Source organism: Lissotriton vulgaris, chromosome 2_1, assembly GCF_964263255.1.
Source record: "Lissotriton vulgaris chromosome 2_1, aLisVul1.2, whole genome shotgun sequence".
Lineage (NCBI taxonomy): Eukaryota > Metazoa > Chordata > Amphibia > Caudata > Salamandridae > Lissotriton > Lissotriton vulgaris.
The window spans coordinates 1433581783-1434158498 of NC_141687.1; positions in this window are offsets into that span (position 1 = coordinate 1433581783).

Sequence of the window (576716 nt, forward strand, 5' to 3'; positions counted from 1 at the left end):
TTAGTTTATCGCCTTACCAAACGTTAGGGCGCCATGTAGTGTAGTTCCTAGTTTCCCACTAGGCCCTGCGCATTGGAATAACATAAACAGTAGTATCGACGTGGAACTGCTTATATTCCAGGCCTCCACTGACTATGCTAAACTTAATTGGGTTGTGTTACCAACTAGCTCAGAGGTCACTGGAAACTTTCTTCTCTGCATAGGAAGTGATCAGCTTCCTTGGCACAGACAAGAAGGGATTCAGCTTTCCAACAACCGTGCAACATGACAACTTTGCTCCTCAGATCAAGAGTCGATCTCTAGGGTCGTGTGAAACAATAGACATAGATTTCACTCAGTCAGTCTAGTGCAGTTTACTTTCACAGTATGTAGAGAATAGAGAGACGGGCGTTTATCAATAAAGGGTTAACATTTATTGAACAGTCTTTCTTCTCGTACAAGAGAAATGTATTGCCACAATTGCAATAACTGTTATTATAAAAAGTACGTACAGTAAGATAAGGATTGCGAAATAGAATTGTAAAAGCATTGATATGGTTTCTTAGCCATACAATGGTTTAAAAGTAATAAAACATATATACAGTCATATATACATTAGGCTAACATACTCAACTGGTGCTTCTAACTAAGCCTACCCCAGTGTGCCTGACCTAAGCCTAACACGTGAGAAGGGGAGCAAGTAAGTAGCTTAAGTTAAGTTGGTTTTGCCAAGGTTTGTTTCAAGAATTCTCGTCTAAGGGTTTAGTCAACACCATACCTCTGAATAGAATGATGGAGGATTGGTATCTCCTTCAGGGGTCTCTCTCGATATCCCAGTCACCCGCGAGGGTAAACCGGAAGCGCCGGGACTGGATTTCTCTGCACGAGAAATGCAGCGGCTTCTCTCAGCGCGTCGAGGAAGGAGGGGGGACAGCGTCCGCGGGCAGCTGGGCTGGATGTCTTCGCAGAGGACGGCTGCTCGGCTCCTCAAGCGTACTGAACCACAGTTCGCGCTGTAGCGGCGATAATGGTAATCAGTAGCTTCACCACCACAGGATAGCAGGCTGCAGCGACAGAGTGCTAGTTGTTACCAACACGGGGTCATGCAGGCAGCTGGCATCAGCAACAGGTTTGCTCACAGCTAACAGCTCACAGCTTCGCATTGCTTAAGGCAACGTTGGTAATATTTATACCTGACAGGTGCCGGGTTTGACGCAAGTTTGCTGGACATAAGACGTCAATTAAAGATGTCACTAGGAAGTGACAGTTATCAGTTGCTCATTAGAGTTCCATTACTAATCAAAACATAGCAAGCGGGGATTTCCAGGTTTGCTAAGTTTTTATCTTGTTGAAGAACTCGGAGTGTTATCTAGGAATATCAGATAGTGGCTGCTGCTCTGTCATTGCACTAATTGGTCGCAAAGGAAGTAGCAGAGAGTCATGCTGGAATGTGGCTCTGTTCGTGTGAGGCCAGAGATGACTTTTCAGAAAATCGCACTTGAACGGTTATGCCAATATAGGGAATAAATGGTTTTATGGCCGAATAGGGGCATAAGGTCACAGTATCGATCAGGAACCTAGATAAGCACGCAACAATATGAATGCTATATTTTTGAATTGGTGCTCCTGTGAGACTCTAGAGAAACTCTTGCGGACCCAACTGTCCAGATATAAAAATGTGTTTTTACAGATTTACACAAAATCACAAAAAAGCACTATCTGTTAACCAAGATGTAGCTTCCTGCCAAATTTGGTGCAATTATGATCAGCAGTTTTTGCAGTAGCGCTGTATGTGAAGTTTGCATTATGAGACACCCTTTTTTCTCGCCCCCCCACTTGACGGATCACCCCAAAACTTTCCATGTCTAAACTAGGCAAAAAAAGAGCACTTTTTTGGAAACATTTCTTGGCGATTCATCAAAAGCAACCAAAGTTAATAATTAGCAACGGTAAAAACTATCATGGCTCACCATGCCGTTACCATCATGCCCTTACAACGGTCTTTGGAAATGCCAGGGGGTGTGGGTCTTCATCTTCCCTACTACCTTTTCCGAATTATCCACCAACCTTGCAAGGATCACAACCAGGGTGGCCTCTTTTTCTATTATCCTTTAGAAAACAGTGCCTAGGTTTTAGATTGCTGAAGAGTAATATCTTAATCAAATAACCTCACAGTGAGGGGATAAGTCACAAGGATATTTTGGAAGCCATGAGTAAAGATCTAAACGTTAATTGTTGTCACAAAGCCGATCAAGTCTCAATGATGGACCCTGAATATCTTAAGAAAAGTCACAGTCACTGTGACCTAAAAAAATGATTTTTTTCTGTAATGTGCATGTTGAGCTAATCAATAGGAACTGCTCCTAAGGGAATCCCGTTTGATTATCCCCAAAGTACTGCGGCAATAAGGGATTGAGAAATCCCATGAAGCTCAGAGGGGCATAAGAACAACCAACAGCCTGTAAAGTAAAAAAGTGTGTGTCCCTTTCGAGCCCGGTTAGTTAAAAAGATGCTTTGAAACTGTAGGATCTGTGAGTGTCTGGGAAAACAGATTGTCATTGAGCTGCCTTAGATGTCTCCCAAACGAGAGCATTGGAGAGGGTGACAATTTATTTTTATAGGTCTATTGCCTCAGAGTACTACTTGCTGGTTATAATTGTTGAGTACTCCATTTTTCCTGAGCTTGTACTCTTACTGAACCACTGCTACTGAGGTTGCTACTGAGGTTGCCAGTTGTACAATTGACTGAGTTTGCTCAACCTACAGCATCTTACATATTTTCAAAGAAGAGTATGGACCATGTTTGCACTATAAAGAATTCAAGACATTTACTCGTAATTTTGCTCCTCTGCGGCCACAGGTGAATAGCATGATTGGGCATTTTGTGGCCACAACGAACCAAATCATTACATTCACCCTTCATCTCACAAACAGTCCTCCTCTTTCTCTCAGCCTTAACAAATTATTGTTTATAATGGTCCATGACTGGGAGCTCTGGAGTTGAGGCTCAATGCAATGCGAGTTTCTCACAGTGGGACAAAAATATATTAACAAAATAAAAAATGTACTTACCCATGCTTCCTCGTCCTCAGTGTTTCTTCTTGAATGCCGTCAGTGTGAGTCCTCCTTGAGCCTCAGCCAACTCCCCTCCCCAAATCTGGACGCTGCTCTCCTGCTGCTGATGAGCAACATGAGAGCAGCACCAGGATTGGCTGGAACTGGTTACATTGGTTACATTGACTCTTAAGCAGGCCCTGCTGGCCTGTGCCTGTTCTCCACTCAGTTCTCTTAGACAGCTAGGGGAGAGGTTGAAAGTGTGCATGTCAGGTTGCCCATCGCAAGGCAGCCGGCCAAAGTGAAATGTGGACTTTAAACCTTTAAACTGGAGGGAGCATCACTTCCCTGCTGCCAGTTAGTAGCAAGAAACTCACTCTCAAACACTGCTCGGTCTGGGACCAGTAAAAAATTTAATGGGAATTCATTTTATTACTATTTTATTTTTAACCTTTGCTGCACTGACAGCAGGGGAGTGAGCAATGCTCCTCCGCCCTAATGTGGGTGCCGTCGCTGGAGCTAAGACAATTGCTTTTCATCTCTAGACTATGAGCAAAAGTAATGTTAGGTATTAAGTTCTATTACTCACTAAGCAAAATCACTTTAAGTGTTTAATAATGCCCAAGAGGCAGAAATGAGGAAAGATATTTAAATCCTGGAGGAGATTTGATCAGAAACCTAAACAAGATTTCAAAAGAAGTTGCAGAGTTTAAAGCAACTACAAAGCTATAGGTGATAAGGTGTCTGGAATACAGAAGTTTGAGGATGGATTTTCAGCACAATCCTACTAAGACATTGGAAAATCAGAGGGCCTGGGAAACCTCTCTCAGGATTTGAACTCGAAAAAAATAACAGTAAGGCCAGACAATTAAAAACACAAGAAATGTTCTTGAGGGTAACCCTATGTCTCATACAAAATTCTGAAAGTGCCGGGCCTATTAGTTCTACACCTTTCCAGAGACACACTCCGAAGGTTCTTTTTTGCAGCATGGAAGCGTAAAGGGGAGTAAAGTAGTTACTCAGCAATCAATTAGCCAGTAATTCTCCTTGATACATAGCAACCCACTGATAACTGTGTAAGATTAGTTAATTTATTACAAAACCAAAAATAACTAGACATAAAGACAACTCAACACAAGTGTGTAGAAATACAAAGGAATCAGCATGAAGCCAAATTTACCATCCAATTTAGATGGTGTAGCATGAAGAAAACGATTAATTCAAGAAGTAAGATACAGAGAATCAGAAAGCATGAGTCCAAGTTTCTCTGCATTGAGGGTTGGTGAGTGAAAAGCAATAAATCTATCCCTACTCTAACGCTAAGGAGACATCCCTACATTAGGATCTTCAATATGAGGGAGAAAAGGTGTCAGCACGTGGAGTCTTCCTAAGAAGCCTCTTCACCATCAATGGGTCAAGCAGCATGAAGTCACTATTACAAAGAAAGAGTTCCTTCTGAGATGCCCTCTCTTTGAAGGCAAGAAAGAAATGGGTCTCTTTCCCTAATTCCAACAATAGGTATCCACAGGTAGAATTCCCATAGTGCACTTCGCACACGCCATCCACTCTAGGTACAATCCTAACCTAAGGGTCCCTATTTGGACAGTGGTACCCACCTCTGCCAACTAGAGACCCCCAGTTTTAACAATGGTGTAGGAAATTTAAAAAGCGAAAAGTTCAGCCATCCACAGATATCAACATACCATATCAATTCAAAGATAATTGAGGGTAGAGCTAAGAAGTGGCGACAGTGACCCTCAACAGTTGAGGGGTATTGAGTGGACCGGGAGCCAAACTCAGTGACAGTCATTCCCATTAATCACAATGCCTTTAGGCTCAAGTGCCAAAACTCTAAATCATGGCTCCTTAACAAATTATTGTTTATAATGGGCCATGACCGGGAGCTCTGGAGTTGAGGCTCAATGCAATGCGAGTTTCTCACAGTGGGCCAAAAATATATTAACAAAATAAAAAATGTACTTACCCATGCTTCCTCGTCCTCCGTGTTTCTTCTTGAATGCCGTCAGTGTGAGTCCTCCTTGAGCCTCAGCCAACTCCCCTCCCCAAATCTGGACGCTGCTCTCCTGCTGCTGATGAGCAACATGAGAGCAGCACCAGGATTGGCTGGAACTGGTTACATTGACTCTTAAGCAGGCCCTGCGGGCTTGTGCCAGCTTTACACTCAGCTCTTTAAGACAGCTAGGGGAGAGGTTGAAAGTGTGCATGTCAGGTTGCCCATCGAAAGGCAGCCGGCCAAAGTGAAATGAGGACTTTAAACTGGAGGAAGCACCACTTCCCTGCTGCCAGTTAGTAGCAAGAACCTCACTCTCAAACACTGCTCGGTCTGAGACCAGTAAAAAATTTAATGGGAATTCATTTTATTACCATTTTATTTTTAACCTTTGCTGCACTGACAGCAGGGGAGTGAGCAATGCTCCTCCGCCCTAATGTGGGCACCGTCGCTGGAGCTAAGAAAATTGCTTTTCATCTCTAGACTATGAGCAAAAGTAATGTTAGGTATTAAGTTCTATTACTCACTAAGCAAAATCACTTTAAGTGTTTAATATTGCCCAAGAGGCAGAAATGAGGAAAGATATTCAAATCCTGGAGGAGATTTGATCAGAAACCTAAACAAGGTTTAAAAAGAAGTTGCAGAGTTTAAAGCAACTACAAAGCTATAGGTGATAAGGTGTCTGGAATACAGAAGTTTGAGGATGGATTTTCAGCACAATCCTACTAAGACATTGGAAAATCGGAGGGCCTGGGAAACCTCTCTCAGGATTTGAACTCGAAAAAAATAACAGTAAGGCCAGACAAATAAAAACACAAGAAATGTTCTTGAGGGTAACCCTATGTCTCATACAAAATTCTGAAAGTGCCGGGCCTATTAGTTCTAAACCTTTCCAGAGACACACTACGAAGGGTCTTTTTTTGCAGCATGGAACCGTAAAGGGGAGTAAAGTAGTTACTCAGCAATCAATTAGCCAGTAATTCTCCTTGATACATAGCAACCCACTGATAACTGTGTAAGATTAGTTTATTTATTACAAAACCAAAAATGACTAGACATAAAGACACCTCAACACAAGAGTGTAGAAATACAAAGGAATCAGCATGAAGCCAAATTTACCATCCAATTTAGATGGTGTAGCATGAAGAAAACGATTAATTCAAGAAGTAAGATACAGAGAATCAGAAAGCATGAGTCCAAGTTTCTCTGCATTGAGGGTTGGTGAGTGAAAAGCAATAAATCTATTACTACTCTAACGCTAAGGAGACATCCCTACATTAGGATCTTCAATATGAGGGAGAAAAGGTGTCAGCACGTGGAGTCTTCCTAAGAAGCCTCTTCACCATCAATGGGTCAAGCAGCATGAAGTCACTATTACAAAGAAAGAGTTCCTTCTGAGATGCCCTCTCTTTGAAGGCAAGAAAGAAATGGGTCTCTTTTCCTAATTCCAACAATAGGTATCCACAGGTAGAATTCCCATAGTGCACTTCGCACACGCCATCCACTCAAGGTACAATCCTAACCTAAGACCCCCAGTTTTAACAATGATGTAGGAAATTTAAAAAACGAAAAGTGCAGCCATCCACAGATATCAACATACCATATCAATTCAAAGATAATTGAGGGTAGAGCTAAGAAGTGGCGACAGTGACCCTCAACAGTTGAGGGGTATTGAGTGGACCGGGAGCCAAACTCAGTGACAGTCATTCCCATTAATCACAATGCCTTTAGGCTCAAGTGCCAAAACTCTAAATCATGGCTCCTTAACAAATTATTGTTTATGATGGGCCATGACTGGGAGCTCTGGAGTTGAGGCTCAATGCAATGCGAGTTTCTCACAGTGGGACAAAAATATATTAACAAAATAAAAAATGTACTTACCCATGCTTTCTCGTCCTCCGTGTTTCTTCTTGAATGCCATCAGTGTGAGTCCTCCTTGAGCCTCAGCCAACTCCCCTCCCCAAATCTGGACGCTGCTCTCCTGCTGCTGATGAGCAACATGAGAGCAGCACCAGGATTGGCTGGAACTGGTTACATTGTCTCTTAAGCAGGCCCTGGGGGCTTGTGCCTGCTCTCCACTCAGCTCTCTAAGAGAGCTAGGGGAGAGGTTGAAAGTGTGCATGTCAGGTTGCCCATCGCAAGGCAGCCGGCCAAAGTGAAATGAGGACTTTAAACTGGAGGGAGCACCACTTCCCTGCTGCCAGTTAGTAGCAAGAACCTCACTCTCAAACACCGCTCGGTCTGGGACCAATAAAAAATTAAATGGGAATTCATTTTATTACCATTTTATTTTTAACCTTTGCTGCACTGACAGCAGGGGAGTGGGCAATGCTCCTCCGCCCTAATGTGGGTGCCGTCGCTGGAGCTAAGACAATTGCTTTTCATCTCTAGACTATGAGCAAAAGTAATGTTAGGTATTAAGTTCTATTACTCACTAAGCAAAATCACTTTAATTGTTTAATATTGCCCAAGAGGCAGAAATGAGGAAAGATATTCAAATCCTAGAGGAGATTTGATCAGAAACCTAAACAAGATTTAAAAAGAAGTTGCAGAGGTTAAAGCAACTACAAAGCTATAGGTGATAAGGTGTCTGGAATACAGAAGTTTGAGAATGGATTTTCAGCACAATCCTACTAAGACATTGGAAAATCGGAGGGCCTGGGAAACCTCTCTCAGGATTTGAACTCGAAAAAAAATAACAGTAAGGCCAGACAATTAAAAACACAAGCAAGGTTCTTGAGGGTAACCCTATGTCTCATACAAAATTCTGAAAGTGCCGGGCCTATTAGTTCTAAACATTTCCAGAGACACACTCCGAAGGTTCTTTTTTGCAGCATGGAAGCGTAAAGGGGAGTAAAGTAGTTACTCAGCAATCAATTAGCCAGTAATTCTCCTTGATACATAGCAACCCACTGATAACTGTGTAAGATTAGTTAATTTATTACAAAACCAAAAATAACTAGACATAAAGACACCTCAACACAAGTGTGTAGAAATACAAAGGAATCAGCATGAAGCCAATTTTACCATCCAATTTAGATGGTGTAGCATGAAGAAAACGATTAATTCAAGAAGTAAGATACAGAGAATCAGAAAGCATGAGTCTAAGTTTCTCTGCATTGAGGGTTGGTGAGTGAAAAGCAATGAATCTATCCCTACTCTAACGCTAAGTTGACATCCCTACATTAGGATCTTCAATATGAAGGAGAAAAGGTGTCAGCACGTGGAGTCTTCTTAAGAGGCCTCTTCACCATCAATGGGTCAAGCAGCATGAAGTCACTATTACAAAGAAAGAGTTCCTTCTGAGATGCCCTCTCTTTGAAGGCAAGAAAGAAATGGGTCTCTTTCCCTAATTCCAACAATAGGTATCCACAGATAGAATTCCCATAGTGCACTTCGCACACGCCATCCACTCTAGGTACAATCCTAACTGTACTTTTCGAGGATGTTGACCATAGGCACTCTTCACAACAAGTGGTCATTGGCTCCCAGGCCTTCTCCCGTGTGTATCCTAATGCTCCCCCTTTATCGACCCAAGTCACACAATTGTGACTTCTTCTCTCCTTGCCTAGCTGCTAAAAAAAAGACATTATTCTACCTAAAAGAGCGCTTCTTCACCTGCAATACAAAACGTGAGAAAAAACATATTCCTTAGCGCACAGGAAATTCAAACTATTAATTCTAAAGCGAGAGTTATCAGGGACTTGCAGTTCAGGCCTAAGATTTCAGCTAACATAAGAAAGCATCATGTGCTCTTTACGAATTCACATAATCATGAATACATTTTCAACTAATGCAGTTACTTTCTTATGAAATATCACCATTAATAAGCATTTTTAGTGCATGAGCATTGTCAGTTTTCACAACATAAGTTGTTTGCGTTAATGTTTTTCTGTTAGTTACAGTCAACTAATGCAGTTACTTTCTTATGAAATATCACCATTAATAAGCATTTTTAGTGCATGAGCATTGTCAGTTTTCACAACATAAGTTGTTTGCGTTAATGTTTTTCTGTTAGTTACAGTCATTTACTACGTTAATTCTCCAGGCTAGTTGTCAATAGCCTAAAATACATCACACATTTATGTTAATACATTCCACAGTTCTAACACTTCAAACTAATGCAGTTACTTTCTTATGAAATATCACCATTAATAAGCATTTTTAGTGCATGAGCATTGTCAGTTTTCACAACATAAGTTGTTTGCGTTAATGTTTTTCTGTTAGTTACAGTCATTTACTACGTTAATTCTCCAGGCTAGTTGTCAATAGCCTAAAATACATCACACATTTATGTTAATACATTCCACAGTTCTAACACTTCAAATTTACTCAGTCTCGAGAAGATATGTGGGTGCCCTCTATACATGATTATGATACACCCCCACAAATAAAATGGGATTTTCGCTCCACCAAACCTTTTCAACTGGTTAGAGCAAATAGATCAGGAAAACCGAGCCACAAAGAGAAATAACCCCTATAGCACACATTTTCAAATCATTAATTCTATCCATCCATGGATGTCAGTGAGGCAAAGCTAGGCACAACAGCTACCAGCCCTCTCCTATCCTTTGGTGTACCTACTAGTTCACGAGTTACAAAAGCAGTTAAATAATTGTTTTAGATGGACACAGACAACGATTAGTGTTCTTGTAATAGTTGTGCAGGCAGTTAACACTTTTACCGTAGAGTTATCTGTACAACCGTTAGGCCAGAGTTTTAAATATGTGGAGGGGTGACTCAGCTTTTCTTTTTTTTTTGGTGACGGTAACATGAGTATTATTAAGTTGGGAAACACTAACATCTGTTAATGTTCGCACAACAAAACCGTAAGACTGGCTGCAAATGCAGCATAAAAAAGAATGTACGATTTTGCTGTGAAACACATGCAAGTTTTAAATCTGCCCCACTATTTAAAACAAATAACTGGACTTTAACTTATAATATAGTGCATACATTTAAGCTGCACCCCTTATGAAAATGTGTTTAGCCGAGAGCCACAAGCCACAAGTGTGTATTTCTGGATAAAAAGCTATGTTTATCGAATTTTGCTATGGTTTAAAATTGAAATTCAGTGTGACAGAAACCACAATAAGATTAAGTTAGGCTCTCAGTTAAGTACCAATTGGTTTGTGGCTCATGCTTTATAAATACAGCATGAATAGTGTTATTATAACAAGTTACACTGGGTAAGTAATGTGGTTGCATTATATCTTGTAAAACAGTGGGATTAGTTAAGGGTGCACAGGTATGTGCTCCCTGTAGTGGTAGTGTAGATGTGGCATGTAACTCACCATTGTATATTTATAATAATTGTAGCAACATAATAAAAAAAAACTTGACAACATAATTGGAGTGCAGGAGTAAAGAGAGAACTATAGATTTGACAGTCTACCCTGATTCTGCAAATGGATGAATGGAAAAATGTGATGGGTCTGGACATGTTTACCAAGGTACTAGTATTGACTGGGCATTTGAAACTAAGCTTTAGCATTTAATAATTATGCCAGGGTCCATGAGATGAGTAGCCTAGGTATATGATGCCTATGCTTGGGTACATAATTGTGGTGTCTGGACATTTAAAGACATAATACTTGTAAATGTAATGTGAAATGGTACTTGGGTTTTTGACAACTTACATGGTGTATGATGGTGGTGCCCATGGAAGAGCATCACTGCACTCCTGTTATAGGAAATCTACATTTCTGCAGGGTCACGCCAGATTTTTTACTTTTTCCTGCAGCCTGTTTTTGGCTGGATTTTGAACTATGTACACCTTACTCCTACTTTATAGGAGTAAAGTGCCTTTGACAGACAGAAAACCTTGCCTTTAAATATTGCTACGTCACCCGTAAATACACCTTGTTGCTCACAAGAAAGGATGACTGACCTCTATAAGTGGAACATGTACGAGGAGTAAAGTAAGTAACTAAATAAATAAATAAAACTATTTACCTTGTGCTCGCTGAAGAGTGACTTATAAAGACAGATTTTCGGCCTACCATTAGATCTCTGATCTGTTGTGTCTAATTGCTCTTTCTAAGGAAAAGTGGTTTGACAGTTTAAAAATGCAATGTTGACATTAGCTATGGTGCTTACACCTGAAGGAAGGGTCTGGGGTGCATGAATTGCAAAAGTGTGACATGCTTCGTATTTGGGGGGTTATTTACAAGAAACTGATGCATCTCTGCATTAGAGCAGAGATGCGTCAGCTTCCTTGCGCAAAGCAAAGAAACCCTTACACCACAATGGGTGTGTCGTATTTACAACGCAGCGCACCATGGTGCAAGGATCGACAGATGCGTCAGAAATCTTTGACGCATCTGTTGGTGCAAAAGTCATTTACATTGCTGGAGTTTTGTTTCAAGCATTGACACAACTTCAGGAATGCTATGGGAGGCCTATACTCAATACACTGCTTCACTCATTATGTCTGCTCCAAGGAGGCATAGGGTTTTGACGCAGTGGCGTCCTAGAAGTGGCGCACTGAAATCTTATAGATTTCCTTGCGTCACTTCTACAAGGCTTTCCTGCCTGGGAACGCCCACCCTGCATACATTATACCTGACACAGTTATAATGTGACACAGGGCTTTACGTTAATGGCCTGCAACCTGGCGCATTGTTCAGGCCGGCACTGCATCACAGAAAGTCACGCAACGGTGGCGCAATAGTATCGCAAGGGGCTTTTAAATCTGTTGGTTGCTTTCTAGGGGCTGGAGGTCACATACTAGCTGGCAAGTCTGTCACATTCACTCAATGCATCCTGGTAGATGTAGTGCAAAGATGCGCACCGTCAATCTATTCATCATGCTATCTTGCTCCTGTAGAATCTGCAGCAGTACTAATCAAATGTCAGGTCAGCCCCCTGGCTCTGACAGTCCAGCTCCCCTAACGAACAAGAGCTTGTGTTAACTTTCTAAGGTGTGGGATCACACACTGTCCCAGTTAATGTACCGACGCAGATGAAGTACAAAGAATTTCTTACTCGCTGTTCAACATGATAGCAAGAAGGCATTTCCCAGACATTTCATCATTTCCTTGAACAGGACAGGGTAGTTGTTTCTACCAAAGTTTTCGGGGACAGGTGTCAGCTGTTGCCTTAGTATCAACAAAACACAGTCACTCAGCAAAATATTGGTTTTCCCAACAGCAGAAGTGCTTTGTTTTTCTGTAGCCTAGCATACATTTTCTTCTACATTTGCTCCAGACACACGCAAGCACCACACATATATATATCTACAGACATACACCTGCATGCATGCATGTACACATTCATGTACGCATGCACACACCCAAGTACACACGTCCCAAAATCAAAGTAATTTGCTTTGCCATGAAAACCAAATAAATGTCATACAAACATATATATGTATTTGTAAGTGATTTCATTAATAAAGGAAGCTGCAGCCATTGGATAGGTACGTTCTCATTTTCCCTTTGAATTTTAAATTCATTATTGTAATGATTAGGTTATAACAACAGCGGCTTATCTTAGTTGTAGTGATAGAGTGCGCAGGTCACCCGATCCTTATTCACCAAAATATATACGCTAATGGGGCCCATCAATACATTTTCGGGAATCAGGTAACCTTCACAGCGCTATCAGCAATTCGGGATTCCGAATTTCTATATATTTCATGTGTACCTGACTTACCAATCCTCGAGAACAGGTACCTCCGACCACAATGGATCCGGAGCTAAAATTAAGCTCTAGGCAGATAACACTAATACCACATACATTTCTTATTTGTGTATCCGTATAATAACCACAAACACAGGAAGTTTTAAAAGATTTTATCTAAATCATAAAAGGTTTGTATATGCCATGAGAATAAGGTTTACATTAATGAGAACATCTATAATCAATATCAAAAACACAATATAACTATGAATCAGGGCGAGAAACATTAATTTTCAGAAGGCTACTATGAGAAGGAACATGCTATTTCATCACTAAAGGATAGGTAAGAACAAGGGAACATACTACTAAATGCTAATGGGAATAAACTGAGAGGTTTTGTGCTTCAGAATAAGTGCAACTTCTATAGGAAGGGTAACAGTGGAACATACTAAATATGCAAACAAATCAGCATTTGAGTAAGGGTAGGGGAGAGATAAGGAACATGCTAGATAGAAATACTTCTGACAGAGTTTAATGGTCAGAGATAAATCACAGGCAAGATTGCTTTATTAGAAAATAGGGGAGAAAGATTTTGAAGGACGAACACCCACATATAATTTATATTTACCTAGGACAGAATGAGGAGTAACCTTGGCCAGGGGTCAGTTAGGAAAGGCGGGAAAGGACCCTCAAGGACTTGGAATGCCAGTAGGCGAGTAGGTACAGCTCATGGACAGTCAGGACAGGATCACCCCGGGATATGGATCAGGACCTGACTCATCTAAGGGTACGACCAACACCTGCAGCTTCGGATGCAACGCCTGCGCTACGCCCTCTCTGCAAGGAAACCGCCAATAACCCCGATTGGGTTCTCGAATCTCCAGCAAAGTGCTTCGCCAGTACTTAAAGGTTTCCCCACCCTAAGCTAAGTTTGTGGAAATTACGGACAGAGTGCTCCGCAGCTCTCTGTATCAATCACCTATAGAGTTCGTAGGGTCAGTGACAGGTCAGCTACTCGGACAAGTCGGACGACTTCTCTAGCTAAACCTAGGTCAGTTATACTGTTTTCGGGTCAGTAGACCACCCACAAATGTTGCAAGTGCAAGGATCCCCGATTTCTGATTGGACAAGAGAGGTGGTTAGGTCATTGTCACCACCTAGAATTTGGTGTTCCCACAATTAATATTCATTTACTTGAATCCACCCCTTACATTCCAGTTCCCATGGCATATGAATATGAAGACAATAGCGCACAGAGTACAACAACTACAATGTATCAAGACAGGTATGATTTCGAGCTTTCTCGCTGGGTCGTAGGTTGGTTCCCAGGAGCATCTCAGCCTCGGCAGCCAGCTGGCTTAGTTTCACTCCTGCGCAATTCGTTTTTTCCCTCAACACGTGATTAGAGTGATATGGGCTTCCAAGATGGAGTGGCGCACAGCTCCCAGGCCCCCAAAGGTTGTCACATGAAAAGTAAACGAAAACAATTTAGAAACACAGAAAAAATGAATATACTGTATACCATGAATAGTTGCACTACACCCCTTACTTTATAATATCTATAGCCTTAGGAGTTAAGCAGAAATAAACAGCTGAGCCAGAGCAGCAGTAGCAAGCGGAGAGCATGTTAAAGACAAAGCGGCCATTTTAGCAATACTGCGCATGAGCAAAAACTCCCTCCAGCACTACGAGTGCAACACATCACGTGGGTATGACCGACGCATGCGCAGACTGAAATCCCGCATAGCAGCGACCAAGTCAGTTGCAAGCGTGGTTAGGATTAATAAACACATAAGCAAGCATCTCTGGGACACCCTCGTGTAATGTAAAAGTGCAATATTAATACACGAAACAGATTGATTAGTATTTTTAAATGTTAAGCGAGGGGTTTGAATTCAAGCAAGTCGCGTAACATGCGAATCCTTGCTCCATCAATCCCCTCTTTGATGATATTTACTATCATCACTATTATTGGAACCAGATGCCAACTTTTCTTTCATATCTCATCCATTTCAATCTCAACAAATTTATTGTTAAGCCTTCTCCCTGCATCCTTATTAGGATGGAAATTCTTTGCTTTTTTATAAATTTTATTTTTCAGCTCTTCTAATTCAAGTTCATCAACATTCCTTTTCACTCCTCTCTTGTTCACAGCATACTTCTTTTTGCATTTCTGGCATTTGCAACAAATTATTATTATTAGCACAATTAAACTAATCTCTGCTATTGGCATCAGTATTTTACTCGCAAGACGTTTACCTATGTTAGAAAACCAACTACCGACAGAGGAGAGACCATCAGTTAGTCTCTTCCAGGCACTGTCAACCTCCAGTGGTTTGAGCTCTTTTTCCAAATTAGTTATGTTTCTCACATATTTCTTAATTTCAACACTTTTATCAGGAATGTAAGTGCAACAATGTTGCGATTTCAACATTCTACAGACTCTGCCCTCTTTTGCCAATAAGGTATCAAGAGCAAGTCTATTTTGTAAAACCATTGATCTGATTGCAACCAGTTTGGTATTGACCAGCAAGAATCCAGCAGCAGTGTCAGTAGATAACCGATCCACTACTGTAGACAATTTGCAAATTCAATGTGTATTTAGAACCACTCCCACTCCAGGTATCAATGCACTAAATATATCACCTATTATTTCTCCTACACTTTCTCTTCTACTACGCACTAAACCATTAGTATTTTCATTGCTTCCAGCAGCGTCATTCACATGGTATATTTTCGGGAAGACAATGCCAAAATAGCAGCTTCCATACCAGTGATCCGGCAATTTGAAATAAGCCTTGTTTCCACATATATAATAAATTCCAGGAAACACAGGTTCTGACCCATTTTTGAAACCCCAACCTCCAATTACCTTATAATTGTGTTCGCATTCACTGGAACCGATGAATACATTGTTATAATAACTAGTCTTTTCTCTATGAAGACAAAGTTTCCCCTTTCTTTCGAAATCCAGTAACAGTGCAGCGTTCTCTTCACCCTTTGAGGTGCTTTCTATGTTTTCTGCCCATTTAGGAGTTTTCTGTCTTTTGTCATCGGCCTTTCTTTGGAAATTTTCCCTTCTCTTTTCTGCCATGTTTAAAAACATCTTTTCTTGTTCATGTAATGAACAGGTCAAATTATTTCTGTGTGCTTCACCTAAATCTATGAAAAACAAACAGGTACCAACCACACTATGTTTCAACTCCTGTCACTGCAGGAAAATAACAAACCAATATTATTCTTAGGCCTGTTGGGCGTTTCTTGCCCTTTTAATTACTTTTTTAAAACATTTTAGCAAAGATTTTTATGTGTAAAAAGAATACAAGACATTTAAAACATTTACACAAAAATACAAAACATTTGTCACATATATATACACAAATTATATACAAACTGTACCAGATATTTCTTTGGTCCAATTAATGAACTCAGATGCTTGTCTAAATTTGACAAAGTAACGCTTAATGTAGAAGACAAAATATTTAAATAATATAAACCATAGTACAATTCATAGGTCTATAAATCAATTGATGTCATATTTTCTGTGCCTACGCATTTCGAACCAGTTGACTTCAATTCATAGGTTCTCTTCAGGGCTCTGTCTTTTAGTGAGTATCTGCAAGTATGTACAGAGATGAAAAAAAAGTTTTTTAATTTTAAGTTCTGAAAAAGATTTTTCTTATCCAATACTACAAAACCATCGCTATTTCTACCTGTTTATCCAGCAGCCGCCAGTCTACAGGTTTGACGTTCTTTTCTTTTCTTTTTAGTCACTCTTCTTTTTAGTCCTGTACCTTAGTAGGGAATAGACTTATCACTATTCTGTTTAAACAATTCTTTAAGTCCAGCCATGCTTAGCCTTACTTTCCTAGACATACCTTTTTAATCCCCGTGGGTCTAGTCCACCTGGGTTGAGGTATTTCTCTTATGGGTGTTCTTTCTTTCTATAGGAGACCTGTGAATTATAAAGGTGTTTTCAGTCAGGCCCCTGTTATTGATGACTTTTAATGCTGTCATTCAAGTTAAGTCATACGGGCATACCTGTTGTGGTGTATCACTCTCGTGGTAGCAGCGCGTTCAGTCTCTATTTATCAGCACAGTGTGCCATGCTTCAATATGTTCACACGCTCTAGAAAATTAAGGTATTTCTATGAAGTTGGTTCAATTTAAACTAGTTATCACACTTTTAAACCGACTTTCGCGCGAGGGGAGGCATACCTTTAGTCTTTAGGGGGGGGTCCGTTATTGTTCACCCTTGCGCTCGTTCGGACTCGCAAATACACTTGTGTCGTTTACCTGTGTGGTTGAACGCTAGAGTCAGTCTCAGATTTGGTCATTTTTCACCTTTTTCATTTTAAATTAACATTTGTCTGGGTTGTTCTATCTGGCCCTTACCTCGATGCGGCACGATCCGGCAACTGCAATAGCAATCCGTGGATACCGCCGCCATCTTTGTTTGGGTTATTATAGTCAATCGGAAGGATTGTGTGTCGGCCATTTTGGAAGAGGTTATCTTCATTCTTTCGATCTTTTAACCATTTCAATCTTACAAGTTTGCTTTAAAATCATTGTGGGCCAGCGATTTATGTTTGTGGTATAAAGTGGTCCAGTGAACAATGTGTTGTCATTTTTAATCGTTGTTCAATAACAGGGGCCTGACTGAAAACACCTTTATAATTCACAGGTCTCCTATAGAAAGAAAGAACACCCATAAGAGAAATACCTCAACCCAGGTGGACTAGACCCACGGGGATTAAAAAGGTATGTCTAGGAAAGTAAGGCTAAGCATGGCTGGACTTAAAGAAATGTTTAAACAGAATAGTGATAAGTCTATTCCCTACTATTGGATCAAACATCCTACCAGAACAGTGGGTTTCTCACTATAAGGGGCTGTACAATCACGAGCCAGGAACAACTGAAGAGTATGTAGGGAACTCATACCAGGGCACACCAGTAGTGTTTTCCATTAAGGAGATCACTGCTGGAATAGAGGGCTTGACGAAAAACAAAGCCCCTGGCCCGGACGGGATCCCCCCTGATTTGTTTCTGAGCTGTGTAGAACTGTGGGCCCCCATAATGACTAGGGTCATAAATACTGCCATTACCTGTGGTTTGCCGCCGTCCTGGTCAAAGGCCATAATCGTCCCCATTTTTAAGAAGGGCAATAGGGACGATCCCCAGTGTTATCGCCCGATTTCCTTGATTGATGTGTCTGCCAAACTCCTGGGAAGGGCGATCCTCAACCGACTGTCCGAGTGGACCGAGGAAAATAACATCTTTTCGGACACTCAGTATGGATTCAGGACGGGGAGGTCCACCAGTGACCAATGTCTGAACCTCTATATGCTGACTGCCAAATACACCATGGCCAGCAACGAAGCCATCTATATGGGGTTCATGGACTTGGCAGCGGCATTCGATCATGTGAATAGGGAGAAGCTCTGGGTTATGATGTCTCTTATGGGGATTGAGGTTGGCCTAATTAATATTTTAAGGGAACTTCACAGTGACACCTCTGCAAAAGTCCGTTTTAAAAGGGAGGGAGGGTGGGCTGACCGATTCATTTCCTTGTAAGAGTGGGGTACGGCAAGGCTGTATTCTTGCCCCATTTTTATTTTCACTCTATATAAATAACCTGGAGCAGTTCTTGTTAAATCTAAAGACAGATTGTCCAAGGGTGGGGTTGCGTCACATCCCCGTTCTACTCTACGCAGATGACGCGGTCCTGCTCGCACGCACGCCAAGGAGCTTACAGATTTTGATCAATGGATTTGTCAAGTTTATGGGCTCTTTAGATCTTTTTGTCAATTTGGGCAAATCATATGTGTTGTTGGCTGGTAACAAACCATGCACCAAATTTACGTATATGATACGAAACCACAAAATAGAAGAGGTCAAAACATTTTCCTATCTAGGTCTAATTTTTGATGGGTCTTTACAATTTAACTCCCTGGTTGAGGAGCGCTGTTGCAAAATGATTGCTACTAATGGTGCTATTGCAAGTTATGGTAGGAGGGTAGGTAGATGGAGTCCCGAACAGGTGATGGACCTGTACAGCTCCATATGCTGCTCCAAAGTGACCTATGGGGCAGAGGTATGGGGCTTTGCCAACACTGTGAAAATACAGCGGGAAGAAAATAAATACTTAAGAACCATCTTGAGAGTACCCCCAAGCACCGCTGGCTTCATAGCACACAGGGAACTAGGGAGGCCTTACCTAGAAGATCTGGTAAAACTTAGACCAATAGTGGCCTGGTTAAAAATTTGGGTTAACCCCGAGGCGTCTCTGAGCAGGGAAATTTTAAATGATTGCTTAGAAAGAGACAAATGTATGAGAATCCCATGGCTCAACTATGTAAAGAGTACCTTAGAGGCTCTTGGCTACAGGAACCTCTTTACTGACCCAGTAGCAATTGTATCCCAGCACAAAGCGATAGTAAAAAAAGCTTTTTTAGCCCAAAAAGCATTACAGAGAGCTGAGGTTGAAGGGTCCAAAAAGACTGTGAGGGCTCATAACCTGGTTAAGAGCACAGAGGGAATGGAGCCATACTTGTACCTCATGCATAATGATCAGGACAGATTTCTGATGTGCCGTTTTAGATTAAATCTACTACCTTATTTATTGGCATCACCAGCAGGGTTTATAACTACAACTGAGCAGAAGGGAACCTGCGGCTGCGACAACAGGTCTCCGCAGGATTCCCTTCACTTTGTACTCTTGTGTCCTTTTTATTCAATGCCCAGGCGTAGATTTTTTGTGAATATTTTAAAACAAGCCAATTTGAAACATGCTCGAGAGGCCTTAACCTATTTACAGAAAGCATCTGATCCTTTAACATTGTGTTGTATAATGAATTTTATTAAAGTGGCTGTCCGACTAAGGGTAACCCGAGGAGAGGAATGATTCCCAAAACTGTTATTATATTTTTAATGTGTCATTTCCCCTTCTCCTTTTTTGTTACATGTATAAGAAACTATAATAATTAGGATTCTGATAAGGATTTAATGAAATTTTTTAATCATTGTATATATGTATGTGCTTTTATGGTGATTTTTAATCATCGAATAAAGAATCCTTGACTTGACTTGACTATTCCCTACTAAGGTACAGGACTAAAAAGAAGAGTGACTAAAAAGAAAAGAAGAGAACGTCAAACCTGTAGACCGGCGGCTGCTGGATAAACAGGTAGAAATAGCGATGGTTTTGTAGTATTGGATAAGAAAAATCTTTTTCAGAACTTAAAATTAAAAAACTTTTTTTTCATCTCTGTACATACTTGCAGATACTCACTAAAAGACAGAGCCCTGAAGAGAACCTATGAATTGAAGTCAACTGGTTCGAAACGCGTAGGCACAGAAAATATGACATCAATTGATTTATAGACCTATGAATTGTACTATGGTTTATATTATTTAAATATTTTGTCTTCTACATTAAGCGTTACTTTGTCAAATTTAGACAAGCATCTGAGTTCATTAATTGGACCAAAGAAATATCTTGTACAGTTTGTATATAATTTGTGTATATATATGTGACGAACACTGTTCCCTCTAGGGCGCGCGCGCGCGCGCGCGCGCACCTTCTCTGACGTCAGCGCGCACCACCTATCGTGGAGCGCGCACACAGGCCGTCGCAAGAGATTCGCGCCGCCCGCCGCTTTTAAAAAGCGAGCGGCGCGAACATGACATGCAGCTCGTTTCCAGTGGTGGCGGCGGCGGTTGGCGGCGGTGCGGGCGTGAGAAGTTCCAGGTAAGGAGCGGGAAGCGGGAGGCGGCGGGAAGCGGCGGGAGGCGGGAGGCGGCGGGAGGAACGAGGAACCGGTGCTTATTGTGGGGGTTATGGTGGTGTGGGAGCGGGAGAAGTCGTATGCAAGCGGGAGGCGGCGGGAGGCGGCGGGAGGCGGGAGGCGGCGGGAGGCGGGAGGCGGCGGGAGGAACGAGTGGGGGTTATCTGGCCGCAGTATTTTAGCCAGCCTTCCGCAGTTAGACAGGTTTAGGCCTCACCGGTGCCCCCTCCGTTGAATATGGACTAGTCTGACCCCCAATGACATCAAACCGCCCTAAAGCAACCAATCCCAGCCCTCCAGCATGCCGGGAGAATGCCCGGTGGAATGAATGGCCTGTCCGGCCCTGATGGCCAACTGACCTGGGCCCTGAGGCAAGCCGGCCCGAAGACCACAATAACAGACGAGCAGCAGATTAGGGGCATCAGTGGCTCAAAATAAAACTCGGAAAACGTGGCGTGGAAGGAAGGGCAGTTGCAATCTCAACCATCAGAAAGCCATGTTTTGCTGGACATGGTGAGGCACACTTGTGGGGTTCTGCCCTCCAGAATTTATGGCGTTTCCTAGTTATATACGCAGTGTGTCACTGCCACTTTTATTAAAAACAAACCCTGCGTCTTGCTGCACAAACTAATATTGTTAACACTGAGATGCCTATATTTTTCAATTTTGCAAATCACCTGCGAATTGACCTGCACTGCCAAAGCTATGGGAGGAACTCATTTATGGAGTAAGATAAAGTGCTTCAGGTCAGTGTTGAGGGTCATTAGCAGAGCTGGGTGGAATTACATGTGTGCTGCCTATAAGGACCTCGCTACACTGGCATCGCTGCATATAGGCCAAAGGCAGGGGACGTAGTAAATCAGGATTGGTGGTGCACAAAGGTTGTGTGGGTCCAAGTACTAAAACAGTTGGATTGCTCCAGGTCACGATTTCCTGGGTTTTCCAGTCAAAATACAGAAAGATATTCGGCAGGAAAGATGTAGGTGAGCATTGAGGGTCATCTGTGCTGTTGCCTGTGGGTCCAATGTCTGGTATCATAATAAAACTACTGGCTGGGATTGGGGTGAAGTTACTTTGTGGTCTCAATTGAGAGACAAATGTAGGACGATTCTTTATGATCCTTTTGCACACGGCTACAAGAGGTCGAGATATTACAACATAGGGCCTGTTTCCTATGGCAAAGGGAGCACCCACAGTGCAAAACATCAGTTTGCCTGATGCTCAGGAAAACGTTATACCGCTCTCCTTTTTTTGGTGACTCTAATTAATATTACAATCCAGCCTGGATAGGGAAGAGTCATTTGGGTACTAGGGGACAGGTGCTTGGGAGACGCGAGTAGGGCAGAAGAGAGCAATTTGTTAAAGATGGGAGTGGAAACATTCAGGAATTGAAAGATTGGTAAATGGAAAAAAAGAGGTGCACAGGGGAGACGCAGTGAGCTGGATATAAGATGCACAGGAAAAAGAAAGGCAAGAGGGAAGGATGCAGGTGACCGGGAGAAGGAAAGGCGGCACGGGAAAGAGGTTTGCTCAAGCAGTATAGTCAGGGAAGAAAAAGCAGAAGGAGAAAATAATCATTTAAATAAAATTAATTCCACAAAGATTTAGTTTTGAATACAATGTCTGATCAGGCTACCTTAACAGATTGAGCTTTGGCTCTAAACCTATGAGCATTTGCAGTAATCTGCCTTCAAAAGCACCCCAGGAAAAGGAGCAAAGTGGACTTGAGCTGTTTAAAGGGCACCCTTCCAGCATAAAACACATTTTACACGAGAAAGTAAATCCCTGCTGTGTTGTGTTAGCGCCGGGCCAAAGCATTAACACATTCTCTCTGCCTTACTCCATGCTAAGCATTGCTTAATGGGTCGTCTTTAATTGTAAATGTTCATCTACTTCTACGATTGTTGTTTTAGTGCTATCTACCTTTGCAAGGGAGGTATACAATACAATTTATTTTTACCTGCTCAATACCATTTTTGTGCGTTTATTAGAGCCGACTTTAAGCCTCACACAAGCTCATTAAAATGCATGAGTAACCTTCTACCACCTGCTGCTAACTGACATGAGAACAAATGATTGCTGAGAGGGGAGGCTTCTCTGTAAAATGGAGCATCAGAGAAAACAGCATTATTCAGCAATCACCTCTGACAATGTAATTTAGGATGCATAAGGCAGGGATCTGGGAGTGGCCAAAACAATGCAGTAAACAGATTGCCACACGTTTAACATGTTTCGGTCATTTAAAGTGATGCAGTAATGCGCATTACCAATGCAGGCATGCCACGCGAGCTGCTCTCAGCATTCATTTGTTCTCCTGTCAATTAGCAGCAACAGCTCTCTAGGTGGCAGAAGGTTACTTATGCATACCTATCCAAACTTGCTGCCAAACCCTGCATGACAGCCCTCAACTAGAAAGCTGCACACAAAGCGTCATCTATGCAGCATAATGTGTGAGCGCTAAATTGCAAACCCCTCTGTGCACAGTATGGGCTAATCCAGGGAGCACAGTTTGAGCAGCAAGTCCTACGGAAGAGTTGGGTACATAACATGTGAATTGCTGTTTTGTTATTTAACACTTATAGGCCAACAGGGAAAAACTAGTGGTGTTGACTAATGCCGAAATGGTATAAATGATGCTGTGTTAGTGCTCATTGACAATCGTGTGTACCTTGAGGAGAGATGGGAGAGGGGAGGGGAAAGAAGGGAGAGTGAGGGACTGTAAAAGGAACCACTTCAAGAATGGTGACTTGTTGCTTAAAATACCTAAACAACTCATGGCTCTTCGAGCTGCGGGTGAAGTGATCGATAGGGCGTAGTTATTCAAATGAAAACCCCTGGTTCTGGCTTTAAGAGTAAAACACAGACTTTGTTGGCATCAAGCCAACATGATGTACTCCAGTTCTGCTTCCAATCCTGCATGGTTCACCAGCTTTTCATCAGGCATTTTAACCTCCTCAGCTACTTATTGAGTCAACTTCCAGTAGGCAAAACTGAGATCTCTCTGCAGCAGGTCCATCATTCTTCAGTTATCTGTACATATTTATGGTTGCCTGAAAATTGCTTGAACGTAGTCAATCATATTTTTGGTGCACCACTGCAGCAGCTTCAGGTGGGATCTTTTGATGGATTGTGTGCTTCTCAGCCATCCTGTGGGTTACCTTGTTCACCCACCTCAACCATTTGCGGTTTGTATTTTGTGCTACACCTTCTGTAATGCCGCTTTCCCCCTGGGATTCACATTTATAGACCAGTTTAAGATAATGGATGCTAATAATGGAACACATGGGCACACCCCTGTTTGTCCTAGGCTGAAATCCCAGGTAATTATTTGGTCATTTTTTGTCTTGGGCCTCTTGACCGCTCCCATGCACAGTTTATAATCCTTCGGGCGTTTGCTGACTTACTTGTCTTCACTTGTAGGTTTCCAGTCTGTACGGTATTTGGATTACAGTGGTCAGGTGCGAGTACCACAAAGACAAGGTAATTCTGTTTACGTTCCTCGTTGGGTTGGGGGTTGCTGGGTAAATAGATTCAAAATCTGCACCCTTTTTTCTTTTGCAGGTTCGTGAGACCGTACTACACAATTGCACAGGCAGACGTGAGTGCAGGCAGACGAGGTAATTGTTGGGTTGAGTTAAACTGTGCTGCGTCTTGAACATTGTAGTACCCTATATACTTACCGATGTTTTCTTCTGTTTCAGGTTTCACAGCAAGAACCCCATACATTTAAAGAGGCGCACGTGAGTGCAGGCAGAAGAGGTAATTGTTGGGTTGAGTTAAACTGTGCTGCGTCTTGAACATTGTAGTACCCTATATACTTACCGATGTTTTCTTCTGTTTCAGGTTTCACAGCAAGAACCCCATACATTTAAAGAGGCGCACGTGAGTGCAGGCAGAAGAGGTAATTGTTGGGTTGAGTTAAACTGTGCTGCGTCTTGAACATTGTAGTACCCTATATACTTACCGATGTTTTCTTCTGTTTCAGGTTTCACAGCAAGAACCCCATACATTTAAAGAGGCGCACGTGAGTGCAGGCAGAAGAGGTAATTGTTGGGTTGAGTTAAACTGTGCTGCGTCTTGAACATTGTAGTACCCTATATACTTACCGATGTTTTCTTCAGTTTCAGGTTTCTCAGCAAGAACCCCATACATTTAAAGAGGCGCACGTGAGTGCAGGCAGAAGAGGTAATTGTTGGGTTGAGTTAAACTGTGCTGCGTCTTGAACATTGTAGTACCATATATACTTACCGATGTTTTCTTCTGTTTCAGGTTTCACAGCAAGAACCCCATACATTTAAAGAGGCGCACGTGAGTGCAGGCAGAAGAGGTAATTGTTGGGTTGAGTTAAACTGTGCTGCGTCTTGAACATTGTAGTACCCTATATACTTACCGATGTTTTCTTCTGTTTCAGGTTTCACAGCAAGAACCCCATACATTTAAAGAGGCGCACGTGAGTGCAGGCAGAAGAGGTAATTGTTGGGTTGAGTTAAACTGTGCTGCGTCTTGAACATTGTAGTACCCTATATACTTACCGATGTTTTCTTCTGTTTCAGGTTTCACAGCAAGAACCCCATACATTTAAAGAGGCGCTCGTGAGTGCAGGCAGAAGAGGTAATTGTTGGGTTGAGTTAAACTGTGCTGCGTCTTGAACATTGTAGTACCCTATATACTTACCAATGTTTTCTTCAGTTTCAGGTTTCTCAGCAAGAACCCCATACATTTAAAGAGGCGCACGTGAGTGCAGGCAGAAGAGGTAATTGTTGGGTTGAGTTAAACTGTGCTGCGTCTTGAACATTGTAGTACCATATATACTTACCGATGTTTTCTTCTGTTTCAGGTTTCACAGCAAGAACCCCATACATTTAAAGAGGCGCACGTGAGTGCAGGCAGAAGAGGTAATTGTTGGGTTGAGTTAAACTGTGCTGCGTCTTGAACATTGTAGTACCATATATACTTACCGATGTTTTCTTCTGTTTCAGGTTTCACAGCAAGAACCCCATACATTTAAAGAGGCGCTCGTGAGTGCAGGCAGAAGAGGTAATTGTTGGGTTGAGTTAAACTGTGGTGCATCTTGAACATTGTAGTATAACAGTTTGCATTCATGAGCTAGGCGTCAACGTAAGCCATGTTTCCTTATTTTGCAGGCTTTGTGGGACAGCAGGCTCAAACCGGCGGGTACGGAAATGTTCAAGCGCAAAGCTGTAACTTTGGGAGAGTCCGGTGCTTCACCACAAAGGAAGAAATGTTGCCTTGTATTCAAGGAAGAGTGGATGAAGGAAATTGTGGAGGCTGAGACACAGAAGTCACGAAGCAAGGTCCGCATGCAACTCGGGGAACTATTTCAATACAGTCCGGATGTGGGCTTGATTTGCAAAGCATGTGCCGAAGCCAAGATTGTTGGGGACTTTTCCACAGGGAAGAAATGGAGTGATGGCTGGAAACTGGACTACATGAAACGCCATCTACTTAGCAAAGTACACGAGTCTGCCATGGTGATATTGAGAAACAGAAGTGCTGCTGCGAGGTTTGGTTTTGGAGTACGGGCAATGCTGACAGAAACTGCCACAGACAAAGCAAATAGAATGGAAGTAGTTGAACGCCAAAGATCTATTCCTGAGGAGATAAAGATTCTCATCAACAACGTGTTGCTGGCAGTCAAGATGAACACTTCAATGTTATCTGTACAAGACATCCATGACCACTTAGCTTTGTATGTGAAGATACCAGACAGCTGGAGGAGCAAGAACTATGCCTTTGAGTTCCTTGAGGCCATCAATAGCGTGATACACTGTGAAGCTATGACAGAACTTCGGCAAGCTTTGTATCACACCTTGATAATTGATGAGAGCACAGATATTTCTGTTTCAAAAATGCTCATCCTGTATTTCAAGTTCCGACCTGTAACATCAACTGAGCATAAAACACAGTTTGGGGGCATAGTGAAGCTGACTAGCTGTAATGCTGAGGCTATCACTACTGCTGTGAAGGAATTCTACACTGCCAATGAACTGGACCTCATGAAAATGGTCATGTTCACATCTGATGGTGCATCTGTGATGCTGGGGAAGAATAATGGTGTTGCTACTCGCCTTAAACAATCCATTCCTCATCTAGTTGAGCAGCATTGTGTCGCCCATCGAGAAGATTTGGGAGTTGATGATGCCTGGAAGAGGGTTCCAATGATTAAAGAGATGGAGACATTATTGAGGACTGTCTACACTGTGTTCTCCAGATCTCCTGCAAGGAAGTCCAAGCTGGATGAAATTGCATCGGTCACTGAATGTGAAGTTGTCTCTTTTCGACCACTGAATGAAGTCCGGTGGCTTTCAAGGCATTTTGCTGTTGGTGCACTAATTCGTAATTACGAAACTGTTCTTAAGTACTTTGAGCATGAGCAAGTTGAGGAGAATGATCCAATTGCTAAATATTGTTATAAAAAGCTATCAGACTCCAACTACCATATTTCCCTTGCAGTACTTAATGACATTCTGGGTGAATTTGCATCTTTGTGCAAACTATTCCAAAAAAGTTCTTTAACTACTGTTGAAGCCGTACAGTATGCAAGAGCAAAGATTGGCCAAATTAAGCAACAGTATTTGGGGGAAACTGTCTTTTGGAGCAGCAATGTAAGAGAGCTGATGGTTTTGTACAAGGATAGGCAAGAGTTTGACAGTGGGCCTATTTTGTCTTTTGTTTCCCTTCTTTGTGAGCACATGCAAAAAAGGTTCCCTGAAGGTGAGCTAAAAGAATGGGCAAGTTTTGAGATCCAGGCAATAGCCACACAATCTCATTTTGATTTTGGGACTGAGAATATTGAAAGACTTGTTGAAAAGTATAAAAATGTCTTGGCCTTGGGTGATTGTGAAACACCAGAAGATGTTGTTCGACAGTACAGAGACTATAAATATGTGGTGGCAGAACATGTTAAGGGTGGGTTATTTACCACCTTTCAAGACATGGTGACTTTCACTTTACGCAATGCTGCTCAGTATAGTGTCGTGTCTCAGCTTGTTGATGTCTGCGCAACATTTCAAGCATCTAGTGCAGACTGTGAACGAGGATTCAGCCTCATGAATACTATCAAGAGCAAATTGAGGAATAGACTAGAGCAGAAGCATTTGGACATGCTGATGAGGACAAAGGCCTACCTCCTGAACGGGAAAGTTGACCTAGACAGAGTTTATCAGCACTGGAAAAATGGCAAGGATCGCCGTGAGAAGCAACCCTGTCACCCATCAAGTGACGCCACTTGACGTGTCTGAACAGCCCTCTACCTTCTTGTGTATATGATATTGTATAGGCTCGCAGCATTTCCCCACCCAATGAACTGTGCTCCAGTTAAGAATATTTATTAAAATCTAATGATGGTACCACCATTGAAGTCTTGTGCTTTTGTAAACTTGAAGTGTACTTGCCAGTGTAACCAGTTCATGCCGTGCTTATCCAAAAATTGCAAACTGCCCTTAAGACCCTTATTGTGGCGCTGTATGTGTGACAACGCACTATCTTTTGGCTTTTTAAAGAAAAATTTTGGAGTGCCATTTGACGCCGCAGACGCGCGCGGTTTGGTTCCTGGCGCACATAGCCATGGTTGCAGCGCACAGAGACCCTCCACTGCCGCACACAGAGGAAAAAAATTAGAGGGAACATTGGTGACGAATGTTTTGTATTTTTGTCTAAATGTTTTAAATGTCTTGTATTCTTTTTACACATAAAAATCTTTGCTAAAAAGTTTTAAAAAAGTAATTAAAAGGGCAAGAAACGCCCAACAGGCCTAAGAATAATATTGGTTTGTTATTTTCCTGCAGTGACAGGAGTGGAAACATAGTGTGGTTGGTACCTGTTTGTTTTTCCCAGATATATACGGCCCAACCAGCCACAAGTCCCAGGGCCTGACTCCATTTTTTGTATCACCTAAATCTATGTCACCTATAGTCAGAAAGTATTCTCCCATATAACGAGTCACGTCACTCTTGATATGTACAATGTTCAGGTTTCCCCGAATAGGAAGTTCAGAAAATATTACTTCTGAGTTAGAATAGTAATACTCTAAAGTTCCTCCATAGAAGAGGCTTGCTAAAATGCTACAGGAAATTCAATAGGTTAGGGGTAAATGATGATAGGTCACACCTTCAGCTACAGAAGTGGGTAGCTTCATGCAGACATAACAGTCTTCTATTTCCATAGCTTCTACATAGTGAACTAAAAGATTTGCAAATACATTTAAATGTGTCCTGTTTCTTATTCTGTGATAATGTAGTCCTCCCTCGTCTGATGCATCTACGTCCCTTTTTGTCTGTTTAAGGCTAGAGGTTTCCTCACGTCTTTCTACACTTTGTGGTGTTTCTTCTGTCGGCAAAACATCTGAGTCTTTCGTCACTATTTTAGTAGGATACAGGTTAGAATCTTTGCTTATCATAAAAGGTATTAAAACTGTTAGTCCTATCCATACTATCAGTACTATTGCTACACTACACAAGCATATTTTACAGCATGTTTTACAGAAATTCTGTCTAGGTCTTCCATTCACATTTGAATCAGACATTCTTGGCTCCTGGTCCTGTCCAGCGGAGCATTGTGAGCCCGAGCATTCAGTGGCACGGATCGAGACATAAGAGGACATTGGAGCCAGGAGATCACCTTTGGCCAAACGCCGACAGCACATCACCGCCGCCAGTCGCGCCGCCGCTCCGGGACTACAGTTCCCGGGAGCCTTTGCGGCGGCACGTTCCCTGACGCGTTACACGCGACAGGAGGGGCTTCAAAGGAAGCGAGCCCTCGGCGGAGCGGGGGGTCCTGTCCAGCGGAGCATTGTGAGCCCGAGCATTCAGTGGCAAGGATCGAGACATAAGAGGACATTGGAGCCAGGAGATCACCTTTGGCCAAACGCCGACAGCAGCACATCACCGCCGCCAGTCGCGCCGCCGCTCCGGGACTACAGTTCCCGGGAGCCTTTGCGGCGGCGCGTTCCCTGACGCGTTACATGCGACAGGAGGGGCTTCAAAGGAAGCGAGCCCTCGGCGGAGCGGGGGGTCCTGTCCAGCGGAGCATTGTGAGCCCGAGCATTCAGTGGCAAGGATCGAGACATAAGAGGACATTGGAGCCAGGAGATCACCTTTGGCCAAACGCCGACAGCACATCACCGCCGCCAGTCGCGCCGCCGCTCCGGGACTACAGTTCCCGGGAGCCTTTGCGGCGGCGCGTTCCCTGACGCGTTACACATGACAGGAGGGGCTTCAAAGGAAGCGAGCCCTCGGCGGAGCGGGGGGTCCTGTCCAGCGGAGCATTGTGAGCCCGAGCATTCAGTGGCAAGGATCGAGACATAAGAGGACATTGGAGCCAGGAGATCACCTTTGGCCAAACGCCGACAGCACATCACCGCCGCCAGTCGCGCCGCCGCTCCGGGACTACAGTTCCCGGGAGCCTTTGCGGCGGCGCGTTCCCTGACGCGTTACACGCGACAGGAGGGGCTTCAAAGGAAGCGAGCCCTCGGCGGAGCGGGGGGTCCTGTCCAGCAGAGCATTGTGAGCCCGAGCATTCAGTGGCAAGGATCGAGACATAAGAGGACATTGGAGCCAGGAGATCACCTTTGGCCAAACGCCGACAGCACATCACCGCCGCCAGTCGCGCCGCCGCTCCGGGACTACAGTTCCCAGGAGCCTTTGCGGCGGCGCGTTCCCTGACGCGTTACACACGACAGGAGGGGCTTCAAAGGAAGCGAGCCCTCGGCGGAGCGGGGGGTCCTGTTCAGCGGAGCATTGTGAGCCCAAGCATTCAGTGGCAAGGATCGAGACATAAGAGGACATTGGAGCCAGGAGATCACCTTTGGCCAAACGCCAACAGCACATCACCGCCGCCAGTCGCGCCGCCGCTCCGGGACTACAGTTCCCGGGAGCATTTGCGGCAGCGCGTTCCCTGACGCGTTACACGCGACAGGAGGGGCTTCAAAGGAAGCGAGCCCTCGGCGGAGCGGGGGGTCCTGTCCAGCGGAGCATTGTGAGCCCGAGCATTCAGTGGCAAGGATCGAGACATAAGAGGACATTGGAGCCAGGAGATCACCTTTGGCCAAACGCCAACAGCACATCACCGCCGCCAGTCGCGCCGCCGCTCCGGGACTACAGTTCCCGGGAGCCTTTGTGGCGGCGCGTTCCCTGACGCGTTACACGCGACAGGAGGGGCTTCAAAGGAAGCGAGCCCTTCGCGTCGCGGGACGCGAGCGGGACGCCCGGGGTGAAGCCCGGGCAAAGGGCGGGCCCTCTGTGGCCCTCAGAGGCCAGAGGAGGCTGGGCTGGGCCACGCCGCCTGGTCGGTTATACATAGCTCCTCGTTGCTATTACTGCTAGGATACACAGGTTATGTCCTGCCGTGAAACCAGAAGTATGGCCGTTGCAGGAGCTAAAAAACTTACTGGAACTTTGGACGATTTTATCACTCGCACACACGCGTTAATCGACGAGGGAATAATATTAATGGATAGGAGAGTCTCCCAAGACCTGGCCATGGCCAAGCGCTCCTCCCTGGGCCTTATTGCACAGGCACAGACACCTAACATTGATTCTCGGTCAGATATACAGGCCCTAGTACATAGTACAGGAGAGACTGGGGATCTTGACGCTTCAAACACTGTACAGGATTTGGAGGCTTCACCTAACCTCAATATCCTAACAGAGAGTGGAGCGCAACAAAGTGATTCAAATACCTCTAATATCATATCCGCTACAAATGAAAGGGGCCGGATAGAAGGGGCAATCCCTAAGCAGAAACGTAAGGTCAACAAACCACGCATTCTCGAAGGAAAGAACGTTCAAAACCCCTCTAACCTCCCTAATACGGATAAATTGCCAGCAGTCTTACCCAGTTCCATAGAGGTACCGCATTCCATCAAGGTTGGTTTACCCTTGAGTCTTCCAGACGACACTATCATTGACCAAAGTCTGGAAGAAATTTTGGAGCTGAGTGGGGAAGTAGGTAATTTAGTAAAATCACCATCACAGGAGGGGAACGGTTCAAGCATGAATAACACCACCATTTTTAATATGCTAAAAGAATTGCTGGAACCCATAGAGGCTAGATTACGCTGCCTGGAAACTGTCCTAAAAAACATACATAAAGATATAAGTGCTCCTACTTTCACCTTAAACAACAAAACCGCCCAGGCCACCAACCCACCTAAAACGGCCAACAAGCCTTCGGTGGGTGTTAACAAAATGCTGGAGACCAAAAATGTGGCGCCCAAGAAACTTAGTAACACCCCAAACCAGGCTGGCACCAAGACAAAGCCCTTTGTAGCTGATCAAACTAAGAATATAGATCCAACCCAGAAAACAACTAAAAATAATTCAACCCCTCAGGCTGCAACGAGCGATTGCTTATCTCAGCCTCTAGATCTTGACGCAACCGACAGAGCTAAGGGCATTGCCCGTAGAAATATTCACCTCCCCCCTGATGCCTGTCCCTATGTGGTCATTCTCACTGGTGTCACCAAAATCCCTCCATCAGAGGTAGAATCGTACCAGGCCCTTAAAAACAAAGTATGTCACTGGCTATCCAGAAATTATCCTCTCCCGCCAAACATACAGAGCAATATCCTAATGATAGAGAGAGCTCCGTGGGTAGGAGGCAACAGAAAAAACCTTCCATGGGACTGCGTCGTGGTCACTTTCGAGAATACGGAGGTTGTAGAATTCATCTGTAGTAGTGGAGCCCCTAGATATCAGGCGAGCACGGTGACTGCTAGACCTCTTTCCTACTTCTATCTCCCACAAAACCAAGTCGATAATCGTTGGAGCTGGCTAAAAGGACCACATGACCGCAAACCCAGACAGAGATTTAACCCCCCCTGGGACACATAACCCCTTGGTTGGGAGGAGGGGTGGGACGCGGGATGGAACTTGGCAAGGATCAGAAGAGGTAGACCGCGTCAAGGCGGTCCTGTTTTTGGCCCACACCAGATCCAACCTTATCAGTACCACCAGCCTGCAAATGGTCTAGATAACCCTTTGCACTTCCCGATAGCAAATCGCTTCGATTGCCTGTCAACCACAGATTGGGTTGACTGACACACACAGGGCTCCCCAACTGGACGGAGTCATCAGGCTATTTCCATTCAATTTTGCAAGGATGTCGCCACGGAGGTCTTGACCAATGTAAATCTATCTCCTACAGCTGATAAAGGCTCGGTGGAGGGCGAGTGCCGGGGAGCGCTTACCCCCCTAATGTAGCTTCACCACTATGCAAACTTCTTACCTGGAATGTGGCGGGTTTAAATGCAAAGGCACTAGACCACATATGGCAAGGGTTCGTAAAACAATATGACATCCTGGGAATCCAAGAAACTTGGGACACCACCACAAGTTTTTCATTGGATGGTTTTTGCAGTTTTACTACTCCAGCAGTACCAGGAGCAAGAGGGAGAGCAAAGGGTGGCCTACTCACATTGTGTTCTCTGGACTTGGTGGGGGTTTTCAAAAAATTAGATTCCGCACCCATGAACACGTTAGTCGTGGAGTGGACCCTACCTGATTAAAAAATGTATTTGCTTATTAATTTTTATAATTCCAAGGAGGTTTCCTGCGTGAATGAGCATTTGACCTCCTTGTTAGACTTCCTGTCAGTCTATAGACTTGATTGCATTTCTGTCCCAGAGATGGTAATCCTGGGTGATTTTAACATTCACCCCTGTGAGGGAGATTGCTATAACGATAGATATGGGGGTTTACCGACTGAGGGCATTCCCCATTTTGAACACACAAATGAGGGTGAGTGTCTTGAGACTTTCCTCGCAAACCTAAACCTATTTGAACTTGACCAAGGCAAAAACGAGTCTAGAGCCCCAACTTTTGTTGGGAAGGACGCCAACACTGTCATAGATTATATTTTTGTATCAAACGGGGTCCTGGTAAAGGCGCGTGAGTATAGGGTTGTTACTGCTAGTTTCAGTGATCATCATCCTGTCCTCCTAACGCTGGACCTAGACTGTTTCCGGACCCGTAGATTGACAGGTGTGGTAGCTTCAAAGGATTTGACGACTAAGGACCAGGGAAGGCGTCTAAAATGGGAGAGGATTGTCCCTGATCAATTCTTCCAATTAGTAGCCCAAGAGTCCGAGGCTAACATGGCAGTGTGCTTAGACTCAACCGCCCTGGGCTCCGATGTAGTGGCCGCATATGAGGAGATTTGTGTAACGATCTCTAAGAACTTGGAGCTAAGGTCAGGCGCACAAAGGAATAAGAAGATTTACAAATGGTTCAACAAGGAATGTTCGCAAAAACACAGTGCCCTGCTGAAAGCACTAAAACATAAACCCAGAGACAGGCCCTTAGTGGCTAAATTAAGGAAGGAATACAAAATTGCAGTTATTAATCGCAAAACCCAAATTAAGGAGGAGGCTTGGGATAGTTTACTATCCATTGATGTATTGAGAGATAGCAAAAAGTTTTGGGCCACCGTGAACCAGCCCTTTTTTTCTGAGGATGGAAAAACTGACATGGACTGTGTGATCGAAGATGAAAGATGGCTAGGCCACTTCAAACAGATTTATGAATCCACAGCACCAACTTCACCAGCCAGTGCCCATGACTCACCCAACCTGGTTATGGAGTTTAACACCACTGAGGTCGAAAGGGCAATTAAAGACACAAGCAAACACAAGGCCCCGGGACCTGACGGGGTCCCTGCAGATCTCTACATCCAGTATCCGCAATTTTGGTCAAAAATATTAACCAACGTTTTCAATGCGATACCTACAGCTGGCTTTCCTCCCTCCTGGTCCACCTCTATTATTGTGCCCATCTTTAAGAAAGGGAACAGGGGGGACCCTGCCTGCTACAGGCCAATCTCCCTGCTGGACTCTGCCGTTAAGATCTTGGGCAGAGTCATTCTGCAAAGACTGGGGGATTGGCTCGAGGAGAGCGGGATCCTTTCGGATTTACAATATGGTTTCAGAGCACATAGAGGGACTATGGACCAATGTCTAAACCTTCACCTCATCATTAGTAAATACACCGTGGTGAAGGGGGGGCTTCTTTATTTGGGATTTATGGACTTATCTTCTGCTTTTGATTTGGTCAACCGTTCAAAACTGTGGATTATTTTGCGCGATCTGGGTTTGGACACTACTTTGGTTAATTTTCTGCACGACCTTCATCAAAATTTGTCTGCCTCTGTCAGGGTAACAAGGGAAGGAAGATGCACGGCGAAGTTCAGGTCAGGGAGAGGGGTCAGACAAGGCTGCATTCTGGCCCCTCTCCTTTTCACACTGTACATCAACTCTTTGGGGAAATCTCTGAACTCAGCCACCCTGGACATGCCGCGTATGGGGGGGCTACCTATTCCGGTCCTCCTATACGCGGACGATGCTGTCCTTATAGCTCGGACTGGTACGGGCCTGCAAAGACTATTAGACCACTTCGGTGGTTTTATGGAAGCCTTGGACCTAAAGATTAACACTGCCAAATCTCATGTTATGGTCACTGGCTCACGAAAGAAAAACATGAAGATCAGGTCCTTTAGCTGTAACAGCTCTCCGCTTTCGAGGGTACCCTTCTTTTGCTATTTGGGCGTCACTTTTGACGAGAAAGGAACTTGGGGTGCCCAATTGAAACTAAAGGAGAACGGAGTTACCAGATCCACTACAGCCCTTTTGCATTTCTCTAAAAGATTGGGCTTGAGACCTATGGAAGCTATGGCACGTATTTATAGAGCCAAATGTGTGGCAATTGCATCCTATGGGGCAGACATTTGGGGCTACGTTTCAGCCCCAGGCATCCAAATTGCAGAAAACAATTTTATACGAGCCTTGTTATCACTCCCGAAATCATCTCCTACATACTCAATCCATAACGAAATAGGCTTGGGATACGTCACTGATCTCCTAAAAATGTCCCCTCTGTTATGCTGGATTAAAACCTGGACAAATGAGGAGATCACATTGAATCATTGCATCCTCAAAGACTGTATGTCTCTGGACAAATCAGACAACATACCGTGGCTGGCGTATGTTAGAGCGGCATGCGTGAAGCTAGGGCGCCCGGATATGTACTCTCTTCCACAGAACCTTAAAAAAGAGGATGTAAGGTGGGTCAAGCAGCATTTTCGAAATTTGTTGGAGTGTGAAAGGGAAACGGTTGAACTTTGTAAGCCAATGGTAAGAACACTTTTCCAACTTTCGTCGACCATGGCTATGGAACCCTATCTAAAATACGTAACCAAACCTTACCATTGTTTCCTACTTATAAGGTTCAGGTTCAACCTGATACATCTTGTTCTCGGCTCGTATACAAAGTGGGGTATTCCAGAAAACTCCCCACCCTGCACCTGCGATTGTTTTTCCACACAGGACACTCTGCACCTAGTCATGCTCTGTGAACATTATTCGGTGGCCCGTAAAACATTTCTTGTCCCTATCCTGACAGACTTAAACTTTGTTCAGGTACGGCCAGCTCTATTATACCTACAGATGCTGAATTCGGTTCAAGTCACATATGGTGTAGCTTGTTTTTTGGTAGCAGCCGCTAGACAAAATAAATCAAGAATTGCCCCAATAATTAACCACCAAACCTGACACTTGTAAAAAACTCGGTGGGAATGTTCTACATATACTGAAACGGGTACTCCACATATCTATCTATTTTTTAAAACTTGTTTTTGTAAAGCTTTTTTAAATATGCAATCACTTTTATACTTGTTTAATTGTATTTTAATTCTGCTTCATGAATTATATTGTGCTTTTATGGTTTTAATTAACCGAATAAAGTTCTTTGACTGACTGACTGGCTTAGAAGAAGTTTTTCAACCCCTCTTTGTAACTTTACACAGGTGGCTTACGCATGTAAAAAAATATTTTCAGGTGGGGTCTTCTTCTTCGGAACCCTGATCAGCAATCGATTCTTCGTCACTCTCGTTACTTATTTCGAGGTCTTCAAATTCTTCTAATACTAGGTAAGTCCATTCAGGATTCCGATATTTCTTGTTTTGTCTTTTTATTTTGTCACTCCGTCTTTGAGGCTTGTTTCCAACCCTTTCCTTTTCACTGGCAGCCTTCTTTCGGACTTCTAGTTTTTCTTCCACAGTTTTCAATCTCAGTTTTAGTCTTTTTATGAATCTTGGTTCATCTTTCTTCTTTTTAAGTCTTTTAATTGGCACTGTAATTTGGCTTTCTTCACGAGTTCTTTTGTTTTCATTCAGTTGTGGCACAGCTATTTCAACACTTCTGTCTTCTCTTCCTGTCTGACTAGTTCCAGGTCTTATTACAGTTTCTTCTGCCTGGTTGCTAAACTGGCCTGGTTCAGGTGTATGCTGATTTTGACTTTTGTTTGTTTCAAATTCTATTTCCTGAACACATTCGTCTATTTCTATCTGATCTGGTTCATGCACTTCGAGCCCTTGATTTTCTTCCGCATGAACTTCCGCCCTAACTTCTAGCTGTTCCTTTTCTGTTTCTGGAGTTGTGGGAGGTGTGTCGATGACCTGTTCTGTCCCTATCTGACCTCCTTCTTCATCAGATCTGTCATGGATTTCGATTATCTGATTTTCTCTTCCTAGTCCTGTCTCATCCTCACTATCCCACTCTCTATCTAAGTAGGTGTATCTTCTGATTCTTATTGGATCAAGAGCCAGATCATTGGCAGGATACCATTCATCTTGGCTGGTGCTCGGTTGTTCGTCCTCAGCTACTTCAGGACCATCGTCTGGAGACCCTTCAGCTGCGCAACCTTCAGCCTCAGCCGCTTCCTTTTCAGTCACTCTTTTGGTATGACTTGCATGGATCCACTTTGGCACACCTGCACATTTCACCGCAGTTGTAGTGATGAGAATCACTTGCCTTGGCTTTCCCCACATCGGTGCTAGGCAACTCTTTCGGGTGTGTTTCTTAAGCACAACCCAATCTCCTGGTTTCAAATTATGGACTGGAGTTGTGGGCCTGGCGACGGCGTCATCCCAAATCTGGTGAGCGATAGAACGCACTTGGTCACCCAGCTGCTTGCAGTATCCTAGTACCAAATCATCAGAAATACTTAGCAGTTTGTGTCCTGGTACCCATGCCTGCCGCATCACTCTTCCCATTAGTATCTCATGGGGACTCAGGCCTGTGTTTCGGTCTGGAATGCTTCTCAGTCCCATCAGGACAAGGGGCAAAGCATCTATCCAATTCAATCCAGTAGAGTTACACATCTTTCCCAGTCTTGACTTTATAGTGCCAATCAGCTGTTCTACTACTCCAGAAGCCTCTGGAGGATATTCACAGTGCAGTTTTTGGGTAATTTGAAATGCCTCGAAAAGCTGAGTTATAACGTCATTGGCAAAATGCCCACCTCTGTCCGATTCAACTGTGACTGGAAAACCGTACCTAGGTATCAGTTCCCTTAGTAACAATTTGGCTACAGTAATGGCATCATTTTTCTTGGCTGGGTAAGCTTCTACCCATTTTGAAAATAGGCAGACTATGACAAGAACATACCTATGTCCTCTGCAAAGGGGTAACTGAATAAAGTCAACCTGTAGTCTGATAAAAGGGCCTTCTGCTTTTCCAATTGTACTGGGCAACACCACTGTTTTCTTTCCAGGATTAAACTGCTTACAAGTTAAGCACCTCTGGCAAAGTGCCTCTGCAATGTTCCTGAACTTCGAACTGTACCATGTTTGTTTAAAGACACGAACCATTGCATCTCTCTCTCTATGTGTGTATCTCCATGGACTAGTCTTGCCATAGAAGCAACCATACTGTCTGGTAACACAGGCATACCATCCTTATGAACAATGATACCACCTCTATCCCTTGGTTGGCAATCATCTTTCTCCCATCTTACCTTTTCTTCTGGCTCTGCAGCCTGTTGCAACCCTTTCAGTTCCTCCCAAGTTGATACATCCTCAAACACCATAAGTTGGCAGCTGTTTCCAACTCCCCCCAATGTGATGTTCAATGACATTTTGTTTCGGGCACAATATTGGGCTATTTGGTCAGCATAACGGTTACCAGCTGTCACATTGTGGTTGCCAGATTTGTGAGCTGCACACTTGACCACTGTCAATTCTTTTGGTAACTGGATTGCTTCCAGTAGGTTCTGTACCACTTTTCCATTTCTGATAGGGGTACCTGAGGAAGTCATGAATTCTCTTTGCACCACAATTGGCCGAAGTCATGCACAACCCCGTAACCATATTGAGTGTATATGGTTACTCTCTTATTTTTCCCATTTTTGCAAGCTCTTGTCAATGCAATCAATTCGGCTACTTGTGCAGATTTTACTCCAAATAGGTAGGAAGCTTCTATTGTTTTGGCTAGGGTAACCACAGCATAGGCAGCACTTAGGCCTCCATCCTCATGTCTCAAGTATGAGCCATCAACAAACAATTCAATGTCTTCTATTGGCAAAGCTGTGTCCTTAATATCTGGGCGTGGTTTTGTGCTATATTCAGTAAGATCAATGCAATTATGCTCGACCTCCTCCCTGACTTCTGCAGCCAGCGTATTTGGTAATAGAGTTGCTGGGTTCAGTATATTACATCTAGTGATAGTTACATTAGCAGCACCCACTAAAATCCTCTCATACTTAGTCAGCCGACTAGGTGTGAGGTACTGAGTCTTGGTCCTGGTAAGTAGGATTACAACTGCATGCGGAACGTACACAGTTAATGGATGTCCAATGACAATGGACTCACTTTGTTCAAGACTCGTGCAGGTTGCAGCTACTGCTTTCAAACATCCAGGCAATCCAGCAGCCACTGGAGGTAAGGTGGCAGAGAAGTATGCCACCGGACCTCTAGTTAGACCATGAATTTGAGTTAGGAGTGAGAGTGCACAATTGTCTCGTGTGTCACAAAACAAGGCAAAATCTTTTGAATAGTCAGGCATTCCTAATGCAGGAGCTGAACACAAACAGTTTCGTAATTTTATCCAGGATGTCATACTTTCATCATCCCACTCGACTGGATCTTTTGCTCCTTTCTTGGTCATTTTTATCAATGGTTTAGCTAGGACTGCAAATCCCACAATCCACTGTCTACAGTACCCTACCACCCCCAGGAACATTCTAATGTCTTTTTGAGTACGGGGTAGTTCCATGTCTCGAATTATCCTAATCCTTTCTGAAGTAACCTTCCGGATACCTTTTTCTATCTGGTGCCCCAGATATTTCAATGAATTTTTGCAGAACTGTAATTTGTCTGGCGATACCTTATGCCCTCCTTTTCCCAGATGGTTCAACAATGCAATGGTATCAGTAACACAGTCGTTCTGACTTTTAGACGTCACCAGGAGGTCGTCTATGTACTGGACCAAAACTGATTCTCCAGGTAAGACTAATGATTCAAGGCATCTTTTTAGAATCTGATTGAAAATAGAAGGACTCTCTGTGTACCCTTGAGGGACACGATTCCAGACATAGACATGACTGTCGAATTCAAATGAGAAAAGAAATTTGCTGTCTGGATGCAATGGGATAGAAAAGAATGCGTGACATAAGTCAATGACTGTAAACCATCCAGCATTCCATGGAATTTGGTACAAAATCACTGCAGGGTTTGGCACAATAGGACAGCAAGGGACAACGATCTTGTTTACCTTGCGCAGGTCTTACACTACCCTGTACTTTCCGCTAGGCTTTTTGATTCCAATTATGAGTGAATTACAAGGACTGCTCATTACTTCCTGTATTATGTTTGCTTCTAGCAATCTTTTTTATTTCAATGGCAACTCCAGCTTTCACTTCTGCACTCATTTTATGCTGTTTGGTATTCGGGTAAACAGCATTTTGCTTTATGGCTATTTGAATTGGGTCTACATTTGCCATTAGTCCTACATCTTTTCCAGTGAAATCCCACACTTCTGGTATCACTGTCTGTTGGAGCTCTTCAGGTAAATCTTGCAATGTCAATTTCTTAATTTCTGAGTCAGGTCTTAATAACATTATTTTGTACAATCCATCTTCATCTGGGGTCTGGATTTCGACACCTTTTGGTGTGCAAAAGATGGTACAGTTCATTTTGCACAACAAATCACGTCCCAAAGAGTTCACTGGGCTGGAATCACAGACAACAAATCTGTGCATTTCTTTAAAATTCTCTATTGAAATCTCCATTGGTTCAGTTACAGGAGTACTAATTATCTGGTTTGACACACCCACTACTTGGATTTCTTCTCCCGAGAGGGGTATGTTAGGAACGTCTGCTGTTCTCACAGTAGAACGGGTAGCACCAGTGTCCAATAGAAAGGTGACATCATTTCCTTCAACCTTTCCTTCAATGTATGGTCCAGTCTGGTCTTCCGGCAAGGAGGCGCCAAGTACGCACTCCTCGTCCTCCCCCCTCAGGCCCCGTCAGTAAGGTTCATCACAGAGGAATGTATCAGTCAACAGGAATTGCGAGGTTGCTGCATTTCTATCCTCCCTTCCTTCCCACACCTCAACTGTCTCATTCTGCTGATTTTTGTTCTTATGATTAGGCCTAGGTGCACGAGGCAACTGACTCTGTTTTACCTGTTGCTGGGTCTTTCGGGCCCCTCTTTCTGCGCCTGTGGATTTTAAATCATTATTTTGGATATTACCAGTCTGTAAATTCGGACATTCGTCTCTCCAGTGCCCTAACTGACCGCACCCGTGACAGGGAAACTTTTTCATAGCCTCTTCTCGACTCATTTTAGTTCGGGGTTTCCCTCCTCCCCCAGTACCTGTATTCGGGGTGTTATTATTTATTTTACTTAACTGCTTTTCTTGTTGTTACGCCAATTTCACTTGAGCCCACATTACCTTCTCTTTTAGGGCCTTCCGTTTGTTTTCCATCTTGTCCTCGCAGTATTTTGCATACTTCAGGACCTCGTCTACAGGTTTACCATGCCAACAGATCTTGTTGTCTCTTATCCACTGGGAGATCTCAGGTCTCAATCCCAACACGAATCGATAAATGAAATGGGTCATATCCTTTATTTCAATATTATCGATTCCACTGTAGGTTTTGAATACCTGTAGCAGTCGCTCATAATAGGAGTGGACCGTTTCATCATGGTTCAGCGTAGTTCTATCAATGCGGGTCCAATCAGTTTCCTTTGCTGGCACTTTCCCTTTCAAATATTGTATTACCTTGTCATATTGTCTCATTACATTCGGAGAGGGAGCTCCTGTTCTTGAGTCTCGTTCATACTCCTCACTGGGCCAATCAACTGCTATTTTACATTCTGTCCATAAATCTACAGGAACTACAATGTCGAAGAACCCATCTAGGTCCTTCAGGAGGCATTTTTGGACTTTGACAAATCTCTCGACCTGCCTATACCACTCCACTGGTTTCTCTCGTAATTTTGGGAAGTCATTTGTAAAGGACACAATATCCTGTCGGGACCATGGCACATGTACATATTTTCCCCCTGGCACTTCTTTCATGGGATACAAGGTTTCTGGCTTATCGACTTCTTTTAGAACGTATTCAGAAGTCTTCGGTCCAGCCTTACTGTCTTCCTTTTTCTTTGCCCATCTGGCTTTCCATTTTTCTAAGTCTCCCCATTTCTGCAACACGTTTAACAATTCCCTTATCTGCACCTTTTCCCCGGACACATTCATGTTTTCTAGATCTTTGTCCGAGAATTCTGCTCTACAGTGTTTTTGTAATACTTTGGATTTGCTCACGTCTATTCCCATGTTAGCTGCAGTGTCCATTAGTTTCTCATGGAACACTCTGGTGTTTCGGGTAAGGCTTTTGCATATGAACAGCAACTCTTCCTCGCTAAGAGTGTTCAGCCTGTCTAATCCCACATTTCCAGCCATTAGTTCTTCTATCTCTATTCTTAACTTGTAAATGTCTAACGGTTTTGACTGGGGAGTTGTTTTTTCTAATTCTCTGGTCCATCTTTCTATTTCTTCCGGGGTCACTACTGTGGCACTTCGAGTACCTGACGCTGTCTCTATCAGGACTTCCCTTGGACTAGTCTGGGTTCTCGTTCGAGGGACACTACTTTCTGGTTCCCTTATGGGCAGATCTAACAGGGAAACCACAGATTCGCATTCGCTTGTCTGATCATCAACTATGAGAGGCTCTTTTCTGGGTGGTACTACAGCTGGTGTAATAACTGGAGTTTTTGGACTAGCCTGTCTATCCCCATAAAGAGGAACAACGGGACCAATAGTTACTGGAATTGTCAAAGCTTCAGGACTGGGATTCAACAACGATATTTTCTGAATTAGTTCATTACGTTGTTTAATTAAGGCTTCCCTTTCCTGTTAAACCTTCTCAATCGGTGTTTCATGTATTACTTGTGGAACTAAAGGAGGATACAAACTTGGGGCAGTTGGGGCTGTTGTTCCTGGTCGTTCATCACCAAATGGCCTATAGTTCGGGAAAGTTGTATTAGGCCTACAAAATCCCTCTTTTCCTGTTACATCTGTTTCACTGGCCCTTCTTTCTCTAGGGTGCCGGAAAAACGGGTGTTTCGAACTCAGGGACCTAGATTCCTCATCATATGGCGGTGGATTTTTCATTAATAAATCCTCCAGGTACTCATCTTCCGAATCACCTGCAGACCTTAGGTGTCGGGTTTTATCTGTGCTTTTCCCTCCCACAGGTTCATTTGCACCAAACATTGGAAATAGTCCCTCAACCATCATATTCTGTCTCCACTGTTTCATCTTTTTCTCTTTGGCATCTCGCTGCAATTTCGGGTACCATTTGCTCACTCCCTTATCCATTCTGGGTCTGTCTCTTTCTAAGGCCTCAATCTCCCATTCCTCTACAGCCTCATACTGAGTCAACCTTGGTCTGGGATGTAAGTCATTCATTCGGGTCCATAAATTAAATAAAATTCTACTATTAAAGGTACCATCTAAGGGAAATGCTGGGATTCCGTCATCTTCAGTGTATTTTACCCAGTTCTCCAGCCATACACAGGTATGATGCCCTTTGTCGAACATCATAAATGATGCAGGAGTATTAGGTGGTGGAATAATTACACCTTCTCTAGTTCTAATGGGCTTGTCTTTCTTAAAGTAATTCTTGATCTTATCAGCAAATTACATTTTTCTCTTGCTTCTGTACATATTGTAAGGTCTACCTCTTAGCATCTGATCCTTGCGAAACCCTAAAAGTTGTGGATCAGGTAAGAATTCAGGATACCACATAGACTGTGTAACTAAAAGGTCCGTAATCAGCTACAACTTCTCTGTTTACAAATCTTCCTCCAATACCAGCGCGTCTCTCAACAGATGCAACAACCAATCAATCCTGTGATTGCAAATAATTTCGACCAATGGGTGCGCGGCCTTTTTCGCGAGACGTGGTCTCACGCTTCGGCACTCATCCCTCCTTTACAATACCAGCTTCGTTACACACTCGCTGTTTCAACCAATACCAGCGCGGCACGGAGTGACGTCAGCGCAGCTTTGCGACCGACTCCCTCCTTCACAAGGTAACGGAAACTTTGAATTTTTCTTAAAGTGCAAGTGCTCAATTTAGTTAACAACGTATAACATTCGCCACTGTGCTCGAGTGTCTTAAAAAGAAAAAAGGTTTTCGTTTCACTGCAAGTAAACCACTTCTGACTACTTTTCATTCACTACGGATAGACCCTTCTACCTACCCTTTCACACAAGCATTAGAGAACCTGTTACTTCTTCGACTCATCCACTCTTTCCGGGATATATACTAAGTCAAAAGTTTCACCAAGGCACTCGTTTGCTATCATTCAAGCTCCGATGAACCTACTACTCCTTCCTTGTGTGACCCTTACTAGGTAATATCACAACTAAAGTTTCATTAGTGGACTCGTTGCTATCATTTATTCAACTATTCACTCAGAAAGGTCCTAATTAGCGCTTCCGGTTCTACCTAACCATGCACTAATCTTCCTCGCAGCCAGTGACCTCACAGCTAAGTGAATTCTGCTCACCACCCGCTATACCATTCCCCGGGGATTCCAGACAACATAGAACAATCACTAACAATTTGTTAATCACATGCAATAATATAGCAGCATTTCATAGAATATAATTTCAAAACATTTTTATAACATTTTCAAAGCAATATTTCCGATCGGTTTTAGCAGAAAAAATATTTTAGCAGCAATAACATTTTAGCAGCACATGTTTATAGATTGACGGTTTATTCACAAGACATCTTATCTGCTTATCTTAACTAGTCCTAACCATCCCTCTGCTAACCCGAAAATTAATGATAGAGCGCGCAGGTCACCCAATCCTTATTCACCAAAATATATACGCTAATGGGGCCCATCAATAAATTTTCGTGAATCAGGTAACCTTCACAGCGCTATCAGCAATTCGGGATTCCGACTTTCTATATATTTCATGTGTACCTGACTTACCAATCCTCGAGAACAGGTACCTCTGACCACAATGGATCAGGAGCTAAAATTAAGCTCTAGGCACATAACACTAATACCACATACATTTCTTATTTGTGTATCCTTATAATAACCACAAACACAAGAAGTTTTAAAAGATTTTTCTAAATCATAAAAGGTTTGTATATGCCATGCGAATAAGGTTTACATTAATGAGAACATCTATAATCAAGATCAAAAACACGATATAACTATGAATCAGGGCGAGAATCATTCATTTTCAGAAGGGTACTATGAGAAGGAACATGCTATTTCATCACTAAAAGATAGGTAAGACCAAGGGAACATACTACTAAATGCTAATGGGAATAAACTGAGAGGTTTTGTGCTTCAGAATAAGTGCAACTTCTATAGGAAGGGTAACAGTGGAACATACTAAATATGCAAACAAATCAGCATTTGAGTAAGGGTAGGGGAGAGATAAGGAACATGCTAGATAGAAATACTTCTGACAGAGTTTAATGGTCAGAGATAAATCACAGGCAAGATTGCTTTATTAGAAAGTAGGGGAGAAAGATTTTGAAGGACGAACACCCACATATAATTTATATTTACCTAGGACAGAATGAGGACTAACCCTGGCCAGGGGTCAGTTAGGAAAGGCGGGAAAGGACCCTCAAGGACTTGGAATGCCAGTAGGCGAGTAGGTACAGCTCATGGACAGTCAGGACAGGATCACCCCGGGATATGGATCAGGACTGGACTCATCTAAGGGTACGACCAACACCTGCAGCTTCGGATGCAACGCCTGCGCTACGCCCTCTCTGCAAGGAATCCGCCAATAACCCCGATTGGGTTCTTGAATCTCCAGCAAAGTGCTTCGCCAGCACTTAAAGGTTTCCCCACCCTAAGCTAAGTTTGTGGAAATTACGGACAGAGTGCTCCGCAGCTCTCTGTATCAATCACCTATAGAGTTTGTAGGGTCAGTGACAGGTCAGCTACTCGGACAAATCGGACGACTTCTCTAGCTAAACCTAGGTCAGTTATACTGTTTTCGGGTCAGTAGACCACCCACAAATGTTGCAAGTGCAAGGATCCCCGATTTCTGATTGGACAAGAGAGGTGGTTAGGTCATTGTCACCACCTAGAATTTGGTGTTCCCACAATTAATATTTATTTACTTGAATCCACCCCTTACATTCCAGTTCCCATGGCATATGAATATGAAGACAATAGCGCACAGAGTACAACAACTACAATGTATCAAGACAGGTATGATTTCAAGCTTTCTCGCTGGGTCGTAGGTTGGTTTCCAGGAGCATCTCAGCTTCGGCAGTCAGCTGGCTTAGTTTCACTCTTGCGCAATTCGTTTTTTCCCTCAACACGTGATTAGAGTGATATGGGCTTCCAAGATGGAGTGGCGCACAGCTCCCAGGCCCCCAAAGTGTGTCACATGAAAAGTAAACAAAAATAATTTAGAAACACAGAAAAAATGAATATACTGTATACCATGAATAGTTGCACTACACCCCTTACTTTATAATATCTATAGCGTTAGGAGTTATGCAGAAATAAACAGCTGAGCCAGAGCAGCAGTAGCAAGCGGAGAGCATGTTAAAGACAAAGCGGCCATTTTAGCAATACTGCGCATGAGCGAAAAATGCCTCCAGCACTTCGAGTGCGTCACATCACGTGGGTATGACCAACGCATGCGCAGACTGAAATCCCGCATAGCAGCGACCAAGTCAGTTGCAAGCGTGGTTAGGATTAATAAACACATAGACAAGCGTCTCTGGGACACCCGCGTGTAATGTAAAAGTTCAATATTAATACACGAAACAGATTGATTAGTATTTTTAAATGTTAAGCGAGGTGTTGGAATTCAAGCAAGTCGCGTAACATGCGAATCCTTGCTCCATCAGTAGAACATGTGGATATTCAACATATTTCTTTGGATTATGGCCCGTTAATCCCATGTGACAAACAAATAACCTAATTTGCTTTGAAGCAGACACTACTCAATGTGTACTGCAATTTTACAGAACAATGAGCATTTACCCTATTCAGCAAAAGAGCATGCTTGCTAAGAAAATCACTGCCCCTGATTTTGGCAGGCAAGTAACAGGAAAAAGGGATGACTCTAATGCTCTCTTATTCTGCATTATAATGAGGCAAATAAACAAACAAAATACTTTGCAACAGGCACATGAGCAGTAAATTCTGCGAGCTATGACCGCCTTATTACAAAAAATTAATGAAATGATCTGGCAAGGCATCTACATATAATCATGAACACGTCAGTCCTCACAAAGCAGTCAATTTCAAAAGAATACTCTTTGCTAAGAGATCTCAGTCCAAAAGTTGGCTCTATACAAACTCCCTTTCTAAATAACCACCAGCCTCTTAGGACAAGGCAGTTGGCAATATTATTAATGAACTTTCATATAGGGCACTTTGCGGTTATAGATAGCATAATGCTTCCTAGAATCACACACTTTGCTAAGAAGATATGGAATCTAGCATCTTCAAATGACAAGGATAGCTTCAATGTACAGCTTTTATGTTTGACAGTAGCAGTCTTGCCACACCTTTCTTTCTTTGATATACCCTTTGAGAAGTAAGCTTCTCTCCAAAAAGTTAGCAATTTATAAGGTAACTACCACTCTTTTAGTGTTATTGCCATATTGCCACGCAGTGACGTTTCTCTTTCTCGATTCACACGCACTACTTCTTCAACTGTGTCTACCACTGCTTTGCCACATGAAGCAAAAGTGGCCAAAGACCATTACAGATCAGTAGGTAGCAAAAGTGGGAAAAAACATTGTCACATTGTATATATGTAGGGAGTTAACCTAGTGTGAACTTCCCAAGAACCTCTGCATGTCTGGGTTACTTATAGTGAATAAACCTCTGCACATTCTACCCGACTTTCTACTCTAGACCATAACCACAACTCCCAGACCAGATGAATACTGTCAGGGTGAGGTGCATTTCATTGAATTACCTAACTGCTTCATCACAAGGCAACTTTGTTATGGTCACCTATAAATAACTCTAGTAGATCTACCTGAGAAGCAGCAAGACTACTACCGAAGGACAGCAGACATGAGCCTAAGAAAGGTCTTAACATTAGGTGATAAAGCAAAAGACACACAGATGATGGACGGAATGCAGTACAAATCAAAACATTCACCCCAGTCAACAGATCTGGGTTAAATCCATAGAGACAGCCTTGATTGCTGTCACTGAGGAAACCAGAAAAATGATGGACTCCGGAGGCTCCGCAGCAATTATCCTCCTGGACCTGAGTGCAACCTTCGATACCGTTAACCATCAACTGCTTATCTCTAGGATTAGAGAGGCAGGGATATTGGGGGGAGCACTGAGTTGGCTGTAGTCTTTCCTAGATGGCTGCTCATTCCAGGTCTTCGAGGAAAACTGCACCTCTAAAAGCATGCCCTTGAGGTGTGGGGTGCCACAAGGCTCATCCCTGAGCCCCACCCTTTTTAATATTTATATGAGCCCCCTAGCCAAAATAGTTGAGCCCTTTGGCATCCGAATCATTACATATGCTGACGAAACCCAGTTGACGGTATCCCTCAACCAACCAGGACACAGCTCAAACAATCTAGCCAATTGTCTTAAAATAATCTCAGCCTGGATGGAGTGCTCCTTCCTTCAACTAAATGGAGCAAAAACAGAATTGATGCTTCTGGGTAAACCTCTCTCGGAGGGGTCCACCCCCATGTGGCCTAATTGTTTGGGCTGCGCACCAACCCCCAAAGACCAAATAAAAAGTCTGGCTGGACAATAAACTAAACATGAAAGTCCAAGCGCAGAAGGTTTCAGGATGCTGCTTTGGATTACTAAGGATGATGAGGAAAAATTTTCCGATATTGTCCTGGGAGACTAAGAAACTAGTGGTCCAAGCACTAATCCTCTCCCGTTTGGACTACGCGAATGCCTTTTATGTCAGATCTCCACGATCCATACTAATGAGACTCCAGGCAGTGCAGAATTGTGCAGCCAGACTGCTCCTGAATTTTCCCTGCAGAGAGTCAGCTCGAGCAGCCATAGCTTCGCTGCACTGACTGCCTGTCGCAGAGAGGATTCAGTTCAAAGCCTCTGTCTCACCCACAATATCATGGCTGCCAAAAGCCTGCCAATTCTACAGTCAATCATTGTCCCATATCATCCCAACAGAGCTCTGTGCTCTGGAAACAAATGCCTGGCTACTATCCTGAGAATTCGTAAGACCAGAAGTGGAGGCCAACGATTCTCTTATGTTGCCTCCAGAAGGTGGAACACGCTTCCTGACTATATTCGGTTGTAAGAAGATCATCTGGCTTTTCGTAAGCAGCTGAAAACATTTTTATATCCATCCAGTTAAAGTGGGCACTCGCAGACTAGATTCTCAGCGCTGGGAGGCCTCATAGTAGCCATGCTCTTTACAAGTACCTTTTTCATTTCATTTCATTTTCATTTCATTTTATTTCTATTGCTCACCATGCCACCCTAGTTTAGACCCAGCCATATGCAAATCAGTCTTGACCCTGTGCCTCTTGGGAACAGTACAGCCTGAACTGCCAAGTCAGGTCCTCACTGGATTAGAAACAAGCATCTTAGGACCGGTTTCAGGGCTTCACCCCTCATCAGCCAGGGTAGCTTGAATCCAGTGGCAAAGTGAGCCCGGGACCCACGTCTGGGTATACCTGGCGCTCTTAAGGCGAGAAAGCAAAATACACACACATGATGAACGGAAGGCAGAACAAATCATAACATTCACCCCGAGTCAACAGATCTGGGTTTAATCCATTGTTCTTTTGCTCACCATGCCACCCCGGTTTAGACCCAGCCATTTGCAAATTAGTCTTGACCCTACGCCTCATGGGAACAGTCCAGCCCAAACTGCCAAACCAGATCCTCACTGGACCAAAAACAAGCATCCTAGGACCTTTTTCTGGGTTTTGCCCCTCATCAACCAGGCTAGCTTGAATCCAGTGGCACAGTGAGCTTTCATTCTTGACAGTGGCAGTCTTGCCACACCTTTCTTTCTTTGATACACCCTTTGAGAAGTAAGCGTTCTCTCCAAAAAATTAGCAATTTTCACATTTATAAGGTAACTACCACTCTTTTAGTGTTGTTCCCATATTGCCAAGCAGTGAATTGACTCTGTCGATTCACACACACACTACTTCTTCAGCTATTTCTACCACTGCTTCACCATATGAAGCAAAAGTGGCAAAAGACAATTATAGATCAGTAGGTAGCAGAAGTGGGAAATATACATTGTCACATTGTATATATGTAGGGAGTTAACCGGCGTGAACTTCACAACAGCCTCTGTATTTTGGGTTACTTATAGTGAATAAGTATGTTTCTTTCATTTGTCATCACAGAGGTTTAAACTTCTATACATTATACAGGACTTTCCACTCTAGACCATAACCACAACTCCCAGACCAACTCCCAGACCAGATGAATACTGTCAGGGTGACGTGTATTTCAATGAATTAGGTGAAGCAAAAAACAATTTAAAAAGGGCTCACAATCAACAGACAAAGCTAACCTTCTCTCCGGGTATTTGCTCACTAAGAATACCCACATATATCCAGGACCAATCTGAGCTCATCAACTAACTACCTTCTCAACAATAAAAGAGACAAAATTCCATAAGCAAAATTACTTTCTCACAACCAAATGCCACTGTCATCTTATAGAACAACCTGCTCCATCAAAAGAGGACAAACATTGGAAAAGAGCATATAGCACTACAAGAATGACTGACAAAAAGAAGCAATCTTATTATGACACATGATGGTGGCACATGATGGTGTTCCCCATTACCATGTCTCACCAATTTCATCTTCTCCCAATCCCCACAACCCCAACAATCATGCAACACAATCACTTGCACCATTGTCCCACTCTACCACCAGCAATGGCAACTAATCTTCTGCATGGAGAAAAACACCTCTTCATATAGCCAACACTATAAAGTTCAACAACCAGTTATGCACTAACAATGCGGCAAAGGCAACACACTCTCATTCAACCACTCTTGTACTAACTCCTAATATCAATCTAAACTACTAATCCATACAAAAATACTCTCTGATGCCCAAAAAGATACACGCTAATTTATTCTTTGTCCTTCTTCAAACCACAAACTACACCTGCTCATTCACTGCCCCTTCGAGTTCACAATTTTGACCAATAATTCCAGAAAATCCACTAACCACCATCCTTCAAACTCTTTTCTCATTAAGACTAAACACACCACTATCTCCTTCAAACTCTTTCTCACAAACACTAATTGCACACCACTATCTACCAATATTTCCTCAAACCAGCTCTGGCACAACCTTTGCTAGAATAACTCACACTAATATTCTTCCACAAATCCACTTCAGATCTGATTCATGATAACAATGAATCCAAACCCCTACCCACAAACTAGAAGAAGTCATTTTGTCATTCAGTTCTCAACACACACAAAAACAGTCCAACAACCCCTTGAACCCAACAGCTTCTTCTGAACTCAAGACACCTTGGAAAATAGCACCAATCAAGTGGGAAAACTGAAATGCTCACTAAATCGTTCAACATCATGATGGCCATTAACTGCTACAGAAATAGCCAGAGAAGGATTATGTCCCCAGAAGTGTGCATATGAGGGGCATTTCAGACCTGTACACTCTTCACTTCTTCAAAGAAATAACAGCCATCCCTGAATTTCAGTGCTTACTTTGACATCCTCAATGCCTCCTACTGAGGGGAGTTACCCCTGGGAAGCACATATTTCCTGAAACTGTTCCTTAGATTACCGCTGCACAAACAAATAAAGGCCTAACCATTCCCTGTAAAAATACTTAAGCACTTTATGCACTTACAACTCCAAAACTTTCTGGAATCTAACAACCCACCAGACGATGCATAAGTAAGGTTCTGAGTCTGCAGAAGCAAGGAACACAGTCCTAGCCTGAATATGGAAAAACATTTATATGCAAGCATATAAGGTCTGTGCTGCCATTTTCCGAAAACTGCACCTTTCTTCAGCTTGCAATAGCGTCAACCACTCTAATCAAATGATAGTCAAGGCTAATCACAAAGGAAATTCACACTTATGAACAAATTACATGTGCAAGTTTACTGTTACACAATTGAGTAACTTTACTTCTTACAGCTATTCCCCAAAACACAACACAGTGCTTATGCACTGTGATCGCCTTTCCCCTTCCCGCGGCGAGGAGGCTAGCTTCTAAACACCAGAGCACACTGTTATCCCTTCTTCGTCTTAACAGCAGACACATCAAAAGCTTTTCAAGCAGTGATTTATTCAGCAGATAAACAGACCCACTCTGCTTGAAAAGCTTTTGATGTGTCCGTGGCTCCTGTTAAGACGACAAGGGAATAACAGTGTGCTCTGATAAATATATATATATATCCAGCTCAGGGGGAATGTCCAACATTAGGGCAGCACTCGAACACAAACCAGCCTTTCCCCAAACAGCTTCCCACTTGGTACAGAGCAGTCCCAGCTACCAGTACAGTAAAAGCATCAGACTGCTGCCCAACGCGTTTCGGGAGTTCCCTTCTTCAGTGGCAGTGCAGTCACAGAGCGCAGGTCAGAAAACGCCTCCTAATTTAGCCCTATCGTACGCCAATGATTGGATGCTCTGTATGAGCAGTACATTGCATTATGGGAGACGCAGTCTGTTCTTTCCTTTTCAGATAGTGCGCCCTAAAATAAATGCTGGATAAGGCTCTACATGAGCCCTGGAAGCGTTCTGTTCTTCATCCATGGTTCGTGCCCCACAGAAAGAGCCCTTCACTTCCAGGGTCCGTGGCCCCCTTCCTCTGAGGTGGTGCAGTGAAAAAAATAAAATAATAAATATATATATATATTAAAGGACGACCGATAATCTCCGCCATTAATAGTACCTTTGAAAAGACGTAAAAATACGTAGACTTTTTCTTACAAAACTTTGTCATAGGATTACCCTCATACATACAGGACTCCCGTGACTTTTTAGCTAAACTAAAGGAAGTGCACTGGGAAAATGATTACCTGTTGCTAACATTGGACATTAAATCTCTTTATACAAGTATCAAACACAATGATGGCCTAGAGGCAGTAGAATGCTACTTGAAACTGCGCAATATTGAGTGTTATAGCCATAACAAAATGTTATTGAAAATGATTCATTGGTGCCTTCACAATAACAGGTTCCTTTTTGACGGAAAAGTTTACAGACAAAAACAGGTGCGGCTATGGGGGCATGCTTCTCCCCCAGCTTTGCATGTTTACATGTAGGCTGGTGGGAGGAGCATGTCCTGAAGGGGGAACATAAAGCAATGTATGATAAATATATTATACAATTATGGAGATACATAGACGATATTTTTATCGTCTGGAGGGGTACAGAAGCAGAAGCAGAGAGATTTGTTGATACTATTAATGTGAATACACTTAATCTGGATTTCACACATCATATAGATTCCACCTCCATCAGCTTCCTTGACATTTTGGTTTCTATCAGGGCAAATGTCATTGAAACCAGCCTTTCCCAAAAACCCACAGCAGGAAATACCCTGCTCCACGCCAGTAGCTTTCACACCCACCATACTATAGCAAGCTTACCCTATGGTGAATTCCTTAGAATTAAGAGAGCCTGTAGCACAGAAGTTGCTTATGAGGAGGCAATATTAATATCAAAACAGAGGCTATTAGAGAGAGGTTACAGTGAGAGAAATTTAAAAACAGCTCTATATAAGGCCAACAAATTGGATAGAAGTACACTGTTACAGAAAAAGCAAGATACTATCACCCACGCAGATACCTTTCCGCCTAATAAAATCAGTGACAAGGAAAGTTCAGGTAAAACCTGTAGATTTATAGCCACCTACAGCAGGCAATCACAAACTATCAGAAAAATAATGAATAAAGAGTGGCCAATAGTGATGACAGACAGTATTCTCAATGAAATCTATGTTCATAAACCCATATTTACTTTTCGCAAAGCTCATTCTGTGAGATCAGATCTAGTCAAAACTACCCCAGACGTATTCAATAAAGTAAACTGGTTTCCCTCCCGGAACGGCTTCTTTAAATGCAGCTTATGTCGGGCTTGCAAATTTGGCATTAATACCGTAGAGTACACCAATGCATTTTCAGAACGTCCAATTAAAATAAAAGGACAATTTACGTGTAAAACTGAATATGCGGTGTACATTTTAACCTGTATATGCGGATTAAAATATGTCGGGAGTACGAAGCTACCAGTACAGGCAAGAATATTACAACATCTAAGGGCCACAGTAAATTCTGACCCTACATACCCTGTAGCTAGAGATGTAAAAGCAGAACACGGGACCAACTTAAACGTGCTCAGCTACTTTGTCATTGATAGCATTCTGAGTACCAAAAGGGGAGGCGACAGAGAAAAACAACTTCAACGCCTAGAAACCAGTTATATAGTGAACTTGGATACTAAGAGCCTGCGGGGCCTTAATATTTGTGAAGACCTGTACCATTTCTTGTAATGAGCGAACAAAATATATATATTTTCAAAACAAACTACTACACAACAAAATTTACATTGAGATAGGATAGTGATTTAAAGAAAGTATAGCCTGATATATCAATTTTAAGTATTATGGATTTTTAATAAGGCTTTTATTCTGGATTTTATACATAGTGAATGTTTTTGTATCTATTTATTTTTTTATGCAAAGAACCAGGCATGCTGGAAACTGTGTAAATAATGGATGGGTCAAACACAACACTGTAATATATTGCAAAGTGTAGACAGATACATGTAAGTCCCTATGAAACTGAAGTTTTGACTAAACTATCTATCCCATGAAATGTAGAAAGCAATGTTTAACTAAATAATGATATAAGAGAGATCATAAGTTGAGGATTACTAAAGGGACATAGTGTTATGAACTGTTAGTTCAAATTCCACAAGTTGAAAGAAATATTTGTACAGATATTAATTAATACAATGAAATCAGTCGTCTGCCCGAAATCCCTGATTCCCTCCCTTTTATGTAAATACATTAATTCTGACTCCCAGCTGGGAGATCAACCTTTTGCACTATGTGAGAAAGTATTTACTGTTAGCACTTTAGAAACTTCACTTTGCACGTTGTAGGGTGAGCGCCATTTGTTTGATTTTAACATAATAATGAAATACCAAAAGAATAATAGTGTATCTATGTTTTAAAAAAAGAAAATCACACATATGCGTATTTGCACAGGAAACGCATTGGCTAATTTTATTATGGCTTGATATTTATATAAGTTGATATATATGAATGTATTTATTGTGTGACTTGTTTACAAATTATTGTAGAAACTGAAAGACTGAGACAGCACCTTTATATTGAAGTCTGTCTACAAAGATACTCCTTCACAGTTGATGTAAAGTGTTAAGTATTTCATCTATGTTTAAAAATGTATATTTCCTAACTATACCCACTAACTTTTGACATTGAGTATGCGAGCGAGTGCATGAGTTTCTCAGAGGGTATATGAGTGTCTGAGTAGGTTTGTAAGTGGATGCGGGAGAGTATGAATGGGGCTGTAAGTAGGTATATGAGTGTCTGAGTGGCTCTGGGGGAGGGTATGAGAGCCCATGAGAGGGCCTGTGAGTTAGTGCATGATTCTGAGTAGATCTGTGAGTGGGTGAGAAAGAGTCTGGATGATTCTTTAAGTGGGTGCTTGAGTCTCTGACTGTGTCTGGGAGTGGGTGTATGTGTCTGTGTTTGTCTGTGAGTGAGTGATGAGCGAATGGGTCTGTGAGTGGCTTTGAGAGTGTCTGAGTTGTTTTGTGAGTGGGCACATGAGTGCCTGAGTGGGTTCTGCTTGTTTTTTGTAGGCCTGGGTAAAGCTCGCGGAGTTTCACTCCACGGAATTCCACGGAGTTACTGAAAAACACTGCCAAATTCCACAGAGTTCCGTGAGCGGGCGGAGCATTACACCGCCAGCCCTAAAGAGGTCCCCTTGGCTGTTGAGGGTTCTTGGGGTCCAATAACCTCTATTGTCATCACAAGTAAGTTTGCTGAGATCTCGTCAGAGGCCCTGCCCCCTTTCTCAACCACTCTGCAAATGCGCCTCCTGGTGCACTACTGGTTGGGGGATGAACTCCTCTAGGCTGCTGAGGGTTGTTGGGGACCAAGAACCCCTATTGTTGCCACAAGGGGATTGCTGAGACCTTGTTGGTTCCCCCTTCTCAATCACTCTGTAAATGCACCTGTTGGTGAACCACTGGTTAAGGATGAAATCCCCTTGGCTGCTGAGGGTTGTTGAGGCCAAGAACCCCTATTGGTATCACATGTAAATCCCCCAAAGTGTCAGGTCCCTGGTCTTGGCCTACACTGCTGTGCGGTCCGACCGCACCAAACACTGAGCAGTTGTGACATGACCGGGAAAGAACTACAACTCCCATACTCCCCGGCGGCGGGGAGGTGAAAAGAGTGCTGCTGACACGCATCCTGTTGCGTGTAATTCTTTGCTATCCAGGTCCTTGCCGGCTGGCGGAGGGACACCTACACGTCGTCCTGATTTCCTGTTTCTTGGCTTTCTCAGAAGAGAGGAGAAGCATTCGAGTACGTTTCCAGTCCGAGGTAAGAGTGGAAACTCTGTTGTGTTAAAACGATACTGTTCAGCGGAGAGCGTTGCCATCAGCCGCGTTGCCGTTTTGTGGAGCGGAGCATTATCTTTGAGTGTGCGTTTGGAAGTGGAGCTCTGTGGTATTTCCGGTACGCGCTACTGTTTTGAATTATCCTGGAGAGTGCGCTTAGAAGCGGAGCGCTGTAGTATTTGCGCTACGCGTTACCGTTTCGAAATCCGGTTTCAAATAGAGAGGTTATCTATGGAGGAGTCTGGTGCTTTGTTTTGGTGCCAGTAACAATTGGAGGGTTGGCGGAGCGCGGTAGTGGTCTCAACTACGCGCTGCCGTATGGTTGAATTCTTTTTACATTTTCTCTGTGTTCTAATAAGGGAATTGATACGTGTGCCTGAGGATCCTGGGCCCTGTGAAACAGAGTGGAGCATTGTGGTTCTTGCTCCCTACACGCTTCCGTCTCTGAAAGGCTTGGGCGCTTCTTCAACTATTATTTCCTTTTTGGCATCGTACTTGGAACATTGTGTTTCGAGTATATGCTCTTTTCTTTCCTTCATCAGAACCCATTATTGAAAGACATCCTCACACCATAGTCTAGGTAAGAGGAAAGGTAGTTTTGTGATATCAACGATAGGAAGGCCTGTCGTAATTTGACGATGGCTGGGTTAGCGCTTAGCTTTGCTACACGTTATTCTCCTTAACTTGGCCATGTTAGAAAACGCCATCTTGTATGTTACGCCGGCCATCTTAGATCATGAGCGGCCTCGTGGCCAGCGTGCCCTTTAGTCCGTTGTCCGTACCACTGACCACTCGAGTTTGCCCAGCAACAGGCTATTTTTAGTAACGGTCAAGCCTGTACATGCGCAGTCCCAACTGACCAGTCACCCCTCAGGAATGTGCCGCCCAAACTGACCAGTGAGATTGTAACCCCTCCCATGAACTGGCTGTGTTCCAAAAATGACCATATATGTACATAAAGCTCTGTAACTTTGTACCGCCTATCTTTTTATTACCTGTAAACTGTATAAAAGATTGAGTCACACCAACGTTCGGTGTGATACTTCTTGCATTACCGAAGGGTGCTGTAGGAATGTACCACCACCCCATGGGGTCTTAATAAACTTGTTCTTTGTACTTTTCAGTTTCCGTGCCAACAGTTCTTTCAGTGTAAGTGGGTTATCTACGGAGCATGTAGGCCTTGGGAACCCGATACCACAAATTGGCGACCACAAAGGGACTCATTGGCGACTCGGATGCCCGAAGGAGAGGTCGTGACGAAGGTTTGGACACTCGCCATGGACGCGTACGCTGCAACCGAGTGACCCGAGTCTTGGCACCCACGGTGTTTCTTCCTTTCCTTCCGATCTGACCTTCCAGGTGGCGCCGGTCTCCGACTGAGTTCTTGATCGTCTGCGTTGCTGGATAAGTGCCGTTTGGCTGATTCGATTAAAGACCTTGGCAGTTGGAATCTGGACCTTTGAGATTTGGGTAAGATTTGTGATCGGTAAGGTAGTCTGCGGACGCTTACTGAAGTTCTATGATTTGTGATCGGTAAGGTAGTCTACGGACGCTTGCCGAAGTTCTGTGACTGTGACTTTGATTTGAGTTAGCTAACATTTGTGAATTTGTGAATTTTGAACTTATATGTGTAGTGCACTTCACATAGGCAGGAATGTAGAGATGTTTCTCTGATCTTGTTTTCTACTTTGAGCGGAACATTTGTGTGAAGTACTGTAAGTGCCATTTTATACGGTATCACGCTTTCGTGATACTTTTTGAACATGCCTGTTTTCAGCACACTCCGAGGGATGTGCTGTCTTGGAAATGGTACCACAATTAGGTTAGCGGAATCACAGCCGGCTCCCCCAGAAGGAACTCCAAACCATGAAATGTACATCAAATTCGGTCTTCCCCCTATAATGTACAGTAAATTATGGCATAAATATACCAAAACCGATCCTGAATTGCAATGGCCACTACATGGGTCGTTCGATTTGCGAAAGGTTCAGTTTGTGGAGCAGTGTTTGTTTCAACGAAGGTCTAGACAAAATATGTTTGATTGTGTGCGAATGTGGGAGAAAGCGGTGCGTGAACGAATGAAACATGAGGTTGCCTTGGCGGACAAAGAGCAGCGCAAGGCTGCTCGAGATAAGGCTTTAAAGCTTGAGGAAAAGGAAGCTCAGGAAAAGAGAGAGAGGGAGGAACGGGAACGTAAATTGCATACGACTGGTCAATTCCCTATTCGTCGACCGCTTTATCCTGTCCTTACTAATGAAATTGATGATTTTTCGTTACTAGATCGATCGCCGCCTCCATACGTTCCACCTACGGCTCCGACTGTGGACTCGGACGATGACGGACAGGATAAGTCGGGAAAAGGGAGCAAGTCGAGTGTCAGGTTATCTGCGGAAAGAGCCGCGGATTTGCGTAGTTGGGCCCGTAAATTGAATAAAAATTTTGTAACTGTGGCCGAAGTTATTGCCGAGAGGGGTAACTGGACAGAGCAAGATTTGATGTGTTTTTTGTCTACTTTGGCTGATGAAGTTGTTACCGCATTTCGTAAATATTCGGATACTTTAGAACCTAAGGCTGTATCGGTTCACCATGAGAATCTAGATAAAGGTATATTTGTTCTTGCAGATGTTGATACATGTTTCAAGCAACTGATCCAGCTGCGGGATGAGACTTCCAGATTGCGGGACGAGCGGAAAAAGGATAAGGAGTCCGGGCCGGAGTCCACTGGGCAGTCTAAGGAGTGTTCTCTCCGGGGTTCAGATAAGAGTTCTAAAATGCATGTTATGCCTATGCGTGAAGCTGCACCTTTGTATGTTCCACCTAAAGGGGATGGTACAGACGATGATAAAACATCGAAGGATGCGAAGGGGTATTTTATATATAATTGGGTGTATACGCCTTGGAATAGAGCAGATGTTATGGCGTTGAAGAATTCTTTGCCTGACCTTCGTAAAAATCCGGCAGCATTCTATGAAGGGGTGGAAGGGGCTATTTCGTCCTGTGTGATGACTCTTGTCGATATAGATTTGTTTTTTGGGTTAATTCTTCCGCCTGACATGTGGAGATTAATTCGTAAAAATAATGATGAAACAATACTTGGGGGAATGTGGAAAGAAATAAATGAAGCAGATTTAGATAGGGAGCCTGCATGTAAGCCATGTCAGTTGATTCTAGACCTCCCGGCGGCTATTTTGATTAAATTAAAAACGCTTGTTCCTTCTAAAAAGATCGATTGGACCATGTTGGCTTCGTGCAAGCAAAAGTCAGATGAAACGGTTTCAGATTTCTTTACACGCTTTGAAGAGGCGTTTCACGATTACAGTGGTCAATCGTTAACAGACGATACGGGTAGGCATTTGTTTGTAGATAAGTATGTGGCTAATCTCCTACCGGAGATTGCAAAACGATTAAAATCAAGTGAAAGTTCCTGGGCCACGGCGACCCCTGCGTCTTTGTTAACTATGGCTCAGTATTATGAGCGGCAGGAATTGGAGGCTAAAGAAAGTGTTGATAAGAAAGCGAAAGAATTGAAAACGAAGGTGATGTTGGCACAGGTTCGTGGAACACAAAATAGAGGGAATGATAGGGTAGACGAGGTGGAGGCAATACGTCGTATGGTCGTACGGATATAGCGGAGGATCAATGTGCCTATTGTAAAGAGTTTGGGCATTGGGCTGAAGATTGTCCGGTACTTCGTGAGCAACGTAGTCAGCGTGGTCGAGGAGGTGGAAGGTCGAGGAGTAGTTATTCAGGGGCGAGAGGTGGCGGAGGTGATCGTGGAAGGGCTGAAGAGAGGGGCCGTGGCCAGGATGAACGAAATACTTTTGATAGACGAAATCAATATCAGATATCGGAGGGTGAGACTGTGGAACATCAGGATTATGTGCATGCATAGGACTGCGTAGGATGGGGTACGGAATCAGTTGAAGTGCCGGTAGATCAGAAAGGTCCATATGTATAAGCGGGCATTTTGGGTTCTACTGATCAATTTTTAGTCGACACAGGAGCTACTCGTAGCGCTTTGTCAAAAAACTTGGTTCCGAGGGCTCCCCTGTCTGGCGAAATGATAACATGTGTAGGGTTTGATGGCACACCCTCCCCTAGCCCATTGTCAAAACCCCTTGCACTTTGTCTCGATAGATTTTTCAGTTTTGGTCAATTTTTGCTATCTCCCCATACACCAGATAACATCTTGGGCATTGACTTGCTTAAATACTTTCGAGCAACGATACGCTGCGCTCCCGAAGGAGTGTGGGTTATTTTGAATGACAATTACCCTGAAACGGACAGGTTTTGTACTATACAAGACACTGCAGCTTTGGCCTCTCTCCCGCACACGTTATGGGCGACCTCAGACACGGATGTGGGAGAGATGCGTATTCCACCTATTCGAATTACTGTAAAGGAGGGAGTATCTTTGCCACGTGTGCCACAGTATAAGATTTCCAGGAAAGGTGAAATTGCCCTGACACAGATTGTCCAAGATTTGATAACTAGAGGAGTGGTGGAGGAGGTTCCTTACAATGTTTGCAACAGCCCTATTCTCCCGATCCTTAAGAAAGATACTGACGACAAAGTCTATCGTTTTATTATTGATTTGAGAGAAATTAACAAAATTGTCATTCCCCAATACCCGGTGGTGTCTGACATCACAACATTGCTTACACTGGTGCCACCAACGGCAACAACATTTAGTGTTATTGACTTGAAAAATGCGTTCTTTTCTATCCCTGTCCACCCTGATAGCAGATATTTGTTTGGCTTTACGTTAAATAATAAATCGTATAGATTTTGTCGTGTTCCTCAAGGTTACACTGAGAGCCCTAGTATCTACAGCCAGGCTTTGAAAAGACAGCTTGATTCTTTTGAGTTACAGTCTGGGGTTGTCCTTATCCAGTACGTCGATGACCTTTTGTTAGCTGCAGACTCTTATGCACAATGTGAGGAGAGTACAATTGCCTTGCTTTCCTTTTTGGCACAGAACAATCATAAGGTTTCAAAGAAAAAGCTTCAATATTGTAGACCCAAGGTGACCTACCTCAGTCATCTTTTGTCTAAGGAGGGGCGTGCATTAACATCAGATCGAATTCAGGCGATTTTAGACACACCAATTCCCCGCACTCAGAGAGATGTACGTGCTTTCATAGGTTTGACGTCCTTTTCCAGACAGTGGATCATGGGGTTTTCGCACATTATAAAACCTTTGTTAGCGTTACTGTTCAAAACAACACCAATGCCCCTTGAATGGACAGATGAATGTCAAAATGCCTTTGAACAATTGAGACAAGCCCTTTGTTCTGCACCCGTGTTAGGTACACCAGACTATACAAAGATTTTCACGTTGTACGTGCACGAGAAAGATGGGTGCGCGTTATCAGTGTTAGTGCAAGCACACGGGGACAAACAAAGGCCATGCGCATACTTCTCGGCGGTTCTTGACCCTGTAGCACGAGGGTTACCTGGGTGCTTTCGAGCAGTTGCAGCAACAGCGGTAGCTATACGACAGAGTGAGGGAATAGTTTTATCGCATAAATTGTTGGTGTTAGTCCCCCATGCAGTTGATGCCCTGTTGAATCAGACGAAAACCCAGTATCTTACGAGTGCACGTTTGACAGGATATGAGCTCACACTTCTGGCGCCACACATCACACTGAAAAGATGCGCTACCCTGAACCCTGCCACTTTATTGCCCTATCCGGTTGAGGAGGGTCAGGAAGAAAAACATCATGACTGTGTTTTCCTGACCGAGGAACAGACAAAGGGTCGTGTCGACTTACAGGATATGCCACTTCCAGATGTGGATGGGGAACTGTGGGTTGATGGATCGTGTTTGAGGCTGCCAGATGGTACGACTTCCGCAGCATACGCGATCACGACACTTAAGACAGTGGTAGAAACAGCTAGAATACCACAGAAATCGGCTCAAGCAGCAGAGCTGATAGCTTTGACAAGAGCCTGCGAATTGAGTGCTGGCCTATGTGTGAACATATACACAGACAGCCGGTACGCCTTCGGAGTAGCGCATGACTTCGGGCTACTCTGGAGAGAACGTGGGTTTTTGACTTCTCATGGAGTACACATTATGCACGGAGAACTAGTGCGTGATCTCCTAAACGCGTTACTTTATCCAAAGAAAGTAGCGATAATCAAATGCAGTGCCCATAAAAAGATCACCGATAAAGTGGGTCAGGGAAATGCTTTTGCGGACAGCATAGCGAGACAAACGGCTATGTCTCGAACTGACTCCCCCATGTACGTGACACAATCACAGGCTGAGCGATGGTATGATGCTAGAGCAGAGATACTAGATATTCAGAAATCAGCTACTGAATCAGAACTTGCGGCATGGGCAGCAGAAGGGGTGCTAGATGATGAGGGTTGTTGGAGAAGCAAGGACATGGAGAGATGGAAATTGCCTGCAGCTTACTTGCAAGCGATGGTCCAGATGACACATGGATTGGCGCACGTGGGGGCTCTTGCAATCACTCGACTGTTAACACGAGTTTGGGAGCATCCCGAGATTGCCAATACTGCCACGAGAGTAGTGCAGACCTGCCTGATATGTTTGCAGCACAATCCTGCAAAGGGGACCCATACTCCGAAAGGAGGGTTCGTTCCACCTTCTGCACCATTCGAGGTACTCCAAATGGATTATATCCAGCTTGAGCGTTGCAACAACCTTAAGTATGTCTTAGTGGTGGTATGTGCTTTTAGCAAATGGGTTGAGGCTTTCCCCACGAAAGACAATACAGCTTTGACAACAGCTAAGGTGTTGCTCAAGGAGTACTTCCCTCGATTTGGAGTTTGCAAATTTTTGTGGAGCGATAATGGGCCTCATTTTGTCGGGAAAATTGTGGAGTATGTGCTGAAGGGGTTGGGGATCCAGCAGAAGTTTCATGCTGTGTTCCACCCTCAGTCGGCAGGTCTTGTTGTACGGTACAATGCCACGTTGAAATTGAAACTGGCTAAGATTGTAGCATCTACGTCATTGAAGTGGCCGGATGCTTTACCGCTAGCATTGCTCTCTCTCAGATCAGTGCCCCACTCTCGAACAGGCCTCACACCGTATGAAGTGGTGTTTGGAAGGCCTATGAATATTTGGGGAGTGCCCAAGCCGCGATTGATACATGATGTGCCTTGTATAATGATGAACGATTATTTGGCACGATTAACAAATGATTTGCTTTCTATTCATCAGCAGGTTCGAGAAGCGCTCCCTGACAATTCTACTGGAGAGGCTCACAATCTTCGTCCTGGTGACTTTGTGATGTTGAAGTCGTTTGAGAGGGCGAACAGCTTGGAACCGAGGTGGCGTGGCCCCGAGCAGGTCCTCCTGGCTACTCGAACAGCTGTACGAGTGACCAACAGAAAGCGGTGGGTGCACTCAACTCACTGCCGTCGTGTTTCTCCTGATCTGGTGAATCCTGCCATGCTGACCGACTACAAGGAGATTCTGGATAAAGAAAAGAGCCCAGCTGTGACATCGGCCAAAGTCGAGGGAGCCTTCCCGAACCACACTGTTTCTGGACGACAGTGTTACAATCTGCGGCCACAATAAGAAGATTTTTTTTTTGGTTTTCGAGACTGGTTGGTTACCGCTCTGGGGTTTGTGAAACGGAAGCCGGGAATCTCAGGGGGGGGGATCAGTTCTGCCAAGAGTAGCGACACCCGTCTTGACCCCGGAGAAGAAAACAGCGGCTACCTCGGAGCTCAGCACCGTATTTTTCTTTTTTAGGTATATATATATATGTACATTTGAGACTTTGTGAACTTTTCGAACCATTTGAGACTTTGTGAACTCTTTGAACTATGGCGTCCACTACATCGCGAGACAAAAGAATACTTGGTGCCATCTTATTCGTCTTGACAATTGTGGTAATAGCAGTGATAGCTTGGGTAGTTGAACTTGTGGTGCCTGCACGGGAACATTTGCTGCCGACTACCCCGGCTCCATCTGAACATTTTCACTTCACCTTACCCTACCATGAAGAACGGCACCGACAGACTTATTTGAACAATAGCTTCATTCAGATTCTGCATCATACTCATAACATGACAAATACGTCCAATTGTTGGGTGTGTGGGATGTTGCCTGGTCATCAGAAGAAAGGGGGCACTCCACTCATTCCACTCCCGTTTTCACATAATGGATCCTGCAATGCCTGGTACACTCTTCTATTCACTTTGCGATGGCCAACGAAAGAGGGGGTGCTTTTCCGTTTGAATAAAATTTGCTACCATGACCGGGATGGGTATCCACGAGCTGAGAGTACTCGATTTGAATGGGAGGAATACCGCCCCGACAATGCATCTGCAACCCGTATTTACAGCAACCAAAGGAACATTAACGTATCCAGTTCACATGTTATTAATGTTATTGCAACTAAAGCTGATTTGTGCATACGTAATAAAGGTACAATCCCGGTTGGAAAAAGTGAATGCAACACTACACTTACGTTTGACAGTCCGAATGGCATATCGTTTGTGGCATCTCGTAATACTTATTTTGTCTGTGGAACTAAGGGTTATCATCAGCTCCCGTTGGGATGGTTAGGCACTTGTTATGTATCCTTTATATTGCCCCCTGTATTCATTGCCCCACCAATGTATCATAATGACTATGTACTTTACCACGACTTCGTGTTAAACCGTGTTAAACGTACTGTTGTTCTGGACGATATCGACCAGACTGATACCACACTGCAGCAATATGTAGACTTTAATTTGGGACTGTTCTCCTTTGTGGGGGCTGCTTTGAATAGTCGGAAAATACGACGATTGACCCATGTTGTTGAAGCTGTAGCCAATGATACTGCTATTGCACTAGGGAATATTACTGAAGAACTACAGATTTCTAGGATTGTTACGCTCCAGAACAGAATGGTTCTAGATGTGGTTCTAGCTGACCATGGGGGGGCATGTAGAATCATCGGAAGCAGCTGCTGTGTATACGTACCTGATAATTCGCCATCTGTTTACGATGCCATTTCGAAGTTGCACAAAATAGCTGCTGAAATACACCCAGACAATGGAACTTGGACTCTTTCAGGGTGGTTCTGGTCAATGCTTACAGCTTGGGGTTGGAAATTATTAACAATTCTATGTGTCATTATTGGGATACTGTTCTTCATATGTTTATGTATGCAATGTGGTCCTGCCCTATGTTCCATGTGTTTATCAGCCTGCATTCCATCCAGACGTACTCTTGCTCAAAATGAAATGGTACTACATAAAGAAGTTGCTCAAATAATGCTGATTGATATCGAAGATGAATACCCGGACTATGTCCACTATGAGGTAGCTTCAGCTAAACGCTAAAAGGGTCGTCTGTCGTAATTTGACGATGGCTGGGTTAGCGCTTAGCTTTGCTACACGTTATTCTCCTTAACTTGGCCATGTTAGAAAACGCCATCTTGTATGTTACGGTGGCCATCTTAGATCATGAGCGGCCTCGTGGCCAGCGTGCCCTTTAGTCCGTTGTCCGTACCACTGACCACTCGAGTTTGCCCAGCAACAGGCTATTTTTAGTAACGGTCAAGCCTGTACATGCGCAGTCCCAACTGACCAGTCACCCCTCAGGAATGTGCTGCCCAAACTGACCAGTGAGATTGTCCCCCCTCCCATGAACTGGCTGTGTTCCAAAAATGACCATATATGTACATAAACCTCTGTAACTTTGTACCGCCTATCTTTTTATTACCTGTAAACTGTATAAAAGATTGAGTCACACCAACGTTCGGTGTGATACTTCTTGCATTACCGAAGGGTGCTGTAGGAATGTACCACCACCCCATGGGGTCTTAATAAACTTGTTCTTTGTACTTTTCAGTTTCCGTGCCAACAGTTCTTTCAGTGTAAGTGGGTTATCTACGGAGCATGTAGGCCTTGGGAACCCGATACCACAGGCCTATGAGTATTATATGTGTTGTTTATATATTGTTTGTGTTCCATTTTAGACGCATCTAAGTCCAGACTGGTGGTGAATGAGGAGGGATTACAACTAAGCATCGGCGAATTTTGCGAATCTGGCGTTCGCGAATTTTGCAAATTTGCGAACTCGCAATCCGCAAAATCCGCGAATTATTGCGAATTTGCAGATTTTTTTTTTGTGTTCGCAAGGATTTCTGCCAGTTCGCAAGGATTTCTGCCAGTTCGCGAGGGTTTTGTACCAGTTCTCAATTGCGAACTTACATGTCGGCTCGCAACGGTCACGATTATGTTATTTCTACGTCTGGTTCATCATCACAGGTTCCCAGCACCCTCTGTTTCACCCCTGCCATCCTCTGTTTCACCCATGCCACCCTCTGGTACATCAATGCCACCCTCTGGTTCATCATCACTGTAGATTATGGGGGGATAAGCAAGCACACCTGCCTGCTTCAACTAACATGAATTAATTTGGGGTTGATTTATTAATGTGTCACTGTTTTAAAATTCCAGTCTGGCACCTGCTTCCTTATCTGTAATTTGCTTTCTGTTGCAGTGCAATTTTTTTTTTCCAGGACCTTTTGGCCTACTTGTAGCTATTCTATGAGCCTGCTGTGAGGGTCAGAGCAGGGTCATACAATTGTTGCAACTAGCAACTGAACTCTGGAGGGGCCCTTGTCAGGAAGCACTTCAGGGAATGGTTACTAATGATGAGTTTGAACTTTTGAACCTGCTGAATGCATTCAGTATTGCAAAACTCGTTTTTCTGCAGAACAGCATTACAGCAACTGTAATGCCCCAAACAAGCTTATATGAGAAAGTTGATTTCTAATCCAAAAGTTATCCAAAGAAAATCAAAAGGCCTCAAATCCAAAAAAGTGCAGGCAAATGTCAACCTGAGGAGTTATTCTGATAAAAATCATCATTTTCAGAAGGTCTATGCTGCTTGCTAGTAGATTTCTTGTGCAGAATTGCAATTTTTGTAATTTCGCGAGTGCAAGATTGTTGCTGCCCGCCGCCCCTACATGTTCGCAATTGCAAACTTACACCGCACGCCGCAAAATTGTATCACCAAGAAAAAAAAATCCGCTGCGTGCGAATTTGCGGATTTTCGGTAAATTTGCGAGCGTTCGCGGATTGCGAATTTACCGAAAATCCGCAAAATCCGCGAGCGGAACGGATTTTCCGCCCATGCTTAATTACAACAGACGTTTTTGTTTTATTTATGATGCAGGTATAAATGATTCCTTAGCGAGACCATTTGAGAGTAGCCAATGTATGTGGATTTATTCTAAGTATATGTTTCTGTCATTACAGGTTACTCCCTTTCCCTGCTGTCCCTTCCCTTCCCTTCCCTGTTTTTTTCCCTCGCCTAATGGCTCAAATACTCTGTGTTATACAGTTAGAGTGTTTGTGACGTTGGGAGGTGGACCATTGTATCTACAACCGGATCCTGCGGAGCTGTCTCTGACAGAATTACACGCCCAAGAAATTAGCTCTGCCGGGTTCGGTTGTCTTTATAATGGCTACCATGGAGGATGTACTCCAGGCCTTAGTAATGGTTCAGCAGGAGTTAGCCTCCTCTAAAGCAGAAACCGCAGCATTAAGGGAAATGGTAGACAAATTGAATAGAAATCCCTTTGATGCCTCTCCCCCCCAGGTCAAGGTTACTGTACCTCCTCCTATCCCTTTGGCCAGCCCCGAGCGTTATTCTGGGGATCCAGCTAAGACACAAGTGTTTCTTACTCAAATAATGCTTCTCTTTTCATGTAAGCCAGCATCCTTCCCGAATAACCACTCTCGAGTGGCGTTTGCCATATCTTATCTGGTAGGCGATGCAGCCAATTGGGCGGTTCCCCTAGTGCGGAAGAATGATGCCATACTATCAGATTGGTCGGCGTTTCGAGCCGAGTTTGAAAGAGTGTTTGATCGAAGGGCCACCACGTTCAGTGCTGATCGAGAACTCCTCACCCTTAGACAAGGACGACGTGACCTAGTGTCCTATCTCACCGACTTTAATAGATTGATAGCTGAGACAGATTGGCCCTAAGAAAAAAGAATGTCTCTTTTTTATCAAGGGCTAAGAGATGGCTTAAAGGATGTAATTGCGCAAATTGATCCGCAACCCGTCACTTGCACGGATATGATCAATTTGACGCTGTGATTGGACGGTAGATTAACAGATAGAGGGGGCGATAGGAGACGTTGGGATAAGGTTTCTTTCAGTTCTGAGGGTAACCCTCGTAGAGCCCTACCCTCGTCAGACACAGGCAGCGAACCTATGGAAATCGGTGCTGTAAGAGCGCCGTTATCCCGAGAAGAAAAAGAGAGTCGCAGGGCCATGGGGTTGTGTATGTATTGTGGGAAGAAGGGGCATTTTGTAAGAGAGTGCCCCACCAAACCCAAGACCTCGGGGTATGGAATCGGAGCAAAAAAGTAGCAGTCTCTGTCCTGGGTACACCCGAGAGGAGAACCGAGATCCCACAGGAAAAAGAAGAGATACAGCCTTTAATGATCCCTTCCCAGACTGTTTTGACCTTGCAAGACTCTGAGACCCATATCATCCTTTCCATGAGTCTGGAGAGCCAGTTACAGGTCCATCAGGCCAGGGTTATGATTGATTCAGGGGCCACGGGCAATTTTATAGATAGTGGGTTGGTATCCACCCTATCCTTGGAACGAGTGCCTCGAACCACACCTGAAGAGGTATTAGCGGTAGATGGAACACCGTTGAAATCTGGTCTCATTACGGAACAGACCGATTTAGTGGTGCTGTCTGTGGAAGTGCCAGAGGGTAGACATAGAGAAGAACTGTGTTTGAACATCATAGAGGCCCCTCAGTATGAGGTCATTTTGGGCACGCCCTGGTTAAGCCATCACAACCCTATGATTGATTGGAAGACTACACAGATACAGTTTCTGTCGGATGAATGCAAGGAGCATCTGAAGGGTCCTAGGACAGTTCCTGTCGCAGCATTGTTGTTATCAGTGTTAGTGGCTACGGCAGCTGAGAAAATGCTTACCTTGCCCTCTGAGTATATGTGTTACAAGGATGTGTTTAGTGAAAGTAGGGCAGAGCAATCGCCACCGCTTAGGATGTATGACTGTCGGATTGATCTGGTGGAAGGGGCTATCATTCCATCATGTCGGGTGTACGCTTTATCAGTCCCCGAAACCAAACATCTGAAGGAATATATAGACCATTATGTGGAGATTGGGTTCATTAGGCCATCCAAATCACCTGCTGCCTCTCCTTTGTTTTTTATCAAGAAAGCGAATGGTGAATTGAGAGCATGTGTGGACCACCGCATGTTGAATAAGAATACTGTACGGAATCGATACCCTTTACTACTCATATCGGTCCTATTGGATCAAGTACGGGATGCGAAAATCTACACCAGACTAGACCTCTGTGGCGCGTATCATTTGGTGCGCGTAAGGGAGGGGGATGAGTGGAAAACTGCCTTTAAGACACGTTATGGGTTGTATGAATACACCGTCATGCCGTTTGGGCTCTGTAATGCCTTCAAATACTTCCTAAATGATGTCTTGAAGGAGTTTATGGACGTCTGTGCGGTGGTCTACATAGATGATTTCCTAATATACTCAGAAAGGATTGAGATGCACCGACAGCATGTTTCAAATGTGTTGCAGAAATTGAGGGAACATAGGCTTTACTGTAAGTTGAGCAAGTGTGAGTTCAGTGTGCCCAAGGTGGAATTTTTGGGTGTGATGCTTTGCCCCACGGGTTTGCAAATGTCTGAAAGAAAGGTTCAAGCTGTACAAGAATGGCCCATCCCCACCTGTGTGAAGGATGTCCAGAGCTTTCTAGGGTTTGCGAACTACTATTGCAGGCTTATACTCCAATTCTCACAGGTGGCAGTACCTTTAACTAGACTGCTTAGGAAAGGGGTGTCTTTTCATTGGACTAATGAGGCGGCAGAAGCATTCAGAAAGTTAAAGGAGGCTTTTACCACTGCTCCCATTTTAGCCCATCCAAAACCCGAACACCCCTACATAGTGGAGGCCGACGCCTCGGATGAAGCAATAGGGGCCATTCTATCACAGAGGAATCAGAACACAGGGCAGCTGCATCCAGTAGCATATCTGTCCAAGAAACTGAGCATGGCCGAAAAGAACTATACCATTGCTGAGAAAGAGCTGTTGGCTATAAAAAGAGCCTTTCAGGAGTAAAGACAGTACTTGTGGGGAGCGTCTTACCCGATCACAGTATTCTCTGACCATAGAAATCTCCAATTTATGAAGACAGCCCGACATCTCACTCAGAGACAAATGAGGTGGATGCTCTTCTTTTCAGAGTATGACTTTGTGATCACTTTCCGACCTGGGACGGAAAACCGGTAAGCGGACCCGCTATCCAGGCAGGATCAAACTGATAAGGACACAAACGAGGAAGTATCGGAGGCTATTGTGGATCCGGCAAAGGTGATTTGCGTGGTTCAGGCAGACAGTTTTTTTAATCTGATTTGCAAAGCTAAAGATCAGGATGCCTGGGTGGTGTGGGCCACCAAGGGTGTCAGTCGTGTGATAAAGAAAGGGCTGCCTTTTCACGATAACAAACTGTATTTACCTACCAAGACCTTGCAGAAAAAGGCATTTGAGTGGTGTCATGATTCTCCTCTAGCGGGTCATCAAGGTGTGAGCAAGACTGTTCAATTGTTGCAATGTCATTTTTGGTGGGAGTCCTATAAAGACGATGTGGGCAATTGGGTACGGCAGTGTGAAGAATGTGCTTGTGCTAAAAATGAGACAGGAAAAAAGAAAGGGAAGTTGATGCCTCTGCCCACACCTAAAAGACCATGGCAATCCATCAGCCTAGACTTCATCACAGGTCTACCACCTGATCAGGGTAAGAGGGCTATACTGGTGGTTGTAGACAGCCTCACAAAAATGGGACATTTCATTCCTTGTGTTAATCTCCCCACAGCTGGACGAACGGCACAACTACTGTTGAGCAACGTGATACGTTTACACGGTGTGCCAGAAGTCATAGTGTCAGATAGGGGCCCACAATTCGTCGCTAGGTTTTGGAAAATTTGGTGTCAGGCGATGCACATCCAACCCTCTCTCTCCACTAGTTTCCACCCACAGACCGATGGGCAGACAGAAAGACTCAACCAGACCCTAAAGAAGTACCTACGGTGTTACGCAGCGGATGCTCAAGACTCTTGGGTCTCCTTGTTGTGGATGGCTGAGGTGGCATACAACAATGCCTGGCATAGTTTAGTGGGGGTATCTCCTTTTTGTGCCACCTTCGGATTCGATGCTCGAATACTGCCTATCAGCATTCCGGAGGGAGTGGCTGATCAACCCACGGTATTGGGACACATGCAGAAATTGCAGAAGGTACATAAGAAAGTCAGAGTACATCTGCAGAAGGCAAAGTTGGAGTACAAGAGATGGGAGGATAAGCATAGGAGAGTGGGACCTGCGTATCAAGTGGGTGACAGAGTGTGGCTGTCCACCAAGAACTTCAGGTTCAAGTTGCGTAGTATCTTCCATCCTAGATTCATCGGCCCTTATGTCATCCTAAGGAAGATCAATCCAGTTGCTTTCAAGTTAAAATTGCCTGGTACTCTTCGGATACACCCGGTGTTCCATTGCAGCCTGTTGAAACCTGCTTTCTCTGCTAGGAGACGGGCTCCTCCTCCTGTGCTCTGTGATGGGGGTTTCGAGTATGTGGTACGGAGCATTAAGGACTCTAAGTGGAGGAGGGGAGTGTTGTGGTATCTGGTTTCCTGGAAAGGGTACTCGGCTGAGGACGATTCCTGGGAACCTGTACATAACATTCATGCCCTGTAGCCGTCAGTTCCTTCCATCATAGGTTCCCTATGCGGCCTGGTCCTAGGAGGCGCTAGGGGGGAGGACATAGTGTCAGGTCCCTGGTCTTGCGCCTACACTGCTGTGTGGTCCAACCGCACTAAACACTGAGCAGTTGTGACACGACCGGGAAAGAACTACAACTCCTATACTCCCCGGCGGCGGGGAGGTGATAAGAGTGCTGCTGACACGCATCCTGTTGCGTGTAATTCTTTGCTATTCAGGTCCTTTCCGGCTGGCGGAGGGACACCTACAAGTCGTCCTGATTTCCTGTTTCTTGGCTTTCTCAGAAGAGAGGAGAGGCCTTCGAGTACGTTTCCAGTCCGAGGTAGGAGTGGAAACTCTGTTGTGGTAAAGACGATACTGTTCAGCGGAGAGCGTTGCCATCAGCCGCGTTGCCGTTTTGAGGAGTGGAGCATTATCTTTGAGTGTGCGTTTAGAAGCGGAGCGCTGTGGTATTTCCGCTACGCACTACTGTTTCAAAGTATCCTGGAGAGTGCGCTTAAAAGCGGAGCGCTGTAGTATTTGCGCTACGCGTTACTGTTTCGAAATCCGGATTCAAATAGAGAGGTTATCTATTGAGGAGTCCGGTGCTTTGTTTTGGTGCCAGTAACAATTGGAGGGCTGGCGGAGCGCGGTAGTGGTCTCAACTACGCGCTGCCGTATGGTTGAATTCTTTTTACATTTTCTCTGTGTTCTAATAAGGGAATTGATACGTGTGCCTGAGGATCCTGGGCCCTGTGAAACACAGCGGAGCTCCCTACACGCTTCCGTCTCTGAAAGGCTTGGGCGCTTCTTCAACTATTATTTCCTTTTTGGCATCGTACTTGGAACATTGTGCTTTGAGTATATGCTCTTTTCTTTCCTTCAACAGAACCCATTATTGAAAGGCATCCTCACACCATAGTCTAGGTAGGAGGAAAGGTGGTTTTGTGATATCAACGATAGGAAGGCCTATGAGTATTATATGTGTTGTTTGAATATTGTTTGTGTTCCATTTTAGACGCATCTAAGTCCAGACTGGTGGTGAATGAGGAGGGATTACAACAGACGTTTTTGTTTCATTTATGATGCAGGTATAAATGATTCCTTAGCGAGACCATTTGAGAGTAGCCAATGTATGTGGATTTGTTCTAAGTATATGTTTCTGTCGTTACAGGTTACTCCCTTTCCCTGCTGTCTCTTCCCTTCCCTTCCCTGTTTTTTTCCATCGCCTAATGGCTCAAATACTCTGTGTTATACAGTTAGAGTGTTTGTGACGTTGGGAGGTGGACCATTGTATCTACAACCGGATCCTGCAGAGCTGTCTCTGACACAAAGTGTGTTCGCGAGACCTCGTTCTTTTCTCAACCACCTTACAAAGGACCCTCCTGGTGCATTAACAGGTGGGGGATGTAGTCTCTTGTGCTGTGAGGGTCGTTAGGGGCCAAGAACACCTCTTGTTGCCACTAGTTAGTCTCACACAGTGGGACTGCTGAGACCTTGTAGGAGGCCTGTCCCCTTCCTCAACCACTTTTCAACTACGCCTCCTAGTGCACTACTGTTTTGGGATGAACTCCCCTTGGCTTCTGAGAGTCATGAATGGTTACATGTAGGACAGAGTTTGCGGTTTACATTCTCGAATGCTCTTGTCACCTACAATATGTGGGCAGCACGAAGCTGCAGGTATTGAATCGAATCCTGCAGCACCTTCGTGCAATGGTCACTTCAAACCCCAGCTACCCTGTTGCTCGGCATTTTAAGTTAGTCCACATTAACAACTTGAATGACCTCAGATATTTTGTTATTGATGCAGTGCCGAGGCTACCAAGGGGCGTTAACAGGGAGAGAAAATTATGTCCGTTGGAAACCCATTATATCTTATCACTTGATACAAAGAAACCTACAGGATTAAACATGGGGAAAGCCATGTACGATTTTTTGTAATTATAAGAATTAGAGCTGGTTTCTAAGTACAAGTCTGTCTGTTTTACAACCGCGTCATAATTAATTATATGTATATATATTAGTTTTCTATCCGATTTTAGAAGACCTTGTTATACCTAACTATTTAAACCCTGTTTTTACCTGTCCGGTTTTTACATGGTTTTTATTGGGATTGCTCGGCTTTTAATCGGTTTTATGGAACTATTTATATACTCCTAAAATTATTACTATCCAGGTGCGCAACACCCATTGGAATCAAAGGGCTTCAGCCCCCCCGTCGTGAGTGGCAGCCCGGGCTCAGACAGCTCCCGGGCAGGCACACAGCGGCACCCGAGCACTTCACAGGTCTTTTAAAGATCATGTGCATGTTAATAAGGCTTTGTTGTTGTTTTACCCCTTCCAAGAGCCCCTGCCGCTCCACTCAGCCTATTGCTTAAAGTTTCAGCCCCACCCCGAAATTTTTTCTTAGCCCTCCCCAAAATGTCGCTCTAGTTGCGCTTCTGTTACTCTCCCTGTACTGTATCTCTGAGTATTGCAATATTAAATGAAATCCTATAATGGACAGATATTGATCATATATATATATATAGAGTATCAGAGCACTGAACTTACTGTCATACATGTTGATGTCCCCCAATTGATAACATTTAAACTATTGAATCATGATGCAATGTCTAAAAAGCATTATTAGGCATTTCAGATATGTATATGCACTTGCATTTCAAAGGTATAAATCATATATCAGAATTTGCTAGCCTTTAACCTGTTTTAGGCACTTAGGGGCCCATCAGGATCATGGGCGGATCGCCACCGCCCGCATGGCGGTGGTGATCCGACCATGATCCGACCCCGCTCGCCACCCAATTCAACCACCATATTACTATGGCGGGGGGACCACGGTGGACGAGTTGGCCGGGCAGAAAAGGGTTTAATATGGTGGTGGTGTCTGTTAGACATTGCCATCCATATTAATATGCAGGCGGGGACATGCCTTTCCATAGGGGCAGCGTCGCCACGGAAAGGCATGCAGTGTTTGACATTGGGGGCCCGTTGCGGGCCCCCAGGGACTCTGGGGTGCACATGGGGGGTACCTATGGTACCCACCAGCAGTTCCATGCACAACATGGCAGGAACCACACAGTGCCTGCCATGTTGTGCATGGAAGTGCACAACATGCCTTCCTGGCATTGTGGCGGGCGGTGCTGAGTGCACTGCCTGTCACAATTACAGGAATGCAGGATGCGCCCACCACTCTGGCGGGCGCATCCTAATTGCCCCCATGGGACCCTTGCTGGTCCCGTTTCCCGATAGTGTGGCGGGCGGACAAAGTCCACCCGCCATCCTAATGACCCCCTTAGTTGTAGCTATGATATTTTAATAGCTATTTTGTAACTATTGACATTCTAAAATCATTTGCACTAGCACTTTACTTAGTTATTTGCACTCACTCTCCTGTATTGAGCAACACTAATCTGCCATTAACTGCACTGAATTTGGTCTTGTTGTCATTGATGAAATGTATGAAAATAATTAACTAATATTGCTAGGCACTTGGCTACAAATACCAACATAGGTTTACCTATGTTTAGATGTAAGCAGCTTTCATTAGTCTAATAATTACGGTGACATTTTTTGCACAGTTAAATTATAATGTAGTGTTTTTTCTAGCTCTATTATAGTAGGGGGAGTGTTTTACTTTGGTTCACGTCACTATACAGTCTGTCTATGACACAAGCATGTCATGTGATCAAGCCCGGGGAGACCCGATCGAAACACGTCATGCTGGAGGATTAAGCCGCAATAAAGCACTATTGAAATTTAGCTCACTGTGGTCCGTGGCTGATTCCGAAAAGGAGTGAATGTCAGGAGTTGTTTTCTGTGTTCAATGGCGACATAAATATACGGGAGATTGGGGTCCAGGAGCAGCTGACCACAGACAATAGGACACCCAGCGCAACATTTTCACCAGCCCACAGGGGTTTTAATCACACAGTTATTTACTGCTTCAATGATGAACTCACTCGAGACAAATTGGTTCATGCACTACAAGATCTAGAAGGCCATTTCATGTGACCACGCCCATGGAGGCAGGCGCTTTAAATTACGTGCATGCTGCATCATCATTGCCAGCAGATGCCATTGAGAAAGGGATAGGATTCACAAAACCGGTTTGGCTGATAAGAACAGATGGTGACTGTTTTCTCAGTGTCTCCAGTTGCAGTTGATTCCTAAATGAAATGGATGCAAATGTTACCGATCTTGTGGCTTCTTCCTTCGAGGGCTAAACTCTACGATGGTATATATATATATATATATATATATATATATATATTACCTACTGGCGGTCGCCAGTAGGTATATATAGTTAGGATTTTTTCTCTATGGGATTTTTGAAAATTCTATGTCTAATAACTTTGGCGTTTGTGGACAGAATTGGCTGAAATTTTCAGGAAAATGGAACATTTTGTTTCTGAGCAGCCCCTGACAATTTGGGGGGGTTTCATCAAGGGGGGGCCGAGAAAAAAGGGGGGTCCCAAAACGCGTTTTTCCCATGTTAATTTCCATAGGGCGGTTGGCCTCACTTTTAGCTCGAACGGCTGAATGGATTTCCACGAAACTTGGCAAAATTGTAGGGACTGTTAGCCCGATGTGCCTTTGCTATATCTCAAGATATGTGCTCCAGTGGATTTTGAGTAATTTAGGTTCAAAAAAAGATATATATCTGGGCGGAGCCTAACCAAACATCTGATCTGATTGGCTGTCAGCACTTCATCCAAGAAGTGTTGGCAGCCATCTTGGGACCAATATACATGATAGCACCTCATTAAAAAGCATTGTAGTTAATAGAGGGTTTTAGGACTTTAGTTACATTATAAATCATTTGTTGATGGTACCATACTCGTTTTAGGAATTGTGGTGGGTTCTAAGGTGATTTTACCATGTGAAAAAACCTTCTGCTGTGATATCATGAATATTGTTTGAAAGAAAACTAATATCTCATGATTTTCCCACAGTGGTTTGGAAGGGGATCTATAAGCTAAACTGAAAGCATATTTTCTGTAAATTCACATTATCTTTCTCAGTCATGTGAAAATGAAGTCTGACATTCTCAGTAAAACATGTACATCCAACAAGGACAGAGACTGTCAGTTGATTCCTTTGTGTTCTACTGCAGCCTCCTAGAGTGTTCTAAAGAACAACTAGAGCGCTAACAGTCCTACTTATTACAAAGGTATGGCACACCTGAAGCCATCTTGATTGGAATAAAGTGGTAACTCTTAAAACATTTAATTTAAAAAGAAACAACATGAGGGGGTATATTTTGCCATAGAAAGTATGATTAGTGCTGCAGAATGAAAAATTAGGGCACATTTTGAGTGACTTCTCAAATCCTTTTCTATTTCATCAAAACATTCTGACATGCAGTCTCCCAAAATGGCCACCAGAGACAAAAGAGCCCAAATGTAGCCCAAATATCACCCAGATGTAGCCCAAGTATAGCCCAATGACAGAATGTCCCAGAGTGTTCTAAAGAACAACTAGAGCGCTAACAGTCCTACTTATTACAAAGGTATGGCACACCTGAAGCCATCTTGATTGGAATAAAGAGGTAACTCTTAAAACATTTAATTTAAAAAGAAACAACATGAGGGGGTATATTTTGCCATAGAAAGTATGATTAGTGCTGCAGAATGAAAAATTAGGGCACATTTTGAGTGACTTCTCAAATCCTTTTCTATTTCATTAAAACATTCTGACTTGCAGTCTCCCAAAATGGCCACCAGAGACAAAAGAGCCCAAATGTAGCCCAAATATCACCCAGATGTAGCCCAAGTATAGCCCAATGACAGAATGTCCCAGAGTGTTCTAAAGAACAACTAGAGCGCTAACAGTCCTACTTATTACAAAGGTATAGCACACCTGGAGCCATCGTGATGGGAATAAAGTGGTAACTCTTAAAACATTTAATTTAAAAAGGAACAAAATGAGGGGGTATATTATGCAATAGAAGGTATTATTAGTGCTGCAGAAAGAAAAATTAGGGCACATTTTGAGTGACTTTTCAAATCCTCTTCTATTGCATTAAAAAATTCTGACATGCAGTCTCCCAAAATGGCCACCAGAGACAAAAGAGCCCAAATGTAGCCCAAATATCACCCAGATGTAGCCCAAGTATAGCCCAATGACAGAATGTCCCAGAGTGTTCTAAAGAACAACTAGAGCGCTAACAGTCCTACTTATTACAAAGGTATGGCACACCTGAAGCCATCTTGATTGGAATAAAGAGGTAACTCTTAAAACATTTAATTTAAAAAGAAACAACATGAGGGGGTATATTTTGCCATAGAAAGTATGATTAGTGCTGCAGAATGAAAAATTAGGGCACATTTTGAGTGACTTCTCAAATCCTTTTCTATTTCATTAAAACATTCTGACTTGCAGTCTCCCAAAATGGCCACCAGAGACAAAAGAGCCCAAATGTAGCCCAAATATCACCCAGATGTAGCCCAAGTATAGCCCAATGACAGAATGTCCCAGAGTGTTCTAAAGAACAACTAGAGCGCTAACAGTCCTACTTATTACAAAGGTATGGCACACCTGAAGCCATCTTGATTGGAATAAAGTGGTAACTCTTAAAACATTTAATTTAAAAAGGAACAAAATGAGGGGGTATATTTTGCCATATGAATTATGATTAGTGCTGCAGAAAGAAAAATTAGGGCACATTTTGAGTGACTTCTCAAACCCTCTTCAATTTCATTAAAAAATTCTGACATACAGTCTCCCAAGATGGCCACCAGAGACAAAAGAGCCTAAATGTAGCCCAAATATCACCCAGATGTACCCCAAGTATAGCCCAATGACAGAATGTCCCAGAGTGTTCTAAAGAACAACTAGAGCGCTAACAGTCTTACTTATGACAAAAGTATGGCACACCAGAAGCCATCTTGATTGGAATGAAGTGGTAAGTCTGAAAACACTCAATTTAAAAAGGAACAACATGAGGGGGTTAATTTTGCCATAGAAAGTATGATTAGTGCTTCAGAAAGAAAAATTAGGGATCATTTTGAGTGACTTCTCAAATCCTCTTCTATTTCATTAAAAAAATTCTGACATGCAGACTGAAACATGCACTTTGAATACCAGCAGCAGACGCCCCTGGTGAGCAGTAGCTTTACTACAGTGATCTAATGTGCAACTAGAGTGCTAACATTCAGAATTTATGGCAAATGTGTGACACATCTGAATGCCTTCTTGATGGAACCAAAGTAAACAAGCATTGAAAATGCAATAGATCTCGCCCTCGTTTAAGTTAAATCCATTCTGTTTGTAATGAGGTGGCTTTTTAGCTTTGTTTTTATTAGTGTTTTTTCAACTTTCATGTAAATAACATGCATCTGTATGCATATAAGTATATGTATGCATGCATTTATGTTTGTATTTATATAGATATACAGATGATATATGTTTATATATGTATGTATATATATATATTCACTGAAAAAACCATAGGCTATAGACCATATATAGTTAGGAATTAGCATTTACAAAACCTTGAAAATTCACTGAAAAAACCATAGGTTATAGACCATATATAGTTAGGACTTAGCATTTACAAAACCTTGAAAATTCACTGAAAAAACCATAGGTTATAGACCATATATAGTTAGGAATTTGCATTTACAAAACCTTATTTTACTCACACAAAACCATTGAAATTCCATATATAGTTAGTTGCACTAACTATATATCGCGCACCCGCAATCCACTGCTGATGATGTCACATATAACATCATTCATGACATGGTCAGTGACATCACTGATGACATCACTGATGACATCTCAAATGACATCACTGATGACATCACTGATGACAACATCCAGTGACTGTATGTTTCTGTAAAGTTAAAATATGTCTTACATATTGAAGAATGAGTGGATGTATAAGTGTCTGGATGAAGGATTTAGTAGGTGCATGACTGACTGTATGAGTGAGTGATTAAATGTGTCTCACTGCGTGCATGGGTTAGTGACTAAACTGTCTTAATTTGTGCATCATTATGTCTGTTGTTCTGTAAACTGTTGCATGTGTTGATAAGTAGCTATATGAGTAACTATATGGGTTATTGATTGGTTGCCCAAGTATTTGTATGGGAGACTGAGTGTGTGTGTGGGTGGCTGGGAGGTGTATGACTCTGTGCATAGATGTGTGAGCAGTTGATTCACTAGATGTATGGTTTCAAAAGTGCATGTGGAAAGAGCTGTATGGGCGGTTGACTGTGTGCATGAGTGTATTGGTGAGTGAATGGATATCTCAGTGCTACATGTCAAAGTAAGTACATATGTAAAACACAGTACATGTGAGAGTTGACATATATAAATAACTGTGCATAAGAGCCAATGAATGTGTGAGTGGCTGTATGGATCATTGTGAACTTGTATCAGGGATTGTATAAGAGAGTAAATATGTGTTAGTATATGTTTGAATAAGTAAAGTTTGTATAACTGTATAGTTGAGGAAATGGAGGTGTGATTGATTCTTTGCATGACTGACTAGGTGTGTGAGTAACTCCATGGATGAGTGACAGTCTGTGAGTGTCTGTTTACACTGATTGTATCTAAGGTTATATTAGAGTCTGAAGAGGTTCATCGTATTATCACATGAATGATATCATCATTGATGTGATCAGTAATGTCAAATGAGATGTCATCAGTGATGTCATCAGTGATGTCATTTGAGATGTCATCAGTGATGTCATTTGAGATGCCATCAGTGATGTCATCAGTGATGTCACTGACCATGTCATGAATGATGTAATATGTGACATCATCAGCAGTGGATTGCGGGTGCGCGATATATAGTTAGTGCAACTAACTATATATGGAATTTCAATGGTTTTGTGTGAGTAAAATAAGGTTTTGTAAATGCGAATTCCTAACTATATATGGTCTATAACCTATGGTTTTTTCAGTGAATATATATATATATATATATATATATATATATATATATATATATATATATATATATATATATATATATATATATATATATATATATATACATATATATATATATATATATATTAATGACGCTAAAAATCCCTCCTGTCGGAAAGGAACACAGCACTCCGGGGGTGTGTATATATATATATATATATATATATATATTCACTGAAAAAACCATAGGTTATAGACCATATATAGTTAGGAATTCGCATTTACAAAACCTTATTTTACTCACACAAAACCATTGAAATTCCATATATAGTTAGTTGCACTAACTATATATCGCGCACCCGCAATCCACTGCTGATGATGTCACATATTACATCATTCATGACATGGTCAGTGACATCACTGATGACATCTCAAATGACATCACTGATGACATCTCAAATGACATCACTGATGACATCACTGATGACATCTCATTTGACATTACTGATCACATCACTGATGATATCATTCATGTGATAATACGATGAACCTCTTCAGACTCTAATATAACCTTAGATACAATCAGTGTAAACAGACACTCACAGACTGTCACTCATCCATGGAGTTACTCACACACCTAGTCAGTCATGCAAAGAATCAATCACACCTCCATTTCCTCAACTATACAGTTATACAAACTTTACTTATTCAAACATATACTAACACATATTTACTCTCTTATACAATCCCTGATACAAGTTCACAATGATCCATACAGCCACTCACACATTCACTGGCTCTTTTGCACAGTTATTTATATATGTCAACTCTCACATGTACTGTGTTTTACATATGTACTTACTTTGACATGTAGCACTGAGATATCCATTCACTCACCAATACACTCATGCACACAGTCAACCGCCCATACAGCTCTTTCCACATGCACTTTTGAAACCATACATCTAGTGAATCAACTGCTCACACATCTATGCACAGAGTCAAACACCTCCCAGCCACCCACACACACACTCAGTCTCCCATACAAATACTTGGGCAACCAATCAATAACCCATATAGTTACTCATATAGCTACTTATCAACACATGCAACAGTTTACAGATCAACAGACATAATGATGCACAAATTAAGACAGTTTAGTCACTAACCCATGCACTCAGTGAGACACATTTAATCACTCACTCATACAGTCAGTCATGCACCTACTAAATCCTTCATCCAGACACTTATACATCCACTCATTCTTCAATATGTAAGACACATTTTAACTTTACAGAAACATACAGTCACTGGATGTTGTCATCAGTGATGTCATCAGTGATGTCATTTGAGATGTCATCAGTGATGTCATCAGTGATGTCACTGACCATGTCATGAATGATGTAATATGTGACATCATCAGAAGTGGATTGCGGGTGCGCGATATATAGTTAGTGCAACTAACTATATATGGAATTTCAATGGTTTTGTGTGAGTAAAATAAGGTTTTGTAAATGCTAATTCCTAACTATATATGGTCTATAACCTATGGTTTTTTCAGTGAATTTTCAAGGTTTTGTAAATGCTAATTCCTAACTATATATGGTCTATAGACTATGGTTTTTTCAGTGAATATATATATATATATGCATATATAAACATATATCATCTGTATATCTATATAAATACAAACATAAATGCATGCATACATATACTTATATGCATACAGATGCATGTTATTTACATGAAAGTTGAAAAAACACTAATAAAAGCAAAGCTAAAAAGCCACCTCATTACAAACAGAATGGCTTTAACTTAAACGAGGGCGAGATCTATTGCATTTTCAATGCTTGTTTACTTTGGTTCCATCAAGAAGGCATTCAGATGTGTCACACATTTGCCATAAATTCTGAATGTTAGCACTCTAGTTGCACATTAGATCACTGTAGTAAAGCTACTGCTCACCAGGGGCGTCTGCTGCTGGTATTCAAAGTGCATGTTTCAGTCTGCATGTCAGAATTTTTTTTAATGAAATAGAAGAGGATTTGAGAAGTCACTCAAAATGATCCCTAATTTTTCTTTCTGAAGCACTAATCATACTTTCTATGGCAAAATTAACCCCCCTCATGTTGTTCCTTTTTAAATTGAGTGTTTTCAGACTTACCACTTCATTCCAATCAAGATGGCTTCTGGTGTGCCATACTTTTGTCATAAGTAAGACTGTTAGCGCTCTAGTTGTTCTTTAGAACACTCTGGGACATTCTGTCATTGGGCTATACTTGGGGTACATCTGGGGGATATTTGGGCTACATTTAGGCTCTTTTGTCTCTAGTGGCCATCTTGGGAGACTGTATGTCAAAATTTTTTAATGAAATTGAAGAGGGTTTGAGAAGTCACTCAAAATGTGCCCTAATTTTTCTTGCTGCAGCACTAATCATAAGTCATATGGCAAAATACACCCCCACATTTTGATCCTTTTTAAATTAAATGTTTTAAGAGTTACCACTTTATTCCAATCAAGATGGCTTCAGGTGTGCCATACCTTTGTAATAAGTAGGACTGTTAGCGCTCTAGTTGTTCTTTAGAACACTCTGGGACATTCTGTCATTGGGCTATACTTGGGCTACATCTGGGTGATATTTGGGCTACATTTGGGCTCTTTTGTCTCTGGTGGCCATTTTGGGAGACTGCATGTCAGAATTTTTTAATGAAATAGAAGAGGATTTGAAAAGTCACTCAAAATGTGCCCTCATTTTTCTTTCTGCAGCACTAATAATACCTTCTATTGCATAATATACCCCCTCATTTTGTTCCTTTTTAAATTAAATGTTTTAAGAGTTACCACTTTATTCCCATCACGATGGCTCCAGGTGTGCTATACCTTTGTAATAAGTAGGACTGTTAGCGCTCTAGTTGTTCTTTAGAACACTCTGAGACATTCTGTCATTGGGCTATACTTGGGCTACATCTGGGTGATATTTGGGCTGCATTTGGGCTCTTTTGTCTCTGGTGGCCATTTTGGGAGACTGCATGTCAGAATGTTTTAATGAAATAGAAAAGGATTTGAGAAGTCACTCAAAATGTGCCCTAATTTTTCATTCTGCAGCACTAATCATACTTTCTATGGCAAATTATACCCCCTCATGTTGTTTCTTTTTAAATTAAATGTTTTAAGAGTTACCACTTTATTCCAATCAAGATGGCTTCAGGTGTGCCATACCTTTGTAATAAGTAGGACTGTTAGCGCTCTAGTTGTTCTTTAGAACACTCTGGGACATTCTGTCATTGGGCTATACTTGGGCTACATCTGGGTGATATTTGGGCTACATTTGGGCTCTTTTGTCTCTGGTGGCCATTTTGGGAGACTGCATGTCAGAATGTTTTGATGAAAGAGAAAAGGATTTGAGAAGTCACTCAAAATGTGCCCTAATTTTTCATTCTGCAGCACTGATCATACTTTCTATGGCAAAATATACCCCCTCATGTTGTTTCTTTTTAAATTAAATGTTTTAAGAGTTACCACTTTATTCCAATCAAGATGGCTTCAGGTGTGCCATACCTTTGTAATAAGTAGGACTATTAGCGCTCTAGTTGTTCTTTAGAACACTCTAGGAGGCTGCAGTAGAACACAAAGGAATCAACTGACAGTCTCTGTCCTTGTTGGATGTACATGTTTTACTGAGAATGTCAGACTTCATTTTCACATGACTGAGAAAGATAATGTGAATTTACAGAAAATATGCTTTCAGTTTAGCTTATAGATCCCCTTCCAAACCACTGTGGGAAAATCATGAGATATTAGTTTTCTTTCAAACAATATTCATGATATCACAGCAGAAGGTTTTTTCACATGGTAAAATCACCTTAGAACCCACCACAATTCCTAAAACAAGTATGGTACCATCAACAAATGATTTATAATGTAACTAAAGTCCTAAAACCCTCTATTAACTACAATGCTTTTTAATGAGGTGCTATCATGTATATTGGTCCCAAGATGGCTGCCAACACTTCTTGGATGAAGTGCTGACAGCCAATCAGATCAGATGTGTGGTTAGGCTCCGCCCAGATATATATCTTTTTTTGAACCTAAATTACTCAAAATCCACTGGAGCACATATCTTGAGACATAGCAAAGGCACATCGGGCTAACAGTCCCTACAATTTTGCCAAGTTTCTTGCAAATCCATTCAGCCGTTCGAGCTAAAAGTGAGGCCAACCGCCCTATGGAAATTAACATGGGAAAAACGTGTTTTGGGACCCCCCTTTTTTCTCGGCCCCCCCTTGATGAAACCCCCCCAAATTGTCAGGGGCTGCTCAGAAACAAAATGTTCCATTTTCCTGAAAATTTCAGCTAATTCCATCCACAAACGCCAAAGTTATTAGACATAGAATTTTCAAAAATCCCATAGAGAAAAAATCCTAACTATATATATACCTACTGGCGACCGCCAGTAGGTAATATATATATATATATATATATATATATATATATATATATAGATATATATATATATATATATATATATATATATATATATATATATATATATATATATATATATATATATATATATATATATATATATATATATATATATATGTATATATGTATATATTTATATATATATATATATCAACTCGTGTCATATCCGGCAGAAAAATTAGAGAGCAGCACTCCAATAGGGCATCTCAAATGTGGTTTATTGATTGAAAAGACCAGCAAGCGCATTTCGGTTGCGGACTCATGACAGTGAGTGCCGTTTCGTTCAGTGTATATATAATGTGATATCACAAGGTGGAAACATAGAAAGGGTACTGGGAGATGTCAGGTCATGCCAATGCGGTTGCCATTTCAAAACATGTTCATGTATTCTAATTACCCAGCATAAATACTTCAATGGTATTCAAAGAACCAAATCATTTATACAAATCCAAACAGGTCTGCGGACCATAAAATCATAAGTATAATAACAGCCAACTGATATCTATTAATAATAATGCAAATCTCTGTGTAAAGAAAACTCAATTTAATATGGCTGTCACCTCGTACACTTCAAATTGTATCTTTATGGTGGTTTAAATACTTCTGTTTGTCACATATATCACATGATTCATCATTAATACTTTCATCATTAATACCTAACACTTCAATCAAAAATCAGAAATCAAATTGATCCTAATTGTTATACAAATTTATTGTAACAATATAAATTTGGTATGACAGCTGACTCAATTCAATATCGCCCTATTCAAGCGCTCTATATGAAGTGCGAAGGTGTATTTTGTTATTACGTCGTTCATGACCAGGGACATCATAGGACTATATGTGTTGTACCATGACATCAAACAACCTAAAAAAGCCACTATAATTGTGGCTTTAGATCTACATAGAATGCCATATTATCTGCATAAATGGAGCTCCATGTACTGGAACTGCCAATAAAATGATATGATGTATTAAAAGTGAAGCCCCGAGTTGGTATATAATGCAGCATATGTGCTCCCAAGTGTGAGTAGTGATTAACCATGCCTGATGCTTAATATCACATAGCACGTTATATGATACAGAAGAATATATGTGCCTAAATGATGCTCAAAAATAGAACATGTAGTTACTTTGCAGTAATACTGCCAAATGACCATAAATAATAATTGTGTTGGCTCAAAAAAATAAAAAACCCAAACAGAAATTGTTCCAAATTCCTAAAGTTGAAATCAATGGTACTGAAATATAATAGTACTCAGAGTGTGTGTTGGAGTAAGACAGGCTTCAATGTAGGCAGTTATACAGTTCCTAATCTATATTAAAACCATTTGTTTCTTTACTGTCTAGCTCCAATATGCAGTATGTTTCCAGTTTTCTGAGCTCCTTTTCTCCGTCCTCCCTCTATTTTTCTTGGGAACCTGTACTAGGCAACTGTATCTTAAATTTGTAGGATTGTTCTGGTGAACCTTCCCAAAATGACATGCAATAGCATAACTGCAATCATTATTAGTTATTGCTCTTATGTGCTACAGTATGTGTTTGTGAACAGGTAACGTGGTTCTTCCCATATACAGTTTTGCACATAGGCATTTAGGAATGTAGACAACAAAGCTGGATCTACATGTAAGATTTTCTTTGATCTTAATGGCTCTCTTGAAAGGGAAATAGATTTTAGACATATTTTCACAGCTTTTACAGGCTTTGCACTTTGTGCATTTAACAAAGCCTTCTTTGGAGGTGAGCCAGGTTTTCTTAATGCGACCAGCCTTAAAGTCACTCCTGACAAGATAATCCCTCAGGGCTTTAAATGTCCTTTATGTGAACCGTGTCCGGCATAGATGAGCCTATGATGGTGTCCTCTCTTATGAGGTGCCAGTGTTTTTGATAGGTATGTCTATCCTTTGAATGTTGTAGCGTATATGTTGTAATAAATCTATGAGGTTGATTCTTTTGTCTACTTTTCATCTCTAAGGGCTTTTGTACATCAAAAAGGACTTAAACTCTCTTTTGGGCTTCAGCTCTTTGAGAAGCTGATCTAAATATTTTATCTGAGTATACCCTTTTTTGAAGCTTTCCTCCATTTATGCTTCTACCAAGTCATACTCTTTATTGGTACTACAGACTTGTGTGGCTCTGTAGAAATACTCTTTATAAGGGGGCTGAATGGAAACTAGTGGTATAAAGACTGGTATTCCCTGCTGTGGGCTTCCTGAATAGAGTAGTCTCTAATTTCTCTCCCCCCACTTGCACTAGAACATCCAAAAAGAAATAGAAGTGTTGCTAATCATTACCATGAATCTCAAATTGAGGTAATTGTCATTTATGTCTGAGATTAATAGGTTGGCTTCCGCCTCCGTGCCCTTACAGAGCACAAAGAGGTCATCTATAAACCTGAGCCATAATGCGATGTTATCAGACCAATGTTCCATGATGGTAACCCCAAACACCTGTTCTTCCCACTAGCCCATACGCAAATTTGCATAGCTAGGGGTAAAGCAGGTGCCCTCAGCTGTTCCTCTCAGGTGTTGAAATATTTATTGTCAAATAAAAACATGTTTTTATTTAAACACCACGCCATCATTTCTAGTAGCATCCTGTTATGTCTCATTCTAAGATATTGCTGTGTGGTTTCCAGGCCATCTTGATGTTTAATGCTTGTATATAATGTGGATACATCTATAGCCATAAGTAACATGTCATTCTCCCACTTGATATCAAAACTATGTCACAAAAAGTCAGCGGAGTCCTGTATGTAGGAGGGAAGGGTAGTTACAATTGAATTTAGAAAGTAATCAATATACTTAGAAACATTGTCAAATTGGCTGTTTTGTTCCGCTATGATAGGTCTTCCTGGAGGCATCATATCTTTGTGAACCTTAGGTTTTAAATAAAATACTGGTAATTTGGGGTGATTACATTTTAAAACGTCTCTCCAGGATTTAAGTTTGTCTGCAACATCTTCTATGAGACTGTATTAAAAAGAATTGATGGAGCCTGTGCTTGTTTTTTTTTACTATGAGATCTGAGCTTAGGCTCCATCCATATATCCATATTTGATTTCCCTAAATTTCTCAACAACTACTGAATAAATATACACCAAATAATTGAAAGTGTGATCTGCAGGCCAAAATCTAACTTCCTGCCAAATTTGATGTAATTCCGTCCAGTGGTACAGGCTGCAGTTGTGTTCATATTTTTTTACCACTCCCCCCTTTTTCTCGGCTCCCATTTGATAGATCACCCCCAAAACTCTCTATGTACCACAAGACTTTGACAATTTGTTGGGGTAAAAGTTTGTGAAGATTCGTCAAATGGTGCCAAAGATATAGGCAAGTTGGAAAATGCTTTATCTAGAAAAACATGACCCTAGCTATAACTACCTACTGGTGACTGCCAGTAAGTTATATTATACATGTATGTCTCAAACAGATACGTGTTCATATTGGTGAATTTGTACTACACATAGTTGATGTTGCCAAACAAAAGTCTTGTTTCAGTTACTTTTAGGGTATCTATAGGGTCTAGTAGTACTGACGCAGCTGTAACATCTATGTAAATTGGTGGGAGGAAAGGGCTCTGGGACCAGTCTTTGTTGTTCCCTCACCACACCAAGGATAGTTGTTTCTGTTGGCCCTTGCAATGGTACTTGATTGAGTAAAGGAGATCATTATGTTTACATAAGTATGTTGCCTGTGTGTAGATGTGGGATAATTGTTTGGTGTGCTGGAACTTTTGTTTCACTGTGTATGTGTTCTGTGGTAAGCATGGGCGGAAAATCCGTTTCGCTCGCGGATTTTGCGGATTTTCGGTAAATTCGCAATCCGCGAGATTCGCGAATCTCCCGCAAAATCCGCAAATCCACGAGCAGCGGATTTTGCTCACACTGCTCGCACTGTTCGCGTGAGTTCGCGGCTTCCCAGTACAACTTCGCGCCCCGCGAATAAGTGCAAAATTGCAGAAATACGATCTTAGCAAAACTGAAACTACTTACCAGGTTCAAAAGTTCAGGCTCATCATTAGTAGCCATTTCCTGTAGTGCTTCCTGAGGGGCCCCTCCAGAGTTCAGTTGCCAGTTGCAACTATTATGTGACCCTGCTCTGAACCTCAGAATAGTTACACATATGCCACAAAGGTCCTGAATTACAGCTAAGGGAGACAAGCAGGAGCCAGGCTGGAGGTTCAAATCCATTAATCAGCCCCTAATTCATTATTGTCAGTTGGGGCAGGGCAGGTGTTGTAACTAATTTTGCAACAATGAAAGCACTTAGCAAGTTCAAAAGATCACTAATCAGGAAGCACTAAGGAAGCAGGTGCCAGCTAAAAAAATATTCTGTGACACATTAATCAGCCCCAAATTAATTCAGGTCACTTGAGGCAGGGAAGGTGTGCTTGTGTTGCCACAACAATGTACACTGACTGGACAACCAGAGGGTGCTGTGATGAAACAGAGGGTGGCATGGGTGGGCCAGAGGGTGGCATGAGTAGTCAGAGAGTGGCAGTGGTGACAGAGAGTGGCAGTGATGAAGAAGAGTGTCCCAAACAGGCTGGACACGTAGAAACAACAAGTTCGCGAAACTTGCGACCCGACAGGTAAGTTCGCAATTTGCGACATTGTACAAAACCCTCGCGAACTGGCAGAAACGCGCGCAAACACACAAAAAAAATCCGCAAATTCGCGAGAATTCGCGGATTTTGCGGATTGCGAGTTCGCAAATCCGCAAAATTCGCGAACGCGAGATTCGCAAAATTCGCCCATGCTTATTCTGTGGAAGGTGTTGGAGTATGCCCCGTTACACAGCTGCATGGCCATTGGCATACTCTGTTGAGGTGCCATGTGTAACCTGGCAAAATTGTCTTTCATGTGCCCCCTCTTGTCTTGTAATTGTGATTATTTCTTGATCTATCCTGTGGTGTCCACCTCCAACCTGAAAGCATTTAACCCTTTAGGTGACCTTCTGGAATATGGTCTGCTGTGTAGTTCCCATGAGGGGATGGGTAGACAAACTATGTAGTCCACCAGATTGGTGAACTACAAAGTTGACCACATTGTTTGCCTTTTCCTCAGTGAAGTTCCTCTTCATCGTAAGTGAAAGCTTGCATCATGAGTAGTGATGTGACAAAGTTGCTTCAAAATGGCATAAAGCAAAAGGAGAAGATGGTAGAGCTTTGGGTATTGCTTGTGTTTAATTGTTTGTTGGTGACTGGTGCCTGAAGTTATATCTAATTTCCTAATCCTCTATTTGAACTGCTGCACAGAGTTTGTGTACAATGCTTAAAATTCTGCTACATTATGTATGTGGTGGTACAAACTACTAATGTAACATGTGTAGTAGCATTATATATTCATATTTACTTGTTTCGAAAATTGGCATGGTTGTAAGATTATGTAATTATATTTATACACATACAACTATGTGTATTCGTTGTGACTATTGTTTTTTGGGCATGTACCTTCAATAGTAGACATATTTCTAAGTGTGCGTACATTTCCAAAATATGATTTACCTATCTAAATCAGACTTACAAATGCTCTAGAACTGTTGAGTGAGCAGCACAATGTGCAATTCGACAGGCTGGGGCTAGATGTACCTATTTCAGCAGCACTGGGGTGTTCCAAAAGGTGTTACTAGATGCCCCTCTTGCCGCACTGTTCCTACTGAATTACCAGCTTTCCTGCATTGGTGAAGCAGTGATTATTTGTCTACCAGCATACATTTTTCATATTATTTAAGATTTGGGATCTTGGTCTGTTGCTTTCATGTGGGTTGAAGATCAATTTGGTAAAGAATACTTTACTCTCTCATATGTGCTGAATAACATTATTGGTGTCTGTTGACTCTGCAGTTTTCCTTGAAAAAGGCCCTGCAAATTCTGTTTTTAGATCAGGCTTTTTAGACCGTTGGTAGATCATTCATTAAATGAATTCACCTATGTACAACTGTAACTGATCCATAACATTGTGTGTGATTTTATTATTTGGATTCCTTGTTTACACCTCTACCATTCCTACACTTGTTCACTATGCCACTGTTATTATGTTTGCTTTGCCGCCACTGAATAAATATTTGAAAAATCTAAAGAATTATAATTTCTTCGATATTCTTGGCCTTTAATAAAAATGAATCAGAATCATTTGGTACATTCATTCTATTATTTAGAAACCTATTTCTCATTAAAAAGTTTTCCTTGAATTCACCTACAAACATTTTGAAGAGAAAATTGTTTCAAATTGTATTAGGTAGCATTATATTTTTATGCCTGCTCAGCTGTAAGGATTCAGTTGCAGAAGTTATTATTAGAAGCACAAGAGTGCAGTACCACCACCCATTACTAGATGTCCCTTTTGAGTCAGCCGCACAAGGATGCAGCACTACAGGCTGCTTCTACAAGTCCCTATTCGCTTTGTATGTCTATATGTACCTGTTATTTGTGCAGCATGAACCTAACCAAAAGGCTTACAAAGCAAAAGTGGGAGAATAGAATATGCATTATTCTTAAATAAAGTAATAGTTGTTTATGAAAATCTTTAACAAACGTATGAATTCGTCTACAGGTGAGACAGTGCAAGCAAGGCCTTGGCAGAACATGTGCAGACCTGCAATGCTATATACAAAATCTGCAGACCAAGAAATCTTTGCATCATCTCAAATACTTATTTTCATTCTCACAGGAAGATTAATCCCTTATTAGTATTAACTACTCCCAACCATTTTTAGTCTTTGCTCCCTTATAGCATAGTTCACAGACTCCCCTGAATCTGAAGGTATTTTAATTGTTCCTGTTAATATAATTTCCAAAGAGAAAATGAATTTTTTAATGCTGATTTCTGAAGGGGTAATAATGTAGTAAGGGATATAAACATAAAATGTGATGTCTCTGGACAAGAATTAGGAAGCAAGTGTCACACTCACAGTTCCACTGAGGGATGTCTGGACTTTGATGCAGCTCTGTCTCATCCATCGTAAAAAACGTATTGCTGCATTCCACTGTGTCTTGCACCTGGTATGGGGTTATCTCATGTGCTCAATTCCTGAATAGAGTAAACAAACATTATTGTTTATCTTCCTAAACTGAACTGTCTAACACACTGTTAATTATGTGCCTTTTATAGTTGGGCAACAATCTCCAGCTCCATTTGCTTGTTAATATAATTGGGTAGCCTCTAACATACAATGTGAAATATTAGTCTTCAAACTGAGCGATGCGCAAGCAGACAAAATACACACAATATGGAGCTTTTGGGAAGCAAGTTTCTTCCAGGTGAGTGTCTTGATATACGACAGTTCAAAGATGACAGACACATTTTAGTTCACTTTCGTTCTCATTTAACATAAGATTTTCATTATGTTGGCACCATCTTGGTTTAGAAAAGTCACCTCAGGCACTTACCTTTTCATCTTCTTAAAGTATAGAACATTACTTAAATCTGCATTTGATAATTACAATAAATCAATATTAAAATCATAATGTTTTGAATAATTGAAATATAAGAATCCATAAGTGTACCTAGTGCACATGTCCATCTACCTTGACTGACCACTGTGATGAATCCATGTCTACTCTGACCGCATGCTGTGCTGATGTTCCTGACAGTAGTTTTTTTTAAAGAAAAGAGGAAGAGCGAGGCACCAGTGTAGGGCAGGCAGTTCATGCAAAGCTTTAGGCCAACATTCTCAGATCCACAATCCATGGCAGAACATAAATCTCAGACCCTTAATCCAGTGTGCTATAACTGTATACTTAAAATTGTTATCGCCATCCCAAGTCCTTCTTTTTCTTTACTAAATAAAATTAAATACTAGGAAAGGCTTTCAAATTTTACTGACCTATTGTCATTGTGGAGAAGCATGGTGCACAAAGACGCCTCTAACACTGAAGAAGTTTTTATTTAACATGTCAGTATCCTTAACATCATAGAATCATGAAACAAACAAATGCTCACATCTTGGAATGTTAATTTCTGTAGGATAGTGGCAGGCTTCAGAGAATGAGGTTTTCATTACCATCAATGGAAAACCCCAATGTAAGGGTTGCAGCCATGTATTACTGTAACTGAGAACTTGAATCCATACATCCAGCAACATACAAGAAGAACTACAGTAGTGATGCAGTGAGATTTTAAAAATTATAATGTACAACATATTTATAGGTAGGGAACATGAAAAGGTTGAAATTTTACATTGCACACGATGAATAGGGATACACGAAACAGATACAATTGTAGTAGACATATTGTAAAGTATACTTTAAAAAATAAGAGGAAAAAAACATATGTTGAATATTATTACTTCACATGAATGAAGTTGTACTAATGAAACCTATGCTTATTAATGGAAATGTGTGCTAAAATCGAGTGGGTTAGAAATATGGTGCCTATTGCTAAAAAGCATCATTTAGAAAATCGATGCTTAAATGTGTTAGAAATGAAATATAAACCTGATATGTTACAGAATGATATTAGAGATGTTATAGAATATGAAAACACTCAAACAGGATTTGAATTTAGTTTTTTGAAAAACGTGCATTTACAAAATGAATGTAAAAACATTGGTGTAAGTAGGATATTTTAACATTAGACATTTCATGTAAAAATACTCATGAAAGTTTTTACATTTTTATGTGAATCGATTTAAATTAATGTCAATTAAGGTAGAGTTTAAGCTTATTTCATTTAACCATGTAATGTTAACTTAAAGGCCTTTCTTTCTTCTTTCCAGATGTTTTTTCACTAGTATTGACCTTTACCCTGATTTAATACAATGGATCGTTCTTTACAAGTGTAAAGTAACTTATTTGTTCTGTACACAACTGTTCTTGACATATTTTCATTAGTTTTCGAATGTTCACAGTGAAATGCTCCAGTGGGAATAGGATTTTATCTCTGATCGTAAACTGCGACTTTGTATTTTTTTAAAGCAACTTTAGGCCTATGTGGACTTGCAAGGTTTTGTTTCAGATGACAGTATGGTTGTTAGACCTGGCATCATTGGTGTGAGTCTCCCTTCTGTTTTGACGGATTGCCTCCTCTGTTTTGATATGTTTTTGCTGGTTATATGCTTTGGGCCCTGTGCCACTGCTATTTAGTTCCACAGTGCAAGTGCTCCCTATGTTAAATTGATGTACTAATTGGTGATTCCATGATTGGGTTATTTGATTTACCTGCCAGCCCCTAGTACAGTGCATTATGTGTGGCCAGGGCTTGTAAATCAAACGTTCCTGGTGGGCTTGCAGCACTGGTTGTGCCACCCACAGAAGCAGCTTGTAAAGTGTGTCTCAGGCCTGCCATTGCAAGGCCTGTCTGCAGTCTAGTACTGCCATATCGACTTGGCAAGTGCACCCACTTGCCAGTCCCTAAACCTTCCCTTTGCTTCATATTAGACACCCCTGTGGTAGGCCCAAGGGCAGAGTGCATTGTAAGTATGAGGTAGGACATGCTCTGGTGTGTGTAGCATGTCCTAATAGTAAACTACAGACATTTTTGTTTCTTTACTATTGAAGGCTACCTGTTCTCCATAGGCTAGAATGGGCAGTTAGATGATTACATTCTTATAATCCTATCAGACTCAGGGAACAAGGTAGAAATTCGAAATTAGTATTCCTGAACTCAGAATAAGAAAATACATCTTGTAGTAAAGTTGGTTTTAATATTCTGTGATGGAAAATACCACTTTTAGAAAGTAAGTATTTTCTTGCCTAACTGTCCAGGCCTGCCTCTGCTAGGTTGTGTATTCCTTGTTTGGGTTTGTGAGTGACAGGGCTGGGGGATTCCAGGAGACAGGCTGGGGCAGCCCAGTGGTGAATAGAGAGATCTGCATCTAGATGGGAGGGAGGAGTTGCACCTGGGATCGGAATAGGGCTTGGCCCTCCATCTACAATGCTGGCTCCACCTCCTGTGGCATGTCTAATGTCGCTGCCCTGCACTGTGAAAGGAGAGTAGGAATTATGTCAACAAAGTGCTCTAGAGCTGTATCTTCCCTGCCCTGTGCTGGCTCCACCTCCTGCGGGGCATCTGATGTCTCTGCCCTGCACACTGAAAGGAAGGAGAGAGTCATGTAAACAAAGTGCTCAGAAACTGGTTTGGACAAGGCAGAGGGCTCTCTGCCTCCAGCGAACAAAGGATTTTGGGATATAAATATTGGGACCCTGATCCCAAGAAATTAGATCACTTCTGGAACAAGAAACCTTTTGCCAAGGAGAAGAATCAAGGAAGCTGCAGGAGTTTTACTGCCCCTCTGCCAGTGTGCTGTTTGTTGGGTTGGCCTGCAGTGGTTGCTTCATTGCCAAGGAAAGGAGAAGGAACTTTTTAAGGACTTTCATCATCTTCAGAATATTCTCCAAGGGCTTGAACTGTGCTTGCCTCCTGCTAGAGTGTCAGGGACAAAAGACTTCATCTCCAGCTCCCCTCTGAATTTCCTTGCTGGGAATTCTCAACTCCAGACATTTGCGTGTCGCTGGGAGCTGGAAGCACGACACATCGAGTGGAAGCTTGTCGGTGCCGCACCTGAAATCGTCGCATCACAGGAGAAGCGAGCCTTCAGAAGCATACAGAACTAGTGACATACATGAAAGGCCACGAACGACACATACAGCAGATAGAGAAACAAAACAACTTCAAATAAAAAACAAGCCAGCCAATCCAACCTTGGGAATGGCCTGGGAACATGAGTAAAGTAATGACACAACTCAAAAAGAAAAGTATATAAGTGATAGATAATATTTGTCTGCTTTTAGTTTTTAGTTTTTGTCTGCATTATCTTTTTTATGTAGCTTTTCCTGCACTGCAGCAAAACATAAAATTTAATGTAAAGAATGTACATACTTAGGGGCATATTTACAAGAAATTGGCTTAAGGCTGAGTCTCAAATCATTCTGCTGCGCTGCCCTATGCCAACTTGAAAGGAAAGGAATGCACTGAATTTATAAGTAATGATGCATTCCTGTCCTTTCAGCCAGCACCAGTGCACATTTTGCAACTGTGAGCCAATGCAGGCATCCTTGCACAATGGTGCAAGGGTGTCTAACTTGTTGGCACAATTGTTTTTGTGCAATCTTTCTATGTGTGCTGCAGAATTTAAACATTTCTCCTCATTATGCCTGCTCTTTGGAGGTGCAAGGTTTTGGAGCTGCCCCAGGTAAATCTGGGGCAGAATCAAATTCAATGGGTGTTGAGTGGGAACAGCAACACAATACCCATGGAACACTTCTTTCACATGCACTGCCTCACATTACCCCATATCTACTTGGCCATTAAAAGCCACGTAGTGTGGCTTTACATGGCCTTGTAGATGTGGCTAAGCCTTGTGCGCCACCGGAACATCACAAAAAGTCATGTTCCAGAGCACACAGGGCTTGGAAAAATATGCCCCTTATTTTTTAACATCATCCTTTGAGTATAAATGAATGAATCATTTATTGCTTGGTTACTCAAAACCACTGCATTAAAAACAAAATACAAAAGTTAAAAGAATCATCATGTTAAAAGAAAGTCTGTATAGTTGGGATCAGGGTGGTTGGGGTCTGGGAGGAATAATATCCGTAGGCTTTCGGCCCATCGTGCGTTCTCTGGTCACTTAGCCCGAGATGGCCATCAACTTCGTGCGGGTCTGTTGGTGAATTTACCAAACGTGGCCATCTGTTTTACTGTGTTCAGTGTGTACAGTAGGTGGACTGCCTCCTTTGCAGTGCACGTGCCCAATTGTAGAATAATGGGCCTGAGGTAAAGACTGCGAGCTGCGCCCAGGTCCGCAAAGTAGGAGGTGAGCCAAGGACTCGTGCTTGTATTTACAGAGCCGATTTACAAAAGGGGGTGGTGATGAACAGAGTGTCTGAATTGAGCAGACCACTCTTACCCAGTCCAAAGATCAGGGCTTGATCCATCACCGTTATTTATCTCACTGCCCCATCCCAGCTCAGAACCTGGCTATATGCAAATCAGTCTGTCCCTGGCCCAGTGCATCATGGGAACAGGGCAGACTAAACTACCAAGCCAATTCTTTACCAGAAAGGAGACAAGCTACCGGGGACCGGTTTCTGGCATTTCAGCCTCTTCGGCCCGGCTTGCTTGAATCCTGATGGAGCAGTGAGAAAGGGACTCATGTCTGAGTATACCCTGCCACACCTATAGTGGCCAAAATCGATTTACAAAAGGGGGTGGTGATGAACAGAGTGTCTGAATTGAGCAGACCACTCTTACCCAGTCCAAAGATCAGGGCTTGATCCATCACCGTTATTTATCTCACTGCCCCATCCCAGCTCAGAACCTGGCTATATGCAAATCAGTCTGTCCCTGGCCCAGTGCATCATGGGAACAGGGCAGACTAAACTACCAAGCCAATTCTTTACCAGAAAGGAGACAAGCTACCGGGGACCGGTTTCTGGCATTTCAGCCTCTTCGGCCCGGCTTGCTTGAATCCTGATGGAGCAGTGAGAAAGGGACTCATGTCTGAGTATACCCTGCCACACCTATAGTGGCCAAAATCGATTTACAAAAGGGGGTGGTGATGAACAGAGTGTCTGAATTGAGCAGACCACTCTTACCCAGTCCAAAGATCAGGGCTTGATCCATCACCGTTATTTATCTCACTGCCCCATCCCAGCTCAGAACCTGGCTATATGCAAATCAGTCTGTCCCTGGCCCAGTGCATCATGGGAACAGGGCAGACTAAACTACCAAGCCAATTCTTTACCAGAAAGGAGACAAGCTACCGGGGACCGGTTTCTGGCATTTCAGCCTCTTCGGCCCGGCTTGCTTGAATCCTGATGGAGCAGTGAGAAAGGGACTCATGTCTGAGTATACCCTGCCACACCTATAGTGGCCAAAATCGATTTACAAAAGGGGGTGGTGATGAACAGAGTATCTGAATTGAGCAGACCCTTGCTCATTGCACCATCAGGATTCAAGCAAACCGGGCCGAAGACGGCTGTAATGCCAGAAACCGGTCCCCGGGAGCTTGTTTCCTTCCCAGTGTAAGAATTGGCTTTTGTAGTTTGGTTTGCCCTGTTCCCATCATGCACTGGGACAGGAACAGACTAATTTGCATACAGCCAGGTTCTGAAACTGGGATGGTGCAGTGAGCTAAAAAACGGTGTAGGATCTAGCCCTGATCTCTTGACTGGGTGAGAGCTTTCTGCTTAATTCAGAGACTCTGTCCCTCACCACCCCTTGTTGTAAATATTTTTGTCCACCCTAAGCGTGGAAGGGTATTCTCAGATGTGAGACCCTTGCTCATTGCACCATCAGGATTCAAGCAAACCGGGCCGAAGACGGCTGTAATGCCAGAAACCGGTCCCCGGGAGCTTGTTTCCTTCCCAGTGTAAGAATTGGCTTTTGTAGTTTGGTTTGCCCTGTTCCCATCATGCACTGGGACAGGAACAGACTAATTTGCATACAGCCAGGTTCTGAAACTGGGATGGTGCAGTGAGCTAAAAAACGGTGTAGGATCTAGCCCTGATCTCTTGACTGGGTGAGAGCTTTCTGCTTAATTCAGAGACTCTGTCCCTCACCACCCCTTGTTGTAAATATTTTTGTCCACCCTAAGCGTGGAAGGGTATTCTCAGATGTGAGACCCTTGCTCATTGCACCATCAGGATTCAAGCAAACCGGGCCGAAGACGGCTGTAATGCCAGAAACCGGTCCCCGGGAGCTTGTTTCCTTCCCAGTGTAAGAATTGGCTTTTGTAGTTTGGTTTGCCCTGTTCCCATCATGCACTGGGACAGGAACAGACTAATTTGCATACAGCCAGGTTCTGAAACTGGGATGGTGCAGTGAGCTAAAAAACGGTGTAGGATCTAGCCCTGATCTCTTGACTGGGTGAGAGCTTTCTGCTTAATTCAGAGACTCTGTCCCTCACCACCCCTTGTTGTAAATATAATTTTGTCCACCCTAAGCGTGGAAGGGTATTCTCAGATGTGAGACCCTTGCTCATTGCACCATCAGGATTCAAGCAAACCGGGCCGAAGACGGCTGTAATGCCAGAAACCGGTCCCCGGGAGCTTGTTTCCTTCCCAGTGTAAGAATTGGCTTTTGTAGTTTGGTTTGCCCTGTTCCCATCATGCACTGGGACAGGAACAGACTAATTTGCATACAGCCAGGTTCTGAAACTGGGATGGTGCAGTGAGCTAAAAAACGGTGTAGGATCTAGCCCTGATCTCTTGACTGGGTGAGAGCTTTCTGCTTAATTCAGAGACTCTGTCCCTCACCACCCCTTGTTGTAAATATGTATTTACAGAGCCGACATTCCTTGATCGCCATTCCTCTCTGCTCGGTAGTGTATAATTCTTTGAGGGGCAGGGGGTGTAATCTGAATGCTAAAATCCTATGTCAGTCTGCACGGCCCACAGCCTGCGTGAGGTGGTGTTTAGAGTTATGCACTGTGTGTGGGAGACTTTGGGACTCGTGGAAGCCTCTTTTAGCCATCGATTCCAAGTCTAAAGTGCGAGAGCAAATGCGGACTTGTTTTTTGATTGTACTTTTGATGGCATAGTACTTGATTAACTCAGGGTCCCAGTTCTCTAGAGCTAATTTAAGAAGATCCGTGGCCGCGGCAAGGGTGGCTGACAAAGGGTTGCCTGGTTCCAAAAAGATGTTTTTTAGGACTGCCTTTATTGTTTTCTCTAGTGCCGCTGTTGTGAGATAAAAGTATTTGCTCAGGGAAGCCATCTCTTCCAGCTTTTGTTGGTTCAAGGAAAATTCTAATCGCACAAGTGTGTTTCTGGTGCACGCAGGTAGGTGGAATAACCTTTTGTATGCACTGCAATGGATTATTTCCAGGTCCTTCATTAGTTTTCCAGGAAACGCTTGTTGGGCGTAGTTGAGGGTTGGCATTAGTTTTGCCCTTAAAACTCTTTGGATGGCCATCGTTGTGGGGCTGTGTAGGGTGGCTTGTAGTTTGTAGAGGACATAGATAATGCATTTCCCTTTGGTTTGAATTTTACGTAAATGAACTCCTGGGCGCCCTGCTTTGTTGAACCAGATGCCAAAGTAGTTATATTGCTGTGTGCAATCCAGGGTCAGATGGCCGAGGCTCCATTTTGCTAGTTTTTTTTAATGATAGTGTCCAAAGATTACAATTTTGGATTTAGATGGATTGGGCACTAACTTGTTTTTATCATTGTAGATTGCCAGGGCCGACAGTGCTTTTTGTAAGCCTATTTTGATGTGATCTAAAAGTACCAGGTCGTCGGCGTATTGCAAGAGCTGTATCTTAGTGCCCCCAATCCTCGGTGTAGCTAGGGTGGCTCCGGTCAGGGCTTGGCCCATGTCTGCTGTGTATAAATTAAACAACAGCGGTGCTAAGACGCACCCCTGCTTTAGGCCGCGGTCTGTTTAAATTTTCTCTGTGGCAGAGTCACTCGAGAGTTTAATTCTGACCCACGTTCTTTGATACAGTAATTGAATTGCTTTCAATAGTACTGGGTTGATGTTCCAAAGTGCCAGCTTCTTCTAAAGAGTTGGGCGGTCTACCCCGTCGTAGCTGCAGAGTAGTCAATGAAGCAGGCGAAGAGAGGGAGACTTTTGCGAGACACTACTTGATGGACTAGGTATGAGAGAGCTATATGTTGTCAACAGTTGATGCCCCGGATGTTAACCCTGTTTGAAAGAAGGGCAGGAGGCCTTGTGTACTCACCCAGCTTGCTAGCTCTGCCAGAATGGTACTCGCGTAGGCCTTTCCCTCAATGTCCAGCAGAACGATCATGCGGTAATTATTTGGGTTGGATTTCGGCCCTTTCTTGTGTATTGGGTGCAAGAGCGACCCTCTCCAGGAGTCTGGAACTTCTCCCAAAAGCCGACATTCTGTATATAGTTGGGGTCAAATTCTCAGACCAGAATTCTATGTTCGCCCTGAATAGGGAGCCAGGCAGGCCATTGGGGCCCGGTGCCCCGTTGTCTCTGATTTTTTTTAGGATCTTGGAGACTAAGGATTTTTCGGGAACGGCCAATGTGTGGGCTGTGCAATCTATTTCTTCACTCCCAGCGAGGGCTTTATTTGAGTGAGTTCTACTTCGATCATCTTTGTATAATGTTTTTACGTGGCCGACCCAGGTGCGTGCGTCGAGGGAATTCTCTCTGTGATTATTTTCTTGAGTTAGGGTGTTTAAGTATCTCCAAAACTCTTGGGATTTACAAGGTCTCAGCAAGTCAAAGATCTTCCGCCATTGTGCCTCTGAGTGTTCACATTTCGCGGCCCACACCTTCTTTGAATGACTTTTGTTGCTTCTTTTAGTAGCATTTTGTCCGATGCTGTACCGTTTTTTCCAATATGCTCTACGTTTTGCATTTAGTTGTCTAGCGCTTTCTTTGATTGCCGGGATAGTTCCAAGTATATATGGTGAGTTCCAGAGAGTGGTGCTTGCTGTGTCTCCTCGAAGCAAGGACGCTAAGTTCCAGGCGGATCTGTCCCATTCTTTTATAGCGCCCCTGTTGTTGGCGCTTGATGGCCAGCCTGCCCATGTGTTTTTCTATTCCTCAAACTTAGTGATAGGCGCCTGCCCCCATTTGATTCTTCTCGGTAGCTTGTACAGTTCTTCACCATTAGGAACCCCAATGCAATGTGTCCTATGGTGAGTTTCTCCTGTGAGATTCAGTGTAAGTGTTAAGGCAGCATGATCGCTTTCATTTCGTGGATGCACTGTGTAATTTGACATCGAATGTTGTAATTTTTCACTTAATATGATATAATCAATCATTGTTTGATTATTGTAGGTGGGGGCCACAAGAGCCCCTGGGTTGTTCTTTAAAAGGACAGAGTGGGCTGTTGCCAGGTTATAGGATTTTATTATGGCATTGAAAGTATTGCTAGCCCCAGGGTGGTGGCTTTGTGTGACCGTGGCCCCTATGTTATGTATATTGAGGTCGCCAAGGATGATGGAGTCCAGTAATGGATGTTGTAAGAGCAGAGCTTCTAGCTTACTTGTCAACAAGGTCAAATTGTCCTTGGCCCCCGGCCCGTGAAAGTTGTAATAAACATTAATTAAAAGTATTGAAAGTGGGCCGTTGGTCGAGTGGAGGCCTTTCAATATGCCCGCCAGGAATATATTTTATTGTTTTTTTTTCTATGAATTCAATGTTCAGCGAGTGCTTAATATAGATGGATATCCCTCCTGAGGGTTTTCCAAATATGTTGTCCTTGATGGCTGGTTTGCAATACTCTGCGTATCCTCTTATTGATATGGGTTTTGTTGCCCAGGTTTCTTGGGTACAAATTATGTCCGCCCCTTCCGAAAATGCCACGGCCGCTTGATTTTGCACAAGATTTGTGATCCCTGCGACGTTCCAAGTCATGATGTTCAATCTGCTGGTGGTCGACATTCGGTTATTATGCTTTTCTGAGCTATTTGTCGACCGCTGCTGGTTAAGCTCCTTGCTTTCGGGAAGACAGATGTTAGGGGCTGGGATTTAAAGCTTGCGGCAGCCAGGACCAGTCTTTGCTGGCGCTCCCCTTGATTGAGCAAAAGCGTTTGCCCTGTCCTAAGTTTGTTGTTATTTTGATGAGGCTTTCGTTGGTAAAACTTATACTCGTACCGCCTTTGGTCCCATGGAGAATGGACTCCGCTTGTAACGCTGGATCGGCCGGAGCGTTCGTGCCTGACTTTGGAGCGTTCGTGCCTGGCTTGGAGCGTTCGTGCTTGACTTCATCCTTTGAGTATGCATTTGCTTGTAATGTCTAAAGTGATGCTTAAGGAGGGTGAAGCTTTAGTTCCAAGGTGCTTCTCCATTCACAAAATAGTCCATGTCTCATGGTGAAAAGAATGCAACTCATACGTTATCATCAAACCATTCTGTGGAGGCAGAATGATACCCCAAACAGATAATAGCATAAGGTGAGAGATGTACAGTCATTTGGGCTGATCGAAGATGTGATTGACAAAGTCTCAAAGTAATGTCTGACAGGGTCTGACCAAAATTAGACAAAGCCTTAAGGGGACTGACCCAAAGACCACTGTGTATATTGGAAACAACTGATCTTGCAGACAAATGCACTGTAAAGTCAAGCCCAAACGGGACGTTTTCATGAGCCAGAGGGGTGCATGTACTTAAATGTTGCACACATGCTCATGTTACACAATGCTGTATAAAAAATAGTACTAGTATCCATTTTGAAGGCCTGTGAGTGAAACACAAATTAATGCTGTGCAGCGTGAGCATCCACACAACCATTAGTTAATCTTTACCAGAGTGACTGATCTTGCTTCCTACTCCAAGATCCATGCCAGAGCTTCAATGCTAAGTTGCAGGAGTGCATCAAAGAAGGGGGCCATTTATCTGATTGACTGGCAGAGTTTATAGAAAGTACAAGCACGATGGAGCAATTTTGATACTCTATGTGGTCCTTTCTAAGTATTTATTATTGACAAAGATCATCTTGTATTTCACCGATACTGATCTAGCCCAGGCATTTGACTCATTAGTCAGAAACTGCAATGCTCCTGCCTGAAGTGAGTGGGGCTGAAAGGACCTTTTAATGAGGCAATTCAAACCGTATCTAGGGATATGCAGGTCAGGTAAAGGTTTGAGAAAAAGGGCAAGCTAACAATGGCCTTCCAACTTTTTTGAGGGGTCTGACAAGGGTGCATCTGGGCGCACGCTTGTGCACCCTTGCAGTAATCTGCAGGAGGTGAATATTTGCTGCTCTTAGTAGACAATGCAGTCCTTTATACATTGGTCGTATTGCATCAAGTGAGAATAGCAGCACCATGACATTTATCACCCATTTATAAAATGTTCACTGTGCCTTTTAGCAGGGCACTAGAGAGATGACTCACACATATTGGGAACATTAGCTTCTCTTTGTGTATAGTGAAAGACAATAGCTGTTCGTGCATGATAATTTGCTTAACCACTAGCAATATATTTTGTTGATGGCAATATAACTGACCAAAAACAAAAGACGAATACAATAGGAGATCACTTAGGTAGTAAGAAGCGTTATAGGCCATTGTCAGGATTAGATAAAATAGCCTGGGGCTTGTATGGAGATCCTGAATTAGTCATATATGCATGATTTGGATTCCACTTTCTTTAATTGCTTGTAAATGCATGGTTTGCATTATTATATATCAGGAGATTGCATTTAATGACATTACTTACTGGGGCAATTTATGTGCAACTTGATTCATTATTTCTTTGGCTATACTGTGCCCTGTGTCTCTTGGTGGTTTCATTCTAGCTCTACTATGTGGAAAAACAAAATTACAATACATTTTTGTATAGTTGTGTTTTTCTCCTTTTAGAATTATTTCTTCTGTACTGGATAGCAGTTTGTCCTGAGGAAGTTCCCAATTGATGCATTGTGTGGAAGGTAAATATCATAGTTATTGATTGTACCGTACACTAAATTATGAACAGGTCTAAGTCTCCTTTATATTAATGGTTTTAAAATGCTGTATTGAGTTTACACTTTTTTTACCATTACAAATGTTGACTGTCTTTGCAATATTCATATAATGCCACATAATATTATTAAATACAACAGTAACATTTTTATATCCCAGGCCCTTTCGGACAGTTTTTTGACAATAATTTGGAAAGTTCTTGGATGGGGTGATGCTCCCAATAATGAAATATCATAGAATCTGGTTATAAATATTTCCTGAGGGACCATTGTCTATTTGGTTAGCTATACCGAGTTTTCCTCATGGAATACACTAGCCCTATGTATTTACATATGTGAAGGCTTTTGAGGCCTAGGAAAAAGAATCAAATGATTAACATTTTTTCTGGCACATAAGCATTCTTACAAGATAATGATTTAATAAACTAAAATATAAGGCTAGTTGGATATTGGTGAAAAACAACCATTACATTGCACCGAAGGCCCATCAAACTTAATGACAAGTAAACAGAATTTATTCAGGAACTGGAACAATTATAAGTGATTGGATATCAGGGGGGCGATCCACAAAAGTAAATCTAAGTGCGTGGGTCTCCCCACAAATACAGTTACATATATGCCTCCACCTAGGTTTAGGTTTTGAATCACCATCCCCTATAATTAGAGTGGAGCTTCCTACAACCGATGGCATAACTGTAAGTGTACTACAAGAGGCACCTGTTTAGTGAGTTCTCTTTCCTCAGGGTGGAAAGCTGAGAATGGAAGAGAATAAGAAAGCACCACCCACTTGACCCAAAGCTCAAACAACTAGCATACATATGCATAAAACAATTAAAATAAAATGCAATTAGTACTCTTGTATAACTAATTTTCCTTAAGAGTGCCTCACTAACAGGATGCAACACATCGGCTCTAGAATCTAAGATGTATCAGAGTCCTAAAATGTGGAAGAGTAACTTCACTGAGGAAGTGATCTACCATGTAGTAACCTTTAATGTTGATCAGTACAGCGAGCTACATGGTCTGCCTCCACCCAAACTCAGTGGAATATGTATGTTGCAATTACTCACAGGTGTTGATTGGTGTGACAGAGTCCTGCCTATTAAATACCTTCTCCTTGCAGCATAAGGTATATGAAATGAGTTTGTAGCCTGGCTGCAATATGTGTATTACCTTAGTACTACATGATTCTTTTTGAAATGTTAGTTTGTTTTGAAAATTGTATATTTTAAATATAATGTGTTTATTAGATTTTGATTATTTAATTGTTTACCCCAACCACCTTGCAGAATCAGTTGTGTTTAATGTGTCTGAAGCTTGGTGTATTATATGCCATTCACAATTTGTTAGCGATTCAAATAAATGAAAAGTTTATTATGTATTATAACAACGTTTTTACATGTAAATAATTAAAATATATTATTTCATTGAAATAAATGTAACATTTAAAAAGGAAAAGATCTTAGATATTCATTAAAAATATTGTTTGCTAAAATTTAACTATTAAGGGCCTGATTCTGATGCGGTTAGGAAAGCATTCCCACCTAGGGCCTGATTCTGATGCGGTTAGGAAGGCCTCTTAATGGCATTTGCTCCTTCCAAATCGGATCGGGAACATTTCTTCCTGACCCAGGGCCCAATTATGATGTGGTTAGGAACATATGCTCCCATTGAAGTCAATGGGAGTCCAACCAAATCGTATCTGGAAGCATCCGGATGCATCATACTCCGTCAGTAGGACTCTCCACATCCGAGTGGGTCTGAAACCATTTCCAAAGCGGTTAGGTCAGGAAGCTTTCCAACCCGCATCAGAATCAGGTGCATTAATAGAATGTTTTACACCTTTCATATATGTTATTAGTAACAGTGTTAATACCTACCTCCATTGATTTCCATGAGAGAGTGGTGCAGTACCAGTGATTGGCCATGTGTGGTGCTTGACTTAATCCAAGGCTTCTCTGCAATAGTTTTGGGCCTATTATGTCAGTACTACTATTTTCTTTTGGTAAAAGTCGCTCAAAAATCACCATAAACACACAGTACAAGAAAGACCTCTCTGGAGTTGGTGAGTGGAAACACCCCATAAACTGCTAGTTGGAGCAGTGCTCTTAAGGCCAGGATGCAGAATGGAGACTGAAGGCTTGGAATGCTGGCATCAGGATGATGAGACCACGAGACTTAAGGTTACAGAAGAGAGAATAAGATCCACTAAAGTAGACAAGAAATTCAAGGGGTCAATTGAAAAAAGCCAGAACTTACTTATGAGGAAGACCATCAGCATTAAGGCAATAATCTCAAAATACACTGCTGAGGCCCACAGGGTGGGATCCTTTCACTCTCCCTACCTTCCTTCACTACATAGATGCGTTCATTGCCACAAGTCCTTGAACACCATCAGATAAAATTCCAGATGTACTCAGATGATACTCAGATATACATTTGTTCATAGATCAATGGCAAGATGCACTTGAGCATGTTTATAAAGGAAGGTTACCTCTGATCAGGCATGGCTGGCACAGGTAAGAGCAGTGGGGCGGGCGGTGAGGGGAGGGAGTCAACAGACAATGAGATAGGTAAAATTAAATACAAAAATAAATAAAACCAGCTTGCACTCACCGGATTGCTGACTCGAGATGTGGTGAGCTCAAAGGAAGTGGTTTAATATTTTTTTTTAAATGTAATTCTTTTACATTGTGCACAAGGTATACAATGCCCAGGATGTCTCTAAAACTGCCACTCTACTACGTTGCAGCCAGACACCTATGATCTACTTTGGCTCATAGGATTCAATATGCCATTTATTGACTAACATATTTTGGAAGATACTTGGGAATTTATGGCCCAAAATCTGGGAGCAGGTTCAGCCCTCCACTCACATCAGAAATGTGTTACTTCAATTCAGAAAATTCCAGAAAAACAAACTTTTTAAATAGGCTTTAAAATAGGATAACATCATCCTGGTATTGTCTGAAGCATACTATATCTCCGCATCTGGTCTCAAACTCTCATATTTACTGAACTTTTTGAGTGTGTGTTTTTGTAACTGCTCCAGCAATCTGAAGTGGCCTAGGTGATGCGTAGTGCTTTTGAAAACTATCAACAAATATATGCATCAATATATAAATATTAAAATATAAAAGGCATTCAATAAAAGTATAAAAACATGGGAGGGCTGTTATTCTGTAATGATGGGCATCAGACTATGCCCATGTTACCCAAGAACTACTTAAATCTTGACATAACTTTGTGGTTTTGTCCCTGCCTTTAAGGTTCAGAACCAACCTTCATTATAATTTGTTTACGGATTGTCCTGGATGATTGTGCCATCTTTAAAAATTGATTAATACATTCATCATATTCCAAATAGTTATTTTGACTCCAGTTCTTCCTCCTTTCTGGGAACATCACCAGAAGAATAATATACCCCTACACATGCTGAGTACACTCTCATCTTTTTTGTAGGCAATTCCACACTTCATAAGCTTGCTTTTCCAGTACTACTATTTTTGTCATTTGTGAATTTTGGGGCAGCTCTTGCACCTTCATAATATCTTTTGGACACCTCTAAGCTCAGGGCCTTACTTTGAGTTTAGGAATAGTATACTTAATCAAAAAAGGGATGATATCCCAGCCACCATATTACAAGTGCCATAGGCTATATTATATTCTTAGCAGGACATTCGCCAGGGTTTGTGACAGAGTATCCTTTCCACAAAACTCTAAGAGCCTTCGTCTAGATTGTGAAATTGAGGAATGACAGACAGCTCTTGGTTGAATAATTTTGGCAGTTTTTTAATTTGGAGAGGAGCATATTATTTGATTAAAACATTGGAGAAGATGCTGTTGCATGAGTCTGCAATCACATTAGCACAGTTTCTTGAGTGCTTTTCTCATCTTCTACAGCCCATTGCTCCCTTCTTCATCCATAGCCAGTACTTCTAGGAAATTGCAAGATTTCAAAGTTGCATACAGATCGCTCCCCTACGCAGAGCAATTTTGCAAATATATCTCGGTCTTTGAACCTTGTGGATCTAAATAGAGCACACTCTGGGGCCTGTCTTTGGTAGTCAAGATGGCGGTCGCACTCTGAGAGTGCTCTGGACTCCTCAGTCATCTGCTGCCATAAGCTGCCTCCAACACCCACTTACCAGCTCCCTCCCCACTGTTGGTGATCAGGTTGGGCCGGCGATCCATGTTTGGGGCCATCTGGGACTCAACCTGTTCACTGAGTGACGGATTTGCGGTGCGGTTCTGGAGCGGGAGCTGGCTAAATTCAAAATGGCTGCTCACACAAGGCTTTGAGGCCGAAAGAAGCCCTTCTGTGTGCTGCTTTCTCTGCACATAGCCACTGATAATGCTGGTCACGGGACAGCCTTGCACTGCAAAGAGACGTCCGGTGCCTTCTGGTGCAGCCATCCCACCAACTACAAGAACGCTGTGGTTGGGAGGCGTGGATTTGGCAGGGGACTTGAGGGGAACACTGCAGGGTCGCCAACACCTGGCTCACCTTCTGGCGGCCTGTGTGGAATGAACAGCTGCTGAGCCTTGGGACCGAAAGTGGACTTTGCCAGAAGAGGTGAGGCAGGCTGCACTGCTGAGCCCAGATGTGCTATACATTTATCCTACCTGGCAGTGCTGGAGCTCATATTCGCACCCCTTGGGGCTAGCATAGATAGCGCACAGCAGGCCAGGAAATCTCCGAGTACGTATCGTGCTGCTGTTACCCTATGCCCCATTGAAAATGTAGGATCCCAGGTTGCCCTTTGCTGTGAACCTCCCGAACTGTCCTCTTGCCGATCTCCTCACCCTGCCTCCTCCTTCCTTTATCTGCCATTGATTACCACTTCCTGACTGCATCGCCCTTTGATGGACCAACAGTGTGGCAGTGACTTGCCTGGCCTGCTCCGATGCTGTGGCAGGAGGCCTGAATGGAGGGGGTGGGGTTGCTTATACTGCATTTGGTCTGGACTGCTGATAAACTTGAGGTCGAATCCCATTTCAAGCACTTGACCACATCTGTACGACCTTCACTGTTCCTGCGGGTTGCATAGGTGCCCAGCTGCTCATGTTGCCATATCTGGATACGGCAAGCGGACTGGGCAACCGTACTAACACTTCCTGGCTCCTCTCATTTTCACAATCATGGGGAAAGACAAGACTCATCAACCTCACTCTTTCCAAATCTGCATAGATAAATATGACACCAGATCGGGTAGAGGCTCCCTTGCTCCTGGGGGAATCCTCGCAGGGCTCACCTGCCTGATGACACCGGGGAACCTCTCCATGATCCAGAAAGCCATCAACACGCTGCAAACAGCAGTGGAAATCAAGATTGCTGAAGTTCACATTGATGTGGCACTCCTGTACCAAGACTTACGATAGGTTGCCAGCATGGCCCTCATTTGGTGGTAGTCAGGGGTCATGGCTGTGACCTCTAGCTTGCTTCCCCCTACTCTTGACACTTCCTTTGTGACCCCTAGCCTCAGAGAAGGCAAAGGTAGCAGGGAGCAAGCTAAAGGACACAGCTGAGACCACTGACTACCTTCAAATGAGGTTCATGGTTGCCAGGAGGATTACAGAAGCTGAGAAGCAAATCTCAAGAGTGGAGGATGAGGTGTCTGAGCTGAAAACTAAGGCATTCTGCCTAATGCCTAAGACTGCAGAGCTGCAAAATCAGGCACGAGATGCAAAAAAATCAATCTTGGTGCAGCAACTTTACAGTAGCTAACTTGCCTAAGGGCATGTAGATGCCAAATCCCACTGAATTCTTAGAAAAGTGGTTCTATCCTGGATGCCAATGGACTTATAATCTACCTGGTTCATGGTAGAACAGGCACACAGAGTTCTGACACCCAAGTCTCCTCCTAGAGACCCACACAGGCCCATGATCATTCTCAACCTTGGAGATAGAGACTCCATCCTATGTGAATCCCGACAACTTAAAAACTTGCATTACGACAACTCTAAAATACTGGTGTTCCTGGATTATACAAGAGCAGTGCAGGCCAAATGGAGTTCATATGTAGAAGTTAAACAGAAGTTGAAGGTCATGGACTTGTCATATATGCTCTTGTTTCCAATGCGGTGAAAAGTGATTTTTAAAGGCAACACAATTTTCTTTGATACGCTTGAAGCCGCTTGGGAATGGCTCACTGAGGAAAAAGGGATCCATCAACTGACCCGGTCCTTCCTATCCTCGCAGAAACCACTTTTATTGCAGAAGTCTGAGCCCAACCTATCAAAATGGAGGATTCACACATGCTCCAGCAGAGACCATGGACATCCAGTGACCAGGTCACTTTTCCTGGATTCAGGCACATCTGGTCCACAATCAAAAGCCCCTGCATGGGCATCGCAAATTGACCTCGCAGCCTCAGATCTATGCCATCCACTGCTACCCCCTGGGGAGGCTTCCCACTCATGACCTACTGACACCGATGTGGGGGTACATTAATGCCCTCCCACCTGACTGAAAGCTGTCAAACAGGCTGTTGGCATGAGGGGCCGGTTTGAGCGGATATTGCAATCCACGTCTTTATTAGACAATGGCTTCTCTGACATCCTGTTAAAAGGGGTGGTCCACCACACCACATCGTATATAAATAATGCTTTGGGGTTTTGATGTAGTTGTAAGGGCAACAGATGCTTTGGGGTAGAAGTATAAGGCGAGGGGTTGTTGTGGCGTTGTTTCTCAATTGTTTGAATGAAACTGTATTTTGTTTTTGTACACTGTTTTTTATTTACTAGCCTGCCAATTATTTCACCATATCGGCAAAATTTCCAGTGACAGTGTTCCACCTTCTCCCCAGGGCCTCATGTGTGGCACTCACCCTTTAGGATCTAATATCTCTCACATACCGACCTTCACAGATGTCCAGTTTTATCATGGAATGTTAACGGGTTGTTAGACTTCACTTAACAGTCCACGGTCCTGCACTATGCCACCGCTTCCTCTTTGCATAGTTGATGCTACAAGAGACACACTTGTTGGGTACCCACTGCTCCTTTTCATGCTGGGTTGGCGCGGGGCTCCTGATGGATGGCAATACTTCTTCACCAATCTTTTCCTATGGTAATTAACAATGTCCTCCTTGGTGCCCTAGGCCGGTTTCTTGTTCTTGAGGATAGAGTAGAGTAGAAGGACAAGGCCTAAACTTTGTGTGTGTCTATGCACCACGCATCGGCGACCAAGCTTTTTTACCAATTGGTGGTAGTAGGGAAAAAAACAACTGACCACAGCAAGGGGTAAGAGAGGTGAGAGTAAGGATACTTCCTCCCAGGCTAGACCGTTTTTCCAATAGTGTATCCAATAGTGTATCCTGACCCTGATATGGTTAAAAAAAGACCTTTTTCAACTCCTTAGCAGATATATACCGCTGAAGCGTGAAGGAAATAATTCCTTTTGTTATTTAACCTTCACACACCATATTGGTGTCATGCTTCATCATTGGGTTCACCCCAACTCCTAAAGGTCCAGGTGGGCTCAATCATATCTCAGGGAGCGCTTAGGAGAAGTAGGCCAGGGGGACTAAAAGATAAAAATCCTACTCCACCACCTAGTTATCCCTTTATTAGTGGTGATGTAGTTGATATTAAAAAAGTATAAAAAGGGTCTATGTCGGAGGGTATGGTCCTATGACCCTAAGAGGTAGCCAACATGTTTCAGCCTGTAGGTGGACTGCTAAAAATGGTCCTGGGCTTTCGTCAGGGCAAAAATGATTGTTCCCTCCCTGGTGAAGATCAAAATTATTGTTGGTTGACCTTTATAATATTATTCGAAGGTGCAGGTAGTTGCAACCATTCATGATCAAAAATAATGGCAGTGAAAAATGAATCACAATCAGGAGAATACTTATCTCCCTTCTTCCAGATACAAAAAATTCCGCCCAATTTGAGGGGAATATGCGAATCAACGGGTTCCTGGTAGGGTAGCCATGTAGTCAAACATATTCCAAAGGTCCTGCCCGGCACTGTACCTATTTGGTATCCTGGAGCCCCTTTTTGCTCCGTCAAGGATATGACAGAGTATTTCATGCTGGGTTTGCGCGGGCTCCCGATGGATGGCAATACGTCTTCACCAATTCCTTGCTATGGTAATTAACCATGTCCTCCTTGGTGCCCTAGGCCGGTTTCTTGTTCTTGAGGATAGAGTAGAAGGATAAGGCCTAAACTTTGTGTGTGTCTGTGCCCCACGCATCAGCGACCAAGCGTTTTCTTCACACTATCACTAACCTTATTCTGGCATTCCCTGGTGGCATCACAATGGTGGGAGGAGATTTAAATGCAGTAGTAGACCCTAGTGCTGAATCTACAGGTGTCCCATCCATGCATAGGTGTGAGAGAGCCTATCAACTCTACAACTGGGTGGACGCCGTAGGTTTGTGTGGCACATGGTGACTGTGGTATCCTTGGCAATGACAATAGACACAAAACTTAGCGACACATCACTCACACACAGGCATAGACCTTATTCTTATGCCAGCCACTGACTGTTTACTTATTTCAGAAATACACAAAATTCCTAGAGGGATTTCTTACCACTTCCCCATGATCCTCCGTCTAGTCTTGAAGACATGTGTAATCTCAAAGATGAAGCATACCCTTGGGCTCTCTCTGATGAGTTCAATGCATATTTTCAAACTAATCAGGGAATGGTTGAGTCTGCTGGTACCGTATGGGTGGCCTGTAAGACTACCATTAGGGGATACACCAAAAGCATTCTTAGGTCAAAAGAGAAATAAAGGATCCAATGTGTGACTCCACTGGAGGCTCAGGCCCTCCGGCTGGAGGCACAACTTCTTGATGACCCCCAAGGAGAGGTCTCAAGACAGCTTGCACTTGCTGAGATTCCACATATTTTGCTTGAGGAGGCTCCAAGTTTGGCGCACCTCCACAGTGAGGATCTATGAGTGGGGTAATAAAAATGGCAAGTTGCTATACTGGCTGGCTACTAGGCCTCTGGCTATCAGAGAGATACCTATGGTGCTGTATGCTGATGGCATCCCCCCTTTGTTCCCCTCTAGCATTAGTTCAGGCATATGCAAAGTACTACTGCTGACTGTACGCAGCAGGTCCAAGACTGGTGGCTGAAGAGGTCTCCGCACTTTTAAATGATATTCCATTAGCTTGAGTCTCGCGGACTGATCGGCATGACTTAAAAAAGCCAATCATGGCTGAGGAGATTGCCACTGACATCTCTCACATATCAGCTGGGAAAGCACCTAGTCCCAATGGTTAACCACTCAATTCTACAACAAATATAGAGACATCCTCTCCCGCAACTGCTTGAGCTTAATAACAAAGCCACTACAAAGACCATTTTCCACCAGAACTTGATATGGCCACCATAGTGGTCATTCTGAAGTCGCACCTCCCTATCCAACACCTGTGGGGCTAACTGACTGATCTCCCTCATCAATGGGGAGTGGCTGAAAACGATCCTTATCACTCTTATGCACCCACACCAATATGGTTTCATGCCAACTAGCAGCACAAGGCATTGTCTGATACGACTCCATGTTGTGTTAGCATGCCGCCACCTCCTGACAACTTCCATAGCCATACTGTTAATGGATTTTGAAAAAGCATTTGATAAGGTGGACTTACCTGTCTCAGGTCCTGCAGAAGGCGGGACTGGCACGGCTCATTCGGTGCAATGCACAAGTTCAGTGCTGGAAGTTGAATACAGGCCATGATGACCATATTGCATCATATGTCAATGATGTTTTCCTATTCATGTCTAACCCTGCGGACACCTGCTCATGCTGCCTTCAACTCTTACATCTCTATGTGGAGGCTTCTGGCCTACAGGTTATTCATTCTAAATCGGTGCTGGTCCCACTCCGCCCCTCTCGAGAGTTTGTTGAATGGAAAACCACCATTCCTCTGCAATACTTAAGCTTTCCCTACCTGAGGATCCATGTCGCTCTCCATCCTGAGCTGACAAGGAATCTTACTTTACCCCTAATGATTTGAAAAGTAAGAGCAGATCTTAAAAGATGACAAACCCTCCCGGTGAATGTGATGGGAAGGATTGCGCTCTACAAAATGATGATTCTGCCGAGGTTTTGTATCTCTTTGAAAATGTCCCACAGACAATGCCCCAGCACAGATTCAGAGAAATTACCAATCTATACCTCTATTACTTAGCATCCCAGGTCGTGGTTATGAGCAATTGGTTTAATGAAGTTGGTTGGATCCAGCATATAGAATGAAACTGACCTCGTTGAGCTTTCAGGTTGTCCTGGGACTGCTTTATGGCACCCAAATCCCTAGGGACTTACCCAAAGATACCCAAATGTTTTTTCTTAGCTAGTGTGCTGCTCTCCTTTGCACAGGCTGGGATTCCAAGCTCACTCTGCAGACACCGCTTTGCAGGGGGCGTGGCTACAAGAGATGACTGGCCTGGAGTGATTCACGAGGATACAATAAGCATTCCCCTACTGGGACAGTCACTCATATTTACTATTTTTAAAAAACTCCAATCGACCTATGCCCTATGAACCACACAATTCCATAAATATCTTCAGCTGAAGCCTGCACTGAAAGCGCACATCCTCCTAGGCATGACACTCCCCGAATTCAATACCATAGAGGCTACATTCTTGGCTGCTGCTCTGTTAAAAGACGGAATTTCCTAACTTTACTACTCCTTAACCAGTAACACCCCTGATGTATTTCCACAGCTGCAGACCACAGCTGCAAAACCAGTAGGAGGAATGGGTGAGAAAACTGGATGAGGACTATTGGCGAGAAGCTAAGATATTCCCTGCATCATTACAATCTCTTCTAGAGTGAGGTTGGTACAGATGTACTATCTCCATCATGCTTACCTCACCACCAATTTGTCTACACAAGGGAGGCCTCCACCCTAGGCCTATATGTTGTAGATGTTCATATGCTCCTGTGGACTTCTGCCAAATGGTCTGGACATGCACTCTTATTGTGAACAAATGGTGTGAGATAACTAAAACACTATCAGCAGTAGTGGGGCGGGAGGTGGAGTTTTCACCTAAATCCATCCTCCTGGCGTCGTTGAAAGGAGGCGAGGCATGAGTGTTGACCAGGCACTGGTTGGAGTAGCCACCATGGTTGCGAAATGGGACATAACCTGCAGGCGGAAGTCTGACACCATGCCCATGTTGTTTCAATGGTGCAGTGGAGTGGACTGGGGTGGACAGCAAGAAAAAAACAGTATATAAAGCCAGGGGCTGCCCAAAAAAGCATGCAAAAATTTGGAGCAAATGGTGGGATCATTGTGTACTTGGTTCTTTAGTGTAAATACTAATCTATATAAAACTCATTGTTTTTCTCATTATTTTCTATTTCCCAATGTTTTAGGCATTATTTTTTAACATGTATTTTGGAGTTTCATATAGCTACATAATGACACCTTACAGCCAGTGCAGAGTGCAAAATTATCTTCAGCTCATACCCTAGATGCATGCTGGGGTATTAGTCTAACTTTCTTTGCACTGATGTTTTAATGCACTACGGTCTGTGTGCGTGAATTTCAAAGTAACTCAATTGATATATTGCTCACAACAGGGATTTCTGGTAGCCAACCAGACTCTCAAGTGGTTTTGCTACTGTATAATTGCAAACCAAATTCTTCATAAGGGATGTCTCAACTTCTTGTCTCTGCTTGTGTGGACCCTTCAAGACTATGCCTGATTTGTCCATAATTGTTTTCCAATACTGAAGAAGCCAGCTTGTAGTAATTAAATGTATTGAGAGTTATTAATTTGCTAATTTCTCTACTATCCTCCATTACGACTAAAGCAGTGAGTGACTGTTGACGTTTATGAGTTACTGAATGGTGGCTGGACATTGTCTTTAATACCTTGAAAAATTTTGTAAGGTTTACAAAGGTCCTTCAGTTGATTCCAAAATATGCTGGAATGAATAACTTGCATGCTCAGAATTCCTATAGTAGGTGTGTGGTGGCTCCTCCGCTATGGCGGAGGAGCGTCGCACCACTGCTTTTGGCCAGTGCAAAGTAAAGGAAATATAAAATGATAATAACTTTGAGTTATTATCATTTTATGTTTCCCTTGTGGACGGGTGGGTGAGCTGGACTGTTCTGCTATCAGAGCAGGGTCAGGGAGAAGTGGTTTGCTCACTCCTAAGTGCGCAATGACCGTTTGACCGACCCTCTTGGGTGCCTAAAACAGTCATGCACACTTTACTTGTTCTCCTTGCATTATAACCTGCTTGGACACCATGCCCAGGCTTCAGTTCCCTGGTTGAGTGTCAAACCAGGACGCTCAAAACCAATCACAACGCTGCATTGCAGCGTGGTGACAGGTCAGAGGAGCCTGACTGTTCTTCCTGGCTCACAAGGAGAGCAGGAACAGAGACGCGGGACATGGCTGCAAGGTAAGTTATATCAATTTTTTCTATTGCGCAACCCCGCACCCTCACACTCCCCCCTCAACTGCCCTGCCACCCGCGAGTCATGCCGGCCGCCACTGTAGTAGGCGTTAGGACTGCTGGTTGACCTGTTCTTCATTTTGAATATGTCTTTTGAGGTATATAATGAGGGTGGGTTGAGCAACAATAACTCACAGCTACTGGTGAAAAAGCGATAGCATCAACTAAGAAACAGTGCTGTTCACATATGATATGACTATATAACAAGGGAACATCACACACTATTCCAATTGTTTTATTTCAGTTGCCCGAATCCTTTGTGCTGCTTGTAGTGATTTGAATTAAGAGGCCACAAGGATGGTTTGACTGTCTGAAGATATTACTGAGATCTAAAATATAATAAACAGCCACAGAGTTTGGAACAGAGAAAACTGATTGCCAAAGTACACACAATTGATTGTACTTTCATTGTGTAGTGTGGTTAAGAGAGCTTCCTGGTACAGAGAATTGATTGCTCCCATCCTCTTCCAAAGGTAGATATTTGTGATGGGACTCTGTGAAATTGAAGGTATCTACTTTCAGGAAGTGTCAGTGTGGCTCTTGGTGGCATGACTTAAGGATTTCTCAGATTTCATCACCTCATCTTCTTACAGCAATGTGAGTATAGGTGATCCACCAACATCCTGCCTTAGACAACCGGGTCAGGAACATGAAGTGTCTTCCTCTGGGTGCCGCTATCCTGATCTCCCACACTGTGTTTTTGAGTAAAAGAGTCCAGACCCTTACAACTGTGTCAACTTCACACGCAGTTGGAGATATATCAATACTTCTCCATTGTTGCATCATATCCTTACCTCTGTTGATAGCATGGTCCTTAGCTTAGTATTGTGGTCCCAGGCTGGAGCATTTTCTTTTGCATCTGCACATCCTTCTTTATCTTTTTTCTCCTGCTCTTGTATATGTGATCTTTGCTGTCCTAATTTAAAAATTCTAAAGTTGAATGGCACAAATGAAAGCAAAATTGATCAGGATCTACTCACAGGTTCACATCGAAGCTAGGTCAATCTACAAGACTGCCTGTATCACCCACAAAGCCATGCACACTTCCACCCCTCGCTATCTGGTGAATTAACTCAAAATCTCAGGCGGCTCTAGACCTTCACGCAATGCTAAAAACGTACTGCTCAAGCCTCATACTTTCAAAAAGGAAACATTTATGGCTAAATTCTTTTCAGGCAATGCGGATAAAATTGGAGCTTGCTTCCTCCAGTCCTCTGAACCACCGCCTCTATCGTGACTATCAAAAGAGATCTTAAAACTTTTCTCTTCCAAAGACACTTCCAGGACTAATTCATCCCATTTCATGATCCTCACAGCTGCTTGGCATTCACTTGAGCTCAACTTTGTAAATATGTATTCTATACCTTTATTAGGCTAATGTTGTCACCTTTAATTTTTTAATCATTCTGAAACTGGCCCTTGGCTGGTCTAGGAGGTCCTCGGCCACAGCGGCGATGGCCGAACTCCACTGGCTTCCGTTAAAACAGCGAGTGGCCTTTAAATCCCTCTGTCTCTTTTTCAAAGCCCTGCATGGATTTGGGCCCAGCTCTTTGCAAGCCATGTTTGCCTGGTACACCCCAACCAGAGCACTTCGTTCTGCAACGGCCTGTCTTGTAAAAGTGCAGAGATTTAAAAAAGCTAGGACTGGAGGCAGATCCTTCGGAGTTGCGGCCGCTAAACTCTGGAACAGTATGCCCCTAGATATCCGTCAAACGAAAGAACTCCTTCCTTTTAGGAAACGTGTCAAGACTTGGCTGTTTCCAAAGGGTTAACTTGATGGCCATTGTACTGCTTGCTCTCCCCCGTGCTTCTTTCCCCTGGAGATATCTCAGCGCCAGGATGCCTGTAAGGTGACAGCTGCTCTATACAAATGTTTTAAATAAATAAAATAAATAAGATTGTATATGTAGCTTGTTAGTGTGTAAATCTCCTTAAGTAACTTACTTGGTTCTTTGTAAAGTGCTCTGACACCTTTGGGTGAAGTTCGCGCTATATAAAACTGCATTAGATAAATAAAAAATAAATAAAAAAATAAACAAATGCATGGATGGTTCTACCTATCCTAATGTCATCCCTCGGTCAATTTCTTTGCAATCCGTGAACTCAGAGCAGTAAATTGCATTGACCTAGTCATCAAAATGTGCAAATGAAGAGAATTATCCATGTGTTCACTAGAAGAGAACTTGGTGAAGAAGTCAGCTACAAACTTTCAAATGTGACCTGAAAGTTATAAGTTTGATTTCTTGTGGGTCTAATCGTTTTCCACTTTCCCGGTGCTAATGCAACGAACACCTTTAAGTTTGGTGTTAGTAAAAACGATTTTTTGATTGTTCTGTGGTAACACTGTGCGTGTGTTTGATATTGGGAAGAAAACTGTGCTCAGTTCAATTTCTCCAGTTTTCCTTTCTGGGAAGTAGCAGTCAGTACTCCATGTGCATCCGCACATGTCTGGTTCCAACTGTAATCAAAAGCCATTAGGGAACACACCAAGGACGTCGCTACTGTTGTTACTGCAGACATCAATCACCTCAGATTGTCAGCAGTCTCCTGATCCAGACTTAAGACCTTTTAAGCAGATCTTAGAGTGAGTTGAGGTTTTCAAGGAAGGGTGAAGAGGTGAAGGACAAACATTTCTTACCAATAATCCTTGGTAATCCATCTTTTCATCACTGCAGTAATTAAACACAAGTGTCTACTGGCTATTTATGAAAGGAACTTGTTCAATTTCTATATACACTAAAAAAAACACGCCCGCCTCTTTTACAAATAGGTGCGTGCATGACTTTAGTTTCCTTTGTCCTCCTGTTGAATGTTTTCCAAACCTAGTAAGGCGAAAGGTATACATTGTTTCTACCTTTGAATAAAGCGGATGGAAGTGATTAAGGAATACATTAAGCTACTGGGTATTGACAGATAATAATCTCATTGCTATTTACACATTTACCTAATGACTGCAGCTCCTGCTAATAAGAATTGTACAAATAAGCGCGAAGGGCATTGATTTTACCCAGACATCAGTGAATCGCAAGGAATAATTGAGAATGTTTTCTTTTAAACTCCCCCAACCCTTGGACAGGCAAATTGTCAAACTGTGGCCCTTGGGTACATTTCCCCTCCGTAATTTACAAATGCAGGTGACAACTTTTGGAACCTCTAATGATTTTGGGACCATTTGGAAAATATGGCCCAATAGTGGTATGCTTTCTCATATGATACTTAACTCCACTTTCCCCATGTTTGGTGCAAATTGCTCAAAGAGAGGAAAAGGTATTAAGAGCGCAGGAACAAGACTACAACCTTAACTACAGAGATATGACTGTATCTCTATACTATGGCCCAGGTTTACTAACCTTTCATGCAATGTAATGCTGCATTTTTGAAAGGGAGAGAGCAGAAATGTGCCTTATTTACTAAGACATGGCTCGCTTTTGCTCTCTTCATGCGCTGGCGCACTTGTGACAGCCTAGTGTAATGCTGATCCCCTTGTGCCACGATGTAAGGGTACCTGTGTTGTGGTCAGAATAGTTTTGTGCAAGTAGGGATACCTTCCTGCACCAAAACTATTACTTGAGGATTACTGCTGAATGAAGCTCACATGCAAAGAGGAAGTAACTTAGAGAAATAAAGATATTTCTCATTACTCCAGCCTCTGGTAGGCACACTATTTTTGTGCAAACCCCAGGTTCACAGACTTTAGAAAATCTGTGTTTGCCTCAAAATACATGGGTAGAGGCACAGGAATGCCAAAGCTTACGTCTTCCTGAGCTTCATCAGTCACCTCCCATCAGACCTAGCCCATTTGTATACCCCTGCAGGTCCCCAGAATATTCTTTCTACCTAGTTACAAGAACCTTGTCAGTAAAAAGACAGTTTAGCCCCCAGGCCCTTTTCTGTGCACTCCCAGTTCGACCTCTGGTCCCTGGGCTAATCCAGTCTAGTATGTACTATATGCTTCTATTAATGTTACACTCAATGTTATACGGGCTAATGACTTATGGCACAAACCTGAATCCTTTAGAGTGGGACTTCGTGCCAGCTTCCTGTGTCAAGCGGTCCAATGGCCATTTTGCATTGTTTCCCTATCTAAGCAACACCCAGTGCACGTGCCGGCAGTGCAAGGTGTTGTAATGAACAAAAGCAGTACAAGTAAAATGAGAGTTGCAAGAGGATTTATTCCTGAAGTAAATTCCCGAGTAAGTAAAGCGTGGCTCTCCCCGGCCAGTCAAACAGCAACTGCCAGGTTAGAGAACATTTAGACACAAGCAGAACATGGAACATTACAGCAGAGAGCTCCACACTCTATAATAGAAATAGAAGATCATAACACCAGGCTTTCTGGCCGTCGTCTTTAGAGGACCTTTCCAGTTGAGCTCCAAATCAAATGAACTAAGTTGCATCCTCAGTCCAGCTTGTTCCTACACCATCTTCTTTTCTTCCGTTGTTTAGCTGCAGCAACCATATTTGGATATTCCTATGAAAAGAAAGAAAGACAAGATGACTTTGATTCCTCTAAAGACAATTCGTGTTGCTTTCTCATAGAGCGCACATTTGAATAAACAAGGCACAGAAGCATTTCGGCATTTGACCTGAACCATTTCCTGAATTGGTGTCATTAAACCTAAGGGAGCAGCATAAACATTCTAATAGCCCATCAGTAATATGTATATGCTGATGGACAAAATATTTGATGGGAACATTGAAGCTAAAGAAAGAGACTAAACATTCTTATGATTCTGTAAGGTAATCCCTCCTAGTAGAACTTCAAGAAGTCGATCCAAGTGAACAATTTCAAGTCGCTAGTAGCAACAAGGATGTCTTCTAAGTGTGTACTGATAGTAAACACATAACTGAATATTGTTGGTGAACGTTCCAAATTGTTCTTAGGTAAAGGCTAATTGTAAGTCCTTTGTGGCACTAACAGATGTTCAAGAATCATTCTGAAATGAGAAAGAAAGAGAGAGAGAGAAAGAAAGAAAGAAAGAGAGAAAGAGAGAGAGAGAAATAGAGAGAGAGAGAGCACGAGAGAGAGAGAGAGAACGCATCCCATACCCATCAGTCCTGACTTTGAGATTGGAAGCAGAACTCAGGAACAAGAAACAACACGGTCAGGTTGCAACACCAACCCTCGCTTTCTGTAGCTTGTTGTTGGCAACCTGTTGTTCTCCTCAGTTGGAGCTAGCACCAAGAGAGGAGATCGGTCGGTACTACGTCAATCCTGCAACTCCTAGATATCACAGGTTAAAAGCCATGGCACGCAACATGATTTATGCTGCTTCCTTCTTTGATTCTGTGCATTGGAGACTACATATGTAAAATTGGAATGTATATAAACCATGCAAGAGTGCTCCTCCTTTGCTGTGTGATTGTTCAGCTAACACATCACAACAATAGCCCCCGTGATATATAGTTTTTGCAAATGTTTTGAGGGTATTTTGTGGTGCATTATGGGACATGTACAGTGTTGGCTTGTAATCCAAATATCAGTCGATGTACACACAAGAATCAACAAGAATACTTGCCATTTAGTAACATATATTTTACAGCTTTGAGGTTGCCCTTTCACTGTTGCACGTTGGCAATTACCAACTATGGCATAACGTTAGTCACTTATTGTCTCCTGTGCATTATGGGACATGTATAGTGTCTACCTGTATTGGATCAATTATCTGATTTTCACACACTAATTATATGAATGTAATATTGGCAATTAATTACTTATCCAGATGCATTTTTTGATCTGAAAACCTCATACTGTTAAGAAGTCATGAGTTGTAAAGGTTTGCAGTGATTCCTTCTTCCCTTTTTGTTTTAATATGGAATACTGTCTTCCATTTCTATTTGTGTAACACAATATGTTTCTAAGGGAAGTTGTGGTCCTAGACCTATTTTATAAACGATATATATAGAGTCTGCATTTGTTGTTTTTAAACAATGTTGTGTGCATGCATAATGTTTGGCTCGTTTTATTAAATACAGTAATTTTAACTCAGAAAAGTGCAAACAACCAAAATATATTTCACAGAGAATTTATTCCATAACATCAGGTGAGCAGTATATTATTTACTGTCTCAAGTAAGGAGAGAAGAAAAGGTTAAAAACATTTAGATACTTAGAAAAGCTCTTTTCAGAGCTACCCTATACTTTCATTGTGTATGTTGTTTGTACTATGTTATTATGTTTTTCTTCTTGATGACTCTCATGAGACACCTACGAGAACCATGGTGCTCTCATACATAGTAAGGATGACTCTTTGAGAGGTTTGGGAGATCCAGGCATACAGTCATTTGCATAATGCAAGGGGGCACTGTTTGTTCCTTTATGCTTGCAAGTATCTCAAGAGAGCATACTTTCATAATGGAATTTATATTTTCATTGAACATGTACTGTTGTAATATGTATAAGTTACATGCACCAGATATTTGCTCCCCCCTCTTTTTTATTGATCCCATGAGACTCTTGTGAAATCGTAAAAATTCCTTTAGAGGAAGAATTTACATTTTCCTTCATTACAATACTCATCTCTTACAATCCCCACTACTAAACTATGGGGAGAGACTGGCCTCTCCGATTAGACCTTGCATGAAGATAACTAGTGTGCAGAGTAGGATGCAAAGAGACACTCCCTCTCCATTCACATCTTTCCCCAGGCTCAGTAGTATCCATAGTAGTACTCACCTCACATTTAAGACCTCACGATTCCATACTAAGTATAACAAGTACTAGCCCCCGCTGGCACTTCATCCCATTAAAATAACCATATATATCTTAGGGTGTGGGAATGGATTTGCCTGTTCACTAACAGCTCTCTCCAGCATAACAGATATATACAGAAATTCTTCTGCACTAACACCTATCTGTAGGACAACTTGGATGTGCAGTATGGTGCAGTGAACCAGTGGCCTCTGTGCTCACACCTCTACTTGGAACAACAGTGATATGCAGTGCTGTCTGGGAAAGGATTCACCTCTCTTCTAACACATCCAACCAGCTTATGAGGTGTCTGTAGTAGGTTATGAGAAAAATGTATCTCTCTACTCTTACCTCTTTTCATGTAGATAGGTATGTATAGTAGACTGTGGTGAGAAACTACCCTGTTTCCTTTTATGCATGATACTTCAGAGCAGTATAGTGTGGAGAGAGATGTGCCTCTCTACTGTGACCTGTCCCTTGGATAATGCTCGTGCAAATTAGGGTGTGAAAAGTGGCTTACCTTTCTGGCCACAACTCTCCCTATAGAGTTGAAATTACCTTATGCTCAAACATCTGGTTTGCAAAACAACTATAGAGACTATGACAAGAAAACACAGTGCCCTCTTAGTTGAGACCTTTCCCCAAAGTAACATATGTGCAAAGTAGCCTGTGGGTAGAAACTGTTCTCTCTGCACATCCCTCTCTTCATACTGATGAATGTCCGTAGTGGAGTATACAATTGAATATCCTCACTGTTCAAAATTGTGTCTTGTAGAACTCATGTCCATAGTTCATTTTGGAGACATACTTACCTCCGTTTCAAACACCTTCACCAGACCCCTTACACGCACTCAACCATTGGCTGGAACAAAAGATCTCCAACAAAGAGCGCCTACGGTGCCCGTCGGACATTGCAGCGCCAGTCTGACGAGGAGCAGGAGACCAATGATGAAGCATGACACCTAGGTTTCTGGGTGTGTGAGGTCTTCTAGTTCCAACAAGGGAACACCCCGTTCCCTGCTTCTGCTCTACTCCCATATTTACACACACATACCTCTTTAGTTTTCCCGGGGAAACTTTGTATTCTGTTGCTAATTAGTTGACTGGACAAGTACACTGGACCCCGTTAAACATTATCCACATGTGGTTCCCACTTTTGTACTGAATTATCCATTGCTATCTCTGTAAGATAAAAGATGTGTATAGATCCCTTGACACACATATACATGTAGTAGCATGTTCACAGTCCCTGAACATAGAACTGACAGTTTTAATTAATATTACCATAGTTTAATACACTTAAAATTCTTAATAAATATCAAAGAAACCAATCCATTGTAACTTTGAACTTTTTATTACAACAAAACAATTTAATAACAATACACAAGTACAACAACTACATTGACAAACTATATGAAGAATTATAACTCAAAGAAAATAAATAACTGTAAAATACATTAAAACGCTGCACGTAGACAAGGCTGTAGTAGCAGCCGAAATGTGTTATGGTGTTCATCTTCAATAAATGAAAGATAAATGAAAGAGATCTGCTGGCCCTTTTATCACCACTCCCCCGTCGTTAGGGCAGCACTGTGGCAGCCGATGGGCTAAAGAATGCTTCCTCAAGTCCGTTTTTCTTTACTAAGTATTAAATGCAAACAACTGTGAATGTGACCTGTAGCAACAAACACTGGAATGTGGTAATTAGTATAGTTGCTCTGTGATGTGTACTGTATATTGTTAGGCCTCATTAATTTTTTTACTGCTGTGGTATAAATATCTTTATGGTAGGGAGTTTGTTTTTCATAAGAAGAAAGGGGTGGGGTTCCCCACCTTGGCATTGGGCTATGTCCCCATTTTATGGTCTTTCTGCCTTCTCCCAGGGCCACATTGAATGGGTTACGGCCCTCACGGTGGGGGGCAGAAAGTCCACTACAGTGCCAGAGAGTTTGATGTATAAAAAGTAAAAGGGGCAAGTCACCTGCCCTGACCCATGGAAAGAGATACACTTTTGCCTTGGATTTCCGCAGCACAGTAAACATGACATTATCCTGGGCAGTAGGTAGTATCAAGGCTTTATTTCTTGGCATGTTCGTGATGGTTTTCATTGACATGAAAGTTTTCAACCCTGGCAAAATAGTGGTGTTTGCCTGACCATGGTAATACTTGACATCAGTGTCAAGTATACACAGTATGAAAGTGCCCACCACTGACAAAAAATCTTCCTTGGCATATTAGTAGTACCTTAAGGCATATCGGGCTATTTGTGCATGGCATGATGGTTGGTAACCCTGAATAAATGCTAGTCCTTTTGTGTTATGTAATGTAATGCAGATTTGTAGAGCACACTATCACCCGGAGGGTATGCTCACACTGAGCAGTTATGGGTCTAGTCACAGCTAGGGCTTAGTGCAACTACTCAAAAAGCTGAGTCTTCAGCTTCTTGCAGAATATAAGAAGTAAGAAGGAGGCTCTGATGAAAGATATGTAGAAGAAGGCTCAACCGCAAGATCTGGTTTTTCGTTTGTGTGGGATTTGTGCAAGTAGGAGTTTTCATTTGTGCATACTGCAGCTTCTAAGGAGATTCTCAACCATTAAACATGATTGAGAATCTATAAGGAAGTGACAAGATAGAAAATCAAAGAAAGTTACATGTAGACATCTAGGTGCATGCTTTGTTAAAACAGATAGGTCACATGAAATTGTATTTTCTGAACTGCCAGTTTCAGACATTTTAGTTAGAAAATTGTGGTAACAAAAGCACAATTTTGCCACCCATTTTTTAAAATCAATTTAGGACGGACAGCCCTGATTCATTTTTGGGGCTGGTCAAGCCTATGACTTTTTAGAAGATTTATATGGCAATTGTACTTTAACATGTACTATTTGAACCTTTTTTTGGAAAAATTCCCAAGGGGTAGGACTCCACCAAATACCACTTATATAAGTAGTGCTAGCTCACTTGCTACACAAATACACACATACGCACACATACATGCACGCATGCATGCATGCACACACATACACATACACACACACACACACAAACATACACACATTTCTAAAATGTGTCAACCTCTTTCCACAGGTAGGGTGGCAGGGTGAATTGTCTAGGACATTCATGTGCATTTAATTAAGGAAGGCCTTCCTAAATTTTAGAAGTACCAAATAGTTCCATTGGCATCATTAATTTTATTAGTTTCTACCACAGCAGTATGGACCTCTACCCTAATTAGTACAAGTTGAATTTGCGTGCTAAAGAACATCTGTTCTACTTTAACTGAAGATGTCTTATATTGTGGAGACTGCAAATTGAAACCATTCTAAATCTTTAGCTGCAGATGCTTACTTGTACATGGATTGGCATTTAGCCAAGAACTAGTAATCAGGGTCCTAGTTTGGTATATTCAACTTAAACAGGTGATTTTTTTTCTGAAGGATAAGTGATTTTGGTGTCATGGATCCTGTTCTACAGACTGCCGTCAAGCAAGGGAAGAAGTTAAGAAGGGCTTGCATTTCTTTTTTTGGGGGGGAAATCAAAGTTGAAGGCAATATTGTCATTCTTTCACGTCTTGTGATTTTATTTTGTTATTTAGGCAGCGTCGAAGACTAGATGGGAGAGGCTTATGAATTATACAGGCTATATTATATAGCATGTCTGTGACGATAGCCAGGGTTGTTTCTTTAGGATTGGAGTGATCTGGCCACATTGCAGACCCAGTGTGTGGCTGAATCAATATATCCTTGAGAGGCCACATAGTGGATCTAGGAAACCTACTAGCAGATCATTTTCCTTGTTGAGGTGGGAAAGGACTGGGGCTCGTACTGCTAGCCTGATCCTGTGGATGGGATGAATGATTTGATATTCTTAAGAAGTGGAATTTGCAGGATGCAGTTTTCAACAGTTTAGTGATGCGACGAATCAAACTGAGATTTCGGTTGATGATGAAGCACAGAAAGTTGGTGAATTGTACTAATGAGGATGAGACGGTAAGAAGGGGTTGGCTTTCAAGCCATTTTCAACCAGAGGAATACAATCATTGCAGTACTAAAGTAAGAATTCAGTTTTGTTCTGGTTACAGTTTGAGTACTAAAAATACACAATATATGATACATAACATTAACAAAAGGCAGCTATCATATTAAACCATATTGAAAAGAATTTTGATCACTATCAGCTCTTTATTTTAATTTTAATATTTTTATTAACATTTTTTATCAGCAGACAGAAAGAACACCGACAAGAAATAAATAAAACAGGGCATCATAATGGTGCATCATTCATTTTGGTATCAACAAACAAACATTTTATACAATTAACTAAGAGAAATCACAAAAGAGAAAAAGAAACAACCATATAATAGCTCCGGGCAATACAACAAGGTAACCTCTTATCCAATAGGTGCCCACAATTTCAAGCCTAACATTCTCTTTCTCTTACCCTTGGATTTATAAACCGCCATCTCAAGATGGTATATAGACAATAATTTAGATTGCCAATTAATAAACGTTGGTGGTTCAGGATCCAGCCACTGGGGCGTTATACAAAGTCGGAAAATAGACATACAAATAAAAATAAAATCTGCCTCAGCCTCCTTCCCCGGTCTAGCCAAATGTCCTTGGGAGCCAAAAATCACAAGATCCACAGATAATTGCAAATGGATATCTAAGCTGTTATTAAAAAAATATTCCACATCCCTAATAAAATGAAAAAGTTTGGGACAGAGAAAAAACATATCAGGCGCATCGCTGCGTATAGTCCGCAGCGATTACACTTATTGCCTCAGGTATAGTTCCACTTTGCCAATTTTTCAGGAGTATAGTATAAATTAAACATAGACATGACATGTTGGCTCTTTAGGGGACCATTAAATAAAACATTAACAGATAATTCAATCATTCTCTCCAGATTAATTGAGGGTAACCCCAATTTATTTTGCCACTTGGTTTCCCAAACCGAAAGATCATCTTCAGTCTTCTCTATAAGCAGCTGATATAAAGGCCCCATTTTAGATCTACAATTGATTGCCTCCAAAAATTCACTCTTGTTACATGTGGTCAGCTTTTGAGTTAATTTCTGTTAAAAAAAACTACAGACCTCAAGATATTTAAAAAAATCTGAACGGGATATATTATATTCTGCCTGCAAAAAACCAAAGGAAACTAACTCTTTCCCCTGAAACAGGTCTCCTATCTTAGAAATTCCAGCTCGATACCAGCTGGCAATAACCTCATCTCTTAATATTTCTGGAAGCAGCAAGCAATTATTAAGAGGCGTGTAAAAATTTAAGTTAGAAGACATACCAATTCTCCTCTTAACCTTCCTCCAGATTTCATGTGCACTCAAAATAATTTTAAACTTTGTCTTTTTGTAGTAACTGGGTTCAATTATACGAACTAGACATTGTCGCGCCTCTTCACCAAGCACCATCTCATATATTGATGGGGCCGCAAAGTCTTCCGTGGGATCATCCTTTAAAAATAAAACACCCATATGTTGCAAAAGAGCTATCCAATGATATAGACGGAAGTTAGGGACACCCCAGCCACTTCTTAATCTGGGTAGCATACACCATTTAAGAGCTCTCCTTGATCGTCGATAACTCCATAAAAACCTAGAGCTCATTCTTTTGATTCGGGAAAAAAATATAGTTGAGATAGATAAAGGGATGGTTCGAAATGTGTATAAGAATTTTGGAAAAATAAGCATTTTTAGAATGTTACAGCGCCCAAAAATTGATAAATGTAAATTATTGATCCTTTCTAATGTCTTCTTAGCTGAGGCTATTATTGGGTCTAAGTTTAAGCGCACAATATCCTCAACCTTAGCTGAGATTTTGATACCTAAATAGATTGCCTCCGATTCGAAAGTCATTTCACTAGGGCGCCCAACTTCCGAGTGTAACAATTGGGTCTTATTGACATTTAATTTGTACCCAGAATATCTCCCAAATACCTCAGCTGCTTCAAAGATCTTAGGTAAGGCTGCACAGATATCAGATGTAGCGATCGCGATATCATCCACGTAGGCCAATACCTTAAACGCTCTGCTATGTATCTCGACTGGTTTTATTTTGGAATTAATTTCTAGGTGATATATAAAGGGTTCAATATAAAGAGCAAATAGCAAGGGGGAACAGGAACAACCTTGTATTGTCCACCTTGCTATTGCGATGTTCCCTGAGAGCTTACCCGATATACGTAAAGCAGCCTTTGGTTGGGTATATAATGCCTGTATAGATGTAATAAATTCTTGCGGAAATCCCTTCCATGCTAGAACTGTCCACAGGAACCTCCAGGAGACCCTGTCAAATGCTTTTTCTGCATCTAACAGGGCCACAGCAACAGGGGAGTTGGTAGCCTGTGACCAGTCCAGCATGGAAACAATCGTTTTGACGTGATCTGTTGTATCTCTGTGCTTGATGAACCCATGTTGTCTACTGGACACCAAACTAGGCATAAGATCATTAGGCCTTTTAGCGAGTAGCTTCGAGTAGACCTTGCTATCCGCATTGAGTGGAGAAATTGGTCTATACGACCCCATTTCAATATCTTTCTTCCCTTTTTTAAAAAAATCACAATAATTGCGTCTGACCAAGATTCCGGGCAGTTACCTAAAAAGGCTTGTTGGACACCTCTAATAGTTAGTTTTTAAATATATTCCTAAAACTCAAGTGGGATATTGTCAGGACCCATATTTTTGCCGGAGGACAACCCTAATATAGCTGCCTCAACTTCCTCCAATACTATAGGGGCAGCCAATAGTTCTTTTTGTACATCTGAAAGTTCATGGAACTCTATATCCTTCAAAAATTCTCCTTCGTCTTGTACAGGCGACTCTGCCACAGTCACACTGTACAGAGATTGATAAAAACTTCTAAAGGCTTCTAAAATGCCGTCCTTTATTTCTTGCAGCACTCCATTTAGATCATTAACCTTTACGATATCATTAAAAACTGCCTTCTGTCTTAATCTTTTAGCCAAAGATCTACCTGTTCTCTCACTAAATTCATATGTGTCTTCCTTATGCTGAAGAAATTTCAATGCTATTTGATTAGACTATCGGCTCTTTAAATAAATATATATTTTTTTTTAAATAAAAAAACGAAAACCTGTAAGTTCTGAAAGTGTTAGGACCTTTTTTCAGGTGCTTAACCAGCAAACTTTATTAAAACATTGGCTCATGGAAAATGCTCAATGGCACTCTCAATTTTCCACTTTTTCTCAAACAATGTGGAAAAGTAGGTCTGTTATATTGCCATTCACTCCACCGTTTTCTGCTACACCCTTCATGACTGACATTCTCTCTGTATCACAAACACTCTGGAGCTCCACTTTTGACCTGCCACATTCCTTCATGGACACTAACACCTTGTTTGTGCGTTGGCCTGCCACAAACGGACCAACCCATGCTCAACCAGTCGACAGGGAGTTTCCCAGATGTTTATCGTCCTCACCCTGCACACTACGCCCTGCAGGCATCCAACAGCTACCATCAACAGGCCTATCAGATTTATCTCTGCTTGTTGTGTAATCATACTTCTCACCTGTGCCCTGCAGGGGTCCAAACAACTACCATTTGCAGACTTATTTGTATAAACATGCTTTTCGCCTACACAATGCAGGGGCCTCACCGCAACCATCTGTGCTTATCAGATTAACCTTTGTTTGACATATAATCATGCCATTTTCACCTGTGCCCTGCAGGGGCCAAACAGCCAACACCTGCTGATTGTATCAGAACTGACCATTATTTGTCTGTAAATTATCAGTGTTTGTTACTGTTCACCTAGCATGCACAGGGTGGGGATGAAGGGTATATAAGGTGCAGAACCAAAGCACTCAACAGACTGCCTCCTCAGACAGCTATGGCCGGCTGTTGTTGATGCTCTCTCCATCTCATGAGATTGTAATAAATATCCTTACTCTCCATGCTCCAGAGTTGGTCTCAGTTTGTATTCCGGACCCGTGGACTATAGGGTGACCCTGCACCTTTTAGGTGGTCACCCAAAAGACCCCAAAAACCACAACATGACACCTTGAGTTCACAGCTAATTCTGGCTAACGCTGTACAGTTGAGAACTCTTATTTTTTATGTTCTAAAACTTTACTACTTTATCCTATAAATTAGAAATTACCCACATCAAACAGAATGTGACTGCTTCTGGAGGACATGACATCATTACTAATTCATGCTAAATGTTCCTAAATAATTTTCTTTGTACCTCCTCCAAATCTCTTGTATATAAAAAGAAATATTCACATACGACTCACGTTTATAACCTCAGCATCTTCCTCCCACAGCTGGATCACAACATACTCCTAATTTCATAAGCCACAGCTGCCCAAAACATAGCCTAATAAATATATGCCACATACCTCTCAATAGTAAACATGCTGCATAATTCCTTAGGGAGTAAAGAGCTAACATTTTGCTATTGCTTTTAGGCTAAACTCAAAATAGTCTGTATCAAATAACATTTGCTTACTATGACATTCAACATTTCCTTCGATTAATGTATGACATGCCTCGCTTCCCCTCTATGCTGATATTTAGGTTCTCTAATGTTCTTACAAAATATTTTCTCAAAGGACCATTGTGTCATGTATTTTTGGGCTAATTCACCCTCTTAAAATGTTCTTTACTGTGTCTAACCCAGTTACTCTAGCGCACAATCAAATATGAGATATTGCTATTCACTTGACGGTCATTCCCTAACCAGATTAAGCTCTACTGAAATCTGCATTAGATCTAGTGCAGTTGACACAGCACTGATCTACAATTTCACAGACTTTACCAACAAGATCCTTGTTCCATATATACAACACTGACAACAACGTTTTTTGAATTATAGGGAAGATAGGGGTAACTTTGACGCTTTGTGTGCTCAAATAGAAGGCCCTCAATGCAAGTGGTAAGGATGCTGCTTTAGTAAGGCTTCTTTTAGAGATAATGCAATCACCGTATGTATTAGTTTGCTGAGGATGCTTTTCAAGGTTACTTTGTTTAATGCTTTTTAAGATTTGAGATGTCACTGAGTGTCATTAGTTGAACTTTTCTTTTCTTGGACCATCCAGCACAGAGGGTCCATGAAGAGATTGAGTAGGTGCAGTGACTGAATTGGCATATGATGAGGATTTACAGCATTTTGTTTCTCAAATTGTAATTTTGATGTGAGGAAAGATTAGAACCTGTTTGTTACTTTACACTCTATGACCAATCTTGAAGCAAGAATGTTCAAAAAGGAAATGTAATTGGTGGTTTTGAACACTGTCAGCAGATTCACTAAAGCCTGTAGGCATAAGTCCCCTTCATTCAGGAATACGATTACAAGTGTTGTAGTCTGAATTTAAGCCTGAAACCGGTGAACATTGTACAATAAGTAAGTTAAGATTTTATACAGAGTGCGAATGTTGAGGTGTCATGGCGCTAAGCATTCCTGAAGCAAGTTATAGGACTCTTTTAGTTCATGTGGTTAGTGAAAAGCCAGGTTTTTAACAACTGTCTGAATGATGATGATTTGATTAGGATCTAAGTGCCATAGGGATAATGTTCCAAAGTTTACAAGCTAGAAAGGAAAAACTTCTCCCTCCCCATCTAACCTTCTTGTTTTGTGAACTGAGACAGGTTTTGCAGAGCCAGAGCTCAAATTCTGTTGGGTGTATGCCGTAATAAAGTCTCTTGGACATTTGCAGGGTCTTGGCTGTGCACAGCCTTATGCACTATACAGAGGGCCTTAAATGGAACCCTTCCAGCAAACTCTAAATCATGCCCATAGACCCTCATTTAGGGATTGACAGAGCAGGGCTCCTACCTAAATAGGTGGCATTGCTACTCTGTCAAAATTTCGATTATTTCTTCATTTAGAGTTCAGGGAACTGTCTGATTTCTCACTTTAGAGCCTCAGCTGGTTCTACTGTCAGAAAACTTTAGCTGGCAGTCCATTTGCCACAGAATTGCTGGTTAATGAATGTCAGAACGCCCACACTAATATAGTGCTGACCTTTTTACATTCATTTTTCCTGTCTGGAACTGCCACATGACGATTAGCAGACCCAGGAATGAAAAAGAAAACACTGGGCCCAATTCACAAACTGCAAATTGGAGTATGTAAATAGTACTAAAGTAGTGCTATTCATGTACTACAAAATGGTGTACACTGTGAAGATCTATGCCTTCTCCAGTCCTATTTTTTCTGTGTGGAGATTTATCTACTCACCCGGAGGTATATGTTTTAGTAGTAAATTTGGGAGTGGTGCAGGAGTGAAAGGTAAATAGGAAATAGTTAAACATAAATGGAAGGGTTTAAAAGATAAGGAGGGGTTTGGAGAGGGGCAGCTAAATGTAATCATCCTCTCACAAGAATAAGCTAATTGCTATACAAAAACTATACTTCTAAAGTTAACACAGACAAGAAGGTCCCAAAACAGTAGTAAATGTACACCACCTAGCCTTCAAGTAAGTCTAGCACCGCAGACAGCCGCTCACAGGTACTGCAACATTCCAATTAAAAATATTTGCAGCAGCGGCTTAAAATAACACTCCCTAGGAAATAATGTGAAATACATTTTAAAAATATATATTATGTTTGATGTTAAAAAATATATAATCAATTATTTCATTTTTACATCTAGTCATGCACTTTAAAAAAAATGTAATTACACTTCTAAACTTTTGTTGAATAGTTATATATTTAAATATAAATTAATTCTTTACATCACTTTTAATATACAATAAATAAAATAGAAATGTAACACTAGGTTGGAATATTTAGGAATATCTTAGGTAGTGTTCTTAATGAATCAAATAAATATATTTCAATTACTTATTTAGGATATTTAGTGCACATTTCATTTATTGGGCTGTAACATTATATTTTATTAGTGCTAGCTATAAACTAAATATTAACTTTAATTTACAATAAAATGTTATATTGAAATAGTTGTAATTTTTTTAAATGATATATTTCAACAAATTTCCCATTATTTACAATAGGGAGATCTCTGTGACAGTGGTGGAGGTTTCCAACTGACGTAAAATGTCAATTGGAAATCCTGGTGTAGGAGGCTCCACCAGGGGGTGAAGACATGTACATTTACACCTATCAGGAACTTTACACACGCAAAATGTTGAATAGATCAAACATGTATAGTTATTACTTGGTGGAACAGTAATTACACATAAGCGTTAATTCACATGTGTATATTTACCTTTGTGAATAGTCCTAATCATCCTGCTATACAGGAATAAATCTACCTCTGGTTCAGGTACATTTGTTTTTTGTTTCACAAAAGGAGGCATCCCGTAGTGTTGGCAGAAGCACTTAAATACCCGCTACAGCAGTTAACAGCTATGAATATGTTAGGTGGTCTGCTGCTGGGTAGGTGCCCTCTGATGTCTTGACTGTTTGGCTGACTGGGTATTGGGCTTTAAATGATCCCATCAGGCTTCTCACACAACATTGTTTAAGGAAAGCAGAAAATGTTAAATTGGCTTAGCACCATTTCTACTTGTTTTGGCAAGACGATACACCAGGGCCTGTACAGATAACTGTAATACTGCTCAACATCGAAGACCTGGTTCTGCAGTTCTGAAGGTTATGATCCCATTGAAGATGCCTATGGGTGGTACTGGGTCTTAAAAATTCATTTGTACCATTAAACATGCAATGGCATTTAGCGTTAAGAATAAAGTTTATTTTTTCAACTGCCTGGCATACATGATTCATCAAAATGAATTCAACACTCTGTGTATGTTTAGATGGTACACAGTTAAAATATCGAGTATTAAATATCTATCTACCAAAATATTGTGTTTGAAATTTCGAAGGTGCAGAATATCGATGTCAAGAATATCGCTGGACAGAATATCGACCCTAAGGTAAGTAATATCGAAATTCTTTATATCGATGTAAGTAATATCGAGGTTAGTAATATCAATAGCATATATATCGATGTCACTAATTTCGATGACACTAATATTGATATTTGTATTATTTTTTTGTTTTTTATTATGTATGTGTTATATGTTTAACTTAAGTATTTAAAATGAATAATAATATATGGGTATTATTTTATATATGAATACATTTATTTATAAGCAAATTATATGTTTTAGTACCGGAGCTGGTTGTGGGTTTATAGGGGAATAGGGTGGGAAGTAATTTAATTATGTTAAATTGATTATTAATTAGTAGGATTTATTAATAAAATTGTAATTAATTGGTAATTTTTTTTAATTAATTGGAAATTAATTTTAATTAATTGATTATTTGATAAATATGTTCTGTAGCGGGTTATGGGTTTATAGGGAAATAGGGTGGGAAGTAATATAATTAGGTTAAATTAATTAATAATTAGTAGTTATTAATAATTAATTTTAAATAATTGGTAATTACATTTAATTAATTATTAATTCATTTTAATTAATTGATTAATTGATAAATATGTTCTGTAGCGGGTTGTGGGTTTATAGGGGAATAGGGTGGGAAGTCATTTAATTATGTTAAATTAATTATTAATTAGTAGTTATTATTAAATAATTTTAAATAATTGGTAAATAAATGTAATTAATTGGTATTTCATTTTAATTAATTGATTAATTGATATATATGTTCTGTAGCGGGTTGTGGGTTTATAGGGGAATAGGGTGGGAAGTAATTTAATTATGTTTAATTAATTATTAATTAGTAGGAAATATAAATTAATTGTAATTAATTGGTAATTAATTTTAATTAATTGGTAATTAATTTTAATTAATTAGTAAATAATTTTAATTAATTCATAAATAGATAAATGTGTTCCGTTGCGGGTAGTGGGTTTATAGGGGAATATGGTGGGAAGTAATTTAAATGTAATTCAGTAATAATGTTTTTAAAATAATTGTTTTGTAAATAATATAATTGTTAATGAATTATTAATTGGTAATTAAATGTTATAAAATTGTATTTTTTAATATTTATTTTTGGTTAAATATATTTACCTAATCATGTTTTTTATAATTATGTATAGGTATTGTATATGGTTTATATTTATTTAATAGTTTATATTTTTATTATTAAAAACAACTTTTATTTATAAGTATGTTATTTTAACCCCTACGCTATCCAACACTTTCCCTACTGTTGCACTCTCTGTAGTTGGAATAGTAATTGTTACCCCTACGCTATCCAACGCTTTCCCTACTGTTGCACTCTCTGGAGTGGGAATAGTAATTTTTACTCCTATGCTATCCAACGCTTTCCCTACTGTTGCACTCTCTGGAGTGGGAATAGTAATTTTTACCCCTACGCTATCCACCGCTTTCCCTACTGTTGCACTCTCTGGAGTGGGAATAGTAATTTTTACCCCTACGCTATCCAACGCTTTCCCTACTGTTGCACTCTCTGGAGTGGGAATAGTAATTTCTACTCCTATGCTATCCAACGCTTTCCCTACTGTTGCACTCTCTGGAGTGGGAATAGTAATTTTTACTCTTACGCTATCCAACGCTTTCCCTACTGTTGCACTCTCTGGAGTGGGAATAGTAATTTGTACCCCTACGCTATCCAAAGCTTTCCCTACTGTTGCACTCTCTGGAGTGGGAATAGTAATTTTTACCCCTACGCTATCCAACGCTTTCCCTACTGTTGCACTCTCTGCAGTGGGAATATTAATTTTTACTCCTACGGTATCCAACGCTTTCCCTACTGTTGCACTCTCTGGAGTGGGAATAGTGATTTTTACTCCTACGCTATCCAACACTTTCCCTACTGTTGCACTCTCTGGAGTGGGAATAGTAATGTTTACCCCTACGCTATCCAACGCTTTCCCTACTGTTGCACTCTCTGGAGTGGGAATAGTAATTTTTACTCCTACGCTATCCAACGCTTTCCCTACTGTTGCACTCTGTGGAGTGGGAATAGTATTTTTTACTCCTACGCTATCCAACGCTTTCCCTACTGTTGCACTCTCTGGAGTGGGAATAGTAATTTATACTCCTACACTATCCAACGCTTTCCCTACTGTTGCACTCCCTGGAGTGGGAATAGTAATTTTTACCCCTACGCTATCCAAAGCTTTCCCTACTGTTGCACTCTCTGGAGTGGGAATAGTAATTTTTACCCCTACGCTATCCAACGCTTTCCCTACTGTTGCACTCTCTGGAGTGGGAATAGTAATTTTTACTCCTACGCTATCCAACGCTTTCCCTACTGTTGCACTCTCTGGAGTGGGAATAGTAATTTTTACTCCTACGCTATCCAACGCTTTCCCTACTGTTGCACTCTCTGGAGTGGGAATAGTAATTTTTACTCCTACGCTATCCAACGCTTTCCCTACTGTTGCACTCTCTGGAGTGGGAATAGTAATTTTTACTCCTACGCTATCCAACGCTTTCCCTACTGTTGCACTCTCTGGAGTGGGAATAGTAATTTTTACTCCTACGCTATCCAACGCTTTCCCTACTTTTGCACTCTCAGGAGTGGGAATAGTAATTTTTACCCCCACGCTATCCAACGCTTTCCCTACTGTTGCACTCTCTGGAGTGGGAATAGTAATTTTTACTCCTACTCTATCCAACGCTTTCCCTACTGTTGCACTCTGTGGAGAGGGAATAGTAATTTTTACTCTTACGCTATCCAACGCTTTCCCTACTGTTGCACTCTCTGGAGTGGGAATAGTAATTTTTACTCCAACAGTATCCAACGCTTTCCCTACTGTTGCACTCTCTGGAGTGGGAATAGTGATTTTTACTCCTACGCTATCCAACGCTTTCCCTACTGTTGCACTCTCTGGAGTGGGAATAGTAATGTTTACCCCTACGCTATCCAACGCTTTCCCTACTGTTGCACTCTCTGGAGTAGGAATAGTAATTTTTACTCCTACGCTATCCAACACTTTCCCTACTGTTGCACTCTGTGGAGTGGGAATAGTATTTTTTACTCCTACGCTATCCAACGCTTTCCCTACTGTTGCACTCTCTGGAGTGGGAATAGTAATTTATACTCCTACGCTATCCAACACTTTCCCTACTGTTGCACTCTCTGGAGTGGGAATAGTAATTTTGACCCCTACGCTATCCAAAGCTTTCCCTACTGTTGCACTCTCTGGAGTGGGAATAGTAATTTTTACCCCTACGCTATCCAACGCTTTCCCTACTGTTGCACTCTCTGGAGTGGGAATAGTAATTTTTACTCCTACGCTATCCAATGCTTTCCCTACTGTTGCACTCTCTGGAGTGGGAATAGTAATTTTTACTCCTACGCTATCCAACGCTTTCCCTACTGTTGCACTCTCTGGAGTGGGAATAGTAATTTTTACTCCTACGCTATCCAACGCTTTCCCTACTGTTGCACTCTCTGGAGTGGGAATAGTAATTTTTACCCCCACGCTATCCAACGCTTTCCCTACTGTTGCACTCTCTGGAGTGGGAATAGTAATTTTTACTCCTACGCTATCCAACGCTTTCCCTACTGTTGAACTCTGTGGAGTGGGAATAGTCATTTTTACTCTTACGCTATCCAACGCTTTCCCTACTGTTGCACTCTCTGGAGTGGGAATAGTAATTTTTACTCCTACGCTATCCAACGCTTTCCCTACTGTTGCACTCTCTGGAGTGGGAATAGTAATTTTTACCCCCACGCTATCCAACGCTTTCCCTACTGTTGCACTCTCTGGAGTGGGAATAGTAATTTTTACTCCTACGCTATCCAACGCTTTCCTTACTGTTGCACTCTGTGGAGTGGGAATAGTAATTTTTACTCTTACGCTATCCAATGCTTTCCCTACTGTTGCACTCTCTGGAGTGGGAATAGTAATTTTTACTCCTACGCTATCCAACGCTTTCCCTACTGTTGCACTCTCTGGAGTGGGAATAGTAATTTTTACCCCTACGCTATCCAACTCTTTCCCTACTGTTGCACTCTCTGGAGTGGGAATAGTAATTGTTACTCCTATGCTATCCAACGCTTTCCCTACTGTTGCACTCTCTGGAGTGGGAATAGTAATTTTTACTCCTACGCTATCCAACCTTTCCCTACTGTTGCACTCTCTGGAGTGGGAATAGTAATTCATACTCCTACGCTATCCAACGCTTTCCCTACTGTTGCACTCTCTGAAGTGGGAATAGTAATTTTAACCCTTACGCTATCCAACGTTTTATATAATTAATTTTAAAAATATTAAAAGCATATTTTTTTACATTTTATTTATGTTAATGTTTTATGTTTGTAAACGTATTTGTAATTTAGAATATTTTTTATTAATTTATAAATTAGTAAAATAATAATTACTTTATTGTTCAGTACATATATATTATATATTTACTGTATATATTTAATTAATGTATTATTATTATATATGTATCATTTATTAATTTTAAACATTATTAGATACTTTTAACTATGTAGATTTTATTTATTAGTGTTATTTACTTTATTTTACATTTATATTTTAAAAGAAAAAAAAACGATATTTTCAACATCGATATTTTTAACATCTATATTATATTTTCGATATTTTTGTACTTACAATGTTGTAGATAGGATGTCGATATTCTTGCCCTCGATATTTTTGACTCGATATTCCTGTAGGTCGATGTTTTGTAGGTCGATATTTTGTCAGTGATCCATTCAAGCAATTTATTTGATTGATTCATTATAGGTATAGTTTGACCAATACCCATTTCCACACCAGAGAACTAGTAGCGTATCTAGATCAACTTTTAGCGAGGTAGAGGAATTGACATCCAATGCTATTCTCTCTCAATAATAGCCCAGGAATATGATATTCTTTTTTTATCAATCTTTGTTGTAAACATGAGGCATATGCATGTTAACAATCACTGGTCAATCACAGGCGCAGATGACCAGCGTCTACTATCAGCAAGAGGTAAATACATACTTATTAATAAAAGATCAGTCGTGAGGTTGGCTAAGAACATCAGCTGCAAAGCTTTCCAAACCGCAACATAAGGCTAAAACACTTTACACTTTACTTGTCTCCCTTGCATCAAACAGTACCCTGAAGTAACTATAAAGCGACAAGTAATGCTCTATAATACTGCAATTCTGCTAGGTAAATACTTGAGTACACATGACAAACAATTGCTTGTTGGTGTCTCACTAGGCTACAAGACCTTGTAAAAGGAATGGAGCCTAATATCTAGGTTCGAAGTTGGTGAGTACTGTTGAGGGTATACCGTTGTGCAATAGTTTCAGACAATACTAGGTGATCAGCTGAAACTGTTCTATATGTTGTTGGCTGTATTTCAAAACATTATTATTTTTTAAAAGATGCCTTCTCTCACTGGAACCAAAACAAATGACAAACTTTGTAAAATTAGGAGGCACATTACAATGAAATGGTGCATCGCAGCACTGCAAGCAATTGTGCTGCACTGAACTGTGTCATTTCAAAAACGCCTTATTTAAAAGAATAAGGCATACCTTTGTGCTCTCCCCTGCGCTAAAACAGCAACCAAGTGGCAACGCAAGCACCCTTACACCGCCTGCGTTGAAGTCCTGAATGTTGTTGTGCAAGAAGGGATAGCTTCCTACAGAAAAACATTTATTAATGGTGTTTTGCTCCTGCTATGTGTGCTGTAGAATGTAGCACATATAGAAAGAGCAAAAAAAGAGGGGAAATAAAAATATTTCTCTTCATTGCGCCACTTTAACGCCTCCCCTGAAAAGCCGCTGGTTTTTTAACTGCCTCAGGTTTACGAATCCTTGTAAATCTGGGACAGTGTCAAAAAAGTAATGGCAGTTGCATGGGAACACCCTCTGCAGCACCCATGACACGCCCCTTTGACGCAGAGTATTACGTGAAAGAGGGCCATATTTATAAGGCTGTGTAAATTTGTGTGGCGTTGCAAATATGGGTCAGCACACAGGCCACCCTTCTGATGGTGCTAGGGGCTTGTAAATATGCCCCTAATTCCTTGTTGTGGGACTGATGAGTTACACATTGAAAGGCGCAAAAAGAAAAGATCTGAAGCCAATGAACACCTACCTCAATAATATAATCTTGTCTAAATTCGGATCTTGCCTTTTGGTCTATTTGCGATCGCCAAACTGTTCCTAGGCAAAGGCTTTTTTGCATGCTCAGTGGCAACTTTTTTCTTCTTTTTCCCTCAAAGAGGAAAATATTATTCAACGGGGAGAAATTATTTCCTCTACAGCACAACTAATTTGGGGATATTGGGATTCCATTCCCACCTTGAAAAGCTATCCAGTCCTGCTATTGTGGAGAGTAAATCACAGACCATTTCAAGGGTAGAAATGGGTTGGAAATATTTTTAGGGATGCCCAGAAAGTTTAGGTGCCCCAAATATTGTAAAGAAAAACAACAACAAACTTGCCTGTACTGATCCTTATTCTGAGACTCAAATCCTCAAGGTAACAAAAAACAAATTACTGTCTACCTCCTCGAAGTTTATTCAAAAATATATATTTTTTATTTTTCAAAAATTAATTTGTTTTCCCATATATCATATAGCACAACTTACCAATTTTGCACATTATACCACAAGACCAAAGAAGACATTGAACAACCAAAAGCAACAAATGACTCTGGGTCACTACACCAATGATAAACAACATCAAGGACGACTCACTGACATACAAGACATAGAACACAGACCATATAACCTAGTGATCTTTTCTGTTCAGAATATTTTGAAATTGATTAATCAATCAATGAAAAACCAGAAAAAACGGTGTGAAATCTTAGACGCAATAATTTTCTGCCCCGTGCCAGTTGATGGACGTTATTTCACGAAACATTTATCCAGGCAGAGAACGTCTTCACATTAATCACACTTGTTAAACACAAAGGTCGACGCGTTTAGAAACCCGTGGGTTGTTGACTGGGGGTGGGGGTTCTCTTCAGGACCAATCACCATTTTGCGAAATCAGCCGATTTCGCACTTACGGCCAAATTCATTAAACGAAAATCGGCTCGCAAAGGGTCAGATTCTGAGAATCTGGTCATTTGCGAGCGCAATTTTTGCATTTGGGATTCATCATCCCAAATGCAAAAATCGATATTATAGAATTCGCAAATTTGCGAGCAATTGCATTTAAGGAATCTCTATTTGAGATTCCTTAAATGCAATTCATGATACATTTAAATAATGCGAAATCGCAATTTTGGGCCGCTATTTACCGCGAAATCAAACCTCGTGGTAAATAGCGGAAACTTAGAAAAATGCACTTAAGTACATTTTTCTAAGTTGTATGTTACACACACGCATGTCCTTGGGACATGTGTGTGCGTAACACCAGCGTCCAATGTCATTTTAGGGGTGCAACAGGGTATCCTTTGGACACCCCTGCACCCTTGAAATCGCAAACTCAAAATGCGAATCGCTAATAGCGATTCGCACTTTGATTTGTCATCCCATTCATCCCTAGGCCCATAGGGATGACTGGGGAGTTATTCCTTATTTGCGATTAGCAATTAGCTAATCGCAAATAAGGAAGCTGTAGGATTAGCACAAAAAATTGCGATTTGTACATGAATCCTTTTTTGCGAGTCTGTAATAGCGATTCCTTAATAATCGATATTACAGACTCGCAAAACGGGACTTTGATGAATCTAGGGGTTAGACTTAATCAACTGTAGGCTTACAAGATATTTAATGCAAGGAGAGCCTCTGGGCTTCATAACAGCTTCATAACAGCTTGGGAAGGGAAAATGTGGCCTTTTTAATTGGCTTCCTTGGAATGAGAGGTCTGGTCGGCCTCGTGGCGGGGCCAAACCGCTTTTTCTTTGGGGTGAGGCTTTTCAAAACCCAGGACTGAATCGCAAACATTGTATGGCATATGGCTCTGGAACGGCCACTACCTGCTGCTGAAGGAGGATTTACTCATACACAATATTACAGTAGTGCAGTACGATTACACGAGTACATGAACAAATCCAGGGAAGATGCCTGAACTAACTTTTCAGCTTACTAGAAATGGGTCTCTCATGGAATCTCTTTTCTATAGCTTTCAGAAGGTAACAGTTTTAAAATATGTCACATGCTAGCACTTGTAAGAGTAACATGACTTTCGCAAGCATCCAGTGTCTTTCCCCTCAGATAAGGCCCCAGTCTGCCGCACTGACTGCAGCCAGCTGCCCTGTCTCACCTGTCAGCCGAAGAGAATGGCGAACCATTATTTTAGGTTCAGTGTTCACTTGATCTGTTTACCAAGAGAAGATAACAGTAAAATCCACTCATTCAAGACACATGGACAGGGAAGGGCCCACACTTGATCCACTAGCCCGGGGCCTAATAAGCAAAGTTTTCCTAAGCAGTCACAGCTTGGAATATCAAGTCACTGCAAAACACACGCTTAACAACGTGACCTTTAACCCGGTTTAAATGAGAGTCCAACAGGAGCCGTCAGAATTTTTAATAATGACATGCACGTTTTAGCCTTTGGGAGTGGAGTTGTTGTTGGCTAGCATTACTTTCTGTGGAAATGCAAAAATGATTCATGAATCTACAATGGGGTTTCACACTGGAGATAACATTTAAAAGCATTCTTTGCTTTAAATTCAAATCCGAAATGTTGGAAGGTGGATCATATTTTGTAAAGTTACAGCGCCCATCTCAATTAGCCCCTGGCAGGATAATGCAAGCAAGTAGCAGAGCCAACTATTTTTAGGAATTAAAAGATTACATGAGATAACCTCAGAAATGAGGCACTATAATACTTTGGCACAAATTGGCTTATGTTAGCAGGTTTCTAAAATTCGACACAGCCTTTTTGTCGGTTGAAAACATTTTGATTTGAAATTAGTCAGCAAAAAGTAAAGGTAATACAAATTGTTCATGTAAAATGTGATTTGAATTTAATTATTGTGGCTTTTTCTTGCCATTCATGCTTCACCTTTGTCCATTGACATACTTACACGTAGAGTCGTCAACACTTTGAATAATCAACAGTGCATTCGGCAACCACACAAATGCTTTTAATATAATAAAGACAATAAGAGACGGTGGACTACTCCCAAAGGTAAAAATATAAATGTTTATTTACTATTACATCTAGGTGTAACTCTGCTCTTTTTTTGCTATTCCTCATTTATAAGTGAAGATTTACATCTTACTTGTCTCCTCCTCTTCATTTCAGGGGATGGACTATCCTACAACAGGATTTATGAATGTTAAGTTACTTCTACTATCTCTGCACATGCGTGGCCCGATTCACAATCTGATTTTGTAGTACGTAAAGTATTATACCAGTAGTACTACTTACTTACTACAATTTGCAGTTTACAATCCCGCGAGTGGAGATCTCCACCTGCACCCTCCATTCAATTCTATTGGGAGAGCGCCACACATGTAAGTTTACTACTTGACAGTAAATGGTGGAGGGACTATGGGAGTAGTTGGAAGATGGGAATATCTGCTGAAAAATAGGAAGAATTTAGGCAAAAGTAAAGAGGGGGTTAGTGAGGGACAGGATACTTTAGGCACTCACTATAAACGCTCAACCACAAAATAGAAAGCCCATTGCTATTTGACAAACTGCACTTCTAATGTTAGAACCCTGAAAGTGACAAAATAGTTGTAAATGTTCTTCAGGCCAGCCTTGGAGTAAGCACAAAATAATGGAAGCAGGGAGGGAGTTAAAATAACAAAATAACAACCCAAGTGAAATAATTAAAAATTAATCTGTCTCAGCCAAATATATATATATATATATATATATATATATATATATATATATATATATATATATATATATATATATATATGAGCGTAAATTCTCCTCCGAGGAAAAGAAACAGTGACCCAGGCAGAGGATTCAAAGGGGTACTTTATTAAAAGAAATGTCCTCAGCGAATGCATTTCGGCATGTGTGCCTTCGTCAGCGCTCCTTCCCATCTGCTTGCTCTGCTGTGGCGTAGGCAAACCTGCCTCGATGTAAGTACAAGTCCACATTGCTCCGCCCCCTGATGGTTTTGAGCTCCCACGTGCAGTCCTGTAGGCAAAGACTGCAAGTCCCAGAATGCCACGGTATGGTGCCAGCTCGGGAAGGAGATGCTCGGCGGGGTTTCAATCGTGGAGAGGGAATCGATGACAGGCACAGACTCCAAGTATGATGGCAGGTAGGGCATCTCAATAATCCAGCCTCCCCTCAAGTCCCCTGCATTGTGACCGTAGCCCCCTCAGCCGGGAGTTTGTCGCGGGTGTGCACAGGAATCCCGGTCACCCAACAAGGAAGTGGAATTCTTCCTAACCGCTGCATGGTCCCGGAGTCCTGGTGGGTTCTGTGCGAAATTGCTTGCGCAATTAATGTAGAGAAATGCTCGGACGAGCAAGCCAGAGCGCCCAGGCCTCTTGTGCTGCGGGGGTAACACTGAGTGCGAACTTGCAGTCGCATTGCTAGATGAGCGTAAATTCTCCTCCGAGGAAAAGAAACAGTGACCCAGGCAGAGGATTCAATGGGGCACTTTATTAAAAGAAATGTCCTCAGCGAATGCATTTCGGCATGTGTGCCTTCGTCAGCGCTCCTTCCCATCTGCTTGCTCTGCTGTGGCGTAGGCAAACCTGCCTCGATGTAAGTACAAGTCCGCATTGCTCCGCCCCCTGATAGCTTTGAGCTCCCACGTGCAGTCCTGTAGGCAAAGACTGCAAGTCCCAGAATGCCACGGTATGGTGCCAGCTTGGGAAGGAGATGCTTGGCGGGGTTTCAATCGCGGAGAGGGAATCGATGGCAGGCACAGACTCCAAGTATGATGGCAGGTAGGGCATCTCAATAATCCAGCCCCCCCTCAAGTCCCCTGCATTGTGACCGCAGCAACCTCTTAGCCGGGAGTTCGTCGCGGGGGTGTGCACAGGAATCCCGGTCACCCAACAAGGAAGTGGAATACTTCCTAACCCCTGCATGGTCCCGGCGTCCTGGTGGGTTCTGGGTGAAATTGCTAGCGCAATTAATGTAGAGAAATGCTCGGACGAGCAAGCCAGAGCGCCCAGGCCTCTTGTGCTACGGGGGTAACACTTAGTGCGAACTGGCAGACGCATTGCTAGATGAGCGTAAATTCTCCTTCTCCTTTAATTTTCACTGAAAAAACCATAGGCTTCAGGCCTGATGTAGTTAGGAATTAGCAAATAAAAAAACTTAGAAATTCACTGAAAAAAACATAGATTTTAGGGGTGTTATATTTAGCTGGACATTTCACTCATACAAATCCATTCAAATTCCTCCGATATAGTTAGTTGAACTAACTATATCTCGCGTGCCCGCAATCCACTGCTGATGATGTCACATATTACATCATTCATGACATGGTCAGTGACATCACTGATGACATCTCAAATGACATCACTGATGACATCACCCAGTGAATGTGGGTTGCTTCGTTATTTAAATATGTATTATATATAGCAATTTGCATTAAAGAATGAGTGGATATATAAATATAAATATCTGGATGGAGGATTTAGTATCAGTGTGATTGACTGTTTACATGACTAATTTATAGTGTTTCACTAAATATATTGGATAGTGACTAAACTGTGTGAATATCTGTATCACTTTGTCAGCTGTTGTGTAAACTGCTTCTCCAGTTGGCTACTAGCTATGTGAAAGTCTATATTAGTTATTGATTAGTTAACTGAGTATTTGTATGGGAGAGTGAATGTGTGTGTGGTTCAGTGGGGGGTGTGTGACTGCCCAAAGATGTGTGAATAGTTGATTCAGTAGGTATATGAAGTTAAAACTACATGTTATAACAGCTGTTTGGGTGAGTGAATATCTTTATGGGTGTGGTGATGAGCAAATATATCTCTCAATGGTACATGTCCAACAAACTAGAAAAATAGAAAGCAGTGTATTTGTCATTTGTTATATATAAATAAGTATACATAAGACTCGGTGATTGTATGAGTGACTGTATGGGTAACTGTATACTTGTAATAGTGATTTTATAACACACTAAGTATGAGTTACTATCTATATGAATAGATTAGGTGGTGTTTTTATAAGTGTGCAGCTAAGTAAATGTAAGCATGATCTATTGTTTGCATAGGATGACTTCATAAGTGAATAGGATGTGTGCTGGTGTGTAATGTCGATAGAGGTGTATAAGTATATTTGATACTGTTGTATTGATCATTGACAGCATGTATGAGTGAATCTATAGGTAAGTGATTAGATGTGTGTATAGATCTAGGAATCAATGAGTGGGTTTTTAGAAACTTGTATTGGTGTGTCAATGGATTCAAATATGGTACTCTGTATTTTACAGTGAGTGATGGAAGGTTATATTGGTGTATGATGAGGTGTATCTGTCACGTGGATGATGTCATCAATGATGTCATCAGTGATGTCACTGACCATGTCATGAATGATGTAATATGTGACATCATCAGCAGTGGATTGCGGGCCCGCGAGATATAGTTAGTACAACTAACTATATTGGAGAAATTTGAATGGTTTTGTACAAGTGAAATGTCCAGCTAATTATAACACCCCTAAAACCTATGGTTTTTTAGGTGAATTTCTAAGTTTTTGTTTTGCTAATTCCTAACTATATCAGGCCTGAAACCTATGGTTTTTCAGTGAATTTCAGGGTTTTTCAAATGCTAATTCCTAACTATAAGATGTCTGAAACCTATGTTTTATTTAGTGAATTTCAAAGGTTTTGTGAATGACAATTTTTAAATGTATTAATTGTTATATTTATTTTTTTATACTGATTTACTAATTTTTTTAACTATTTATTTTTAGATATTTTATTTTTTTAATTCATTTTTCATTCTTTATTTTGATCAATTAGATCATAAAAGATTACAACCAAAATTAAAAAAACACAGTTAATTTTAACAAATCCATTGAGCATGAATTAAAAAAGAACAGTGCAGTTTTCATCCTAATATACAGATTCAGGCTGTTACTATAGTTTGCCTATCACAAATCGAAAGTTAGGTTTAAAAGATCATAAATTGATTGCACTATATTTCAATTAAAAGTCAATGAAACATAAAATTGTTGTAAAACTTATACCGAATCTGTATCAAAATTCATGCAACGAGTACGTATGTGATACATCGCAGTTTAAAATGTGGCTACCTCAAACACAGTCAGGGGTGATACGTCCGTCTTTAAAATTCTGTAAGCAGGCAAGTAGTGCCTGAACCCTAAGCTTTTAAGAAGGGGAACAAGCCAATACTTTCTGGGTTTCTGGTAGGCCTTGCAGAAAAATATGACATGCAAATAATTTTCCTGTTGGTGTGGGCATACTGGACAGTGCTCTGGTGTAGGAGGCTGAGACCAGGTACTGCTGAGTGCTCTGAGAGGGAGTGTGCCGTACCTCCACTGTAGAAATAATTTTCTTGTCAGGACGGGGCTAATTGTATCAAGGAGAAGTTCCCTGTGATATGAATCTTTGGATTGAATTATCCGCATGGTGTATGTTGCGCATGGTGTATGTTGCGCTATACAAATATTTTAAATTCAAATTCAAATTCAATAAATAAGCGTGTTAGGGACCCCAGGCGTGGCTTCTGAAGTAAAGATGTTATTTTAGAGTCATAATAGTCCTTTGATAGAGATTTGCGTGAAACCTTGCTACAAGCATTTGCTGGGTCTAACCACAGTTCCGGCCTTCCCAAACTCTCACATGTCTTTTTTATATATTTTAGCAAGGGAATGTTCGTTATGTTTGGTAAAGATAAAATCTCTTGCAACTCCATCCTGTAGCTCATGAGCTCTGGGGTACTCCAGATTCGTCGCCAGAAGGTTAGTGGTTTTAACCCCAGTTCCTCCTCAATTGTTCTTAGGCCCAGATCTAATCTGAGCAGGAAGAGTGGGGTGCTTGGTGGTAAGGCTACCATCTGCCTGATGAATTTATTCTCAGTGGTTGTCAGGATTTGGGTGGGTATATGCCCCCACAGCTCCCCCTGTGTGTGACTGCCCCCCGCACCTGCATTTTTATAAATTTGGAGCACTGGGCCTAGGGGTTTGTAAGTTGATCTGTTTGCTATCCTGGAGATACCACCCGTTAACTGCGCTAATTTGATATTAGCCTTTGTCCGATGTGTATCCCAGATCAGATTTTGATTGATGGTCACCCCTAGGTACTCAAATGTGTGGACCCTCTCTAGTCTCAGTGTGCCTATGGTGGGATTGGGACGTGCTGAAGGTGGAGGACTAAGAATCATATATTTCGTTTTCAGGGCATTGATCTCCAGTCCCCGCTCAACACAAAAGGTTGCAAACCCATCCAAGACCCGTTGTATTCCCATTGGGGATTTTGACAGAAGCAGGGTGTCATCCGCAAACATAATAGCGGGCACCCTGCTGCCGTTGAGCTTTGGGGCATCAATGTCGGCTATCCTAGTCAGGTGGCCGATAACCCCGTTAACAAAGAGGCAGAACATGGTGGGTGCAAGCACACAACCCTGTCTCACCCCCCTGTCAACGGGGAATCTTTTAAATTACATTATAATTACATCATACATTACATTACAAAATATACTTTCTCAAAATGACGCGCTTGCAGACTCACAGTAACGACGTGAGAGGAACGGCCGTCCATGGGCTCCGGTCCTCATGCCATGAGGGGAACGGCTTCCTGCATGAAACCAGCGCCGTGAGGGGAACAGCTTTGCGGCATTGGGCATTGCCGCCTACATCCCCCAGCAGCCTCCAGGGGAGCCACGTGAGTCCTGCGCCTGCTCCAGCCCTCAGAGCGCGCCCGCCCCCAAGCATCACGGTACGCGCGCTGGCAGCGCCAGGCTAAGCCCGGGCAAAGGGCGGGCAGTCTGTGGCCTTCAGGGGCTGAAGTAGGCTGGGCTGGGCCACCCCACTAAGCCCCCACGGAACAGACTGTTTGAGGTTGAGAACTTTTAGTTCTGTAACGGTAACCACTATATCGCTTATTTGTTATATATTTTTTTAAACCAGTCAAAGCTTGGCCCGATAATGTTTTGTCTCTATTAGACGGTTCTTGTTGTTGGGCCCTGGTCATATTATCTTTTATTCTTGTCCTTAAAGCGCTAAATGTAATTTGTTTTTAAATTGTAAATTGTGAAATATATACTCCTCTTAACTATCTAGGTTGAGCATTATGGGTAAACCTAATCCCACAACTTCTCGTGCCTTGACTGGGCAAACAGCGGCAGCTAACCAACCATTGCCGACTTTAACCGCTATAGATAAAATGCTTCAAAAAACAATAGGGGTGGTAGCAACGGCAGCTGAAAATATCGAAAGGTGACTCTCACTTACCCCTGTTATGCCCCCCCTATGTCTACGGGGGATTTCTCTACAGTCACAGTTAACCTCCCCGAATCCACATCATTTTTTATGCCCTCTTTTTCTGAGCTTCCATGTGCTCAGTTAGTACCTGACATGAATGTTTCTATAGAGGCTGCACTGCTCTCCCTCTCTCCGGTAGCCACAAAGGCCCACAAACCCCGTGGCAGAAGTAAGAAGTCAAAAGCCGCTAAAAAAACAGCCAAGAGAGTAGTATCCTCTGTTGAGGCTCCCTCGCTCGACCCTGGTCCCCCTCTTCCCAGTATAGGACCTCCCGTCTGGGCTACTCACTTATTGATTGATCTTCAGGCCCACATGGAACAGCTTATCAACTCTCATTTTAAGACCTTGTCTTATAGGATTGATAAACTAGTTTCATTGACAAACAACAAAGGCCCAGGTGGAGCACAGTCAGTAACCATGAAGGGGAATCCTGCCATTAAAGGAGCCCCGGGCACAACCATCTCGGCCACTAAAAGTCTAAATACAGCTGATACCATTTGCCTTGGTAATTCCATACTTGATTCAACTCCTCTAAAAACGCAGAAACCTAGCGCTGCTCCTACTGGTTCTGGTTTAGCTAATCGACCTAATGTGCCTCCAGCCGCTTCAGGCTCGATATCTAGAACCACGCTCCTCACCCCACTAACTCAAGACAAACACCACCCAGATTCCGGGAGGTTACAGAACAACTCCTCTTGGAAATCGCATGATAACGGACTTTTAAAATCCCCCCTTGTCCCCAGCTACCTCCTGAGGCATCCCCGTATGTGGTCGTGCTCACAGGAGTACCCCCACTGGCTAAGGAACGAGGCGAAACATATCCCGAGCTTAAGAACAAAGTAATTTTTGGGCTAAATAGATACAGACCCTTAATGAGCCCCGGACAGGGTGAGATTTTATTTGTCCGACGAGTTAGCTGGCTAGGGACCAGAGCCAAAGATATCTGTGGTGACTGTGTAATTGTCAATTTTAGCACTTGTACAATTAATACTTGTCATCTGCGGTATTTCTACCCACATGTACTAGCACCGGGTAGGCCTACCCGACCCTATTTTCATCAGGGCGGCCAAGACTCAGTCTACAACATACCCGTGGCTAATACATATAGTGCCTGAAAGTAATGTGGATTGACTACCGCTGCCCCCAGGTCTAGCCAGCTTTGCTTTGAATTCACCAAGGAGCAATGCTGTGGAGGGCTCGAGTGCTGAGGCTGGATCTACCAAGTTGGTCGCTATGTATAGGGTGGTTAGCGTTGGCCCAACAACCCCTTCACCACCCCAAAACTCCAGCCTCATACAAAGTGAAAGGGAGTTGGACACACATTTCCCCCTAACCAGCGGCCTCATAGATGGTGAAAGTGAGTTGAACTCAGGCAAACATATAGTATTTTCATCCTTAAACTTGTCCCACCCCACTGAAGCTCCTCCAGTTCGACTGGCGACTCGTAGACCACTAATTGGGTGTTGGAATGTTGCAGGGCTAGGGTCTAAGCTACATAACCCGGAGTGGGGAGAGTTGATGGATGGTTATGATCTACAAGAGACTTCTGTCTCCCCCTGTTAGGGTGGGCTTTGCAACATTCCATTCCCCAGCCGTTCAGGGACCCAGGGGAAGACCTTCAGGGGGGCTATGTATTTGGGTTGCTGTGCAATTGGGGTGCTCAATTAAGGTAATAGACACCCATTGCCCGGACATCCTTTGCATTTTGCTTAACTTTTTGAATGGTTTAACCCTGGCAGTGATTAATATATATATACGTGCCTCATCTCACCAGCTGGGCTTGTCTATTTTAGAGGCCTTAGAGGTGCACCTTTCTTCATTTCCCTCGTCGTACCACAAAATGATCGGTGCAGACTTTAATTGTCACTTTGAACCGTTCCTTGGGATTCCCCTGTAACTTCAGATGAGGATGACATTTGGCTTATTCCGGAATGTATTATGTATCCGGTAAAGCGTTTATCGCCCTTGGCTCTTATGATAAACAAGCTAGTTGCAACATACTCGTTTAGGGCCTGTAATGACAGACTCCTTCCAGATGTCCCGGGAACTACAACTGTTAATAGACCAGGGAAAAGCACAATTATTGATTACATCCTGGTAAATGTAGAATTCTGGGCATGTCTGAAAGCTTTCTCTGTCATCACAAGAATCGATAGCGACCATCACCTTCTGGCACTAGAATTAACTAACATATTGGGTCACCGTAATGAATTGAGAGCAGCGGAGACTATTACTAATTCAAACCTTGTTATAGTGTCGGTGGTAGACGTATTTGGTGGGTAAGGATTGCGCTAGCTCCTGAGAAGCTATCTGGGATATATAACCTTGTCGCAAACTCACTAGTAGAGGTTTGCGATCTCTTGAGCCCTAATTGTGACCTGCCCCATCTCCAGGGGCTACAGCGCATCCATAATAAGTTCCTTCACACCTTGGCCGACTATTTGTATATTAATGTTACCAAGAGGCCAAGGGCAAAAAAGCAGGATAACTGGTTTAACAAAAGTTGTAGGGCGGCTAAAAATATCCTTATAAAAGAGGTCAAATCAGGGTCCCAGTCAAGTATTAGAAATGCTAGGCAAACATATAAAAAAATGATCATGGATGCCAAGTTGGAGTGGGAGGCAGCAAGGTGGGAAAGCATCAAATTAGCCCTGGATGATCGTGACTATAGGTCCTTTTGCAATCTGGTTCAAGGAGGGGTGGCAGAGGGGTCGTCCGCTATTATCCCTAATCTTAGTGAGGAGGTTTGGATAGCTCACTTCAAGCCTCTCTGCTCTCTCACTGACCCCGTACCTCTGATTGATTTAGCTGCCCAAAAGAGCATACTTGTCCTTGCTCCTTTGGAGGGCCAGGGTGATGACTGCTCCCTTGGACCCTCCTGGAAATCCAGGTGGCACTCAAAAGTCTGACCGCGGGGAAAGCCCCGGGCCTAGACAGGATCCCGGGTGACCTCTATTTGAGCGAACAGAAGCTGTGGGCCCGTGTATCTGGGCATACTTCAATGCCATTCTCCAGGGTATGGAGTTCCCCCCAACTTGGCTGGGTGCAGAAATTATAACTGCCCATAAAAAGGCTTCCCCTCTCGACCCGGCCAACTACCGCCCTCCAGAAACTATTTGCCCACTTCTTACTAGCAAGGTTGCAGAGTTAGATGGATGATCACCACATTTTAACCTCCCTCCAAGCGGGCTTTCGTGCAAAGGTTTCCACCATTGACCAACTGTTTAGATTACAGTTGGTCTACTGGAAGACAGTTACCCTGGGGGCGGGGAGTTTATACCTGATTTTCGTGGACCTTCGGTCCTCATTTTACCTGGTCAAGAGGGATAAGCTTTGGGCCGTTTTATTAGAGATGGGTGCCCCGGCCTACCTGTGCCATTTATTTAAACAAATGCATCAAGGCACATATGCAGGGGTGAGGTATGGAAGGAATGGGGAGTTGTCGGCTCTTCTTGCTTTTCCTCAACGGGCTGATAGAACATTTACTCAGAGCAAAAGACCTAGACTCTCCTAGTCTAGCAGGTTACAAGATACCCACCCTAATGTTTGCTGATAACACCCTTTTATTAACTAAATCGTCTACAGGCATTCAGCGTACATTAAAGGCATTTTGCTCCTTTTGTAAACTGAGGAACTTGGAGATTAGCCTTTCTAAAACCAAGTTCATGGTCTACAATACCAAACATTCTAACTGCCCTCACCCCCATCTGGATGGAATAGCGTTGGATCGTGTGTCTACCTTTGATTATCTGTGGGTCACATTCAACGACAGAATGGATTGGGGGTCTCACATGGCTAAGGCTAACCTGAAGCTGGCTCAATCATCCAGCGGTATCCTAAAAGTTTTTAACGAGACAACATTAAATCTGTTGGGTCTGCCTATGGAAATCTATAAAGCCCAGGCGAGAGGGGGTGCGCTTTACGGTGCAGACTGAGAATAGTTTCATCAGGCGCCTCTTGAGACTTCCTCCGAGCACTCCACTGACCCCCTTACGGCTGGATCTAGGTGTGGTACCTATACAGGAGATTGTGTTAAACCGTCCTCTTCTGTACTGGAGATGACTTTGGTCCACCCCGTAGCTTATAAGCTATAGGAAGGACTTGAGGTATCTACTGTCCAGAAGGGTTGTGGGGATAATCCCTTGGCTAAACTACATTAAGCACCTTTGTCAGGCGCTTGGACTGGGGGGCATGTGGTCCTCACCTGAGCAGACCTGCGCCTCGATTTCCAAGAAATTGTTGATCTTGGTTCTCAAGCGCTATCGAACTGATCTTACATGAACAAACTCTTCTTTGGGTAGATTGACCAACACCTTTTTGGATATTAAAGCCCATCCTTACTTTGATAAAAGTAAGCCCCCCTTGGCTAAAAAACTATACATCCAGTTCAGACACGGTTCACAGCCACTCAGGGCTGTAACATACAAGTGGTCTAAAGTACCACGAGAAGGGAGTTCTTGCCCTGGGTGTGAGGGCAGTAGTGAGACAGATCTGCACGTTCTGCACTTCTGTCTCTCCTACTCTAAGGCGAGAGCCAAATGGATCATTCAATTCAGCAAATCTAGGGGCCTTAGGGATTACAGGGAAGTATTTAGGATTCTCAAATATGATACCTCCCCTCAGACAGTGTTTGCAACCGCTAGATTTCTTCTATCGATGTGGCATGTAAGATGTGCAAAATTAAAAATTGGCAGTCCACAAACTATTGATTCTCTAGCAAATTAAATATCGTGCTATGAGGTTCGTTACTAATAAAATGCCTAGGGTTTGTACAATGCGACTGTTATTTAAATCATGTAGTCCTCCTTTATGATTGTACTCTTTTAACTTTTAATCTTTTATCCATTTATATGTACTTACTATGCTTCTGGACTTTCATGTAACTTTGTCTTAAACTATCCATCTTATCTGTAAATGTGTACATATGTCTTTTTATGGTTCTTAACAGATAATAAAAGCTCTTGACTGACTGACTGACTGATCTAGGAATCAATGAGTATTTTAAAGTGAGTGATGGAAGGTTATATTAGTGTATGATGAGGTGTATCTGATTGTCACGTGGATGATGTCATCAGTGATGTCATCAGTGATGTAATTTGAGATGTCATCAGTGATGTCACTGACCATGTCATGAATGATGTAATATGTGGAGTGGTGTGGATCACTGGTTAGAGGCGGCAGACCTGTAAGCACAGAACGGCCCGGGACCAGGGTTCAATTCCCAACGTGGCAGGGTCTTGGACCAGGGTCAACGGACTCGATAATTCTCGCCTCAGTGCCTTCTCTAACCAGGGAACACACTCGGCAACTCTGGGCATTAAGCTTACCTCATCTCCACAACCGCTCCCCACAGCCGCCAGGGATGCCTGGTTTCACCCTGGAGATACCCAGAAAGGGACAATCTCACAGGGAAAACCAGGACCGGTTCCCCAGCTGTCCATAGCGCCAGGACACCCGGGTAGAGTAACAGTGCGCTTTACAAGTATCCCACATTTACATTTATGTGACATCATCAGCAGTGGATTGCGGGCCCGCGAGATATAGTTAGTACAACTAACTATATCAGAGGAATTTGAATGGTTTTGTACAAGTGAAATGTCCAGCTAATTATAACACCTGGTGTTATAATTATGTTTTTTTAGTGAATTTCAGAGGCTTTTTAAATGCTCATTCCTAACTATATCCGGCCTGAAACTTATGTTTTTCTCAGTTAATTTCAAAGGTTTTTCAAATGCTAATTCCTAACTATAACATGTCTGAAACCTATGTTTTATTCAGTGAATTTCAAAGGTTTTGTGAATGACAATTTTTAAATGTATTAATTGTTATATTTATTTTTTTAATACTGATTTACTAAATTTTTTTAACTATTTATTTTTAGATATTTTATTTTTTAAATTACATTATAATTACATCATACATTACATTACAAAATATTCTTTCTCAAAATTAATTACTTTAGTTTAAATACTTCACAAATTGGCAATAGACTTTTACGTACAGTAGTTACAGTTGTTGCAATGGGCAACACAATTTCAAACACAATGCTAAATTGAGCTCAATGTGAATTTCTAGTTTAATGCAATTAGTTACTTTATGGATTACTTTTTTAACCACAGGACTGGATCCTAGATTCAGTCCTTGGACATCCCCTGTAAACAGTTGAGTAAAAGCGTATTAGTTACAGTAGTGATTTTTTAGGAATATTATTGTATTTTAAAAGTTGACACTTAGAAATGTTTTCACATAGAATCACCAATGTTATCCTATAGCAGGAAATTCACTTAGCAGGTAAGTAGTCTTATCTGCCACACTCAAGTCCAAACGGACTGCCACACTAGAGTCCAAACGGTCTGCCACACACAAGTCCAAATGCGAGGGGGCAAACATTTCCAAATGGGAGGGTTCCAGAGCCGCGAGGGTGCCTCTATAGCGCGGCAGGAGCCGCAAACTTTTCCAAACGCGGCAGGAGCCGCGAGGGTGCTTCTGCAGCGTGGCAGGAGCCACAAACTCTTCCAAACGTGGCAGGAGCCGCGAGGATGTTTCCGCAGCGTGGCAGGAGCCGCAAACTCTTCCAAACGCGGCCGGAGCCACAAGGGTGCTTCTGCAGCGCTGCAGGAGCCGCAAACTATTTCAAATGCGGCAGGATCCGCAAGGGTGCCTCTGCAGCACGGTAGGAGCTGGAAACTTTTCCAAACACGGCAGGAGCCGCGAGGGTGCCTCTGCAGCACGCCAGGAGCCGCAAACCTTTCCAAACACGGCAGGAGCCGCGGGGTTGCTTTTGCAATGCGGCAGGAACAGCGAAGGTGCTTCTGCAGCGCAGCAGGAGCTGTGAACATCTCTAAACGCGGCAGGAGCCACGGGGGTCATCCCTGTGATGCAGCAGGAGCCGCAAGGGCATTTCTAAACGCGACAGGTGCAAAGTGCAGCCGAGGAAGCTCGCGCTCCCGCCTCTCACAGAGCGCAGCCTTCAAGCTTCCAAGCTAGGGTGGGCTAGGCAAAGCCCTAGCATTCACCGGCCGCCCTCAATACCTGCACCTGGACCAGCCCAAGGCCAACATGCGGTAAGCTGCCACACCCTCCCCCCCACAGTAGCCCTCTCGGTATCAGTGCCTGGGGAGATTAAGCCCACAGCAACATCTAATACCCACAACCTCATTAGAGGAAGGGTCGGAGAGGGGGTCACCGGCGAGCGAGCCTTAGCAATCCCTTGACAGGCATCTGCACAGAAGGGGGCTAACAGTAGCGGCAAGTGCAGCCACACCCAGGTGGCTGCAGCAAGTGAGTGTGTGCCCACGGTGGGTGCAAGACGGCCCGATTGGGTCAGGTGGAGCCCACTACCTGGAGAGTCCCGCTAGCCCAAATTGTCCCCACCACCTCCCCATCTGCCTTGACCTCCCCCACACCAGCCGGAGGAAGGGGGAACTTGGCACCATTAAGGCTGCATCAAAGACCCAAGTGACACAACCTTCACCACCAAGTACTAACCCAAATACCATCCAAAGGAGCAGCAGCAGCCCAGCTTCTCCCGTAAGGAAAGAGTGGTGAGATTGTAGAGAGACAAAAAAGAGCCAAAGGAGACAAAAGTGATAAAAGCAAAAAAGAGACAAAAGCGGCGAAAGGGCAATCAGGGTCTTAAGCCTGTATTTGGCCCAGACGCCAAGTATACAGTGGCCAACTCCAGCTGACCCTAGCAACCTATAGGGTATATGGGGCCCAAAAGGAAGGGCCGATAGTTCACAACCCCGAAAGAAATCCCTACAAGCAACCCATACAACAAAGGGACCAAAAGGACTACGAGGAGCAAATCATTAACTGATCGCCTAAAAGAAATGCCACAAAAGGGAGATCAAAGGCTCTCGATTAGAAACTTACTTATTAAGAAAAACGACCCCCCCAGCAGTGACAATGGAATATCACTGGACACTCCCCCCTCTGGCCCAAGCCCAGCTCAAGTCAGCAGTATCAACGTACATAGTCGACGATCGCCCAATCACATCTGCACACTGAAGGACAGGATCTCCCCCTGCGAGGAACTCAGGACCAAGCAGGAAACGACCAGGATAGCACCCAAGTATACCCCTCCAAAGCAACTTAAAGGCCCATCTGGGGGCAGAACCCCCTCACTTCTCAACAAAGACAATGGTCAGGACACCACAATCATCAAGATCCCTGGTACAGCTCCACCCAAAGGCAGCTCTACAGCAACGACGATCACACAAATCCACCAGTCCAACGCCTTCGGTCCAGATACTTTGATCCCAGAGATCAGTGAGCCCCAAGTGCAAAAACCAAGGATCTCCCAGTCTCAATCAGCTCCCTCTGCCCCAGTGTCTCCTGTGGTGGGGGTGCTCACATCATCATTCCTTTCTAATCTAGAACAAAAGATTGAAAGAACTCTCGATTTAACTCCAAACTTGTTATGGCCTTCAGCGTCCCCATGGGTCCCCAACACAACAATCGAATATCTGTCACACAATCTCAGCGCTGAAGTGGAATTTGAGAAATCACTCTTGTCTGAGACAAACAGCACCACAAATAAAGCTTTTTTGTGGCAATCAACCAAGATGAAAGTGCAAATAGATCTCCTACAAGCAATCGCAGGGCGTCTAGTAAACATAAGCTCTAAGGTGGGGGACCTAGAGAAAAGAATCTCCCAGTAAGTGGCTTCCAACCGGGGCGAATGCTCCTGTAGTTGTTCAAATCTCATAGAAAAGTGGGCCTCCCTTCCAGAGGTTCTAGCGGATATAGTTAAGATATCAAAAGGGCACACGGACGCACCAACCTCAACAAACACTGATTATTGGGTGAAGCCCAACAGTCAAACTCCATCGGCAACAGAGTCAGTAGGGGCTTCAACAGAACAAAAGATCACAGGCGACAATGTCAAAGGTACATTGCACACGGCCATCATTCCTGCCAGCACCCCCGAAACACCTAAAGACACACAAAGCCCAAACTGTAGGGCTAGCGACGCTGTTGAAACAGACTTGCAGGAACATACCTCACTCTTAACAGACACACATGAACCCTCCCTATCCAGGAGAGCAACAAAAAAAACTGAAGAAGCAACAGAAAAAGTCAAAGCTAAAGGTGAGACAATTGCAGTCATCAATGATCATCCAACCGCCCTTTCAAGGGGACACAAGAGTCACTCCGCTTTACCCAATCTTTACTGACTAAAACTGGGGCAAAAATGCCCTTTCAGCCCCCATGTCTTTGGAAATCCAGCACAAGTCAACCTTACCACCAAGCACCTTCAGTGTGAAGGGCCAAATGTCATCAGAAAGGGCGAATCTTTCAACAAACAATGACTCAACGGCCGGAATAAGTCCATCTACTGCAGAATCTCTTTCCCAGACAGCCTTGCCAACTCAGTCACCACAGCCGGCCACCTTAAATCTACCACAATTAAGTCAGGGGCCTCAGTCTGCCACCAGGAGCAATCACGGTCAAAATCAGCGGCCTCAAGCAGGAACTGATCCAACTCACTAAGGAAGCACCAGCATATCAGCAACACCAGCAGAGACAGCCACAGAAAGGGGAGAAAGGATACCAACTGCGGACGCGCCAGCAGTTGTACATGAGGTGGCCCTCACACCGAGATTCCTTAGCACAGGACAGCATGACATCCTGAATCGAAGCAACATTCTACGTCTGTTCAAACATCTCAATGCCCTAGATAAGATAGAAAAAGGAGATCTAGAATGGGTGAAATTCCTGAGCATGAAGGGAGACACACACATGGCGACTAATCAGTGGTTGGACTGAAGAATAAAGAAATAAAACAAGCTGTCATGAATAACCCCACCCAACTCGCTGAGTGGGGCATCAAAGTTCAGGTGTTACCACACCCAAAATACCCACACGTCTTGGACCCAGACCCAGGGGGCAAGGCCACCTGGTCGGTCCTGCAAGGGAAAAAAATTGCAGGACCCTCGGATAGAAGCCAGATGGGCCAAAGGGACCTAATGGCAATAGGATCTCTTGTCAAAATATCCCATTGTGTTATACATACCACCTCCCCTAATATAGACCAAAAGGGACTTGGAAGAAGGAGGCCACAGTATTCCTAACCACGACATAAGCCAGCCGGTCGGAGGAGAGGCTGGGCCAGGTCTAAACCATAAGCAGCAATTAACCATAATCTCCTGGAATATAGCAGGAATTAGCAAAATCTGTAAAAATGAAAATCTTAAGCAGTTCCTGGAAAGCGGGGATATAATCTGCTTCCAGGAAACATGGGTCTTGTCCAGCACTCCTCTGGCAGGGTACTATGAACTTCAAGTCCCTGCCACCAAACGGAACCTCTTTGGCCGCCCAGCCGGTGGGTTATCAGTCTTTATAAAACACGAATGTGCCCTTGCAGCCACACCAATCAACTCAAATTATCATGGACTACAAGCCCTACAAATCAGAGGTCTGACTCTCAATAAACATCCAATGCGCCTGGTAATAATTAACTGCTACATCAACCCAGCACATACCCTCATGAAAGACCAGCTAGAGGCAATGGTACAGAACCTCGAAGACTTGTTAAACAGATATAAATCACACCAGGTCATCTTAGCGGGGGATTTCAATCTGAAGGACCTTGACAAAATTGAATCCCCGCTCGGGGCTCAGGCAGGGCAGCCCCCCTGCACGACCTCCTCAATATTTACAAGCTGACATCAACTCATGTCCTGAAAAAAGGTCACTCAGCCTCTTGACATCCTCAACCCACCTTCCAGGACACGTCAAGAATTGACTACATCATGGCCAGCGAAGAGCTGGCTGTTAGAATGGAAGACTTCGAAGTCACAGACCGCAAGACCACTAAGAGCAGCATTTCAGTTAGAAGTTCCATCCGCCATCATCTAGCAACCTATTGGGGAGACCAGTGGGGAGGAAACACAAAGCGTCTTGAGGAGGATCAAGTGGTCAAACAAGATCGGGAATGCATTCAAGCTTGGTTGGCTCAGAAACAGGAAGGGAGTCCAACCGCCGACCCTTCACCCATAAAAGGATGGGAGAACATTGTCGAGGATCTACAAACCAAGTGTGGGAACCTCAAGACCCAAAGCCCGAGACTGAATGGGCAAAGGAGGCCAGGAACTACCTGCCCAAACAACGGCATACGAGAATGTAAAAGGCTTCTGCGCAAGGCCCTCACAGAAAAGAAAAGAAAGGACAGTCAAACAGAGGGACCATCAATCGCATCGCTGCAGTCATCTTTCAGGAAGAAACTATGGGATCATAAAAAAGCCACTATGGAAAACGAATGGCTTAAAGTCTTCTCCCTGCTTAAACAAAGGAATACAGCACAACTCTGGAAATACATAAACCAGCGGAGCAACCGAGGACCCTCAAAGAAAACGCAATGTCTGAAAAAGATTGGTTGCTACGCGTGAAACAGCTATACGTAACATCGCCTTTTAATAGAGATTTAACACGTGGCACGGTGGACCCTGCCGGGCAAGCCGATCCAGCTAACACAAAGTCAGGAGTCATGATCCTAAGCCCAGGCAAGGTCCCTTTGAATAATAGACCCTGTGCCAAGGCCCATGAACCTTCATCAGCCCAGATAAAAGTCCAACAGGTCATCGAAACCATCAAGAACATGAAAAACGATGGGGCCCCTGGGCCTAACGGAATTCCTGCACAGGTCTTCAAACTGGCACCAAAATTCTGGGTATCACTCCTAACCCCGCTCTTCAATCACATCTACTTGACTGCCTTAACCCCGGAGTTCTGGAGGGGTTCCAGACTGGTCCCCATTTTCAAAAAAGGGGACAGCCTAAAGCCGTATAATTATAGGCTCATTGCCCTGCTAGACTTGGAAGCAAAGGCATACGCCTGTCTACTACTGACAGACTTGGAGAAGTGGGTTGAAGAAAGAAACATAATACCTTTGCACCAGACTGGCTTCAGGCCACAGGCATCAACCACAGACAACGTTCTGGCGATAGCTTACCTTTCAGCCCAAGCAAGCCTGAAGAATCATCCACCACTCTTCTGCTGCTTTGTGGACTACAGCACAGCTTTCGACAAAGTCGTTAGAAAAAGTCTATGGTGGAAATGAGAAAACTGGGGCATGCCACCAAACCTTCTGAGGGCAATAAGATCACTCTATGAGGACACCTGGGTGCGGGTTAAAACAAGTGCCAACACAGTATCTCCCAAAATAGGCATGGAGAATGGGCTGAAGCAAGGATGTGTGCTGGCCCCCATCCTCTTCAATTTATATACGGCGGATTTGGGAGAGGCCTTAAAAGGAGCTAGTTTAGTAGCCCCAAGACTAGGAAGTGTGAGGCTCCCAGTGTTAACAGTATGCCGATGACACAGTCATAATGGATCACACGAAGGTGGGCCTACAAAGAGCCTTAAAAGCACTAAACAACTTTACATTCACCAATAACTTGATAGTCAACCAAGGAAAAGCCAAGGTCATCATTTTTGGATCCTACCACCTGAAGAAAAATGCACAGTGGCAACTGGGAAACGTGCAAATCAACTCGGCAGCCTCATATAACTACTTGGGGGTTTGGCTGACGTAACGGGCTAAGGACAACATACACCTAAAACAGCAGAGTGCCAGGGCCAGCAAGGTTATACACCTACTAAAACAACTAAGCCTGCATCTGATCAGCCCGTCTGCCAGTCCTATTCTCACAATCTTAAGAGCTAAGCTGCTTCCAGCAATTAATTACGGTAATCTTGCCTTTCCCAGGAAATTGGACGCCCTCCTTAACACAGCCCAAGCTAAGGTGCATAAGGCAGTGCTTTCGATTCCGGGGACAGCCAGAAATACAAGGCTAAGACTAAAGTTAGATCTGGCAAGCCCAGACCTGTTGTGCCAGGGGGAGATTATAAAGTCATAGTTAAGGATTTTAGGGGCACCGGCTAACTCCCTAAAAAATCAGCTGAAACCAATCTTTGAGGGGCCAGGTTCAGCCTTGCACTCCAGCCTTGCTAACGCAATTAAAGCTTTGAGGATCGAGGATGAAAGCATCAAACGGCTGGGCATCCCACTGAATACCTGGAAGAGAGCAGTCAACAAACAAGTGCGTGTAATCTCCTTCAAACGAGATCTTAAATCTCTCAGCCGAATCGCTCACTTTGACCCGTTGAATAACTCCTACGCAGCAGGTAAAGCTCAACCTTACCTAAGTGAGGCCCTCACCACACAGGCCCGAAGCAAAATTTTGTTAATGAGGCTGACCATGCTAGGGATTGCGGAATTCAACCCAGCATGGGCTCGAAGAGGGGTACTCACAACCTGCAGACTGTGCCACTACAAGAGGGAATCTTGGCTGCATCTCCTACGCTGCTGTCCCAATTTTGTCAACGAACGTTGGCGACTCCTGTGCCCGATCTGCATTAAAAATGGTATAAAGTCATGCAGCGAAGCATCAGCCCTGTGTTTTTCAAATACCAACACTACGGTACTAGCGAGACTGGCGAAACTCATCCACCAAATCAGGATAGCCTTTAAAGCTGCTGATTAAAGTAGCGATACCCCGGGTAAGAGCATGGTAATCTCCGTGGAGGAAAGCTCATGGGTTTTCTCAACGTCGAACCAGTGTTGAATCAACAGTGCCTTCCTTGCATGCTCTCCAAGAGAATTTTGCCCACTGAGAGACACTTACTGCGACACAAAGGGCAGTCTAAGAGCCCTGCATACCAGATCATCTTTAGGTCAAGAACACATGCTCACACGCTGGGGAAAGACAATACGGGTCTTGGGGAGGGGCCTCAAAATTTTAACCAGTATTAAGGTGTTGAATGACAGTTTTTAGCCTTTTGTACTGATCTTTTGTACTGATCTTTTTTACTGTAAAGATTTAAATTAATTGACAGTCAATAATAAAAGCGTAAACGTAGTGTTATCGTCACTTTTTCTTACTCAGTAGTGGATCCTGGATCCAGCACTGGTGCATCTCCTGTAAACAGTTGAAAGAATGCGTTTAAGTCATACAGGCGATTTTTTAGGAATACTTTTAGTTTGTGAAAATAAACACTTAGAAACTTTTCTGGTGAAAACCAGACAATGGATTCCTATGAAAGGAAATACAAGTTACTGGTAAGTACCTTTAGAATTACTTTTCAGAGTCAGTGCTAGGCTAAAAGATGCAGCACTGGGTTCTCTCCTGATAACAGGTGAGTAAATCGGAATTCATTGTTCAGTGGATTTTAGGTGAATGTTTAAAAGTTCAAAAACTACACACTTAAAAGAATTTCCAAGTGAAACCAGTCAATGTTAGCCTATGGAAGGAAATTCAAGTTACTGGTAAGTATGGTTAGAATTACTTTTCAGGATCAGTACTGGGCTCAAAGATGCAGCACTGAGGTCACTCCTGATAACGGATGTGTAAATCGGAATACATAGTACATCCAGTAAGCTCCACAGAGCTGCGTAGCAGGGAGATATAAAAAGGGGCACGGCCTGCACCACCTCTCTGCAACGCAGTGCAGTGGCGCTTCCTGGAAGCACCTGGTGGGCTACTTGTCGCCCATATTCCCTCAGGTTTGAAGTGGAATTATTTCCCCAACTTAAAACGTGCCACAGGGCATGTTTGCACACATCACTTCAGGCCCCGTCAACTCCCTTCACCACTGTGTAAATGCACCTTGTCAACGTTGTAAGTTGAGAAAATAAATCCCCTTCAATCCTAAGGGTCCTTAGGGTCAAACTAGCCCACTAGGTACCTCCAGTAAGCGCCACAGAGCTGCATTGCAGAGAGGTGTAAAAAGGGGAGTGGCCTCTGAACACCTGTCTGCAACGCAGCTCCCTGGGGAATACTGGAGATACCTGTTGGGCTATTTGGCCCTCAGGAACCCTCAGTATTGAAAGAGAATTCATTCCCCAACTTAAAACTTGCCACGGGGCGCGTTTGCACAGTGGTGAATGAAGTGGGCGTGGCCTGAGGTGACATGTCTGCAAACACGCCCTGTGGCGCGTTTTAAGTTAGAGTATTAATTCCTCCTCAATCCTGTAGGTCCCTTGGGGCCAACTAGCCCACTGGATACCACCAGTATGCACCAGGGGGCTGCGTTGCAGAGGGATGTTCAGAGGCAACGCCCCTTTTTACAACACTCTGCAACGCAGCTCCGCGGCACTTACTTGAGGTACCTGGTGGGCTAGTTGGCCCCCAGGGACCATCATCTGCAAAGCCCCGATTTAAATATTTAGTGCCCCGCGGAGGTGGTGGTCCCCAGGGCTGTGGGGGGCAGTGTACCCCGCAAATAAAAGTCGAGCCCCGGGGGTGGCGTTCCCGTGGGCCCCCTACATTAAAGTATAAGCCCTGGGGGTGGCAGTCGCCGGGTCAGTGTGGGAGGGATTGGGCCCCCACATACTAATTTTTCGAAATGTCCCCGGGATTCCGTCCCCCGGGGGCTAATAAGCTTTTTTTCCATCGGCAGGATCCGTGCATCCTGCGCAGATTTTGCCGATCTTTTAAAAAATATATATATTTTTGGCCTTGGAGGTCGTTGTGGGACCCCCTGAGAAGGCCTAGCTGGTCAGGGTGTTTCTACCCTGCCCCCTTTTCGCATTTTGCGCATTTGTTTCTTATGTTTCTTCTGCCTCGGTTCTACCGCGGCACAAGATGGCTGCCAACACTTCCTGATTTGGAGTGTTGACAGCCAATTAGAATACAGCTCGTGCACGGCAGGGTGCGTTTAGGATACGCAGATCCTGCGCGGCCATAGATATATAAATGCTTTTAACTGTCATTTTCTCAGGAACTACTGAACGGATTTACACCATTAAAGCAAAAGGCACGAGTCTGAACTGAGGACTACCTCTTTGCCAAATTTGGTGTAATTCTGTTCAGCAGTTCGGGTTCTAGCTGCGTCAAAAGGCCCCTATGGAAAAATGCATGGGGAAACCATGTTTTGGGACCTCCATTTTTTCTCGGCCCCCGCTTGACGAATCACCCCGATACTTTCAGGATAGGAGCGGATCTTTTTTGAAATGGGTGTGGGGACTCTCAGGCTCCACCAGCCCCCGGGGACCGCCACCCCCCGGGGGTCTAATTTAAAGTATGCGGGTGGTCTCACGGGGCCCCCCTGCAGCCCCGGGGACCGCCACCCCTGGGTCTTATTAAAAATGTTTTAAAACCTGTGTGCGTAGGGCAAGAGCCCCCCCCCACATGCCCCGGGGACCACCACCTCCCCAGGGCACTACATTTTTTATTTGGGGGTCCGTTATGGACCCCCAAGCCCCGGGGACCACCACCCCCGGGGCTTGATGGGAGGGGGGCTGTGTGGCCCCCCCTGGAGCTCTTGAGGGCCCTGGGGACCCCCACCCCCCAGGGCTGGCTCCTGCAGTGTCCCGGGGTGCCCACCCCCGGGAAGCTGCCGTTTGCAATGGCAAGGCGGGAGCCTCGCAGTTCTCACCCTGCCATTGCCATTGTTTCCTGCTCTCTCTTCCAAATAGGAAAGCAAGCTAGCCCCCCCAAAATAATAATAAAAAAAAATGGGCCCCCGTCACCCCCCTTCACCACTGTGTAAACGCGTCTTGTCAACGTTGTAAGTTGAGAGATTAAATCCCCTTTAATCCTAGGGGGCCTTAGGGTCAAACTAGCTCACTAAGTACCTCCAGTAAGTGCCACAGTGCTGCGTTGCAGAGAGGTGTAAAAAGGGGAGTGGCCTCTGAACACCTGTCTGCAACGTAGCTCCCTGGCGCATACTGGAGATACCTGTTGGGCTATTTGGCCCTCAGGGACCCTCAGTATTGAAAGAGAATTAATTCCCCAACTTAAAACGTGCCACGGGGCGCGTTTGCACAGCGGTGAATGAAGTGGGCGTGGCCTGAGGTGACATGTCTGCAAACACGCCCTGTTGCGCGTTTTAAGTTAGAGTACTAATTCCTTCTCAATCCTGTAGGTCCCTGGGGGCCAACTAGCCCACCGGATACCGCCAGTATGTGCCAGGGGGCTGTATTGCAGAGAGGTGTTCAGAGGCCACGCCCTTTTTACAACACTCTGCAACGCAGCTCTGTGGCACTTACTTGAGGTACCTGGTGGGCTAGTTGGCCGTCAGGGACCATCATCTGCAAAGCCCCGGGGGGATGGTGATCCCCGGAGCTTGGGGGTCCATCACAGACCCCCCAATTTAAATATTTAGTGCCCCGCAGAGGTGGCGGTCCCCAGGCATGTGGGGGGGCTTGAGTCCACACACACAGGGTACAAATATTTTTTTTAAAAGCCCGGGGTGTGGTTGTCCACAGGGCTATGGGGGGCAGTGTACCCCCGCAAATAAAAGTCGAGCCCCGGGGGTGACGGTTCCCAGGGGGCCCTTACATTAAAGTATAAGCCATGGGGGGTGGCGGTCACCGGGTCAGAGTGGGAGGGATTGGGCCCCCCCACACTCGTTTTTCTAAATGCCCCCGTTATTCGGTCCCCCGGGGGCTAATTAGCTTTTTTTTTCCATCGGCAGGATCCGCGCTCTTTTAAAAAAAATATTAATAATTTTTCCCACCCTGCCATTGCAAACTGCCTTCCAAATAAGAAAGCAGATTGCTTTTCCATATGGGGAGCAGCATGTTAGCTGCTGCCCATATGGAAAAGCAATGCCGGCTCCCGCAGGAGGCGGGGAGCCGGAGGGACCGTGGAGGGATTGGGGCCCCCCATGGCCCCAAAGGAGTGGGCCAGCCCCGGGGAATGGGGTCCCCGAGGCTACAAGTGGCCCAGGAGGGGGGCCACGTGGCCCCCCTCCAAAATAAAAGATTAAAAAATAAATAAACTGCCCTGGGGGATGGGGTCCCCGGGTCCTCAACTGGCCATAGGAGGGTGGAAAGGTAGCCTTTAAAATCTTCACCTAAATCAGACGAATAACGAATTTCGATTTACTCACCTGTTATCAGGAGAGACCTCAGTGCTACATCTTTCAGCCCAGTACTGATCCTGAAAAGTAATTCTAACAATACTTACCAGAAACTTGAATTTCCTTCCATAGGCTAACATTGACTGGTTTCACTTGGAAATTCTTCTAAGTGTGGAGTTTTTGAACTTTAAAAGCAGCAGAAGTACGAATTCCGATTTACTCACCTGTTATCAGGAGTGACCTAGGTGCTGCTTCTTTGAGCCCAATTCTGATCCTGTAAAGTAATTCTAACCGTATTTCAAAGTTTTTTTAATGCTAATTCCTAACTATAACCTGTTTGAAACCTGTGGTTTTTTCAGTGAATATATATATATAGGTAGTTATAGTTAGAACCTAGTTTCCGTAGAAAAAGCATTTTTTGATTTGCTAATAACTTTGGCGCCGTTTGATGAATCTTCGCAAAATTCTCCACAAAAAAAGTCTATCTAGGTCAGCTCCTATCCTGAAAGTTTTGTGGTGATTCCTTAAGCGTGGACTGAGAAAAAAAGGAGTCCCAAAACCCGTTTTCCCCATGTTAATTTCAATACAAAATTTTGAGATGGGCTACAGCCCGAACTGCTGATCGGAATTATCCCAAATTTGGCAAAAAGGTAGAGCTTGGCTCAGAAAGCAACCTTTTCTTAAATGGTGTAAATCCGCTCAGTAGTTTTTGAGAAACTCAAAAAATGAGAGTCAAAAAATCAATTTCCCATAGGAAACTTTGGGCAAGGCTACAGCTAAAACTACTGAACGGAATTACCCCAAATTTGTCAAAAAGTTAGTGCTTGGATCAGACAGCGACCCTTTTTTTTTAAATGGTGTAAATCCGTTCAGTAGTTGCTGAGAAATTAAAAAAATAAAAATTTCGATGTCTATGGCTGCGGTGGAGTTGCGACCCCCCCAGACCAAAAGCTTCATTCTAATTGGCTTTCAACAGTCCAAACCAGGAAGTGCTGGCAGCAATCTTGTGGCTCGATAGAAGTGAGTCACCAGAAAACATTTGGCGTAATATGCGCTGGGGTCGTGAATTTCACAAAAATTATTTAAAAACAATGAAGCGCGGGTTCCTGAGTTTTATTTTACTGAGGCCCCGAGGTGGGCTAAGTCCCGGGGGCAAAAATAATAGCGGGGGCACGCACAGCCCCTGGGACCACCACCTCCCGGGGCTTCACTCATGTTAGAAGGGGGGGCGCGCAGCCTTTCTATTGGAGCCCGTGATGGCCCAGGGGACCGCCACCCCACAGGGCCGGCTCCTGCCGAATCCTGCAGTGTCCCAAGGTGGCCTCCCGGGGGTGGCCACGCAGGACACGGCTGTTTGCTATGACAGGGCGGGAGCTGCGCTTCTCTCGCTTCCAAAATCCAAAGCTGATTGCTTTCCACACGGGGCGCTGTATGTCAGCAGCTCCCCATGTGGAAAAACAATGCTGGCTCCGCAGGAAGCGGGGAGCCGGTGGGACCGTGGGGGCATTGATGTTCCCCCCACGAACCCCAAGAGTGAGGCCAGGCCCCAGGGGATGGGGTCCTCGGACCGAAATTGGCCACAGGAGGGGGCCGACGGGCCCTCTTCTGTTTTTTTAATTTTTTTTAATAATGAATATGTCGGTATGCTTCGGGGAATGGGGTCCCCGAGGCGAATGTAAATGAGTGAAAGTGGAGGTTTAAAAAAAAAAAATAATAATCGAGTTGTGACTCTAGTGTGGCTCTCAGTGCACCCCTCGTTTGAAAGTGATGGGTGCGCGGCTCTCAGCGCGGCACTCAAATACTTTTTAAGTCTTTCAAACACCGATAGGTATATTCTGAAGGACATATCGCTGAGTTAACGGCACTTTATCGCAACCAAAATGGTGATAAATTTAACGCATCATTCACAAGCTGGAGCAAACAGCCCATATCACTAGTTTACCAGCGATAGCAGCCTCAAAAAGCATCGTCATGGATGACCCCGGCAAATATTGCAAATGAGATGTAGAGTAGGCGTTCCTGTGCAAAAAGCAGCAAACACTTCACTTTGCAAGTTTCTCAACACCAGCAAGATCGTCGAAGAGAGTACAAAACAGGTGATAAGGTATGTAAGTAGCAGGAAGTTTACACCTGCCCTGAGCTGGTGTAAAGTTGACTACAACCTGCAACATGAAAGGGAGCCCAGCCCAGAGCCACACCTGAATGACAACAGATGCAATAGAGCCAACGATCATGCAGCTCGGACACCCAACACTACTCCAACACCCCCGCTACCAACCCCTTATCCTCCATCCCCCCTCACCCCCACCCCCCACAAACAAATGTGACAGCAACCTTAGGAAATCTGGAATGTAATGGCTGAGGTTGCACAATTATAAATAAGAAGATGCATGTGAGGTTGGACAAATAAGAGAAAGCGGGAGAGAGAGAGTGTGTGAGAGAGAGGAAGAGAGAGAAAGAAAGAGTGAGAAGAAGACAGAGAGAAAAAGTGAGAGGAAGAGAGAGAGAAACAGTGGGAGAGAGGAAGAGAGAGAGAAAGAGGGAACCGTGTGAGAAAGAGGAAGAGGGAAACAGAGGAAGAGTGAGAGAGCGATAAAGAGAGAGACAAAGAGAAAGAGAAAGAGTGAGAGAGAAAGGAAGAGAGAGCGAAAGAGAGAAACAGTCTGAGAGAGGAAGAGAGAGGTAAAGAGTGCGAGGAGAGAAAGGTAGAGATGGAGAGGGACAGTGAGTACCCACACTGTGGACAAAACCCCCACTGCTCACCTTTCCGCCACCGGTGTGTCTCCAACCACGAGCCGGGATATAGTGGAGCCTTCAAGCTCACTCATCTAAAACATAGTACAGAATAAGTAATGGCAGTGTACATACAACTGCAGATGCGGAATTCTCTGTTTTGCCTCTGTGCACCCAGGCTGCTGCACCCCATTGACTCCTGCCGCCCAGTGGTGTCTGTCCACCTTGCGTACTCTGGCTGCTGCACCCCATCGACACCTGCCACCCAGAGATGTCTGCCTACTGCTGTGCCCCTAGGCTGCTTCACCACATCCACTCCCACTGCCCGGAGGTGACTGACTTCCACTGTGCACCCAGACTGCTACACCACATCCACTCCCACAGCCCAGAGGTGACTGCCCGCTGCTGCACAAACAAGGCTCTCTGCTCACTTTTCGCAACCTGCGTGTACAAAATAGGGCCTACCACATGCTGCTGCAAACCCCAAGCATGGGATCTGTGGACAGGGCACCCTGAATACCACCCTGCATACCATGCAGCCCCGCTCTGCAGGCCACCATCTCACATTTGGTGCTGTGTCTTGATTTTACCATGGCAGAGGACATGCCAGCGCACTCGCCATCATCGCATGTTGCACACCGGCTCAGCCCTTGCGATGGCACTAACTCAGTGACCAGTGAGGCCATGCCATGTGGTGGTAGGCCCCCGCTGTTCGATGGCTCAGGCCTACACTGCTGTGCAGCAGGGCACACAAAACCTGACCTGTCCGGAACAGGGCCTCATAGGAGGCTGCACACAAGCTCAGGACTTACAGTGCCCCTACCTCAGTGAACCGAAAGTCACCATTCCAAGGGGGTGTGCCTGTGCCAGCCACAGTGCATCTGGTGCCACTAAGTCTGAAATGGAAATGGCATGGAGCATGTGTGCCTGATACTTTTTATTGGCAGTGTCATGTGTACTGTGATGCCTGTGCTTGATGGGTGGGGTGTGGGTGTAAACCAGCCATCAGGGAGTGGCTGTGGCATACTGACAACTAGACCTGTGAGCAGCAGATCACTACAATGAAAATCAGGGCCATGTAGCATTGCTATCCTTCTCTGTATGCGTAAGCAGAGTGGGCTGGCCTGGCGTATGCCAGTCCTGCGTGAGGCGGTGAACAATGACTCCGGAGCTCCTGGCCTGGTTCCATCCTGGGCTGTATGAGGAATCCACTGATGTAGGCGTCCCAGTTGTAGTGCTGCCGCCACCCAGGCAGCAAGCGCCAATGTGTCACCCTGTGACCCAAATCCCAAAACATGGCCAACATGGAAGGTAGTGGGAATCACTTACCCTACATTCATCCATACTTTCACACATGAAAGATCGTGCACATGACACATCTGTGTGGATATGAATGTTTATTGCACATTCAGTGGAACGTTGCAGCTGTCGCAGTACAGGGCCATACAAAGCCCAAAATTTCCATTTTTGGCACATGGAGGACAGCCAATTAGAGCCAGACTTTTGCTCGGCGTTAAGCTTCGTCAACATATGTACTTATGCAATCACTCCGCCAATTCTGAAGCACTTATAAAATCACTATACGCAGTACTCTAATGATCCAGTCTCTACCTATGTACTTATACAATGACCGAGACAACGTTACATAACTGAAGTTTTCGCCACTCCCAGAGGTAACATGTTTGCGAGCGCTGTCCACAGCAGAATGTAATGTGGTAGGGCCCACGGGCAGCATTATGCATACATAATGAACATACGGACACAGTTAGATAGATAGTGGAACTGGGTACGGGCACATGCACACAGCCCCATTTTATTACCAGGGTCACATGTCCAGGGACGTCTGTGCTGGATGCGTGTGGGGTGAGTGTAAGTCAACCCTCAGGGAATGGTGCTGGCAACAAGCACAACAGTAATCATCGGCTCACACACAGAGATTCAATCATAAAGGGTCCATGACTTGTGCTGCACTAAGATAGGGGCACCAGATGTGAAATAATACACAAAAGATTCTATTGTAAAGGGTTCATGACTCATGGTACTCTGAGGTAGGAGCAGCAGATCTGAAATCATACACAAAAGATTCTATCATAAAGGGTCCATGAGTTGTGGTGCACTGAGGTAGGGGCATCAGAAGCATTCCGTGTGTGCACAGCTAGCGATGATGCGTGGTCCGGGAGCGCCGCACTGATAGCAATGTCTGTTGCCTACGTGGACTACGTAATCTGCAATCGCAACTCGTTCTGAATTATCAGCCCTGCAATCCGCAATGTAGATGGAAGGCAGTAGTCAGCACAGACATCTTGGAATGCTTTCGTCACTTCCTCTTGACAAAATCCCAGGACGTAGAGTACAATTTTGTCTGCAAGTAATAAATCAAGACTGAATTCAAATTGTGAGCTCGGCTGACCGCAGTGTAGGTTACAAAAGATGAAATATGTTTGGAATACATTGTCAAAATTTGTAGGTTTCGGGGAAGTTATAGTTAGTTGCCGACTGGACTCTGAAATGAATGAATCAAGACTGAATTTGAATTGTGAGCCCTTCTGACCACAGTGTAGGCCCAAGGCAGCGCTCAGTGAAGGCCCACAGCCATGTGGCGTTGACTTTAGCTGCACAGATTGGGAGCATTTAGTTTTCTTAACCAACTATAGTCTCTTACACAATTTGCATCGGTACTAATCTGGAATTGTGAGCCCTGCTGTCCGCAGTGTAGACCGGAGGCAGTGGTCAGGAAGGGCCCTCAGCCACGTGGCATTGACTTGAGCTGTATAGAGTTAGTGGTAGGTATGGCGCTCAGCGTGTCCAGAGCCAGCGATAATGCATGGTGTGGGCGGGCTGCACTGGGAGCAATGTCTCTTACCTACTAGACTTCATCATCTGCAATCTCGACTCCATCTGAATTGTGAGCCCTGCTCTCTGCAGTGTAGATCGAAGGCAGTAGTCAGCACAGACATCGAGGAATGCTTTTTGTGACTTCCTCTTGAGAAAATCCAATGACATAGAGTACAGTTCCCTCTGCAATAAATAAATCAAAACTGAATTCACATTGTTAGCTCTGCTGTCCACAGTGTTGACTGCCATTCAGTGTTCCTTTGGACCTGCAAGATGAATTTGGTCATTGTACTAAAGCTATAATTGATATAAAAAAGTTCTTGAAGCAAGGATACTAAGAAGATATTATGTAGGCTTTAGGGATATTGTAGTTAGTTGCCTAATGGACACTGTAATTAATGAATCAAGACTCAATTTTAATTGTGAGCTCTGCTGACCACAGTGTAGGCCGGAGGCAGTGGTCAGCAAGGGTCCAAAGCTACGCGGCGTTGAGTTGAGCTGCACAGTTTGTGACATCAGAAGTATTCAGCGTGTGCAGCGCCTGCGATGATGCATGGTCCGGGCGGGCCGCACTGGTAGCAACATCTTTTGTCTAATGAATTCTGCCTTATAAGGGTACGTTGCGATGACTTATGGTGCACTGAGTTAGTGGCGTCTGAAGCACTCAGCGTGTGCGTACCCTGCGATGGTGCGTGGTCCAGGCGGGCCGCACTGGTAGCAACGTCTTTTGTCTAATGAATTCTGCCTTAATAAGGGTACGTGGTAATGACTTATGGTGCACTGAATTAGTGGCACCTGAAGCACTCAGTGTGTGCGTACCCTGCGATGATGCATGGTCCGGGCAGCCGCACTGGTAGCAATGTCTTTTGTCTAATAAATTCTGCCTTAATAAGGCCACGTGATGTTGACTTGTGGTGCACTGAGCTAGTGGTACCTCTGGCGCTCAGCGTGTGCGCAGCCTGTGATGATGCGTGGTCCGGGCGGGCCGCACTGGAGCAATGTGTCTTGCCTACTGGACTGTGTCATCTGCAATCACCACTCCATCTGAATTGTGAGACCTGCTGTCCGCATTGTAGATCGAAGGCAGTAGTCTGTACAGACATAAGTCTGCGATGCTGTGCCACTGTGTTTGTAGGGGACCTGTGTCGAGGAGGCCAGCGGTCATGGTGGCCCATAGTAAGGTCTGTCCAGCACATTACCGCTACACTTGGTATTGTGTGCATTATTATTGGTGCGTGACTTGCGTCTTTCACACATGTTTGGTTGCCACATCTCGCATCATCAGTAGCTCTATGACATGTGTTGGTCTGCAGATGTGATTCTGGACTGGGCTCCCTTTCACATTGTAGGTAGTCGTCCTATTTTACACTGGTAAAAGGCAGATGTTACATTCTTACTGCTAACGTAGCTTATCACCTGTTTTTGAATTGCACCGCAGATTTGGCTGTTCATTGAAAATATCGGGAATTGGTGTTTTCATATTATTTTTGCACAGGAACGCCTACTCTGCATATTATTAGCTTTAGTTGTTGCTCTCATTTGTGTCAATTTCTTTTTTTGCGGAAGCTATTGCTGGAAAACTGGAGATATTGGCTGTTTTCACCAGGTTGAAAATGGAATGATAATTTAAAATCACTGAAAAAACCACAGGTTTAATGAACATTATATTGAGAAATTAGGATTTAAAAATCCTTAGAAATTAACTGAAAAAACGTATATTTCAGGGACGTGATAGTTACAAATTAGCATTTAAAAATCTTTGAAATTCACTGAAAAAAACCATATGTTTCAGGGACATTATAGCTAGTTGGACATTTTACTCTTACAAAACTATAGAAATGCTACCGCTATAGTTAGTTGAGCTAACTATAACTTGCACCCCTGCAATGCACTGCTGATGACGTCACATATTACATCATTCATGACTTGATCAGTGACATCATTGATGACATCACTGATGACATCTCAAATGACATCACTGATGATATCACTGATGACATCATCCACGTAAATCTGATGCACCTCCTCACACCTTAATAAAACCTTTGATATACCCACTCTAAAATATAGACTACAGTTTTTAAAACAATGGAGACACCAATACCAGATACTACGTATGCACTTACTGATTCCTAGGTCTACACACACACCCACTCATTCACCCATACAGTCACTCATACATACAGTGACTCATCAATACCACACTATTATAGGCACTCATACACCTATATAAACACTCACACACCGCCACTCATCCAGAGTTACTCACACAACTAGTCACTCATGCAAAGAATCAAAAACACTTCTGTTTACTCACCCATACAGTTATACACACACACAACCTCACTTAATCATACAGATACTAACATTTACTTACTCTCTTATACAATCACTGATAGAAGTACACACTCATCCATACAGCCACTCTCACAATCACTGAGATATCCATTTACTCACCAGCACACCCATATACATACTCACCCACCCATACAGCTATTTTCACATGCACTCTTGAGCCCATACAGTGAATGAAGCACTCACACATCTATGTACAGAGTCGCACACCTCCCACCCACCCACACACACACTCCGGCACCCATACAAATACTCAGGCAACCAATCAATGACCCATATAGACACTCTTGTAGCTACTCAACAATCAATGCAGCAGCATACAAAGCAATAGACAGACTGATAGAGACATTCACACAGTTTAGTCACTAACCCATGCATTCAGTAAGACACATTGAATCACTCACTTATACATTTAGTCACACACCTACTAAATCCTCCATCCAGACACTTATACAACCAGTCATTCTTCAATACACCTTGGCCAATATATATATATCTAAAACAGATTTACACCTTACAGGAACACAAGTCACTGGATGATGTCATCAGTGATGTCATATGAGATGTCATCAGGGATGTCATTGACCATGTCATGAATGATGTAATATGTGACATCATCAGCAGTGCATTGCAGGGGCGTGAGTTATAGTTAGCTCAACTAACTATATATTTCTATGATTTTGTAAGAGTAAAATGTCCAACTAACTATAACGTCCCTGAAACGTATGTTTTTTAGCGAAAAAATATATATATATATCCGCACACACAGATATATATAAATACATATATAGATTACACATAGCATATATATACAAATAGCATATGTCACAAGGACTCCAAGTCGTGTTCATCACTGAATTCAGATATGCTAAGTGTGCCATATACCATATTCAAGGATGAGGCACAAAGGGGTTACAAACTCCTTTTATTACATTTTCAGCACCAGAAAAGAACAGGACACCTACACACTTCGTCAACTGCCTTCAACCAATCCAACCCACTTCTCTTCACCATTCTGCCTATATATAGTACTTATTTCATTGCATTGCCTCAGGAATATAACAACTACACCACCACATTCACATTTACTTTGTATTCTACTGTGCCATGACAATCATAACTTTTCATCTCCATTGTTCACAATTGGACATACTTTTTTCCACGTCCCCCATGCCTCTTAATACGATTGTCATCTCATGTTTTCTTATTGCATTAAATTCACCACCGGTTCTCTCTCAGACTTGGTCCTGAGTACCTCAATATCAAAACGGGTGAGACCAATTGCTTTGCACTTAAACTCATACAGTATCACAGCACAGATCGGTATCAACAATGATCAATTGTAGACATTTCAAAGCAGCTGGTTTAGACAGCAACATTTTTTAAATTGAGTTAAATTAATTCATTAGTTACTTTTCCCTTCATGTGTAGGATAATCCCTGTATTATGACATCAACAAGTTGTGAACAATTAAAGTCACAGACCTAGATAGCAGTAAATCATGCCAGGCTACAAGAGTTGATCTCTCTCATTTCATGTCAAGGACAATTATATTATCATTTATATATGGGATTCTTCATGTCGTTTTCAAACAGGGAAGGGTCAATATATAAATTGAATTCTGATATCGACTATGATCCTTACACAGTCCAAATTGCATGAAGCTATGAAGCTGCTGGTGCCACAATTCAGACCCACTTCAATCGTATTCATTTTCAATCTGTACAGTGGCTGTTAGAAACAATTAAGCTATGTAAAGTGTCATAGTGCAAATTTAATTACTATTCACAATAATTCATACATAATCAATTTTCATAAAACTATAAAGTGTTACATTGCAATTTAGCTCCAGACATATTCATTTCAGTGTCCTTGTGAAAACAATTGAAGTATCAGTACACTATGTTAGGTGGAATTGTTTGTATATGTGACCCTTTCTCTCGTTGTGTGTGGCGGTCATTTATCATTTTTACTGCTACATGCTTATCATGTTTGGGAATGTGTCAGTTTCATTCTAATATGAACCCTATGTGGTGATGTTCATTGCTTTACTCCATAAAGAACCTGATTTTGGATTGGTTCTGATCTATTTCTCTTGCTGGATGAGTTGCATTGAGTTCACTCCACTCCCTACTATGCAATATTTCTCTCTTTTCTGTGTTTGCCTCAGCCGTGATTTTCTTTGGCTATCTACATTCCAAAAACCTCTTAATCATCATATCTGCTTCATGGCAGAAATCACTGTCAGAGGAGCAGATTCTGCGAGCTCTCAAAAGTTGGCTGTGGAGGATGCTCCACTTTAATGCATTTGGTTGACCACTATTTATATGTAGGATCAAATTGCAAGCAGTTTTCTTCCGATAGAAGAGTTTAATTTGTTATCATTCAAATACAGTTTTACATCCAGGAATTCCATTCTGGCGGTCAACTGTGTGTAGAATATGTTATGGTTGAATCTTTCAAGATTCTCTTATAATAGTGATTTCTCTCCGTCCCACATAATGAATAGATCATGGATAAAGTGCTCCCACAGTACGACTCTATCCATGTCTGCTACATGTTCATCGGACCATGCTACGTCCTTTTTCCATCATCCCATGTATAGAGTGGCATATGTGGGCACAAAGGAGATCTCCATGGCTGTTCTTTTTGCCGGTAGATATTATCATGAAACAGAAACACATTGTGGGCAAGACAATATTGAATCATCGTCATGATCATCCGTGTATGTTGCGTGAAGTTTATTGGGTGAGCTCTCAAGAAATAATCACATGCATCTAGCCCATATTCATGTTTTATAGACATGTAGAGGGATGTCACGTCCATCGTCACCATTATTTATGTCTTCTTCAAGGCAATGTCATTGACTTTGTGCAGGAAATCATTGGTGTCCTTGATATTTGAGGACAAGCTGGTAATGTACCCAAATAAGGACAAGCCCAGGTACCTAGATGTATTTTCCAGAAGTGATTCAGTCATGCTAACAATAGGTCCATCTGGAGTTTTTTTTATCTCTGTAGATTTTTGGTTAGAAATATATGATGGGGTGCCTTGGACACTATACTTTAAGGTACATATCTTCCTCCGATTGCAGGAGCCTGCAATCCACCTATTCTTTCAACATCCCATGATAATCTCATTGGTGTTTCATAGTGGGGTTGTTTCTCATATTCTCATAATTGTCCTTCCTGTTCAAGTGCCTGGGCGGTACTATCATGTATTTATTTTTGTCCATAATAATGATGATGCCACCTTTATCTGAGTGTTTAACGAGGAGAGAGTCATTGTTCCTAAGTTGGTTCAATTCCTGCCAATCCTTAGGTAAAAATCTGCTCTTGCCTTGATGTCTGGATTTCTTTCTTAAGGTATTAACTAATTCATAGAAGACATCAATTATGTTACCACTCCGTAGTTGAGGCCATAATTTACTTTGTGACTTTAAACCACTTTCAACGTGCAAATCATTCTGAAATCCAATTTTTTGCAGGAATACATATATATCCTGATCAGCTGATGGTGGGCGAGCTGTTGAGTGCTTCTCTAAGCTCTTGGGCATTTGTTTAAATAAATATCCACACAGCACCCTGCTGTGGGAGAATGCACCATCTCTTAATATGAAGGGCTGAGGCATGGAACTGTATCCATGCTAGTCAGCACAGTGAGCTGTAATAAAAAGAGTCTTGCTTTGAGTTTCCTGAAACCTACCAATGACATAAATTAAGTTTTAATCTTAACAGTATGGCGCATGGAACCAACTTAGGGAATTGAACTTTACAACTTTAAGAACTACAGGTCCCTTTAGGCTGTAGCACAGAAAACACACTGAGCACGCCCCTCCAGGGACAACCATCCAATGAAAAACATACCTCACACTTTAAATGAAGAAAGCGCCACTTGGCCATTTGTTTGTAAATTGCCTTTGAGAAAGCTTTGCAGAGCCGCAAACGCGTCAGGCATGAAGAAAAGATTCGGGGACATCAAGGCAAGCTGATCCTGATCACCTGATGGTGGGTGAGCTGTTGAGTGCTTCGCTAAGCTCTTGGGCATTTGTTTAAATATATATAGTTACTCCTGGTGATTGAAGACTTCCACACAACGAATTGTTGCAAAGCAGTGAAGACATTTATTTTCGGCAAAAAATGTCACAGGCAAGTGCCCTCCATGATGCGTTTCGCTCTGCGTGGGAGCTTGATCACATGATGCGTCCCTTTACTCTGACGTTTTTAAAGTGCTAGCAGTGAATAAAGTGCACAACTGACCTTTGGAAACAAGGTACAGTGTTTTCCTTATGAAAACATAGCAGATAGACAAATGGCAATACAAATACATTTTGAAATTCATTATGAGGGGAAACATATCAGTCAATTAAATCGTAACCACAATTAATACATAGTTCAAAAAATTCACAGCAGATTTCAATGTGCAAATATGCAGTTACATAAAGTTCAAAGTGCAAGCAGCAATAAAGCTTCACTAACCATAGTCACATTAAATCATATCACCATGGTCTGCAATTGCAAAATACGCTGATGAAAGTGTGTGTGTATATATATATATATATATATATATATATATATATATATATATTACCTACTGGCGGTCGCCAGTAGGTAGTTATAGTTAGGATTTTTTTCAATGTTAAATCTGAAAATTCTATTTGGAATAACTTTGGCGCCGGTTGACGAATCTGCCTGAAAATTTCCTGAAAATGGCCTCGCGGGGTTTCGGTCCTTCCCTGAAAGTTTGGGGGGGATACGTTAAGCGGGGGCCGAGATAAAAGGGGGGTCCCAAAACGCGTTTTCCCCATGTTAATTTCCATAGGGCGGTCGATGTCACTTTTAGCCCGAACGGCTGAATGTATTTCCACCAAATTTGGCAAAATTGTAGGGACTGGTAGCCCGATGTGCCTTTGCTATGTCTCAAGATATGTGCTCCAGTGGATTTTGAGTAATTTAGGTCCCAAAAAATATATATATCTATAGCAGCGCACAGGTGCGCGCACCGGAGTGCGCTCCAGGCGCGACACGCGAGGTGCGCATGGAAAGCTGATTGGCTCTCGGGTGTCTGTAAACATTCGAAACAGTCCGCAGCGGCCGCCATCTTGTACCTCGGTAGGATTGAGGTGGTAAAAATCAAAGGGGGAAATGAGCAAAAGGGGGCAGGGTACACCCCCCCTGACCCCCTAGGTTTGATGTGGGGGTCATAAAAAAGCCGTACGGGGCCCCCCAAAATTTTTTTTTTTAAATTTGCGCCGAGGGAGCGCCTGGTACGCGCACCGGTGAGCGTACGATTGAGAAAAAGAATGGCACTTTTTTTAAAAAAAAAAATAGCATTTTTTTATAAATTGGAGGTAGTTCTGAAAAGAACTTTTTTTTTGTTTTTGTTGTTTTATATTTTTTTTATACTTTTTGAAACGATTTTATATTTTTTTTGGTTTTTTTTCAGGGGAAAAACAAAAACAGGGATTCAGAAAATGCTCAACAGGAGCAAAAAAATGAGAAAATTTAGGGACGGGGAGAGCATTGGTGTTCCTGTTTCTTTCTTGCAATGAGTTCAACGCTCTGCTCCCCGTAACAGAGTAGTTCGTCACAGTTTGTGCATAAACATTTTATTCCTGCAAATACCGGCTGGATGTTAGGGACCATTCTTGCACGTGTTGTACCTGAAGGTGTTGCTCCACCAGTGGAGGTGCTGCTGCCATCTCTTCGTGCCTTCTCTGCCAGCTCCCTGACACTCTCCCTGGAGTAATTGTTGGGGTGTCTTCTTTTGACATGCCTAATTAAATTGGCATTTCCAAAGCTGTATTTTTTTAGAGGATTGCCTCTGGATAAAATACTTCCACATATTTTACAAGTTACTTTACTTGCATTAACTTTTTTTTGTCCTTCAGGGATGTCATAAAATTTCCAGATGAAGTGGTTCTTTGTTTTCTGGTGAGGAGGGTCCTCTTGCACAAATCCATCTGAATCACTGCTGGAGGACTCCCTTGCAGCCATTGCTCTAGATCAGGAAAATTAATGAGTAGAGAATTCACAAAACACCTCTTGCTCTCTCCAAGTGAAAATCAATAGTGAGAGAAATGGGTGGGTTTCTCTAAATTTAGAAAAAAATAATTATTGAACCAATGAAAAGTGTTATTTACAGGTCACATGACCATGGGCTTCATCATTATGAAACCAAAACTGTTATGAACCAATGAAAAGTGTTATTTTCTGGTCACATGACCCGACGCGCTTACGCGACGCGCCGCGGGGCGCGGCCAGAGGCGCGCCGCGTAAGCGTGTCAGACGCCTACGTTGCACGATCGTATTCGCGCGAGTACTTCCGGGTGCGCTTACGCCGTGCGTATCACGCGGTCGCGGCTACGCGAACGTCACAATCATGTTTTCGTTTGCGATATTGGCGCTCACGAGACGCTCCTCGGAGCGCGCCCGGGGGCGCTTTTCAGAAATACGCTTTTCGGGGCGCACTCCGGGGCGCGCTCTGGGAGCGCTCCCCCCAAAAATTAAAAAAAAAAAATGGGAAAATTGTAGGGACAGGTAGCCCTATTCTGAAGTGGTTTGTAAAAAAATTAACTTTATGAAAATATGAATTGTGCTACATTGGGCTTAATATATGTTAGAGCCAAAATGTAGCCCAAATGTAGCCCAAAGTAGCCCAATGTAGCCCAAAGATGGCCACCAGAGACCAAAAATTGTAAATGTAGCCCAAATTTCAACTAGATGTAGCCCAACTGTAGCCCAATGACAGAATGTACCAGAGTGTTAAAAAGAACAACTAGAGTGCTAACAGTCTTATTTATAAAGTGAAACTTATAGTTAGGAATTAGCATTAACAAAACCTATGAAATTCACTGAAAAAACCATAGGTTTCACACCAGTTATAGTTAGGAATTAGCATTTAAAAAACCTATGAAATTCACTGAAAAAACCATAGGTTTCACACCGGTTATAGTTAGGAATTAGCATTTAAAAAACCTATTAAATTCACTGAAAAAACCATAGGTTTCACACCAGTTATAGTTAGCTGGAAATTTTACTGATATAAAACCATTGAAATTCCCACGTTATAGTTAGTCGGACTCACTATAACTTGCGCGTGCAATGCACTGCTGATGACATCACATATTACATCACTCATGACATGGTCAGTGACATCACTCATGACATCACTGATGACACCATCCTTGTGACACAGTCACAGACCTCCTCTCAGTGTAAAGTAACCCTTGAGACACATATTCAAAAATAGAAACTGAAATTTTTAAAAAATGGACATACCTATATCAGTTACAACAAGCAATTCTGTACTTCCACTATCTATATACACATCCACTCATTCACCAACAGTTCTATATAGTCACTCATACATATACTCACTCATCATATGAAGAGATACACCTATACATCCTGTTACACACCGACATTCATCCAAAAGTTACTCACAGACATATTCACACGTGCAAATAAACTATTGAACAACCATTTATTTGAATATAGAGTTATACACACACTTCCACCTTACTTCTATTGAAAATTACACATATTTATTCTCTTAAACAATCACTTATAGAAACACATACTTATTTAAAAAGGAAATCTTACAATCTCTTACTCTCACATATACTCACTTATATACATCAATATTCATATATACTAGATTAAAACATATGTAGTTACTGATAAAGACACTAGTGAGACAGTCATTCACTCACTAACAAACACATATAGACACTCATCCACCCATACAGTCCTGTACATATGCTGTCTTCAAAACACATACAAACAAAGAGTCAGTCACTCATGCATCTATGTGCTAAGTAATACCCCCACCAAACCATATAGACACTCATACTGATACTAATAATAATATCAAATAACCCATATACATACGCATGTTGCTACTTATCAACACATGTAGCCACTTATACACAAAGTGAAACACTAATATATGTATTTAAATTTTTAAACATAACTCACTAATATTTATTTTTCAGAAAGACACATATTCACTGGATGGTGTCATCAGTGATGTCATGAGTGATGTCACTGACCATGTCATGAGTGATGTAATATGTGATGTCATCAGCAGTGCATTGCACGCGCAAGTTATAGTGAGTCCGACTAACTATAACGTGGGAATTTCAATGGTTTTATATCAGTAAAATTTCCAGCTAACTATAACTGGTGTGAAACCTATGGTTTTTTCAGTGAATATATATATATATATATATATATATATATTCACTGAAAAAACCATAGGTTTCACACCAGTTATAGTTAGGAATTAGCATTTAAAAAACCTATTAAATTCACTGAAAAAACCATAGGTTTCACACCAGTTATAGTTAGCTGGAAATTTTACTGATATAAAACCATTGAAATTCCCACGTTATAGTTAGATGGACTCACTATAACTTGCGCGTGCAATGCACTGCTGATGACATCACATATTACATCACTCATGACATGGTCAATGACATCACTCATGACATTACTGATGACACCATCCAGTGAATGTGTGTCTTTCTGAAAAATAAATATATTTTATATATGTATATGTAAAAGTTGATGGAAGAATAAATGTTTAAATAAGTGTCTAAATGGATGGTTTTTAAAAATTGATTGGTTAACTGGCTTAATAAGACATCATCAGCAGTGCATTGCACGCGCAAGTTATAGTGAGTCCATCTAACTATAACGTGGGAATTTCAATGGTTTTATATCAGTAAAATTTCCAGCTAACTATAACTGGTGTGAAACCTATGGTTTTTTCAGTGAATTTAATAGGTTTTTTAAATGCTAATTCCTAACTATAACTGGTGTGAAAGCTATGGTTTTTTCAGTGAATTTCATAGGTTTTTTAAATGCTAATTCCTTTGTATATCGAGTTTCTAACCTTTTTTTTTTTTACAATTTGCTGTTTTTTTTAAAGTATTCATGTTTTTTTTATATAATTTTTTTCTTTTGCGCTCTGGGTGCGCGCTCCGGGAAGCTTTCAGCTAAGCTCTCCGGTAAGCTTTTCCGTGAGCTCATCTGAAAGCGCACCCAGAGCGCAACTGTCGTTCGTGAAAAAAAATATGAATGAAAAGTTAATAATAATGCAAAACATTTCGTACCATACAAATAAAATTAGTTTTTTTTAATAAGGAAAATGATTATGCATTTCTGTAAAAGTTTGATGACGTCACTTCGGCGCGCAACGTAAGTGCCCTCGGAAGCGCCTACGTTCGCGGCGCATAAACGCACGCAAAAGCGCCTACGATCGCGCCACGTTTGCGCCCCGGAAGCGCCTACGATCGCGCTGCGTAAACGCACCGGAAGTGCTCCGGAGCGCGCAGCGTAAACGCGTCGGGTCATGTGACCCTAAAATAACACTTTTCATTGGTTGCTAACAGTTTTTTTTACAATGAATGAAATCCCCACCCATTTCCTTCACTTCTTCTTTCACTTTTGTGACTGAAAGACCTGCCTCTTTTGCTGTTCAATATTTCTTGATTAATCATGGCTGCCAGACCATCCAGCAGTGAAGATGACTCCAATGATTTCATTGATGAAGAGCCTCCTCAGCCGAAGGTCAAAGAACATTTCATCTGGAAATTTTTTAAGTTTCCAGCAGACCAGAAGAAGGTGAATGCACCAAAAGTAGAGTGCAGGATCTGCAAACAGGTCCTGTCACGGGGTAACCCCCCAAAAAAATACTCTTTTGGCAACTTCACCATGATTCGCCATGTGGAGAGGAGGCACCCCCAGAATTTTGCCCGGGAAAGTGTCAGGGCTCTGGCACAAGAGGTTCCCAGAGATGGGGCCTCTACATCAACAGGAGGAGCAACTTCTTCTGGGAGAGAACAATCGCAGGAGCAGGTGGCAAACATACAACCTGCATTTAACCATGGGGTCGTCAAATGCAGATACTGCAATCAACTCCTCACCTATGGGGAGCAAAGTGTCCTGCTCATGGTTCGAGCATTGGAGAACCATCGCTGCCCTTCCCACCCCTAATTTTTTTGTTTTCTTTTTGCTCCTGTTGAGCAGTTTCCATTCCCTGTTTTTGTTCCTGTTCAGTTAAAAGAAGAAAACCAAAAGTTCTTTTCAGAACTACCTCCAATTCTCATCAAAGAGCTATATTCTTAAAAAAATGAAGAGTAAGTGAAATATAGTGCATTGATAATTGAAAGGAGAATGAGTAAGAAAGAACAGAAAGGTATGAGAGGTGAAAGGAAGTGAAGTAGGAGGAATGAAAGAAGGTGAGTGTTAGAAAAGAAAGTTATGACACAGTGAATAAACTGGAGGCCTCATTTCTGAAAAGTGACGCATCGCTACGTGAAAACAGCGATGCGTCACTTTTCTGGACGCACTCCTTATGACATTCCAGATATGTCATATTTAATATATGACTAATCAATTCGCAAGGAGTTACAGATATGTCAGTATTTCTGACGTATCTGTAAACACAAAAGTAACGCATTGCTGGAGTGCGTCACAAAAGTGACGCAACTCCAGTAATGTGTCCTTTCACATGGAAAAAGCACCATGTGAAAGGTCTGCTGTGAAGCAGGCGCAAGATTTTGACGCAACAGCATCCTAAAAGTGACGCACTGCGTCGTTATTACCAAGCTTTTTGCGGGGGAACACCCCCTCTGCATGCATTATACCTGACGCTATTTTTAAAAAGTGACGCATCTAGGTACATGGGTCACTTTTTAAAACTCTGCGCCACATTATATCTGCATCAGGTATAATGTATGCAGAGGGGGCAATCCCTCGCAAAAAGCTTGGTAATAACGACGTACTGAAATCTATGAGATTTCTCTGCGTCACTTTTAGGATGCTGTTGCGTCAAAATCTTGCGCCTGCCTCGCGTCACTTTCATGTTTACAGATATGTCAGAAATACTGACGTATCTGTAACTCCTTGCAACATGATTCGTCATACATTAAATATGACACATCTGGAATGTCATAAGGAGTGCGCACAGAAAAGTGACGCATCGCACCAACAGTGTTAAAAAAATGTGCCTCGTTGCACTATATTTAAAGGACGCAACAGCATCCTAAAAGTGACGCAGTGAAATCTCAAAGATTTCACTGCGTCGCTATTACAAAGCTTTTTGCGGGGGAACACATACCTCACGCAGATATAATGTGGCGCTTGATTTTAAAAAGTGACCCATCTACCTAGATACGTCACTTTTTAAATATAGCGCAACGAGGCGCATTTTTTTACACCACTGGTGCGATGCGTCACTTTTCTGTGCGCACTCCTTATGACATTCCAAGTAACGCATTGCTGGAGTGCGTCACAAAAGTGACGCAACTCCAGTAATGTGTCCTTTCACATGGAAAAAGCACCATGTGAAAGGTCTGCTGTGAAGCAGGCGCAAGATTTTGACGCAACAGCATCCTAAAAGTGACGCACTGCGTCGTTATTACCAAGCTTTTTGCAAGGGAACACCCCCTCTGCATGCATTATACCTGACGCTATTTTTAAAAAGTGACGCATCTAGGTACATGGGTCACTTTTTAAAACTCTGCGCCACATTATATCTGCGTCAGGTATAATGTATGCAAAGGGGGCATTCCCCCGCAAAAAGCTTGGTAATAACGACGTACTGAAATCTATAAGATTTCTCTGCGTCACTTTTAGGATGCTGTTGCGTCAAAATCTTGCACCTGCCTCGCATCACTTTTATGTTTACAGATATGTCAGAAATACTGACGTATCTGTAACTCCTTGCAACATGATTCGTCATACATTAAATATGACACATCTGGAATGTCATAAGGAGTGCGCACAGAAAAGTGACGCATAACACCAGCAGTGTAATAAAATGTGCCTCGTTGCACTATATTTAAAAAGTGACGCATTTAGATAGATGCGTCACTTTTTAAATATTGCATAACAATGCGCATTTTTTTACACCGCTGGTGCGTCACAAAAATTGACGCACAGGAGGCGCAAAACTAGCAGCGCAAGGCCTTCATAAATATGGTCCTGGATTTTCCCCGTGCTTCGTTGGTGCGCGTACCATGCGCTTCCCCCGCGCAAAACGAAAAAAAAAAAAAAAATTTAATGCCCTGCAGGACCCTATTTTAGCCCCTACATGAAACCTAGGGGGTCAGAGGGAGTCTACTCTTCCCCCTTATGGTCATTTGCCCCTTTTTTTTTCAAACCCCTTGTGTCTCGATTTTACCGAGACACAAGATGGCGGCCGCTCCAGACTGTTTAGAATGTTTACAGACACCCAAGAGCCAATCAGCTTCCTGCGCGCAAGTCGCGTGTCGCGCCTGGAGCGCACTCCGGTGCGCGCACCGGAGAGTGCATATAGATATATATATTTTTTTGAACCTAAATTACTCAAAATCCACTGGAGCACATATCTTGAGACATAGCAAAGGCACATCGGGCTACCAGTCCCTACAATTTTGCCAAGTTTGGTGGAAATCCATTCAGCCGTTCGGGCTAAAAGTGAAATCGACCGCCCTATGGAAATTAACATGGGGAAAACGCGTTTTGGGACCCCCCTTTTATCTCGGCCCCCGCTTGACGTATCCCCCCCAAACTTTTAAGGAAGGACCCGACCTCGACGAGGCCATTTTCAGGAAATTTTCAGGCAGATTCGTCAACCGGTGCCAAAGTTATTCCAAATAGAATTTTGAGATTTAACATTGAAAAAAATCCTAACTATAACTACCTACTGGCGACCGCCAGTAGGTAATATATATATATATATATATATATATATATATTTATATATATATTACCCACCCAACTTAGAGGCCGAGTCCCAGGGTATGTGGTCCCTGGGACTAAAATCGGCCCGGGACGGAGGCTACGTGGACCCCTCCCCTACATTATTAAGAAATTAAAAGGCCAGACTCTGGGGAAAGGGGTCCCGGGGGCTAAAATTGGCCCGGGGAAGGGGACCACATGGCACCCTCCCCTAAGAAATAAAAATACATTTAAGAAACTGGACCAGAAAGTCACCGGAGGCCCTACTCCCTTTCACCACCACTCCACAAACATACCTCCTGGCACACAACTGGTTGGGGTATGAAGTTCCCTTGGCTGCAGAGGGTCTTTGGGGGTCAACAACCCCTCCTGTTAACTCCAGCATTTCTCACACATGAGGATTGCTGAGAGGTGCTCAGAAGCCCCACCCCCTTTTTCTATCACTCCGCAAATGCACCTCAGTCCCCTTGGATGCTGGGGGTCCTTGGGTGCCAGGAATACCATCTGTTACCTCAAGTATGTCCCAAAAAGCGGGATTGCTAAGAAGTCTTTGGAGGGCATGCCCCCATCTCCACCACTAGGCAAACCCACCTCCAGGTTCACTACTGGTTGGGGAATGACATCCACTCTGCTCCTGAGGGTCCTTGGGGGCCAACTACCCCTCCTGTTACCTCCAATAACACAGTGGGATTGCTGATAGGTTGTCAGAGGCCATACCCCCCTTTCTCCACCACTCTGTAAACAAGCCTCCTGGTGCACTACTAGTTGGGGGATAAAGTCCTTTTGGTTCTTGATGGTCGGTTGGGTCAACTACCTCTCCTGTTACCTCCAGTAAGTCTCACAAAGCTGGATTGGTGAGAGCTGGTCAGAAGCCAAACCCATGTTCTCCACTACTCTGCAAACCCACCTCCTGGTGTACAACTGGTCGCGGATGAACTTCCCTTGGCTGCTGAGGGTCTTTGGTGGCCAACTGCCTCTTCTGTTACCTCCAGTAAGTCCCGCACAGTGGAAATGCTCAGAGGTCTTCGGAGTCCACGCCCTCTTTCTCCACCACTGTGCAAACATGCCTCTTGGCACACTACTGGTTGGGGGATTTTATTTATTTATTTATTAATTTATATAATTTGTACAGTGCAACTAATGCCCATGGGTGTCTCGGCAATATAGGAAAAAGAGTAGCTACAGCAGATGTCGGAAGCTAGTCTGGCCGGTGGCCAGGTGCCTTCTACTCCTGCGGGAACAGTGAGGTCTTTAAGGCTTTTCTGAAAGTAAGTAGGGAGAGAATAGCTTTTAGTGTCAGTGGGAGGCTGTTCTAGAGAACCTCTGTGGCCCTACAAAAGTCCTTCCCACTACAATTTATTCTCCTATATGGGGGCACGATCAGGTTCACTGCAAAGCCTGAGCAGAGCGTTCTTACAGGGACATACCAATTGAGTTTCTCCCTAAAGTGGGCTGGCCCCAATCCATGCAATGGTTTATAGGCCAGACAGAGAGCCTTAAACGTACAGTGTTGTTTAACCAGCAACCAGTGTAGTTCCTGATGGCACCTCTAGCCTATTCATTTTTGGGGATTTTGAAGAGTAAGCAGGCAGCAGCGTTTTGCAAAGTGTGGAGTCTCTTTTCGAGATCCACTGCAAGAGTAAGATAGAGGCTGTTGCAATAGTCGACTTAGTGAGAACCAATGCACTGATAGCCTTTCTCAGAAGTTCAGGTGGCAAATATTTTTCAATTTTTTTCAATTTTTCAATTGAACAGGATGAAGTCCTCTTGGATGCTGAGGGACCTTGAGGGCCCAAGAAGCCCTCCTTTTACATCCAGTAAGTCCCATACAATGATGTCATGAGTGATGTCACTGACCATGTCATGAGTGATGTGATATGTGACGTCATAAGCAGTGCATTGCGGGGCATAAGTTATAGTTAGCTCAGGTAACTATAATTGCAGAATTTTACTGTTTTTTTACGAGCAAAAATCTTAACCTAACTATAATGTACCGGAGGCAGAGCCAAGCCAAGCATCAAGATGGGATCTACCAGCTGAATACAGAATCCTGCACAATCCTGTTGAGTCAGTTAGTTTCTTGCTGCCACAACACTCTCCCAGTGACTATTATCAGTGTGGTGACATACCAGATGTGTAGCGGAGTGCCAGAGTGACTGGCAGAGGTGCTGGGGGCTCTGGCAAGTTGTGGCCTAGTCGGGCTTCCCTGGGCTGTGTGTAAGACACTGCTCCGCTGCTGCTCCTGCAATCCCTGGGAGGAAGCTAGTGGCTGAAGGGTGCCCAGTGCCGCTGGGCATCCATGGCCCTTTGACCCTCAAATGAAGCGGCTGGGGAGGCTCGGTGACCTGTACCTGGGCAGGCCTTGAAACCCAGCCCATAACTGAATTAATCCACTGGATCGCGCCAGCCTGAGGAGCGGCACAGGTCTGGGAAGCTGCTTGCAAGTGAAGGCAGTAGGTGCGGGCTTCGTGTGATGTCACTGAGGCTCCTATGATCCCATAAAGTAAGACTACTGCTGAGGAATGCCTTGTGCTGCTGGAGGCATACGCCTTGAGACCCCCGAGCAGAGCAGCTGGGGGTTACCCGTGGCCCGCAGTCGGACAAACCCTAAAACCTGGCCTACACCTTCACCGAGCCTCTGGATCGAGGCGGTCTGAGAAGCGACACAAGCCAGAGTGGCGACCAGCATAGAAGGCGAAAGGTGTGCACTGAGGGTACTGCCACCTTTGGAACATGAGGGCCTCCCACTGGGAGCACCATCCCTTTCCACTGACGCAGGCAATAAGCCTAATAGACTGCACCATACAACATTCTCACTCCCCTGGTCCTGTCTGGGTCTCCGGCCTGGGGCATGCTCGCTTTCCCCGAGCCTCTCTTTTTCTCCTTGGCAGGGGGTCAGGGTACAAGCCTGAACCTCAGGACTGGCTCCCAGCTGCTTCTGCATTTTGTATGAGATGGAGATCAGAGCTGCCTCACCTGTTTAACACAGGGCTTGAGGGTCCTGGGTTTTCTCTCACCCACTTGCTCTCGTTCTGCTATCTGGGTTAGACATTGCTGAGGTCTCAGCACATGGAGCCTTTAGTCATCTTGGGTCACTCAATACTTGGGGAGACTGCGTTGGTTACAGGGAAATATTGAGTCTTCACACCTGGGAGGTCTATTTGGATGGCGGGCATCCATTTTTGTCCGTCCGCCTAACATTTACCCTGCCATTTTACGATGGCGGTGGGGACCGAGGCGGACAGAAAGACCGTCCGCCAGTTTTCTGCCGGTAGGCAATCTGTCTGATTGCCTACCGGGTGGAAAAGACATTCAATATTACGGTGATGTCGGTCTCATGCCTTTCCATGGCAGAGACTCTGCCATGGAAAGGCATGCAGGGAATGCCTTTGAGTGCCCGTTGCTGGCCCCCATGGGATTGGGGGGGGTCAGCACTTAGGGGGTACCCATGGTACCCCTGACATTTGCATGCACAAGGTGGTAGGCACCACACGGTACCTGTCACATTATGCATGCAAATGCATAACATGCCCTTTTAACATTGCGGCGGGTGCTGAATGCAGCACTGCCTGCCACAGTGTTAAATATATATAGGATGCGACCGCCATAGAGGCGGTCGCATCCTAATAGGCACAGCAATACCGCTGCGCCTCTTGCAGTCGGTCCCGCTTACTGTTACGGTGGCGGGCGGACATTGTCCTCCCGCATCTTAATAGGCTCCCTGGTGTTTCCCCATTTCAGTGTGCTGCATCTGGACTGCAGCACTATGGGCAAACACAATGTGTGGCAATCTAAGCTGCAATTCAAAGGTAAATGGCTGGCTCACCTGGCAGACCAGGAGGCGGTGCAGGGGAGGAGTCATCCACGGGGGCACACACCCCGATGAAGATCTCAAGTCAATATAAGTTGACGTGAAGGCTGGACTACAGAAAATATATGCTTAACTTGATCTCATGGGCTGTCGAATGGACCGGAATGAAGGAACGCATGGACAAATATGAAGACCGCTTAGATCACCTAGAGTCACAAATCTCGGCTACTGATGATGCTTCCGCCAAGGGTAATGAACAGCTGCTATGGATGGACAAGGTCCTGGAGATGATCAAACCCAAGACCTAAGACCTGGAGGCGCACTCAAGGTGCAACAAACTCCAAATTGTGGGCATCCACGAAGCCACGACTATGGACAGAATGGAGAACTTTGTTGAAACCATGTAACAGGACCTAATTGGGGATGTTCTATCACTGGTCTTTATAGTGGAGTGAGCACACCGCTCTCTGCACCCTGGCCACTTCCTTTAAACTTCAGTTTGTCCAAGCATTGCAAAAACTCTTAAACTACAAAAATGCAACACATTTCTTCGACTGGCATGCGAGAGGGGGAGTTGTGCTATCGCAACAGCGACATTTAATTTTATCCGGATTTTACTGTCGCAGTTCAGGCAGCCAGAAGGGATTTCCTACCTGCTAAGAGACTGCTGCAAAAACCAGAAATCGAATACGCTCTCTTACACCCTACTAGCCTGCGAGTTTCATACAAGGGGAAGTCTCACCGTTTCACAGGGTGCAGAGTAAGAATGTCGATGTAAAAATATCAACTTACACAAATATCGACGTAAAAATATCGCAGGTCAGAAATATCATCAGAGAAAATATTGTGATCAAGAACATAAGAACATCGATTTTAGGTAATTAATATTGATGTAAAAAATATTGAAGTGTTTAATATCCTTTGTAAAAATATAGGGGTCTATTAGTATGGTGGGCGAATCGCCACTGCCCAAATGGGGATGGCGATCCACCCACCATAACAGAACGCCTGCATGCAATTTACCCCCGCGGCGCACCGCCATCCATATTACAATGCATGTGGGAAGCAGCTTTTCCGTGGCGACGGAAAGGCATGCAGTGTTCACAGTTGGGGGCCCTTTGGGTTGTGGTGTTGGGGAGGCACAAGGGGGGTATCTAAGGTACCCCCATGCATGTGCATGCACAAGGTGGCAGGCACCGCGAGGTGCCTGCCATGTTGTGCAACCATTTTTCACTTTGCGGCGGGTGCTGCATACAGCACCGCCGCCACAATGTGAAAAATGCGGGATGCGCCCGCCAGTGTGGTGGGAGCATCCTAATTGGATTTGCGGGACCGCCGCACATATAGCGGGCGGTCCCATGTGCCGTTACGAAGGTGGGCGGACTGTGTCCACCTACCATCGTAATAGACCCTAGTTGTTAGAAATATCAATTTTGTATTAATGTTATGTATTTTAATATATATTTTATATGTGTGTGATGTTTGTTTTTTATTTATTTATTTATTTATTTATGGGATTTTTAGTGCGCAACTAATACCCTAAGGTGTCTAGGCGCAGCAAATACTCAGGATTACAACACCAATCAGAGCACGTTCTCATTGATTGAAAAGCCAAGTCTTCAGTGATTTGCGGAAATTAATAAGGGTGGGAGCAGTTTTAATGTGCAAAGGGAGTGAGTTCCAAAGCACGGGAGTTGTTACCAAGAATCGTCTGTCACCCCAAGTAGCCGTTCTTGTCCGGGGGACGGTCAAAAGATAGCTAGCTGCTGATCTTAGATTCTTTTTGGGGATGTACACCTGAAAAGCCTCTTTTAAAAACTTCGGTCCTGTCTGGTGAATGGCCTTATAGGCTATGCAAAGAGCTTTAAATTTGATCCTGCTTTCGACCCTTAACCAATGGAGATGGCGAATGGCTGCAGAAGTGGAATGTCGCCTAGGGATGTTAAGCAGGATACGTGCTGCCATGTTTTGGACGGACTGAAGTTTGTTTAAGATGTATTTGTGTGTACCAAGAAAGAGAGCATTTCCATAATCTAATTTTGAAAATACTAGGGTGGTAACTAGCGTTTTTCCTGCAGATACTGGTAGATACGGCAAGAGTTTTTTTATTTCCTTCAGTACAAAGAAAGCAGCCGAAACCACCTTGTTAACATGGCATCCAAAAGATAACCTGTTATCAAAAATCACTCCCAGATTTCTGACCTTAGTGGCTGGCACCGGGGGGGGGGGGGGCCCATCTGACTGGGCCACCATGTGTGAGACCATTCTGGGGAAATTGTGCCAAAGGTCATAACCTCGGTCTTCTCCGCATTAAGTTTCAGGCAATTACTGTGCATCCATGATTGTACATCCAGTAATCCCTCCTGAAACTTTGCTGCTACCACAGGGCCATTCTTGTGCACCGCCAACACAAGCTGGGTATCATCGGCGTAGGTGGTTACACGCATCCCATGGGATTTAATGACCCTCGCTAAGTCCGAAACATAAATGTTGAAAAGTGTAGGACTTAGCGAGGATCCTTGAGGGACCCCACAAGGCAATTCTGTGGTGGGCGAATAGTAATTGCCCAGTTTTACTGCCTGTCTACGGTTGGCTAAAAAGGAGGCAATAAGGTCTTTGGCCAGATGATTGATTCCAAGGGTCGCGACACGGTCGACCAAGATGGTGTGGTCGACCGTGTCAAAGGCCGCCGACAGGTCCAATAATATAAGAAGTGCAGCTCCTCCTGAGTCCATAATCTCTCTAATTTCGTCCGAGGCTTTTATTAATGCTGTCTCAGTTCCGTGTTCCCTCCGGAACCCGAACTGAGTGTCATCTAAGAGTTTATGATGTTCAATAAACTCTGAGAGCTGTTTATTCATGGTTGCCTCTATGATTTTGGACGTGAAGGGAAGGCAGGCAATAGGCCTGTAGTTGGACGAAATAGTCGGGTCTAAGGAAGGCTTTTTAATTAAAGGTTTAACAATGGCCTTCTTCCAGCTTGCTGGGTAGACACCTGATTTAAATATGGAGTTGCATATTTCAGTTAGCGGCTGTGTGATAACATTCTGTAATTTATTCATTATAGTGGGGGGGCAAGGATCAAGTGGGGAACCTGATTTGATCTCACAAATCAGTGCACTGATCTGATCTTCAGTAGCTGGTTGAAACTGATCAAAGGAGGGATGATTGGGTACTGGACAAATGATGGGTATAGCATCAGTTTTTCCTGCTTGTTCATTAGAAAACGTAGAATAGATGTCCATCACCTTGGTTTTAAAGAAGGTGGCTAATGAATCACATAATTCCTGCGAGTTCTCAATCACGGGTCCACTTGGATTGGAGAGAGAATTTACCACTCGAAAGAGCATCCTAGCTGAGTTGTGTGCTTGCTCAATTTGGCCAGTGTAAAAGAGATTCTTTTGCGTGTTAATAGCTTTTTTGTAAATTGCTAGAGCACTCTTATAATCTTGCTTAGCAGATGGACTGTAATGTTTCCTCCATCGCCTTTCAATATTTCTACAGTACTGACGCTGGAGGCGCAGTTCCTCTGTGTACCATTGAGCAGATGGAGTAGCTCTATTGGGGCGATAACATTTTTCAGATGCAACTTGGTTGGCTGCCTTTAAAATCCATTCCTGAAAAGTCGTGGACATGGTCTCAGTATCACCTATGTTTTCTGGAATAGATGATATCAAGAGATTAGTGAAATGCGGCATATCTGCCTTATTCCACATCCGTGCCCCCACCAACGGGCAGACTTTAGTCTGAGAAGGTTTAAGAGGTAACAATTTAATCCTAAAAATTATGGCTTGATGGTCAGACCATATCAAAGGAAGTACTACTGGTGTCTCAATTTTGGGGTCGTTGGTAAATAATCCATCCAGTTTTGTATAAGAATTGCTTTTTTTAAAATTATTTCAGAAGTTATTACATTTTTTTTATTGAATTTTTTGTTTTTAGTTCCGTAGCAGATTGTGGGTTTATGTGGGAATAGGGTGGGAAGTAATTTAATGATATAAAATGTATTGATTATTTATAGTAGGTTATAGTAGTTATTATTTATTTTTTATTTGAAATTAGCATTTTTAGTTCTCTAGCGGGTTGTGGGTTTATATTGTGGAATAGGGAGGGAAGAAATGTAATGATATAAATGTATTGAATAATTTTTATTTATTCATATTTGTTTAATTGTAATGTTATAGTATTAAATGCGTAAATTAAATTATTAGGAATTGTTTAATAATTTGTTGTTAATTAATTTGAATTATTTAATTAATTAATTAATTATGGTAATTGTGTAATTAATTGTAGGTGGGTGTTGTGGTGTTTATAGATGTAAAAGTTGTGAAGGGTGGGAAGTAATTTATTTTATATTGATGAATTAATAATTATTTCTTAATTAATTTAAATTCTTCATTTAGTACTTAATTTTGGTGATTGTGTATGTGTGTGTTGTGAACGTTATAGTGTCAAAGAATGTGTACTCAATGAAGGTTTATTATCTTTTTTTATAATTTTTTTTTATTCATTATGTTAATTATGGAAATAATTTTAAATAAAAACGTTGATGCCTTTTTTATTGGTGTGGTGTTATAGGGTAAGAAATACAATCAAATACATTTATGTTTCACATAATTTGTTTGTGAATATTTGCTCCTTTAAACAAATATTGTTTATAAATGTATTTATACATTTTATATGTTTAATATATTAATTGTATATTTTTAAAATATTGTTTATTTATTCTTAAGATTTTTTTAAATTGTTTAATGTTGATATTAATTTTTGTTTCTCTACTATCCAATAGTTTCCCTACTGTTGCACTCATTGGAGTGGGAATAGTAATTTTTACCCCTCCGCTATCCAATACTTTCCCTACTGTTGCACTCACTGGAGTGGGAATAGTCATTTTTACCTCTCCACTACCAGCACTTTCCTACTGTTGACCTCACTGGAGTGGGAATAGTACATTTTACCCCTCCGCTATCCAGCCCTTTCCCTACTTTTGCACTCACTGGGGTGAATCGTAATTTTTTTGTTGTTCAAAATAATTTTATTGAATTTTCAGAATAAATAACATAAACAGACAATACAGAAAAATTGTACTTAAGCAAAAATACCTAATCAAAATATGAAGAAATATATAAACAACAGTAGAATGTAATAGGTATCAAAATTTCAATACTCAATAAGAGGGAAAGGAGAATAACAAAAAGCAAGGGAAAAGGGGAAAGGGGAAAGGGGAATATGAGTACATACTATATCATATTTTATATAGTAGATTTACTATTAACATATCAATAATGTAATATAATGCTATTAGACTATATAACAGACACACAAATACATTTAAGATGACAAATATGTATCTATAGGTAACCAAAAGGATTGATAAAAATGAGAATTATGATTAATCCCAGTCAGAGATAATTGCGCTCCTCTTCTTGAAAAAATGACCCATGACCACCAAGCCTGAACCAATAGATCTGAAATATTTTTCCAACAGAAAGTAATGGATTTTAAAGCAGATGACATTAAGAAATTAAACAGTTTTTCTTCTAAATCAGTTAGATGATGCACACGACCAACCAATTTAAAAATTAATAATTTATAAGAAAGAACATCTTGAATAGGTAATATATTTAGCATAATATCCCAAACATCAGACCAAAATTTAGAAAGTAAAGGGCAATCAAATAGCATATGTTGTAAGGATCCTGGGTGCATTTTACAATGCCAACATGTTTCAGATTGTAGCAGTTTAGCATGGAATAAGCGTATTGGGGTCCATAAACAATTGAATAAGATGTAAGACTTGGTCTGGTAAAGCGACACTGGTAGCCATCCTGAAATACTATTAAGCCAAATAATTTTCCAAATGTCATTATTTAAAGAAAGGGAAAGTTCATTATTCCAAAATATCAAAATTATATTTAAATTATTACCTATAGAGGTAGCTAATTTATTGTACAAAATAGAAACTGTATGAGAAGACGTAGAGACAGCTTGGATAGAAATTACTAAATCTGTTGTAACATTAGATGGGAAACCATGAGGGAAGGAGTCTAAAACTGAATTACATATAAACTCAAAGTTAATAATATCAGATTTAGGTAACTTAAATGTCAATTGTAAAGTTTTGAAGGGAATGAAGGCATTATTACAATATATATCTTTAAGATAGAAGATACCAGCCTTAATCCAAGAATTCCAGAAAATCCCATTTCTATTCAATTTAATAACATTACTATGCCATAATGATAAATCTGCAGTATGACCTATAGGAGACAAAAAAATTGAATCTAAGTCATTAAAAATTAGTTTCGAGGATTTGAAAACAACTGAATGGTGTAGGACTGTAGGCTTGTTAGATATTGTTAGCAAGGTGGGTAATGGAAAAGGGTTAACAAGAGATTTCTCTATATTGAACCAAATATGAGGGTTAATAACAGAGAAAGAAATAAGCCATAGAGAACTTTGTTTCAATATAAATGCTTTATGATATAGAAGAAAGTCAGGTAATCCAAAATCAGCACTACATTTAAGTATTTTTAGTTTTTTATAACTAAATAAGATTTATTATTCCAGAGAAATTTGGTTAAAATGTTATCAACATCTTTAAAAATTGTAACAGAAACTGAGTAGGAATCATAGCAAGGGTATAAGAGATTTTAGGAGCAATATTCATTTTAATGGATTCCATTCTACCCCACCAAGAGAGATGAAGTAATTTAGGATAAAGTTCCTATTCAATGTTAACGTTGCTTTGATGGAGGACGAAAACAAAATACCAAGATATTTCAATTTATTTTTTGCCAAATAATATCAGTCATAGGTAACATATCAGGAGTACAGAGAACATTTAAGGGGAAAAATTCAGTTTAATTAATATTAAGTTTGTAACCGGAAACCATGGAATAATTTTGTAATGATTTCTAATAAGAAAGAGATTGAGGAGATAGGATCACTAATAAATAATAACACATCGTCAGCATAAGCTGAGGTTTTGATAGTAACATTCTTCATCGTAATGTCTTTAATAGTATCACATTTTCTTATCTGATTAAGGAAAGGTTCAATTCCAATTAGAAATAAAAGTGGAGAAAGGGGCCAGCCTTGTCTTGTGCCTCTAAAAAGGGAAACTTGACTTGATATTTGGGCATTGATAAATAACCGAGCATTGGGAGCAAAATACAAGGCAGAAATCATGCGAATAAACAAGGGACCAAAATTAAATGATAGTAAGCTCAGAACTAAAAATTGCCAATGGATTTTATCAAAGGCTTTTTCTAAATCTAAAGCCATAATTCCTGAGGGTGCAATTAAAGTAGAACTCTGTTCATTTGTATGCAATAAGGTCCTTTTGTTGTTTGTAGAATATCTGTTCTTCATAAAGCCTGATTTATCTTGGTGAATAATAGAGTCATGGAGTGGGAATAGTACTTTTTACCCCTCCGCTATCCAACACTTTCCCTACTGTTGCAGTATTTGAAGTGGGAATAGTAAATTTTACCCCTCCGCTATCCAACTCTTTCCCTACTGTTGCTTTTATTGCAGTTGGAATAGTACATTTAATTATTTTGCTATCCAACATTTTCTCTACTGTTGTATTTATTGTATTGTGAATGTACGTTTTAATTTTGTAATAATAATTTTATGTTTTAATTAAATATAGAATAGTTTTTTGTTCTAAATGATTGATATATGTATATATTTTATTTTATAGGATTTAAGGGGCCCATTATGATGTCGGGCGGATTGCCTCCGCCAGGCTGGCGGTGGCCACCGCCTGCCTGGCGGAGGCAATCCGCCCGACATGCATGTCCTGATTCCCCCCCGCCAGATTAGGATGGCGGAGGGGACAGCGGCGGACGGAAAGACCGTCCGCGGCTTTACCGCCGCGGTCGCCCTGCGACCGCGGCAGTGATAGATCAATATGGTGGCGGTGTCCAATGGACACCGCCAGCCATATTATGATGGCTAAATTCAGGGGCCTTTCCGCGGCAGCAATGCCGCCACGGAAAGGCAGGCGGTGATTGCTGCGGGCCCCCCCGCGGGGCCCCCAGATGATGCCAGTGTTGGGGGTGCACATGGGGGGGTACCTATGGTACTCCCCACATTTGCATATGCAAAGCGGCAGACACCGCGCGGTGCCTGCCGCTTTGCATATGCAAATGCGTGCTGAAATGTTTATCATTGTGGCGGGCGGTGCTGAGTGCACTGCCCGCCACAATTATAAACATGTAGGATGTGCCCGCCACTGTGGCGGGCACATCCTAATTCCATCTACGGGACCCCCGCCCTTATGGCGGCCGGTCCCGTTCTCCGTTAGGGTTGCTTAATGTGCCCCTAAGTGTTTAAAATCAAATAAAGATAATATTTAGTAAATTATTTTGAAGAAAATACATGTATACGTACAAATTATTATGTTTGCGTATTTCTTTCAATTAGGTTACATTTTTATATTTAGTTACAATGTATATTACATTTAATTCATTTTTTATTAATATTTTATATATTCAATATATATTATTTTATTTTATTTACATTTTCAAATTGATATTTCTTACATCTATGTTGTAACTTCAATTTTTTTTTTAAACAGATTTTATTGACAGATTGCACATACATTGCAGCACTCGGCACTCCGAAGTTAACTGCACAACTATAGAGCATCAGGAAATTGGCAATCTATACATCATTTTGGATGCAACTAATTTATCAAACTAAATAACTTCCCCCCATCCCCCCAACCCTCCCCCCAACTCCCCCCACCCGGATCCCACCCACTCCGGTCGTACGACATCGTCTCTCAGGTCCTCCAATGCAAACTGCAGTCCAGCATAACATGTACACCTTCCATGTGGCTCTCCTATCCCACCTCCTGATCCAGCTCCCGGTCCACCCAAAGGCCCCTATACTCTGCCCATATCTTCCATATCTTGTAATGCTTTCGTGGGCACCCATGAGCTACGAAAATCGGCTGTTCCAGCCCCATACAGAAATCTAGCCCCTTCTTCCACACCAGGACTGAGGGAGGCCGGGGGTCTTTCCAAGCCTTGGCCACATCCCGTTTAGCCAGAGTGAGACCCAGTAACAGAAGATGCCTTTTGTATAAATATTGCCCCCCACCCCTTCCAGTACATGTACCAAGCCTAATTGCGGTGTGCCTGGTAGCTCCCACCCTAGGACCTCCGTCAGGCAATCCCACGTAACTTCAATATTTTTGATTCAATATTTTTGTACTTACCTGCTTAAGTATAGGGAGTAGATATTTTTACTATCTATAATTTTTTATATATTTTTAACATCGATGTTTTTACCATATATTCTATCAGTGAACCATTTCACAGATCCCAAAGCCGCTCTTAAATTTACAAAGAGCATTGCGGATGGAGGGCGCTCGCCCTGGGGGTCCTCAAACTCTTGGAAGGAGACTGGCCATGAGGACAATGACTGATGTCCCTCCTGACCTGCCCTGCTGTCTTGCAGCTGAGCCCCCAGGGGGGTTTCTAATCTAGAGGGAGGGGTAGCTCCCTCCACACCACGCAAGTTGACTTTTACATGGGCAGGAGACTGTGTGGTGCGCGGCAACTGTGGGGTCACTGGTGCACAATTTGAGTGACTTTCACCACTTCAGCCACCCAGATGCCCATTGACTGGGGAGTTCAGCTGGCTCTACTTCGCCTCCATGAATGTATCCCACATGTGCTGTTTCTTTTTGGGATTGGGTTCAGGGTGGAGGGTGGGCTCTGGGATCTCAATCGTTTTTTGGGTTTGATGTGGGCGGGGGCAGGATCGCTTTTGTTTCATTGTATGTTCTGAAAGTTGTGTTTATTCTCTTATGGCACAATTGTACATTGCTTGCCTTCCCTGTATTTGCCATTGTCACAGTTGACAGACAGCACTGGAAACCTCTGTACTTCCACCACTATGGTTCAAAGGGTCTTTCCTGCAGGGATCTGAATGAAAGCCATTAAATGTCTGACCTGGAATATACGGGGTCTGAATGACAAACGTAAGGCTAGACTGGTACACATGTATCTCCCCTGGCACCACATTAATATCTGTATTTTACAGGACCTAGATCTTACCCAAAACACGGTTTCTCAACTTTGAGCATTGTGGTGCTCAGAAGTACACACATCCTTCTACCCCAACTACACCCACGGTACTGCTATACTTATTCAAAATGGTACACCTTGGTATCTCACTCAGGCCAAATGTGACCTGGAGGGACAATACATCCTATTGGCAGGCCCCCTGTGCTGTCACCTGGTCATATTGGCATCCATTTATGGCCCAAATACAGACTCCCCAGAATTTTTCTCCAAAGTGTGGCAACTAGACTGCACGGGTGCCTCTCACCATCCCCATCCCAGCTGAGCCGCACAGCTGCATACCCTGCTCAGCTGTAACTGTCTACTGGATGTCTGGCCTAGCCTGGCCTGCAACCTTAAAGAGCATTATATTGGCTCACAAAGTCTGGTTGAAAATACACTATTGGCTGCTCTCTCAAGATTTCCTTATATAGACGGCTGGCATGTCTCATCTTCTCCATACTTTATCTGACCCTGCACCAGTAGTTTTGGAACTATCCCCACCACTCGCCCCTTCACTTGCATTCACTTGGCGCTTACCAGCCTGAGCGCTTTGGGATCTGGTGTTTCGATCTGAGGTCTGGAGCGCCACAGTAGACTATTTTGCCAATAACAAAGGTGCTGTTTCCACCCCAAAAATGTTCTGGGAGGCCTGTAAAGTGACCATTTGTGGGGCCCGTATCACCAAGCAAGCCAATGCCCTAAAAATGATATGATCTCTCCAAGATCGAAAGCGAGATCTCTCTGATCGAACACGAATACTACATTTACAAGGATCCTGCCTTGCTTGCAGACATTTGCAGGAAAATTACTGCGTTTAATGAGGAGGCAGATCGTGAACAGAATTTCTTGTCTTGTGAGACCACGGAACGTCACTACTGCGAGGATAACCGGCCTAGCCGAAAACTGGCCAACATGCTTAAACGACCTCAAGTCTCTGAGCATGTAGTGGAAGTTTCAGATGAGCACCTAGAGGCCCAGTCCACACCCAGTGGTTTCCTACACACAATGGTGTCCTTTTATTTCCACCTATTTCAGTCAAAGTTATTGCTGAATGGCAAACACCTATAGGCCTATTTAGACACAGTCCAGTTATTATGACTAGACCACGTTCATCGACTTTCCCTGGAAGCCCCTTCGCTGAAGAAGAAGGTTATCCAGAGCCTCCCCAATGATAAGCGCCACGCCTAGATGGGATAACAGCTTCCTTGCACAAATAATTTGCTTCTTTGCTAAGTCCCCACCTCTTGGCCATGTACAAAACCTCCCTGGAGTCTGGTGAATGACCGCCCTCTCTCCACGCGGACATTATTGTCACTATCCTTAAGCTGCCAAAGAGGCAGATAGGTGTGATCAACACAGATAACAAAATATTTGCTAAGCTAATTGTGAATCACCTACTGGCCTTATTGCTAAACATAGCACGCCCAGACCAGTCTGGGTTTGTGCCTGGCTGCTCCACAGGACACAACCTTTGCACACTTTTTGCTATCTTGCATAGCGTCAAGCCTAGTTTGGCAGCAATGGCCATGTTACTTGACGCAACAAAAGCGTTTGATTCATTATAATGGCGTTTTAACTTACTCTGCTTCACCGCATGGGCCTGAGCCTGAAATTTGTGCACCTTATTAAGTTATTGTATACTTACCCCGCAAATAGGCTGTGCTTAAATCAACCCTTTTCCGGTTTCTCCGGCAGTGATGCCCCTTATCCCCAATTTAGCCCTTTGCAGCACACCTCCAACAGCACCATGCACATCGTGGGCTCAATTTTACAAATTGAAGAGTCATGGTCTTCACGTATGCTGATGATATTGCTCCCTAAGTCCTAACACCCAGACCATTCTAGACCCCATCATTCGGGAAGTTATTACGTTTGGTGGTCAGGCAGGCATTCAAATAAACTGAGCCAAATCCATTGCCTTTCCCCTCACTGATTCCACACAGAGTTCAACACTGAATTCCCTCTGACTTGGGTGACAGAGCTGGTGAGCTACTTAGGAATCTAGCTCGTCCGAGACAGGGACAGATTATGGCATGCCAACTATGGCAGAGTGATGTCCTGGTTAGAAGATAGAATACCGATCTGGACTCACCTCCCCATATTGCTGGCCGGCTCACTGGCCATAGCCAAAATGGTGGTTATGCCAAAAAATCAATACATTTTTTATCAATATTCCCATGCTGCTGCCTCTACTTTTCCTATGAAGATTGCGATCCAATCTGATATCACTGGCATGCACCGGAAAACAATCTAGACTTGAATGGGAGATCCTCATGCTACCATTTCAACATGGGGGTTTAAGTGCACCAGACATGACGTTGTATGCACTCTGTGCTCAGGCCCAATACCTAAATATTTGGATACACCTGGTACAATTACATCCACAAGTGGTGGTTGAAGCGGACATTGCCCCCCTGATATCTTTATCCACCACTCTTTATAAACACTTTAGACATCCACGAATGGAGGTTTACACTGTGGAGTGTGTATGCTGGGCATGGGATGACCTGCACCAACGGGCTCAGTTACATTGCCTATATGCTCCATCCGTTTCCTAGGCCCACAATCCAATGCTGTCGGCGTTACAGGACACAAAAACTCAGGCACGCTGGCAGAAATTTTTCATGTACACCCTACAGCCTCCCCTGCAGCATCGGGGATACCACCTCCCCGGAACACAAATAACATATTTGCAGGGGAAACACACTGCTCCCCTGCTGCCCAGGGGACTGCCACCACTCCGAGGCAACAGTGAAATAATATTGGGGGTTTGTCATGGAGAAAAGAGGGGGGTGCAAAGCTACCCTCCTGAGCCCTAGATGGCCCTGGGGATCACCATCCCCAGGGTCAGATCCAGCAATGTCCTGAGGTGTCCTTTGCCAGAGCTTCTTGGGAGCAGCATGAGAGATTAGAAAAAGCTCTTGCTTGGTGAAAGTGGAGCATGTCTGTTTCCTTGCCTGCTATCAAGCGAGCAGGGAAACAGATACATTGGATTGAGATCTAGGGAGCTGCATGTTAGCAGCTCCCTGGGTTTCTAAGTAATTATGGCTCCTGCAGGAGACGGGGAGCCAGCAGGGACTGCAGGGGGCCTTCATACCCCCCCCCCCCAAGGTCCCCATGGGTGCCCAGGGTGGGACCAGGGCACCCAGCCTAGAGGACAGGCCCTGGAGCTGGGGTTCCACATAGTGGGACTGCTGAAACGTTTTCAGTGGCCACGCCCTCTTTCTCCCCAACTCTGCAAATATGCTTTCTGGTGCACTACTAGTTGGGGGATGAAGTCCCCTTGGCTCTTAAGGGTCCTTGGGGGCCATTTACCCCTCCTGTTACGTCCAGTAAGCCCCACACAGCTGGATTTCTAAAAGGTTGTCATAGGCCATGCCCCTTTCTCCACCACTCTGCATATGTGCCACCTGGTGCACTACTGGTTGGGGGAAGTTCATTTTAGTTCCGAAGCCCTCACGAGAAAAGTGGAATTTATTCCCCAACCAGCTGTGTTGTAAAAAGGGGGCGTGGCCTCTGAAAAACTCTCAGCAATCCCTCTGTGTGGGGTTTTATTAAAGGTAACAGGAGGTAATTTGTTGGCCCCCAAGAACCCTCTGGACCCAAAGAGACTTAATCCCCAACCGTCAGTTGGCCAGGAGACGCGGGTGCAGAGTGTGTGGTTTTGTTTTGTTTTGTTTCTTTTTTAAGGGAGAGGGGGGCTGTGTGGCCCCATTCCCTGGGATATTTTCAGCCCTGTGGACCCCATCCCCCATGGTCAGGCCTTTTTTCAATGGGTGAGGGGGACCAGGTGACTCCTCTCCTTGGGCAGATTTAGCCTTGGGACCCCATCCCCTAGGGCACTGCCTTTTCCTTTTTCTTTTATTATAAAAAAATGAGAGGGAGGCTGCATGCCCCCCCTTCCTAGGCCATTTTCGGCCCTGGGGACCCCAACCCAAGGGACAGGTGTTTTTTGTATGGGTGAGGGGGGCTGAGCACAGATTTTGCCTCAGGACCCCATCCCTGGAGCTCTGGTCTTTCCTTCTTTTATCCAAAAATAAGGAGAGGGTAGAAGCACAGCCCCCTCCCGGGCTGATTTTGGCCCTGGGGACCTCATCCCTGTGGCCTGCACTCCATTTTGGATGCCCTGGTCCCACCCATGGCACCCATTCACATTTGTAAGGGACTGTAGGTTGATCCTCAAGGCCCCGGCAGTCCCTGGTGGCTCCCCGCATCCTGTGGGAGTCTGTACTGATTTCACAGAGAGGAAGCTGCTAAACATGCAGCTCCCTGTCATTGAAACCAATTCTGCTCAGCTTTAACACCTTGGCTGCTCGAGATATGCTGGACCACAATAGAAACGGGTGTGGTCATGACGAGCTCAGCTCGTCATGAGCACACGAGAACTGTGCCTCATGACGAGCTGAGCATGAGCACCGAAGGGGTTAAACAAGCAAGAGCATTTTTTGCTCTTGCTTTTTGAAACAGGAGCAGTGTTTGGTGTAACTTGGCAGGAGTGGTAAAGCTCCATCTAAGCCACAGCAAGCAACTAAGTCCAGGGGGCGGGCACCCCAGGACATATTGAAGCCGGCCCTGGTGAGTGGTTGTCCCCAGGGCCATTAAAGGCTCTTGGAGCAGGGCCCAGAGTCAGGATCCCCAGGGCATTATCGATAAAGGCCTAGTGCCAAAACGTGTCTGTCAGTGCGGGGAGGCTCTGCACATTCAAAGCACTTTTATTTTGAATTCCAGTGAGTGTTCTCCTTCTTGGCCGGCACCGAACCTGTTCGCCATTGTGGATGCATACTTAGCCACTCACCAACGCTGGTGATTTGCACCCAGGACCAGTGCCTAATGTGTAAAATATTAAGTGCCAGGGCTCTCGTCAGGAGGCCACTACAGCTTGGACCACAAATTGCTCCTACCAGCGTTGCCAATCATAGTACCAACACAACTTCAAACCACCACACACCTAGTAGTGTGACAATCCAGACTATTCTAGGCCCCCATCACTATAGGAATGGATTGTGCCACATGTATTGGTCATTTTAATGTATTTCAAAATAATAAAGAAATGTTGATGTGCTGATCTCTAAATTGAGGAAGTCAGCCACATGGTGACGCTGCTTGTCTGAGTACTGGTGATGACAAGTGCCTGTTTTGAGGATTAAGTGGTGGTGCTGAGCACCCGAAAACACCAGCTCAAACTAAGAACTGCCCAAGACACGCAGTGCGGTGGCGGTGACTTGTTGTTTTTGAATAACGGCCCCTTTCTCCACGGCTCAATGTCAAGGGCTTCTGCAATTTCCAGTCCAGTGTTGCACTCTGCAGCGCCTCCCAACGCTGTACTACTTAAGCCAGCAGGGACTGGAAATTGCAGAAGCCCTTGACATTTGAAACGCAATGCTGTTGTGTGCTTTCTTCAATGCAGAGCCTTTGAAATACAAACATTTAACTCGACAGCTTCGTCGAGGAAGAGATGCACCACCTGGACACACAGGAAGGAGCCGTGGAGAAAGGGGCCGATATGCGGAGACCATCTCAGGCGTGATCGGCGCAGCAGAGTGCAACACTGATGAGGATGTTCGAGGTGGCCGGGGCATACTGAAATGCCTACACATTGCAGTGGAGTGCTACAAAACCACTACAACTTGTCACAACATAATGCCAGTGTGGAATCCACGAAGGATAATAAATTCAGGCGATAATGACTACAATTCCCAGCAGACAACAAAAAAGTCACGTGCTACTATAGCGCCTCCCAACGCTGTACTACTTAAGCCAGCAGGGACTGGAAATTGCAGAAGCCCTTGACATTTGAAACGCACTGACATTAAGCCCCTGAGGAAAGTGCAGGAAGCACTGAAACGCGTTGGGCTCACAGGAATGAATGACGGAAACTGGGACATCCTCACGCAATAAATGAAGGTTTTTTCCGACTTCTCTGCTGTCGTGTGCTTTCTTCAATGCAGAGCCTTTGAAATACAAACATATATGTATATATATATATATATATATATACATTTATATAAAGAGTCGCACTCAGGATTTAAATTTTCGGACGCATTTCGACGGCACGGTCTTTGTCAAAAAGTCATACAAAGACCAGGAAGTGACAGTGTCTTTTTAAGCATTTTCTGTTTGGTAATAGATATAGAAAACACTGCATATGCTGAACGCCTGCCTTATAAATTTAAAAGACAGTCTTTCAAAAACGTTATCAATTCATTTGTGAAATAAGTTAGAAACAATTTAAATAATTCATGAACATGAAAGTTAAAATAAACATATGCAAAATGACAGTGATTAGAGTAATTCACGTGGGCAAAGGGTGAAAAGCTCAAATTAAACCGCCAAGTGGCAGAGAACCCTGAAGTAGTACTCCCTCGTGTGTTCAGAGGGGGGGTTATACTGCGCTTTATTTCACTGTATGCCTCATCACAATTTCGCCCCTGGCGAGTTGTAAGTTGGGGAATTAATTCCCCTTGAATACTGACGGTCCCTGGGGGCCAACTAGCCCAAGTACCTCTAGTATGCGCCAGGGAACTGCGTTGCAGAGAGGTGTTCAGAGGGCACGCCCCTCTTTACACCTCTCTGCAATGTAGCTCTGTTGCGTTTACTGGAGATACCTAGTGGGCTAGTTGGACCCTCAGGATTCAAGGGGACATAATCTCACAACTTAAAATGGCCACAGGGCATGTTTACACAATGGTGAATGGAGGGGAAGAGGACTGAAGTGACACGTGTAAACACACCCTGTGGTGCATTTTAAGTTGGGGAAATAATTTCCATTCAACCCTGAGGGCCCCTGGGGGCCAACTAGCCCACCAGGTGCTTCCAGTAAGCACCACTGCGCTGCTTTGCAGAGAGGTGGTTCAGGCCGTGCCCCTTTATACACCTCTCTGCAACACAGCTATGTGGCGCTCACTGGACATACCTGGTGGGCTAGTTGGACCCAAGGGACCCTCAGGATTCAAGGAGACTTTATCTTCCAACTTAAAATGGCCACAGGGTGTTTTTGCACAAATGCCACCTCAGGCCCCCCTCCCTTCACCAGTGTGCAAACGCGCACTGTGGCACATTTTAAGAGGTAGTTTTAATCCCCCTGCCCTATTATGTACTAGGGTCTTACAGAGGGGGTCATGCTAATCACAGGGGTACCCCAACTCACAGTGTTCCCTATGTGTATGTAGGTGTTTTCACTGTATTCTAAGTGTCTTTTAGCATAGCACTGGCTCTAGGCCTGGTTAGTCAGATTCAGTTACCACCAGTACCCGTCTGTAAAAGTTGTGGGCAAGGGAGGACTTTTTGCTCCTCGGTTGGTTCTTTCTGCACATCTCTTCTTCTTCTTGCACTTTTCTTCGTCTTTGTTGACTTCTGTTGCTTCTTTCTGCATTTCTTTTTTTCTTCCTGTGCGTTGTTTCTTCTTTGATCACATGTCCTACCTCTATAGGCATAGTTAGAAACTAGCATTTAAAAAACCTTTGAAATTCACTGAAAAAACCATAGGTTTCAGGCACGTTATAGTTAGAAATTAGCATTTAAAAAACCTTAGAAATTCACTGAAAAACCATAGGTTTCAGGGGCGTTATTAGTTGGACATTTCACTCGTACAAAACCATAGAAATTTCCCCGTTATAGTTAGTTCAGCTAAAATTCACTTGCGTGCCCGCAATGCACTGTTGATGACGTCACATATTACATCACTTATGACATGGTCAGTGATATTACTCATGACAACACTCATGACATCTCAAATGACATCACTGATGACATCATCCAGTGAATGTGTGTTTTTCTGAAAATTAAATATGTTTTATATATGTATATCTTAAGTTCGATGGAAGAGTAAATGAGTATATAAGTGTCCGAATGGATCATTTTTTTGTAAAACTGAATATATGACTGACTGATTAAGTGTATCTTAGTGAATACACAGGTTAGCGAGATGTTTGAATATGTAATTTTCTGTATCAGTCTCTCACTTTGTGTATAAATGACTGCATGGGTTGGTGAGTGGCTACATGAGTGTCTATATGGGTTATTAGTTGTTTTTGAGTATCAGTATGAGTGTCTGAGTGTCTGAGTGTCTGTGTGGTTTGTTGGGGGTATTACTTAGTGCATAGATGCATAAATGAGTGAGTCACTGTTTGTATGTGTTGTCGACAGTATCTGTGCAGGACTGTATGGGTGAATGAGTGTGTGTATGGGTGTGTTTATGAGTGAAAGACTGTCTCAAAAGTGTCTTTATGAGTAACTACATATGTTTTAAACTAGTATATGTCAGTATTTGTGTATATAAGTGAGTATATGTGAGAATGAGAGATTGGTAGAGTTCCTGTATAAATAGGTATGTGTTTTTATAGGTGATGGTTTAAGAGATTAAGTATGTTTAAGTTTCTGTAGAAGTGTGGTGGAGTGTGAATAACTGCATATGCAAGTAAATGGATGTTTGATACTGTGTTTGCATGTGTGACTATGTGTGTGAGTAACTCTATGGATGAGTGGTGGTGTGTAACAGGATGTATAGGTGTATGAGTGCATATGATGAGTGAGTACATGTATGAGTGACTGTATAGGACTGTTGGTGAATGAGTGGATATGTGTGTAGATCTTGGGATTACTGAAGAGATGTGTTGTAACTGGTATTGGTATGTCCATTGTTTTGAAAATGTTAGTTTGTATTTTTGACTATCTGTATCAAAGGTTATATTAGGGTGACAGGAGGTCTGCCACTCTAGCACAAGGATGATGTCATCAGTGATGCCATTTGAGATGTCATCAGTGATGTCATGACTGATGTCACTGACCATGTCATGAGTGATGTAATATGTGACGACCTCAAAAGTGCATTGCGGGCGTGCAAGTTATAGTTAGCTGAACTAACTATAACGGGGGAATTTCTATGGTTTTGCACGAGTGAAATGTCCAACTAACTATAACGCCCCTGAAACCTATGGTTTTTTCAGTGAATATATATATATATATAGTTCAACAAACTTCTCCAAAGGAGTTATATATAGATTTTTGAGGCAATTTTAAATTAGTACGACACAGTACAGAGACAAAATAACATCGCGGTCAGTGGCAAAATCCACTAGTGACAATCAGTCACTTGCAGGTCAAGTTACTTGAAACCATTATAAGGGGTAAGGTCATCCAGGCCCCAGGCCAAAACAATCAGATATATTTTACTTAGCCTGTGGAGTCCGGGAGCAGAGTTGTTCTGGCTGTCCTTATATTCCCCCTTACACGGTGCGGTGAGAAACAAAATGCAAAAACAAAACAGGTACACAGCTGCTGATGTCGGAAGATAGTTGGATAATATTCTTCTGTAGCTTCAGCATCGAGTGTGGGGTTCGGGTATGAGACTGGTGACCAATAGTCCTCAGCAGCAGCAAGCACAACAAAAAGCTTTGGGAAATTTACTGGGGGAATACCATAGTGGCCTGAGACATCAAGCAGGCAAGACTACAACTCCCACAATGCACTGGACCACCTGGATTTGGGTAATCCCTCAGACCGCACGATGACCAACAATTCTTTTGATTCAGTGAGCGTTTTTACCTGAAGCTTGTAGGGGACTAGTGCCACTAGTCCAGGGGAGAATGAGGTTGCTTTTGGCTTACAAAAGGGTCTCTCTATTGGGAGTGTTGAATTTTAGAAAAGGATGAGGGTTGTTCACTCAGTTCCAAGTCTGTTGCCTCAGGGACAAAGTATCCTTCTTTTGCTTTGTGCTTCTGTCTGGCACACAGGTTTCCTCATGGTCCTTCCATGAAGTAAGTTGGTCAGATTTGAGGTTCTGGTTTCAGGGGGTCCCTTAAATCCAAGATTTAGGGGAGTTAGGAATGTAGGAGCTAGTAGCCAATAGGCAGCTAACCCCTGCAGGTAGTCCGCCCTGAGGTGACCACATCAAGTGGTGTAGGTCACCTTTTCTACCATAAACCCACTCTTTATGCCCTCCTAAAGATGGCAGAATTCAATTTAGGTGTAGACAAAAGGTTGCCCACCCTAGAGGTGTGGCCAGCCTACCTGCCTCCTGCATAGCTAATTTCCCATCTTGTCCGGGTGCAAGCACAATTGAAGAAAGGGGAAGGCTGTTTCTCACTTGGTGGGAAAGCCCAGATGCAATCAGAGGTGGTGGAGCATTTGAAGTTCATCGCTCTGATGTGCCAATTCACTAGCCATCTAGGAAAGAGGGAGTTGTTACCTCCTTACTGCCCAGACGTTGCCGCTGACTCCTGGGAGTGATTACACTGCCTGGCAGGAGATCGGAATCTTGTCTTGGCGGCAGCAGGTGCGGGAAAGCTGCGGGTGGTCAGCCAGAACACAGTAAAACTGGGGGAAAGCAGGGGGTAACCCTTAAGGTTCCGTTTTGGTGCATACCACGTCACCCAGGGCACAAGAATTGTGTTAGGAGTGGGAAGGCATGTTGTTTGATACCAAACATGACTTATTTTAGTGGTAACATCATGGAGATCCCAATATCGAGGGGATCCAGTTGCCAGACCATGTTATCCTATGGGCCGCTAACACAAATCATGTTTTCCATTGGGAAATGCCACTATATGGGAACCAATAGGCTTGCACTTCCATGTCCACACCTTAATTATAATGCACCCTGCCTCCTGAGCTGAGGAGGCCTTCCTTAGGGGTGCTTTACATACGTATAAGGCAGTGTGTGTCACTGTGCCACAAATGGTGAGGGCACAGTTGAGTTTGAGCAGTTTGTACTGCTCCTGCAGTCTGAAATGGTTGACCTGCTGTCAGTGGGTTGTATGGGTTGCCCAGGGTGGCACAAACTCGTGCTAAAGTCGTGGTGACCCCTTTACCACCATTACCCTAGGTACCCTTGGTAGCATATACTAGGGACTTATAAAGGGGTAACGTTTTTGCCATGTTTGGATTACCAAGTCAAACATAACAGTTTTAGGAGAGAACACAGGCACAGGGGTCTGAGCAGCAGACTCCAATGCATTATTAGAGTCATAACCATCCGCATTAAGAGCAAAACATTTGGGGTGACCATACAAAGAGGGGCACTTTCCTACAGTGGAGATTCACCTCTTTGTAGTCACATCATCTTCTCTATATGAGGATTTATGTTTTCGCAGATTTCTGGAAAAATCACATTGGTGAAATGAAACCCACGCAAGGTCACTGTACACATTTGTATTTTGTCCATTGCGTAGCTGGAGCAAGGAATATGAACTAAATGTTTACCCAACGAGGTAGCACTTACTAATTAACCAGTAAAAAGTACTCCAGATGAATACACATTTTGTCGAAAATTGTGGACTCTTGTTAGATTAACAGGAAAGTCAGGTTCAGTTCAGGCCTTGGAGCTCATTTAACGAAAATTAAACCTCAACTGGAAGCACTTACAAATAAAAACATAGCAGACACACCAGTACAAGCTCCACTTCTGAACAGGACCATTGAGTCTAACTTCTTGGGCCTAGTAAAGGCAAATCAAGTGTATTTTCTTAGCAATTCAACCTTGAAAAATGATCTGAAATCTTTGAAGCAGGTGAATGCTGTCACGTTTGAATCCGAAACCCAAATGGATCCAATTCTGATTCCACAGGAGCGAAGATGCTAGTCCCCACACTTTTCAACCGCTACTCGGAGGAGAGCGAGAACTCACTCACAAGAAATAGTAGTCAAAAAGTGAGGGGAATAAACCATAGAGTGACCATCACTCTTTCCCCTGATGTTACAGCAGGGAACGCTGGTATGTGGAACTGGAGGGAAGTTGTGCTAAAAAATAAAATACAAGCTGGGTATAACTTACACAAGAACTACAGACACTCTCAGAGCTGTAATGCATGACAGGGTTAATTTCACAGTTCACTTACCATTCAGCATGTCCCATACCGTCTGGAAGGTTCCAGTCTCAGGAAGTATCACAGGAAATGTTGAAAGACTCTCCGCGTTGAGTAAGGGGAGTAAGGATACCTCAGGGACATAGCTATCCTCCACACGCACTCTATAATTGCTCAGAATTAGAAGTGCAATGAGTGGTTTTCTCTAAATAAAGATACAAAAAAGGGCAAAAGAAATCAGGGCCAAATACACTGCCTACAGACACAGGCAGGGGAAGGAAGGCTCAATTCTCATGGTGTACAGGCAGGCTCTCTACCAAGACCAAGAGCGAAGCTGTTACACTCATGGAGGAACAAGGTGGGGAAATTGTGAGGCGTGCGGGCCGGCTCCAGTGAAGCGAATAGGAGCGGAGCAGCGTCGCCCTCACAGGGAAGCCACTTAGATGATGAGCGGTGAGATGCGATGGCCGGCTCCGGGATAGAGGAGCTGGAGCGGAGCGTCGTCGTCCTCGCTCGGTAAACCCAACAGGGGAGGAGTAGAGAGACGCGCTGGCCGGCTCCGGGTGAGAGTAGCTGGAACAGAACAGCGTCGTCCTTGCTCGGGAAAACAAACAGGGGAGGAGTAGCGAGACGTGCTGGCTGGCTCCGGGGGAGAGGAGCAGGAGCGGAGCAGTGTCGTCCTCGCTCGGGAAACCAAACAGGGGAGGCATAGCGATACGTGCTGGCCGGCTCCGGGGAAGAGGAGCGGGAGCGGAGCAGCGTCACCTTCTCAAAACGGGCGGATAGGGGAAAACCAGAAGCAGTAACACGTCTCCACACGAGTCGAAGTTCAGCAACCAAGGAATGACTACACACAGGAACAAGGAAGGGGGCGTGGTCACAGTCAGAAACAGTAAGCCAAGCATCGGCTTACAGGGGGGACGACCTTTTAAAGGAGTAAGGGACCGTCTAAAAAGTATCATCATAGTAAACTAGTGAAGTCTGCACATACATAAAGCGTCCGTTCGCCAACCGAGGAGGAGGGACCGTCCGCAGGGGCAGCGGGGTTCTCTCCATAGGAATTAGGATGTGACCGCCACCTGGCACATTCTGTATATTTAACATTGAGGTGGGTGCTGCTTAAAGCAGCACCCGCCGCAAAGTTAAAAATGCATGCTTTGCATGTGCATGCACAAAGCGGCAGGCACCACTCGGTGCCTGCCGCTTTGTGCATGCACATGCAGGGGGGTACCATAGGTATCCCCCATGTGCACCCCCAAACCCCCAACATCCTGGGGGCCCGCAAGGGGCCCCCAGAAGCAAAGGTCCACATGCTTTTCAGCATGTCTCCGCACCCATCATAATATGGCTGGCGGCGTCTTGCAGACACCGCCACCATACTGTTGTCCACACCCCGCGGATCAGCGGCGGATGGACCTGCCGTCCGCCGCTGATCCCACTGCCATCATAATCTGGCGGTGGGTGTTTTCAAGGACTGCGGCAGTGAAACCGCATCCTCCCGGCTGGCGGTGGCTTCCACCGGCCCGGAGGATGTGGATTCACCGCTATCATAATCTACCCCTTAGTTCCTAAAAGTAAAAGATAACACACCTGTTCCAGCGGGGGTGGGAGATCTGTCAAAGTGATCCTGCCAACTGGAAGTGGAGGTTTCATCTCTTTCAATGCCAACAGACATGCGGGCAGGGAAATAGATGAACCGTTCCTCCTGCACAGAGGGAGCTACCCTTACAGCAGCTCCCTCCGTGCAGCAACAATGCTGGCTCCCTCAGGAGGTAGGGAGCTGGATGAGACCCCGGGGGTCTTGAGGCTCCTCATGTCCCCATCATACACACTGGGTGCCTAAGTAATGGCCAGGGCACCAAGAGATACATTTTGAGGCCCCTTGGATGGTGTCCCTGGGGTCCAATTTGGTCTGGGTAGGGGGGTGCATGGCCCCCTCCCCTTTTGTTTAAAGCCAGGCGGGTCCCCAGGGTCAAAATGTGCCCAGGGAGGGGGCTGCATAGCCCCTCTCCTCCACAAACAAATATATATTTAAAGGGCAGGCCCGGGAAGCTAGAGTATGGGGTCAAAATTGACCCAGGGAGGGGTGCTGTGTGGCTCTCCCTCACTAAAAAAATAAAGGGAATTGAGTCCTTGGGGCTGAAATGTGTTCAGGGCGGGGGCCACAAGGCCACATTCTCCCATTCATTTAAGGCTGGGCCTCAGGGGATGACTCCCCAGGGCCAAAATCAGCCTAGGAAGGGGGGCTGCATGGCCTCCCTCCTCCATTCTGTGGCCAGGTCCTGAGGGTTGGGGTCCCAGGGCTGATATCAGCCCAGGGTAGGGGGACTGCATGGCCCCCCTCCCCACTTGTTTATGGTCGGCCCAGTGGGATGGGGTCCCCAGGGCCAAAATTGGCCTGGGGAGTGGGGGCATGCAGCCCCCTAACCCCTATGTGCTTAAGGCTGGGGCCCAGTGTCTCCGGGGTCTAAATTGGCCCAGGGAAGGGGCTTGCATGGTCCTAACACAAAATATATATATTTTATGGTTGGGCCCCAGGGGATATGGGGTCCCCAGGTCCACAATTGGTCCAGGGAGGGGGGCTGCATGGCCCCCCTCCACCATTCAAATGTGGCCAGGACCCAGGAATGGGGACCCAAGGGCTGAAATCAGCCTGTGAAGGGGGCTGTGTGGCCACCTCCCCATTCAATTATAGCAGGCTCCAGGGGAATGGCCTGGGGGCAAAATCTACCCTGGGAGGAGGGCTGTATGGCCTCCATCCCCATTCAAATATGTCCTGGTCACTCATATACTCTCTCACAGACCCACTTACTGACTCACATACCCACACAGACACCCACACACCCACTCAGTGACCCACTTAGGCACTCACACACCCACTCACAGACCCACTCAAATACTCATGCCCTACTCACAGACCAAATCAGACACTCATACACTCACTCAGAGACCCACTTAGACACTCCCACATCCACTCACAGACCCAGTCAGAGAATAATGCACCCACTCACAGAGGTACTCAGACTCATGCACCCACTCACAGACTTATCTAAGACTCATGCACTTAGTTACAGACCCTTGAGTAACTCATGCACTCACTAACAGACCCACTCAGAGACTCATGCACACACTCATAGACTGACTCACTAACTCACGGAGGAACTCTCAAACCCACTGAGACACTCTCATACCTACTTACAGACCCACTGAGACACTCACTCAGACACTAACATACCCACTGAGATACTCATGCACTTACTCACACACTCACTCTCAAAGGTCATAGGTTACAGTTAGGTATTACAAATAAAAAAACCTTAGAAATTAACTAAAAAAACAAAGGTTACAGTGATATTTTAGTTAGGAAACAGAATTAAAAAAACAAAGAAATTCATTGAAAAAAGCAAAGGTTAGAGGGATGTTATAGTTAGGCTCAGATTTTACTCATACAAAACCAGTGCAATTCAGCAGTTACCGTTACCTGAGCTAACTATAACGTATGCCCCCGCAATGCACTGCTTATGACCTCACATATTATATCACTCATGACATGGTTAGTGACATCACTGATGACATCTCAAATGACATCACTGATGAAATCATCCAGTAAGTGTAAGAGTGATAATATTTGTAATATATGTCATCTGCCTAGCTGTGAGACTGTTTAAATCTGTCTGCAAGTGACTGTCTGAGTGGCTCTATAGGTGTGTGAGTGGATGTCTGAGTGACAGTATGGGTGTGTGTGTGAGTGAGTGTGTGACTGGCTGTATGGATGTGTTAGTGTGTATATGAATAGCTGTATGAATGTGTGAGTGACAGTATTGTAGAGTGAGAGGGTGTGTGAGTAGCTTTATAGGTGAGTCAGTGACCATGTGAGTGGCTGCATAGGTATGTGAGTGGGTCTGTGAGTAGCTGTATGGATGACTTAGTGGCTGTGTGACTGGCTGTATTTATGAAGGAGTGGTTAGTTATATGAGTGTGTGTATAGTTAAGTGGGAGGGTGTGAGTGCCTGTATTAGAGAGTGAATGTCTATGTTAAAGGGTATAAGAGCGAGTGAGTGTGTTTAAGTGGTTGTATGGATGTGTGAGTGGGTATATAAATGGTCATGGTTTTGTGTGAGCAGGTGCATGAGTGTCTGTCTGGGTAAGTGAAGGTCCATGAGTGGCTGTATGAGTGTGTGAATGGGTCTGTAAGTGTGTGTATGAGTAAGTGGGTGTGTGAGTGGCTGCATGGGTGAGTGAGTAATTGTGTGACTGGCTGTATGGGTGAGTAAGTGAGTGGGAGAGAGGCTCCATGGGAGAGTATGTGGTTGTCTCAGTGACTGTTTAGGTGAATGAGTGCATGTGTTAGTATCTAGATGAGAAGTGAGTGGGCATGTACGAGTATCTGTATGGGTGAGTGGCTGATTATATGAGTGCCTGTATGAATGAGTGAGAGGTGTAGGAATGGTTCTATGGATGACTGAGTGGTTGCGTGAGTACTTTTTGGGGTCTGTGAATGGGTATTTGAGTGGTTGTATGGGTATGTGAGTGGGTGTATGAGAGGTTTATAGAGGTGTAAGTGGGTGTGTGAGTAGTTCTGTGGATGACGTCATTAGTGATGTTATTTGAGATGCCATCAGTGATGTCATCAGTGATGTCACTGACCATGCCATCTGTTAGTGATGTAATATGTGAGGGCATAAGCAGTGCATTGTGGGGCGTAACTTATAGTTAGTTCAGGTAGCTATAACTGCTTAATTTCACTGGTTTTGTATGAGTGAAATCAGCCTAACTATACTGTCCCTGCAACCTTTTGTTTTTTTCATTTAATATATATATACATGTATATGACTCAAATCCAATCCGCTTGAAATGTCCAGCAAGAGGACCGGCTGCAGACACCATCTGGATGTTTGATCCATTTATTAAATCACTGCACTTATTTTGTGTAATGCGTTTCAGCTGACATATGTGGCCTCGATCACAAACATTCGCTGAACCATTCCTTTTCCCAATAAGTACTGTGCACCAAATACATTGTGAAAAATACTATTTCAACAGCATGTCAGAAAGCAGACTTTCACTAAAAATATATACCATTTCTATAACACGTCATAAACAATAAATAAACTGTTTGTATTTTTCAATAAATCAGTTCATTATTGGGACAAAATTACCCCGCATATACAGAGGGGAGGCCTCTCCTGGGTGGCACAGTCCAGAAGTTCCGACCAAGCCCCGGCCCAGGACAGGGGTCTTTCGGTCCAGGGGAGGCTTCCCCTGCTTGGGCGTGTTCAAAAGCTCTGACCAGGGCCCCGGTGGGCCCTGGGTTGGGCCCCCATCCTGGGTTCCTGTACTCTAGCCTCCCCTGTATGCTGTGTCCAGAAGCGCCGACGGCGCCCGGGGACCCACCAGGCCCTGTCAGGCCCCGATGTGGATGCTCGCACCCCAGGCTCCATCTTCCGGATTGCTGCACTACCAAGGGACAGAGTCCAGCAGGCCCTGGGAGGTAGAGAGAGGCACAGTTTAGAAGAGGGGTGAGGGAACATAGTAGGGCCCCTCAAAATGATGTGGAAGAAATGAGAAGCACAAGTGTTGAGAATATACTAATTTTTAAAATGAGTGTAGGAAGAGGTTGGGAGTGACGAAGAAAAGGGGTAACAGGAAGGAGGGGCAAGGGCAAGAAAATGGGTGAGGATTTAAAAAGTGTAAAGAGGGAATAAATGGTTGCGGACATAACCCACAGAGTATCAAAATTAAAAAAACGAAGTGCTACCCAGCGACAATAAGAGGAAAAGGAAGATAGGTGAAGTTAAAATGATAAAATCAAAACTTGGAGAAAAACTAACAATCGAATTTTAACAAGTTGAATAGGTAGGACGATAGATGCAGCCTTGTCTAATTCCTTCACCAAATTGGAATTGGTCTGTTTCACCGTGCTATCTGTGAATTCTTATCAAGTGTATAGGTTATACATGAAAACAACGAGAGTGTCAGGGATACCTATTTTCCTATGATCATTCCACGATTTGGCAAGATCAACGCAATCAACGGCCTTGCTGTAGCCAATACAGAACATGTTGATTTCCTCGTGGTATTCCCTGGCGTTTTCAATTATTCAACGGGCATCAGCAAATTATGTCTCTTAAACCAACTTCATAAAAGTGAAATCAATAATGGAAGATTGAATGTTCAGTTTCACTTAGTACTAATAGTTTTCTGATAACTTCATGATGATGAATTGTGACCTACCAATGACCCAACAATAGCTGTGACAATAAGAAGCCGAGGCGTATAATGTGTAGGCCTAAATAGAACACAAAATGGAAGGATTTGTTGAACCTTTTTTTACTTAAAAACAAATAAAGAAACAGTAAAACTCTTTGAGAACACTAAAGAAGGCAAAATGTAAATGTGTCCATTCTTCCTCATTAAGAGAAACGTACGAAAATGTGCTTTTTGCATTTGAACAACTTGAATAGTCAAATTATGCATTGAACATCATTCTGTTTTCTTGGCATTTTTCCACTTGTAGATGCAAGTATTGGAAGGCTGCCAGCATCAACTCTGTGGAATCAAACATATGCAAATTCAATTAGAGTCAACAATGATGTTGCAACTACACAGAAATGAATACAATATCAGAGGTTTTTCATTAAAAATATAAATGTTCTCGTGTGCTAACACTGAGCAAGTCTTTCATACACAAGCTCAAAATATAGATTTTAATTACATGAGTGAAAACAGGGCGTCTCCTCAAATTTATTTGGAATACTGAAAACACACAGTTCATGATATGGCGAACAATTTTTAATTTTACCGCTGAATGCGTGGGTTACTTGACTCCAAGTTCAATTGTTACTGTTGGAGTAATATATTAATTTCATACAAGCACCTTTTAAATAAGTAAGTTGCAAATGTTTTATTAATTTGGGGGTTGTTGTTGTATAGTGCACATTCGGAATTGAATGCTTCCTTGAGCTTCTCAAGGTGCAGAATTTGGGAGCACTTTTACAAGGAGCTTGCATCGCTGTAGCATAATTTTTTTGATGTGGTGGTGCAATCAGTGCCGCACACTGCTCCATATTTACAAACTGCCGCATTGGGACCAATGTGTCATTTTGGAGATGCCTGCCTCACATTATATCTGCACCAGGTATAATGTGTGCATTATAGACGTTCCCACGTTAAAAGCCACATAGAAGTAATGCAGTGAAATTTTCAAATTTTCACTGCGTCACTCTACGACTTGACTGAATCAGAATCCATACGCTTTCTCAAACCAGGCATAAGGATTGATGCAGAGTTTTTAACATGGGACTTGCCTCTGTGTTCTGACGCATTGCTGGGGTTGCGCCAGTCTTATGACCAACACCAGCAATTTGTCCCTTTAGCGCTAAAAGATGCATGGGAATTTCTTACGCATCCATGAATACTTGTGCCATGGAGCACTGTATTGTAAATACAGCACATCCATGGTGTCGTCAGGGTACTTGTGTCAGACGCAAGAAATCTCACGCATTGATGCTGATGCGTCAGTTCTTGTAAACATGCTCCTTGGTCTTGCATGATGACTCACATGACAGGCAGGTGGGGATAGATGACCATGTACAGGCAGCAGTGTTCCTCAACAATCCTACCATTTTAGCTACCACTGATTGCTAGGCCTGGGGTGTGTGTTAAAATATTATAACATTGTCAGTAAGTGTCCCTTTGTACAACATCACTCTGCCTGATTCTGATGGTGGTCGCACCACCATCGACAGGACGTGGTGGCAGTCTGTCCCCAACAGCCTTTCGGTATGACTGCTGGATTACAATTCTGGTGGTCGGACCCACAGCGGTCGGAGAGATGACCGCCGCCTCCGCCAAGATCAGACATCCCGATGGAGTCATATCCCTGAATGGTGGCAGTACCGAGACAGGCACTGATTAATTGAAATATAATATCCATTTCTGACAGCCTTTACATGGCAGGAAGACCACCTTGAAAAGGCCGTGGGAAAGAGATATGGGTGGCCTGTCTGTCATGGGCCACTGTACAGTGACCCTGAGGGCACATGTAGTGCCCTCACTCACCTCCATGTCCCGTTTTCCAGGCATGACATGGTGCATGGCACACAGTTCATGGATGTGCAGGAGGTGCTCTGTACCACGGTGGCTTGTGCTGCAGCCCTTTTCTTTGGCTGCAGCACAAGCCACAGTGATAGGGAGCACTTTCCGACCAACATCATGGTGGTCATATCGAAATGCGGTGATCGGACCACCGTCGGGCGGTCTCCTGACTGGTGCAATAGTGCGGGCGGTCCAAGCAACCTCAATTGTAATTAGGCCCTCAGTTTGACTTATCCAGTTAACTTGAAATATCCTTGTAAAAATACACATAATTATTTAAAACACACTAAATAAAAAATTACTTAAACATAACCTGAACCTGTTTCCTCCTGAGGCGAAAAGCTGGGAGTTTGTTTGCTCGTTTTTTAAAACTTTGTGTCACCACTTACTTGTTGATTTTAAACGCACTCTTCTCCTGGCACCACAGAACTCTGTTTAAAAAACTCTCTGCACAGCGGATTTTAGCGCTGGCTGTGGAATCGAGTTTCCCTAACTATTCTCGCCGCCATTGACAGCGAGCCGCGAGGCCACGCCCACTCGAGGCCACGCCCCCCCGCCTTCCTCCTTCCCTTGATAGTATGTGCTTACACCGTACGCGCAGCGGACGGGCGCAGCGGGCGCGCCTAAGGCAAGCCCGTCTATGCCCGTCATCGCCAAGACATCGCCTCTCGCCTGTTCCCCTGTTCAAATATCAAGAGACGATCACAGATACGACAAGGAAGATCTCCTTGCACTGAACCTGACCCAGAGATGTAACAATACAGTCGGCTGCCTAGGACAGACTGGCCTACAATGTAAGTCATGTAACTTTGTCACTACAGAACCCTGTTTGTCTGGATATCAAGTTAGGGTGTCCAAACACACTCCTCTTACGATCCTCCAGTTAAATGTCAGGTCTCTTGTAAAACACTATCCGGAAGTTAACTCTCTCCTAATTGACGAGAATCCGGATATTCTTTTCTTATGTGAGACCTGGCTCCAGGACGATCTGACTAGTATTCCAGGCCTTACCTTGCCAGCAGGTTACTCTATGAAGTCTATCAATAGAGACACCAGGGGAGGGGGCATAGCTGTCATATTCAGATCGCTATTTACCTGCTCTTTCTTGAATGAAGGCATTAAGGGATGCGAAAGTGCCCGCTTCAAAATCATAACGGGCCCTCACTTCTCCCTCTCTGGGCTCTACATCTATCGACCATCGGGTCCCTCATCTAAGTTCATTGAAGCACTTTTAGAGGCAGCCCATGCCCTAACGGTAACTTCACCCAACTTCACTATTTTGGGAGATCTCAACCTCCATTTCGATTCTACCCTAGACTCCACTGTTAAAAATCTTCTGGCGGACTTTGCCGCCCTTCAGCTAACTCCACTTATTCACACTCCCACACACTCCGCTGGTCACCTACTAGACCCTGCCTTCCCTTGCTACGCTACTCAATCTCTCCTTCTCCTCGGCTGTTGTCCCTTATTGCTGGAAACAGGCATGGGTTACTCCCATTATTAAAAAGCCCACTCTGGATCCCACCAAACTGGAATATTTCAGACCCATTTTGCTGCTCCCCTGGGTATCCAAGCTAGCTGAAGCCCATGTTAACAACGTTCTGTCCCACCACATGGCCGAGAATAACATCTTGGACCCTTCCCAGAATGGGTTCAGACCTGGCCATAGCACAGAGTCTGCCCTTCTAGCTACCACCGAACACCTCCGTAGGATACTGGGTGCCGGTCAGAGTACTGCGCTGATTCTGCTTGACCTCAGTGCAGCCTTTGACACGGTGTCCAACAGCATCCTGCTAAGACGCCTTGAGGCTATTGGGATTTGTGATCTCGCACTTGGCTGGTTTCGGTCTTTCCTGATGGATAGATCCTTTCGGGTCTCAGCTCCTCCGTTTATCTCCCGGTCCGATTCAATCGGACAGGGAGTTCCCCAGGGCTCTGCACTCAGCCCGTCCCTTTTTAATCTTTATGTCCAGACTCTAGCTGCAGTAGCCAAAAAGTGGGACCTCACGCTGGTGTCGTACGCTGATGACACACAGCTAGTTATCACTCTTACTGAGGGCCCCTCAAACTCGGCTACAAGATTTAGGGATGGCCTGGCGGCAGTTGCCCAGTGGATGACGGACAACTGTCTCCAGCTGAACGCAGGTAAAACGGAGGTGCTACTCCTCGGAAGGAACTCCAGTCTTTGGAGCGACCACTAGTGGCCTTCGGTGCTGGGCCCAATCCCATCCCCAAAAACCCTGGTGAAAAACTTGGGTGTATGGCTCGATCCATCGCTCAGCTTTCAGGCCCACACAAAGAAAGTGGCAGCTACTTGTGTGGACCTGCTGAGGAGCCTTAACCCAATTCTTGGATTTTTTTATTCAAAAACACGCCAACTGATTATCCAATCCACTATATTATCCAGGTTGGATTACGCTAGTGTCTTATTCTTGGGCGCTAATAAAGCGGAGATAGCCGGCCTGCAACGGGTTCAAAACTCAGCAGCACGGGCTGTGGAGGGCCTTCCTCGTAGATGCTCCGCTAGAGCTACCATCCAAAGACTTCACTGGCTCCCCATTGAATCCAGAATTAAATTTAAGACCCTCACCATTGCCTTTAAAATTCTTAAAGCTGAATGCCCTGAACTACTGCGTCCCCTCCTAGAACCCTATATCCCTCAGCGCGCTTTGCGCTCTTTAGGCCAACATCTGGTGACTGTCCCCCGAACGAAACTGTGTCGGGTTGGAGGTCGTTCCTTCAGAGTCCTAGGGGCTAAGTTTTGGAACTCCCTTCCACCTTCTATTTGTTCCATCAACAGCCTGTCCGCCTTCAGGAAGGCAATTACAACCCACTTGTTCCCACTATGCAAGGCTCCTGTTCCCAGTTCCTTTCTCCCCTTAGCAGGTTTACAAGGTTCCCTAGCGCCGGGACGCCTCTTTGCCGGGGCAGCTGTTTGCGCTTTACCAAAATAAACATAACATAACATAACATAATAACAATAAATTGGAGTTAAAAAGGTGAATAATCCCATTCTAACTTACTTTGGAATTTTTGCTCTCTGCTTGAGAAAAAAATGCTGAAGTGAATTTAACCAACCTTAGCATATAACTAGAACTTTACTCAGAGAAGCGCCTTTGCTTTGTTTGATGTAAATCAATGCAGTACCTTTTGAGAAGTTAGCCTTGCAAACATGTGTTCATTGAGATTTGAAGGGTTGATCTTATGCCAGATAGAGCAGGGGCTTTTCAGGAACTCCCAATCCCACTTTATAGTTCAAGGTTCTATTAGTTGCTATGGTGAACAAAAAGACAAGCCCTACACTGACAGACTTCAGTGCTTCCATGTTTTTATATATGCTTATACAGTAGATTGACAACGTGTTTAAGCCATGTCTGACATTGCTCAGAGCATGTTACATGTGGCAGACTAGTGTAATTCTGTGTAAATTTGCGTTTGGATTCAAGCTACATTATTGATTTACAAAATCGTCATCCAAGAAAATTTAAATCTTGATGAAGACATATCCTTGCATAGGTGATTTGTATTCGTGAGTAATATATAGAACTGCACCCTTACAGTTAGGTTTCCTTTAGGTTCACATGAGTTTTGAATGTTTCTAATGTAAATTCTCTATTTTCTTACAGTTTTCACAGACACTTTTGAAATGTGATAGATGGAGAACCGTATTACTGAGGACTGATATGCTACAGAAGTTGGATAAACAAATTCATGTTTTGGTCCCTGAGGCTATATTCATTGAGTATTAAAAAAATTAATTAATTTCATTATTCTTAGTCAATTTGGATGAGATTAGTATGAATTATTTAAAAATATTCTAAAAATAAGATTTGATGAAAAAGCAGGACATACAGTCATTTGATCATAAGTGAAAGAAATGTATGCCAATAAGTAACAACATCTGAAGGCACAAAATAATAAATAACAACATGCATTCAAACCATTCAATAAAATTATATTCATGCCTGTCTCTTTGATGGTGTTAATGTAACTGTGATATGTAATCTCTCCTGGAACATCATCTATGTCATTTGTAATCATATCTGTCACATCAAGGGGGTTGTCATGAGCAGTGCATTTAATGTGCAATTTCAGATTTGTGTTGGAAATATGCATTTTCTGTGTTATCACTCCGAATATTCCACTTTTTTCTGGAACCTGCTTTTTGATGGTTTTTGAACTCTGTGCACCTTACCTTGCTAGCCAGTGATAAATTGTTTGTGCTCCTATTTTCAACATAGTAAAATTGACTTACTCGAGGCCACTACACAAGTTATAGGGGGGTTCACAACAGAATTATAGGGGCGGGGCTTTACAATAGATTTGCACCACTCTTAGATCTGGAGACCTGTGACTGACTAACTCAAACAACTCGTCCACTCCATGAGAGCACAAATGACCCAGAGCCACGTATTCCAGCTATTCCAGCCCCCATAAACCAAGGGAGTCTGATGAGTCCCCAGAACACCCAGCTTACAAATGTGACAATCACTAATAAGTTCAAACTAGCCACTTAGAACATAGCTGGAATGAATCCAAAGTTAGGGAAAGAAGAGTGGCATATTCTTTGGCATGAATATCAAAAACTGCACATCACTATGTGGATGTGTCCCCCTGGGCACTATTTTAGTCCTCTAATTGAGGTTTCTATCCAGTTTTGAGTAGGTTTTTGCTCCAATTCTTCTAAATGAAAAAATCAGAAGGCGTGTTTCTTCTTAAGAAGGTTTTATTCACTTTTCTTTGAAGATTTAATCGTTCTTATTTTCTTGCTTGTCTCATTTGTAATTCATTCCAATGCATTTCGGGTTTAAAAAACCCTTCATCAGGGACAAATCTGTAATAGCAACAATACTATGAGGAAACTACTCCAAATGTCATAAATTGACTAATCATTGTGTGGCATGCTCTCATGCAAAGTGGTTGCAGTTATTGTTAGGAGGCGAAATCATTAGGAGGGTGATTTAATATGTGGTATAAAGAAGGTCCTGTGATACTCAACACAACAGTGGGAGTTTTTGGTTATGAAAAAGTGAGGCTTTTTTCATGCTTCACTAGAAGTGAAAGCTTCACAAAAAGTGAACGTTTTGGTAATGTGGTTAGTGTTGCCAGAATTACAACTAAAGAAGGTTGTAACTAAAACCACTTACGAGACGATTTTCTGTAAAGATAAGGCAACTAAATATTGTGCTTTACACAGTGAATCGTATTAGCAGTTAAATGTGGTGAAGATATCACTTACATGCTTGCGGCGGGTTATTTCATAATCATGCTGACAAGTGCAATGGGTTATTCAGTGTTAGTTCTTGCCGTGAAGCAGCCGTGGTTCGGGCGTATTAAGTGTCTGAATTGAAAACGGATTACGTGTATTGTTAGTGCACGTGTGTGGATCGTAAAAGCAGTGTTGCAGTGGTGGGTTAAAAGGCGGCCATATTGAGAATAGTCGCGCATGTGAATGATGGTAAAATGAAAAAATTAAGAAATAAAACATACGGTATCACACATATCATTGCTGTTACTATGAATGAACAATAGAACAATGGCATAACATTCTTATTATATTGCAAGCACAATATGCGTAAGGCTCAAGTTGTAAATAATAGTGAATAAGCACTTAAAGTTCGAGGTGGAAACAGATATTTACAAGTAACATTGATATTCCATACCATCATTCATACAGTATGGCTTAAGGGAGTCCATATGTCTTATCAAATAGTTCTTTCTTTGGAGGTGATATTTGTGGTTATCTCGTCCTTCCATTTTTTGTACTGTTTCTAAAACTAAGAATTTGAGTTGACTGATGTTATGGTGATGTTCTTGAAAGTAGATGGCAACTGTAGACTTGATGTTATTAGTCCGGATGTTAGATTTATGTTCCTTAATCGTGGTTTTAATCTTACGTTCAGTTTTTCCATTGTAAACGTGTCCGCACGGGCATTTCAATAGATATATTACGTTGGTGGTATCGCATGTTGCTGTTACTTGTAATTTGATTTGATGTCCTTTATGTGGATGCGTAATGACGGGAAACAACCTTTACAACGCACTACCATTACAATAAAACTTTTACAACGCAACATCCATTACAAGCATGCCATTACAACGCAACCCTTACAACGCATGACACTACAACGCATACCACTACAACGCATGTCATTACAAAGCAGTCATTACAACGCATACCATTACAACTCATACCATCACAACACATAGTACCCTTACACTATCCAACACTTACCCTACTGTTGCACCCCCTGGACTTAGAATAGTAATTTTTACCCCTACACTATCCAACACTTACCTATTGTTGCACCCCCTTGAGTTAGAATAGTAATGTTTACCCCTACACTATCCAACACTTACCCTACTGTTGCACCCCCATGGAGTTAGAATAGTACATTTTACCCCAACACTATTGAATACTTACCAAACATGCAATGTAATGGTATGCGTTGTAATGGTTTACGCTGTAAAGGTAGTACGCGTTGTATTGGAATGCGTTGTAAAGGTAGTTTTTAGAGATGCGTTGTAATGGCATGCGTTGTAATGGAATGCATTGTAATGGCATGCGGTGTAAAAGTATGCGATGTAACGTCATACATCCATAATGACTGGTCCTTGAATGATATTATGGCAGTTGCTACTGTTGTGACATGAGGATGTTCCTTTGAATGTTTTGTCAATGGTTTTCTTTTTGTTTTTCAATAGTTCACCCAAATGTCCGCTTCTAGTGTACGCGAAAATGGGAAGTTCATTGAAACATTGTTGAAATCCTGTTCTTGTGTTCAAATCGACCAATGTTTTTTTATGATGTTTTTAAAACTGTTGCTTATTGTAGAACATTTGAATACTAGGACATTGGGATTACTGACTTTGGGTTTAGTCTTGGTGAAAAGATCATCATGTGTCTTGAATTGGCTGTGTTGAATGGCTTGATCTAGGATTTTGTTAAGATATCCTCTTTGTTTGAATCTAGTAGCCATTTCTTGTACTCTTTGGATTACGATATGTCGTTGTGATATGATGTGAGTAGGGTAAATGTTTTTTTAAGGACACCTGCAGTCGAGTCCACGTTGGGCAGAGCAAAGGGAGGATTATTAACTTTAATATCTAATACCTTTCCCCTACAAGTAAGGATGGTAAGATTCCAGAATAAACACCTCCACCTAACTCTTTTCGAGGTCTTAGATGACACCCCTTGTCTTTTAATTAACTTTTATAATAATGACACAGGGAGTCACAGGAAGATAGTGGTGGAGGAACTAAACGGAGAATCAGATAAAGTAAATTCCTCCTCAAGCAAGGGCTCCATAAATAATATCTGGGTGGGGGACTTCAATGCTCACGTCTGTAAGTATAAAGAGGTCATGGTGTGCGGGCTTACAGACAATCAGGGCAACTCCCTTCTCCACTTCACACAAAATGAATATGGTGATAGTCTCAACAAACTTCTTATTCAAAGAGACTTGGGAATATCAAACAATAGAGAAGGGGGAAGCTTAGAGAAAACATATAGGAGGTCTAGCTATGAGTCCACTATTGACTTTATTTTAGTTTCCTCGAAAATTAGCTGGAAAGTTGCCCATATACAAACCACCTTCCCCTGGTTCAGCGACCTCACAATTTTATTGAGCCAACTAAATATCCTGTCTAAGCAGAAAAATCAACAACAGATAGCTAGAAACGTCTCTCTAACCAGAAAAAAGGGTACCAACTTAAGTGGGCGCAGGTGGTTAAGCTGAATTTGGCACATGCACTTACAGCGCAAGTAAGGGACAATATCCTACTTTGTTTATTGATAGAGTCTGCTCCAGCACTACTAGTGTCTCAGTTTAGATTAGAACTTTGCTAGAAAAAGTAAAGGAAGCACTCACTCGACCCACCAGTGCAAGGGGCCAAATGGCAAGAGGCTGGTTCAACTCACCATGCTCGCATGCTAGAAGAGCGCTCGTTAATGCCCTACAATTGCAGCTGAGAGATCCAGTACAGATAAGTAGGCTACAAAGTGATTATAAGATTGCTAAAAGGGAAAGAGAGAAGGAAATTAGGGAGGAATATTGGGACGAATTACAGCAAACCACAAATTCAGGGCGCAGTAGAGACTTCTGGAAAGTTATAAATACTACCTTCTTTAAAGACCTCACAGATCCACCCTTGGATGTGCATGTGAGTGAGGATGCCTGGGTGGGATATTTTGAAGGCATATTTGGTCACAATACCTCCCAGACCACCCGCCTGCTGAGGCAATCAACCATTTGCAAGGTTCCCTGGAATTTTATCTTGATGAAGTTATAAAAGGGCTGAAGGCCTGCTTTCCTGGGAAGGCGATAGGTCCAGATGGGGTGCCAATTGATTTTTTTCAATGATGCAGGCCCAATATAGTTTCCAGAAGGGGAAGGGTACAGTTGGCCAATGCCTCAACTATTCATTATGTATTGATAAATATACCATGGGGAAAGGCGGTAAGATCTATATGGCCTTCATGGACTTGACAGCTGCCTTTGACTGTGTTACCCATCACAGGCTGTGGTCCATGATGGAAGAGATGGGAATTGATCTATCAATACTACTGTTCATCCTTCAGCTATATGCCAACGCTACAGCCTGTGTTAGATATGGCGTCAATGGGGAATGCACTCATCCATTCAAGATCGAGAAAGGAGTCAGGCAGGGATGTGGGCTCACCCCTTCTCTTTTTTCCATCTACATAAATGGGGTTGGGGCCACCTTAACTGATTCCCCCCAGGACGTGCCCATTTTTGACAGCATTCCCCTTCCACTATTAGCATATGCTGACAATGCTGTGCTGATTGCTAGGACTGGGCTGGCCTGGCAAGGCCTGATAACAATATATGCCTCATTCATGCCCTCACAAGATCGAAGGGTGAACGAGTCAAACGTCAAAATCTTTTATTATCATAGCTGGAGCTTCTGGAGGCTCGAAACCCCCCTGCTTCTATCTGGAAACAAAGAAAATCGAGGTAGTAGATTTGTATCTATACCTGGGTGGTTTATTTGATAAAAATAATTCCTGGGAAAACCTGGTAACTGCCAGAGCCCTAGGTATGGAAAGAAGTCTCCAAGTTATTAAGGGTTTTGCCAAAAATCTGGGTACAAGCCCCCTGTTACCCATCAAAAAGATTTATGCTGCAAAAGCAAAGGCAGTGGTGACGTATGGGGTGAGAGTTTGGGGGATGGCCAAGATTGAGAAACTTCAAATACTTGAAGACACCTTTTTTAAAAATAGGGTGTCGCCTCCCCAGTCGTTCTCCAATTTTATCCTACACATTGAATTTGGGCTGCCTTATCTAACTGACTCAATTAGACTGGCCCCAATTCTCCTCTGGTTTTCAAAATGGCGCAGGTCTACTGTAAATTTGACACAGTGCATAATTGATGACTGCTTGAAACTGGAGCACTATAACAAGATTGGTTGGCTCTGCTACGTAGAAGCGGAACTGAGCGCAATTGGGCAGGGTGATCTATTTAGGATACCTACATCCTGTAAAATGGTTTCTAAACAGAAAATCATTGAGGCGTTCATGTTCTGGGCAAATTTTATCTGTAGAGAAAAGAATCAGCAACAAAAAGGGTTAATTGTATACAATCTCATCCCCCAAAGAAAAGAGGGTTGTTTTTCCTACTTATCTAGTATCGTTCCCAGCCAACACAAATGTATTCTTCACTGCTTTCGAATGAATCTCATTCCCCTGATGCGAGGGTTCCCGGAGAAGTAATTTAAACGTGTAGATTTGACTCTATGTCCTTGTGACAACTACTCGCCCCAAACTGACCTTCACTGTGTCTTGTTCTGTAAATTTTTATCAGACAGAAAGAAAAGCTCTAATTCTCACAATTTTTTTCAGTATAATTTTAATCAGTATAGGGTGGCTTTGTAATTTTTAAATCTCTTTTAGATCCATTTGTCTGCTTTTCTGTAGCTACTTTTTATGGGCATGCATGAGAAAGAGAAAGTCCTATGGTAGACTGGCAAGTAATTAATCTGTCAACCATATTTTGCACTTCCTGATATAATGTTTACAAAAGAGGCACTGGGCACTTTGAGCTATAAGTACTTTTATGAGTTGTGTTGTATGTATTTGTAGCTTGTATAACATGTATTTGTAATGAATTATGTGCTTTTATGATCACTACCAAGTGATTGAATAAAGATTTTAGAGAAAGAAAGACTTACTCCTAACTTGCATACTTAATTTACTTATTAATCGCTACTACATGGTACCAAAGTATACAAAGTATAATGCCTGTAAGTTAACTGTTACAAGTGGAGTGTAGCCAGCACCCATTGTGCCATCGGCTACAGTAATAATGTTAACATGGCTGTAGGCCTCTATTGTTTGGCTATGCAGTTTTGAACTGCAATCTCAGGGGCATATTACCAAGGGCCATTATCGCGTCATTAGCGGGACTTTTTCCCGCTACTGCGGCGATAATTTCATCGCCCTATTACCAAGCTGTCGCTAACACCAGTTAGCGACAGCTCGTAGGTGATAGCGGGCATTTAGGGGCCCACTTTGCATGTCAGCGATAATTATTACATACTGCATAAATATTTGGGAATTTGCCTTTAGGTTAAGCCTCTGCTTTGTGCCATAGCTACCAAGGTGTTGGTCTTAGGTTCAATTAGTGATGTTAGTGGTTCACCATGACAAGTATTGTGATTATTACATGAGGCGGGTACTTAACCCCCATCAGCTAATAACTTATTTTATTACAGTTTACATGGGTGTTGATTTGTGTGAATTATGGATTTTTTTATTGTATATATATATGAAGGAACATCATTTAAAACATACCTGTGATTTAATGACCCTTGTGATTTAATTGGCACTCTGGTGTAATGACTGCTGATGTAGTGGATGTGACTCCAGCTTTACAACATACAACTACTGAAATTAGGTTGCAGAATTATAATTTTGTTAATCACCACACATCATACCAGGGTCCTTGCCCCTTATTTAAAAATACATTACATTAACTTTACTCACCCTAAACAAAAAAAAACACGTAAGCTTTGGTAAGTTGCTGTTATTTAAATGCAGTTTTCTGGTCCACATATTTTACTACCCTTGCTAATACATGATTGTTCTTTGCCATAAACCAAATGTCTCATGCTCTTTCAATAGAATTCACTGTAAGCCAGAAGACCCAAATTGTAAACTGTGTATCCTGGCTTCCCCCAGTGATGGGCAAAGGCATATCACATGTGCTAGAGATTCAATCTCATAGCCTCACAAGAGGCCGCATTACCAATGGTACTTTCCAGAATTCATGGCGCAATGCGGTGCTACATGATGCAAAGTGGTGCAGATGTTTGTGTTGATAACCTTTCCTTTGCAAAGTGTTGTTATGCAAAACCACTGATAATATATGCAAAAGGAACGTAACATAATGGGAACAACCTAAGCACCCTTAATATTCCACAGAAAGCCAGATCTACTAAAGTTACATGAAGTAGCATGACCTAGATTTGTGTGGAATATTAGTATGAAATGCAAACAGTTGCAAACAATGGACGACAGAAATATTGCATGATATTTTCATGTATAACATGTGTAAAGGGGCAGAGGGATGTCTAGTATTATGACATGCCCATTTCACAATCCCCCCACCTTATTATCATCCCTTCACTTAGTGGACGAGTCTTTAGATCTATAGAATTTCTAAGGAAAACAAAGAATGTAATAAGGCCCTGAAATATTTTGCCTGCTCATCCTCAGCAGACTCCGAAAAAAGTATGGCTAACCATCTGTCTAGTCACCGAAAGAAGAGCGTGTTTGTGTGTCACAATATCAACAGCAAAAGTATTGTAGCCTTAGTATAGTAAACAAAATTATTGACTTTCAATACACACTATGTAATACACCAAAATATCCACAACGTAAATATTGACTACAAATCAAGTCAAAACAATATCAAGCACAAAAATATGTGAAACCAATTTTTTTTAAATTACAGTGAAATTGACACATTTAAGGACAGTCACTATCTACTGTACTACAACATTGAAAAAAAATATATGAAAATGCTACATACAATGTGTAAACCAAAAAAATAAAAATGGCAATATACAGCTAAAACAAGTAAACATAAATACACATATTATTATAAAATTAATGATCAACTGATTACACATGCCAAACAAAAGAACTACAAAAGTATTGTAGCCTTGGTATAGTAAACAACACTATTGACTTTCAATACACTCTATGTAATACACCAAAATATCCACAACGTAAATATTGACTCCAAATCATGTCAAAACAATATCAAGCACAAAAATATATGAAACAAAAATATATTTTTTTATGACAGTGAAATTGACACATTTATGGACAGCTACGATCTACTGAACTACAATATTGACAACACGTATAAAAATGCCACATGAAATGTGTAAACCAAAAAATAAAAATGCGAATATACAGCTTAAACAAATCAACATAAAAACACATATTATTATAAAAATAATAATCAACTGATTACACATGCCAAACAAAAGAAAATAAATTGTTTAACCAATCAGATTCAAACTTACAACAGTTGAAACCAAGAAACATCGTTAAATAATTTAAGAATAAAAGAAAAGCCCACCACAAACAATAAAAAATCCTTCCAAATCTGCCTGAGCAGAGAAGAATGTTACTATTCTGGAGAGAAATATTAAATAACCAAAGTGCACATTTATTTCATTTAACTATAAACATATTTACTATATCACCTCATGACAAACCAATACATTAAATTACATATGTATCCATAAAAATATACCAATACTATATATTCAGATATACATCAACTAAAAAAAGGCAAATTATGAGTATGAGTATTGCATTTCTAAAGCACGACTGCCACTACCGGATGAGCATCCTGGCGCTAGAAGGGAGGAATAACCATTGACAGGTTAACAAACTATTTTTATATAATTAAAAAAATAAATCTAAATGTTACCTCTAAATGTTACATCTCCAAATAATTAAAAGTGAAGGTACTTAGAGGCTTGATGCTGTAGAGAATCCAAGTAGCACATTTCTCCAAAGAATTGAAACCCAAAAATTGATTAGAAAAATAAAATGGATTTTCAAAAAATAGTAAACTATTACTGAAGAAAAAAGCTCGATATCAAAACCAGCAAGATCCTCTAAAGCTCAACACATTACAGAAAATAAAACATTTGAAGAAAACTGTAAAAATAGTTGGAAACGAACAACATTCCAGCACTTTTATCTCTAAAAAGGTCCTAAAATTTGAATTTACACACCTCCAAAATTGAAGATTGTACCTGCAATATTAAAACAGTTCCCCCAAAATGGAATAGTCATAAAAATAACAGCAAAGTATGAATTAAAACAATGATACCACCCTAAAACAACCATTAAAATAAACCAAAACAGCCCCCATTTTACCACCCTTGCTTTATTACAGTAATCATTATATAAATAACCCGTATAGCTTTTACATTATAAAATCAAATATGCACATAACAAATGATACTTAAAATTAAAATTAGTTAATTGAAATACTTTAAATATCTAAAGAAATACAATTTTCATGTCTGATCCAATAAAACAATATCCTGCATTCACGTACCTTGACATCTGCTGCACAATGATATCAATTAAAGAATATACAATGTTGTGATTGAAAAGAAACAATGACAGTATAATGAAAACAAAAAAGACACTAGTTACACATTAAAGTCTCTGTGTAATGACTTTAACTGTACTAAATGTTGTTAAAATGTATACAATCGCAAAAATACCTGAAATATTTGTCAAAATATAGAATAAAACGTACATTTATTGCGTGCTAAATAAAAGTTTGTTTTGCAAAATGTTAAAAATTAGATTTACTTTACATACTTACACTATAAAGGCAAGATGTACAAACATATGGGTTTGTGACTCGCACATAGTGATTTTTTTACAATGTGCAATTTGTGAGTCGAACAATCTGATGTGCAACAGTGTCTGAGACTTAGGGGCCCAGTACGATGACTATCGGACGAGCCATCATTGCGGTAAAGGGACCGGCCGGCAGATAGTTGGCAGTCCCGACCGCCAAATTAGGATCCAACCACCATGGAGGCAACCGGAAACATGCCTCTATGCATTGAGGCTTGTGTTGCGGCCCGGAAAAGGGCATCAACCCACGCCCCAATGCTAAAAGTCATGTTTGTAAACATCTCTGCACCCTGTGGCAGGCATCATGCGGTGCCTGCCACACGATGCAAAGATGTTTAGGGGGCACAACAGGTGCTGTCCAGGGCCTATAGCAGAGGGCCACAGGGGACAGGGGCCTGACTAGGTGCCCCAATAAAGCCTTTCCACCAGCCTTTTCACGTTGGAAGAACTGACGTGAAATGGCTGGCAGAAAGGGGGGATCGTAATCTCCACGGTGTTGCCTGAGACGGTATCACCTCCATTGTGGGTAATAAGATTCGACCGAGTGCCTGTTGGGCTCCTCAACCCCGCTGGAAGCTGTCGATCGGTCCCTGGGCCAATGCGGTCTGAACAACCACATTGTAATGCAGCAGTCTGACAGCGAATATGGATGTTGGTGGGACCGACATAGATGGCACGTCAGTGTTGGTTCCACGAACATCGTAATTGGCCCACTTGTTTGTGATTCCCAAATGGGTCGCAAGAGACCAGCCTCATTAATATTCATGAGACAGGCTGTACTTTGAGACTCATTTAGGAATGGCCGGCACTCACAGGGATGGTGGCCTGATGGGGTCAGCAGACCCCATCAGGCCACCTGAATTCTTTTTAAATGAAGAAGTTTTCAAGGTGGGCAGTGGTTTGTGGGGCCACTGCCTGCTCTGAAAACGTGTTGGTACCCCCATTCACAAATGGGAAGGGGTATTTGCGAATGGCTTTCCACCAATGTGAAATTGGCGGTAAACTGCACATTTTTTGCAACCAAAATATTCCCACATACCAGTGTGACCCCTATTAGGAAGGGATGCCCTTGGCATTCCACTTCCTAATAGCAGCTCGCAAATCATATTTTGCAAGTCGGTAATAGGTTACTGTCTCACAAAATAGGGTTGTTACATTTAAAAATGCAATTTACCGGTCGCAAACGGCCTGATGGGCAATTTGTGTCCTGTAAAATGTGTCGTATATCTGGCCAGAGTTAAACAAATTATTATTTTGTAGTTTTATATGTATCATTTTGAGTTGAAAATATTTCTCCAGCCTGACAAACATTGGGGACATTTCATAAACTGGCTGTAGGGATCTGCTGGAGGGTGTATGAGTAGCAGTCCAGCTGAGAAGAGGTGTTGAGCAGGCTTTTGGAAGTTTATGCCGTTGTTGTGGTACGTGGAGCCAATGTTCTCTAAGGCTTTGCATGTTTTCATGAGGAGTCTGAGTAGTGCTTGTTTGTGGATGGGAGCTAGGGAAGCTCTTTGAAGTGCCAGGTGTTCTGATTGTTCGGTGAGGAGTTTAGGGTTAGCTTGGCCACTGAGTTTTTATATGATCTGGATTCTTCTGGAGCGTTGATTCCAGCATAGAATGCATTGCTATAGTCCACCTTACTGGTGATGAAAGCTTTGATTACGGTTCTGTGAATGATGTGGTGACCTATTGAGTATATTAAATGTGTGGAAGAAGAAGATGGGGTCTGCGTTCACTTAGCCAACCTGATGAGTTGGTTGTCCATTACTTTCCTGATTGCTCTTTGTTTGGGTTCCCAGGATGGGTGTGGGTCTGAGTTTGGCAGGCCACCAGGTGGAGCCCCAAAGTGAAGTATCTCTGCTGACGATTACTACTTCAGTCCTGTCTGTGTAGAGCTTGAGGCAGTTGGTTTAAATTAATCTGGCTCCTTCGGTCATGCAGTTGGAGAAATTGGGTTGTTGGCGTCTTGTCAGAGAGGGATCGTATGAGCTGCTTTTTATCAGCATAGGATATGATGTTGATTCAGTGTGGCTCACTGGTTAGAGGAGGCAGACCCAGACGCTGAGATCAGGCCCGGGACCAGGGTTCAATTCCCGACGCGGCAGGGTCTTGAGCCCAAAATGTCCACTGACTCTGTAATTCTCGCTTCGGTGCCTACTCGAATCACAGGTTCACACTCTGCAACTCTGGGCAATAGCTTGCTTAATCTCCACAACGGCCCCCCGCGGCAGGATGCCTGGCTTTCACCTTGGGGATACCAAGTAGGGGCTATCTCACAGGGAAAAACCAGGACAGGTTCCCAATGCAAAGCGCTTTGAGACCTGGCGGTGATATTGCGCTATATAAAAACCTATCCATCCATCCATCCATCCATTCAGTGGGTGTGGATGATGCTGGTGGGGGGGGTTATGTATGTGTTGAACAGAGTGGGGTAGAGTAAGTATCCTTGTGGAGCTCTTCATTTGAGGTTAATGGCATCTGAGGTGAAAGGGGCCAGACTGACCAAAGGCGGCCTGCCATGAAGGAGCAAATTGATCTAAGTGTGTGACCATGGGTGCCAGTTTCCTGCAGTCATTGGATAAGGATGTGGTTTGAGATAGTATCCAAGGCTTCAGGAAGATACAGTAGGATGAGGGCTAGGTTGCCACCTCTGTCCATGATCCTCCAGATGACCTTTGTGGCCCGTGATGAGTGTGATTACTGTACTGTGATTGGGCCTAAATCCAGATTGAGAGGTGTCAAAGAGGTCGTTGGCAATGTGGTAGGTGGCTAAGCATTTGTTTATCATCTATTCCATGTCTTTTGCTGGGTAGGGTAGCAGGGAGATAGGAAAGTGGTTGGATAGTGTCTTTGAGTCTGCTGAAGGTTTCTTGAGGATAGGGATAACTGTGGCATATTAACAGGATGGAGTAATACAAAGGTTTTGGAACCTATATGAGTTTGGGGGAGGCTGTTCTGGGTTTTACTATTCTAAATTCAATCCCAAAAACAATGAAGTACAATGCTATTTTAACACCAGTATCACAAAGATTTGTTCCTACCATGTTGCTATATAGATAAATTCCTATTGTATGTTTGGGATATTAGCTCAATTACTCTGCTCACATACACTGTACCAACCCTCACTGCACTACCTTTGTCACATGTTAGAGCAACCATAACCCTGTGCAAGCAATCTCACACTACATTGGTTTTTATGAACAAGAAAAACAGTGCATGTCTTCTTGTTGAGTTCCTTTAACCACTTGGGTGCGGAGGATGTGCTGGGGCTGTTCTCAGCCCCAACGTTCAGGTGCTGAGGATGGCTCCACCTACATGCCACCTACGGGTGTGGTAGAGGAAGCACCTCTGCTGCCACCCCTACCACTCACTCAGCAATCTGATTACGTAAAACTTGCTGTCAGCACACCAAGATCAACAAGGAATGGGCTGGAAGACATTTGCTTCCAGTGCATCCAGAAAAGAGCACACTTTCAGGTTAGTCTTCTCTATAATGAGGGAACTGGATGGCAAAAGACACCGGGTGAAAGGAAAGAGTTTTTACTTTCCCTTGGTGTCTCTCTAATGGACATTCCTTCTGTGCAATCACAGGTGGGACCGCACTTGGGCAACAGGAATGCACCCAGTAGACACCAGTGGTGACATTTTGTGTGTGGGGTTGACCCCTTGGGCAAAGGCCACTCTCCATATTTTTGACAAATGTTTTTGCCCGTTTTCTGACAGAGCAGCTATTTTTCAAGCCAATCTGCACCCAAGGGAACATAAAACCGCTAGACACCAAGGAGGTTATTTGTGTATGTTGGGGAGTGGCCCCTTAGGAAAGGGTCATGCCCAATTCTGAGAATGACATAACTTTTTTTTTTACCCCCTCCTCCCCCCCAAAGGCAGATCAGCCATTCCTTTAGTATGATCCCCCTAGGGGTGGCGAAAGAACACTAGACACCAAAGATTGTTTATATATAAATGTTAGGGCAGAGGCTCCTTGGTCAAGGGTTGCTTCCCATTTTAAAATTGGCATGTTGTATTTTTTCCAGCCTCTCAGCATGCCTATCAGCCATTTTTCAGGGAGATCTGCCCCTAGAGAGGAGTAAAACAACTAGACATCAGGTTATATTTATTTGTATAGGTTGGGGGAGCGGTCCCTTGGCAAATGTCAATCCCCATTTTGAAATGGGCATGCCCTTTTTGTTTTGCCCCCCGGGCAGATCAACCATGTTTTCGGCCAATCTGCCTCCCAGGGGGAGCAGAAATCCGCTAGACACAAAGGATGTTTTTATTTATACATGCTGGGGGAGTGGTCCCTTGGCTGGCTGTGTGTGTGAACTGGTGTTTGGCTGGTGGTATGTCTGAACTGATGTTTGGTTGGCGATGTGTGTGGACTGGCATGTGGGTGGCAGCATGTGCGACTGGCATTTGACTGGCAGTGTGTGTGAACTGGCATTTGACAGGCAGTGTTTGTGAACTGGTGTTTTGTTGGCAGTGTATGTTGATTGGCATGTGATGGCGCGGTGTGTGTGAACTGGCATTTGGCTGGAGGCTTGGGTAAGGAGCGCCAATTTTTGGGGTGTAGATCAGACATTAAGCTGTTTTATTTCTTGTTGTCATTTATGAACTTAATTTATTTCTTCTTTTTATGGGGCTACAAAGCTTTAGATTTCCTTGGTGGCGACTACTCTTTATGATTTTGGCATTGGTAGATCTGCAGTTTGTGTAATTACATGTGTTTGGTAAAGAGAGTAAATGAGTATCATTGCTGTGCTTGGATGTGTTTTTTAATGGTTGTAATAATTGTAGCATATGTAACTCATGTTTTATTGTGTTTCAAATTCACTTTTGGATTTGTGCAAGATCTGCATTGTGGGCTATCTTTTGTGCTTTCTGTGTCTGTGCAGAGTAGGTGCAACTGATCCTAGTCTAGCTGTCAGTGGCAAATGAGAGAGTTCTTTTTGGAGTAAAACCTTCATTGTGTGGTTTGCATTAATAGTTTTTTTCGGATCATTATATGTCAACAAATATATTTACTGTCTGATACCACCACAGTTTGTTGAGTTCCAATTTTACATTGTGTTGTTTGTTGTTGTCTTGTTTGTTGTGTTATTTTGATTAGTATGCATTATAGCTGCCCGCATGCTGACCCCCTAACAAGTTGCAGGTTTGCTTTTTGAATCTGCCTCTGAACGTGTATCAGAGACCGACTCCACAATGGAGGCAGGGGACGTTGTTGAAGATTCTGGCAGTAATTACCTGTCCAAGAGGAATCATCGGATGATGGAGCTGATAGTGATGATGAAGTTCCTTTTTAAGAGGAGGGCACCAATATGCCGGTAGTGCAGCAAGAGCAAGCTGGATAGCAGCCAGATGTTTGAAGACTTCCCATTGGAAGTGCTGAGCCCAGGGTTGCCCTTAACATGGTGCAGCCAGTTTTGCATGCCTTTAGTGGTAGTGCTGGTGTAGGGTTGATCCAGAGAACATTTTGTCTATCAATTTCTTCCAACTGTTTATTGGTGATGTGTTTTTGGACAATATTGTTGAGCAGACTTATATGTATGCAGAGCAGGTTTTGTGGGACAATAGTGCCATACTTAAGACCCTCTTTAGGCCCATTCGGTGGACTCCTGCAAATCTCCATGAGATTAAGCAGTTTCTGGGGTTGGGATTGATAAGGAAGCCATCCTTGTCTTTATATTAGTCACCATTTATCCATAGACAATTTCTACACAGGTATACAATTATTTAAGGCATTTTTCAAAGTAGACATTATAGCATGAGACACAATTTACTCAAACCGTAACTGTTACCCTAAAATGCTTGGGCCCGATTCACAAAGGTAAACTGAGCCGAAATTCTAACTTTATGACTTTCGGTATTCACAAAGGGCATTTACGAATAGTAAAGTTAGACTTCTGTCTCTGTTGAACTTCAGTTTTGGTCTTATGTTTAGCTTAAGTACGTTGAAAGCACAAAAAAGTTCAAAAATTGGCTAACTCTTTGAAAAATGCCAAAGCTGTGGTAAAAATAGGGTCTTTGATTCAACTGAGCATGTGCCTAAAAGCTTTTGAAAATGGTCACTTTAGCACAGCAAACATTTTGTTGGTGCCATTTTTAGGAAAGAAACCAAACACTTTTTTTGCAGAGCACTTTTTTCTCAGTTTTCCCCCAAAAATTAAAATGTAGCTATAATTTGGCTTCATTCTAAGTTCCCTCCAAGGCAATTCACAAACTCTGGGTATCTTTAGACTCCCCAGGATATTGGAAAAAAAGACACACATTTGGCATTAATTCATTAAGTAGAAAAACAGGTATGGGGTGTGAGGCCACTGTATCTAAGAGGCAGAGAGCCACTGGCATCTCCTTTAGAAGACATACTAGCTGTAATGAGGTGTTGCACCTACTTAAACTAGTGGGAACTAAACTCTCTGAGGTTGGAGAAAGGGTTGTGCTAGACCCTTAACTACCCAACCCTAAGTGCAGTAGAACTTACTTATTCTAAGATTGTATTATATGTGCCTAATATTAGTGATAGTTTTTCAATTAATCCACAGCAAGATTATCTGGTAAAACAATGCAGGCTTGAATTCCACCCGCTGCATACCAATGTGAGAGGCTGGTTCAGTATATGATGTACACTTATGTAAGTGGACACCTTGCACTGATCCAGGCAACCCTTATGGTGATTTTAGGAGAGCAGCATTCAAGCTTACACCTCAAGGAGTGTAAATCAGCTTGTTTTACCAGAACACCATCTTATAGATATAGATTAAGTGAAAAAGAACCACACAGTGTATTTATAAAAATTCGTATTTATTATAAGACGCTCACTAACAGATACAGATATCTCCTAGTCAGAGAAATACACAATGAACACACTAGTTTGCAATAGAAACAGGTAAGTAGCACAGAATACACAGTGGTCACCGGGGGGGGACCAAATCATATACCAAAATAGTGGTATGCGAACCACGACTCGAGTCAAGAAAATAGTCAGAGGATATTGAAGTGCCAGGGACCCAAAGAACCACCCAAGGTGAGTATCTAGGAGCCCCATAGAGTTTGTTTGCAGTGTGGGAACACAACTGCCTTCTCCGTACAAATCAATATGTAAGTTGCAGTTGCAATTGTAAAGAAGAAGGACCCTTTCCAGTGGACCCTGAAGAAACCCAGTGGAAGACAGAAGGTTGGAGAGCCACCCCACCCGTGGATACTTTAGGAGCCAGGATACCTGCCCCAGGGGAGCCGAGTGCATAGGTGTGAAGTTGTGTCAGAAACCACCGTCGAACACAATGGAGGACTCCAGGAAGATGCCGCTGCTGGAGAAGGGGAAAGTGTCAGTGGAATCCAAAGGTGGAATCAAGTCAAAAAGTACTTGAAAGCAGAAGGGACAGAGTCTATGCCACATGGAAGTGACCAGGAGGCTCGGAAGACAAATGCCCACCAATGTTTGGTGTTGTAAGAGAGTTGACTGTGCCCTTGGAATCGCAGCTGTGAGGACCAAGCAATGCTGTGGAAGACCAGGAGCCATTCATGAGCTGTACCACATCCGAGGTCGAGAGAAGATGGGTCTGTGTTCGGCAGGAGCACCAACAAGCCTTGGCAACTACAAACAGTGTGGAAGTAGAAGAAGGTGCAATGAGGGGACCAGCACAGTTCAGGAGACCCAAGTATTCAATCTGGGATGTACCTAAGTATTTACCATGACAATTCCTGGGAGAAAGCAGAGAAACTGGGGTCCTGATTAGCAGGATCCCAGTCAGACTAGTCATAAACAGCATTACATCAAACAAAAAGTGGGGGTAACCATCGAAGCAGATCCTACTTTCCTACAGCTACTACCCCAAAGTACCAAAAAAAGGCTTAGCATTCTAGGGAAAAAAGGCTTAGCGGCCAAGGGTTAAAATGGCATTTGTGACTTTTAGACTTGCCGAAAGATAGGGTACTCAGTTTTCAAACTACACTCTAATGTGAGTTTGAAACTGTGTCATCGATTAGAATGCAGATCATCGTCCTTAATTTCAGTGCTGCGTTTTGCCTGCTCATTCAGATGCATGGATTGAAATCAGATGGGAGAAAACATCAGAGTGCGATTCTCAGCTGGGTAAACACTTAGGGCCCTTTATGATCTCAGATGTAAAGCATTCGACCTTAGATTGGAGGCTTTATGACCGAGATCGTTGGTTTCACTTCATCGGCTGATTATATACAGCCGGTCAGAATTGAAACTGGATGGTCATTCTGGCTGGCTTGCGACGGGCTCAAGGACCCCGTTGGCCAGTCAGAACCATCTTGTAATCCATATTAATGCCATTTTACAACATCAGGATTGCGATGCACGGTTTCCAGCAGGCTTTCCATGCCGGCCTTCCCGAAATGGAAAGCATGTTGGAAAGCGTGTTTGGGGGCCCCTAGCAGGGATCCCTTCTGTTTTCAGCCTCCGGTTGGGGGCCGAGGGGGCACTTAGGGTCCCCACTTATTGATCCCTGCACCTTGTGGCAGGCACCTTGAACTGCCTGCCACAGGGTGCAAGGATTAACACAATCTGCCATTTCTCTATGGGAGCATGTGTTACGGCCGGTCGCATCGGAACTAGGCAGTCAGGACTGCTGACTGGAGGTCTGTTGGTTCCATTTCCACCCCAGTGTTGGTCAGAGTCTCATCGTAATAAGCCCCTTACTATTAACATTTTCAAGGATGAGCTAAAAAATATATCTAACAAAGTGGTAGCTATAAGAAGATAACTTCTCCCAACTGTAGTTCATTCTGATTGATGATCCTCAATATATTTGACCGTCTAATTTCAACCCTGCACTTTCTGTCTTTGCACTTCTTTGTTGTTTGTACTTGTTTTCTTCTAAACCCTACTGTGAGGCATGCTCTAGCCATTCAGCACAATTAACTTAATTTGATTTTATTACACTTGCCTTCTCCATATGGTCTTCAAGAGTCCCTGCTTGGCGAAAACATTATACAGGATTTCGTATTTTCCTTTGGAGACTCTTAAATGCTTGGTCTTATTATTTTGCTTAGCTTTGACTTCATTACAACAGCAATAATGTAGCACACACTTAGGGGCTCATCACGATATCTGGCGAAAACTTTCCAACCGACCCGTCTCAAATTCTGGAACCAACCGACTTGCGGTCGGCTGTTCCGTCCAACCGATTACGACGCCACCGAACACTGTTCGGTCATAGTCCCATTGTTCCCTTTGGGAGCCTGTGTTCTGCCCAACAGCACAGGCTCCTATGGGGAAATGGGGTGTGTGTGTGTAAAACCATGCACCCTGTTGCAGGCACCCTACTGTACTAGCCACACAGTGCAGGGTTTTACAGGGGGGTCCCTCAGGTACCCCCTTGGCCCGCAGGATGAAGAGGACCCTGCTAGTGGCCCCCCAAACCACTTTCCGACAGCCTGTTTGTGTCGGAAAGGCTTTTGGAAATCAACATTGTAATCAGTCGGTCAGAAATGCTGCTCGCAGAGGTTCACAATGCGGTTCCGACCGACACAAATTCTCCGAGTGCCAGTCAGAAACGATTTGGAAGTACCACGGGGTTAACAATCTGACCGCGAACATCGTAATTGGTCAGGCGGATTGTAAAACCGACCGAGTCTGTCCGAAGGGTTGCAATGCAGTCTAAGAAATTCTGACTGTCGGGCAGAGGCTTTCTTCCTGACATCGTAATGAGGCACTTAGTTGCAAGATGCCTTTTCACTGTTAAAGGTGTTACTGCCTCTCATCTTTATACCCCTTCCTGATTGCAAATGGTTTGCCACCAATTTGAAGATCATTAATTTTAATGAATTATAATTTGCTTCTTAATTAATAATATTTATGTAATTGATAATCAATTATGTTAATTGTGCAATGACATATTTTTTTTTATTTGTGGGTTGTGGGTTTTGTAAGGGTATGGGTTGGGAAGTAAATTAATTTTAACCAATTGAAAATTATTTTTTAAATTAGTATGAATTATCAATTATGTTAACTGTGTAAATACATTTTTGTTAAATGTTATGAGCGTGTTGTGTGTTTTGTGGCGGTATACCGTCATAAACCTGTCTCTCCACACCGCCACAGTCCCACCAGAATGAAAGTGAGCTAAATTACTACAGCTATTGAAAAAGCCCACCTTAGATCCAGCTATGCTTGCTAGCTACCGACCTATCTCTTTCATTCCAGCTGTGGCAAAGGTGTGCAAAAAAAAAGCAGTCTTCAGACAGTTAGCCACCTATGTTGAATCATCTGGCGCCGTCCATCCCGCTCAATCAGGATTCAGGACGACCTATAGTACAGAGACTGCTTTTTTTAAAATGTCGGAAGCAATGAGGGAATGCTTGGATGCAGGCAGCAGAGCGGCTCTGATTTTATTGGACCGCTCTGTCGCCTTTGATACGGTGCCCCATCCTCAACTGATTGCCTGTCTTTCAAGCATTGGCATATCTGGACGCACCTGGGACTGACTTAAATCCTTTTTAAAGGATCGAACCCAGGAGGTATGGTTGCCACCATTCTCCTTGGCCCCCAGAAGGGTGCAGCTGTAGTGCAACAAGGACAAATTGGAGGTCCTCTTGTATGGATCCTTTCCCCCGCATTTTAGGGAGGCTTTGTGGCCCTCAGAGTTTGGTTCAGTGAAGACCGTAGGTTCTCAATACAGATAAAGAAACTTGCTGGAGTATGCTTTGGCATGTTGAAATCGCTTAGAAAGTTTCTTCCACTGCTACCAGGACAGCCAAGGAAATGGTGACTCGGCCCTCATCTTGTCACGCTTTGATTATGCCAATGCTCTGTACATTGGCTTGCCCGGATACCAGCTAAAAACACTGCAAATAATACAGAATGCGGAAGGTAGGGTTCTGCTGGGAATTCCAGGAAGATCAAGTATGAAACAGAATTTGCGCGATCTTCATTGGCTCCCTGTGGCACAGCGTGTCCTGTTTAAAGTTCTCACTCTGGCACATGGAGCTTTGCATGGATTTGGGCCTATCTATCTGAGGAGACACTTTGACTTCAATGTTCCTCATAGAAGTTTGCGCTCTGCTGTGCAGCGTCTGGTAGTTGTCCCTCGCTTTCGCCTAACTCGATGGAGGGCAGCTCCCTACCCATTAAAGCAGCGGAAGCCTGGAATTACCTTCCTTTATAACTACGGAACATTCAGGATACCAGGCTGTTCAAGAAGCAGCTAAAGTCCTTTCTTTTTAATTAAGTGTTTTTTCTCAGATTCTCTGCTCTTACGTTGGCCTCCTGCGCCAGGACACTCTTGAGTATCCGTGCACGCTATAAATGCATTATAACATAACATAACATATTGTGGGAAATACATTGATTATAAATAATAAATAATAAATATTTAATCAATGAAAATTAGTTTGTTGATTAATATTTAAACTAATATTGGTAATATGTGTTAGGAGCAGGATGTGAGTTTTGTTGTGTTATAGGGTGGGAAGTGACTAAACTAAATGTATGTAATAAATAATGTTTTTGTTAAAAAAAATTTTTTATATAAAAATATTTATTTGTATGAAAATGATGTTTGTATTTTATATATAATAATATCTGTAGGTATTTGTAATATATATTTAACATTGTAATATGTTTTTAGTTTTTAATTTTTTAATATTAAATATATTTTTTTTATTTTGTTTATTTTTAACGTTAAACTGACTGGAGTGGGAATAGTAAATTGTGCTGCTCCGCTGACCAACACTTTCCCTACTGTTGCATTTATTGGAGTGGTAATAGTAACATTTACCCCTACGTTATCCACCACTTTGCCTACTATTGCACTTATTGGATTGGGATTAGTAAATTTGACCCCTCCGCTATCCAACACTTTCCCTACTGTTGCACTTATTGGTTTGGGAATAGTACATTTTACCCCTCTGCTATCCAACACTTTCCCTACTGTTGTACTTATTTGAATGGGTACAGTACATTTTACTCCTCTGATATCCAACACTTTCCCTACTGTTACACTCATTGGGGTAGGAATAGTAAATTTGACCCGCTCGCAATCTAACAGTTTTCCTACTGTTGTGGTGATTGGAATGGGAATAGTACATTTTACCCCTTTGCACTCCAGCAGTTTTCCTACTGTTGTACATGCTGGAATGGATACAGAAAATATCACCTATCCAAAAATCCAAAGCTTTTACTACTGTTGCATTTATGGGGGGGGAGATTTGTACATTTTAACTAGTTTTAATTTTTTTGCGTTGTGTGACATGGGAGTTGTACATATTTGATAACTTTTTTCTAATAGTTTGCGTAGTTTGGTATAAATTGTAGTGGTAATAGTATATGTATTACATTTTATATTTTATCATTTATTTTATTCTGTTATAATTTATATTATTCTGTTGTTTATTTAAAGTTATAATATTTTTAATGTGTAAAATAATTTTTACTAACTGGAAAGAATCTTAAGTTGTTGAATTTTTCATTGAATTAAAACGCTTTGTTTTTTACAGATTTTTGGGGTCTACTATGATATTTTGATGCGACCGCACATGATGTGGTCGAATTCTGACATTTCCCTATGGTAGCATGTGTTACGGCTGTAAATTGGCCATAGTACATTCTCCCACACGGAAATGTGAAGTGGTGTTAATCCATGTACTCCGTGGCAGGGATTAAAAGGGGGGCACCATATGTGCCCCCTCGGCCAACAACGGGGGCCAAAAAGGAAATGGGGCCCTGTTAGGGGGCCCCAAACACACTTTCAACAGGGTTGCCATGTCGGAAAGCCCAGCATGGAAACCCTGCCAGAAACAGTGCATCGTAATCCAGGTGGCATAAACCACCGTCCATTTGGATTACGGGCCAGTTCTGACTGACCGACGGGCTCAATGAAGCCAGCCGGAATGGCCAGCTGGTTTCAGTTTTTACCGTCTGAATCAATATCAGCCAGTCAGAATTGAGACTGATGATGTTTTGTTGTAGCCCCTATATGTTAATGGTGTGTATATATATATATATATATATTTATACATATATATATATATGGAAATACTTTAAACAAAGGGCGCTTAGAGAGAATACACAGAGGTCACCCACGGTGGGCAGTACGGCTCAACAAGATCCTTTTGACATTAATATTAGGGACTTGGAGAACTTGGCCGTACTGGAGGAACTACTAGAAGAAAGTGGATCCCAGATAACATCACCAGTGGATGTAGTAGAAAGAGGAACTTCCATTGGTATCGCCCAAATAGGTGAACGTAGCGCCTTTAAGCCACCCTCACGCTATCTCGCCCAGACACCAACTGATGCAGTGGACATCTTCTCAGAAGCAGTGAATCAGGACTTACAGAAGTTATCTAAACAAGAAGAAAGTCACAAGGAAAAAATCAAGTGGAATCTCTCATCACATCAAAGAGATGCTATTTCAAACCTTGAGAAGGATGATTCAATCGTGATAAAGACTTCAGATAAAGGCGGAAACGTAGTCATCCAGAGTTGTGATAACTACTGTAAAGAGGCCCTACGACAGTTACAGGACCGCGAGAACTACTTGCCGACAACGGAACATGAATACCAAGAAAGCATTCGGGAATATCATTCCCTTATTGAACACTGGGATGGAAAAGGAATACTAGCCTGGGAAGAATTTCTATTCCTGCAGAATAAACAACCAAGATTACCCAGTTTTTATCATCTCCCAAAAGTACACAAGGACGCCACTAAACCACCAGGAGACCGATTGTGTCATCAATGGGAGGATTAACTGAAAATATGTCTAAGTTCATTGACTCTTTTCTGGCCCCATGGGTAACACAGTTGAGTTCATACACAAAAGACACAAAGGACTTCCTCAGACAAATACAGGATGTGGAGTAGGAGGACGACCTGGTGATGATAACTCTGGACTTCTCTAGTCTATATACGAGAATTAGACACTCTGATGGGATTGAAGCGATGAAGACCTTTCTGAACTTACGATCTGCCCGCTACCTGGAGCACAGCAGAATAATTTTAGATTGTATATCTTTCTGCCTGAATAACATCTTTATTTTTCAGAGCCAGAGATATAGACAGGTCAGGGGGACTGCTATGTGCACCTGCTTCGCCCCCAGCTACGCAAATTTATTTGTGGGCTGGTGGGAGAAACAGGTGGCCTGGGCGGACGACAAAACGGAATGGGTCGATAGGGTGATCTGCTGGAGGAGATACATCGACGATCTCTTCCTGATTTGGAGGGGATATGAATCCTCAGCAGAGGACTACTTAATGGCCCTAAGCACAAACGATTTGAACCTGAAATTCACCCACAGTATGAGCAGGAAAGAGGTTAGCTTTCTGGATCTGGGAGTTTTCGTTGATTCAGGCGCAATTCAGACTGCGCTCTATAGAAAGGAGACAGCAGGGAATTCCGTCCTACACGGACAAAGTAGTCACCCAGCATCCCTTGTTAGGGGAACTGTTGAGAATAAAACGCAACAGTTCCCTGGAAAAAGACTTTGAAGAGGCTGCAGAGAAAAGCGTGGAACGCTTTAATTCGCGTGGCTATCCGCAAACAGTACTCCAACAAGCCAAAGGCAAGGCGAAAGCTATAGATAGACAAACCCTACTGACTGAGAGAAGGGACAGAACCACGAAAGTTGGCAATGGCATAATCAGATTAAAAACTAACTATTCGGTGGCAGCGAATAGGGTGAGAGCCATCATGTCCAAAAATTGGGGTATCCTCAAATCTGATGTCGTAATCGGTAAAAATCTGCAGGAGCACCCGATGATCACATTCAGGAAGATAAGATCACTGAAGGACAGGCTGGTCAAAAGTCATTTGTCCAAGGAAAGATCCAAAGGAGAACTGCACGCCATGCATGGGTCCTACCCATGTGGGAAATGCAAGGCCTGCAGCAACAGTCAGAGGGTGCTTTCATATCAGGTGCCACACAAGGATTCAAATATCAAGATTGGCAAGTTTATTACTTGCTCAACAACATTTGTAGTGTACTGCCTGAAGTGTCCCTGCGGACTTCGGTACGTGGGGAGCACCACGAAGGCAGTCAAGTTGAGAATCTTAGAGCACCAACGGCCATCGCGAATAAGGATGAGAACTATCCGATGGCCCGACACTTCGCCTCTCACCACAACAGTGATAGAACACTACTTAGCTTCTTCAGCTTAGACTGTGTCCCACAAGATGTAAGGGGTAAGCATGGGCGGTAAATCCGTTCCGCTCGCGGATTTCGCTGATTTTCGGTAGATTCGCAATCCGCGAGATTCGCGAATTTCCCGCAAAATCCGCGAACGGAAATCCGCGAACGGAGATTGGGTCAAAAGTTCAAGCTGACTTTTGTAACTCTTTTAGAATGGCGCCAGCAAGCTGCCAGAGCCATTCTAAAATAGTTACAAAAGTCCGCTTCAACAGGAAGCTCTAATAGATAAAGTAAAGCAGGTGCTGCTCAAATTCAGTTACACAATCATTAATCACCCCCAAACGTGGGGTAATTAATGATTGTGTAACTTAATTTGACCTTCAACTGGAGCACCAGCTTTACTTTATCTATTAGTGCTTCCTGTTGAAGCTATTTCTAGCTATTTTAGAATGGAGCTGGCAGCTTGCCGGCACCATTCTAAGTGGGGCTGAGGGCAGAAGGGCACAAAAGTGGGACAGAGGGCAGAAGGGGACAAAAAATGAGTGGGGCAGAGGGCAGAAGGGCACAGAAACAAGTGGTACAGAGGGCAGATGGGCATAAAAAACAAGAGGTGACTTTGGACAAGACTATCTTTGATAGATTTCAGCTTCCTGAATGTAATCAATGGTTTCGCTGGGACCTCGTTTCCTATTACAGGATCGGTACGCAATATATGCCAGTTTCTAGTGAGCATTTTTCTGAGTACATTTGCCTCATGGTAATCATGCGAAATCTCATAGTTTTCTCAGATTGCCCGATTCTTTTTTGGGCTTGCTCAAGGAGATGTTTTCTGGGGATTCTCAGTACCTTTTTAAGAGTATTATCTAAGAGTGATTGCTCATATCCCCTGATCAGAAACCTGGCAATACAGTCTTTAGCTGCTAGAGTAAAATCTGTTTCTAATGAACAGTTGCGTTTCAGTCTCAACAATTCACCGTAAGGAATACTGCGGATCAGACTAGGGGGATGGCTACTTCCGGCGTGTAGAATACTATTGCCGGCCGTCATCTTCCTATAGAGAGCTGTTTCCAGACCACCCTTGCTGATAAAGACCCTCAGGTCAAGATAGTGTACCTCAGTCATACTCATGTCAGAAGTGAATTTCAGGTTCATTTGGTTATTGTTGAGATCCATTATAAATTCCTCCGCTTGTGTGGTGGATCCCCTCCACACTAAGAAGAGGTCGTCGATATATCGACGCCAAACTACAATGTACTCAGCCCATTTCAAGTTGTTACCCGCTAGGGCCACCTGCTCCTCCCACCAGCCTACGAAGAGGTTCGCGTATACACAAATATACATACATTTTTCTATGTTTTATATTATTTTTACATTTTATTATAAATTAAAATAATTAGTTTAGTAACTTGTTTGTGAGTCGATATATGTAAATATATTAATTATTATATATGTGTTTTAAGTTAAGTTTATTTGTTCTATTTGTCAAGATATATATTAAATATATCTATATATTTCTTAATTAATGTTACTAGTTCATATATTTACGATTTATTATTGTATATATATTTTAAAATTGATATTTAATACAACTATATTAATGACCGATAATTTTTTTTATATATTTCTGTACTTACCATTATTAAGATAAGATATGATGACAATATTTTTGTTCGCGATGTTTCGGTCTCCATATTTTTGATTCTCGATATTTGCATGGCCGATATTCTGTCAGTAAACTATTTTCAGTAATGCTTCACGCACTTTCCTATGTGGGATTTAGTATCACCAACTGTGTTTATTGGCAAATTTGTAAGTCTCCAAGAGGTTTTATAATCTGTCAAATGCTTTGGGTTATTATGGAACTCCAAGGGCCTTACCTTAAATAGCAGGAACAAGTACTTAGGGCCTCATTATGATGTTGGGCGGAAACTTTCCGCCTGACGCTGTCTCGAAATCGGGACTGACCGACTCGCGCTCGGCGTTTCCGCCTGACCAATTACGATGTGACCGAACACTGTATGTTCAGAGTTCCACTGCCTTCTATGGGAGCTTGTGTTTCGGTCAAAACACAGGCTCTTAAGGTGAAATGGGGTGTGTGTAAAACCCTGCACCTGTCGCGGGCACCCAAGGGTGCCTGCCACACAGTATGGGATTTTCAGAGGGCTCCCTTAGCTACGTCTTCACCCCCTAACCTGAGGCCTCAGGATGAAAAGGGCCCTGCTGGTGGCCCCCAAGGTCACCTTCCAACACCCTTTCTGTGTTGGATAGGCCGACTCGGAAAGGCTGTTGTAAATCGACATCGTTATCGATCAGTCGGAAATGCTGTCCATAGAGGTGTACGATGCAGTTCCGACCAACACAAATTCTCTGAGAGCCAGTCAGAACCGATTCGGAATGACCAAGCTATTTACAATCCGACTGCGAACATCATAAACGGTCAGACGGATTGTAAACTAACTGAGTTGGTTGGATGGGTTCCAAAACGGTTGAGGAGATACCAACTGTCGGGACAAGGCTTTCTGCCAGACATTGTAATGAGGCCCTTATTTGTGCAGGTGGTGGACTCAGCACTTATTTTGTAAGACTTATTTTTCATCATCAGACTTTCACCCCCAAGCAAGAGACATAAAAGCGTAAAAGAAAGAGAGTAAGAGGGAATGTAAGATAAAAAAACATTGACAAAGAGAAAAATCAGGTATATGAAACTACTTCCAAAGGACAAAAAGTGTAGGGTGGTGGAAAAAAGATTCATTGTGTTTAATCATACTAGGCACCCTTGGTATTCGACGCCACCAGCAATGGGCTCCTATGAAAAAAATGAAGAAATTGGGCCTCCTGGGCTTTATATATTAATATTATTTTATTTTTTTTACAAATGAAGCATTGGCTGGAACATTTGATTCTTTAAAATAACCTCAATCCACCTCACCTGGCCATCAAAAAAATCCTGATGATCTCTGAATGAGAAAATCCTTGTTATTCAAGATTGTCTGTCCCTGAATTTGAATAGGTAGATTTAACAATCGCATTAACAGAGAATATTAGCTGGCAAGATGTCTCAGTTAATTCAGTTCTTGCTACTTATATTAGCAATATCTGCAGGTCAGGAGTTCTAATCCTGGCACGGCCAACTCAGTTTTTTCCTCTAACTTCAATAAATTGAGCACCAATAACTTTCAGAAACAGCGGTCCTGAAGTATAACTTATATGAAAAAATCTAAGCATTTAATGCTGATTTTCTTCAATTATTCATGTTATTATATTTCAATTGTGATCCAATTTGTTTGTACAGATCACTTGTGATAAATATAGATATATAGAAATGTTTCATACTTTATAATCTAAGTAAACTCTATCCCAATTATGGCAATTTCAAAAGGATCTGAGAATGACTCATCCTTTCCAGCAAAACAACCTGTGAACCTTGAAATTGTATGCATGTCACTTATACAATAGCAGCTGAGAATTTCACAATCTCTTGAGAAAACATATCATGCACTCTGTTTCAAATATAGTTGCAAAGAAAGATAAATGACAGATTCAAATTCCACTTACATTTAGACTCATTAAGGTACACAATATAAAACACATTTTGACATGTACATTTATTTTATGAAGCTTGGTTGTCATTAGAATATAAATGTATGCAAAGTAAAGTCAAACTGTCATACCTAAAATATATTCATATTTTAGAGAATTACAAGTTGTTATAGAAATGTGTTTTTTAACATTTTAATACTGTTTTAACTAACGTTTCTAAAATGTATGGAACAGGCTTATGTTTCCCATTCAGCTGTCACATAATGGGGGATTACTTACCAGAAAGGTTCATCACACTGATTCCAAATCTTCCACATCTCATTCATTATCTCGAATGAAGACCCTCACCCCTAGAAAACTATCACATTGCATCCCTGCTTTTTTCATCCCCCTTCTTGTAGATCATCCTTCTTCCTCGTACAAATACCTTTATAGTTGAAACTACACACCCAGTTGGGAGTAGGAAAGGACACAGAGAGTAGTTGAAGAAGAGTAAGACTGTATCATTAAAATAGCTGCTAAGTGATTAGGCCACTTTAACTTCATTTCCTTTCATTCCCTTTCTCATCATAGTCATGACATGTGAGGATATGTGCAGCAGTGTAGGAATTATTTCAACATGAGCACATAGGCACGACTACTGCAAAACCCGTGGAATTTAACAAATGCAACCTTCATATATAATTTAGAGTTAGGTTGAGGTGAGCCCAGCTTCTTTCTCAATTGGCCAGACCTAAAAATAACAAACAGGAAATCAGAAGCTTAAATCCCTGACTTAATGCTTACAGGGGACTCACATAGAGGATTGAAGGAGCCAGGCTGCAAGGCCTTTAGGTCCACAGGAAGACCCTAAAGGGAAAAGAGTGTGGAGACTGGGAGTAAAGAAGCCAACATATCATAGTAGATGAGATGTATTAGCCTCAAACTCAGATATTTCAGCCAAAAGTTCCCTAAATATCTTGGTGGCTCAAATTGTTCTTTAGATTTGAAATAGAGATACTATCTTTCAGGAAGTCAAGGATTTTGAAAGAATCCATTGAGAGGGAATAATGAGCAGTTTAACACATCAAACAGAAAAAGATGCCAGTGCTTGAATTAGGACTGCTTGGTAGCCAGTCTCTGTCTTGAAGGTCCACCACTAAGTATTCTGAAAATTCCTTCCTTCGACTGTTGATTCTTTTGGCAGTTAAATTGAAAGTGAGGTATAGGTATAGAGAATGTAATCAGCAAGAGAGAGGAGAGAAATGAGAGGAGAGAGGGAGAAAGTATGGATTGAAAGAAAGAGATTGCATTAGGAGACGAAGAGTGCAGGGCTGGTTTGAGTATTTTGGCCAGGGCTATTTTTGTTTCCCTTGTCCGGTCCTGCTGGGAAGGGGCTGCAAAATAGATTGCCATCCTGAAAGTGGCTATATTCCCCAGACAGCCTCTTTTGCTGTGCACATGAATACATATGAAAAAATCAAAGAACTAGGCATGCTTGAAAAGTGTGACTTTTTAAAACTTGTTCAGCGGTCATTATAAGTTGCTAAAAAATTGTTTATTGGCTATTGTCTGGAAACTGCAAAAAAGCACATTGTTGAGATAAGTTTTATTTCTAAACTAGCAAAAAGATTCTGCTCCATTTCTGCAGTCGACATTTATACAAAATAATAATTAGAATAAATACTAGTTTTCAGCAAAACATTAAGAACAGAAAACATTAACATCTGATAATTAAAATATCATTTTAGAATCTTGGCAGGGGTTGATTTTTGCATCCTCTGTTTAATAAAGAGAATACGAAATTGAACAAAAATGATTGATTGATATGATAGTGTAGTAATTCACTCCAACAAAATGTAATTGAAGTCGTTTATTTGTAGAGACTACACAGCTGCAGGTCCTCACATTGCCAAGTACAGCAGCAAAGGCAAACTACAATTCTGACACATGAACTTAAACATTTTATACATGCACATACCTCGGATGACATCATAGCATCTGACTGAGCAGAAGAAGTAAGTACAACATACCTTCTCTTGTGCTACAGAAAACAAACAAATACATTTAAAAAATGAAAAGAAAAACATGGATAAAAAAAATACAATGAGGAAAACCTAAGGATCACTCACAAAATCTTTTAGGAGTGACTATGACCCTTGAACTCCTTCTACGTTCACCAAAATCTGGTAGATCAGTCACCCGACTACCTGCACAGTAATTGAGCACACAAGAAGGTCTTACCTTAACAATTTTGGAAAGATTCCACCAATGGCCACCCTACACCTGAACGGCATTGTTCCCAATCTTTACAAGTTTAGTATGTTCCCCATATTTCCCTTTCCCTTTTTTGACGTGCGCAGGAGACTTGACCCGAACAACAACCCCCATAATCATAGGAACCATTTTGACACCTTTTTTTTATCAAACCCAGTCTTTTATTTACTTTGGGTAATTTCAGAATTCTACTTAACCAACTCCATGAGTGTCTCCGCATTAGATTCTGATTTGAGCCATTTGCTCATCCAGCCAAGCCTGAAACACCTATTAGCCCTCCTACCGCTTAAAAGTTTAAAGTTTGAGACCTTTGTGGAAGAATGAGGCATGGTGCTGTAAAACCATAGCATACTTTCTGAAGATTTGACAACGTCATGGTTCTCAGCCATAGCCCATCCATCACCCTGTTCATTCTTTCTACCAGACAGTTTGTCTGTGGGTGATATAAGGACTTTTTAAAGTGCTTTACCCCCCTTGAAGTTAAGAATGCCTAAAACTCCTTTCTCACAAATTAAGTTCCATTATTAGAAACAAGAAACTCAGACAAACCTTCTCTCAGGCAAACTTTTCTCAAAGTGTAACAATACTAGCAGTATTGGCTTCTCTGACCATCTTTATCTCTGGCCATTTCAATGCGCAGTCCATAAAAACCAAAATATACCTGCACCCACTAGGTAAAACCTCAAACAGACCCATGACATCAATGTCCAATTTAACCCAGGGTCTAGAAGGACACTCGACAGGCAATAATGGTGGTGTTATTCCTTGGAATGTTTTCTCAGCATTACAACACACAGGACACTTTGGCACCAAATCACTTATCTCCAAATCCATACCTGGCCACCAGAAGTCCTCACGGATACAACGTTTAGTGAGAGTCACACCCAAATGTCCCTCATGAGCCTTCATGATAATAACAGGACTGACATAGTGCAGTGGAATGAGTTTATCACATCTCAAAAGTACACCATCCTCTAGGAAAATTTCAGGTTCTACTTTGCAATAAGGTTGTAGAAGAGGGGAAAACACATTTTCTCTGGGCCACCCCTCTCTAACCTACACACATATCGGTTGGAGAAGATCTTCCTCTCTTAAAGCTGCTCTCCAATCCTCCTCTGAACCCACAACAAGGTCAGGAATATCCATGGTAGCCACAAAACAATCCTCAGCATCTTCCTCACACAACTCTTGAAAATTCATGTCTTCACTCTCATCTTTCATTTGAAGAAAGCTAGACAGAAAGTCTGCCCTACCATTCCTTCCACCAGAGATATGCGAGATGTCCAATTGATATTGCAACGACTTACTAACCATCCTTCTTATTCTGGGTACACAACACTTACTGGAACTAGAACCCAGAAGGGAAATCAATGGCTTGCGGTCGTTAACCAGCTTAAATCCTTTTACCCAAACATATGGGTGATATTTCTCAATAGCCCACAAACAGGTAAGCAATTCCCTTTAAATAACAGACTATTGGATCTCTGCATTCCTTAACAATCTTGATGCAAATGCTACAGTATTTTCTTTATCTCCACAACTTTGCATTAGAAAAGCCCCCAATCCTACTTGGCTAGCATCAACTGATATACAACAAGGTAAATCAGAGTCAAAAGGTTTGAGAGCGCCACTACTCTTTAAAGAGGACTTGACCTCATTGAAAGCACCATTGCATTCCTCAGACCATTAAAACCTGACTCCCTTCTTGAGTAAGTTGCTGATAGGTCGGACAATAGAAGCAAAACTAGAAATGAACCTTGAATAATACTCAAACAAACCCAGCAAAGACTTACCACCGGTCTTGTCTTTGGGTATGGAAGCTTTGGAAATAGCATCAACGAGTCCTTGGCCAGGTCTGATACCTGTGAAAACAAATAACCAAGATATTCAATCTCTCTACAGAGAAACTTGCACTTCTTAGTCTTAAGAATGACACCATTCTTTTTGAAGATGTTGAAGACTTTTCTAAGAACAATATCATGAGAACCATTGTCTTTAGCATATATTAACACATCATCTTGAAAAACAAGTACTCCTTCAACATCTCTCAACATTTTTGGCATTATTCTCTGGAACACCAACTCAGTGGATGCTAAATCAAAAGGCATCCATCGGTATTGAAATGTCCCAAGAGGAGACACAAAAGCAGTGAGGGAGCGTGAGTTGGGATATAGTTGAATCAGGTGGTAGACACTAGCCTGATCCGATTTGGAAAAAACTTGAGCACCCTTATCGCACATGAACAAATCATTGATTTTAGGTAAAGGGTGAGAATCAACCCAGATCTCCGCTGTTTAGTGACCTTAGATCCACACACGCAGCTGTCCACCTCTCTTGCGGGCAACAACCAAAGGGGACAGCCACAAAGATGATTCTGTCGGTTCAATGATGCTCTTGTCACACAGACTCTTGAGTTCTTTGTTGAGATCCTCCCTTACACTAAATGGGACACCTCTTAGCTTGTGTTTGACTGGAATCGCTCTATCTCTAACAATGATCTTGTGCCTCAAGGCACATATTTTTCCAAGAGTGTCGCCAAAGACAGAGGAGAATTCTGTTTTCTACTTAGTACCCTCTTCTTCACAAGTGACTAACATTACTGGTTCGTTGGTGCCAGGCTTTATGTTTGGTTGTGCTGGTGCCACTGCTCTTGACAAACCTTTGTTTCAGTTTATTGTTACCCACAACTACATTCACACTTTCAGAGGACTTTTCATCAAGTTCTTTCAATGACACCTGTGAGATCTTGATACTTTTAGCCACTTTAAGGGTTTTATCAAGAGACGGATTACCCATGGCAAGATGTTTTTGTCTAATATGCATATCTTTGCATTGACAAACAAATTGATCTGTGATGAGCTGATCAGTGAAATCTTTAAATATACAAACCAATGCCAACCTTCTTAAAACAGACATATAAGAATCAGTGGCTCACTGGTTAGAGGAGGCATACCCTGAAGCAGAGGTCAGACCCGGGACCAGGGTTCAATTCCCTACGCGGCAGGGTCTTGAGCCCAATTGTCCACGGACTCGATAATTCTCGCTTCGGTGCCCACTCTAATCACGGGTTCACACTCTGCAACTCTGGGCATTAGCTTGCTTAATCTCCACAACGGCCCCCCGCGGCGGGATACCTGGCTTTCACCCTGGGGATGCCCAGTACGGGTTATCTCACAGGGAAAAGCCAGGACGGGTTCCCAAGGCAAGCGCCGAGATGCCCTAGGGTAAGTCGAGCGCTATATAAGAACACACATACACATACATACATACTTTCTGGTTGTTTTCTCTTGAAAAATGTATGTTTCAAAAACATTAGACTTGGCTGTTTGTCAAACCTTGTTTTAAGTTTGCTTACAGTTTCTTGATAGTCGTCAATGTTTTCTCCAGCCACTTACGGTATATCAGGTAAATGTTTAAAAATCAACCTGCCCTCAAAACCTAACGTGTGGAGCAATAAACACTTCTTTCTTTCAGCACTAAATCTAATAGCGCCAATGGCTCCTAAATATGTTTCAAACACGTCAAACCAGACCTCCGATTTAACAGATGGTTCACCAGGCGTGTCTAGAAAAGCTGGGGTGGAGTGACGGCTTGGATTGTACACATAACAGTGAAATATAGCAATAATAATATATGGAAAAGCTGTGAGGACTTATATTGCAATAAATTGGAGAAAAACTTGTTTAGTACAATGAAAATGCTGTACAATAAAAATGGCACCCATAAGGTAAATTGTGAGAAAATTGACATAGTGCAATAATGTAAGATAATGTTAAACGATTATTAATCCCAAAGAGTTTGATAAGTAAACACTTAAACGAAAAGAAACAAATGGAAATTTGCAGGCTGAAAGTGTGTGAATCACTGAGATCCACGTAGAAAAGTGAGAAGCTGAAAGTGTGTGAATCACTGTGATCCACGTATAGCCAAATAGCAGGTTGTAAGTATGTAAATCACTGAGATTCATGTGTAAGCAGGCGTACCAATGTTGAAACAATATGAAAATGGGTATGGGAATCACCAGGACTCGCGATTCTGACGTAAGAGCTAGAAGAATGAAACTGCGTTGAGTATAGCTGTGGATTGTCATGGTAACAATGTTGAAAGAAGCTTTTGCTTATTGTGGTAGCGTTGTCGTGTCATCAAGGGTGTGCACATGCACCTTGCGCAAGCGTCGGTGATGTGCCCGAGATGAAGGTTGAGGTGCGAGCAGCAATGAGGAGACATTGAAAATGCCAAATATTACCAGAACTTGCTCCCACTCATGGACGTTGACCCCAAAGTAAGACACAGTGGGTACGAAGAGAATGTCGCTCTGTCGGCAATGCAGCGGGAACCTGTTGAGCTCCGGTTGGGCACCGGTGTGAAGAATCCTTTTGGATGGATGGAAACAGAGAAATTTCACAGAGGAAACAGCACCAAAACTGGAACATCGAGGTTGGGCTTGATGGTGATAAAACTTCGAGAAAAGCTCTAAGCTCTTGTATACACAGCGTGTATACTGTTGGCTGTGGAATTCATGGCGTGTAGACTGTTAGCTCTTGAATTCACGGCATGTTGAAGAGGTGAGGTTTGCTCACGCTGCAGGTTCCGCTGTGCAGTCAAATCCTCGCCTTGTAGTAATTTACTCGAACAAAATGTAATTGAAGTAGCTTATTTGTAGAGACTACACAGCTGCAGGTCCTCACATTGTCAGGTACAGCAACAACGGCCAACTAAAATTCTGACAGCTGAACTTAAACATTCTAAGCATGCACATAACTCTTATGACATCATAGCATCTGACTGAGCAGAAGTAGTAAGTACAATAGATAGCCTTGTTGGATAGGGAGGGAAAATGATAAGCAAAAAATTACTGTTTAATTGGAGGAATAGAATGATAAAAACAAATTGCCGCTAATACACAGATTTAGATAATATCATGGAAACAAGCATAATTCGGTCGAGAGCATTGCCAGAAAAAAAGTAATTTGTCACATTTGATTGTAGTAATCGTAAACTACTGCTTCCTGGACCATCTTCTGAGAGCAATCAGATTGCTGTACACCAATACTTGGTTAGGTTTAAAGTCAGTGATGGAACAAAGATAGCAGATAAACAATCTGCTAAGTGGGACCGCAAACAAGACTGTGTCTTGGCCCTTCTTTTTAATCCATTCATAGTTGCGTTATGTTTTATCCTTTCACCCTAAAGTGGAGGAAGTTGATGATACAGCACTATTAGACCAAACACCTTTGAGCTTTCCGCAGTCTCTTGTGGCCTCAAATGAATATAACGCCTTGCATAAAACAGTGTCGCTTCCTTTAACAGATTTGGTCTAACATCAAGGTGAGTCCCATAAAACAGCTGCCTCTCCATCTCACAATAGTGATTCAAGATATGTTAACTAAAAGAATGAAATAATGAGTGTAAGTGGAATAGCTGGGTTCAGGTGCAGTTCAATCAAAAAAATTGTTTTGTTTGTATAGGATCCACAACAGTTTACCCACTGCCAAATGCAGAAAACTGCTTAATCATTCAGAATTGGTTTTGAGAAAAAATGGCAGGTATGAACCTACTTGAGGCAACTGGGTGTGCAATTTGACTTGCGTCTAGTATACTGAGGGCCGAGCTAAGGCTTCACTCGGACTGACACAGCTTACCCGGAGGGCGACGAATTTGGCCGCCATCTTTGGGGAAAGGCACGGTTGGCGCTCTAGCGGTCGGGCGAATTAAGGCCCGATCACCATAAAATGAAGCACACTTCCCATCCGCGCAGCGGGCGCGCCGATGGCGCGCCGATGGCGCGCCGGAGGCGCGCCAGAGGCAAGCCCGTCTGGGCCCGTCCGGGCCAGACCAGGCCCAGGGCCTGTCACTATGCCCGTGGATCCCTTGGGATCTTCGGTATACTCAAGTGATGAACTCTTGGCGTTACGACACACTAGGGTTCAGTGTGATCACCAGCTGGATGGGACCGATCCACTATTCAGTCGCTGTCAATTCTGTCCCGACCTTCTCCCTGTGGCGACTAACGGCAAAAAGGCCGGTAATGTCTTGAGGATGGCGCTTCTAAACTGCAGATCACTACCAAAGCATGCGGTAGAGATCAATTTGTTGATTGAAGAAGGCAGCTTGGACCTGCTCTTACTCACAGAGACATGGCTATCCCCCAACTCAGAGTTTGACATTATCTCCGCCCTTCCTAGTGGTTTTCTTATTCAGAATCAGAATAGAGGCGAAGGGATAGGAGGTGGTCTCGCCATAATCCATAGAGATTCTCTGACATGTAGACTTGAGAACGGCAGCATTTCAGATTCAGAAAGTGCTTGTTTTAGCATTCAGCTAACCCCCACCCATTCTCTTTCAGGAATCCTGATTTACCGCCAGCCGGGCAGCATAAAGCACTTTGCTGACTCCTTATTAGAAGTCACCTTAGTAGTGGCTGCTCGGGCATCCAACTTTCTGGTACTCGGAGACCTTAACCTGCACTTCGATGACCTTAATGATAAAGTAGCTGCCGATCTCATCCTAAATCTTAAAACATTTGAACTTAATCTTCTGAACAAGGAAGCTACCCATAGCAAAGGACATTTGCTAGATCCTGTTTTCTTAAACAACACCCAGCTCCTAGCTAAATCTCCTTTGCCCCTACCATGGTCCGACCACTTTGTAGTTCCCTTCTCTTGGGAACTCCGATCGGAAGAGATTAGTGCCTCCCGCCCACGTACTCTTCAAAGAGCCTGGCCGAAACTTTCGGTGGAAAATCTGAAACTTGCCCTCGAACAATCAGCTCGGGAGGCAGAGTCTGATGTCTTGCTTGCAGACATGAATTTTCAGAACTGGCTTAATAACTCCCTGAACATGGTTCTGCCTCTAAAAATGGTGACAAAGAAGAGCAGCACCTTTAAATCTCCCTGGTATACTACCGAATTAAGAGACCTCAAAAAAGCCTGCAAAAAGGCGGAACGCATCTGGAGGAGCAACTGGGCCCTTAACAGCAAAACCTCCTACCAGGCGGCCTTGAGACTCTATAAAGCCGCACGGCAAATGACTAAGGCCTTCTTTTTTGAGTAGAAAATTAGACTTTCAGCCAATTCCTCCAAGGAAACGTTCAAAATCGTCAATCAGCTGCTTAAAATCCCAGCCCCGAACACTTCACAAGATGATACCGTATCAAGATGCGACTTGCTAGCAAAGTTTTTTGATGAAAAAATACAGAAAATTCTTGATAGCCTTCCTCATACTGCCATAACTTCGATCACCGATGCCCCCCTTCCCTCAACTACAGGCCCCCGACTCGAGGCGTTTACTTGTATCACTAGGGAAGACTTCTGCACTATTCTCTCCAACATTAAAAGCGGCTCTCCCTCTGACCCAGCTCCTATGCACATTCTCAAACAAATTGTGAGCACCATCGCCCCTCTCGCCACTGATCTATTGAACACCTCATTCATCACAGGCACCGTTCCCCCGAGCTGGAAACAGGCTAAAATTAAAACCCTCCTTAAGAAACCAGGATTAGACCCTACCGATTTTGCAAATTTTCGCCCCATCTCTTTGTTACCTGGATTGGGCAAAATCGCCGAAAAGCTGGTGAACCGGCAGCTCTCAGGATTTTTGGAGAGTAATGGCCTACTGAGCGAATCCCAAACGGGATTTCACCCTGGACAGGGCACGGACACAGCCCTTATAGTGGTGGCGGAAGAGGCTAGATGCATCTTAGATTCAGGGGGATCAGCGGCCCTGATCCTCCTGGATCTGAGCGCTGCATTCGACACCGTTGACCACGCAACCCTTGTCCACCGTCTCACTAAACTAGGCATCGTGGGGTCAGCCCTTAGATGGCTGGAATCTTTCCTGGATAATCGATCCTTTAGGATTTGGGAAAATGGTACTATGTCAAAGCCTACTCCCCTCCAATGTGGGGTTCCTCAGGGATCTTCCCTGAGCCCCACATTGTTCAATGTTTACATGGCCCCGCTGGAAGAAATAGTAGCCCCTTTCGGGATTAAATCCATCAGCTACGCAGACGACACACAACTTGTCGTCTCTCTGACTCAACAAGGGGGATGTCCAGACAACCTCTCGAAATGCCTTACTGCAATCTTCTCCTGGATGACCGACTCAAAGCTTAAATTGAACGGAGCCAAAACGGAGATTATGCTCCTAGGTCATCATTTTACATCTCTGCCTTCTGAGCACTGGCCGCCCTGTATGGGTGATCTGCCCCCAGCAAGGGAGAAAATCAAAAGCCTCGGGGTCTGGTTTGAACCCCAATTAACATTCAGGACCCATGCACAGAAAGTTGCAGGCAGTTGCTTTGGTCTGTTGCGCGCAGTACGGAAAGTGCTCCCCCTCCTGCCTTTTCAATCCAGGAAGCTACTAATCCAGGGTCTAATACTATCTAGACTGGATTATGGCAATGCTCTCCTTTTGGCTGCACCTAAAGCCACAATTAACACCCTGCAGCGGGTACAGAACGCCGCAGCTAGACTGCTTATGGGGGCACCTAGAAGGGCCTCAGCCAAACCATTACTGAGAGCCCTTCACTGGCTCCCCATCCAGGAACGAGTTGCTTTTAAATCGCTGTGCATCACTCACAAAACATTGCAAGGTAAAGGCCCCCCTGCCTTAAGAAATCTGATCTGTCCCTACAAATCATCGCGGACCCTTCGGTCTGACGGGGAAAACCTGGTCACCATTCCTAGAGTGAGAAAAGCCCGTACCGGAGGTCGCCGGTTCTCATTGAACGCGGCAAGACACTGGAACGCTCTCCCCAGGGAAATCCGGATGGAACCCTCCTACCTTAAATTCAGAAAATCCCTTAAAACTTTCCTTTTTCCTAAGGTTGCATAATTCCTTTTTTTCCTTCTCAGGGTTCTCTGTTATTAGTTAAGTTAGCGCTGGGACGCTTCAGGGCAGCCATGCGCTTTATAAATCCAATTTCATTTCATAATCTTTGGTTAAAAAAATAAAACTTGAGTGCTTCTCTTTAGAAAAAGGAAATAATCTTTTACATGGAAAATAGAAAAGTTCAGTAAACTATGGTTAACTTGACCCTGGGAGAAAATCAGGGTTGCGGCTTGAAAAAAAGTCTGGAAACTTTTATGATAACCTCTTCCCATCACAAAGTTGAGCTCTCATGGACAATAATCAGTAGACTTTGGGATTTTAGTATCCTTGCTAGAGCTTGATGCAAGTTACCTAAAATACTGCTATAGAATGAGTAAAGCAGAGATGGGTTCCTTGAAAAATCTTGTTCAAACCCATCTCTGTTTTCAAAAATCTGCATGGTAGAATTCATGGTTCACTTATGTTGAGGATCTTTCTGCTAAATTAACATCAGGCTTGACTTGGGAAAGTTTTACCTTCTACAAAAGATTAAACAAATGCTGACAGGGGATTGCCGGCCATGCTAACTCCAGGTCTTACACAGAGCGTTTATATTTTGCGATGCAGTGAGGAGAGTGTTCTTAGGACGGTGGTATGGGTGGGTGGCAGGTTGAGATATCGTCTTTTTCAGATTTTTGTAAAGGTCCGAGGAAGGTGTTTTCAAAGGGTAGTTTGGGAGGGTGGCAGGACGCCAGCTATGGGATATTTTTATTGGTGGTGTTGAGGAAGGTTGTCAGGACGTGAAATAAACTTTGTGTTTTAGGTAGGGGGATTTTATTGACAGCATTGGGATTAGATGGAAGACCGGGGCTGAAGGATTGGGGCCATAATGTGTATGACTTCCTCATGATTCCTCTTTCCCTGTGCAGCTCATTCATAAGATCAGTTGTGTAGTGGATTGGGTAGGAAGGGTTTTCATATGGCATACATTTGTAGCTGCGTAGCTCTCAATAACAAAGAGTTTTCCTCTTTTGCCTGCCAAGAGACAGGATAGGTAAATCAACCTTCAGTCTTGCCAATTTAATATAATTGAAACGCCTCTGTGGAAAATGACCTCATTATTGACAGTTACCCATCAGTAATTCTACATGTTATGTCTTTTTATGTTATGTTTTGTTGTGTTGTGTTATTTCATTTTATGTGCACTTTCTGAACTATTTTCTATTCCCTAAATTGAAAGCCACATTTGTATACATCTAATAAATATACTTGCAACCTAAATCAGTCAATCAATCAAGCAGGATTTATAAAGCGTGGCTATTCACCCATGAGGGTATCCAGGCACTGAGTTTCTTGCTGCCATAGGTGGGTCTGTTGAACATCCAGGTTCTTGAGTGCCTTCCGGAATATGAGGAGAGAGGCGGAGATCCAGAGGTCATTGCGGGATTTTGTGGCGAGGTAGGAGAAGGAGCTTCCTCCACTGTTGCTTCGTTGGATGAAGGAGGTGTGTGCGAGGGAGCGGGAGGTGGACCGCAGGTGTCTGGCGGGTTGGTAGAAGTTCAGGCGGTGGTTGATTTAGGCCTGTAGGTGTGGATCAGCATCTTGAATTGACATCTCTTCTACACAAGGAGCCAGTGGAGTTTCATGAGGTGAGTCTATTTAGGTAGGTCAAGGATGAGCCTGGCTGCAGAGTTCTGTATGGTTTGTAGTCTCTTCGGTAGTTTGATGGTGATTCCTGCGTGGAGTGCATTGCCGTACTCCAGCAGCTTGTGACTAGAGCTTGAGTGACTGTGCATCTGGTCTTGATACTGATCCAGCGGGCCAAAGGAAATTCAGTCTCATATAAACAACTCTACACCATGATACTCACCATAATTCATAAATCCAACACTAGGCCCATAGATGACAGAGACATGAATTGACCAACTGAATCATATGACCTAATTAATCAAAACACTCTATAAACATTTAATTAAGCCAGAATCATAGGCAATGGATTAACTAATGGTAACTCAAGGAAACAAACAAGACCAGCTTGTCATTTCAAAATCTATTTTATTAACTTTATTATTAAGCAACGTGCAATTTAAGATTTAAATTCTTTTATTAGCATTTTTATTAAGCAAAATTATTTATTAGAAAGGCACATTTGACTGTCAGCTTAAATCAAAATCAGCATGAGAAGTGCTCAAACATTTAGGAAATCCCTTCCCTAAACCCTATTTCCCTAACTTAACTAAAGAAAAACCTAAAGGGATAAAGTAAAGTTCGAAGAATCTTACGTGAGTCAATAGTCCGACAGCATCTCTGGAGCACAGGAACAAGCCAACAGGGCTCTTTCCAAGGGGGCAATTTTTATACCTTTTTCCTATCGAAAACTAACTAAAAGAATACAAATATTCGAGCAGCATGAAGCATGATTGGTCGAGAAATGTCACTCGATGAAGTCATTTGCCTTTCACATAGCAAAAATCACGTTCCTCAAGAGCGGCATTGTTCATTGACTACGTGTGTCACAGGCTCTTCCGAAGCTTGCAACATTTAGCAAAAATCGTCCGTTGCTTCCTTCGTCCAAACTTTTCCGCCGCTACACATCCTGTCCTTGGCAATGAAAGTTTTAACAATGACCATTTCAATGCTCTGTACAGCCTTGCTTTCACGAGTGTCTTTCAAAGAATTATGAAGAAAATATTTCCTTTTCATAAACTGCTGTGCAAGGCCCAACTCGACAGGACTTCGGACATCCATTTTAGAAATAGGCCACAGGCCTCTTTTAGCATGACTCTAGTATGCAAGGAAACACAAGACATCAATTAATTCGAGAAATTATAATTATTCTGTTACCCACCCCCTTTGCTAATGTTAACCCATTAGTCTATGTTACCTAGCTTTGCATACAAAAGACAAACATAGCACAGTCACATAAAAGGACACAACATAAACAAAAGCACATAAAAGAATGCACATGCTATTATTTGAAACAGCCACAATTAATATTTGACAAAATTAAAGACAAGGTAAATATCTTATTTGAAACGTATTGACAAACATAACAAGAGCACATATAATTAAACCCAAGTGTTCGTGTAGGTGCACATTATTCTAGGTTGAGTCAGTACAAAAACATGCAACACTCATTAGTGAATTAAAAATTATGGAAGTTTTAAATCAGCGTACTGATTCTAAACTTATCTCTAAAGTCTGCTTCATCAATACTGAGTCATTTGAAGATCTTCCGGAGCATGAAAAGAGTGAGTAAGCAGGCAGAAGAGACTGCATTGATCTGGGTTTTCATGGTGAGTCTGCTGTCCAGCATTATGCCAAGGTTACACGCATGGGTCCTAATTTATGAGGCCCCTTGCTAAGCCGGAAAGTTATCTTTCTGTGATGTTCCCGGGCCATGAGCCTGCTCCATATATTCACGAGGCAGCTCTAAGCCACTTTTTTGGGCTTAATGCAGCCTCGTAAATATTGTTCCCTTTAACACAGTTTTCTTTGTTATAGAGGCATGCAATGAGTATTGCTGGGGGGGAGGGGTGGGGCGGGAGGTTCCCAGCAACATCCATGGCTTTTTGACGCAGCCCCACTTTGACGAGAAATCGTAAATCTCAGGCTGCGCCATAAATGTACACCTCCCCAGGGGAGGCGTAAGGAAGGCACAATGAGAAAAAATATCTTTATTTCTCCTCGTTTTTCCTTTTTCTATGTGTGCTGCACTGATAGAAAGAGGAAAAAACCTCTGTGATTGTTTTTGTGCAAAGAAGGTTTCCCTTCCTGCACTCAAATAATCATTCCCGCAACACAGGCACCCTTGCACCATGGTGCAAAGGCACCTACATTGGAGCACAGCAGCCCATTGTATGCCGGCGCAGGGGAATGGAACAGGAATGCGCTGTATCTGATAGATAAGTGCATTCCTGCCCTTTTCTTTTGCCATAGGGCAGCACAGCAGGATGGCCTGCGGCGCTGCCCTACGGCAAAGCCTCATCAATGAGGGCCAAGGTCTGTTGGAGTGCGTGAGGGTTCTTGCTCCACCAGGAGTCATTCCACAGGGAGGTGTTGTTGTCGATGTTCTACAGAGAATTTAGAAAACTATGTTGCCAGTAGTAGTTATGCAAGTCAGTGATTACATTCATCTAGTCAAGAGAGCGGCTTGTGCTTAATCAATCTCAGCTTGTGTAGATGCTGTCTTCATACAGGGTTAGTGCTCTTTGTGTGGTCCTGTGAGCAGTTTTATTTAGAAGAAAAAAGGGGAGTAGCTTCCATTTATGCAGTAGGGGCAGTGGCACCAGGGCCCATAGGTCTTTTACAATTCAAACAGCAGCCATGGGTGTCAATTCCTTCCTTGCACTAGGGACCATGACACACTGGCTACGCTCCTGAGAGTAAGAAAGTGTTTTGATTGGGCACTTGGTAGTAGATATGAGAGTTGTGGGGATTGGCACATAAATGAACATGCTTACGTCAGCAATAACAACAGCAGTGAAAGATATTTGCTTTAGTGCAGAAACCAAGGATTTGATGCTATTGGAATCTGCACCGCTCTCACCCGCCACTAACAGCTTCCATTGTCATTAGCAACAGAATTGGTACATGTGCTAAATAATAATGTGTCCTACAAAGTAGGAAGCAAATTTGAATAGTGCATTAATCATATGACCCTCAATCGAATGAATGCACCACAACTATTTCACTGACTACAAATGATCTTAAATTACATGGCACCCCAAATCATTATGCACTGCGCAACTTTTCCTAATATTGTCACCAGGATCTTTCGCATTAAGATATAATATGTCTTTCAATATATTGCATTACATCTTCAACACAAACCAGCTGAGATATAGTACTCCGTACAACAAGCCAATTTAGAGCTCTGAGAAAGGGATGCTTACAAAGGAGGGCAAGGAAGAAAGACTTATGTTGGGGCATATCATCAACAAACTAAATATCGCAAAGCGCGCTTAGCGTGATTTTTTCTATCGCCGCCTATCGCTGGATTGCATCGCTGTGTTAGCGCGCTATTAACAGCACTTAGCGCCTTGGCGGTATGAAATCCAGCAATCACTGGCAATAAAAAGATGAAAAATCTCATTATTGACAATGACATATAATTCATTATAATTTGAAAAACATTCACCATATCATCTATATTTACTCATAACGAAATATTTATTCACGGTGCAGTTAAAATAATTCTGTATAAATAATCTATTTCTCACATGCGGGCAGCTAATACATATTTTGAAGTAGAAAACACCACGCAAGAGATGCTATCATACTAACAGATTCTTAAAGCATCCTGGTAATTCCTTACACCTAGCACCAAACGCATTGGTTTAACCCTTTTAACTCTTATTTTGATGTACGTATCGCAGACAAATAGAGAATGTGCCTCGGGCTCTTCTACCTGCTTGCATATCAGGAGAAGCTGGCAAGCATAAATTATAGGTGCTGAGGAAATAGTAAATGGGGGTAATGGAAGGATGGCCAAACGAAACTAGAGCCATATTCATGACCCTGTTTGTGTCGCTCTTGCGCCACGCAACGTGGTGCAAGAGCGACATAAACCTTAAGTCATACTTTTGAAGCCACGCAAAGCCACTTTGCATGGCTTTGAGTGGCTCCAAAAACAGTAGCGTCGGGTTAAATGGGAAAGTGTGGGGGGTCGGGGATAAAAGTTGGGGATGAGTGTTGTGCCGCGAATGATTGAACTGTGTGCTCCTGGGCAGAGACTGCAACTATGTGTAATGATTCCGTTGCATGTGAAAACAGCTGTTATTAACAAATCGTCTGCTTTGCTGTGCAGGCTCATGCCGAATACTTTTGTCATTACAAAATGGTTTGTACACCACACTAAAATACAAATAAAGATAGCTTATATGGCAAAGGCACCTACTGCAGAGATATTTGTGTATCCTCCAAGTTTCAGAGAGTGTGGGGGGGCAGGGGGGGTGTTTAATTTTATTCATAAAAAAATTACTGACCTTAGCCGGCCCGATCCGGCCCCGCGTCGTCTCTGCTTCTCTGCTCCTCGCAGGAAGCAGGCAGCCTCCCTTCCCTCCTCTAGGCCAATCACAATGCTGCAATGGCAGCATTGTGATTGGTGGGGACGGCGCCCAGCCAGGCGCCTATGTGGAGGCCATTTTCTCCAGCCTACATGGAGTAAATGGCAGAGTGCGCATGACTGGTTTGGTCGGCTCCAGAGGGCCGACCAAACAGTCAGCGCCCACAGCATTGGGGAAGCCATTCCTACCCTTCCCTGTTGCTGGACCGCCCACCCCAACCCCTAACCAAACCCTTCTGCTTTATTGCAGTGCGAGAAGCAGTAAAATAAAATGGTAGTTATACCATTTTATGATACTGCTTCTCGCACTGCGAGAAAGCAGTGGGGTGACGCTCCTCCGCCCAAATGGAAGAGCCGCCCCTGGGTTAATGCTTTTGTTGCAAGGTACCGTGGGTCACCTGCAGGCCACAAGTTACAGTCTTGATAATGTAATGTAGCTCATTGAGTTATACTGCACCCACATCAAAGAGCTGCATGTGGCTGCATGTAACATGAAAGACAGAAGTGCAGAAGCTTGCTGATATAGTCCTCAGTCTTCATTGCGCCAAGGTTGTTCAACTGGTTCCTTTGGGTACTAATAAACACGTATTACTAAGGGTCATATATAAATAATTACACACATACACAGGTGTGCCTGACCTTCTTGCATAGACATCAACATCTTAGCACGCAGACCCACAGAAATTCCAAAGCCACTTTCAAATGTTAGTTTATCTTTTAACAACTGACGAAGTACATGCTGATTCACTCAAGCTGCAGCAAGGTGCTGTGTCCCAGTTGTGATCAGTTGACCTCCGACTGTTCCCAGCCAGGATATAAGACAGGCATGTGTTCCTTTGCTAAACTCTGTCAAACTACTGGGACAGGCCAGTTCAAAAATAGGTGTCGTCTCAGGAACCATGCTTGATCTACTCTATTCCAGAACTGGCTGTGAGAGACTTTAGAATGTCGCAGCATATTTACAATGAACTGGCAAAGCATGTCGTCAAGCCAAGAAGGCTAACGACCTACTTCGTCACTTGAGAAACACGCTGCACCATATTTACTAGAATGTGGTGCAGCCCTACGTTTCCCCCTGCGCTGGTGCTAACTTTAGCTGCCTAGCGCCAAAGCAGGCACCCTTGAGAGGAAGAATGTTTATGTGCAGGAAGGTACCCCGTCCTGCGCATAAACAATCTTTAAATGCCGTTTTGTAACTTCTATGTGTGCTGCAGCACCCATAGAAGTTGCAAAACTGCATTTTTCTAAATGATTGTTTATGGGCAGGAAGGGGGACTTTCGGGCACATAAACAATAACAGGAAATTTGCTGTGCAGCACACATGACAACTGCAAAAACGAGGAGAAATAAAGCATTTCTCCTTGTTTCGCCTGTTTAAGACCAGGTTTCCCCTTGGTCTTAATTTTGGCGCTGCCTCCTATTTACACTGCCCTTGTTAATAGGAGGCAGCATCAAATCAATACATTTTGCAGTGGAATGCACATCGCAACAACCATTGCCCTCCTCGTTCAGGCTAACTACAACGTGAAAGGGTGCCTTATTTACAAGTGGTTTAATGCTGCTTTGTAAATAAAGCGGTACAAAAGGGGGTGGTGATGGACGATGATGGATATGACTTTGCCACTTGATTCAAGCAAGCCGGGCTGAAGACGGCTGGAATGCCAGAAACCGGTCCTAGGAAGCTTGAGTCTGGTCCAGGGAAGGCATGGCTTGGCAGTTCGGGCTGGACTGTTCCCATGAGGCACAGGGTCAGACTGATTTGCATATGGCCATGTCTGAACTGGGGTGGCAGAGTGGGCTAAAGAACAGTGATGGATTAAACCCAGATCTGTTGACTGGGTGTGAGTGTTTGATTGGTTCAGATGCTCCGTCCATCACCACCCCCTTTGGTACCGTTTTGTAAATAAGGCGAGGCCCCTATTACCATCACAATGGCACTGAAAGTGACATTGTGGTGGCGATAGATGCTAGTAAATATGCCCCCTAGTACGGGTATGATAAAAAACATGGAGACCTGCACCACAACGACGGTGCTAAGGGGTTAAAGAGACACTGACTAAGGTAGTAAAAAGCCATACAATAAAGTGAATACAATCCTTAACTGAGGTGACACAGAGCAGCAACAAAGAGGCCGGGTTCTGACATGGGAGTCTTTTACCGATTGACTTAAGTGTTACGTGCTTTGCAGCTATGAAGTCAGTTCCCCTTATGCCCGCTGCACCCTAAAGGTCTGTGCCTCGAGGCGAGGCACCACCCTGCACCCTCATCCCTGGCTCTGGAGGCACACCAACCTGTTCTTACACATGTACCAGGCCCTGACCCCTAGCCTTCACTAGACAATTCTCCCTGGCTAAGACGATGAGGGCACCTCTTACCCGTAACCTGATTCCTCTCCTAAAGAATGTCCTACGCCATGCTACAATTGTCAGGGCTAGGGAACTTTGGCTGAGCTGTGTGATAAACTTGTCACTGTACTGGAAGACCACAGGTCCAAGAATGATGTACATTGTCAGAATTCTGTGTGAGTCCCAAATTCTGCAACATAAGAGGTGGTGCAGGCTAGGTTCCAGAGTCATAGGTCAACCTATGCAAGCGTTTACTGGATTGTGTGGGGTGTTGCCTGATAGAACTGAGGCATGCTGACAGATCTGTGTGAGGATTCCAGTGTGCTAAGACTGCGGTCCAGTGGGTAGACTGGGGGCATATTTACAATAGAAGTGGCGTTGGCGTTAGTGGCGTTAGCCTTCTTGGCTTAACACCGTCTGCACCGTATTTACAACAATATGGTGCAGCCCTGTGTTTCCTCCTGTGCTGGCACTTAATTTAGATGTCTAGCACCAACACAGGCACCCTTGCACCATAGTGCAAGGGTGTCTGCGTTGCAGAGGAAGATTGTTTATCAGCACGGTACATGCAGGAAACAGCGGTGAAGCGTTGAGGCCGAGTAAGGGGGGATTTCAAGGGACGATGCAGAGGGAAAATTAAATGAAAAATTTCTGAATGGGTGTTCGGACGCATCGTAATCCGTCGGGAGGAATCGCCGTCCGCGAGTCGGTCTATCCCGATTCTGAGTCGGTGTTGATGTGCTGGCAATCACTGTTACACTCTGCCTGCCTGCATGCCCTGCCCACCTCACTCATCATCATGCAAAACCTGACCCGTAGCTGGAAAACAGCAACGGCAGGCAAACGAAGTTCAATATTTATGTTTAATGCTGAGATATCGGGAGCAACGTACATTGGGGGAAACGCCCCTTGCGCCCATACAGAGGGTTCTCATCTGTCCAAAAATATGGAGTAACGCAACGCAGCTCAAACTGCTGCACTGCATTACTCTGCCCTGTATAGGTGTTCCAGGTGCTCTGCTTAGGTATTCCCACACAGCTCCCATGGTTTTTGACGCATTCCCAGATTTACAAGACCTTGCAAACCTGGGAATACACCAAAATGATACACCTCCCCGGGGAGGCATAATGAGGAAAAATATGTTTATTTCTCCTTGCTTTTTCGTATTTCTATGTGTGCTGCAATCTGCAGCACACACAGGAATAGGAAAAAGCCTCTCAGGATTGTTTTTGTGCAGGAAGGTGGCCCTTTCTGCGCAAAGCAATCCTGCCTACAAACACAGGCACACTTGCACCCTGGTGCAAGGGTGCCTGTGCTGGTGGTAGGCTGCGAAAAAGAACACCAGCGCAAGGGAAAAGAACAAGAATGCACTGTATTGTATACATACGGTGCATTTCTGTACTTTGCTTGTGACGCAGGGAGCGCAGCAAGGTGACTTGCTGAGCTGCCCTGCATGACTAAAGTCGTAAATATGGTCCTTCATATAAAGGGCTCTAGCTGAAGGTGGATGTATATTATCCACAAAATCCTCGAATAAATACTCCTATTTCGTTTTTAAGAATCTAGTTGTTAATCTGTCTGTAGAAGAGCAATGGTGTTTTTTTCCCGATAAACAGTACCAGAATCGTTCCTTCTAATACTTTTGGCACTAGGGCAGAGTGAATTGGGGGTGCTCCAGAAGGTGCATAGCCCTTATTCTATGAATACATTCTTGTCATATTTCAGTCAAGCAATCCTGCTTCTGTAGGCTCTATCTAAAACGTGCTGGAAACCCGCCCTGTAGGTTAGATGCCCTGTCGGCCAGATTCGGATTCAGTATAAAAGTGGTGGTCTCCGAATTGCCTGCTCGCTTAAAGATTTCAAGCCCAGGGCAAATTTAAACTCAGGGGCCAGGGGGAATCTTCAATAAAGTTCTCATAAAAGTATTTTCAGGTGTATTTAATTTGTGAGCGTTATACTGTCCCCAAGTTCTGAAAAATAGAGGGTCACGATTACTGTTCTATGGCCAGATCTACAACCCTACCAATTTGCGACTCACAAATTGGAATGTACAACAGTGTTTCAGACAGTGTTTGAGATTCCTAATGGGGTTGCAAATTGCATGACTCATTAATATTTATGAGGAAGGTGCAATTTGTGACCCCACTAAGAATGGCTAGCACTCCTAGGCATGGTGGCCTGCTGGGGTTAGCAGACCACCATGTCTGTGACTGTTTTTAAAATAAAGCAGTTTTTTGTTTTTAAATGCAGCCCGTCTTCCTTCCAGGAAAAATGGATGCATTTAAAAAATAAAAATGAAACGTTTCGTTTAATTTTTTAAGGGCAGGCTGTGATCCATAGGACTACTGGGTGCTCTTAAAAAATATTTGTGCATCCATTCAAAAAGTGGAAGGGGTTCCCTGGGGACCGCTTCCCGTTTGCGAATGTGGCTTACCACCTACTTGAAGTAGGTGGTAAACTGTGAGTGTTTTTCAGCCGCAAATGCGCTATTAGCCCCCAAGGAACAACCAGTGAAAGATCAACTGGTGTGTGTGACCACCCATTCTACAACGAATGAACGCATAAGGCAGATCATCAATGCTAACTGGCATATCCTTAATTGTAACCCTACCTCTAATTCTGTATTACCTAAACCCCTCTTTGCCCATAGGAGGAACAGAAATTTAAAAGACAAGATTGTCCACTCCAGGTTCAATGCTAAATATCCGAATGCCAACCAGACACAACGATCCCTAGTTACCAACCTCCCTGTGCAGGGAACAGTTCTTTGCTCCTCTTGCAAATCATGTAAAAACATCTTAAATGGTGAAGATTTCACCCACAATGGTTTTGCAGCTAAAGCAAAGGAATTATGGAACTGCAAAACCACCAATGTGGTTTATTTTATTATCTGCCCATGTGGCTTAGGCTACGTTGGGGAAACCTGCAGATCCATCCAAACACGCCTTACTGAACATAGATCAACGATAAAGACGAAGAAACTAACTGCTCCCTTAGTTAAACATTTTCTAGAGAAAGAACATAAAGTAGATTAATTTCATTGGCGCATCCTGGAGAAAATAAAGACATCAGATAACAAAGGTGGATGCGCCCTCAGGAAGAAAAGAGAGGTCTACTGGATTTTCGTTTTGGACACATTTAAAAGGGGACTCAACAACGAAATTCCCTTGGAGAATGCCATATTTTAGCTACTCCCAGAGCCTCCCCATAGAATTGGTCCTTATTTAGGATAGAATTAAATAATTAGATTCACAGAGACCTATAGGGACTAATTTTTGTCTTAATTACTCGCAACTACATAGGCCTGTAATTACAACAAAATCATTTAGCTAGACTCACAGGGAATACCTAAAAAAGGTTATCGCGCCGAATTATCGACTTTAATGGCATATGTAGTTGCCATATGATAATTATCATTAACTTACATCTGGATGTTTATGCATTCTTATGGTAAGTCGTCCCTCTCATTTTTTCTTTAGACCGTCCATTTTTCAATTACTATGAGAATTAAGATCATGAGAGATTCATTGCATGATCTAAATACTTTCTTTGACTACCGATGTGATAGCTATTGCGATAGATCTCAATAAAGACCTTAAACAATAACCTTTCTCTACCGTTTGATACACAATTATATTCGTATTAGCCTTCGAATTGCTTCTTCCTTTTAATTCCATAGTAACATTGATTGCGTGGCATTTCTATTTTTTCACATCCTGATTATCATATACCGGTATTTTTAAACATCCGTCCTATACCATCTATTGGATTTCTAATTGAGAACGATTCCCCTTTAACATGAGGTGGGACCACAGTGATCACATGTCATCACTAAGGCGAACTGATTGGTTCATATATAAAGAGACGTTTCCGCGCATGCTGGGTTATATATCTTTCCCAACGGCTGCGGGACGCCAGCAGCCATCTTTCGCGGCTACCGTAGGTTGTAATACACAGGACGGAATTCTACTTTTTCGGTAAGATCGCTGTCGGTTATTGGGCCATCATCTCCATACTCTTATGTATTTGTTACCTTCATTTATCCAGAACTAGGCTTGATTTATTACTAAGACGGGTCTATCGTTTTTTATCTACTCTCTAATTTAGTTGTCAAATCGGCGTGGCAATACATTCTCCCACGGCCACAAACACACCGGCAGGCATCAGCTGCTTTATATTGACGGAACCGAAAAGTTAACAACATACTCTCTCTTTTCGGTAAGGTGATACGGCTGATTTAATATAGTCGAATTTTGGACCGATTTCAATAACCTTTCTGGAATCAAGGTCACTGATTTTGATGCGTTTTTTTTTTTTTCACATTCAGCTTCCCTCTACAAGGCTAGAAATCTGGTTTTTAAGAAGATAAAAACATTTGCAGCTCTAAGACGCCAACAAGCATAGTCGCTCCGTGATATCAGCAATATACAAAGTATCTAATCTATCGGTAAGAACGCCTAGTTATACTAATAACCACTAAGTTTATTTTATAATAGATACACAGTTACGTTAGTGAAGTAACTGAATATTTTGTTGTCCCTTTGAGTAATGTAGCTATCTTTATGAGGAATCACCGATATCGCTCTATACGAGTAACAGAATTAAAGCTTATTATCGCGCATGTTTTCTCTTTCCATCCTTTTCCATTCTAAAATATCGCTACACCTTGCCTTTCAGATTTAGATTCTAGTTTTGTTGACAAATCAGATGAAAGTCGACCTTCCGGATAAAAGATACAGTAATGATCTATCTAGATGGTGTTACTCCTTTAAGGGCAACTGTCGATATTGTGCTAAGGTAAGCACTAGCTAACCAATGATTGCATATCTCTAGTAATGATCTATCTAGATGGTGTTATTCCAGTAAGAGCAACTAGCGGTAGGGGGCTAAGGTAACCACTAGATAACTTATCGTTGCAAACCATTATGAACTAACTATTGTGAACATACGTCTTCTTTCGAGGTTTTTCACATAGAATAGTTATAATACGTCTCATACTGTAATATGTTATCCCATTGCGAATAAGTAGAGATATTGTGCCATTGAGAGAGCGCAAAACTGTGTTAGAATTTGTAGGGGTGCATCATATTCACAAGTAATCTGCACCCGCATATATAGAGGCTTAATATTCTGTTTAAGTGTGACAAAAAGCTATGAACTCATGTACCAGAAATTTCCATATCTGCAACATAACGTGTTTTTGAAATACTAATGCCATGTAATTTAGAAATGTATTTGTGAAAGTAATGCTAGTTCAGTTAAAGTGTGTTTAAAGAAGCATCATGTATTCCAATGTACGTTTAGTAATTCATTATTGTATTCATGTAAACGACATAGAAGTGTTTAGTTGGGAAATGTATTCTTTTCTTTTTGCTATAATGATGTAGGCCTAACGAGTAAAACTGTTTGCCAAAAGTTAGGGGGTGACATCTCGAAACGTGCAGAGGCCAAGGTAGGGATAACGGATTGAGTAGGCCGAGTTAGGAATGTGTCTGCTAACTTTAAATCATGGAACTGCCCCCTTTCCTAGAAGGTTGCCTTAAAGAATTAATTGCAAGTAGCATGTTGTCGCGAACCGATTTATGTGCGTTCCTTTGCAGGTGCAAGGTTAACCAAAGATAGTAAAGAAGGGCCCATTGTATATGAGAGTTAGGATGATAGTTACAGACCCGGAGGAGTGGCTGTGGAATTTTAGGGAAGCAACTTCAAGCGGAGACAACTGTGGGACCCAAGGCCGTTTTTCAACGAACAAGGATGAAGACATCAAGATGAAGACCCTTTGAAACTTAACTCTCTGAGAGGGGCGTCTTTTGGGGAGTGTCACCCGAACTGTGGGTTTCGTATTAGGGACAGCACCCCGGGAGGAGTGTAGAGTAGAAGCGCACGAGGGCGAAGTAAGATGCTGGGTAGGCAGAGAGCTGCTGTGCGAGATGAACTCAAGAGGCTAAGTCCGAACTGAGTGAGTGAACTTCTTTGGAAGTCACCACGGCTGACACCTTTGTTAGGAGAACCTGGTTGTAGGGATGTCACTTAGTATAGTGTAGGGACAGACTTATCTTAATGTATTTCTTCTTTTCTTCCATGCCTACCAAGACCCAAATTATAGCAATCCTTGCGAGCCTAGTGGTCTTGGAAATTATATTAGTGCTGTTTCTCAGTCGTTTGAGACTTTTCTGTAGGATTATGTTTGTACTAGTGCCTGTGTATTTGCTGAACCTTTTACTGAGGTGTTTATATACACAATTGCTTTTGGCTTTATAATAAATTTTCAAACTTGACTTTTTGTCAGTGGTTCTTTGGGGAAGGAAATGGAAGTGGTTCGAATTGATTCGTTGAGAAAGATTACCTTCTACACTCTATGACAGGTAAAAAGGTCTAATCGACCTGTGACGGGATACTAGAGTCTGATTCTAATTCTAGATTGAATTTCCCGCCTTTCCAGTTGGTAGCAGAGTAGGATGGTTTATCTTCTGGAGTGAAGGTAATCCACATAGGTTAAGATTTCCCCAAGGCCCATAGAGATCCAAAGATGTGCGTCCATAGAACTGCGGACGGAGAATGGCGATCCACGGAAGATGACGGAAAGTGACGGTGCGGCAGAAAGCAGCAGGTCGTAAGAGTGTGAGTATTAAAAGGGTCATGCGTGTTAGATTGCGGTGTGTATTGTGTTGTTGTATTGTATTGTCTAGCGGAGATTGAGTGCCTGTAGAGTGAAAGGAGATCAGGTTGTGAGCACGCGCAACCGGTGAAAATCTTAAGCTCAAGGAGAACTTAAGTGGTTCGCGTGTATCGAACACCCACAGTAATTGTCGACCATTGAAAGGGGATCATGAGGTACCATTGATTGCCCGCAGGACCGAGATAGGGGGAATGAGTGTGTGAGTGCGTGGGTAACGGACGCTGGTCGGGAGTTACAGTGTGTATGAAACCTATCAGAGAGGCGATTGTTTGCTCTTTAATCGGACAGACATTTGCCAGTTGGTGACAATTACAGTTAGACTGTGGACGCACAGTCAGAGAAGTGATTGCTTGGTCGGAAGTGATCATTTCAAAGCGTATGATTGGGATGCATGCATGACCGAGAGACGAGCGGAGAAAGGAGGGGAACTGCTGCAAACGGAGGAGAGTGACGTCAGGAAGCGCCGCGCTTGGATAGGACGGTTAGCGTGAAGCTGCGCTGAGATAGGGCGGTTAGCGGGAAGTGAGTGACGTCAGCGAAGAGCCGCGCTAGGATAGGACGGCCAGAGTAAAGCCGCGCTGGGATTGGTGGATTGCCATTGAGAAACGAACAAAAGTAGTAAACAAGAAATTGTTGTGGGTATCATCATGAAATGTTTAAAAAGATTGCGAAGTTGTTTTTCTGGAGAGAAGAGGCTAGAACCTCGGGGTGGGTAAGAGGCTCCACCCGAGGATACGCCAGCTCATTACATGGCTACGAACGTTGGATTACATACTATATTGTGGCTTGAGAACTGGTGTAAGATGACTGAGGGGAATGAGGAACTAACGTTTCCCAAGTACGGGACATTCAGATTAGAGGTGTTGTACCAGCTCAAAGCGATTATGTCTTCTTTGCGACCTTTGCCTAGGCCAACACAGTTCGAAGCATTGAAAGCATGGATCAGGGCAGCCCACGAAAAAAACAGTGACAGAAGACAAGAAAGAGTGAACAGATCAGTTAGAGCAGTGCAGGACGCGAGGTGGGACGCACTAGCCAAGAGATGGAGAGTACAGACCATAGAAGGGGATAGGTTGTACCCATTATTGGTTAGTGAGAAGGAAGCGCAGAAGAAGAATACAGAAGACGAGGACAGTGAAACGGAAGATAGTCTGATAGAGAGGCTGTTGTCGGACAGACCACCTCCATATAATCCAGAAATAGAAGGGACCTCACCACCACCAACAGAGAGGGGAACATCGGCAGTGGACGGTGGTATCCTAAGAGAGATTGACTTAGGTCCGGTAGGGAACAGGGCCGTCTCAGTAGAAGGGGAGGGGGTACCTCAATTGGCCCCGGAAGCAAGAGTAGTGGGAAGATTCACTGTACAGAAGGTACACTGTGAAGAGGGGGCCAATGCTCAGAGATTACCAGATGCCCTTACGGTACCTGTTACCATAGGTCCGATAGTGTCAGTATACAATCCAGAACAAGCGCAAACCGAGAGTCTGCCACAGATGGACAGGGAAAGAAATACCAACGAAGGTAGGAGTAATGTGGCAGACGAGTGGAATCAATGGTCCAGACCAATAGAAAGGAGCACCCCTTTGGCAGCATCAGCAGATTCCTCAAGAGAACAGGGAGGCTTGAGAGGACCGATGGATCTGAGAGGACCACGGCCCCGGCCTATTAGAGAATTGAGGCCAGATTTGAGAACCTGGGAGACAGTTGCGGATATCCAGAGCGACAGGTCAAGAGACGACTGCAGACAGTGGGGTTCAGAGAATAGGGAAGTATCCCACTGCAGGTCTAATGGAGGTAGACAAGAAGGAGATTGTGAGGAAAGTAGGGGTATGCTTAACCATGGGACTGCAGAAAGAAGACAGGAGTGGAATTTCGAAAGATGGGGGAGAGGAAGCGTTCCCCATAACACCCCTGAGGAAGACAGAAGGGTGAGTCAGGAATGTAAAGGGAAAGACTCGAGTGAGACCTCTAGTCAAGGCACATTGAGAGCAGTGATAAAGGCAAGAAGAATAGATGTGCTAAGACTCAAGTCAGAGGTAGAAGAGATAGTGGAAGGTACAATACCATTGGAAAGAATAGAACTATACGAACCAGATGAACTGTTGTTTGTAGCGAAGGATGTTACTCGTCGAGCTAGGGCAGCTCACGAGAAACTAACAGAATTAGCGAACAAATATTCAGTGGACTTGACCAGGACAAGGGCCTTGCAGGGTGGCCATAGGTTACAGTACTCAGATCAAGAACTAGACGAAAAGAGGGCGATCGGATTAAAAACCCACATCAGACAACTAGTAGTGGGGATCCGAACATGGATACAATTGGATAAATGGGAGGAAAGGTGGTCCAAAAAGAAGAGTGTTAGGCGGAGCACCACAGAGACTTCTCCAGGGACAGGGCTAATGCATGCAGAAGCCTACCCCTTGAGAGAGGTTGCCCATGGAGGATATGTGCACGTACCCTGGAGTAGGGGAGATTTGGCTGCCTTTACGAACACATTTCCAAAATTGAGGGAAAACCCGGTAGAATGGTACAAGCAGGTAGAGAGGTTTGTCAAAATCTCAAAGGTACTGTGGGTTGACCTGAACACACTGTTTGACATTGTGGTTCCGGGAGATCTGTGGGTAGCGTGCAAGGTCAGTGTCGAGTGGCCCACCGAGGAGCCAGAACAGGATGCACATACGAATGGACCTTCACCAAGAGTGATGGTGAAATATGAGCAAGTGATTACGTGGTTAAAGACCAAGGTGCCAGCACAAGACATAGATTGGGTGAAAATAGACCGAACTAGACAAGAACCAAAGGAGACAGTGCATGAGTATTATGAGAGATTATTACAGATATTTAAACAGTGCAGTGGTCTGGATGTGATGGATCCAAAAGATATGGGACAGTTTGTGTCCAAGTTTGTTTTGGGCTTAAGACCCGAGATCTGTCTAATGATACAGCAACATTTGATTTGTTGGCAAAACAAGCCTCTAGACGAGATCCTGAGGTACGCGAGATATTGCAGTGATGAGATAGATTCTAGGACCAAGAAGCTTAAAGATAAACTGATGCTAGTCCAAATGCAATCGGGAGCACAGGGTCAGTCGGGAAGTGGGACTTTGGGGAGAAGATCGAACAGCCAGAAAAGGGACGGTGAGGATGGCTCAAGGCCAAGGGTGGATCTGGCGACTCTAAAAAAGACAACAAGATGCCATCAGTGTCACGAGATCGGGCACTGGAGGCGTGAGTGTCCCCATAACCCAGAGAATCAAGTACAGGAGGAGGAAGAGGAGAGTCAGACTCCCCAAACTCCGAGATCAACAGTAGTCAAACTCAAAGTGGCAAAAGGGGGGACTTCCGCTCCTAGAGCCCCTGTTCCCCAGCCACCGAAGATCGGAGCAGGGAACAAGATATATCAGCAGATGCCTCTCCTGATAGACGGAGACGAATACTATGCTTTTAACCCAGTGACAGGAAGGTGTCTGGATGGTGAGGAAGAATGCACCTTAGGAGCAGCATTAGAGATAGACCACAGAGGACCCTTTGTAGATGCGGAGGTAGCTGGACATCCCACTACCTTCCTGGTGGATACGGGTGCGACTCGTTCTACTGTACGGTCCGCAGTGGTCCCTAACCTGCCTTTGTTAGGACAGACCATTCAAGTCGTGGGTGTAGCGAATAGGAAAATGACGAATCAACTGACCGAGCCAGTTCCAGTGAAAATAGGAAATTTCAGGGACAACCATCAATTTGTGGTATGTGATTCTAGTCCTGTGTGTCTGCTAGGAAGGGACCTGTTGTGCAAACTCAACTGCACCATCTATTGTACACCAAAAGGAGTAGAATTGGAGACAAATGATGATGACGCGGCCTTTAAGGTCGCAAACACACGTCTGTGCATAGAATTGTATCCTGCACTAACAGTAGAGGAACTCCCCTGGGACTTGAGGGAAACAGTCAGACAGGAGGTTTGGGATTTTACAGGAGAAGAGATTGGACTAATCAAAGGCGTAGAGCCAGTCAGAATACAAGTAAGACGAGATGCAGAATTTCCAAGAACACCCCAGTACAAGCTGACCCCAGAAACAATTGCGGGAATAAAACCTGTGATTGAATCCATGATTAAACAGGGAATCCTAAAAGAGATAATGGGCAGTCCGTGTAACTCTCCGATTATGGGTTTGCAGAAGCCTAGCGGGAAGTTCAGGATTGTGCAGGATCTACGAAAGGTGAACGACATTGTTGTTCCATGCTGTCCAGTGGTACCGAATCCTATACCGTTACATGAGGAGAGCCAATTTCTTTTCGCTTTTAAGCTGGAAAATCGTGTATTAACATGGTGTCGTATCCCACAGGGGTATACAGAAAGTCCATCGATCTTTAATCAATTGTTGAAGAAGAATCTTGAAAGTCTAGTACTGCCCCAGAACTCGGTTCTTGTACAGTACATAGACGACCTCCTTGTTGCGTCAGAGACAGAAGATGCCTGTAGAATAGACACTATCGCGTTGTTGAACCATCTGGCAGAGAATGGTCAAAAGGTATCTCCTAGCAAGTTGCAATACTGTCTTCCAGAAGTACAGTATTTGGTACACAGGATAGAGAAGGGAATAAGGAAAGTGTCCCCAGACAGAATAGAGGTGATAATGAAGATGATGGTGCCTACCACACAAAGGGAGGTTAGAATGTTTCTAGGAATGGTTGGCTACTGTCGCCAGTGGATTGCAAATTTCTCACTAAAAGCGAAGCCTTTACAGAAACTGACGCTCAAGGACGTGAGTGATCCAGTACCATGGGACACAGACTGTATGATGGCTTTCCTAATGTTGAGAGAAGACTTATGTCAGGCTCCGGCCCTGGGAATGCCTGATTACACTAAATTGTTTTCACTGTTTTGCTGCGAGCGGGAGGGCTGCGCGTTAGCAGTTTTGACCCAAGATCACGGAGGTGCCCGTAGGCCAGTTGCATATTTCTCGGCTACCTTAGATCCAGTAGCCGCAGCGTTGCCCGGATGTCTCAAATCCGTTGCTGCAACAGGTGTCAGCATTGAGCGCTGTGAGAGCATCGTAATGGGGCATCCATTGGTGGTACACGTTCCACATTCTGTAGAATTGTTAATGACAAGGACCAAAACGCAGCACCTGACTAACAACAGGCTCACACGTTACGAGCAGGTTATACTTGCTGCGGAAAATGTGACCCTAAAGAGGTGCTCAGTTTTGAACCCTGCTACTTTGATGCCATTGCCAAATGTTCTAGATGATGATTGTGAAGACCACGACTGCCTTGAAGTGACTAAACTATGTACCAAACCAAGACCAGACATTGTTGAAGAGCCTTTGGAAGACCCAGATGAAATTCTCTTTGTAGACGGCTCATGTATAAGAGACAATGCTGGACAGTTAAGGGCGGCTTTTGCTGTTTGCACAATTCATGGAATAATCGAAGCTGCCTGCTTAGAAGGAGTACATTCCGCTCAGGTAGCTGAGATAGTTGCGTTGACGCGTGCCTGTTTGGCAGCCAACAAGATTCGAGTCACCATATACACCGACAGCAGATATGGGTTCGGCCGCGTTTCATGACTTCGGTCAGTTATGGTCTCAAAGGGGTTATATGACATCGTCAGGCTCCCCTATCAGGAATGGAGAATTTGTCAGGTTACTGCTGGAAGCTCTGCAGGGACCCGCAGAAATTGCAGTGGTAAAATGCACAGCACATAGTAAGGGTGCTGATTTTGTGTCCCTGGGTAACAGATATGCGGATGAGTTAGCACGTTATTGTGCCGAGCAAGCTTACTCCTTTACGGACCAGGTTGTTGAGGGAATACACAGAGGGACCAAGCTAACCATGGTACTTGAAGTGGCTGATACTTGGGATGAATTGAGGAAGATGCAGGAACAAGCGTCAGATTTTGAGAAAAGAGTGTGGGTGACTTCTGGCTGTACCAAGGGGGATCTGGATTTGTGGATTTCGGCAGATGGGAGAGCGGTGTTGCCGAATGAACTGGTGAGCCCGATGGCTCGCCAGATACATGGTTCTGTACACTTGGGAAGAGATGCTATGATACGAGTGTTTAGGCAGACGTGATATAACCCAAAGTTCAGAACGGCTGCGGAAGCAGTGTGTCAGAGGTGTGTTACGTGTCAACAGATGAATGTTGGAAAGAGGACACCAGTTACGTTGAGTCATGTGGGAAGGTCTGGAGGGCCTTTCAACAGAATGCAATTGGATTTTATTGAGATGCCTAAGTGTAACAGCCTCAGATATGTCTTGGTAATTGTATGTGTGTTCTCCAGGTGGGTCGAGGCATATCCCACTCGCAGGTGCGACACACTCACAGTAGCTAAATTATTGTTGAGGGAGTTAGTACCTAGATTCGGGGTCCCGACCTCTTTGGAATCGGACAGAGGAACACATTTCAACAGTGAAGTTGTGAAGATGCTCTGTTCGGCATTGAACATTGATCAGAGATTGCATTGTAGCCATTCGGCCAGAGGCTTCTGGCATAGTGGAGCAAATAAATGGAACGCTCAAGGCACGAATGGCGAAAGTGTGTTCTTCCACATCCCTGAAATGGCCAGATGCTTTACCCTTGGTGTTAATGAGCATTGGTAGTAGTACACCAGACAGGAGAACGGGACTTTCGCCTCATGAGGTGCTGATGGGAAGAGCTATGAGGTTACCATCCTTCCCCTCAGCGGCCTTGCTGAATATCACAGATGATCTGATTCTTGATTACTGCAAAGGATTATCTGACGTCATCCATTCTGTGTCCCTTCAGGTGCAGACGGCAGAAATCCCAACTTCTAGAGACCTCTGTCACGACCTGTGTCCCGGAGACTGGGTGCTAGTACGGAAGCACGTGAGGAAGAGCTACTTGGACGTCCGCTGGCGAGGGCCGTTCCAAGTCATCCTGGTGACGAACACTGCTGTGAAGTGTGGTGGATTGCCAAATTGGATACATGCTTCGCACACCCGAAGAGTACCAGCGCCCCTGGAAGAAACAGCTCCTCTCGTAGAAGAAAATCCAGCTGTGGAGGAAGATCCACAAGAGGGGACAAGTCAAGCTGTGGGGGTGTCTGAAGAAGCTGGTAACTCATCCGACCAAGCTGAGGGAGATCACAGCGACAGTGACACTGAAACTGCCACTGAATGGGAAAGCTGCTGTGAGGGTGATCCCAACTCTGGAGAAGCTGAAGGTCGAGATGAGCAAGTTGTGCCGACAAGGAACAGAGGAGTAAAGGGCACCGAGGCAAGTTGGCCTGAAAGGCGGAAGAGGTTGAATGTGAGGTTGACCTCTGAAAAAGATCTTGCGCCTGTATCCGAAGAATCAGACCCGGAAACAGGAGACCAAGAGTCAGAGGAGAAGGGTCCGAGGAGATCAAGGAGGGTGAGAGTACCTTGCAGAAGATACGCCACTCCGGAGTGGACCTACCCTTTGACAAATGCCAGGTGTACTGAGATCCGGGAGGGTGAGGTCAGTGCTGGTGACCGATACGGCCCCGAACTATAAATTGGAAGTGATACTGTTGGTGCCTGGACTGGAAATCGAAGGCTTACTGACAATCACTGTTCCTAACCCCCCTTTCCTTAGTAAAATAAGTGACTTGATCCTAAACAGATTGACCTTTCCTACATTTGGCCCTGAAATACCTGCCTACGATGCAATAGTCCTTCATATGGAACTCTTAAACTACGTACTATGTGCACTAGGAGAAAATCTTATCATTGATGCGCAATAAAGACTTTGTAAATAGCTACAGAAGATACTTAGAGCCGAGTGGAAGAAGAAGAAACTCAGGGACATCCCTTAGAGGACGGAGAAGGGTAGGGTCACCTGAACACGAAATGGACAATGAGAAAACTGAAAGGGGATCTCTGCTTCTAGGTGTGGTTCGAGAAAATTTATAAAGCCAAGCAAGAGACTTTATATTGCCAAGACTTTGTGTTGCTGCTAAAATCGAATCACACTGTCTGAGACCATGGAGGCTGGGAACCCGACTCGTTGGGCAAAATGTATTATAGGTACACTATTAGGGTTAGTGATTTTCTTTATATTTGTTGTAGTTTTAGTTTCTTATTTAGCCCCACAAGAGCAGGAAGCGGAGGTCAAGGGAACACCTACACCTACCACTCCTAGCCACAAAGAGGTAAACATAGGAGCAGAGAAGGCTTTGCTAGCTGAAGAGAGCCGTAGATTACATGCTGATTTGTCCAAAGGAAACTTTGGGAAAAATGCTTACGCTAAATTGTTGTATGAGTACATTGATGCGATGGATGCGAAAGATTGTTATGTGTGCATGCAATTGCCAGCTTCAGTAGACGAGGGTATTAGATACCACCACCTGCCATTAACATATGGAATTTCATGTAGTTTGCTGCTTAGCATATTTTATGGGAGATCCCATTTTGAATATTTCTTTTCGAATTATGATGCTGTGTTACCAGAAGTCCCAAATTATAAGCATTTAAACAAGTGGGATTATTACAAATCTGAGGATAGACTTAGATATTTTTTCATTCCAACGAAAACCATAGATACCTCATATGCACACCGACACAACTTGACCTGTTCATTGACAGAGATAGAAAAGAAGTTTGTGGAGCAGGTTGAGGACAGATATAAAAAACAGAAGCAGTTACAGACGTCAGGTCAGGGTAAGGTAGATTGGACGGATGAAGAGCTTGGACACAAGTCTAAGGGAAGTTATGGTCCAATAGCCTTAGACGTAGTACAGAAGGGGAAGTTGTGTTTACATAGGCCAAAGACATACTACGAAAATGTGTATGTGGGTGAGACAACTTGTGAACACACTTTCAAGTTAGAATATTATACCAAAGACTTCCTGAAGAGTGTGGTGCAAGTGATCCCTACAGTGTATTTAGTTTGTTGAAGAAATGCATACGTGAGATTGCCGGATAAATGGTATGGGACATGTTACCTGGCGATTATCTTTCCCAAGATATATCACACTGAGGATTTTGCTCAAGTTGAGGGTGGCAAGTTGACAAGGGTGAAGAGAGGAGTAAGCGCTGCTGCAATAGTGGGAGATGTGTTTGGAGCTGCCATACCAATGCTGGGAGTGATTCTAAATGATGTAAAGATACAAAGATTAGCAACAGTGGTGGATGAATTGTCGATGAGTACGGCAAAATCACTGGTGTTGACTCATGGTGAGATGTTGTCGATACGGGCGATAGTTTTACAAAACCGCCTTGCCTTAGATGTCCTTTTAGCGAAAGAGGGCGGAGTCTGTAAACTTTTGAAGGTCCAGGAATGTTGCACGTATATTCCGGACAATTCTAAAGATCTGAAGAAATATATACGCAACATTACTGCTATCCACTATGAGATTAATGATTTGACACAAGAAAACATATGGCAAAAGGTTGGCAAGGGTCTTGGAGGTGTTGGAAATTGGTTTGCAAACCTGGGTAGGAGTTTTCTTGAATACGTTTTGGAGCCTCTCCTCATCATAGTAGCCTGTGTGGTTGGAATATGGGGTTTATTGAGATTGTACAAATGCTATAAGTCCAATAGGTTGGATAGAACAGTGAGGGGACAGGCACAGAGAATGGAGGAGTTGCAGGACAGTCAATACCGAAGCTTAAGAGCTCTGGAAATGCTCAGACGAGGAAATGTTGCAACAAGTGCTGTTTAAGAAATTGTCCTTACCCTAAAAGAATGTGGGATGGTGGTGATGACACAGGTCATCAAAGGGGGGACTGAGAGAGCGCAAAACTGTGTTAGAATTTGTAGGGGTGCATCATATTCACAAGTAATCTGCACCCGCATATATAGAGGCTTAATATTCTGTTTAAGTGTGACACAAAGCTATGAACTCATGTACCAGAAATTTCCATAGCTGCAACATAACGTGTTTTGGAAATACTAATGCCATGTAATTTAGAAATGTACTTGTGAAAGTAATGCTAGTTCAGTTAAAGTGTGTTTAAAGAAGCATCATGTATTCCAATGTACGTTTAGTAATTCATTATTGTATTCATGTAAACGACATAGAAGTGTTTAGTTGGGAAATGTATTCTTTTCTTTTTGCTATAATGATGTAGGCCTAACGAGTAAAACTGTTTGCCAAAAGTTAGGGGGTGAAATCTCGAAACGTGCAGAGGCCCAGGTGGGGATAACGGATTGAGTAGGCCGAGTTAGGAATGTGTCTGTTAACTTTAAATCATGGAACTGCCCCCTTTCCTAGAAGGTTGCCTTAAAGAATTAATTGCAAGTAGCATGTTGTCGCGAACCGATTTATGTGCGTTCCTTTGCAGGTGCAAGGTTAACCAAAGATAGTAAAGAAGGGCCCATTGTATATGAGAGTTAGGATGATAGTTACAGACCCGGAGGAGTGGCTGTGGAATTTTAGGAAAGCAACTTCAAGCGGAGACAACTGTGGGACCCAAGGCCGTTTTTCAACGAACAAGGATGAAGACATCAAGATGAAGACCCTTTGAAACTTAACTCTCTGAGAGGGGCGTCTTTTGGGGCGTGTCAACCGAACTGTGGGTTTCGTATTAGGGACAGCACCCCGGGAGGAGTGTAGAGTAGAAGCGCACGAGGGCGAAGTAAGATGCTGGGTAGGCAGAGAGCTGCTGTGCGAGATGAACTCAAGAGGCTAAGTCCGAACTGAGTGAGTGAACTTCTTTGGAAGTCACCACGGCTGACACCTTTGTTAGGAGAACCTGGTTGTAGGGATGTCACTTAGTATAGTGTAGGGACAGACTTATCTTAATGTATTTCTTCTTTTCTTCGATACCTACCAAGACCCAAATTATAGCAATCCTTGCGAGCCTAGTGGTCTTGGAAATTATATTAGTGCTGTTTCTCAGTCGTTTGAGACTTTTCCGTAGGATTATGTTTGTCCTAGTACCTGTGTATTTTCTGAACCTTTTACTGAGGTGTTTATATACACAATTGCTTTTGGCTTTATAATAAATTTTCAAACTTGACTTTTTGTCAGTGGTTCTTTGGGGAAGGAAATGGAAGTGGTTCGAATTGATTTGTTGAGAAAGATTACCTTCTACACTCTATGACAGGTAAAAAGGTCTAATCGAACTGTGACGGGTTACTAGAGTCTGATTCTAATTCTAGATTGAATTTCCCGCCTTTCCACCATACTAAATACTAGTCTACAGAATGTTGTATATTAAAATGAAACCTATGCTACCCCCAAGAACCCTCTACTGAACAACAACTAGCCGGTCGATATTGCAATGAGTACTTTAAATAGGAACCCCCTTATAGAATAGTATGAACTTAATGATAGAATCAAGGGACGCTTATCTTAAATAGCATCTTTATATAGGTACCAAATTGTCTACTATAATAAGTGAGTTTGACACATTTAGAATAATTTTACGCCATACCACCTCCATGAATAATGCAATTCATTCCAAGTGAGTTCCTTTAAGAACTTTTCAATTAGCAAGGTTTTTTTATTGATGGTTCTCTTTCTTTTTCCTTATTGTTATACCTCATTTCAGATCTAATCAACCGGACATAAAACATAAAAAGAGAAAGAAAATACTATCTTTGATATACCGTCCTTATGATTTGTACTTAGGTAAGTGCTGCCTAGTTAATATTGTGAATATTGCTTAGGTCTAACAACCATCCAGACCTTGTTCTCCACATGAAAATTTTTTGTATTGTATTCGCGACACATGCAGGCATATTTGAAAATATATAAGTCACAACAATAGATAATAAGAAGAGACGAATTGCATAACAGTTGACAGCATGATGGGTTGGCTATTTGCTACTTTATACATAGATACCTACCTATCCAATCAGATGACGTAGAATCTCAAAATTGTGGGTAGATACTGACATTAGAGGTATACCCTGAATTTATATTCCAATCAGGACAATATTGATTGCCACTGTCATAATACCTTTTTATATAATTTGTATGTATTGTATGAAAATTGTATGTTTGTTTCTTATATAACTCATTTGAATTTATGTTTTTTACCAATTGTTTTTAATATGAATATTTGTATACTTATTAAATGATATATAGTTTTTTACAATTTATTGGTTTTTGTGGTTCCTTCGTGCATTCTCTCCCTAGTAAATTTGTCAATATTATGCCATGTTTTTTACACTGTCTATTGCCCTGTATTAAGAATTAGTATTCCGAACAGGGGGTCCTTGTTATTTACATTGTTGCAAAACAATGGTACATTCCATTTTGACTCGCTATTAGGAAAGGACGCCCCTTTCTAATTGCCAGAGTTGACAACACTATTTTACGAGTCACCGACTCGCAAAATAGCATTTGTACATGCCAGGATCCTTTTTTGCAGCTGCAAAAGGGGCGATTTCCCATTCGCGACCGCAAATAGTGGTCGTACATCTGGCCCTATATATTTCAAGGGCCGATAACACTGGATGAATTGTGCATTTAGAGAACCTTATTGTTGATGCAGCTCTGGTTTTTAACAAAGGTATACTTTTTAATATGAGACCAGTCCATAAAACAAACTAAGAGTTCCTGACATCACGATAATGAAATTATTTGACCCTCTCTAAGGTGGACGATTCTAAAGTTACTTTGCCCTGGGTCTTTTATGAGGGATGAAATGCGATGAGGTTTTTTTCTGTACATTTATCGTCAATCCATTATAACTGCATAGCAAAGCAAACCTTTCAATCTGGAGCCTCTTCTCTGTTTTGGACAATAAGAAAGTATCATCTGTGTAAAGCAGAACATTCACCTGTTTTCCGGCGACTAAGAAATATTATAAATTTGGCAACACAAACTTTTGGATGAAAAAATAGGGGAGGATAGGCCTTCCTGGGGATTATGCATTCGGGCTAAAACAACCCTGTCTTGTGGTTTTAAATAAATTTGTACTGGCTCACTAGATCTGCTGGCACTTAAGAATATCTTTTTGTGTGTGCTGCAGAATGCAGCACACATGGAAAGAGGAAGGAACAAGGAGAATTGAACACATTTCTCCTTGTTACGGATTTGACGCTTCCTCAGGTTCTTATTCTTTGTATATCTGGGACAGTGTCCAATTTCATGGGTGTTGCATTGGAAACCCACTGCAACTTCCATGCAATGCCTCCCAGGCATGCAGTAAGGTGATGCAGCCATTTGCGCTGCGTTGCCTTACTCATGATTTATGAGCCCACTCAAGGGCACACAGGGTGGATTTGCGTGGTTTCTTAAATGTTAATGAGATCCCTGTGGCACACATGCACCACTTTATGTGCTGCAAAAGTGATGTGGGGCTCCAATAAATATGCCTATTATGCGCCTAAGGTGTTTGCTAGGTATTCACTTGAGGAGAGGGCATTCCCCCTGACAACACTTGACTCACATTGATAAAGGTGAGCGCAGTCATGGTCATACCTCCTCCTGTCCCTGCCCAGAATTTGGCTGCGCCCTGCAGTCTCCTTTAATGTTGAATACACTTAAGAACTGCACTACCTTCGTGGGAGAGCTTTAGTGCCCCAGAAAGTATAAATGGCATAGAGCCATTCTTGGGCTTATTTACAAGTCCATTACACCCTTTGCGTTCTTTTTCTTGATCCACCGGCAGCGCAATGGCCTTGCCCATATTTAGAAGGCCACGTAAAGACACCCTGCGTGTGGGTTCAGTTCCTTATATTGCAAGGGGCGCTGGACTCAGAAATAAGTAATGCTGCAATAGAAAAGTCCACTTCGCTCAATTATACAGCTCAGTGTGCGTACACATTAATCAATCAGTTTTTATCAAATGATGTAGAAGCTCTATTCACCATGTACATCTTTCAAAAACATTTGATTATCATCAAATCTTAGAACTTCGGCAAATCACATTTCCTACACAAGATGAAAAGAAGAAAAGGAAAGAGACTGTCAACAGTACAAAGGAGCATGAGTGCATCAAACAAATTGATTGACATTTCTGTCTGTTGCAGTAATCAGTAACGATTTTGAAATATAGTGAAGTGTTCTAAACACCAGTCCATTCTTTATTGAGTGAGAACTAATTTTCGTGAAAGGCCCTTAGGTGGGGGTGCCCAGATTTTCAAATGATTTCCAAGGATCTTTTAAAAACTCTTAATGGCCTCTTTGGCTGACTTCCCAAGTGCAGGGGCCTTGGTTAATGTTCTTTGTGGCAAGGCAGTAGTTTAATGAACTATAATTTGCAATCCTTAAAGTTTTCCAAAATCGAATGTGTCTTTACAAAAAAAAAGAATTATTGGTCCTTAGCGGAACTTTAGGTGCTTAAAAAAAAAATCTGTTTTGGAATGCAATCATAAACTGTGGGTGTGCTACTCAATCAATCAATCAGGGTCTTGTAGAGCACAACTTGTTACCCCGGGAGGTCTCCAGGTGCTTGGATTCCATGAGTCTCAGTCGGAGGATGGTGGAGGTCTTGAGCTAGGTCTTAAGCTGTTTACTGAACTCCTTCAAAGGTGGGGAAGTGAGTAGGTGGAGGGATAGGTTGTTACAGGACTTGGCAGCGAGGTAGGAGACAGATGCGAGGGATGTGGGCCAAAGCGACGGTGGAGGATCAGAGCTCTATGGTCAGTTTGTGGAATGTCAGGGGGTCATTGATGTAGGCATGTCCGGACTTGTGGAGGGCTCTGTAGGCGTGTGTGAGAAGTTTGAAGAGACATCTTTCTTGGACTGGAAGACAATAGAGGACTCTGAGTTGGGGGTGATGCTGGTTCTTCTGGGGAAGTCAAGGATGAGACTTGCCACTGAATTCTTGATGGTCTGAAGGCTGTTCAAGAGCTGTTTGGTTGTCCATTGTAAAGTGGGTTGCCTTAGTCGAGTCGGCAGGCGATGGAGCATGGGTGACCATTTTCCTCCATCCATCAGAAGATCTTACGGAGCATGCGGAGGGTGTGTAAACAGGCAGAGGAGACGGTGCTGATTTGTTGCTCCATAGTTAGTTGAGAGTCCACGATGATTCCCAGTTTTCAAGGGTAGTTGGAAGGGGTGGGTGCGGGGCTGAGTGCGGAGGGCCACCAAGTGTTGTCCCACAGAGAGGGCTTGTTACCGAAGATGATGACCTCTGCCTTGAATTTGAGGCAGTTGGCCCTCCAGGAGACGATGTTGGCCATGGTTATTGGGAAGTTGGCTCTTGTGGGGTCTACATCTTCTGAGAGGGATAGAATGAGCTGGGTGTCGTCGACGTAGGAGATGATGTTGAATCCGTGGGTGTGGGCGATGTATGCCAGTGGCATCATGTAAGAGTTTAAGAAGGTAGGGCTGATGGAGGCACCCGGGGGGATGCTGCATATGATGTCTTTGGTTGAGGAGGAGAAGGGATGGGAGTCGGATCCTCTGGGTAAGGCCGAAGAGGAAGCAGGTGATCCAGTTGAGTGCATTGTATTGAATGCCAATGAGGTAGAGCCTGGTCATGAGGGTGTGATGAGAGATGGGGATAAAAGTAGCAGATAGGCCGAGGAGGATGAGGGCCGCTGTTCCACCTTGGTCGAAGAGGTGTTTGATGTCATTTGTTACTGTGATGAGGGCAGTCTCGGTGCTGTGTTTGGATCAGAAATCAGACTGGGAAGGGTCGAGCAGGTTGTTTCTTCAATGGAGTTTGTGAGTTGGTGGTTGATGGCTTTTTTCAGAACGCTGGCGGGTAAGGAGAGCAATAAGATCGGGCAGTAGTTTTCAAGTTTGTTAGGGTTTGCTGAGGGTTTCCTCAGGAGGATTGAACCAGGATAACCTTGGGCCCAAGTCCTTGATAGTAATACACCATAGGATAAGGGCTACAGTGTCATAGCAATAGGTTCAGATCTAGACCTGAACACAGATAATCACAATCAGCCCTGGACATTTGTAATTTAATTTGAACCTGGATCAAGAGTTTGTTGGACATTTTGGACACTAAAAAGTGTGCTCAGGGTGACTGATATTCATCATTCATTATGGTTCCGAACACTTAACTGAAAAACTTTATACACTATTTTGAATCATAAAAAAATCTCAGTGCTTATGTGGCACACAGTGATTGAAAGGGATGCTAAATGTGTGTATGAAACAAAATATTGGAATTTTAAATAATTTCAATCAATAAATCAATCAATGGGGGAGCCAAGATGGCGCTCAGGTCAGACGTGTAGTCCCTCGGCTCCGAGGACCATCTCCTCCCACGAGACTATCCTGCCGGAGATCCTGCACCGAGGCGGCACGCTGCGACAGCGGATGTGTTCTAACGCCCTGCCGCGAAATCCTGGGGCTTGCGCTTCCTTCCAAGCGGGTGAAACGCTCGAGCGCAGTTTGCGGCCCACAGAAGCCCTGAGGCCGGGACCTCGAGTGGACGTCGAGACCGGCCGCCAGGCGACCATCATCGGGCTTTAGCAACGGAGGGGTACCGGTCGGAACTTTGCCGAGAGACGGCCGAACCTGCAACCTGCGCCCCGCTGTACTGCTGACACAGAGCCGAGCGAACCTGGCAATTTGACTGCGGCCCTCGTACGATCTCAGGCGCCCAGACTGTTGGCTGCCGAATGTCTGGTAGCGCACTTTCCTGCTAACGGCGGGGGGCTCCCGACTTTGCCGAGTTCTAGATACCTAACGGGGCGATGTTCTGAGGGGACAATGTTTCTGGCCACATCCCGGTTCTGCCAGCCGTTCCCTGCTACACAGGACCCAGATGCTTTGTGGTGCGCAGCCTGACTCAAATCGGAGTGTCTCTACCAGAGTTTGCAGAGGGCACCACGAAATGCAGCTTGAGGAGTTGGGGACACATTGTGGTTGCGGACGTGTTGAGCGGGAGGACATGTCTGGAAGGGTACGTGGCGATGCTCAGGGCTATGGCACTTTACTGGCTGCTGTTCTTTCCCTACACCACGATATGATGCAATCTGCTCGCACCCTGGTCAGCAAGATGGATGACATAATGTGTGCATCGGGTCGCTTGGAAATGGCTGACTCACGGGGTCGCAGTGTCTCTCCTTGCTCCGCGTCTGCCTGCGACAAGATGGCTGCCTCATGCGACAGGGACGGCTTTGGGATCCCAAGCCCAGTGATGATTCCCGCTGCAAATGGTGATTTCCCGGGACGATGTGTACTTCGCGGATCTCCATCGCGACGGGAGTGTTCTCCCCACGTCATGCTCGCTGTTCCCCGAAGTCCGCTCCAGAAGGAGCTAGACATTGAGACCTTCTTCCCTGTCCCGGTTACGCTGCACAAAAGGAGGAGGGTGTACATTGTGCCCTGCCTGGGATCGCTGGATTTGCTTGTACCTGACACGGTTGGGTGTTTGCAACATAGTGACTCTATTGGACTGCCGAACACGTCCTCCTGGATTACTTCGGTAAGCGGTGGCGGTAAGGAGAAAACGGGACAGAGATAAACGCTTCTTCCCACAGACTGGCAGATTCCTCGTTGCTGACCGTGGCAGATGGGCGGCGTGCTTATGTCCTTGATGGCGCGGTGTGCCGACTTCGTGCTTTACACTGTTTTGCTAAGTAATGCTCTATGTCACCGGACTACCTACCTTTTGTTAATATTGGACTCGCGGGAGGGTGCAGCCGGGGGACGGGTGGTGGGCTCCTCCCCACTTTTTCTTCCTTATAGTAGTTTAGGATTAGGACCTTTTTCTTATTCTCTATATTTCGGGACTCCTTTTGTGGGGCGACAGGCACACTGCTAGGGGGGGGTAGGCCGTAGCCAGCTGCAGTGGTGCAGGGTGGGGGGTGGGAGGGTTTTTTGTTTATTTTCTTTTGTTCTATGGGCGTTCTATTCTTTTTCCTTTTTTCTTTTTCTTTCTCTTCTTCTGGGTTAGACGTTTTTCTATATCGTGGCGAGATGTGGTTCTGGTGTTTTTAAGTGCACTGTATGCTACTCTCTCCTGATTCTATGTGGCCGGGACCAATGTGTTGTTTTATGATATCCTGAAATCGTTTATCCTACAGACTTTAAATTTGAAAATTAGACCGCAATACCTCTGTAATAGATCCTTGGAGCGTCGTCTTATTGAAATGTGCTACATTTGTGAGCCTTCGGGCTGCGTATTGGACTGTATGTATAAACTCTTATCAATAAAGGTCTTCCAAAAATTAAAAAAAATTAAAAAAAATCAATCAATACATTTGTAGAGCGTGCTACTAACCCGTAGGGGTCTCAAGGCGCTGGGGTAAGGGGGGAGTGCCGCTACTGCTCGAAGAGCCAGGTCTTGAGTTGTTTCCTGAATGTGAGGTGGTCCTGGGTCAGTCGTAGGTGGGTGGGGAGGGAGTTCCATGTCTTGGTCATCAGGTAGGAGAATGATCTTCCTCCGGCGGTGGTTCTGCGGATCCGTGGGACGGTGGCGAGGGTGAGGCTGGCGGAGCGGAGTTTGCGTGTTGGAGTGTAGAGCGTGAGGTGGTTGTTGAGGTATTTGGACGTATGTTGTGGAGCGCTTTGTGTGCATGGGTGAGGAGCCTGAACAGGATCCTTTTGTTGACGGGAGCCAGTGCAGGTCTCTCAGGTGGGCTGATATGTGGCTGTCGCGGGGGATGTCGAGAATGAGTTGTGCGGATGCATTTTGTATGCGTTGGAGTCTTTTCTGAAGTTTGACTGTGGTTCCTGCATATAGGGCGTTTCTATAGTCTAGTCGGCTGGTGACAAGGGCCTGGGTGACCATCTTTCTAGTTCCAGAAGGGATCCATCGGAAGATCTTGCGGAGCATGCACAGGGTCTTGAAGCATGAGGATTAGATGGCGTTGACTTGCTTGGTCATCGTGAGGGAGGAGTCCATGATGAATCCCAGGTTGCATGCGTGGTCAGTGGGTCTTGGTGCGGTGCCCAGTGCTGTGGACCACCAGGAGTCGTCCCGAGCGGATGGGGATGGTCCGAGAATGAGGACCTCCGTCTTGTTTGAGTTCAGTTTCAGACGGCTGAGTTTCATCAATTCAGCGACATTTTTCATTCCTTCCTGGAGGTTCAGTTTGGCGGTGGCTGGGGCTTAGGTGAGGGAGAGTATCAGCTGGGTGTCGTCGGCTTATGAGATGATCTTGAGATTGCGTTTGCGTGCGATGGTGGCGATGGGGCTCATGTAGATATTGAAGAGGGTTGGGCTGAGCGATGAGCCTTGGGGTACGCCGCAGATGATCTCGGTGGCCGTGGAGTGGAAGAGAGGGACGCGGACTCTCTGGGTTCTGTCGGAGAGGAACAAGGTGATCCAGTCCAGGGCTTTACCTTGGATCCCGGCATTGTGGAGGCGGGATATTAGGGTACGATGGCAGACTGTATCAAAGGCGGCTGAGAGGTCTAGGAGGATGAGGGCGGTTGTTTTCCCGTTGTCAAGTAGGGTCCTGATGTCGTCGGTGGCTGCGATGAGGGCGGTCTCGGTGCTGTGGTTGGCTCAAAATCCTGACTGGGATGGGTCGAGGGATCCATTGGCCTCGAGAAATGCGGTCAGCTTTTTATTGACGATCTTCTCGATAACTTTTGCAGGGAAGGGAAGAAGAGAGATGGGGCGGAAGTTTTTGAGGTCTTTAGGGTCCGCTCTGGGTTTCTTCAGTAGGGCGTGGATCTCTGCGTGATTCCAGCTCTCTGGGAAGGTGGCGGACGCGAGAGAGTTGTTTATGACATTCCATAGGTGGGGAGCAATGATGGTGTCAGCTTTGTTGAAGATGTGGTGAGGGCATGGGTCGGAGGGAGAGCCGGAGTGGGTGGTGCTCATAGCGTGGGCGGTGTCTTCGGTGCTGATGGGAGTCCAAGCGCTGAGGGTGTTTGTAGGGGGCGTTGGTTCGGTGGCTGGGGTGTAGTCTGGGCACCGAAGCTGTTGTGGATATCGGTGATCTTGCGGTGAAGGAACGTGGCAAGGGAGTTGCAGAGGTCTTGCGATGGTGTGATGTCGTTGTTGTTGGCGCTGGGATTGGAGAGCTCTTTTACGATGCTGAAGAGTTCCTTGCTGTTGTGTGTGTTGTTGTCCAGCCGTTCTTTGAACGATGTCTTTTTGGTGGTGCGGATCAGCTGGTGGTGTTTGCGGGTGGCGTTCTTGAGGGCTGTCATGTTTTCTGTTGTCTGTTTGTGGCGCCAGGTTTTCTCGGGGGTTCTGCAGGATTTCTTCGATTCTTTGAGGTCGTCGGTGAACCATGTTGTTTTCCTGTTTCTGGCCTTGCCTAGAGGGTTCTTCAGTGGTGCAAGGGCGTCGGCGCAGTTGCCGATCCACAGTGTGAGGTTGCGGGCTGCATCGTTGGTGTCCGTAGTGTTCATTGGTGGGTTTCTGTTCAGTGATGTGGTTAGCTGGTCTGCGGTGACTTTGCTCCAGCATCTATGGGGGATCTGTTACGGGCGGTGGTGGGATGTGGTCTTCTTAAAGGTGAAGTGGATGCAGCTGTGGTCGGTCCAGTGTAGTCCGGTGGAGTGGCTGAAGGCAACATGGCAGCTGGCGGAGAAGATGGGGTCGAGCGTGTGGCCAGCGTAGTGGATGGGGGTGTTCACCAGTTGCTTGAGTCCAAGGTTGGCGAGGTTTTCGAGCTGGGTGGTGGTGTTGTTGTCATTGTTGTTCTCCAGGTGGAAGTTTAGGTCCCCTAGGAGGAGGATGTAGTCTGATGAGGCGAGGGCATGTGGACTGATGAAGTCAGCGATGGCTTCACTGAACTGTGTGCGTGGGCCCGGGGGTCTGTAGATGAGGGTTCCTCTGAGGGTGGTCTTGGGGTCAGTGTGGATCTGGAAGTGTAGGTCTTCGGCGGTGGTGAGGGCATCTTCGGAGTTGGTTGTGACGCTGATGGTGTTCCTGTAGATGATGGCGATTCCTCCTCTGGTTTGGTTGACGCGGTCCTTTCGGGTGATCTTGTAGCCGTCCGGGATGGCTATGGCGATGTCGGGGGCGGAGGAGGCGTTCATCCAGGTTTCTGTGAGGAAGGCGACATCTGGTGCTGTTGTGTCGAGGAGGTCCCAGAGTTCGACGGCGTGCTTGTGGACGGAGCGAGAGTTGAGCAGGATGCACTTGAGGTGGTTGTTGTTGTTGCCTGGTCCGAGTGGTGGGGTGCAGGTCCGGACACAGGTGATTTTGCAGGTTTGGCCTTCGGCGCGCCAGCGGAGCGGCCACTGCGCCCGTCCGCTGCACGGCCTCCATATGAGGGGCTGAGGAAGGGAGGAGCAGCTGGGAGGCAGGAGCGGGCGGCGAATGGGGCACCAGGGGGGGCGGGCCGCAGGGGAGGCAGCGGCAGGAAGGGAGAGAAAGGGGAGCAGGAGGGGGGTGGTACAGAAGGAAAACAGGGGGCGGGAGGAGAGGGCACAAAGGGCAAGAGGGGGTGGCAAAGAAAAACAACAACAGTAACAGAAAGTAACAAAAGTAAATCAAAAACCGAGGAGAGCAGTACAGGTTGGACTCAGGCAGCGATCCTGGTCACAGCGGGTGGCGGCAGTGGGACAGCGGCACAGGAGGACCGGGTGGCGGCTGAGGGGGGCGACCTACCTGGTGACAGGGTCAAGGGTGGCTCCCTTCACCACCGCGCGGCCTCCATATGAGGGGCTGAAGGAGGGAGGAGCAGCTGGGAGGCGGGAGCGGGGCGGCGAATGGGGCATCAGGGGGCGGGCCGCAGGGGAGGCAGCGGCGGGAAGCGCGAGGGAGGGGAGTGGGAGGGGGTTGGTACAGAAGGAAAACAGGGGGCAGGGGGGGAGGGCACAAAGGGCACGAGGGGGTGGCAAAGAAAAACAATAACAGTAACAGAAAGTAAAAAAAGTAAATCAAAAACCAAGGAGAGCAGTACAGATCGGACTCAGGCAGCGATCCTGGTCACAGCGGGAGGCGGCAGCGGGGCAGCGGTACAGGAGGACCGTGTGGCGGCTGAGGGGGCGACCTACCTGGTGACAGGGTCAAGGGTCAAATACAAAGTGTTTGATGTGCTATAATACTTATGGCCTGGTTTAGATCACAGTGGGCAGACAGCAGGAATGCACAATATAATCTTAAATACGGTGCATTCCTTCCCTCTCCCGTTCACGGAGCACAGCGAGATGGCTTGCTGTGTTGTATTGTGCAAAATGTTGATTTATAAGGGCCCATGTGTTGTTTTTTTCTGAAAAACAAATGATGAATTCACCCACACCCTGGTAGTTTCTTTCCTGGGTATGGGAGTCATTATTTTTTTTCTCTTTGTGACTACCAGGTTTTACCTGGCAATGGGGGACAAAATAAAAGCGGACCCCTGCCCATCTGTATGGATGTGCTGTTTACTTTTGTGAGCTCTGTTTGTTCTGGAATGGAACAATTGCCGGCACTTGGCTGCAGCTCATCAGTTGCAGCCTGCACGCCTGGTGAGCAGTCCAGTTTTGGCTGTGAGCAATTTACCATGAATTAACCTTCTTAAAGATCACTTCATTTAGCGTGATCTCTACATTTTGACAATCAGCAGACCATGCTGTGGTCTCACCCACCAACCAAGATACAGCATCTCCCCTGTGCAGAAAGATCAGCAGAACACACTAAGCCAATTAAAATATGCAGCAAGCCCGTAAGAAGCAAACTGGGAGCAAGGCTGGTGCAGGGGGAGCATAGATGACGTGGTAAGCGGTAAGCAATATTTTAATACAGTTTTACTTCCAACCGAAGTGTGGTCCTTATCAGTTGTAGATCATCAGTTGCAGCTGGTGCGCAAGCAACCACTATTCAGTGCCGGGGCTGGTATGCTTCGTGAGCCAATCAGGCACGTTTGCAAGTTAAATTACAGAGGACGTATTGAAAAGAATGATATGGAGTGGCACAGCTGACCAAGCATACGCAATGATGTGGACTAAGCAGCTTTTGGCGAAATTTCCAATGTGCATCTTTTGGGCTCATTTTTCAATGGTCATTTTAATTTGATCAGTTTTCATGGTCACATTAGACGGTTGTTCCAGGAGGGTCTTGATCGTTTTGGGAGCGAACATAAAGGTATTTGACAATTTTTAAAATGTATTCTTTGTGTTGGCTTCTGGAATTGGTGCTTTAGTGAGAGATGGCTTAATTACATCAATTCACCAACTCCTGTCTTTCTTTTTTACAACATCCAGTAAGGCCCCAATTCAAGTAGAAACACTAGTTAAGGATGTTTGAGAATTCTATGGTAGCCATTGACGCCGTAGAATATTCACCTGCATGGAAGTTGGTGTTATTTTTTGGGGAGCCTAGGTCAGGCAGCACAACATGTTTTTGATAATCTACCAGCTTCACAGGGCAGCTCAGGGGACAATAACTGGGATGAATATACTGAAGCATTTGAAAGACAAAGTAAGTATTATTATGAAGACCCGAATTATGTTGGAAGATGTTGGAGCCTCATTTTTTTTTAAAAACACAAACAAGATATAGAAGAAAGTATTGAGGATTATGTCTCGTTATTGAGAATCTTAGCTGCTACATATGAATTTGGTGCCAATGTGGATACATATATTTTTTTTTACGAATTCGTTTTTAATTGCTGTTTCAGGAAGATACAAGAACAACTTTTGAGTTGTAGAAATTCCTAATTGTTGGAAGTTTTAGATTCATCAAAAGGGATTTAATTTTCCATGGTCTCATCCAAAGTGTTACATGCATATGTTCCTGTAAATGCAATTACAGCCAATGAACCTGATTTTGATGGATCTGTATGCCTGGTAAACACTAGCACTAAACATAACAAATCAGGAGGGAAATGGTCAAATTAAGCATGTTATAGAAATGGGCTAAAATTTATGTCATTTCCCTGCCATCGGAAAACTTTGTCTAGCCTGTAAGAAAGTTGGACACTTTCAGGCAATGTACAAGAGTGAGAGAGGTGTTCAAATTAATAAGGTGGATATTGCTGCAGGAGCCTGTGCAGAGAAGTTGTGTAATGTTGTCATGACGATTGAGTGTGACTCTGTTTCATTGTCAGAAAATTTAAGAGATCTATTGTGTAGTGCAAGAATTGGTCACGTGAACCTACAAGTTAATGTGGACTCGGGCTTTGATTGCCATTTTGAGGGATGCAGCCATTTACAAGAATTGGGGTGCATGATTTCACCCTGATACCTACGGATGTTAATCCAAATGCATTCATGGAGTAGACATTAATATGTTGGGCCACTTTGTTCCTGGGATTGAGTGTTTGGGAAGAGTAAATTCCACAAAGGTGTATGTAGCCATCAAAGGAAAATACATTGTTGGATGACAATGCTTACCAAAATGGGCCTCTACCTGAAGTCAGGTGCGAAGAACCCCATATTGTTGAGGGAGTTGCCTGTGACTTATTTGGAATGTGAGTTGGAAGGTGCAAATCTGGGAGACATCTTAGAACAATTTGCAGACGTTTTTCTGACACATTTGGGAAAATTGAGGGTTTTGAACATCAGATTTGTTTGAAGGCACATGTACAACCGGTTGTAAAGTCTATTCCAAACAGTTAAGCATTAGAGGGAAACTTAAACAAGTATTGTAAAAATTATGTGAAAAGGGCATATTAACACCTTGCGAGTCTTCACAATGGTTGATGTGGTTAATTTCTAAACTCCAAGAATATACTTTGATGTCAAACATCTTTCTGGAGGTAATAATTATCATGCAGATTGTTTTTCACGTATGGGTTTGCGATTCTGAGGAGAATGATGAGCTGGACCCTGACACGGAGCGTGTGGCCATAGTGCTAGGTGTTGTGGATGCATGTGATTTACAAATCACAAAGGCAGAATGGAGCAGCCTTTTTGAGTGACGAAAAACTGTCTCAAGGTCAAGAATTTATTATTGATGAGTGGCCGGAAATCAGAAATGTAACTGGTGATCTGAAAGTGTATTTGCAAATTTCTGAAGATCTCTCTATTGTAAATGGTACGGTGAGGGGCTGTTTATACCCCCAGAAAAGATGAGGAAGACCCTAATAGCTGATCAAGGGCTTTTAGGAATCAGTAAAATGAATTATTGTTTAAAACAGCATTAGTGGTGTCCATCGTTGGATGCCCATGTCAAATGTGTTATGAATAATTGTCAGGGGTGTCTTCTGTTGGAAAAATAATGGAAGACGATGAGCGCAGAGTTAAAATATCACCGCAAAAATATTGTGGGACAGAAATATCGCCACAAAAATATTGTGGGAAATAAATATCGAGAACAAAAATATAGTTGACAAGAATATCGACTGATAGGTAAGTAATATCGATTACATAAATATCTTTATAATAAATATTGTTTTCAAAAATATAGTTTACAAAAATATCAATTTATTAATAATTTTATGTATTTTAGTGTTTTTTATGATAATTGTTTGTCATTTTATTATATGTTTTAGAGTTGTATTAGTTAATAAATTATTTTAAGTTTAATTCTGCCTTTTTAGTTCTATAGCGCATTGTGGGTTTATAGGGGAATAGGGTGGGAAGTAATTTGATTGTATAAAATGTATTGAATAATTAATGTGTTAATTGATTAATTAATAATAGTTTAATAATTAGTTGTTAATTAATTTTAATTAGTCAATTAATAATTCATTGTTTAATTAAATATAGATGTGTGTTGTGGTGTTTATATGTGTAAATTGTGTGAAGGATGCTAATTAATTAATTTTTCTATTGATCAATTATTAAACACTTTTAAATTAATTACCATTAATTGATTAATAATTATCACTTGTTATTGTGTAATTAACTTTAGGTGTTTGTTTTGGTTTTCATATGTGTAAATGGTGTGAAAGGTGGTAAGTAATTAATTTTGTATTGAATAATTAATAAATAATAATGAATACATTTTCATTAATTAATTAGTACTTATTAAATGTAATGGTGTAAATAATTGTAGATGTGTGTTGTGGATTTTATAGTGTTAAATATTGACCAATTATATATATATAAATATATATATATATTTTTTTTAAATATATTTTTTATTGAACATAGCAATGGATAATCAATGGTACAAAGCATCTTTTCAATTTTCATTTTCAATAATCATTTCAATAGTTAAACAGGCTTAAAAACAGCAATAAAAAAAGAAATATATATATATATATATATATATATATATATATATATATATATATATATATATATATATATCAGACATGAGACACAAAAATTAGGAAAAGGAGAAGAAATTCATCAAGCACAGAAAGGGAATACAAACAACAATTTTATCAAGAAGGGTCTGTGCAAAATCCGCAATCTATAAAGTGACACTGCAAAAAAGTGCAAAAACCTGCAATAAAGTGCTACTGCATGTGCAAAAAGCTATAATAAAGTGAAATCTAAAAAAGTGCTAGTGCAGTCAAATGTATAGACCCTTTCCTTATCTCCATCCTCCTTTTGCAGCTCATCCCTCCTTTAGTTGTTCCAAATCCCCAAAATATTTCCAATTCCTTTCAAACCTCCTAATAGAACCTACTCTGCCCGCGTATGCTTTTTCAAAGAGACAGGTTCTCCTCATCTTATTGAACCATTTTATCAGTGATGGAATTTCCCTTGATTTCCAATTTTGTGGTATTAAAGAGCGAGCGACCGCACATGATATAAATATAAATACCTCTTCGGATTTGTTGAACCTGCTTCTATCCTTGCTTATGCCAAACAAGGCCACTTCTACCATAGGCGGAAATGATTTTCCGATGGCCAATTCAATTTCCGCAAATATCTCTTTCCAGAAAGACTCCAACATCGGGCAGGCAAAAAAGATATGATACCATCCTCCCTGACCATGTGCTAAGCATCTAAAACACTTGTTTTCTGTTCCAGGAAACATTCTTTCCATAGCCTCAGGCATATAATAAGCTAGCCAACGAGACAAGAAGGCCATCCTCTTGTAGTTGGCAGCGCGCAAGGATTTGTTTCCCAGTAAACAGAGAGCCTCCCAATCTTTCAAGGAGATAAAGCACTGGGTCGAGAGACTTACTTTATTCAAATGTTTATCGATCAGTGGGGATTGACCAGAGCAATGGAGCAATTTATACCACTGACCTATCCCGCTGCTCTTCCTTCTGTAAAGGGTATTTAGTAAGTTATTAGGGGCATTCAACAGACCACTTACCTCCTTTTTAATAAAATAAATAACCTGTAGGTATTCAAAAAAGGACGGTTGGCTTAGAATGTTCGTTCTAGTTATCACCTCTTGCCAACTAATAACCCTATTTTGGACTCAATTCCCGAAACCCACACAAATCCCATTTTTTAATCTTAGACAAACTTAATGGAAGGCCTATTTTACTACATTCGGACAAACTTAAATACTGGGAACCATCAGAACCATGTTTTTTAAAAAGCAGCAACAAGCGCGTTGTATATTCTTTCAACGTCTTATACCTTGATTTTTTAGGAAGCTTTGCGGTCTTTAAAAAAATTGGGATCTGGGAACCTGCTTCTTGAACCATCTTCTCCAAAAAAAAATTATCTCTTGTCTGATAAACCCTCAAAAGACCTGCCACTATATCAAAAAAAGCAGCTTCGTAATATGTCTTTAAGTGGGGTAACGCTAACCCTCCCTGATCTATTGAGAGTTGTACCGCCGGGAGCTTAATTCTCTGAGTTTTATTGCCCCAGATAAATCCTCTTAACATTGTTTCTAATTCTTTAAAAAAAGACAGATTAATTTTTATCGGTACATTAGTAAATAAAAATATAAGTAAAGGCAGAACTGACATTTTAACTATTGACACCTTACCAATCACTGACAATGGTAGCAAAAGCCATTTATCTAACATGTGCTTGATTTTATTTTTCATTCTGATGTAGTTTAGGTCTAAAAGCCTATCATACTCTGCAGTTACAAAAATACCCAGATATCTTATTGGGTCTCTTCTTGCAGCTTGGACTTGCAAGAAATTAGGGAGAAATCCTATATCTGTATTTAAAGCAAGGACTTCAGTTTTTTTAGCATTTATATTATATCCCCCGATCTTTTCATAGGCTTTAAACTCTTTCAGTAAGTTCTCAACTACCTTCTTTTCAGGAGCAAGATAAAGGATAATGTTGTCGGCAAATATTTTTAGTTTAGACATGCCGATGATGGGGGGCACGATAGCTGCATTATCCCTAATCCTTGCCACCAAGGGCTCAATAAAAAAGGTAAAAGCAAGGGAGATAAGGGACAGCCCTGCCTGGTGCCTGGTTACATTAATCCTCCCGGCCTGTTTCGCAGAAGCTCCAGAATATATATTATGTAGCATCTTAATTATTTGCGCCGGGAATCCAAATTGGCCAAGAGAATAAAATAGGGCTTCCCAATTCACCAAGTCGAATGCCTTTTCGGCATCAACCATTAAAATGCAAGCTGGCACCGAATTGGCATTCAGATAGTCCAATGCCTGAATTAGATATTCCGTATTTGTGGCCATATAACGTCCTGCAATAAACCCAGTCTGATCATAATGGATTACTTCCTGGGCTGCCAGAACAAATCTTTCTGCCCATATCTTCATAACAATTTTATAATCAGAGTTCAAAAGGCTGATTGGCCTATATGAATTTACATCATCCTTTTTTTAATCTTTTTTAAAAAAGCATATAATTGTCGATTCTTTGAAAACCCCAGGAACGTGGCCCCCTAATTTAATATGGTTAAATAATTTTATCAGAGGTTGTTCTAGTTCTGCAAGAAATACTTTATAAAATTCAATAGGGTACCCATCCTGGCCACAGGCCTTTGCCCCAGCCGTTGCCTTGACACTTGTACGAATTTCTGAAACAGTTAATTCACTATCTATTTGAGTCTTCCGAAATTCTGAGATTTTAGGAATCTCTATATTCGCGAAATACTCGTGAATCTTTTCTTCCTCTACCTGGTAGTTTGTGGAATAAATTCTCATAAAGTGGTCTAGGAAAATCCCGGAGATCTTCTCACTTTCTACCACTTCGATCCCACTCAGAGGGTCCTGAATTTTCAGTATATGAGAAGATTCCTGTTTTTTTCTTACAGAGTTGGCTAGTAATTTCCCAACCACCTGACTGTCTTCGTAAATTTTCTGCTGAAAAGTTTTTGAGCTATTTATTTCTTCGAGAATAAAAAAATCCCTTAAGCATGCTTTTGCTTGTTCCAAATGGTTTGGCTGAGACTGAAGCTGTAATAAATACTGCTCCTCGACAGTAGATTGTAATTTAGCTATTTTTAGTTTCCTTTCCTTTGCCTGGGCGCTTGTGAAAGCAATTATCTTGCCCCGTGCTGCTGCTTTAAACCCGCCCCAGACTGAGAAGGGTTCAGCTGAATCTTCATTTATTTCAAAATATTCCACAATCCATTATCTAAATCCTGATACCCAGGTTTGGTCTTGAAGCAAAGTACGATCTAGCTGCCATCTTGGGCGCTCCCTATGAGCAATTATATTTGTTAAAATTAATACATTTAAATGTATATATTAATTATGTTAATATTGGGTAATAAATTTATTAAAAATGTTGATGGTTTTGTTTTTTATTGTTTCGGGATCCAGCACTTTCCCTACTGTTGCACTCATTGGAGTGGGAATAGTAATTTTTACCCCTATGCTATCCAGCGCTTTCCCTACTGTTGCACTCACTGGAGGGGGAATAGTAATTGTTACCCCTCCGCTAGCCAACGTTTTAACTACTAATGTTATTATTTTGTTATTAAATCTATGTATTTTTTTAAATAGTTTATTGTGTTAAATATAGAATATTTTATTTAAAAATATTTATATATGTGCTCATTTTATTTTTATATAATTAAACAAGTTTATAAATTAAATAAAGATAATAGTTAATACAATGTATGTAAATATGTGTATATGTAAAAAATGTTGTGTGTTTATATTTATTAAATTAAGTTTATTTGTTATAACTAGTTAAAATATAGATTACATTTAATTGATTGTGTTAATAATATTAATATTCTTTAATTAATTTATTTTAAGTTATGTTATATTTTAAAGTCGATATTTTTTACATCTATATTTTTTACATTGATATTTTGGAGTTGATATTACTGTACTTACCTGTTTAAGTATAGGGATTCGATATTTTTGTAATAGATATTTTTATATCGATATTTTTTCCATCTATATTTTTGTACTCGATATTTAAACATTGAATCGAGTACTCCATTACGGCCTGTTCCCTTCCCAGTTTCATTTTGGCATAAATACCCAATGGATTTTTCTGGTCCCTTTTCTGTTCTTTCTACAGATATGAGGTATCTTATCATGGTAATTGACTACCACTCCAAGTGGATTTATTATTCTTTTGTCAATGCACCTAGTGCTGAGTCCACTATAAAGTTCTTGAAAATATTTTCTCCTTAGGAGGGTCACATAAAAATCATTTCAGTTATCGGTACTCATTTTGTGTCTAGCGTAATGTGCATATTTTTGAAAATGCATGATATCTAGCACATGAAAGTTGTCTTATATTCCCCCAGCTCTAATGGCCTGGTAGACAGGGCAAACAAATTTGTGACAGAAGGTATTCAAACAGTATAGACAGGATGTTAGAGAGTTCCTAAAAAATAAAATGGAGTTACAATATGTCATTTCATGCCACCACAGGAGTGGCTCCTTTCACCTTGATTCGGGGTAGGAAAGTGCAAACCAATTTGTGTCCCACATGTCTATGATTCAAAGGTGATTGTTAGGTAACACCAGTTGTCACTAATGAAGCCCGTGTCAAGGTGCTTAAAAAGAGGTTTGACAAAGGAAAAAATGATTTAGACTTGAAAGTTAATGATTGAGTCTTAATACAAAACACCCAGGGCTGTAAAAAAGGGGAATCTAAATGTACTCTTCCCTTTCATGTAATGAAAGTCTATAAGGAAGCAGCTTTGCTTGCAGAAAAAGGTTGGTGGAACAAACATAGTTTAGTGTGTGAGACCCCTAAACAAGCTAAAATCATAGAGAAATACAACAAGGAATACCACAAGAAAGAGTGTGGCAGGTCTTCTTGGTTACAGGGTAAAGAAAGGAAGGCTCATGATGCTGGTGATGTCAATTTCCATCAGATGACTGATATTGTGAATGGATCAGTCTCGCTTCTAGGGTCAGAGTGTAGTGTACCTGGTTCTTCCTTTCAACATGATCCAAAAACTCTGGACAGACATTTATTGTAGGAAAGTGCCTCTTTTTTGTACGGTCATCACCACTGTTTGCGCTAAATGCTGATGGTTATGACTCTGAGAGTGCAGTGGAGTCTACTGCCAGACACCAGTGCCCGTGCTCTCTCCTAAAACTGTAACGTTTGACTTGGTAATCCCAAATTGGCAAAATCTTTGCCTCCTTATAAGTCCCTAGTATATGGTACCAGAGTACCCAGGGCATTTGTGCTAAAGGGGTAGCCCAGGGCTGTATCACGAGTTTGTGCTGCCCTTGATGACCCACGCAGCCTATTGACAGCAGGCCTGCATTACAGCTTGCAGAGCAGTGCAAACTGCTTGAAATTGACTGTGCCCTCACCATGTATGACACAGTCATCTACACTGCATTTAATGTATGTAAGGCACCCCTAAGAAAGGCCACCACAGCACAGGAGGAAGTTTGCATTATATTTATGGTGTGGACATGTAAGTGTAAGCTTATATGTCTATATAGTGGCATTCCCCATTGGAAACCACTATACGTGTTAGTGGTCCATAGGATAACAAGGGCTGCCAACCGGGCACTCTCAAGATTGGCAGCTCCATTATGGTACCACTAAAAGAAGGCATGTTTGGCATCAAACAATGTGCTTTGTCACCCCTGACATAATTCTCGTGCCCTGGGTGACGTGGCATGCCCCAGAGGGCACCTTAGAGGTTATCCTTGGGTTGCCCCTAACTTTACTGTGTTCTGGCTGGAATTGGGCTTCCTAGCAGGCAGTATGATCACTCCCAGGAGTCATAGACAAAGGCTGGGCAGGAAGGAGGTCACACCTCCCTCCTCTCTAGATGGTTAGTGTATTGATACATCAGAGTGGTGACCTTCAAAGGCGACTCCGCCTCTGATATGCATCTGAGCTGTCCCTCTGAGGACGAAACAGCCCTCCCCATTACCCCAGCAATGCTTGCACCCGAGCAAAGAAGGCAATTAGCTATGCAGGAGGTGTACACCCCCAGGAAGGCTGACTACACCTCTAGGGTTGTCAGCATGGACTGTACACTTAAATCGAATTCTGCAACTTTTAGGAGGGCAGAAAAAGTGGGTTCTTGGTAGAAAATGTAACCTACACACCTGGATGGGGTCATCTCAGGTGTGGACTAGCTTTAGGGACTAGCTGCCCATTGGCAACTACCTCCCACACCCCAAAATCTAGGATTTTAGGGAACCCCTTTCACCAAAACCTCAGATCTGAACAACTTACTTCCAGGAAGGACCATGAGGAGACATGTGTCGTAGACTTCAGTACTTTGGCCACCAACACAAAGCAAAATAGGAATACTTTGCCCCTGAGACAACAAACTTGGAACTGAGTGAACGACCCTCGTCCTTGGCTAAAACTCAACATTCCCAAAGAGAGGGACCTTTGTGGAAACCAGAAGCACCCTCAGTCTCCTATGGCCTATTGGCGCTAGTACCCTGCCAACTGCAGGTAAAAACGATCACCAGATCTAAAGAATCGACAGACGACAGAGGCTTGTTGGGTACCGGTCCAGTAACCAACGTCCGCACTTGATGCTGCAGCTACAGAGAACATTGTGCAATCATCACCAATGTCAACAGTTGTGCACCTGTTGTGGTTTTGCATTTTGTTACTTGCAGCACCATGTAAGCTGTAAAAACAGCACCACCCACGGCTTCCATTCAGCACTGAGGAATGCCTGAACAACTCTGCACCTGTACTCCAAAGGCTAGGTAAAATTGATCTGACTGGTCCTGGGGCCCCATCACCATATCCCTATAAGAGTTCCAAGTAACTCGACCTACAAATCACTAATTGTCACTAGTAGATTTTTCCATTGACCATAATGTTATTTTGTCTATGTATTTTACTGCCTTGAATATTTTGCTTAAAAATTCTTTAACTCTGGTTATATGTACGATATCCCATTCATTTTACTGTCAAAATTAAGATAACAATACACTCAATTTTTTAAAATTGAGTTATCATGTCAATTACTTATTGTCCATTTTGGTACTCTGAAATGCTTCCTCTAGTAAAGCCTGACTGCTATTTGCCACTCTACCAGGAATGAGCTAAAGATGTATTAGTGTGAATCCAAGGAACATCTTAGGGTATTGTCATAATATTACATGCTGAGCCCACCCAGCCATACCACATAATATTTCACTTTCCTACATAGGTGTTACAGTGGTGGAGATCCAAACCTGTGTTGCCAGTACCACTTCATCATAAGTGATTTTCACGAGAAATCCACTTAATTGACTTTAGCATCAAAAATATTTTTTTCCAAATGTTTTCATTTTTTCTACTTTGATTGTTAGGGCCCTGTATAGATCCCCATTCCACTTAGTGCATTTTAAAAGACTTGGTAAGTTTAGTTTAGTAAAAGTTGAAAAGCTTTTTTATAAAGTTTCTATAAGGTCCCAGCTACAAAATAAAAGTTATGCACAATGGAGGCTGGTCAGTATCACAAGCTGGCAGTCACCCCAGCCCTAAAGATCATGGATCTGAGAGTGTTGTTCAAAGCGAGGGGCATTAGATACAAAGTGACAGCTATGAAGGAGGTCCTAGAGAGGCTCTTCAGCTCCTATAAGAAGGAGATAATAGAGACGGAGGGCCATGCCTCACAAGATGATCCTGAAGAGGATAAATAACTTTTTGGAAGAAAGTGAAGACCTCAACCCTTCACCCTCACCCATGAGAAGTGACAGGAATCACACAGATCCCCCACTGGAAGGGTGCTAGTAGTCCTTGATCCAAATCTCCCTAGAGGAGCGAAAGTTTGAACTTAAAGAGAGGGGACTAGCCCGGAAGAGAGAAGGGTTAAGTTGGATCTTAGACACAAAGATGGTGGCAGCAACAATAATACCAGGGACAATGATTAATTCTTTACCCCTAAGATCTCCAAAGAGATTGTCCTGAAGTTTAGCGATGGTGATGATATTGACAAATGTTTTTCAGCCTTTGAGAGGGCCTGAAGAATGAGGAAGATAGCACACCAGCATTGGGGCTCTCTACTTTGGGATTCTCAGTGAAGAGCAGAGATAGACTTCTGACCCTTAATGAGGAGGTAGGTGAGTCCTATCAGATTATGAAGGAGACCATGATAGAAGGATATTGGTCAGAGACACCCATAAAGTTCAAAACCAGACGTGGGTGGACTCTGTCTACTCTTCAGTCAAATCACTAGACTGCTGAATCAAGGGGAATGAGGTGATCACCTATGATGGACTGTATAATTTAATTATGATGGAGAACATTTTAACTAATTGTACCACAGAAGAATTGTATCAGTATTTGGTGGATTCTGGGCTATCTTTTCCTAGACAGTCGGGTAAGACAGCTCACAAATGGTTTAGAACCAGGGTATCCAGAAACTCATTATGTGAGGACCATAAAAAGGGTTCATAGATGTCCCAGCAGCTGAAGGAGATTAACAACAAACAAGAAAAAGGGAAGAATTCTCTAAAGGCCCCCAAAATACTTCTCAAAAGGGTGGGCCCAAGACCTCTCCCAGACCACTCCCAGTCCAAAGACAAGGGGACTAGGATAAAAGGTGGGATCCAGCAAAAGCTTCTGGGCTATGTCATGACTGTCATCAGGCAGGTCATAAGAAAGGAAATGCTGCATGCTCCAAAAAGTCGCTCAATGGTGGACAGTCCAAGGGATTGGCTAACATGGAAGTGGGGCAGAGGTGTACTCATAAGAGGCCAGAGGTTACACCAAGGCTACTTTAGTTTCCCTGGGTGGGGTGGATGTTGAACCCCTGGATATCTTGCCTCCAATTTTGGAGAAGTATAGACAAAGGCCAAAGAGCATGACCTGGCCTGACCTGGGGCAGAAACTCTGAGGGATACAGGTACCAGTGTGACTATGTTGGCGACTAGACTGGTTTCCCCAGACCAAATGTTGCCTGTGTCAGTTGCCAGGTTACCAATGCTGACAAAGAGACTAAGCTGCATCCAATGGTCTTGGTAAGCTTAGAATGGGGAAAGGTTACTGGCCCAAAGAAGGTGTTGTGTCCCCTGCCATCCCAGTATAGTGTCTTTTGGGAAATGATCTTAAGACTTCTGAATGGGCCAAGGTGGAGAGGAAGGCCCATTCAGAAATGTTTGGCCTCCCTGAGTGGGTGTCTGTTACTACCAAAGCACAGGCAGCACATCAGGGGCAGACATTGGGCGTTGGATCCTACAAAGTGGATCAAGTGACCACCACCAAGAGAAAGGGAACAAAGTCTGCTAAGGCAGCTTTAAGAGGTCACAGGACCAGGGGGAGAGTTCACCTAAGGGAGATGTCCGGGGCAGCCTGGAGAATGGTGGTCCCCCAAATGTACAGAGTTCATCCTTACTTTAGCCCATGACGTCCACCTAACTGGACATCTGGGACTAACCAAAATCTGTTTGGTTGCCATTTTTATTGGTCCCAGATGTTTGAAAAAGTGAAGGAGTTTTGTCACTCCCGTGTGACCTGTAAAGCCAAGGAAAAGACAGGCTCACAACCAAAGGCTTCTTTAATTTCACTACCAGTGGTTGGGATTCCCTTTGAGAGGGTAGGGATTGACATTGTTGGTCCTCTTGACCCTCAAACTACATCTGGGGAAATATTTATCCTTGTGGTGGTGAACCATATTATTAGATTCCCAAAGGCAATTCCACTCAGGATTGCAACTGCTCCTGCAGTAGCAACCACTTCCTTGGAATCTTCATCAGGGTTGATTTTCCTAAAGAGGAGGTCTTTGATAAGGGGCTAACTGCATGTCTGCATACCTAAAAGGTATGTGGGATGAAGGTGGTGTGAGCTATAAGTTCACTACCTCCTATCACCCTCAGACAAATGGCTTAGTTGAAAGGTACAACAAAACCATGAAGGTCATGATAATGGGCCTCCCTGGCAATCTCAGAAAGAGGTTGAATGCCCTGGAACCTTCCCTACTGTGTGCATACAGAGAGATGCCACAAAAGGGGATTGGATTCAGACCATTTGAACTTTTGTTTGACCGTCCTCTATGGGGTCTATTAAGTCTTGTAAGGGAAAGATGGGAGAGACCTCCTAAAGAGCCCACACAGGACATAGTGGACTATGTGCTAGGCCTACCTTCATGTATGCCAGAGAACATGAAGCAGGAAAAGAGGAACTTAGAGGCCAGCCAGGAGCTTATCAATCACAGGGATGACCAGCAGTCAGCACTGGTGGAGTACCAACCAGTTCAGTCAATGGGTTGGTTGTTGGAGCTTGTGGCTCCCAGGGCCCTCCAGGACATATTGAGGTGTACACCAGCAAAAGCCAGTCACAAATGGAATGAGCTTCCTTGAAAACCTGAGAAAGAAAGTTTGGCAGTGGTCTGGGATTGCAAATATTTCCATGTGTTCTTGTACGGACAGCCTTTCACAGTTTTGACTGATTACCAAGCACTGTTGACGACATTTGGCAACCCCAACACCAAAATGCCTTCTTGAATTGAACGTTGATGTTTGAGGTTACAAGAATTCAACTATACGTTTCTTTATTTCCAGGGAAGGATCAGGATCCTGCTGATTATTTTTCAAGAGTGCCATTGCAATGCCCTGGAACCCCATCTAAGACAGCAGAGGCCTACAGCAATTTTATAATGAAATCGAGTACACCCGTTGCCACGTCTTTAGATCAAATTGTCTCTGCCACGAGCCAAGATAGAGACATGTTAAACTTAAAAGACATTATTACTAATTGTGGAACCAGCACTCTAGACCTCTTACTAGTGACAGTGAGCATTTGAAGTTCACAAATGTAAGAGATGAACTTTCAGTAACTCATAAAGGCCTCATTCTGTGAGGTACACTCATTGTTATTCCAGAGAGTCTATGACAACAAATGATGGACATCGCCCATGAGGGGCATCGAGGAATAGCTTCCACCAAGAGAGCTCTTCTTGTGACCAAGTCTTGTTTCTTTATCTCGACAAAAGGGTAAAAAAAAAATTAAAGACTTGTCATATATGCAACTGTCTTTCATCTTAAGTTATTTAGCACCCTTTGAACATGTCAGAATCGCCACATCATGCTTGGGAGAGAATTGCTGTTGATTTCTTTGGTCCTCTTGAGAATGGACATCATCTTTTAGTCATTGTTGATGAATACTCCAGTTTTCCATTATCCACTACACATGAAAAGGTTATTCAAAGATTTGTTGGCACCATTGCAACATGGGGTGTACCTTCAATCTTATAATTGACAATGGCCCACCTTTTGATCGTCAGAAATTCAGACTTTCAAAATCACCTCAATATAAAGCATCAAAAGCACTCCTTTTTGGCCCCAGGCCAATCGCCTGGTAGACCAGTTCATGAGTGCTCTAAAGAAAGCTGTCCACAGTGCTGCGTTAGAGAAGCTCAACCTCAAAGTTGTTTTAAACACTACTCTTCAAGCTTACCATTTGACCCCTCACTCAATGACAGGGGAAAGCCCTGTGAATCGTATGTTTGATAGTACCATGATGACCAAGCTGCCCCAATGGACCAACCTCAGATCCAAGAATGAAGTAGATATTAAGGGGCCCATTAGGATGGCGGGCGGATCGCCCCAGCCAGGCTGGCGGTAGCCACCGCCGGCCTGGCGGGGGCGGACGACCCGCCATCCTACCCTGAATGACCCCCGCAATATTAGCATGGCGGGGGGTACCACGGCGGACGGAAAGACCGTCAGCCGCTTTTGCACCCCGGTCGCCTTGCGGCCGGGACGTAAAAGGGTTTATATGGTGGAGGTGTCTATTAGACACCGACAGCCATATTATGATGGGCATTTGTGAATGCCTTTCCGTGGCAGCAATACCGCCACGGAAAGACATGCGGAGACCCCCTGCGGGGGCCCGTTGTGGGCCCTCAGGGACTCCGGGGGTGGGGGTGCACATGGGGGGTACCTATAGTACCCCCCTGCATTTCAATGCACAACATGACAGGCACCTCGCGGTGCCTGTCATGTTGTGCATTGAAATGCACAACGTTAATTTTTAGCATTGCGGCGGGCGGTGCTTTCAGCATCGCCCGCCGCAATGCTAAAAATGCAGGAAGCGCCCGCCACTGTGGCGGGCGCATCCTAATATGTGCAACAGGACCCCCGCCCTTATGGCGGGTGGTCCCATTCACCGGTAGGATGACGAGCGGACAAAGTCCACCCGTCATCCTAATGGGGGTCTAATACTACAGACTTTGGTTGCAAATGAAAATATATGCTGACAGATGACGTCATGTGAAAAATGTCACCTTTACAAGAGGATATCAAGTGCTTGCCAGACAACCCAGAAAAAGAAAGTCTGATGCTCCTTTTGAGGCCAAACCATTTATGATCACTAACACTGGGTGAACTTCCAGCATCCTGGGAAGTCCCTTATGAGAGATTCCTCTCATTTTCGATCTGTGGCCCATCGCTCACCAAACATCGCCAACACCAACACCGCCTACCACCGTACAAGTCAGAGGCCACCGAAGTCATCTGCGGCGTCCCTCAAGGATCCTCGCTGAGCCCCACCCTCTTCAACGTCTACATGAGCCCCCTCCGGGCCATCGCACGCCAACACAACCTCAACATCATCTCCTACGCTGATGACACCCAGCTGATCCTCTCCCTGACCAACGACCCCGCCGCCGCCAGAGCCAACCTTCACGAAGGGATGAAAGACGTAGCCGAGTGGATGACGACCAGCCGCCTGAAACTGAACTCAGACAAGACGGAGGTCCTCATCCTGGGCTCCTCGCCCTCCGCCTGGGACGACTCCTGGTGGCCCCCCGCCCTGGGCATCGCACCCAAACCGACAGACCACGCACGCAACCTGGGCTTCATCTTGGACTCCTCCCTCACCATGACCAGACAAGCCAACGCAGTCTCCTCGTCATGCTTCAACATCCTGCGCATGCTACGGAAGATCTTCCGGTGGATCCCCACCGAGACCAGGAAGACGGTCACCCAGGCCCTCGTCACCAGCCGACTGGACTACGGCAACGCCCTCTACGCCGGAACCACCGCCAAGCTCCAGAAGAGACTCCAGCGGATCCAGAACGCCTCAGCCAGACTCATCCTCGACATCCCTCGACACAGCCACATCTCTGGACATCTGAGAGACCTGCATTGGCTCCCCGTCAACAAAAGAATCACCTTCCGCCTCCTCACCCACGCACACAAAGCCCTACACGATCAAGGCCCGAGCTACCTCACAACCGCATCAACTTCTACGCTCCCAAACGTCATCTCCGATCAGCCAGCCACGCCCTCGCCGCCGTCCCCCGCATCCGAAGAACGACAACAGGAGGAAGGTCCTTCTCCTACCTGGCCGCCAAGACCTGGAACTCCCTCCCTCCCGACCTGCGCCTGACCCAAGACCACCTCTCCTTCAGGAAGAAGCTCAAGACCTGGCTATTCGAGCAGTAGCAGCACCCCCCCCCCCCCCAAGCGCCTTGAGACCCTCCGGGTAAGTAGTGCGCTCTATAAATGTCTGTGATTGATTGATTGATTGAATGTAAAGACTGGGCTCTGACTGACGGTTGATGACTCTGTGCCTGCAAATGATGCCACCTCACCTGTGCAGATCACTGACACTTTGACTGCCAGTTCCTGGTTTTAAGTGACCCGATAAGGACGTGTGATTCAGGTGCCATGATAATTAATTGAAGAATTACAATTACGTGCATTTCTATGATCAACTGTATGTTTATTCATGTATTTAGATTTGTATTTATTTATTTATCTATTTTGAAAAGGTTGTTTAACTTTTTACAAAACGAAGCAGGAGATGCAGTGTCTTGTAAATAAAAGAACACTGGGACTCTTTTGGTTCCAACTGTACACCATAGTCCTGCGCTGTAAGCTTTGGAGGCATGAGTTGAAGGCACTCTTAGAATGGTGAGTTCTGACTTATATGTAGCTGAATATAGACGTGTAAAACTACTCACTGTATGTGGCGTATTATTGGCGAGAACCTTGGTTGGTAGGACGCTACAATGAGGACCTGGTCCAGTGTCAATAGATACCGCAGAACCTGTAGACTCTGCCAGGGTCTGTCAAATCACTTCATCACATCACAATGTACTGACTCGATATATAGAGAAGCTAAGTCCCACGCTCCTGGCAAAGGGTGGTCTGGCAGTAGGTGGGAACATGCACACTAGCTATGGTCTTCTGTGGAATTTCATTTCACGGAGAAGGCCTCAAAGTTGTTGAGTTCAAATGATGACGACGTCAAAGAAAATGACTGCACAGATTCCTTTTGTACATGTTTTTATTGCAATTCCAATAAAAAGATCTGTGAATAAAATAAAGTTGTTGAGTTCACCTCAGTTGCCGAGCAACCATGCACCCATTCCAGTAAAGGAGACTGACATAGACGACAGACTATAAGCAAAATAGCAACCATCCGCTCATTTTAAAATGTAATGTCACACTGTTTTAACTGTAAAATGTTTGTGCTCTGATCCAGCTGTTTGTATATGTTTGTATGGATTTATTTAAATTGAGGGCAAGCGTTCATAATACAATTAATTATAGAACTCTCTCTTAGATATAAGGTACTGCTGGTCTCGCCTCTATCCTGAACATTCCTATGCGAGAACTTCACCATTAGCCTGTACGACGAATCAGCACCGAGCGAGTCTCTGCTATCTGTAATTATACGAGGGAAAGAAATCTGGGTTATTTGGCTCCACCCGAGGTATATTGAGTTTGCATTTCCCAGGTCACATTTTTTATATATATATAGTGAAATAACTGCAGTGCAATGATTTTGTACGTAAAGTCAGACATTCAGTGAACGGAAAATGCATTCCTATGAATAATAGCTACAGATATATGCAAAAATTGTCAATGGCCAGTAATTCGCTGATTTTTTTTATTGCAGTTCATTAGCATTCCTTAGGAAAGTCTAAACATAATGCAACACGCCAGCTACACTCACAACTGAGAGATATAAACGTAACATTAGAACAGTAATCCTACATATAATAATGTGTCTGGTCTGATAGTAGTTCAGCAGAAAGAAACCTCCTGCTTAATAAATTGTCAAAATGTGCCTGCCTTTCTGATTGTGTTGTTTGTTTCTTAAGGTTACTCTGGAAAGCGGCTGTTGTTGCTCCACGTTCTGCTGCCATTAAAAATCTACAAATGAACAATGTGCTTGGAAGTACATCAGAGAAGAAATCCTGTCATTATTAAAGAGTGTTATGGCACTTTCCTAATTCCATTTCCTGAATTGATAGGAATGATAACAACACGGGCAGCTTTGGCAGAGATCCATGAACACAAGTGGGGCCTGTCTCTGTTTTGACTGGGTCTGAAGACTGAGAAGAAAATAACAGGGCAGAGCTACAATAAAAAAAAACGAAAAAAAAATCCACACAAAACCGAATCTCAAGCCAGGAAAGGTGCCATCAAAACAAACGAAATAAAGACATCTTATTTAATATTAAAGGCATGATGCTTATATTTGCTTAAATGTTTGGTCACCTAAAAATGCATTTTTGCTTCACAGTTCAAAAACCTATAGAACCACAAGTGTTGACAGAACAAACAGACAACTTGAAAACATTTCAAATGAGGTAAGATTTATATAAGACCAAGCGCAAGATTTGTTTCTGTTGCAAAAAGTATAATTAAAATCTGAAGAAAATCTGGAAAGGGAACTATTCATATGATGGAAACAATGGCCATTTGCAGGTTTCACCTCCACTTTTTACCCCCACTTTTTTCTATTGGGTAATGGTGTAATGCCTATGTAGTACACTGTGCCCTGCTGACTAGGCCTCAATGAATATGCTCTAGCCTTTAAAAGTGTGTGGTTAAATGGTTTATACCCAATTGGTATACATCAACTTACTTATAAGTTTATAGTATGAGGTACCAGGGGCACCTAGGGCCTGTAAGTTAAATGTCTCTTATGTACTGTAGCACTAATTGTGCCAACATGAGTGTGACAAAGTAAAGCATGTCTCTCAGTCTGCCACTGCATAATGGTACCACTGTTTTTAAACGGCAAAATCAACTTTGCCATTTAAACCTATGGCAAAGCCCAAACCTACTTTTTAATGCATATAAGTCACTCTTAAGTTAGGTCTAACGAGTCCAAATGCAGGGTACAGTATCTTTGAAAAAACATGTGTTTTTGTATTTCTTGACCATAAAAAGCCAGCATTGCTGTTATTACTGTTGAAAGGCAAGTAGCCCTATTGCCAGGTATAAAGATACATGCTGGCAACACACCACCGCTAATTTCTGAATGTGACTACTAGAGTTGGTACTTAAAGGTATCAAAAAAATGAGTGCATTAAACCTGAATTTTTGCTCAAGCTGAATGTAATGTCACTAGCTTACAAAGTGCAACTTTAGAAAGTTGCCACTTTGTTGCCCAAAGTTGTCCAGTAGCCGTTTTGTGTTGCACACAGTTGCTGTCTTCGAGGTAGCCTGCTGCCCTCCTGGGGAGAGGTGGGAGCGACTGTCAGGAAGGGAAACAAAGGACCAGCTGCTGGAAGAGGTGAGACCACCTCCTGGAGGATGGCCAAAGTGGGTGTGAGCCCAAAGGCAAGCTTCAAAGGGGAATCCGCCTTTAAGGACAATTGGTGGTCCTGCTATGAAAGGGCTGCTCTTTTGTTTTAGCAGACAGGCTGTCATCTTGGGCAGAGAGGGAAAAGCCATTGCCAAAATAGTTTCTCAGTGGAGTGTAGCCCTCAGGTTGCCCCTCCTCTGGGAGGGGCTAAGGACCTTTCACACACAGAGAGAAGGGTTCTATCTTGTTGAGAGTGGGCAGAATAGTGTACCCTGGGATGACCAGATGCCACACTTCACAGGAGCTTGTCATCAGGAAGGAAGGGAACCTGGTAGCCCATTGGCTAGTAATTCACCATATCCCTCAGGCAGTCACAGCCGGCATGACTCGCGGATGGAGGTGTGTGTGTGTGGGGGGGGGGGGTCGCACAGGCGGATTTAATTTTAAATACAATTAAAAAAAGTTAACTTACCTTCACCGGCCCAGTCCCGTGTTGACCAACGCTGTCACTGAATCTCTGCTCCACACACGAAGGAACCAGCCTCCCTCCTCTCCCCTAAGCCAATCACAATGCTGCAATGGCAGTGTTGTGATTGGTTGGGACGCTGACCACACAGGCGTCTATGGGGAGGCCCTTTTCTCCATGTAACCATTAAGAAAATGGGGTGACCCATAAGGTGTGGACCTGGGTATTTAGTAATATCGAAAAAACAATGGTCCTAGACCTATTAATTATAATGAATGACTTAAATCAATTGTAGTACCCACAGTATTATGTATGCAGAGCAACCACAACCAGTCTGCTCTATTGTACTGAAGTAACTTAGTACCACAAGATAAACCTCCACCACGGTTAAAGAAATTACTTTTGATTTATTAACTTATTTATCATTTTTTGTATTTTAACAGTTCATTTTATACACAATATTTCATTTCAAAATTGATAAAAAACACAGAGGTTGCCCAAGAGAGGAACTGTGCAAGAAAAAGAGTGATCAGGAGTGTGAAACAAGTGAGCAGAAAGGAAAATCAAACTGGTGGATAGAAAAAATTATTCACGTTATTTGAAAAACAATATCGGTCCTATGATTAGCCGTATTGAAACCCTGGCCAAACCTTTTTAGTTTTTTTTAAAAATCAGGACACTGTTATAAGTAGACATATATGTCTTAAGGTTTTTTTGCACTATATAAAGTTCTTTAATAGTTGGTCCAAGGGTAATTGAAGATACCGTCGACGTTTCGACTCGTCTTATGCCCAAACGGTGATTTGAACCTGGGGATTGCGAGTCTTCATCAGGACTGGAAAAACAAAACGGGGGCAACCAAGGGATAATAATAAACCTATGAAAGATAAAATTGGAGGTTACTAACCGTGGTGGATAGGATTAGTTGCGAGGCCGTAGCCCGTGAAAGGTATTATATTCTTACCCATCAAAAATGCGAGAGCAAGAAGAGGTGGTCCATAGTTCCAACTTCCCATATAGTCTCCTGTAAAACAAATAGTAGTGCCGAGAATTTATCTAGGTCTAATAATTCTCTAGCCCATACCTGTGTTAGAGAAGAAGTTTTTTTACCTTATTTTCAGATTTCATCCTCACTACATGTTGGGAGGGGTACAGTACTTCATGCGTGCGTCATGGTATGTTAATACCTACAAATAATTATGATAATATCAGTGTAAAATTCACCCTAGATACGACATAAGGACCAGGATTAAATCCCAAAGATTTACCTTGGTGTTATAGTCTTTAATTCAAAGTATTGTCTAGAGGGCTCCTGTTGATGCTTCCAGGTAGCTGCATAAGGAGACACAATGAGGTCTCACTTAAAATATGCATTTTTTGTATTGTACATCAACAAAAAATTACATGTTTAAAAATATGTTTAAAAATAGGTATAAGCACCCAATTACCTTGTAAATGCAATTTCCGATGCATATAGTATGGGCGCCTACTCGTAGGATCAGGTTGCCATGTGAAAAGGAGGAGATACAACTTGTTTAAAGGTCTCACTCGATGCAATAGAAATCATATCGCTCTACTTAACTACATAAACCGAGATTAGAGGCTTATGAGTGGGATAACCGACACCAAAAATTCACGGGGTATTTTTACCTTCTTGACGGTGTGACGATCCGTATATACGGCCGAACCTCTGTCTGTTCAAGGACGCCGCCGTTACTGCTACAGCATTTCCGCATGTAGTTGTACCTGGCCACCTCTTCCAACTAAACATAGACAGAGGACTAGTTTTGGGTGATCGCGTAGCGGTACAGAATCATGTAGTAAAACGGGCCAATTGTTCTATAGATAACCCGTGTACATGGTCCTGACCTATTTATTAATGCACTGTGCGAGGTTATATTTAAAGTAGAAAGTTTTCCGATTTCTAAAATTTTAGCGATTTTTTGGAAAAGTATATGAAAAACCTATTAGATTAATTGCAGAGCCCAACCAAGGTGCGCTCAATCGGTTTCAGCACTGGCAGAGTCCTGGACAAGGTGAAAATCGATTTATCACCGAAGGTTCAGTGATCAACTTCACGAATGAAACAAACGATGGACAAATCACTTGTCGGGGCTGAGCCTATGTGTTATCGCTTACTCACATATTGATGTCATGGAAAGGGGAAAAACGCTTAGGTATTAGTATTGCCAGTCAAAGGCAATGGTTAATAAATTTGAAGATCCTAATTCTATTTAAATTCAAGTTGATATGCTGCTTAAGATCTAAGATTATATTACATTAAGAATGGCATAGTAATACCTATAGCAACAGTAAGTAGATAATTAACAACAATTATTCATTCATTCATTCATTTTATTGTGTATAAAATGAACTGTTAAAATACAAAAAATGATAAATAAGTTAATAAATCAAAAGTAATTTCTTTAACCGTGGTAGAGGTTTATCTTGCGGTACTAACTTACTTCAGTACAATAGAGCAGACTGGTTGTGGTTGCTCTGCATACATAATACTGTGGGTACTACAATTGATTTAAGTCATTCATTATATTTAATAGGTCTAGGACCATCTTTTCTCCATGTAGGCTGCATGCAGCCTAAGTGGAGAAAAGGGAGAGTGCGTATGACTGGTTTCGTCAACCCTCGGGCCGACCTTACAGTTAGCATCCTCAGAGTGGGCAAGCCACTCCTCCCCTGCCCTAGAGCAGGCCCACCTACCAGCCTGCCCTCAACCAAACCCTTCTGCTTTCTCACGGTGCATGAAGCAGAAACTTAAAATGATATTTATAATACCATTTTATGTTTCTGCTTCTCGCACTGCGAGAAAGCAGTGGGGCTATACTCCTCTACCCACAAGGAGGAGCCGCCCCTGCCCCGGGGCACCAAACGCTGATATCTTGGTAAGAGACCGAAAAATGATTGCCCTGCTGTCACTGGACATGGAAAAAGAAAGGCTAAACCAGGTATCGGAGTATAGTAAATGTAAATGTACAGGAATTTATATAGCGCAAATCACCGAGCGGTTTCTAAGCGCTTGCTTAGGGAACCCGTCCTGGTACTCCCCTGTGAGATAACCCCGGCAGGGTATCCGCAAGGTGAAAGCCAGGCATCCCGCCGCGAGGGGCCGTTGTGGAGATTAAGCAAGCTATTGCCCAGAGTCGCAGAGTGTGAACCCAAGAGTCGAGTAGGCACCGGAGCGAGAATTGTTGAGTCCATGGACATTTTAGGACTCAAGACCCCGCCGAGCTGGGAATTGAACCCTGGTCCCGGGCTGACCTCTGCTTCCAGGTCTGCCTCCTCTAACCAGTGAGCCACACTTCTCCACATAGTAGCTGCATCAGTGGGCATGCAAAGAGAGGATTGCGGAAATTGCCCCACGAGCACCAGAAAGAAGGAGTTTCTCCAAGAGCTAGATGGCTGATATCCTGTTACAGCCATAGGACCATAAAAGCTAAGTCTGCCTTTGGAGAATTCTTTGCCCAAGAATGCCTGACCGCTGTTGGACACCAAGGTACATCCTGGTAGACCGAGTATGGATCCTCAAAAGTTACACCCAAGTTTGCTGGACCCAGGAGAGTCATCAGAGTGCAGTTTGGTTGTCCAGCACGGAAGTTAAACGGAAACTCTGGTTTGGCTGTAGCCAGAGACCAGTAGACCAATGGCAACTAGTTTTTAGCTTATGTCGTGAGACACAGACCCCTGAGTTCAGTGTTGCTTCCCCCTGATTGAGGACCATGAGGTGGTCTCGGGAAGACCCCCAACACCAGCTCATCAACCCCAGCATCCCTGAGCATCTTCTGCACACTGTATCCATACATCAAGAACACTCCACTGATTATACTGGCGGTTCGATCATAGGACTTGGAACTGGATTGGGGACTTCTACAAGTAACAAGTAAATGCCCCCTTGGACCTTTTTTCGTCCCTGTGACTACTGCCCTACCAGAGTTACAACCCCAGAGAGTGCCTCAGTAGCTGTTTTTAACTTGCATGTCGGAACTAACCCTAAACCGCATTTTTGTTGTTGGGGTGTCTGCTTAAAGACAAAAATGCAACCTACAAATGTATAAATTGGTGTTGGATTTTTACTGTGTTGCATTTTCTTTGTATTCGACTGTTTTGGTACTTCTTAATGCTTTACACTTGGACCTATGACAAAGCCTGACAGCTCTGAGCAGGGAAACAGCATTAACCATGTGGTCTGAACCACACATGCTGTTACCAAGCATATGCCTTTATAACCCAAATTTCTTTGCCATGCATGCCTTTACAACAATTTTCACTGTAAAGGCAGTAAAGTCATCTGTTTGGTAAATGCAGTTAGCACTCTAGACATGGAGCAAATGGGTGGGATGGGAGGTGTTGGAGACTTGGGGGACTTCCTACCTGGACGAGATCATGAGGAATGTGAAGGATCGGGACGCAGCTTGGTGAGTAGTTTTGTAAGCAGCGCTGGGATCCGCGTAGTTTTTAGGGCAGAAGTTCAGGTTTAGGGCTCAGGGCGGGTGGTTGGGGTAGTTTTTAGAGCTGGGGGATGGTGTTAGGGCTCAGGGTGAGGGGCTAGGGTGATTCTAGATTTGGGGTCAGGGTTGTTTTCAGGGCTGGGGCCCGGGTCCTATGGCTCAGGGTGGGGTGTAACCTTTAGCAGGCATATGCTTTTACAACAAAATTAGTTGTAAAGGCTTGCGTGGTAAAATCATGTGATCATGGTGATCATGGCAAAGACTGCATTGTTAAGGCATGCAATTTACTCGCATGCGAGGTTCCATCATACAATCTTCTGAGCCACATCTACCCACAACTGAGCGAAGGTTTTACAAACAAATGTGACTGAAGCTAATACAGAATTGTGTCATATTACATGCTGAGGTTGCACAACCATTGATAATAATCCACATTATCACAATATTAAGGTAAAAACTATTAATTTCTTCATTTGTAATATGTGTGTTATAAATGTAAGAATTGAATTGATATTAGAGTGGTTTTAGATTTATCTCCTTAAAAAATTAGAGAAAGAAAAAGGGATGCTATTAGAAAATATCTGTGCACTAGTTTACTAAACGGTTTACATTTTTAAATGGTGTTAGGGTTGTCTGAGTGAGCTTAACCTGAAGAATGTTTACAATAAATGGATTGTTATGGTGCATATGTAAAGCATTTTGGTCCAATTTACTGATGAAAATAAAGCCATGAAATCCCACTGCCCATAAATGGCTAATGAAATGCAGATAAAGGATGATTACATTAACCACAAATACAGAGGTCAGTGTGTCACAGTGGAAGGATTTCAGGTAATCAGCTTGAAATAGCCACAAAGAACCACAAAAACTCCTTTTTCGTATTTTAATGTTTCTAGAATGCACATGATATGTCAACCAATTACCTCAGACCTCTCTGGCCTGCCAATATGTAGTAATGGCGACGGGTACTTTTAAGGCGGTCAGATGACTATACAGAAGGATCACCCACGGCCTGAGACAGCTCCTAACGACCTTGCGTCTCAAGTGGGAAGAGGATTTGGGCGTACCCATTGAGGAGAAGCCTTGGGGGAATTGGTAGAATGGGCTGGAAGTGATCTAGGAACGCACGCTTTCAGCTAATCCACTTTTACATGTTACATATGGCGTACACCCCCCGATCCCCCACCGGGTAAGGTGAATGAATACTTCGGGTTCTCGACCGCAAGTCCACGGTGTAATCTAGAGGGGGCGGGTTTCCTCCACATGCTTTGGGACTGTCCACATCTGGGAGAGTACTGGAGGGGGGCATCTGAGCTGGCAGCAGCAATGGAGAGAAGGGTAGCACTAACACCAGGCTGTTATATATTATATTGGTTCCCACATACTGCCAAGACCAAAGTTACTAGCAAGTTTATAAACCTGGGGTCTTGGCCCAGAGGGAGATTACCAGCCACTGGAAGGCGAAGAATGGCCCCAACTTAGCATGATGGTCCGGGGAGTTAGTGAAATGGGCGGAGGCGTAGGGGAATTGCAGATTACGAATGGCCAGACAATTTGGGAACGACAAATCACTGGAGACGGCGCGTGCTTGGGTGCCACTGGTGGAGCTGGTAAAATACCCAACGGTCAATACCGTTGCCACTCCTGAGTGGAGGGCTCCTGCTGCGGATGACTGACTTCGGGAGGCACTGATAGACTAGAGCGCAGAGCGCGGATAGGGTGGGATGACCTTGGGGGAACATCTGTACCCTGACACCGAAACTTGAGGTCTGGGATATACAGGACACAGAGCATCACTGTCCTTCCCACTGATCAAACAACAAAGCATTATTGACCCAGCGGCATGCATAGGGGGAGTGGAGGGAGGAGGGGTTAGTTAAGGTTGGGGAAAGGGGGGTTTGTTGGAGTTACATGTTATGGATAATGTCCGGAGAGGTACCAACTAGTAGATCTCACTGATTCGTACTGCAGGACGGAGGGTGGGGTACGAGGGGTTAGCCCCATTTCAGGTCACATTATTCCCGGTCAGAAGGGACTTTTCCCAGATGTTGATGACTTAATGTGGAAATTTAGTATCCTGCTAAGTTCTATTTTCAAATGCAGTTTGCAGCCCTATAAGGTTATTTACTGTGCTTATCTTTTTATAACTCAAAATAAAAATTTGTTTAAAAAAAATGATATGTCAACCAATTCACTATTTTGCATGTATCCCAAATTATTGATGAAAATTATGGGTATATGTAGTATCAAAGACTTCAACACAATAATTTGGGAGAGATGCCAAGAAGCCATGTTGGCCATTTTATTGTACGTTCTACAAGTTTTCCTAACACTAAATGATCCAATTTAAAGGCACAACATTAATGAGTTGCATGATCTTCTCCATAGAACATATAATACAACACACTGCAATATGATTTATTAAAATGTACTTATAAGGGTTTCAATGTTTTCATCAGATAATGATTTTGGGAAAGGTGCATTGAAAGCACTTTTAGCTTACTCCATAATGTCAAATAATGGTCAATTGCACTAAATTATCAATACTGTCCCTACAGTAGGTTTTGTAATGTATGGCTTTGATTAAACAATATACCAAGAAAACACTGTCACACAGATTTACTAAGGCTTTGTGCAGTTGGAAAGTGATGCAAAGTGAATCAAAGTGTGGCATTGTTATTTACTTCCCAGTGCAACATTTATTCTTTACTTCAAAGGGCCCTTATCTCAGTGTAAAAAGAAATGTGTGCTCCTGAACTCCACCTAAATCAAGGGTGCAGTACTGGGTGTTACATAGGTGGATCAGTACAAACACCCATAGGTTTTGACACAAAGCTCAATCTATTACGATAGCCAGACTAGGCTGTACATCAAAAAGTAACACCTTCTAGAAGTAGGCATTAACAAGGAGAAATACTTTCATTTCTCAGAAAACACCCATTGCACATGGACTGACAACCAATTTGTGGAATCCTTCTGAAATGTGTCTAGACATATGAAGATCTTCTGGAAGGGGGTACTCCAAGTACAAATACTATGATAGACAGCACACACTCTCTTCTGCACCATGGGTCAAGGCTTTGGGCCTTAGTACGACTTTGGAGTTAACACTTTCCCCAAATTGTTTTAGATTGGAGTGAGAATAGTAAATGTCACCCCTTTAGGGTCCAACACTTTCCCTAAATTGGTTTAAAATAGATTGGGTGTAGTAAATGCCGCCCCTTTAGTGTCCAACACTTTCTCCAAATTGGTATAGATTGGAGTGGGAATAGTAAATGCCAACACTTTAGTGTCCAACACTTTCGTAAAAATGGTTTATGTTGGAGTGTGATTATTTAATTTTAGAATTTTGGTGTGAAATCCTTTGTTCAAATTGTTTTTGTATGTTGTCGAATTAGTTTGTGTTATTTAATTAGCACTGTGGGTGTTTAGAAATATAATAAAAAAATACTTAGGTCCCGATTACGATGTCGTTTGGAAGGCCTACGATTCGGATTTGCCTTTACAGATTCCGATTCGTAGACCTTGTTTCGGACAGAATTGTACACATGTCTGAATGACCAAGTACGCGTTAACCGAATCATGCCCCAACCAGATCATGTACATACAACTTGTTCGTAGCCGAGTCGTGCTGCGCAATGGAGCCGGATTCCGAGGGAGCAAGTACGATGCACGGTTTAGACAGTCGCATTGGTCTCAGCAGGACAAAACGGCTGCCGGAAACGTACTTCGGGGGGTCAAGCGAAGATTGCGTATGCAACGACCGAATCGTTTCTCAACCCGATCGTGTCCATACGACTCGTTTGAAGCTGAGCAGTGCCAATGCCATGGAGCCGGATTCCGAGTGAGCAAGTACGATGCACGATTCGAACAGCCACATCGGCTGTTGGAATTGTACTTTGGGGGGCCATAGCAGGCCCCCTTCACCCTGGGCCCTCTGAATCTGTCAAGGGGGGTTCCCATGGGTTCCCTTGATCTAAGCATTCACAGTGTGGGGTACCCGGTACAGGGTGTAGGCTTTTCCCCATCCACTCCTTTTTGCTATGGGAGCCCGTGTACGCATCCAGTATACAGGCTCCCATTTAGTTCAATGGGAGTCTGGGCTAACAGAGTCCGTAAGCATGCCGATGCATCGTACTCGCTCGTTCGGACTCCAGGTGCACGTTTCAGATGTGAATCGTACGAGGGCTTTACTAGCCAGATTTGAATCGGGCCCTTAGTTGCATGTTTGCAATAAATAATATTATTAATTACATATATTTACATAATAAAGATGTGCCATATTTTTCTACACTTAAGCTTTCAAAGTTTATTTTATTTATATTTTTAGATCTGTAAACATATATCTTTCAAATAAAAATAACATTTATATATAGATAAATAAATAAAATATTTTATTAACTATTTATTATTTCATATTAAATGTAAATCATATTTAAATTGCATTGCATGTGGTAAATTTTCCACTTTTTCCCATTGTGTAACAATTTTTTTTAACTTTTTCCTACATTGTTTTATGTACATATTTTCAACATCAATTTAATATCATCTTATTAAAGATATATTAAATTATTGTATTTTTTAATACTATTATTTAATTTATACTTTAGCATGTATTTACATTTGAATATAACATTTGTAGACATGTTCCTGCTACATACTATTTCATATTCTAATTGTGTAATTTTTAGTCTATTTTCTGGGATCCAGGTTGTGGTAAGGTACTGCTGTTTGTCAGGATAACTAAGTTCTTTTTATATGGTTTCAAAGGGTTTTGAGGATGGGGTATATAGGGAGGAGGTGTAGAGGTTAATTGTAGTGTTGTTTGTGGATTTCAGTACATTTGGTTGTGTTATTAGTAGTGTTTTTTACTAATGTGTAATTTTGAGGTTTCGTACACTGTTTTGCTAATATTTCTTTACATTGTGTTTAATTATGTTATGTTAAGTATTTTATGATGATTAAGCTAATTCATCTGTATTTTTTGGAATAGGTATTTTGCAGGTGGGTTTTCTTGTTTACTTTACAGGTTGTTGTCAACAAATGCATCCTATGTACATTGGGAGTTCTGTTTTTTTTTAGGAAATTACTTTTGGTTTACATTAAACCAATATTTTTAGCTTTGATTTCTTTTTTTCAAGTTTCAAGTTTCCAAGAGATTCTTTTTTTAAGTACCTTTTGGGTTTTTTAGTGGTTCCTATATATTTTGGATTGTTTCGAGGTATGTCTATTGGATTTGTTAAATTTTTTCATTTTTTGAGGGGGCTTTTTAGAAAAAAAATTGGCTGTTTTTGGTGGGTTATTATTTTTGACTTTGGGCCTGATTACGAGTTTGGCGCTGCATCACTAGGTCCGCCCCGTTGACGCACCTCCAAACCCGTGGTCAGGCTGCCCCTGAGATTACAAGCTATTCTTGTTTCTGGTGGGCTTTTTTAATGTACCCACAGCAGTGCCCTGAAAATGGGCACTGCAATGGGAACGCCAAAAACAGTTCCTGCATCACATGGACTGTTAATTCCATGCCATGCAGGAACTGGGGTGCATGCATACAGGGTGTCACATGTTGTGCCCCCCTGCATGCATTCCCATGTGAAGGAGGCACAGGCGGCCCTGCAGGACCCCTTTGCTTCCTCTCTGCCATAGTGTTTATGGAGTAGGAACCTTCATGACACTGCCGGCGGAGAAAAACTCTTAATATGTCTACAGCTTCTGAACAGTAAGTTATATGTATTTCATTTTTTTGGGTGGGAAATTTACTATTTTATTGGTTGTGTAAATATTATGTGATTGTTATTTGAAAGTGTTAATGTTTATGTGTTGTATTAATTTTACTTGATGGATTGAGCATTTTTAATGTAAATAATTAATATATTATTTTATTATCTCAGTCTTATTTAACATTAGAGTTGTATTTATTGTTTAGTGACTTTTGCGGAATCCCTGCACCCTGTGGCAGGCATCCCATCGTACCTACCACAGAGTGGCAGGATTTACAGGAGGGTACCCTAGGTACCCTCCTCAGCCCCCAACCTAAGGACACTGAGGCAAGGGACCCCCAAAGTCAATTTCTGACAGTCTTTCCGTGTCAGACAGGCAGACTCGGAAAGTTTGTTGGAAAACGGCATTGTAATCGCTCGGCTGGAAACGATGTCAGTAGAGCTGTACGAAGCAGTTCCAGCCGACACAAATTCTCCAAGAGCCGGTCGGAGCTGATTCGGAATGACCGTGCTGTTTACAATCTGACTGAGAAAATCGCAATCCATCGAGCAGATTGTAAACCAACCGAGTCAGTCAGAAGGGTTCCGTCATGATCTAGGAGATTCGGAATGTTGGGAGGAGGCTTTCTGCCAAACTTCATAATCAGGCCCTTAGTTTGTCTTCATTGTGTTGGTAGAAAGGACTTTCTATTACTAAGTTGTAGTGGTTCGGTACCTCTGTGACAGAGACATAGGCTAGTGCAATATTTTTTTATTACAAAGGTGAATTGGCTGTTTTTAGCATATTCTACATTTAGCATAGATTGTTGAAGGTGTCTCCATATGCGCTTTGATCGAAATTACAGTAACAGCCTTGTATATTCATGTGGGGGCTACGTTTTTTAAATTGTCTAAATCGTGGCTTGTTCAAAGTCTATGATTATTTTTCTGATGTAGTAGTTGTTTGTTTTCAGTTTGTAGTAAGTGCTGCTTTGTTTATTTGGTTGTAGTGCATATATAAAAGGGATATTTGTGTTTTGATATTCACGATGTATGGTGAATATCTGATTGGTTTGGTACACATTCTGAAGGTCTCATGCATCATCCAAGTTTGACAGTGACTTAGTTTTAGTAAGTTATTTGCGATAAAAAATATTAGGATTTGTTTCTCATTGTTTAGGATATCATAAAAAAGAAAACGTCCTCATTATGTGTCATTGTTAAATCTTCAGGTATTTCTATGTCTTGGTATCTTCTAGGGGCAGGAGAAGTATCACTAGTGACTTTTTTAGTTTATGCAATTAAACATTTTAAAGTGGGTATAGGTGTCCTGTGATATGCTTAGGAACATTAGGCAGTATATCTGTTAGGATTTTGGTTGTGGATTCTAGGGTGCTAGTGCTTGCCTATCTTATATCCTGCAATACCTCCCTCAATTCTATTTCTGTCACATTTGGGGGGTGGTTGTGATCTCTTACATGACTTGCAACATCATGTTTTGTAGTGGCCCTACCATAGCATGCATTAGAATAATATTTGGCGCATTTTTAATTCACATATTCTGTTGTAGTTCAAATCCATGTGACTTAGCAATCAGTTTCCTTTCTGGGTTTTTATATATTTGGCTTGCTGTGTTATTGTATCTGAAAGTAGTGTAATAGTAAAAACATATATATATATTTTAAAGTTTATATGTTTGTTGTTTATATATAAAACTGTGCAACTACTTCTATTTTTTATACTCACATGTATGTTCTTTTTAGATGATTCACACTGTTTTGCAGCTTTTTCTTTGGGGGTGTTGTATTGTGGAGCATGTGCTTCCACTTCTGTTGGATGAAAAAAAAACTGCAGTTTCATTTTACCAGTTTATTTGGTGGTTGTTTGTAGAGGTTTAGGCCATTGGGTTTATTTGTACTCGCTATTGGGGGTGAGTTTATCATTTTTTATAATTTTTGTATACTTACATTATCATATCTCTTTGCTGGTTTGTGATAAGGGTTTTTTCTCTCATCTTATCACTTTTCAAAGTTGTTGTGTTTACTTTTAGAAAGTACATGCAAAGAAATAGAAGTTTGAGAGTGTTTTGTTAATTATTTGTAGTTTACATTTTTAAGTTTATGTACAAGTAAGTTTGAGTTTAAATATTAGTTTTACTTACTTGGGGCCTCATTACAATAACGGTCAGTCAGACCGCCAACCTCCATTGTTTCCGGCAGGAACAGTCCGACAATGACTCGGCAGTCCCACCCCCCCTATCAGGATAAAACATTTTTTTACTGCAGAAAAGGGCTGCAGCACAAGCCACAGTAGAAAAAGGCACTTTCTGCACATCCATGAATGGAACTGTGGGGGAGCACTACGTGTGCCCGCCAGACCACTTAAAAGTGGCCCACGGGGATCTGGGCCTGCTTGGGCCCCCCAAAGTCCATTTATGTATGACTATACATGGTGGTGGGACTGCCAGGAACAAGCAGTTGGAAATGGATATTTGAACGCCTATTACAGTGCCTGCAAAGGCACTGCCTCCATTGTAAGGTTAGGAATCTGACCACTGTCCCAGAGGGATGTTTGATCCTATCGAAGGCGGCAGTCTTGCCCCCCTGACATTATCACTGCAACAACCTGCATCTCAATGTGGAAGTCGGACTGATGCCCTGGATGTGGGGCAGACCACCACCAACGGCCTGTCAGTGGTGGTCCAACTGACATCATAATGAGGGCCTTAGTTAGGTAGCTGTTGAGATGTCTGTATTTCTTCTTTAAAGGCCTGGTCAGATAATCTGGTAGAGTTTCTCAATATTGCATGTATTCAAATGTAGAAATAGTTAGTTGGCAAAATTAGTGTGACTTTTATATTGTTTTTTTAATTGCTTGTCTGATTTCATTGGTTAGGTTATTTATAGCTTGATTTTAGTGGTTAGTTTAGTTTGTTTGATTTTTTTTATCAGTTGTGTCCTTGTTAATATTTTATGTATACAATTTGATATATAGTAAGATAGTTTTGAATACAATTATATATATATATATATATATATATATATATATATATATATATATATATATATATATATATATATATATATATATGTATATATATATATATATATATATATATATATATATATATTCACTGAAAAAACAAAGGTTAAAGAGACGTTATAGTTCGGCTCAGATTTCACTCGCACAATACCAGAGAAATTCAGCAGTTATGGTAACCTGACCTAACTATAACTTACGATCCCACAATGCACTTCTTATGACCTCACATATTACATCACTCATGTCATGGTCATTGACATCACAGATGACATCACTGATGGCATCTCAAATGATAACACTGATGACATCACTACTTCCCTGCTGGGGAGCCGCTTGTTAAGCTGTCGATCCTCCTGGCAAAGGGCAAGAAGACCTTTGGAAACTACTAAGGTGGGTGGGGCCAAATGAAATAGCATCCAAGCAATTTCCACATTAGCATATGCCTAATAATTTAGAGGGAGAACCATAGACTCTGCTTTGACATGGGGAGGACAAGAAAGAAGAAAACTAAAGATAGAGATAGGGTCTAAGGGAACATTTAAAGACCTCCCATGGATATACTCCCCAATGAAAGTACTACATACAAAACTCAATATCCATGGGTCTATTCCTACAAAAGTAATTTTTTAGTGTCTATGAACCATATTGGATAAGGAGAGGTTGCCTATGTAAAATGTGATGTTTTTGTAATATTTATGTCGCCGATTATGTTAATTGAATATGCCTTTGTCGGGTCGCATTTCTAGTAGGGGAAACGGATAAGTAGGAAAAATGTAAATGTAAATGTACAGGAATTTATATAGCGCAAATCACCACTGGTTTCTAAGCGCTTGCTTAGGGAACCCGTCCTGGTATTCCCCTGTGAGATAACCCCGGCAGGGTATCCGCAAGGTGAAAGCCAGGCATCCCGCCGCGAGGGGCCATTGTGGAGATTAAGCAAGCTATTGCCCAGAGTCGCAGAGTGTGAACCCGTGAATCAAGTAGGCACCAGAGCGAGAATTGTCGAGTCCATGGACATTTTAGGACTCAAGACCCCGCCGAGCTGGGAATTGAACCCTGGTCCCGGGTTGACCTCTGCTTCCAGGTCTGCCTCCTCTAACCAGTGAGCCACACTACTTTTATAATAGAAAACATTTTGAATGTTAACAAAAATGTGACGTAAAAGCAATGTATAGTTTTTAAAAATAATGTTGAAAATAAAAGAAGACAGTTTGGTTAGTTTTCACAAAAGTGGGTTTTTGGTGTTATCGAACATATAACATACTGGTTTTTGTGTTACAAAAGAAAAAAGGATTTTAATTACATGGCGGTTTTGCAGGAGAATTGTTGTCGTAATTTCGTTTGTTGGTTAGATTCTTAAATTATTATTGCTGAAAAAAAGGATTGCTTAGCTAGAATTTTTGGAGGTAGGAAATGATATAAAAATGTAATGTTTTAGTTAGCGAGGAAAAATGGAGTTAGAACGTTTTGAGTAAATTATAAGGTCATTCACTTTCAGGTTGAGATTTATTTTTTAAGGAAAGTTCTATTAAATGGATTGCCATAAAAAAGAAACAGGTTTCAGGAAAAATTAAAGGAGCTGTTTAAGTGTCTTTTTTACATTTTGTACGAGACAAGAAGGATATGGATCTGTTTGACAATTTTATATTAAAAAATTTTTGAGATGAAAAATTGTTCAAAATTTACAGATGAATGTGAATTTCCATTTCAAAAATATTTCTAAAGATGACTCACTGATTGTGATAACTTTAATAAAAAAATGAAAATTTTATACATTATTTTTTTAAAAAATGGAGGGTTACTGGACTTAAAAATAAGTGGATTTCTATTAGGAATGACTTGTTGTAAAAAAATTATGTTTTTAAAAAAAAAATTTGGGGGGGTGATCTCAACTAATTGAAATAAGAATGGTTTTTAAAGGTTTAATAACAAAAAAACAGCTGAATATCTTGAAATAATACCAAAAAATACTTTGGAAAAAAGAAGTGGAAATGGAGAATAGATGAAATTTAATGCTACGTTCAAAATGCTTTCTGAATGCAAAAAATAAAAAATTCAATGCTATTTTTTTTCATTTTAATTTTATGTTTTTACATATTTTCATATGTTTGGATTATAAGTTTTTTTAATTAAAAATGTACATAAAAATGGATTTAGAAAATATGAAAAAAGTTGAAGTTAAAGAAAAACAAAACTTAAGGTTAGGTGACCCGACTAAAATAAAAAAAAATAATTTAGATAAAAGTTGCCAATTTAATTAAAAAATTTTTTTTTTAGGTAAAAGCAGGAAAGTAAGTTTGTTGTATGTGTCTAAAAATGTAAAATGTTAGCAACATTTTCCAGGTAGTCTAATGCCACACTCAACGAAAACTGTTGAAGTATTGCCAATAGTCTCCCAGACATCTCCTTAGATTGTTTTGAAATTCGTGGATTTAGGCTACCTGTCAAAGTTTGTACAATTCTATCAATCAATCAATCAATTAAGGCATTTATATAGCGCACTACTCACCCGGAGGGCCTCAAGGCGCTAGGGAAGGGGGGGTCTGCTACTGCTCGAACAGCCAGGTCTTGAGCTGCTTCCTGAAGGCAAGGTGGTCCTGGGTCAGGTGGAGGTGGGTCGGGAGGGAGTTCCAAGTCTTGGCGGCCAGGTAGGAGAAGGACCTTCCTCCTGTGGTGGCTCTTCGGATGCGGGGGACGGCGGCCAGGGCGTGGCCGGTCGATCGAAGCTGGCATGTGGGAGCGTAGAAGTTGAGGCGGCTGTTGAGGTATCCTGGGCCTTAGTTGTGTAGGGCTTTGTGTGTGTGGGTGAGGAGACGGAAGGTGATTCTCTTGTTGACCGGGAGCCAGTGCAGATCTCTCAGGTGTCCGGAGATGTGGCTGCGACGGGGGATGTCCAGGATGAGTCGTGCTGAGGCGTTCTGAATCCGCTGGAGTCTCTTCTGGAGTTTGGCGGTGGTTCCGCCGTAGAGGGAGTTGCCGTAGTCCAGACGGCTGGTGACGAGGGCCTGGGTGACCGTCTTCTTGGTCTCGGTGGGGATCCACCGGAAGATCTTACGTAGCATGCGCAGGATGTTGAAGCATGACGAGGAGACGGTGTTGACTTGTCTGGTCATGGAGAGGGAGGAGTCCAGGATGAAGCCCAGTTTGCGTGCGTGGTCTGTTGGTTTGGGTGCGCTGCCCAGGGCGGGGGGCCACCAGGAGTTGTCCCAGGAGGAGGGTGAAGATCCCAGGATGAGGACTTCCATCATGTCCGAGTTCAGTTTCAGGCGGCTGTTCATCATCCACTTGGCTACGTCTGTCATCCCTTCGTGTAGGTTGGCTCTGGCGGTGGCGGGGTCGTTGGTGAGGGAGAGGATCAGCTGGGTTTCGTCGGCGTAGGAGATGATGTTGAGGTTGTGTTGGCGTGCGATGGCTGCGAGGGGGCTTATGTAGACGTTGAAGAGGGTTGGGCTGATCGAGGAGCCTTGAGGAACGCCGCAGATGACTTTGGTGGCTTCTGATCTGAACGGGGGAGGCGGACCCTCTGCGTCCTTCCGGCGAGGAATGAGATGATCCATTCCAGTGCCTTCTCCTGGATTCCGACGTTGCTGAGGCGCTGCACTAGGGTACGGTGGCAGACAGTGTTAAAGGCCGCGGAGAGGTCTAGGAGGATGAGGGCCGCTGTTTCTCTGTTGTCGAGCAGGGCTCGGATGTCGTCGGTGGCTGCGATCAGGGCGGTCTCGGTGCTGTGGTTAGCCCGGAAGCCAGACTGTGAGAGGTCGAGGGATCCGTTCATCTTGAGGAAGGCGGCCAGCTGCTTGTTGACGGTCTTCTCGATGACTTTTGCAGGAAACGGGAGCAGGGAGATGGGGTGGTAGTTCTTGAGGTTGGTGGGGTCGGCTGATGGCTTCTTTAGTAGAGCGCTGAGTTCGGCGTGCTTCCAGCTCTCCGGGAAGGTAGCGGTGTCGAAGGAGGTGTTGATGATGTCCCGCAGGTGGGGTGCGATGACAGCGTCGGCCTTGTTGAAGACGTGGTGAGGGCAGGGGTCGGTCGGAGATCCGGAGTGGATGGAGTTCATCGTGCAAATGGTGTCTTCGGTGCTGATCGGGTCCAGGCGCGGAGGGTGGTGGTGGGGGCTGGTTGTTCAGTCGTGGCATGCGTCGGTTGAGTGCTGAAGCTGTTGTGTATGTCCGCGATCTTGTTGTGGAAGTAGGAGGCGAGGGAGTTGCAGAGGTCTTGCGAAGGGGTGATGTTGTTGTTTCCGGCGTTGGGGTTGGAGAGCTCTTTGACGATGTTGAAGAGTTCCTTGCTGTTGTGTGCGTTGTTGTCCAGTCATTCCTTGAATGCAGTTTTCTTGGTGGCGTGGATCAGTTGGTGGTGTTTTCGGGTGGCGAGCTTGAGGGCAGTCATGTTGTTCGGTGTTGGGTCTCTGCGCCAGGCTTTCTCGAGTGCTCGGCAGTTCTTCTTGGAGCTCTTGAGTTCGTCGGTGAACCATGGGGTTTTCTTGCTGCTGGGTCTGCTAGGCGGGGTCTTCAGAGGGGTGAGGTCGCCTGCGCAATTGCTGATCCGCTTCGCGAGGTTGGTGGCCGCCTGGCTTGGGTTCGTTGCGCTGGTGGGAGGGTTCATGCTCAGGGAAGTCGCGAGCTGGTCGGTTGTGATCTTGTTCCAGTTTCTGCGTGCAACCTGTTGCTGGTGGTGGTGGATCGTGGTCCTTCTGAAGCTGAAGTGGACGCAGCTGTGGTCCGTCCAGTGGAGTCCGGTGGCGTGGCTGAAGGTGATGTCCTTGCTGGATGAGAACACGGGGTCGAGTGTGTGTCTGGCGTAGTGGGTGGGGGTGGACACCAGCTGCTTGAGACCGAGGTTGGTGAGGTTGTCCAGCAGGGTGGTGGTGTTGCGGTAGTTGTTGTTCTCCAGGTGGAAGTTGAGGTCCCCGAGGAGGATGTAGTCAGTGGAGAGGAGGGCGTGCGGGCTGATGAAGTCGGCGATGTCTTCGCTGAATTGTGTGCGTGGTCCCGGGGGTCTGTAGATGAGGGTGCCTCTGAGGGTGGTCTTGGGGTTGACATGGATCTGGAAGTGCAGGTGTTCGGCGGGTGCGAGGGTGTCATCGGTGTTGGTCGTGATGCGGATGGTGTTCCTGTGGATGATAGCGATGCCTCCTCCTGTCTGGTTGACGCGGTCCCTCCGGATGATCTTGTAGCCGTCCGGGATGGCGATGGCGATGTCGGGCGCTGAGGTGGCGTTCATCCAGGTTTCCGTGAGGAAGGCGACGCCTGGGGCTGTGGTGTCGAGCAGGTTCCAGAGCTCGACGGCGTGTCTGTGGATGGAGCGGGTGTTGAGCAGGATGCACTTGAGGTGGTTGCTGCTGGTGCTCGGCTTGGTCGGTGCTGGTGTAGTGCAGGTCCGAATGCAGGTGAACTTGCAGGAGTGGCAGCAGAAGGGTCCGTGGGTGCGTCTCGGGGTGGCTCGATAGCAGCCCGGGATTCGACCGGCGTTGAGTGCGTAGAGTTCGGTGGTGTCGTAGATCCAGCGGGTGGGCTAGTGTCGGCGGGAGCCAGGGGTCCTGGCACTGGGCGCGGTCCAGGCGCGGACGGGCGGAGACGGGCTTACCTTTGGTGCACCTTCGACGCTCAATCGGCGCTCCCGTTGCGCGTCACCGCTGCGCGTGCGCACGGTAGCCATTTATGGCGAAGTGCAGGGAGGGAGGAGCAGCTGGGAGGCGGGAGCGGGGAGGGCACGAAAGGAAGGGGACGTGTCCACACTCCCGGCGGTGGGAAGCAGGTAAGCGGGGAGTGGGGCGGGTGGGCGCAGGGGAAAACAGCACAGGGGGGCAATACATTCTCATTTGTTGATAACTTTGCTCCTTCTTCAAAGTTAATAAAAAAGAGTAGAAATTGGGGTGTGGTTTTCCAATTGTGTGGTTGAAGGAGTTATGCCATCCCTCTATGGCATTGTTTTTTTTAGCACCTCCTTCTAAGCAGGTTGTGTAGCAGTTCCACCACTCCACATGGAAACGTGGCTTCCTCCTGCGACCCGATCTGCTTAGATGTCCAATCCATGTGTCTTCAAAGTAATTTAACAATGGGGCCAATTTATCTTCATTTTCGACATAATATTCAGATTCAGAAATTGCAGTGTAGTACTCGTCTACACTTTCAGGAGGTACAAAAAAAAGTGCAGTTAGTTTCTTTAATTCTACCTGTAGTTTGCTATCTGAACAGTAATCTGAAACTAGGGATGTTTTTTGTAATTTACGCCAAAAAGCCTGGGAAAAAGGAAAAAAAACATCCCTGAATTTGGGTATCCGTGTACGTTTTGGTGATCACATTGATCATAGTGAATTCAAAATCCACAATAATTTTCCTAGGACTTTTATTCAAAGTTTTTTCTTTAATCACTGACAAAAATTCAGTATAAGTTGCAGATTGCTTATCAGGAAGCAAACTATACACTAAGGGAACTACATTATTGTGAATCTGTGCATGAATACTGCAAATTTGGGTGAAAGGATGGGGGGTACTTTTAAACATCCCATGCATCATCCAAATTTCAGTATTCTCTAATTTGACAAGGTTGCGAGGAGTGCTAAAGATGAGAATATGTTTAAGAGGGTTTTGGTTGTCATAGAGTAAGAAGGGTTCATTGGAAAAAGAGATAGAAAGTTCATTAGGAATATGTATGTCTGCAAATGTTTGTGGAGTTTCAGTGTGAGTGTTACTTGCCTGCTTTTTTCGTTGGATAATTCTTCGCAAATTAGGAATAATAGGTATATTACAAGCAACATGACCGGGGACATGCTGTGCAACCTCTCTTAAAATTGAACCAGGTGTGGCATTGGAGGTGGATGCAATATCATTCATTTCGTTAATAGTCTCACAAATTTCAATCTCCATTGCAGAGGCAGAGTGGTTATGTTCAGTTGTTTTTATAATGTTATCTCCAACAGTAACCGCTCTGCCGCTGCAACGGGATGAATAATATTGCACACACCTCTAATGTCTCCTTGGTTCACTTATCCTTTCATTACAATATATATATCCACAATGTTTCAATAACCTGTTTCCTTTCCTGGATTTGGTATATGTTGCTGTTGCTTGGCTTGTGAGTAAAGACAGTTCCCAACAGGTATTATGCGGAGACAATTTTGAAAATGTATGCAATATGCATTACAAAGAAAGGAAAACCAAGGAGTCAAGGGATTTTCAGAGAGGATAATCTTATTTTCATGAGCAATAGAAAAAAACTTTCAAGGGTCAATACAGTTAAAGCAGCACTGTACAGAGTGGATCTTGTGACAACCCGGTGACACTTGGTGCAGGTGCTATATACAATCAGTGACAAGTGAGTGTGCAAGTGTTTAAAAACAACAGCAAAGGCGACGCATTTATCAAAATATAAACATCAGATAATGGCCCCAACAGAGACAAGTAACCATTACTTGAAACACAATTATTTGTATGGGAGCACAAGACGTGAAATGCGTCGTGAAATTCAAGCTGTCTAGTCGACGGCGTTTCGATCCCCGTTAGTCGGGATCCTCATCAGGACGGGGTTGTCGATGGGAACAGTGACTTAAACTCTGGTGGGAAGACGTGGTTGAAATCCTGTTTATAGACTCGATCGTCCAAGGCTACTGATTGTTTCTTCCGTCTGTGCAGCGAGTAATACTGGCGAGGCCTGACTGAATCAGGGCTGTGGGCCGTAACCGGGGGTCTGCTGTCAAACGGGCTGCAGGCAGTGAATGCGCTAGCTGTCCGCGGTCATGTTCTTCCTTAAAATGACTCAGGTTGCTTGGCTTGACATTTTCTGTAGAAAAAATTGAAAAGAAAAACAAATTTTATTATGTGTTTCTGTTAAAAATGAACAAATATACTATATTCTGCACATTATTTTGTGTTACATATTCCATCCTACACTTTCCCTACTGTGGCACCTATCTGGAGTTAGAATAGAAAATAATACCCATTTACCATCCTACACTTTCCCTACTGCTGCACCTACCTGGAGTTAGAATACCAAATAATACCCTTTTATCATCCTACACTTTCTCTAGTGCTGCATCTATCTACAGTTACATTAGAAAATAATTCCCCTTTACCATCCTACACTTTCCCTACTGCTGCACCAACCTGGAGTTAGAATATAAAATAATACCCCTTTACCATCCTACACTTTCCCTACTGCTGCACCTATCTGGAGTTAGAATAGAAATTAATACCCCTTTATCATCCTACTCTTTCCCTACTGCTGCGCCTACCTGGAGTTAGAATAGAAATTAATACCCCTTTACCATCCTAAATTTTCCCTACTGGTGCATCTACCTGGAGTTAGAATAGTAAATAATACGTCTTTACCATTTTACACTTTCCCTCTTGCTGTACCTACCTGGAGTTTGAATAGCAAATAATACCCCTTTATTATCCTACACTTTCCCTACTGCTGCATCTATCTTCAGTTAGATTAGAAAATAATACTCCTTTACCATCCTACATTTTCCTACTGGTGTACCTACCTGGAGTTATAATGTAAAATAATACCCCTTTACTATCCTACACTTTACCTACTGCTGCACCTATCTGGAGTTAGAATAGTAAATAATACCCCTTTACCATCCTACACTTTTCCTACTGGTGCACCTACCTGGATTTAGAATACTAAATAACACCTCTTTACCATCCTACACTTTCCCTACTGCTGTACCCATCTGGAGTTAGAATAGTAAATAATACCCCTTTACCATCCTACACTTTTCCTACTGGTGCACCTACCTGGAGTTAGAATAGTAAATAACACCTCTTTACCATCCTACACTTTCCCTACTTCTGTACCTACCTGGAGTTAGAATATAAAATAATACCCCTTTACCATCCTACACTTTCCCTACTGCTGCACCTACCTGGAGTTAGAATCGAAAATAATACTCCTTTACCATTCTAATGTTTCTCTTCAGCTGCAGCTACCTGAAGTTAAAATAGTAATTCCTACCCTTACACCATTGAATTTTTCCCATCGCAGTATGTATTTTATTTACCTTTTGTTTTGTTTTTTTGTCTTTGAGGTCTGGTTTCTGCTCTGCTTTCATTTTTCTTGGTGGGCTTTTTGTTTGTTGTCTTTTTTGGATTTGGAGGTTGTTTATCTCAGAAGATTACTGTGAATTTCTAAAACAAAGGATTAAGGAAAAGAAAATGTTATTTTATTGTAAAATGATGCAGATTCAGTTATAAATTTGAACAATACTGTGTTTAAGTTACATTTCTCTTTACTGTTCCTTTTCCCTACTGCTGCATCTTCTTGGAGTTGGAATAGGAAATTACACCCTTACAGTATCCATCACTTTCTTTACTGCTGCACCTTCCTGGAGTTGGAATAGTAAATTACACCCTTACAGTATCCATCACTTTCCCTACTGCTGCGTCTTCTTGGAGTTGGAATAGGAAATTACACCCTTACAGTATCCATCACTTTCCTTACTGCTGCATTTTCCTGGTTTTTGATTAGTAAATTACACACTTACACTATCCATCACTTTCCCTACTGCTACACCTTCCTGGAGTTGGAATAGTAAATTACACCCTTACACTATCCTTACTGTGAAGCGCATAGCTGGGTCGCGCTCACCTGTGCCTGGATATCGAGAGGAGGACTTTGGCAAAAGCTCGCCGCCAAGGAGAGGAGGAGTGGGAGACAAACGCCAGCAGAGGGCTGCAGGGCTGCGAGCGTATCAGGGACTCCAATTCCCAGGAGTCCCTGAGAGACCGCTGACCACTTCCGGTCCGCTCTCACTGCCGGCCCGCCCACCGCCCACCGGAGGGATTTTTAAAGCCCCGCCAGCATAACTATCATTGGGACACCCTTACTGTGAAGCGCATAGCTGGGTCGCGCTCACCTGTGCCTGGATATCGAGAGGAGGACTTTGCCAAAAGCTCGCCGCCAAGGAGAGGAGGAGTGGGAGACAAACGCCAGCAGAGGGCTGCAGGGCTGCGAGCGTATCAGGGACTCCAATTCCCAGGAGTCCCTGAGAGACCGCTGACCACTTCCGGTCCGCTCTCCCTGCCGGCCCGCCCACTGCCCTCAGACCCTGCTATATCTGGGGCCACTCCTCCCGCAGCGCGGGACGCAGCCCGGGGTAAAGACCGGGCTAAGAGCGGGCCGTTTGAGGCCGTTCGAGGACGGCAGCGGACGGCCCTGGCCCACCCCCCTTATTGCTCCTAATCTGCCTGTTGTTGTACCATCGTGTTAAGCTAAGGTTAGCTCATCAGAAGCAACTTAGTCAGTAAGTTGTGTGAGGACTCTTATTCCATCGCAAGCACTATGAGCACCAGGATGACACGTAGCAAGGCCTCCAAAGGTGGTTCACAAATCAGTGGACCTATGGACGACTTCATCACCCGCACAAATATAGCCATCGATGAAGAAATATCCAAACTTCAAACCCGGGTATCCTTAGAATTGGTAGCCGCACGTAGGTTGTCCGAGGTAATTGCCCTTTCGAAAAAATCATCCCTAGGCCATATAGCCTCTGCTGTCACTCCTGCACGCCCCGTCCGCCCAAATAGTATTACCACTCAGGCTGATTTACATCAGCCCCCGCCTACTACCACCCTCACTCCGCCCTTAGAGCAACCACGCACTATAGAAGAGTTAAGTTTCCCTGCACTTCCTCATGCCCAGTCCCCCACCCGTAATCCCCTTGCCCAAGTATTTCCAATTACTTCCCGTGCTAGTGGTGCACAACCCAAAAGAAAACGCCAATCACGCTCAGCCTACTCCCGTAAAAAGGCAAAAGTGGCAGTCTCCCAACATCTCTCAATGACTAATGCTCAAGCATGTAATGTTTTACTTGAGGGTCCTTTGAGATCACAGTCAGTATGCCAAAGTATGAGAGAGGGTCTAGTCATTACCACCCCAGAAGTTGAGGGGGCGCAGGCACAGGACCAGGGAAGGAATGATAAGGAATTCATAGACCAAGTCTGGGAAACACTAAAAGAACTTCTCTCACCACTCGACCTAAGACTGTCTAGGATAGAAAACAATTTACTCGAGATGGAGAAGAGCATTATTGCTCTGGCCACTCTCGGCCTGAGAAGCCTTGAAAACCAGGGCCTGTCCTTATCTGACCCGCATTTGCCAACTCCTGTTGTGCAAGCTGAGCAGCATCCCCCACCAGTACCTGTTGCTGTAAGGCCTGTTCCTAAGCCGAGGACTGTGGCTGTGGACCAAGTTTCCACAACCGCTAAACCCCAGGCCACCAAACCGCAGATTCCTGCACGGAACTCTAAGCCACAAAAATCAAATTCAAACCAGGTAGCACCCACTAGACCTCATCCTATTGAAACCCAGGGTCCTCGTCCAAAAGAAAATTTTAGAGGAGGCTATATAGACCTTCCTCCAGAGGCCAATGACTATGTGGTCGTGTTGACAGGCGCCCCTGTGCTCGGCACTGACCAATACGAAAACCACTGGTCATTGAAAAATAAAACAATGCACTGGCTCAATGTCAACAGACCGTTTCCCAATGGCAAAAGAAGCCGAGTAATGATGGTCCGTAGAATACCCTGGGTGGGCCCAACAAAGAAATCTAAGCAAGGGGACTGTGTAGTTGTAACTTTCGAAGACCCACATACGGCACATCATATCTGTTCCTGGCCAACCAGCTAAGAATCTTTAGTCATACCAAGGCCGTTATCCCATTTTTATCCTCCACGTCAAGTGCATACTCAAGTGGATAACTGGTCCTTGGTGCAGCATCATCCATGGAACACCCATCCCACGAGGCAAAAGGACACTCTCTTACATTGGAATGGCCTTTCAACCTACAATAGATTTGGAGGCCTGGAGGAGGTCGATTGACTCTCTATGTCCCCCGCTTGCTCACAACTAGATAAAGCATCGTCTCCACAGGTCACAGACATAGTAGGAAATCAAACCTACGGCCCACCAACTAACCATGGCGGGCTTCTGACTCGCACGCCCCGTGTCATGGAACTGACTAAAATGGCTATTTTAGATTGCAAAAGGGTGGAAACGAGGCCAGATAGTCACTGCCCGATCCCCCCTCCTTCTGTTCAATCTAATTTAATGGAGATCGAACTGCCCGACAGAGCTGCCCCCGCCGCACTTCACCGGATCGAGATTCCTTCAATACCAACTATTCCGGATGAGGATAATCCTCCCTTACCTATTCATGCTCCTAAAAACTCTTCATCTGGCGAATCTTCACTGAAGATCTTAAGCTGGAATGTGGCTGGCCTTGAACGTAACCTTGATAACCCGGAATGGAACACCTTCCTGGCACCCTATGACATTTGTTTGCTACAGGAAACATGGTGCCAGGAACCTAGACATAGAGTGGGGTTTTCGACCTTCTACGTCCCGGCTGTACACCACCAAGGTTCTAAAGGACGCCCGTCAGGCGGTCTTCTTATCTGGATTAACATAGCTCTAGACCTCAGTGTTTTCCAAAGGCCCACTGAATCTTCTGACCTTCAATGGCTCACACTCCATCACAAAGGGGGAAGGAAACTGGAACTATTTAATCTCTATTTAAGGGGCAGCAGGAACGGAGGATCTCTAACCTCTTTAGGCTTAAGTAACAACCTGGCTGCCTGCGACGCCGACTCTCTCGTCCTGCTGGCAGGCGATTTTAATTGCTGTTTTGAGCCTTTAGCTAAAGAAGATATTCTGGACACTAACGATGAGGATAATAGGAGGGGTATCCCCATCTTGAACCTTGACCCGATTCCTAAATGGACACAAAGGGCGATCGATATAAATGCTCTCTGCATGGAGCATAACTTGAGAGCAACAAATGGGCGTTCTAAATCAGATCCCATGGGTGCCCATACATATAATAGGACGGGCCACTCATCCAGAATTGACTTTGTTATGCTCAACTATACCCTCTGGCCATACCACCAAGACATGGAGGTTATAGAGACTTGTGACAGCGACCACAACCCTCTCGTTTTAACCATTTTTGTTCCCTGGCAAAAGGGCTCTCAAGAAACTACCAACCAGATATGGAAAGCCTCACATGAGATCCTCCCCTCAAACTGTGGCAGACGTCTTAAATGGGCAAGAGTCTCAGCAGATGAGGCAAGGATGACACAAGCTGAAACCATCTTATTAGAGGCTGAATCTAAGTTTGACACCACAAATGGCGATAGCAAGATGTTCTTATCGCTATTTTTAGAGACTGTATCGGCATTAAGTGGGCTATTCATTATTCCCAAACCCAGCTCCAGGACCGCTTCAAAAGGAGCCCCGAGAGCAAGCGAAAAGTGGTTCACAGCAAATTGCCGAATTGCTAAGGGTGAACTTGTGGCCGCAGTAAAAGGAAAAGACCAAGCTACCATCAGGTCTGCAAGGAAACTTTACAGGAAATCTGTGACTGAGGCTAAGCGGACTTATGATTTCAACTTTTGGCGTGACCTAACAGAGGCGAGCACAAGGAAAGATGCTAAGGGGTTCTGGGACTTGCTAAGATCAAGAGACAAGCCCATTGATCAACAACTGACTTGTAATATCCCTGGCACTACCTGGTTTGCCCATTTCTCGAAATTGTATTCGGCTCATACAGGGCCTTTTCAATCAGATCCGCTCCCATGGCTCAGTTCCATAGATCTCCCACCAAATGAAGTTCCATTCACCACCGTGGAAGTAGAGAAGGCAATTAGTTGTATTGTTTCCAACAAAGCTGCAGGCCCCGACGGGATCCCGGGCGACCTGATAAAAAACAATCCCCCATTTTGGAGCAGATTAATTGCTGCACTTCTTAATGAGGTTATGTTGGGGGGGTCTTTCCCTGACTCTTGGAGGGGCGCTGAAGTAGTCCCCATTTTCAAGAAAGGTAGCAGGGAAGACCCAGCCAATTACCGCCCCATCAGTTTGTTGGACTCGACGCAAAAGGTAGCGGGGAAAGTGGTATTGGGCAGGATTCTGGAGTGGGTGGATGAAAATCAGATATTGTCTGATTTCCAAGCGGGTTTTAGATCAGGGACAGGCACCGTCGAGCAGACATTCCGCCTTTTAATGCTCTATTGGAAGGTAGTGGTGCTAGGAGGGGGCAGTTTATACTTAGTCTTCATAGACTTAAAAACAGCCTTCGACCTGGTCCCACGAGCATTATTGTGGAAGGTCCTTGATGGGTTAGGTCTACCTCCCTACTTGCTGGCCTTGCTGATAAAATTCCATGACAACAACTTTGCCCAAATCAGATGGGGTGCCCAGGGAGAAAAAACACTGTGTATCCCAGTAGACAGGGGCGTCCGCCAGGGGTGTGTGCTTGCCCCCACTCTGTTCTCGCTCTACGTCAATGGAGTGGTGGAGCACCTTCTCCAACATCCTGCAGATGCACCATCCCTGGCCGGAAGGAAAATCCCGACGCTCCTGTTTGCGGACGACACCCTCCTGATTTCGAAATCACCTGCAGGCATACAGTCATTACTTTCCAGCTTTAAGGCCTTCTGTGACACCAAGGGATTAGCCATAAATATTGGCAAGACCAAATTTCTTGTCCTCAACCCCCCCAAGAAATCTGTTAAACCCCCCACTCTAGACTCTGTCTCATTAGAACGGGTCAAAGAATTTGACTATCTAGGCATACGACTTTGTGATAGTATGAGCTGGAAGGTCCACCACCAAAAAGTGTTTTTAACCCATAAGAGGGTTGTTGGTGCTCTACTCAAAGAACAGCGTGCTTCCTCCATAAAACCGATTGGGGCACTTCTTGATATTTATAGGGGTAGGGTTGTGAGTGCAGCACTGTATGGCGCAGAACTTTGGGGAACCCAGAGAGTGGACACCTTGGCCCACCTAGAAAATAAATTTCATAAAGATCTGATGAGGTTACCCCAGAGCACCCCCACAATCCCACTCTTGCTCGACGCAGGTACTCGCCCAATCTGCGAGCAAGCTAAACTACGCCCCTTATTACTGTGGTCCAGAATTTGGAACGTCCCCGAACTCCACAGCTATGCAGATGCCCTAAAAGACGTATTGTCCTTACCTGGCTGGCACAAGATCCCCTGGCTTAGAGAGGTCAAGAAGGCACTGTACATGCTTGGTCTAGGAGCTGCGTGGGAAAATAAAACCGCACCCCCCAAACAAGAACTGAAGAAGGCTTATTGGTCTTGGGTGGATAACGAGAGACTTGGTAAATCAAACCATCCAAAAACTGTTGCCAATTTCCTGATGGTTAAAGATATCCCCTTCAGAGAATCATATTTGGACCTGATCCACAGTTCACATGATAGGGCATTATATTTTAAATTTAGGGTTGGGGTCTTACCTTTATGCCAGTTTACCTCTACCTGGAAACCACCCCTGCAAACTATACCCTACTGCCCATTCTGCGAGCTAAAAACAGAATCCGTCGCACACTTTTTATTTGAGTGTCGAGCCTATTTGGCTCCTAGACGGAGGTGGTTGAAGCCTCTTTGCAGGTGCTTGGGAACTCGTTCACACCTGGAAGCTATAAGAATACTGCTCTCAGACGCAAGACCTTTTTTTGCCATCTGTTTGGCAAAATTCTTAGGCTGGGCTTGGCGCATAAGAACCGCTAAAGAACTGACGACCCAATAATGTGTCCCCTTTTTTTAAAGTCATGTTTTCCTCGTGCAAAGGATCAGATGTTTTTTTAATGGTATAATGAATTGTAAGTTGCTTTGTTTCGATTACTGTTTTTATACTGTGATGTTGTGCTTTTATGATATGTTTTTATATATCGAAATAAAGCTTACTACTACTACTACTATCCAGCTCTTTCCCTACTGCTGCACCTTCCTGGAGTTGGAATAGTAAATTACACCCTTAAAGTATCCATCACTTTCCTTACTGCTGCATCTTCCTGGTTTTTGATTAGTAAATTACACACTTACACTATCCATCACTTTCCCTACTGCTGCACCTTCCTGGAGTTGGAATAGTAAATTACACCCTTACACTATCCATCACTTTCCCTACTGCTGCACCTTCTTGGAGTTGGAATAGTAAATTACACCCTTACACTATCCATCACTTTCCCTACTGCTGCACCTTCCCAGAGTTAGAATAGTAAATTACACCCTTGCAGTATCCATCACTTTCCTTACTGCTGCATCTTCCTTGAGTTGGAATAGTAAATTACACACTTACACTATCCATCACTTTTCCTACTGCTGCACCTTCCTGGAGTTGGAATAGAAAATTACACCCTTATACTATCCATTACTTTCTCTACTGCTGTACCTTTCTGGAGTTGGAATAGTAAATTACACACTTATACTATCCAGCACTTTCTCTACAGCTGCATCTTCTTGGAGTTGGAATAGGATATTACACCCTTACAGTATCCATCACTTTCCATATTGCTGCACCTTCCTGGAGTTGGAACAGTAAATTACACCCTTACACTATCCATCACTTTTCCTACTGCTGCACCTTCCTGGAGTTGGAATAGTAAATTACACACTTACACTATCCAGCACTTTCCCTACAGCTGCATCTTCTTGGAGTTGGAATAGGAAATTACACCCTTACAGTATCCATCACTTTCCTTACTGCTGCATCTTCCTGGAGTTGGAATACTAAATTACACACTTACACTATCCAGCACTTTCCCTACTGCTGCACCTTCCTGGAGTTGGAATAGTAAATTACACCCTTACACTATCCATCACTTTTCCTACTGCTGCACCTTCCTGGAGTTGGAATAGTAAATTACACACTTACACTATCCAGCACTTTCCCTACAGCTGCATCTTTTTGGAGTTGGAATAGGAAATTACACCCTTACAGTATCCATCACTTTCCTTACTGCTGCATCTTCCTGGAGTTGGAATACTAAATTACACACTTACACTATCCAGCACTTTCCCTACTGCTGCACCTTCTTGGAGTTGGAATAGTAAATTACACCCTTAAAGTATCCATCACTTTCCTTACTGCTGCATCTTCCTGGTTTTTGATTAGTAAATTACACACTTACACTATCCAGCACTTTCCCTACTGCTGCACCTTCCTGGAGTTGGAATAGTAAATTACACCCTTACACTATCCATCACTTTCCATATTGCTGCACCTTCCTGTAGTTGGACTAGTAAATTACACCCTTACACTATCCATCACTTTTCTTACTGCTGCACCTTCCTGGAGTTGGAATAGTAAATTACACACTTACACTATCCAGCACTTTCCCTACAGCTGCATCTTCTTTGAGTTGGAATAGGATATTACACGCTTACAGTATCCATCACTTTCCTTACTGCTGCATCTTCCTGGAGTTGGAATACTAAATTACACACTTACACTATCCAGCACTTTCCCTACTGCTGCACCTTCCTGGAGTTGGAATAGTAAATTACACCCTTAAAGTATCCATCACTTTCCTTACTGCTGCATCTTCCTGGTTTTTGATTAGTAAATTACACACTTATACTATCCATCACTTTCCCTACTGCTGCACCTTCCTGGAGTTGGAATAGTAAATTACACCCTTACACTATCCATCACTTTCCCTACTGCTGCACCTTCTTGGAGTTGGAATAGTAAATTACACCCTTACACTATCCATCACTTTCCCTACTGCTGCACCTTCCTGGAGTTAGAATAGTAAATTACACCCTTACAGTATCCATCACTTTCCTTACTGCTGCATCTTCCTTGAGTTGGAATAGTAAATTACACACTTACACTATCCATCACTTTTCCTACTGCTGCACCTTCCTGGAGTTGGAATAGAAAATTACACCCTTATACTATCCATTACTTTCTCTACTGCTGTACCTTTCTGGAGTTGGAATAGTAAATTACACACTTACACTATCCAGCACTTTCCCTACAGCTGCATCTTCTTGGAGTTGGAATAGGATATTACACCCTTACAGTATCCATCACTTTCCTTACTGCTGCATCTTCCTGGAGTTGGAATACTAAATTACACACTTACACTATCCAGCACTTTCCCTACTGCTGCACCTTCCTGGAGTTGGAATAGTAAATTACACCCTTAAAGTATCCATCACTTTCCTTACTGCTGCATCTTCCTGGTTTTTGATTAGTAAATTACACACTTACACTATCCATCACTTTCCCTACTGCTGCACCTTCCTGGAGTTGGAATAGTAAATTACACCCTTACACTATCCATCACTTTCCCTACTGCTGCACCTTCTTGGAGTTGGAATAGTAAATTACACCCTTACACTATCCATCACTTTCCCTACTCCTGCACCTTCCCGGAGTTAGAATAGTAAATTACACCCTTACAGTATCCATCACTTTCCTTACTGCTGCATCTTCCTTGAGTTGGAATAGTAAATTGCACACTTACACTATCTATCACGTTTCCTACTGCTGCACCTTCCTGGAGTTGGAATAGAAAATTACACCCTCATACCATCCATTACTTTCTCTACTGCTGTACCTTTCTGGAGTTGGACTAGTGAATTACACCCTTACACTATCCATCACTTTCCCTACTGCTGCACCTTCCTGGAGTTGGAATAGTAAATTACACCCTTACAGTATCCATCACTTTCTCTACTGCTGCACCTTCCTGGAGTTGGTATAGTGATTATTACCCCTACATTATCCAGCACTTTCTCTACTGATGCACTTTGCAGGAGTTACAATAGTAATTAATACACCTGTAGTATCCAGTACTTTCCCTACTGATGCACCTTCCTGAGATTAGAATAGTAATTATTACCCCTACACTATCCAGCACATACCCTACTGATGCACTTTACTGGAATTAGAATAGTAATGAATTCCTCTACAATATCCAGCACTTTCTCAACTGATGCACTTTACTGGAGTATTAATTCTGCAGTATTATGAACTGATTTTTTAAAATCCATAACATTTGTTATTTGAATTACCTCTTGAGTCTGCTGTTCTTTCTTTGGAGTTTTTTTCAGGTGAGCTGAGTATTGAGTTTGATTCTACTTTTTTGGAAACTTTATTGAGAATCTGAAAAAAGAAAACAGTATGATTATGTTGTTTATTCTTAATGGTGCATTTTTTAAAATGAACACGTCTGCATTTCTTTGCATACGTTTATATTTAATTTACTGTTGTTTTACAAAATGAAATGGTATACACACTTTGTCCTACATTTTTCTATTGATGCACCTTCCTGAGGTTAGAATAGTAATTAATACTCCTACACCATTACTGTTGCATCTTCTAGTTTTTTTACCCCTACACAATCCAGCATTTTCTCTATTGATGCACTTTTCATGTTTTTAGAATAGTTATTAGTACCTCTACACTATCTATTACTTTCATAAGGTGTATTTCGATTACATTTACCTTTTTAGTTTGGTGTCTTTTTCTTCTTAAGATGACTGTCTTCAAGGTGATGTTAGGATTTATTTGATGAGGCTCACGTGATGAAATTCTGACAGAAATAAAAACAAAATGATATCTTAAAGCATGCATTGTTTATAATACGAAATAGGAAAAGTTAACATTTCTGAGCACTATTTATTACTTTAATATTTCCTATTTTATTCTTGGTTTTGAATTGGAAACTGTTAGCCTATCGCTATCTTTCTCTTTTAAGACTAGTACACATTTCTGAGGTTACAACATTTATTGCTATCGGAAGACTACATATCATTTCACTTTGTATTCCATTTTGCTGCTCTTCACATATTTATTGCTAAACCTAACTTTTTAAAAACGTTATCGAGTTCAATTCTTTTTGGATATAACATTAACAAATTTATTTCACTGTAATTCTTATGGAAATGTTACCTTTGGTCAAGTTGTATTTGATTTCAGATTTTTATAATTTACTGTTTGGATTATTGATAGGTTTATGAAGCCTTTTCCGAATTAAATAATTTGTCTGTTGAGAAAATAAAATACGATATTTGTTAACTTCTATATATGTAAACATTGTATTAATTATGCTGTTTTATGTTTCATATAAAATGAACTCATTTTGTTCAAATTTTGTAATTATTAAAATGTCGGGCGTTTAATTTAGTGGCATTTTTCAAAATCGTTTTTTAAAAATAGAGTATGAGACCTTTGTGCTTTAAAAAGTTTATTTAATAGATTAACACATTTATAAAATAGGGAATTATCTTGGTATTTTATCTATTTAGTACGTTATGTATTGTTGAAAATAAGTACTTACTTTGCTGTGATTATTCACGTTGTATATCAAAACGTGACTTTTTAAACAGCAAATTTTCAATATTCTGTAAATTAAATATATATTTGTTTTAGATATTTATACGTGTTTAATTTAGTAACATTACTTTACGCTTTGTTTTATTTTTAAACTTACTTGTTTATTCGGAGAAATATTTCGAAGTTTAACTTTAGGTTCTTCAAGGTTCACTAGGTTAGAGGGTCAGGTTCAGGCATCTGCTCACTCTGCGAGTTGAAAATCAACTGATTTCAAAATGGTGTCTGCTTCGTATTGATATGTTTGTGTAAGTGTGTTCTTAATTTTTGAGAAAAGGTGCGTTTTAAAAAGCGTTTAGTAATGATTTATTTAATGTGGAAACATGTAATTTAAAATTACAAAGTAAAAAGTGTTTCTTTTTGTATATAACTCCATTTTGGTGTCCATTTTGATTTTAATGTTGTGGTGCTTCCTTTGTTGAAATAGTGGTAGGACTATTTTATTATCTACCCTATCTAAAATGGCTGCTATATGTTTGGTTTGTGTTTCTTATTTGGAAAAGTTAAGTTAAATTATCTATTTATTAATAATATTTTTAATGGAAGTCGTGTATTTTTTAGTGTGATAATTACTTTTTACATTTACAGAGTACTATTTTAAATACTCGATTATTAATATTAATACTCGACTATTCATTTATTCATTATGTTTGGCTTTTTCGTAATATTTATGTTTAGTTTCCTGTTATGTTTTAATACACTTTCTCAACCAACATTTTTTTTTCTGATCTTGTTTGGATTTTGTTTTTCAAAAGTAAAAAATAATGTTTGTTTTCGTTATTTAATACTCGAGTATTAATATTAATACTCAAGTATTAATCTTTTTTAAATACTCCCTTTTCGGAAATCTTACGTACAGTTTTTACTACATTTTAATACACTTCCCCACCCAAAACCCCTATTTTCCCTGCATCCCGTGCCAGATTTTATTTTAGAATTTAAAAAAATATATTATTTTTTGAACACATATGCGTTGTAATGGTATGCGTTATAATGGTTTTCGTTGTAATGGTACTTTTATATTACTTTTACTTTTTCGCGTTGTAATGGTATGCGTTGTAAAAACATGCGTTGTAAAGGTACTTGCGGTGTAAACGTTGCGTTGTAAAAGTATGCGTTGTAATAGTATGCGTTGTAACGTCATACATCCCATGGTATCAGGCACTGTAAGAATGAAGATGTAGGGCTGTTCTATTGATAGTCCATCTCTCCACTCAAAGCCTTGAAAAGAAGTATAGTGGCTTGCCCTTGCCGCGAGAAAGCCCCACTACTTAATCAGCATGTCTGCAGCGACAGAAACAAAGAGGCGCTGTGAGAACTATGAACCTATCTGTGGATGTTGTATTGCCAGGACATGGAACCTTGGCTGCTCTGAGCATATCCACTGGTGTTCAACATGGATATTGAGGCACATCGGCACTCACTGGGGTATTATTGTAAAGTCAAACCACTAGTACCAGGATTCCCTTGCGCATACGCCCATCGGGGCGGGATATTTAATTATGTGTGTGGTTTGCTTTGGAATTAGCATTTACAAAACCTTGAAAATTCACTGAAAAAACCATAGGTTATAGATTAGATTAGATTAGATTAGATTAGATTAGATTAGATTTAGATTTATAGAGCGCATGGCTGCCCTGGAGCGTCCCAGTGCTGAAATTGACCTGAACACAGTGAACTCAAGAGGGGAAGGATTTAGGGAGTGGTAGGGAAGAGAAAGGTTTTGAGAGCTTTTCTGAATTTAAGGTGAACGGGTTCCATCCGGAGGTCTCTAGGAAGGGCATTCCACTTATTTGATGCATTCAGCGAGAACCGGCGGCCTCCAGTGCGTGCCTTCCTCACTCTTGGTATGATGGCCAGATTTTCCCTGTCTGAGCGGAGGGCCCTGGCCGACTTATAGGGGCGAATCAGTCCTCTCTAGGCCGGAGGGCCTTTACCCTGCAGCCTCTTATGGGCAATACAGAGTGACTTAAAAGTGATTCGCTCTTGGATTGGGAGCCAGTGGAGGGCCTTTAACAAAGGTTTGGCTGATGCCCGTCTAGGCGCCCCCATGAGCAACCTGGCCGCAGCGTTCTGGGCTCGCTGGAGAGTATTGATAGTGGCAAGAGGAGCAGCCAGGAAGAGGGCATTGCCATAATCCAGTTTGGACAGAATCAGGCCCTGGATTAGTAGCTTTCTAGATTGAAAAGGAAGGAGGGGGAGAACCTTCCGGGCTGCTCGTAACAGACCGAAGCAACCTCCTGCAACCTTCTGGGCATGGGTCTTAAAGGTTAATTGGGGTTCAAACCAGATCCCCAGGCTTTTAATTTTCTCCTTGGGGGGAGGAAGGTCCCCCATGCAGGGGGCCATAGCTCAGGGGGCAGGGAGGTGAATTGACTGCCCAGAAACATGATCTCGGTCTTAGCTCCATTCAGTTTAAGTTTTGAGCTAGACATCCAGGAGGAGATGGCAGTAAGGCAATTCGGGAGGTCGTCCGGGCAGCCCCCTTGTTGTGACAGCGAGACGACAAGCTGAGTGTCGTCTGCGTAGCTGATGGATTTGATCCCAAATGGGGCTACTACCTTCTCTAACGGGGCCATATAGACATTAAACAGTGTGGGGCTGAGGGAGGAGCCCTGCGGCACCCCACCCTGGAGGGGGCTGGAATTGGACATAGAACCATTTTCCCATATCCTGAAGGATCGACTGTCCAGGAAGGACTGCAGCCATTTAAGGGCTGAGCCTGTAATGCCTAGCTTGGCAAGGCGTTGAGCCAGAACTACATGGTCGACGGTATCGAATGCAGCGCTTAGATCCAGGAGGATCAGGGCTACCGATCCCCCTGAATCCAAGATGCATCTTACCTCTTCAGTCACCGCTAAGAGGGCGGTGTCTGTGCCCTGACCCGGGCGGAAGCCCGTTTGGGAGTCACTTAGGAGGTGGTTAGACTCCAGGAACTCTGAGATCTGCCTATTCACTACCTTTTCGGCCACTTTGCTCAGTCCAGGTAGAAGGGAGATTGGGCGAAAGTTGGCCAAATCGGAGGTGTCTAGTCCCGGTTTCTTTAAGAGCGTTTTGACTCTGGCCTGCTTCCAACTCGGGGACACTATGCCCGAGGAAAATGACGCGTTAAGTAGCTCTGTGGCTACTGGGGCAATAGTACTTGTGATTTGTTTTAGAATATGCATCGGGACTGGGTCAGAGGGAGAACCACTTTTTATATTGGATAGGATGTTGCAAAAGTGTTCCCTGGAAATACAGCTGAATGCCTCAAACTGAGGGCAGGAAGGGCCAGAGGAGGGAGCCTCAATGGGTAAAGTGACAGAGGATTGAGGGAGGCTATCAAGGATTTTCCGAATTTTTGCGTCGAAGAATTCTGCTAGCTGGTTGCATTTTTGTACGGGGTCGTTATGAACCAAGGTTGGAGCGGGAACTTTGAGGAGCTGGTTAACAATTTTAAACGTTTCTCTGGCGGAGTTGGCCGAAAGTCTAATTTTTTCCTCAAAGAAAACTGCTTTAGATTTCTGCCGTGCCGATTTGTAGAGTCTAAGGGCAGCTTTATATGCGGTTTTGTTAGTGGGTGCCCAGTCTTTCCGCCACATGCGCTCAGCTCTCTTACAGTTTTTTCTGAGTTCTCTTAAGACCATATATAGTTAGGGATTAGCATTTACAAAACCTTATTTTACTCACACAAAACCATTGAAATTCGCATATATAGTTAGTTGCACTAACTATATATCGCGCACCCGCAATCTACTGCTGATGATGTCACATATTACATCATTCATGACATGGTCAGTGACATCACTGATGACATCACTGATGACATCCTGTACAGTGCTTGTAGACATTAACATTGAACTACTGATTATGTGAAAAAGGAACAGACAAAGAACTGCTTATTTGTGAAACTTGTTGGAGACTTTTGAGACAGTGCCCAACTATTGCAGATCTAACTATATCCTCAAAATCTTGTGGAAAGAACTGAGTTTTTTGTTGATGTGCTTATTGTAATACATTGGATCATACTGCTTTGTTTACTCAACATATTGTGTTTTTGAAGTTGCGATTGCTTGTGCTCATATTTTGAGAACTTCTCATGAGACCTTCCCATATGTTTTGCATGGTATGTGACAGAATGCGACATTCTTGATTTGAGTTTGATAAGTGATGAAATTGAGAAAAGATAGCCCATGCTCAAGTTTGTGTTTTTTTCTTTATGTTCCATAGATAATTGTATGTGTTTCCTACAGATCACAACTAGTACCTTTAATTCTTGAGTTCTGATTTTACACCTGATTTGAATCCCAGAAAATCATGTTACCTTGCACTACTCTTAGGGGCACTCAACCAGATGATGTGCCGTGGTCCAGTGCAGTTTGTTTTCTCTTTTCTTCCTCCAACCGCTCTTCGCCTTGGGACCTTCCTTGGTACAGTGTGTCCTCTCTTGCTATTGCTACCACAGTTAGGTCTCATGGGAAGTTGGGTCCAGTCGTCACCCCATCGGACCTACCTAGAGTTCAGATGAGTGGCTTGTGAAAAGAAGTGTGTTGTCCCGATCTCCGGGGGTGTTTCCTGCAGGCACCACCTATATGCAGAGGGGTGCACTACTCCATTTCAGCCACCCTCCAGTACTGTGAGTCCCCCATAGCCCTGTCATTAAATACACAAAGGATTGTCTGTGGGGGAGGGCCCCTATATGCAAAGCAACATGAGAGATTCATCATACAATGCACCCTTAACAGCAATGTATCAACCACATCTATCTGTCCATGACTTGATAAACTGAAACTGGACTGTATATCTGATCAACACACAAGTGCCCCTAGAACCCCTTGTGAACCTCAAGTGATATACCTGCGTGTACCCATAGCGAGACAGACATACAACCTTGCTTCCGAATAGATGAATCTCCTGGAAAAATAGGACATCGCCCTTCTCTTGACTGTATCAAGAAGGCTGCTTACGTTACACAACACTATTTATAAGTGGTCCATAGGACCACACTGTGATGGGGCACTTATGAGAACGTATGGCAATAGCATCGACTTGCAGGGTGTTTGGATGAGCGAGCCCCGGAAATGCACATAGAGTGACAAATAAAGAACAGTATAAATAATGATGCAACATCATCTACAAATAAAACAAGCATTCAACCCCCAAGACTTTGAGAACAGGATGTATCCATCATGGAGCAGACCATCACTGGGCTCCAACTGGGAGCCGCACATGACCTGTCCCAGTGCATCCCCATACCCAACATTAACAAACTATTGGTGGGAACAAGTACCCACTCGTAATGTTTTACGGTCACCTATAGGATTGTGCTATACAAGAATGTCCACGGGTCTTAAAAAGACAAATTTACCTCAAAGAAACATAAATCCAAATAGGGAGGCAAGTTGGTGGCCGCGTAGATGTGGCTGTTCACAGCGGAGCAGTAAGGCACAGGACACAGCCCCAATGATAGTGCCTTCCATCTCGGCTACCAGATCCTTAACTTGGGAAATGTAACCGGCAGAAAATGGAATCAGCCGGCAACGAAAAGAGGCGATGATTTCTCCCCTTACCTGCCGTTGGTCTGCTGGGCAACTGCTCCGAACTCTGACGCTGGCTGTGGCTGCTCTCACGTCGGGTTGCCAAAACCGTGTGAGAACAGGGGGGCGGAGTAACAAAGCCGGATTGCGGAGCAGAGCGGGGTGGTGAGCGGAATCCACGAAGCTCGCAGAAGGCTGCAAAGATCGCGGCTCCCTAACGTGGTGGCATAATAGAAGAGAGAGGCGAAGAGGAGCAATGGCTCCAAAAACGAACACAAGAGCAAAGGTGCCTGTAATAAAAAAGAAAGCAGGGGCTGAAACGGTGACAGAGAAATTGGAGAATCGTCAGAAAATCCTTTCGCCCCCAGCAAAAAAGCAGCAAGTAGCTGGCAGGACTAGACTGGCTACCGCCACCACCACCGCCCCTATAGCGGACAATTTTATCAAAGACGGTAAGGAGAAGGGGCCAAGGGGGCTGCTCGCATGGAGGAGGGAGGCCATGTCCAAGAGGCAGAGGTGCAGGAGGGGCCGGAGAGGGTGTCTATAGCTGGCTCGGAGTCAGAAAACTCTCCCACCCAGAACATAGAAGCTGTAAATTCAGTAGCCTCTCCCCTAGTGCGGGTAGCCACCTTAAGCTCCACGGATGCTCTAGATGAAGCAACCGTAATTGCAGATATGAACGCTCTCATAAGTAGTGGAATAGCTGATAGCGGTCAAAAGCAGTATGGGCAGTATGGGCAGTCAGAGCTTATTGGGGGCAAACAAAAAGCTCTAATGACTATTGAATCAGGCATAATAGCCATGTCGGACCAAGCTGCGATTACTGCAGGCGATCTGGGCACAGCCCCGGTCAATTACAATGAAGCCCCCCTGGAAACTCGCAAAAGTAAAGACAAGGAGAAAGTCCTGAGTGAATGTTTCTATTCAGTTTCAGAAGGTGGCGAATGGTCTGAAGATGAAGAGGAAGGCCCTAGCTCCAACCTGGAGGATAGCAGCTTGGACTCCGAAAGCGACCCCGAGCATGAGCCCCCCCCTGACAGAGGTCAAACCCCCAGTAGGATTAAAAGGGAAATAACCTACCCATCGCGAGCTCAGTTGGGATCACTCATCAGCAATGCCATTGCAGGGCAGCCCGTGTGGTGAATCCGCCCAGATGTCACTTCTGGAGATAATACATCAAGAGATCATCTCACACAGGGAGGAAACTCATAAAGACAATCGCAAATCCCAAGCTGCTATGAGGAAAATGCAGGGCGCAGTCAGAAAGCTATCAAAAGCCTGTACCAATCTAGGGGACCAGGTGACAAATCTTGAGGAAAGAATTGTCTCAACAGAAACGGAAGCCGCTGCAGCAGCAAGTAAGGCGGAGGCTCAAAGCTTCCAAGTAGAGGACATCCAGTGGAAACTGGAAGATATGGAGAATCGGCTCAGACGGAATAACCTAAGGATTTTGGGTATACCGGAGGGTGAAGAAGGGCAAGACGTGAGTGCCTATACCATCAAACTCTTTGAGCAACCGTTTCCTGAACTCTCCAATTAGAACTGGCCCGCGGAAATCCAGCGAGCACATCACACCCCTTTCAGGATGCACCAGAACGCAAAGGAAAGGGATAAACCCAGGGCAATATTCATTTTTCTGGGTAATTTTGTGCTGAGGCAGGCGATCGCAGAAAGGGCGAGACCTGACGCGAAAAGGTCAATCGAAGGGGGTGGCTTTCTTTGTCCACCCGGATTTCTGTCATGCGACTGTCAAAAGACGTTGGAGACTAAGACAACTGATCAGGCCCTTTCAGGAGAAAAAGCTCAATTAAAAATAATAAATGAAAGGAGGACATTGTACTTTGCATCCGAAATCAAAGCAAATGAGTACCTTGACTCTCAAGGGGCTTAATTAGTCTTAATCCATGCCTGCCCAGTTTCTATGTTTTCCTGTTTTCTTTTCTTGTCTTGGATTCAGCAAACAATTTATCAAAGGATTGGTGGTTCAGATGGCTTCGGTTATAGTTAGAAGGTCCTAGGGGTAATAGAGTTAAAAGTTTTTCTTTTTTCTGTTTTCTTTCACAAGTCTTCACTGCTTCGTCTGTGACCATCACGTGCTCAGATGAGAACTGAGCGCCTCAGGAGAGAGGGTGCAGGGGAGGGGAGGGGGCTGGGGTTCGGAGGAGGGGTGCGGGTGGGAGGCATGGGGAGAAAATTGAAAATTGAGAAAACTTGGTGCTTTGAGTATATATGTCGCTGTGAGTATATTTGCTGTTCTTTGTTAGATGTTCGGAAATGTTTAGTTAAGATCAGGCGCATGTTTGCCCAGGAATTAGGAACTCATGAATATGTCAAACATTAAAATTTGTACAGTTAATGTGGGTGGGTTGAACGATTGGAGGAAGTGCCAACGGCTGGCACACTTTGTCAAATTCAATAATATCAATGTACTGTGTCTCCAGGAGAAGCATCTCCCCTGGGTAAAAAGGAATCTGATGTCAATCAGAGGCTACGAGTTGCTGGCATGCTCCTCCCAAACATCTTCAGTTAGGGGAGTTGCTATCTTAGCTAGGCCCTCTTTAGGAGGTACCAATAGAATTAAAGCTGATAGTTCAGGGAGATGGGTGATAGCTGAGCTTGATTTAGGCTACACAATATGTATAGTGTATGGCTCAAATCAGGACGATCCTGAGATATTCGACTTCCTAGAGGGTGAGCTACTGAAAAAGGTTTGCATTAAGAAGCTTCCTAAATCAATTTCAGACCATAACCCCCTGATTTTGGTTTGTGAAGTAGCCAAGGTAGAGAGGAGGCACACTTGCTGGACATTTGAAAGGAGACTACTAGCAGATTGCAGATTTGTGGAACAGATCAGAAAGTGGTCTAAGGAATATTATGACGCAAATCGGTATAGTACTTCACGCAACAGAGTATGGGAAGCATATAAGGCCTCCCTGAGGGGGGAATCTATAAGCTGCTCAGCAAGGCTAAGGAGGGCGGATAGAAGCGAGATTGAGAGTCTTATGGGTGACTTAGCGGCGGCCGAAGAGCAGCACATCAAGGACATAGGACAAGGTGTGGATGGCCAGGAGAGTCAAAGTAAACTTACCAGCGTCAAGGCAGAATTACAGAGGATTGTAATGCAGAAGGAAACTAGTCAATATCAATCTTCAAGGGCAAAGCGTTATGAAACAGGGGAACAGGCAGGGAGGGCATTGGCACTTCGGATAAGACAGGATAGAACTAAGAATTTAATTTCCAGTATACAGGAAGAGGGAACTGAATATACTGAGCCTAAGGAGATATTAGGAGTCTTTAAGAACTTTTACCAAAAACTGTATGACGAGGAGGGCGGTATTAATGATCAGAATCTGGATTGCAGGATGTAGGCCCGAGGTTATATGATCAGGCTATAGAGGAACTGGAAAGAGATATAACGCTGAGCGAGATTATAACAGCCCAACAGGAGCTAGCAACCGGTAAGGCAGCAGGCCCCGACGGAATCCCCTTGGAGGTCTATAAATGCCTAGAAACTGAGATCGCCCCCATTTTGCTGGACCTGTTTAATGGTATACTCTGTTCAGGCTCAATCCAAGATTCTTGGAAAGAAACGAACATCATTATATTTGACAAGAAAGGGAAACCAAAAGAGATTCCAGGATCGTATTGCCCAATCTCGCTTATTAACGCTGACACGAAATTATACTCTAAGGTTTGGGCAGGATCATTGGACGTCTCGTCTCCCCTTGGCAGCATGGGTTTGTGCCAGGTAGAGGCACAACGGACCATACCAGATGGGCTATTGCGCTGTTCGATGCCCGTGCTGACTCGGGGGGGGGGAGATGGCCATGATCCTTCTAGACGTGGAGAAAGCTTTCGACCGCGTGGTCTGGGACTTCCTCTGGGGTATTTTGGTAGGTAGAGGCTTTGGAAATAAAACCATGAGGGCTAGCAAAGCCATGTATAGGAACCCAGTAGCCCGGGTCCAAGTTATGGGCGAGTACTCTGATAAAATACTAATTAAGAGGGGGACATGCCAAGGCTGTCCCTGCTCCCCGATCCTCTTTTCTCTTTACATAGACCCTTTGATACAGAAGATCCTATCCTGTCCACTAATCAGTCCAGTTGTGCTCAACGGCTTCACCACTAAACTGCTAGCCTATGCCGACGATCTGGCCGTAACAACTACAGATTCCCACCAGGCTATGCCCATTTCGGCCCAATTAGCCAAAGACTTTGGGAGGCGTTCGGGGTATCGGTTAAATGAGGGGAAAACCCAAATAATTTGTACTAAGAACATTACTAAGGTAGACGAAAGGTTTGTGGATGCAGCCGTATATCTGGGGGTAAGAGTAGATGCTAATGTTGATATGATCATTGCAGATAATTATCTACCCCTGGCTGCCTCTATTGAAGCTGAATTGAAAATAATTGATGTGCTACACCACTCTTTGATTGGAAGGGTAAATGTCTTAAAAATGACTATGTTCCCCAAAGTGCTATATCTGTTTCGGGCCATCCCATTGATGTTAGAAGAAGGTGTCATGAGAAAGCTAGAATCGGTGTTCATAAGGTTTATATGGCAGTATGGTAAGATCAGACGCTCGTAAACCATATGTCGCTACCATGGGCAAGAGGAGGTCTGTCTATGCCGAACCTTAGGCTTTATCATTGGGTATGTCTCCTGACACAAATGAATATACTGTTTCAATCTCAACCAACTCCAGGGGAAGAGCAGCATGACAATCAGATCCCTCCAACCATCTTTGAACTTTTATTGGGGAGAAAGGCTCTAGGTGTTCAGATGAGTGAAGTGGACCGCAGATACTATAAGAGGGCCCGATATAAGATCATGGAAGGGGTCTGGGGGACATGGAAAGCCGTCAGGAAATTTTTAAATATCCCGAAGATTATGAGCAACATCAGTCTTTGGAATTCTAGTCTTTTTCCCCACCTAGGCCAGAGTAGAGATTGTCAGATCTGGAAGGAGCGGGGGGTGAGGACCTCGGGGAAATTATGGTAGGGGATGATGTCCTTGGGTTTGAAACAATACAGCAGAAATTTGGTATTCTCCAAAATGATTGGTTTTTATACGGTCAAATCGTTCAAACACTGCTGGCCGTAAGACCAAGGATCTCTCTCCCCATAGTTAATCCTATGATTGATTATTTAATAAAAGGGGGCAAGAAGATAAGAACAGCGTATAATTTTCTGCAATCGGGTCTCCAAGACGATTCGGAGAAAATGAGAGTACATTGGCGCAAAAATTGAGGGATCCCGATGCAGATCTAGATCTTGCCCTACTCCTGAACAAGAAAGTATTTCGGTCTTCAAACCTGAGGGCTCAACATTACAAGACACTGTTCAATCTCTATTACACCCTGGCGAAGTTGTTTGATTGGGGGTTAGGGAAGACGACAGATGCCTCAGGTGCAATACTGGCCCGGCGGATTCAGTACATATGAGACACAATCCTATGCACACACTAAAGTTACATATACAGATACATAAATGGTTAAATCATGCAACAATGTTCAAAAAAACTTGGCCCCAAATCTTCTTGTTTATGAAGTTTTTTTTCTTTTTTAATATTCGAGTTACACTGCGCCAGCTGACACGTGTTTCATCAAACAATTGTTGCTTTGACTCTTCAGGGCTGGAGAGTAAAACAAAAATATAAACATTCCTGAATATTCTAGCCAGAACATCCGTTTTGTTAGCCATTTCATGATGGACTTATATATCTTAACATTACATTAGCTCCCATTTTCTAGTTTAAACTTATTATCCTTGGTGGAAATACTGTTTTACAAGTGGAAAGCTTGAGATATTTCTCATGCAAATATACGAGAATATGAGTCTATGCTCTAAACATTATAAATTACTTTTAAAATTTCATCCAATGGTTGGTGTGAATTCTGGTGCTCATGCAGGAAAAATGAGAAAATAGTGTTTGGTGACATTGAAAACATTCCTCCATCATAAATTCTTGTCGCATTTATTTCGAAATCAGTGATTATAGTCGTGACTAAAATCAGTGCCGCAAAGATAAAGTATAGAGACCAAGACACCTACGAGTGACATGGTTGCTAAGAAAAGTGCGATGTCTTCGTCATGCAATGTGCTACCTTAGCATTGACGGAAAACTTTTTTGAATTTGACGGTCACCTCTTCCATCAGTCTCAGGGTGCGTCTTTGAGGAGCACATTTGCACCCAGCGTGGCATGCCTCTACATGGCTAGCTTTGAACAAGATGTAATACTCCACTCCAGCAATCCCTATGGCGCTAACCTGAGACTTTGGAAGAGGTACATTGACAATATCCTCGTCTTTTGAACAGGTGACCTACCCACGTGTATACAATTCTGAGAATGGATCATCACTAAAAATACATACCTGAAGTTCACCCACACCATCTCCAGTACACAAATCCCTTTCCTGGACTTAACCATCAGGCTCCAGGAGGGTACATTGGACACCACACTCAACAAAAAAACAACTGACACTAATAGCTTACTGTTATACAGCTGCTATCACCCTAAGGCACTGCGAGAAAATCTTTCATTTAGCCAATTCCTTCATCTCAGAAGAAATTGGACCTCAGTACAGGACATTAAAAGAGAAGCCAACCTGTTGGCAACCAATCTCATAAAGAGACAATACCCCAGGAAGTCAGTGAAGAAGTGCATGAAGCGAGCTTGCAACAATGACAGGGACGGGCTCCTTGAAACCAGAGAATAAGCCCCTGACAATACCATCACCTGCGTGACCACCTACTCACATATGTCTAATCTTATTAAGAAAGTCATTAACAAACACTGGGCATACTCAGGACAGGGGAATTGACAATTACGCAACCAAGGTTTGCGTTTAAAAGGTCGAACAACCTAAAAGATCTACTAATTCATACCAGACCAACCACCAAAACCTCCACCACTCAGAGGTGTCTGTGGGGCCTTCCTCCAGTGACTGGCCATTACCCTTGTGGATCTTGCGCAGTGTGCCCACAAACACAACCATTAAAGGAAATACCGTTAACAGCCACCTTCACATGGGTCATGACTAGACACACCAACTGTAACAAAAGTCGCTGCATATACCTACTTATATGTCCATGCGAGAAATTCTATGTCGGCATGACCATGAGACCAGCCAAAATCAGGATAACTGAGCACAAGAGTAACATCAGATGTGGCAGAACCACAACCAAACTCTACACACACTACAACGAGATGAGACATACACCAGAGAGTATTAAGTGGCTCATCCTAGAAGCACACCCCACAATAACCTACACAGCCCTGCTCAGGCTTGAACAGAGGTGGGTCCATCTTCTAAATGCTGCACACATTGGTCTCAATGACGATATCCCATGGGTAACTTTAAACCATCGAATTCACCACACCCCTTTGTAATGGTAGACACTGAGCCTTATGTTATGATTCAACTAGTTGAATTACACTAGTTATCTAACTCTCCTGCAATATCATTATATAGTGGTAACACTTATAAGGTTGTGATTAACATCCCACTATATATTAAAACACGTCCTATTACTTGCTTTCAGAGTTGAGAACACTTCAACAAGTGCCAGTCGCATTATTATGCTGTTCTGGCCAACTTCATTTAAATGGTGTGCTAGCCTACACCCTTTTAACCCCCACATTAATCGACCCCTGGGGATGTCTGACCAGTGGGACTTGGTCCTCCTCTAGGCACTCAATCATTGGTGCATACAATATTAGTGTCCATTCATATGTACACCGTGACATATAACAGGCGCCTCTTGAAAGGTTTTCCGATCGCTGCAACATCACAACCATACCACGCGGCGATGTGTGCATTTCAACTAACAATTGATGTTAATTTAATAAATCGTGCACACACAGCGTGTTCGCTTGTCACCGCTGCCACTACCCAGACATGTTATCATTTTTGGCAAGCACGTTTACCTGGTGAATATACGCCAACATTATACCTTTTGAGTATTATTCGACTACACCACTTACTAGGTCTATTACTACATTCAAAGATGGCCACCATGTTTAGTGCATTTCACGCGTTCCTCACAGCCGTCCTCGCTGTCTCGCACCAAGGCCACTCCTCCACCTCCATCCTCAAGAGGAGTGCTTACTAGTTTTTAAGCACCCATGATAGAGATGACCATACAGCATGAGCAGCGGCAGGGGGAGGTCAGAGGGACTGGTTCCAAATGGATTCAGGTAAGCCTTGCACGATGTATGTGGTCTGACTGTTTTACTGAGGGTGCACGGTGTCTTATGGACTAGTGTTTTGCAGTTCTCTCAACAAACCCGGCCCCTACGGGTCTTTAAACTAGGCCACATACGGGGGGGCCACGTTGTGCGGCCATACACCTCTACGACTGCTCTCACTGCCTACCGAACCGCGACTGCCCTTGAGTCCGCTAAGGGAATGGGGGTGCGCCAGTTGGGTATTACCGGTAACCAGAGCACTGTCCTGTGGCTCCCCATGGTAACTCCCGGTCTCTGCATACTTTGTCAACGGTCCACGAGTGAGGCACCTCTATGTTGGTTTTGTCTGACACACAACTCTTCTAGTCTGTCAACTAAGTTTTCACTTGACCTCTCCGGCTCCCTGACGTGAGAAACATAATCTCCACCATTACACACAAGCCCTTTACAAGCTTAGCAGACTTTATGCATCCTTGTCTGCTTGCTGTTTTTAACCTTTTAACTTGACCTTCCCCTTACTTTAGCACACCGCTATTTGGGTGTCTTTTCAACCGCTGCACCAGATGAGGCCAGACCTTACAGTGCTTTAGGTGAGTCTAACCCTCACCCACGTTTTTCTGTTTAAATCTACTGTCAGCACTGGTGTTATAGCTGCTTTCCCTGTTTTTCTTGTCCCAGCTCTGTATGCACCAGGTGGTTATGAATCAATGGGTAGCCTCCGTGGTACACTATGCTTTTTAATTCTTTATATGGTATTTCCACTTTCCTATGTATTTTACATGCATAGCATTTCATGAGCAATAACACATGTACTCAGATCTGCTTTCTTTCTTATTTTTGTTTATTTCCATTGCAGGTGGTCTCTCGTCACTAGGAGAATTTCCCCTAGCTGATTGATAGTGGCAGGTAGCACCGCACACTTACCACTTTATTATGTAGATAGAATTTTTTCACAATTTTTTTAAGCACGGTCCTGAAAAATTGCCACTGATCTTATGTTGACAAATCACAAGGCATGAAACATGTCGACCACTTGGGAGTAGAGTATGTATTCTGTCGCATAGTTACCAGAGCACATCACCCCTTAGTTTTTTACTTTCGGTAGGGTACCCAACAGAATAACATTTTCCAGTGGAATCCCTGACGTATTTTAAATCACACCACACTCATCTACATCTAACTAGGCCCCTCACCCACACTGCACCCTTACTGCAAGGAACAAAAAAGCCCCTTTAAGGGTGCCCATTGGGCATTGCAGCGCCAGCCCAACGAGGAGCAGGCTCATATGAGGAAGCATGACACCTAGCTTGCTGGGTGTGTGAGAGCCCTAGTTCCGAGAGGAGGAATCCCCCTACTCCTCTACTTTAATTTGACCCCTGTTTACTTCTTCCCCTTTCTTGGCCAGACAATTCAGTCTTGGATCATTGCAGTGAATATTACCTCACCTAGGAACTGCGTACCCTTCTTTGTTTAACTGTCTCAATGTCCAAATCACAAACAAAAGACAATGTCATGTAAAGCCACCGGATCTTTCTTATGGACATGCTATGTGCTAGGTTTGTGAAACACTGATCGAATGCCTATCAGGAAAATGTTCAATCTTATCAAATGTAGGCCAAACATCTCCGTGAGGACGTACCATGTAAATTGTAATACTGTCCATCTTAATCAACACATGTATAATAGTCAGTAGGTGTTCCATAATGCTGTGCCCTCATAGTCTGCCAGGTATCAAAGCGCTAGACCACACCACTCCAGTACCATAATGCAAGGCAATTTAAAGTATAGCCCTCTAATTATATTACCAGGAGCCACCAAGACAAAATGAGTAACAATCGGCTCTATAGTTTACTAGAAAGTCCGTGGGGCCATCATCTTATTTAATTGGCGGACCCTAGAGATAGTGCAGAAAGCCTGAAAATGCCCCGCTAGTCTTCTTATTCTAGCCCACTATTTCATCCAGCTCACCTCTCCGTTGGTACTCCTGACGGTCTTCCGAACCGTTTCAGGGAGGTGATCTCCATTACCCAGACTCCCTGGCCCGCGGGATGAGAACACGTGTTCGGCCATCGTGTCTCATGCCCTGAAAGCCAGGAGAGCCGGGGTAAAGATGGCGGACAGACGCCTCTGATCACCTCCCCAAGACGGTTCAGAAGACCGTCAGGAGTACCGACGGAGAGGTGAGCTGGATAAAATAGCGGGATAGAATAGGAGGATGTATGACGTTACAACACATACTTTTACAACACATTCCTTTACACCGCATTTTTTACAAAGCAACATCCATTACAACGCATTCCATTACAACGCATGCCATTACAACGAATTTTTAAAAACTACCTTTACAACGCATTCCATTACATCACATACTATCTTTACAACGCATACCATTACAACACATAACATTACATTGCATGTCAGGTAAGTATTGGATAGTGTAAGGGTAAAAATTACTATTCTAACTCCAAGGGGGTGCAATAGTAGGGTAAGTGTTGGATAGTGTAGGGGTAAAAATTACTATTCTAACCTTTGGGGTGTAATAGTAGGGTAAGTGTTGGATAGTGTAAGGGTACTATGTGTTGTAATGCTATGCGTTGTAATGGTATGCGTTGTAATGACTGCATTGTAATGACATGCGTTGTAGTGGTATGCGTTGTAGTGTCATGCGTTGTAATGGTTGCGTTGTAATGGCATGCGTTGTAATGGATGTTGCATTGTAAACGTTTCGTTGTAATGGTAGTGCGTTGTAAAAGTTGCGTTGTTAAGGTTGTTTCCCGAATAGGAAGACTAGCGGGGCATTTTGCAGGCTTTCTGCACTATCTCTAGAGTCCGCCAATTAAATAAGATGATGTCCCCACAGACTTTCCGGTAAACTATAGAGCTGATTGTTACTAATGTTGTCTTGGCGGCTCCTGGTAATATAATTTGAGGGCTATACTTTAAATTGCCTTGCATTATGGTACAGGAGTGGTGCGGTCTAGCGCTTTGATACCTGGCAGACTATGAGGGCACAGCATTATGGAACTCCTACTGACTATGATACATGTGTTGTATAATGATTAAGATGGACAGTATTACGATTTACGTGGTACGTCCTCACGGAGATGTTTGGCCTACATTTGATATGATTGAACATTTTCCTTATAGGCATTGGATCAGTGTTGTCGCAGGGATTCCGTTCTCATACAGAACTGTGCATAGAGACTTGGAACCTCAGTGAATTAGGGTGTACCAAAACTCACCTTAGTACCCAAAATCCCCTACCAGATTATCTACAGTGTCTCGTTGGTTATCACAAACCCCCAATGCTTAGACAAACCAGAACATGGACTTAGTACACCTCAGGAAACGTGGAACACATGAACACTCTTTCGTTATACAATCATTTCAATCCAGAACAAGGAGAAAAAGAGGACATGTGCATATTTGAAATGTTTATTCACTAATGCAGTTTTCTCAAACGCAGTATCTTAGCTAATACAAGCAAACATATTATAAGAAACAAAGTAATCAGTATAGTCACTAGTCCATAGAACACAAAAGGTGAAAGCATGGTAATATGCTAAAACGAATAAGGTTCAGTAACACCTAATTCTCACCCTCCCTAGCTGGTATATTATATTATATCTAAGAAGGTCTCTTTGGGTTTTAGCAGGGCGGCCCCATACCTCAAGATCCTAGTGGTAAGGGATCACATCATCAGCCACCAGCTCTCTGCAGGCGAAGCACCATCAAGTGTGTGGGTATGCTCCGTGCAAAGCCATATAAAACGCGCCTTAAGCCAGAATTTGGCTGCAGCTGCATGTATGTTATGTCTAGGAACGTGCGAAGATCAGACCTCACAACAACCACTGTGTTGAGATATCCTTGAAGCTTTCAGCACTCACTGTACAGACACAGCTCACCAAGTAAGGCTGATATCAGAGTAACAACATATTATTCTCGCGTGAATCAAAACATTCTACTAGGCTTAAAGCTAAAGCAACAGATATGTGTCAGGTGCAGAAGCAGGAGAAAGGTAAAATGGCATTTAAACTTCTAATAAGCTCATGCTAACTTAACACAGCATATAGGCAAAGTATAACTATATGACACCCTCCCATGATCCGAGCACGGATAAGATAAGATAAGGGACTCAATCTTGAAATGCAGAGTTCAACAAAATAGTCAGTTCAAATTTGAGTAGGTGAGGTAAAATAATTGAGTCAGCCAAAAAACAAAAAATCCCACCAGCATGACAATTTAGTGTTCACTTTAGTTAAAGTCAATAGGTCCGGGAAGTAAAGGGTTCATCATAATTCTCCCCAAAAAATTAACGAAAAAGTTCCATGACATCAAGGGCCTCGATAGGTCTCAGCCTAACACCGAGTATGCAAAATAAGCAGCAACAGCTTCCAATAGGAAGTCACTGTTATCATCCGAAAACAACTCAGCCATCCAATTCAATAGCGGGAAAGAACATACATGTTCCTCAATTACCGGAGCCTCTAGTACCATCAGAGGACAACTCGGCGCGTTCTCAATGAAGCTGTGTGCCAAGAAATCTTGCGCCGCTGCGAATATATTCCAACAACCCAGTACTCCCTGCATCGCTGCCAAGGCCATAATCCCTCCGTCAGAACAAAGCAACTCATTAGCAACTAAGGGACTCATTAGTTGATTAAAATCCACGTCAGGAGACACCATATTGCAGAGACACAAATCCAGGGCCCAGTCGAAAACGTAGCTCAGGCAATGAAAGACAGGCTGGACACATGTGAAATAGGAATATCGAAACGATAATCCACATGGACATTTGACCTCAAGACCCTGCCGCTTCGGGAATTGAACCCTGGTCCCGGGTCTGACCTCTGCTTCAGGGTCTGCCTGCTCTAACCAGTGAGCCACACTTCTCCACTGCTCATCTTATTGAACTCTGCCTTCAAGGTCGGAATCCTCAGCCAAATGGAAACATCCAATTCCCCTTGCGTGGGTGGATACAACACATTTTTACAGCAAACCACACGTTCACTGACTGTAACCACATAACCAATTCCTTTTAATAACCCACAGCAATCTTCATTATTTAAAAGTAAATAACTGCTGTTTGCCAGTAAAGTGAAAGTGGGGACGAAAGCGGGAACGGGGGTACCTTTTAAAACACAGGCTAAATTAGGCTGTTCCTGATTGCAAGAGCTGTGTAATTGGATATGACTACACATTAATGAGTGATCAGGTGTTTCTTTGCACCCTTCACTGTTAAGATAAACTTCCTTCCTATCCCTCAGGCATCTGTACGTAAAGGGGAGCGACCATGCTTCATGGAGATAAGAACTACCAAGAGGCTCGTATCGACCAATGGCAAAATATTTCATACAATTTGTAAATTTGAACAAAGCGAAAGGTAAAGTTATAAATCCGTGGATAAGTCACGTAGCAGTATTGGCCTCCGCCACCGAGAAAGGTAAAGACTCCAATCGTTCAATGTGTAACATGGAAAAAGATGCATCTCTCATTGAAAGCAAACATTGCTGATCAGTCAAATTAAACGGGGCAAAAAGTGACGAGACATTCATGTAATTCCAAGGCACCCTACCGGCCTTCAGTGTCTGCAAGGTCCATGCAAACTGCATAACAGAACGTAATTGATTTTGAACATGGTATAATACAGACACATCATCTTGCACAATATCAACAACAGAGGACACAATATTATCCAGCGTGTAAATGCTGGAAGAAAGCGTGTTAATGCTATTATCCACAACTGCAAGCACTTTTTCTAAATTAGCTTGATCAATAGCCATAAGGCGGGTAGCCGCCTCAATCTGTGATGTTTTCCAGATTTCATTGTAAACTGCATATATCCATCTTCTAGATCTACCTCTAGCCGGGCCTTTTATGAAATCATTCAAATCAAAATCGTCAGTCAGTTTAGACAAATGCAGTTTAACTGACGCCAAGGTAGAATGTTTGAGACAATTCTGACATAATTTGCCCACCGAATAGGTAGTTACAGAATGGTCACTCGCAAAACGGGGATCCAACCTGACCTGTGTAAATCCATCAGTAATACCCGGAAAACGATGTTGGCACGAGTCAGCACTTCTGTGCCACAGCAACCAGCCCTTGGGATCCAAACTGGATATGTTAAAGGACGAATTTTGCTATAGAGTTTGCAACTCTGTAAACAAACATTTTGTAGTTTTACCCCAACCAGAATATTCTTTCAAATCAGGGAATGAAGGAGTATTTAATTTTTTAGAAGTAGCCAATCCAAAGCATGTTGTCTGTGAAATGGTAGAATTCAAAAACAACATATGATTCAGGATGAGACATGCTCGGTGCAAAGCCTCAGTGCCTTGTACCTGCTAACTTTTAGAACCCCAAACAGATTTAAGGTCAACTGTTTCCTTCCACAACTCATAGCCTCCAACAGCTAGCTGGTCTAGAAAGGACTTCGAGTACAATAACTTAGTATCGGTAAGTCTAACTTTGGACATGGATTTTTCTGTCATTCTAAAATAAAATGAAGCAGGATTAGACTGATTGAAATCAGAAAAATAAGTGTACTATTTCTAAAAGGTACTCGAGCTGCCTCTCAAAGTAGCTGGGCAATGCTCCCACTGTGTAAAATTCACAGTAAATAAATAAAATAAATCACCATAAATAGCAGATTCTAAATATAAATCTTCAGCATCAAAGGCAGCGTAATATTTCAAATCAGCAAACAAGGCCTCTACGGCCTGAACATCCCAATCATCAGAACGTATGTTTTGTTTAACCACATCCCCCATGTTAACGCGAAGCACATTAGGGACATTAATAACCTCAGTGGGGCCATGGATTTGAAATTTGACAGCATCCCATACAATCCCATCCACAACAGGCCAGGCAGTGATGTTAACAAAAGTCAAGTCTCTTTTAAATCTGTGCGCTGCATGCGATGAGGAATGGGACGCCAATGTTCCAATTAGATGTCGAATGCATGTTCTCTCCTCGACATAGTGTCCATTGATGATTCGGAAAAAATAAAACACAAAACCAATTGACATAAAAAGGTAAATTGAAAAAAGTTCCAGCTAAATATATGTCCAAGGGGGAATCAAAAAATGTTTTTTAAACAAGCTTGCATAGACTTTAAACCATGAAGGTTTTCTTGATGCATGTGAAACAGTGTCAAATGAAAATCTGGATTCCGTGGCCAAACGAGTTTAGAAATCAGGCATTGATAAGTCAGTTGGGTAAGTGTAGTCAGTTTCATCAAGTTGAGTACCAGGCAATGCACTCAATAAAGGACTAGAAATTGCAGGCATTTCGAGGGCCACCTCAGGCAGAGGATTCGAAGCAGTGGCCAGTACAGAATATTTCACAATCGAAGGACATGAGACTGCCGGTGTCATACTAAGATGAATCGGCCACTCTGTGTATCTTGATATTGTCGATTGAGATATACCTGTTTTCTTTACGACCTGGAAGTGGTGGTAAAATGACTGTTCTTGTGCCCTTCACACCAAGTACCGGAACTGGAGCACGGTATGAGGGACCAAATTCTTTTTTGTTATCGATCTTCTCCTGAACCAATTCTCCAACTTGGGGTAGCCCCTGACAATACCATCACCTGCGTGACCACTTACTCACATATGTCTAATCTTATTAAGAAAGTCATTAACAAACACTGGGGCATACTCAGGACAGGGGAATTGACAATTACGCAACCAAGGTTTGCGTTTAAAAGGTCGAACAACCTAAAAGATCTACTAATTCATACCAGACCAACCACCAAAACCTCCACCACTCAGAGGTGTCTGTGGGGCCTTCCTCCAGTGACTGGCCATTACCCTTGTGGATCTTGCGCAGTGTGCCCACAAACACAACCATTAAAGGAAATACCGTTAACAGCCACCTTCACATGGGTAATGACTAGACACACCAACTGTAACACAAGTCGCTGCATATACCTACTTATATGTCCATGCGAGAAATTCTATGTGGGCATGACCATGAGACCAGCCAAAATCAGGATAACTGAGCACAAGAGTAACATCAGATGTGGCAGAACCACAACCAAACTCTACACACACTACAACGAGATGAGACATACACCAGAGAGTATTTTTTTTTTTCGTCCTCATTTTGCGGCTTATATGTGTAAGGTTTTTCTCGGGAGCCCGTTCCATCCAAACCTTCTATACCCTCACGGCCCCTTATTGGTCTATCTGAGGAGGGGTGTTTCTCATTTCCGGTATTTTTAGGATTTGGGAACTCCTGTGACCTTTATCATAATCAATAATTCTGGTTTCGTGGGAGTGAGCTAGCCTTCCTGGCTACTCGACGGGAATTATTCCAGTCTGAATTATTGTCTCCGCTTTAATCATTGGACTTTGTTTTTCGAGACCACTTTCACTCGTTAACATTTCTATACTATGTTAAAAAAAAATTCCCAGATTTCCCAAAAATTAAACTTTTTACCCGGTTTCCCTTGTCTGTCATTTCTATTAGTTTTTATTACTGAGTTTAGCCAATCCCCATGCTGTGGCGGTGTTGGTTTAATCCAATTTATACAAATTTGACATCTAGCCAGAAGTATCAGTACAAACAGTAAGCTTTCTTGGTTTTTTGTTAACTTAACCAATTCGCTATTCATGTCGATCCCAAAGATAATAAGAGTTATACTCACATTTACTTGTTTTCCCAGAACCAGTGATATCATCTTACCCACTTCTTTCCAGAAGGTGTCTATCATGGGGCAGTCTATGAACATGTGTAGATCATTCGCCTTTTCTAGTCCGCATTTTGGGCAAGCTTTGACGGTGGTACCTTTGAACTTAGATAATTTTTTAGGGGTCCAATATGCCCTGTGTATTGTAAGAAGATGATTTCTCTTCAGCGCGGCTGGTTTTATGTGGGACCAACACTTTTCCAATGATTTTGTCCAAATGTTATATACATCTACGTCTGGTATGTCTTTCCTCCATAGTGCGTCTGGGATCTGTACATCTTCTTCTCCTGCTGTGATTAAAGCCCAATACCACCTAGATATTTCCTTTTTTATTGGGGAGGATTTCAGCATTTTTTTCTCCATGTTTTCATTTCCCTCCTTCTTGTCTGCGATCGATTTTGCCCAGCTTGTCAATTGATAGTATTTGAATTTGGACACTGTTTCGTTTGTTTTTATAGCTAGTTGGTTCCAGGGGATTATGGTATTTCCTGCCATCAGTTGACCCCATTTTACAATTCCATTTTCCTTTAAAGGAAGGGCCAAAGAGTCTCTTAGACATTCTGGAGTGCCTGGCGAGTCCCAGATAGGGGCCTGTGAGCTATAATATGGTATGTTTAAAGTGCTTCTAACTTGGTACCATAATTTTACTGCATTGATTAATACCTTCAGTTTTATCTTTTTGAAAAATTTTGGGTGTCCAAATTTTTATAGGAAATGATCACGTCTGCCTGTCACAATTTGCAGATAGTCAGGGAAAAACTGGGAGCTCTTAAGAAGTGGTCTCATATTTTTAAATTGGAATGCCTTACAGTATTCAATAAGATCAGGACTTGCTATTCCCCCTTCATGTTTTCCTCTCCTTAATTTTTTCCAGGATATTCTTGCTCCTTTCGATGACCAAATAAAGCTTGTGATTTCTCCATGTATCTTCTTCAAAGCATCTCTCTTGAATTCCAATGGGATTGTATTGAAGAGATAGGTGAATTTGGGCACAATGGACATTTTTACTATATTTGATCTCCCCAGGAAACTAAGAGGTAGCCCATCCCATACTTTGAGTAATTTCGTAGTTTAATTGGCGATTCTATTCAGATTTATCTGGGGTATTTTTTCTATGTCTTTCACCAATGTGATACCTAAGTATTTTATTTTTTCTTTTGTGTATGGATTATTGACGATTGTGTTCCAGCTCATAGCCTCGGTTTTTTCTTGATTTGTCAGGTATCCTGATACTGTTCCAAACTTGGCTATTGTGGACTCTATTGCAGCAGCAGAGCTATTATAGTCATTTGTAAAAATCATCAGATCGTCGGCATATAGTGCCACCTTTTTAGACCAGTCCTGATGTTGAAAAGGGGTTATTGTAGCATGGTTTCTTAGAGAGACTGCAAGGGCTTCAATATATAAATTAAAAAGCAGGGGTGACAGTGGGCATCCTTGCCTTGTCCCTCTTTGTATGTCAATATTGGTTGTAAGGTTCCCGTTGACTAATATCTTAGCCGTTGGTTTGGTATATATCTCTGCCACCATATTACCGAAATTTTCTCCTAGATTATATTTACTGATGACTTTGTTAAGGAATGACCAGTTTACTCTGTCAAACGCTTTGGCAGCGTCGAAGGTGATTATGGTTAGTGGGACTTTTTCTGCGATGGCTATATCTATTGCAGCAAAGAGTTCGTGTGTGATTTCTTGTATTTGTCTACCCTTTATGAAACCTTTTTGATCAGTATTTATCAGTTTTGTCATTATCACGGCTAGTCTTTTCGCCATGACCTGCATATATATTTTATAATCACAATTGAGTAGTGAGATGGGTCTGTATGACTCACATACTGCTGGATTTTTTCCTGGTTTTAAGATTATACTAATTGTTGCGTCGTTCCAGGAGTCTGAAATTTTATCTCTTTTTTTGTATGTTAGATTTAGTAGTTCTGTTAATGGTGACGCCAGAGTGTCTCTTAGAATTTGGTAGAACTCATTAGGTAAGGTATCTGGGCCGGCTGCTTTACCTTTTTTTAGGCCTTTTATGATGGTTCTAACCACATCTATTGTGATATCTTCGTTTAGTTCTTCTTTTTCCATTTCTGCTAGTTGTGGAAGCGGTATATGGTCTAGGTACTCCTGGATCTGTTCCTCTGTGGGATTTATATCTTCCTTATATAAGTTGGAGAAGAACTTCACAAATTCCTGCATTATTATGGAGTCCTCAGTTTCGTTTCTATTATTTCGTTGAATGCAGATTATTTTGTTTCTAGTTTGCTCTTTTTTCGTCTTCCAAGCCAACAGCTTTCCACATCCTTCTCCATATTCATGATTAGATAACTTACTGGCTTTCCATCTAGTCCTTACTTTGTTTTCCAGGAGATTTACCAGTCTTTCTTTTAGTTGTTGCCTTTGTTTCTCTAACGGTTCTTTTACATCTGAAGTATTCTCCGCCATTATCCTGCGATCAAGCTCTTTAATATCACTTTCCATACCTCCAATTTCTAATTTTGCAGTCCTGGCTCTGTGGGAACCCATACTTAATAGCTTTCCTCTAATAACCGCATTATATGTGTCCCAGGTATTTTGTTTTGATGTGCCAGTTTGATTTTCCTTAAAAAAATTGACTGTTGTTGACTCCAATTCTTTTGCTGCCTGTGGATCTGATAATATTGTGCGATCTACCGTCCATCTTGATTGTATATTGTTTTTCGTTATTTGCATGGTTAGTTGTACCGCCGAATGATCAGATAGGTGTTCTGGTAAATGTTCTATAGATGGCGGCCGGATAGGAGTCACCGGCTGTGAGCTCCGCGCTCGCCACACACGGGACATGCTAACAACAAAAGAAAAAAAACGTAGTTGGTCACCTCACAATACCTCTGTGTGTGGGAATGGGTGTACAAGATCCTGAGCCTTTTCGAGCAGCATACGGCGGTCTCTGGGCAGCAGCATCGGACGCCTGCAGAGGTTGCCGGAGCGCAGCTGCAAGAATATCCTTCCTCTTCCGGGACATAAGCAGCAGCGGCACCCTCAGCAGCAGTGGCGGCAACGCGGATGAAGCGGATGAAGCACTTTCCCCGGCACTGAAGCAAACACAATCCCGGGTGAGGAGCAGAGGCACTGCTGAGCTGATACTGAATCGAGCATTTTTTTCGGCGAAATCGGCAAAAATCACACGCTGCAAAGAAGAAGACTACGAGATCGTGGAAAAGAGAAAGCTGTTCACCAGGACTTTGGCACAACAGGAATCCAAAAGCAAGGTACAGGGGGGGGTCGGAGGTAAGGGAGTGACTGTACTGGATTTACTTGTGGGCTGTGGGGAGGATAAGGTCATAAAGAGAGACAGTGGAAATAAAAGGGAGAGGGGAGAGAGGGAGAAAGAGAGGGACTTTGAGGTAGAAACAGAAGTGGACCTAAACATACCAGGTGCTCCTGAAATAGAGAGGAAGTCACTCAAACCAGGCTCTGATTCAGGAGCTAGGAGCAAAGGAAGCCTGACAGAAGGAATAGAGGACGGAGCGGGGAACAAGCGAAGATCCAGTTACTGCTTAAGAAATAGGCAGTTCTCCAAACAAGTACTTCCAACCAAACAAACTGTTATACCTAAGGCCACAAAAAGAAAGCAAACTGCCAAACTTCAGCAAAAAAAGGACAAAAGCGTTAAGGCAAAAGATCGGACAGAGCAGATAATTAAAATGACCCCCTCTCTCAGATCCTTTTTCAAAATACAGCAGCAAGCCCAAGTAGGGTGTAAACTCTCAACTACTCTCAACCGCCCTAACCCCCAAGACAAAAATATCCCCCCGGTCATAAACACAAATATGAACCTAAATAGCACCGCTATATCCACTGTACCCCCTGTTAGCCCTAAAAACACCAACGGAACAAAAGGGAGTGAAAAACCTCAGGGAAAGAAACAAGAAACAATAATCCTCGAAGACCCACAAATGGAGGAGGTGGGAGATATCAATATGCCTACCACCTCTGGTACTAGCATACCGCTACATGAAAAATTAGTGGCAGCAGAGCCTTTCTTCATGGTGGAACAAACAGAGAAGCTCTTGGAAAAATTCATGGACAAAGTCCTAGGAGAAATGAGAGAGAAGTTCTCAGTCTCAGAGGCTAATCAGAGCAAGATACAAGAGGTATGCGAGGCTTTGGACCAAAAAATGAACGCCCTTGGGGAAAGAGTGGCCATAGTCGAATCAGTGGTGGAAGATCTCAGCAAGAAAATTGACACAAACCAGAAAGAAATAAGAAAGCTCAGAGAAAATGAAAGAAGCATAAGCGAGAAGCTAGAATCGCTAGAAAACCAGGCGAGAAGGAATAACCTAAGGGTCCTTAATGTACCGGAGAATCTGGAGGGTACGGACATCAAAAAATTCATTGTTTCTCTTTTTGAAAAACATTTCGTATGGACCAAGGAAGTCAATCTTACTGATGACATACAGAGGGTACACCGTGACCCTTTCAGGAAAAACAAAGACAGGAAAACACCGAGAAAGATCCTGATAAATTTTAAAACATATACACTGAAAGAAAGGCTACTTAGCGAAGGGCTAAAACATGGTACTTTGAAAGAGGACAACTGGTCCTTCAGGATTCGCTCAGACATGTCCAAGACTACCCAAGACAGACAGTGGGAGTTAGGACAACATATGCAAGAACTAAAATCTCTTGGAGCCAATGTCCAGATGAAATTCCCCGCCGCATTAAGGATCATGTGGAAAAATAAAATGCACAACATCAGAGACCCCAGAGAGGTAGAAACCTTTATTGAGCAAATAAAAGATCAACTACGAGCTGAAACAGAATCTCAAGCAAGATGAATATCATAAAATCTAGGCGAAGCAACGAGCTCGAATAGGGCGAAGAATACCGCCCCAAAAGAAGAAGGGAGGCTTCCTCGGGTGGGAAACAATGAACCTCACAAAAAAACACAAATATCTCATAAAATTAATGCACGGGTGGGGAGCAAAATAGGGAAAAAAACTGAAAAATGTCCTCAGCGCTCGCAGTAAAAGGAACTATCGGGACCCTAAGAACACGGAAAAAACAAGATACCCCTACCAGGAATGGCGACAAAATCTAAACAATTCAAGGTACTCTCTTGGAATGTTAATGGACTAAGGACACCCAGCAGAAGGAGAAGGATTCTTGAATATCTGAAGGAAGTAGACAGCGATATAATTATTTTATAAGAGACGCACCTTCTAAGTACGGAATGGGACCAAATAATGAAAAATCTTAAATGGGTTGACACCTATGTTTGCACAAATCAAGAATGCAATATCAAAGGCATAATAATAATTCTTAAAAAAACACTTAAAGCCAAAATTGAGCACAAATCAGTTGATAATAAGGGAAGGTGGGCCTTTATTAAAGTAAGAATATATGAAAACTCATATACCTTGGCAGGATATTACGGCCCAAATGTAGACGACCCAATCCCCTTACAAAAACTGTATACAGAATTACTATCAACAAATGCTCCGATAATACTAGGTGGAGACTACAATATTTTGATAGATCCAAGCCAAGACAGACATCCCCCAGGGAAACAATCAAATCTACCTAAGATGAGAGAATGGCTAGGTAATTATAAAAATGACCTGGGTCTGCTAGACATGTGGAGAGAGAAAGGAGATAAAAAATATCCTTACACCTTCCACAATAAAAAACTTGGTCATAGATCAAGAATTGATTTCTTCTTAATAAATGGGGCATTACGATACAATGTCAAGAATATAGAACATTTACCAGAGAGTATTAAGTGGCTCATCCTAGAAGCACACCCCACAATAACCTACACAGCCCTGCTCAGGCTTGAACAGAGGTGGATCCATCTTCTAAATGCTGCACACATTGGTCTCAATGACGATATCCCGTGGGTTACTTTAAACCATTGAATTCACCACACCCCTTTGTAATGGTAGACACTGAGCCTTCAGTTATGATTCAACTAGTTGAATTACACTAGTTATCTAACTCTCCTGCAATATCATTATATAGTGGTAACACTTATAAGGTTGTGATTAACATCCCACTATATATTAAAACACGTCCTATTACTTGCTTTCAGAGTTGAGAACACTTCAACAAGTGCCAGTCGCATTATTATGCTGTTCTGGCCAACTTCATTTAAATGGTGTGCTAGCCTACACCCTTGTAACCCCCACATTAATCGCCCCTGGGGATGTCTGACCAGTGGGACTTGGTCCTCCTCTAGGCACTCAATCATTGGTGCATACAATATTAGTGTCCATTCATATGTACACCGTGACATATAACAGGAGCCTCTTGAAAGGTTTTCCGATCGCTGCAACATCACAACCATACCACGCGGCGATGAGTGCATTTCAACTAACAATTGATGTTAATTTAATAAATCGTGCACACACAGCGTGTTCGCTTGTCACCGCTGCCACTACCCAGACATGTTATCATTTTTGGCAAGCACGTTTACCTGGTGAATATACGCCAACATAATACCTTTTGAGTGTTATTCGACTCCACCACTTACTAGGTCTATTACTACATTCAAAGATGGCCACCATGTTTAGTGCATTTCACGCGTTCCTCACAGCCGTCCTCGCTGTCTCGCACCAAGGCTACTCCTCCACCTCCATCCTCAAGAGGAGTGCTTACTAGTTTTTAAGCACCCATGATAGAGATGACCATACAGCATGAGCAGCGGCAGGGGGAGGTCAGCGGGACTGGTTCCAAATGGATTCAGGTAAGCCTTGCACGATGTATGTGGTCTGACTGTTTTACTGAGGGTGCACAGTGTCTTATGGACTAGTGTTTTGCAGTTCTCTCAACAAACCCGGCCCCAACGGGTCTTTAATCTAGGCCACATACGGGGGGGCCACGTTGTGCGGCCATACACCTCTACGACTGCTCTCACTGCTTACCGAACCGCGACTGCCCTTGAGTCCGCTAAGGGAATGGGGGTGCGCCAGTTGGGTATTACCGGTAACCAGAGCACTGTCCTGTGGCTCCCCATGGTAACTCCCGGTCTCTGCATACTTTGGCAACAGTCCACGAGTGAGGCACCTCTATGTTGGTTTTGTCTGACACACAACTCCTCTAGTCTGTCAACTAAGTTTTCACTTGACCTCTCCGGCTCCCTGACGTGAGAAACATAATCTCCACCATTACACACTAGCCCTTTACAAGCTTAGCAGACTTTATGCATCCTTGTCTGCTTGCTGTTTTTAACCTTTTAACTTGACCTTCCCCTTACTTTAGCACACCGATATTTGGGTGTCTTTTCAACTGCTGCACCAGATGAGGCCAGACCTTACAGTGCTTTAGGTGAGTCTAACCCTCACCCACGTTTTTCTGGTTAAATCTACTGTCAGCACTGGTGTTATAGCTGCTTTCCCTGTTTTTCTTGTCCCAGCTCTGTATGCACCAGGTGGTTATGAATCAATGGGTAGCCTCCGTGGTACACTATGCTTTTTAATTCTTTATATGGTATTTCCACTTTCCTATGTATTTTACATGCATAGCATTTCATGAGCAATAACACATGTACTCAGATCTGATTTTTTTCTTATTTTTGTTTATTTCCATTGCAGGTGGTCTCTCGTCACTAGGAAAATTTCCCCTAGCTGATTGATAGTGGCAGGTAGCACCGCACACTTACCACTTTATTATGTAGATAGAATTTTTTCACAATTTTTTTAAGCACGGTCCTGAAAAATCGCCACTGATCTTATGTTGACAAATCACAAGGCAAGAAACATGTCGACCACTTGGGAGTAGAGTATGTATTCTGTCGCATAGTTACCAGAGCACATCACCCCTTAGTTTTTTACTTTCAGTAGGGTACCCAACAGAATAACATTTTCCAGTGGAATCCCTGACGTATTTTAAATCACACCACACTCATCTACATCTAACTAGGCCCCTCACCCACACTGCACCCTTACTGCAAGGAACAAAAAAGCCCCTTTAAGGGTGCCCATTGGGCATTGCAGCGCCAGCCCAATGAGGAGCAGGCTCATATGAGGAAGCATGACACCTAGCTTGCTGGGTGTGTGAGAGCCCTAGTTCCGAGAGGAGTAATCCCCCTACTCCTCTACTTTAATTTGACCCCTGTTTACTTCTTCCCCTTTCTTGGCCAGACAATTCAGTCTTGGATCATTGCAGTGAATATTACTTCACCTAGGAACTGCGTACCCTTCTTTGTTTAACTGTCTCAATGTCCAAATCACAAACAAAAGACAATGTCATGTAAAGCCACCGGATCTTTCTTATGGACATGCTATGTGCTAGGTTTGTGAAACACTGATCGAATGCCTATCAGGAAAATGTTCAATCTTATCAAATGTAGGCCAAACATCTCCGTGAGGACGTACCATGTAAATAGTAATACTGTCCATCTTAATCAACACATGTATAATAGTCAGTAGGTGTTCCATAATGCTGTGCCCTCATAGTCTGCCAGGTATCAAAGCGCTAGACCACACCACTCCAGTACCATAATGCAAGGCAATTTAAAGTATAGCCCTCTAATTATATTACCAGGAGCCACCAAGACAAAATGAGTAACAATCGGCTCTATAGTTTACCAGAAAGTCCGTGGGGCCATCATCTTATTTAATTGGCGGACCCTAGAGATAGTGCAGAAAGCCTGAAAATGCCCCGCTAGTCTTCTTATTCTAGCCCACTATTTCATCCAGCTCACCTCTCCGTCTGTACTCCTGACGGTCTTCCGAACCGTTTCAGGGAGGTGATCTCCATTACCCTGACTCCCTGGCCCGCGGGATGAGAACACAGGAGAGCCTGGGGTAAAGATGGCGGACAGACGCCGCTGATCACCTCCCCAAGACGGTTCAGAAGACCGTCAGGAGTACCGACGGAGAGGTGAGCTGGATAAAATAGCGGGATAGAATAGGAGGATGTATGACGTTACAACACATACTTTTACAACGCATACCTTTACAACGCATTTTTTACAATGCAACATCCATTACAACGCATTCCATTACAACGCATGCCATTACAACGAATTTTTTAAAACTACCTTTACAACGCATTCCATTACATCACATACTATCTTTACAACGCATACCATTACAACACATAACATTACATTGCATGTCAGGTAAGTATTGGATAGTGTAAGGGTAAACATTACTATTCTAACTCCAAGGGGGTGCAATAGTAGGGTAAGTGTTGGATAGTGTAGGGGTAAAAATTACTATTCTAACTCCAGGAGGTGCAATAGTAGGGTAAGTGTTGGATAGTGTAGGGGTAAAAATTACTATTCTAACTCCAGGGGGGTGTAATAGTAGGGTAAGTGTTGGATAGTGTAAGGGTACTATGTGTTGTAATGCTATGCGTTGTAATGGTATGCGTTGCAATGACTGCATTGTAATGACATGCGTTGTAGTGGTATGCATTGTAATGGCATGCGTTGTAATGGATGTTGCATTGTAAACGTTTCGTTGTAATGGTAGTGCGTTGTAAAAGTTGCGTTGTAAAGGTTGTTTCCCGAATAGGAAGACTAGCGGGGCATTTTGCAGGCTTTCTGCACTATCACTAGAGTCTGCCAATTAAATAAGATGATGTCCCCACAGACTTTCCGGTAAACTATAGAGCTGATTGTTACTAATGTTGTCTTGGCGGCTCCTGATAATATAATTCGAGGGCTATACTTTAAATTGCCGTGCATTATGGTACAGGAGTGGTGCGGTCTAGCGCTTTGATACCTGGCAGACTATGAGGGCACAGCATTATGGAACTCCTACTGACTATGATACATGTGTTGTATAATGATTAAGATGGACAGTATTGCGATTTACGAGGTACGTCCTCACGGAGATGTTTGGCCTACATTTGATATGATTGAACATTTTCCTTATAGGCATTGGATCAGTGTTGTCGCAGGGATTCCGTTCTCATACGGAACTGTGCATAGAGACTTGGAACCTCAGTGAATTAGGGTGTACCAAAACTCACCTTAGTACCCAAAATCCCCTACCAGATTAGCTACAGTGTCTCATTGGTTATCACAAACCCCCAATGCTTAGACAAACCAGAATATGAACTTAGTACACCTCAGGAAACGTGGAACACATGAACACTCTTTCGTTATACAATCATTTCAATCCAGAACAAGGAGTAAAAGAGGACATGTGCATATTTGAAATGTTTATTCACTAATGCAGTTTTCTCAAACGCAGTATCTTAGCTAATACAAGCAAACATATTATAAGAAACAAAGTAATCAGCATAGTCACTAGTCCATAGAACACAAAAGGTGAAAGCATGGTAATATGCTAAAACGAATAAGGTTCAGTAACACCTAATTCTCACCCTCCCTAGCTGGTATATTATATTATATCTAAGAAGGTCTCTTTGGGTTTTAGCAGGGCGGCCCCATACCTCAAGATCCTAGTGGTAAGGGATCACATCATCAGCCACCAGCTCTCTACAGGCGAAGCACCATCAAGTGTGTGGGTATGCTCTGTACAAAGCAATATACAACGCGCCTTAAGCCAGAATTTGGCTGCAGCTGCATGTATGTTATGTCTAGGAACGTGCGAAGATCAGACCTCACAACAACCACTGTGTTGAGATATCGTTGAAGCTTTCAGCACTCACTGTACAGATACAGCTCACGAAGTAAGGCTGATATCAGAGTAACAACATATTATTCTCGCGTGAATCAAAACATTCTACTAGGCTTAAAGCTAAAGCAACAGATATGTGTCGGGTGCAGAAACAGGAGAAAGGTAAAATGGCGTTTAAACTTCTAATAAGCTCATGCTAACTTAACACAGCATATAGGCAAAGTATAACTATATGACACCCTCCCATGATCCGAGCACGGATAAGATAAGATAAGATAAGATAAGATAAGATAAGATAAGATAAGATAAGGGACTCAATCTTGAAATGCAGAGTTCAACAAAATAGTCAGTTCAAATTTGAGTAGGTGAGGTAAAATAATTGAGTCAGCCAAAAAACAAAAAATCCCACCAGCATGACAATTTAGTGTTCACTTTAGTTAAAGTCAATAGGTCCGGGAAGTAAAGGGTTCATCATAATTCCCCCCAAAAAATTAACGAAAAAGTTCCATGACATCAAGGGCCTCGATAGGTCTCAGCCTAACACCGAGTATGCAAAATAAGCAGCAACAGCTTCCAATAGGAAGTCACTGTTATCATCCGAAAACAACTCAGCCATCCAATTCAATAGCGGGAAAGAACAAGGACAACTCGGCGCGTTCTCAATGAAGCTGTGTGCCAAGAAATCTTGCGCCGCTGCGAATATATTCCAACAACCCAGTACTCCCTGCATCGCTGCCAAGGCCATAATCCCTCCGTCAGAACAAAGCAACTCTTGAGCAACTGAGGGACTCATTAGTTGATTAAAATCCACGTCAGGAGACACCATATTGCAGAGACACAAATCCAGGGCCCAGTCGAAATCGCAGCTCAGGCAATGAAAGACAGGCTGGACACATGTGAAATAGGAAAATCGAAACGATAATCCATATGCTGCACTTAAGGTGGCGAGCGGCAGCGTTCCATAGTATTCAAGCATTCTGTTGCGAAACAGTGCCAACCGTGACAGTTTGTCGTGGAAAACAGGACGTGCATCCATTATTAATAAAACAAAATAACACTAGAAAGGCTGGAAAAGATTGAATGGAAGAAAGCAGGAATGACTCCAAATATCTTTTGGAAAGAAGTCACAAGGCCACTGCTTACTACTTTAAAAAAGTGCGCCAGCCCTGAAGTAGAAGATGCGTTAAAGATTGTATGAATCAGCTCACCGAAATGTAATGGTAGGTCAGTATTTAATAATGCATGCACTTCTGTGCGGGTGTTAGCTACGTGAAGGACAAATGTTTCATGAGCAGATGTCAGGGCAACTTCTTTTTGTGACAATAGGGCTCTTATTCTTATTATTCTTATTATTATGTTTCTTATATAGCGCCTGAGTCGACCCCCGAAGGGGTATCTCCGCGCTTGCCTTGGGAACCCGTCCTGGCTTTTCCCTGTGAGATAGCCCCTACAGGGCATCCCCAAGGTAAAAGCCAGGCATCCCGCCGCGGGGGGGCCGTTGTGGAGAATAAGCAAGCTTAATGCCCAGAGTTGCAGAGTGTGAACCCATGATTAGGTCAGGCACCGAAGCGAGAATTATCGAGTCCATGGACATTTGACCTCAAGACCCTGCCTCTTTGGGAATTGAACCCTGGTCCCGGGGTCTGACCTCTGCTTCAGGGTCTGCCTGCTCTAACCAGTGAGCCACACTTCTCCACTGCTCATCTTATTGAACTCTGCCTTCAAGGTCGGAATCCTCAGCCAAATGGAAACATCCAAGTTCCCATGCGTGGGTGGATACAACACATTTTTACAGCAAACCACACGTTCACTGACTGTAACCACATAAGCAATTCCTTTTAATAACCCACAGCAATCTTCATTATTTAAAAGTAAATAACTGCCGTTTGCCAGTAAAGTGAAAGTGGGGACGATAGCGGGCACGGGGGTACCTTTTAAAACACAGGCTAAATTAGGCTGTTCCTGATTTCAAGAGCTGTGTAATTGGATATGACTACACATTAATGAGTGATCAGGTGTTTCTTTGCACTCTTCACTGTTAAGATAAACTTCCTTCCTATCCCTCAGGCATCTGTACGTAAAGGGGAGCGACCATGCTTCATGGAGATAGGAACTACCAAGAGGCTCGTATCAACCAATGGCAAAATATTTCATACAATTTGTAAGTTTGAACAAAGCGAAAGGTAAAGTTATAAATCCATGGATAAGTCACGTAGCAGTATTGGCCTCCAACACCGAGAAAGGTAAAGACTCCAATCGTTCAATGTGTAACATGGAAAAAGATGCATCTCTCATCGAAAGCAAACGTTGCTGATCAGTCAAATTAAACGGGGCAAAAAGTGACGAGGCATTCATGTAATTCCAAGGCACCCTACCGGCCTTCAGTGTCTGCAAGGTCCACGCAAACTGCATAACAGAACGTAATTGATTTTGACCATGGTATAATACATTCACATCATCTTGCACAATATCAACAACAGAAGACACAATATTATCCAGCGTGTAAATGCTGGAAGAAAGCGTGTTAATGCTATTATCCACAACTGCAAGCACTTTTTCTAAATTAGCTTGATCAATAGCCCTAAGGCGGGTAGCCGTCTCAATCTGTGATGTTTTCCAGATTTCATTGTACACTGCATATATCCATCTTCTAGATCTACCTCTAGCCGGGCCTTTTAAGAAATCATTCAAATCAACATCGTCAGTCAGTTTAGACAAATGCAGTTTAACTGACGCCAAGGTAGAATGTTTGAGACATTTCTGACATAATTTGCCCACCGAATAGGTAGTTACAGAATGCTCACTCTCAAAACGGGGATCCAACCTGACCTGTGTAAATCCATCAGTAATACCCAGAAAACGATGTTGGCACGAGTCAGCACTTCTGTGCCACAGCAACCAGCTCTTGGGATCCAAACTGGATATGTTAAAGGACGAATTTTGCTATAGAGTTTGCAACTCTCTAATCGAACATTTTGTAGTTTTACCCCAACCAGAACATTCTTCCAAATCAGGGAATGAAGGAGTATTTAATTTTTTAGAAGTAGCCAATCCAAAGCATGTTGTCTGTGAAATGGTAGAATTCAAAAACAACATATGATTCGGGATGAGACATGCACGGTGCAAAGCCTCAGTGCCTTGTACCTGCTAACTTTTAGAACCCCAAACAGATTTAAGGTCAACTGTTTCCTTCCACAACTCATAGCCTCCAACAGCTAGCTGGTCTAGAAAGGACTTCGAGTACAATAACTTAGTATCGGTAAGTCTAACTTTGGACATGGATTTTTCTGTCATTCTAAAATAAAATGAAGCAGGATTAGACTGATTGAAATCAGAAAAATAAGTGTACTATTTCTAAAAGGTACTCAAGCTGCCTCTCAAAGGAGCTGGGCAATGCTCCCACTGTGTAAAATTCACAGTAAATAAATAAAATAAATCACCATAAATAGCAGATTCTAAATATAAATCTTCAGCATCAAAGGCAGCGTAATATTTCAAATCAGCAAACAAGGCCTCTACGGCCTGAACATCCCAATCATCAGAACGTATGTTTTGTTTAACCACATCCCCCATGTTAACGCAAAGCACATTAGGGACATTAATAACCTCAGTGGGGCCATGGATTTGAAATTTGACAGCATCCCATACAATCCCATCCAGAACAGGCCAGGCAGTGATGTTAACAAAAGTCAAGTCTCTTTTAAATCTGTGCGCTGCATGCGATGAGGAATGGGACGCCAATGTTCCAATTAGATGTCGAATGCATGTTCTCTCCTCGACATAGTGTCCATTGATGATTCGGAAAAAATAAAACACAAAACCAATTGACATAAAAAGGTAAATTGAAAAAAGTACCAGCCAAATATATGTCCAAGGGGGAATCAAAAAATGTTTTTTAAACAAGCTTGCATAGACTTTAAACCATGAAGGTTTTCTTGATGCGTGTGAAACAGTGTCAAATGAAAATCTGGATTCCGTGGCCAAACGAGTTTAGAAATCAGGCATTGATAAGTCAGTTGGGTAAGTGTAGTCAGTTTCATCAAGTTGAGTATCAGGCAATGCACTCAATAAAGGACTAGAAATTGCAGCATTTCGAGGGCCACCTCAGGCAGAGGATTCAAAGCAGTGGCCAGTACAGAATATCTCACAATCGAAGGACATGAGACTGCCGGTGTCATACTAAGATGAATCGGCTACTCTGTGTATCTTGATATTGTCGATTGAGATATACCTGTTTTCTTTACGACCTGGAAGTGGTGGTAAAATGACTGTTCTTGTGCCCTTCACACCAAGTACCGGAACTGGAGCACGGTATGAGGGACCAAATTCTTTTTTGTTATCGATCTTCTCCAGAACCAATTCTCCAACTAGGGGTAGCCAGCCAACTACCGGGATCTGCAACGCATCATCTGAAGTGGAGGGCAAATGTTCCTTTGCAAGACTCTCTCTCGCCTTTTGCAGAGTCTGTAAAACATTGCAATGTTTATCCACGTCAAAGGAGGCAGCAACAGCCACCGAGTCTAGACTGTCAAGGTCCGGTACATACATCTTGATACCAAAGAGCATTTCGTATGGGGTCCGCCCACCCAGAGACCTTCTAGGGAGATTATTAAGAGCACGCTGTATACCATTGAGATTGGCCAGTCAGTTCCTGCCAGTGCCTATAACTCGAGCTGTCAGTGATTGCTTTAAGTCACGGTTCATTCGTTCCACAACACTATTACCCTCAGGTCGGTATGGAGACGAAAACTTGACTTGGACCCCCATCGAAGCCATGGCATCCCTATTCGCATTAGAGGCGAAAGCAGGGCCCTGATCTGAATGGAAGGTACCACAGGCAAAAATCCCTACGAAGACACGCAAATCCCTGATGACAGTCCGTGAATCAGCGCTAGATGAGGCCACACCCATACAAAGCATGTGCATGAATCAACTGCTACTAAGATGTACTTATACGCAGTATCAGAAGAAAAAGGACCGTAGTGATCTAAATAAACACAACCTAATGGTTTATTAGAAATGAACAATTGTGTTTGGGGCAGACGCATAGCAATTGAAGGCTTAATCTGCTGGCAAATGTCACATAGAAGGACACAGTCACTTGTCTGTTTGTACAGTCCCCTCCACCAAAAACGTTGTTGTAATTGAGACACAGTGGCTGAAGCGCCCGCATGCCCAGACCCAACACCTTCATGGGCCGCTGTGATCAGTGAATTTCTGCGATCCGAGTTTGGAATCAATCTCTCACCAACTTCAGGAATTTTCACATAAGGAACCTTATCGGGACTTAAGTGGTATGTGTACTTCGAAGAGAACCCCGTAGGATATTTACTTCCCTTCTCAGGGGCAGCAACAGCTGCCAAGATATCATCATCAATCTTACTTTTGGACCGTGTAACAGCTGCAACTAAATATGTCGATACTGCTGATTTCGCTGCTTCATCAGCCAGCGAGTTGCCAACAGCGTGAACTCCCACGCGCTGATGACCGAGAGTATGAATCACAAACACGAGGGACAACTGCTCTTTAAGTTCAGCCACTCAGACCCAGATCATTTTATGTTTTATTGTGCTACCCTTGGAATCACGAAAATCATTCTGAATCCAAAAGAACAAGTTCTCATTGTAAGACTGGACACAGTAGTAAGAATCACTTACAATTAGAGTCGTCACACTAGGATCAGCGTTCTCCAATGCAAGCATCAGAGCACAAAGCTCTGCCAATTGTGCGGTGCAGTCCCCAAGAGTCTGTGCGTGCACGACTCTGGACTTGAACTCAACGTTCACCATGGCACCTACCACAATGGTGCATGCGGAAACATAGGCGTGTTTAGAACAATGTGCAACCTGCGCCGAACCATCAGTGTATATGATGCAATGGAAATCCGCCAAAGGCCGCATAGCCAGAGGCGCAGGATGAACAAATTCCTACTGCAAAAACTCCTGCGACCGTAAGGAGGCATCAAAAACAAACGTGACATCCGGAGATGTCAAAGAAGCAGCCATTGTATCCACCGAGGGTGCAAAGCTTCCGAATTAGGTACACTGGCTTTCGTAACTGCTTCCAAAGCAGGACACGGGGTAACAACCAACATGTGTTTTCCCTGTGACAGAGCACGTTCCTTAAGAATCGCCATTTGCACAGCCGTTAAAACTTTCTCTACAGTGGAAAATCGCATTTCAGCCGAAGTGTACAAGTGTGACTTGTAGGCAATAGGTACTGTGTCTCCTTTGTTAAAAGTAAGGTAAGTGAAACCCACCGTCCCAGGGAGGATTCTTATCACCAGGTTGGTGTGGTTGTCACGAGTCAGTAAGTATTTAGAAGTGAGCAGATTAGCCTGGAAAGATTGCAGTACTGCTGAGTGCTCAGGCAGCCAGCATTATTTGGTAAAAGTAGGTTGTATCAAAGCATACAAAGGCTTGATACGATGGGCATATTCCGGAATGTATGTCCTCCTGAAATTAAAAAAACCCGGCAAAGACTGTAATTTTTTGAGAGTTGTCAGAGCGCGCAGGTGTGCGCATTTCTCCAAGAAGTGAGGAGCCAATCCTCGACCTTCATTGTTGAGCTCGTAGCCCAGAAACAACACTGTGTACTCTGCAATGTGCGACTTTGCAAAGTTGAACTTGTAACCGAAGTCCGCAAAGCTACAAATTATGCGGTCAACGCGACACAGATGCTTCCAAAGTTCGTCGTCTGTGAGATAAATGTCATCCACATACGAGCATGTATCAGGTTCGACTCGCTCCAAGAGAGAGACTATGCAGGCAGCAAATACCCCTGGACTGTTTTTGTAGCCCATCGGTAAAAGCCGAAATTGTCTCTGGACACCGCCGCAAGTAAAGGAGGTCCATTGAGAACTCAGACCATCCAAATGGTGGGCATAAAAACGTTGGAAATGTCAAGCGTGGTCTTAAACCGCTTACGCACAAGACTATCCACTAAGGCAGAGCCGTGAGTATTCTGTACTGCACAAGTACGGCAATGCGAGTTTAAATGTCGGTAATCCAATACCAAATGATATGAACCGTCAGGCTTGGTCACAGTAAAAAGAGGGTTATTCATCATTGGTGATACACAAGTTTCAATCACTGCCTGATATTTCAATTGTTCAATGATCACCACAACGGAAGCCTTTGCTTCACGTCTAATGGGGTACTGAGGTTGAGGCTGTGGCTGCGACCGCAAGGGTATCTCGTGGTGCGGGGAAAATTGATCCCATCCACAATGTGTACGGTACAAAGCCGGCACAAGAGCTCTAGCCCACTCTTCTGCAAAATTCAGCGCATGCTCCTTTGAGACCGTGTGCCCGAAACTAGGGAGGATCACCTCCTCCCCTCTTGGAGCTGCGAGAACAAAAGGTGGGGGCCAGTCAGCCTCCGCTAACAAAATGTCATAGGTAGTTGTTAGATTTTCCCAAAATACCCCTTTTATGGTATGTTGTATGTCACCTTCAATGAGTAAAACTATTTCATAAAGTCTGTCAGGGGGGGCTATTCTAGTATCAGCTGTCTCCACAACAACATAACGGTCAGTCGCTGTCACCTTCAATAGTGGTCGCAGGGCCTCTCGCACTATGGTAATCTCCGCCGCGCTATCCAGCAAGGTCAGGGCCCATATCTGATTCCTAAGCTGCATTCTCACTATCTGTGGCATATCTGTGTGCTATTAAAGCGGCGACTTTCTTTTTCTGAAACTGGGGTCTCTTTGGTGTAGAATCGTCCTGTTTGCCTTTACCGTCTTTTGGGTGGGGCAGGTCGCGCGCTTGCTGGTCACCCCGACCCCTGCCGCCTCCTCCACCACTGGTCGAAAAGGCCGATGACTCCTGAAAAGAATGAGGAAAGCGTTGATCAGAAACCTGAAAACAATCAGGTGATTTTATCATCGCGCGATCGCGCAAGTCATAAACACGTTCTGTGGGCGCAGGCAATTGAGAAGCAGGACGAGACTCCTGTTTCTTTTGTTGTTGCTTTCCCTGTTTTTGTTTTTTCGGCCAATTTTGTTTTTTGGTCTTGGGCTGGTCGTCGGTTTCCGACTTCTGCCCTTGGGGTTGTTTTTTCTCTTTAGTAAAAAAAGGCTTAAGACCCCTGCTATTGCGGCCCACTGTTTTATAAGCCGCCACAATAATCCTTGCCAACTGTCGGGGTTTTTCTGCATCGGGAATTGCCTGCAAAGCATTGGCAACCTGAAAGTTTACTGCATCCCCCTTGACATTCGCAAGTACGAGATCGGAAACTACATCAAAGGATCCACACAGGTGCATACCCAATTCAATAGCAGCCTCAGGTCCGTGCTCATCTTAAACACGCTTAAGGACCGTTGGCAGGACAGTCATAGACGGAGTGCCGTAACACCCCGTGTAAACCGCCGCAAATGTTTTGCCCCAGGTCTCACAGTCACCAATTTCAGGAGTCAAGTCTTTCGGTAAGCTAATTGTCAGAATCCTGTGTTTTTCACCAGGAGTCGTGTTTTCAACCAGCCTCTTTCGGGCACTTGCTTGACAACTTGAGGTGTCCAGTTGATGGCGGTAGTGAGCAGCAGATAGAAAGAGACAGAGAGCAGCAGTAGCCGCCGAGCAGCGTGCGGCAAGCAGCAGACAGCAAACACCGCCGCCACCGCAGCCGACAGAGCCAAGAGGCGGGGACGGAGACGAAGCAGGTGACCGGAGCCGTGGCCACAGCCCAGCGGCAAGGGAGAAGCGGCGAAAGGCGGACCACGGTATGCAGAATGCAGGCAAGTGGTAATGCGGCAAGCGGAGAAACATAGTATCACCCTTCCTCGCCGCAACCGCTTACCGCTAACTGCCCGCCGCGGCCATTACCGCTAAGCAACCGCTAAGCAACCTAGCGGTGTATCTCGGCGAAAACGGCGAACGGCTCTCACCTGCAGCAGACGGCAGACGGCGGGCGGCCGGCAGCCGTTATAGAGAAACGTCATAGAAGGTGGGAAGCGTGAAGCGGGGAGCAAGTGGCAGGCAGGCAGGCAAGCAGGCAAAACACTGCTAAAATACTGCCAAACATTGTTTCACTCTCCTGCCCCCCCCGCCGCGACCACTCACCTGCCACAGCCACCTGCCACAGCTTGCCACAGCCTGCCACAGTGCCAAGCGATGAGAGGATCTCACCTGCAGCCAGCCAGCGGACCCTGTAGAAGCGGCAGGCAAACAGCAGACAAGCGGCAAGCAAGCGGTAGGCAACTAACATCAGCCAACTGCTCATCAGCTAAAGCAGCCAAAATTGACGTGAGGCTCTCACTCGAAGCCGGCCGCCGCCACCAGAAAGCGGGAGGCGAGCGGCAGGCAGGCAAGCACGCCGCCAAGAAAAGCATCGTAGCCTCCCCATTGCCGGCACTCTCCCGCCCCCCCCCCAGAGTGAGCTGAAGCAGCGGACTTTGCCTGGGTCTTGGGTGCAGGGGGGCAACCGGAGCATCTGGGGGAAGTGCGGCTGGCCTCAGAGGCCAGGGCTGCCTAGGCACAGGACGGACCTTGCTGGTGCCACCCCCACAACCCCCCACAGGAGGCCAGGAGACCAGTGGGCCAGGGGCCTAACGCCCCCCGCATTAACGGGGCCAAGAGCGCAACGGGAGCGTAGCGCCCAGCAGCACCAAGAGGCACCAAGAGGCAGGCCAGAGCCAGAGCCCCAAGCATTAAAACCCAAAACTATAACTTGCAACTTGCATTTGCGCCCTAGCACAAGCTTTGGACCTGCAGCAGCAGCAGGGAGGCCAGAGCACTTCTCAACCCAGCAGGAGATTCTAGGAGATTCCAGGAGACTCCCACAGACTCCATCCACTAACCGAGCAGTAGCCTAGGAGCCGGCAAGTCACTCAAACCAACTCTAAAATGGACCAGAAACTCTACTCTAATCCAACCCCAGGAGAGGCCCCGGCCACACAGCTCTGCCAAGAGACGGAAGGCGAAGCTATTTTACCCCCCAGTATTAGAACTAGGGGGGTCTTATCAAGGCCCAGGGCCCTGGGACGGGGAACACTCAGGAGCAGCAGGAGCGACTGGAGCAACTCCAACTTTTCCGGGACCTCACATCGACTTCAACTTGGAGCTGCCGGCCCCTTCCCCCTCAGCTCACTCCCCGACTGACATCAGGGGGAATCCTCACAGCCCCCCAAAGCTAAACGCGCACAAGCCCAGGCTCACCACTAAAGAACGCTCAAACTGCCCCCCCCCCGGATCAGAGACATAAGAAGCTTTTTGAACCCCAAAACATCCTCCCCCTCCGTCGGCCCCAGGTCTTCGGACAGCTCATTTATTACAAAAGCAAGGGAGGAAGGGCTGAGCCAAACACTCGCAAGTCCCCGGGCCAACAGGATCCCCCTCTCACCAACAATACTTACCCTTCAGTGCGGAATACCCCCCAAACCCACGACACCGGATATGGCGGCACTTGGGCCCATCCAACTAAACATCACGGCCCAGACTCTTCCCCCACCAGAGGATCGACAGTGGAGCAGCCCTCCTTTAACCAAAACGAATATGCACGACACTTCAGACAGTACTCATGTCGTCAAGAAGGGAGGCATAATTTCCCCCATCATAGCGATGCACACAGATTTGACCTACGGCCCCCCAGCCATAAAGGAAGGAGCAATTTGACAACCACTCGTCAGGTCCCTAAACCACCTATTGAACTCACCAAGATCGGGCCTTCCGGAACACGATAAAACGGCCCTGCCATCGCCCTCTGACAGCGGTCCTGCAAATACAAACCATCTATCACTAATTAGTGAAGCCCTTGTCTCAATGACAGGAGCAGCGATAATGCATGCGGACAAGCTTGACGTGCAGATTAACATCCTACAAATAGTGACAAATCTGATCTCTGGGATAGTCTCAAAACTGGACAACTTGAACGCCCTGATCCGCAGAGCGCAGGACAGCACACAATTCAAGCCAGAGCCATGTAGCTGCAGTCCGATCCTGCACAGCTTAGAAAAACTTCCAAATATCATGACCACCCTGATAGAGGACCTCAAGGGTGAAGCAAACAAAAAAAACTGCCAGAAGAGCATGCCTTTAATCATACAGGGTCTCGCCCAGGCACACTCCATGGATAATAGCCCAGTAATTCCTTGCCCAAGCAGCTCGGAAAAACCTGCCCCCCTGGCCTCGCCTACCGCTGGTGGAACAAGAATCACCTTGACCAAGGCCGAAAGCCATGCCCCCCAACAAACCCTTAAGCCACCCAGCCCAGAGTCACAAAACCTGTCAAGGAAAAACAAGAAAAAACTAAGAAAACTCAACAAGGAGAAGAAAAATAACGCATATGCCACCAGCGTTATTTACAATTGGTTACGACCAAATAAGCAGCCTCCTGATAACACCATCACAGATGAAACACCTAACCTGGCAGCCCCCATGCATACCGCAGAAGTTATCGGACCATCTACTGGAAACTCACACACACTCACCTCAGCTCAGGATCCAAGCTTGCTAGCTTTCCCAGCGGCCCCTCAACCTGCTACAGCGCTAATAATACAAAAACATGCGCATGAATCACAGTTAAACAGCCACGATGAAGCCACGCAACACAAGCAGGAGTCCAGCCATTCAGCTCTAAGTACCCAGCACAAACCAAGTTTCCAACGAGCGGAACATTAGACTCCGATAACTCAAAAACTATCAATGACACCATTGGAGATTTCCAGAGCGCCCCCCGGGTCAACATCCTTCAAACTGGAGCATGCCGTCAACAGGCCATGGAATAAGAACTGCCAACCCAGCCCAACGCCCATGGAGGCACCTCAATTTACAACAGGGCCGAACCAGCAGATAAACTCTTACCAGCGTGGTTCGATATCGCTACCTCCAATCGAGACTCAGGGAAAAAATGGGCTTAATGAGGCCAGCGCAAGTCAAGCAAACGCAAAAGACCGGAAAATATTGTTACATCCAGAATACACCTTGCAAGGAAAATGGGACATCCTCAACCGAAGTAACCTTTTAACACTCTGCACAAACCTCCCGGGACTGGAAGGCATAAGAATCACAGACATCGAAACCATCTCCTTCCTGCCCCCGGATGCTGGGGAAAAAAACGAAACGACGGAATTAACCTTCATCAGCCCAGACCTGGCGGAGGCATTGAGGAGCCAACAATCCCTACTGGAAAGCTGGGGCATAAAGATAAAGGCAAAGCTGGCACAAAAATACCCCTCAATCTTAAAAACCTTGATTCCACACTTTAAGCCGGACAACCAGGAACAGGGTGTGGCTGACATTTCACGCATAAACGCTCCCTCCAATTATCGGCCAAAAGTACAAACAACAGCTCAATTAACGGAACCCCAATCAAGATTACAACCAACCCCAGTCAAGGAAAACGTCTGTGCATAACCAGGGGTCACGCAAGCAACGACTGGTCCTGGCTGTCATCAGCACTAAATTCCAGCTCCTAATACACTTTGTCCCGCAAACTTAGCCCGAACTCTTCAACAGACTGCCAGTGAGCGAGTAAAAACCCACAAAAAAAAAGAAAATTACAGAGAGTTTAAAAATATTAACGTGGAACGTCTCAGGCCTCAAAAAGCTGCTACTAAACCCAGCTGCGGTGAAATTCTTGGAGGAAGCAGATATTATTTGCATACAGGAAACCTGGCTGACCCAACCGCTGTCGCTAAGAGGATACGCAGAATACAGCAAAGCAGCAAAAAAGACCAACATATTTGGAAGACCCTCAGGGGGGTCTTGTGTCTACATAAAACATTCACTGAATATAGAATTCATGGAATTCCATAACCAACCAGACACTTTTCAGGTGGGCATTCTGAAATTCCCCCATTCCATCAACGGAATTGCCCCAATACTACTAATCAACATCTACCATAACTCACAGGAGAAAACATCTAACTCACTCATACTCGCAAACCAATTAGAAACTTTACTGCTATGCCACTCATCATTAGACAGCATTATCCTCGGTGACTTCAACATCCACAACGTAGGGGTCTCCACTGAACAAAATCAACAGCGCGGGGCGACCAAAGCATTAAATGAACTTTTAAAATCTTACAAACTGGCAACGGCCCACACATTGCTCTTAAAGAATACCCCGGGAGCCTTGATCGGTCACACGTACAACAATCAAACGACGATCGATTACATCATCTTAAGCGACAAACTGCAAGACAAAATGACAAACTTTATGGTCCATCAACGCAATGACAGCGACCATGCAGCTCTAACAATCACTATGAACTTGTCAGTTAAACCACGATACAAGCCCGCTTGCATTGGGGTATCGGACGGCCAAGAATTAATAAAGCTGCCCAGAAGAATTAAATGGGGACAGGTAGCCACCGCAACTTTTAACAACTGGGCAAACACGTGGGCAGGTTGGCCCCCGCGCAAACACAACCAGGAGGCAATAGCAATATGGGATGGAATCACCTCGACTTTAGCAGCAGAACTCCGAGCATGTGGGGACAAACCAAGGGCAACCCACTGGCACCCTCCGACGGCCTTCGGATTCAACGCAGAAATTAAAACAAGTGCAAAGGACTTAAACAAAAAACGAAAAGCCCACAGTAAAAACCACACAACCAAAAACAAAATTCAACTGCAGGAGGCCGAAAAGATCCACTCCAAAAAAGTGGGGGCAGCAAAGCGCAATCACAGCGAGGCACAGTGGCTGAAAATCTTCGATCTGTTGAGCCCTGGTAAATCACAAGAGTTCTGGAGTTACATTAGTCATCTTGGTCGAGGCACAAACCATAGAGAAAACTCCCTTGAGTCATCAGTCTGGGTTTCTCACGTAAAAGCGCTCTACAATGAAGAAGGACCAACCACCCAGTCATACAACACGCTCTCAATAAAAGTGAACCCGGACATAATCACCGATACAATGCCTCCCCCCGGAAAATCTCTAGTGTCCAAAATATTTTAAAAAATCAGAGCAAACGGCGCACCGGGCCCCAACGGTCTCCCAGGCCACCTGCTCAAATCAAATATTGAATTCTGGTCCGAAAATCTGACCTACTTATTTTCCGACTGCTGACTTTCGGGGGCTGTGCCTGACTCAAGGCAAGGCTCGCTCTTGCACCCAATTCATATGAAAGGGCCCAAATCGGACCCAACAAACTACCGCATGATCGCCCTGTTGGACATCGAGGGTAAAGCCTACGCAAGTGCCATCTTGAAGGACCTTACAGACTTGGCAAGCGAAGAAAATCTGCCATTTTGTCAAACCGGCTTTAGACCAGGGTCCTCGACTGTAGACAACATCACAGCACTCTCCTACCTAATTAATCGAGCACGGCTACGCAAAAGCCTCCCATTATTTGCCTGCTTCATCGATTACTCAGCTGCGTTTGATGGAGTAGATCGCACCATCCTATGGAGAAAGCTGTCCCAGTGGAACATCCACCCCTCTTTGCTAAGAGCGATACAATCCCTGTACCAAAACACCTGGGTAAGAATTAAACTCTCAAATGACTCTGCAACCGACAAGATAGACACGAACCGTGGCTTAAAACAAGGGTGCGTGCTGGCGCCCCTGCTGTTCAATTTATACACAGCAGACATGGAGATAGCCCTGTCGGGGGCCGCCTTAGCAACGCCAAAGATCGGGGCAACCAAAATACACTTCATGCAGTATGCGGATGATCTCGTAATTCTGGATCATACAAAAACAGGACTGCAAAAGGCACTCACTGCTCTGGCAATATATAACAACAAAAACAGGTTGGTAGCAAACCCGACCAAGTCAAAAATAGTCATCTTTGGGCATTATCCCCCCAAAAAAAGAGCAAAATGGAGCCTCGGCCACTTGACATTGGAGAGCATCCAGAAATACATGTACCTAGGGGTCTGCTTCCATGAATCAGGGTTTTGCGGCACCCACTTAAAGAAAATTCAGAGTAAAGGGAAGACCATCACCTTTGCCCTATGTAAACTACAAGCCTCACTACACAACCCATCAGCAACTGCTATCCATAGAGTCCTCAAGGCCAAGTTAATGCCGGCCCTAAACTACGCACAACAGGCGTATCCAGGTAAACTGAATAAGGAGTTGGAAAAAATTCATTGCGGGGCATACAAGAAACTGTACCATCTACCGAAATGTACAAGAAACACTCTAATTCGCCTGGAATTCTCCCTTAACCAACAAACGCTGGAAGAGATGGCAGCTCTAAGTAAATACTACTACCTCACAACTGCGGCACGCAACAACACACTGAAGGCCGTCCTGAAACACATCTTTACTGAACCAGGGAACCCCTGGTCAGCCACCATTGAATCAGCCACGACGCAATTGAAGCTGGCGATCGAGTCGTGGAACACAGACTTTGTCAACTACACGTCCATCAAACATGCGATAAAAAAGCAAGTGCGTGCATGCTCCCGGGACCTGGATTTGGAGTCCCTCACGAAAAGAGCCTTTCATGAGTCCCTATGCTTGCCGCACACTGTGCATAATCCACGAAATCACCTCACGCAGGCCGTGGGCCTCCCAGCACTCCACAAGATCCTTGCCTACAGACTGCACCCCCTGCCGCTCAAAGAACTATATCATCCGGGAAATGCAGACACAGGAGCACGGGAATGCAGACTCTGTAATTATAAACGTGAGTCATTGGCCCACTTACTATTCTGCTGCCCTGCCTTACGTGCACCCCGCACCCTCTACCTCAGGCCCATTCTCAGGGACGCCGGGTCACGCACAGCTAAGGAAGCAATCCACCAACTATACACCTTGAGCATAGTAAAACAGATGGCCTCATTCGGAAAATTCATACAACAGACTCGGTCCGAGCTGATGGCTGCCAAGGTCACGCAGGAATAGAGACTTCATCGCAGGATACCGGGCAGCCCTCCCAGGCTCCTGACCGCGTGTGTCCTGTGAACTTTGGTAACCTGTCTGCAGAAACATTTACGTTTTAACTTTTGTAATTTTATACTTTGGTTTTAATGTAATGGTTTTAAGTAACCACACAATAAAGTTATTCATTCATTCATTCATTCATTCATTCATTCATTCATTCATTCATTCATTCATTCATTCATTCATTCATTCATTCATTCATTCATTCGTGTTAGGAAATACAGCTTCCAACTGGTCAAACTGTTCAGCATGCCAAAAAGGAAAATCATCCTGTTCCTGGGGGCGCTTGCCCATCACAGTGTTGACCATTACAGGACTAAGCTTCATACCGCCCTCTCCGGCAGGAAGCGCCGCACCACCGGGAGCCCTGCCCGGGAGATTAGGGGTTATGTATTGCACTAACGATCTAATCACGCTAAGTGCGACTACATGTAGGGATGTATGTCGTTACGACGCACACTTTTACAACGCATACCTTTACAACGCATTTTTTACACCGCAACATCCATTACAACGCACTCCATTACAATGCATGCCATTACAACAAATTCTTTGAAACTACCTTTGCAACGCATTCCACTACAACGCATACTACATTTACAACGCATACCATTACATTGCATGTACGGTAAGTATTGGATAGTGTAGGGGTAAAAATTACTATTCTAACTCCAGGGAGGTGCAACAGTACGGTAAGTGTTGGATAGTGTAGGGGTAAAAATTACTATTCTAACTCCAGGGGGTGCAACAGTAGGGTAAGTGTTGGATAGAGTAGGTATGCGTTGTAATGGTATGCGTTGTAATTACTGCATTGTAATGACATGCGTTGTAGTGGTATGCGTTGCAGTGACATGCATTGTAAAGGTTGTGTTGTAATGGCATGCGTTGTAATGGAAGTTGCGTTGTAAAAGTTTCATTGTAAAGGTAGTGCGTTGTAAAAGTTGCGTTGTAAGTGTTGTTTCCCACATGTAGTCGTCGTAACTCAGCCACGGAACATGCTCCGTGCTGAGGATGAGGCGTAAATCCAGCCAAAACAGGCCAAGTTGTGCCTGGAATGGACAAAGGACCTAACCTCGGAGATGCCAAAGAGTGGGGTAGGGCGCCATCAAACCAAATGTGGTGCTGCCAAGCATCGATAGGAACTTCCTGTGCTCTATATGGTGCATATTCCAGTGGAATTAATCAACAAAGGTCTACCTCATGTAGAGTTGGTATGTATCCTGATGTTCATGGAATACACACTCTGTGTTAAAATACCCCTCACACACCAAAAGGGCCCTTGGTGTCATGCTTCATCATTCGGGTCTTCCCGTCCCGCTGCGGGACGGGGTAGAGCTGCGATAAGCGACTACGCTGGAGCACCTTTATATTGTGGGTGCTATGTCAGTGAATGGGAGTGGGTGGCAGTAGGGTCAGTGGTGAGATATAGGTAGGTGGTGTTAAAAAATACCTGGCCTAGTGGTAGAAAAAAACTATTTAATAGACACTGGCTGGTATTGTTAAAAAAGTGATTCGGAGAGATGAAGCAAGTTAATGGGCTTACTCTCCTGTGCGGGTCAACATGTTTCAGGGCGCTATTCCCCTTCGTCAGGACCAGGGTCAGATCCCCCTGTCACTCACTCCTGTTTTTCCGCAAAAATTCTGGGGTGTATGTACAAAGAAAAGTGATTATATACTGTATAGCACTTTATGTTACCCCATTGTGAACTTTAGGATTCATTAGATATACGTAGCACAAATGTCTATATATATGTGTGCAGTCCTTCCATTTTTTTCTCCCTTACAGGTGACTACTATGTCAGCGCAATGGGATCCGTGCATTAATAACCACGTTCTCTTGTTGTTTCAGGCTTATTACATCAGAATTACTGATAGAGCTAGGGACACGTGTAATTATAAATAATTTTTACACATTGATAAACAGTATATAATCATATTTTCTTTGTACATACACCTGTTTTTGTTTTTACGTCTATTGATATGCAACCATTCAACCTGAATAATGATAACTATGTATTCATTACAGTGGCCAATCAGCCCATATGCAGAAGGGTTTTACTAGACACCTAGGATTCCAGGTGATATGGTTCATTCTCTTTTTTCTTTCTTTTTTACACTTTCTTGTTTTCTGTGTAACACATAATAATAATAATATAATAATAAAGACATTTGTAGAGCGCGTGGTTATGCCTTCCCGGCGTGTCCCCGCGCTGTGGAGAAAGGACTGTCAGATATGAGCCACCACCAGAGGCCGCCATCAAAACTAGTTGTTAAATAGATGAGTTTTAAGCAGTCGTCTGAACTTGGGTTCCGACCTCTCCAGCCTGAGGCCGACCAGAAGTTTATTCCAGTTTTGAGCGACTAAGAAGCGGAATGAGCGGCCGCCCATTCTAGCTTTCCTAATCTTGGGTACTGACAGCTGCCCAGTTCCCCCGGATCTCAGGGCCCTTTCTGGTTGATATCTGGTAACCAGATTCCTCGGATATGCAGGCGCCTTATCCCAGAGAAAACGATGGCAGATAAGTAGGGCTTTGAACAAAACTCTTTTTTTTACTGGTAGCCAATGAAGAGCGTCAAGGGCCGGTTTAGACGCCGCCCTTCGTGGCAGCCTCAAGATCAGCTGTGCTGCGGCATTCTGTAGGACCTGCAAACGTCCTAAATTCTTTACAGACGTACCCAGATAGAGTACGTTTGCGTAATCAATACGCGACGTAATAAGGGCATGTGTCAGCGTCTGTCTAGCTTCCAGCGGGAGCAGGTCTAAGGTCTTGTGAAAGGTTTTTAATACGCTAAAACATTTACCCACAACACGGCGGATCTGGCCATCATAAGAGAGGGCGGGGTCCACCCATACCCCTAGATTCTTACTTCCGTACAAGGCGTCGGGGTAGGGCCTAAACACTTTGGCCACCAGTCTGAGGTCCAGCTAGATCTGTCTCTACCTACCACCAGCACCTCGGTCTTGCCACCATTCAAATTTAGGCAGTTCTTGTTCATCCAGCAGGCCACTTCCTGCATGCATGCCTTAAAGTTGGATGCCTCGACCGAGGATGCCTGGGATAGGGAGATCAGCATCTGAGTATCGTCTGCGTAGGAGACTAGCTCCACACCAAACACCTGTACCACCTCAGCCAATGGAGCCATATACAAGTTGAACAAGGTGGGGCTCAGGGCGGAGCCCTGAGGCACCCCCTGTTCCAGTGAAAAGTCCCTGGACTGGATTGTTCCTCTTCGAACCTGGAAACTTCGCCCCGTCAAGAAGTATTTCAGCCAGCCAAGAGCAGAACACCACCCCTGCTCAGACACTGTAGCAAGGTGTAATGTGCTACAGTGTCGAACGCTGCGCTGAGGTCTAACATAATCATCGCCATGTTGTGTCCCGAGTCCACCCCTTGTTTAATGGTCTCCATGGCCCTTAATAGGGCGGTTTCTGTAGAATATCCCGCCCGAAAACCAGATTGAGAAGGGTGTAGGAGGTTGGCCTCATCCAGAAATGCCATTAGCTGCTTGTTGACCACTTTCTCCGCTACCTTAGCCATGTATGGCAGAAGTGAGATGGGTCTCAAGTTCTCTAAAAGATCATGACTAATGGTGAGTTTTTTTCTAATGGGCAGGACCACTGCACTCTTCCAGCTTGCCGGTAGCGTCTGTGATTCAAAGGAAGTATCCAATAGGTGCCTGATATACGGCTCCAGAATCTCCAGGCTCTCTCCCATGATCTTAGGGGGGGGGCAGGGTCTCATGGGATCCCGATTTAATAGTGAGGCAGATGCTGCTTAAGGTCTCAGGGAGGGGGGTCGCAAAACTTTTCAGCCTCCTCCCCGACCCCCTGTCTCCCACCACTTCCTCAAAATCTCCACCAGGCCCTAGGCAATCCGTGAAAGTAGAATAGATAGTCCTCACCTTCTGGGCGAATAATTCTGCCACCCTATTACATTCCTCTTCTGACTCATCACTGGGAGTGTTTGAGTTGGCCACAGCGGAAATCTCCTTATGTATCTTAAACAGCTCCTTAGAAGAGTTCTCCGCCTCTCCAATTCTAACTTTATAGTGTGCGGCCTTAACTCCTCTCAGAAGGACCTGATATTTTCTCTGTCCCTACCTGTATAATCGCCTGTTATGTAATCCGAAGTCCCTTCTCCAGCACCTTTCCAACGTTTGCTGCCTGCCTTGGCTTGCTGCAATGCCGGGGTGAACCAAGGGGCAGATTTCTGTCCTCTGGTGCCTGCCTTGTTCCTAGTCAGCGGCGCCACTTTATCAAGAGCCTTAAAAATGAGCCTGTCCAGATTTTCACTAGCGCTCTCGCAATTTGACCCCCTTGGGGGGCCCCCTTCACTCAGCTCATTATAAAACTTGCCCAGCGTAAAGCCTTTCCACTTCCTACAGGGATAACTATTTGTCACCCCCTTTTGTGTCTCCTCTTCAGTGATATTGATGTTAACAGGCACCAAGAAATTATCCGACCAGGGAACTGGAATAGGAGTCTCCACTTCCACACTTCCCCAACTAGAAAACACTGGGTCTAACAAATGCCCTAATTCATGCGTAGGTGAGCTGGACCTTAACTCCAGTCGCATCGACTGCAGGTCCTGGCACAGCTCAGCCGCCTCCCTGTGCAAGGGGCCCTCAAAGTGCACATTGAGGTCACCCAGCACCATGAATTTGTTTAGCCTTATTGCTACTTGGGCAATGCCTTCTTGCAGACTAGCCCTGAAATTACCAAAGGCACCTGGTGGTCTGTAGATAAGGTCCCCAGCTATTGAGGACTTGGGACCCAGTTTTAATAAAAAAGCTCCCAGCCTCGCTATTACTCATCGCTAGCGGGTTCAAGGTGCATTCATAGGGGGCTTTTGTAATTACTGCAATCCCACCCCCCCTTCCCTTGCTTCTATCAATCCTGACTATATTGTACCCCAGGGGGAGAGCCTCAATTATATCTGGGTCCGAGTTCACCCCCAGCCAGGTCTCTGTAAGGAACAGCACGTCGAGCTGTAGCAATTATATTTAGAGGTCCTGAAGAAGGCAGAGGATAGGAATGTCCCTTTATATTGCCGAAACATGATGACCAAGTCACTACTCTAGCAAGTATTTGTTTAAACTGCCTTATTTTGCACTGTTTTCAACCTTGGGCATGTGAGGGATAACAATAAACACAATGCTTCTGTCACTTACCCAATTTTAAGTCACTTTTTTGACATACACTTTACGCACTGCAATCTTTTTACCCATCACTACTAGCTTACATCTGTAGGGCTATCCAGTGATCCAGAATTTGATGCAGGACATTACTATCAGGTCCTTGTTTACATTATGTATGCTTCACAATGGAAATGCCATGAGGAGGCCCAGATGATGACTAGGGTGGTATCGAATGGTGACTGATGTGCATCCTTATTTTCAAGGAGACTCCCTTGTTTATTTATACATATACCTTTTAGGTTCTTTGGATTTATGTTTCTTTGAGGTAGATTTGTCTTTTCAAGACCCATGGACATTCTTCTATAGTATGATTAGTTTCGGGGGCTGTGTCCATGCTAGGTCTCTAAATATTCCCTAGGACCCTTCCCTAACGGTGTGTGTTTTTTTTTCACCTATAGGGTTGTACACATCAAATTTGATGGATGCACCAATAGAAGCATGACTCTCCATCCATCACTTAGGAGGCACTGCACCCGATCTCTGAGAGGCCAGGAACCCTCCCTCAGCAGCCAGATTGTCAACTATTTGCCTGGAGCTGCTGCACGACGAGTGAGACAAGTTGTGGCACTTCGTCAGAGTATTTGTGGGCTTATTCTGTCTGTCACCTTGGGAGGAGTCTGAGTCAATGTGCAGAGGAGTGTGGGGCTAAACATGAATCCTTTCATTGGTCAATTGAAATACTTCCTCGGGTGAGTCAAAGATGAGCTTCTAGGACTGATATAGAACTTTACGTTGTACTGGAAATAGGAAAATGTCCTGGATATTTAGCTCTTGTAGATGCTGCTGGGTTGCCTGGCAGGATTAACGTTGTTACTGCACAAGCCTGGATCATTATGGTTTGTGATTGGTAAAGAATGTTGTCTTAGAGCCAAGCATGCTTAAGGATGGTGTCTGTCAATATAGTTCAAGAGTTTACGAAGACTGGTCAGGGTCTAGCCCCTAAAGGGGCCCCGCACCAGAGCCTTCTGGGCCTGTTCGACAACAAAGCAAGAGGAGAGGACCTCCAAAGTAATTAACATACAGAGCCACTAGTCAGTGAAATGTTCCACTGAAGTGCCCTCGCTCCCCTCAGGGAATCCAACAAATCACAGGGTGTTAGGGTGTGCTACACCCTCCTCATCTTCCACTTGTGGCTACAGTGCCCTGGTCACAGAGGTAAGCTTGGACACCATTTGGCTTAATCCTCTACTCCTGAGATATGGGTCTCCACCTCTGTAATCTGCTCCACTGCATGTTATATGCCTTGTCAGAGCAATGAGACGTTTGAGCCCATGGCACCTATCTAGGCATCGAGCACGTCTTGTGACTTCATGATGGCTGCCAAGAGGGTGGCATTGTCTGGAATTGGATCTTTGTAGCTGCCTATCCCATGCAGTGAGGAGGGACTTCCTGGTTAGGTGTATTTGTCCAAAGTGCTCTGTTTGGCACAAGGTGTTGCTGTATATTTACCTATTTTACACAGTTGAACCTGGGCGCAGCTCCAGCCTATCATTGTAACAGGCACTCCAACTGACTCACCTGACCCCCACCGTGGCTCTGTGTGGTGGCACAAGCACTCAGGACTCCAAATTCCTGGTGAAATGGTGTTCCAGGGTCTGCTGCCTGGACTGGGGAGACAGACAGTGGTCTCGTCCGTCTCCGCAACTGGTGCACCCACCCTCAATGTGGCCCCTTAGCTGGGACCCAAGCTTCAATTCCAATGGCCTAGGTGGAATCCCACAGCCCCACTCAATGCTGAATGATGTCACCACACGTCTAAATGTTTATGACATGCCTTCATTGTAGGAAAGTAGGATCTGCTTCTTACGGTTACCCCCACTTTTTGCTTGATGTTGCACTGTTTTTGACTAGTCTGACTGGGATCCTGCTAATCATGCCCCCCAGTCTATCTGCTTTCTCCTTTAAATTGTTATAAATGCACTTTGGTACACTCCAGATTGGATTCTGGGGTGCCCTCATAAGTAACTAGTATATGTTACCTATGCACCCAGGGCATAAGTACCCCAGAGGCCTCCCATGGGCTGAAGCATGTATTATGCCACCCATGAGAGGCCATGCAAAATGGAACTACAGGTCTGCTACTGCAACTTGTGCAAGCTGGTGCTTGCACCACTTACTTTAGATATAGGTTCACTCTATATATAAGTCATTACACTTAAGACTTATAAGTCACCCCTATAGCAGGCCTTATCAATCCTGAAAGCAGGGTGCTGGGTTTTAAGTGAGAGGGTGCCCCTGCATGAGCAGAGCCTCTCTGCAGCTTTTGTAGACCATTCTCCCGGGTTGTCTGTGACGCAGCCGGACATATAGGTAGAGGTGCATTATACCTTTGCGATAAATGCCATCTCGAAAATGGCTGCATGGAAACATATCGTTTTTGGTATCAAACACCTTGGAATCATACCTCCTCACCGGTAACCAGTGTCGGAGGTATGATTCCACCCTTCTGAAGCAAGCTATGTGGGGCCACTGGTCTATCCAGTGCCAGCCTTCTCGACCCGGACAGCACAAAATGGATGCTGCTGACCAGAGACACATTTCTGCTGTCCTGCTGCTGAGCCAAGTTCGAGCAGAGGAAGGCAGCAGAATAGGCATCTTGTCACAGGGAGGTGTGACCACCTCCCAGACAGGATTTAGTGTACTGGGCCTGGGTGGGTGCACTCTGAGAGTGCCTGAAAGTCTGCACCTGGGGTTAATTGGATGTCCGTGTGCATTGCCCAGCTCAAACCAGTTCTGGGAGCCATTGCCTCCTGCTCTGGCGCGAAACTGGAAAAAGGACATAGGAGTAACCTCCCCTCTGTCCTGCCCCTCCCCTAGGAGGGTCCCCTGAATCTGTCCAACTGCCCTTGTGGGTTCAAAAAGGCTTAACTGACTGTAGCTCTTTAGATTTTAAGTGGACAAGATTCTAAAAGAAGACACCACTGACCTTCGACCATCTGGGCACTCTGGACTTAACCTGGGCCCGACTTCGTCCCCTTCTCTGTCCAAAGCTTTGCCTGTGCCCTTGCTCCATACCGGCTCCATGCAGGACCTGTGGTGCACTAAGGACAACTGAAGAATCTCCCTTGGGGTGAAGGAGTCACTCCCCTGCATTAGCAGGCACCTCAACGCAACTAACCGGTCTCCTGCTCCTGAGCTCCTGCAGACTCTGAAGATTCCAGCAACACAGGAGGTGGGTTACAAAGGTCCCTGAGGTCAATCAGCCCTCTCAGCAAGTTTGAGGCCAGTATCCTTTGTGGGGACTGCATAACCTGAACCCCTGTGCACTGCATCTATTTGCAGTTGCATATGCTTGTTGGCAAGTCTTGAGCTTGTGCATTGGACTCAGTGTAGTCCTGACCCTGAGCAGTATTTGCACAAAAGAACTCCAGCCTCCTCACACTTAGTGCTCCGTGGGCTGGTACTTTGCAGTGTTGCTTGAGGTCCCCTTGCGACTCCTAGTAATTCACCCTGTGGGTCCTCCTGAGGGTCATCTTGATTTCTGTTGGGCTTTCCTAGTTGCTCCAGACATGCCCTGACTCTCCATTGCTTGGTGAGTCCCATGGACCTTGCAGGTCCACACCGTAACCTGCTTGAACTTCCTGCATGGGTTGCTATTGCCAAGGCTTGTTGGTGCTCCAGCCAGACACCGACCTCTCAGCACTCCACATCCTTTGTGGGACAGTTCACATCTGGCTCCTGGTCATCATTAACATCTCCTGGTCCTCGCGGCTGCAGAGTCAAGTATCCCTTCTTTGCACCTGAAGCACCTGACATCGGTGGGCATTCGTCTACTGAGCCCCTGGTCACTCTGAAGTCCCCTCTGCTTTCAAGTTCCTTCCTTCCAGAATCCAGGCTTGGGTTCCACTGGACCCTTTTCACCTTCACAGCAGCAGCACTTCTTCGAAGCCTTCCATAGAGAACGATGGCGGTTTCGGACTCCACTTCTGCCCTATGCACCCGGCTCCTCTGGGATAGGTAACTCTGGTACTACGGTATCCACAGGTGGGGTGGCTCTCCAACCTCATATGTTCTGAAGAGTTTCCTCGAAGTCCTCCTGGAAGGCTCCGTAAAACTGAAAAAAAACAACTGCGACTTCCCCATAGAATTGTACGAATCCTGCGGTTGTCTTAGCACACTGCACCCGTCCTCCGTGGGGTCCCTATCTACTCACCTAGGGTGGTTCCTTGGGGTCCCAGCGATTCTACGTGCTCCAGATCTTGTCTTGACCTGAGCGGTGGGTGTTATACGACTATTTTAATATATGGTTTGGCCTCCCCGTGGAGCCCACTGTGTATTGTGCTACTTCCAACTGTTCTATTGATCTTGTACAGTGTGCTTTGTGTTCTATCCTCGGGTAGAGTATACCAGAGAGAGTTATATTAATAAATACATCTTTTCATATAACTACTGTGTGTTTCTCCTTTCATTTAATTAATTCAGGAGGTGATATTCTGGCAAAACAAGCTGCATTACATTCCTTCAAGATTAAGCCTGTGGGCTGCTCTCCACAGCTGCCACTAGGATAGCTTTCTAAAGGTTATCTATGACCTCATACAATATTAGGGTTGTTTGGACTGGTGCACTGTGCCCATTTTCATTAGTGGACAGCTTGTACCAGGTCAACGTCTCACATCCTTTCACTAGCACCTAGGGGGAGGGTGTGTCCTGCGTGATGGGCCCCAAGGAAGTCAATCTAGTCCAGCCACACCAGGAGTTCATTGACTCAAGTAGCGCAGGGAAAGATGCAGGCCCTCGATCTGTGCTCCCCCCGCTGTATGTTGATGGTTACATAAAGCAATTCACAAATGTAATCATACAGAAAGATTTACTGAGAAGATTTCTATTGTCTATGGATAAAAAACATTTTAGTGTGACGTAATACGACGTTCTCAATTAGATAAAAGCAAGGATATAATTGTCTACAATCCATTTGAATGTTATTACTTTGACAAAATCAAGCAAGGGTCTTTACACTACGGAGTGCACTGTGGGGACGTTGTTTTTGGTCAAACAGCGCAACTGCTTTCTTCAAGACTTACGCCCTAGATCAGAGGATGATACCCACCTGCACCCTACTCATGAACAAACCAACTGAATCAGAGTAAGTTTGAACACCTAAAAGAGTGCCACAACAACATGTTTCTATTTCTCTATTACATGGGAAAGATAAACAAACAAAGAGGAAGTAAAGCACTAACACTAACCAAAGAGAAGCATGGACATTGGAGTGACAATAAAGCCAACTAATGGTAAGCAATTGGTGGGCCCTAAGCCACCTGCCAAGTAACAAAATGCCTTGCAAGCGAAAACGCATGTGCTCTTTCAGATGAGACCTAAAAATGTTCTACTGGTGGTTGTGTGGATACAAGTGCAAGTGGTGATGTAGGTATTTTGGGGACGATGATACATCTGTACCTTGTTACAGGTTACCCCAATCAGCTGTGTCCTGGGAGGTAGACTGCAGGCCTTGGCCAGGGAACCCTGTGGCTAAATATTGCTGCATATAGCACTCGGACATTGGCTTACTACAAGCATTTATCCTCCCATGCCGCCCAATAAAGGCTGCATATGCAGTTTGTAAGTTAAACCCAATGCTGGTATCACAACTTTCAGTAAACACACCAAATGTTATTAATAGAAGAAAGCTTTTTTAATGCCCTCTTTGCTTTACTCTCCATGTTCTTGTCATATCGGCGGGAAACCTGGGATGCCTGCACTGAGCTTGACTTCACGTACCAGTAAAAAATTTAAGATGCACATTTTCTGACATGTTTCGTGTAGGCTTGTCAAATGATGCCAACATTAAAAGCAAATGAGTACTTTCTGCTCTCCCTTTAACCATGCTCACCTTGACAAATCCACACGAAACTCAAAATCTCAGAAGTATGTTGAACATGTTAAGTGTCTGATAAATGTCATGCAGATGTTCGAAATGGCACCAACGTTATCAGCAAATCAAATCTTTCTGACATCTGCAAGCCCTGCCCTACTCTTTGTCAGATCTCATTGAAATCTGTAATCCCTACACTTAACTTGCTAACAGCCTGTAAAATTCCATACAGATTTATCAAACATCAATTTTATCAGCAAATAAACACTTTCCATTCCTTTTTCAATTGCATTGTGTTGCCCTTACATAAAACACAAAACACCAAGAGTAAACTAACCATGCTAAAAAAATGTCAAGTGCCATGCCCCCTGGGAAACTGCACCACAGTTATTAGCAAATTAATTATTCCCCCCTTTAACTTCCACACCTTCCTATTGCATCTGCATGACACCTGAGATGTCTACAATTGGCTTAAGACTGCTGATTCATTAAATAACAAAGTTATTAGCATGTGAAAATGTTTGCCTCCCACTTATAACTTTACACTTGGTTAATGGATCTCCATGACATTTTCCCTACTGACAGAGAACTAAAAATACAAAATGCCTGATAAATGTCATTTGAATTCATCAAGGGATGCCAAAGCTAATGCAAATTAACACCCTACGTGAATTCTGTGCTCCCCTTTACAGATTTTCAGACTTTAAATAATGCTAAGAGTAAGCTGGATTTTGTAAGTTAAAGGTTTGTGTAGATTATTTGATTTGTGTCAAAACCTGCAAACACAGACATGCACAAATGTTGTGGTGGTAATGTTCTTGGTGATAATGTTAGTGCTAGTAATGGTTTCATAATGGTTTTGTTAAAAATGGTGGTAATGGTGTTTAATAAAGGCGATAACATTGGTGGAGGTGGTAATGGTTCACACTTGAATCCTGCTAAAAGCATTTCACAATCCCCAATACATTAAAAAAGCATACAAGAAAATGCTTTCTTTATACAATGGGTGTAAGGAATAATTAATTGAATGGTTGATGACTGAGTGTATTTTTCAGATGCAAAATATTTCCTTGTGCATTTCAAAGTGAGCACTCTGGGTGGAGACAAAACCTGTGTATGTATATTTTAAAGAAATGGTTAAAATATACAGCTACACTGTGAAGCCAGACCTAAAACGGGTAAGGTTGAAATTAGGTGTTAGTATTAGGTCGAAGTAAGGCTTTAGTAAGGGTGAACGCTTAGGTTAAGTTCAGGGTAGAGTTTAAGTTAAGGGTAGAGTATATGTTAGGATACCGTTTATGGTTATGTTTTGGTTTGGGTTAAGGGATATCACTGGATAAGAATTAGAAACAGTGGTAGGATTAAGGGCGAAGTAAGATGCCTGGGTTTAAATGAAGTTTTAGGGTTAGAGTTAATATTAGGAGAAAGGCTAAGGTTACAATTATGTTTTAATCACAATTCTATTCTTTGTTATGGATGTGTCAATAGACGGGCGGCGTTTTCTTCGCGTTTACAGCTGTTTTGATCCTACGCTTTCACCGCGTTAAACTTTTGAACACATTGACCCCCTGAAGAAGAACTTTTTAGCTCGAAATGCATCGGGGATATTGACTGATGTTGTTCATATTTACAACTACAATGTATTGAATATTTTGTGATCATGGAATGATTAAGCAACGTTTTCATTTTCACCTATAAGAATACGCTTTGATTCAGAAGGATGAATCATCGTTAAACCACAAAGTGAATAAAACTTTGAACTTTTGAATACCATTGTGTAACACGCATTTATATAGCACATAGGAGTGCTCAGTTTCTCACCTTACGCTAGTAAGGTCCTTCTTTCCTCAATAGAACTAATGTCATCCATACCCCCCTTTCTCGTCCAAACCATACTCCACAAAAGCAGGGGTCCCTCAAGACGCTATTATCTTGCCCATGCTTTTGAACATCTACATGAAGTCATTACCGGAACTGATCAATCAATTTTACCTCACGTGCTCTAACTATGCAGATGACACGCAAATACTCCTTCAACTGGAATGCCCCAAAGACATTGGAAAATCCCCAATTTTCAGTTGTCTCAGAGCCGTGGTTCAGTGGATGACTTGGAGCCATCTCATTTTGAATGCTTCCAAAACAGAAATATAAACTTAAATACAAAAATGGTACCTTGGTGTACGCGGTATGTATAATAATTTGAAATAAATAAGGAATATAAGTAAAATATTCCCTATCTTAGTGTTTGTATCACTGTGACCAAACTAAGTATATATATCTCTTTTATATCGTCCCCTATCTCATCTTGACCCACGGACACGTTAGAAGTTATTACCAAATGATTTTTATTTTTTCTTTTTATCAAATAAAAAAGTTTATATATCTCTCAATTATAATTTCAAACACATTTGTATATACAAATACTTTTTACATATATACAAAAAAATATATATAGAAGCCCTTCGTTTTGAGTTAGGATGTCTCAACAAAACCTAAAACAGACATTCCTATTGAGATCACGCAGACTCATATGAGGAAAACAAATAGGTCAAAATGATTTAAAACCCAATGTCTTAAAGATCCCTCATCACACTATTCCAATTAATCAAAATTATTTGTATGTATCTGCCGTATCTTTCATAAAGAGACGGCAGATACATACAAATAATTTTGATTAATTGGAATAGTGTGATGAGGGATCTTTAAGACATTGGGTTTTAAATCATTTTGACCTATTTGTTTTCCTCATATGAGTCTGCGTGATCTCAATAGGAATGTCTGTTTTAGGTTTTGTTGAGACATCCTAACTCAAAACGAAGGGCTTCTATATATATTTTTTTGTATATATGTAAAAAGTATTTGTATATACAAATGTGTTTGAAATTATAATTGAGAGATATATAAACTTTTTTATTTGATAAAAAGAAAAAATAAAAATCATTTGGTAATAACTTCTAACGTGTCCGTGGGTCAAGATGAGATAGGGGACGATATAAAAGAGATATATATACTTAGTTTGGTCACAGTGATACAAACACTAAGATAGGGAATATTTTACTTATATTCCTTATTTATTTCAAATTATTATACATACCGCGTACACCAAGGTACCATTTTTGTATTTAAGTTTATATTACCCAGGTACCGTTTGGTTTAATGGGTTTCCCCTGTCATACATTGAGTTTCCAAAACAGAAATAGTCACGTGTGGGGATTGGAAACATTATGACCCACTTGCAGCCTGGCCTGATGAACTGGGATCACCGCATAAAGTATCGAAGGACTTAAGAATCCTCAGAATGACCATGGACTCCAAGCTGTTGATGAATGCCCAAGTGAACAAAGTAGCAAGATCAAGCTTTGTCACTATAAAAACGCTGCAACACATTTTCCCTTATTTGGGATTTCCACACAAAGTCCAAGCTCCCATCTCCCTTGTTCTGTCCAAACTCAATTACGCCAATAGCCTCGACCATGGATCACCTTTAACAACCATTAAAAGACTCCAACAGATTCAGAACTCGGCTGGCAGACTAGTCTTGCATATCAAACCGTGAGACCACATCTCACATGCCTTGAAAGCCCTGCATTGGTTACCGGTTGCCAGAAGATCCACGTTCAAGCTACTTTGTATCACCCACAAAGCAATACATGTATTGGGACGGCTCTTCATCAGGAATAAAATCACCAAACACATTAAACAAAAAAACCTCCTCTGTAAAGGGGCATCTCGCCTCAAAATCCTAAGATACAAGAAAAAAAACATGGGTGGCACATCCTTCTCTGCTCAAGCAGGAAGACTATGGAACTCTTTCCCCCCAACATAAGATCCACCAACAACCACCTTATCTTCAGAAAACTACTCAAGAATTGGCTCTTCCCCACATCAGCACCATACGTAAACAGAAATTACAGCATGTCCCTCTGTATATAAGCATTTATTTTCACTATAGATATGTACATACCTTTGTGTATTGCATTGTATAAACATATAGAATAATTATATTGTTAAAAAAATCAACTTTGGTCTACATGTACTTGCTTCCATTGTGCATCTATGTACCTCCATGTACTTGGATCTGTGTGTCTGTTTCTTTTCTCCTGAAAAAGCATATCCAATGCACTACCCTATTTCTCATCCTGTACCTCTATCAATATCTTTAATCTACATATACGTACCTCATTTATGAATCTTTATACTTTCAATGTACTTATGGCTCTATATATTTATCACTTTCTTCTAATTTTCCATTTCCAATGCACTACCCTACTTCTCAGCCTATATTTCTCTCAATATATCTTCTAGCCCAACTTTCCGACTCATTTCAAACTTTCTACTACTCTTTCCAATGCACTACCCTATCTCTCACCTTATACATCTATCAATATAGCCTCTGCATCCACTCTGTCATTTATCCCAAACCCCATACCACTACTATGATTACCAAAATTACCCTTTCTAGACTCTCTCCTACTCTACCACTCCTTGCATCATCTGACACCTCTTTTACTATACCGATACCGATCCCTAAAAATAAAACTTTCTAAACTTTTCCGTCTGACTCTTCACCTCCAAAAACCCTTTTTACTCATCCAAAAGCCTCCTCCTACTGCTATGACCTAAAAAAAGAAATAAAAAAATCCTTTACTCTTCTATCCCTCCACTATCCATTTCAATCAAAAATAACAGACTAACATGTTCACTTCTCAAAATTCCATATTCCACTATACTACTTCACCCCTAATCTTGTATGGGTTTCCGAATAGTGTGCCACTTGCCAGTAAAGCATTTCAACACCCTATCAGGGTCACAAGATCTATATAAATGCAAACCTTTTTCCCTTTTCTACCCCTCCCCAACCCTTCTCAATCCAAATGACTGACTTACATATTCACCACTCAAATTAATTTCATGTTTCACCATACTAATTCAACACTAATCCGTATGAGTTCCAGAGTAGTGTGCTACTCGCCAAAAAAGCGCTTCAAAACCCCATCGGGGTAGCAAGAGCTATATAAATATAAAAAACTCTTTCCCTCTTCTATCCCGCAACCTACCCTTCTCTATCAAAATAACTGAATAACATATCCACCACTCAAATTACTTCATATTTCACTATACTAATTTTCAACACTAATCCTTTATGGGTTCCGGAGTAGCGTGCTACTCACCAGAAAAGTGCTTAAATACCCATCATGGGTAACAGGTGCAATATGAATGCAAACCTTTCTTCCCCTTCTATTCCTCCGCTATCCTTTTCACTCCAAATAACTGACTAATATCCACCACTCAAATTACTTTCATATTTCACCATACTAATTCACCACAAATCCTTTATGGGTTTACAGAGTAGAGTGCTTCAACACCCCATCAGGGGTAACCAGCGCTATATAAATACAAACCTTTTTCCTCTTCTATCCTTCTGCTATCCTTCCGAATCCAAATAACTGACTAACCTATCCACCACTTAAAATGTACTTGCATGTTTCACTATACTAATTCAACACTAATCGTCTTTGGGTCCGGGAGTACAGTGCTACTCGCTGAAAAAGCACTTAAAACGCCTCGTCTGGGGTAGTAAGCCCTATACAAATGCTATTACAATACAATTACAATTACAATAATCAACAAAATCTAAGATAAGAAATGTGTAACAAGTTTTTTTATTTAGTATTCATTATTGTTGTATTTCTTTATTTTCACGTAAATCTTAGAGCCATGCCTTCATCAATTGCACTCAGCCGCTGGATGGAATGGTAAGAAAGAGCAAGGTCAGGAGCACTCCTGATGACTGTCAGGGATGCGTGTTGGTTGCCCTACAAAAATCAAAATAACATCAGGAAAATGCATGCAGAGTGTCAAACAACAGCTAATTGGTAGATGACACAAAGGTGTGTATGTGCACCTCTGTACACTACATGCTGTGCACCCAGTGCTTGGGTTTGTGGTTTGAGGAACACCACATGGTCCACAAGATCATGATAAAAAATATACCGCTCACAGTTCCCCTTGTGCCAAGCCTTGGATATGTGAATCATTTTAGGTGTAGTATCTATCCTATTTAGTGTGAAAATCATATTATAAATTAATTGAGCGTTTACATTAGATACCACAGGCAAAGTTAGGATGTGCAAATAGATTTATGGTTAGGTGCATTCAGGCAATATTGTTTCAGGTGTCACATGAATGGTGTAGTTATTCTGTCCTCTGGTTACAGTCTTGTCTGTATGTTTGTGGTAGACCACGTAGCACTACACAGCAGCCATGATGTGCTGCTGACTGTTGTAGAATATGATGTTCATTTCCATAACAGTAAGTTAATTTCGGCCATGTTTTTCAGCTCATGCTAACAAATATCTAAGGGAAGTTCCCCTCTCTGGCATTTCAAGCCGCTTTTCACATGTTGGCTCATGAGACTGGAAAGAGCTGATTCGATTGTTCTGCTGAAATACATTCTTGTTGCATTCTGAAGGTTCTCTTCTGTTTTTATCATGATGTCAGTCTTCTTCGGTCACCTGCACGGTCCATTTGTTTGAATCTAGGACGTGTCCCCCATTGCAAAGCTGTGTGTACATTTCTATAAATTTGTGCTTTCCTTTTGCATGTTGATCTTGCTACAGCAGTTTGCGCGGAAGCACTGGCTGGCTGAATCTGGATTTGCAGACTGTTATTTCGTATATAATAATTTTCAGACTGCAATGGGCGTGTGAATAGGTTTTCTTTAACACTGTGATTTTCCTTGGATGATCTCCTCTGGGCGTGCGTGCACATGCTGTCTACCATGGAGTGACACCGCTTCTCATGTTGCTGGGTGTGTGCTTGGGCAAATCACCCCCCCATGTGCCCTGGCATCATCATTCAAACTGAATATCTCTCCATTCCAGATTGTCTCTGTTCCTCCGGTATTCCTTCTTTTAGTGCTTAGCCTCACAGGCAGATTGGACATCCTTGCCCAAGTGTTGTGCCAAGTGTGTATGTCCTATTGTCACTTCCCTAAAGTGTGTTTCACAGGTTATGAAGCTTCTACCTCAAAGGCCAAAGGCATTGAACGAATGAAGTCACTCCTTGGCATCAGGGGCGGCCTTCGGCATGTGCAAGCTGTGCACCTGCACAGGGCCACCAAACCCCAGGGACCACCACGCCAATATATATCCTTAATATAATAATCCTCTGAGGATGGATACATATTTGCGTGGTGGCCCCTGGCAGGGTTTTGGCAGCCTCCGGCTCTGTTCCACTTCCAAACACCCTGACCCCCCCCCCCCCCCCCCCCCCTCTTCACTGGCCTCTGCGCTCCACCCCGCCCGGACCCCCTCTTCCGGGGACCCCTACCTACGCTCCCTGCCCAGAGCCACCATGAGCCTAGAGCCGCTCCTGTTGGCGTGCAGCCCTCTCAACACTGAAAGGACTGGGTATACCTTTGCAATCAGGTCACTTGTGTCCTCCTGTCTGATTATTGTCATGTGGGGGTAATAGCTCCGTTGTAGCAAAGGTAGTTACGAGTATTTATTGCAGCCAGTCGAAAACTGACATTTTACCACCCTCCAACCCCTGTCAGAAATGGAGCCACAGTTCTACTTAAGGGAGCATTATTTGGAGTTCAGAAGCTGGTGCTGTTGGCAGTAGCCTTGATGGAACCCAGAATGCACTGCACGCTGGTATCTACTTCACAGGATATTTTTAATTGGCTGTCTAAGAATTGGGCTTGGTCTAGCAAAACTGCAGCATTTCTTCCCATTCAGCCTCTCGTTGAGAGTGTCTCGGTGCCAGGAGAGTAAATTCTGTACCAGCGATCAACTGCTTGGATGGTTTGAATTATATCTGGAAATCCCTTGACGAATACTGAATTACTGTGGTAATCTCTAATTCTACTTTCATTTTTCCCACTGAATATCTTAATTTCAACCGCTGGGGACGTCATCAGCCAGGGGAAATGTGACCGATCTCCTGCAACTTTACAGACTTCCTAATTCCCAAAGTGACTCGGAAAAGGATGGTAGTTGCAATGGAGCACTGCTTTCGAGTAGCCTTAATCACACTAAAAGTATTGTTTTTGGAGAATTGCTGCAAGGTGTTGTTTTTGCTTCATGTTTTCGCTGGCACACATAGTGGTTATATCACACTCTCTAACCGACACTGTGCATCTGTGCGAGAAACTAATCACCACATTGTGCATTAAAAAGTTCAGAGATTGCCTTAGACAATGGCTGCTGAAACAATGGCGGAGGGTGGGCCGGAGATGCCTCGAGGGTAGAATAGGAAATTCACGTACTTTTGCTAATTATGTGCGGTCAGAAACAACAAAATAATTGTAGAGCAAGGGAGATATGTCAGAACGTTTAGCTTTTCACTCAGCTTAGGTATGTTCTATGTATGGCCTTGAGACCCGCACTTTGACTCGCTTGCGCACGAACAAAAATACATGAAGGGTTGTTAAGCATGTATTTTATTGCATAATGAACTTCATCGCACAGTATAGTTTTACTGTATCTATCTTTCATTTTAAAAAAGCTTGCTGTTTTAAGAGTACAAATGGTTTTTAGAGGTCAGAGAATGGGCCAGAGGAACAACAGTAATACACAATGATAAGCAATTAATGCAATTGAATACACATTTAAACGCGGTCCGCACTTCGAACACAGAAACCCGGGAGACACGAAGCAAACAAGACGTCTTCAGACGGCTACGTGCACGAGGCCACAGAGCGACCTCTTTCAGCCCTCGTTTAAGATTACGTGGATACGGAACGATTTAAATACTTTTTTGACCCTTACACTATTTCCCGGGTGATCTATCAGAGCGCATTACGCTTTTCAGCTAATCAATTCAACTCGACTATTTGAATTTAAAACTGGTCTTGGGCCATTCCGGGTCGGAATTATCACCGGAAGAGCGACCTCTTGGTCCAAGCTCAACCATTCAGAGCCCTGAAGATTCGCGAGATGCGATGAAACACGTGTCGGCTGGTTGTTCTCAAGCTGTGATAAATTAAACCAAGACAACAAGACCTTTTTGCGTTTATATGTGTATTCAATTGCATTAATTGCTTATCATTGTGTATTACTGTTGTTCCTCTGCAATTAATTGCTCAATTGTTCATGGCCACATTGTGACCTTCTCAACCTTACTGAGTGTGTGCATAGGGTATGTCTCTTTTTGCTGTTTTAAGAGTTCTGGCTGCGTATTTATTTAAAAAGTTACCATTGGACTAGCGCGAAGCAGCGCGATTTATAGCTGCGTAGGTGGGCCTTTACAATAATAAGTAAACAGAATCCATCTTTTAAGTGTGTAGCGCGCGCCCGTGCAAAGCTTTAGCAAATGTGGTTAACCGTGCTTTTTGTTCATTCAGAGAATGTGGTGGGTTGCTATTATTCGAAACTGAAATTTCAATGTTGTTTAATAAACCGTGCAGAGAATGAAAAAAATGCGTAATAGATTGCAAAGAATATTTCAATTGGTTTGGTGCTGAAACAATGCGTGAAGTAAATCGGACGCCTGTAAGTGTGCAGCTTTGTGGATGCGCCTGTAGTTTGTCGCTGGCTGGCAGAGGCGCAGAGCCGTCTGAGCTGCTAATGTGCGCCTGCGGAAGAGGCTCAATTAGTTGGAGCTGTCTGAGCAGCCTGCTTGCTTGTCTGTCGTCTGCGGATGACCCCCAATTAGTGGAAACTGGCTGAGTTTTCCAATGTCCTTTCAAAAATGCGTGTGGGTCCAGGTGGTCGGCCATGGCATTAGCTTCCCAGACTCTGGCCTTTGGAACACAGTAATCGGCTCAGTGATGGGTAAAATGGGATTAAGATGGCAAACATATACACTGCAGTAATTTGTGGATTAGTATTGTATGGATGCACGGAAGAATACCTTCTCTTCTTTCTGCTAAGCCATTATGTTTAGAATATGTATCGCCTGTGGGGAGACACGTCCTGAGAGTAACAGTAATTAGTATTGTAATGCAATCATCTTTTGCTTAATGAGAGCTGCCAAGTGGCCCCATATCACGTGCAACCCATCTCTTGGATGAAAAGTCCGCATCACTTTGCTCGCTAAAATTTGAATTTCAGTCTTACTTCCACTGTTGAAAGTGATATTACAAGCCCCGGAATTAGGGGCCATATGTATCAACACATTTCCCCATAGACACAAAATGGGCAAAACCCTTTGATACATCTGGCCCTAAATGTCTTGTGCGCTCGGCAGCTGGGGCAGGTTGCAGGTGTTACACATGAAATTGGTCTTTTGGTAGCCATGTAAATTTGGAAAATATGCACTTGCACTACGTTCTGAGGATACTCTCTTCTTGATTACATAGATTGCACTGGTGTCGAGCAATTTAGACTAATGCAATCTTGCATCACCACTTGCGCCATGACCAATGAAAAACGACATTTTATATGATCAAATGGTGCACATTATTTTTGCACCGGTTATGTAGTGCACACGTGTGCCAGCTAGTTGGTGCGAAGGGCAGTACCAATTTTGCAATCTATGTAATCCAGCCACAGATGTTTGCTAAAAAGCTAGTGTTCCAATAAATTCAAGGCAGCAATGGGGCATCTGCAAAAAATGAGTGGATACACTTTTGTCCAGCTCTCCGTATCCCAACTAAATTTAGAGATGGGGAAAGGGCTGTGTTTCTGAGCTGAAAACAACCATTGTATCTCGCAGTATACGTACTATTGCTGACTGATGTGGTGTCAGGAGGAGACCGTGCAGATACCATGTCAGATGTGGTGTTTTATGCCTGGGTCCTCCATTGACAGCATGGTGCTACCAGGCAAGTACAACATAACAATATCACTGATGGATTGGGATAAGAGTTCCAGGGATTCATGCCCACTGACTTTTCATTTTCAAAAAACACAGCCCTCAACTTTGAGGGATTAGATTTAGATTTTTTTTTTAAAAAGGACCGGCCGCTATGGTCAGTTTTCGTAAAACGGATCCCACTATGTTATCATAAGTACTTATGGAGAAAAAGTGCATACTAACCTGGTGGTGTGCCTTGACATGGAAGGTGGATTGTACTACTGAATATGAAGGTAATGAATATCTTGGTACAAGAATATCATGGACAAACTACCACAGGGCAAATTACTGAAAGATAACTTTATATAGAGAAAGTATAGATTTTTTATTCCTCATTCTACATCCATGTACCTTCAAGATTTATTTCGAATGTTCTTTATTGAGTTTTTAGTAGCAGTAACAACAATAAAAGAAATACATTCATTAAAAAAATATATATTTTTATTATGCTTTTATGTATACCAGCACACAGTTAAACAAATCATTTCTCCATGAGGGATATTAACAAAAGAAAAAGGATATAATTCAGTGATTTTAACAGAGCAGTTGAGCTATATACGTGGATAAAATTGAAAAACACAAGAGATGCAATTTACAAATTAATTCTACAAAATTATAAAGATAAGAACATCACTCTTAATCAGAGCAAGCATTAATATCAAATTGAATTTAAATAGAAAGATAGATCCTCAGGGACAATAAACCTTAGCAGAGCAGAGATTATGCCTCAAAGCTACACTAATTTGTGGACCGCTAGTTACCTGAGTCTCGTTCCATCTTAGAATAGGAGCCCATATACCCCTGCCAGACAATCTCTGTTTTCTGCCCCTTCTCTCATCGATACCTCTTTCTAGGTTGAATATAGCCAGCAGCCTGGCAAGCCATTGTTGAAATGTTGGGGCTGCTGGGTCTAGTCAGGCCGAGGCTATGCATATCCGGCCCACCGCCATAGCCAAGAATAGAAATCGGTAGTCTGTATCTCGCTCTCATTACTGCCAACCCCTAGAAGTATTAATGCAGGGGTTAGCACAACTTTCACTTCTAAGGTCTGATCCATACATTTTTCTATGGAATTTAGTAGAATCTCAAGACGTGTACAGGAAGCAAACATATGGGCTAAGTCAACCTCCAGTGAGTCACACAGAGGACATCGAACTCCCACCTGCCCCCACCCCATTGGGCAATCCTAGCCGGGGTATAGTAAAATGAAAAAATTGTCTTATAATGCTGAGCTTGAAGCCCAGCTGAGCACACCACTGTCTGTCCCAATTCCAATGAATCCAAAAATCTCTCCGGCTCTATGCCCAGTTGTTCAGCCCATTTCCTTGCATGTTTTTCCCGGTCGTCCTGTTTAAGTGCTACAAGTTCAGCATACAATCTCTTTATAGTACAATTCCTCCCTTCTCTAATAACATCAATGAATTTTACCTTATTAAAACCACTCAACCCACCCACCTTCCCACTGAGAAAACTTCGCAGCTGCAGATATTTAAAAAAGTTTGTCTTCTCGATTCCAAACTCAACCTGGATATCACTAAACTGACACATTCCATCTAGACATATTAGATCCCCAACTGTCCGGACACCACGCATCGCCCACTCTGCCATAATTGTGCCTGCAAAAATTCCAGGAATCACAGGGTTTTTATACAGTTGGGTGTAGCAGTTTATTCTCCCTATGCCCGTTTTCTTTTTAGGTGCAGTCCAAATTTTAAAGCTGCCATTAGGGTCTTGAATCTTGTTCTCTTGTAGTAGCTGGGCTCATTCATTTTCATAAAGCAGTTATCCGCATCATCGCCCAACAATAACTTGTACACATCTGGTAGGCCTACTTCATCCCGGGAATCCACTATGCACCCACCCATTAAGTTACTCATATATTGGAGGGCCGCAGCCCAATGGTAAGCTTTAGGGTCAGGAATAGCAAAGCCTCCTCTTTTCCTGGGCAGTGACATAAGCCTAAATGCCCTCCTTGTTTTACCATGTGCTCAAATAAAACTGTTAATAATACCCTCAAATACCACAAACCAGTGTTTTCTGAATTCTAAGGGTATTGCCCGAAACAGGTAAAGTATTTTGGGCAAGAACATCATTTTTACCACGTTACACCGGCCCATCAGAGACATGTGTAGATTATTAAATCTATCAAAATCTAATTTGGCCTTCCTGATTACTGGCTCAATGTTTATTGCCACTATCTTGCCACTATCTTCCCCAGCTCAGACGTTATACCAGTGCCCAGATAAACAGCTGTTTCTGTCACCAGAGCATCATCCAGCTCAACCTTCCCATTCTTAACTATCTGCGTCTTTTGTCTATTCAGGGCGTATCCGGCAAACTTCCTAAAATCATGAGCTACCTTCTCAACAGCAGCTAACTCAGTTGAAGGACTAGAAGTAATAATGGCAACATCGTCAGCATATGCCAATATTTTTGTTTCCAACCCTTGGCTGATAATGGGCTCAATTCCATTATTAGCCTCAAGCAGTCGTAAGAGGGGATCGATGTACATAGCAAAAAGGAGGGGGGAGAGCAGTGGCAACCCTGCCTTGTACCACGTTTAATCGAAAATGTATGTATGTATGTATGTATTGCCTACTTGTGTAGCGCGAACTGTCACCCAAAGGGTATCCTGGCGCTTTGACTTTTCCAGACCAACAAAACAGTCACGATATTACATTGCCCTGGGGAACAGATGGGACTTCAAGCCTTTCTTAAATTAGACAAATTCCCCCGTGCTCCTTAGGACCACTAAGAGGAATCTGGTCTGGTCCGGCAGCTTTCCCAGAGGGGAGGTTTCTCATTGCATTATAAATCTCATACTGGGTCAATACATTCTCAAGGGATTTGCTGTCTGCAGAATCCCTACATTGTAACAAAATTCTGCTAAAGTTTTTGTGAGTTGAGGTCTGGTCCCCCTTAGATTCATCACTATATAGGCGCTGATAAAATTGTCGAAACACTTCCCGTATGCCGGAAGGATCAGCGATTACTTTCCCACTGTTATCTGCTATTTCAAGTATTTCATCTTCTGTGCTATTTTGTCTCAGTCTGACAGCAAGAGTGCGCCCCACCCTTTCACTAAACTCGTAACAATGTGCTTTTTTAGCCAAACATCTTTCGGCAGCCTTGGCAGCTGTTTGACCTCCTATTTCTGCCTTAGCTAGAGTCAGCCGGGGCAGTATATCATCAGTTGGATTACCGATATGTATAGCAGTTGCCAACTCCTCCTCTATCCCAATCAAAGTCCTACATAATACTTCCTCTCACTGAGCCTCCTTCTTCTGCTGACGCAAACTATAACTCAAGGTCTCACCTCTGACCCCCGCTTTAAATACGTCCCAAAATACCTCGACAATTGCAATGTCCCTATTAAAATCCCAGAATTCCTTAATCCAATCTTTCATATGGAATACATATTCTTGCTCTTGTAACAACTCCCTTTCAAACATCCAAACCCGTCTGGGCCTCACCCCCCTGTAAAGTAGTAACTGTAAGAACTAACGGGTCATGATCTGAGAGCACCCAAAGGTATTTCTCTATCCTAGCCCTTGCCAACAAGCACTGTGACGTAAAAAAATAGTCCAATCTGAAAAGAGCCTTATGAGGGGCCGAATAAAACGTGCTGCCGGGATCTTCAGACTTTAGATAGGGACAGATATCAGTTAATCCATGATTCCTTACTAAATTAGTAAGAGCCTTGTAGACCTTCCTTTTATGGCCAGTATACCCACCCCCTACCGTTGATATTGAAATCCCCACACATTATTACTGGAGTAGGCCACGCTGCTAACTCAGTATCTAAAAATGTAAACACCTCAGGATCATCCCCAGTGAACCCATATACTGAGCAGACTGTAAATGTTTCACCTCCCAATAAGCATTCTACCATAGCCCAGTGGTCCCGCTTATAAGCCATCTTCCTTTTAATTACAATGGGCCATATGTATCAACACATTTCCCCATAGACACAGAATGGGCAAAACCCTTTGATACATCTGGCCCAATGTCCCTTCTCCAGGTGAGGATGGTGACCCCTCTCGTTCGAGTCCCAGGCTTAGTATGAACCAAAAGTTGATATCCTAACTGTTCCAATAAATTACCCCTAGCACCCTCTATGTGGGTCCCTTGGATGCATAGGATATCTATATGCAGTGATTCAAGTAAGATTGCAGCCCATTGCCTTTAACCCCGATCATTTAGCCCGCAAACTTTTATTGAGGTAATTCGAAGATTCATTTATCCAAACATGTTTCCTTCTAACCAGCAGCCCAAATACGTCTTTAGTTCATCCAAATTAAATCCAGCAGAGCCCATTTTCCTCCTTCTTAGAAGACCAAATAACAGAAATTCCCTCACGCACTGTGCTATATGATACTGTGCTGTGCTCTTACCCACCCCACCCTCTACTAAGGAGCCACCCCCACCCCCACCTCCACCCCCCCACAACCCTAACAGGCAGATAGGTCAAACATGACCTATGTACGACAGCTGATCTCACATCTCGAGTTGCCGCTCTTTCTCTCCCCCCTCATAATACACCACCAAATCCCACAACAAATAACTTCCTAGATGTAGACATAGACAAATGTAGCAAATGTAACAAAGATAAATGATTAAATCAGCTTATACCAGCTTGTACCAAATTCCCAATTAACCAGCTGCCCAGACCCCCACCACAGTAAATAGATTCAAATTCAGAGTCAACAATCAGTCAGCGGGCTGGCCCTCTCGCAGCGCTCAACCTTCTGCCCTTTTCCCTGTAGCACCCTTCAATTCTGTCAAGTACTCCTGTGCCTTAATTTCTGAGAAGAACATCCGCACCCTCCCATTTAAGATGATCTTGAGCCAAGCAGGGAATAACAGAAATGCCTCACAGCCCATCCCCTGGAACAGTGTTATCAGCTGCCGTAATCTCCATCTCAGCTCGACCGTAGCGTGACAGAAATCAGGAAGGGCAAAGAAAGAATGCCCCTCATAAGTCCGTTTAGAGTCAGGCCTCGCTCTGTCAATTATGGCCTGTCTGGGGAGAAAATTCCCAATATATATATTAAAATCACTCTTGGTCATTCCCCTTGCCTAGCGGCAAAAGCTTTCTTCTGGAACATTGGGAAGCGGTGTCCCCGCTGCACCTCCATGTCCCAATTCCATTGGGCAAGATCTGGAAAGGCACCCTTGAGTAGGGTGACAACAAAGGCCAGTGTATTTTCTTCTTCAACATTTTCGGCAAGGCCTAATAACCGTACATTGTTTCTACTCTGCCTATTTTCAAAGTCTTGAAGCTTCCAACAGATATCCAGTGATTGCTTTTCCTGCGACTCCTTGAAGACCTGTAGCTTGACAACATCCTACTCCAGACCAGCTGTTCTTTCCTCCATATTGGTGACCCTTACTGCCATCTCAGAACACAGCTTATTGACCTTGCGCATAGACCCCTGCTGTTGTTTTGTAGCTTGCAGTGATGTCAGGCTCTCCAGTCTAGCCTCCCCCTGCATTTGTTTAAGAGTGGAATATAGTAATTCCAGCGTAGGCATAGGTGGAGTGGAGAATTCAGTGCCATTTGGACTTACTTGCACAGCAGCCTGCATCTCACTTTCATACAACATACTGGTGGCGGAATAGTCCCATTCAACTTTGCGGGCAGGTGCTAGATCAGACTTAGCAGGACTAGTTTTAGACTTTGACCATCGTCTCCCAGCCGAAGGTCTACTGCGAGGCGGTCTTTGCATGGTGGAGGACCCCTCAGTGTCTGTTTCATCGGAGGTGTTACACTCACTCCGTACAGGAGAATTGGAGTCGGAATCATCATTGAGTAAGTAAAACTTGTCCCCTTCTGGGGAGCCCGGAGCAGTTTCAGACCATAGCGGCATTAAGGTTTGGTTTATTGCATGATCCTCAGGTATGACCAGATGTAAGGTATCACCTACAGTAGAGGGGTAATGATTGCCTAATTTATCAGTTTCCCCAGTCTCCACAGCTTCCTCAGTGACCTCTAGACCGTTATTGCCTGTCAAACTAGACCCGGGAGGTTGATCACTACTTTCTTTAAGGCTTTTATCCCTACTCGCTATCTCCCCCAGGTCTCCCAACATCTCTGGGGATATCAGCGGTGAGGGCAATTGTGATTCCCCCTCAGTATGTTGAATCTCCATTTGCGAGTCTAGTTCATGTTCCTGACTGGATTGCTCCAGTCCGGGTTTCATACCTGTCTCACCAGCCGAATTCATCGCCACAGCAGCGGTCTCTCCATCACCTGGAGCTCTGATTCTGTCTGAGTAATGATATCTTGATTCCCGCCGCCAGCAGAAACTGAGGTTGCCAGAAATGCCTCCATAACAGTGGGCTGCAGCAGAGAGCTCTCCACGGCAGCTGCAGCGCGAAGCTGGGTCCCTCCAGCCACACCGACTGTACAAGCGGCCCTTCGCTTATGCTCGCTTTAGTCAGTTTTCTTCGTGGGTGCTCCACGTCGAGCTTGAATTGGACACCGCTGGGGGGGAGCAGCCGCCATACCAGAAACATTCAGAGAACACTCGGAGCCTCCAGCTGGAGGCCCTTAGTGGTTTCTTTTGCTGCCTTCGTTGATTTGGGAGCCATAATCTGCCTGCAGCTCCGACAGCACTTGTGGCAGTTCTGGACCGCCCCCGCCTTGCCGCTGGTATTGATTTATTAGCTGGAAGATAAGAGCTGCCTTTCTAAGACTCCTCCAACAGCAGTAGCCAAACAACCTGGCCGATGGACTTTCTAAGCATATGGCGGCATAACTCTCTATTAGCAGTACATCCTTAGACACCTCAGGAGAGAGAGTGAACCAGCAGCAACTCTCACTGAGGTCAGTCAGCGGCCATCTTGCCCTCAGCCCTCTCCAAAAGAAGAATTTACATTCAATTACTGTTAGACCTGACATCATTGGCTTGAGTCTCTCCTCCATTTTTTCTGTTTGCCTCTACTGTTTTACGATGTTTTGCTGGTATATGCTTTGGGCGCGGTGCCACTGCTGATCAGTGCCACAGCGCAAGTGCTCCCTATGTTAAAATTGGTGTATCTATTGTATCCATGTTTGGCTTATTTGGTTTACTATCAGTCCCTAGTCTAGTGCACCAGGAGTGCCGGGGCTTGTAAATACAAATGTCGCTCGTGGGCCTGCAGCACGTGTTGTGCCACCCACAGGAGCAGCCTCGTAAAAGAATGTCTACGGGTCGGTCATTGCGAGACCCACGTGCAGTCTGGTACTGTCACGCCGGCTGCGCAAGTATACCTACTTGCCAGCCCCTCAAACCTTCCCTTGACTTCATGTTAGTCACCCCTATGGTAGGCCCGTGGGCAGGGTGCATTGGAAGTCTAAGGTAGGACACGCCTGACCAAGTTGGCATGTCCTAATAGTGAATTACAGCCATCTTCGTTCTTCACTATTGCGAGGTAGCCTGCTCTCCATTAATTAGAATGGGCCGCCGGGATTATTAGTGCTATGATCCTAGCTGGCTCGGGGAGCATGGTGCAATGTCGAGTTTGGTATCCCTGAACTCGGGGTTTAATTACGCATCCGTTGGTGTGGATGGTTTTTGGACTCTGGGTTCGAAAATAGCACTTTTAGAAAGTGTCTATTTTCTTGTCTAACCATATCTGGTTTCTGCTGGTCTTGCGTGTGTGTGACAGGAGCTGGGTGGCTCCACCGGTCTGGATGAGTCAGTGTGGGATGAGTGGGACATTTACGTTGAGAGTAGGGGGAGAGTAGTTGTTGATAGCCTGCCTTGCCTGATACAATGCTGGCTCCACCTCCTGCCAAGCGGCTGATGGCTCTGTGCCTGCCATGGACGATCCTAGCCCCACCTCCCGCCAGGAGGCTGATGGCTCTGCTCCTGCCAGTGTCAATGCTGGCTCCACCTCCTGCTGGGCGTCTGAGGACCCAGCCCTGCTCAGTGAATAGGCCAGGTGCTTCTGCCTGGCTCCGCCCACAACAGACCCAGGATGTTGGGAAATCCCCGGCATGGACAAAGGGATCGAAGCCGGAAAGGGGTATAAGAGAAGGACCCCTGAACCAAGAATTTAGATCACTTCTGACAAGGAACCCTGTAACCAAGGACAAGAGGCCTGCTGATCTAAGGACTGCCTACCCCTTCTGCCAGTGTGCTGTTGTTGGGGGAATCCTGCAGTGCTTCTTTATTTTCACCAAGGAACCAGGAGAGAGGAACTGTGTGTGTACTCTCACGCTTGCTAAGAAAATCTACAAGGACTGGAAGAGTGCCAGTCTCCTGCCGAAGTCACAGGGCTAAAGGACTTCATCTGCTAAAGTGCTCTTTGCTGGAAGCGTGCATCCAGCACCTCTGAAAGAACCAGCAATCACGACGACCGGACGCCGGGCCGACCGACGCCAGCAGCAACGCCAGTGAGTGGGAGTACGGCTCTAGCTCCAGAGGACCTCGTGTCTGCACCGCTGCTGATCGCATCACCTGTGTGCCCCCTCGACGCCGTGAGCGCTGCTCACTCTGTGCAACCGCATCATCGACGACGCCTGCTGAGGCCTGATCGACACCGAAGACGCGACGCCGGATTGCTCGACGCCGCTGATCATCGTGTGCTTCATTTTCCTAAAGGTACTGTGTTGTTGGGGGTCCGTGTGACTCCGGGCTCGACGTAGCGCTCCTCGCGGTCGACGCCGAACCTTTGGATTAACTTTGCCTCGACGTCGTGTAGCCCCCGTGTGGATTACCCTGTTGCTAAAGAACTGTATTGCCAAGAAGAAGATTTGCTTTGATACTAAAGACTTTTGTGCTAAAGAAGAAACTACCTTTGAACTATCCTTTTTCCTTCCCAACGTATTTATTCCGATTGTGTACAGTTTTGTCGTTATCTGGTCTTGTGCTAAGCCTTATATAAAAATACTTATTTTTATAATACTACTGTGTCGTGTCCATTCGTAGTGTATTCACGGTATTACTGTATGTGGTCATAATTGCTTAACACACAGCCTCTGAGATAAGCCTGTTCTGCTCTGCCAAGCTACCAAGGGGGTGAGCAGGGGTTATCGAAGGGTGTGATCCCCTTGCCCTGACTAGAAAAGGAGTGTCCCTATTTGTCAGAAGTGTATACCTCTGCCAACTAGAGACAGCCGGTTCTAACATTGGATGCAGCGGTGAGGATTTGGACCTTGCATTTATGACCCATGTACAGTGATTAGTGTGCGCTACATAGTGAAAGCAGACCATAACGCAGTCACAATCTAATTGGGGAGGATCCTATTTTTTGTTCTCCGCTTTTCTGAAACTTGATTTTTTGAACACTGCCAGTTTTGACCATGAGTGACAACGGAGTCACTACCCCTGTCATTGTTGTGGAGGAGTTTGAGAGGAATAAGCTTAAGAAGGATGAGCTGAAACACTTTTGCGACCAGTTTAAAGTTCCTACCACAGGCCTCTCGAGAAAAGATGATTTTCGTAAAGCATTACAGGCCTGGTGGGAGTCCAGAGATCCCTCTGATGTGGTGGTGGTACCCACAGAGGAAGGGAATGAGGAGGTGCCAGTGAATGGGCCTGTGTCCTCTCCCGGTAGCAGTGTTTCCTCCAAAGGTCTTTCCCCTGAAGAAAGAGAAGAAAGGGCGAAAGAGCGAGGTTACAACATGGAAATGGCAAGGCTAAAGATAAATGGGCAGTTGGAGTTAGAAAATGCAAGAGGTAGAAGAGAAGCTGATTTGGAGATCAAAAAGTTAGAGTTTGAACGAGAGAAGTTAGCTTTGGAGCGTGAAGCCAGGTTGAGGGAGCTGGATATCCAAGCTAAAAAGTTAGAGTTGAATCCCTCTGGTGGCAGCATTCCATCTGAGCCTGCAGAAAGTAAGTTTTACTTTCCGAAAGATGTGATCAAAGATTACAATAGGAATGAAGATATTGGTCAATGGTTTAAAGCATATGAGTTAGCATTGTTGGCCCACCAGGTCCCTGAGAAGAATTGGGGAGCGGGGTTGTGCGGTCGCTTTGTGAATGAGGGAAGAGATACCCTGTTAGACATGCCTGTTGCGGATAGGATGTCGTATGCTCATATGAAAGATACTTTAATGTTGCGGTATGGCCTAACCCCCGAGAAGTACAGACAAGCTTTTAGAGAATGTAAGAAGTTGCCTGGTACGACGTGGGTTGAATATGTGTCTTATTTCTGCAGAGCCATGGATGGTTGGGTAAAGGGCAGCAAAGTGGAAAGTTATGAAGCTCTTTATGATTTGTTTGCTTGGGAGCACTTGTCTAATAACTGTTTTCCAGAGCTGCGCCAGCATCTGATTGATAGCAAGATATCTAACCCTAGAAAACTTGCTGAGGAGGCGGACCGCTGGGTCAGTACCAGGGTCCACAAGGGTCCAGTGGGAGACTCAGCCAAAGGTGGGCAGGGTCCCCAGCAGAAGAGTGGGGGGGACAAGGGTAAACAGAAGGAGTCTCAGAAAGGGCCCCAAAGTAATCCCCAAGGGAACCAAGGGAAAGGTTCCCAGCCTCCCCCTGAGAAGAAGCCAGGGGCCCCGACGGGTAAACCTGTTCATAGGGGCCCCCTAACCTGCTACGGTTGTGGGCAGGTGGGATGGGACACCGGTTTTACAACCCCCAGTGTCCCAAGAAGGATTCGAATGCACCGCCGCGTGCACCCCCCCGTCAGTTGGCGAGCGTAGCCTTGGGAGGGGAGGAGATGGTTGTCCATGGTGGGAGGGGTCCCGCAGAGATGTCCCTGGTCTCGCTAGGAGACATGCAAATGGTCCCTCCACCCCCTCTGCCTAGTAACACTAGTAAATATAGGCAGTGGGTGACCATTAATGGCCATAGAGTGGAAGCTCTCAGAGACACTGGAGCAAGTGTGACAGCTGTCAAGTGTCACTTAGTGTCCAGAGAGCAGGTGGTTCCCCACGCATTCTACCCTGTGATAGCTGCCGACAACTTCCAGAAAGAGTGTGAGGTAGCTCAGGTTTCCTTTGAATGGGGGGGAGTTTCAGGTACTCTTCAGGTTGCTGTGAGGCCCGCCATGCCTGTCGATTGTCTCCTGGGCAATGATTTAGAAGACTCCCCTTGGGCTAAGGTGGAGAGAGCGGCGCACTTGAAAATGTTGGGTGTGCCAGAGTGGGTGTGTGCAACCACTCGATCCATGACAGCGAGTAAGGGTGTTGATGGGGTCCCGGAGCCTGAAAGTACGGCCCAGGACCCAGCTGTGAAGAGAAGAGGCAGGAGGCGCGGGAAACCGGCCCCCGTAGTTCCCGTGGTCCAGGAGGAGGTAGACCCTGAGTGGGATGCCCTGGAGCCCACAGGGGAACAAATTGCCGAACTGGGAGACCTGCCCGAGCTGACCCACTGGCAGCAGGATGGTGGTCCCTCCAGGGAGGAATTCTGAGCGGAGCAGAAAGTGTGCCCTTCTCTCGTGGGCATGAGGCAGCAGGCCTCAGCCCAATCCTCAGGTGATCAGTCAGGGTCACATTTTGTGTACTGGGAGAATGACCTCCTGTATAGCGAGCCTAAGGCTGCTGAGCCTGGGTCAGCCCGTGTGCTGGTGGTACCCCAGCGCTTCAGAGCCTTCCTACTGGGGTTGGCTCATGACGTTCCGTTAGCTGGACATCTGGGGCAGGACAAGACCTATGACAGGCTTGTCACCCATTTTTATTGGCCTCAGATGCGTAGGGATGTAGACATCCATTGCAAGACTTGTCGCACTTGCCAGGCAAGTGGGAAAAGCGGGAGGAAGCAGAAGGCTCCCCTCCAACCTTTTCCGGTGGTCAGCACCCCCTTTGACCGGGTGGGTATTGACATTGTTGGGCCCCTGGATCCCAAGACAGCCCTGGGCAACAGGTTCATCCTGGTCTTGGTGGACCATGCCACAAGGTACCCGGAAGCCATCCCTCTCAGAACAGTGACGGCCCCCGTGGTGGGACGGGCACTGATGGGTGTTTTCTCCCGGATGGGGTTCCCCAGAGAGGTGGTGTCAGACCGAGGCACCAACTTCATTTCGAACTATATGAAGTCTCTGTGGAAGGAGTGTGGGGTAACCTACAAGTTCACCACTCCTTACCACCCTCAAGGAAACAGGCTGGTTGAGAGATTCAGCCGGACCCTGAAAGGCATGATTATGGGTCTTGAAGAACCAATGAGGCGGAAATGGGACGTCCTCTTGCCATGCCTGTTGTTTGCTTACCGTGAGGTGCCGCAGAAGGCTCTAGGGTTCAGCCCCTTTGAGCTCTTATACGGTCACCCGGTAAGAGGACCTTTGAGTCTGGTCAAGGAAGGCTGGGAGCAATCTCCCAGGAAACCTCCCCAGGATGTATACAGCTACATGCTGGCCTTTCGGAACCAGACTCGGCGCTTCAGAGAACTTGCTAAGGCAAATCTGGAGGCCAGCCAGGAGGAGATGAAGCGTTGGTACGACCGGAATGCCACTCTGGTAGAGCTTCAGCCTGGTTAGGAAGTGTGGGTCATGTCCCCTGTGGAACCTTGTGCGCTCAAGGACAGGTGGACTGGACCGTTTAAGGTTGTGGAGAAGAAGAGCGATGTCACCTACCTGGTGGACTTGAAATCTCCCAGGAACCCCTTGCGGGTCCTGCATGTCAACCGTTTGAAGCCCCACTTAGAAAGGTCCGAAGTGGGCATGCTCCTAGCTACAGATGATGGAACGGAGGAGGAGAGTGAGCCTCTTCCTGACCTCCTGTGTGCTAAAGAGCAAGATGGGTCGGTGGATGGTGTGGTCCTCTCTGACACACTGACCCTTGAGCAGAAACAGGATTGTCGCCAACTGTTGGGACAATTCCCGGATCTGTTTTCCTTGGTTCCGGGTGTAACTCATTGGTGTGTCCATGACGTTGACACCGGAGACAGCCCTCCTGTGAAGCACAAGGCTTACAGGGTGACTGACAAGGTCAGAGCGTACATTAAGGAGGAGGTCTCCAAAATGTTCGCGTTAGGGGTGATTGAGTCCTCTAGCAGTCCTTGGGCCAGCCCAGTGGTCTTGGTCCCGAAGGCTGCAGCGCCTGGTGCTTCACCAGAACTCCGGTTCTGCGTGGACTACCGAGGGCTCAATTCGGTCACGAAGACTGACGCGCACCCCATCCCCAGAGCTGATGAGCTCATTGATCGGTTGGGGGCTGCCCGGTACCTTAGTACGTTTGATTTAACGTCGGTACTGGCAGATCGCCTTGACTGATGGGGCAAAGGAGAGGTCAGCATTCTCCACACCAGATGGGCTATACCAGTTCCGGGTGATGCCCTTTGGGATGAAGAATGCCCCTGCCACCTTCCAGAGGTTGGTCAACCAGGTCTTGGCTGGACTGGAGGATTTCAGTGCACCCTACCTGGACGACATCGCAGTGTTCAGCGCCAGCTGGGAGGAACACTTGCGCCACCTCCAGGAAGTGTTGTTGGCCCTGCGCGGAGCAGGCCTCACAATCAAAGCCAGTAAGTGCCAGATTGGGCAGGGTTCGGTGGTGTACTTGGGGCACCAAGTAGGGAGCGGCAAGGTTGCCCCCCTGCAACCCAAGATTGATACCATCCTGGCTTGGGCGCCGCCCAAAACCCAAACTCAGGTGAGAGCCTTCTTAGGACTCACGGGTTATTACAGGAGGTTTGTCAAGGATTATGGTAACATTGTGCACCCCTTGACTTCGCTGACTTCCAGGAAGCAGCCACGAAATGTGATCTGGACTGATGCCTGTCAAACGGCCTTTGACACCCTGAAAACTGCAATGTGCACAGCACCTATACTCCAGGCACCCGACTTTTTGAAAGAATTCATTGTTCAGATGGACACTTCAGAGCATGGCGTGGGGGCTGTTCTAGCTCAGGTGAATGAAGAGGGCCGAGACTTGCCTGTAGCCTTCATCAGTAGGAGGTTACTTCCCAGGGAAACGAGGTGGAGTGCGATAGAGAGAGAAGCATTTGCTGTGGTCTGGGCGCTGAAGAAGCTAAGACCCTACCTGTTTGGGACTCACTTCCGGGTTCAGACAGACCACAGGCCCCTCAGATGGTTGATGCAGATGAGGGGTGAGAATCCGAAACTGTTGAGGTGGTCCATTTCTCTACAGGGGATGGACTTTACGGTGGAACACCGCCCTGGTACAGATCACGCCAATGCTGATGGTCTGTCCAGATTTTTCCGCCTTAGTGATGAGGACTCCCTAGGTCAAGGGTAGTTCTCCCCACATTTCGGCTGGAGGGGACACGTGTTAGACCTGACATCATTGGCTTGAGTCTCTCCTCCATTTTTCTGTTTGCCTCTACTGTTTTACGATGTTTTGCTGGTATATGCTTTGGGCGCGGTGCCACTGCTGATCAGTGCCACAGCGCAAGTGCTCCCTATGTTAAAATTGGTGTATCTATTGTATCCATGTTTGGCTTATTTGGTTTACTATCAGTCCCTAGTCTAGTGCACCAGGAGTGCCGGGGCTTGTAAATACAAATGTTGCTCGTGGGCCTGCAGCACGTGTTGTGCCACCCACAGGAGCGGCCTCGTAAAAGAATGTCTACGGGTCGGTCATTGCGAGACCCACGTGCAGTCTGGTACTGTCACGCCGGCTGCGCAAGTATACCTACTTGCCAGCCCCTCAAACCTTCCCTTGACTTCATGTTAGTCACCCCTATGGTAGGCCCGCAGGCAGGGTGCATTGGAAGTCTAAGGTAGGACACGCCTGACCAAGTTGGCATGTCCTAATAATGAATTACCGCCATCTTCGTTCTTCACTATTGCGAGGTAGCCTGCTCTCCATTAATTAGAATGGGCCGCCGGGATTATTAGTGCTATGATCCTAGCTGGCTCGGGGAGCATGGTGCAATGTCGAGTTTGGTATCCCTGAACTCGGGGTTTAATTACGCATCCGTTGGTGTGGATGGTTTTTGGACTCTGGGTTCGAAAATAGCACTTTTAGAAAGTGTCTATTTTCTTGTCTAACCATATCTGGTTTCTGCTGGTCTTGCGTGTGTGTGACAGGAGCTGGGTGGCTCCACCGGTCTGGATGAGTCAGTGTGGGATGAGTGGGACATTTACGTTGAGAGTAGGGGGAGAGTAGTTGTTGATAGCCTGCCTTGCCTGATACAATGCTGGCTCCACCTCCTGCCAAGCGGCTGATGGCTCTGTGCCTGCCATGGACGATCCTACCCCCACCTCCCGCCAGGAGGCTGATGGCTCTGCTCCTGCCAGTGTCAATGCTGGCTCCACCTCCTGCTGGGCGTCTGAGGACCCAGCCCTGCTCAGTGAATAGGCCAGGTGCTTCTGCCTGGCTCCGGCCACAACAGACCCAGGATGTTGGGAAATCCCCGGCATGGACAAAGGGATCAAAGTCGGAAAGGGGTATAAGAGAAGGACCCCTGAACCAAGAATTTAGATCACTTCTGACAAGGAACCCTGTAACCAAGGACAAGAGGCCTGCTGATCTAAGGACTGCCTACCCCTTCTGCCAGTGTGCTGTTGTTGGGGGAATCCTGCAGTGCTTCTTTATTTTCACCAAGGAACCAGGAGAGAGGAACTGTGTGTGTACTCTCACGCTTGCTAAGAAAATCTCCAAGGACTGGAAGAGTGCCAGTCTCCTGCCGAAGTCACAGGGCTAAAGTGCTCTTTGCTGGAAGCGTGCATCCAGCACCTCTGAAAGAACCAGCAATCACGACGACCGGACGCCGGGCCCGACCGACGCCAGCAGCAACGCCAGTGAGTGGGAGTACGGCTCTGGCTCCAGAGGACCTCGTGTCTGCACCGCTGCTGATCGCATCACCTGTGTGCCCCCTCGACGCCGTGAGCGCTGCTCACTCTGTGCAACCGCATCATCGACGACGCCTGCTGAGGCCTGATCGACACCGAAGACGCGACGCTGGATTGCTCGACGCCGCTGATCATCGTGTGCTTCATTTTCCTAAAGGTACTGTGTTGTTGGGGGTCCGTGTGACTCCGGGCTCGACGTAGCGCTCCTCGCGGTCGACGCCGAACCTTTGGATTAACTTTGCCTCGACGTCGTGTAGCCCCCGTGTGGATTACCCTGTTGCTAAAGAACTGTATTGTCAAGAAGAAGATTTGCTTTGATACTAAAGACTTTTGTGCTAAAGAAGAAACTACCTTTGAACTATCCTTTTTCCTTCCCAACGTATTTATTCCGATTGTGTACAGTTTTGTCGTTATCTGGTCTTGTGCTAAGCCTTATATAAAAATACTTATTTTTATAATACTACTGTGTCGTGTCCATTCGTAGTGTATTCACGGTATTACTGTATGTGGTCATAATTGCTTAACACACAGCCTCTGAGATAAGCCTGTTCTGCTCTGCCAAGCTACCAAGGGGGTGAGCAGGGGTTATCGAAGGGTGTGATCCCCTTGCCCTGACTAGAAAAGGAGTGTCCCTATTTGTCAGAAGTGTATACCTCTGCCAACTAGAGACAGCCGGTTCTAACAATTACCATTCGGGTTCTGGAGCTGGGGTGGGTGTTACAAGATTGTAATGACCTTCAGAATGTTGAAGGGGATAGGTGGTAACAGAAAGAAAAAGTGTTAGGGTAGGGTATCTACGTACCTTCAAGCTATATATATATGTATATATTTTTATATATATATATATATATATTACCTACTGGCGGTCGCCAGTAGGTAGTTATAGTAAGGACCTAGTTTCCATAGGAAATCCGCAACATTCTATTTGGAATAACTTTGGCGCCAGTGGACGAATCTTCACGAAATTCTCCAAGAAGATGGCCTGCTCTACTCCGCTCCTACCCTGAAAGTGTGGGGGTGACTGGTGATGCGGGGGATGAGAAAAAAGGGGGTCCCAAAACGTGATTTCCCCATGCAATTTTCCATAGGGACCTTTAAGACGGGCTATAGCCCGAACTGCTGAACAGAATTACACCAAATTTGGCAAACAGGTAGAGTTTGGTTCACAGATGACGCTTTTTGTTAAATGGTGTAAATCCATGCAGTAGTTCCTGAGAAAATCAAAAGTAAAATCATAGATATATCTATGGATGAAGTACTGTCCGAGGATTATACGCGTACCCTTATGAGCACGAGCTGCATGCTAATTGCTGTCAACTGTGTGTCAACACTCCAAACCAGGAAGTGTTGGCAACCATTTTGTGTCTCAGTAGAACCGAGGCACAAGAAAACTGAAAAACAAGTGCCCAAAAGACGCAAAGGGGGCAGGGTAGAAACACCCTGACCCCCTAGGCCTGCTCAGGGGGTCCCACTAGGACCCCCAAGGCATAAAAATTATTATTTAAAAAAAAAAATCGTTGGATGCGCGTAGGATACGCATATGGCCTGAAAAAAAAAAGGAAACCTGGAGCCTGCTTTAGTGCTAATTATATTTACAACAAGGGGTGGTGAGGGACAGAGTCTCTGAATTAAACAGAATACTCTCACCCAGTCAAGAGATCAGGGCTAGATCCAACACCGTTTTTTAGCTCACTGCACCATCCCAGTTTCAGAACCTGGCTGTATGCAAATTAGTCTGTTCCTGTCCCAGTGCATGATGGGAACAGGGCAAACCAAACTACAAAAGCCAATTCTTACACTGGGAAGGAAACAAGCTACCGGGGACCGGTTTCTGGCATTTCAGCCTCTTCGGCCCGGCTTGCTTGAATCCTGATGGTGCAGGGACAGACTGATTTGCATATAGCCAGGTTCTGAGCTGGGATGGGGCAGTGAGATAAATAACGGTGATGGATCAAGCCCTGATCTTTGGACTGGGTAAGAGTGGTCTGTTTAACTCAGACACTCTGTTCATCACCACCCCCTTTTTGTAAATCGTTTTTGGCCACTATAGGTGTGGCAGGGTATACTCAGACATGAGTCCCTTTCTCACTGCTCCATCAGGATTCAAGCAAGCCGGGCCGAAGAAGGCTGAAATGCCAGAAACCGGTCCCCGGTAGCTTGTCTCCTTTCTGGTGAAGAATTGGCTTGGTAGTTTAGTTTGCCCTGTTCCCATGATGCACTGGCCAGGGACAGACTGATTTGCATATAGCCAGGTTCTGAGCTGGGATGGGGCAGTGAGATAAATAACGGTGATGGATCAAGCCCTGATCTTTGGACTGGGTAAGAGTGGTCTGTTTAACTCAGACACTCTGTTCATCACCACCCCCTTTTTGTAAATCGTTTTTGGCCACTATAGGTGTGGCAGGGTATACTCAGACATGAGTGCCTTTCTCACTGCTCCATCAGGATTCAAGCAAGCCGGGCCGAAGAAGGCTGAAATGCCAGAAACCGGTCCCCGGTAGCTTGTCTCCTTTCTGGTGAAGAATTGGCTTGGTAGTTTAGTTTGCCCTGTTCCCATGATGCACTGGGCCAGGGACAGACTGATTTGCATATAGCCAGGTTCTGAGCTGGGATGGGGCAGTGAGATAAATAACGGTGATGGATCAAGCCCTGATCTTTGGACTGGGTAAGAGTGGTCTGTTTAACTCAGACACTCTGTTCATCACCACCCCCTTTTTGTAAATCGTTAGTGCTAATTAGCCCGCGGGGGGCCTAGTCCCAGGGGCAATGTACTTTATTATAATGGCTGGAGGGGGAGGGGGCTGTAGGGTGTGCAAAGCCCTGGGGACCACCACTCCCCGGGGTTTTATGTATTGTGGGAGGGCCACTTCTTGCAGTGTCCCGGAGTGAAAGTTAAAATATAGATTAACAATATGTTCCCTCTGAGAAAATGAAAGATATTGTGAAGATGCTTCTGCAGCCCTGAATCATTACCTTGCTAGTAGTTTTTTCGCCCGCATTGATTCTCTGAAACAAAACTAACTATCCCACGGGTGTGGTTTATATACTTTTTGGTTACTTAACAGTCTATGGGATCAATTTATTACTCCTCCCACTTTTAAGTCACGTTTTTCATTTGACAGGTATTCACATTTGCACTGTTTTAGTGTGTGACGTGTTTATGTAAACGTGCCTCTTTCTATACTTTTTAATTTTCGTATAATTTCTAAAATGCTTTAAACTCGTTTTTATTATTAAAGCATTTTGTAGGCGGGGGCCTTCGACGCGAAAGTGGTGCAATGGGGTTGTAAATCTGGAACACAGTGTTTTGTTTTACTTTGCTTTCCTTTCTGTCTTGTAGAGGATCCAGGGTGAATATAACAGTTTTCGTACAGCTAGTACCTTTCAACTCTACCACTAAACGGCTTTCTGCCTTTTACTATAGTAACGGTTCATGGAACAGTTTAGTGAGCACGGAGGTTAGAAGTTCACCACACTATGTTGCTAATAGAAATAGTTACCTGATGGAGTTTTACATGTTTTCCATCGGAACCGTTAGTCGTAGAAGAAGTCAGTGGAAAATATAATAAAAATAATAGCAGGGGTTCGCTGGCGCCCTCACAGTCACGGGGCCTCACTCATGTTGGATGGGGGCTGCAGTAGGCTGTGGAAATTATATCGAGAAAACAACAATGCGGCGTATTGCATCTTTTCTTTAATATAATGTGGAATAATGTTTATTTATTAGGCAGTGTTTACTTTTGTTCCAGATACAGTCACTTTGTTACAGGTAATAAGGTAATTTATTAATATGTAGGACGGCGTGTTCTGTATGTGTGCATGATACAAATTTAACATTTAATTGGCTAAGGTGTTCTAACAACAATCTTAATGTTCATTTGGGTGTGAACTATTGAAAGTAGAATTATTTTTTGTAATTCACTTGGGCTCCGGAGGGTTGCAAGGACATGTTATTGGCTTACAGGTTGTATGGAGGACTTTCCTGAGCTTTATGTTGGTTGGTTGCGAACTATTGAAAGTAGAAGTGTTGTCAGCCATTCATTTCCGCTCTGCGGAGTAGGAGGGACATCTGATTGGCTGACGTGTTTTAAGGAGGACTTTCCTAAGCTTAATGTTTATTGGCTGTAAACTGTTGAAAGTGAAAGTGTTGTTAGCGATTCCATCCTGTTCGCGGATTATTAGGGTAACGTGTTCCAAGCGGGAACTTATGAAGCGTAATGTTCATTGGCTGTGAAGTATTAAAAGTAGAAGTTTTGGCAGTCCTTCCCTCCTCCTCTGCGGAACAACATGGACATTTTATTGGCTAAAGTGTTCGAGCACAAGTTTGCTCCTTATTGGGTGGAAACGATTCACTGTTGTCGGTGATTTTGTCATGCTCTTCTAAAGGAGTATGGGAAAACAAAGTAGTAGAGGGCAGGTTAGGAACACTATTAACTCTGTACAGTACCCATAAGGTGGTGGAGAGGGATTATGAGGGAAAAAATTGTATTTATATATTTCACGGGTCATTTATATAATTACCGTGTGGTGTATAAATCACGGCGGAAAAATGACAGTGTCTTGCGCTGTTTTATTTAATTCAGTTTGTGGGTGACATACTTGGTAGGAGTGCTAAATACTTATAATGTGGTGTTTGCTTTTCTGATGGGGAGGTGTGGTTGCGCAGCAAAAAATTCAGTATAGGTTTGAAACAGTTTTTATTAAGCAAATGCAAATAAACTTTCTTCAGAAACTGTCCCTGTATATATGAAAGGGGTGAGAATTAAAAATGGAAATTCATAAAATATCAGTTAAGCGTGGCCACACCCTCCTTTTTTCTGCTACAGTTTGTGAAAGTGTTGCCTTATATTGTTGATAATGTAAGAGGGCATCAGTTACTTTTAGATAAAGTAGAATAGAAGTGCTATAGCAAACACTCCTGCACTACATTATCTGAGGTCAAGAGAACAAGTAAAAAACTGTTAAATACAAGTGACTTCATATTACATAAAAATGTATGCATTATTATTTTACAAATTTGTATTCTGTACAATTCAGGAACGTTCTGTCGTAGTGCTTAGAGGTTGCACACTGTTCAGCTAACAAATCACATACTCGCTTAAGAATATATAGGATGGTACTCTTATAATATACAGTACTGGTCCTATATATTCTTTAGGGAGAAGGTGAATAGGAACCGCAAATAAGAATAGAAATTAGAAAATACCATTCAGAAATGTAGGGTTTATTAAATATTTAAAGTAACAAACTATGCATGATAGCTATATTTTTTATTCTGCAATTTCGTAAAATATGTTTCTTGAAAAAAAATATATACAGATATATATTACAGATGGCGCTGAAAAATCTCCTATTCCTCTTCTGTAACAATAGGGCTATCTATTACAATATAACGATTGATACCATTGTTACAGTAAAAAGAAAAGGAAAATAAAGTTACCTATTTAACAGAACATCCATGATGAAATACTTTCGAGCTGTAATTATTTACTGAACTTCTTTTTCCCGGGAGGTGAAAAAGTTTGATCTTCGTGGCGACGGGTCATAAACTCCTCTGAGATCATGACAGTGAGAATTATAATATATATATATATATATTTTCACAGTATATGATCACAAGGGGGGAACAGACTAAAAACCAAAATCCGGTGACGTTGCTTATATATCTTTACTCTTTGTGCCGACGTGTAAGGAACTCCACTGAGATCACCATAACTGTTAATGTTATAATATACATATTAGCAGTATATGATCTTTAGGGGAAAACACAGTAACAACTGGAAGATGGTGACGTTGATTGTAAATGTTTAGGGTTTGCGCTGACGGGTCACCAACACCTCTCAAGAGAAGTACAGTGTCAATATTATAATATAGAAAGGCACAATATATAAGCTTAAAGGAGCCAGAAAAGGAGCAATGTTTGTTGTAATCTATCTGTTTCTGAAAACAAGCTGCTGACGTTATAGAGAAAAAGCGAAAAACATGCAATACATTTTTTTCTAGATTTAAATGTTTAAATATTGACAAATAGCCACAAATTATAACTTAGTACTATGCGTATGCCATATTGAAACAACTTACAACTCCGGAATATGTTTGTTGACGCAAAAGAAGAATCCGATGCTAGAAAAGGGAACCTGCATCACAGATTGGCGACTCAGAAATAACTCGCGAAAACAAAACTAATTGCACAGTAGGTGTGGTTTCTATAGCTTTTAGTTCTTTAATAGTCTATGGAAGGAAGATGTGATCCGCCTATGTAGATGTCACGTTTTACAGTTTACACATGCTGACTTTTTAACTGTTTTCCTTGTGCACGTGTTGGGAAAAGTTACAAACTGTGAAGCTGTAAAGGTTTTGATTTCCATAGTAACACGTATAAGGTCATTATTATCTACATACGTTGGAGAGTTTAAAAAGGGTTCCTCGGTAAACTGTGTTTTTTGCATTCTTATGATTAAAAACATCTAAATAGAAGACACAAAAAAATATCATTTACAATAGAAGAAAAAAACAGATTAATATTTGTTATTACTATCCTTCTTAATTAAAAAAATTCTAGCATTTGTAAATCATAAAGCTACCCTCGGAAAGGTATGCTGGCGCTTGGGGCGTTGGGAAGATTAAGCAAGGTATTACTTTCAGTGAGATAGTGGTAGTCTAAGATGCCATAGTGTATAAAATGGGACATGGCTTGAGAACAGGTCTCTGCAACGCACCTGTATGGTATTGAATAGAAAGACATGCTTGGCTAGTAGACCAGGGACTTTCAGGATTAAAAGTGACCAAATTGCTCAACATAAAATACGTCACAGAATGTGTTTTCAAATTCTCTTTCATATTTAGAAGGACAGGATAAGTTACTGTGTGTAGCTTTTCTTCTCTATGTAAATATGTCCTCATCATACACAATACTTTGTGTTGAAGGGGCATTCTATAGTTGTTGCTGTGAGTATTTTCGACTTATATAAGCAATGACTAATTTCTAATTATGTTAAAAGGTGAGTATTGGATAGGTGTTTAAGGATTGATGTGTGTGAAAACACATGAAGTATTCAAAAACTAGTGTGAGAATGGTACCTAAATACCACAGATTCACAGTGTTATTCCAGACAAGCAACAGTATCCGTTGCATTTTACTAAAACACATTTACTAGTTTGGAAGGGGTAAGGTGAATAGACATATTCCACATTTTTTAGTACTGCATTTTAGTATAAGAGCCTGAGTCATTTTCCATAGTCATAAGCAGTGACTGGTTTCGAATTTTATGAAAACTTAAGAACAGGATATGTTTATAAGCAATTATATTGACATAACCTTATGAAGTACTAAAACTCTACTGTTGGAAAGTTATTAGACAATGGTATTTAAATAATATTTTTTTTGGGCCAACATAGTTGATAAACCTACTTTTGTATTATGTACTAAGAAAACTGTTAAAGTGAAGTGTTTATGTTTTTGTGCATGGACCTAGAATATAATAGAGTTGTCATGGATAAAGAGGAGAATATTACCGAAGACACATTGAAAAGGAGCAACAGTTTAATTGAAGTACAAAATCTACCTATAACAGGCAGCAAGACTGAATTAGAGGACATCAGTACTGCAGATATCACCTGTGATTTTGAAAATGAAAGCAATGATGCTGATTTTTTGGAAGCACTGGATCACGTAGAGTTACTGGAAGCTATAAACTCTGAAATGGCAAACCAGCAGTGTGATCTCGAAGAAGTACCAGATGAACTCCTTTTAGAAGCTGTGGTAAAATATGAAATGTCTGAAGAATAATTTTATTGTTTAATAATAAAGCATTGAGCACTATGTACTAATCCATTCACTGTAATAAAACTCAAGCACTTATAGATTCGCTCAGACACTCTCTTTACAGTATTCGATTGATTCAGTCAGTAGCCAGTACTTATGCAGAGAAGTACGCCTTTGGGTATGGACTGCTTCAAACCCTTATACAGTATGCATGCAGTCTTGTATCTACCTGCACACTTGTCTTATATGTGCTTATCCATTCACTGCGCTAAAACTGAAACACTTATAAATTCAGTCGGGCTCTCTCCTTGCAGAACTGTAATCATTTAGTCAGTACCCAAGTACTTATGCAGCAAAGTAGGCCTTAGGGCATGGACTGCTTCCAATCCCTATGCACTATGCATGCAGTCTTGTATCCACCTGCACACTTGTGTTTTATACCTTCAATTCCTCAGTCTGCATCCTTCCACTTCCACCAAATACTCTGTCACTGCTGTTGCACTATTGTAGTGACTCATTCAGCAGTGTGTGCTAATTCATTCACTGCATTAAAACACCAACACTTACAAATTCACCCTGGCAGTTTCACCAGAAGTTCAGAGGGAAGCATAGACTTGTAACATATTTATGTACATATTTTATATTTATGTGCTTTGGAAGTATGTGTTCCGGAAGTACTACAGTATACTGTAAGTAAACACCTTATAGAGTTATGCTGTAGCACTTCCTTATAGTTCTGCACTTTCACATTCACCATACACTACTAATGTATTCTTTCATTCATTTATGCACTACACATTCATTAAAAAAACGTTTACGCACTATCATACTAATATAGCTGTTTTTTTGAGCAGTGAAGTTAGTTCTTAAACAAACTTTCTTTTTCTTTTGTAGTTTTGTATTTTTGGGGGATTTTTTGAAATTTTTTTTGTAAAGGAAAAAAATTGAATTGCGCAAAGCAAACAGTGTGTGACTGGAACCAATAACAAAAAAAAAATTAAAGGCGGTAGCAACGTTGCTCTTGTTTGCACCTGCAAATCAAATCAATGGACTGTTCGCCATAACATAATGTCTCTTTACAAAATTTGCAAATAATGATAAGGTCTCCAAAATCGGGAGGGATGTCCGGATGCGGACTCGATGGTGCTGTGGAAGTGTTGGCTACAGCTGGTGGAGGGTTTTCCTGCAGCCTGTTGCATGCAGCTCTCGCATAATTGCGGGGATGAACAGTCTTCACATGTCTCACCATGCTGGCGATTCCAAAAGAATATTTTTTCTTCGGATCACCTCTAGAAAGCATGGTCCCACACACCTTACAGGTGACCTTGGCAGCATTCACTTTCTTTTCTCTTTCTGGAAAGGAAAACATTTTCCAGATTATTGCCTTCTTCCTCTTCGGGGCAGGGTCTTCCTGCACAAATTCTTCTTCTGAAGAGTGTTCAGATAAACTTTCATTCTGCTGTGCAGCCATATTAAAGATGTTTTGGAAAGCACAGGAACTTCTCAAAACAGATGGTTCTTCAGTGAAAGTGAAAGAAGAATGATTAAAATGAGTGGGGTCCTTCAACAGTTAGAATAGGAAGTATTATGAACTAATCAAATCTCTTGTTTTGAAGTCACGTAGGTTGCCCTTATGATGCGAGAACGTACGACGTACCCTGCGCTTTGCGTAATTGCTTTTAAAAGTAATATACACTTATTAAAACTAAATGAATACTATTTTTATGATAACCTCAGGTAATGTCTTGCCTTAAAATTTACATTCAATCCATAAATATATATTTTTAAGCATTAAAAAAATTGCGGGGTTTGCGTAGCGTACGCCGTAGAAACGCACATAATGTCACGCGGAAGCGCCGATGCGACGCATAACGTCAAAACGTATTTGCAACGTATGGGCTGGTATGCCTACAGTACGATTACAGGTGCGAAGGATAATGCGAGGAAAGTACGTGTACCATACGTTTACCACAAAAAAAAAACAAATATATATAGAAATTAATTTTAATATATAAAAAAACATTTTAAAATTTTGTTTTTTTATAATTTTACATTAAAAATATGCAATGTAATTTAAAAAACTGAAACAGCTAAAAATTATTATTATAAAAATGTACTAAATTAGTATCAAAAAAATAAATATAACAATTAATAGATATAAACATTGGCATTTATAAAACCTATGACATTCACTGAAAAAAACATAGGTTTCACACACGTTATAGCTAGGAATTAGCATTTAAAAACCTTTAAAATTCACTCAAAAAACTATAAGTTTTAGCGGTGTTATAGTTAGCTGGACATTTCACTCATACAAAACCATTGCAACTGCTCCTATATAGTTAGTTGTACTAACTATATTTCGCGCACCCGCAATCCACTGCTGATGATGTCACATATTAGATCATTCATGACATGGTCAGTGACATCACTGATGACATCTCAAATGACATCACTGATGACATCGCCTCCAGTATAAGACAGTGGGCTGCATTGCAGAGAGGTGTAATGAGGCCACACCCTTTTTTACACCTCTCTGCAATGCAGTCACCGGGCATGTTTGCAGAGGGGGAACTAATTCCCCTTGCATACTGAGGGTCCCTGGGGGGCAACGAACCCACCAGGAGTCTCCAGTATGCGCCAGGAGGCTGCTTTGCTTTGCTCTGGAGGGGGCAGTCCCCGGGGCAGTGTGGGGGGGATTGGGCATCCCCTACACTTCTTTATCACTATGCCCCCGCTATTTGTCCCCCTTGGGGGTACTTTTTGGTAATCCTTGTTGGACCCCTAAGCAGGCCTAGGGGGTCAGGGTGCTTCTACCCTGCCCCCTTTCTTTTCTACACGTTTGTTTTTCTGTTTTCTTGTGCCTCGGTCTACCTAGCACAAGATGAATGCCAACACCTCCTGGCTAGAAGTGTTGACAGCCAATGAGCATGCTGCTTTCCTGTGAAAGGCATGCTGATTGGCTGCCAGTGTCTGTCAACACTCCAAACCAGGAAGTGTTGGCAGCCATCTTGTGCCTCGGTAGAACCAAGGCACAAGAAAGCAGTGAAACAACGGTGCAAAACACGCAAAGGGGGCAGGGTAGAAGCACCCTGACCCCCTAGGCCTGCTCAGGGGGTCCCAACGGACCCCCAATTTATTTATTTTTTAAAAATCGCCTGGGTGCGCGCACCGTACGCGTACAGTGCGCGCACCCCGCAACTTTTCAACAAAATAAATATTATTTTTTTTGGCCTGGGGGTCCTTACTTTTACCCTGCCCCCTTTTTGAGTTCTACACGTTTGTTTATCTGCTTTCCTGTGCCTCAGTCTACCGAGGCACAAGATGGCTGCCAACAATTTCTGTTTTGGAGTGTTGACAGACAGTGGCAGCCAATCAGCTTGCAGCTTGTACTCAGGAAGGTACAGAGTACAGTAAGCTTACAGTGCACGCACGGTGCAATGCCTATAGATATATATACTTTTAAAATCCGATTTTCTCAACAACTACTGGAGGGATTTACACCATTTTACTAAAAGGGCGTACTGCGTACCATGCCCTACCATTTTGCCAAGTTTGGTGTAATTCCGTTCATCGGTTCAGGCTGTAGTCATGTCTAAATGTCCTATGGAAAATTGCATGGGGAAAACACGTTTTGGGACCCCCCTTTTTTCTCGGCCCCCCCTTGACAAATCACCCCGAGACTTTCAGGGAAGGAGCGTAACGGGCCAAAATTTTGGAAAATTACACGCAAATTCCCCAAATGACGCCAAAGTTATTCCAAATGGAATGTTGTGGATTTCCTATGGAAACTGAGTCCTAACTATATATACCTACTGGCAACCGTGGGGAGTACCACAAAACAAACCAAACTAAGAATCTTGGAGCACATGAGAGCGATTACCACAAAGGACCAAAGCTACCCCGTTGTGCGACATTTCGAGGAAATGCATAAAAGCAACAGCAATTTACTTACCTTCTTTATCTTAGATCAGATGGTAAAAAAAGAACGAGGGGGAGACTGGGTGAAGAAACTTCGAACTCTGGAATCCAGGTTCATCATAATGCTCCAGACAAAGACTTCAGGAGGTCTTAACAATGAATAAGAGATGTGGGCACACATAGGATAGAGCTTATCTAATGTGAAGGGTAAAAATAAAAGTATCAACAATACCTCATTACCTGTATCCCCCTTTTTTGCCATCCTCCAAAACTGAACTCCCTCACCCGAGTCCGATAAATATAATGCTGCGCTCAACCCAGAAGAACAAATAATAAGGCCCCATCCAGGGCAATATTTCTTGGGCAGAACGCAAAATAATGGCGCAACAAACTAAGCCAACTAGATATAATGTGATAATAAATGAGAATTGTGAAATTACATGTTAACGAATAAGATCATGATATAATGAATTGCAGTCCAACATAATCAAGGACTCAAATGTATTGATTAATGATTGAATGTAGATGAATATATTAACATTCACAAAGTACTTTTGATCATTGAAAGATGGCCGCCACAATGAATGAATTGTATTGATTGTGCCGTTTTTTATTTTCTTTCTTTTAATGCACGTGACTGAATGTCACAACAAACTTTATTTAAATGCACACACAATGCAATTGAGGTTTACACCGACGAAGGCGGCAACACCGAAACACATTTGTTTAACCTTTTGGAAACTGCAGTGCTATGAATAAATATGGCATGTGAACTGCGCTAAATAACTTTGAGTGCTCTTTATTGGGAAAAGTCGGAAAAGTGGGGAATGGGTGTTTGGAAAACATATATATATATATATATATATATATATATATATATATATATATATATATATATATATATATATATATTACCTACTGGCAGTCGCCAGTAGGTATATATAGTTAGGATTTTTTTTAATAGGGATTTCTGAAAATTCTATGTTGGATAACTTTGGCGTTGATGGACGGAATTGGCTGAAATTTACAGGACAATGGCACATTTTGTTTCTGAGCGTCCCCTAAAAGTTTGGGGGGGGGTTTCGTCAAGCGGGGGCCGAGAAAAAAGGGGGGGTCCCAAAACGTGTTTTTAACATTGAGTTTTCCATAGGGCGGTTGGACTCACTTTTAGCTCGAACGGCTGAATGGATTTCCACAAAACTTGGCAACATTTTAGGGACTGGTAGCCCGATGTGCCTTTGCTATTTCTCAAGATATATGCTCCAATGGTTTTTACGAAAATTAACTTTGAAAAATATATATTGGGCTACATTGGGCTATATATATGTTAGAGCCCAAATGTAGCCCAATGTAGCCCAATGTAGCCCAAAGATGGCCACCAGAGACAAAAAAAACAAATGTAGCCCAAATATCAGCCAGATGTAGCCCAACTATAGCCCAGTGACAGAATGTCCCAGAGTGTTCTAAAGAACAACTAGAGCGCTAACAGTCTTACTTATGACAAAAGTATGGCACACCTGAAGTCATCTTGATTGGAATAAAGTGTTAACACTTAAAACATTTAATTTGCAAAGGAACAAAATGAGGGGTTTCATTTTGCCATAGAAATGGTATATATATATATATATATATATATATATATATATATATATATATATATATATATATATATATATATATATATATATTCTTTCCAATCCTGACCACAACAGTAACAATCAGGCGCTGACTCCGTGGGGTCATGTTCAGAAACAAGATTTATTTTCTCAGTGCATTAGGATTATATATATATATATATATATTCACTGAAAAAACCATAGGTTATAGACCATATATAGTTAGGAATTAGCATTTACAAAACCTTGAAAATTCACTGAAAAAACCATAGGTTATAGACCATATATAGTTAGGAATTAGCATTTACAAAACCTTGAAAATTCACTGAAAAAACCATAGGTTATAGACCATATATAGTTAGGAATTCGCATTTACAAAACCTTATTTTACTCACACAAAACCATTGAAATTCCATATATAGTTAGTTGCACTAACTATATATCGCGCACCCGCAATCCACTGCTGATGATGTCACATATTACATCATTCATGACATGGTCAGTGACATCACTGATGACATCACTGATGACATCTCAAATGACATCACTGATGACATCTCAAATGACATCACTGATGACATCACTGATGACATCTCATTTGACATTACTGATCACATCACTGATGATATCATTCATGTGATAATACGATGAACCTCTTCAGACTCTAATATAACCTTAGATACAATCAGTGTAAACAGACACTCACAGACTGTCACTCATCCATGGAGTTACTCACACACCTAGTCAGTCATGCAAAGAATCAATCACACCTCCATTTCCTCAACTATACAGTTATACAAACTTTACTTATTCAGACATATACTAACACATATTTACTCTCTTATACAATCCCTGATACAAGTTCACAATGATCCATACAGCCACTCACACATTCACTGGCTCTTATGCACAGTTATTTATATATGTCAACTCTCACATGTACTGTGTTTTACATATGTACTTACTTTGACATGTAGCACTGAGATATCCATTCACTCACCAATACACTCATGCACACAGTCAACCGCCCATACAGCTGTTTCCACATGCACTTTTGAAACCATACATCTAGTGAATCAACTGCTCACACATCTATGCACAGAGTCATACACCTCCCGGCCACCCACACACACACTCAGTCTCCCATACAAATACTTGGGCAACCAATCAATAACCCATATAGTTACTCATATAGCTACTTATCAACACATGCAACAGTTTACAGAACAACAGACATAATGATGCACAAATTAAGACAGTTTAGTCACTAACCCATGCACTCAGTGAGACACATTTAATCACTCTCTCATACAGTCAGTCATGCACCTACTAAATCCTTCATCCAGACACTTATACATCCACTCATTCTTCAATATGTAAGACATATTTTAACTTTACAGAAACATACAGTCACTGGATGTTGTCATCAGTGATGTCATCAGTGATGTCATTTGAGATGTCATCAGTGATGTCATCAGTGATGTCACTGACCATGTCATGAATGATGTAATATGTGACATCATCAGCAGTGGATTGCGGGTGCGCGATATATAGTTAGTGCAACTAACTATATATGGAATTTCAATGGTTTTGTGTGAGTAAAATAAGGTTTTGTAAATGCGAATTCCTAACTATATATGGTCTATAACCTATGGTTTTTTCAGTGAATTTTCAAGGTTTTGTAAATGCTAATTCCTAACTATATATGGTCTATAACCTATGGTTTTTTCAGTGAATTTTCAAGGTTTTGTAAATGCTAATTCCTAACTATATATGGTCTATAGCCTATGGTTTTTTCAGTGAATATATATATATACATACATATATAAACATATATCATCTGTATATCTATATAAATACAAACATAAATGCATGCATACATATACTTATATGCATACAGATGCATGTTATTTACATGAAAGTTGAAAAAACACTAATAAAAGCAAAGCTAAAAAGCCACCTCATTACAAACAGAATGGCTTTAACTTAAACGAGGGCGAGATCTATTGCATTTTCAATGCTTGTTTACTTTGGTTCCATCAAGAAGGCATTCAGATGTGTCACACATTTGCCATAAATTCTGAATGTTAGCACTCTAGTTGCACATTAGATCACTGTAGTAAAGCTACTGCTCACCAGGGACGTCTGCTGCTGGTATTCAAAGTGCATGTTTCAGTCTGCATGTCAGAATTTTTTTAATGAAATAGAAGAGGATTTGAGAAGTCACTCAAAATGATCCCTAATTTTTCTTTCTGAAGCACTAATCATACTTTCTATGGCAAAATTAACCCCCTCATGTTGTTCCTTTTTAAATTGAGTGTTTTCAGACTTACCACTTCATTCCAATGAAGATGGCTTCTGGTGTGCCATACTTTTGTCATAAGTAAGACTGTTAGCGCTCTAGTTGTTCTTTAGAACACTCTGGGACATTCTGTCATTGGGCTATACTTGGGGTACATCTGGGTGATATTCGGGCTACATTTAGGCTCTTTTGTCTCTGGTGGCCATCTTGGGAGACTGTATGTCAGAATTTTTTAATGAAATTGAAGAGGGTTTGAGAAGTCACTCAAAATGTGCCCTAATTTTTCTTTCTGCAGCACTAATAATTCATATGGCAAAATATACCCCCTCATTTTGTTCCTTTTTAAATTAAATGTTTTAAGAGTTACCACTTTATTCCAATCAAGATGGCTTCAGGTGTGCCATACCTTTGTAATAAGTAGGACTGTTAGCGCTCTAGTTGTTCTTTAGAACACTCTGGGACATTCTGTCATTGGGCTATACTTGGGCTACATCTGGGTGATATTTGGGCTACATTTGGGCTCTTTTGTCTCTGGTGGCCATTTTGGGAGACTGCATGTCAGAATTTTTTAATGAAATAGAAGAGGATTTGAAAAGTCACTCAAAATGTGCCCTAATTTTTCTTTCTGCAGCACTAATAATACCTTCTATTGCATAATATACCCCCTCATTTTGTTCCTTTTTAAATTAAATGTTTTAAGAGTTACCACTTTATTCCCATCACGATGGCTCCAGGTGTGCTATACCTTTGTAATAAGTAGGACTGTTAGCGCTCTAGTTGTTCTTTAGAATACTCTGGGACATTCTTTCATTGGGCTATACTTGGGCTACATCTGGGTGATATTTGGGCTCTTTTGTCTCTGGTGGCCATTTTGGGAGACTGCATGTCAGAATGTTTTAATGAAATAGAAAAGGATTTGAGAAGTCACTCAAAATGTGCCCTAATTTTTCATTCTGCAGCACTAATCATACTTTCTATGGCAAAATATACCCCCTCATGTTGTTTCTTTTTAAATTAAATGTTTTAAGAGTTACCACTTTATTCCAATCAAGATGGCTTCAGGTGTGCCATACCTTTGTAATAAGTAGGACTGTTAGCGCTCTAGTTTTTCTTTAGAACACTCTGGGACATTCTGTCATTGGGCTATACTTGGGCTACATCTGGGTGATATTTGGGCTACATTTGGGCTCTTTTGTCTCTGGTGGCCATTTTGGGAGACTGCATGTCAGAATGTTTTAATGAAATAGAAAAGGATTTGAGAAGTCACTCAAAATGTGCCCTAATTTTTCATTCTGCAGCACTAATCATACTTTCTATGGCAAAATATACCCCCTCATGTTGTTTCTTTTTAAATTAAATGTTTTAAGAGTTACCACTTTATTCCAATCAAGATGGCTTCAGGTGTGCCATACCTTTGTAATAAGTAGGACTGTTAGCGCTCTAGTTGTTCTTTAGAACACTCTAGGAGGCTGCAGTAGAACACAAAGGAATCAACTGACAGTCTCTGTCCTTGTTGGATGTACATGTTTTACTGAGAATGTCAGACTTCATTTTCACATGACTGAGAAAGATAATGTGAATTTACAGAAAATATGCTTTCAGTTTAGCTTACAGATCCCCTTCCAAACCACTGTGGGAAAATCATGAGATATTAGTTTTCTTTCAAACAATATTCATGATATCACAGCAGAAGGTTTTTTCACATGGTAAAATCACCTTAGAACCCACCACAATTCCTAAAACGAGTATGGTACCATCAACAAATGATTTATAATGTAACTAAAGTCCTAAAACCCTCTATTAACTACAATGCTTTTTAATGAGGTGCTATCATGTATATTGGTCCCAAGATGGCTGCCAACACTTCTTGGATGAAGTGCTGACAGCCAATCAGATCAGATGTGTGGTTAGGCTCCGCCCAGATATATATCTTTTTTTGAACCTAAATTACTCAAAATCCACTGGAGCACATATATTGAGACCTAGCAAAGGCACATCGGGCTAACAGTCCCTACAATTTTGCCAAGTTTCGTGCAAATCCATTCAGCTGTTCGAGCTAAAAGTGAGGCCAACCGCCCTATGGAAATTAACATGGGAAAAACGCGTTTTGGGACCCCCCTTTTTTCTCGGCCCCCCTTGATGAAACCCCCCCAAATTGTCAGGGGCTGCTCAGAAACAAAATGTTCCATTTTCCTGAAAATTTCAGCCAATTCCGTCCACAAACGCCAAAGTTATTAGACATAGAATTTTCAAAAATCCCATAGAGAAAAAATCCTAACTATATATACCTACTGGCGACCGCCAGTAGGTAATATATATATATATATATATATATATATATATATATATATATATATATATATATATATATATATATATATATATGTTATACAAGTCTTTGCTCCAAAGACTTGTATAACTTAAATCACGTGCACACCACTTGCACGAAGGAGGCACCCATCAGGAAGAGTTCGGCAGAAGGAGTGGTTATTGTATTGCATCGTGAAAGACAATTCTGCTGGAACCGCCGCTGCCTAACATATGAAGTATCTGCTAACGAGGAGTTGGACATGACGACATGTCAGAATGTTGCTTACTTATATCAACATTCTCGGATTCGGAGTATTACGAAGCGGCAGATGTATGGGTACTAAAAGCAGGGCTCCAAAACCAACTTTCCAGCGACACCACGCGATTCGAGTGGGATGCTTTTCAACAAACGCGTGAAAGCGCACTCATTGAAACCAGCCACAAAAACAATCATGGCAATGAGTTACATACAGGCATACACTCAAAGATGGCGGCTAAAAACACTGAGGGACTGCCTTTCCAGTGTAGTCCTTCTTCGCTGAATATCATCAAGGCGGAGCCCAAATTTGCTTTTAAAATGAACCTCAAAAAACCTTGGTTTCCTTGCTCACCATACAGCATCTGAGGAAGTCAGTGAAGACGAAACGCGTCATGCTGGGTGTATCAGAAGGATTTCAAATACCCACTGTGTGCTCCAAAGACTTGTATAACTTAAATCACGTGCACACCACTTGCACGAAGGAGGCACCCATCAGGAAGAGTTCGGCAGAAGGAGTGGTTATTGTATTGCATATATGTATATATATATATATTACCTACTGGCGGTCGCCAGTAGGTATATATAGTTAGGATTTTTTTGAATAGGGATTTCTGAAAATTCTATGTTGAATAACTTTGGCGTTGATGGACGGAATTGGCTGAAATTTTCAGGAAAATGGCACAGTTTGTTTCTGCGCGTTCCCTGAAAGTTTGGGGGGGTTCTGTCAAGCGGGGGCCGAGAAAAAAGGGGGGTCCCAAAACATGTTTTTAACATTGAGTTTTCCATAGGGCGGTTGGACTCACTTTTAGCTCGAACGGCTGAATGGATTTCCACAAAACTTGGCAAAATTGTAGGGACTGGTAGCCCGATGTGCCTTTGCTATGTCTCAAGATATATGCTCCAGTGGTTTTTACGAAAATTAACTTTGAAAAATATATATTGGGCTACATTGGGCTATATGTATGTTAGAGCCCAAATGTAGCCCAAAGTAGCCCAATGTAGCCCAAAGATGGCCACCAGAGACAAAAAAAAACAAATGTAGCCCAAATATCAACCAGATGTAGCCCAACTATAGCCCAGTGACAGAATGTCCCAGAGTGTTCTAAAGAACAACTAGAGCGCTAACAGTCTTACTTATGACAAAAGTATGGCACACCTGAAGTCATCTCGATTGGAATAAAGTGTTAACACTTAAAACATTTAATTTGCAAAGGAACAAAATGAGGGGTTTCATTTTGCCTTAGAAATGGTATATATATATATATTCACTGAAAAAAACCATAGGTTATAGACCATATATAGTTAGGAATTAGCATTTACAAAACCTTGAAAATTCACTGAAAAAACCATGGGTTATAGACCATATATAGTTAGGAATTAGCATTTACAAAACCTTATTTTACTCACACAAAACCATTGAAGTTTCATATATAGTTAGTTGCACTAACTATATATCGCGCACCCGCAATCCACTGCTGATCATGTCACATATTACATCATTCATGACATGATCAGTGACATCACTGATGACATCACTGATGACATCTCAAATGACATCACTGATGACATCACTGATGACAACATCCAGTGACTGTATGTTTCTGAAAAGTCAAAATATGTCTTACATATTGAAGAATGAGTGGATGTATAAGTGTCTGGATGAAGGATTTCGTAGGTGCATGACTGACTGTATGAGTGAGTGATTAAATGTGTCTCACTGAGTGCATGGGTTAGTGACTAAACTGTCTTAATTTGTGCATCATTATATCTGTTGTTCTGTAAACTGCTGCATGTGTTGATCAGTAGCTTTATGATTAAGTATATGGGTTATTGATTGGTTGCCCAAGTATTTGTATGGGAGACTGAGTGTGTGTGTGGGTGGCTGGGAGGTGTATGACTCTGTGCATAGATGTGTGAGCAGTTGATTCACTAGATGTATGGGTTCAAAAGTGCATGTGGAAACAGCTGTATGGGCGGTTGACTGTGTGCATGAGTGTATTGGTGAGTGAATGGATATCTCAGTGCTACATGTCAAAGTAAGTACATATGTAAAACACAGTACATGTGAGAGTTGACATATATAAATAACTGTGCATAAGAGCCAGTGAATTTGTGAGTGGCTGTATGGATCATTGTGAACTTGTATCAGGAATTGTATAAGAGAGTAAATATGTGTTAGTATATGTTTGAATAAGTAAGGTGTGTATAACTGTATAGTTGAGGAAATGGAAGTGTGATTGATTCTTTGCATGACTGACTAGGTGTGTGAGTAACTCCATGGATGAGTGACAGTCTGTGAGTGTCTATTTACTCTGAGTGTATGTAAGATTATATTAGAGTCTGAAGAGGTTCACCGTATTATCACATGAATGATGTCATCAGTGATGTGATCAGTAATGTCAAATGAGATGTCATCAGTGATGTCATTTGAGATGTCATCAGTGATGTCATCAGTGATGTCATCAGTGATGTCACTGATCATGTCATGAATGATGTAATATGTGACATGATCAGCAGTGGATTGCGGGTGCGCGATATATAGTTAGTGCAACTAACTATATATGAAATTTCAATGGTTTTGTGTGAGTAAAATAAGGTTTTGTAAATGCTAATTCCTAACTATATATGGTCTATAACCCATGGTTTTTTCAGTGAATTTTCAAGGTTTTGTAAATGCTAATTCCTAACTATATATGGTTTATAACCTATGGTTTTTTCAGTGAATTTCAATGGTTTTTTAATAGCAAATATCAAAAGCTTTAAAATGTCAAGTACGTGGTAGGTAAAAACATTTTCGTGTTTTAAAGATGGCTCAGGGCAACCATGGAACTCGGACGCTTGACTGCCAGGGCATGGGCCCCATTCCCAAAAGAGTCCCCTCAGCCTTGAAGATTCTACAACAGTCACCGGGACCCCCGACTCCCGTAGACTTCCGGTGGGGAGCGACTGCCATGATTGCTCGCGGAATGGCCACGACGTAGCCACGAGATGGTGGTGCTCTCATGCTGACGTCAGCTTCAGTCTGAAACATCCAGAAACACTGTAGACTACCAATTCGATCAGTTCCGGTGGAGCCCCAACGTGACCCGGTAGAGAAGAACTTGCCCTCCCCTCTTTGACTGATGGTTCTTTTTGCCTGTCCCTTCTGTTGTCATTTAACAGAACTTTTTGGACTGCTGAAAGGGGTTGTGTTCCGACCGCTGGTTGGTGGAGACATTTTGACTATATTCTGGACCTGCGTTGTCGCGTAATGCGTCATATGACGCGCCGCGTTAGCGCACCCGGAAGTGCTCCGGTGCGCGAGGAGCAGCTTCCCGGAAGTGATCCAGGGCGCGGCGGGCAGCGCGTAACGTAAGCATAACAGGTCATGTGACTTGTTAATAAAACTTTTCATTGGTTCATTTTACTTTTGTTTTTCTAATGATGGAAGGCTTGGTCATATGACCTAAAAATAACACTTTTCATTGTTTTCGAACATTTTTTTTTCCCAAATGATGAAAGCCCCACCTTTTTTTTTCTCACTCTGACTTGTAAAGCAAAGGACCCAGATGCATTTACAGTTTATCACTAACAATGTTCCAGGCTAATGTATTTTCCTGGGAAATTTACAACTGTCCTGCAAGTAAAATATTCCTATTTCGAGAAAAAGGGCGTTTCTTCGTCCCATGAGGGAGCCGTTGAACAAAAGAGGCTCGGCCTGCTGTCTTAGTCGCTGATAGGCATGAATATCGGATTCTTATCGATCACTTTATGTTGCAGGAGTGGAAAACACAACAGCCCTTGACCATTTATCTTTACTGTGTTCCTGCGTATTATACCTTTTAACCGTCATGTAATCGGGCTGCTTTATTTCACTTGCATTTTACTGATTCGAAAACAGTGGCTATTATTCAAAACTTTACCAATCTAGGTACTACTACCATGTTTTGTTTTAAAAACCTTTATTGTGAAAATGTCAGTATACAAATACGGGCCTATAACCACGTGGGCCGGCCACGGAGCAAACTGGAATCGTATATGATGAGGGGACGTTTACACTGTAGAAGAACGTAACGGGCGGGCCATTAGGTTGCAAGAACTAAGGTGTCTAACAGTTGCGGAATCGGTGGACATACATTTTATAATTAAAGTACGACAGGGCCTGTTACAAAAAAATTATCTAGATATACATTTGCGGGCAAGTACCATGGGTGACGTTAATTTGAACTTTCAATAGTACAGTAATCAATAACACATCAGAACTTAATATCAATAGGGATGTCCAAATGTTCAATCAGTACTCGTCCCCGCCCGCCATGTGCTTCAAAACTGCATACGTATCTCGTGATATCAAGGTTGGGCAACCAGTACACAACAAGGAGTTACGAGTCCCATTTATACCGGCGCCATTTTGGGCGAGGCCGGGCAGGTTCAGGATATAGTCAAAATGTCTCCACCAACCAGCGGTCGGACCAGAACCCCTTTCGGCAGTCCAAAAAGGTTCCGTTAAATGACAACAGAAGAGATAGGCAACAAGAACAATCAGTCAAAAGAGGGGACGCTTTCGGGAATGGGGCCCATGCCCTAGCAGGCAAGCGTCCGAGTTCCAAGGTGTCCGAGGGCCATTTTAGTGGACCAGGCCCAAATCCAAAGAGCTGGCCGCCATTTTGAAAGTCCTGTTGCAGCCGCCTATCGCTGCACCGCAAGAGTGGGCGCAATTCAGCTGGATGGTGGGCGAGACGCTGTAGCTGCAAGAGCGGGCGCAACTCAGCTGGATGGCGGGTGAGGCACTGTGCCGCAAGAGCGGGCTGAACTCAGCTGGATGGCGGGTGAGGCACTGTGCCGCAAGAGCGGGCGGAACTCAGCTGGACGGCGAGTGAAACGCTAAGAGGCGCCCCACTGCAGATGAGGTGCCTCCACCTGGGGAGGCGGGAGAGGCCCGTTTGTGCCGCCTCCCCCCCCCGGGCACCCCACGCCGACTTTCGGTGCAGCATTGTAGGATGGCCACACCAGTGCGGCAACTTGCTGGACACCACCTCGGTGCCATCCGGATCTCGGCGCGTTGTGCTGCCTTCGGCCTGTTCGCACATCGGTCCGCTACTGACGCCGCCTCACAGGCCAACGGATTTTGTAGGCTTTTTATAGCCCAAAGCCGCATAACAGGTCATGTGACTTGTTTATAAAACTTTTCATTGGTTCATTTTACTTTTGGTTTCCTAATGATGGAAGGCTTGATCATATGACCTAAAAATAACACTTTTCATTGGATTGAAACATTTTTTTTTCCCAAATGATGAAAGCCCTACCTTTTTTTTTCTCACTCGGCAGTCCAAAAAGGTTCCGTTAGATGACAACAGAGGGGACAGGCAACAAGAACCATCAGTCAAAAGAGGGGAGGGCAAGTTCTTCCCTACCGGGTCACGTTGGGGCTCCACCGGAAGTCATCGAATTGGTAGTCTACAGTGTTTCTGGATGTTTCAGACTGAAGCTGGCGTCAGCATGAGAGCACCACCATCTCGTAGCTCCGTCGTGGCCATTCCGCAAGCAATCATGGCAGCCGCTCCCCACCGGAAGCCTGCGAGAGTCGGGGGCCCGGTGACTTTTGTAGAATCTTCAAGGCTGAGGGGACGCTTTCGAGAATGGGGCCCAAGCCCAAGCAGGCAAATGTCCGAGTTCAAATGTGTCCCAGGGCCATTTTAGTGGACCAGGCCCAAATCCGAAGAGCCGGCCGCCATTTTAAGAGTCCTGTGGCAGCCGCCTATCGCTGCACCGCAAGAGTGGGCGCAACTCAGCTAAATGGCGGATGAGGCACAGTGCCGCAAAAGCGGGCGCTAAACAGCTGAATGGCGACTGAAACGCTAAAGGGCGCCCCACTGCAGCAGAGGAGCCTCCACCTCGGGAGGCGGGGGAGGCCCTTTCACGCCGCCTCCCGCCCCCCGGGGCGCCCCACGCTGTTTTTCGGCGCAGCATTGTAGGATGGCCAGACCAGTGCGGCAACTTACTGGACACCACCTGGGTGCCGTCCGGATCTCGGCGCGTTGTGCTGCCTTCGGCCTATTCGCACAACGGACCGCTACTGACGCCACCTCACAGGCCGACGGATTTTGCCGACTAAAAGACAGACCAAAGCAGCCCATTGTTGCTTTGAGATGGATGTTGCAGCAGGCTGCCATGTAAATAGTTGTTTAATTTTTTTTTTTTTAACGTGTTTACTTTGTTGGAGCGTTGTATATATTTATAAGTTATTAAAGTGTTATAATCCTACTACATATTTTTAATGTGACACATAATTGTGAAGACTTTGATGTACAAAAAGGCATCCCTGGAATCTTCCACTTCAGGCTCGGTCCCACACACCCTTACAGTGAGAATCCCCTCCCCAATCACAATACAGGATCGTTATCAGATAGTAGGAACGCGTGTGGTGTGACGGATCTCATGGGGTGGGGGCCTTGATCTACTGTAACTCCTTTGAAGAGGGGTGATTCTTTGCAGTTGGGGCCATAAACTACATCCGCAGGGCTAGGTGATAGCCTGGGACCGGCCTGGACAATCAGACACAGAGGAAGAGGAGTGTCAGAGGGTGCGGTAGTGAATAGGGTGAAAGGGAGGTGTCGGGCGGGCACAGGGTGTGATTCTCAGGGAAGAGCAGCGCAGATGGGGGGAGGTTTATGGCCCATGCATGAGAGAGAGAGCGGGGGTGACCAGTGCGTGGGGGAGATGCTTGTGAGGGTGGGGAGCCATGCTGAGGATCGGCGGCGTGCAGAGAGTGGGTCTGGTCAAGGCATCTACAATGGCTGCCGTGCATGACAAAAGTGTGGCATTGGAAAAAAGGCAAGATGGCGCAGACAATGTTTATCAATACGGATTAATTTATAACAATTATTTTTAACAATATATTTACTCGCAGTGACAAAATGGCGGCCAACACTTCCTGATTTCCATCGAATCAAACGTTAACAGACGTCTCGCAGCAAAAAAAAAGAAAACGCTCACGCACAGCCGCTGGAAGACATGTATCAACATAAATGAGCATCCTCGGCCACCCTCAGAAAACATAGGGGGTCAAAATACGTCTCCCGTACCCACTTATACCCATTTCTCACATTGTTTTTCCTCCATCTTGTAATTTAATTAAAACGAAACACAAAATGGCGAATTCCCGTTTCGCGACCCGGTTCGCGAACCGGGAAGCGCTTCTACCGCGAAAAATCGATTTTTTTTATTTGCCCCACGGGACCCTTTAATAACCCCAACATCATTCCTAGGGGGTCAAGAGGGGTCTACCTTGCCCCCTTTCATTAAATTCCCCCTTCGTTTTTCTCCTCCTCTTGTCTCTCGATCCTACCGAGAGACAAGATGGCGGCCGTTCCGGACTGTTTAGAATGTTGACAGACACCGGAGAGCCAATCAGCTTCGCTTCGCAAAGTTCCGTAACGCGAAAAGTACGCGAACCGGAGCGCTACCCGGGACGCTGTCACAGATATATCTGTTTTTTTAAAAGTTAATTTCTCAAAATCCACTGGAGCACATATATTGAGACCCAGCAAAGGCACATCGGGCTAACAGTCCCTACAATTTTGCCAAGTTTCGTGCAAATCCATTCAGCCGTTCGAGCTAAAAGTGAGGCCACACGCCCTATGGAAAAATGAATGGGAAAAATGCGTTTTGGGACCCCCCTTTTTTCTCGGCCCCCACTTGACGAAACCCCCCCAAATTTTTAGGGGCTGCTCAGAAACGAAATGTGCCATTTTCCTGAAAATTTCAGCCGATTCTGTCCACAAACGCCAAAGTTATTAGACATAGAATTTTCAAAAGTCCCATAGAGAAAAAATCCTAACTATATATACCTACTGGCTATCGCCAGTAGGTAATATATATATATATATATATATATATATATATATATATATATATATATATATATATATATATATATATAACCTACTGGCGGTCGTTAGCGTAGGTGGTAGCGTTCCGGAAAACGTAACAAGGGGAAAACCAAGGGAAATAGTAAAATAATATTTTAGAGTGCTTTGAGGTAGGGTAGCTCTGAATAGAGCTGTTGTGTTGTGTGGGTGATGTAAGTACCAACATGTAGGTACCAATGAAGAGTCTAAAATTCAATGTACACCGTCTCCTCTGTAGATATTTTCTATGTTCTAATATGGGTTATTTAAATGTAAATGTGTGGAAAAGCATTTCATGCTTTAAAGCAATTGTATTTTTGAACTGATTGTTCTTTCCTCTTAGTCCTCCTCTTTGGTTTTTTTCCCCACACTCTTCTTCAGCATGATAGTTGATAAATTCGTTCCCTCAAAAAATTTATATACATAAAAAAATGATATTAAATACATATAAAATATATTTTTCCTTTAAAAGAAGAATACATTTTACAGCTTTTGATATTTGCTATTAAAAAACCATTGAAATTCACTGAAAAAACCATAGGTTATAGACCATATATAGTTAGGAATTAGCATTTACAAAACCTTGAAAATTCACTGAAAAAACCATAGGTTATAGACCATATATAGTTAGGAATTAGCATTTACAAAACCTTATTTTACTCACACAAAACCATTGAAATTCGCATATATAGTTAGTTGCACTAACTATATATCGCGCACCCGCAATCCACTGCTGATCATGTCACATATTACATAATTCATGACATGGTCAGTGACATCACTGATGACATCACTGATGACATCTCAAATGACATCACTGATGACATCACTGATGACAACATCCAGTGACTGTATGTTTCTGTAAAGTTAAAATATGTCTTACATATTGAAGAATGAGTGGATGTATAATGAATGAATGAATGAGTAAAATTTATAATGCGCAGACAATAACCCGAAGGTATCAAGGCGCCTAACAGAAAGAGGTCAAAAGAAAGATTGCTACTTCGCTACAGGTACGCTTGCGTGAAAAGGTGAGTTTTCAGGGCCCTTTTAAAAGCCTGAAGGGAAGGCAGTGATCTTATTTCCAGAGGAAGAGCATTCCACCAGGTAGGGGCCAAGGTGGAAAAGGCCCTGCCACCAAATTTCGCTCTCCTGAAACGGGGGGTCGTTAGCAGAAGTCTACCGGAAGACCGTAGATTCCTGGTGGGAAAATAGCGGAACAGAATAGAGCCTAGACCAGAGGGGCTATTTCTGGCCAGAGCCTTGTATGTCAGGCATACGATCTTAAAATGGATCCGTGCCTCTACAGGGAGCCAGTGTAGCAGCTTTCTAGCTGCTGTGGCTGAGGAGCGCTTGGGAAGGTCCAAGACGAACCTGGCAGCGGCATTTTGGACTACCTGAAAACGTTGTAGTAGGCTCTTTTTCAGGCCCGCATACAACGCATTGCAGTAGTCTATTCTAGAGCCTATAAGAGCAACTGCTAGTTGTTTCCTGGCCTATAAGTGTCTGGATGAAGGATTTAGTAGGTGCATGACTGACTGTATGAGTGAGTGATTAAATGTGTCTCACTGAGTGCATGGGTTAGTGACTAAACTGTCTTAATTTGAGCATCATTATGTCTGTTGTTCTGTAAACTGCTGCATGTGTTGATCAGTAGCTATATGAGTAACTATATGGGTTATTGATTGGTTGCCCAAGTATTTGTATGGGAGACTGAGTGTGTGTGTGGGTGGCTGGGAGGTGTATGACTGTGCATAGATGTGTGAGCAGTTGATTCACTATATGTATGGGTTCAAAAGTGCATGTGGAAACAGCTGTATGGGTGGTTGACTGTGTGCATGAGTGTATTGGTGAGTGAATGGATATCTCAGTGCTACATGTCAAAGTAAGTACATATGTAAAACACAGTACATGTGAGAGTTGACATATATAAATAACTGTGCATAAGAGCCAGTGCATGTGTGAGTGGCTGTATGGATCATTGTGAACTTGTATCAGGGATTGTATAAGAGAGTAAATATGTGTTAGTCTATGTTTGAATAAGTAAGGTGTGTATAACTGTATAGTTGAGGAAATGGAGGTGTGATTGATTCTTTGCATGACTGACTAGGTGTGTGAGTAACTCCATGGATGAGTGACAGTCTGTGAGTGTCTGTTTACACTGAGTGTTTCTAAGGTTATATTAGAGTCTGAAGAGGTTCATCGTATTATCACATGAATGATGTCATCAGTGATGTGATCAGTAATGTCAAATGAGATGTCATCAGTGATGTCATCAGTGATGTCAATTGAGATGTCATCAGTGATGTCATTTGAGATGTCATCAGTGATGTCATCAGTGATGTCGCTGACCATGTCATGAATGATGTAATATGTGACATGATCAGCAGTGGATTGCGGGTGCGCGATATATAGTTAGTGCAACTAACTATATATGCGAATTTCAATGGTTTTATGTGAGTAAAATAAGGTTTTTTAAATGCTAATTCCTAACTATATATGGTCTATAACCTATGGTTTTTTTCAGTGAATATATATATATCCAGATAACTGCTCAGAAAGGCCGCTTCCCACGTGGAGCTCCAATAAGCAGGAAACAAGCAGACACGAACCCAAGCTGTGTGCGAAAATTTGTGCGTTTATTTGTTGACAGCCATATATATATCACCAAGGTACATCTATGTGGAGTTAGGTCCAGAACATGTTATTTACTTTTCAATATTTTGCATCAAATGTCTTGTCCTCTACTCTATTCTGGCTTCGATGCTCAGGGTGCATACCTGACAGGGGGGCTTTGTGGGTGAAGGTCGTGCTTTTCGTCACCAAGTCAAATTTCAGTACGATTGCCGACCTCTAAATGAGGTTTTAAATCATGTTTCAATATTTGTTTTATTGTAATGCTACACTTGCAAATTATTACCTTTATGTTACACACATCACAATTCGTTCTGTTAATAAACAATGAACTTAAAACTGTAGTGCAGAATTAGTTGAGGTAGTAAATATGCAGATATATTTAGCCAAACAAGTATGTTTTTCTCCTACCTGCTTTTGCACATTTGATTAAACCAGTAACTGAGCAACATAGCAGTCATTTTAATAAAAGCACATGAGAAACTATTTTAAAATAGCAATTTGGTAAAATACAAGACTATGGTGTTCATTAATGAGGGGATTAAACCAGCCAGCATCAAGAAGTAGCACAACCCCAACAAACGAAAGTTTCAAAGGAGCTGAGATTGAATCACTACTGAGAATTATAGCACCTCTTTCAGGTAGGATGACTTTTGTTCTAGTATTGATTCATTGACTTCTAAATCCTGATGCACTGCCGTACATTGGAAAATGATGGGATTAAGTGTAATCTCATGTTCCGATTTCTTTCAAACCACCACTCTACAGCATCTTCATGATGTTGAAAACACCAAGAGCACCGCACAAACACCTTCCAAGTGCTGGCTGACACGGATTTGGAATACCTACCCTATGCATGGTGGGCAGTCTGACACCATGTCAGTTGTAGTTTTTGCAGCCCAGTATGGCATTACCATACAGGGAAAAAACTAACAATGTCCCTGCTACATTCGGAATAATCTCCAGCAAATGAGGGACATTGGTGTTTCATTTCTCTAAAGAAACAACAACCCCCTGCTTTCAGAGTTGGCTTTGGAAAATAAAACAAATGCTGGCCAGTCTTTCATGTTGCCAAAAAAAAATGACTGGCCAATACAGTAAATTATGGCTGAAATTTAGCCTGCCACGCTGGAAGCACTATTTTAAAAAAATTCTCTCTGACCCAGGGGTGGGCTCTCAATATGGCAATATCTGCTGTTTAGGAGGAGGCAGTGGTCCTTGTGACCACTGCCTTCTCTTAAACAAAAAGAAACAAAAAAAGAAACTTTTTCGTTTTAAACAAAGTCCTGTTTCCTTTAAAGAAAACGGGCTGAGTAAAAATGCTTGCTTTATTAAAAAGCAATCACAGACATTATGATGTGATGGCCCTAGAAGGCCACCATCCCTGTGATGGCCTCCAAACGCAATGAGTCGGAATTTGAAACCTACCTCATTAATACGCATGAGTTATGCCTGATTGCAAACCACTGTGATTCTGAATTTTAAGATTCGACCTATTACTACACAGGCCAGCTCTTAGATTTCTTTTATGGGCACAAAAATACTCATCACAAAGTACGACCAGTATTTAGTGGCCCGTAAAATAAATATGGCCCTAAGGCATAATGCTTTAAAATATAAACTCAGTAATAAGCAGCCATCACACAGATATAGTTAAGCTCATCTAATTCGTGAAATTCCTAAATTCTCGACATTTTGAATTCTTGAAACTTATTTATCTAAGGGAACCAAAACTGTTAAACAGGCTTTGTCATGTTTAGCTACCAGGTTGTGAAACTTTATATCAAACTACAAAAGACTGAACCCTAACCTAATGACTTTCAGGAAAGACATAAATCATCTCTATTAGACAGTGCTGGGCTTATTTAGGCGAGCCATGTGTCACTTTTGCACCACCTAAAGTGGTACATGCGTGATGCAGGGCTCTCATAAAGATTGATGAAGGCATGAGAAGCCACCCTGCGTAGCCTTTAGTGGCCAAATCAATCATGAGTAAGGTGACGCAGCGCAAATCGCTGTGTTGCCTTATTCTGCACCCGGGACGCGTTCCATGACATAGCAGTGGGTTTTCCAAAGCAAAATCAATGGACTTTGATGCTGCCCTAGATTTATAAAAACATGTAAACGGGGAAGCATCAGATCTGTACGCCTCCCGAGGTCAGGCATAACGATGAGAAATACCTTAAATTCCTCTCCTTTTTCCCTGTTTCCATGTGTGCACACATAGAAAGAGGAAAATGCCTCTTAGGATTGTTTTTGCGCCTAATGGTGCCCCTTTCGCCACAAAAACAAGCCTGCCTGCAATGAAGGCACCCTTGCATCATGGTGCAAGGGTACCTACGTTGGCTCTAGGCTGCCAAAATGGCACTGGCACAGGCAGAAAGGACAGGAATGCACTGTATTGATTAAATACGGTGCATTCCTGCCCTTTCACTTTGGTGTAGGGCAACACAGCAAGATGCCTTGCTGTGCTGCCCTACGCCAAAATGCCATAAATGAGGCCCTTCTTCTCTGACTGATGCATGTCTAGCTCCTACTAATGTTTTTTGGAATGCCTTAATTCATTATTACTATAAAGCCTTTTGCTCTATACTTTGTGTTCTGTGCCCATACTCTATGCTTATTGCTCTAAACTAAATTCTCACAGTACCCTTTGTAACTACCCGTGTTCACTGTTACGTGTAAAGCACGGGGTGCTTATTTATGAGAGCCCTGTGTCAATTTGGCACCACATAAAGTGGTACATGTGTAACACAGGGCTCCAGCATAGCCTCATAAATCAGAAGTAAGGTGATCCAGGGGAAATCGCTGACCTACGCCAAATTGAAAGGAATGAGGCCCTCAGATTCCCTGTGGGCGGGTCCGTGCAATACTAAACATTTTAAATAATTAAACTCAAATAAATCATTATCTAATTTATTACAAAACCATGATTCAATACACACTATGAGGCTAGGATATTAATTTTACCTTCAGCACAAAGCGTTATGACTTTCCCTTACAATGATTCACAAAAGGTACCAGGAAATGCTAAGTGCCCACTTGATGCCTGAGAAGATAGAAAAAAGTTTCATTCTTTGTCCTCACTGCTGCGGAAGAGAAATCATATGTCAAGTGGGTTTAGCATATTCGGTGCATACGTGCTAACAGAATATTGAGAAAATAACAGGGAAAACTGTTTGTAAATAATAGACCTTACTATGTATTGAAATACTAGGAATACTTTTATTGTGAGAAGAACATAACGATTCTCTACATGTATGCTTATTTAGGTTTTGAGTGGCAATGGCTTAGGTGTGAATGCATGTGCCTGACATCTTTATGAATTGTATCAGCTCAAATGTTGAGGATACGATGACTTTTAGCTGTTGTGCTACTTTTTATAAAAGGGTTATGGATTTAGTGTTAAAGGGGGTCTGCAGATTCTTGTATTATTTTTCATTAGTCTGTGGAAGATGCTATAAATCCTTCATTTTTATGTCTGGTCACAGACTCCTTTATGGGGCATATTCTCAAGGACTTATTGCCAAATTAGCAGCACTTTATTGCAGCCAAAGTGGCGATAAATTTATTGCCCTATTCACAAGCTGGTGTTAACAGCCGATATCACCAGTTTTCCTGCAATAGCAGCTGCCAAAAACATCGCCACAGTGGACACCGGCAACTAATGCTAATGAGATGCAGAGTAGGCGTTCCCGTGCAAAAATCTGCGACAACACGACTTCACAACATTCTCAACAACCAGCCAGATCGGCTATAAGATCCCAAAACATGCCATAAGGCACGTTAACAGCAGGGATTTAACACCTGCTCCTTCCTGGTGTTAAATCGGACGATAACCTGCACCATAAAAGGGAGCCCAGCCCAGAGCCACACCTGAAGAACAACTGATGCCATGGAGCTACTGATCATGCAGCTTGGACACCCAAGAGGGCCACAACACCCACGCCACCACCGCCATGCCCGCCACCCCCGGACCCTCCCTGCACCCCCAGACTACCACAGAGGCAGTGCATACAAAGACAGCGGACCTTCAGAAAATGCACCAGCCTCACAGACATAACACCAGAGGATGTCATTTCCCACTACAGGCCCTAAAGGACAACCATCCTCCGCATCCTGACCATCATTGCCCACAGGCTGACGGTACCAACCCAGCGGACAACCAACATCCCTCCGCAGACAAAGCTGCTGGCTATGCTGCACCAGTAGGCCTCTGGTACCTTCCAACCAACAGCCGCCAGAATCAGAGGAGTCTTACAGCCAGCCCTATCAAAGTTCCTCACACCTGTCTTGGATGCCATCATCAGCTTGGTACCCCAGCACCTTCACTTCCCCCACACTGTGCAGGAACAGATGGAGACCAAGCAAGGCTTCTACACCATAGCTGGCGTCCCGCACGTGTTGGGGGCAATCAACTGCACACCTGTACTCCTCGTGCCTCCTGCCACCACTGCACACAATTACTGCAACAGGAAGCACGTGAATTCCAACAATGTGCATACAATAGTGGACCACCTGGGACTCTTCACCAATGTCGTCACCAACTACCCAGGCAGTGTGCATGATTCCTTCATTTTCAGACAGTCCATCCTCAACCAGCGCTTTGAGGCTGGCACCTATGGGAATGCAATGCTCGTTGGTAAGTACAAAATGAACACACCACACACCTCCAATTCACAACCATGCAACTCACAACTCTGGGAATGCACACGTTACAAACTCACATACAATATGCCAAACAACATGCCCACCTACCAGACACAACAGCACAACTTACTGTGGTATACTGGGCTATCCATGTACACAAGCCATCAACGGTATGGCACCTCAGCCACACAATAGGAGAATGTGGGGAGAGGTGGGAACCAGGTATGTGCAAAGGAGGCAAGTGACCCATTAATGAGAATGTACACAATGGCAAGTGTGGAGTGGATGTGCTGGACAGACTGCAGTATGCAGACCACAGACATGTCCATGTCTATATACACTTGTGGTGTCTGGAGTGTAGTGGACAGTGGACGCAACCATGTTACCTCAGCCAGTGGGGAAGATCAGATGAAATGTAGCTTATTACATAAATCACCTGGGATGGAGTGTGGGGGAGGAGCGTAGGAGGAACATGGCAGCGGCAGGCTAGCGGCTGTCGCGGAGCCCTTCACCTAAGCGCACAGGAATAATGGATGCGATGCGATGTCCCGAGATAATTCTTTGGTAAGAATTGGTAGCGCAAAGTTTATCACCTACTCTGGGTAGAAAATGAGGTTTTGTTTTCTCCCTTTCCTTTTCGGACGAACAAGGAGAACTGAGGAGAGTTGAGGCAGCGGGAAGCAGAGCAACGGGAAGCCGCAGTCGGCGCTAGGACCCTGTACCCGGGGGATGGTCGCTGCAGCGAAGGCGAGTCAGGAGGACGCGGAGGAGGAAGGGCGGACACAGTACATGAGAGGCGAGGTAGTGAGAACAGCGATAACAGACCCGGGCAACGCGGCGGAGGAGTTTGTCAAAAACGTGGGAGCTTTTCCAAGGCAGCCCTGCATATCAAAGATAAGTCCAGATTTGAAATGTTGTGGTGAAATCCGGAAGGGGGTTATTTGGAAGTGAGATACCTGGCAGCATATAAGAAGTGTTTTTCTGCTGCAACACTACAGAGGGCCAGTTTGCTGTGGGCATTTTTCGATTAACAGGTACCTCTCCCCAGTTACTCCAGTTAACCAAGTTACACCTGCTAAAGGTAGAGATTGTATGGAGGTAACTTCATTGGCAGCAGCAGAAGTAGCAGAAGTAGCAGAAGTAACAGTGCCAGATCGGTTAAGTCAGAGGGAAGGAACCCCTGATACTGTGTCAGATACTGATATTCTCACGTCAGTAGACTTATATTCAGCCAAAGCTACTAGAGCCCAAGAGCAGAAGGGGAAGGACCGGGCATATAGTAAGCAGGCTAAGCAGGCTAAGAGCCGAGGAGAGGTAGTTAAAAACAGATACCAGTTGAGGTCAAAACAAGAATTAAAGCAGCAGGGGGTTCTAGATTCAGCTGAACTTGGGGAGAAGGTGAGACCCTCACCTTTAATCCCACACAAAAGTAAGAAGAAAACAAATTCTAAAAAAATCATTACTAGTAAACCTCCCCAGCAGACCTCAACGCTAAAAAACACTCCCTCACTGAAAAGCTACTTTAAGGTGTTAGAGAAAATGAATTCTTCAAAAGAAGGAGCGAACATGGAAGAGGCCCAGCAGGGCCAGCAGTTTATCCAGAATATGGCGCCCCCATCTTTACCTGGTCCAGTCTTGGCCAACAGGTATTCCCCATTAGCTGAACTTCAAACTGAGGAAATTCTAGAAGACTCTGAGAGTCCAGTTAATACAGATAACGATATACCTATAAGCTGTAACCATACTAATAGTCCCTCTGAGAATCCTCCTTCTCATCAAGACTCCTTGAATCTACAGATATCAGAGATAGCGGGGTGTAGTAATACTGAGTCTGAGGAAAACCTCCAAAGTGCATCCACCTTAACTCCTAAAACTCATGTCACAGAAAAAGACACAGGTTTGATCTCTACTCCTCCTCAGGAGTTTGATAAGATTGGCCTTTTGCTTCATTCTCTAAGAAGTGATCTGTTGGAGAAGTTCAAAATTTCTGAGTCAAATCAAAAAAGACTACACGACAGGTTTGATTTATTAGAAGCCAGATTAGAAGGAGTAGAAGCACAAACAGCTTCCTTGGAGAAAATGGTCTCTACTCTTTCAGTTTCCACAACAGAAAACAGTGAGGAACTAGGCACTTTAAGGAAACAGAATAAGGCTTTAATGATGGATATGGAAAGACTGGAGACTCACTCGAGACGGAATAATCTCTGCATTTTAAAGATTCCTGAAGGAGAGGAAGTAGGGGATATATAAGCTTTTGTTTATAGACTCCTAAGAGAGGGGGTTTTGAAGGATCGTCCGGATATAGACCTTGAAGCGGAGATTCAGAGAGTTCATAGAGACCCCTTCAGAATACATCAAGATCGTAACGGGCCAAGGAAAATATTGGTCTATTTCCAGACCTACACTGTTAAAGAGTTAATTTGGAGTAGAGCTCTAGCAAGTGCCTCTCTCCATCATAGGGCCAACCCATATCTGATTCGGTCTGATATACGAGGCAGAACGGCTCAGAGACAATGGCAACTGGGATCAAGAATGCCGGAGCTGAGATCACTGGGAGCAAAAGTGCAGATGAAGTTTCCAGCCCTGCATAAGGTTATGTGGAACAACAAAACATACACCTGCAACCAGCCAGAGGAGGTAGATGAACTGCTTTAGAAAATGAGGGAGTAGGTCAGGCAAGATATAATTTAGTGGTTTAGTGATCTAGTGATTTAGGATAAATACAAAAATTACACAAATTACACAATAAACTGCACGATGTATAAAAGCGGAAAAAAAAGAAACATATATAAAAGGTACACACACATACACACAATAATGGGGTTCACACATCATATGTGATTAAATTAATTTAAAAAAAAAAAAATATATATATATATAGGGATAAGGGGGTAGTAAGTGGGTAGGTAGGGAAAGGGAATAAGGATAGTACCAAAATACACCAATTCACACTAATTTACTTTGACAATAGCAGATGTAGTAAATGGGGGTAAGGGACAAGATAGATAGATAGGGCGCGGTAAGGTGAAGAGCTCCAAAGGGGCAGGTCAAACGCCCAAGATGAAGGGTGGGTTCCTCGGTCGAGGGAGCGGGGGGGGGAGGAGAGGGGGAAAAAAGAAAAGTCCTCATTCACATATAGAAACTCTAAAACCAATATTTATACACATAGACAAATACAGATATATAAACGCATATATAGCATACATAGATACTTAAACAATACCCCAGATATAAACTGGGAGAGTAATATTTGACCATGGCAGTAAATCCCTACACAAACAGTAAGATTATCTCCTGGAATCTTAATGGAATAGGAAGCTTTAGGAAACAACAGAGGATATGCGATTTTTTAAAGAATCTTGAAGCCAGTATATATCTACTTCAGGAGACCCATCTTGAAGAAAAAGAGTGCAAGAAGGTTTTTGAGAAAAGGCACTGGGTACAGGACATTTTATGTTCAAGGCAAAAGGGAATATCCAGAGGAGTTGCAATAATTATTAGAACAAATAAGGGTATCAAAATTCAGAGATGGGATACATATCAGACCGGGAGGTGGTTGGTTGCTGAGCTCCTAATTGCTGGATTACCATATACTTTTGCAGTGTTCTATGGCCCAAATGAGGATAATGAAACTTTCCTGGGTAAACTCGAGACGTTCTTAATTCCTGGTAGGGCGCCTCTGATTCTTGGGGGAGACTTTAATCTTATTCTAGATATTAAATTGGATCGCACCTCTAGAGCAAAATACACCTTGCGTAAGAAATCCATCTCTGTTCTTAAAAATATAATGAAAGAACATAACTTGCTGGACGCTTGGAGAATATTCCTTTTATAGTAAAAGATACAAACAATTTTCGAGAATTGACCTATTTTTGGTAGATCATTCCTTGGAACCAGTCCTGGTATCTGCCATTCATATTCCAGTGGGCCTCTCGGATCACTCAGTAGTACAAATTAATATTAACTTTCCAAATATTGCTACCGAACGAAGATGGACCTTAGATAGAACCATTCTCTTAGATGAAAAAATTGGAACTAAAATCAGAAATAGTATAAGAGAATTTTTCTTATTTAATGTAGGCTCAGCACTAGAACAGACTGTCTGGGAATCATTCAAGGCCTTCCTTAGAGGTCTATTGGGATACCACATGAGACTAAAAAGAAAAGAGATAAAATATATAGAAACTAAAGAACTGGATTCTATTAAAAAGAAAGAGCAGGAGCTTCAGCATGCAGTATTGGAAGTACGGGAGAAGATTCCAGAAATAGAGAAGGAGCTTCAAGGGTTACAGTTGAGTCTTAAAGCTAGAGTTGACAAACAGACTCATGACAGATGGGAAACTAGTAAATTAAAAAACTTTGAATACGGAGAGAGGTGCGGGGCACTTCTGGCGTGGAAGCCAGAGCAGATAGGACCAGAAATAATATTGACATCTTGAACCAAAGGACTTCTGGAGATCAGTTAACTAAGGAAGAAGAGATCAGGGATGAAGCCAGAGGATTTATGGAAGAGCTATATCGGTACAATATCAAGGTTGGAAAAGAATATTTGGAGAAGTGGTGATACCAAAGGGCTCTACCCCAATTGAGCGAAGAAGATAAAAAGACCCTGTCGAGAGACATTACTGAGGGGGAAATTAGAGCTCAGTTAAAAAAGATGAGTAGGAACAAAGCCCCAGGCCCAGATGGCCTACCAACGGAGATCTACAAAGATAATGAGGATGTGATTACTCCACACTTACTCTCTCTTTTTAATAATATTTATCACCAAAGACGCGATATTCCATCCTCCTGGTTCGAGGCCACCATCACTTTAATCGCAAAACCAAACAAGGACCCAAAGAACATTGAGTCATACAGACCCATATCTCTTTTAAATTCGGATCTTAAAATATTTTCTGGGATTTTGGCCGAGAGACTATCTAAAGTTATTAAAACTGTCATTCACCCCGACCAAAGAGGTTTTATTCCAGGACGACAATTGAACGAATTGACCTTTCAGGTCATCAGTGCAATTGACTATGCCGAAGTAAAGGGAGTGCCACTTACCATCGTGGCAATAGATGCCGCGAAGGCTTTTGATCAAGTTAACTGGGTGTTTTTGTGGGACACCCTACAAGGTTTGGCTTTCTGCTACCCTTTATTCAGGCGGTTAAAAATTTATACGGACATCCACGAGCTAAGGTGTTAATTAATGGGGCCCTGTCAGAATGGCTTGAGATATCAAGAGGGACGAGGCAGGGTTGCCCTCTGTCTCCTCTCCTTTTTGATCTATATATTGAGCCTTTTGTGACAGTGATACGATCTGACCCAATAATTTCTCCATATAATATGGGTGGGCTGGAGTTAAAGACCGCACTGTATGCTGATGATTTGTTGCTATACACTACTAACCCTTTAGATGCTATCCCGAAGCTATTTAATTTAGCAGAGGAATTTGGAGCAGTCTCAGGTTATGGCATCAACAAAAACAAAACAGACATAATGAGCTGGAATAGTCCCGTTCGCATATCAGATACAAAAACAAAGATTAGATACCTAGGTATACACATTACTCAAAAACTACACAATACACCTAAAGTATCCTGGCAGATCGTGGTAAAAGAGATAACTAAACTCCTTCAAAGATGGTCCAATCTTCCTCTCAGTATATACGGAAGAGTTAACTTAATTAAAATGGTACTATTACCCAAAGTGACTTTCTTATTCAATAGTATCCCATTGACATTTCATGAAATGGATATCTCAAACCTTCAGGAACAAATTAGCTCGTTTATTTGGGCATCTAAGTCACCAAGAATTGCGTGGAAGAAGCTAAGGAGGGGGCTAAAAATAGGAGGAGGAGCTCTCCCAGATTTACTCTTCTACTGTTACGCATTCCAGTTGAAAAATTTTAGACTCCTGGCCAATAAGGTAGACTCATCGTCACGTGGTTGCTTGTTTCAAGCTCTGCTATCCGACCTCCCTAAGGGTCTTGAATTTTTTTTGTTTAAATTTGGCGCCCAAAAATTTTACAAAAAAGTCCGCCTTAAAATTTTACTAACCGCCTTAAAACTATGGAAACAGTCTGCAAATTCTGGAAAATCCCCTACTACAACCTTTTGGCACCAATTTGGGACTCCCCCGGAACACCGGAATGTCTACTAGATCGACTCTCCCTCCCCTTGAGAGAGGCCGGTTTAAAACGATGGGGAGATGTCCAGGTTAATCAAAAATTATTAGATTGGACATCTATCTCTAATTTGACAGGAGGGTCCCTCGCAAGGTTTAAATACTATCAACTATTATCATGGTGGGGAAGTCAAAATTGGTTGTCAGAAACAGAGGGCTGTGAATTCTTAGATCTAGTTAACAGGCAAGAAGGGTGGAAGGGCGAGGTATCAGCATGATATAACATACTAGTTGGGGCAAAGGACAGGCAGGTGGAAGAGATCTCGAAACTCTGGGGAGATACAATAGGAGATGACCCGGAGAAACAAGCGATGGTTTGGTTAGACTCATTTGTAATATCCCAAAAAACAGTAAAACCTGCCAACCTTAGAAGAAACCATCTTTACACGGCACATAGGGTCTATTGGACTCCCTCTAAGCTCTCAAAAATATTGGGAACACCGCACCTCTGCCCTAGATGCAAAAGTACAGAGGCAGACGATTTACATATTTTTGCAAATTGCATTAAGATTAAAAATTACTGGTTATCGGTCTGCAACCTTTTAGAGGAGGTATTGTCTAGACCAGTCACGTGCAGCACCAGACTGATCTTTATGGGTTTGCTAGAGGAATACGATATTAGAGACAGTATCACCCAGTTTATATTTTATGTGATTGTTATTGCCAGAAGGGAGATCTGCAAAGAATGGAAATCTTCAACCCCCCCTAGGTTTGCAGACTGCCTAAAAAACATCATGGCCATTAGTAAAATAGACCTTTTGTGTGGAGGAGAGGAGGCGGCAACGATTTGGGCTCCGTTGATAAAATGGTCGGATAGTTAGACAACAAACGTCCAATGATTATGCCAGGGGTTTGCGGTCTGGTCCTCCCCAGGACAAGGTACAGAGACATCGATCAGGGGAGTCGGACTAGTAGAAAACCTACCTCTGGGAGATTTCTCGAAAGCCACATATAAAATAAGAAATATTCCAGGGCGCACAATTAGGCATTATGTTGGCAGAATTGAGAGTTTCCATCTAGAGTCATTACAACTGGTGGCAAATATGAGGACAAAAAAAAAAAAAGAAAAAAAAAAAAAAAGAAATGTAGCTTATTACGTCCCCACTGTAAGCAATAGTGAGTGGGCTAGGCCGGCTTACGCCAGGCTAGCATAGGGGTGTGAATAAAAAGCACGTTGCTCTGGGCGTGGTTCTCTTCCGGAATGGCCAACGTGTCTGCCAGGGCGGCGCCCCTCACCCTGAAACAAGGCCGACGCCGTGAGCAGTGGTGCGGGTGTTTCTGTGTGCCTGCTGAAACCCTGGCTGCTGTTCCCCAGACCCGTCTTGGCCACCCCTGCGCACCCAGGGCTCACTCCTTACCTGCCGACACCGGTGTGTGTCAAAGAGGGCCCACCACATGCCGGTGCAAGCTCCAAGCCTGAGGCCCGCGACCTTGGCAGCCTCCTCAGACCATGACACAGGCCCACAGCACTACTTTCTCATTGACTTACTCCACTGCTGCCTCCGGCCTACACTGCGGTCTAGTAGATCCCACAATTGGAACTGAGTCTTGATATCCTGATGGCCGAGTTAATATGTTAATGGGATGTTTGACGAGGATCCGCTCAGCATTCGTGGCCCTACCTCAGCGCACCACAAGTCACCGTCCCGTGGCGGTGTGCCTGTGCATCGGGGGGTCACTGACTCTGTGCAGCTCAAGTCATGGACCCTTGCTGTTTGAACTCTGAACTTCTTGATTGTCTCATCACTGTTGTAGTTGTTGCCAGCACCAACCACTCCCTGAGGACTGGTTTACACTCACCCCACACCCATCCAGCACAGGCGTTACTGAACATGTGACCCTGGCAATAAAAGGGGGCAGGCGCACGTGCCCGTAGCCAGTTACACAAACTATCTAAGTGTGTCCATGTGGTTCCTTGGCCTTGGTTCCTTGCTGGTCATCTCTTGGGCTTGTGGGGTTTGCGTTGTCCTCTGCACTCGGTCCGGGTGCATCCATGGTGCTATGCAGTTTATTTATTTTTGCCTTTTTTTTGTTCTGCTTTTATAGTGCATTTTCCCACATGACTCTTGGTACTTGCAGGCCTGTCGCTGGTTATCGCTGATTTTTGTATCGCTATTTGGGGTATCGTAACATTTTTTGCATTCGTGTTTCGCATTTTTTCTGCGTCGCGTTAATTAGGGACATAATGCCTTCATAAAAACGTTAATAAAAGATTAGGCAGAAAATAACTATAAGTTAAACTTCACTCCACAGCCTTCATGTGAAATTTCAGCACGAAGGCTGTGGAGTGAAGTTTAACTTATAGTTATTTTCTGCCTAATCTTTTATTAACGTTTTTATGAAGGCATTATGTCCCTAATGGAAAAAACTGAAATTTATTTTCCTCGCAAGATTGTTTTCCTGGCGCACGGTTGCATTTAAACCACCATAAGAAGCTAAAAGAAAGCACATTATTGTTGTTTCTCAAATGTGGAAGAAAGAGGCTTCGGGATAAAGAGATAATTTGGTGACCAATTACGTCACTACACCCATCTTCTGACATCAAAGAATCCAATATTAATTAGTTGATGTGCTGCGTTATTTCTGCTGCCTCAAGAAGGAGCAATAGTAATTTCCTGAGCTACAGCTCAGTTTTTCTGACTTCAAAGGGACCTATACTAATGACCTGAGGGTCTGCATCCTTTCTGCAGGGTTCGGAGGCACATGTAGTAGCCACGAGAGGCACTGCATCCTTTGTAAAACCCTTCTGAGGTCCCTCTAATAACATCGGTTTGCAAGGCAGACTTGTGCAGCTGGTAGCATAAGGAGGAAGAGGCAGATAAAGAAATCTCTACTCTGATAGTAGGGGAGGATTCAGTGTCATCAACATAAATACACTGGTCCTAATTCATAAACCCCCAGATGCATCAAGCCCAGATTCTGCGAATTTTAATTTGCGAAAAATACCGAATCGCAAATTAGAGTTCGCAGAATGGGATGCATCAAAAAAAGCGTTCTAAAAATGAGATTCACAGTCGGTCGCAATCGCCGAATGCGAATTTAGCTAAATGGCTAAAAAATCGCAGAATCTCCTGTTTTCCATGTTGAAATTATGATTTCACAATTACTGAAATTGCAAATTGCGATCTCGCAAATTGCAAGATCGCAAAAACAGGAAGTCGCATTTTGAGCACAATGATGACATCACAACCAGGAAGTAGGCAGTTCCCTCACTCATTCTGAACACAGAGCTGGAGAGAGGAAGAGGCACAGCACTGAGCTCTATCAGACACACCCTGCAGCCCCACAACAGGACATACATCCAACTCCAGAATGTCCCAGGATGCAGCAGGAAGCAGTGCAACTGGCAGGAAAAGAAAAATAACATTTTCCGAACAGGAGCTGGAGTTCCTGATCCAGGGAGTCAGCAGGGACCATGATTGGCTTTTTGGGAAGCAATCCAGGAAGGTGCCTGAAGCAGACAAAAGGCGCATATGGCAGCTCATCAGGGCGAAGGTAAACTCTGATTAATGAGCTGAAGAAGAGGTGGTATGACTTCAGAGGCCGTGCCAAAGAGCGCATAGCAGAGAGCGCATAGCAGAGAGGCTGGGGGGCAACATGCCACGGGAGGAGGAGAGCCCACAGTTGCGGACAACACTCCACTTGAGGACCTTGTTGAGGATACCATCAACCCAGCAGCCTGTGTGGGAGTCACTCAGCTGGACACCTCCCGACCCACACAACAATCCCAAGGTAAGAGCCATGCAACTGCGAGCCCGTCCCCTAACAATGCCCATGCCCCCAGAGCTAGCCATTTGATAACCCCAGTAATGCAGGCCACCCCTGCAGCCACAGGAGGAGTGCAATCACCCCATGCATCACGCATGGCAGTGGAACAGGCCACACCACCACCTAGGAGGCAGACACGGCGCACAGCCACTGTGAGGTCGCAGTCAAGCGGCCGGTTGAGGCAGCAGCGCAACGTGGCAACACGAGCTGACAGGGGGCAACATGCCCAAGATCCAGGGCTTGGTATCGAATGCTGGATGCTAGCTGTCCACCAAAAGCAGGCACGGCGCATGGCAGCCATGCAGCTGCAGCTGTACAAGACTGCGCGCAATGTGAACCAGCTCACCGAAGGTGTGCATGAGTTAACAGCTGCAGTGAGGAAGAACAGCCAAATCATGGTGTCGCAGCAGGACATCAGCCGCTGCCGCCACCACCAGCTGCTGACCCGGCTATCAGCATATACCAAGTCAAACCACCTGATCGGGAATGCAACATCCCAACTGTCACGCCGGTCCCTGGCAATGCAAATACAAATGGTGCAATGCTGCCAGGATGTTGCAAGGGTGTTGGAACAGGTCACAACCGCTGTCCAAAACCAGCAGGTGTGTGGCCATGGCCATGCAAGGGGGTGGTGATGATGCCAGTGAGGCCACATCCAGTCTGAGCAGCCTGTCCCTGCCAGTGGTACCAGAACGACGCCGCAGTACCAGGCCCAGTGCAGCATCACATCCCGATACTGGCGAGGTGGATGTGGAGAGGCGACAGGGTGAGTCCGGCCTGAGGCGCCAGTGATTGACTGAACATTAGCAGCAGTGCCATGCTGATGCACCAAGCACCCCTGCTTCGCAATCATGGGGCTGTACGACGTAATACAGTTTTCATGTTTTTAGAACAAAAAAAGTAAATGAAAGATCTTGTTCACATAATTATAAGAATGTATTTCAAATGCAAATCCTACTAATGTCATTATTTCATTTGGCATGCATGAGTGCAGTGTTGTGTGAGGGGTATGGGAGCACTAGAAATAATTCATTGTGATGTTGTTGCGGCGCCTGTGTCCTTCAGCAGGATTCTCCCCACGTGCATGATGCACATGTGCAGGTGGGCGGTGGTCCCCCTCCGACTCACTGCCAGAGATCTTCACAGGTATCCTCTGCTTGATAGCAATATTGTGGAGTATGGCACACACAGCCACAATGCGGCAGCAGACATCAGGCTGGTATTTCAGGGCCCCACCTGTCTTATGTAGGATGCCGAATCGGCTCTTTAACATCCCAAATTTCCGTTCAATGACATTTCTAGTGTGAATGTGCACAGCATTGTAACGCCGTTCCTGTGGTGAGGCAGGGTTGAGGTATGGGGTGAGGAGGTACTTACGGAGGCCCACGTACTGTATGCGGGCATGTGTACTTACCTAGGAGGTGTCCTTCGCCAAAGTCACCCCTGGCCAAGCAGGTGTGTATGCCGCTGTGCCTGAATATGAAAGAATCATGCGTGCTCCCCGGGTATTGGGCCACTATGTCGGTGATGATTGTCTTTGCATTGCAGACCATCTGGATGTTGAGTGAGTGGTAGGTACATGTATTCTGTCTCAGCGGGAGGGCAGATGTGGATGTGGGTACAGTCAATGCAGCCAATTACATGGGGGTATTGCACGGTGTTATAGAGGTCAAGCTTTGTTTGATTTAAGTCCTGTTAGGTGGTTGGGAAGGTTATGTAGTGGTGTATCCGGGTCAGCATGGCGTCCAGGAAACTCTGTAGGCAGCGTGACAGTGTGCTCTGGGAGATCCCACCTGCAACTGCAACTATCCCCTGGAAGCTTCCGGAGGCCAGGAGGTGCAGGCAGCACAGGACCTGGACATGGGTGGGCACAGCATTGGTCCTCCTTGTGGGGTGCTGCATCAAGGGGTCAAGGTCTCTGATGAGCTTCGTTATCATTGCCCCATTCAGCCTGTATTTGGAGTAGATCTCCTCTTCAGTCTGGCCCAGGAGTGTTAGCCGCATCCAGAATATGCGCTCCTGGATCCTGCGTTGGTTCCGTGCTGCAGCCAGGAGCCTCAGCCGCCTTGCCATGATGTAGAGACCTGGAATTGTGAATTTCCTCATGCTCCTACTGTGTCTCCTTAAGTGTGTTTGTTTCATCATGCACCTGTTCCTTGTTTCAAATTTATTTTTATTTTTTTTCCAAATGAACCTCATGGTTACCACCTGGTTTGACTTCTCCTTAATTTGCGACTCGCATTTAGTTATTTTCCTTTTTTTGTCCCAATTTTTGATGAATTGTATTTGCGAATTATTTGCAAATTCACAAAATAATTTGCAGAATAGGTGGAGATTCGCTGTTACAGAATCGCTAAGGAGGTTCCACATTGATTCTGCGAATTTATGTTTGCGAATTCACTCTTTGGTGGTTTTTAATTTCATGAATTGCGGGAGCGGAAATTGCAATCGCAATAGCTGTTTAGCAGCTATTGCGATCGCAATTTCGGTTGATGAATCTATGCAAAAGAGTTTGCTCTGACTTACTCTTGTAGTATTTCTAGTTTACTCCTGAAGAACAATGGGTATGTCTTGACTATTAGCTATAGCTTGTCAACGTTTTAACAGGCTTTAATGATTAATGAGTAATTGTACACATCTGAATATGCACAAGGATTAATGAGTGATGGTGCAAATATGACTGTGAAGCCTGACTACAAACTAAAACAGTCATTCAACAAAAATGATTGATGATGCAACTGTGACCATGTACTAAGGATTACTATGTGATGGGCAAATTCAAACATGCATAATAATAATTTTTTTGACATAAGAAGGACATTCAAGGCAACTTTGTGTGCCCTCTCCTGTTTATTGCTTATGCTAACATAATTGCAGTACTTCTTCACATATTGCAGACACTCTTGGTGTAAAAATTGCATTGCCACAATCTTGCTAATTCTTTATATGAATGATGTGCCATTCTTGGCATGATTGTCCCCAGCTGTGGTTGAATGCCTGCATTGGGATAAAAAAACATCTATTCTTGGTGTCTTTCCAACACTATCCATCCATCCATCCATCCATCCATCCATCCATCCATCCATCCACCCATCCATCAATCCATCCATCCACAATTTGAACCATTCATCCTACTAGGACCTCAATCCCCCTATACATATAATTGCCACAGTTATTAATCATTCATCTGTTAATTCATGTACTTATTCACCCATCCAAATCACGTTACTTAATGTGCATAAACACGGAAGCGCTGACAGCGTTTTGTGAAGGCGGGGATAGTTTGGAATGGACATGTCGGAACGCTTATATCGAAAGCACGAGTACGAATGAAGGAAAGGCATATTATTACGTGGATGCGTACTGGAGTATAATATGTACCAAGGTGTCTATGACCTTCACTTCCCGTAACACCAATCTTGTGCACAACTGTAGACTTCAAGGGACACTCAAAGAGAGAGAAAAGAAATAGGAAAGAAAATACCAGTGCTATATATATCTCGACGATGTTCCACAGATACTAAAAATAATCAGTCAGCTCTCTTGAAAAAATCAGAGTCTACGCTTCACCAAAATAAGTTAAAGTTTATGTTGTACACCAGTCTATATGTAAAATACGAATGACGGTCACCTGACGAAGGCCTCCGGCCGAAACGCGTTGTGTTCCATTCTACCGCATTTGCCTTCTTCATATATCTTTCCCATCGACTGAATATATCGTATAGCACTTTTTTTGTATCTATGTTGAAACTGTTCTGTTCTTCGTCAATATAAGTATTGTATGTCACTAAATGTTATTTATATGAATCACATATGTCTTTTATGAACTAAGTAACAAAAAATATAGACTTTTTTCAAATATCAAAAAAAATACAAAAAGTAAATAAATAGAATGAAAAATAAAATAATCAAATAATTTTGATATATTACTGTCTCAGTGAATTATTATTGTCTATCAGACAGTATTTGAAATGAGGTCGAAATAAGGGCGATAAAACTATCACTGGTTTGCTACATATTACCTTTCTCAAATTGTATTTCTAGTTTACTCCTGAAGAACAATGGGTATGTCTTGACTATTAGCGAGAGCTTGTCAACGTTTTAACAGGCTTTAATGATTAATGAGTAATTGTACACATCTGAATATGCACAAGGATTAATGAGTGATGGTGCAAATATGACTGTGAAGCCTGACTACAAACTAAAACAATCATTCAACAAAAATGATTGATGATGCAACTGTGACCATGTACTAAGGATTACTATGTGATGGGCAAATTCAAACATGCATAATAATAATTTTTTTGACATAAGAAGGATATTCAAGGCAACTTTGTGTGCCCTCTCCTGTTTATTGCTTATGCTAACATAATTGCAGTACTTCTTCACATATTGCAGACACTCTTGGTGTAAAAATTGCATTGCCACAATCTTGCTAATTCTTTATATGAATGATGTGCCATTCTTGGCATGATTGTCCCCAGCTGTGGTTGAATGCCTGCATTGGGATAAAAAAACATCTATTCTTGGTGTCTTTCCAACACCATCCATCCATCCATCCATCCATCCATCCATCCATCCATCCATCCATCCATCCATCCATCCATCCATCCATCCATCCATCCATCCACCCATCCATCAATCCATCCATCCACAATTTGAACCATTCATCCTACTAGGACCTCAATCCCCCTATACTTATAATTGCCACAGTTATTAATCATTCATCTGTTAATTCATGTACTTATTCACCCATCCAAATCACGTTACTTAATGTGCATAAACACGGAAGCGCTGACAGCGTTTTGTGAAGGCGGGGATAGTTTGGAATGGACATGTCGGAACGCTTATATCGAAAGCACGAGTACGAATGAAGGAAAGGCATATTATTACGTGGATGCGTACTGGAGTATAATATGTACCAAGGTGTCTATGACCTTCACTTCCCATAACACCAATCTTGTGCACAACTGTAGACTTCAAGGGACACTCAAAGAGAGAGAAAAGAAATAGGAAAGAAAATACCAGTGCTATATATATCTCGACGATGTTCCACAGATACTAAAAATATTCAATCAGCTCTCTTGAAAAAATAAGAGTCTACGCTTCACCAAAATAAGTTAAAGTTTATGTTGTACACCAGTCTATATGTAAAATACGAATGACGGTCACCTGACGAAGGCCTCCGGCCGAAACGCGTTGTGTTCCATTCTACCGCATTTGCCTTCTTCATATATCTTTCCCATCGACTGAATATATCGTATAGCACTTTTTTTGTATCTATGTTGAAACTGTTCTGTTCTTCGTCAATATAAGTATTGTATGTCACTAAATGTTATTTATATGAATCACATATGTCTTTTATGAACTAAGTAACAAAAAATATAGACTTTTTTCAAATATCAAAAAAAATACAAAAAGTAAATAAATAGAATGAAAAATAAAATACTCAAATAATTTTGATATATTACTGTCTCAGTGAATTATTATTGTCTATCAGACAGTATTTGAAATGAGGTCGAAATAAGGGCGATAAAACTATCACTGGTTTGCTACATATTACCTTTCTCAAATTGTATTTCTAGTTTACTCCTGAAGAACAATGGGTATGTCTTGACTATTAGCGAGAGCTTGTCAACGTTTTAACAGGCTTTAATGATTAATGAGTAATTGTACACATCTGAATATGCACAAGGATTAATGAGTGATGGTGCAAATATGACTGTGAAGCCTGACTACAAACTAAAACAATCATTCAACAAAAATGATTGATGATGCAACTGTGACCATGTACTAAGGATTACTATGTGATGGGCAAATTCAAACATGCATAATAATAATTTTTTTGACATAAGAAGGATATTCAAGGCAACTTTGTGTGCCCTCTCCTGTTTATTGCTTATGCTAACATAATTGCAGTACTTCTTCACATATTGCAGACACTCTTGGTGTAAAAATTGCATTGCCACAATCTTGCTAATTCTTTATATGAATGATGTGCCATTCTTGGCATGATTGTCCCCAGCTGTGGTTGAATGCCTGCATTGGGATAAAAAAACATCTATTCTTGGTGTCTTTCCAACACTATCCATCCATCCATCCATCCATCCATCCATCCATCCACCCATCCATCCATCCATCCATCCACAATTTCAACCATTCATCCTACTAGGACCTCAATCCCCCTATACTTATAATTGCCACAGTTATTAATCATTCATCTGTTAATTCATGTACTTATTCACCCATCCATTAATTGACTCATTATCACATGCACACACTCATCCTTCCACCCAACCACACAGACAAACCTGTGAATCAGTGAAGTCACTTCAGTTACAAAACTGCCAGAGATGTTGGTTTTGCAAATGTTTATTGTATACTATGGTGCGCCTGTAAGCAAAGCATGTGTTCATTTAGACCATGTCCACCTAAACAGGTGGAACAATTCTGTACCTATTTTGAACTGAACTCCAATAACAATGGTTGCATGTATTTTGCAGTGGCATTTACTAACAATTCAAATGCTAAACCTACATATGAAAGTGAGGTGACTCGGAAAGTATTGTGTACCAGGGCTTGACTAAATCTCCAAAAGCCTACTTAAGTCTCACATGCTATTTCCTTTTTTTCATAGTTCGACCTGAAGCTTGATAGACACTGCCCATTTGAGATTGAAGTAGAGTTTTACTTAGCAGACCATGACTGGTTCCAAAGCACTGAAGCTTCATGTCTTTTTGTGATTTAGCTCAGTTTTGGAGTGCACATGCATGTTACATTGCACTACAGTAGATGTTTCTAGCCCAAAGACTTATGTTATCAGATGACTCCATGTAACCAATAATGCAATGCTCCAGTTTCTTTTACAACTCATTGTTGTTTAGTCAAGATTAAGAGACATGCACCAGGACTAAAAGTCCAAGAATTCATTAGAATATTCAACTAAAACATAGGATTGAAGCACTGCACTGTGATGCTATGGGCCTTATTCTGAGTAAGCTGGTCCTAGGACCGCCGTACTTGCTGTGGTGGTCTGACCACCGCCACCACTGCAGGTGCACCTGACATATTTCGAGTGTGGTGGTTGAACCACCACCTCCACTGGGATCCAAGATTCTGCGGTGGTGGCACAGCGGAAACGGGCAGGAATATGCTAGAGGTGCCACTGTGGTACCACCCAGCATATTTCATGTTGCTTTTCGACCACCCATTTCATTGAGGTGAGCCCACAATGAAAAAGGTGGCGGAGACTCAACTAAGGGGCCCCTAACAGGGCCCTCTGCTGCTTCTGGGGGTGCATGCAGCAGTGCACATGTTTTACCCCCTGAAATTGCAACCCCATTCCTGCACGGTGTGGCATGCATGACATGGTGCATGCCACATCATGCACAAACATGCTGCAGGTGCTGTCACCGCAGCAGTCTGCTGATGAGCCTCTCCTATGAGCCTAACACAGCCGCCACCATGAGACGCCGCAGGACCACCTGCCCATCCTGGATAAAACTCAGAATCGGGTGGGTGAGTTCACAACTGGCTTAGCAGTCCTCCTACCAGAGCAGCAGTGGCAATGCTGCAGGAGGACCGCCAAATTCATGATAAGTACCTAAGTCTTCTGGTAACTGTATCAAACAGTCCTGCATTATTTTCCATTTTAGTACCAGAGTCCTGTGTTTATTACGGAATATTAACACCTTCCCTACCACTACCTTATCAAACAAACATGATATGGGACAATTTTAAGTAAGAGGATATCTGTGGGGTTTCTGCATTCATAGGTCATAGGTAACGCAGTGGCAACATTTTTGTTCAAAGTGGGTGGTTGCCAAGATAGTATCTAGATGTTTTTTTAATTCATTTGCATGGATAGTGTTAGAACATTGTGTACTGGAATGTTAATATGTTATACAATGGAAAGACCTTGTTGGCAGACTACAGACTTTCAAGCACAGTTGGTGTAACACAAGCAGTACATTGCAAGTTTTCTGTACATTTTAATTGATAGGAACAGGCATGAATCCGTTACAAATGGGGAGGGATTAAACAAGCATTTTCAGCATTTTTCCAAGATCTCTATAGAGAGAAGCTAAATCCAGATACAGAACGAATGGCAGACTTTTTTCAGGACATAGACCTCCCATGTCTTAGTGAAGAATTTAGGGATGACTTGTCAACACCCTTCAAGATAGAGGAAATCTACAGAGGTATCAAAAGTCCAAAGAAAGGGAAAGCTGCAGGACCCGATGCTCTACCTAATGAAGTATACTCTATATTAAAGGAAGAATTAGCCCACATTCTATTCGATTTGTTTAACGCTACCTATATCTTAAGACAAGACTTACCTGCATCATGGCTAGCAGCAACTATAGTCGTATTCCTTAAACCTAATAAAGATCCAAGGCTCTGTGAGTCATACAGACCGATCTCCCTACTCAACTCAGACTACAAAATATTCACACAATTAATTACAACGAGATTGGAGAGGGTGGTTGGTCTTTTGATTCACGGGAGCCAGAAGGGTTTTATTAAGGGTAGACACCTTCACGACTTAACTCAGGAACTAATCAGCACAATTGATCTGGCTACCACAAACCTCAAACCCTTAACAATCATGACTTGCGATGCAGATAAAGCGTTTGATAGGGTTAACTGGGTGTTTTTACAGGAAATAATTTGACGTTTTAATTTGGGAGACAATTTTTCACAAGTTATTAAATCTCTATACAATAGTCCAGTTGCACAAGTTTTGGTAAATGGAACACTGTCACCGCAATTTAAAATTGGTAGAGGCACCAGGCAAGGGTGCCCTTTCTCCCCATTATTTTTCAACATGTATATTGAGTGTTAAAGCTGCTCCATTAAGAAAAATAAGTTATTTACTGTTCACAAAACGTATTGAACCCTGAGAAGACTAGCAAAAATTGGTTCCAAAAGAGTGAAGTGCCAAAAGTGTGGGGAAATGGATGCGGACGAAGAACACATGGTTTGGCGATGTCCCCCTATTCAATTGTTTTGGGAGAAAGTAGGTGAGACGATTTCCAGTATTATGGGGTCTGAAGTTAAGGTGAGTCTCCCTCAGGTAATTTTTGGGGTAATCACAGACAAGGATATAACACCCAAGATCACTAAAAAGCATAAAACTTTAATGTTTCTTTTAATTTTACTGGCACGTCGGGAATTGTGTATTAAGTGGATTTAACCTGTCCCTTCGTTAGAGTGCAAATGGATCAACTCGATACATAGGGTTGCCAAATTAGATAGGGCAATACTTGTAACAAAAATAACAAGATTTGGGGATTTATGGGACGACTGTTGTAAATATAGATAAGGGTAGAAGATAGGATTCATCTTGGTAGCTATTATTATTATTATTATTATTATTGTTATTTTTTTTTTCCTCTGGTAGAATAGCTTGAAAGCAGGGTCAGCTACGATTGGGTACTCTCTCTTTTTTCCTTTTTTTTTCTTCTGTTATCGGATGGTATGATGATGGTCTCAGTCCTATGATTATGTTTAGCCATACGAGCCAGGGAAAGTCCATACGGTCTGGACTGGTAATCCTGGTGCAGAATACTCTGTGGGACCTGTTATATCTGACTGGGAGGCGGAGATATAGACTATGAGGGCAATGGTTCAGGCCAGGTGAGGACCTGAAGTGTCAAGAACATGCCCTCTGTGTACGGAGTGATCAGGATTCCTCGCTCTGGCGGGCCTAAAGCCGTAAGACTCTGGGCTTCCTCCTCCGTGTGCCTTTTCTCTGCTTTCTTGTCCGAGTATATATTGGCTGAGTACAAATGAGGACACATTTTTTTTTTTTTAGAAGAATGCGTTAGAAATAGTAACAATGAAAAAACACTGTGACTCATAAGCAATATATGACATTACATTGCCATTGTTGTCAACTCCCAAGAATAAAAATACATGAACTTTTTTTGGATACACATTTAATTTTGTTGTTCAACAAGTGTAATGACAACGGTGCTTCAAAATCACTTGAGAAAGAAAAACATTGCTAATACTTGAAGTCTTTTGTTTTGAAATATTCTAAACAAATACATTGAAATGAAAATTAAAAAAATACTTCATAAAAACTGGAGAATCATAGAAGCAAACAAAAATGTTAATTATATTTTCATTAGAAACTCTTTTTGCTGAACCACAGTCACAAAAATATGATGCAATAAGATATATAAAGCATTGGGTTACTCCTGATAGTGTGTCCTGTGCGGAGATCCGTACAAGGCTGAAAAGGAAAGGCATTGTGTTACATGAAAGATAAAGAATACAGTTTTTAGACCTTAGGAAAAAGCAAATTATTGCATTAAAGACTTTGGGCCAGATTAAGAGTTTGGAGGTGCGGAAGTGGGATAGCCATGCTGGCATCCCACATCTGCACTGCCAAGCCTGCCATTTTATTACTTTTTTTGTCACTGGAGGGAGGTTCTTTGCCGTTCCCACAGCGGTCCCTATGAAATAGTCACTACAGTGGTAATGTCAAAGGTAGTACCTGCACAGAATGGACTAGTGCAGTGTTTCCCAAACTGTGGTCCGCGGACCCCCAGGGGTCCCTGACACATTCCTAGGGGGTCCTCGGGCAGCAGTTTTAAAAGCACTGCAAAGTTCCTTGTATAATTAACAGTTTTCGAGCAACAATAAAAGTGTCAAGATGACGCCAGTGATTAATGTACCTGCTAGAGAGAGATGAGAGTTTTGTCCAGTGGCAGCTTTGACTTGTCTAATGTAGCACAAGGGGTTAATATGCCTACTGCAAAAAATGTGTACCATGCATTTAAAAAAACAGTTTTGTATGTGCATAGGTCAGTGGGTTACTGCTTTTGTCACATAGATTATTTTGTTACTGTGCAGTTCATAAGTGACAACTGTAATCCAGCATAGTGACCTATAAACTATCATCAAACAGATGAGTGCAAACTGCATGGTACAAGTTAGTAACTTATGTTTTTTCCAAGTCTTTTTTTATCCTGATGCTGCTGAAAAGGTTTATTTGGGTGGAAATGCATTTTTATTGTTAAAGTCAATGCTAACCACTGTGTTGTGTTCTGAATCCTGAGTTTGTGCTTCTCCAGACCAAGCACTCTTCTAAAATGCTTTAAAGTATGAATGACATCTGAATCCTACACCTTGTAGTCCCTTTGCCTTATGTAACATTTTCCAACATTGCTTTACACGTATGATTCATTGTCTCTATATGTGTGTGATGTAAAGTGCTCTGACATTCTACAATGGTATGAGAGATGCTATAAAAACAAATGAAATACATGTGACAGAGGGGCTATGGAGAGATGAGAAGCACTGTTGGAGGGTGATAATAAGGGAATCATTGAAGAACCCCTACAAAGATTGTCGTATCCTGGTGCATAGGAGGTCATCATTTACTATTCTTTAAAAGGTAATACAATTCAGTATAAAATGATAAATGTGTTGTAGAATGCACCTTTGTTTCCTACATGTTCTTGGGTGGAGTGCTTCCCAAAGCCCCCTTTGTAGTATTCAGGCTCACCCACTGCACTTTGTGTGCACTCAATGGGGACTGGTCTGAAAACATTTGGCACGGCTGCTTTGGGTTTCCAGTCTGGACCTGGCAGGAGCCTCGTACTGCAAAATAAAATCAACCATTTAAAAGTTAGTTATGGAGATGCAGCACCAACCTTCCCATTAAAACTTTTCATTTTTTGGAAATTCTTTCAATGTAAATACTAATATCCTTAGTAATTTGAGTATTTGTTATGTGTGCACATGTCTTCTATTTTTTTTAATTACTGTTTTAATATTTGAAATTTAAAACATACAATTTGCTTGGGGTCCCCGGCTTCCAGTGAAGACTTAGTGGGGGTCCTCAGGAGTCAGAAGTTTGGGAACCACTGGACTAGTGCATTCCCTGCCGTGCAGGTACTGGGGTGCAAGCACATAGGGGGAGAAAACATATCGCCCCCTGCAATGCATGGTGCAGAGGCAACAGAAGGCCCTGTAGGGCCACCTTTGTTTCCTCTCCGCCACAGTTTTCATGGCGGAGGAACCGCCATGAAAACCATGGCAGAGATACCTCGTAATTTGCTTGGCGGGACTGCGGCAGTCCCGCCAAGCATATTGTGGCCTCGAGACTGCCGCACCACCACCCGGGATCTCTGATTCCTAGTGGCTGCAGCGGTGCAATTGCAGTCTGACGGCCCAACTCGTAATGGGGCGGTCAGACCACCAATGCGGCAGTAGCTGGACCACCCCCGCCGCGCCACTGCGAATCTGGTTGCCCTCGGGCTGCCAGACTCATAATCAGGCCCATAAACCTAATGAGATCTAGTTCCGAGTTTTATCCATCTAAAAAGTAAAGGCATGTTGAGCTGAATGTGCACATTTTAGCACACAAACCGGATCAAGTTGGATAGAATGAAGATGATGAGCAGGGAAGTAAGGGAAAACATCTTCTAAAAATAGATGAGGCCTGCCTTAAAAAGATTCTATATCCCTATATTGTGTACAAAATATTGTCCTAGAAAAGTAGCCTAGCCAGAATATCGACTCCCAAGATATTGTGATGGGATGTATTTATATGTAAGCATAAATATACTTTTTTAAACTTTATACCAATATATATTGAAGAAATACATAATCAAGCTACGTGTTTGCTAGCAGATTCAAAGTGTCCTGAACATAATGTGCTTCTCGAAAGGAAGCCATTTAAGACTGGCTAATTGCTTAGATGAATCTGTAAGATAATATAATGGCTTCTCACATTAAAGGAAAGAATGATCAACAAATGAACTTTACTATGCAGAAACATGTTCATGTTTTAATTTTTGTGTATTGTCACTATCCATTAAAATCAAATGTACTCAATTATTGTCTCATGGGAATAATCATCACATCAAAGGAGTATGAAACGTGAAAAAACATTATGGGCAGCTTTAACTGCTTTTGTGACATTTAAATGTTAGAGAAAATATCACATTCTTCAAAGTAGTATACACAAAGCACAAAAAACAAGTGGGGGCCAGCATAAGACCTTCTATTGAAAGCATGTTCTTGATAGAGAACATAAACTTCCAAATACTGGTGGGAAAGAGAGGGAGTTTGTGAAAGTTATCTCTGCCGATGAAAAGTTTGTGAATTCATATAATATAGTGGCACCGAAGGGATGGAATAAGGGACTCGGAATGACATGGTACTTAAAAAGTATACTTGCCTTTTTTTCCTCTGTAGGGGCCTTTAGTAGAAATAGAAGAATAGAATGAAGTGTCAAACCTTGCTAAAAGACAATCAGCATGGTCTGACACTTTGTTTAGACTGCACTGGGAATGGTCCAATTGGGAGAAAGGTAACAGTACTTGCAGATGAGGAGGGGGTAGATAAAGTGTTGAGGATGAGATCTAGAGTGAGCACAGTAAATGCTGAAACACTCTTGGTGGTTACATCATCTAATAGTGATGCAACCAGATATATCAAGATATTGCTGAAAATGTACGATTGAAGGTTAACTGTGAGGTTTATTTAATTATACTGAAGTTTACAACTGTTTTTCAAAATGTTTAAAAAGAGCATGTGTTTTGAAATGGTTCCTGAGTAATGCACAACCCAAAATGCATACAGAGCATTGTATTGAAGAATTAAGAACATAGGAATTAGAACAAGAGTTGACAAATGAACAAGAACCACTCAATTATTGTTGCATATCAATAGTATTCCAGGCAGGTGTGGGAGGGGGGTTGATTGCTGGGTTTTGGCATCAATCACCATCCAAGGTGTGCTGGGGCATGAGCAAATTTTCCATGACATAGGGATCATATGTTGTGTACTGATAATAACCTGCAGAATTATTTTTTGGGGGAATTGGGTTGGAGTCAGGCAGTTGTTCCATTGGTATGCAAGAAATCAAAGACAACATATAATTATAAGGAAAAACATTTTGGTGACCTCAAAAATTTCCAAGTTTTACAAGTTCATTGGGTTTGCATCCTACATTGGGAGACAGGTTTGACATTGGCTATGAAAGCAAAAAAAGAGTAACACAGGTGCCACAATATGGCAGATTACCCATGCATATCAATCACAAGAGAGGGGATAGGGAGCTATTAAAATGTCCAGAACCCTTGCTCCCAAAATGAAGTACGAAAACACTAGGAGGGTAACTGTTCCTTGAAAAGTGTGCATTAGGTTGGATAATACCAAGAGGGAGGGGGGTCTTCTTCATTGGAAGGTAGTGCCCACACACACCCATAAAGGTGTCATGCTTCGTCAGCGGGCTTAGCTCCTCGTGCAGTTGGTGCTGCAATGCCCCAATTGGCACAGCGAGAGGGCTCTTTGGCAGAGATCTATTGAATATAACCATAATGATGAGTATGGGTATGTGGAGTGAGTGAAATAGTCAACTAAAAATACCTAAAGGCCACTGTGAGTAACATTTAATTAGGGGTCCTGTGGGATATTCACATATTGAAAGATTGACATTCCTCATAATTAAAAGTTAACAATACAAACATAACGTTTTATCCATACTAAGGGGACCCCTGCTCAAATGTTACTCATGGTACCTGTTAGGTATTTTTAATTCACCCCACATACCCACACTCATCATCACAGATATATCCAAAAGATTTCTGCCATCACTAGTTCCAAGGAGCCCACAACCAAACTCCTAAAAGATATATCCCGTAAGGTCCCTGAACACATCACAGGCCAACTACCACACAAACACACACTAAAACATTTAATTAAATAAACTAAGAAAGCCACCAGTCATACTCTGCCTGTCCCTAGAAGATACCAAGATATTGAAAAACACTTAAAAAGTACACATAATGAGGAAGCCTTCCTGTTATATTACAACATAAACAATGATGAGTCCAAATATTTCCTACAGCAGATAACGTACTAAAACTAAGCCATTGTCAATCCTGGATGGGAGATGGGGCTTTCGAAATGTGTCACAAACCATTCACTCAGATATACACCACAGATGGTGAATATCAAAACACATATATCCCTTTTATATATGCCCTACTACCAAGTAAAGAAAGAAGCACTTAATATTAAACCACATTAAACCTAAAACAAGTAACTACTACCCACACCAAAATAATCATGGACTTTGAACACGCCATAATTAACATAATTAACATTTGCCCCCATACAGCCATACCCCGCGAGTCTGGGGGTCCGAGTCGTAATTGGGCCTTTAGAGTTGTTGTGGGGTTCAATTGAGCCTGTGCACAAAAGCTTCCATTTTACAAATACATGTTTAAATTGACATTTGTTTAGACTGTGACTTTTTACGTGCTTTGCCCTACATAATAACTTACTCAGAAAGTGTTCTGTTTTGCAAGCACATTTCTTCGTAAGCATTTTATCATGACACTAGTACACTCTGTTTAAGGTTACAAGAACACTGAGCACATTGTCCTTGTGTTTTGTTGTTCACTGGGAGACAGCTATGAATTGGAAAGACAAACACGCACATGCAGCATTGTACCTCTGACACAGTGTGAATGGAACCCAGCTTTTATTATATAAACTGCCTCTGCGCCAAGTTCCTTCGAGAAGCACTTCAATGGATTATCCTGAAACGCTTACCAGTGCCTCAGATCCAGCCCTATCGATTACAGTTCCATACCGGTCTTGATATCTTTGCAGTAACCCTGCATTCTCGTACAATGGTTGCTGGCTCATCCCTGGCTATCTTTCGTACTTCATTGTCTCTTGCCCTATCTCCAGCTGGGGTACCCTCTAGGCCATTCCTCTTCTTTGTAAATAGCTTGTTATTGCTGCAAACTGTTCTCATGACCACCTGTTCCGAATATTGTAAATGACCTGTTATTTCCCCAAGAGTATGCATGATCTTGTTGTTATAACTGTAAAGCGATCTGATACCCTAATGGGTCACGCTCGTGCTTGATAAAACACTAAACAAATAAATAAATAAAATCCTGCAAAGGACATCGATCTGTTCTACACCACACTGGCTTCATGATACATCACACACAGGTAATGAGCAGTTAGGTTGTTCAAAGCGATCTGGCAGAATGTATTCTCACTATGCTCTCTATAGTATAGGTAGTGTTAGGTATTGATTCTCAGTAAGACACATATTCATATATACATATAATCACTGCAAAGTTATGATGGTTGAATTGTTAATCTTGTGTACCATTCTTGTAATGTTGGCAACAATGCTTCGTTTCCGTCTGCTAAATAATTGCAGCTCATGTTTCTTTACCCCAGAATCCAAATGCTTCAATAAATGTTTGAAATGACAATTCATGTATTTATTGTGTCTCCCTTTGGGCAAGCCTAAGTAACAACAACAGGGTAGATCTGTTTCTACAATTTCCATTAGGGTGTTAGAGTGATCGTGTTCTGAGGTTGCAGACACTATATGGTAGCATGTCAGGTTAGGGAAGCAGATGGCGCACTGTGAGCTAGCCAGGAATTGGGTCAACATACTCTGATTAAATGGGTGGATCAATTCCCCATCTTTTGACATTTATGATGTCCAGAAGCGCAGTCCTACCGAATTAGTAGGAACCGTATGACATGGCACCACAAACGTTATAGGTCAGGTACTTATTTAACGGGCCTCCTGAATAGTTCTTATTTGTGCCCAAAGCCCCTAGTCACTTTATAAGGAGATGTATGTGGTGGTAGGGAATAATCTCTCTCAGCTCTCAGAAAATAGGGAATCCCTATTTTTGTCTGTAGGTTGTTTAACATTGAACCTTCAAAAAAATCACCCCACTATAGTTTTACCATCTCTGAAATCCATTCATTAAAATGATGAATGCAATAACCGTGATCATTCCACTAAATTGCAAACATGCAGTAACACAGATGTTACTACAACAAGGGCTTCCTCCTACAGAGGGAAATGTTGCCTGGCAGAGGCCCACAAAGTAATTAAATTAAGGTATTCTATTCATGGAGCACTTTTCCTGCAGCAGATGCAGCTACACAAACATTCCATACATACAGAGCATCTGTAATAGAAGGCCAATACAGAGCCTATGAAGATTCAGAAATATTATTAACATTTCACTAACAAACAAATTGGTTCCAAGGCGCTCCATTACATCCGCGAAACAATGTACAACTAGGTCCCCTCAGTAATGACGGGGCAATATGGGCAGTATTAGCTGGCTATCAAGCATTAGTACCACACACTGTAGTAGTGCTTTGTACTCTTTGCTCAGGTCTACTTAGACTACATAGACGTTTCACACAGTTCATCATCCGAACAATAACAACAACCTCAGGGAGGTCTGTTCAAGCTGAGCAGCCACATTCAGCAATGCCAGCAATTAGTCTAGCTACTATTAACACAATTATGGATTGGGTTCCCACCAGACGGGAATAAATTCCATTCTGGATTGCACAAAAAAACAAACTAGCTTGAGGAGCATTTTGCTGGCACTGAGAGATCACCACATGCTGAAAATCCAGCCCATCTGACTCCTGTTTACCTTATGCGAGGGATGAGGCCCAGCTCGCCAACAAGATGGGCTTCCTGATGACACTTACCCACAGGTAATGGGGAGTTAGATCACCCTGTACGGATTTGGTAGATTCACCCACCCTAGGCACACTAGGATAGGTAGCACTAGGTAGGAGTACTATATATTACAGTACTTATATGAAAGCATATATTCTCAGTAATAGCACAATGGTTGTCTATTTGTTTCGCCACCATTCTTATATTGCTGATAACACTATTTTGTTTCCTTCTACTGACTATTGCAGCTCACACATTTTACTCAAGAATCACAATGCTTCAATAAATATTAAAACTGCATGTTGTGTATTTATTGTGTACCTCTTTGGGTATGCATGAGTAACCAAATGAAAAGGTTCTTGATCTGTTACCACGATTTCCTTGGGGAGTCAGGGTTGTCATTTTCTGAGGTTGCATAATCCACTATCTGGTTCACTGTGAGCTAGCAGGACTAAGGCCAACATATCCTGATGGTGTGTATAGAATCTGCCTTGCACAGTTTTGACGTTATGTTGTCCGTCAAACGCACAGTTTTTACTGAGAAAGTATAAGCTGTATGACATAGCATATCCTTCTGAAACAATAAGGCTTCAAGTCTGCTTAAAGCATCAAAGGGCACATTCAAAAGTTTTATCAAAGACCAGAGGATCTTGGGCCACATGTACGACCTGCAAAGTAGCACCTCGCAAATTGCGTCTGATTTGCGATTCGCAATTTGCTAGGCGATATTTGGCGTGCACAACAGTGTGTTTAACACTGTTTGCGATTCCCAAGGGGGTTTCAAATTGTGAGGCTCATGAATAATAATGAGCCTCTCGCAATTTGCGATCCCATTGGGAATGACACGCCCGCCTAGGGATGGTGGCCTGCTGGGCTCAGCATACCACCATGCCTGGGACTACTTAAAAAAAAATTAAACGTTTTAGTTTCATTTTTTAAGGGCAGGTAGTGGTCCCTGGAACCACCGCGTGCCCTTAAAAAATATTTTAGAGACAGTCACAAAGTGGAAGGGGTCCCCTGGGGACCCCTTCCAAATTGCAACTGCATTACCACCCTCTTGAAGAGGATGGTAATTTGCGAGGGTGTTGCAACAGCAATTGCGGTCACAATTCATTCATAAATTGCTTTGCGGACGCTTTTAGGGAGGGAACCCCCCTATCAAAACCTATATCAAGAGGACTCACTAGGGAACCCTAGTAAAGTTAAGGCATATCTGAATTCTATTCCGGGGGAGCAATTTTTTCACATGAAGCCAACTACTGTTAGATGAGCTCCCACAATGGATTGAGATACTACTATCCATTATTAGCCCCCTAACAGCAAGGCTACAAGCTTGGGTATAATTCCCGTGGAATTTTACTAAAAATTCTCGCTGCAACTTAAAGATTGTATGGCCCAGCTGTTTATACATGTATTCAAGGTGGGCAGACCTCCAAACTCCTGGTCATCTGTAAAAATTGTGATTGTCCTTAAAAAACAAAACATGCATGTGACCCCAGCTCATATTGCCCTATAACACTGATCAACAGCGATAACAAGATATATTCCAAAGTTTTGGCCACCTGTATGGCATCGATTATCCATAAGGTAATCTCTATCCGTCAGCATGGATTCAATCCAGTGCGGGGAACAACCGACGACACAAGGAGGGTAATCACAGACGCTAGTGTATCTAAGAACCCAATGAGGTTAATCTTGCTAGATGCAGGAAAGGCCTTCAACAGGGTCTCCTGACTTTTTCTTTGGGAGGCCCTGTCAAGGGTAGGTGTTAGGGAAGGGGTGCTGCAGGCTATTAAAATGCTTTATTTCCACCCTATGGCCAGGCTACTCATTAATGGAGAACTCTCTGACCCATTTACCATAACAAGAGGCATCCAACAAGACTGTCTGAGTTCACCCTTGGTGTTTGCGATATATATCGACCCTTTTCTACATCAGTTAGAAAACAATATGGTTACCAAACTTATTGTGACAGGCTGGAAACACAAGGGTTGGCATATGCTGATGACATTGCCCTCATGACTGCCGACCCTGATATTGCTTTACAGGAAATTGAAAAAGAATAACAAAGGTATGGAGAAATTTCTGGCTATGCACTTAATCGTGGTAAAACACAAGTAGTGGTCAATGGGAATATGATGATAAATGACACCAGAGTGCCCAAAAATGCAACCTACCTAGGGATTAAGATCTCAGCCAACATGGACAACATTGTCTGAGATAATGTAGATCCCCTGTTAGTCAAAATCAAACAGGACCTATCGAGACTACACAACCTTCTTCTATCTATTATTGGCAGATGTAATATAATCAAAATGTTATTCTTTCTTGGGTTTTTGTATTCTCGGCTAGCAATCCCATTGGAATTGTCAGCCGAATGCCTAAAGAAAATAGAAGACCTTTTTTCCCCGATTCATCTGTGCATATGCCAAACCAAGAGGGTCGTACAAATTCCTTACATTACCCAGGGAAAGAGGAGGGTGGGCTTTACCGAACTTAAGACCTTATTACTGGGCCACCACATAACTACATAATCTAGTATTAGTACAAGAGAAACCAAATGGAAGAGATACTGAAGAGGTCCAGACCCCCCTTGAACTTATAATGGGGGAAGAAGCTTGGGGATGGGTGTGGACCTACCTAAGTGATAATCATTACAAAAACGTTTGCTTTAAGACACTACACGGGGGCTTCAAAGTCAGGAAAACTGTTCGAAGACTAATAGGAGTCGGTCAGCTCAATTCTTATACACCACTTATAAACAATCTAAATCTGCCAGAATTTTTTAAAGATCACACAATTAAAAGATGGGGAGAGGTGGGACTGACAAAACTCAGATTATTTTTTTCTTTAACTGGTCTTGTCTCCTTTGAAAATCTCTGATTTTTTTAAATACCTCCAAGAAAGGGATTTTTTATATAGGAAAGGTGGTGGACCAATAGGATTTTCCAGAAAAGATATAATCGAGAAACTGGTAGAGAACAAGGACTTGTCTGTATGGGTTATCTACAACCTTTTCAACTCATTGATTAAAGAGAACTTGGAACAACGGTCATTAAAATGGAAAGTGAAACTTGGGGTATCAGAAGATATATTCTTTCAATCATTTAAAATGGCACAGAGTATTCTAATTCGGGACCTGCTACAGGCACAATATTACAAAACTTGCTTTTCACTATATTATACTCCAAATAGGATAGCCAAAAGGGGGAGTGGGATAGGAACATTCTGCCCCCAGTGTGCATTATTTCAAGCAGATCTGGTTCATATTTTCGCTTCCTGCAACATGCTTAGTAGGTTAAAACAAGAGATTACCACATTTTTACGGAAGCTTTAGAAATAGAATGTTCCCTCTCTACATCCCTGATAGTGCTGGGGGTGGCTCAGGATACACAGAGGAAAGCAGGAGAAGACTTGGTGTTTATATGTATGGCAATTCTCCAACTATGAATAGCAGGGGCGTGGCTGGACTCCAATTCCCCTGGATTTCAGCAGTGGCTTTCCTTCCTGCTGGCAAATTATAATCTAGAAAAGGCTGTCTATGCAAGGAGTGGAATACCCGCATGAATGAAAGGCTTAAAAATCAGGGCACCACTGACTAGATGGATAGAGGAAAGCCGGTAATTAATAAGGAGAAAGATAAGATGGTGATGTCATGGTGTACAGCACTTTAGCAGCCCAGAAGCAAAGAAAGTCATAGGAAATGGGATGGCAAGATGGCGGCCGCTACTAGCGGCTGAGCGGCAGCAATAGCAAGGACGCTGGATCTAATATGATTTTCCACGTGTAGACCTCAAGCTACTTCGAAAAAACCTCCTGAAAGAAAGAGAGAGAGAGAAACTAAAGCCGTAGTCGACGGATGGAGACGACTTACCGGCTTTCATCTGGCCTGATCCGGGCGCTGGCGGGGTTGTATGCTGACAGTCCTCTGGAGCTTCTCAGCAGTGTTCTAGCGGCAGCAGGCGGAGCTCGCGGAGTTCATGGAGCGGGAAGGCGGAGCGGCTCCAGAGGCTCCAGAGTGACCATCGCTCTCGAGATAAAGCTGGATCTTACAGGCTGGGTGATAGCAAAGCGGAGCAGACCGAGTGAGAAGCGGCGGTTGTGCAGGATGCCTCCGAAACAAAATACTGTTGGAAAGTCATCTGCCAAAAGGAAAGTGGTGGAAAATACAAACCCCACTACAAATGTGCAAATTAATCTGGATGGTATTAATATTCAAACCGAAGCGGACGGGAAAGGAAAAAATAAAGCACAGGAGCTATCAAAGGAAATGAGACCCCCAACAGCCAGGACCAGGCTGGCCACAGCCAATTTAAGCATTGTGGATATGTTTAATCGAGCTGGCAAGGAGAAGGAGACTAGAGCTCCAGGAGGCGAGGCAGACATTGAACCGGAGACAGAGGCTGAGAGACTGGGTGAAATTGAACCGCCTGAACCCATGGTAAGCCAAACTATGACTGGTGATTCTGAGGGCATGATTGGGGGTATGATCCAGGGCCAAGGTTCTGCGCAAGACTTGGGCACATTATGCGTGTCAGGGGGCAATGAGAATGATCAGGGGGAGGTCCCTGGAAGTGAAATTAAGAGCCTAGTAGGGGTCAATACCAGCACCGGCACCGGCATCTCCCCCGCACTCAAGAAGGTCATGAGTAGTACAAAAAAAAATTACGATAAGGTACAATCAGGTACTGCGCAACCAAAGGCTATCCTCCAGACAAATATGGATCATGAGCAAGAAAGGGAGGAGGAGAAGACTCCAAGTGAGGGCTTTGTCTCAGTGCCGGAGGAAGCAGATTGGTCCGAGGACGAAGAGGAACAAAGTTCGGACATAGATGGCAGTAACCCAGAGACAGAGAGTGGCCCAGAGGGGGATCTGGTTACCACGGCGGTTAAAACTATGGCCCCATCTAAAAAGCAGACGAAGTTGGCCTGGGACCACTCGCCGACGACACTGCTCCAAGGCAACTCGATTCGAGAACATAACTTTGAGGATAGCCAAGAAGCTAGTCAGCGAGCAATGCTGGAGGCAATCCATCATGAAATAATTGCACATCGGGAAGAAACCAGGCAGGACAGCTTGAAAGCTCAAGCGGCCATGAGGAAAATGAAAAGCGTGGTTAGAAAGCTATCCAAGGCCACTGCGAATGTGGGGGACAGGGTCTCGAACCTTGAGGAAAGAGTTGTCGCTACAGAAAATGAAGCTGCTGCAGCCACTACTAAGGTGGAATCATTTGGAGCTCAGGCACAGGATGTCCAGTGGAAGCTGGAAGATTTGGAGAATAGGCTTAGGAGGAATAATTTAAGAGTCCTTGGAGTCCCTGAAGGTCGGGAAGGGGGCGACGTTACAGCCTTCATAGTTAACCTATTTGAGAAAGCCTTTCCTGAGCTGGCCAGCTGGAACTGGCCCCTAGAAATTCAGAGGGCACACCGGACACCGTTCAAGATCCGCCGGAACACGAAAGAAAACGATAAGCCCAGGGCAATTTTGATATTTTTTGGGAACTTTATCCTAAGACAATCCGTGGCAGAGAAAGCAAGACCGGACGCGAAGAGAACTAGCGAGGGGGTCACCTTCTTCGTTAGACCGGACTTTTGCCGTACTACGGTGGAGCGGCGATGGAGGCTACGGCAATTAATCAAGCCCTTCCAGGATAAAAAAATCCAGGTCTATCTTATAAATCCGGCTCAGCTTAAAGTAATTTATTTGGGCAAACACAATGTACTTTTCATCAGAAATCAAAGCTCAAGAGTTCCTGGACTCTGTATAGCAGCAGTAATAGAAACAATCTAATTACTCAATCATGTATGAATTTATAGTGGGGGCATAGGCACCGGGTGGTAGGGCTGTGGCTAATAGCCATCGGTTATATGCTGATCGCTACTTAATAGATGTGTATTGATTTTGGTCTTTGAGTTTTTTTTTGAGGTTTACACTATTAAGTAGGTATAGTGAGTACACTGCTATGTTGCACCCATCACATGCACAGACTTTGTCTGCGCGCCTTAGCAGGGAGGGTGTGTGGGGTGGGGTTTGAGGGGGGGAGAAAGTTAAGGGGGGGCTGGCTGGAGGGAGGTGGGTGAGGGGGTGAAGGGGGTGAAAATATGAAAATGAAGAGAGTTTGTATCGTCAATGTATTCATAAACGTAAGAGTAATTCTGAAACAAAGGTTATATTCTTATCATGTACTTACCAGTTATCTAGACGGATTGATGAGATGGCAACGTTTGATATATAGGTATGCCTAAGCTCAGGATTGGATCTCTCAATATAGGAGGACTAAATGACTGGAAAAAGAGGGGTAGGTTTGAGCAATATCTTCGTTTAGTGGGTCTAGATATTACATGTCTACAGGAGACCCACTTACCCTGGAAGAAAAAACATTGGCTCAATCTAAAAGGATACGAAGTCTTGTCTTGCTCGTCCCAGACCTCCATGATAAGAGGGGTGGCTATTATCAGTAAGGTTGGTCTAGGGGGGCTAAACGGTGCAAGGCAGGTACCATGGGTAGGTGGGCTATCTGCGAAATGAACTTGGGATTTACTATATGCTCGGTGTATGGGTCTAATATTGATGATTCGGAGGTCTTTAGTCGTATAGAGAATGAATTGATAGACTGCCAACCTCTATAGTATTATGTGGGGACTTCAACATCTCAGCTAATTTTTCAGATGGTAGTCCCTATGTAGGTAGGAAGCCGAGGGTACATAGAGCGGTAACCTCAATGATGCAGTCACATGGACTAACTGATGTGTGGGGGAATCTAGAGGCAGGTGACCCAGGGTATACATACTTTTCGCACCCGTTTAATAAATATACAAAACTGGATTATTTTATGATTTCGGCCACTCAATTAAGTAGGGTGAAAATTATCAAACTCCCAAAAATTGTGTCAGACCATAACCCTCTAGTTCTAACTATGGATATCAATAAACCACGAAAAAACCCTAGGCCCTGGACCTTTGATAGGAAACTATTAGCAGATGCGGAGTATGTAAGACATATGAAGGGTTGGTCCCAGGCCTTCTTTGATGCTAATAGGTATAGTGCATCTAGGGGTGTAGTTTGGGATAGTTTCAAGGCAGGACTAAGAGGGGAGACCATCAGCATACTACTAGCATTTGGAAAAGGGTTAATCAAGAAAGAGAACTTTTGATGAGAAAGTTGATTGAAGCTGAGGCACAACATAGACGGGATATAACTCTAGAGGGACAATCCACTGCAAGCCTGGAAAGGGTAAATTCAATAAAAGCAGAGATTCAGAAACAACTGGCTAAAAAAGCGGCAGCAGAATATCAGTCGCATAGGACCAGATTATACGAAACGGGGGAGCAAGCAGGAAGAGCGCTGGCATTACGAATTAGGCAGGTGGCTTCCAAGAATAGTCACACAAATAGAATATGAGGGTCAAACATATGACAAATCGAGTGAAATTCTTGATGCCTTTAGGAAATTCTATCAAGCATTGTACCAGGAGGAGGCGGAAGCAGGGGTCCCAAACATAAGTTGGCTAGATATGGGCACCAAGCTACAACAGGCCCACATAGACTCCTTGGAGCAAGATATCACTTTGACAGAAGTATTAGAGGCCCTGCAAGATTTGGCGAGTGGGAAGGCTGCTGGTCCCGATGCTTTACCGCTTGAGATCTATAAGAGTCTAAGGAATGAAACAACTCCGATGCTACTGGATTTGTTTAAGGGTGTTATGAATACCGGAGTAATACCGGAGTCATGGACAGAAACTAATATAGTGATTTTTCACAAAAAGGGAAACCAAAGATTAATCCCGGCTCCTACAGACCAATATCCCTGATAAATAGTGACAATAAACTCTATGCAAAGATCATGGCTGTTCGCATGGGGAGGATCGTTGCGACCCTGGTTTCCCCCTGGCAGCATGGGTTTATCCCAGGGAGGGGTACTACTGACCATATTAGAAGAGCTATTACTCTAGTTGACATCGGGGCTGCCGGGGGGGAGAGGGTCGCAATGATCCTCCTCGATGCGGAGAAGGCATTCGACCGTGTTAGATGGAGTTTCCTATGGAAGGTTTTGGAGGAAAGGGGATTTGGCACAAGATTTCGACAGGCAATCCAGGCAATGTATTCCACACCAACGGCAAGAATCCAGTTGATGGGTGAAAGATCCGGGAAGATAAATAAAACAAGGGGTACGAGACAGGGGTGCCCGTGCTCTCCAATCCTCTTTGCGCTATATATCGATCCCTTAATTACCCAAATAATGAATAGTGTTTCCATCAATCCGGTAGTTACCAATGGGTTACAAACCAAACTTCTCGCATATGCAGACGACTTAGCAGTTATCACTAATGACCCAGAGTCTGCTATGAGTGAACTAGTTAATATTACTGGGAAGTTTGGTGGTTCGTCGGGCTATCGTTTAAACGTGGGGAAACCACAAGTATTGTGCTCTAAAAATGTAGCCAAGCAGGATGCCAGGTATGTGGATTCTGTAGTCTACCTGGGTATAACAATAAATGCAGAACCTGGAAAAATAATTAAGGACAACTTTTCACCGCTTATGAGTTCAATTGAAAAAGATCTAAAAAGGATGGACTCACTCCATTTGTCGATAATCGGTAGGGCCAACGTCATTAAAATGACCATGTTTCCTAAGGTCTTATATAAATTCAGGGCAATCCCTTTTAAAATTGAAGAGAAGGTCATCAAGGAAATCGAAGCCATATTCATGAATTTCTTGTGGCATTATGATAAAATAAGGAGATCAAGCAGATACTTGTCATTGCCACAGGAAAGAGGTGGGGTGGGGCTGCCCGATCTTAGGAGCTATCACTGGGCATGTCTTCTTATTGATATGGCAATCCTATTCCATCCAGGGGGACAAACCTTCAGACAGGAGGATATACCCTCGATCTTCCAGTTAGCACTGGGTAGCGAAGCAATTGGTGTGTTATTGAGGAGAACTCAGAAGAGTTATTATAAGAAACTGGGCTATAAAATATTGGAAGATTTATGGTGGGTGTGGTCAACTGTTAAAACAATCCTAGCTATACCCAGGTACCATCATCTTACACCACTTTGGAATTCGACACTCTTCCCAAATCTGAGTAGGGATGGACCTTGGCGACACTGGGAGAGACAGGGTATTGTTACGTTGGGGAAAATAATGGTAAAGAACAAGTGTAGACCCTTGGAAGATCTCAAGCTACGCTATTCATTACAGGGCTGTCAAGAGTTCAAGTATTTACAGCTGGTAAACGGAATTATATCAATAAGGCCTCGTATTGTCCTGACAAAGAGTTGTGAATTATTGGAGTATTTGAAGGTGGGAGGCCACAGAATCAAGGATATATATAAAATATTCATAGAAGGGTCAATAGACGATATGGTTAAGATGGAATCAGTATGGTCCACAAAGCTGGGGGCCCCAGAAGTAGATCTGGATAGGGCCCTTGCGATGGATAAAAGATTTCTGCGTTCATCTAACCTAAGGGCCCAACATTTTAAAACCTTATTTAATTTGTATTACACGCCGGCAAAACTGTTCGCCTGGGGGAAGAAGGCGGACAGTAATTGTCCGAGGTGTGGAAAAGGCCCAGCTGATACTATACACATGTTTTTTGGATGCGATAAATTGAATACTATTAAAGCTGAGATAGAGGTATTTTTAGAGGGGCTGCTAGATGTCAGAATTAATCTATCCCCAACATTGTTGATCATTGGGTGCGAAGCGAAACTGAATTTGAGTATTGAGGTTGAAGCCCTAGTTTTTATAGCTGCAGCAGTGTTGAGGATTTTAATCAGTGTAGCATGGAAGGATATTGATGCACCAACCTTTCAAATGTGGATGTGTAGGATGCTGGGTATACACAACATTGAGGAAGCACTGTATGAGTTAACGGGCGTTAAAACAAGGGAAATGGGTCTACGACTCTGGGCTCCAGTTGCGGCCTGGAGGGCGGCAAGAGTTTAAAGGCTGTTATTTTACTGTGGCTATATTCTGTGTCTACCATTTCTACCATTTTTAAGAACTTTTGGGAAGGTTGGTCAGAACTTCTCCTTTTTATTAAAATACTGGAGAAATGTTTTATCATTGATGATATATATGTATTTATGTATTTATAATGAAAAACTTTTGTGTATTACATTGTATGTGTATGAACTCTCAATAAAATAATGATAAAAAATTTAAAAAATTTTAAAAAATAAAAAGAAAATATGATGAATAATTTTCATTGTTAACATGTACCCTATCAATTTTTGCTCTAAACATATATAAAATAAATATTTTTTATATGAAAAAAAAAAAAAGTCATAGGAAATGTATGAATTATTGGAGTGTCTGGTGTCATGGGTTCATATGCTTCTGTGCTTTAATTCCCTCAATAATAGATATTCTTTCCATGCTGTGGAACATTTAGTTCATAGTGCACAAAAATTGTAAACATAATGTGAATATGAATAATGTTCTGTACTTGTTATGTTTCAAATGCTGAGCACTGTATTATGTTGGGTTCCTTACGGTTAGCAGTGCTTGTTGAATTTTGTGTTCGGACAATGTTGGTTCCCCAGTCTCTGCTCACGTGGAATAACCGTCAAAACGGTTGCGGAGACCAACGTGAGGCAGGAGCACACGCCCAGCCTTCAAAAGCGTGAGACTATTTAAGGCCCGCTCTGACACTCTGAGACGCTTCGCTTCTTGCTTCAGCGTCGCGAGCGTTCCTGTTCTGCTGCCTGCCACCGCGGCGTGGAAACCTGCCACTGCGTCTCATTCCGAGAATCCTTGGATCCTCCGGTAAACTGTCCTCTTGTTCCTGCCCTCCCTCATTACCCATTCCAGCGTCCTCTTTCACTCACCTTCATTCGATTCCATTTGGAACAGCACAAAGTCTTCTTGGCTGTCTTCCGCCTTCTGAGTTCCGGTCTGCATCATCCCACGTAGGTTCCGGTTCCTGGAAACAAACAAGTAAGAAAAAACTAGATGTCATAGAAACCGGATAAACAATTCTTCCTGGACATAGCAGAAGAAAGTAATTAAGCATTGGTAAAGAGAATCTTGAATTTAAGGTTAACATTTACAGGACAGTTACAATACTAAGCATTGGCAAAGCCATCATGAAAGACTGAAACCATGGTGTACTACTTAGAGTCTAACGTCTACTTTTAGATGATTATGTTGTTTGAATGAATAATTGTTAAAGACAATATCTGCTTTGGTAATAATACAAAGGAAAAACAGTTAATAATATAATTAAAACACTGTATAAGGGCATTGAACTCCATTAGGAGTATAGATATCTTTTGTTTGTTTTGGTTTTGTTTTTGTTTTCCTATCGTTCCAGAAACCCTTTCAAGACATTCTACACACAGTTGAAAGGTAGGATTACTACTAGTTGGAATGTATTATACACATCATGACTAACTCACTAACCAGTTAAATACTTCGCTTGCTCTGCAGTTGTAATTACTCAGTGTTGCATTTTTACCTTGTAGTTGAGGTTATTCATTGTTGTATTTGTATCACTTTATGGCACACCTTGCTAAAGAGTTGATTGATCAAAGCACCTAACAATTGTAGAATTATTGGTATGGGCTCAACAGCAATGTGGTACGTAATATTAGAAAAGAGTGATTTGTAAATTCTCTTGATATGAAAACATTCATGTTCATCAGTCATTAATGTTTATTTAGAGAAAGTATCGCAAGAAGCCCAGACCACTTCACTCAGAGAAACTCCACCTGGAATCTTCAAGGAAGAGGTCCAGTGTTTTGTCTTGTTTCTCTCTCCACTTCCCCTTTCCCTTGGGGATTAATCATTTGGGTCAAGTGTTATCTCCTTGCTAACTGGTTATTTCACGAAGGAGTTGGGGGTTAGCATCATCAAGACGGAAACAACAGGAACCTCGTGAGTGAATGCGCAAGTTCTGGCTCTCCTTGGTCAAACAGTTAAATCTGTACTGGGAACATGTAAATGAGTATTATATTGGACTGAGTAAAATGTATAGTAATAAAGTTTGAGGCGCTGGCCATCTTCTGGGTGTGGATGGGTGGGTTCGGCAATGGGTGGATTACAGAAAAAATGCATTATTGTTTCTTGATGATGAATTTTATTGTATGTTCAGATGTATCTTTTAAAGCAAATACATTTTTTTAAAAAAAAGAAACATTATTTGCACTCGGAAAATTAAATATGAAAAGGTTCAATTTAAATCACACAAAAAAAGGAATTTAACCAGGAGTTGCTGGTGTGTATTCACTTCACCAGTGGGGAACGTTTCTGGTGGACATTGCTCTGACTTTCTCAAAAGTTGTTCAGACCCAGTAAAACATCCAAATGTTCATTGATGTCAAATGGTGTTTCTGCTGCCACTGTACTGGGACTGTCCAGGTCTGGAACCCACATCTTAACACCAAACAGGATCTCATGGAGAGTCCGACCACCCAGGGATTTTCTAGGCAGATTATTGACCAACTGCAACCAGAACCTAATACCCTAGCTGTTAAATAGTGCTTTAAGCCATGGTTCTTCCTCTCCACTACCGTGTTTCCATCAGGATGATAGGGAGAGGAGTGCCACATAGTCACACTCAATTTTCCCATGTGTGTCTGTAAGCCTTAGAGGAGAATGCTGGACCCTGGTCTGAAAGGAATGTGGCTACTCCATATGTCCCGATAAAGACTTGCATATCTTTAATAACAGTTCAGTCATCAGACGATTGCTGTGGCCAAACCAATCGGAATCGAGAGCAGGAATCCACTGCGACTAACATGTATTTGTAAGGCTCATCAAAATGGGCTGCAGTGGTCCAAATAAACAAAAGCCAGAGGCTTATCTGAGATCAATAGATGTGTCTGCGGCTGACAAGCTATGGTGAAAACCTTCATCTGGCAGATGTCAGATTTAAGGACTAAATCCTTAGTCTGTTTTTATAGACCTGGCCACCAATAGTGTTGCTGAAATAATGAAATTGTAGCTGCCACCCCTGCATTAGCAGATGCTAGGCCCTCGTGCTGCTAGGATTATACCTAACCTGTGAACTGAAATAGATATTGCTCTATCCCCACTCTCGGAATTTGAGCAAATGGTAGGTTCTGTGCACTTAACTGGTAGGAGTATTTAGTTTAAAAGCATTTTGGCAAGTGGATGCCATCGTGCAACTTTGATAACCATCATAATGTTTCCATATATCCTCACACTAGAAGGAGGAATTACAGTGACTGCAGCAGTTAGCACTGTTGCTTTTGGGGCTTCTTCTGCAATGGAATTCCCTACAATGTGTATTCCTATACGCTAATGACTAAATGTAAAGGACGTTCTGGAATTAGATGGGGTGGGTAACATTACTTGGTTAGCCTATGTTGAATCCACATTGAAAGCGGTTGGGCTACATCGCCTTTTTTTGGACCCTACTACTTGTTGTTCAATCTCAAAAAAAGATCTAAAAATGCAATTGATTTCTAATCAGCAGATAAAAAGGGAGGCTAAAAATATTAATCTGTCAACAGTAAAGACATATTTGACTTCTCCTAGCATAATGCAAAAGGAAATAAATACCATATATTTAACCTTCATCACTAATCTACAGCATAGGTACATTCTGGTGAGATTTCGTCTGAATTATATACCTTTAATGTTGGGTTTTCCCCGTCATTTTTATGTTGCTTCAGACCTCCCATTTTTTCCATGTGATCAGCAATTTGCTCAGAATGACATAAATTTTTTGTTTTTCTGTAAATGTTATTGTGATGAAAGGAAATAATTTATTATCCCCATTATCCGTAAAATGAAGTTCAAACAGTGTCGTGTAGCCCTTTAGTACCTCTAATCATTACCTGACCCTTTTGCTTGTTGTTCTCTGGCATCCTTTTTGCTATCTGAACTAAAAAAGAGACGTACAATTTGTTAAAATTATATACTGAACAATGATTGATTTCATTGTATTGTGTAAATAATTATGAATTTGTATTTTTATATTACCATTTTTATATATTTTAACTATACTGTAATGTTGTGAAACACTGTAAATGTCTTTTTTTACTGTAGTATAATTTTTATGCCTACATTGTGTTGGCGAAATAAAGTTATTCTGACTGACTGAGTGACTAAATGTGTGTATCCAATGAGTAAGTGGCAAACATGCTTTTAGCTTGGCCACCTGTCCCCAAAGCAGTTTTTGCTTTATCGTGTATCCTTTTGAATCTGTAAATCCATTCTGGCTCCAGTAGTGTAAGTACTCATTGTAAGAGTGGACACAAGGATACAAATCAGACACAATTAGTGTAGGGAATCCGGGATCCATATTCTCACGTGCCAGAATTAGAGCTTTAAGTTCAGCCAGCTGTGCTGTGCAATCACCAAGTGACTGAATGTAAGTATTTTGAGGATGGAATTCTACATCATGCATTTTGCCCTTCACAGTAGAGCACACTGCAGAGTATTGGTGCTCTGTCCCAAGGGCATACTGTGCAGTACCATCAGTATAGATGATGTATTCATATTGATCTAGAGGAATGACTTTAGGCAGAGTATATTTGTGTTAGTAATGCAGATCTGCCTGTGTTTGTGGTGTAGAGTCAAATATGTCAACTACATCTGTGGCTGTAAGTGTTATGTGCCTGGGTTAGTCCCATTAAGTAAAGCAGTTAATTTCTTACATCCTCTTATTTTGTACAATAACATTTCTGCTGTGACTTTTTGAACATATTTGCATGCAGGACACTGTTGGAACATACATGTTACTGAAGGGCAGTGGGGCATAAAATGTACACAGTTATGTGACTGCGTATTCAGACATATAAATTCATTTGAAACGGCATCAAAGGAAATTAAAGCAACAACCACCCCACGTTGTCAATTTAGCGTGTGCAAGCCTGCGCACACTAATAATCCGAACACAAATTCAATTTTCTGAGAAAATAAAATCCAAAACATAAGTCCATGCAATAGTTTCTCCAAGTGTTCGTTCTTGAGTTTTATTCCGTAACTTGTATCTTGGGAAGACTTTTTGGATCTCAAAACACTCTTCAGTTCTTCAATGATACAACCAACAGCCACAGTTCTTGCCAACATGTATTTCGTCTAAATTTGTATGTTTGCATGTTGTTATAGGTTTTTATATTGTCCATCATATCAGATGAAGGCTGTCCATGATAGAGGCAGACCAAACCTGTTGTGTTGAATTGATGTAGCAGTTCACAGTGAGTCTTTTGAGACATATGTTGTTGGTGAAATGTGTAGTCTATAGGTTTTTTTACCCTGTCCACTCTGGTATTACTTGGTGGTATTTTGGTTATTTGTCACGCCGAGGTTGATCTGTTGAGTGACTTACATGATTTGACTTTTTTTTCCTTCCTTTTTTCTTGTTTCTTTTATGTTTTGAAGGGATTCTATCTCCTTGTGTGTTTCATTGTAATAGTGTTTTTTCTTTATACACCCTGAAGTGTTGCTGCCTTCCACTCAATTGTGTGTAAGTGTCTTGACTTTATGTTTTAGGTTGTTTGTGGAGCCCTAAGTGTTTCATATTCTTAAATTCTTCCTTTGTGGAGGTTAGGTTAGACACAAAATTATATGTGCGTCCTACAGGATAACTTAGCCTTACATTTGTTTGTTCTAGACCTGATGAAGTATTTGGCTATCACCACTAGACAAAACACGTGCTGGCAGGAACTGTGGCTGTTGGTTGTATCATTGAAGAACTGAAGTGTGTTTTGCTATCCAAAAAGTCTTCCAAAGATACAAGCTATGGAATAAAGATCAAGAATGAACACTTGAAAAAACTGTAGCATGGACTTATCTTTTGGATTTAATTTGCTCAGAAAATTGAATTTGTGTACTTTGCATACACATCTAGTTTTGCACAACATCATCACGATCGCACGAACATCATGTACAAGTCCCTTCTATGCACTATGTATAAATGTTGTTCAATTTCATCCATGGGGCGACAGGGCTATAAACATATCCATAACATTGCTAATCTATATGCACGTTGCAAGGCTGCTTTCTATTATAAATAAAGAGCATCCCAAATGATTAACAGAGGAGGTACTTCGGCTGACACAGAGGGTTTCTGCTGAGACTTCACCACGCAGCAGTCTGACATCTCTTGAGGGGTGTCTAGTTTGTGACCAAGATGAGGTCTTATGTTCTCTCCCATCATGTAATGGGGTTGGATCATCCATAGGCGGGATTCTTGGCTTTACACCTACACACACTCTAGGTACATGCAGAGTAGGGTTGGCATAGTAGGAACACACCTGATTACTATCTTGTATCATAGGCCTGCATATGTGCACTGTTTTAGCACCATGGTAGAACTGTATCTACTATTTACTCATTTGGTGCTTGTAATCACTTTCATCTGCTTTGGTCTGTTGATTATCGCAGCATCTGTATTCTATACCAGTATAACGTTGGATCAATAAATATATTGAAAACGTCCCACTGTATATTCAGTATATTTTTCTTAGCATAAGTAAGCACGAGTGACTGAGCAAAAGGTTCTGGTCTGTTTCCACGAGGCTTGAGGGGTCAGGGTTGTCATGTTTAGTGGTTGCCAGAAACCAATCACTCCCTGGTAAGGTTAGGGGGGCTTATGGTGGCACTGTGAGATAGCTGGTCTCCAGGCCAACATATCCTGCAGGGGTGCCTAGAATCAGTCTAGGCACCTCACCCAAAGTTTATGTTGTGCAACAAAAGCACAGGTCCTACGTATTAGTGAGACTACGTGATATGGCGCAACAACTTTTTGGATTTTTATTTAACAGTCTCTCTGAGTACTTGAGTTGTACTTTTCTAAGAGACCCCTACTCACCTTCAAATGGGAGACGTCCATGGTGGGAAGGGAAAGCCAACTCAGCTGAGTAGGTATACCTTAAGTATTTACTGTAGGTTATTCAAACCTGTAAAATAAACGTTTCCCACATTTGTGCCCACGCTATCTCCATAAGTTCATTTACTGACTCTCTACTCTCTTCACACAGTGTCCATAAATGGAACGGCAGTGGAGAACAAGCAATCGCTTTAAACATTACAGATAATTGCAGATATGCAGTTACTAGGAAATTGCTACAATACAGCCTCCCAGCAATGGGTGGTGATGTTACCCTCCTTGATCTTGACATAACAACTTCTTCAAGCCATGGGGCGCCCGTTTTCATGAAGGTATCTTGCATATCTGGATTTATTTGGATGCTTTTTTGACTAGGACTCCACAGTAAAGGAATCCCTTGGCTAATAATTTACGGTATTAAATATCTGTAAGGACTTCAAAAGGCTTGGTCCTCTGCAGCATATTACACCTCATTCCAGGGGACCAATTACAGACCGGAAATAGCTGCTTGGATCCTCTCATTGCTACCATTCTTCGTTGGTAACCAGGGATGCTCTCTCGGCACCAGGAATAGGTTGCTCCTTTCCGTCCTGAAAAAGACTGGAAAGCAGAGGTTTTAAGTTACCTTCTACGCAGAAGTTGGGTCGAAACATCCACCCACCAAGGGCCTGTACCACGTTTGATCCCTACCATCTGATGTTGCATTGATGCACCCACAAAATACTGTAAAATATGTTGTAAATAATTTGCTTTGGACAGGCCGTTTTGTAATGGTCTACTTAACCAGTTCTTTGTTGAAACAATGAACAGTCTGTCAATTCTGAACCCAGTGACTTTCACTTCTCGTTATCCATCATGAGCACACCCCTCCCCCTTCTTGAGCAACCCTTAAATTACTTTGATGATAAAGGATTCACGTTTTCAGTTAACCTTGAGTAAACTCATATATATAAAATTAATATACTAAACTAAAGTTTTGGCGCATTCTTTGTTTTTCATTCACATACATTGTATGTTCTGAGTAATTTCCCTTCCCTTCCCTTCCAGTGTATGAAGTTGCATTCTAATTGTATTGATTACTAGTGTTTGACTCGTATGGGGACACATATATGACAAATTCTAGTTTGGTTTTCTAAAGTCAGTCACAGACCATATTTCTTCATATCGTATTGTACCCAGGTCTTGTGGCGAATATTGGGTTACCTCTTTATTTTGTAATGGTGACCTTCGTGGTCAAGGCACACAAAGCATTCAGAACAGAGGTAATCTACTCTTGGGTTATTCCCTGCAAATGCACACACACATTGTTTCACACTTACATGGAAAATGAAACACTAGAGGACTACTTTCTATATGTGGGTATAGAAATTCTGTTAACTTACCATGAACACATACATTGGTTTAAAGGTGCCCTCCCTCATACAGTAGAAAATGTGAGACTCTGTCCGCTCAGTAAGAAAGAGCGACTTGGCCAGTCCTAGCTGTTTATACACCCCATCCCAATCTTGATGACTTATATACAGCAGAAATAACAACACTAGACAAAGATCTAGTAAAACTTTACAGAAACCTCCGTCAATATATTACGCAAACACTGACAGTTAACCCTGCACTGATGCCTCAGGCTGCTACATGTATCATCCCTCAAACGCTGAATGCCGTTATGGGTAAGGTTCCCATCAATCTGGAGCAAATTCCGTTCTGGATAGCACAGAAAACAAGCCAGCTTGATGCGGTTTTACCCCATACAGGACTGCAGGACAAACACAGAATATTAACAGTTTGCTTGCCAATGGGGATGGCTACACCAGTGGAGGATTGTGCCACTTGGGGTATAGTCTTCGCTGCAGTTTACATCAGAGCTAATGGTACCCCCTCATTAGCAGTTTTACCTCAGGTACTGAAACAAGTACAGAATGAGTACTGGGCACGACCTGCTCTTGATTTAGGAATTAAACTGATGGGCAATTTTGTCACGGTATCAACCATTATGTTAAGTAAAATAAAGTGGGAAGCAGCAGCATTGGCTATACACCAACACCTGAGGAAGTTCACTCCTGCACAGCAGGAATTGTTTAAAATTATTGAAGAAATCTATGCTATACTGGGTGGAGATAATCTGGGAGCCGTACTTGGAAAACCAAAGGTTAAGAATGATTCTGAAAAGGATAACGCTAAGCAAGCACCTGATTCTTCGAAGAAGAAATGGGACAATAAACAAAAAAAATAAACAAAATAAGACACAATAACAGGGTGGATCTTGAGGGAGAACATGGCAGCTGGCTAGAGGGCTGGTAGGGAGCTCCCGAGCTCCCAGGCATAGAACGTGAATTACAATAGACCAAAATGCAGTGAAGCGGTTTTACTTACCGGAAACTAATTGAAGCATGATCCTTGGATCTGCAGGTGTAGCTGATGGTCCCCCTCCTGCTCTGATGGACATGGAGCTGAGCGGGGTCCCCAGAGTCACAGTGGGGAAGCAGGTGCGTCCATCAAGCTACGGAGTGCGGCCAAACACAGTATGGGCGAAGGCGGTGTCAGTGCTGCATTCTAACAGGAAAGCAGCTGTCCGGGTCTCCTTGTGGGGGAGAGCTCACGTCAGCCCCAGCAGCATTGTTACCGGTAATGGCCGAACCAGTAAGTATGGGCGGAAAATCCGCTCCGCTCGCGGATTTTGCGGATTTTTGGTAAATTCGCAATCCGCGAGATTCGCGAATTTTCCCGCAAAATCCGCAAATCCGCGAGCAGCGGATTTTATGGCTTGCTCGCACTGTTCGCGTGAGTTCGCGGCTTCCCAGTTCAACTTCGCGCCCCGCGAATAAGCGCTAAATTGCAGAAATACGATCTTAGCAAAACTGAAACTACTTACCAGGTTCAAAAGTTCAAGCTCATCATTAGTAGCCATTTCCTGTAGTGCTTCCTGAGAGGCCCCTCCAGAGTTCAGTTGCCTACTTGCAACTATTATGTGACCCTGCTCTGACCCTCAGAATAGTTACACAAAGGTCCTGAATTACAGCTAAGGCAGACAAGCAGGAGCCAGGCTGGAAGTTCAAATCCAGTGACACATTAATCAGCCCCTAATTCATTATTGTCAGTTGGGGCAGGGCAGGTGTTGTAACTAATTTTGCAACAATGAAAGCACTTAGCAAGAGCAAAAGATCACTAATCAGGAAGCACTAAGGAAGCAGGTGCCAGCTAAAAAAATATTCTGTGACACATTAATCAGCCCCAAATTAATTCAGGTCACTTGAGGCAGGGAAGGTGTGCTTTGCTTTGCCACAATAATGTACACTGGACAACCAGAGGGTGCTGTGATGAAAAAGAGGGTGGCATGGGTGGGCCAGAGGGTGGCATGAGTAGTCAGAGAGTGGCAGTGGTGACAGAGAGTGGCAGTGATGAAGAAGAGTGTCCCAAACAGGCTGGACACGTAGAAACAACAAGTTTGCAAAACTTGCGACCCGACAGGTAAGTTCGCGTTTGCGAAATTGTACAAAACCCTCGCGAACTGGCAGAAACCCGCACGAACACAAAAAAAATCTGCAAATTCACGAGAATTCGCGGATTTTGCGGATTGCGAGTTCGCAAATCCGCAAAATTCGCGAACGCGAGATTCGCAAAATTCGCCCATGCTTACGAACCAGCTCGGCAAGTGGCAGAGAGGCAGTAGGAAAAGGACCAACTACAGCGCCCCGGAGAGAGAAGGCTGCGAGAGAAGGGCAGCCAGACAGACTTGAACACAGAGGTAGAGGGCAGCTAACTAAGGTAAGTGCATGGGCTGAGGGGAAAGACTTGTTTCCCACACAGTGCAGCAGGGGAAGAAAGCCGGGAGCTGGCATAAAACATTCAGAGGCACTGAAAGAGCAGTTACAGGATGTTTCTTTGAATAGGGGGCAAGATACTGCTTGAGGAGCAGAAAGCTGGCAGCAAGCCTCACAATACCCCAGAATCAAACCAGAGTCCTATCATTACTTCTACAATACATAACAGTAAGAAACTAGCTATCCCCCTCAAGCCTCAACTCGGGCAAGAGTAGTGGGCCCAAAAGTAAAAATCACCCCTTTTCACCGATGATACTTCAAAGTCAAACAGCCATTCTGTAATAATCCACATTCAAAGATGTAGATAATGCCAAGTCTATTAGTAAATCAAGTTCCCACAGACGGGCAGACGTGCGTGCAAGCACTGCTCGAAGATGGCAAACGAATAACTGACAAATGTCAACTGTCAAGTACACTGTACCTCGCGTGCCAACGGGCAGCGTGAAACATGAACAACACAATGCCCTCATGCGGGAGGCGTGCACGAGGAGAGAGCATTACATGTATCTCCTTTCCTGAGGGGAAGAAAGAGAGAAGACGGAAAGAAAGTGAGAGAATGATAGAAATGGAAAGGGAGAGAAAAAGAGAGAGATAGAGAGAAAGAAAACAGAAAGAGTGGAGGAGGAAAAGAACCATTACCTGTACTTGGCTGGTAGTCTGACCACTCTGGAACTCCTCCTGGAGAAGGCAAGAGGGTTACTGAAATCATGAACATTACAGTTTTCTGTTATGGAGGTATGTGACAAAGCAACATCAAAATTAGAACCTTGCATTTCACCAACCACATTGTTTACTTTTATGATCTTGTTCATGTTCCACCATTTGCGCCCATTAACGCGTACAGCGCTGCCACATACTTTGTCAACAGTGACTGGTTCACTGAACTTGGACTCCCCCTTTTTCAAAAAACCTTGTTTCTTTATTTTTAGTTTGTCACCTACAACAAATTTCCGGCTGGAGACATGTTTCCTGTCATCAAAGTATTTTTTTTGCTTACTTTGGATATCAATGACTTTGTTTCTAACCCTTTCATCAAGCTCTTGAGGTGTTGTGTTAGATTTGAACCATTTGGACATCCATGCAGGTCTAAACTCTATGCATAGCTTCCTACCTCTAAGTAATTCTAAAGGGAAGACATTCATGGATGAGTGGGGAGTGGTCCTGTAAAACCACAACATGGTTCTCACAGTTAGGGGTATGACTTTGTTGTGTTCAATAGCCCACTTTACACAATCCACAATGACTCTGTTAAGTCTTTCAACAAGTCCATTCGTTTGGGGAAGGTAAAGTGAGCTTCTGAGATGAATGATTGAAGATTCTTTGAGAAATTCTTCAACATCAGATGAGAACAATTGCACCCCATTGCCTGAGATAATGGTTTTGGTCAAACCCTCCCTCATAAAAATCACTTTCATAAAATCAAGAATCTCTTTAGTGTCAACTCTGGGTACAAATCTAACTTCTGGCCACTTTTAGTAGTAATCTATTAGGACAATGGCAAACTTGGTCTGATGGGGCAAGATTTGCTCGTACGGAGGCTCTAATCACTACTAGCACAAATGGTGCACTCCAGTACTAGGGCATCAATGTCTCTGTTTAGGCCACCAAAAGTATTCTCGAATCCTACGTTTGGTGAGTGTGGCTCCCAGGTGTCCCTCGTGTGCCTTAGTAAGAAGAGTATTTCTAATGTTGTTTGGGGGAATTATTTGATCAAGTCTGAATACAAGGCCATCTTCTAGTGATAACTCATCACAGATTTTTACAAAAGGTTAAAATCTCACCCGCTTCTTTCCACCACAGAACACACATTTTAGGCCACCAAAAGTATTCTCGAATCCTACATTTGGTGAGTGTGGCTCCCAGGTGTCCCTCGTGTGCCTCAGTAAGAAGAGTATTTCTAATATTGTTTGGGGGGATTATTTGATCAAGTCTGAAGACAAGGCCATCTTCTAGTGATAACTCGTCACAGATTTTTACAAAAGGTTGAATCTCAACATCAACTCTCCTTTCTTTTGGCCTTCCAGTGTTCAATGTATCATCGGTCTCCATAGCAGCATACCAGCTTTCCACCACAGAACACACATTTTGTAACTCTACACCAGCATTTATGCAATCTTTCTTTTCTTCATCATCAATGTATACGTCACAATGGACAGATTCGTTGGGGCGGGGGGCAAGCCTGATAGGGCGTCTGCGCTGATTTTTTTCCCTCCCGCAATGTAAGTGACTTCAAAGTTGAATTGTAAAAGTTTTGATGCAAGACGGGCTATGCGTGGTGTGGTGTTGCTGTGGTTGGTGTTCCCAAAATTGTTATTGTTAACTTAGGTTTCTATAGCACCAACTCACCTACAGGTCTCTAGGCACTCAAGACCGGTGACAAACAGCAATGATTGAGAACGTAGGAGAGGTAGAAAAGGCCTATAATGCAACTTATTTGGATGGCAACTAAATGGCAACTAAGGTTTGTGGTCTGTTTGTAAAAAGAATATCCTTCCCCATAAGTAACTCTTGAACTTTTCGATGCCCCAACAACATGCCAGAAGCTCTTTTTCAATGACTGAGTAGTGTGTTTCTGTGTCCCTCAGTACCCTTAAGGTGAAACTAATGGTATGTTCCTGATCTTCAACTTCCTGGCTCAAGACTGCACCCAGACCATAACTGCTAGCATCTAGAGTCTACGTGCAGGATACTGAGGGTTCAAATGGTTTTAAGGCTTTAAGGTTTTAAGGCTTTAACAGTGCTTAATTATACTTTTAGCCAGGAAAATGCTTGTTTATAATCATCGTCCCACACAAATTTATTCTGGTGTTTAAGAAATTTAGAAATGCTTCCATTTCTAACGATAATGGCATTACTCCTAGTCCTACTCCCTCGCCTTCCTTCCATACAATTGAGGCTCCGCCTCCCACCCAGACCCACCCCCAGCATAAAAACTCTGCCCGCCCCCTCCTCCACCTGTACGTAAACAAGCCGAGCTAGCACTCAGTTGAACCGCACCGGGAGGGAGGGAGGGTCCTCGAAGGAAGGCAAGGGAGTAGGACTAGGAGTAATGCCATTATCGTTAGAAATGGAAGCATTACCTCCCGTCCCTCCCTCGCCTTCCTTCCATACTATTGAGGACATAGCAAGCAGAATAAAACAGAGACGGACAACTGAGTGATAAAGAACACCAAATTTAATACAGTGCCCAAAACACAGCAGATCAACATCCCTGGCCCTGCATAGAGGACAAGACCCTGTGGCCCAGAACATTATCCAAACGTTCCAGACTTGCAATTCGATAGTGGCGTACAAAAGTAGACGGAGAAGACCAAGTCGCCGCCCTACAAATCTCCACCACAGAAGCCCCATGCAACTCAGCCACCGTAGCAGCCATACTGCGAGTGGAACGCCCCTGAACCCCCACAGGAGGAACCACACCCTTAAGATGGTAAGCCAGCAAGACCGTGGACCTAATCCAATGACTCAAAGAGGCCGTGGAAGGCTTAACCCCTTTCCGAGCCGGACCAAAGTTAACAAAGAGTCCCCCACCAGGAAGGACTCAACAACATGGAGGTACCACAGCAAGGCCCGTCGGACATCCAAACAATGCAAGCGAGAATCCTCAGCCGAGGAAGGAGCAGGACAGAACTCAGGCAAAATCACCCCCTGACTGAGGTGAAAAGCTGAATTGACCTTAGGGACAAAGGACGGAACGGGAACCAGAACCACCCGATCCGAAAAGACTTTACAAAAAGGAAACTTGCAAGACAAGGCCCCCAACTCCCCCAAGCGCCTCGCAGAGGTGATAGCGACCAAAAAGTAAGTTTTAAAAGTCAAGAGACGCAACTCGAGACCCTCAAGGGGCTCAAAGGGAGGACCAGACAGGACATCCAACACCAGATGCAAATCCCACGAAGGGAAGGACCGAACAGGGCGGGGAAACAAGTTCAACAGACCCCGAAAAAAACGGGGCATCAGAGCCCCCTCATCCTGCAAATTACGCCAGGAGCCCCTAAACGCCTGAATAGCCGCCCACTGCACCCGCAGAGAAGCCACCGACAGCCCCAGAAGAGCCCCATCCTGAAGGAACTGCATCACCAAAAAGAGGTCAGCAAGCGTGGGGTCAACACCCTTACCAGCACACCAGACCGAAAAGACCCGCCAATGCCTGGCATAGGACAGCAGAGTGGAGGACCTACGCGACGCCTGCAAAGTAACCGCCAACTGGGCAGGAACCCCCAACCCAGCTAAGCCCTGCCGCTCAACAGCCAGGCCGTCAGATGCAGCCTCCGGAGAGAATCCAGGGGAAGGGCCGGAAACTCCAACGGGGACGGAACCACCGGAAGGACCCACTCCCGGTCGCAACACAACTCGGTCAGGAGAGGAAACCAATTCGCCCGAGGCCAATAGGGAGCCACCAACAACACCCGAGCACAATCCCTCCGGACCCGCACCAGAAAGGACCGAAGCAGCGGAAAGGGAGGGAAAGCATACAGCAGACCCCGAGGCCAAGGACAGGTCAAGCTGTCGACCCCCAGAGAACCGGGACACCTGCCCAGAGAACAGAACTGCACCACCTTGGCATTCCCCAGATCCGCAAACAGGTCCACCACAGGGAGGCCCCAACGACCCACCAACTGGAGGAACACACCGGGAAGGAGAGAGAAATCCCGAGACGACGGAATGGCCCTGCTCAACAGATCCGCCCTCACATTGCCCACCCCCCGAATGTAGAGAGCCGACAGACCCAGCACCCAGACCTGAGCCCACCGAAAGAGGACGCTGGCTATCAAGTTCATGGAACTGGACCGGGTCCCCCCTTGACGGTTGACATAGGACTTCGCCACCAGATTGTCCGTCTGAACCAACACCCAATGCCCCCTCAAAGAGTCCTGAAAGTGCACCAGGGCAAGCACAATCGCCCTCAGCTCCAGCCAGTTCGAGGACCTCCGGGAATCCAGCAGAGACCAGAACCCCCGAACCTGCTCCGACCCCAGCCAAGCACCCCACCCGGACAGGCTGGCGTCCGTAGTCACCACAAGCGGAGCCGGGGGAGTCAGAGAAACCCCCGCCAGGAGGTGTTGGCGGCAGAGCCACCAGGAAAGCTCCTTCCGGATCCGGTCCGTCATGGGCAGCAGGGACAACAGACTCTGAGACCCAGGAGACCAACCCAACAGGATCCAATTGGCCAGGCGGAGGAGATGAAAACGAGCCCATGGAACCAAAAACACCACGGAAGCCATGTGTCCCTGCACCCGCAGCCACTGGACCGCCGGAGAAGCCTCCCGGGACATCAAGGCCCGAACCTGCGACTGAAGAGACACCAGGCGCTTGTCGGACAAGGTAACATGGCCGAGCAAAGTCTGAAAACGAGCCCCGATGAACACCAAGTCCTGAGACGGGACCAAAGAAGACTTTCCCCAGTTCACCAAAAATCCGTGTCCCTGAAGAACCTCCAAGGCCCTCCCGATGTGAGAGAGCAAAAGAGACTCCCCCGCAGCATGCAGCAAGAGGTCATCGAGATATGGATGAATGAAAACCCCTTCTGCATGAAGGAGAGCCACGAGAGGCGCCAGGACCTTCGTGAAAACCCTGGGCGCAGACCTGAGGCCGAAGGGAAGTACGCAAAACTGAAAATGGGCGTCTCCCACAGCGAACCTCAGGAAACGCTGAGAAGCAGCGGCAACCGGGACGTGGAGATAAGCGTCCTCGAGATCCATGGATGCCAGGAAGTCGCCAGGCTGAACCAAAGGAATGATGGCCTGAAGGGTCAACATACGGAAGTGTACGGGCCGAACCCAGGCGTTGACCCACTTGAGATTGAGGACAGGCCGAAAGCCCCCGGTCACCTTCCGAACCAGAAACAGAATGGAGTAGGTCCCCGTCCCCACCTCCTCGACAGGAACCCGGCAGATGGCAGCCTTGGCAAGCAAACAGGACACCCCGTCCAGCAGAGCCACCCTGCGGGGACCGGAGACAGGCAGAGGAGTCAGCCGAACCCCAGAATCCGGCGGAACCTGCAGGAAGTCTATCACATACCCACGACCCACAGTGTCCAGGACCCAGCCATCCGAAACGTCCTGCTGCCAACGAGGAAGAAACTGCCGAAGACGACCCCCCACCGGCAGGGAACCGGCCAGACAGTAGTTGTCAGGGACCCTTCTTGGCAGGGCCCTTAGGAGCGGAGGCAGCGTGCCTGGGAGAAAAAAACGGGGCTGAAAACGCCGCCTGCGGAAAGATTGACGAGAATCACGCTTCGGGGAAGACCGAGGGGCCCTACTCCAAGGCTTACCAGATGGAGCCGCCCCGCCCTTATACGGCAAGGCATGCTTCCGCTCCTTGAAAGCCTTCGAAATCATGGCAGGCAATTGGTCCCCAAACAGAGCCAGTCCATCAAAAGGCAATTTCAACAGAGCCGCCTTCTCCCCAGGATCAGCCTTCCAGGACCGGAGCCAGAGGGAACGACGAGCCGCCACCAAAGCCCCAGTGGACATAGCCGAAGACTTTATAACATCCGACGAAATGTCCGCCAATAGCCTAGCCTGCTGTTCCATAGCAGCCAGGAGGTCAGAGCACTCAGAGCCCTCCTGAACCGCCTCAGCCAATTTCTCGAAATCCTGAACCAAAGACTGCGCAGAGTAGGCAGAGAAAAGGCCAGCCCTCAGCGCCAGGTTCCCAGCAGCAAAGGAGCGTTTAAGGCCAGAATCCACCTTCTTATCAGTAGCATCCGCCGGGGTACAGTCCTCAGGCTGAATAGCAGTCTTGCCAATCAGAGTGGCCCGGATAAAGTCCAGCTTCAAATTGTGAGGCAAGGGGTCCTCCCCCTCCAAAAGGTAAAGTTTCTGAAGGAAGCGAGGGACCTGCAACTTATCAACCTCACGCCACTCCCTCAGCACCATGTCCTTGACCGGACCCTGAAAAGGCATGCCCAACCTGGAGGGAGAAGCATACTGAGGAAAGAGATTCCCATCCGCCTCCAGCTGGAAAGGAGGGAACCCCAAATTGTCCCGCACATGTGCCAGAATATCCCATCTCTCCTCCCTGGAGATAAACTTCCCACCCGAGGAGGTAGAAGGACCATCATCATCCGACAAGGAAACCTCCCTCGCAGGATCCAGTGAGCGTGGACGAGAAGAAGCCGCAGGCACCGGACGAGCCTGGAGAGCCTTAGACACAGCCGCCTCAATCATGCCCTGCACCTCCTCCTTGGACATGAGAGGCACATCACCCCCAGAAAGGCCCCGACACCGAGGGCGCTTGGAGGGAACAGGAGAAACCTCAGGCGAGGAGGAAGAGGAAGAAGACACCACATGGTTCCGCTTAAACGCCCGCTTGCGACCCATGGCAGAAGCACAAAGGAGCAAAAAACCCCACGCTGCTAAATGAAGGAAAAAATCACAACCGGGAACCAATGACAGCCCCGGCCAGAAAACCCGCCAAAAACGGGCCCTACCCTCATTACATTTCTTTTCTTTTACCAGTAAATGTAAAAAAGAAAAACAAAAAACGGGCAGCAACCCGTCCTACCAGGTCTTCCAGAAGAGTGTAGTCCGGGAGGAGGCATCCATGACAGCCCGACCCGGAAACACAGCCCCAGCCACAGGAGGACCGCCCAACAACGCTGCGGCTTCCCGAGTCACCGCTCCGCCCCCAAACCACGAGGGAGACGAGGAGAGGAGACACAGCCAGGAGAACGCTGCAGAGGACACCGTCGCCGCAGAGAACCAGCACGAAGACTCCCCGGCACCGCCACAGGGAGGAACTGAAGTTAAGTCCCACTAGGGAGACAAAAAAAACAGGTGGAGGAGGGGGCGGGCAGAGTTTTTATGCTGGGGGTGGGTCTGGGTGGGAGGCGGAGCCTCAATTGTATGGAAGGAAGGCGAGGGAGGGACGGGAGGTAATGGGTCGTACTAGTGGTAGCATAGTCTGGAATAAAGCGAGCATAAAACTCAGTCAGTCCTAGCAGCGATTTCACTCCAGCTTTGTCTTTGGGAGATGGCCTGGACGAGACTTGCTTTAGGCGTGACTCCCGCACTGAAGATGGTGTGACCAAGATATTCCACAGAGTCTTTTAAAAACACACACTTGTCACATTTGAGGACTACATCATGCTCTTGAAAAATGGAGAAAATCTGACTCAAGGTTTCGTCATGTTCTGCTTGGTCTTTGGCATGTATAAGGACATCGTCCTGAAAGATTGCTACATTTTTTAACCCTTTTAGCAAATTGACCATGACTCGCTGAATGACTGAGGCTGCCGAGGCCAGCCCAAATGGAATACGACAGAATTGGAACATGCCTGATGGTGAGTTAAAAGCAGTGAGATGACGTGAGTCCTTATCGAGTTCTACTTGGTGGTATGCAGAGGCCAGGACTAGTTTAGAAAATATTTTGGCCCCTGCTACTACTCCCAGCATCTCTGTGATGTTGGGTAAGGGGTGTGAGTCAACCCAAATCACTTTATTCAGGCTGTGTAAATCAATGCAGATTCTCAATTCGTTATTTTTTTTCATGCAACAACTAAGGATTAAGACCAGTCAGACGACTGGATGGGCTCAATTACACCTCTCTTGTGCATAGACATAAGTTATTTACCAAGTCCTCCCTTATGCCATATGCTTCTGATCTTATGTTTCACAGGAACAGCATCATCTCTAACCTTTATTTTATGTTTGAATCCTTTGATTTTGCCGAACTTGCCAGATAAAAGTTTGGGCTATTTGTTGAGCAGATCTTCAACATGTGCGATGTCACGGATGGCTAAAACTTGTTCTCTAGCGCCTGGACATAACATCATGTTAAACAAGCCTTGGTGTAACCACCCTAATATCTTCAAACCATGTACTGCAACATATATCTTGCCATGTATGTGCCTATTTTGGAATTCCAAAACATCCTCTAGGAGGTTCAAGTTCAAGTTTATTTATTTTGTTTGATTAATTAAAATCTTACAAAAAGTAGCTAAAATATCAACAATTTTAAAATTATAAAACAATCCATAAATTGAATTAATATCCTAAAACTTGATTATATGTCGTACTTTAGGTTATAAAATAACCAGTCATTTGTGATTATGTTCAAAGACTGATTATATAATATACATATTAGCACAGTCCATTAGTTAATCAAGCAAGAGCCTCCAACTTTTTTCGTACAGCACAAAGGAATTTAACAAATGCTGAGTTCATTGATAGATCTTCTGAGTTTAAACATGCAATCAGGGATTGCCTACATGTCCTTACTTCACGTATGTTAAACAGTCTCTTAAGTATAGTTTTTCTTTCATTTTCCAGATCCGGACAAAGACTCAGTAAGTGCATAATGTTTTCTTGTCCCAATTTGCAAAGCCTGCCTAGTTTGTTGTCTTTTGATCTTTTCCATGGTGGTAAGTGACATAATCCTGGCAAATAGCCAAATCTAGCGTTGGTAAAGATTTGTTTGTTTTTCTTGGACCATGATGTTTCCAGGTAGTATTGCACCTTTTTCCCCTTAAATCCATTTACAATCGGCAATGCATGATTTCTTTTTACAAATATATCTTTATCTTTTATCAAGGAAAGATGGTTGGTAAGTTTATTTATTGTTTTTCTGAAGCTCTCCTGTGCAATAATGGTGTTCCAAATCGGTTTTATACCAAATTCTTTAATTGCTTTATTTAAGTAGGAGCAGGCTTGTAAATTGTTGTTTATTTTTACTTCTTTCCACAATAAACGGGACATTTTGTTATCCTGATCATTTTTTATTCTAATCCATACTTTCAGTATATGCCCTTCCCTTGCATACCATTGGTTGTTTAGCCCAAACTCCAACCTCACCTGGCCTTGTGAGGCATTCTTTGGGCGAGAGAATAAGATTCTGTACATTTTAGCGACAGCAGTATTAATGATCTCGACATCTTTCCCATTGATTGCCTCACTACCATATGTTAAAGTAGGCAGTAGTTTTGCAGCAATTATTTTTAATAAAGGGTGATAAGACAGGTCTCATATGGGTTTCTGAATAGTTCTAAATGCCCGATAAGGGAATTTGCTTTCCTTGTGATATCCAGTTTTTGAGGCAAAAAGTTGCCATTATCGTTAAAAATGACACCCAATTATTTGTAGACAGCTACTTGTTCCAATTCTTTATCATCTAAAAACCATTTATGCTAAAATTTAAGTCACATATTTTTTGTAATAACTATTACTTTGGTCTTAGCTTTGTTTATTAGCATACCGTTTTCCTTTGAATACTTAAAAATGCCAACAGTTAATCGTTGAATTCCAACTTTGGAATGACTTAGGAGTATGACGTCGTCTGAAAACAACATGTTGGATATATGTTTGTGTGCTAACCTTGGGGGGTGTGCATTGATTTCATTTAACTCAGTAGAAAGATCAGCTAAAAATATATTAAAAAGTAAGGGGGCCAAGACGCACACTTGTTTAAGACCACTAGATGTAGGAATTATTCTTCAGATAGGCTAGATCCTATAACAGATGTATTTGTAAATGTAAATGTAAATGTGTTTGTATTTATATAGCGCCTTCTACCCAGAGGTCTCGTAGCACTGTATTCATACCGCTGTGGAACCCTTCCTGGCTTTCCTGTGAGATGTCCACTCCTGGGCACCCCCAAGGTGAAGAAAGACATCCAAGCGCTGCTGGGGCCATTGTGAAGATTAAGCAAGCTATAGCCCAGAGTCACAGAGTGGGACCCATGATTAGACTAGGCACCGAGGCGAGAATTATCAGGTCTGGGGAGATTGAGTCCAAGAGCCACCGAGGCGGGAATTGAACCCTGGTCCCGGGCCAGACCTCTGCATTAGGGTCTGCCACTCTAACCATTGGGCCACGCTATTTGTTCCTGCAAGGCCGTTAATTAATCTCCAGAACTCCAGTGAGTTTGTTAAGGTGCTTGCGTGAAAATTTTTTGTCCACAGCTCTTGTCTGGCTTTATTTTTTTCATTCCAAATTAATTTCCTTGGTGTGTAATTTATGTTTCTTAATAATACCCGTATTTCCTCTTTGAACTGAGACTTGGTTAGCTGTTTCCTAAGTCTATTTCACGTGCATCTAATTTTCCTTACAGTATACGGGAGAAAGAAGCTAGGTTCACTTGTTTCACTCTGGGCCATTTTTTCCTTTGTACACCAGTTGTTTTTTTATTGTAATTCACTACTTTCTATGTAAATGTTTCCCATTGGTCTATTACTGTAGTCATCATTGTTTCTTCAAACCATTCTTTAACGAGATTTTTGTCTTTGTCGTAATCTCGTCTGCATTTTTGGGTTTCCATATAAGTTTCCTGTAGTTGATGGTGCAGGTCTGGCCTTGGATTGTCAAATAGTTCTCAGATCTTGGGCAGGTTAACTTTATCTCAGTAATTTGTTGACTATGGTCGCTGTCCAAGACTTTATTCAAGTGATAGGATGTCACTTTATTGAAAGTACACAATGATGTTAGTGTGTAATCAATGCATGAATTACCATTACTTGAGTGAAATGAGCAAGCAGGAGGACAGTCCGTTGTGAATCTACCGTTTAATATTCTGAGACCCAGCGCTTCCATGTCCTTTACCAAATTTCTCCCTATTCTATTTTGTTTATTAGATGTTCTAGGTTCCATTATTGGTTCCTGGATTTCCCATTGTTGATTTTGGGACTGAACAAAGTCACCCCGCTCAAAGGATGTTAACAAGTTTATATTGAAGTCCCTTGTCACAATATAGTCAGCCAGCGGCTCTTCCAAGATTAGCTCCAGTAGTAAATTGTTTATGGCAATACACATCTCTTTCTTTGAGGTCTGTTTTGGAGGTATGTATATGTTGACTAAGATTAGAATTTTATATGACCTACTTTTGCAAGATTAATATCGTAATTTCACTGCAAGAAGATTTGGATTATTCGTCTGAATTTGCTCATGTTTAGCATTTAGTTCAATCGGTACGAATATTGCTAGACCACCACAACGACGACCAAATTGCAGGTTCGAAATATCCCTTGTAATGTTTTAACATAACTGGGTCCATTGCCCATGTTTCCTGCAATAGTACTATTTGATTATGATTCGATAATCCTTGTATTTGGGCATCAATACATTTTTTACAAATCGCATTTGCATATCTTTATTTTAGAAGTGGCCATACTCTGTTCTTGTAATACTGCTTGCGATGAAGTTTATCAATGATCTTTATTACCGTGCAAGGATGTCATGATCCATTTTTCATTTACCTCTTTTCTGTCCTTTCTCTTTAATATATTGGACCATTTTTTATCTTCACGGTTTGTTTTGCCAAGAGGATTTTTTAATAGGGAAAAGACAGTGTAGATTTTTTCAGGATGTGATTTTTTTGAAGGACTTCCTATATTTAAGAGAGGTGCTGGATAGACCTTTGGAGGCAGTTGGCTGATTAGTATTCCTCAGTTAAGAAAGATTCCATGCTCTTTCAGGATTGAGTCCGCTATAGACCCTGTAGCCACTGTTACCAACGCTAGTGGAAGTCTTCCTTCGGGATTAGGCAGAAAACCTAAACATTCGATATCTTCAGATGTTATCCTTTGAAGCGTTGTTATAGTTTTCATTAGTCGAAGGATATTTCCTCTGTTTAAGATATCGTGTGCTCCTTTTGATTCATAAAGTGGTTTAAAGACAAGTTGTATGGACCTATTTTTTAGGAGCTTTGTTTCACTATTTTTGGCTTCAATTCTTCCGTATTCCGCATAGGTAATCTGCCTGTTCTGACCTCTTCTTTCAATTACTAGATTGTCTTGGGTTTTTGAACACGTCATATCATCTGATGTTTCTTTTACTTTCCAAGAATTAATTATTGTTCTGTCAGTCCCCAGTTCATTCCTTGCGGGAAAAACTTATTTTTGGTTACAGTTCCTAACAAGCCAGGTGAAGATTTTACGTCTCGCTCTATTAGCTTTCAGATTGATGGCCATATATAATCTTGTGAATCGTTCTAATTTGGCACTGAAGTTCCAAGTTCCTGTATAATCTTGGGCATAATTTCTTTGGTCATACTTTTGGGTTGTTCGGAAGAAGTGAGATCTTTTATTACACAACCATTTCCATTGATTTTAAGTCGTACTTCTTCTTCATGGACCTTATTTAATTCAACTTCAGGGACACTAGATGTTCGGTTGGGGGTTTCAGTGAGTGTACTAGTATTTGGTTTGGCCAGTTTTTGTTTGCAGAAAGAGACAATTGGTTTAGAAAAAATATCATAATATTTGTCTTTTCCTTCACTAGTTTTTGTAGCTTTTGTATATTTCATCCCATTGATGTTGCCATCTATTGATGTTATCTTTATATTTTTTCTTCCTACTTCATTTATATTAGGCAATGAGTCTAATTTGGTATCTTTTATTGCTCCTCTTTCTTTATTAGATGTATCCAATTCAATAATAGTTTGCAGAGTACTTTCCCTTTTTGCCTTATTTCTTGCTTTACGCAGCTTTTTTCTTTGTCTTTTTGTTATTTCAAAGGCCACTGAGTCATCATCTTTGATCCTTCTTTATTCAGCTCATTTAGTGAGTACAACAGAATTTTATTACCTTTAGTATTGTTTTTTTTTGTCCTCATTCACGCCCTTGGTATCTGAGTAGTAGTGCGTAGAGATAAGCGTACTGTCACAGATAAGCTGGTATAGGCATTGGATGTTACGAGGTGGTTCGCCCATCAGTACTTCAATATGCTCCCACAGCACCACATCAAGATAACCATCAGGGTAGTATGCTGCAGTCAAATACCCAATCCTGTATCGAATCACCCTATTGGTTATACAAACGTAAAAGAAAGAGATTGCCAAACAGCGTAATCATTGGACTTCGGGGAAAAAAAGAAAAAAAAAAACCCAATTACATACTCAACTATGGCCAGTGTAGTAAAGACCAAAAGTTTCTCTTATCTGGATTGGCCATCTTTGTAGGTCCATTTTTGATGTTTGTAGCACTGAAATGCGCTAGTTCTGCAGGGAGGGGGGTAACGGGTCTTTCCACTTCTTGCAAATTTCCCGTCTGGCTAACAAGATTCCAAAAAAGAGTAAGTTCTTTGCTGAACCCTGGAATTCTGGTGCAACCCCAAAGATTATAAGAGCAGGACATGGCCAGACTTGGGAACCTAAGGCGGTACACAGACCGCATTCCAAAAAGAAAGTAACAAAGGGCAATCATAAAACATGTGTAGATCAGAAGCCGCCACCAGACCACATTTAGGGCATGCCACTGCTGGGTTGTTTGGAAACTTTGAGAGCCTCTCGGGGAAGTAATATACCCTATGTAGGGTAAAAAGGTGGTTTCGGCGTAACCACGATGGTTTCACTATATTGCACAAGATCTTAAAGGACTCAAACCACAGGTTCTCCACATTTTGATTTGTGATGTGTGCGGCCCACAATGTGTCGGGCAGATGAAACTCACCATCAACCTCCTCCAGTAGTAGGTTGTACCAGAATGAAACCTCTTTCTTTGTTGGAGGCTTGTCGATTAAGAGGGAGACCATGTTGCTATTACCCCCTAACAGAAATATGCCCTTAGCAGGAACCTGTGAGTAAGCCCAGCTTCGTATTTGCAGGTATTTAAACCTGGAGAGCCCTGGCCCTATCTTAGAGAATAACACCTCCCATGGGAGTAAGCTACCCTCCACAAAGAGGTCCCCCCACTCCTCCAATCCTGCCTCTCTTAGAGGTTCTGCGAGACCATCCAGAAGCCAACTCGGGGACCCAGGTGAGTTCCAGAGTGGAGATCTACCAGAGAAATAATCAAGTTTTATGGAGCGCCTAAGTTTCAACCATGTTTTAGATATATCTCGCAATACCTTCAATTTTATTTTCTTAAAAAACTTGGGGTCGCCAAACTTAAACAAAAATGCATGCTCAGCTATTTTTTCCCCTCTAAGCAGTGCTGCAAACATATACCCACAGGCAGAGTTAATGGGTGATTTTAGCAACATCCTGGCATGCGAGAATTCAAAAGCCCACGCATATAGCTGGATATCAGGGGTCGCCAAACCACCCTTTTCCCTACGGCGCCTTAGTTTCTTCCAAGCTATTCTAGGGATGTGATCATTTCAAATAAAAGAACTTATATCGCTTTGAAGTTTGGCTATCATAGAGGGTTCGAAAAAAAGAGGGATGGTATTAAACAAAAAGGTAACTTTAAGGAGAATAGACATTTTATTTAAGTTGGCTCTGCCCAATAAAGATAAAGGAAGCGAAGACAATGATTTCATCAATCTACGACCCTCCTTAGCAATAAACGAAAAATTTGATGGAACTATTTTGTTTATATCGTTATATATATTTAGGCCCAGGTAACGTGAAACAGAACTCAACTGAACCCCTGCCACAGGCTCAGGGTCGTACCAGACCATGATGTCAGTCTTCGAAGCATTGATTTCATACCCAGACATGTTCCCATAATCCTGGGCCAAAGCAATTATAGCTGGAAAAGCCGAGCGGAGTTCAGAGGTAAAAACAAGGACATCATCCGCATACAGGGATACCTTCTTCTCCCATCCCTCGAAGTTAAAGGGCTTGATGTTACAGTCGTCACGTAGCCGCTGAGCGAATGGCTCAATATATAGGTCGAATATGAGGGGAGAGAGAGGGCAACCCTGACGGGTCCCCCGCGTGATGTTAAATGGGTTAGTTAATTCACCATTGACTAACAAAGAGGCAGATGGATTTTGATACAAAAGTCTCACTGAACGCCTACATTTTTCGCCGATGTTAAATTTTCCCAAGACTTCCGATAGGTATATCCAGTTGACCCTATCGAAAGCCTTGGTGGCGTCTAGAGTGAGAACAGCCAGTGGAAGAGATTTTACAGAAGCCATATCAATTGCTCCTATGAGATCATAGGTCAACTCATAGAGCTGGCGTCCCTTTACAAACCCCTTTTGATCTGAGTGCAGGATACTTGAAGCAACTGCCCCCAACGTATTTGCTAACACTGACGCAAAGATTTTGTAATCAGAGTTCAGGATAGAGATTGGTCTATATGACCCACTACAAGTTGCCGGTTTTCCTGGTTTCAGTATCAATGTTATTGAAGCACTGTTCCAAGAAACGGGAGAGAGCATTCCATCTTGGAGGATATCATTAAACAACTCGGTCAGGAAAGGGAGGATTGTTGAATTCAAAACCTTATAAATTTCTGATGGCAAGCCGTCTGGGCCAGATGCCCTTCCCTTTTTACTATTAATAATTGCCAATATAACTTCTTCCTGGGAGATTGGATCATCCAAAAGAGCATGTTGTTCTAATGAGAGTGCAGGAAGAGAGACTCCCGTCAACCAACCTTCAACCTGTTCGATTTCGATTTTTTTGTCCTCACAGTATATTTCACTAAAAAATTCCCGGAGAACCCCCCTAATTTCTTCATCATTAGAGTATGTTATACCATTGGAGATAATTGAATAGATATTATTTCTGACCTGCTCGGTCTTTGTTTTCCAGGCTAGTAACTTTCCAGCCCCCTTACCATACTCAAAATGAGCCAATTTACCTGCCTCCCATCTCTCTAGAACCCGAGCATTCAGAACTGAGCCCAATTCCCCTTTTAGAGTAACTATTTTATTTTGCCACTCCTGTACTTTGGTCGTAGAGGCATCAGGGTGCATGGCTATTTCTGTCTGCACTCTGGCCATTTCCATTTGTAAGGAAGTCACAGCTTCTCTATAGGTCTTATTCTTATGTGTAGCTTTATTTATTATAAGGCCCCTAAAGAAGGCCTTTAGTAAATCCCATACACTCCTGGGAGAAGCTGTTCCAACGTTATCCTCCAGGTAATGCTGCACCTCCACATTGAGGGCATTGATAACATCCAACAAGGAGAGCAATGAACGATCAAATGACCAGTTTCTCATACGACTCTTAGGAAACCCCTCCAGTTCTAAATAGATGGCCGCGTGATCTGATAAATGAAAAGGGAGGTGAGAGACTGATGTCACCAAATTAACCAAAGATTGACTAATCAAAATAAAATCAATTCTCGACTGGTGGTGGTATCTATAATTACGAAAGGTAACACCTCTTTGATGTTCATGCAAAGATCTCCAAATATCATTGTACCCTAGTTGCTTCATACTATCCTGCAGAAAAGACCTGGTTTTAGATAGAGGCCTGGCTCGGTTAGAAGGGGACTTATCCAATAGGGGATCTAAGACTATGTAAAAATCTCCTGCAAGAATAACCGGCTCAGGGAATGTATACAGGTGGGAAAAAAGGGTCTTCAAAACTGACGGGTCGTCCTGATTTGGACCATAGTATCCTATGATAGTGATTGGGGACCCTGCTATGATCACTGATGCAATTACCCATCTTCCACCAGGATCAACCAGTTTAGAAACCAACCTAGCTTTTATAGATTTTAAATTATTGCCACACCTCTAATATGTACAGACTGCGACGTCATTATACATAGATCGATCCACCTATTCTTTTAGCCAACAAATCCATTTCAGGTTCATCAAGATGAGTTTCCTGGAGTACTATAATCTGTGCATCAGCGTCTCAAAGGTACTGCATTATGTTATCTTTTCTGGGATTAATACGCAGTCCATTAGTGTTCCAGGAAAGAATGGCTAATTTACTCATTATAACGAGAAAACCACACCAAGACTTTTACCATCAAGAGCAACATAGTAGTATTTATAGCGACACAACAGGGTTCATCTGTTACATACCACCAGGGTAAGAAAAAAACAATCGTATAATCTTCAAACAGCACCCACAAACTCAAAACAAGATTAGAGCGAAAATGAGGAAGTTTTCAAAAAATTTCCTTGACACCCCCCCCCCTGTGCCCCAAACTACCCCCCCACCCCCTTGGGGAACACTTGCTCTATCTATCTGGAACAACCAGAAGATAGCGCCCCATCCTGGGTCCCCGCTCTACCCGTGAACGTGTAAAGCCAAGACATTAAACCTAGACTTTATGCCTTACAACGATACTGAAAATGATAGTTTATGTTCCACTCTTTTTTTTATTTTATTTTTTATTTTTTGTGTGTATTTGTATATGTGCTTATGTGTTTTTTTATTTTTTTCAAATTTAAAGTAGCATCATCTTCAGGACCATATCAGATTGCAGAAAAGATTTACTGTCTAGACTCACCTACTCTCCTACCATATTAAATAACTGGCTCTCTTTAACCTGATGCTCCTTTATCTTTGCCCATGGTTAGTAATAGCTCATCCGCAGCCTGAACCGACCTTATATTATGCATGCTGTTTTTATACATTACTCTCAGTGTCGCTGGGAAAATTAGTTGAGCAACTGCCCCGTAGTTTCTAAAGGCCTCAAGCCTCCTCCCAAACTCCCACTGCTTGTCAAGTGTGACCCTTGACAGGTCAGATCGGATCTGGAAATTAACCGCCCGATTCATCAATGAAAATAGCGCTCGCAAAGGGCCAGATTCTGAGAATCTGGCCCTTTGCGAGTGCGATTTTTGCATTTGGGATTCAACATCCCAAATGCAAAAATCGCTATTTGCTAATTCGCATATTTGCGAGGATTTACATTTAAGGAATCTCTATTTGAGATTCCTTAAATGTAATTCATCATCCATTTTACAATTGCGAAATCGCAATTTCGGGCCGCATTTTACCGCGAGGTCAAACCTCGTGGTAAATTGCGAAAACTCAGAAAAATGCATTTAAATGCATTTTTCTGAGTTGCACGTTACACACACACATGTCCTTTGGACATGTGTGTGTGCAACACCTGTGTTAATTTCCATTGCAGGGGTGCTACAGGGTGTCCTTTGGACACCCCTGGCACCCTTGTACTCGCAATCTCATTTGCGATTAGCTAATTGCTAATCGCAAATGAGGAATGACTGCCCATGCATTCCTATGGGCCTTTTGGCCCATATGAATGCATGGGGAGTTATTCCTTATTTGCGATTAGCAATTAGCTAATCGCAAATAAGGAATCAGTGGGAATCGCAATTAATATTGCGATTCCTACATGAATACCGCTTTGCGAGTCTCAAATAGCGATTCCTTATGATTCGCTATTTGAGCCTCGCAAAACGGCCCGTTCATGAATCAGGCTGTAATTCCCTTACCACTCACAGATTTCTGCTTTAGGGCCAGATTGAGAATGGTCTCCTTAAGTGAGTAAGTATGGAAATTGACCTATACTTTTAGCGGTTTAGTCCTTTGGGGGTTCTTCTTGAAAGGCTCTCTATGGATGCGTTGGATGTCTAGAGCTATTTCTTCAATAGACTGATCTAAGCGTAACGCATCTTTCAACAATGAGATGACAAATTGTTTAATATCTGAGCCTTCCTTGTCCTCCGGAATATTTAAGATGCGAAGATTGTTTCGTCGGGCATTGTTCTCGAGAATCTCCATCCTCTCTGCCATAGCTTGATCTTCTTTCCTAAGCATTGTGATGTCCACTTTTGCTTGCTCTAAATGTATGGACAGACCCGTTACCTTGTCCTCTATTGACTCTATTTTTAAGGTAAGATCACTTAGCTTCTTGTCCAGAGACTCACAAAAACATCTAATGTCAGCCTGGTTGGCTGCAGAGGTCTCAAACCCTTTTTTTATATCAGCAGATATAGTAGCGAACATGCCCTGTATGGAAGTCTGCAGGGAAGCGGTCATAGATGCATTATCACAATTAGCTGATAAAGCACTAACACTAAAAGAAGGAGCCAGTGCACTGCCTTGTGCGTTATCTTGTGTGCTACACCCTTGCATTGGAGCATCCGAGGGACCTGCAACCAAAAATGGAGGAGCCAACAGAAGTGGCGGGGCCAAATGTGGAGCCAAAACCAAGGCTAGGGGTGGGGGATGACCGGATGTACCAGAAGGACCCAAGGTTTTCAACACAGGGACCAAACTCTCAGGATCTTCAGTGGGGGTAAGGGTGTCTACACGCTCCTCCCCTCTACCTCTATTCAAGTCTACTTCAACTTCAGCTTCCATGTTAGCATCTAGAATTTCCGTCCCCATGGCAATTGAGTCATTATTATTGTTTGTTCCTCCAATATTCACTGCCACATCAGGACCCACAACCTCTAAAAGAGTCCTTACTGGGCAGTGCGGGAGGAAGGTTTATCCGATAGAAATAACACTTGAGGAATCACCTTGAAATACGACCTAAGTGATGGAGTTATCCTAGACTCTGCACGAGTGGGGCTAGTGGATTTACGTTTAGAGCTCGACTCTTTAGGCCCTTTAATTGTTTTACATGTATATGCACGCTTAGCCTTAACCTGCCCTGTTGAATAGGAGGAAAGTTTCTTTTTTACGTTATCTGCATTGCCAACCCCAGCAGAGACTACAAGCTTTACCACCTCTGAGCCTGAGGCAGGAGTTGGGTTAAAGCAACTAGACGGGGAAGGTGTAGTATTTGTAATATTTTGGGGTTGTATTCCCTTGTTGTTCTTTTTCCCTTTTTTTGAATATCTTTTTGTCCCCTTTCGTTTGTCTTTTCTCAAGTGGGGCGACCCCCCTGCATCCGGCCTGAATGAAACACCAGCTGAATCACCAGCTGACAATGTGGCAATGGACTCACCTCGAGTAATAGCCCCCCCCGACCGGCACTGAGCTCTCACCACCTTTGGCGTCTTCTCCAGAATCAGCAGGCAATTCTCCCTCCTCCGGTGTTTCCTCTGACACCTCAGCTATTGTGCCCGCCTCGGCTGCGGGACCTCCAGCGGCCCCACGTCTTCCCAGGAGAAGAAGAAGAAAGATTTTATGGCCTCGTCGCAGCTCCCGGGCGGCGAGACTCCAAACCAACAGGCCAAACCCCGGTAGAATCGAGGACACAGGTGAGCTCCAGCTCTGTCTCCAACCTGGACTGTTCCCATGAGGCACAGGGTCAGACTGATTTGTATATAGCCATGTCTGAACTGGGGTGGCAGAGTGCGCTAAAGAACGGTGATGGATTAAACCCAGATCTTTTGACTGGGTGTGAGTGTTTGATTGATTCAGATGCTCCGTCCATCACCACCCCCTTTTGTACCGTCTCCAACCGAGGCCCTTCTGGCGCGGTGCCGAGCCAACGCCCACAGCAGCAAGGAGCACCGGCGAGGAGCACACCGAAAGAGATGCCCCTTCCAGACACATGGGGTCTAAACTGAAAAAAGAAAGGGCCGAAAATGCCGAAAAACTCTATAATTGCAATGCGTTTAGTTTTTAGAAATCTGCGCGATATTGTTTCACACAAGGCATTCAAGTATGAAACTAGCCTTGTTCCACTAACAGCTCACGGACGGGAACCCAGAAGCAGAGCACCGCCGCAGCTCAGCCGGCTGCCGCCATGTTCCCCCGCTGCTGACTACCTTCAGTATTGTTTGTTTCATGATTTGTGTTTGGTTGTTTAATCACGTTTGATATATTAACGTCATCGGTATCCATTTTTATCGTTTGCTCCAGTATTTTTACTGGTGTAAATTCCTTTGTATTAGTTTGATATCTGTCCTCCTTACAGTAGTCCTTTTTTCTTATCGAGACAATATATTTGACGTCCTCCAAGATTGTATTCACAACCTCCGGTATAGTTTCCAGTTTGTTAGTTATTGGAGCACATGTGCACTCGATATAACTTGCCGCTGATTCCCTTTGTGCTTTTATTATTAGATTATAAAGCTTGGCTAGTTTATTATCGATTCCGGCAACTGCATTGGCCATAACTCCCAATATGTTTATTTGAATATCCATTTTATTTGACTGTGCTGCTAGTGCTTTAAGGGTTAGTACTGATGTTTGATAGTGTATATCCCATATCGTTCCCGCATCCTGTTTATCTTGTTCTTTTGTTTTTTATCCAACTTTGTTTCTTGAAAACCGACGGGTTAATGATGTCATCATAGTCACTTTCTTTGTCTACAAATGCTGATATCTGTTTTGATTTTAGGACACTGATTTTATTAATGGCAAATTCGTTTACAGATGCTGATTCTTCATTGCTTGCTGTAGTTTTACTTGGACTAACTGATGTGTTTAGTTGATTAGTATTCACCTGTTGTAATTGTTCTTGATTTTCATGGCTTTGTACTATAGTATTTTCTCCGCCAGCTTATGTTTGCAAAGTTAAGCCATGTTCCAAATTGATTGATCCAATAATGTATATTTATTGATTTCCCTGTATATGGTCAGGTTTTTCCTCCTCATCGACCTTTCGGTACCCTGATTTAGAAGCCAGTAGATGCTTGATGACTATATTGTCCTTTTTTTCCCTAATGTCCACTTTGACTTCTAGTGGGAGCGGAACTCCTTCATTGTATATATTCTTGGTGGTATCAAATTGTTTACATTCCTTTGTACTTACTACCATCCTGTTTTTATCCAACACTCTACATTTCGTTTCTTGTGAGAATATATGATACAAAGGATTTACTAGCTGTAGTAAATCCATTTCCTCTGTGTATTCGTTACTTTGTCCATCACTAACTTTCACTTGCTAATCTATATTCTGATCTGACGCCCAGTCAACTCCAACTTCGTCAATTAAATCTAAGTTCTCTTTCGATTCATTTGTTGGTTTGATTGGGGACTGTAAAGTTTTTAATTCTGGTTCTAATTGCATTGACATGATTGCAGTGGATGGATCTCTCATAAAATTGAATTTCTGTGGGATTTTTGTGGATCTTTCAAACATCCTAGCTATTGGTGAGATAAGCATCTGACTCACCCCCTTGGTTTGTGCTTTAGCTCTAGCCTTTTTTAGTACGTTGGGAGCTTGATTTTTTCAGGCTTTTTTTTGGAGTACCCACAGTTCTTTCTTTACCTGAGCGCATTTCTAGTGGCTACCTTACTTAATCAGCTATTAAGCGTTGGTTTTCTTATGTGCCACAATATGCGAAATGATGTGGAGAAAGCAGTCCAAAGTAAAGTTGTAGAGTATGTAAAGATTCACAGGGATAGGTATCAAGTTTCAAGTCAGATGTGTGTGCAACTCTGAGATTACACAGGGCTCACTGGACTCACTGGGTTTACTGGGTGACCTATGGCTCCAAGAAGCAGCCTCAGCATAAGGATTTACCATCCTCTGTGGCCCCTAAGTGGTCCTCAACCGCCGTGCACACTCTTAAAGCACTCATAAAGCAGCCTTAACACACTAGCTGGCCACCAATAACACACTACCTTGGGCTACCTTGCATCAGTTCTTAGGTGCCCTTGTAAGTGCTGTGGCACTTGCATGGTGGTTCCCGTCATTCTCCACTGCACCTCGAAATTGATGTCCGTAATTCAGTGCTCAGGGTTTGTGGCTCAGGGCTCCGTCACCACCTCTATCTCATCCCCACTTCTTTCACGTCAGCGAGGGACTCCACAAGACAGGACACGAACACCTCTGCTCCTCCCACACCAGAGAGGGGGCCACTGGAGCGGGGGAGCCACAAACAAGATGAAAACCTTAGCTGATTCCCCCAGAAGGAATGTGCAGGAGCGGGGGGCAAAGGGCAGGGGGCAAGATCGTCAGTTTCGAGCTCACCACGCCAAAACACAGACTACCGCTTTGGTCCAAACACTGCCACCACCAGCTCCAGCCGTGTGGTTTATTGTTTAGTTGTTATTTAGTTGTTATTTAGTTCTTTAGTTGGGTTAGGGTAGGCTAGGCTAGGCTGCTTGGTAACTGCTTGGCTGACATGGCTAGTTGCTTGATTTGACACTCGTAGCGCCCACACCTGCGGCACCTGCACCCATGGCACTGATGGTACTTACAATTTTCCCCCAGTTTCTCCCTCGGTTCGGGCATGTACCTGCTTGTGCGCTCGGTGTACTTAGACCGTCCTGCAGGGCTACCAGGGCCAGAGCCTCCTTCACGACTCTCCCAGCACTGAACCAGAGCGGAACCGGAGCCTCTTCACCTTCATGGTTCTCACGGCTTTCACAACACTCATTGCAGCTTCTCCACTGTTCCCACTGTTACCGCTGTACTGGGCCGTCCACGTCACTCGCTGCACTCTCGGCACCCATGTCGCAGCTTCACCACTGTTCCTGCTGTATTTCGGAAACTCTGGGCACCCGCGGCTTAGCGGGATGTTGCTGTTCCTTACAGCGTTTTTGCAAGCGCTCATGGTGCTTAGACCGGTGCTTAGACCATCCGCCAGAGCCGCTGGAGTTCCACCTCTCCACTCCTCTCCCTCTTGCAAACTCTCTGGCTCCTAACTCTCTGGCTCACATTCACCGCTCACTGCTGCTCTCTAGTGACCAGCCTCCCGACCTAGGAGGTCAATTTTGCGTCCTTTGTAGGCCAGGGGTGCCCGATCCGGTGGAAGAATTGGTCTTTCACCCCAGTTGGCTCTAAAGAGAGATTCAGTGATCATGATGATGCACTCACCAGAGTCCACTAGAAGGCGCAAATTCTTTTCACTTACAACTATGGAGACATAGGGATCAACGCAATCATTGGGATCACCAGTTTTAAACTTGACGTCTTTAACAACGAGTACCATGTCTCTTAATTCTCCTAAAGTATCTTCATTTTCACTGTCACTGGAGTCTTTGATGCATCCTATACGTACATTTTCTCTCTAGTGACTCTGACACACTTTATCAAAGTGGCCAACTTTTCCACAGGATCTACATACTACATTTTTCGCCGGGCATAGTCTACCATTTTTCATGTGAACCAAGTTGCCACACCTAAAACAGATTTCAGTTCTCTTCAAGAAACTGTTTTGTGGGGTGTCTTTCTTTTTTTAAAAATTTTTAAGATGCACAGGAGTGACCACTTCAGTATTCTTGGTTTCAAGTTCTTTAATTGATGTTTGTGAAGTTTCCATACTCTTTGCAATACGAATGGATTCATCAAGAGATGGGTTTTCTAATGAGAGTAGTTTTTGTCTGATAGATTTGTCTGTCACGGACCAGCTGTTCGCTAAAATTCTCAAATCTGCATCCTGCGATCATTTTCCTGAGAGCAGTGATGTAAGTGTCAACATCTTCTTCGCTCTTTTGAAAACTTTGTGTCTCAAAACAACTATGCTCGGTTGTTTATCGTATCTCTTTGCTAATTTCCTGACGGTGCTCTGATATTCATCTGGTTCCTCCCCTTCAACAGTTTCTGCTTCAGGTAGATGCTTTAGCGTATCCCTACCTTCAAATCCTAAGGAATGGAGCAGTAAAAAAAAATTTCCGTTCAGGTCTGAATCTATTCGCACCTATTGCCCCTAAATAATTTTCAAAAGCATGAAACCATTTGCGCCATATTATGGGTGGTTCTCCTGGTGTATCAAGAAATGGAGGAAGAGGATGTACCGCTTGCATGGTGAATTCCCCAGTAAAAGCTGATCACGAAAGACAAGACAAATAGCAAGATTGTATAGTATGTGAGAGACAATGTGCTCAGATGTATGTAAAAAAAATAGCAATAAGGCATGTTCAAGACCATAGGCTCAGACAAAAAAAATATGCTTTTGTTAAAGAAGATGTTAGGATACTGGTGTGCGTGTCACCGACTATACCAGTACACGCTTTCTGTATGTGCGTGTTGTAGTTGTTTGCCAATCTTGTTTTTACTTTTTTTTTAATTAGGTGTGCTTGTCACCGTGTATTTTGTTGCATGCTGAATCTGTGCCAAACGCTCATTTGAAGGTGAGCGTATCACTGCTGATGACAGCGAGCACTGCGATGTGAGGTAAATGAAATTAAACAGTACCTTGTAGTCACAGCATTGCACTGAGCGAGAGATGTTCGTATGCGGAAGAAATAAATGCCCAATCCACTTCAGGCTGTGCGTGCGATGTCAGTTACCTTTGGCCTCTGATGCTTGTTTCCTTCAGCATACGTGGAGGGAGGAGCTGACTTAAGCTGACTGACAGAACAGGAGGAATGAGGTGTTACTGTCTTCTGTATCTTTCAAACCATAGCTGAGTGCGTAGACAGCAGGCGGAGATTCATCTTGACCCAATGATGCCGCAAATTCTTCTTCCAGAGGCTACCGTCTTTACATTTCTTCCGTACTCCGTTGTCACTTTGACATCAAGCAGTTTTTCTGTGACCGGAAAATTCCTCGCTCAGCATTCAGTATACTTCAAGTCTACTCGAGGGGCACGTTTTGTAGGTAAACATTTCGTTACACTTTTTTTTCTTTATGTTTCAGCCAGAATATTTTCTTTTTTCTTACTTCAGTTGTAGATCAGAGCTCGATTCTTATGTGGCTGCATAGGTGCTGTGTGGGAACTCTCTGTGTCCTTCTCGCCAATAAACAATGTAATAATCCACATTCAAAGATGTAGGTAATGCCAAGTTTATTAGTAAATCAAGTTCCCAGAGACGGCAGAAGTGCATGCAAGCATCACTCGAAGATGGCAAACGAATTACTGACAAATGTCAACTGTCAAGTACACTGTACCTCGCATGCCAACGAACAGCTCGAGACATGAACATCACAATGCCCTCGCGCGCGAGGCGCACACGAGGAGAGAGCATTATACATTCCCAAGCGTAAAAACAGCACTAGTAGGAGAGCAGAGCCAAAAAGGGAGCAAATCTGTAACAATGAAGGCTAGCTCAATGTCTGAATTTCCCACTAGCAATAACAGAATTCAGGCTCCTGAAATGATTGAAGCCACAGGGTAGGAACCCCTGCCGGATTCCGTAGAGAAAGATGGGCAGCCCAATACACAGGCTGAGAGCAATGTAGAAGGAGCAAGGGGTACGGAAAAATTAATTGAGTCCCTGATTGCAGAAATGAGGGAGAATTTTGCTACCTCAGAAAAAATCAACATAGGATCCAGGGTGCCTGTGCAGTACTGGAAACCAAAATCAACTCCATAATGGAACGCATTAGCGCACTGGAATCCAAAGTAGAGGAGATGCGGAAGAGCGTGAAGTCAAATAAGGAGGAAATAAGGGCCCTGAAAGCAAGTGAAAAAGACCTCAGGTGGAAAATAAGGTCAATGGAAAACCAGGCCAGATGCAACAATCTAAGAGTCCTAAATGTCCAGGAGGGACAAGCGGGGAATAATATCAAAGGCTATGTGATCACTCTTCTGAAGGAGTTCTTCCCGTGGGTCAAAACAAAGGCACTGGCAGAAGATATCCAGAGGGTACACAGGGATCCTTTTGGTAAAGGTAAACCAAGGAAGAACCCAAGGAAGATTCTGATCCACTTTAGAACTTACACTCTAAAGGAGAGAATCCTAAGCGAGGCAATAAGAGCTGGCTCCCACACTAAGGATGATTGGGCCTTTAGAATATGATTAGACATCTCAAAAGCAACGCTGAATAGGCAGTGGATTATAATACCCATAAATACTTCCAATATTGTTGAAGGGTCACTCTTCTGTATTTTTAAAGTGCTGTAGATGGTCTAGTGGATGCAAACAGTTTTAGACCGAAACGTCGATAACCACACCGATTTCATGTATCATTGTATCAAAAGCAAAGCTGTCTGTAGAATCTAGTCTCACTGCCGTACAACTATCTGTGAAAAGGTGTTCACAATTTTAACAAAGAGGGATATGTATGACTGTAACTTCTGGTTGCTTTGTGTTTTGTATGATTTTGCACCTTTTTTAATTAATAAAATTTGATTAATATGAAAATCAATCTTTGAATATATACACCCGTGTGATAAATCTTTCTTTGATGATTTGTCAATTTGTGAATAATTGAATTACATTTACAACGTGACGCATCTAGGGAGATGAGTCACGCTGTAAAGCCCTGCATCACATTATACCTGCTGTAGGTATAATGATTGCATGGTGGGCGTTCCCAAGCAAAAATCCATGTAGAATTTGGTAGATTTCATTGTGTCACACTATGCCTTCACTGCGTCAAAATACTTACGCCTGCTCAGACCAGCTGTAAGGAATGACGCAGAGCTTTTTGAATGGGACTCACCCATCTGTTGTGGTGCATTGCTAGAGTTGCATCACTTTCATGAGCAACTCCAGCAATGGGTTACTTTTGTGCCAACAGATGCATCAGAATTTCTGATGCATCTGTTAATCCTTGTCTTTTTTATGTAAACAAGGGAACCCAATAAATACCTTTGGACCATGGGCAGTTTGCTATTTTAGGGAGAACAACGGTCCTCAGGACAATCAATAACTGGAAAAATAAACTTATAGCCCACAATGAGTACTAAAAGTCAACGTCCTGACCCAGCCGGGGCGAGGAGTGGTTTAATTCAAAAATTGAAAAAGTACATTGACCTTAAGAGGGTCACATATAAACATTCAGATAGGGCACAATCCCTTACCTATCCCAAGAGTTAGAAAGAGCGTAAAGTAGGGAAGGGTAAGTGAATCAAGAGAAAAATTTCTTACAGGCAAAAGAGAGTTTTTTGGAGCCAAATGTCGTTTGCAATATCGTAATCAATCTAGGCAAATTCCGACATACAGTGTATGCAGATTAATGTACAACTTAGTATCATGCAACACTGTTTTAAGCGTCAACGTTTCGATCCCTAGGCTCCTAGTGAACCGGGATCATCATCAGGACTGTATTAATCACTGCCTGTTTCTTTTAAGGACGCCTGTCCGGTCTCTATGTCGGTCTTGGACAGATGTAGTTGGTTGTTCAAGGTTTACAGTATCCGAGGGCTGAAGTGCCTTTTTGGGGGACGCTGGTTCAAGGGTCGCGGTATAACGAATCCTCATTGAGTGGATGGGTGGGAGGAGACGCAATGGTCTCTCTCCTGCTCTTCTTCAGCGTGGGATTACCATAGCGGACCCATGCTGAAGAAGAGCAGGAGAGAGACCATTGCGTCTCATCCCACCCATCCACGAGCAATTCCGCCGACCGAGCGACTTAACCGCCCATCCTAGCGGCTTCTCGCCCGACTGAGCAGGGAGCAACGGACTCCCTCACTCTGAGTCCCTAACTCAAATGTTTTATGCATGTTTTATTCCATGTGCTTTTATAGATTACAGCGGAAATAAAGTTTAAAGTAAGTAAGTAATATCATCCAAATCTCAAAAAACAACAATAAGCTAACCAACAATACCAAAGCAAAATCAAAAAAACTACTGCTATAACCAGAATTGTGAGATTTTAAAAATCTTTGTACGTGATTTTTCTTTCCATTCTCAGAATTAGATATTTTTTTAAATAACTACATGTCCCTGCTTGCAACAAAAAATATTCTAGCCAAACTAATAACAAACTGACAAATAGAAATGATGAACTGTAGAACACATATTCAAAACATTAAGCACAATGTAAATGTAAAAACATGAATAACATTTACATCTGATTAAAACATAACAAAACTAATTAAAAATAATGATGAACACACTTTCAACATTTCATAAAGATACAGACCATTCTCTATAAAATATATTACACAAAGCATATTATATGGACATGCTAAACATACAACATTGAACACATTATTAATTAGATATTATTTATTAAAAAAGTGACCTTATTCCCAAATAAATCACATATATGAACATACTCACATTTCTAAAGTGGTAAAAGATCCAAGCACGACCCTCCTCTTTCAAAGCAAATTTAGTGTGAACAAACCACTTTATTTATTTGATTACTAGGAAATAACTGATTGTGTAACATTATTTGTAAGATATTATTGAAGCTTTATTTTATATTTCATGCATTTATATAAATTAGATATTTAATGTAATCACATTTCTTTTTTATTTATACAATATGTATGTTTAACAGAAAATGAAAATTAATTAATTATGTTGAATATTTTTATGTCATATTTTTAAATAAATTGCATATAAACATGAAAAATCTACTTGCTATTTTACAATTATAAATGTTTAATTATGAAACAAAACGAATATTGTTTAGTTTAATAATGAATGAACAACCACTGTAATTAATAAATAAATGGCTCTTATCTAGCTGAATCCTTACAGTAAGCAGTAATATTGCAGAGCAAAAACAAAAAGAAGAAGATCATGATTTGATTTCCTTTATAAAATCCTTTGATATCTCTTGCTTCCAGGAAACCTGGGCAATTGGAGAAACTGCATTGCATGGCTACACACCACACTGTGTTCCAGTCATTAACTTCAAGAAAGGGAGGCTAAAAGAAAACCTATATACATGTATTTCTATCGCTTTCTCAGCAAATGGTCATGTCAGTCACTACAAAAATAACCAAGAGCATATAGTAATTGTAAGCAATATCATAAATATAGACATATGTCATGCCTTTCTCCCTGAAAAAAATAATAATAGGTGGCTATTATAGTTGATCTACAACCAGCAATAATTAAAATGTGATCAGCCACCCAAGTGCTTAGAAGTAAAAGAAAAACAAAGATAGTTTTGGGTTTGTGGAGAAATGAGGAGTCTTTATAGGGTATTCCAAAGCTCTCAACAGATGAATTCAGATGAACACATAATCATTTCAGAAGGCAAATTACTACCCTTAATGGTGGCAATTTAAGGTCTCTGCAGTCTAAATGGGATAACACCATCAGGTATTCTTGCAAAGCAAATTTTAGAGCCCTGAATTATACTAGTTTTGTAGAGTACATTTTAATTATTATCAATTATTGGAACTTTGTAACTGAGAGGCATGTTGAAGCAAAGATTGAAAGTGGTCATGATTCATTTTCTCTCTCTGGACTTTTGAGCAGTCCCTATACAATGAACTGACCACGCTCGCTGAAACACTGGTTAGGGAATTTAGATCATGGCACCCACATTACCCCTAATTTTACTCTCTGATTAATGCACTCACTGAAACATCACTGCAATTCGGCAGGCCTGTCACAGATCAAGGATTAGAAATGTGTACTCTGCCCAACCTGCATTCTCTCTCTCTCTCCATTATGTCAGGTTCGTGCCTGAAACCAGCAGGATGTAACTCCTACACTATCACATACCCCAACCTATCCAAGACTGCCTAAATAACATTCAAACACAATCATCTGAGATGACACCCAGAGCCTCTGATTTCCGACCCTTACTACAACATGGAAAAAGGCATAATTGTAAATGACCTAATATTCTACACCAGGAAAATAGCAATATGGTGTATGGCCATTTTAAACCAATTAACTGTTCTTGAAACTAAAAACATTCCGTATGGCACCAAAATACTGATTGCTCCATCACAAAATTTAAGAGCTAACCTGATTGTAACAATCAATAAAAATGGCACCGTTCTGATCCAAGCAGCAAACAAGGATCTTAAAAAATGTGATGACCACTTCACTACCCTAAAAGAGAAGGTGCTTGGCTACTTTCCTTCAATACACCCCCAAAACTCTCTCTCTTAATCTAACACTTACTGGAGCAGTGTCCACTCCAACCCTAGCTCCAATACAAGCTCCCTAACACCCTCTTATTTTGAGAGGACTGGCACTTATCTTCCCGACATGTTGTCTTGGCAGCTTGGTGCACAGAGAAGCATCTCCCCTGAGTCTATTAAAGTTCTGCCCACCCTGCTCCCTCAACCTCTCAATAATGTAACACCTGCAACCTCATCACCCACTCATCATCCCCATCCCACATCCAACATCCATCCAGGTCAGCCAAAGCCTGTTGCTTTCCCCCGAAAAGGTCTTTCCACCACTCCTTTCAGTAAAACAGTTACCTTGCTCACATCTTTTATACAGAAAAGCAACCAAAGGAAATTCGAAATCCAGCCCCCCACCAGGAACACCAAGTGCAATAGCAAACCAAGGTCTGATTTCCAGGATCCCTCGTTTCTAACACAGTCTTCACTAACAGACCTAGTCTCACTGAAGCAACAAACAATCAGCATATGTGAGAGCATCCATAACGCTGTTCTAGAAATGAAGAGAATCTTACACCTCACCGATTACTCTCTCTCTCTAGAATCTCGACATTCAAAACAAGCCAAACCATCAACCCTTGTCTCTGAGAAACAGACAATATCGCCCTCGCATGCCACTTAACTATTTAACGGAGGATGAAACTCTTGCTCATCTATTATCCTATGAGTCAACACAGGCCTCTTCCAGTCCCCCCAACAAGAAAGACGGAAACAAAATCCATTTGATCACAAGCAATGCAAAAAGACCCTCCTCATTCATAAACAGAGGGGTAAACAGCAACAACTTAAAACAAGTACCCTTACCCACCTCAACTCCCAACACAACCCTGGGAAACTCTGCATTACCACTCTCTGGTCTTCTACTTAATTGCCGATCAGCAGTGAAGCATGCCTCTGACATCGCTGAACTCATCTTAAATCAAGCTGAATTGAGGCTCAATGAAGCATCATCACCCTGCATGGATTTGTTGGTTACCCCAAACTACAAAATTATTATCCTAAACAGACAAATTAACAAAGGGGGTGGTATCACTGCCATTTACCACTCTGACCTAACCATCACCCAACTTCACACTGATCCTCTTGACTCCTGCGAATACCTCGCACTTTCCAAAAGCAAATACTCTAACCAATTGTGTAAACTGCATAGCCTTCACCTCCCTCTGGGTAAGAATGACCCATTCATCGACCACCTCATGGAAATCATCACTGCAAATGCCTATCCTCACTCCAATTGTATATTCCTAGGGGACTTTAACCTTCATTGGAACAACCATAATGACAACCAGGTCAACATCTTTAAAGATTTCCTAGCTCACCATACACTCACCCAAACCTGCACCCTGCCACCTCACAGAAAAAAGCTCTACACTCGATTAGATCATCTCAAAGGAAAAGGTGGTCAGGCTAATCTCGATTGCTTTTTGTGACTGGTCAGACCACCATGCTATCACATTCCTAAAACTGGCCGCACTTCAGGAAAGACCAGCACAAACATTGAAACCAAAACTATGGCTTAGGGACACAAAAAGCCTTGACCTCGAGAAACTGGCAGCACACCACGTCAAAAATCTCAGTTTTAGTGAGCAGTTATAGAATCCCTAGACCTGTCCTCTCGCCCAGACCCCCTGCTCAATACACTTCCATACACACAGCACACACCACCTCTGAGGCGCTCCGGCCTCTATCGCAGCATTCTCCTCAATTGTAGATCAGCAGTAAAACATGCCACAAACATTGCTGAAGTTATACTCGTGGAAGATTTAGACATTGAATTTCTCACAGAATCCTGGCTCAATGACCACTCTACCCCCTCCTAGACCTTCTCACCCCGCCCAGGCTACAACATCATCAAACACGACAGACCGATCGAAACAGGTGGCGGCCTTGCTATCATCCGTAAAGATTGAATACAGTTTACCAGATTAAAATCCACAGAACACCTGACTCTTGAGTACCTAGGTGTTAAACTTACAGCCAAAGGCTCCTCGCCCATCAAATTTCACACCATATATCATCCTCCGAGTGATCGTACCTTCTTCACGGAATAACTAACCTACCTAATAACTCGTTTCTCCCTCACTGACACGGAAGATGTGTTCCTGGGGGACTTTAATATCCACTGGAACAACCCTGGAGACACCACTACCCAGAACCTCTCCAACCTCCTTGAAATTATCAACCTCAAACAACTCTGCAATGAACCAACACACATCAAAGGAGCAACTCTGGATACGATCATTACCAAAAATTATTGGTCTCCTTGAGATCGATTTCTCCCATTGACTGGTCCGACCACCACCTCATAATGTTTAATATTAACTCGCATGTCAGAAATCAACCAACACCACCTGACAAACCTAAGCACTGGACCTGGAACAACAAAGGAGTCCCCATAACTGAACTAGAATCTAGGATTCAAACCTGTCTACAACCTCAGCTTTCCACTATGTCGACCGACAAACTCACAACCCACTTTAATTTCACAATGACAGAGGTGTTAGACTAAGTAGCTCCACTCAAACTCAAACATCTGAGATCTACCAAATCTAAATATTGGTTCAATATGGATCTTAATAACGATAGAAGACAACTCAGATAATCAGAACAGACTTTTAGACTTAAACCTTCGACTCTTTCACCTAGCTCAGCTTCGTTCAACCCGGTCAGCCTATAAAGAACAAATTTTAGAGAAAAGGCCACTTTCGTCTGCACCCAACTAGACCAGGCGAAGAATAGACCCAGAGAACTCTTCAAAATTATCAAAAGTCAAACAAACAGCACACCCCCACTAGAAATAAAAGTCTCCAAAGATTTAAGCAAAGAAAACGCCTGCTTCTTCACTGATAACGTCACAAAAATTGATTAATCTTTCACCCAAACCGCAAATCCTCCCTCCCTTGCAACTTGCACCCCTTTAACCATCCAGGACCACGCAGATCGAAATCCTACCTCAGACAACCAGACTCACCTCCAACTGAAACATTTTGCTAATTGGTCGAACTTCGAACCCCTGTCGGAAACCGAAGTCTTCAATATAATTGCAAGCTTAAAACCTTCTTCACAGACTATGGACCCTCTCCCATTCACAATAGTAAAAAAAAACAACCACATCATTGCTCCTGTCTGGAAAAAAATAATCAACTCCTCTCTCACATCAGGTTGTGTCCCAGACACCCTTCAGCAACCTTTACTCAAGAAACCAGGAGCCGACCCCAACGAGCTTAACGACCTCAGACCTATCTCCAACCTTCTGTTCCTAGCTAAAACTTTGGAGAAGTGCGTTCTCCAGGAATTTAACAAACATATTGACAACTTCAACGGCCTCAACACCTTTCAGTCGGGTTTCAGGAAAGGTTGTAGCACCGAAACAGCGATGCTCAATGTTGCAGATGATATCCACAGAGCCTTAGATGAAGGTTCTACCTGCCTCCTCATTCTTATTGACTTATCAGCGGCATTTGACACAGTAAACCATCACCGTTCACAACAGATTAAAATCAACTCCTGCCTCTCTGTACCATCACAAGTCAAACTTGGAGTCCTGCAAGGATCGATTCTTTCACCATCCCTCTTCAATCGCTTCATGTAACCCCTTGCAATTATTTTGAAAAAAGCAGGGGTTCATTACCACCTACATGCTGATGACACATAAATATACTACAAAATCAAATCGCCCTGTGACCTCCGATACCTCAATGTCACGCTTACCAAGATCCAAACCTGGTTTAATAGACACCACTTAAAACTGAACCCGGATAAAACGGAATTACTACTGTTCTCTCCGAAAAGTAACCACCAACCAACTCAAGTCTGGCTCAAGGAGCTGGATGCTCTAAACTGCTCCCTTGCCCTATCCGACTCAGTTATGTCACTAGGCAGTACCCTGGACAAGAACTTGTCAATGAAGGACCACATAAAGAACTCTGCAAAAAGCGAGCTCTACTCCCTAAAACACCTCAAGAAAATTAAACCTTTCATTCCTCAAGATGATCTCAAGACAATTGTACAGTCCATAATCCTTTCGAAACTGGGCAATGGGACCGCCGTCCTATCAGGAACACCAAAAGCTCACCTAGCCCCACTAAGGTCAGTCCTTAACATGGCAGCCTGACTCATAATTGATGTAAAAAGATTTTAACACATCGCACCAACCCTCTTCGCACTCAACTGGCTTCCCATGGAAGGTAGATGTATTTACAAACTGGCCTGCATCACTCACAAAACCCTCCACACCCAATTCCCAAATTACCTAAACTGCAAGCTAATAGAAGCAGGGAAATCCAGAACTCTGAGAAGCACCAACTCACTTTTGCTTATCCATCTGAAACTGAAAAAGAAAATGACCCAGTACCGGACCTTCTCAGGCAACGTACCCAGGAGGTGGAACACACTCCCGATTGACCTCAGATGCAACCCCTCCTTCTCTTGCTTCAAAAAGGACCTGAAACTCTTTCTTCTTAATCATTACTTTACTGACCAAGGCAACCGTCCCAGCCACCAATAACCTAGTAGACTCGCAGCTCACTTTGACCTTCAAGGATGGTGATTCTCTGACCGTGTCAGCCACCTGAGTCCTTTCCCCCTCTCTGGATACATAAGTACTATGTTTTTGTTTTTGTCTTTATGCATCCGCATGTGCAACAATGTTTTTCAATTCTTTTTCTTTTCCTTTGTGTATGTAAAGCGCCTGATACCCATGGGTCTAGCTAGCGCTATATAAAACTTTATAAATAAAATAAAAATAAATAAAAAATACATTGCGTAAAGGATCTCCCCCTAACCTCAAGCTATCAATTGTCAGTGAACTTACTGAACATTACAATGCAACAATGTCTGATATAATTGACTCTCTAGCCCCCTTAATACTGAAAAGATTACAGGTTAACGAGAAAAATCCCTGGTTTAATGGGTCTCTAAATAATTAAAGGAAAAATCTGTGACTAACGGAACGGAAATGGAGACAACACCCCTCCTCTCCCCAGCTAAAACTTCTTAGAAAGACCAGGAATGTGTACAACAAAAGCATCCTCAAATCATAAAAGGAATCCTTTAGATTGGAACTGGAGAAAGCTAAGAACATACCTCTTAAGCTCTTTGAAACGATAAAACAATTGAACAAACTGGCCAAATACTCTAATGAAGCAACAAAATCCCTAATAACCTGTGATGAGTTCTCCTCCTTCTTCTCAGTCAAAATTGACTCGTTGGGTAATGAGCTGAATTCCACCACTATCGTCCAGTCGCATCCATCGGCGGCACAAATCAATGTATCTACACACACTTGTCAGATACCACCGAAAAATGAAGCCCATTGGACAACCTTCAATCTATATGACGACCACAACATCTCGAAAATTCTATCATCCATAAAACCGAATGACCACTTCAAAGACCCATTCCCCTCCAATTGTCTACCCACAACCAACCAATTTATCCTACCCATCTGGACCACAATAATCAACGCTTCCCTAACGCAAGATTCTCTAAAAACTGGTCAAGTCATCCCCATTTAAAAAAAAAACTGCATTGAACCCGGCTGAACCGGACTATTTGAGACCCATATCTAATATTCCTCTACAAGCGAAAGTACTCGAGAAATGTGTGCAACAACAACTTAGTCAACACATCGCCAAATTCAATCTGGATTGCCAATCCGGTTTCAGGCCAGATCACAGTACTGAAACTACTATTCTCCATATGGTGCATGACACCCTTTAAGCCCTAGACCATGACAAAACGTGTCTCTTATTGTTCTGGACCTTTCATCTGCATTCAACACAGTTAGCCATGAGAAGTTACTTGTTTGGCTCGAAAACAGGATGGGTTTAGGCGGAAGAATTCTCAAATGGTTTAAATCCTTCTTACTGAACCGTTCTCAAAGATTCTTAGTTAATCAAAATCTATCCTCTCCTTCCCCGATTACGATTGGAGTCCCACAAGACTCAACTCTCTCCCCAACTCTTTTTAACCTCTATCTGGAACGATTAACTGGAAATCTGCGTAATGCCAACACCTCTTTCTATATGTATGCAGATGACACACAGATCTACATCAAAGTTTCATTCCCAGAAGAGATCAAAACAATGAACAAGGCTCTAAAGCTGACTGTGCAATGGCTAGCTATCAACTAGCTCAAACTTTGGGGCTCATTAGGATGGCGGTTGTAGGCACATCCGCATGCTGACGGAAAATGTCCTTTTCAGCACTCCATCGGAGGTCCTCGCATCCGCCATATTACAATGGGCAAAGAAAAGCCATTTACCTTCCGCTGCAGTGTTTCGGGATCCGCCCGAAATTTCCTTCCACAACGGTGGTGGGGCTAGCCAATAGAGAAAGACCGCTGTGTGGAATGACGTCCCGACTGCTGGAGAAATCATGATGCCTCAAACAGCCCATCAGAACACAGCAGCAAAACCAGCCACTCATAGACGGCGGAAGCACTACTGGGGAGAGCGAAACTGGAATCCCGGTCACCTCCACGCGTTCCTGACCGCAATGAATCCAGCTCTTCAAGCCCTTCCGCTGCTGTACCTCATCCACTACCAGCAAATAAGACGTTGCCGCGGTCAACACCGCAGGTACATAAAAACACATTGCTGCATACAACCACAACACATAATTCCTTCACTGAAATATGGTTCCTGTCCACATCAGACACTCAGGTGGGGACAGGAACACATCCCCAAGTGTACTCACACATGTCCTGCCTGCTATAAATCAACAGCTCTGCATCCGGGTCACCCATTAACCGCGAAATAACTGCAATGTACCGGGCAAGTCACTGCAGCGGTGAAGATGCAGGGAAATCTGTGCGCAATGTAGTAAGCAGGGCTGGTGCCAGGCATGGGCAGTCTGTGCAGCTTCCCAAGGCCCCAACTTCACCCTACCCACAGTACGCTTCCCACACCCATTTCTGCACATGCCCTGTGCTCCTCCTGTGCCCCCCATGCACAATTTATCAGCCAGGTGTGGCTCGATCTTGCACCTCACACATCAAAGGGCAAGGTAGATTGACTGGGAAGGTGGGGGTGAAGATGAACACCCTGCACAGAAGGTCATAGGCTGGACAACTCTCCTCCTCACACCTGCCTTCCACTCATGTGGACCAAACTGAGTATAATTACAAAATGAGGACTCACACTGCATATTAACAACTACTGAACTGTTCACACTGCATGTCAAGTCCCTCAGAAAGATCCCACACTGACACTCTGCCGCATACACATACCATAGGTCACCAGCCATGTAGGTCAATAAATGGGCTAGCCCAAAGTGAAGTGCACAGTGCATGAAAACCGTGGAGCAAGCCACACAGCATTTGTACATCACATGCAAGAGGAGAAACATATCACACTACCCTTAGGCCCTCATATCAGACATGGGTGGCACAGTGATTGAAATTAAAACGAAGTGACATCTGTGCAATATTTTTGGGATATATCAATGCAAGCTATACATAGGCACAGGAACGGTAGGAAGTGTCAGAGGCCATACAGTGACCAGCCACACATCTGTGTCAACTTACTTGACGTGTGTATGCCACCAGCACAACACACATGACTCATTGTCACACGCCCTGACTGTCAACCCCAAGTAGAACATTCACACATATCCTTCATCTACCCATCTCACACCTGCAACACTCATCACCTGTGAGAAACACACATAAAGGTGCAAATAAGGTCCTGTGAGTTTCCTGAGAACCAATGACACACCCTGGTGTGCATCTACAAATGCCAGACTCACACTCAGGGATGTCTGAACCAATGCTGGCCCAAAAACAATAGCCAAACACAAATCTCACAAACAACATCCACAGAAGTCTCACAAGCCCAGTCATGTACAGGCAAACCATGGATAGGCAATGTGACCCTAGACAGAACAGGAATACACAACATTGTCACTCTGGACCGGATGTATGACGGTACCACGCGTACTTGTACAACGCGTACCGTTACAACGCTACTTTTACCACGCAAGTCGTTACAACGACTTGCGTGGAGGGGCGCTGGATAGTAAATTATTTAATTTACTATTCCAACTCCAGTCCCCGTGGACTCTAGGGAAAGGAGTTGGATAGTAAATGAAAGTATTTACTATCCTGGAGCGCCCCCCAGCGCATTTCGTTGTAACGACCTGCGTGGTAAAAGTATCGTTGTAACGGTACCGCGTTGTAAAATATGCGTGGTAACCGTTGCATACCCCTGGACCAATACACAGACACCATACCTCAACACAAACAAGAATTGCATCATCAAATGCCAATCAGGAACATTAACTGGGATCAATGGGACAAATCAGCTAACACAGACATAGACACCACACCAGTCATCAAGTGAACATGGTGTCATAGTGCACCACAAGCATGCAAATGCACAATCCTGACAAGTGACAGGTTAAAAATCGGGTGACATACCACTATTGTGCACTCAGAACAAGCTCATGAACAAGAATCAAACGTTGCTGCATGTGACATATATACAAGAAATGCACACTACACATGCAACACACATCTGAATGTATCACAATGCACAAACTACTCGCACAAAGTGCAAATAGAACATCACACACACATTGCACCTGTCAGTAGAATGAGTCAACACAGGCCACACACTGCATCCATCTACAACAAAAACACAACAGATGCACATACCAATCCATCATATAGCAAACTCAGCTAGACATCAGGGGGATCAACACCAGGGAAGTACAAGGCAAAGTAAACTTAGAACACTGCATGCACACCAAGCAGTGTGTGCACACCAAGCAAATCAGTAGCACACATATCTGAGTGCCCCACCATGAACTCCCACAACACAAATCATCACAGCACACATATAACATCACACTCAGGACGGGTAACATTACCTCAGCAAACACACATACAGCTTAGCCATCCCCCACAGATGCACAACTCAGGGAAACCCAGATGCAAACAACATGAGTGCAAACTAGTCAAAGGAAATAACACATAAACAGTGAAACTGTCCTGAGTGGCACATTGGTCCTGTACACAGATCCTCCTCCCACAGTATAGTGTCACACTATGAACTGGTGGGGAGGGGCACACACTGGCAAGGCATGGGGTGGAAGACATGAGATTGAAGGGTTGTGTACATCATTATTGGACAGGTGAGGAGTGTACAGTCCACAAACACATAGAGGAGTAACTCACAATGTGTAGGCATCAGAAGCACCTATAGGAGATGGTTTGACTTCTCATACACATACCATACTGGAGCCAAAAATGTGTCAAGTGACAGCAATGCATAAGAAAACTCAGTGTGGCTGAGCAGGTTGAAATGAAATGAAATGAAATTAAATTTGGGTTTTCTATAGCGCATGGCTGCCCGTGAGCGTCCCAGCGCTGAAGATTTGCAGAACCTCTAGGGGAGGAGGCCGGTGGTAGGGAGGAAGTTATAGTGGAAAAAGATGCGTTTTAAGAAGCTTCCTGAATTTCATGTGATTAGTTTCGGAACGAAGATAGGATGGCAAAGCATTCCAGATGGTAGCCGCTGTGACCGAGAAGCGACGTCCTCCCGTTCGGTTTTTTTTGAGTCTGTGGACCGTGGCCAGATGACGTTGGGCTGATCGTAGGGGCCTGTTGGGTGTATATGGGAAGATCATTGCTTTCAGCATTGAAGGCCCTAGGTTTTGCATAGCTTTGTGAGTGGTACACAGGGCCTTAAATTTGACCCTTTCGCGGATCGGCAGCCAATGTAGTGCCTTGAGGGCAGGTTTAGCTGAAGCTCTACGGGAGGTCCCCGTGAGGATCCTAGCCGCAGCATTCTGTGTTCTTTGAAGGATGTTAATCGTAGATTCCGGGGCCGCCAGGAAGAGGGCATTGCAATAGTCCAGTCTTGATAAGACTAGACCTTGTATTAGCAGTTTCTGTGAAGGACCCGGAAGTAGTGGGAGGATCTTTCTGGTGGAACGCAGTAACCCCACACATGTACCAGCTGTTTTTTTTGCTTGCGTTTTCAGGGATAGATCTTGTTCAAGCCAGAAACCCAGACTTTTTAATTCAGTCTTGGGTTGTGGGATAGGGCCTAAGCAGGCTGGCCACATGGCAGAGGGAAGGGATGATATTTTGTTTCCCAGCAGCATGAGCTCAGTTTTCGAGCCATTGAGTTTGAGCCTTGAGGTGGACATCCAAGCATGAATTCCTTCTAGACAGTCATGTAGATTTTTGAGCTTATCCTCTTCAAGTGAGAATGATACGATCATTTGGGTGTCGTCAGCATATGTGACGGCTTTTATCCCAAAAGGGGAGACCACGTCTTCCAGGGGGGCCATGTATGTATTAAAAAGTGTAGGGCTCAGTGAAGAGCCCTGGGGTACCCCACACTGGAGAGGGAAAATGTCGGATCGCACATTCCCTTCGCAAACCTGGAATGTTCTGTCTTGTAAGAACGATGAAAGCCAGCTAAGGGCTATGCCCCTCACTCCTAGACTGGAGAGGCGCTTGATCAGAGTTTTGTGATCAACCGTGTCAAATGCAGCGCTTAGATCCAGGAGGATCAGTAGCACTGATCCCCCTGAATCCAAGATGCATCTGGCCTCTTCAACCACTTTCAGAAGGGCTGTCTCGGTTCCTTGACCAGGACGGAAGCCTGTCTGTGTGGGGCGGAGAAGATTGTTGGTTTCGAGGAAGGCAGACAGTTGTTGGTTGGCCACCTTCTCCGCAATCTTACTTAAGCCTGGTAGGAGGGAAATTGGGCGGAGGTTAGTGAGGTCTGCAGGGTCCATACCTGTTTTTTTCTGTAAAGCCTTAACAATGGCATGTTTCCAATTTGGGGGGACTACTCCTTGGTTAAGGGAGGCATTGATAAGGCTGGTGGCCAGATGCGAGATGGTAGGGCCGACTTGTTTAAGGATGCGAATGGGAGCTGGATCGTTAGGGGAGCCACTTTTCAGGTCGGAGAGAGCTTTCAAAAAGTCGTCATTCGACAGTTGGTTGAAGCTGTCTAGAGTTGGACTAGTGACGAGAGCTGGTGGAACGGCTTGGGGGGTATGATCAATTAAAGGAGGAAGTGACTGTAGAATATTAGTAATTTTATTTTGAAAAAAACAAGCTACTTGGTTGCATCTGGCAACTGTGGGTTGTTGATTTGAGGGGGGATTGGGTATTTTGAGGAGGTCTTTGACTATTTTATAAGTCTCACGAGACGAGCTGGAGGCAGCTCTGATTTTTTTCTCAAAGAAGGAGGCTTGTGCTGCTTTTCGCGCAGCTTTGTATGTCCTCATCGCTAATTTGTATTCTGCCTTGATGGTAGGGTCCCATTTTTTTCTCCATTTACGTTCGTGAGTTTTGCAAATTCGCCTTAAGTTCCTGAGTTCCTGTGTGTACCAAGGTGATTTGAAGGTGGTACTTTTTTTCTTAAGGTCTGTCTTGGGGGCAACTATATCCAGGGAGGAAGTGAGCCAATTGGTAAAGTTGTCGTTGGCAATCACAGGGTCAGGGTCTGGTAGAGGAGTGGAGCGTATTAACTCCTGAGTCCAGCTTTCAAAAGATATTCTGGACCATAGTCTGTCACGTTCTCTTGGAATTGGCTTGTGGCTAGTATTTATGATGGTTTGCCACATAAAAGGGATGAGAAAGTGATCAGACCAAGGGAGGGGGAGTGAGGGGCGAGTTTCAATTGTTGTAAGGTTGGCAAAGAGAGGGTCCAGAAGGTGGCCCTTGGTGTGAGTTGCCTCTGAGTTAATCAGGTGAAGGTCAAGTGCTTTTAGTTCTGAGATAAGGTCCATAGCAGTTTTATTTGAGCTGTCCTCAAAGTGTAGATTTAAATCACCAAGCAGGATGAAATTGGGGGTTGAGGTACACGAGGAGGTAGTGGTTTCCAGTAGTGCATTAATAAAGTTACCTGTGCTCCCCGGGGGACGGTAAACCAGAATGCCTGAAAGGGAATTGTTGGGGGTTAATTGGAGTGAAAAATGAGCACTTTCACAGTCCTCAATTCCTCCTTCTTGAAGCCTACATGTGAAAGAATTTCTATAAATAATCGCTAAGCCGCCTCCTATACCCTTTGTTCTGTTCTGATGGTGAATAAGGTAATCCTTGGGTAGCATGCTCACAATGTCCGCTTCTGAGTGAGGCGTCAGCCAGGTTTCTGTGAGAAATAAAATATCTAATTCTAGATCTTGAATAAGTATTTTAATCTCAAGTGCATGCTTAACAGCCGATCGGCAGTTCAGTAGAGCCAGCCTAAGGCAGTTAGCGGTTTGGGGGGTGAGTGTCTTAGGGAACTCGTCGTTAAAGATGATTGGAGGAATAGGGATTAGGGGGGGAGCTGTCGAACAGAATTGTAAAAGGTAGTCCCGAGAGTATCTGATTCGGTCCCTGTGCGAAACGGGCAGGTTAGCACAGTTGAACCGTCAAAGGCCTGGTTCGGGCATCCAGGCATCCAGGCCTTTGACAGTTGTTTGGCAGCCTTCTCTTCCACCCCTAAACCATTTCTCTACTGATGAGGGAAGTTATTCCGAAACCCGAGCCATGTCTCGGGCGACATCCAAAAACCCGGGACATGGATCGGGTCTAGAGGTCATCAGTCAAACAAGTACTCACTTTCACCCACTTGGGTGAACCACTCTTCAACTCCAAGTACCAGAATCCCAAGGGGAGACCCGGAGGAGGGGCTAGCGGAGTGCCGTCCATTGCTTTTAAATCTACAAATTGGCTCCCTTGAGCTTCGAGCTGACGAGCTCCTGGACGACGCACCTGCGTGCCAGTTCGGGCATCCAGGCCTTTGACGGTTGTTTGGCGGCCTTCTCTTCCACCCCTAAACCATTTCTCTACTGATGAGGGAAGTTATCCCGAAACCCGAGCCATGTCTCGGGCGACATCCAAAAACCCGGGACATGGATGGGGTCTAGAGATCATCAGTCCAACAAGTACTCACTTGCACCCACTTGGGTGAACCACTCTTCAACTCCAAGTACCAGAATCCCAAGGGGCGACCTGGAGGAGGGGCTAGCGGAGTGCGGTCCATTGCTTTTGATAGTACAGTGAGCACAAACTTAAACATGATCAACACAGACTTTGCAGTGACACACTCTGCATACTCACAACTGACAGCGACGACAAGTAGGTGTCCCCCAGAAGGGCAAGGACACACCAACACACTGCACAGTGCTCAACCTATAACTCCTACATGTGCTCACATTCTGAAGTACATGCGCATAGTTGCCATGTGCAGGGGCACATACACATCAACACTACTGAAAATGACAGGCCAACCACACAGTATGACTACTCAAGAGCACACATTCAAATCTACACATGTGACTATGAAGACAGGCCCACACAAGATGACTACACATCAACACGGCTGTGCACACATCAAAAAAGAGCCCACAGATATGACGGACCCTGGCCACCCCGCAAGTAATCCTGTGGATAGCATTCACCTCTGTTCTGGTATTGCATCCTAACATCACATGTGTACAATTTAGGAAACCTGAGCACAGAATGATTAGGAGAAGAGCAGATCATCACAAACAGCCAACATTGCACCTTTAAGCTTCAGAATGAAGAAGAACAAAAGTGCCTGCTACCTTTGGAAACCTCTGAAAAAGTAAAACAAGCAATTGGCAATGTGAAAGTGGCATACAGAGCATGTGTCACATGAACCGATACCCATACATAAAACCTTGTATTTAGCAAGGCCATTGACAAAGCAGACAACAGGAGTAACAGTCTTTATTATATAATACCCTGATAGGCATCAAAAGTATAAAACAGCAAGGCCATTGGCCAGTACAAATTCAAAGTATGCACATGTGTGCATAAGAAACTGCACAGGAAATGGGCATCAAAAGTAACAAAAAGCAAGGCCATTGGCCAGTCCATAGTTCTGGTCGCACATGTGTGCATGAGAAACTGCACAGGGAATGGGCGTCAAAAGTAATAAACAGCAAGGCCATTGGCCAGTCCATAGTTCTGGTCCGCATATGTGTGCATGAGAAACTGCACAGGAAATGGGCATCAAAAGTAACAAACAGCAAGGCCATTGGCCAGTCCATAGTTCTGGTCCACACATGTGTGCATGAGAAACTGCAGAGCAAATGGGTAACACCATCCACTGCCATGGGAGTCACCACTAATCAGGGGCTACAAATGGGCAGTCCAGGCACCACTGTGTGATAAATGGTGTGGGGAGGGGCAGTTGAACTGGGAGGAGACTGATTGTCAGGGTCAGTTGGAGGACTGGACCTGGGAGAGAGAGAAATGGCTGCGGGCGAGACATCAGTGGCTGTGGGAGCCTGAGGGCTGCTTGGACCGGGTGGAGTGATGGCACAGGGAGGTGGAGACATGCTGTGAAGGTGAATGTTGAGGGCTGGGTCTCAACTTCTTGGGGATTCGATAGCCCACAAGTGTCTTGGCCGGAGTGGGAAGTGGGGTGAGCACAACAGCCTCACTCTCCCCTAAAGGTGTATCAGGTGCAGGTGGGTCTCACTGTGGGGATTTGCTGGATCTGGTGGTATGCTTGGGGTGGCCTTGCATCCCATGTTGTCCAGGTAAACTCCCCACTTTTCTCTCCTGTTCCAGCTTCACAAGGGTGTGAGTGGGAGTTGACGTTATGGGTGAATAAGCATTAGAAAAGTGTTTGCGCGTAGTCATTAAAGGCACCAGGTTCACAGCAGACAGGGCAAGTGTTTGTTTGTCTTTGGGATAAGGTGTGGGGATAGGAGTGCCCTTGGATGGGGTGATTTTGATAAATGTGATGTTGATGCCTGCTTCTTGGCCTGATGCCCATGAGTGTCACATGATGGGCTTTTGGTTTTGCGCTACTGTATGCCTGTTTTGTGTTGTGGGGATGGTATCTGTGATCTGGTTTGCTTGTAGTACTGCTGTTGTGTGCTGCGTGTGGAGGACTTTATGCCTAAGGGCTCTGGCTTGCGGGCACTCTAGTTAAGTGGTGCCACTGGCAGGGTGGTTGCTGAAGGGACAGGAGCTGGACTGGGAGCCTGTGACTGCTGAATGGCTGCCATCACTGTGAAGGACAAAGACTGGGCACTTTGGTGTAGGCCACCCACGTCAGAATGAATTCCCTCCATGAAGGCAACTACCTGTGCCAGCTTCTTGTCATGATCCTGGAAAGCATTCAGGAGAGCAGTCTGACCCACACACAGCTGGCACAAAAGATCCACCGCCTCCACACTAATGGCAGCAGGGGAGACAGGGGCAGGGGCAGCAGTGCCTGGGGGAAGGAGACGCTACCCTTCTTAGGGCTGGGGGCACGGACAGCACTTGTGGGAGCAACCGGGAGGGTGGGCGTTGGACGATGTGTGGTGGAAGAAGAGGCAGATTTGGAGCTTCCTGTCCCCGCCAACATTGAGGAGTCACCGCTGGAGTCTGATGATGTGGAGGTTGGTATTTCCGGGCGGGAATCATCCAGGGTACTCCTGTCCCCCTCCGAGGCGCTGGTCGCATCAGTGTCAGTGAGCTCATGTGTAGCAGTCGTGCCAGAAGCTGCCCCACTGGTGTTGGTCCCCCGTTCTTCTGTGCCCTCGGTCAATGCTGCAAGAGACAGAGACATAGGTTCAGTATAGTGTTATACTCACAAACATCATATGCAAGCAAAGCACAGAACTTTAAAATGATGCTCTTATGTTGGCCTCCTCCATGTACAGTCAGCATGTGAAACATTTATACAATCATCAGAAGATGCATGGAAATATGCATACTTGATAGTAATGCCCCATGTGGCGTTGACACAGCTTGAACGGGTGTGATTAAGGTGAACATTGGTGCGCATAGCTAATACTATAACGAGTACTGAAGTACAGTCCAAAGGAAATTTATTTTATGATACAGTTGTATTGTACCCTATTCCTTTGGTGTAAAGGGGTCCCTCTTGGTTGTTTACAAATATGACACTCTTACTGCAGCATATGTCACAAGGCCACATCTCATCTGTCAATGACAAGGGTCATGGTTTTAAACACATGAGAAAACACATGTCGTACAAATGCATAGCAGCTGCACTCAACACTAAGGCCACTTAGAAGCCATTGCATCACACTAGAGACATCACTGAGTTTCCCACTGGCTCATGTTTGAGATTCATACAGTCATTCACACCCAAAGTTACACTTCGCATAATACTCACCCCCAACTTGCTGCTGATGGGCCCTCAAGCGTCCATCCAGCTCTGGCTGTGTCACTACCAAGATGCAGGCCATTAGTGGCGTCATACTCCTGCGTGCCAACTTGCCACTCTGAGGGAGTACCCCCAGTGTCAGCTCTGCCACTTTTTTGCTCAGCCGGCAGATGTCATCCCACCTCTTGTGACAGTGTGTGTGCCGCCAGTTGGAGACACCCAGAGCCCGCACCTTGCGTGTAATGGCCCTCCATATCGTCTTACGCTGGTGGATCTTAAGCTGCAGGCATGGGAGACAAGAAGAGGGAGTTTCAGTGACACTGTGTGTCAGTATCGGAGCATGAAAACCATAGCACACCAATACATAAATGTTGAGCAGAGGCATACAGCATGACATGTAGTACACTTGCATCAAATAATCTCATAGAAATGTATACATGTATGATGATGGACCAAGTACCTGGCCATCTCATACACATGCAGAGTGCCAGCACAGAAACCAATGTGAAAAAAACCTCATCTGTGATGCAGTATGTGTTTGAGCAATATATGCAATACATTTGAAATGATGTGTCGGGGCAGACACAGTGTCCAAGACTACACACCCCTCATTATCCTTTGCCAGTGAATGGCTACCTGTGTCATGGTGGTCACATTTAGGGCCATGATCTTACATTCTTACACTCTTCTCACAAGGAGTAGTCCTGTCTTGTGCAATCCTCAAGGCATAAGTTAGCTCATTGATAAATAGGGTGGCGGACAACACATAGGTTTCACTAAGTCCATTTACTGCTGGCTCCTTGTAAAATTGGGCAGTTTCTGTGCAGGCCAGTGGGACTCACACTGAGGTTAAACGTGGGCCATCATAAAAATCACATGCATGTACAATATGAGAGGGCAAACAGTGCCTACAACTACAAGACAGAACACATAATGAAATCAATGGAAGGATGACCTCTCCAAATTACATTTATCTGATGTGTCATTGGTGAATTACCATCAAGAGTGTTACGGTCAGGCATGTTACTCTTGTATATAATGCACACATATCCATAGAGCCAATATGAAAACTGTACACACATTCTTCAGTACCCTCTGGACAAAATACATTTGTAATGTCACAAATGAACATGTGAAGACTTCATGGACTATGACATCATATGGAACAGGCAATTTTTGTTCAGACTTCGACTGTCCAAACCAGCAGTGTAACTGTATGGCTGTAAAAACACTGAATGTCCCTCCCATCTTTCAATGCAGCCATGGATCGCGGTTCCCATTGGCTGCAATGGCATGGGCACTGGCGGTGGCACACTGCGGGTTCCAGGCGGTCACTACCGCAACCCTGCATCTTTCAATTGTAACCAATGACCGGGCCCACGGTGGCGGAGCATGCATACTGCACCTATGGACACATTATGCTCTAGTAATGGCAATAGCCAATTTTCCTCATAGAACACTAGACCCTTACAGTGTATAATAGCACCTGTTTGCAAAATTGAATGCTAGTGTAACATTTAACTCACTGATGCCTACACATGCCATGTCAGTGCACATGATTAAATGCCTTGGCATGTACTTACTCACATTTTACCTGTGCATGTACACAGATTTGGTGTGTAATGGAGTCTCATAGTTGTACACATGTCAATGTGTGAGATGGCCAATCAACCCACATAATGTGCCTATTTCACTGTGTACATTGCTGTGTTCATATTGATAGTTGATTAGTTTGCACACACTGTGCTCATTGTGTAGGAAAATTGTGCTCTCTGCGACTTATGCAAGAAGGTATGGCAGGTACAGCTGCTACATAGAAATCAGCAGTGTTGCTGTTTCTAACATGTGCTGTGTCACCCACACCCAGGGCTGGTGACACATGATGTATGAGTGTACCATGTACCATTCACATAGTCAAAATCTGTTTTGGAGGTAGTCAGTATGTACATACTGACCACATGTACATACTGACCACATGTGCGACTACATGAGATCAAGGTGTCTCTGCATGTGACTTGTGCATTAGGCTGTTGTTACAGTCCAGTCATTGTTGGTGCTGTGTCAGTCAAGATGTAAAATGTTTGACACATCTCATAGGGGAATTAAATTGACATGTGCCCCCTTTCATATTATGTAGAAGACAACCAAATGTGCATCATCTGTTTTCAGTGCTGGCGAACATGGAGGATGAGGACATCATAAGGAAATTCTGTCCGGATCGCGTTACCCTTCAAGACCTATGTGGTTAGTTGGAGCCCCATCTGAGGCCTCACAGATCCTTAACAAAAAAAGAGAGGTTACATGTGTCTCAAAAGCCACAGAGACGGAGCCATGTAAAGAGCAAGTTTACCAACCCAATTTGGATGGATAGGAAAGCCCTCACACACCGACCTAGTCAGTGTCATGCTTCATCATAGGGTCCCACCTCGGAGGCCGAGTGCCTCCTCGGTGTGCTACGACGCCAGAAGACTGCGGAGCTGGTTGTGTGATAGGGCGTGCAGTGAGGAATAATAATAAAAAGTGTATAAAGGGTATCTCAAAAAAATGTTATTGATAGATCCCTATGACACAGTTAAAAAATGGTCTTATGTGTCTGAATTTACAGCCAAAGGTAATGAATTGGTTTAATTCAGAATATTAAACAGTCAACATGTTTCAGCCTTTTAAGTGGTCTTAATTTACCTAGGCATTCATCAGGACTAGTGTAACCCCGGCGGTAAGGACTCTCTAATCGTCCACCCTAACCTGAGGACGTGAAAGTGAAAAAAGAAAAATTGGTGAAAAAGTGCAAAAAGATAAACGAAGGGGAGGGCTAATAGCCCAATCCCAACACTCCTGATTTAGGATGTTATCTGCACCTGTAGAGAAAAGAAACTCAGACAAACACAAACAAACACAAAAGATAGACATGTAGTCAATGATAAGTGTGAGTCCGATTGTTTGTCCAAAGTGCTCCAAACTGTGGCAAACTAGTGTCAGCTGATAAACACTAACATTATCACCATCCATATAACCCTATAAGGATGATACCACTAACTCTAGGAAGTGGAGTGAATAAGGGTGCTAAAATGTGCTAAGTAGCAAAAGGGGATTTAGAATCAATGTGGTAGTACTCCATAGGAAGGATCAATGGACCAAAGGTCAGTGACCTACCCACACACAGTTTGTAATCTTAGATCGAAATCTAACTTTAAAATATGGCGCTAGCTGCACCATGGGTCTCGGGGGGGGGGGGGGGGGGGTAGGAGCGCACCTGGCACATCATGCGGGAAAAGAAGC